Source organism: Myotis myotis, unplaced genomic scaffold (assembly GCF_014108235.1).
Source record: "Myotis myotis isolate mMyoMyo1 unplaced genomic scaffold, mMyoMyo1.p scaffold_m19_p_7, whole genome shotgun sequence".
Taxonomy (NCBI): domain Eukaryota; kingdom Metazoa; phylum Chordata; class Mammalia; order Chiroptera; family Vespertilionidae; genus Myotis; species Myotis myotis.
Window position 1 is genome coordinate 25,585,292 of NW_023416379.1, and position 570,852 is coordinate 26,156,143.

Here is a 570,852-nt window from a genome sequence, read left to right on the forward strand (position 1 = left end):
TCTCATATCAGCAACCATGAGGCACAAAGGTCACCGGGCCTGAGGAAGCGATATATCCATTTCCTCCCCCACATGTTTCCTCTATAACACTAGCACTCAGTCTCCTGCCTGAATGCTTCATCGAAACTTGTCCCTTGAAGGTCAACAATGACATCGTTATTGCTAATTCAAATGGCCTTTTCTTCCACCCGGTTCTCATCATCCCCCATCGTCTATTGTTTATCAAAGTCATTTCGGTGATAGCTGATACAGTTGACCTCTTTTTGAAACTCTCTGGCTTTCATGACACTGCACTACTGTGATTTTCCTCCTACTCATGAGTAAGGGATAATTCCTAGAGCAGTGGTTCTCAACCTTGGCTGCACATTAGAATCACCTGGGAATCTTTTTAAAATCCTGATTTCTGGGCCTCCTCCTATGGAAATTCTGTTTCTTTGTTGCTAATGTTGTGGCCTTGTCCCATAACAAAGAAACAGAATTTCTGGAGGATGGGGCCCAGAAATCTAAAATTAGAATCTAAAAAGATTCTAATGTGCAGCCAAGGTTGAGAACCACTGTCCTAGAGGATGGAAAAATAAAGTTGACAGTGTAAGTCAGTGAAAGATAGAGTTGTGTTAGTAATACAAAGTTCCTATAATGGCCATAAGGTCCTGCAAAACCTAACCCCCTTTCCTGCTAATCTCCACTCACCACTCACTCCATCCACCCAGCCACGCTGTTCTTGCTGTCCTGGAAACACACCAGGTACACTCTTGCCTTTGCCATACTCTGCCTGGTGTGATCCTCCCTCTGATATCCTCATGTTAACTCCTTCACCTCTGTAATGTGGGCTTAAGATGTTATTTGAGAATATTCAAGTATGCTCTGAAAGATGAGAAAAACAATGAGATGGGTAAAACTTCTAAGATAACTTAAAAATAGTAAGCATCCTATGAGACATCTTAAAAGCAGACATAATAAGTGAGATATATGATTTTAAAAGCATAGAATAATCAAGACTGTTATTTCTATAAAGAACGGAATGGAAGGACCAAGTAAGGTACAGATCCTGGCATCTCCAGGTTGACAGCTATGTCATCTCAAATCGGCCACCCTATGGTGATACATATTAAGGTCCCCACTCTGGTTCAACGTGTGTTCTGCTCAAGAGAATAAGAAACAGCTCATAACTGCTCAACAGATTAATAGATTGAGCCACAGTTGTTAGCCAAGAGTACTTGGCCCTGAGTGTCTCAGATAGAGCAAGTGTATGTTGGCCCCAGATACCTTTTGTCTGCTGAGTCCCTGGGTTAAGTTCAAGTGGTCCTTACAATCTCACTATCAGTGAGAAGGCTGGTGTGTACTTCTCTGTGTGTGTGTGTGTGTGTGTGTGTGTGTGTGTGTGTGTGTGTGTGTGAGAGAGAGAGAGAGAGAGAGAGAGAGAGAGAGAGAGAGAGAGAGAATATATTAACACTGGAGCCCCGGTGCCCAGATTCGTGCACCGGTGGGGTCCCTTGGCCTGGCCTGTGCCCTCTCGCAATCTGGGACCCCTCAGGGGATGTTGGAGGGCCAGTTTCAGCCAGATTCCCACAGGCCAGGCTGAGGGACCCCACCAGTGCACGAATCCATACACTGGGCCTTTAGTATGCATATAAGATCTTTGGTAAATCTCTTCCTGCCCTTCCCCCTCCCCTCTTCCCTCTGAGATTCATCAGTCTTTTCCATGCTTCCATGCCTGTGGTTTGCGTTCCTGCCTTGAGTGTCTGCCCCCTGGTGATCAGTGCACATCATAGCTACCGGCCAGCTGGTTGGCCAGTTGGCCAGTTGCTTAGGCTTTTATATATATAGATTGCATAATGCAGGATTCATATAGTGTGAGCCTTCTACTTGCTTATTTATTATCTCAAGTATGTTAACGTATACTATTTCTTCCCCATTGCTGTTCTCCATGTGTTTTAGGTTGGTTCAATAATCTATATGTTTTGAGTACTCTAATTTGGTCTGTAAGCTTTTCTGTTCCATTACAGAACTGTTTGCCTGGGGCTTGGAGGTTCCCATTGCATCAAGATCATTTCCCACAATAATCTCTTTCAAGGCTTTGTTTAAATGTCACCTTCTCAGTGGAGCCTACCCTGACCACTCTATTTAAAATTGCAATTCCCATTACTAGCACCCTTACTCTACTCTATCTTTCTTATCCTTCCCAGACAACATTTTCCTACATTTGTAATTTACTTATTTGTTATGTTCATTGTTTATTGTCTGTCTCTCCCACTAGAAATATAAACCCTCTCGCTTTTTGTCTGTTATTCAGTGATAGTTCCCATTCATAAAATGGTGCCTGAACCATGGTAGGCACTAGAAAAATTTTATTCTTGTGTTGAGTTGTCACAAACCGGGCATGAATAAAGGAAATGGTCTAATGCTGGGTGAATACAGGCTGCTGCTCAGAGTTTACAAAGACATGGAAATTAACACCAGCTTCAGCGCTGAGAAACAATGATGAAAAATGCACAGCCCCAGAAAAGGCTAAACTATCAGGGATAATTTCAGAAAGGAAAATCTAAGAACAACCTCTGGATATATGGAGAATTATTAAATGGAAACTTAGTTCTTGTCATCCATTTCTAGTGGACTATTAGAAGAAATTGTAGATTTTTTATTGGTATTATCAGTAAGTTTTGAAAACACCTCTTTCTAAAGTTAGTTGCAAATTCCACTGCTTAAGGGAATAAACATGGACTAAGCAGATAATTAAATGAAGTAAGAAGAGGGTAAAGAATGGGACAAGATGTGGATTTGGGTGAATTTGGAGAACCTGTACCCTATAGCAACCCTTTCTTGGCCTATAGATGAGATACAAAAATGTAAACACAATGTTACCACATTCAAGAATGTTCAGAATCTATATTTTTAAATATGTTTTTATTGATTTCAGAGAGGAATGAAGAGGGAGAGAGAGATAGAAACTTCAGTGAGGAGAGAATCATCGATTGGCTGCCTCTTGCACAACCCCTAATGGGGATCGAGCCCGCAACGTGGGCATGTGACCAGGAATAGAACCAGTGACCTCTTGGTTCCTGAGTCAATGCTCAACCACTGAGCCACACCCAGCTCAGCCAGAATCCATTTTTTTTTAAAAAAAATTTTCAGTATATAAAACTTTGAGCTAAACAAAATCCATTCATTTGGCCTGCCAGTTTATTGTATCTGGATTCTACTCAAGGCTCTCTATCATCTGCTACCAGCCTCCCTTTCCAACCTGTATTACCTCTTTCTCAGCATGGGTCTCCCACTCCTTTTAGCCATCTCTACCCTATTCTCTCAACACTCTTAGGCAGTCTTACTGTTTCCCTTTGTAGCATAGGACCCACCTTGCCCATCTTTATAACCCATCTCTCTAATCTTCCATTTTTTAAAGACACACAGATCAAGACCCATCATGTCCTCACAATTTCTCAGTTCACTCTAGTCTACAGTGATGTGTCTTGTAATTTTTATGGCTTTTGTAATACTGCTTTATGAAATTAGATATGTTTCCTATGCATAATAAGCATTGTTCTCCCAACTAAACTGTAAGATTCTCAAAAGTGAGTATCTGGTACTAGAGCACACACAGGCCTTGGTGATAGGTCAAGTTTTAATCTGGCCTTTGCCATCTATTATTAATGTGGCTTTGAGCTAGTGACTGAACTTTTCTCAGCCTCTGTTTCTTCATCTATAAAATATAAATAATATTTCTTCATAGAGAGGGTGCAAAGTTTAAATGAGAAAAATATAAAATGGACATTGTTAATGGATAGAAAGTGTCTAGCACATAATAAAGATTCAACCAGCATTTATTGATTTTATTTCTATAAAAACTCTTTTGTGTGCTCTACAATGCCTGGTCGTAGGTTTATGCTTAAAAGGATATTCACAGTAAATATTTGTTTATTTGTTTCATATACAGAAGATTATAGATTATTCTGGCAAGAAAGAAAGAAAGAAAGAAAGAAAGAAGAAAGAAAGAAAGAAAGAAAGAAAGAAAGAAAGAAAGAAAGAAAGAAAGAAAGAAAGAAAGAAAGAAAGAAAGAAGGGGACATTTTATGCCTGGATTTAATACTTGGAAATTTCTAACAGAGACTTGGGAACACGCAATTCTCTGATGATTCAGTTATGAGTTTTGCCTATGACCAAAACAGTAAGATAAAATATTCAGGACTTCCCTCACTCCTGTAATAGTTTACTTAAACTATTATCTAAAGCAGTGGCCCTCAGATAGGGAGGTGGAGGCAAGTTTGCTCCCAGGGAACATTTGACAATGTCTGGAGATGTTTTTTGAATATCACAACTGATGGATATTACTGGCATCTGATGGGTGCATGCCAGGAAGGCTGCCCAATATCCTTCCATGGAAAGAAGAGCCCTGCCCCCCAACCCCCAGAAAAGAATTATCTGGATCCAAAAGCCATTAGTGCTGAAGTTGAAAAACCTCAGTCTAAAGATTCTCTAAACCTGAGGTCATCACCATTCTAAGATCTCTCCCTTTGCACAGCTCTCTATTATGCCAAATTCATCAGACGGAGAGCAAGTATTGGCCAAGTAAGTGGTGGGTGATCAGAAGAATCAAAGAGCCAACTCTGGAAGAATTCTCCTCAGCTCAAGGTGCACTGAACCAATGTCAACCCTTTCATTTCCATCACACCAAGGCATCACTGTCAGTGTGTGTCTGAGTACAGTTTATTCGCTTCTCAAGTAACCTCTCTTATTGCCCCACACAATTAAAAATTGAAGCCAATGTGAAGGACACTGAGTAAAATAAGCCGGGAATCCCAGATGATAATTATGCTAATTTAAGACTTAAAGGGACTAGAACCCTTTGTAAATGTAAACTTACTATCACAGTTTTCCAGAGACAACTGCTTTTATAAGGTCAAATGTCTATCTTACACTCACACACTGAGGCTGTGAACAAATGTGGTAATAGCACTGTTCTTCTCTCTCGGAAATTTCCTACATTAGTGGCTTGGTTATTTTTTTTCTGGTTAAATACAATATAGCTGAATGTTTGTGAATTTTTTTCTTTATTCTTTCACTTTCTCTTTTCTTTGCCTTTTGTCCCTCCTTTCTTCCACCCCCCTTTTTTCTTTTCTTCCTTCCTTTGTTGCTTCCTTTCTTACTGTATCTTTCTCTCTCTCTCTCTCTCTCTCTCTCTCTCTCTCTCTCTCTCTCTCCAATTATAGGGACAAGAAGAAAATTTCTTAGTTATGGTTTCCCCCTACTCCCCCACACACCCATCTGAGCTCTAGAAATTAATTTATCATCTACTTTTTTAAAACAACATTGTGCTGCCATCTTGTGGTAAATTGAGATATTCAGTTGGTCAAATGAATGCAGTGTTCAAAATTATTGAAACACTTGAAAATGCACAACCATGCACTTGGGACCCTAGTTAAGGAAGAATGGACGTCATCTCACTTCATGGTTTAAGAGCCAAGACCCAGATCTCAGGGTCCCTCAAGCTCCACATTCCTCCTCCCTCCCAAAGCCAGTGATTTCTCCCAGGAAGAAGGCAAACTTATTGACCACAACATGAGTATAGAAAACTTGAGTACAGGAAAACCTTTATCACAGGTCTAAGGCATATTTTATGTCTTTAGAAGAAACTTCTCAGATTTGAGTATTCAAAATTACTTTCTCTCAAGTCATCCCTGTAGACCTACTGATTAACATCGGGGATCAGTACGACTATATTAATTAACATGTTAGATCTACTTATATTAGCATAGGGGAATTGCCCACTTAAATCATGATGTCGATGTTAACTTAAATTAGTAACCAAAAGTTAAATACTTTGGGAAAGACAGAAAATGACACAAAAAGCATAATATTTTTAAAGGTCAAAATAATATTTGTCAATAAAACAATACAAATGTCTATTCCCTTATTGTGGCAGGTGAGTTACACAAAATACAAAGTTGATATTTAATGAAAGCTCTAGACAGTCTAGATCCCTCAGGTAATACTAAGACCTCAAAGTCAGCAAGTTCAGAGCAGAATTGACTCATCAATTTTTCTCATCACCACACACACACACACACACACACACATGCACACTATGGTCTCTGGCTACAGCCAGAATTATCGTCAAAAATACAGATCTGGTCATATCACTATCTTTTTCTGTAATGGATGCATAATTGACATACAATATCCTATTAATTTCAGGTGTACATCATAGTGATTCTATATTTATGTATATTATAAAATGATGCCACATTAAGTTGAGTTACCATGTCACCATATAGTTATTACAGTGTTATTTATTATATTCCCTATGCTATACATTACATCCTCAAGACTTATTTATTTTATTATATACTAGAGGCCCCGTGCACGAATTTGTGCATGGGTGGGGTCCTTCAGCCTGGCTGGTGATCGAGGCCTATCGGGGAGCCAACTGGCCGGGAGGTTGGCTGGTCTGTCCCCCAGATCAGGGCCTGGAGGGAGGGGCCTCAGAGGTTGGCCAGCCAGGAGGAAGGACCGCAGGAGGTTGGCTGGCTGGCCACCCCAATCAGGGCCAATGGGGGGGGGGAGTTGGGGGGAGGAGCCATGGGAGGTTGGCTGTGGGAGCACATTGACCACCAAGGGGCAGCTCCTGCATTGAGTGTCTGCCCCCTGGTGGTTAGTGCACATCATTGCAACTGGTCCATGGGTCGTTCCAGTCATTCCAGTTGTTCGGTTGTAACAATTGGAGATATATATATATATGAAGCCCAGCACGTGAAATCATGTGTCCAACCCACCCGTGCTGGTCTTTGGTCGTTATGATGTTAGGGCCACAGGCCTTTTATAATATAGATTATATCTTTATCTACTGCTTCCATATATTGGCTTTTGTAAATAATGCTACAATAAACGTGCTTCAGATAAATACACAGAAGTGGAATGCACGATCATATGATAGTTCTATTCTTGATTTTCTGAGGAAACTCCAGAAAATTTTCCATAGTGGCTGCACCATTTTACATTCCCACCAACAGTGTAAGAGGGTTCCCTTCTCTTCAAATCCTCCCAAAATTTGTAAACTCCATTAGTTTTTGCTTATCTGGGAAGCTCTTTATCAGTTTCAATTATGAGTAATAACCTTGCTGGGTAGAATATTCACAGTTATAATTTTTTCATTTTAGCATTTTAAGTAGACCTTGCTACTCCCTCTGGCCTGCGAAGTTTCTGTTGAAAAATCAGCTGCTAGTCTTATGGGGTTTCCCTTGTATCTGACTAGTTGTTTTGTTTTCTTTTTTTTCTTTCCTTTCTTTCTTTTTTTTTTCTTTTTTATCCTCACCCAAGGATATTTTTTCATTGATTTTTAGAGAGAATGGAAGAGAGAGAGAAAAACAGAGAGAAATATCAGTGTGAGAGAAACACATGGATTGGTTGCCTCCTGTATGCAACTGTGGTACATGTTTTGACTCTGAATCGAACCCAGGACCCTTTGGTCTGCAGGCCAACACTCTACCCACTGAGCCAAACTGGCTAGAACTGTTTTGTGTGTTTTTTCTTGATGTCTTTAAGATTCTCTTCTTATCTTTAAATTTTGCCATTTTAATTATAATGTTTTGGTGTGAATTTCTTTGGGTTCCTCTTCTTTAGGACTTTTTGTGCTTCCAGGACATGGATGTTAAGGAAGTTTTCAGCCATTATTTCTTAAAATAAGTTTGATGCCCTTTTCTCTCTTCATCTTCTGAGATTCCTATAATGTGACTGTTAGTAAGCTTGATGTTGTCCCGGAGACCCCTTAAACTCTCCTTATGTTTTTAATTTTTTTGTTGTTGTTGCTATTCTGATTGGGTGGTTTTTCTCTAGTCTGTCTTCCAGATGGTTGATCCATTCTTCGGTATCATCTAATAGGCATTGATTTCCTCTAGTACATCTTTCTTTCTTTCTTTCTCTCTTTCTTTCTTTCTTTCTTTCTTTCTTCTTTCTTTATTTATTTATTTTTTTTAGTAATTTTATTCTTCAGCTCTAATTGTTTTTCTTTATTCTTCTCTATTTGTTGAAGTTCTTACTATTTTCCTCCATTTTTCTCCCAAGTTCAGTGAGCATCTTTTTGACCAGTACTTTGAACTCTTTGTCAAATTACTTATCAATGTTTCATTGGGGATTTTTCAGAGGCTTTATCTTTTTTTTGTTGTTGTTGTTTTGTTTTGTTTTTTCATTTACAACATCTTCTTATGTCTCCTCATTTTATTCCAGTTCTGTGTTTGTTTCTATGAAGTAGGCAAACAGCCCCCTCTTCTGCTCATGAAGGAGTGGCCTTCTATAGGAACAACCGTTGGGTAGATGGTGTGCCAGTGGCCTTGGCAGACCAGCTGGAGCAGGCACAAATGGGGGGTGGGTTGAGGAAGCTCCCAGGATGCACAGTGTTAGGGCCGCCTTGGTGGGATAACTGGATCAGGTACAAGACGGGGTTTCCTGAGAAATCCACAATGGGGACACCCATAGGGGATGGCTGGAGCTGCTGTGAGCATTGGCAGGTCAGCCAGAGCATCTGGACCATGCTCCCACTCATGCTATGAAGGTGGAGGGGGGACGTAAAAAATGGCAAGACCAAGCCATGTTTAGAAGCTTGGAATTTTGAGCCCTACTTCACCCACCCCCAACGTTTATCGACAGAGGGGAGAGGGGCTAGAAATTGAGTTAACAATTCACTATGCCTACATGATGAAGCCTCTATAAAAAACTCAAATTTTGAGGTTCATAGAGCTTCTAGGTTGGTGAACATATCCATGTACTAGGAGGGTGATACACCCCAACTCTATAGGACAGAAGCTCCTGTGTTTGAGACCTTATCTGACCTTACCCTACATATCTCTTCATCTAGCTGTTCATCTGCATCCTTTATCATATCTTTCAATAAACTGGTAAACAGAGGTGTTTTCTTGAGTTCAATAAGCTATTCTGGCAAATAATCCAATCCAAGAGGGAGGGAATCATGGGAACATCTGTTGTGTAGCAAAGTTGGAAAGAAGTTGTGGGTAACCTGGGGACATTATTACTTGCAATTGGCATCTGCAATGGCCGAGGGGCAGTCTTGTGGAACTGAGCCCTTAACCTCTGAGATCTGATGCTACCTCCGGGAAGACAGTGTCAGAACTGAATTAAATTGGAAAATAATTGTAGAATACCCAGCTGGTGTAACAGAGAATTGCTCAGTGTGGGGAAAATCCCCCACACATTTGGTGACCAGAAGTGTCAGAAGTGCTTTGAGTATGAGAGTAAAGGAGAGAAACACAGAAGGGAAAACTGGGTGGTATTTTAATTCACCATCACAGCCAGGAGCCCAAACCATAAATTGGACATAGTTATATAAATTCTGTTGGAATTCTAGAAGTTCTGTATTATGTCAATTTTAGATATCTGTGATATATTTGCTATGTGTCTTCTATATTTGTGGAATGCAATAAATAATTTAAAATCAAAAGGGCTTGAGAACTTGTCTTCGGAGATGACTAGAAAGAGAAGAAGCTGGGGGGAGGGGGGGAGGGCCTGGCCCTCAGGGGACAGTAAAGGTCGGGAAGCAGCTGAGTCACTGGAGCCTGCAGTAAAGGAAGAACCCAGAGGTGTGTGCTTGAAAGAAGCCCAGGAATGAGTAAGAAGGAGAGAAGCTGTACAAAGTTTTCTGACAGGTGCAGCACTGGAAAGGGCAGAACTGGGGTTCACACCTGGGTGGGAACACTACCAAACCTCTCAAAACCTGTTTCCCATAAAGGACAGGCTGGCGGATGCCAGGTTTGCTCTGTGAATGGTGTACTGATTGTAAAGCGTTCAGGTCATCTGAAAGTACAGTTGCGCTTGTTTAGGGCCACATGGACAGTGGCACCTGATAAAGTGGCATCTGTCACCAGTTCTTTGTCTTCAAAACTGAAGACTGGTGGCCACCAGACTGTGCAACTGACTCAAAGGTGAGTCACCGTCAACTAAAGCAATAGACTGTATTTCACAGATTAATCTTGTACGTTTTGTATATTTATTGCACAATACACTTGTGCATTAAAGGGAAATAACTGTTGAGGCACTCCAGTGCCAACCTTTCTGCTACAGCAACCTCCAGGAAAGGATTCGAACTTGTCCACGACCATCTTACTCTCTCTGTAAATAAACTTCCTTGCATCTACCGCAATGCCTGAGTGGTTTCCTCTCTTCCTCACATTTGCCTGGCAAAATCCAATCCCGGTGAAATCCAACCCTCCATCACTCTCTGCCTGCAACCCTGCAGCTGCACGGGGCTGGAAAAACTGCCCAACCGTGGCAAATGTTCTTCTTTTAAGTTGACAGCAGCAAATGTCTAAGTATCTCTTCAGCCCACGGTAGCCCAAGCAGCTATACCACATTTCGCTAATCAGCTCATCTTGTAACCTTTTAGATGAGTTCACATCTGCAATCTCTCTCCTCCTGCTCCTCCTTTTCTCTCCACTCTTCCTTATTTCCTTCCCCTTCCTCATTTTCAGTTGAAAGCTTTGCTTCCCGTTTCACAACAAAAGTTGAAGCAATAGAAAAGAAATGCCACACAAAGCCACCGCCACATCCACCCACCCACCTACATCTGTGCTCAAATAATTTGCCTTCCATTCTACAACTCTGGATGGACAGTCTATGGTCTAATCTATGGCCAACTTGTCCACCATGTCCCCTCCTTTTCACCTCCTCCAGGACACCATTATCCCCTTTATCTCATACACCATTATTTTTGCCTCCTCTATGGGACCAGTCCCATACATGCTACAATATCCCCACTGTTACGCACGCACGCACATCCCATGTCTCTTCCTCCTCCTACAGCAAAAATCCTTAAGAGTTTTTAATAAATTGATGATCTCCACTTCCTCTCCTCTCATGCTCTCTTGTACACACTCCAATCGGGCTCTTCCCTGACCATGCCACTGAAACAGTCCTTGTTAAGGTCAGCAACCTCCATGTGGTTAGCTCAGTGGTCACAGTCTTCTTGGTGATCTACCAACATTTTCTGCTATTCATTTCTGCCTTCTTGAAACACTTAACTTGGCTTATAGGGCATGACTTCCTACTGGTTCTCTTCTGAACTCACTGGCATCTCCTTTGTAGTGTCCACTGAGCATCATCCTCACATACCTGACCTCTGGATGTTGGAGTGCCCCAGGACACAGTCCTCTGACCTCTTTTATTTTCAAGCTACATTCACTTCCTACGTGAACTTAGTTTCCAATTTACTATAAGCCAGGAATTCCCACAGTGACATCTCCAGCCAGACCTCTCTTCTGAATTCCAGCCCCCTAAATATGTCTGTTGAACATCTCGCATAACCCATGGATCATACTAGTTCTGTGTTTGGCCTCCAGAGTCCATCTATGAGGGCAGACCAGCTCTTCCACTTAGTAGACATACGTGGAGAAACGTGTGGACATGTGAAGCCTGAGTTCTATTTTTAGAAAGGCTGCCCTGCAATGTTGACCCCGGTTGGCCTCTGGGAACTTAAACTTCAAAAGGTTCCCTCCATTTCCCAAACTGATAAGAGTGGCTCCTTGTGCCTTGTCTGTGCAAACAATATGATTTATGCTGAACCCCTTCTTTCCTCTGGGAGTTGGAATTTTGATACAGGCTGGGCAGAGGCTGCCTATGTGACCAGCCTCCATACAAAACCTGGGCACAGAGTCTCTAATGAGCTTCCCTGGTAGTCACTTTTCGCATGTGTTGTCACAACTGGTTGCTGGGGAAATTAAGTACCTCCTGGTGACTGCCCTGGAAGACAACTCTTGAAAGCTTGTGCCTGGTTTCCCTTGACCTCGCCTTTTCCCTTTGTTCATGTGGTTTGTGTCTTTGCACTGTAATAAGTCACAGCCACATCTATGACTACATGCTGAGTCCTGTGAGAGAGTTGTTCTAGCAAATCATCGAACCTGGGGGCAGTTTCAGAGACGCCCAGCACACAAGTATCTCTGGACTAGTCACTTCATCTTTCTGTGCTCTGGCTTCCTCATCTGTAAATTGGAATAATAATGGCATCCAACTCATAGAGCTGTTGGGAGGATTAAGTGAGTTAATACACATAAAGAACTTAGAACAGTGCCTGGCTCATGGTAAATGCCCAATAAATATTATATTATCTCAAACAAAAATGTCCAAGAATGTACAGTTAGGTAATACAGGAGCTGGGGTAAGAACCTGAATATTCCTGAATTTTGTATCTGACTGTGAAAGTTATACTTTTGTCATTTCTCAAACATTTAAGTTACTTGGGACTCTACATTTACATACATTCACCTGTTTGAAATAACTCAATTCTGTAAGTCATGCATTGGTTTACCTATAGAATTCCAAGCTCATCAGTTTGTTTTCCTGAATAGCCACATAAATATTTATATGATAAATTCACTCTATCTACACTAATAAAAGACAAAGATGCTAATTGACCATACCTTTGCTATGCCCCAAGCCACACCCACCAGCCAATCGGAGCAACTATATGCAAATTAACCCAACCAAGATGGCAGCCGGCAGCCATGGAGCTGGAGCAAGCAGGAGGCTTGGTTGCCCAGGCAATGGAGAAAGCCAAGCTTCCCACTGGCCCTGAGCCGGCTGTGGCCTCAGCTCATGGCAACAAAGTTTCAATTATAGAAGACAAATAAATCCCAGATACCTGCTTCCAGCCAGCCTCCACTGGGAGCTCAGGTGGCTGGGGGCCATGGCCAGCCTGCAAACAGCCATCAGCCCCTTACCCAGGATGGCCACACTCTCATGGGGTGAGGGTCCCCGCTGGGGGACTTGGCCAGCCTGCAAACTGCCATCAGCCACTCATCCAGACTGGCCAGGCACCCCAGCAGGACCACCCCACTCTGAAGGTGGTGTGGCCAGCCTGAAAATGGCCCTCAGCCCCTCACCCAGGATGGCCAGGCATCCCAGTGGGGACCCCCACACTGAAGGGGCTGTGGCCAGCCTGCAAACAGCCATCAGCCCCTCACCCAGGCTGGCCAGGCACCCCAGGGGGAACGCCTACCCGAAGGGGCTATGGCCAGCCTGCAAACAGCCATCAGCCCCTCACCCAGGCTGGCCAGGCATTCCTATATAATAAAAGGGTAATATGCAAATTGTCCTTAACAGCAGAATGACTGGGAATGACTGGTTACTATGACACACACTGACCACCAGAGGGCAGACGCTCAATGCAGGAGCTGCCCCCTGATGGTCAATGCTCTCCGACAGGGGGAGCTCTGCTCAGCCACAAGCCAGGCTGATGGCTGTCAGTACAGCAGTGGTGGTGGGAGCCTCTCCCGCCTCCTCAGCAGCACTAAGGATGTCCGACTGCAGCTTAGGCCTGCTCCCCGCTGGCAAGTGGACATCCCCCGAGGGCTCCCGGGCTGCCAGAGGGTACGGGCCAAGCTGAGGGACCCCCCTCGAGTGCACAAATTTTGTGCACCAGGCCTCTAGTTAGAATATAAGTGCAAGTCATGTTATTGACTATGATTTATTGGACATTTTTCTTCTACAGAGCATTGTACTGTTGACAAAGTTCAGAGGTACTTGTTTAAAAGATTTTCAGCAGAGTCTTCAGTTTCTCTTACTAAGCATTTGTGAAGACTACCCCATGCAAAGCTCTGTAAACCCACAATGTTGCTGAGAAAAGTCATTCACTAGTTTAGAGAGTGACCATCATTGACCTTGCTACTTAGCAATAGGAGCTACCCACCTGACAGCAAACAGCTTCCTCCAGACATCAGGAAATTCTAGACAGGACTTCTAGCTCACATATCAGAGAGAAAGATAAGGAGGGAAGGAGGCTCATTAATCTTGATTAAGCTTGCCTCAGTGTACCCCACATTGTCTCTGAGATCTTTCTCCAAAACCCTCCCATTTTGTTGGCCAAGGCCAGGCATGTCACAATTTACACAACCCATCTACTCACTTTTTTGTATAAAACATTTGAGAGTATTTACTCTGTGACTCAACTCTCCCTGGCACTTTTCTGTAGTTGCGGAAGCAGGCCAACCAGATTCTAAAACTTATTCTTTAGGGAAATACTATCCATGTGGTATTTGTACCTGCCTTTCAAATAAGGAATTCCAAGCTATGAGTTTTCCTTCACCTGAGTTCCTCTGTGTTAGGCAGGTGGCTGGGTGCACAGAATCAATGCTGGAGCATTTCAGTTATTTTATGGTCAGTAGAGGGCACCTGGGAGGTGAGGAAAGGAGTTCAGGTGTCAACCTGAGGACAAACTTGTTTATAGAACATCATGGTTATCTCCAGAAGTAAGATGCTACTGAAGTTTGAGTTTAGACTACAATAGTATTTTTTTTTAATTTTTATTTATTGGTTTGAGAAATAGAGAGGAAGGGAGAGAGAGAAACGTCAATTCGTTGTTCCATCCACTTGTGCATTCATGGTTGACTCCTGTATGTGCCCTGACTGGGGATCGAACCCCTAACCTAGACTATAATGTTTTGAGTAACGAATCAAAGATAAGTTTGTACTAGTTCTAGCAGGTCCTGATTCCTGCCCTTCTCCGCTTCCATCTAGTCTCAACATTGGAGCCAATGATCCTTTACAAACATAAGTCAGAACGGGTCACATCTGTGTTCAGACCTTTGCAATGGCTCATATTCTGCATAAAAAAAAAACAAGGCCTTGGGTGGCCTACAAGTCCTTGCATGACTTGCCTCTACTTATTCTCTGATCTCAACTCTGTCCTGTTCGCCCTGCTGCAGCCCATGCATGCTGCTCCTCAGACACACCAGGCATGTTCCCGTCTTGGGTTTTGTTCTAGCTGTTACCCGTCCCAGATCTCCTTCCTCAATACACACATGGTGGCCCCTGGCTTCTTACAGTCTGTAGTCAACCCCTGGCACCGCTGATTCCCTTCACCCTGCTTTACTGTTCTCCACAGCACTTATCACCTCCCGAAACGCTATTTATTTATTATATGGTTATTTCTTGTCACTCTTCCTCACCAGAATCTCAGCCCTGATAGGGAAGGACGTTGCCTGTTTTGTTCATTACCTAATCCCCAGAACCTAGAACAGTTTGGGATCCCTGGTAGTGGATACTCAAACACTCAATGTTGTCCCTGTTTCAAAGTGATCCCATAGTCACAAATGGATTTTCAAGCATTTAGTACCCAGAACAGAGTCTGAAATAAGTCCGTGAAAAAGCCAGAGGAATATAGACATCCCTTGAGAATGACTTTTTATATAGAACCGTGAATATCTCTCAACACTGAGTTGGTAACTAACTGGGTGTTAAAGGATCCTGACATTACTTCAATAGGAAGCTGCAAATCTAGAGGTACAGCTTTATGGAGGCACTTAGGTGCTGATACTAGAATTGCCAAGTGCTAATTTTTTTTTTTGAGTTAAATTAGTTTAACTGAAAACTGGAAAATCCAGCTCACATTTCAGTTAAGGTCAAGGATGCATATGAGTAGCACAGGTTTAAAATATCCTCTCCCATCATTCCCATATTTGTCAGCTGAAGGTCCTTGATCTTTGTTTCAGAAGGATGATAGTCATTACTGTAACGTGAACATGACTTTGAGGCTAGGTTTTGGTAAGGAGAGGGAGAGGGACAGAAAGAACTGGAGAAGTAGACATCTAGTTCAACGATTCTGTCTGGTTCAGTGAGCATTCACTACTCACATTGAGTGCATCAGACAGGACGCCAGGCACAGGGACAGATTAGAAATGAGATGTGAGAATAAACATGAGGAGGTCACGTTGATGTGCTGGGGTCAGTGCTGTGAGAGTCATACTGCCCTGGATGAGGGGGAGGAACCTTCCTCAGGTGCTGGCCCTGGTGCTCTGGACTGAAATGTCATGTCCAAAATTGCTTTATTGGCCCAGTCTTTTGCTAAGATGAGTGTAGGCTTTAGCATCAAAAGGACTTGGGTTTGAATGTAGGTTTCATCAATCATTAGCTGGGCAACCTTGGGCAGTTTGTTGAACTATCCTGAGTTCATGTTCCTCGTCTTTAACATGGGGATGATTGACACTCGACCTTACAAGCAGAGGAGAGTGCAGCATGGGCGTTAAGACTGCACCTTGAGTAGCTGTGTCTAAATCCCAATTCTGTGATTTAGTAGGCATGTGCCTGCCTAAGTTCTTAATGCATTTGTAGATGCAAATCCGTAATAGGGATAGTTATATACCACATGATGGTTTTTTTTAATTTAAATTAAATTTCAATTTATGTTTTTAGAGCAGTTTATATAAGGTTCACAGCAAGATTGAACTGAAAATACAGAGTCTCCACACACATGCACAGTCTCCTCCACCATCAACATCCCCACCAGAGTGGTACACTTGTTACAGTTGGTGAACCACTATTGACACATCGTAGTCCCCTGGAGTCCACAGTTCACATTGCGGTTTATTCTTGGTGTTGTACAGTCTATGGGTTTTGACAGATGTATAATGACATGTATCCATCATTAGGGTATCATACAGAATATTTTCATTGCCCTAAAAATCCTCTGTGCTTTGCTTATTCATCCCTTCCTCCCTCCAACCAGGCAACTCATGATCATTTTACTGTCTCCACAGTTTTGCCTTTTCCAGAATGTCATGTAATTGGAATCATACAGTATGTGGCCTCTCGAATTGGCTTCTGTCACTTAGTAATATGCATTTAAGGTTCCTCCCTATAACTATCCCTGTTTTCATGGCTTGACAGCTCATTTCTTCTTACACTGAATAATATTCCATTGGCGGGATATGCCACAGTTTATTTTATCCATTCTTCTATTGAAGGACATTTTGGTTACTTCCGAGTTTTGACAATGATGGATAAAGCTGCTATAAACATCTATGTGCCGGCTTTTGTGTGAACATAAATTTTTCACTCATTTGGGTAAACACAAAGAAGTACAATTGCTGGATTGTATAAAAGGATTGGCCACAGGTGAGCATTTATCATCAAATTTAGATCCATCTTCAAACTAATATATACATAGTTACAGTAGGGAAGAGTGAGAAATATTTTTTATGATTTAAAATGTTACTTCAGTTTAGCCTTGTAGAAGTAGTTATAATTAATATAATAAGAACTCATACATGTGCTTATTTATATTCTTCCTTTTCTATAATAGCTTATCTCAATTGAAAACTTTCAGATCAAACAGCCAATTAAACTTTCAGTACATCTTCTAAACTAAGAATGTGTTACACATACTTAACACGCCACCAATTATATTTGCTGTGTGCTGATTCTTTGAAAATTGGCATACCGTATGTGTTTGAGTGATAAATTTTTATTAACCATAAGATTCAACAAACTAAAATGCTGGTTTCCGATCATATTAGAAAACCAAGTTTAATGCCTCCAGTGCATAATAAAGTTGAAACTGATGGCATTATTGTGTCATAGGTAATGATGAATTCCAGTACCTCTTAAGAAAGGAGGCCGGGAACTTTCTTGAACTAAAGCAGACAGCATCTGTAGGGGCCTGGGATCCAGAAATTTCAAATCAGCTGATGAGTTTGAGGCCAGAATTTATTCCTTCCCAAAACTATTTTGTTTAAATTAATATGTGTATTATGTATCATGTCATTAAAGGATTTTTCTTCTGAGGTCAAGAATAGCTCTCAACCAAATATAAAGGTTCATAGTCATTTACAAAGGACTTACACATTCCTGTTTCCTCTCCGTCCATCTGTGAACATTAACTAAACTCAGAAACTGCATTCAAACAAAAGTGTGCCAAGTCCTTGTGAATGGGAGAGTTTCCAAGAAAGTACTAAAAATGCATATTTAATGAATATATTTCCCTCACGGAACACTAAAACATGGCAATTCATTTATTCATCCATTTATTTAACAATAAGTTTTGCTGTATTTTATTCTTATTGAGATATAGGTAACACTATATTTTAGAGTACATAATAAACATTTCAGTTTTATAAATTATGCAAGTATACAAATTATGCTGTGTGTGAAACTGTTTAAGTATAGCTGTACAAGTGCGTTTAGAAGAATCCATGACCTCCCTTAAAGTTCTCATCTACTAACTCTACTCTCCTCGGAAAACATGTACTTTAGGGAAAAAATATTGTTTAATAAGTCTATATCACAACTCCCTATTGTTTTTTGAGAAAGTGATTTGTGAAGGAACAAAAGTAAAAACAGTTGCTTCAATTACAGTTGAAACTGTTTTTGTCCTTCTCATCCTGGTGCCATGCTGCCTCCAGGTGGCGCCAGAGTACCGCAGATTTCTACCAACAAGTAAAGCAAGAGGAAACAAAATTTACACACAGAAGTAGATTGTGGCTTGTTCATCTCTGTTTTATTTCTCACCATCATTAAAAATTGCATTTTAATATATTCAATAATCTGGCCCTACCTTTCTGTAAGTATCAGCTTTCACATGCATATTTCTTATCGTCCAAGTTAAAATATAATCTCCTTGCCGGGAGGTTCCATTTCTCTTTGTGTATTTCCCCAGCTCCTGGCTAGATACAGTAAATGCTCAGGAGTCCTTGATAAGTTTTAAAACAATGCAGAAAAATGCTGCACCACAATTTAAAACTGAAAAGCCAGGGGCTTCTGTGATTATTGAAACTCCAGCAGAGTGAAAAACAGGGCAAAAGTTACTTAATGAATTTGAAATGTGTAAATCGAATTGTGCAATTTAAAATGCCCTTGATGTGGTGGTGGTCATTGTATTTAATTTCAAAATGCTATTTTTACAGCAATAATCTCTCCCCAGCGCTTCTAGGAGTTCACTTTCCAGTTGACAGCAGAAATCCAGAGTATGTACATCTGCGCATTATACCCCAACAGTGTGCAGTGCAGAGCAGATCCTCTGTACTGAGTAAATGGATGAGTGATAAGAAAGTCTTCAGCCCTAGCTGGTTTGGCTCAGTGAAGAGAGCGTTGGTTGGCCTGTGGACTGAAGCGTCCCAGGTTCGATTACGGTCAATGGCACATGCCCGGGTTGCAGGCTCCATCCCTAGTAGGGGGCATGCAGGAGGCAGCCCACTCAATGATTCTCTCTCATCATTGATGTTTCTATCTCTCTCTCCCTTCCTCTCTGAAATCAATAAAAATATTTTTTTTTTTAAAAAAAAAGAAAGTCTTCAATATCAGTTTCAATTAGGAAGTGATCTTTTTAAAAATATATTTTTATATGATCAATTTTTAAAATTTATTTTTATTGAATGTATTGGGGTGACATCAGTTAATAAAATTTTGTATATTTCAGGGGTATAATTCTATAATACATCACCATGTGTTGTGTCTCCTTCCATCACCATTTACGCTCTCCCTTTATCCTCTCTTACCTCCCCCCACCCCCTTGCCCTCTGGTAATCACCATACTATTGTCTGTAGATGAGGCTGCTTTTTTTGTTTGTTTTTGCTTAATCCCTTCACCTTTTCCACCCAGCCTCCTGTCTCCTCCCCTCTGACAGCCATCAATCTGTTCTCTGTATCTAAGAATCTGTCTCTATTTTGTTTTAGTTTCTTTTGTTCATTAGATTCCACATATTAGTGAAATTATATGGTATTTGTCTTTCTGTGACTGGCTTATTTCACTTAGCATAATACTCTTCAGATCCATCCACGCTGTCACAAAAGGTAAGATTTCCTTCCTTTTTTTATGGCCAAGTAGTATTCCAGTATGGAAATGTACGCAGCTTTTTTATCCACTCATCTACTGGACAATTAGGCTACTTTTAAATCTTGGCTATTGTGAATAAAACTGAAATGAAATAGGGATGTATATATTTTCTTGAATTAGTATTTCAGGTTTATTTGGATATATTCCCAGAATTAGAATTGCTGAGTCATAAGGCAGTTCCATTTTTAATTTTTTGAGTTAAATCCGTACTACTTTCCACAGTGACTGTACCAGTCTGCAGGAAGTTGTAAGCCTTTAAACAAGTTGCCAAGTGTGTTTCCTTATGCATTGTTATATACACTAATCTATTTATTTATATTTCCAAAATTTTTTCTTACATTACCTAATGTCTCTCTCTATATAGATCACATTTACCCAAAAGTTTCACACTTTTTTCTTTCAAGTGGTTCATATCTTCTCAACAGGTCATATAATTAATGAGACTTTGGAAAAATTCAGGACTACATTTCAAAGAATAATTTTTGCTGTATATCAGTGTATTATAAAAATTTCACAGTTTAACAAATTATGCAAACACAAATTACACTATATGTGAAACTGTATTTAAACATATTATATCTGACCAAGCGCATTTACAACAATTCATGACATATTCCTTTATGTTGAACATGTTCTCTTAACTCATTAAATCCCTAAAAGATGATTCGCTACCGGCCAGCTAGGGTGGGGAAGGGCGTGGGGTTAATCATTTAATAAACTATGAATCAGACTCTGGGCTCAAGTTAGCTGAGCTTTTCTTTCCATGGCACACTGAGATTTAAGCTATATTCAGCAAATATGGATGCAGCTGCCTTCAAATATTAAATGCTTATCCTCTGGGATGGAGCCTTAAGAAGCACTGCTGACCAACGGTGCTTCTTGGTCACACAGGTTCAAAATCAAATAAGTAAAGTTTCCATGAGATTTGGGGTGGGTGGAGATGCAATGATGGAGTGAAATTGCATTGGGTGGGGCTATGGGAAGGCATTGGTGGTTCCTGGAGAGAAATGCATCATAAATGAGAGAAATGAATAGGCTATTGAACCATCCTGCCTTCAAATATTGAAACACTATTCTTATTTTGGTTATTTCAGGAAATCCCTGAACAATGCAGTTAAATTCAGATAAACTCATATAAAAGGATGTATAGAATATATTCTCTAACCAGCCTTTCTTCCTGTTTAATTTGATATTTTAATATTAATTATACAGTCTTTTAGTATTGTTTTATAGTCTTGATTTTGAAGAAAAGTAAGTCTTGCTTGAAATGAAGACAGTTTCACGGAGTTTTTCAAAAGGCACCTCTCCCACAAATCCTGCTCCTCCCCAAGCAAGGATATCACAAACATGAGAATAAATGGTGTTGAAAATGCTGGGGAAAGACGGGTGCCTATTGGTGGAGGGACTTGGTTAATTAGAGCACAGCTCCTTAAGTAGGAGTGACGGGTGAGGTCATCTGTGTACTGTGGGCACTTCCTCCAGAATATGTGGTTTTCCTTTAAGATTCAGGGTCACTGAAAGCCTGACTAGTAAAAATATGTATTCTTTACCTGAGAGAATTTTTAAATGGGTCATTAGGATGCAAGTGCAAATACAGAGGTTTCTAGCGAGCACAGGCCTCACCATAGCTTTCTTCCTGCCGTAGCCTCTTGCGTGGTTTTTGATATCAATCCCAGCCTTTCCCACCCGCCCCCTTTCTCAGTGAGCACAGACAGTGGGTCTCAGACATTTGGGCGCACTTGTCAAAGAAGCCCATGACTGGGCCCACCTGAGACTTCTGAAGGGGAAGCTCTGGGCGTGGGGCCGGGGATCTCCATTTTGAACAAGCCACAGGCTCTGTTCCCACGCTAAGTACCAGTGAGAGCAGCAGCCTGTTTTTCCTCCTGCTCTCATTTCTCTGTCAACTGCCCTTGACAAAGGAAGGAGTGATTTATCAGGGTGCTTCTCAAATGTTATGCGAACTGAATCACTGGGGAATCACTGGTTTCTTTGGTCTGGGGTGGGGCCTAAAGCTTTGCATTTCCAACAAGCTCCCCGGTGGTGCTGATGCTACTGGTCCTCAGACCACGCTTTGAGTATCAAGGGTCTGGGGCAAGAAATCTGTGACCTTTTACAGAATTTGGCCCAAGCCTCCCCCCACCCCCTGCCCACTACTCCCTCCACTCCCTACCCTACCTCACCCCCATCGTCCCACTGAAGAAAACCTCATCCTACCTAATGTAACACTGGAATGTGTCCCTACTTGGACTTTTTAAAATTGTGGATTTGCTTGTTGGGCAATAAACTCTGAAGGCTGAACAGGCATTTTTCAGGACACAACGGTAATCAAATAAAACTTGTAGCAAAATGAGCTATCATTTCACAATGTCTCATCAATAATGCACCGCATGGCAATTAGGCCGCACCATTGCCATAATTAATATTGCTTTAACTCACATCACACCTATAGATTTCCTCTTCTCATTTGGTCATTTTTCTCCCGATACACAATCATGTTCTCACTCACCTGATGATGTAAGTTTAAACCAGAGTGCGGATGATTTTGTGATGTCATTTTGTTTTTGGCATGCAAATGGTTTAGGAAAATAGAGGTGTTTGGAAGGTAAATTATTAAAGAGAAGAAAACAGTCTGAGAAAGTTAAAATTGAAACTTCCCAGATTCACAATTTCGTCTTGACGTTTCCCTCATGAGTGCCATTGAGTGACAAAGCTACTTCCATGATAAATGGCGAACTTGAACGTCTTCAGAAAGCAGATTTTAACACTGCTGCCAACAGAGAGTGGGGAAACACCCATATTAAAGAAACTCTGCCTAAGCATATTTAATGTCTCACATGGATGATTAGGGTTGGGAGGTGAAGAAGGAGAAAAATGACCACAGAAACAAAACCTGTAGGTTCTGCCTAGACCTACAGTGGATGGAGGGATGAAAGGATGCAGGCCCATCACTGCAAGGGAAGGGCACTGTCAAGTAAAACCCAAGAAAGGGGGGAAAAATGGTAACCTTCATTTTATTGGTAATATTTTCTTCCCAAGATTTCATTTTAGCAACCTACTCTGGCCAGAAGATGAGAACAAGAAGAAATGAATGGTTTACCCAGTTGAAGGGTAGCATTTATGAGATGCTATTATTACCATACACTAGGCTCTACTCCTGGTGACCCTATGAATGAGTGAGGTCCCCCATGCCCTGTCCTTAGCAGCCTGCTCAGCTCCTGTAGACTTGTGCCTGTGGTTTCTTTTATGGAATCCATCCATGGCATATTTGCTCTTCCTCTTTTCCTGCTGCCTTCTATTTTCCCAGCATTATTATCTTTTCCAAAGAGCCCTGCCTTCTCATGATGAGCCCGAAGTAGGACAGTTCCCATTTTTGTCATTGTTGTCTCCAGTGATGTTTCAGGCTTCCCTTGCTCTAGGGCCCACCCATTCTGGCATTCCCGAGTATCCACAGAGCTCTTCTCTAACACCATACTGCAAATAAATCGTTTTTTTTCTATCAGCCTTCTTCACTGTTCAACTTTTGCATCTATATATATAGTAATTGGGGAAATGCCACCTTAGCATATTGTTTGTTTTGAGTTAAAGGCAAATAAGAAAAAGCCGATACAAGAGAAGTTCTCTGCCCTCCCCATGTGCCTAAAAGTAGGACATAAACTTATAAAGGTGTCTCCCATCTCCTCCCTACAAGCCGTACAGACATTAATCACCAGAGACAACTCTAGATCCTTATCAGCTCAGAGACAGCACCACGGAACCGGAACCGACATAACAAACTGTATTAACTAGTGCTTATCCGCCATTAGTTCTCCCATATATTTACCTCCTGGCAATTTGCTGCTCAGAAACTCAAAGTCCTTTTTCTTGGTCTTTCATGTCTCTGCAAATTTAATGTTCTTTTGTTGAGATGCTCTACAAGCCCCAGTTCTAACACCCCTTTGAGTTACTGATCTGAGTGTTCTCAGGCTGCACATGGTAATGAACTTGTTCATCTGTCTTTTCTTTGTCTGGTTTATGGCCCCAACCAGAGAACCTAACATGGGCAGAGGAGAAAGATTTTTTTCTTCCCCTACACAGCTGACTAATGAGAAAGTTAACATGAAATTTAACTAATATAAAATATTCTCTCAGATAAATTAATGGAGACTGTCACAGTACAAAAGCATTGCTAAAATACACCCAGAGATAATAGCTCAAATGTGTTTCACTTTGTTACAGAGAACAGAAAGGCTGGGGGGGGGGGGTGGGGGGGGGGACAAAAGCCCAAAAACAATAAAAAAAATGGAATCATAAATGAATGGTATTTGATGGCAGACAGAATAGAAAGGACATGTTTCCCTCGGGGCCCCTCTGGCAACAGGCTGTTAATTGGTCAGTTCTTGGCCCTCTGCCTACACACTGATGAGAGGGCGGTGATAACATTCACAAGGCACTAGGAACCATTCATTAAAGCGTTAAGACCTCATATTAAAACTTCCCTCACATCCATAATTTAGCCCGTGTCTGGATCTATTCTGTTATTGTCACAAAAACATTCTTTAGAAGTTTCTACTTAAAATTTCCACCCTGCACAGTATAGAGGGTGTCCCGAAAAAATGTATACACACACTTTGAATCATTATAAAGGCAGTGTTTCTTAGAGTACATCTCATTTTCAAAATTGAGCTATCAGCTGTTAAAGTGTGTATACATTGTGGGGGGGACACCCTGTATTTTAATTCATACGTTTATTATTTTTCATTCTTCCTAATCACAATTTGTTTTCAAATAAGAAAAACATTTGAAGAGGAATTTCCTCTTGCTATTCAGGGTGGTGTTTGAGCAACAAAACTCAGACAGAAATCTATGTAGAGCATTTGAAATCATCTCCTGTGGCAGCCCAGCTCCCCCAGGAGCCCAGGTCTGCACCTGAAGTAGGACAGTTGGACTGCCCCAGTCCTGTCCCGTGAATAGATCCTGCTAATACCCCCATCTCGATTGCATGCCATGAAGAACAGCCCTCCAGCATCCTTCTGTCTCCTTTGACAACCACCACCATTGAGTGTTGGTTATCGTCCCCCGCATTGAAGAGAGCACTTCCTGGCTTCATGGGTCCCCTCTGTCCCTGGAATTTCCAGGTTACCATGGGGCATTGTAAGTTTGCTGAATCCAAGTTTCTCCACCCAGATCTGGACATCACATAGTGCTGGTTTTATTTAAGTGAACGCTGCAGTCTACTACACCCACGGAAGATGACCAATGTGACCTGTGAGAGAGGAATGAATGGGCATTTTGTAGTGTGTCTTTATGATGCAGAAGAGTCATTCTGAGTTGTTCTTCCACTGTGATAGTATGATAATGTGCTTGGAAACACAGGTTCTGGAGATGGACTACCTGGGTTTGAATCCATTTACTTACTGTGGGACATTAGGAAAGCTACAAAACCTCTCTATTCTAATGTTCTACCTATAAATTGACTGGGAAATATATATAGTGTGATGTGTAGTAGCTATAGTGAAACTACCCTAGGATGGGGTGGGGCCCACTTTGCTCAAATCAGATCCAGCCAAGGGAGTCAGACCTAGCAAATTACACCACAGACAATTAGGTCTCTAAACAAGAAATTATAGTCTCAGGAGGGGGTAATTAAGGTTCCTAATTGCACAACACCGTTCAGAGCCACCCTCCCCTCGTAGATGAATTAGCATGCCTCTGTCAATCCAGCCCTAAAGGTATACTGAAAGAGATTTGGCTGGATTTAAAAGAAATCAAGTAGTATGCAAAGAAACTCGATGACAGCTAAAAATGCAACTAGAGTTCTCCTCTGTCTTCTGTGCTTCAGTGTAGCCCAGAGTCACCATGCAGGGATGCTAACCCACAGGCTGGAATAGGCAAACGGAGGAACCCAAAATTGCTCTTTGCTAGGAAACTATAGGCCACAAGACGAGCTTATTGTGACCGGTACAGTAGTTCTTAAACCTGGCTGCCCATTGGAAACATCTGAGGGGTTATTTAAACCACCACAGTGGTATGCTTGTAAGCCAGTCCTTGGGGAAGGGCTGATCTGTGATTTGCACTATTTGCCCGTTGCTATGGGGAAAATGCTACAGGGTGGCCGACTTTAAATCACCAACATCATGTCACTGAACACAGAGGTGGGAAGAGAAGCCCTGCGGGGACCACCCAGCTCTGCCACCGAAGCAACTGGGACTGGGCCTCACTGGGGATTTTAAGAGGGGAGGGGTGAGGCCTGAGCAAGGGGGGGTGGGGGTGGGAAACAAGCCCAGGTGATTCTAATGTGCAGCCATGTTTGAGAGCCCCGGATCTGTCCACGTGGCTGGCTGCCTGGCTGCTTCTGCTAACATCTTTTGACCATCTGCTTACCAGTGACAGGTCAGTGCACTACTTTTAAAATATTGTCGCCAGCCCTAGCCGGTTTGGCTCAGTAGATAGAGCGTCGATCTGGGGTCCCAGTTCGATTCTGGTCAAGGGCAGGATTGCAGGATCCTCCCCAGCCCGGCCTGGTCGGGGCTCCTGCAGGAGGCAACCAATTGATGTGTTTCTCTCTGATAGAAGTTTCTCTCTGTCTTTCCCTCTCTCTCCCACTCTCGCTAAAAATCAATGGAAATATATCCTTGAGTGAGGATTAAAGTAAAATACTGTCGCCAGGTTAGATAATGTGCTCAGGGAAGCTTCTCCTGCTCGCACACCTGAGGTGCCTCTTGGAGGTGCGCTGTGGATGTATCTAAAAGTAGTCTGTTTAGTCAAAAGCGGGTGTTAAATAATGAGTTCAACGCACGGGCTGGGCCCGCAGGTAGCAGGTTGGCAACCATTTTCTAACTTCAAGAGGCGTGTAAACTGGCTCGGTGTCTAGTGCTTCGGCCTGAGGACTGAAGGGTATCGGGTTTGATTTCTGGTCAAGGGCACATGCCCAGATTGTGGGCTCGACCCCCAGTGGGGGGCGTGCAGGAGGCAGCCAATTAGTGAATCTCTCTCATCATTGATGTATATCTCCCTCTCTCCTTCTTCCTTCCTCTCTGAAATTAAAAAAGGGGGGGGGGAATGTAGTATGGATAGGGGCGGTGTCAGCAGCAGGTCTGGAGAGGGGGAGAGGAGCACAGAGAGGGCTGGGGCCGACCTGCTCCTGGGCTAGCCCCGCAGTCGGCCCACCCTGCTGCGCTCGCTGTAGTGGCTGGAACACTAATGCTCCCTCCACGGCCTCCCATGAAGCCAGGCGTGGCAATGAGACGCTTCCACCCAGTGAAGAGATATAAGCCCAAATCTACTGGACTCCAAAAGGCGTTCTCTTTTTCTATTAAAAAACCAAAGACCCCAGCCTGTCTTATTTCTATCTGGACCCCAAGGCTGCCACAGCCGTTTTGTAACCATGAGTTAAAAATGCCAAAAGGATCACAGTTACAGTCACTCTAGCCTCTTTTAGTCGCTAAACTAATACCAGAGGCTTTCGCTATATGTAGACAGGCGTGTATGTCACGTTTTCTCTGATGAGCGGCCGAATGTAAGCTAAACTGCCGAACTGGTACCACTACTACCTACCCACACTAGAATAAGTGATGACTGAGCTGAATCTTAGAGGATGAGACAAGCCGGTAATGGGGGAGGAATGGGGATGAAGGGGGTCTAAGCGGAAGAACAGCATGGGCTGATACCTACAGGCACCAAAAGGCAGGGCACATGTGGGAAACCACAGGCAACAGAGGCTGACAGGAGCTCAGGGCAGAGCTAACATCTGAGGCTGAGAGGAGGTGCAGCTGCAGAAGCAGGCACACACCAGCTCCTCAAGCATCCTTTGCGGTAACTAAAGGAATTAGAACTTTATCCTAAAGACAAAGGTACATTTAGGAGAATTTTAGGCTGGGAAGGTACATGATCAAATTTATATTTTAAAAGGATAATATGGCCCTTTAATATGAGATGTTACTCCTAGAAATTTTTTTATTCAAATCCTTTTAATTTTATGAAAGGGGAAAATCAGAAACCATCCAAATGTCACCAATAGGACATGGTAAAATAAGTTATGATATCACCCTATGATGGAACTTTTTTGCAACCACATTTTTAGGGGATGTGTTATTATACAGTGACATAATAATGAAGAAAAATGCACAGTATAAAACGTCCTTTTTTCAGGAGAAATAAAACATGGAGGGAAAGTCTAGAAAAAATTATGAAATAATAATAGCAGTTCTTGGTAGGTAGTAAAAATGCCACTGATTTTTATTTTCTTCTTTTATAATTTTTATTTTCCAAAATTTCTGTGTAAGAATTTTTATAATCAGGGGTAAACTGCTACCTAAAATGTAAGACTGGCATCTAGAGGGGGCCAGACCAAAAGCAGAAAAATCAGTTAGTTGGAATTAAGTGTCTATTTGGTCTCTGAGTCTTTGTGCTGGCAACTCAAAGTTGGAAAGCAGTGTTCCAGGAAATTCTCTGGACCTGCTCAATAACCCACTCTGGCCCCCCATCAAGATTTCTTGATTTTCTGGAATCCCAGGCTGTTATGTACAATCTCCACACTCCTAATTGAACTTCCATTTTGCAGCTCCAGCTTTCCCACTACCTTGGGTAGCCTCCATCTTGAACTCACCTGGGGAATAAGGATTTGTACTCTTATTATATCCTCAGGATCAATGTGATCACATGTTTGTGTTCCCATGTTAGTCACCGTTTCTGCTCTGACCACGGCTTCTGCCAAGTGCAGCCCTGCACAGCCATGGTTTGTATCATGGGACTCTTTATTACCCATGAATGGTAGTAGTTGGACTGCAGTGACTAGAGTAGGCATCTACTCAAGAGAAGTTAATCAGTGGGCCTAAACCTGAGCCAGACCCTTCAGGTTCTTCCCTCAGGAACTTGAATTGGGAGGTACAGAGAGAACAAGCAGCTGGCAGGCACTAAAGTTGAAGGGATGCCTGGATGAAGCCAGGAGGAAAGTCCATGGTCAGAATAAGTCATGGCCAACCAGTCATGAGAAAGCAGAAACTATGACTAGGCAGATTCAGTGATGTACGAGAAAGGTGTGCAAAGGTGAGGGGAAAAGTGACAGGTGAACAGAGCAAACCCTGGAAAATGGCAGACCTGCACAATGGAGGTGAATTAGACTAAAGTCTCAGGAACTCCAGCTAGTTGTTGCCTTAACAGATCCTGACTGACCTACTCTTTTGTTATTTTTCATTTTAGCTCATCGTCCTATCTTGTTTCTTTATAAGACTAAACCCTAATGCCCCCCCCCTTGCTTTGTACTTTATTTGACTTATGTTATGAAAGTCTCATTTCTTGAAATCAGAAGGGCTGAATTGTTTAACACTTATTAATTATTTTGTATATTCCACATAACATATTGAGATTGTGCCAGGATCCTATACACTAGAGATAAAAAGATATATGATGCAACACCTGCCCTTACTGATTATTCAGTATTAGCTCTTATGTGATAGATAGAGGATAAATATGAGAGGTAAATAGAAGGATAGAGTGGATATGATTGAACAGGGAGTGTGGGTGACAGAGGGAAGGGCAGGAGGGAAAAATTATGTTTTAGGCTTCTGCCTGGGTCATCGAGAAAAATGACAGTGTCATTCTCCATAATAAAAAATGTTCATTAAGGACATCCAGGTCTGGATCCAATATGAAGCTATAGAAGGAAATCCTAAATTAAACAGAAATTTAGGAACAACAGGTATTACTAATAATATTTGGATCTGTGGCTTTTCCAATGAGAAGAAGACTGAGAACAAAATTCTTGACAACACTAATATTTAAGGGGAGGCCAGAGAATGAGGTTGCAGAAAATGATAAAGTATCTTTATTCCATGATTAATATGGTTTTTATAAGATTAACCCTGTGAAAAAAATTGATTGGGCTAGCCCTGGCTGGTGTGGCTCAGTTGGTTGCGCTTCATCCCATGCAGCAACAGGTTTTCGGTTCAATTCCTGGTCAGGGCACATGCCCAGGTTGCAGGCTCAATCTTAAGTAGGGGTTGTGCAGGAGGCAGCTGATCAATGTTTCTCTCTCATCGATGTTTTTCTCCCTTTCCTTTCGTCTCTCTCTAAAATCAATAAACACATATTTTAAAAGTTGATTGGGCTATATAGTTCCTAAAATGGTTCAACATGCTCCTATATGATCAAAACTCCACTTAAAAACCACAGCTTCAAGCTAGCATTTATAAGGCAGACTACCTGGTATTATAATTTCTGGAGTGAGTCTGTAGTTGAATTTAAGAAAATTAAAGCCTTATCCACGTCATCCCAGTCATACATCTCTATGCTCACATAACCACTCAGACTGAAGTGTAATATAAACAGGTCAAGCTGCTCCAAAAGAGATGGCTAAAGGGATGGCTGAGACTTGGCATTATTCAGTAGCAGGAGTCAATTCCATTGGGATTACTCATGTTTTAAGACTTGTATCAATAGACACCCAGAGATTCTACAAGATAAGCCAGAATGTATGCTGATGGACCCAACACCTTGTTTATCTTTACCACAAAAGTTAGTCTTTGCTGAGAAGTATGCCGTCAGACCGTGCTGGCTTCCTGCCACTCTGTTTGAGAGCATAGGGCAGGTGTCATGTGAGGCTGGAGAACAAAAGAGCCAGTGTGGCATTGCCAGATCTGTGGACATCAAAGCCTTCCTCTCAGAGTGACCCAACGACAGTAGAACCAGGACTTATTAGAGTTACCAAGAAATGGCACGAGTAATCATTCCTCTCTATTCTCAAGCAAATGGAGAGAAATTGCCTGGTACTTCTCATTACAATTGTAAGTCCTCAAATAATATATGCATATGAACTATTGTAAAAGAGGAATTTATGAATTATTTTAAAATGTCAATACACAAGTTGTAAAAAATGTGCATATATGTATATAGAGATATAGACTTAGATATCTACATATACAGGCATCTCAAACATCTTACCTATTATTTAGCAACTTGCTTATTTTTTACTTAGCATTTTGCCATCCAGAGATGTACCTTTTCTTTTAAATTGCTACGCAGTATCAAAATATAATATTTTATTTAATCATTTTTTTCTATTGTTTGCCATGTGATCAGTTCCCAACTCTCTGATACTGAAATGCTGCTGTGTATGAATTTCCTTTTCTATGTGTTATTCTGACTTCAAGTGGGTATATTCAAGAAAGAGCAAATGTTGAAGAAAGCATATTTTATTTTGATCATAATGAATACTGACAAATTGCCCCAATCATGTTTCTGTTATATTGCCACTAGCAGTATGAGAGAACCTTTTCCCCCACACACTTTCTCAGCATTTTTTTTTTGCCAATGTTTAATATTTTTTACTTTTAGCTCAAAATGACATATCCCTGTTGTTTTAACTTGTATTTCTCTCATCTGGTGTTTGTATGTTTACTAATATAAAACAGAACCATGCTTGCATATGTGTCTGTGTGTGCACGCGTGGGAATTGATGGGGGGAGAAAAGTGTGTGTGCGGTTTGGAGGCCAGGTCTGGAAGGGGGTGGTATCTTAGGTTTGTTCACCTACATTTCCTTGGCCAGAATTCAGTTGCAAATCCTCACCGACTATAAAGGGACAGGGAAAGAGAGTCTTTCATTGTGTCCACAAAGTTTGACCTAGCTTCTGCTGCTAATGAATGCCTAACCTTCCAGCAGCAGCAATGGATGCTGAACCCTCAAGATGGGACCTTTCCTTAAGGAGCCCACCAAGCCTCCTGATGGCAAGCTGATTATCATGGGCCCCTTCGGCCTTGGAAGAAGCAAGGATTCATCCTTGTTTGAAGAGAAGATCTGCCACGAGCCTGGAGCATCCCTGCACATTCTTTTTGGGTATATGCCAAGATTACAGTGCCCTCATAGCACTTACCCGGGCCATTTCTCTGGGTAGTATTTGCAGCAATCAGCCTTGAGGAATGAGGTCATGTCTCCCTCCAGGACTAAGAGAAGGTTGCTGTAAGACAACAGGTTCCCTGAGCTGAATGCTCCTCACTTGTGATGCAAATCTACTGTATCTATGGGGCCTTCAGTTACACCCCCATGAGACTTGAAGACAAAGGGAATTGACTTACATCATGCTGCTTGCTGTGTTGAGAGTGAAAAGTTTTTGTCTCTGATCTAAGAATCTTATGACTTCTAACAGTATCCATAAAATAGTAACAAGTTAATTTATTAGCTTGAAAATAGGATAAGCCCTAGCTGGTTTGGCTCAGTGGATAGAATGTCGGCCTGCAGACCGAAGGGTCCCGGGTTCGATTCCGGTCAAAGGCACATACATGCCTGGGTTGCAGGCTCTATCCCCAGTAGGGAACATGCAGGAGGTAGCCAATCAATGATTCTCTCTCATCGTTGATGTTTCTCTCTCTTTCTCCCCTCTCCCTTCCTCTCTGAATTCAATAAAAAAATATATTTTTTAAAAATAGGTTAAGATTAAATCCCATACTTGAAAATTCTTACCAGAATTGATACCAACACCAGATATGCATTTACTTTCTCTGCTTTCAGCATCACGAACCAAGAGCAAAGCAAAGAGCTGAATTATTAGCTTGATACCCTGTACAACATTGCCTTAGACCAAGGAATCTTTTTAACAGTAAAAGAGGCACAAGAATAGAGCTACATGAATACAGTATCCACTGTTCTTACCACGTGCACCATCATTCTAAAGCATTTGGTAATCTGTTAAAGATTCAGGCAAGGAGCCAGTTCAGGGTTAAAACCCCAAAGGTTTTGGAATACTCACTTCTGGAATGTGGTAGACACATCAAACAAAGATTGATATAGAGTGCTACATCCCCAATAGTTAGAATGCTTGGGTCCTGAAACCCAGTAGTGTAAGTAGAATTGGGCCTTCTTACATCTCTCCTGGCATCTCACTTGTAGAATCTATCTTCCCTTCCTTGTAGCCTTTGGCTCTGCTAGGTTAGTTTCTTTGGGAGAAACCTTTAGGCAGAGGACACAATAATGATTCCATTGAACTTGGAGCGATAACAACCCCAGATCATCTAGCAACTACCAAGTAAAGGAATCATGCTACCATGGAAGTAACTGACTGTGATTAACATGAAGTTCTGGGATTTCTTCTACACACAGGTCAGGAAAGAATACGTTTACAATCTAGGAGGTATATTGGAGCATCTCTTGGTTATTCCATGCCCCAGAGGATGATAAGTGGGCAATTGCAGCTATTATAAGGCAATGGAAGCAAGACAACCTAAACACTCATATCCCTTGAGGATAAAGATCTGGGTCAACAATCAGGAAAATCGTTCAGGCCAGTTTAATAGAGGTTGAGTAAAAGGGAATTCTGGAATGGATGGTGATGCAAGAAGATGATGAAAATCAATTATGGCCATAGAACCTGTTGCATCTTTAGGAACTATTATTTGTTTCACTGATTTTCCTGCTTTCAGTCTTCTCAGAGACATAACTGCCTACCACCTTGAAATAGACACTATGACTGATTGACCTTCCTTTCTTGAAGAATAAGTGAGTAAATATTGTGCACAACTGAATCTGAGTAGGGCAACTCATGGGCTGTATCAAACACTTCTTAGGTGCTGCTTTGGATCCTTTGGCCTCATCCGTCTCTGAGAGCATTACCAAGTTTTTCACATCTATGCATGTGAAAAGGCCAAAGGGCTGACCCATGTCAAGCAGCCACTACCCAACAGTACTTGTCTCATGTCAGTGCCACATACTTTTTGCTCTCTGCCCTGGCTTTCCTGATGAGGCTGAGGCAACAAGCACCAAGAGAACTTCTCAGGGGACCCATGCAAACATGACCCAGAAATTTAGGAGAATTAATGTCCCATAGGATCAATATGTAATCAATGGTAACAGTGACCTGAGTGAATAAATTCTTCACAGTCTTCTTTAAGACTATCTGCACCCCCTAAACCCCATCTACTCCAATAATTGATACTGACAGTGTCACTCACCTGAGGAGAAATCCCAGATGACTTTCCCACCACCCACTGCATCCTCAGTGGCTTGTCTCTGTCTTTGAGCCCCAAATAATTATGGTAATTACATCAGAGCACAATTAACAGACTCCGATACTCCACACCTACCAAAGCCCCCTTGGCAAGCCTGGATCAAGCAAGAGAGCTTAGCATTTAAGTCCCTTCCAGCTATGGGGAGTGCTTAGACTCTCCCCCAAATAGCCAATGTAAATCTTCCCTGAGTCTTCTACATTGTGGGCAGCCATTCAGTATTCTTTTTCTTCCAGCTCTGGCTTTGCTTGATCTTAATTCAGGTTTTCTCTTGGTACACTTGGTTTTGATGGTTAGACAGGGATCCTCCGTGGACTCCCAGGCTCCCTGAGCTATCGGACAGGTAAGGCCTGTAGCACAGCAAGCGCTGCTTCCCAGCCCTGGAGCCAGTGACCCAATCCCATGCAGCGGCCCCACCTATCACATGGCACCACTCCCTAGGGGCCACTCCTTGTTTCATCTGGAGTGAATGCCAGGTACTTCTACTCCTCACGATTTATTTCATGTGGACCATATGAGTGCAGTTCTGAACTTTGCATTCTTAGTTTAACTCCCTACATGAATCCTAGAGAAATCCTCCTACCCCCATTCCTCTTTGTTTCCCAGAATGAAAACAGTGAAAAAAAATGCAGTTAAGTGAAAATGATGCTTTGGGGGGAAGAGAGGTGTGAACATAACTTAATTATTATTTTTAGCACAGCACTAAAGGCATCAGAAGGCCTTGAGAAGGTTGGCAGTGACCAGTTCACAGCCCAGGGTCCAATAGAATGGTAAACTTTAAGACTTGCTCCCCCAAAATCTAGTGGGCAACTACCTCTATAATAGTGATTCCCAAGCTAGTAACATTTCAAAAACAAAACAAAACTTTCAGGAATGGCAGAGTTTATTTTATCAAGTATAAGCATTACAAACAAATAAACAAAGACCCTACCATTTAGTCTCACCATTGTTTCTTCAATGAAAGGACAAAATGTCCTTTAAAATAGCATCTAAAGATGGGAAGAACATAATTGGAATGGAAGAGAGCCTTTAACCAAATTAACTTCAAGAAAAAAAAAAGTTCCTGCTTTAAAAAAAGTATTACCTTATGATAATGTGTTTTTAATAACAAAAACTATGAACTTACTAAGAAAACTCAATGTTGAAATAACATTGTTAGAATTGGAAGAGCCCCTCAAAGTCATCAAGTCCAATTCAGCACAGTTCAAAAACCCCTGCTACACACTGCAGCCCCCATTCGGTGCCACTCGGTCTACCTGGCCCCCAAGCTGCTCTCCGCTGTGCCCAGCTCTCCAAAGTCTCGATCCCAGCCAATGCCCCTTGCTAGAATCGGAAGTCTCACACAAGAAAAGTACTATCATTTTAGTTTCAACTCAGAATTGGAAGAAGCACAGACCTCATCCCCATGCTCTCCAACCAAACCCTATCCCAAGAAAATCTCTTCCCTCCACCTTGAGCTACAAAATGAAATCTCTCGTGTGTATCTGGCGAAAAATAGGTATGGGAAAAGGAGAGGGTGTGGAGAAGGAAGAAGGACCGTAGCTCAGCCACCAACATTCCCTGTTGCATATGGGATTTTATGTGTTCTCTTTCCATAGAGGATCTCCAGTAGCTAGTTTCATGGGAAAATTAATTTCAAAGTACAAAAGAAAACAAAAAGGAAATGAAGAAAAGTTAGGGTTTGGTCTGGGCGTTTGGAGGGCTAAGGCCAGCCTGGATGGGACTATGTGAGGTAGTGTGGGATGGGGAGAGGCTGTGCCCGGGAGGAGACTGGGGAAGGAGAGCAGAGTTGAACTGCAAAAATGTGGTTACTGCCATTTGAAATTTGTCAGTTGAGTGACTGACCTCTTTTGCCCTCATGCAGAATTATTTATAAAAACATGCACTTTTTAAATTTCTGCAATCATTAGCCAGTAGCATGCTTATTCTAAAGCAAGGGTGGGGAATGTCCAGCCTGCAGGCCATATAAGGCCTGTGAAATCCTTTGGTCTGGCCCTGCCAAGGCATTAGGGGTGAGATAATTAGATGCTTGACCAAATACCGCAGGCTAATTTTTAAGTTGATAATTATGTATGGCCCTCGAATGATGTTATAAATATCCAAATGGCCCTTGGCAGAAAAGGGGTTCCCCACCCCGGTTAGAGGATAATTCTGAAACCATTTTTCTATTCTTTCCATAATTTCATGAGACTATTTTTCTTAGCTGAACTATTTATTTCCTTCTGACTTAATTAGCTCTTTTCTATACCTGTTTGTTCTGCAATCCATTCGCTCACCAGTGCACAACCCAAAAGCCTGAAAACATGTGTTTTGAAAAGAGCCCTTCCTGTGAATCTCATGTCAAAGAAGGAAAAATCGAGCTGTAGAGTGTCTCCTAGAACCCAGCGCTGCATTTGGCCTGACTTAGTGAAACATTACAATGCGAGCCTTGCTTATGGTGCACTAATTTTGAATTCCTGAGTGATGTGGACAGATACAGTGGAGCAAGTTTGAGCAGGTGCATACCACCATTCACCAGTGGGAACAGAAAGTTCCCAGAAGGAAGTCGCTGTTGAAGAAGCATAGCTAAGAGCAGTGCTATTTGAAGAAAGGAAGAAAAAAAGTCTCTGAAAAACTGTCTAAAACCTCCCATGCCCTAGGCTCTCTAGGTCTTGGTCAGTGATAATCTCAGATAACTTCAAATTGGAACCAGCACATTCTATGTGAATGAAAAAAAAAATTTTTTTTAACACTCTGTCAAGTTTAAAGCAAGAACTTTGCCACGCTGGGACAGGACGTGAGGCCACATTCAGGCGACTTGAAGGACAGTTTCCAGGATAGAAACTTTTCACATATTGTGAGACTCAGATCTGAGTAACCGTGAGCAAGCCACAAACTCAGGGTTTCTTCACATTTCTATTAGCTGAGCTGGACAACTCAGAGCGAACTACAACGAGAGATACTGAATGACGTTTCCAAGAGGAAACAAGTTTTGGCATGAAATTGTTCCTCTAACACATCTATGGCTGTGACCAGTCAGGCAAGAACGCCGCCACCGTGCAGCAAGTCATACAGTGGCTTCCCAGCAGGTGCTGGCTCTCAGACACCCACCATTTCAAAACCCTCCACTATTGCTCCTCCTCGCCGTATCTTTTCAATGTGGCCTCCTTGGTTTCACTCGTTTAATGTCGGAACCATATATTTAAAACACCTACGATAATGGTTTGTGACGGGGCCCTTTAAAGAGGTTGAGCTCATTAAAGAACTGAGAGCACTGGGGACTGGCTCAAGAGCAGAGATGTCAAAGACAGCACTAGGGCAAAATAGAGCCGACCTGGGAAAATATTTTACAAAATATTTATATTGCAAGAAGTGAGTCCCTCAAGCTTTGCACGCCGGCAGCATTCAAAGGGCAATTTACAAAGAAACAAGATTTGACTTAAAAAAAACAAGAGGTGGGCCCTCAAAATTAATATCCTAACAAATATCAGATTCAGTTCTGACGCTCAAATAACTCAGTCATGTGGTGGTCACCTTAGAAGAATAAACATCGTTCAGAAATGCAAATGGAATGAGACACTTCTATGGAAGGGTCAGTGGATGACCTTGGAGACCTGATGGTGAATGCTGGGCTCCCTGGACCTTCCAGTTTCCCTCAGAGCCAGCAGTCTGGGGAGCCCTGCCTTAAGCTAGAGCTCCTGGGGTTCGCTCTCAGCAAATGTTTTTAGGAACTTCAGAACTGGCTAGATTAGGGCCCCTGAGGCAGATCAAACCAACTCGGAACACACCCAGGCAAGTCGAATCCAGCCTAGGCAGGATTGTAACATGGAGAAGAAACAATATAAAGGAAAAAAGTGCCTCTGATTATACCTGACTCTGCCCAGGTGTGGTGAGCTCAGTACATGTAGGGAAGATCTGGATGCTACTCTTGCTGTGGCCTGCCCACTGTAAGTACAATCCAGACCCATAAAAAAACACACAAGGGAAAGAATGGCTGTCTCTCCCTCTTTCTATCTTCCCATTTACAAACCCGCCCTCGTGTCATGAAGCAGAGTTAGAGAGCTCCTGACATTGCCCCTTTGGGTGGTAAGCGCATAGAAGCCATGAGCAGACAGCACAGGATACCCTGGGCCAGGAGAGGTGCTCAGATTTGGGCGCCAGAGAAGCTTCACTAGTGACGGAGACCGAAACAGATGGTCCCTGAGGCTGCGTGAGGCAGGCTTGTCCACTGTGAAATCGGTCTGCGGTGAATCTCAACCAGGGACACTTTTACCCCCGGGAGACGTTTGGCAATATCTGGAGTTGCTCAGTTGTCACAACTGGGAGGATGCTCTTGGAGCCCAGGGGGTAGAGGCCAGGGATGCTGCTAAACATCCTACAGGACTCATCGGGCACAAGGTGTCAATGATGCCGAGGTTGAGACACCCTGCTCTAGAGAATGCCCCCACTCCCACCCTGAGTGAAGGGAGGAAGAGAAGATCACAAAATAATCACCGGCTCTCAAGGAAGCAGAGCGCTTCCCCAAGAAGTTTGTCAGGGGGTGAGTGCTCCCCAAAGGAGGGAGGTAGTCTTAATGTGGTTGGCTCTGTCCTGGTAGAGGCCTTTGCATTGTGCTAGTATCTGCTACTTCAATCCTTATTTATACAGAAAAAATAAATGGAAAGGAATTCTTGCTGCTCCCCTAGAGAACAATTCTGAAAAGACCTTTTTGTTTGTTTATTTGTTTCAGAGTCAACAGAAAAAGCTGACACTGTGGGGCAAGGGTAAATGTCTGTTTTGTCAACTGATACACCCCAAGTTACTGGAATAATATTTAGCACATAAAAGGCATTCAAAATAGATTTATGAAGTAATTAACAGCCTCAGATCAACCCAGAATTCTCCCCAGGCTTCCTCCCCATTGAAGAATTAGCAGCTGACATTTATTGTTTATTAAGTGCCAAGAACTGTTCCAAATGCTTATAACATCTAAATTATTTGAATTACTCCTCACAACCACTTTATGAAGTAAGCACTATTATTATCCCCATTTTACAGATGAGGACAATGAGGCAAAGGACAGTTAAGTAACTTGTCCAAGGTCACATGACGAGTAAGCAGTAGCGCCAGGATTAAAGCCCAAGCAGTCGTAAGTAAAGGTGGCGCCATTTTCCCCAGGGAAGACCATATACATGGATTGAGCACTGCTGTGTCTCACACAGCACCAGTGACAAATATCCCTGACAACAGAAAATGGGAAAGTACCCCTTGGCCTACAATCAAGCCTTGAAATTATGATAAAGATGCAAGTCCAGAAAAGGAAGGAGTTGAAATACCCCATGTTCTGGAGGAACTAGAGGAGTCTTTGATGCTGGGAGGTGACAGATGAGTAGGTTAGGAGACAGCAATGATTTGCCCGGCTCCCCACCCAGCTTCCTTCACCTTCAAATTTTACCATCAGCCAGAGTCTCCTCCCCCTCAGCACCCACTCCACCAACTCAGTTGTGCTCTGAACCTCATCAGAGAGATGAGGGGCCCTGCTTCAAGCAACTCAGCTTACTTAGATGTTGACCTGAATGTCAGGTTTCTCCTGACTCTGTGCTCTAAATAACCCCCAGCCGCATCCCAGGTGGTCCAAGCCAATAACCTCCTTAGCTTCTCTCAGTCCCTTCTCTCCCTCCCAGTATGAGATCTTTCTTCCTGAATCCCCTGTTTCAGGCATATCTGGTTAGCTTCTGTCAGATCATCTGCCTAACCACATCCCCACAGGTTGTCTTAGCTCAGCGACTACGTCCCCACACTCTGCTCTCTAACCTGCCTGGCTAGCCCTTCCTGATGCCATCACCTGCCCGAACTGCTACCTGGCATGAGTTCCCATGCTTTTCACATGCCATGCTCCACCTGCCTGGGCTTCCCACTGCTTGCAGCTGAATCTGCTCCAGACTCTGCCCTGCCCCACTGGGATGGGTGTGCCCCAGCTCCAGATTCTCTTTCTGGTCTGTCTGGAGCAACCACCTCCTGAGAGCTGAAATATCACCTATGCCACTGCTTAGAACAAAAGCTTGATCCATGTTGAGGTCAGCAAGCTGCACTTCTGTCCTCCACCCTACGTAGAGTCGTGTTACTGCCTTACAACTGTGAAGGTTTTCTTAAATTCCCCAGGATAAGGTGACCATCATCCTTGGTGAACCCAGAGTACACTGGATAGATCTCTATGAAGACACCTGTCAGCATAATAACTTTCATATGTATATACTGGGTGGCTCGGTTGGTTGGAGTGTTGTCCCGTACACCAAAAGGTAGCAGGTTTGATTCCCAGTCAGGGCACATACCCAGGTTTGATCCCCTGTCAGGGCTTACGGGAGGCAACTGATCGATGTTTCTCTCTCCTCTCTCTTTCTCTTTCTCTCTCTCTCCAATCAATAAAAAAAAATATCCTCAAGTGAGGAGATATGGAGATATATATATATATATATATATATATATATATATATATATATATATATCAGAGTGGAGAATATTCTCTTCCCTACTGGAAGGCATGAGATTTCTTTTGAGGTAAAACCATTTCTGTTGGGAAAAATTTTGTTAAGATCCCTTGGATTGAGTGTGTTCCTGAAATAAAGATAGCATAGTCCTAAGACTTCAGTGAAAAGGTCAAGATGATATCAGACAAAGAGAGGCATTTGTTTGATCCTCAGGACAAGTAGGGAGAATAAAGGAAGGAGAAACATGGGCCAGGAGAGTGTGGAACCATCAGAATACAAAAGGCCACACAATCTATTTTTCTTTCCTCTGGAAAAGCCAACCAGCCTGACAATAAGCAGATTACTGTCGAAAAGCAGCAATGAGTTTGGGTTTGGCATCTGGGTGTATTTGAAAGGAATCATAAACAACAGGGGTAGACATGGACCCAGAGACAGAGGAATCATGGGATTGCGAGCCCTTTGGGATATTTGCATATATAAACATGTCTTTTTATATCAATATATAGAGATAGATAACATCTTGGGGAGATGTAGGGCTTCCCAGTCAAGGCACTTCCACCTAGATGTCAGAGGTGTGCAGAGAGTAGCCTGTGCCTCCTCTATTGAGCAAAGATCACATCTTATTCATCTTCGTTCAGCCTTTATTTAACACAGTGCTTGCCTGGCACACAGGAGGCGCTCAACAAATATGTTGTGACTTGGTAAATTACTGCAGCTACTGAGAGCAGCTCTACCTTGCTGGGCTATGCAAGATGTCTTTGTATCTTCTTACATCCCCAAGAGTCTAAAAACTACCATCTGCCTGATCCTCATCATGCCTCTGAGAAATCATCTCAAGAGAGTTACCATGCCAGTGAGTTATGTTTCACTGCCTCACTTGTTTGGGCAGAGGGCACAGAGCCCTGGGCAGGGGGAGAGGGGGAGGGCACCATACTCCCAGGCCTCCAGATATTTCTGAGTCCATCCTTCCTGAGTCAGCTCAAGGGTGTGGCCCATGTGGAGGGCCTGAAGTGAAGAGTGGGAACGCTGTCAAAACCTGGGTGGGGAAGGGTGAGGTAGGGTGGGGAGGAGTCATTTCAGCTTCTGTGTGTGCAGGTTTATTTAGTTCTCACAATCTTCTCCTAGACTAGAGGCTGGGTGTGAGAGCTATGGACTATAAAAGCAATGGAGAGGACTCCAGGTGAGGCAGAAAAGCTACGAGAGCTGTGGGATTATCAACCTGACATAAATATTTACACGTGGCCCTGCTATGATGGCATTTGAGGCCCTCCTCAGTCTGGCCCAATTTACCTAGCCAACTGACTTCCCAACATCAAAGAGAGGCCTTCTGAAGTTGACATTACTTGCTAACTTGGAGGACATATAGATTGGTCCCAAGTCACAAAATTTCCACATAAATCTTATAAGAGCAGGGACTCTGTGAGACAAAACCCTGGTCTTGTAATTGAATGAGCCACCCATTTGTTGCTGGGGTTGTTAGTCACTTACTCTATTGTTCTAACAGATGAGGTGGCCTTTGTTTAAGGAGTCAGTTCACTTGATTTTCTATCAGCTGATTTGTGTGCAGTTACACAAATGAGTATTTATGTACTTTCTAGACCACGTCACTGTCATGTAAGAAGTTCAAACAACATTTACACGTGTTATGCACTGGAACACATTATTTCCCTGGAAACAATTACAGTAAGTGCTACTTCCTGAAAATAATTACAGTAAGTGCTACTTACTCCCTCTAATGAAAACCTGTCGGCCTGTACATCATCCAGGAGGGACGGATGATGAAGAGGTCTTGAAATGCCCTGCAGGAGGCCCTGTGACTCTAGCCACATGTCCGCTTCACAGTCAACCATGTCTATGGAAAGAGTAAACAATCACTCACTCGGGGTTTCTTTGAGTCGGAGGCTGATGTCATGGCGATGTGGGCTGCATTGGGGTAATATTCAAGTAACAATAGCTAGAGTCATATGAGAATTATTTGAACTCTGCAGCCTAGGGAAAATACCTGTATTAATGAAGCACTTAGGAGTCTCTAAGTTTGAACACTGCCTTGCCACCCAACCCCCCACTGTCACCACCAAGTATTAATAACTTAGGTCTTCGAGCACTTGTTCTTAGCAGGCACTGTGGTTAGGGCTCCCATGTATTGATTCATTGAATTCTCAGAACCTGATGATGTAGGCACATTTACTGCCTCTTTTGACAAACAAGGAAACTGAGGCTTGGGCATATTAAGTAGTTTGCCCCAGGGTATAGTTAATAATTTGTAGAACCTGGATTTGAGCTCAGGAAGCTTGACTCCAAGAATTATGTAGTTAAGTGATATGCTACTCCAAAAGCAGAGAACAAGGAAACTGAGACAAAGGGAAGAATGATATGTGAATTGAATATATAACCAATATGAATTAAACTGAACTAGGAAAACCAGAATAAAAATTTCAGAGAAAACACTAGTAGTTATCTTCTCCTATCCTTTTCTGTAGTTCTCTCCATTTAAATTTGACCTTGGCCTGTACCACCATAGGGAAATGAAGGCTACAGTTAAATACAAGGAGAGACCAAAAGTTTGCTATGGAGTTTTAGTGTTAGATTAATGTAAGAAATGTTCAAGAGCAATTTGATTGTCCAGTGTTCTTCCTTGTATGCTGAGTTTAGACCCTAACCCCCTAGTAAAATGTGGCTCCATTCAATTGCTGTGGCTGATTTGGGGCCAGTCTTGTACCATTTCTTTCATCGCTGCCTCACAGTCCACAGGCATCACAAGAACCACCAGCTGTGCGCTGGGCTGGCGTTCAGAGCTGTACTTTGTTTCTACTGTGGTTGCAAGGGATGTCTTACTACACAAGTCCATGGGTGCAGTAGGCACTGCTATAGACCTCACAGAATAGTAACAACTAAATAAAAACAACTCCATTAAGCATTCTCCGCCATACATAAGTCCCACATTAATAAGAACTTCCTGCAGGATCTATTAGTGTCTTCACTCAACCGTACAACAAAACATCTGCCCAAATACCCAGCACTGACTGTCCTTCCACGCTCAAAGCCTCTTCCACTGTGCAATGTCCCTGGTGTCATCTGATGAACGCATTTTGCCAAAAGCATGTTGGGTGCCCTTTCTGAGCATAATATAATGACTACTTATCTTTGCCTTGGCTTTCAGAAGCTTCTCATAAATTGGATAGCCCAAACTATTTTGCTCTAAGAAGATCATTTGGTGTCAATCTTCAAGTAGGGATGGGGGGCCCCAGGTGGGAAGCTGAAACTAAATGCAATGTGTTTAGGAGCCGAGAGTTACAGGTAATTCTGAAGATCAGCATAGAGAGAGCTCTGATGTAAAAATAGCAGGTTCCAGAAAGCACTCTGTACGGCACTCCCTTCTGTTAGTTCCAGATCTATTATCAAAATGCTATTTTTTTTCAAGGTTTAATTTTTATAAAAGATGAACAATTAATTTTTTTCCATTTAAAGGTCTTTTATTATGGAAATGTAAAAATGTACATGAATTCAAAAAGAGAATACAGTAAAATTCAACCTTAGATGTGCAGTTTTTTAATTTTTCAATTACAGTTGAAAATCAATATTTTATTAGTTTTAGGTGTATAGCAGAGTGGTTAGACATTTCTATAACTTACACAACGTAATCACCCCAATAAGTCTAGCACCCACCTGGCACCACCCACAGTTATTACAATATTATTGACTGTGTTCTCTATGCTATACTTTACATCCCCATGATTATTTTGTAACTGCCAATATGTACTTCTTCATTCCTTCATCTTCTTCACCCATCTCCTCAACCCCCCAAATGGCAACCATCAGTTTGTTCTCTGTATCTATGAGTTTGCATCTATCTTGCTTGTTCATTTATTTTAGTTTTTAGATTTCACATATAAGGGAAATCATATGGTATTTGTCTTTCTATGTCTGATTTATTTCACGTAGCATAATACCCATCCATGTTGATATAAATAAGACTCCATAAAGATGAACAACTATTATTTAGCATCTATTGATGAGAGTTTAAGATCGGAAATTTGACTTTTGACGCAATCCCTGTGTTTTCTTTAAAAATCAAGGAGAGGAGTACCACCCAGTGCACACACTGACCCATCCCTTGTAACACTCACCCTCCTGGGTACCCCTAACAGGTAAAATTGAAATGTACCACAAATAAGAAAGGAAGACGAAAGTACGTTACCTGCTCTCAGAGGCATAATAATATACTGCTCCTCCTATTCATTGATTTCCCAGAAGCTAGAAAGTATATGGAGAGTGGAAAGCTAGAATACATTACAAACCAGCAATATCAAATGTAGACTTTATTTCTCATGCTCTGTGCTGCTGTCTCCTCAGTGGTGCTGACTGTAAATATGCTGGTCTCACAACAAAGTCAGGAGATACCTTCAAAACACATTTGATCAAAGTATGATTTACCTTACTCTATAGGGAGATATAAATGTGTTTTATTAGTTAATTTGATTATTGAATTTTAGTAATACTATGTGTTGCATTAATCCAGTTAGTGATATCTGCTGAGAGATTAGGTCCTGATTAGTTTAATTCTGAAAAAGAGGTTTCTTGAACAATAATGTATCATCCCTCCAACCCCCACTATGAAAGTAACCCTATCAAGGACATCTCTTAGTTGGATCTAAATATCAAGGATTGCATTCCTAAAAGATTGGATAATAATATAGTATCTGCCATATGCACTCAGACTGGGAGCTGGAAAGGAAGGGTACAATCCAGGATCCGTCTTTCCTCCTCATTCCACAAGAAAGGGCATGTTTTCAAACCAGTTAAGTTTATTTTATAAGCCAGGTTGTCTAGGCCTATAGACCCACCCATGTGTCTATTTCCCACATGTTAGCCCCTAGTGTCAGTACAGCTTTATTTGACTGTTCCAGCCTGATTCAGCCAAGCTTCAGGAGCTGCAGGGAAGGGTCTGATGTCCACAGTAACTGATGGGTCAGTGAAGAGTGACTTCTTCAGAGGCAGGTGCTGTGGTAGCTGAATCTTGACGGGGAGCTTGACTCTCAGGATACAGAACAAAAGTGGGAAAGTCCAGCTGGGCCTCCCCATCAGGAAATGGGAGGAAACCAACCAATTTAGAGGTTTGACCTTTTTTCCCTTATGAAGTAAAGTTGATTATCCTACAGAGATCCCCATCCTAGACTACAAATAACTGAGGCTTAGGTAAGGTACATTTCTTTCCCCAAACAGGACAGCTGCAAGTGGTGGTACAGAAGTGAAAATTGGACCTCCTAATGTTCCCCTTCATTGGTTTTCAAACTTTGGGGGGTTATGGCAGGCTGTTTACATCTTTTTTAAAAAATTGTAGTAAAATACATAACATAAAATCACCAACGCAACCATTTTTGAGTGTCGAGTTTCATAGTATTGAGTGTATTCACATTGTTGTGCAACAGATCTTCAGAATTTTTTTTTATTTGCAAACCTAAAACTATGCACCATTAAATAGCTCCTCATTTCCCCTTCTCCCATGGCAACCACCATTCTATTTTCTGTTTTTATGAGTTTGACTACATTAGATACCTCATATAAGTAGGATTTTACAGTATTTGTCTTTGACTGGCTTATTTCACTTAGCACAATATTCTTAAGGTTTGTCCATGTTGTAACACGTGACAGAATTTCCCTCTTCTTTAAGGCAAAATATTTCTTTATGTATGGTATGTATTGTGTGTGTGTGTGTGTGTGTGTGTGTGTCACATTTTGTTGATCCACTCACCTGTTGATGGACACTAAGATTGCTTTCTCCTTTTGGATATCATGAGCAATGCTGCTATGATGGTGCAAATGCCTTTTTGAGATCCTACTTTCAATTCTTTGGGGTATATACCCAGTAGTAGAATTGCTAGATAATATGGTAATCCTATTTTCAGGTTGTTTTTTTTTTTGAATAACTGACATACTGTTTTCCACAGTGGCTGCATCATTTTCATTTTTATCAACAGTGCACAAGGATTCCAATTTCTCCACATCCGTACTAACACTTGTTATTTTCTGTGTGTGTTTTTATAGTAGCCATCCTAATGTGTCTGAGGTGATATTTCACTGTGGTTTTGATTTATATTTCCCTAATAATTAGTGATGTTGAGCATCCTTTCATATGCTTGTGGTCATTTGTATATCATCTTAGGAGAAATGTCTATTTTTAATTGGTTTATTTGTTTTTTGTTATTGATTTGCAGGACTCCATTATATATTCTGGATATTAACCCCGTATCAGATATATGACTTGCAAATATTTTCTACCATTGTGAAGGTTGCCTTTTCTCTCTGTTAATTGTGGTCTTTGAAGCACAGAAGTTTTCTTTTATATAGTCTTATTTATCAATTTTGCTTTTGTTGACTGTGTATTTGGTATCATATCCAGAAACCAATGCCAAATCCAATGCCATGAAGCTTTTCCCCTATGTTTTCTTCTTGAAGCTTTATAATTTCAGGTCTTGCATTTAGGTTTTTACTCCATATTAATAAATATTGTGCAGGTGGTGTAAGGTAAGGGTCCAATATCATTCTTTTGCGTGCGATATCCAGTTTTCTCAATACCATTTGTTGAAGAGACTATCCTTTCCCCATTGAGTGGCCTTTGTACCCTTTTTGAAAGTGCTCACTGCCCCAATGATGTTCACTTCAAAACTTATAATTAAAACTTATATATGTTTTAGTAAACGTAAGATCTTTCTCTGATATAAATGCATTTTAACCTCATTAATTATAGCAAACCAACAACAACTTATGCATTTATCAATATCTGGTTGCAAGCTAGTGACAGAATTGAGGCACGTCAGGTGCCTCAGCATACCAGCTGCGCACCACAATGCCATATAGTCTTTCAGGGAAGGCATTTCTTGGATGCTAAGAATATTTTGCCCATCCTTACTAAGCTAGGACATTACATAAATTTAATCAAAAGATTAAATGTCCTGATTTCTGTGGAAGGCATTACCATTTTAAAGCAAAGGATATAAATAGGACCAAACAATGACAGCCATTTGATTCATGAATGAGGAGGGAGTATTTGCTCAGAGTTTCTTAATGGATTCAGCTGAAACCTGGGCCACTTCATGTTGGGTCCTTCTGTGCTCCTCAGGAGAATGGGGTCTTGCATAATTGGGAATTGGGAAGTTTGGTGTCAGAATATCCTGGTCTAGGATGTGTTACAGACAGAAAGAGAATCATCAGCAACATCTGCAATATGGATGGACAAGACCTTATGCAGTAGAGGTGATACCTGTGTCCTACTCTTTGCTCTGCTACTGTTCTTTGCCTGCCCAAAGGCAGCCCAGGGGATAATAGCAACTCTCCATTTATATACCAATCATTAGCTTATTCACATAGCCTCTGTGTTTATTATCTCCAGTTTTACAGAGGAGTAAAAATCAGGTCCATAGAGATGAAATGCTTGGCCAGAGAACACAGAATAAACGTCAAAGCATGCCACCCAAATTCAGATTCCAAGATTAGTAACTGTTTCTTTTTACTCTGCTGTTTCCTTGATTTTAAACAATTATCTAGAAACTCTTCATTAGCATTTGCTACATAGCCTTCAAATACACAGTCACTTAGGTACTATTTTTCACATATTATATCAAAAATTTTTAATTGGCTGCCCTGATACTGTGCTCACTTAATTTTCTTCCTTCCTCACTGGTTGCTCCTTCTCAACTTCCTTTATATCTCTAGATGTTGACAGACTCCAAAGTCCTGTCCTCGCCCTTCCTCTCTCTCTCTCTCTCTCTCTCTCTCTCTCTCTCTCTCTCTCTCTTTTTCTATGGAATCTAATCCAGTCCCATGGCTTTAAGCAAAACTTTTATGTTGATAATTCCTGATTTCTCTTCTGAACTTCAGGTAGATATATTCACCACCTGCTTATTCAACTTCTTTACTTGGATGTCTAGTGGCTCTTCAAGTGGAATATGTCCAAAAGAAATGTTTAGTTTTTCTCCCCCAAATATGCTTCTGCCTTAGACGTCCCATCTCACCAAACATCTAGTTTCTCAGGCCAAAAATGGAGAAGTCATTTTTTATTACCCAGTTTTCCTCATCACTTACCACCCCCACCATCCATAACTATATCCAAGCAAGTACTATCAACTTTACCTCTGAAATATATCTGGGTTCCAATCACTCTCTTCACCTTCACCACTACTGTCTTTGTCCACACCTCCCCCTTCCTTGTCCTGGACTACTGAAGCAGTCTGTTAGTGGGTCCCTCTGATTTCAATTTGCCCCAAGCACACCCCTCTGATCCCAGTCCACTTTCCAGTTAGTGGATGGATGATGTTCTAAAAATATAAATTATATATCATTCCCTGACCCCTCCAGTGCTTCCCACTGCAAGTAGAATAAAATATGAACTCTATATGATCTGGCTTTTGGTTATCTTGCTGAATCATAACCGACCACTTCCTCCTAATTCATTATATCCCTGCTACACTGGCATTCTTTCTGTCCCTCAAGCATGCCAGGTTCATTCCCATCTTACTACTCCCTCTGCCAATAACCCCTTTCTCTTGGCTCTCTGCTCCTCAACATTCTTTTCTCAGCCTAAATGTCCGCTTCTAAGAGAACCTTCCCTGGTCAACTAAAAGAAACCAGCACAGCCCTGCCATCCTCTTTCTTGTTAACCAGATTTTTAAAAATATCACTTGTTTCTGTCTAAACTCATCTTTTTTATTTGTTTGCTGGCTGTCTCTACCTGTCAAATGTTATTTTCATGAGGGTAGGAACTTTACCTGTCTCATTCACCTCTGGGTCTTTAGTGCCTAGAGTAATACCTGTCATGAAGTAAGTGTGCAATGAAAGTGTGCTGAAGGAATGAATGACAAAATGGCAAAATGAATATAGAAAACTTGTAAAACATAGATCATTAAAAAAACATTGTTAACCTCATTATCCTGAGGTAGCTACTGTTTATACATTTTTAGTTCTGTTCTTTCAACCCTTACCTTCTCTCTCTTTCTCTCTCTCTCTCTCCCTGCCTCCCTCTCATATGGACACACAATATTATATAACATATATATGTAACTATATATGTAAATGTGAAAAAATAAGATCACAGAAATCAAACTTGCCTTTCTAAATTTGAGAATATATTGAGATCTTCCCATGTCAGAACACGTTGGAATTTTTTAAGAGCTTTTAAACTTTAAAATGGCTGCAGGGTAGGGAGAGAGGTAAGCCAACAAGAAGCAAGCTGATTCCTGCTTCAGATAGGTTCAGGAATCAAAGACAAACCTTATCTCTGAAGGCAAGGACGCGGGGAGGGGTTTAATGACAGGAGGATGGACTCAAAGTCTTTACAAGAAGCATATAGAAGCCCAGTTCCCCTTCTCTACTGCACAGTTAAGTCACTACTTCTCCTCAACTTCAGCAGAAGACTAGGAATGTGCCCAGAAAGTACTGAGGACAAATCACAGCTGAGGGCACAGTGAAGCACGTGTAGAAAACTCTACATGCTCAATGGTGCAAGAGCTGGTCATTTTCCCACTGATTCTGAGAATGATAGCCAGCCAACTCTCTGACTTTTAGGCAAGAAATAGCAAAATTCTGCTTCAGGAAAACTGACTAGCCCAAGAGAAAAGACTTATATTAGCAATTTAGAGCCTTCCAAAGCAACAACCAGATTCACCTTCTTAACCTGTGGTGAGGCCCAATAGATGAGCCCAATCAACATATGTGGAACTTCCAAACTAGAATTTTTTATTTCGTGTCTCACTCTGAAATATAAATGAATGATCATCAAGCAGCCAAGAAAAGCCAAATTGTAAAAGATAATCTGAAACATATACATAAACAACCAAAAAAGTACATGGATGGAACCAGAAATAAACTTCAAAAACTTGTTAACATTTTATGGGAAGTGAGAGAAAATTTTGCTTCTACAAAATAAAACAGGTTGATAATTTTCCAAAAGAGAGGAATAATTAGGAAATAATAAAAAGCTTTTAGAATTGAATATATGATAGAAGGACAATGTTTAGATTCAACAAAAAGAATGAAAGATTAATATTGAGAAAATCATTGCAAAGAAAGCATAAAAACACAAAGAGATGGACAGTGAATAGGAAAGTAAAACAAAAGAAAAAGAGATAGAAAAATGGAGAGAAAAGGTCAGAAAACTGGAAGAAGTAACTAATAAGGTCCAACCTATGGCTGATAGGAGTTACAGAAGGAGATAAAAAAAGAAGTGAAGTGCTATGAGTGGATAAAAACCAGCATGATCACACATCATAAATTTAAAAACATAAAAATAAAGAGAAAGATACTAAAATCTTTCAGAGACGAAGAAATGAGTTACAAGCAAAGGATTGGAAATCAGAATGGCATCCGGCTTCTCAAGAGCAATATGGAATCTAGAAGGAAAGCCTTCAAAAGCCTGAGATAACTTATACCTTCCAATTCTGAGAGCAGTTATTTCCAACCAAAATTCTAAACAGGTGAAAAATGAGTCAAAAATTAAGTCCAAGAAAAACAAAAAAAAATTGTAAGAGAAAATAAATAAAATCATTATTATGAGACTCAGCTGAGAACTATACTTACATGGACATAATAATATAAAATATGAATATTGATATAACCAAAAATAGTGACATGACATCACTGAGAAATTGGGGAGAAATATCTGAATGTATGCATGCATGCCTGTACATGTGTGAGTGTGTGTGTACCTGCATGTGTAAGGGTGAGTGGTAAGAGTTTAATATAAAATTAAAAACTCAAGGGGAAAAAAAGACACGTTACTTTGAAGGATAAAGGTAAATAGAAGAAACGACTAAACTGATTTTCCATGGTTGCTTCAGGATCCCAGGCACAAAGAGGGAAGAGAGAATGGGCAGGGCCTGCTCTTTTCATGATAAGCTTTTTGGTTTACATGACTTTAACTCAGCTTATGTATCATTTTGACTTGTTTTTTAAAAGGACACAAAGACTTAGAGGGAAATACTTTCAATGTGTCTGGAAACGAGTTAGTAGGCATTACATTTAAAAAACAAACCTACTAATATGTTTGCACTTACAATGCTGTCCTGGAAAGGCTTTCACAATATTTTGAAAGTGAGAATGGCTGCAAACTGTAGCAAAAGTTGAGTTTTGTCTATTGTAGAGACACACTTTTTATTTGGACGCATAGTAAGGAAATGACAAATGGTACATATTATTTTAAATACTTGACTATCGAATCTTTTTAGTAGCATCTATTAATATCTGGAACGTGAATACTTTTGGAAAATTTCATATGCATCCCTCTGAAGAAAATCTGACCTCTTGTTTTGTACTAGGAACATGAGGTCATAATTCTATACAATGACTTTTTTCTTTCTTTTTCTCAAAAGCCTTAAAGGTATTTGTAGAGCTCAAAAGAAAAAGGCGTTCCTATCAGTTAAGTCCTGCCAATGAGAAAACTGTGTTTGGCACAGAACAGAATCTAGGCCTTCTGAAGCTTCGCCAAAGATTCTCATTTTGTCTGTTTTTCCAAACTTTGTTCAGTGTAAAGGGTGTTCCGGGGGAAAGTTCTGTGTTTTAGCCTGTGGTTGTCCACACTTTGTCTGCCAGTCCTAACTCATGCCCTGTTGACTCACTCACCCCCAGGCTGAAGGAAGGACTGGGCTGCTGTTACCAAAACAAACATGGGGCCCAAACAGTGCTTTCTCGCCCACAACCTGCCTAAAAGAAAGACCACAGCAACAGGGAGGCTGTGTCTAGCCTCCTCCCGTTCCTCACTTATTTCCAAGAGCAGCCTTCGGTCACACAGCTGTAAATTCTGAAGACTTTTCCTACCTCTTCTTCAGAAAACACCATCATGTAAAAGAAAGTGAACAACTAGGCATGTTTTATATGTCAGCTGACTGATTAGACTGGTGAAGGCTGGAAGCCGCACTCTGTTGGAAATGGCTTTCCTTTAACAACTCAGCTTTAACATGGTCCGAGGACAGCATGAGGAAGACAACCCATCCAGCGATTTGCTAACCCCACTGGGACAGTGCGGCTATGCATTAGCCAGTTGGAGCTGGAAGCTTACTGTTAATCTGCTTGGCCAGGAAGTGCAGACGTGGCATTCTACACTGAGGAACTTCAAGGTGGCATTTAAAAAAAAAAAAAAAGGTATAATTTCCCTTGAGGTGCTGGGTATTTGCAGTGTGTGAAAACAGAAAAAGGCAAACATGATTTGGTAGTGTTTCTGAATATTGAATTTACTCTTTAAAGACATAAGTTGGGGGATGGGGAGTGTGTTCACTCGGTCCCTAAATTCCTGATACTGAAATAAGAGCTGCCTCTGTGTTTCTGAGCGTATAGAAGGAAATCTGGGGAGGCCAGGATAGGAGTGTGTGCAGTGGGGATGGAAGGCCTGACTTTCTTCAACAGTCCCAGGGCTCCTCTGGGGTGTCAGGCTGTGTGCATGTCCTGACCCCACAGCCAGGCTGCCCGGTGGGGCTGTGCAGCTGCGCCTGCACAAGGGCACCCAGCACAGGGTGCTCCCCAAAGAAGGCTCCATTAATTCTTTTCCTAAGTTATAACAGCCCCACTGGGAAAATCTCTCCAGAATGAGGACCAGGAGGCATCCTGCATGGCTAATGTACTGTTAAGAGACAAAGGAATTTGTATTTGTTTGGGGTTGATGAGGAATTCATTTCATAATGTTGAAGTCAACTTCTGTCACCTCGACATCTTCAGACGAGATTATTCCAATGGTAAATTCCATCAGCATAAAGTTAGCCATAGTAAATGCCAGCTTCCTATGCATACTTCAGTTCACCTATCTTCAACATCTGCACAGAAACTTGTTTTCTTTTCCTTGAAGAAAGAGTTAGGCATTGAGGTGTTGCTTAATTAGGAATTGGGTGGGGTAGTATTTGGAAACACAAATTTCACTGAAGCATTTCAAATGAAGACTATCCACTGAGTAACCAGAATAGAAAGCATAGAACAAAGAAACGGGATTCGAATATGGAAATTCCTAGGAATTCAAAGTCCCATGCAGCAATTCACTTTTAATAATCAAATTCAGTTTCTATTTCAAATCTAGTGTTCCCTCTTAAAAGCAACTTATTCAAAAACCGGTGATAGTAACAGGTTAATTAGTGTGAATCTTCATGCTGGGAGAACTGGCTGGGCAAACCATTACACAACCATCTATTATAATTCTTTAATGATTCATTATCATGAAGACAATCTTATGCCATTTAAATCAACAGGTTCCAGTCCTTCACCAGAGAACTGTCTTTAAACACACACACTCTTCTTAGTCTTCCTTTATTTCTGCAGCTGAGGAGAGGAAGTTGTTGAGATAAACCATAAAGCACAGACTAGTACAAGTGGGACACCATGAATATGACAGGCTCGGCACCTTTTTTTTTTTTTTAAATCTTTTTTTTATATATATATTTTATTGATTTTTTACAGAGAGGAAGGGAGAGAGATAGAGAATCAGAAACATCGATGAGAGAGAAACATCGACTAGCTGCCTCCTGCACATCCCCCACCGGGGATGTGCCCGCAACCCAGGTACATGCCCTTGACCGGAATCAAACCTGGAACCCTTCAGTCCGCAGGCCGACGCTCTATCCACTGAGCCAAACTGGTTTCGGCATCTGCACCTTTTCTTATTTCCCACACCTGAGGTGTGTTAGTCTCCCTCTGCCACACCCAGATACTTACCAGAATTGCAAAACCCAGGAACAAAGGATGGTGTGCATGAGAAAGGCAAGCCCATCTCAGGGAAGAATTATCTCAAAAATCAAAGGGCTCTGACTACACACTGGTGGGTCCCAAGCCCAGTCTGTCTTCAGGAATTTTAAAACCTTGAACCACTCTACAGAGATAAGACAAAGCAACCTATCAACCCCAAAGACCCATGTTTAACAGTCCATTGCAGAAATACCCATTGCAGAAAGAACAAGGAAAAGCGTTCAAAAGAAGTAGCTGGCATTGAACCTCTGCACCCAACTTCCCTAAACTCTGCTCTTGGCCAGCGGAGGCATTGGCAGGACTTCCCACTACATTCTTGTTGCATAATTTTATGAAATGTCCTTGCCCTGACGGGGTGGCCCAGTTGGTTGGAGTGTCTTCCTGTACAGTAAAGGCAGGGGTTTGATTCCCAGTCAGGGCACGTACCTCGGTTGCAGGTTTGGGTAATCTTCCCTCATATCTGCTCTGTTTCGTGAGACTGATGTGCTAAGGAGGCAGCTTGTCTGCTCTGTTTTATTTGAAGATTTATGGGGGTAGGTAGAGGTGGAGGGTTCAATAATTAACCTGTGATAGTAAACACTTTTATGTTAAAACAGGCATGGCCATATTTCAAATTAAACATTTATATATCTAAGATTTACAATAAAATATGGGGGCTGTGCATTCCCATTTCTCTGCTTAGAGTACCTGGGTGAACATGATCTAGACACATGATGCATAAAAGTGAAAAGGAGCCCTTCTTCCATGAAGTTGTATTTCTGATCAGGAATATTCTATAGTATAACAAGAACCAAAAGGATAAAATATGATGTATTTCTACATACTCTGCTCCATCTATGTGATTATCATGTTTGCCAGATTGTTTACTATAATACATATTTCAAAATATCCTATAAACAATAATAAATACAACATTCTGTATAGTATGTGGATGATTCTAATGCCTGAAAAAGTTGTACTTCAGTAAGGACCAGTAGCCTATAATCAGAAAAGCAGCACATAGAAGACTAACAGTGAGTGCTTCGGGATGAATGCTGCTGGGTGTTCACCCTCCAGCAGGTCATCAAACCAAGGCCAGACACTCCGATTTTAACCACACACCTGGGAGGATTCGAAAAGTGACTTATACCTCTGATGCGTATGATGCAATTACTCACAGGGTCCAATCACAGAAAAGTGCTCCAAAAGAAGATAGTCTAATCGTAAAATCTCAAAACAATGGGAACTGTTTTCAAATGCTGTGCAGTGAGATACATAGATCCTATGGTTTTTAACCTTACCCCCGCCCCCTTTTTCCTTTCTCATTTTCTTCAGCTGCTTTTCTTATTCCCACTCTCTCTGTAGAACCAGTCCCTACCCAGGCCTAGTCCAGTGATGGCGAACCTATGACACGTGTGTCAGAGGTGACACGTGAACTCATTTTTTTGGTTGATTTTTCTTTGTTAAATGGCATTTAAATATATAAAATAAATATCAAAAATATGTCTTTGTTTTACTGTGGTTGCAAATATCAAAAAATTTCTATATGTGACACGGCACCAGAGTTAAGTTAGGGTTTTTCAAAATGCTGACACGCCGAGCTCAAAAGGTTCACCATCACTGGCCTAGTCCTTCACACTACGAGCCCTCCACCTCCAACTTTACTCCATTAAACAACGTTGGTTGAGGCCCAAATATGCTCTTTTCAGGTCTGCCTAGAAATAAGTCAAAGTAAGTCAATTCAGCATTTGTGTATGTTATATTAATAGAGCTGACTTTCAGCAGAAGCTTGTAGCAAACATCAACCTAATTAAGTTATTATGACTATACTCTTCCATTGTTTTCATTTCCTTACAAAAGGAAAGCCTATCAAACTTCATTGTTAGTCCAAAAGTATATGGTTTTGAAGCTAAAAATAATTACACTCCATGGATACCATGTGTGACAACTGAAAGACCTTGACATACTACTTCTTTGTTATATTCAACAGTAAATGGCACTTAGCATATCTGACTACTTGTAGTATGAGCATGAGATAATTGCTTGGGAACCTAGAACTGCTTATTTAAAGGGTGGGGACTCTTAATATAATTACAGAGCCAAAACCCACCTCCGCTTTACCATGGGAAATATCATAGAATGCACTGTTCATCTTAGATGGCTTCCCAGTCAAATTCTTCATTACTCTCAAGAATCCGCTGGAATTCTCTTGCTGTTTAGAACACAAGGGTATCTGTCCTGGTGAATGGGAACCAAGGAACAGAGGATCTCTGCACTTGAATGAGGCTGAAAGGAGCAGAACACCTTAGCCAAAGTAATGACAGTGTGTCTTTGTCTTTCATCACATCAGCTCACTGGTCCCAGGAAGCTGTATTTTTCCTAAATGTGCATTATTTGAATGCAGCATGTTATTTATTGAAGGGGGGGGGGGGGAGGGAAGTTGCGTGGGAAAAAATTAAACAACAAGAGCACATGTCTTAGAGAACCTTGTATCTGAGAGTCATTTTCATGTACCATGGGAGGCCCAGTTTCTTAATCTTTAGGTATCCATTATCTTCTTGAATTAGCTGTGCTATTATTTTAGAAGATGACTTTTTTTAACACTGTTGGTTACCACTGCAAATCCCCCCAAAGTCTGGGCTTTTTTTGATGTAAATAACCCAGACCACATTCTTCTAAATTTGTGGAGACATTCACTTGATATTTTGAGAAGCATAGAAGAAAAATTAGCTGTCAAGGACCAAATGGCTCACAGAACTAAGAAGAAATACTTCCCTTCTCCCACCATGCCATTCTACAACCTTTTTTTACATTATACACCATAGCAGAATTAAGGTACAATCCGTGGTGTAAAATAAACCACCAAACGGGAAGATGAGCAGGATCAAAAAGGAAAAGAGACTGCTTGCTGTCCCACCACCTGAATGAAGAAGACCCCATCTCAAGGAAGAAGCAACTTTTCATTTTATCAAATACTAGAGGCCTGATGCACGAAATTCGTGCAAGGGTAGGCCTTCCTTCCCTCCTCTGCCGGCACCGGCTTCCCCCTGGCACCTGGGAACCGGGCAGCCCTGGCTTCGTCTGGAAGGTCGTCTGGAAGGATGTTGGCCTAATTAGCATATTATGCTTTTATAATTATAGATTCTTACTACCTAAACTCAAAGCATTTTTTAAAAATTCCCTTCCCCAGATTTGAAGAAAAATGTTTTAAAAAACTGCAAACTAGAAACAAGATTAGAATATCTGGTTTATTGGGAAAAATTCATAATAAAAACTGTAATTGCTTATCCTGCAATTTACAAAATAATAATTCGATATATCAAATGAATTGGTTTTTGTTATGTAAATACAAATGGTAAAAAAAATAATAACCCATGTGATATATCATATATTTCCCATTCAGAGATCTCATATCCCTGAATTCTCCTGTTGCATGCTTTATACCAGATATTTTAAATCAGCTTATCAAAGAAGACCAGGTTTTTTACTATATTTAAGTTTTTACTTACAGTTACAATCTATCAGAAGCTGTGTCTATATGAGTAGAGTCTGCTCAACTGACATGAGAAATTCAAGTCATTTCTTCTCCCAAGGTTGTTTTAATGTTTCTTTTGTGCTACGAATGGCCTTCCTAACGCTTTGCTGCACAACCTGATCATGCCTGTCAGTCACAATGACTTAGACCCAGCCCATCTTTCAACGCAATCTACTCTGACCTTTAACATATAGACACAAAACAGTACAGATTAAAATATCATTTTCCCACACCCCACCCCTACAAACCATTTTTAAAGAGAAAATTTCATCTTAGCATTTCCTTGCATAGAAGACCTTACTACTGCAACAGGTTTTGGTCATGAAAGAATACTTTCGTAAATGACATATCAAGTTAATGTGAAGCTTAGCAAAAGATCTATTACTCAGGATGTGAATTAGAAATTCTCACAAATGATATGCATTTAGGAAACTCTTTTGCCTTCCTTAACTAGCTGAAGGCTGGAAAAATATTTACTTTTTTACATTTCTTTTAGAATATTTGGTCCCTGACAATTTTTTACCAATATTTCCCTCTTCTTTTCCCTTAATAGATCTAGTTTAATCCGGGACGGACAGACACTTGATCAGATTACTTAAATCTTTTAAGTCTTCTTATTTTTACCTTATAAAATGGTAAGTTTCATATTCATATTCTTTTACAAATGTGGTATAAATTATATGGACAGATATTAAGAAAATATTGGCATATTACAGGTAATTCGTTAAAAGAAGTTTTGTTTCACTCTATAAAATATATATAAAAGACGAATATGAAACTATTAACACCATTTAAGAAATAGTTTCTCGAAAATTGTTTTAGCGCTTTGACTAGTCTAATGATATGAACAGTGCCCTGCTCCCCTCCCTGCCAATTAGGTTCAAAGTATTCTGGGAAAAACAGTTTCTTTTTCTGGAATCCATCCTGGCAGCAGGAATCCGTCCCCACCTTAGGCGGAGGAGTAGAAGTACCGGGGCTTGGCATTGCCCAGGAGGTCGTCTTCGTAGTTGGGGAGGCAGCAGAAGAAGAAGGAACAGCCGATCAGGATAATCGTGGCCGCCCACCCGAAGCCGTAGGCCCAGTTATAGAAGTAATTGACAGCGGGGTTGAGATGAAGGGTGAAGGTCTGGGTGTACTTCACCGGGTAAATTACCAGGGAGATGATCTGGAACACAGCTAAAGGAAAGGAAAAAAAAATCCCAAAGTGTGAATGCATGCATGCAGGAATGAATGAATGAATTGCAACAATAGATTAAATCCCTCTCCTAATGTTTTTGCCTTTAAATAAGTATTAAATCCACCTAAATGATGCTAATGGAAAAGGCTAGGGCCGTGGTCAGCAAACTGCGGCTCGCAAGCCACATGCAGCTCTTTGGCCCCTTGAGTGTGGCTCTTCCTAAGCCTTAGGAGTACCCTAATTAAGTTAATAACAATGTACCTACCTATATAGTTTAAGTTAAAACAATTTGGCTCTCAAAAGAAATTTCAATCGTTGTACTGTTGATATTTGGCTCTGTTGACTAATGAGTTTGCTGACCACTGTAGGGTAACTAGTTAATCGTGAGCCAAAAGAGATTTTTAAATATTGTGTGTCTGAGAGAGCTGGCATTGAGCGGAATCCTGAATATAAGAAATACGGACAGGAGACAACTAGAGAATCACAGTCCAGGTGCAAGTATTATATACTGAAGCAAAAAGCCAAAACTGTGGCATATAATAGAAAGCAGGATGGTAATGAAGAGTATTTTTATTACCTTTGTATTTCCTGTGCCAAAGACATAGTTAATATTTTCACTGTTAGCAAAAATAATGTATATATACACATACACACACGTGCATGCACACACACATCTATCACTCCATTCAAAATACACCATTGGAATAGTCCTTCAATAAATGAATGCCTAAATGAAATGACGAACCAATGATGCAAAATGATCAATGCAGAGAATCACCAGAAAAGGAAGTGAGGACCTAAAGAATAAATGAGAGATGGAGGGCGAAGAGCTTTTCAGGCTCAGGGAGCAGAAATGAAAGATGGGCTTTGGTGAAATGTAAGAGAGGAAATAAAGAAATGTGTCAATTTCTAATCTTTTCGGCATATGAGTCACAATATTACAATCATTATTAATCATATTAACATTTTAAGCAACTCAAAAGTAAAAAGAACATAACCTTCTTTTATAGTTTTTTTCAGTGAATATGCATACTTCTATAAAGCTATAATGAGTATATCCATTCTGTGCTATGTTCTGCATTTTATTGACTTAATATTTCATATGTACATTGCCATGTCAAAGGGTATGAGCAGATTTTAGTTCTGCTTGAGCATTTTAAAAAAACAATTTGAACTGCAAAAAGCCAAATAGAAGCAGAGGTGGGATTTGACAAGGTTCCTCATATCTTTTGTGATTCCAAGTAATTTCTGATTGTAAAATATTATTCCAAAAGCAAACTTTCAAGCATGAGGAACACTGGAGTAAACTTTATCTTTAATCAGGAGGAATTTTTAAATGTACAAGCGAGGGCAGAGCCTGCATGGGCCAGTTCCCTGAGGCCACCCCCTGCCTCTCAGCCAGGGCCATTTGTCCTGCCCTAGGCTCTGTGGGAACCCAGCACAAAGTGGTCTCCCTCTGGGCTCATGCTCGATCTCATGGACCTTTAGTCACAAGGCTTCTGACCCGTGTCCAAGGCCTTCTGCTCACTCTGTGTCTGTACTCCACGTCTGTAGCTGGATTTCTGCTTTGCTCCCAGGAGCCTACCTTATCTTGAGACATGACCTATGGCCTCACTTTGCCATCATCAGCTCCTTCTTTCCCCTCCTCAGGAAATCCAGTTTTGCATCTAAATCCATTCTGTGGCTGGGGTCCTGCCCCTTTGAGAGACTTCCCTAGGGCCAGGTGCCTTCCTAAAATTTCATATTATTCTTGCTCCCAGAGTCCTAGTTGTTATATTCCATGAATAAATGTTTACTCTGAGCCCCACCCACCTGCATAACTAAATTTCTGGTTCCCCAGCACCGGCGATGAGGCAATTACAGGGCTGGCCTCTTCCAGGTCCCCCATCCCACTACAGAAAACCCTTTCACGACCCCCCGCATCATAAGACCACAAAACTCCTTCAATAAGTAAAATGGCTCAAGGACATAGCCACCCCCCAGCATGGGGCTCCCAGAAGGTCGGCAATGGGCCCACTGCAGAGACACTGTCCCTACAGAGCTGACTCAGCCCCAGTCCCTCAGCGTAGGGGTGCCACTGGACATGGCATCACCTACAAGAGATGGTATACAGTAGGGGTGGGGAATGTCCAGCCTGAGGGCCTTTAAGGCCCGCAAAATCCTTTGGTCTGGCCCTGCCAAGGCATTAGGGGTGAGTTAATTAAATGTTTGACCAAATACAGCAGGCTAATTTTTAAGTTGATAGTTTTGTATGGCCCGTGAATGATGTTATACATATCCAAATGGCCCTTGGCAGGAAAAAGGTTCCCCACCCCTGGTATACAGAATGACAACCTTCCTCATTTGGAAGGGGAGCAAAGAGTACCAGGTGAGACAGAGGAGGAAAGGGCTCTAGATCTTCTGCTTTTTGTTGCTCATCCTCACCTAAGGATACTTTTCCACTGATATTTAGAGAGAGTGGAAAGGAGGGGGAGAGACAGAGAGAGAAAGAGAAACATCAATGTTAAAGAGACACATCGATTGGTTGCCAACGGCTCTAGATCTTAAAACACATCTCTCCTCCGTGAATTCTGCCCTTGGTAACACACTTTCTGAGAACAGGTCAGGAACTGCAATTGTCAGGGATGTTCTTTGGGGACCGGGCACCCCTTCACTGATTTCCAGGGAAGGTGGAATGGAGAATCGCTGACACACAGACTTACCCGCCAGGGCCAGGAGGCCTCCGATCACTCTCAGGAAGACGAGCATTTGGGGTCCGCAGAGGGCAAAGAAGGAGAGGATGAAGCAGATGACCAGGATGATGAAGCCACAGAAGAGCGTGGCAGCGGCTGCCCTTCCCCATGCTGCGAGCGAAAGGAAACAGTGATCAATAAGACAGATGTGCCAAATTCAACAACCACTTATCAAAGTATGGGTAGCAGTGTTTTTTTCTTTCTACTAATTACATTTGGATGGAAGAACAGTTTTTCTTTTGACAAGACTCAAGCATCTCCATGTCTCCCGGGGGAATTAGGCAAACCATAGGTAGGACACTAATATACTGATCCGCAATAATGCCTCATCCCCTCAGTTTTAGGACAAGTGTTTCTATCTCTGAGATGAAAGTTAAATTTCATTAAATTATTTCTTGTTTAATAAACTGGCCATATAAACTAGTAGATTTAAAAGGTTCACTCAAGTTCTAACACAGCACGACCATAATAAACAGCATTTTGGGTATTAACAATCCAAAGTACCATGTCTTTAGGAAATGTTCCCACCACCTCTAAAAGGATCTTTGTTTCATATCAGTTCTTGGTTCTGTGCAAAAATAATCTTTGAAAACATAAACTTATGAGTAGGCAGAGATGTGAACTAAAACAATTTAATTGTAAAGTAGCTGTGATTTAGAAAAAAAAAAAAAATAACACAGTTAAGCACAGTCTTTCTAGACTTTTGCCTAAATTTTAACTCTGGGGTATTCAGAATTTATTGCACAAGAGTTCTTAACCATCGATGCTGGCCCTAAAATGAGCTCTGAGTTTGAAAATCTGCAGGGGCTCCTCCAGCCCTGTGTCCTGTGTCATGCTACCCTCCGCCTGTGGAAGTGAAGAGCCATGAGCCCAGGCTCGTGATTCCAGCCAGTATTCTTACTGTCCAACCTGCTCTGGTTTTTAAGATTTCTTCACACACAACCTTCTCTCTAGAGGTAATAACTAACAGTTGGAAGTAATTGCTCTGTGCCAGGCACTGGGTTAGGAACTGGACATATTTAGCTCACTGAATCCTCACAATAACTTTTTAGGGCTCATACTGATATAATTTCTTTAGAAATGAAGCTATATACATACTAAGGCTTTGAGAGTTCAAATAGCCTGCTATAGCCACACAGCCAGTCAGTGATGTAGGCAGTTTGATTTAGAGCCTGCCTGAATCCAAAACAACTTTTTTTAAAGCTATAATTTACATACCATAAAATTCACCCTTTTCAAGTATACAATTCAGTGGTTTTTATATTCACAGGGATGTGCAACCATCACCACTTACAATTCCAACATTTTTATCACCCCAAAAAGAAATTCCATGTCCTTCCATTCCCCCTTCCTCCAGCTCTGGCAACCACTAATCAACTTTCTGTCTCTATAAATTTGCCTATTCCGGACATTTCAGATAAATGGAATAGTACGCTATGCAGCTGTTTTGACTGCCTTCTCTCATTTAGCATAATGTATTCAAGGTGCATCTATGTTGTAGCACGCATCAGTGCTTCATTCCTTTTTATGGCCAAAATATATTCTATTGCATCGATATCCCACAGGTTGGTTATCCATTCTTTCATTAATGGATGAACATGCATTCTTAACCGATTACTCTTTGTGGCATTTGAAAAGGAGAGTCGTGTGCACCTCTGCCCTGGTATTACTCCAACTGCAGTGCAGCTCAGCTGACAAATTCATCTTCACTTAATTCTAGGGCATTTGCTGGTCAAAGTTAAAGATACGGGTGGGATAGCAGAAAGGGCAAGGGCTTTGGAGGCAGAACTGGGTCTCATTTATACACTGCCTCTGCCACCTATAAGCCACTGTCCATCTGCGCCTCTGCTGCCCAAGGCTAAAAATACCTTCTTTCAAGACTCCTGTAAGGATGAGAGCCTGTGTGTGAAAAGTCACATAGCTCAAAAAGTTCCTCCTGTATTTCTATGATGTTTCTCCAGGAACTCAAGTTTTCATTTTATTCTACATTCGCAAGGTTCCGCACTGTCACATAAAGGCTGCTCCTCAGTCCCCCACTGCATTTTCATATCTCCATCTGTTACAGACAAACCCGAGCTAGGTTCCCCTGTTCCCTTGAGCAGCAAACCCCCCACTGCCCCCATGTCCTCCAGATCTTCCTCTGCATCCATGAATGACTGGGACCCAGGTAATGAAGGAGAAGACACATTTTTATATGCTCAAATACCATGTGTTTACACAAACTAGCCCTTAGCAGCAATGGTCAAGATGGGCCTGAGAGAGTACATGAGTGGGCCTAGTTTTATCTTTACAAGGTTTATTCCCTCCAAGTCTCCTTCCTCTTCCTGTGAGATCAATGAGATATTTTAGGGGCAAAGTAAAATAGAAATGTTTTCTTTTAAAATAGAAATGAATAAAGTAAAAAAATGGAATTGAGTAAGTCTCTTTTCTCACTTTTGCTTTGTTCTTCAAGCAAGGTCACTTTCAATAGAAGAGGAACCGTGCTTTGAGAAGAGCATTCATTAATCAGGTCATCTCAAAGTCTAGCCCACACACCACCGAGTCAAAATCATCCGGGGAGCTTATCAGAAATACAGATTCCTGTGCCTCCCTCCAGAAATACTGAATCAGAGCTTGAGGCGTAGTGCCCAGGAATCTGCATGTAATCTGTGAACGTAAGTATAAACACAGAGCGTTTTAAGAATGTTTCCTATGCTATGTTATATCAACTCAGTTAATCTCTTGCTTATTTACAATGCTGAATCATCAAAATGGAAAATTAAGGACATTCTGTTTTGACAAAGGCTGCCTTGGAAGTAGACCTGTAAAACCTGGTCCCGCAGATGGAACACCCACAATGACTCACTTAACTATCATTTAAGACAGAAATCTTGGCATGGTTTTAAAGATTCTATTCTGACTGATGAATGACAAGTAAGGCAAACTGCCTTCTCATGTCAATGACTATTTTGTTGTAAAATAATGAAATGGATCCTACCAGATCTGAGCAAGGTCCTCCCAGGCCAATAATCTGTCCTAAAAGGGGACCAACTGTCATGAAGACTTGGGACATGGCAATTCCCCATGACATATATTTCAAAAACTTGTACCCTAAGTAGCTTTGGTCTCACTTAATTACCCAGAGTGAGCCTCATATCTACAATTACCCAACTCTTTTGGGAAGTATTTACATTTTTATATTGTATCATGGTCTGTACCAGTGATGGCGAACCTATGACACGCGTGTCAGAGGTGACACGCGAACTCATTTTTTTGGTTGATTTTTCTTTGTTAAATGGCATTTAAATATATAAAATAAATATCAAAAATATGTCTTTGTTTTACTATGGTTGCAAATATAAAAAAATTTCTATATGTGACACGGCACCAGAGTTAAGCTAGGGTTTTTCAAAATGCTGACACACCAAGCTCAAAAGGTTCGCCATCACTGGTCTATACTAAGCCATATTTACCAACTCTAATGGAAAATGTTGACTTTTAAAACTTGTCCTAAAGCTACTTTGTCTATGATTCAACAGCTGGTTCTCAGTTCTTCAAAGGCAGACTGTCCATCTTGATCTATTGTGAAGACATTATTACTTTATGCACTTTAAATTTTATTGCCTTTCCTAATTGTGTGTGTGTGTGTGTGTGTGTGTGTGTAGGGAGGCAGGACTCTCATTGTCAATTATTATTCTCTGAACTGAGGCCACAAAAGCATACAATACTCCAGGTAAACAGTTTCCCTGTAGGAAAGCTTTTTGTTTATTTGTTTTGTATCCTTAAGGGAAAATACATTTGGTGTTTTATATACATAATCTATTATGTCATAAGTTTATCTTCTAAATACCACTTGGAGAAGTTCACATTATCAAAGAAACCAGCAGCGTTATAAATCCTCTTTTAAATAAGGTTCATTTAAGATCCATTTAGATGAAGAATAGCTTATCAAATTTTTCTCTGGCTTGCAAAGATTCAACATTAAATCAACAACATGGAAATAATTCTATGGTCGCTAAAGAAACTCTGAGCTTTTCATAGGAAATGTTTTTGAGTTGTTTGCATGAAAATGAATACTATATCTTTTCCCAGAGATTACATGCGAAAACACAATGTTACAAGGCAAAAGGGACTAGGAAAAGATCAGTAAGGTCAACTGATAAGAGCAAACAAAGTAAAAATAAATACCTTGAATGTCAAGCTAGAAATCATAAATCAAACTGAAGTTTGTGAAAAGAAAAAAATAAACTTTTATTTTAAGATGAGCATTGCTGATATTTTTAATATTGTTGGTAATATTTTAGAGACTCCCTAATTTTTCTCCTAAAGTTAGCATTTCTTTAATGGTTTTCTGCATTCTTCAGTAGTTTGACATGTGGACACTACACATTAACCAAAACAGCCTGTAGTCTAGCCCCTTATTCAGTGCCCTGCAGATACCAACCTATTACCCAACCAGAGTAGGTTCCCTTTCCAGAACAAAGGATTCATCTGTTAATAATATCAAAGGCCCCATCTACTGAATCTGAATGTTGTCCGATCTCTTCATGTTGTTTCTATAGGATTCTTTAGATGATATACAGGCACAACTGAAAACTGGATAAAATCGTATGTGAAAAAAATAAAAGATCCGATCTATAAATAAATATAAGCATGGGTGGATGACATATTCAAAAAGACCGTTGCATGTTCAATGAGGAAGAAATCTGCAGGAATACAGGCCAGTGCTTCTGAAACTTAAAAGTGCTTAGGAATCACCTGGGGATCTTGTTCAACTACAGATTCCAATTCAGCAGGTGGGACCTGAGTCACTGCGTGTCCAGTAACCTCCAGATAATGCTGATACTGCTGTTCTTCAACACTTTGAGTAGCAAATATTACAGGGCAACACCGAAGAGGCCTCCAAAGAAATCTGCACGGGGAGAAGCAATTTTGCAGGTTTTGGAAGGCAGAAGCAGTGGCTTTAAGGGAGGAACGACAGGGTCACCAGGCGAGTTCCACAGTTGGTGTGAGATTCCTAACATACTCTGCATTTCTCCTGCAGCAGAGCCAGATGATAACGCCTTACCATGGTGTTTTCACGGAACTATGAGACTTTACCCTTTCATGGTCTTTTAAAGGCAGAATGGTGAAAGCTTCCTACACAGGAAGATGCAAAAACAGGGAATTGTACCCTGAATTCACACAAGATAAACAGCAGCGAATTTAGGATCTACCCTTACATACAAGTCTGTCAGACAGAAGAAGGCCACAAAGTAGGATTTACAGAGAAGCGTGTTTCAGCTCCATGGGTAGAAGATGGTAGAAGAGAAGTACTTTTAAACAAATAGCATCAAGAAGAGAACTGAATTCAGTTGCTGAACAAAGGGAAGAAGCTCAGATGGGTCGTGGGTGGTGTTGAGAGCGCTTGGAGAAAGCTGGAATAGGTGTACTCTTATTCCCTTCTAATTCTGCTTGTCTAGGAGTCTGTGTCTGTTTACCGGGAAAAGACAACTCAGGTCACTAACGAGGGATTGAGGTTAATGCTACGTGCGGCAAATGTGGAGTGCACTGGGCTAGATCACTGGTTCCTAGACTTCAAGATTGTAAAAATCACTATACATATTTTTTAAACTATGAAAATCAATTGAGAGTGGCCGATTATTTAATTTTGCCATGTAAGGATGTAAACACATGCCCGCAAAGAGTAATCTATCTACTAACACCCAATTTCATAAAATAAGAACATTTTAATATTTCACCTTGCCCCCACCAAAAGCCACAAGAGCATCATCTCAAAATGCAGTCCCTTAAATTGAATTTAGCCTAATGTAAACATATTAACTTCATATTTATCTTTCTCATTTCCTGTACATTTAAGAACCATAGGGCTAAATGATCTAAAAATGTTTCAGATAATCCTCTGATTCTTTGACTTATCCAAGAATGATGTCATGTTTAAAACACACACACACACACAACAAAATCAAACCATTCAGTGCGTTCTGTGGGATCAAAGGGCACCTTTGTAAAAATGAGGCTCTGCGCTTCTTTCTGCCCAGACAAGGCAGATGCTCTTCAACGCCGACTCCCCACTTTCATTCTTGGTGCACACATTCCTCTCTATTCTTCTCCGCCCTGACAAGCTGGAGCTTGCTTAAGATTTGAAATCTACACCACTGATGCTTAAAATAGTCTCCTGAGGTATTTTACTTATACATGAAATAAGAATGATCATTTCAATACTTAAATCTAGATATTTTTTCCAGTTTTGAGAAATATAAACCAGGAGTTTTTAAAAATTCAAACAAGTATCTGTAAAGCTGGGTATTTATTTAGTTGTTACTATCATGAAAAGAACATACTCAGCATGTAATTTGGTTCATTTATAGGAAAAATGAGGTAATATGGTAATCTGAAATTCTTAAGAAACTGTTAATAATGGAAAAGAATATAATATTCTGCTTTTTATATAATATTAAGGAACTACATACCTCTCTATTTAAAAAGTCGGTATTATTTAGTATTAATGCCAATACTTGCCAAGAATAACCTGTCTTTAAACCAAAATTAATGTATTAATATTATGGTCTTGGCCGGGTTAGCTCAGTTGGTTAGAGCATTGTTCCGATACACCAAGGTTGTGGGTTTGATTCTCGGTCAAGGGCACATATAAGAATCAACCAATGAATGCATAAATAAGTGAAACAACAAATCAGTGTTTCTCTTTCTCTCAAATCAATATATAAAAATTTAAAAATAAACATTATGAATATCAATAAGAAATGGTGAAGCACTTTGTAATAAAAAGATAAACTTATTAGTTTCAGAGGTAAATCACAATGTTTATTTTCTAGTACATATGGAGAAGTTTTTTTTTTTAAAAAAAATGGATGTACCTACTCAATTCTTTATATTGAGATATCATTTTAATTAGAGCCATCCACCTTAGTCCTTATGTGTTTATTCATATGTAGGAGTGTGTGTAAACTGCTTACTACATTTTAGATAAAGTAGTATAAACATACTATGTTCAGCAAGACCTTATTAAGGCTCTCTGAAAATCTCCAGGGTTCAGAGATGCCTAAATCATCGCCCTACAATGTAGGCACAATGGCTGCACCTGTGAGGCAAAACTAATGAACAGTCCTTGCCAGGAAGTGGAGCAGAAGTATAATAAACACTCCCACTCATCCTTGACTACAACAGCCCTAAACGGACCTCTCCTGGTGAATTCATATCTATTTTCTCCTTCCCGTAGTCACCTAATCTATAGTAATAGATTTAAGACTCACTTGGAAAACTGAACTTTCCAAAAACCAGTTTCTCTTTTAAATGGATCTATATACACTGGATCAATGTTTTCTTTACAATCAAGAGTTAATGCTTTATTATACTAAGTGAAATAAGCCAGTCAGAGAAAGATAAATACCACATGATCTCACTCATTTGTGGAATATAGTGAACAAAATAAGCTGATGAACAGGGATAGATCCAGAGACAGAGAAGCAGCAATAAGACTGTCAAACCTCAGAGGGAAAGTAGGGGAGGGTGGGGGTAAGGGGAAGAGATCAACCAAAGGACTTGTATGCATGCATATAAGCCCAACCAATGGACACAGACAACAGGGGTGTGAAGGCATGAGTGGGGGGGTGGGGGGCGGGGGCAGTTATGGGGAGAATGAGGTCACATGTAATACCTTAATCAATAAAGAAACTAAAGATTGGGAAAAAAGAGTTAATGCTTTAGACTCTAATTAAAAAAATTAAACCAAGAAACAAAGCCTGCTTACTCCCTTCCAAATACAAAGCAGTCTATCAACCTGAGGTTGAAAGCGCCACACCCTAGGAAAGTGAGCTCATTCTGCAAGTTCAGGAAAAAGGGAAGGAGACCTGACTTGGGGTGAACGCACAATATGCAGATGAGGTACTATAGAATTGTACACCTGAAACCTATATAATTTTATTAACTAATGTCACCCAATAAATTCAATAAAAAAGTGTACAATTCAATTTAAAGAAGAGAAAAACTGCATTGTGTGTGTTTCTCAGGAGGGCTATGATCACAGGCAACGCCCTGCAGGTCAGGTCCCATCCCAGCAATAGTGCTGATGGGATTCTGCCAGCACCCCAATCCCCACAGGGCACTGACTTCTATTTCATGTGTACAGTATTGCTGAGTATTCTTGGGGTCTGTATTAGTCTTTGGAGTGATTATCATAGTCTGTTTAAAAAACACACCTATTTAAGCAGACCTATTAAATCCCCTACAAGCTACTAAATTCGAATGCATTTTAAGATACAGATATATTATCTCAAAGAAATGAATTCTCTATATATTAGACACTCTATATATGTGTGTGTGTGTGTGTGTGTGTGTCTGTGTGTGTGTTAACTCGATTAAAAACCTAACAGACTTTCAATAATACAACAATGCTGTTTCAATAATTCAATAATGCTGTTTGTGTTTTAAGAAAAGAAAAACACACTTTAAGGAAAGCAGGAATTCCCTTCAGTCTTTACCTTTTATGACCTGCCAATGAGAACCATGCCTCCTTTTGGAGAAGAGAAAAGGTCACGGTGGCAACTTGAAAACAATTCCATAGTCGGTAAGAATCAACACCAAGCCCCGGATAGAGGGCCTCAGAAACAAACAGTTCCGGTTGGAAGCTCTGGGCCATTTGAGGGTTGGAGGGGAGGAGGGGCCAGTCAAGTCTCTGGTCCCAGAAGGAAATGAAAAAAGGTAGGTGACCTGTCTCTTTTTCGGTTTAAAACTATTAAACCTGGCTGGTAAGGTCCCAGTGAGTAATATTTGGCTTTAAACTTCTGATTTTGCTCCTACTTAAACCCGGCTGTTCTTCACATCTACCAGTTAGCAGGGGTAGCATCAGACAAAACCAGGCTCCTCTGGGGTCTGTTCTATCAACATGTTAAGCACGGAGGCTTCCTCCATGCAGGAAAAATGAAATACTCCGTCTTCAATATACAGTGTCCCCAAAAATGTATGCACGCTTTAACAGCCAATAGCTCCATTTTAAAATGAAATGTATTTTAATAAACACTGCCTTTGTGATTATTCAAAGTGTGTGTATACATTTTTAGGGAGACATTCTATATGTGTTAACTCTGCTTCATTTCGCTGGTGTGGAAGATGTGTTTGCTTTTTCGATTTAAAATGATATTCAAATAAAGTTTTCTAAACAGCAAGGCAGTGCTTAAAGCAAAAAAACACCACTCCCCCCCGCCCCCCAGACAAAAACTAGCCTGAAGCATTGAAATTAGTACAGTATCACCTGAAGTCGTAACAACTGAAATTTTCACCAAGAGAGCTTTCACGCCAACATTAGGGAAGGCCGGTATTTAACACATATATTTTAATCATAAGAACCATAGGAGAAGGCGGAATGGGAAGAAATTTCAGTAGGTATCAAAAAATATATACTTTGTTTATTGTATTTACTCGTCGAGCCTGTTCAAATGATTGAAATCATCTTTTGCACAGAACTGACAAACCCTACGAAGAAGCTCTGTTTGAACTGGGTCATTTTCTTCCAGAGTTGAGCTTGGCTTGGACCACTCAAAGCCGCTCCTGCTATGTTTTGTTCAGATCGGAGGTATGAAGCTAAAGCTAAACTCTGAACAGATTTATTTTTTTAAGTCACCCATTATTCCTAACCCTGTGCAGTCCCTTCCCAAACGGCGGCTTGCGAAAGCCGGGCACTCCCACTGCGCCGGCGCACACCCGGCCGCGACCCGGAGGACTTCCCGGAGGCGGCGGCCGGCGGCACTCACCGTATTCCATGAGGCTCTGGCAGCCATCCGCCTCGGACCCGCTGCCGCCGCCCTCGTGGAAGCATCGCCACCACAGCGAGGACGTCTGGATGTGGTCGCTCGACTGCAGCCAGCCGCGGCCGGCCAGCGCGATGATGTCAAAGGCGATGGCGCTGAGCAGGAGCAGGGGCAGGATCCACCTGCAGCGCTCGCAGGCCAGGCCGCAGCGCAGCATCTCGACGGCGGGGCGCGAAGGAGAGGGGCGCGCGGGGCTCGGGAGCGGCGGAGAGTGGCCCGCGAGCGCCGGCCGAGGGACAAAAGGGACGAGGCGGCGGCCGGCCCCACCCAGATTCCGGTGACTCAGAGCGCCGCCCGGACCTGTCCGCGGGCGGGACGCACCGGGAGAGGCGGGGCGGGCTCAGGTTACACCCGTGTGGCTGCGCTTTCCCGTCCGCCCGGGCCGACCTGGAGCGCCCGGCCCGGGAACCCAGGCACTGCCCCGCTGCAACCGGGCGCGCCTCTGGGCTTCCCCGCGACCTTCTTTTCCTCTTACAGGATCCCCTCACTGGAAATTTTTTAAAAAAATATATTTTTATTGATTTCAGAGAGGAAGGAAGAGGGAGAGAGAGATAGAAACATCCATGATGAGAGAGAAGCATGGATCGGCTGCCTCCTGCAAGTCCCTCACTGGGGATCGAGCCCACAACCCGGGCATGTGCCCCGGAATCGAACCTGGGACCTTTCAGTTCGCAGGCCAGCGCTCTACCCACTGAGCCAAACCGGCTAGGGCAAACGTTTGTGTGTGTTTTTATTCTCCACGTGTGCCCGTTTCAATCTGCCCAGCACTAGCTAAATATTTAAGCCCTGGCGTCGGGCAATGCTCTGATTTTCAACCATGCCATCCTAAGTCGCAGGCAGCTTGAGATGGGTGTTGGAGTTGTACCTGTGTGTTAGCGAACCCCGGTGCGGCCCGGGCACTGCCTCCTGGGCTCACCTTTGTACCTCGGACTCTCATCTGTTTACAGGCCCGCCTTTCCCACTGGGCTGCCAGCTCTGCGACAGCCAGGCCACGCTTTACTTGTCTGTGTGTCCCTGGTGTCTGGCACTGTGTCTGGCTCTTTTGACATTTGATGCGTGAGCACACTGAATTTAACATATGTTCACTTCCAAGTCAGAAGCGCTTCATCTGGCTTCTCATCCTGTTTGCCTCAGTCCCTCCCTACCACAAATCTCTACCTATTCAAACCCCACTCTATATCTACTCTTTTCATTTACTATTGAAGTTTCTCCAGATAGAAACCATATGCCAATAGGCATTCAGAACCTAAAATGCCACCTCAGTGTCCTAGCTCTGCTTCTGTCACCACACGACTCCTCAGGTGTGGCAGGGAGGGTGGGTGGCAGCTGGGCGTGGCTCTGAAGGAGAAGCGAGTTCTGGGTGTTGGGCAAATCATGAAAAACATCCAATGAGGGTCACATCTTACGTTGTACCTCTAAAGATTTCTTCTGAATCCCTTACTTTTCTATTAATTTAATAGAAAAGGAGTGGGAAATACATGGCGATGTTTAAAACTGAGTCCTCTGTACTTCAGTTTGGTGTTCTCAGTGGACACAATACTCTTATCTAACTCAGTTCTCTGGTAACTTTTTAGGACAAATGAGAAAAAGCACTGAGAAAGTATCTGAAACCACAAGAAATCATTTCCCCAGCCTTCATTTATACAAACCAAGTTCACATATTTTCATTAGAGGCAAATATTTTCACTTTCAAAGAATAGCACAAGGGGTATTTTGGCGAGAATTAACCGTTTACAGTGGAGATTGTGTAAGGAAAATATGCTCTTAGGGCAGCGGTTCTCAACCTGTGGGTCGCGACCCCCAAACCTTTCACAGGGGTCGCCTAAGACCATCAGAAAACACATATTAATATATAATTACATATTGTTTTTGTGATTAATCACTATGCTTTAATTATGTTCAATTTGTAACAATGAAAATACATCCTGCATATCAGATATTTACATTATGATTCATAACAGTAGCAAAATTACAGTTATGAAATAGCAACAAAAATAATTTTATGGTTGCGGGTCACCACAACATGAGGAACTGTATTAAAGGGTCGTGGCATTAAGAAGGTTGAGAACCACTGTCTTAGGGTTTTCAAAAGTAATGAAAATATTTGTTTAATTGGCTGTCTATAATACAGTTGTGAGATATATCATATTCTTTTTTAAAAAATATGTTGATATTGATTTCAGAGAGAGGAAGGGAGAGGGAGAGAGATAGAAACATCAATGATGAGAGAGAATCATCCATCAGCTGCCTCCTGCATGCCCCCCTCTACTGGGGATCAAGCCTGCAACCTGGGCATGTACGCTGGCTGGGAAGCAAACCATGACCAATGACCCACACTGGCCAGGCAAGACAAATCATATTCTTACGAAACAAATAGAATACTGACTATGAGAACAGTGGTTTCAAACAAAAAGAAAGTTTCGTTGGTATCTTAATATCTCTGAATAATATTTCAGTGAATATGAGGAAAAGGGCTCATTAATGCTGAGGTGAAAGCAAGAAAGGTATTTAGAACTTCTGGAAGAGACTAAACCAACATGCTTACTGGTAGGTTCCAACAGTAATGTACATAACACAGGACTCACATACTATAGAACCAGATAGCTCAGGTTCTGATTATTTCTCATACAAGCTGTGTGACACTGGTCCACTTAATTTGTTTGTGCCTCAGTTTCCTCATCTGTAAAATGGATAGTGCTCACCCCATAGTGTTGTAATGAGTATTGAAATAACTAATACATATGTGTAACCTGCTCAGGATAATGCATGTACATAGTAAACCAAACATAAGGGTTGATGATGGTGACAATTTTCACATAGGTTTCTCACTTTAATAAGATCAGAAGGGGCCCTTTTCATGTTTTTGAGAAGCAAATTCTATATATGAATACCAACTGTAAGTCATTAAGTTACTAGTATCTTAGACAATGCAAGCATTCATCCTAGCCATATTCCTGAAACGATGGCTATGGTAGAAAGAAGACAGTTAAATAGCTCTCCCTGCTGGATAACTTAGGGATTGCTCAGCACTTGACTATGTAAACTATACCTGCAAAAAGTTTTTACTTCAATAAATTTTAGGGATTTGTGGTTCTAAACCAAATGAATAGTACAGACAAAAATGCTTAAATATATAATTTTAGAATAAAAATTCATAGCTGTATTACTCTCCTGTCCAGAGAAAGTAATAACAATAACATTTTCTGGGAGTTTACTATGTGCCAGTAAGTGTTTCACACCCACCTTGTGAGGTATGCATTGCTATGATCTTATAGACAAGAAGACTGGGCCACACAGAAATGGAGCATCTTGCTCAAGACTGCACAGGCCTTGACTAGCAAAGCCACACTCCACCTTAGGCAGTTTGACACCAGAGACAGTAGTATTTACACTAACCACTCATAAGAGTTTGGGTTATAGTTCTCCAAAAGTTTCCTTCTTTCTCTCCGTTACCTCAAAAACATCCAACCCACTACCAGTTCTCTCCCAAGCTGTAATGAAATGACCCCCGTACAAGCTTCTGTGCTCTCAGTAGTAAACCAGTGACTGGAGTGCAGTAGAACAAGCACTGAACAGAACTCGGACGTTCTGAGTTCTAGCTCTCACTGACCCTGTGATAACTTCCCCTCTAATCACTGTCCAATCCCCCTTGCTCGTGCAAACATTTAATTATCTCTACTTTCTCACCCCTTATTCCTTCCTCATCTGACTGCAGTCTCTCTTTTACTCATGAGTGATGGTAAAAAGCTTAACAACCAACTTTCTGAAGGTGAAAAAAATCCTTGATTTATAGCCATTGCCAATTTCCATAGTGTAAGTACTCCCCAATGGCTGATTTCCAGCTACCAACTTGATGTCACTGGATACAGAAGTAGGAAGAAATATGTGTAATCATCTGTCTCAAGCCAGTATGAGCTCTACTGCATCTACCCCCATATCCTACAAACTGTTCTGTTTTTCAAAGGTCACCAATAAGCTCCTATTTGCCAAACTCAATAGGTGTCATTGGCCTCTTTGTTGTACCAGGAACTTTGATGTCTCTCTACATTTGACTTTCTACCTTCTTGGCTTCTAAAGCCCAGTGCCCCAAGACCACCAGGAACACACCTGCAGCAAAGGAAACTGAAAACCATGAGGCACTCGGGATGTCTCAGTGAGAGGGCGTTAGGGAGGCCTAGTCATAAGATTTAGGCTAATGTTAGGTGACTTGGAGAGAGTGGTCTTGTTTTTGTCTAGTGCTATCACAATTAAAGAGTGATCTTGTGTGGTGTTCATATTCTCTGAAATTATTTATGCTCAACATTGGATCATCATGGCCTAGCTATTGGTTGCCAGGCCAACTACCAACGGTCAGGGGTTGTCTCTGGTTTCTTTCTTCCTTCCTTTCTCTTTCTTTTTCTTTCTCTTCCCTCCCTCCATCCCTCCCTCCCTCCCTCCCTCCTTCCTTCCTCCCTCCCTCCCTCCCTCCCTCCCTCCCTCCCTCCCTCCCTCCCTTTCTTTCTTTGTTTCTTTCTTTTTTTCTCTTTCTCTATCCATCCCTTCCCTTTCTCCTGAATGTGCTAGTCTTCCTTCTCCCTCCCCCCCCTACCTCCTTGGCTCACCAATATTGTCTTCTCTGGGTTTCTATCCTTTTACGACTCTTCTGTTCATTCTATACATTTTCTTTGTGTTACACCATCTACTTTCATGATTTCAGGTCCTGCTTACATACTCACGACCTACAGATATGTGTCTTTAGCTCACACTTTTCCTCTGTGCTTCCAACTTTTATATTCAACTTCCTGCAAGATGGCACCACCTGGATTCTCCCTCAAGCACTCTAATCTCAGCCAGTACAGAGTTGAAATTGCCCTCTCTTCTCCTAAACCATTTTTTATCTTCTTCCTGAAGGCTCTATAGCACCTTCAGAAACTTATCCACCAAAATTGAATCTAAGATTATCTTTGACTCTTTCTCTTATATCCAGTTTGTATGCAGTGGTTGAAAAAATTGCCCTCTATTTCTCAAATGTTCCTACAATGCAGACTCTCTGCTCTATCCTTGCCTTAACTGCCCAGCTGCTTCTCAACTGCCCTCCTTGTCTACAGCTGTGAACACCCCCTCTCCCAAGTCCATCTTCCCTGAGGCTACTGAAATGATCCAGCTACGTGTACATCTGACCCTGACACTCCCCTCTGTGCACCTCGCTGATTCGTCATCACTACTATCATCAGGAATGAAATTCTTAAAAGTGACACACAAACCCCTCCATGGTCTGGCCCAGGGGTGGGCAAACTTTTTGACTCGAGGGCCACAATGGGTTCTTAAACTGGACCAGAGGGCCAGAACAAAAGCATGGATGGAGTGTTTGTGTGAATTAATATAAATTCAAAGTAAACATCATTACATAAAAGGGTACGGTTTTTTTTTTTTTTTTTAGTTTTATTCATTTCAAACAGGCCGGATCTGGCCCGCGGGCTGTAGTTTGCCCACGGCTGGTCTGGCCCCTGGTAGCCTCTCCAGTCTCATCTGTCACCTCTGCTTACCTTACACTTTCCAGTCTCTCTCTCTCTCTCTCTCTCATCTCTCTCTCTCTCTCTCTCTCTCTCTCTCTCTCTCTCTCTCTCTCTCTCTCTCTTTCCCTCTCTCTCTCTCTCCCTCTCTCTCTTACAGGCTACCCATTTTGCCTTTATTCTTGAAGTTATTTCTGGAATCCTTTATTTCCAGCCCGTCATGTTTACCTAGTTACTTCCTACTGATCTTTTAAGATCAGCTTCATACACATGTCTCCCAAGGAAACTTCCCTGAATCTTGGCATGTTCCCTATAGTCCCACCTCCAATCTAAGGTAATGATGTGCTTTTTTTCTATGCTCCCAGAACCCTTGAAGCGTATGTAGCAATCACTTTGTTATATAATAATCTTTTTTATGTCTCTGTTCGACTATGAAGGCCCTTGAAGAAAGTTACCATGTCTTATTCATCTTTGCATCCCCAGGACCTTTTCCAATGCAGTATTAAGGAATTATTTGCTAAATATATGAATGAATGAATGAATGAATGAATGAATGGCTATGCCAATAGCTCTTCTCCTGTGAAACGTGTCCTTTCTGAACTTCAGTGTATTCTCTGATTTGTTGAGGTGATTAAAAAATGAACTGTAGGAAAATCAAAATTGAGAAATATAAATTTATTTAGAACAGTAGATGGCAGCAGAAGGTTGTTTTTTAGCATAGCATTTGCAAGATTAAAGTTGACCAAATAGTCATAGAAAAACCCATAGCCACATAGTATAACTTTAAAAATGCCTCTATACTTTAGTTGATAGTACTGAGTTCATATTGGTTGATCAACTGTGGAAAATGTACCATATTAATGTAAGCTGTTAGTAATATGGGAAAATGGGTATGGTATAGGAACTCTACACCACAAGTTTTCTGTAAATTTGAAATTATTCTTAAAAAATAGTTACTTTTTAAAAATGCTTCTACAATGCTTGGCATATAATTTTTATCATCCTAAAAACTCCAATATCAATCATTTTCTTTGTATAAAATTAATTATGAAAACCTCAATATCAATAATTAATCTTAAGTGTATATATATATATATATATATATATATATATATTTCAGAGAGGAAGGAGAGGGAGAGAGAGAGAGAAATATCAATGATGAGAGAAAATTATTTATTGGCTGCCTCCTGTAACCCCACCACCACCACCACCACCACTACTGGAAACCAAGCTCACAACCTGGGCATGTGCCCTTGACCGAAATCAAACCTAGGACCCTTCAGTCTGCAGGCTGAAGCTCTATCCACTGAACCAAACCAGCTAGGGCAATCTTCAAGTTTTAAAAGTAAGTTTTTAGATATCCAGAAATAAAGGTTATTTATTTAAGTATATAAATAAATAATACCATTTTATTCTATTATCATTATAAATGTATTATATACTCATTTTTTAAAATTTGAAGAAGACAGAAGGTATAAAGAAGAATAAGAGTCACCCATAGATGATCACTTTCCTTTTTTTACCAGAGAAAACTGCTGCTAATATTTTGACAGCCTTTTTAGGCATTTTTCTCTGACACAGATAGTTTAAGTTACTTGTTAAAGTCACTCTATAAGTTGGTGTTAGAGCTAGGACTAGAGCCCAGACCAACCTTCTTGGTCTAAGGCAGTGGTTCTCAACCTTCCTAATGCTGCGACCCTTTAATACAGTTCCTCATGTTGTGGTGACCCCAACCATAAAATTATTTTCGTTGCTACTTCATAACTGTAATTTTGCTACTGTTATGAATCGTAATGTAAATATCTGATATGCAGGATGTATTTTCATTGTTACAAATTGAACATAATTAAAGCATAGTGATTAATCACAAAAACAATATGTAATGATATATGTGTTTTCCGATGATCTTAGGTGACCCTGTAAAAGGGTTGTTCGACCCCCAAAGGGGTCGCGACCACAGGTTGAGAACCGCTGGTCTAAGGCCTCGGCACCTGACCTCCATGCAGGTAATAAGAACAGCAGCTTAACCCTTATTTAGCACTTACTAAGTGCCAGTCCCTATTTTAAACGCACACTAATTTCTCTTATCCTCACAGTATCATGAGCAATGTACAACTATTGCTTCTCTATTACTGATGAGGAAACTGAGGCACAGAAAAGCTAAATGACTTTTCATAGATAACACAGCTTGTAAGTGGCAGAGCTGGGCCTCAAACCTGGAGATTTCAGCTGCAGAGTCTGTACTACGAGCTCCTAAAACTCAATTTTAATGTGCACATTCTTAAATTTATTGGAGTCCATTTCAAATGTGTAGAGCCAACCCAGTTGTCAGTATATATTTTAAGACTGCTTATCTCTGCAAACCAGTTCCAGAGGGGGGCTCGCCCTCTCACACTCTATCCACCATAAAGGTGATTTTTGTGCTCCTGGGATGATCACTGAAATTCAGGTTGTATATTCGAGGGTGATTTCAGCCTGGAAATTTTCCAATAAATTTTCAGCTGAGACCTGAATGTGTAAATATATGCCCTTACAATACACTGTTTAAAAATAAACCCACAAGATAGGGAAGGGGATGAGGGAACACAGGTCCAAGTTGAACAAGGTTATCTTAAAAATATAGAAATTTGCTTTGTTAATGAATTGAAGAGACTGGCGGTACGTTCTTTCCTGCTTACGTCTGGAATGCTATGTGAGGCCACCCAACCGAGCCCGTAATGAGCTCTCTAAGACCAGGTGGTCTTGTCTCCTGCCTCCTGCCTCTCCACTGGTCTCCATGTTTTCTTCCAAACTGACCTTAAACACCTCCAGAGAATACAGGATTATCTGTGTTCCTCCGCATTGACTTCATCAGCCAGTCTCCATGTCTCTCTCTCTCTCTCTTTTTTATAATTTATACCAGAGGCTCGGAGCACAAATTCATGCACGGGTGGGGTCCCTTGGCCTGGCAGGCGATCAGGGCCGATCTGGGGCTGTGGGAGGTTGACCAGCTGGCCGTGGGGAGGGGCCACGGGAGGTTGGCTGTGAGAGCACACTGACCAACAGGGAGCAGCTCTTGCATTGAGCATCTGCCCCCTGGTGGTCAGTGTGCATCATAGCAATTGATCGACTGGTCATCCGGTCGTTCAGTCATTTGGTCACTTAGGTTTTTATATAGAGAGATTTTTTATTGATTTCAGAGAGTACAGGAGAGGGTGAGAGAGATATAGAAACATCAGTGATGAGAGAGAATCATCAATGGACTGCTTTCTGCATACCCGCTACTGGGGATTGAGCCTGCAACCCTGGCATGTGCCCTTGACCAGAAATCAAACCATGACCTCCTGGTTCATAGGTGGGTGCTCAACCACTGAGCTACACCAGCCTGGCTCCATGTCTCTTGATTTCAGAAAATGCATCTGCCAAATAATAGATTGGATTGCCATCTGGATAAAAATGAGAAAGAGAAAAATACATGTATGAATGTTGTGCAATATTTAGCACCTGTATTGAAAGAAAACCAGTCATTCTGAACTCAGGAAATGTGCGCTTGAGTCAGCTGTCATTGTCGAGCAGGGAGAGAGGGCATGGAGCGCTGGTCCAGAGGCTTATTAGTTTAATAATGTTTAATCAGAGAGCGTTGAAAGAAGTGTGTTGGCTCTTAGGGCTCACATAGACTATTAAATAGAACACAGGAATATCTTCAAATCTTTTTGACAAGTTCTCAGATTCATTCTTCCTGGAGATGAACTTAGCAGAATGTGGCGTTTCTTGTCCATTATTGTATCGCTGTCAGTGTTTCAATTCATTGGACTCAAATGAAAATTTCTCTTACCTAACTGAAGTAGAGCTCTAAGTGGTTCTCTCATCCTAGTGTCCTGTATACACACACATACACAACATGTGAAATAACAATGCTGTGCTTTAGTAAACCAGTGATCAATTTCTGCTTTGAGAAATTTAATACATTTATGAATATATATTAAATTTATAGAAATATTCATTTACCTCATGTTATTTTGGCATATAGAGAATGCTAGTGGGCCTAAGGGAAATAGAACTCTCAAATGGTAAACAAACTAATCATGTTTATTTTGGAAGGAGATATTTTTATGGTTTTGTTTTTTCTGTATGAATCACTCTACTAGTCGCAAAATATTTTATAATTGATGCAGTTTGATTATAACAAGAGGATTACTTTTTTATTTTTTTTGAAAGATTTAAAGCAATGTTTCTTTTAAAATAGCTATGAGTTAATCAAGCACTTTATTGGTTGGACTTGTGGAAACTAGAAAGGAATATAGACACCCTACACACACACACACTAGGTTCCTTTGAGTTTTTATTTATTTATTTATTTATTTATTTATTTATTTATTTATTTATGTTCCTTTGAGTTTACAATATGGAGGGCAGCTCAGACTGAAATATACATGAAAACAAGTAGCATTAAAAGTGTTTATGACTCAGTGCTCAGTGGAAATGGATTGAGTAGACATTTCAAGGGCAACTGGAAGCAGAATTATGCAGTAGGCAGATGTATTGGTTTTCTATTGCTGTGTAACAAATTACCACAGACTTAGAGACTAAAAACAACCCCAGTTGTTAGCTCACAGACTTGTAGTTCTGAGGTCCAGGCAGGCTCAGGTGATATTCAGACTCTTCTCTCCTCAGTACCTCCTAAGGCAAAATCAGAGGGTCAGGTGGATGAGGCTCTTTTTTAAAAAATTTATTTCTTGATTTGAGAAAGGGAGAGACAGACAGAGGGAGAGAGAGAGATGGAGGGAGGGAGGGAGGGGGAGAGAGAGAGAGAGAGAGAGGGAGAGAAACAGGAACATTGATTTGTTGTTCCACTTATTTATGCGTTCATTGGTTGACCCGGTATGTGCCCTGACCAGATCTCAAACCCACAACCTTGGTGGCCTAGGCTCTTATGTGGAGCTCAGGAGAAGAATCTGCTTCCAAGCTCATTCGTTGTTGGCACAACACAGTTTTCTGTGACTGTAACCTGAGGTTCCCACTTTCTTGTTGGCTGTCAGTTGGGTTCTCTCTTTGTGCCTTAGCTTCCTCCATCTCCAAAGCCAGCAACCCGTGCAGCGAATCTTCTCACCCTCTGCATCTCTCTGACTTTCTCTTCTGCTTCCAGATGGAGAAAACTCTCTGCTTTTAATGGGGTTGTGTACTTAGGTTGCACCCACCCAGATGGTCTCCACTGTGCCAATAATGTAACATGATCACAGGAGTGACAGCTCCTCACATCTCCAGGTTCTATCCCACACAAAGGGGAGGATACCCAAGGGTGAGGGTTATTGGGGGCCGCTTTAGAATTCAGGGAACAGTCCACAAAGAAGGCGGGGCCAGAGCACATCTGAAAGAAAGAATAGGTTCTAGATAAATTTATTTTATGTAAAAAAAAGCTTATCCCAGAGTGAGAAACAGTGTATTCATTCAGTAGATATTTATATATTGACATATGATTATTAGGATTAAAATGAGCAAAGGAGACACGAATCCTTGCCTGATGAAGCTTAGAATTGACCAGACAGAACTGCACGAACTGCGTGTAGGGACAGGGAGTGGTCCACAGTTTGGGGACAGAAACAATCCCTCTAAAGAGATAGTACATGGTAAAGGTAATACAGAGTCACATGGGTGTGTTTATAATACAAAACTTAGATATGTGATGTTTGAAGGTTTTTAGGACAAGGCGGGGAGTTTTAATAAGCAGCCCTGTGTCCTTTGGAAGGAAGAAATAGAGACACTTAACCTTTCTTCTAGAGATCTCAGGTTGTTAAAACTTGCCCAGGTGAGCTTTAAAATTAAGCACCACTGCCTCTTGAAATCATGCTTTTTTTAAAAGGCTGAAATGTGCTGATCACAATTTCTATTTTTTTAGAATGTCTAAAAACCTACGACACAGCACAGGACGGATTCTATTCGTTGCCTTGATGGCATGGTTATAGAGTCCTTTACTAATCAGAGCATCATATAAATAACACAGGTTACGGAAATACCAGGGCTTAGGCCATATTGTGTCTTGCAAACACCAGGACCAAAGCATTGGGCCCCTTATGTTACCTGGGATATAGCCCAGGTGGGTTTCTAGCACGCTGGCTATTGGCTTTCTCAGCCAGAGTATTTAGGATGTTCTGGGACCTGAACATCAGCTACTCCATGGTGCGTGAGGAGAATGGGTTCAGGCCAGAGGTCTTCTGAGGAACCTGCTTAGCACTGACATTCCAGGGCATCTCTCTGGATAGGTGAGGACTGTAAACAAAGGGAAGAGAGACTAGAGAACAGTGATAAGCCAAAAAGAGAAAGTGGGGGTGGGGTGGGGGGAAAGAGAGGATCTCTCAATGTGCCTGGTCAGTAATGGTAGAGTGAATTTACAGTTCTCCTCCTAAGGGTCTAGATGACACTGTCCCCCTTAAATGCAGACTATGCATCACATTTAGTGCTATCCCAAAGTCTGGGAGCAGTAGCCCAGATCTCAGCTTTTTTTATTTATCTCTGAAACAACATTATGGTATGAGAATCAGACTAGGGAATAGCTGGTGTTTCAGGCTTGATTTTGCAACTAAATCTATGACTTTGGAAAAGACTCCAGATCTCTCTGGAATTCATTTCTTCAATCTGTAAGATGCAGGAGTTGGACTAGCTGATGAGAGCTATACAAATGGAGTGTAAAGTGAAACCAATTACCTTGATGATCTGAGCCTGAGAGGCACTTCCCCTGAGAAATGAAGAAAATCAGGGAAAACATGTTGGAGATGATTCCTGAGGCTTTTCTAGGTAATTTCATAAATTTCCCTTTTTATCCTGATATATTTATATACAACCAATATACAATAAAGTTTTTATTGATGAAAAAATAAACATGATATACAACAGATCTATCCCTGTATATTTGGAGACCCTGAGGTGAGAATAGGAATGGAAGACAAATACCATATGTCTAATTATTTAAAAGTTATAAATCAAGGCAACAAACTGTGAAATGAAATATGTTCTGTCCTCCTGTCTTGACAAGTAGACCTTTCTAACAATCTGGAAGGGCAGGTAGGAATTGAGAAAACAGGGAAAGTTGACTTCCAACCCATCCTGATGCTTTTCCCACCTCTGGCTCCTTCCTGTACTGCCTGGACCTCATGTACCCCAGTGGGCACACCACTCACATGCCCAGCTCTGGTCAAATCCTCTGCAGACTGAGGCCCCTTGGCAACCACATAGGCTTGGAAGTGCATTTGGACCTTGGGAAGATGGGCTTGGGCTTGGGCTGATGAGCAGGAACTTGTGGGACGTGGGCACCCAGAACACAGTCCAGAGGGCACTGGATGATCATGTCCCCTTGGCCTTATGGATTCCAGGTCCCGTGGGAAGGGCACAGTCAAAGGCTGGCTAATGTGCAACCCTTGAAAGCCAGAGACTGCAAAGCTTTGAAGCAGACTGACCGGTGTCTCCAGTAGAACTGACATCTGAACACCTTGCCTCCTGTGCACATGGTGGAACACGCCCTGCGGAGCCCCACTGCACGCAAAGGGAACACTATCCGAGAGGCTGATGGCCCGCATGCCTGCTGGTGCCCCACATGCCTCTTTCCATCCTCTCGTCGGCTCAAGCCTCTGGGGGACAGCCTTTCCTACATTCCCCTTTCGTTGTTTCAGGAAGTCTGTTCTGCCATCATCACTTAATCGTACCTTTTAATTCGGTCTGGGGAAGTTTTCTGAATTTTGTTTAAGATTTAAAGCAATATCTTTATGTGCCTGAGAAAGGACTAGAATAATATAGAATATACGTTAGCAATGGTTATATATAAGGGTAGTAAATCACAGATGATTTGGACACTTTTTAATTTATGTATATTTTTTACAATGAATGTCTTACTTCATTTAAGAGAAATACAAGTCATATGTTTTCTCCAAAGATTATTTAAGCACATACAAGTATGCAACACACAAATGGTGTGATCTGGGACATAAAGCTTTGCTTTCATGACTTATTTTTTCTTTTATTCTTGTAAACACAGTTCTACCTCATGCTCTTGCCATTACAGATAAGGATTCCAAGATATAGGGTAACCATAATTAGGTCAACCATTCTCCGACAAGTGGATATTTAGGTTTTACCAGCTGTTCGCTGTTATAGGCAATGCCACAACAGACATCCTCGTGTATATTTCTGCAAGTATTTCCTTGAGATATATCTCCAGCAATAAAAATAATGGATCAAATATGATACAAGAATGGATGAATATTAAGAAATGTCCCTTCAAAAAGGTAGCACTCATCTTCATTTGCACTAAAAGTGTGTAGGGGTTCTAACAAGTGCTGGCCACGACTGCAGTTTACAAATGTCATTTTGCCCGTCTGATACATGAAAAGATATGATATCACCTGGACTTGATTTCTAGCTCATTTTGAAGGATATGGGACATATATATTGGGCATCTGTATTTCTTAACAAATTAAAATTAAGACTCTGCACAGTGCTGAAGTTAGGGTGACTGGTACTCAGAGCAGGAAGTGTGCAGAAGTAACCTCTCCCTTCTTTGAATCTGTATCCAGTGTTATTTGCTGGTTGTTTCTTTTAAGATTTGTGTGTCTTTGCAACCTATGAGCCCCTTCATAAAACTGACCTCACATGCCTCCAGTTCACGAATGTAGTAAAAACAGAAACAGAACTGGGTGTAACCTTACCCAGTTACAAGACTTATTTGTTTACGATAAAATCCAAGCTTCTTTCTGAGGCCCCAAAGCTTCTCATGATCTGGTCCTGGCTAATCTTGCCAACCCCATCTGGTGCCACATCGCCTTCCTCACCAGCTCCCTCCTGGCCTCCTTATTGTCCCTCCAACGCACCAAGCGCTTCCCTGTGCCAAAGGCTTTGCAGTTACTGCTCCCTCTGCCAGGAACACGTGTCCCTAAGCTCTTCAAAGCTCAGCACAAGCTTATCAATCCGGCGTCCATTTTTTCCCCATCTTAACGAGGCAACCCCCACGCAGTTACTCTAACACATCACCCTCTTTATTTCATCTAACATGGTCTTTGGTTGAGGGTCCCTAAGACCACACTCACTCAGTGATGTTCTAGAAGGAACCCCAGAGCTGAAGTAGTAGTTATGGTTATGGCTGTGGTTTGCTATAGTGAAGGACACAGTTTAAAACCAACCAAGGGGAAAGGTGCATGGGTGAAGCCCGGAGACACCAGGTGCATGCTTCCAGGTGCCCCTCCCGTGGACTCACACAGAGGTGCCCTCAGTTCTCCCAGCACCAGTGTGTGACAACACGTTGGAAGTGTGGCCAACCAGGAAGTGCACCCAGCCGTGGTGTCCAGGGTTTCACCAGTTCTCCTGAAGACAGGCCTTTCTTAAGAATATGCAAGGTTTGAACTACCTGGGCCTGCTGAGCTAACCCTCTCCTGAGCAGTCTGCAATGTCCTTGTTTACTGACTCATTGCTGTTGACTAGCTCCCCCAGTAGAAGATAGTCCCAAGGCAGAAAGACCTTGTCTGTGTCCTCCCGCTGCACACCCAGAAATTAGCCCATTGCTGGGCACAAAGACTCAATGCGTATTTGCTGAAGAGATAAATGAACGAGTAAAAGAAACATTTGAATAAGTATTTTCAGTAAGTTCCTCTTACCTCACTTCTTACAGAAATTTTGTCACACGTATACACCTTGAGAGCTTGGAAGGAAATTATAAAACTTAACAGTTTCACAGAGAAAAACAATCCTCTGAAGTTAAGTCCTTATTAGCATAAAATGCCAAGCATTCCTTCAAGCAATATTTAAATCTCATAATTATTTGTCTTGGCATGATAATTCTATCTGAATATGTCAGAGGTTTGAAAAATATTTTGGCTTTGTAATGAATTTCACTTTATTGCAAAGCCTGACTTTCTCAAATTATAGTAATAATTCTACTATAATGTATTCTGAAAAATTTATGAATTCCTTTAACTTAAATTTCAGTAACATCTTAATCTCTTGAACTTCCTGATATGGAAATATCTTTTTATCTAATGTCATAATTTCTTGCAATGTATTCCAGTGGGGTAAAAAATCTTTCAGTAAATGTGATAAGTCTCCAATATAGAACATTTCTGGGGTTTCTTGGGGGGGGGCAGGGAATGGTGTTTTATGATTACATTACCTGATACTTAGCTTTGCCATCTGCTCTGCCCACTAATTATAAATGTCAGGAGAAGAACTCACAAACGTATAACATAAAAATGATTTAAAATCTCTGTATCTGTTTCTTTCATTAAAAAGTGCTGCTAAGAAGACATTATTATTCATGATTATTCATGATTCAGGCACAAATTATGAAGTGAACTGGTTATACATGACAGAACAATTTGTTTCCTGGACTAAAGGTTTCCTGAAGCTAACATGATGCTGGGCTATAACTACATTGAAAATTTCATAGCATCTGCAGCATTATGGCACAACAGAAAGTAAATTATTTAAGGGATGATGCTTATGGTAGGGGTGACCATGCAGAGATAAATAGTTTCAGCTGTATTCACACTGTGGTTTGAAACGAAAGGAATTGTTAGGAAAAAAGAGAACAAGATGTGAATATATATATATTCATAATAAAATAAATCCTGCTGTAGTAGGATAAATCTAACTGTGGACAATGAATTTAAGCTCTAATTAAAGCCATAGTTTCATGATATTTGTACTGTTCCTGTTTTAAAGAGAATAGGTCCCTTGCTTTTGGAAAAATCATTGCCTTGATAAGTCAAATACTATATACTAGACTCTATATAGTAACCATATACTTTGGTAATAATTATCATCACCTGGGTGCTTATTAAGATCACAACTTTCTAGGCTCCATGCCTATAGAATATGTTTCTATAGTAAGGGAGGGGGATATAAATGTTATTTTCCAAATGGTATTCTAGTTCAACAGGAAATGTCCTAGACCAGTGGTTCTCAACCTTCTCGCCCTTTAAATACAGTTCCTCATGTTGTGACCCAACCATAAAATTATTTTTGTTGCTACTTCATAACTGTAATGTTGCTACTGTTATGAATCATAATGTAAATATCTGATATGCAGGATGGTCTTAGGCGACCCCTGTGAAAGGGTCATTCGACCGCCAAAGGAGTCGCGACCCACAGGTTGAGAACCGCTGTTCTAGACAAACCACACAGTTATTATCAATAGGTCACAGTATATCTTTCCCAAAAATCAGATTTGGCGATTTTTGCGGAATTGTTACTGCTTCCTTAATGTTCATAAACAGGGAACTGCTTGGACCCTCAACACTTCAAGGATGTCTTCTGTGTATCCTTAGTTGCCTCTCTTTCCCATTTCCAAAGTTTTAGTCCTCTATCTAGTCCAGCTGTGGGCAAACTATGGCCCGGGGGCTGGATCCGTCCCATTTGAAATGAATAAAACTAAAAAAAAAAAGACCGTACCCTTTTATGTAATGATGTTTACTTTGAATTTATATTAGTTCACACAAACACTCCATCCATGCTTTTGTGCCGGCCCTCCGGTCCAGTTTAAGAACCCATTGTGGCCCTCGAGTCAAAAAGTTTGCCCACCCCTGGTCTAGTCTCTTCTCCTTTTACACTCAACAAGTGTCTTCCTGTTTCACAAGGAAAACAGAAGCCAGCGGATATAACTCCCACAAATTCCTCTTCCACATCCACAAACTGAACACTATAAAACTCAGCCTTCTATCTTCCCCTCCTTGTCTGTAGGATGGCCTTCATCCCCTAACTGGGCAATGACTCTACCTAAACACCACCTTTCCCATCTCCTTAGGGTACTTGTTTCACTCACTAGTCTGGCTGCCTCCTGCCTCTTCAACCTCTGCCTGTATGTCTCATTTCTTTCACATAAACATACTTCCTACCAACAGGCTTTTTAATCTCAAATCTGCCACTGGTCTAGTGTTTATCAATTTCACTTTCTACCCTTCAGAGTGTTGTGAAAACTCTTTTTGGAAATAAAGTAGTGTGTAACTTAGGATATCAGAATGCAATGCACATATTATAAATTCGAGCTGTTTCCATTGCAGCAAATACTGTGGACAACTGAGTTGAGTGGCAGCTGGTGGAGATGATGTAATGACTATCCATTGGCTGGGAGCCAGCCAGCCATTCACTTTTCTCTTCACTGGTTTCTCATTTGATTTTCTGGATTTGATCATAATTGTATCAGGAGAGCTAATGTTTTAGAGTTTAATTTATGCCAACATGATGAACAGTTAATCATGAAGTGAAGTTTAGAAGAATTTTATCTACTATAATAAGATTTCCCATCAAGTTTTGGTTATAAGTTAATAACTTTCAATGTGCTTCTGGATTAGGCATAACTGTTAGGCATTTTTGACTTTGTAATAATTGTACATTTTAATAAAACTTCTAAAATTAGAAAAACCAAGATGGCGTCATAGGTAAACACTGGAGTTTGCTGCCTCGAAAACCACTTCAAAAATACAACTAAAAGACGGAACGGACATCATCCAGAACCACAGGAAGGCTGGCTGAGTGGAAATTCTACAACTAGAAGGAAAGAGAAAAGCACACTGAGACTCAGAGGAGGCACAGTGCGGAAGTAAAATACTAAGGTGCGGAGGTGCATGTAGAGCGGGCTGGCGGCTGAGGGCACGGTTGTCATTTTCAATCAGGAGGGAGTCTCAGGCTCTGAGCTCCAGTTCTGGATGAGTCTCTGGGGACCCAGACTCATATGGGAGAAGCGGGACTGTCTGGCATCGGTCAGAACTCAAGGGCAGCTTTCTCTCTGAGGGGCTTGCAGCGATTACTGGGACACTGAGAAGCAGAGCCTCTGAGGGCAGGACTGAGAGCAGCCATAACTGCTAGCCCCGCCCTGTTGATCCCGTGGGACCCGCCCCTCCCAAGCCCTGCAGGGAGGCTTTTGCTGGATAGCCTCAGGCAAAGGCACCTCCCTAAAGATCCAGGAGCCAGGAAACCCAGAGGTCAGAGTGGGACCATCCAGTTTGCAGCTCCGTGGAACCATAAAGGACACACTGAGGGGGCAGACTCAGTGAGCACCAAAGCTCCATTGAAGCAAGTCTTGCCCCAGAGGGGTGTCTCCAGCACAGAAGTTCTCCCACTGCAGACACAGCTGATTCTCACAGCCAATTGGCCTGGAGGTCAATTCCTCCCAGAGATACCTACAACAATCAAGGCTTAACTACAACAAGACTGTGCACAAAGACCACAAGGGGGTGCACCAAGAGTGTCCTCCTCAGGAAATTGGGGAGGCTGAACAACTGGGCCCTAGAGGACACTCAGCACAGAAAACCACTTTATCAACACAGGGAAGCATAAAAAATGCAGAGACAAAGAAAAAGGACACAAATGACAGAAATGGAGGAAAGAAAACTACTGGATATAGAGTTCAAAACCACACTTTCAAGGTTTTTCAAGAATTTTCTAGAAACTGCCGATAAATTTAATGAGATCTACAAGAAATCTAATGAGACCCTCAAGTTGTGATAAAGGACCAACTAGAAATTAAGCATACATTGACTGAAATAAAAAATATTATACAGACTCCCAACAGCAGACTAGAGGATTGCAAGAATCAAGTCAATGATCTGAAATACGAAGAAGCAAAAAACACCCAACCAGAAAAGCAAAATGAAAAAATAACCCAAAAATACGAAGATAGTGTAAGGAGCCTCTGGGACAGCTTCAAGCGTACCAACATCCGAATTATAGGGGTGCCAGAAGAAGAGAGAAAGCAAGATATTGAAAACCTATTTGAAGAAATAATGACAGAAAACTTCCCCTACCTGGTGAAAGAAATAGACTTACAAGTCCAGGAAGCGCAGAGAACCCCAAACAAAAGGAATCCAAAGAGGACCACACCAAGACACATCATAATTAAAATGCCAAGAGCAAAAGACAAAGAGAGAATCTTAAAAGCAGCAAGAGAAAGACAGTCAGTTACCTACAAGGGAGTACCCATACGAATGTCAGCTGATTTTTCAACAGAAACTTTGCAGGCCAGAAGGGAGTGGCAAGAAATATTCAAAGTGATGAATGCCAAGAACCTACAACCAAGATTACTTTATCCAGCAAAGCTATCATTCAGAATTGAAGGTCAGATAAAGAGCTTCACAGATAAGGAAAAGCTAAAGGAGTTCATCACCACCAAAACAGTATTATATGAAATGCTGAAAGGTATCCTTTAAGAAGAGGAAGAAGAAGAAAAAGGTAAAGATAAAAATTATGAACAACAAATACACATCTATCAACAAGTGAATCTGAAAATCAAGTGAATAAATAATCTGATGAACAGATGAACTGGTGATTATAATAGAATCAGGGGCATAGAAAGGGAGTGGACTGGCTATTCTTGGGGGGGGAAAGGGGTGAGGGGGATGCGGGAAGAGATTGGACAAAAATCGTGCACCTATGGATGAGGACAGTGGGTGGGGAGTGAGGGAGGAGGGTGGGGTGGGAACGGGTGGAGGGGAGTATGGGGGGAAAAAAGAGGAATAAATATAATCTGAACAATAAAGATTTAATTAATAAAAATAAAAACAAAAAAAACTTCTACAAATTACCCTTAAAATAACTCATTAAATTACTAGAAGAAATAATGCTGATGTGCAAAACAGAGGCATGTTCTGGTTGCTAGATCCATAATAATGACAACATTGAGAAAAAATGTTTCTTCTAACCAATATATTTATAAATTTGAACTATTTTCCAAAAACAATAAAATGCAAGCCTTTTAAATAAAGATTAATTATAGCTTTTCAAATGCTCAAAGCCATGAAATGTATTATTTGCAATGATTTTCTTGCAAGTGAAAGTTTAAAAATCTTATCCCCTAAAAAGCACCTTGTATATACAGCAAGTCAAGCTTATTGGTAAGGCCTCAAATATTTTCAAAGAAAGAAAAAAAACCCATAAATTTATCAACACTATTTCATTAGGTTAATGAGAAACTATTACTATATATTTAGTTGCCTATGTATATCAAAAGACAAAATTACATAGTTGCTGAAAAAAATTACTGTCTGCAGACATGGGTATAGTGAATGATTCTTGATGATAGATCAGCTGAGAAATGTGAAACTATGCTTTTAAGTGATAACACATTCTCCTAACAAATTTTAGTTCTGCAGAAGATACAAAAGAGAATTAGGCAGAAATGAACAGACACAGGTTTTTGATTATACTTAATGAGAGCACTAACATTTATAGTATTTACTCATAAATTACTAACCCTTTAATTTATGCCAAAGATATGTGACAAGATAACTTTTATAAGGCATTTATTGTGTTGTTTAAATTTAACCTAACATATCACAGGTTTCAGTAACCTGACAGAATTGGAAAAAACACATTATTTGAAAAACATAAACTGGTAAATTGTAATGGAATTGTAAGTGATTTAGAAGTAAGGCCAGGAAATATAGAGTAATTTAAAACATTACTAGAAACTACCACCTACATTACTATTTGGAATCACTTCTCATACATTGTAAAGATTTGGCATCCTAAGAATTCTACCGAATTTCTTGAACTTGAAAACAAGAGTAGTGATAGTTGTTTAATTTCGTTAAGAGAAATTTTTACTTTTTGATATGCTTTGTTCAGAAATTGGAGCTGAGGCTGAGATAGGTGGTCCCCACCCAGATGGACTCTACGGCACAGGGTGTGTCTCTGGAACTGTCCTCACCAACAGGAGAAGGGAAGGATTTGTGTGACTTCTACATCTGAGGCCTGGACTCATCTACTCTCCCTCTTCTTATGAAATACGACACAGCCTGCCTAGGACCCACCTTTGATTACACAAATGGGAACAAATCCCTAAGGGGTGTGATCTCCTGGAACTGCTGTACCAACATGGACCACGGACTCAGGAATTAATTTAAGTGAGAAATAAGTCTGTGTTCTATATAGTACTATATCCTTGGGTCTTTGTTAAAGTAGCTTAGCCTTTCCATTATCTAATACATGAATACTATATCATACTGAAGTTATTGATTATTATGAGGAAATATTAATTAAGCTTTATGAACTAAAGAATGGGAGTCACATTTTTTCTGTTTAAAAGAAATCTCATTTAGCTAACATTTTTGAGATAATATTTCAGCAAGAAAATTGGCATATGTTTTTTTCAGTTTTAATTAACTGAATTTGGATCTATAGGGGAAAAGTAACAATATATTTCAAGATGTTGACTATACTCGATAGTTACAAAATACATTTTAAGTAATCACCATGGTACTATATGTCCTCAACATTTTGCAAGACAGGAAGAGAGGGAGAAGGAGAGGGAGATAGAAACCTCAGTAATGAGAGAGAATCATTCATCAGCTGCCTGCCCTGACCAGGAATCAAACCATGATCTCCAGGTTCATAGGTAGACACTCAACAGCTGAGTCAGCTGGCTGGGAAAAAGAGAACATTCTTAATGAAGATACTTTGAATTGAATAAAAGTAAATATATTAATGTTGTTGCAATTCTGTTTTAAACTTCTAACATTTCCAAAAAAGATATTTTGGATACCAAATACAATTATTTGTATAAAAGATCCATTTGTTTTTCAAAATCCTAAGTCCACATGTGAATTAAAGTTGATGCCCAAAAACCAATTACTAATGCTTTGTTATTAAAATACATTGAAGAGTGATAATAAATGTATCACCATTTTAGATTAAGATTTAAAAAGAATTTGCTAAAATTTGCAATTTCAGTTGCTAAGTAAAGTATATTGTTATTAACAGCATCCACAGCAACTTATTTGTGTGAACCAGATTTTTTAACCAACGTAACTAAAAAGAGTGGGAAGAAACAGACCTCAGCACCAAGCACCTGGGCTGTGCATATAGCATTGTCCTCCTGTCTCCAGCCTGGAATAAATTTAGACAAATGTGCCTGCAATCATGAATAAAATCATATTTAATAGTAACTCTATCATATTTAACAGTACGTTATTTTATAGATAAAACTTTTGTTTGTTTTTAATCTGTTTATACATAATCTATGTGTATACTGGGTGGTGATAAAAAGGGTATGTTCTGTGAGTTGACATTTTTTTAAAAAAAGTGTTTTAATGTTTCCCTCCCTTTCCTCCATAGCCAGCATCTGGAGTGGGTTGTTTATAAATGTGTTTCTACCTGCGCTCAATCCTCTGCAACCCGGCTCTCTGCCCTCATTATTATTCTGGGGCAGGCTTTCTAACTCAAGTCTCACATCCATTAGATTCTTTTCTGTGTTTATCTTTGCCCATTCTGTTGCCATTGACCTTGTTGCCTGATTATTTTAATTTCATTTTTATGCCACCTAAAAAAACCCCAACTTTTTGCAATTATAAAAGTAAACATGTTTAAAGGAAAAATAAACTCACCGATAACCCACCAGAGAGAAACACTATTAACATTTTATGTTTGTTTTTCAGTTATATATATGCATGTATATTTAAAGTTATGTGTGCATCTACATCAAATATTTAAATAATAAAATTGAAATCATTTAGTACATAGCATTTTACAATCTTATTTAGCTATATAGAAACAACGTTTCATGTTATTCAAAATTCCTCTGCCATATTATTTCTTTTTGTCAATTTTATTTTTAATCAGTTTACATTCACTATTATTTTGTATTAGTTTCACAGACTTATTCTTCAAGGCTATGTAGCATGCTGCTTTATGGATACATACATCATAGGTTATTTTTCCATTTCTCTATTGGACATTTACTTAGTTTTCAATTTTTAGAAATAATTGAATGACATTAAAATCCTTGTAGAAAATCTTTACCCACTTCCATAGTCACTTGCTTAGGATGAATTCCTAGGCGTGAGATTGCCGGGTCAGAGCCTTATCTATGCTGCATACACATTCAGAATCCCTCCAGGAATGTGGTACCAGCCACCTTCCACCAGCACCCGTGACATGAGAGGACCTAACTGACCAGCTCCTTAGTAACTAGCAATACCATTTAAAATCTCTTAGCCAATTTGATTGATAAAAAAAATCTTATTTTATTTACAAGTTTGTGCTCTTCCTCTGTGAGCTGACTACCTATTCATTGCTTCTTTTTTTTAGGGTGTGTATCTGTTTTTTAATACTTTGTAAAAACTCCTTTTATAAAGTTATTCAAAGTTTATGTCTCTAAAATGGTTATTTTTTCTAGTTTGTATCTTAAGCAATTTTTTTAAATTATAAAGATAACAAATATTCTTAAAAAGTAAAAAATAGTAATATACACAAAATTAAAATGTGATTTACTCTCTTTCCTCCTTCAGTCTACCCATCAGAGTGTCATCTGTTTTTTAATGTTGGATGGAACTTCTGACATACAGGTTCTACATATTGAAATAATCAAATCTATTTTACCTTTTCTTTTTCAGTTTCTGTCTTAGCTGGTTGTTAGAAATAATCTTGATGCAGTAAGAGGAGTATATTCATTTACATTTTCTTCAAAACCTTTTATGGATCAGTTATTAAATTTAACTTTTTAACACATTTATAATTTATTTTCTATATCATATAAAGTTGTGACCTATATTTTTCCCAAATAGTTAAGAATGTAGTCTAACATAATTATATTAACGACTATAATGTTAATGATAATAATACTTTTTTTTTTTCAGCACTGGAAACCTTTCCCAAAGGCGGTTTCATGGGATGTGGATGGTGAGTTGCAGGGTCCTTGGGGGCTGGGACTTTGCAAGTTTGCTTGTTAGTACAAGGTACCAAGAAGGCTTAGGGAGAAGTATGAACACACCCTCCCCTGCCCCCCATCTGTTGGACCCCTTCTGTGACACTTCCTTTCCTGGCTGCCTTCCCACACCTGGGGGTTCTGATTGCTCCTTCTCAGCCTCCTCTTTAGGTACTTGGGCCTCTGCCCACCTTTTGAGGGTAAGTGGTCCCCAGCTTCCTCCCTGCCATCCTGCTTCTCCCCTTCTATCCACTGCCTCCCAGCAACCTTTGCTGAACCCGAGGCATCAACAATTCTCAATACTTGATGCTTTCAAATCCTCATTTCTATCACAGAGCCCTGATCTGAGTTCCTGCTGATAAGTAAAACACCCCATGGCTATCTCATTATCATTCCAACCCGAACATGTGCAAAACCCAGATTTTATGAGTTCAAACCCTTTCCCCCCTCTCTTCTTTAACTTGGAGGACAGGCCACCATCTTCCCATTTTCCCAAACAAGAAAATCATGTCATCCCACATGCTACCACACCAGTCAATAAAGCCTGCTGCGTCTGCTCCCTACATATCTCTTGTTACTTTTTCCTCTATTCCTTTCCACCCACCATTGGCTTACCTGATTTCTAGGTCACTGCAGAATCTTCTTCTGTTCTCCCAGCAGCCAGCCTACCTCTCTGCAGTTTATCCTCCTCACTATCACTACAGCTACATTTCCAAAGAAAAAACACTATGCTTCAAATCCTCTTACCTCCCATTACCTCCCAATCACAGCTTTCACAACGGGTGTGTGTGTGTGTGTGTGATTTCCAAATGAGATTTCTGCTTTCCTCTCCATTTCCTCCAACAACCACCCCAGGGCCTCCATCGGTGAACGACTTGGTTACTGAAACACGGGCACTCTCTCAATATTTGAGTCCCTGGCTCACACTGCCTCCCCCATCCGGCCACCCAGGTCGCCTCCCAAGTTCAGCCTTAAGGGTTCTTCACTGGGGAAGCTGTCCCCGTGCGCTCCCCTGCACCCTCATCCAAGCCAGATAGCCCTTTGCTGCTGCGTGGGCCCTAGTGCGCCCCCTTCCTTCCCCCTCCACCCTCCGGAGGAAAACAATTCAGCACAGGAAAGGAAGGGAAAGGGAGGGAAGAAATATTTCATAAAAGGGTTTTGAATTTAAAAATATGTTTGGAGTCCAATTGTTGTTGGTTTGGGAAGTCCGAGTCTCTGGGCTAGGTTTCCTCGTGTCGTGTGTGTGTGTGTGTGTGTGTGTGTGTGTGTGTGTGTGTGTGTGTGTTTGAGAGAGAGAGAGAGAGAGAGAGTTTGAGAGTGAGAGAGAGAGAGAGAGAGATAACGTTGCATACGCGCTGGACAGAGTGACCCCAATCACAGGTAGCGCGCGGGCCAGGCACCCAGAGAGCTGATCACTAAATGGTGAAAGCACGGGCCAGGGGATGCAGCGGGGGACGCCACACCCCGCAGGGGACTCCGCGACCCGGGCTGGGCAGCCCCAACCCCGCGCAGGGGGTGGGTGGCGCGGGGAGAACCGCGGAGAGGCCCCTCCCCGCCGCCTCCGCGCCACGGATCAGACGCTCCTGGGGGCCGAGCTGTCAACGCCCAGCGGCGAGCCAGCTCCGGACGTCCGCCTCCACCTTCCTCCAAGCCTCCCTGCCCCAGGGGCCCCCCTTGGTGGCGGGGCCAAGGGAGCGTCATTCCGCCTGGGGCCCGACCCCGCTGTCGCCGTGGCCCCGCTCAGAGCGCACCTGACCCGGGCGGGCGGGCGGGCGGGGCGCCGGGACTGACGTGGCCCGCGGCGCGGAGCGGCCGTGATTCATCCGCTGCCGCGCGGGGCCGGGTGCTGGCGAGCGCAGCGGCCGCCGGGGCGCGCACGGCCAGGCAGCGGCGTCCCCGACCGGCCTCGCGCTCCTTTCGCTGTGGGCGGCCGGGCCCCTGAGAAGGTCAAGATGGAAGAGATCCTGCGGAAGCTGCAGAAAGAAGCGTCCGGGAGCAAGTACAAAGCCATCAAAGAGAGCTGCACCTGGGCCCTGGGTAAGCGCGCGGAGCGGGATGCGGGCACGGGCGCCGCTGCTCACCCCGCCGGAGGGCCGCGGGGTCGGGGCTGACATCCCTGTACCTGGGGGGCTTTCGCCGAGCATCTGTTTTGCATGCATTTCGCGCAATTGGGAGAGTTGCCTTGGTCGGTGAATTGAGGTATGATGTGAGGATCTTGGTGCGGGTGTTGACATCTGTTCGTCTCCCTTCTGGTCTGTTTATCTCCTAAACATTAACGGGGAACCGCTGTCCTCCACGCCGGGCGGGACCCTCCTCCAGACCCCCAGCACAGTGGATCGTGGTCACCCATCACTGAGGGAGACAGGGCCACAAAGGCTGGTGCGAATCCAGGGGCCTGATTCCGAAGTGCCTGTGGGAAGAGGGAAGTTGGACCATCAACCCGGATCTCGAAACATTGTCGAATGTAATCAGGAAGGAATGGCTGTTTAATTTGATTTTCCTGGCAGAGGCCAGCTTGTTAAGTATCGTCTTTCATTTTTATTGCACATAAAATATAACATCCGGGTGGGATTGTGTTACCCTACCCCTGCAGTTCTATTGTGGTCCGCCCTTCAGACAGGTGGGATTCAGATTTGTGAGCTGTGCAGGCATTGAAGTAAGTTCCACCTGACTCAGAGCCCAGCCTCGGAGAAAGCGGAAAGACATTGCAATCAGGCGAATGTGTGTTTCCCATCTGACTCAGGTTGCAGAACTCAGCCTCCTAGAAATGGGAAAGGCATTGTAATCAGGCAAGGATGTGGGCAATCAAGATTGTCTGGATAGGAATGCAAAGAGATCAGGAACACACTTTGGGTGACGGTGATGCTTTTGAAAAAGCAAAGGCCAAAGAGAAAACAGGCAGCTCTGTGGGGTCCTGGCTTTGCCCAAGTCTGCAGGTGCTTCCTCCTTTCCCACTCCATTAAAATATGAAATGGAAATCCTTTCTCTCTCAACCAAAAACAAGCAGTGCTTGTCAAGACATTATCCTGTGCTGCAGCCTAAAAAGAGATGGAAACATTAGCATATTTCCCACTAAATGTAAAATTCTTATGGCATTTCAGGCAACTCTGTTAATTCACATATGTTGAGGGTGTGTGTACAGACATTCATAGAAACATCTTTTTTTTTTTTACACCTGCATATTTTCACAGCATTTTCTAGAATATTGTCTAGGAAGTTGATCTTGTAGTTAGAACCAGAACGTGACCATTTGTTTACTGTTAAAGAAAAATGGACCAGATAAATCAGTGAGCAGCAAGGCTCTTAAAGCCACAGGACTGTTTTTGCATTGCCATTGTCATTCAGCAGAGTGATTCAGACCTAGATTCCCAAAGGCCTCTATTGAAAGGTCACAGATGGCTGGGTAACATCGTAAAGCAGGGCCCAACTGCACTCTAAACATGCCATTCCTTGTATTCATTATTTACTTTGCTAATTTAAGCAGATTTAGATAAAAGGGAGGAGAAAAGTATTCTAGTATTTTTAATGTTTGATGCTCAGCTTCTTGTTATGTTGCGGAGATCAGGTCCTTGAAGCTACCCAGGAAGACCAGAGCTGAAGCAGGGAGCTTGTCCAAACTGAGAGCCTAGAGTCCAGCCTGACTGTAAGAATAGATGGGTTTCCTTTCTCTGGTTAGCAAGATGAGATGTGAGTGCATGAAATAGTTAAATAACAGTGCAGGGCATGCATTGTGTAGGCTGGAATGAGTAAACCAGCAACACAGATCAAAGAAGAGGGGCCTACTGTGAGGGCAAGGGTGCTGGGAGAGGGGGGATTGGTGTGACCTGGTGGGACTTTTGAAGTAGATTTGACTTGATGAATGGGTAAGCTGTGGGTTCCTTCTTTTCTTCCTTTATTTTGCAAACGTTTCTTTATTAAGCAGTGAGATATAAGGATGAATAGATGAATAAACACTTCCTCCCTATTGAACTTTGTTAGAAGGCCATGTTGGAGGGAGAATGCAGCCTAAACGAAGGCATAGAGATATGGTTTCCCTGTTCTCTTTCCTACTCCAGTCCATGTTCAACTTTTCCATCTTTTTTTTTTTTTTTACTAAAAACACTTCTCTTCAACCCCATAATTTCTTTATGATTAATGTATAAATTCCTTCGAACTCTCTTCAAGTCTAGCCCCAGCCTTCTTTCTTGTTGCTCCCCCACCAAAGGTTCAACAGAAGCTGCACTACTTTCTCCAACACGCTGTGCGTGGCATATGTCTCTGCCTTTGCTCATGCTAGTCCTTCTGCCAGGAATTCCCTTTCCAGTCTCCTAAGACCCAACTCACACAGGAAGAATTCATTCCCTGAACCCCTCAGGTGAATTGTGGCCCTCTGGCTCTAAGCCCTGCCCGCATGACTCCTCAAGCACCTGCTGCTTCGAATTATAGTTAACTGTATGCACAGCCACCCTGTAGGGGCAAAATATTGAGAAATATGTTGGGATCAAGAAACCAAAAAAACTAATTCAAACAGAATGTATTTTTAATTAAATGTCCCTTGGGAGGCTGGGGGTTGAGTTTGGTTCAGGAATTAGTGTTTCAAAGACCTTGCTCTGCTCTTTTTGAGGTAACTCACATGCTCTGCATGAGTCTCCACAGCTTTGGGCTCATGAATGATACCATTTAGACCAGTGATGGCAAACCTTTTGAGCTCGGCGTGTCAGCATTTTGAAAAACCCTAACTTAACTCTGGTGCCGTGTCACATATAGAAATTTTTTGATATTTGCAACCATAGTAAAACAAAGATTTATATTTTTGATATTTATTTCATATATTTAAATACTATTTAACAAAGAAAAATCAACCAAAAAAAATGAGTTCGCGTGTCACCTCTGACACGCATGTCATAGGTTCGCCATCACTGATTTAGACCATTTCATGAAAAGGGGGCATCAGCACACGTAAACCATCATGGGTGAGAGGGGTCATCTCTCACTTAGCCTATCATTCATGATCATCTCAAGAGAGTGGAGCATCTCCAGTCACTCCTGTTCAGTCCTTGGTTTCACTTGAAATCCCAGAGTCAGGGAAGGATGGTTTCCTCAAAACCAGATTAGGGTGCTGCTTCAGAAGGTGGGGAGTGGATGCTGGTCAACCAAATCAACAAATAGCAACAGTGTAGACGTGAGCTTCTTGAGCAAAGGGACAGGTGCTTATGCTTTTCTGTGGCTTCTGCTCCTACAATATGAGAGGCAGATGTTCAATAAATAAATCAACATGGTAATGACTTGTTTAAGTTTTATGTAATATTAATATTTTTTTCTATTTACAAGACCTATAGATGTTCATTTTAGAATACTGAAAAATATTCAAACAGTATAAAGAAAAAAATTAAAATCACCTGTAATCTCATAACCCAGAGATAACACCACATTTTAGAGTATTTCCCTTCTGCAAAGTGTGGTATTATATCTATCTATCTATATATATAAAAGTCCAGCGACCAAAATGGAGGAACAACTAGAACAACCAGAATGACTGGTGGCTATGACGTGCACTGCGGCAGCCAACTGGCCTGATCTGGGCCCCAGTTGGCCCCCTTCCGGGCTGGCCTGGCCCCCGATTGGCCCCTCAACACCCCGATTGGGGGCGGGGCCTGCTGACCAACTGCCTGCGGGCCCTCTCCCTGGCCGGCCCGATGGGCTTTCATTGGGGCAGGCCAGCCAGACCCCACCTGTGCACAAATTTGTGCACCAGGCCTCTAGTATCATATATCCTGGATTACCATTTATATTTTAACTTTAGCATTTTATGTCATTAATACATCTATGAAAATTGGTATTTTTAATAGTGGTATCATAAATGGCAAAGAACATATATGTATCTCTCATCTATTTTGAGCTATCTAGTTTGTTAGATTTTTTTTTTTTTTTTTTATCAGTGAGGAAATGGTCTGACCAGAGGGTTCAGCTTGTGGAAAGCCTGAGAGACTAGCATTCTCTTTCAAGAACTGGCAATCCTGGAAGCTTGTGAGCTGGGAATGGCAGGGTGAAGTAGAATGGCACAACATTATACTGGAAGGGACCATGCCCTTATTTTAGCAATGTTTTTACGTATATCAGGGACTCATATAGAATGGCTTTAGAAAATGGAGGAAAGGAGAAAGGAAGTTAGAGACGGAAACACCAAGTAGTGGAAGGATAGTCTATCCAGCCACCATCCTTCCCTCTATCTTCCCACTTTTCCTTCTAGCCACAGTTTCTGTTACTTTCACAGCCAAACTTCTAAAAGAGTATCGACAGTGAGTGTGTCCACATCCTGTACTCACTCTTCAACTCATTACAGTCCGACTTTCTCCTCCATCATTCCACCAGCTCTCAGTGAAGAATAACATACACAGACCTCAGTCTAGCAGACCGTCCTTTCACCCATCTTACAGGGCCTCTTGGCCATACTAAGCATACTGGGCACCCACTTTACCTGGGCCTCCATGCCCGTGTCCTACCAATCTTATCATACCTCTTGAGCTGCTCTGTCTCTTTTTCCAGCTCCTCTTCCCAGCCTAAGTGTTGGAGTTTGCAAGAATTAGCCCTGAGCCCTCGTGTCTTACTCTCAATCCTGCTGGATTGAACACATCCATCCATACCCACAGCGTCAGTTCCGTTTCTGACAATGTGATGCCCATGTTTATATCGCCAGCCCACACCTGTGCTCTGATCTCCAAACCCCAATGCAGCTACCTACTCAACATCTCTGCTTGAGGGATGGGCTCCTTATGGCTGCTCTGTGACTTCCCTCTCTCTTTCCCCTTCTTCTAGCTCTTCTAGCATTTGTAGAGTTGGGCACCATTGCACATTCTGAATTGAATATAAACCCCTCTCTCTGATGGGGAAAATCAGGACAGTTTGGTTGTTGGGTGTCAGAGCCTCCATGTGGTGTCAGAGCATCAAGTTGTCCTGGACACTGGCCCTGCTGGGCTGTGCTGACCTGTGTAGCCTTTGAGCTGCTCCCTGCCCCTGAAGCTTAGGACTTCGTTTTCTTGTTGTCCTATCTCATCTTAAGGACTGACATTCCTTTCACTTCCTCCCTTGGCCACAGCATCACTGACCCTACTGCTTCCATCTTTCTGTTTTGTGGATTGCCTTGCTCGTACCAATGTTTTGTCCCGTTGGCCACCATAGGCCCAGATCCTATCAGCGTGCTTTCACCTATTCTTACTCCTGAGTCTCAGGGAACATTTGGTGCCCATTGTTCCCTCTGCTCTCTTAGCAAGGTTGGGAGAGATGTTTCTCCTTCCCCAACGAAAGTGGCTCAAATTGACGGGGCTTGCTCGCTCTAAGCAGTGAAGAGGGCATCAACACAGGTTGAGCTAGAAAACTGAAGGCAAGTTGGAGCTATTGAAATAGAACTGCTTTTTGTTTTTTCTTGGGAGAGAATAGTGACCTTTTCATTATTTCTACAACTGGAGGCAGCAATAGTGCGAGTAATTCACAACAATGGTAAATAAAGTATCGAACATCCAAGTTGAATTCATGAGATTTGGGGTGAGCCTCCCAATCAGTATTTCTAATTATAGTGTGATTTAAAAAGGTTGAATCCACCATGTCATAAATGTGTGCAGGAATAGTGAGATATTACATAAAATGCTTTGTGAACTTGAAAGTCTCTTATGTATAAGTTATTATTGAAGGGTATTAGAACCATAGTTTCAAGGAAACAACTTTTCTTTCTCTGTCTCTATTGTAAGAATATAGAATTTTAGTCTGTTGTAACTAGATTAAATTGGCATTCTGATTCAGGTTAGGAATTGAATTATTCATTCTATGTCTCTATAGGGAAATACGTCTCTGGGGCTTTTAGGGGAGGAGTATTTTTAAATATGGACGATTTGCAGTCAGAGAATTGAGAATTGACTACTTTATAATTATAGAAATTTCTGGGGGGAAAAGAAACTAACAGTGAAATTATGACCTTAACCAATAAAGAAATTAAAGATAAAAAAGAAATGATGCACAATGCAGATTCTAACTTTGTACATATTTATTTTTAGCTGTAATTTTTCTTTTGCAGAAACCCTGGGTGGTGTGGATACCGTTGTCAAGATCCCTCCACACTTGCTGAGGTAAGGAGGCTGGAATTGTATAACATAACAATTGCCCACCGTGTTTCCCTGAAAACCCAGATAACCTCGTGGGTTTGTAGGATGATACTGCTGACTGCCGGCTTTTTTGCGCGCATGGACTGGGATATTTCATGAGGTTGGCGTGATAGGAGTGGATTGCACTGATTTCCACCTGTCTGTGGAGTAAGGGAAATCTCAAGCCAAAGGAACAAGCTATGGAAGTCAAAGATGAGAGAATAATGGTCGAGGGCAGAAATGACTATAACCGAAGTGAGGATGTGGACAATGGATAGTATCTTCTACTGTGGATTAGGAAATGGCGCCCCTCTTTGGGGGGGGCGGGGAATAGGCCTACACCATGTGGGTTGGATTCAAGCTGTCACTGGCTCCTTGGCTGGACACCATCTCACAGACTGCAGCCACAGGCAGCAGCCCTGAGACAGTGAACCTCTTTCCCTACCTTCCTCACTGCCCTCATTTTTGTAATTTCCTCTCATCACCAGAAATGCATGCCCTTTGTGGAAAATTTGGAAAGAACAAATAACAAAGTAGTTCATATTTACACAGCCTGAGGAGAACCACTGAAAACAGTTTAATGCATTTCTTAATAGGCATGTTTCCCCCCACACACATATCTTTACAAATTCATGTGAATTTTTATTTACAAATTTGTTTCCTGCTTGTTTTTATTTTTTAGTCAACATCACGTAAAGGACATTTTCTAATGTCAGTATATGTTCTTTAAATTAAAATATTGCATATTCTTCCATTATATGGCTGTTGTAAATTAATTGTGTAGTTGCTTTCTTCATATTGGACACTTGGATTGTTTCCAGATTTTCTTTGAGATTATTAAAAATATTGAGTTGTTGAGTATAATTTCTGTATTTTCAGGACACTATGATTTATTAGGTATTTTCTCTCTTTTCAAGGAGATTGAACAAGATTTATGTTTCTGTCTTTTTAAAAACTTTATTATGTCTCACGTTGATCTGCTATTGGCTGATCTATTATAAGGGAATTTATGTGTTAATCAAACTGAGTACATTTTTGTGTGCATAATGCTTCTAAATGGACAGGCGTCTGGCCGTATTTGTGCTTGGAGGCGGGGAGTGCCCGCTGGATGTTTGTGCTCACGGGAGAATGACTCTCCAAGACACAAAGCATGAGTAGTTTAGGGAGACGACCTCTGGTCCCCAACTTCTAGAGGCAACCTTTCTAAAAACTGATTTGCTTCCCAGATGATTTTGCCACATCTTCTTTTCCATCTCACCTCTTACAGTCACCCTTCCCCTGCTTGACGAAGGAGAGACACAGCTGTTACCCATCCCATCCTGACTCTGAGGTGTGCTGTCCTGGGGGACAAACCCTCTTCCCACCAACAGGGACTATGAAACTATGAGTGTTTGTGTTGGTAAAGGGGGTGGTGTAATGACCAGGGCACACATTTTGCAGGGTGGTTTTTACTTCTTGGCCGTCAGCAAAATTGAAGAAGGACTTAATCTGGTCACAAGATAATAGGTAATAATATTTTTTGATAGTCTCCATTCAGTTTTTATTTATGTAAACAAGGTTTTATACTGTTTATATCTATAAAAGTGGGGGTGAAAGGTACAAAATTGATGGTAAACCCAACCTTACTATAGCAATAAGGAATATTTATCCACAGGTGTATAAACTAATTGAGGAGAACAATATACTAGCAATATCCATTTCTTTTTTTCAATTTTTTATTTATTGATTTTAGTGAGAGAGAGAGAGAGGGGAAGGGAGATATATCTATATATCTATATCCATATCTAGAGAAACAAATGCATTTCTAATAAAATTATACTTTCTTTGCTAACTACATTAACATTTCTAATGAGTGATTATTAATATTTTTGGATCAGTTGTGAGCATTAGGAATGATAGCTGAAACCAGAAGAAAATTGAACACTTTTGGCTTTATGGAAATTTTTTAAAAATCACTCTATACATATTTTTTGTTATAGAGAAATGTAACGGGAAGATAAATGAAAGTCTCTTAAGCATTAAAACATAATCTTGAGAAAACATTCTGTGGGGAAGAGGAATGGAAATACAAGTTCAAGGAGAAAAGAGAACAATGCAGCTTTTTTCCTGTTACAGGAGAGTTTGTTCATGTATTTTTTGATGGATAAAGATGGTTTTCAAATGGGTGTGGTATTTAGATTTCATTACATTAAATAAGTGCTGTAGTTTAATTAAAATTTTTAATAATTTTAATATGCCAGAATTATAGCCTTGGCAATTAATTAAAATTATAATTAAAATTTTAAATGGTAATTTAAAACGTGTGAAAACCAAAATGTTAATATTTTCTTAAAGGCTACAAGAGCAAAAATGTTTCATGACACTGCTCTGTAGCTTGTTTCCCAGTCCAAAGAGTTGTCGAACCTACAGCGAGTCTTCTGGTCCATTGGGTGGGACTGTTCATCAGGAGACAACTGGCATTTTCCAGCTCTTGGTGTATGTGTGTGACTAGATGAGTTGGATAGAAAAACAGCCTTACTGGGCCCACGGACGTATGTTTGGTCACCTGTTTAGACATTTAGCTTTACTTTAGTCTATAGTCTTACAATATACTCCAAAGCCTGCTAGCTGTCTTATACAACCCATAGGGGGAGGCAGCAAATTGGTTGGAAGGATGCAGATGAGAAACTGTGGATGAATATATACAGGTGTCTTTCCATATCTTCACCATTAGCAGAAATTTAATTCAGAGTTTTTATTCTTTGATAAAGAGCTGGTGATGTCATCCTTGTATACAAAGGCCTGTGTATCATTATATTCCAGGTGTGCAATGAGGTCTGTCAAGCATTCATATAAAAGAATGGAACCATATGAACGAGTCAGCAGATGTGAGCCTGCACTCAGCGACTTTGTGTTGTGAGGGAGGAGGATGAAACATATATAGCTGGAAAACACTGTTATAAGGTTGCAGGTGTAAGCTTATTGTAGAATTTTATCCATTTAAGGAGGTTTCAGTTGGACTGATTTGAAATAGTTGGGAGCCTTTTAAATCCTCATTTAGTTATTGAATCAATAACTTTATTATTTCACTTTATTATCAGGAAAGTGACACAGGAAATACACTGTAATGGGCTTTTCTCCTTCTGTTGTAAATCTGTCCTTTGATTCATCTTCCCGGCACTTTTAAGCCCAGAGAGTGCTTACTCTGTCCAGTCATTATGTTGTTGTTTTTTAAAATTAAATTTATTGGGCAGTTATTATGTTTAACACACCATCTTCTTACTATTTGAGCATCTGCTCAAAAAATCTAGTCACTGTAAATATTTGCTCATGAGGAATTATTTGGATATATCAATTATTAAAAAAAATTTCTTCAATTATATTTAGTATATGAGAAAGAAACCAAATTCATAGACTATTTCTTGTGTTCTCCAGATTTTATATTCAGATTGTTTCTGTTTCTGTTGCGTAATCATCTAGAAGTGATTATTTACAGATTTTGTTGTTACAGGTTTTGGAAAGGGCTATAGGAAATAATTCAGATCACAAATACTTTTGCTGTGCAGTTTTTCTTATTGTTTTTTTTTTTGCCATTGATTGATAACTTTTCATGTTAAATTAACATTCTGATAAATAATTACTGAGACCTTTTTGATCAGTTGTGTCCAAGGAGAATGTGGAGTAGCCTTTAGCAGTGGGGATGGTAAGATCCATGTTAGAAATCAAGGGGTCCTGAAGGTCTAGTTTCTCTTTTTCTTCTCCCAACTGCTATGGACCACAAAGAGTATTCCTCTCGCCCTTTAAGATAGTGTAAGTGACAATGCTATACTGTTTCCTAACTTACATAGGAAGTTAGGAAACAGTATAGCTGTTTCTGTGTGCTATCTGCCAGCCTGTAAGCCAGCCCTAATGGTTTTCATGTTCTATTCCCTTTGATAAGGAAGACCTACAATTAGTTCTCAATTATAAAGCTTCTCCTTGTTAGCAGCCCCTGGCCTAAAAGCACTTTTAAATGATGCAGTCAATTAAGATGCGCATAACCCACCCAAGCTAGGATGTAGGGGATATTGGGCTTGAGTGATAGTTTGTGATGTGAGCAAGGTGATTAGTGTTCAAAAACCAGCCACTTATCATTCCTTTATGACAAGTAGTTGGTGTCTTTATTTTATAGCACTTGGATGGCTGTAAATGGAAGTGTTAGTTAGAAGGAAACATAACTCCATTTGGAAAAAGTATAGCAATCCAATCATGAGTTTCCTTTCTTAGGCCTCTTCCTTCCTCTTGAATGGAATGAAGGTAGGAATTCTGATGTGCTGGTTACTTTGTGCATGGTTTTCATAATTAAACTGTGCCTTGGAGGCAGTATAGGCCTGGGCTTTCTGCTTTCATTGCAAACTAGGCCTCTGAGATTTTGTTTGTATTGATGGGTTATAAAAATGGATACCAGGAGATGGCTAGAGACCTGAGCACATTGATTCATGTTGTAAATGGCTCAGTGTGGTGTTGGTATATCTCTTTTTCACCATCTAGGACTTTTCTCCTGGGGGAGGCATGGTGCAAAGACTAGCATCATATTTAGTTGCTTTTGGACGTCTTTGTTTATTCAGTATTTTATATTTTTATTTTTACTGCATATTTATGTGTAGTTGAACTGTGTATCAGTTAGTAACATTATGTAACTACACAACACCTGCTATAATATCTTTTTCAAGTTAAGGCCAATAAATTTGACGTAAGATCTCCCTTGACCTCTTTACCTATTCTAAAGTGCACTCCTCGGTTAATATGATGCATCTTAGCATGTGCAGTAGCCTGATGATTCACATTTTCCCAACTAGGACACATGAGAACATGAGCTTCCATTTTTTAAACCTTTACTATGTGCCAGGGACTCTCTTAGATGCCATACATCAGCGGTTCTCAACCTGTGGGTCGCGACCCCTTTGGCGGTCGAATGACCCTTTCACAGGGGTCGCCTAAGACCATCCTGCATATCAGATATTTACATTACGATTCATAACAGTAGCAACATTACAGTTATGAAGTAGCAACGAAAATAATTTTATGGTTGGGTCACAACATGAGGAACTGTATTTAAAGGGCCAGAAGGTTGAGAACCACTGCTATACATACTGGTCTCCATCCTGACAGCACTTCTGTGAGGCTGGGAAACACTGAGGCTCGGAGAGACCCCTCAAGTCAACCCGGGATAGAGTCAGAACTGTGGACTCTGAAGTCCCCTTCTTAACCCGTAAAGGAGTATCACCTTTCCCAATACAAATTTAACACAGAAGTTTATTTTTTCTTACTTGTAATTTATGTGCAAAACCAAGATAATATAAAGCTAAATTTCATGCAGTAAGCTATTTGATGAAAGCACCATTATTAAAAAGAATTATTGAGAAATCTGCTATATTTAGGCACTGCTGATTCATGAGTGCAACTTACTAATGTAGGAATATGGATAAGATCACCTTGTGTTGGAATAACTTTAAATGCAATTTCCAGGGAGCCAGAGCTTTTAAAAGGTGTGTTCTGTATTCAGATTTAGGGGAGAGCCATGAATTAGTAGAGCTATCGAGATTAGTGTGCACATGACTTTGCCAAGACATGACCTAAATGGACTTTTTCTGTTTGTGCAGCAGAAGGAGACCTTAGGATAAAAGAGACACTAGCCTAGAATTGATGTGAATACCCAGGGGGAAGCCTGAGCAATTATGTAATTAAATAACTAACTCTTTCCTCTCTAAGCTTATGACTGAGGGAAAAGGCTAAGGAACAGCTAACGTTAGGGAGGGTTAAGGTAAGCGAACCCGCAGAATTATCAAGAGAAGATTTTGTGCCGGCCTCATTTTTAGGCCTAAACTGTAGGAATGCATCTAGAATAGATCATATTCTGAGTAGGAGCAAACCTGCTCTAATTCTTAATTTAATGAAGTCCAAAGAGAACTGTTGTATTTCAAAGATTTTTTATCCCCTCCCTCCCCACTCCTCCCCTGAAACTAACTTCCCCATATGCTTACTTTATTTTGTAAACACCATTTTGTTTTTCTGTATTTACCAGCTGGGAGGAAAGTCCTTTAAAGACAAAGGGGGTTTTGTATGCTAATTTCAGGGACTGTTGGTAGAGAAGAAACCAAGAAAATGTTCAGCTGTGCATGGGTTGTGGCTGAAAGGGCCGAGGGAGGGGGCTGGACAGAGAGTCGCCCCCCCAAGATTGAGCTATGGGAGGGCTGCTCTGTGATTCCACAGGATCTTAACTCCAACTCTGAACTAAGCCTGGATATGGAAAACAGAGCCAGTAACATGACATTGCTGGAAAGGGGGAGGTAGGCACTCATGCATTTCAGAGATAGTAAAAATATAGATGTAATTTAGAGCCAATAGGATATTTGATTATGAAAGAAAATGATTGTTAGTTTAAGGTGTGTGTGCCCAAGCATACAGTACAGTGGACGCCTTTATAAATATTTGTTCATGATGATTGCCTTGAATGTCGGCCTCTTGAATACTCAGTCTTGAATGTTGACATCTCCATTGGAGACGTCTGCAGGGGGACCTGGGCGCTCATAGAGGAGGCAGTGGCAAGTGGGGACACAAGTGAGGTCCTGGATTTGGAGTTGGAGCCAAGCAAGCAGCGTTCTTTGTAGTGGGCCCATAGGGGGGAAATTCCACAGGTCACAAATAGACACAAATTCCCCTTCAAGAGCTACCACTTGCTGGGGGAAGTAAACAGATAATTGAAATACACTAAGTTCTGCTTCTCCCATGTATGAACGTTGGGCTCTGAGCTACTCATTTTGCTTGTCAGCTTCTATAAATGGAGATGAGCACTGGTGAGGTGCCTCTGTTTCCCCAATATGATCATTGATGGACCAGAAGATGCAGAGGAGATAGATCTAGAGCAGCGGTTCTCAACCTGTGGGTCGCGACCCCTTTGGGGGTCAAACGACCCTTTCACAGGAGTCGCCTAAGACCGTCGGAAAACACATATAAAATTACATATTGTTTTTGTGATTAATCACTATGCTTTAATTATGTTCAATTTGTAACAATGAAAATACATCCTGCATATCAGATATTTGCATTACGATTCATAACAGTAGCAAAATTACAGTTATGAAGTAGCAACGAAAATAATTTTATTTTGTGGGGGTCGCCACAACATGAGGAACTGTATTTAAAGTGTCTCGGCATTAGGAAGATTGAGAACCACTGACTTAGCATAATACCCTCAAGCCTCATCCATGTTGTCATAAATGGCAAGATCTCCATATATATATATATATATATATATATATATATATATATAAAATGTGATATTGTGATTTATAGTAAGAAATATATATATTTTGTCTTTGTTCCCATTGCTGACACAGAGCCCCTGAAACTCTAGGAATTTTCTAAGTGGAGAGCTGAGAAGGTGTCTTGTGTTATATTAATGATGTGGCACCTGGAAAGCTGATTGGATAGGGGCTGAGTCAGTGGAGTCAACCCTGTGATCAGAGGGCTGGGACCCCTGACCTGGGGAGGAAGAGGTGCTGGCGTTGTAGCCGATGATTTAATCAGTCTACCTGTGTAATGAAGCCTCCATTAACCCGGAAGAACAGAGTTTGGGGAGTTCCTGGGTTGGTAAACTTGTGCAGTGCTGGGAGAGTGGCCGCCTGGAGAGGGCATGGAAGTTTCATGCCCACCTTCCCACAGGTCTTGCCCTGTGCTTCTCGTCCACCTGGCTGTTCCCAAGTTACATCTTTTTGTTATAAACCAGTAATCTAGTAAGTAAAGCATTTTTCTGAGTTCTGTGAGCTGCTACAGCAAATTAACCTAAGGAGGGGGGGGTCATTGGAACCTACACTCCGTCTGTAGCCAATAGGCTAAGCAAGTGATCGATAGATAACCTGGGCTTGGGAGTCTAGCCTGAAATGGTGGTCAAGGACAGTCTTCTGGAACTGAGCCCTTAACCTGTGCAGTCTGATGCTACCTCCAGTGAGATAGCGTTTGAGCTGAATTGTAGGGCCCTGAGCTGGTGTTGGGGAATTGCTGGTTGGTAGTGGGGAGCCCATACCCCACTTTGGAATTGGGTGCACAACCCCTTTAAATCACGCATTTTCTTTACCTATGTATTGGTCACTTTAATGCAGCAGTTCTCAGACATTTGGCTCTCAAGGCCTTTTACACTTTTAAAAATGACTAAGGATTTCAGAGAGCTTTACATTGTTTAAATTATAGTTACCATATTAGATGTTAAAATAGAAAATTACTAATAGTTATTAATTTATTAAAACCAATACGCTTATTGCATGCTCATATAAATGACTTTTTAATGAAAAGCAACTACTTTCAAAACAAAACAACTTAGAATTTTACTGTTTTGTTTGTGTGTTTTTTCAAATCTCTATGATGTGGCTTCATAGGAAACAGCTGGGTTCTCAGCGCTGCTTCCCCATCAGTCCCCTACAGTCTGCTGCTTTGGTTGAAGTAGGTAGAGAACATCCAGCCTCGATAGATTCAGTGGTTTAAAATGGGAAGGGGATTTTAATTGCCTTTTGAAATAGTTGTGGGTATTCTTTTTAAATAAACTCCACTGTCTACTCCTGAAAGATTAAGAATGAAAATAGTTTTGACTTCATGGATCTCAGGTATTTAGGTTATACTTTGAGAACCATTTCTTCACCATTTAAATGCCAGAATCTCAACTCTTAAGAGTCAGCAGGTCTTCCTCTAACCTGATAACAGGAGCTGCCCTCAGCCCTGCCTTCTCCCGGCCTTGCCTTGGGCTCCCAAACCCTAAGGCCCACACAGTAGTCGTGCTGCTATGCTGAGATGGAGGTGGCTCTCCATTCTCCCGGTTGCAGGCCTGTGGAACTGGGTCATGTTATGCTTCAACCACCCCCTTGCTATGAAAATAGCCCTATAATAGTCCTGCAAATAATGTACTTCTTACTGGGGTCCTATGAACATTACTAAGATACCACATAATGGGGATGGTACTTTGCAGAACGTGCAACAAATCATAAGAGAAATGTCACTGATCAGATGGCTCATAGTGTTCTGGTGCTTTGCATTGTGATTGAGGGTTGTTTTTTACTCCCCTCAGTGTTGAGTTTCAGAGTGAGTTTACATAGGAGAAAGGTTCTGAGAACTAAGGAGCAGAGAAGAATCTGGATTTAAGAGTGTTATTTGTGATTCCTAGGAATACAGAGGCCTGATTGGTCCTTGGGAATCGAACAAATGAGCCTGAGCAGCAGGGTCTGGAACACTTCAAGGTGGCAGTTTTAAAGGTTCTTTAAAATAAATGCTGGCATCTGAAAGGAGGGAACTGAAATCGAATGCCGCTCTGTCAAGGGATTCTTCCATTTTCACTTACAGACTCAACACTTTCCTCTAGCTGGCCTCTTTTGTAACGCTTTTGTTTTGTCGTTAACCAGAGTTACCTCCTTGAGTTTAGGAGGTAATTGTTGGTATTTGTAAATGTTTTGGACCTTTGATCATTTTCCTCTACAACAGAAACCTTTGGTTTCCTGCTCAACATCCAACCACCCATAACCCTAACAGGACCTATTGGGTATCAGCATCTGCCTTTATTATCAACCCGGAGCTTCAGGGGGGGCTGCCCCATTAAGGGCATGGCTGTGTGGCCTGGTCTTATCATGCATCAGGCATATGTTTCTGAATGGAATGTGAGAGGGATGCTTTCTCAGTTTGTGCAGGGAAGTTCTCCTTCCTTTGAAACTTAACACATTCAAATAATGGTTAGAGGGGTGATAACTACTTTGTAGCTGTGAGGGGAGCCAGCCAGGGAGTAGTGCTGACACCATACAGGTTGGGTCAGCAGAACGATGGAAAGGACCTGGGTTCTTGGCCTAAACCTGGAACCAGCCTGCCTCCTTGTTTAAGCCACTTAGGAGAGTTGGATTTCCTGTCTTTTGCAGCTAAAAGCACCCTTACTGATGTGCTCTCCCGAAAGGAATCCACGTGAGTCCTCAGGGTCTCGGGGAGGGAGGGTAACCCAGGTGAATGTGGCAGCCAAACAAACCTGAAGATTTATTGGTGGGGTCCTATGCCTCTTGTCTGGCTGTCGTTTGGCCCTTTCATTGTCTTTATTTCTTCTGCAAGATAAGGCAAGGGAATTCTGCATTACATACAGTGGGGCCTTGACTTACGAGTGTCCCGACTAACGAGATTTTTGAGATACCAGTTGTCTCTCAGCTGATTTTTTGCATTGAGTTGAGAGAGTAATTTGAGTTAACGAGCTCCTTAACGAGCTCGGTCTCGGAACGAATTAAACTCTTAAGTCAAGGCCCCACTGCATTTGGTAACTCTCAGTGAAATAAGAGAGTAGATCTGAGACATCTGTGGCATTCACAGGGTGTTGGCTCCTGGAAATGGGGCTTTGGCATTCTCTCCCACACCCTGGGCACACAGGCGCATGTTGTGGCCTTGTCCTGCTGCCATAAATAACTGATTGACTTGTGTGTTTAACCCAGCCGTGGGCAAACTACAGCCCGCGGGCCGGATCCGGCCCGTTTGAAATGAATAAAACTATTGAAAAAAAAAGACCGTACCCTTTTATGTAATGTTGTTTACTTTGAATTTATATTAGTTCACACAAAACACTCCATCCGGTCCAGGTTAAGAACCCATTGTGGCCCTCGAGTCAAAAAGTTTGCCCACCCCTGGAACTTTAACCCCACCTGCAACTCTAAACTCCTTATGCCCAGGGCCTCTGGTGTAATACACCGGCTCCTTAGTAGTGAGGGCTACCTAATATAGAGCATTGATCTGTGCCAGGAATTTTACTAATGACTTCATGCATAGTCTTATTAAATTTTACAATAAGTGCAATAGGGTACTAACATAATTTATATTTTAATGATAAGAAAACTGAGGCCGGAGTGATAAAAATCATTTGCTTAAAGTTACACTGCTAATCTGTGATAGAATTTTAAACACAGATCTGAGTTGAAAATTGTTTTTGACGAATATATTCTGTGTCTTTAATGCATATTTGCTGAATACCCACCTGTCTTTTACATGTGTTAGAATGGGAATTATTGTTGTCCCTATTCCTTCATTTCAGCTTTCACCTTTGGGAAATGTATTGGGGCAGAAGTCCCATATTTCATTACTTGAATGTTGGTTCTTTTCTAGAAATAAGATTTAACAGGGTGAATAGGTTATGAATGCATCCAGCTGAAAGTTACAGAGAGCCGAATAGTGGTTTAAATAAGATAAGGCTTAATGTTCTCGTTAGTAGGCAGTCAGGAGGTAGGCACTGGTATGTCCAGGATTCTGTTAGCCTTCCATTATTTTTTACTCTTCCTACCACGTAATGGCTGTTTCAGCTCCAGTCATTACATCCCCATTCAAGACAGGAGGCAGAAAGACAAAAGGCAGAAGGGCAGTGCCCCCTAAACAAATCTGGTCCCTTTTATCAAGAAAGCAAATGTTTTTCCAGAGCCACAAGAGAGGCTGGAAAAGCAGGAAACAGGATTGTCGGGAAAGACTTAGACCAATCTTGATCTATCCCGTGAGGCTGCCCACACTATTGTGAATGTTCTCCTACGTCCCATGTGGCTCAGGGTTCAGGATCTGGAAGAGGGGCCGCACACAAATGAAAGAGATGAGACAAGAAATAATTTGGAAATATTGGGGGCCAGGCGGGCAAGCCCAACTCAAGGGGAAGGACTTCCACTGGTGCCCAACTTTGGATACACATCTAGCTCTAATTGCAGTAACAGACAGACTATCTTAAAGGTCAGTAAATATTAGAAGGATTTACTCTGAGACTATTTGATGAGGAAATAGCTTGAGCCCCCATTGTCTGGACTAGACAATCGGTGCATAACTCTGGCCCTTGCCATGGGTTCAAGGTTCACCAGCATTCCGGGATCCTTGTTTGCATTCTCTGCTAGTGAAGACAATGGGCGGCTTCCTGCACACTATCAGCTAAAACGAAGCTGGAACCTAGTTGCTACTAAGAAGGCTGCTAAGACTGCTAGCCACCCATTTCAAAGTAGAGGCTGTTAGAATTCGAAGAGGTGCTAGAGAGACCCCCATCCTGCAGAGAAGACAGCTGAGACTTCTGGAGACCACAAGCATCTGAGCCAGGACAAGAGGGCTCATTCCCTCAGACTCTACTGCTCTTCTCACTGCACCTCCCTCATATTTCTATGAACTGATTGCTTTCAAAGCGCTTTAATATGCCTACTCAGTCTGTCCTGCCCATCCTTTCAAGTATCTAGGGAAAATAGAAGCTTCTTAGCATCTTGTGAGTAGAAACTACACTCCAGAGAGAGCTAAGTAACTTACATGCCCAGGGTTGCACCCTTTGTTTGTTGGCCAAGACGAAACCACAGACCTCTAAGTTGGGCCAGAGTTCTCTTAATAGACCCAGTGCCATCGGTGACATCGTGATCTTCCCTTCTTGCTGTCACACTTATCCAGAGTGGGCGTCTCCATGCTCAGGCGCCCTGAGGTTTCAGTTGGGCAGGCCCAGCCGCCTTGGCACCCAGCAAGGGTGGCTCTGGATTTCCAGGGATGACTGGGTAGAGCCCAGCCTGCATCGGGATGCTGGGTCCCTCTGTGTCTCCAGAGAGAGAGAGGACAGCAACCTAAAGTGGCTGTGAGTAGTGGGGATGAGTAAGCCCCCATAAACTTGAGTACATTCATTTCCCATGTTGCTTTGACCAAGTCCCTGCCGTTCAGCCTCAGTGTTCCTGGTCATCTTGATCCCGCACAGTGTGTTCCTGCCTTCCCAGGCTGGGACTGAGAGTGCCTCGGTGCTTTCTCACACGTTGGGAAAAACACCCCGATGTGACCAGGGTGTCGCGTCACCCTGGAAACAAGGCATCTGTGTAGCCGAAAGAGTGTTTAGGTGACAGTCAAAACTCCATTTTCTGCAGTATAAGAGTCTCTCCCATGGATGTTAGGATAGAAAAAGAGTGGGTTTTCCTTTTTTTTTTTTTTCACCCTGTAGAGGAAGAGACAGTTTTCTTTATCTCTAGAAGTATCTGTGTAGTGGGGTTTTACTGATAAAGATAATTATAGCAGAATTACAATTACAGTGTTTCAAATGCTTGAATACTTGATACCTTTATTGACAAATTTCCCTGTCTTCCAAGTGAACATTTTCATCAGCCTCCAGGATCTTAGCTTGTTGTCACTGATTTTTGTGGGCACCCACACATGTACTTTTGCAAACTCCTGAAGTCTCTGGATTCAGGCCATTTACAACCAAGCTTGTTGCAAAATGGCTGTGTTGCATTTACTCTTTCATACACACACACACACACACACACACACACACACACACTAGTGGCCCAGTGCACAAATTCGTGCACATTGAAAATAAATTAATTAGAAGAAATATTTTAATATCGCTATTTGCCCTTTCTCTATAATAGAAGTGCCAACCAAATTCACGATCGACAATGACAGATTGAAACACATGCATGTGATTGGCGCCAGAGAGAGCTTTATATATATAGATAAACTTGCTTAATTAGACCTGCTTTCTGATTTAGCTAACCTTTTTCCAGCCCAGTGAAGCACCCCAACTTCTCTTTAAGATAATTGTCAGTAACACAGCAGTAAATATCAACATGAAGCAGATTATTATTGTAGATTAGGCAGGGAGAACAAAGGTAAAATATTTAACTGCAGCAGTGTTTGACTATGTTCTGCGCAGTGAGAAAACCTGAAGTCATTTTCAAAGTCCACCATTTCTTAATTCTTTTTAGTTGGGTCAAGTTTCTAAGTTTTCTAAATCTCCATTTTCTGGCTAATGAAAATAGGATTCCACCAAGTCTCCTATCTACCTAACTGCAGGACTTCTGTGAGGATCAAATGAGATAAGGCCTGAAAAGGTTTCACAGATATTTGGTTAAAGTGTAAAATGTTTCCATCTGGCTATAGAGCAAATCATGTTCCCCGGTCCTCCGGGGCCTCAGATTCACGAACTGCAAGGAGGCTAGTTGCTAGGGAGAGGAAGCCGGGTGTTGCTACGTGAATTCATTTCCTGGTGCCCACAGCAACCGTTTCTGGGCTGGGCTGTGGGCCGCATTTTGCACAATGGGATCTCGGCAGCGTTGGCTGCCATTTGGTGAGGAGTTGTTCTGGGGTGGTGACAGGGCCTGTGTCCCACTTGGGGGAAGCCAAGTGTTGCTTTGTGGGCGCCAGGTCCGTGGTGCTGTTTTTCTGTAAATGGCCAGTGCGCATCACAACTCCTGCATTGAGTGTATGCCCCCTGGTGGTCAGTGCATGTCATAGCGACCGGTCGGACGGTTGGACACTTAGCATATTAGCCATATATTAGAGAGAAGAGAGAGAGGTAGAAACATCAGTCATGAGAGAGAATCATTGATTGGCTGCCCCCTGCAGGTCCCACACTAGGGATCAAGCCTGCAACCTGGGCATATGCCTTGACCTGGAATTGAACCATGATTTCCTGGTTCATAGGTCAATGCTCAACCACTGAGCTACGCTGGCTGGGTGCATTTGCTTTTTGTGATGGATATGAATGCAGAGAATAATAACATCAGGCCGATTTATGATAACACCCATGAGTCGGAGGATCTGCCCTTCTGGTCAAATCTCTCAGGCCTTTGCTCTCCCATTTCATGCCCTGGACTAGATTGTTGTCAGGCAGCTTTTACTGTCTGAATTTTACCATCTTTAGTCTTTAATTATTCCACGAAGTGTCTAAGAGAATAGTCCTCAACTGTTTTTTCTCTTTGGTGCATAAAAAACACTGGGCATATTGTTTTCCAGCCCATGTTTCATTTAGGAGTGCCATGTGGTTTTATGTATGAATTTGATATTACCTCCAGTGGCATAAAGCAGCCTGTTGCTGATGTATTGTGACAAGTACAACTGCCTGCAGGGTGACTGGGTTCTGAGGCAGTTTAAAACAGGCTGAAGGGTAACTAGTGGTCAGTCACAAATCCAACCTTCCAAACTCAACTTCTCCTGAGAAACAGTCTTCTCTTCACACCAGATAGTACCAGACCTGAGGCGATTGAGTAGCAGATTAATGTAGATCTTATTCATCTGACTCTTCAGGCTGGCAGAGAGAAATTCAGATTCTGTAATATGTTTAAAGCAGACAGCACATAAGGAACGAAGCAACCTTTTTGGCTTTCACCCAAGGCATGTTTTTAAAATGTGCTTCAAGTGCAGAATCTATTGGGATACTCAGTCATTGAAACAACACAAATGTATTTCTGCTGGGAAAAGTTGCTGTTTATGGGGAAATAAAATTTTACATCATTGTTGTCTATCTGATGCATACTGCCAAAATGAATTGCTTAAGGGGAGTGATCTCTATACATGGATGCCTGAAAGTGATTTTCGATGCCCCTGGAGAAAGAATTGCTGAGTTCTTGACAGAGGACAGATCAGATACTGAAACTTGACTATAAACAAGGTTCTTCTCTCCCTCAGGCTTATTGAGTTATAATTGACAAAGAAAATTGTACATATTTAAGGTGTATAGTGTGATGATTTGATATATACATTGTAAAATGATTTCCACCAGTAACTTAACTCACATAGATTTTTTTCATGTGTGGTGAGAACACTTAAGATCTATTCCCTTAGCAAATTTTAAGTATACAATACAGTATTATTAACTGTAGTCACCATGCTATAAAATGCATTCCCATGACTTATTCTGATAACTGAAAGGTTGTACTAAGAGTTACCGGCCTCTGGCAACCATTATTCTACTCTCTCTTTCTATGTTTTTTACTTTTTTAGATTCCACATATGAGTGAGATTATGCAGTATTGTCTTTCTGCCTCTGGCTTATTTCATTTAGCATAATGTTTTCTGAGTTCCTCGATGTTGTTGCAAGTGATGGCTGAATAATATTGCATTGTAAATCTACCTATCAACTAGATAGGGAGATAGATAGATAGATAGATAGATAGATAGATAGATAGATAGATAGATATCACATCTTCTTTGCCCATTCATCTTTTAATGGGCACTTAGTTTGTTTCCATAACTTGGCTATTGTAAATAATGCTGTGATAAACATGGGAATATAGATATTTTTTGAGATATTTTTTTTCTTTTGTGTATATACCCAGAAATGGGATTGCTATATTTAATTATTTGAGGAACCTCTATACTGTTTTTCATGACTATGCCAATTTACATTCCCACCAACAGTGCACGAGGGTTCCCTCTTCTCTACATCCTTGCCAAAACTTCTCTCATCTACACTAATAAAAGACAAACATGCAAATTGACCATACCTTTGCTATGCCTTAAGCCATGCCCACCAACCAATCAGAGCGACTATATGCAAATTAACCCAACCAAGATGGCGGCCGGCAGCCACAGAGCTGGAGCAAGCAGGAGGCTTGGTTGCCCCAGTGATGGAGGAAGCTAAGCTTCCTGTCTGCGCGGCCGGCTCTGAGCTCCACTCAAAGCAACAAAGTTTCAATTATAGAAGATAAATAAACCCCAGATACCTGCTTTCGGCCTGCCGTGGCCACGGAGCTGGATCGAGCAGGAGGCTTGGTTGCCCCTGGCAATGGAGGAAGCCAAGCTTCCCTCCTACCCTCCCTGGCCAGCTCTGAGCTCCTCTCAATGCTACAAAGTTTCAATTATAGAAAATAAATAAATCCCAGAATAAAAAGAAAAAAAGGAGAGGCTGGAGCTTCCATCGCCGGGGGGGCTTGGTCAGCCTGAAAACGGCCCTCAGCCCCTCACCCAGACTGGCCAGGCACCCCAGTGGGGACCCCCACCTTAAAGGGGGTGTGGCCAGCCTGAAAACAGCCATCAGCCTCTCACCCAGGCTGGCCAAACCTCCATGGGATGAGGGTCCCCACTGCGGGGGGGGGGGGGGGGGCTTGACCAGCCTGCAAACAGCCATCAGCCCCTCACCCAGGCTGGCCAGGCACCCCAGTGGGGACCCCCACCCTGAAGGGGGTGTGACCAGCTGCAAACGGCCATCAGCCCCTCACCCAGGCTGGCCAGGCACCCCAGTGGGACCCCCTTCTGATCCAGGACACCCTTCAGGGCAAACCAGCCGGCCCCCACCCATGCGCCAGGCCTCTATCCTATATAATAAAAGGATAATATGCAAACTGACCCTAACAGCAGAACGACTTGGAATGACTGGTCACTATGACACACACTGACCACCAGGGGGCAGACGCTCAATGCAGGAGCTGCCCCATGGTGGTCAGTGTGCTCCCACAGTACAGTGGTGGTGGTGGGAGCCTCTTCTGCCTCAGCAGCACTAAGGATGTCCAACTGCAGCTTAGGCCTGCTCCCCTCTGGCAAGTGGACATCCCCTGAGGGCTCCCGGGCTGCCAGAGGGATGTCTGATTGCCAGCTTAGGCCCAATCCCCCGGGGAGCAGGCCTAAGCCAGCAGGTGGTCATCCCCCGAGGGGTCCCACACTGTGAGAGGGCACAGGCTGGGCTGAGGAACACCCCCCCTCCCCCGAGTGCACAAATTTTTGTGCACTGGGCCTTTAGTGTTTTGAAAATAGCCACCCAAACAGATGTGAGGTGATATCTCGTTGTAGTTTTTATTTGCATTTTCACAATGATTAGTGATGTTGAACACCTTTTTTTAATGTACCCATTGGCCATTTGGATATCTTCTTTGGAAAAATATCTATTCAGGGCCTTTGCCCATTTTTTATTAGATTATTTGTGTGTTTTTTGCTATGGAGTTTTATGAGTTCCTTATTTACAGTGTATCCCCCAAAAATGTATGCATACTTTAACAGCTGGTAGCTAGTTTTGAAAATGAAATGTATTTTTAATAAACACTGCCTTTATAATTGTTCAAAGTGTTTGTATACATTTTGGGGGGAGGCACCCTATATTTTATATATTACCCTCTGTCAGACGTAAGTTTTGAAAATAATTCCTCCCATTCGGTAGGTTGCTTTTTCATTTTGTTGATTATTCTGTTGTGCCAGCCTTTTTAGTTTGATACAGTCCCAGCTTGTTTATTTGTGCTTTTGTTGCCTGTGCTTTGTTGTCATATTTAAAAAACCATCACAAGGCCAATATCAGGGAGCTTTCCCTATGCTTTCTTCTAGGAGTTTTATAGTGTCAGGTCTTACATTTAAGTCTTTAATCCATCTCAGGTTAATTTTTGTGAGTTCTGAAAGATAGAGATCTGAAAAGTATAATTTGGCCTATGATATACAAGTTTTAAAATATATTCAGAAAATAAGAGAAAAATAAGAAAACACACAAATGATAACCCTCTGAGAAACAAAGTAATGTTTTACATTGTGAAGTGGGTACGTTCTTTCTGTAGAAAATTAAAAAGCCTAGAAAATATAATTGTTGACAATGCCATGTTACTTGAACTATGTGGTTGGTGTCATTACATCCTTACTTTGTAGATGAGGAGATTGAGACTGAAAGAGGGTAAGGCCCAGCACTAACTCAGAAATGTCTGAACTCTATCTCCTAAAGTTGGCTGTAAAAGTCAGATCACCTGGAGATAATAAATCTTAATATTTGGTTTCTTTTCTTCTGAGTGTATGCAATGAAAATTAGGTCACATGGTATTAACATTTTGTAACTTGTTAATTTCACTTACTATGATATAATTTTTTTTTCATGAAGAGTTTTTAAAAAACATTTTAAGGGCCATTAAAAAATCTCATCAAATTAATGTACCATAAGAAAAAGAAACTAATGTTAACATCTTCCTCATTAACAGTTATGATTCTACCAAAGTTGGTCAGAAATTGGCATAAAATCCTGGAGATCTCCTCTTTGAAGGTGTGGTCTTGGTTTTTAAGTTTAGTAAGCCATTGGAATACTAGTAGGGTAGTTTGCTTGTTTGGTAGAGGATTTCACAAGGACATTCATTCTCAGTTGATTGTGAACCAAGGAGGGTTAATAAATTTTCCTCCATAGTTATTTATCAATATTCCTAATCACCTGCATAACCAACCACTGTATCCTGTGTTATGGGGGTGGGGAGGCTCTAACCCTACCAGGAGGGGTTCTAAAAATGCTAGTAGGGTCAAGCAGAAGCATGAAGGAGGGTGGTGTTTGTAAAGATGGATGATGTGTAAGTAGAGAGGACATGAGCATGTGTCTGATGAATGATTGTTAGCCTTGAACAGTATAGTTTATCTCAGCACTGAGGATTAGGCTTTAAGGGGGAACCTGTCCATGTATTCAGACTAGCCTGATGCTTAGCTTTTATATCTTGGGCTAAATTTGACAATTTAATGCTTGATGTTTTATTGCTGTAAATAAAAAGTCAATAAAAGAGAGAAGGATACAGACTCTTATATTTTCTGGGATCTATGGACCTGCACATTTTATATCTGAGTTTGCTGTTCAGACAGAAGCAAATTTATTCTGAGAGAAGTGGGGGTTATTCTATTGGCTTTCATGTGCTGCATTGTTTTGGAGGAGAACATAAGACAGATGGAAGTTTAAAATTTTTTTATTACTTTGGTTAATTTTCCTGGATGCCTTTCCCTTCCTCTTTTAGCTTCTTGTGATGAAGGGGTCCATCTTTAATTTTTTTCAAAGATAAATAAGTTCTGGGGATGTACAACCTAGTGACTATGCTTAATATCGTATTGTATGTTTGAAAGTTACTAAGAGAGTTGATCTTAAAAATTCTCATCACAAGAAAAAATATAACTGTGAGATGATAGATATTGACTAAGCTTATTATGGTACTCATTTTGCAATACTGCATATATGAAATCATCACTTTGTACACTTTGAACTTATACAATGCTATATGTCAATTATAACTCAGTAAATCTGGAAAAAGTTTTCAAAATGAGTAAAAATTTACTCTTCTCTATAAGTTATTTTCTTAACTAATAGTATTTTGCTTTTTTAAATATTGCAAGAATATTAGGTGAAAACTTTAAAATAGAAAAACCATTCTCCTGTGATAATGTAACAAAATATTTTTGTATTTGTTACTTTCTATTTTTCGCACCTTATTTTCAAATAGAAAAGAACATCTAGATAGTATTTAAAATTTTTCAAGATGATTGGTAAACTTACTTGCCAGTAGTTGTCCATTTGTTACAAAAATATCTATTAGAATAGTGAGGTTCATAATGTAATTGAAGGTTGGTTTTCTTTATGGAAAAGAACAGCGGGTATAATAGCTATGAGGAATACACAGATTGTCAATGTAAGTACCAGCAAGAAATGGAAGAAAATGAGTTTCATATTAAATATTTTGTCTGTAGGCGTGCAAATTCACTCACCTTTTTGAGCTGAGCAGAAGGAAACACAATTGATGACTATTTTTGTGAGGAGCCAATGGCTTTGTAGCTTTAAAATATATTTTCTTCAGATTATGCTGATACTCTCTAGAGTTATTATATAAAAATTGATACAAATAGGAAGTATAAAAAAGAAGAGCTCTGTCATGCCATTGTCTGCAAATACCCATCATCAACATTTAGCCCAGCTCTTTCTTAAATCGTGCCCTAATTGATTTTCATTGCTGTATGTCCCTTTGTACTGTTTGGGCTTTTTTATGTATATACATGCAATTTATAATAAAATAATAGATAATAAAAGTTTATATCTTGAGGGAAAATATGAGCATAACTGCATTATATTATTTAGGATTCTTTTTAATAGATTGACTCATATAAAATTGCTGATAGGCAACCCTTTTCAGTCTACAAATATGGCAGTTTCATTCGCTCAACTTAATAATTGCAGTAGGCTTGCTAAGAAACCTTGAAGGCCTGAAGGAGAATAGGAATATTATGTTCACAGCTGTATCTCTAGGGTCTAAACAGTTCCTGAAGGATGACTCTAATCTTTGTTATGAAATAGAAAAGACTTGACACTGATAAAAATATTTTTATGAAAATAGAAATGAAATGAAAATATTTTAACTGTACTGCAGAGAAAATCAACTAAGGAACCAATTCAGTTCCAATCACTGGGACTCTGGGATGGCTCTGGGAAAGCTTAGTCAATGAAAATCCATCAATATTAATACAAACTGTTTAAAGCTTCAGTATTCAGAAGCATGCATAACATCAGCAGTGTCACAACAAGGGGGCAAAAACCTCCTGTATTCAAATTAGGAAAGGTCGTGACTACCAGGAACAGTGATGGCTGTAGCTTGAGCCCAGCAGCTGTCTCCAGAGCCACATTTTTCCCACCAGCTAAACTGCCTATAGGTTCCCAGCTGCATACCAGCTGTCAAATGTAATGCATTGCTTCATGAAGGGCCACTCAAAATAAGATCATTTACATGACTTGTTTGATGCCGGTCCCCAATCTTTTTACCTGGTGGACATTTGGATTGCTGTTTTATTTACTTATTTTTAAAATTTATTTTTCAATTACAGTCGACATACAATATTTTAGTAGTTTCAGGTGTATGACATAGTGATTAAACATTCATATACCCATCTGGCATAATTACATAGTTACTACAATGTTATTGACTCTATTCACTATGCTGCACTTCACTTGGGATTGCTGTTTTTGAAAGCAGTGTGCCATAGGCCTGGGGACAGCAGGCGGGGGGAGCTGTCTGGTGGTAACAGATATTGCGGTAGAGGCCTAAGATCATGGGTTTTGAAGACAGGTGGCCTAAGTTTAAATCACAGCTCCGTCATTTACAAACATGTGACCTTGGACAGGCAATCTCTTTGCTTTGTTAACAAATCTCTACTTTCAAAAGTTATAGTTCAGTAAAACAGTAAGTATGGACATGGTACTTTGCACATAGAAGCCACCGGTTTTCAACCAGAGTCATGGTTATGATGTAAAGGAATCCAGTTACTGAATAAATGGCTTAGATGGTAGAATCATAGAATTGGAGAGTGGAAGCAGACCTTAGAAATCTAAGGTGCCTTCGGGCTCCTTCCTATGAGGTGCGTCAAAGGGGAATCAGCCTAACATTCGGGAATGCATTTGGTTTTACTTGCGGTTCGTGCTTGTGCACGTATTGAATAGGTAATTTTTGATAAAGCCTAACGTTTCCCCTGTTCATCTATTTTAATTTCCCTTTGTCCATTGTTATCTTCCAGCCCAATAAAGCTGGTCTGTGAACCGTGATAATGCAGTTAAGGAAATCGGCTCCTTCTCCTTGACGTGACCAGACACCGAGTCTCAGGATGATGTCTCCCTCGTGCATATACAGCCCTGCTAATTATTCTGCTTTAAGACATAGCAGCATGTCAGGACATGAAACCTGGGGCCGCTGCCTTTTTATTTAATTAGGCACGAGTGGATTTGCACATGCCTGTGCATAAGAAACAGTCGCTTAATGTAATTGAATATTGGTTTTTGGTATCCCCTGTTCCCAATGAGGCAGCATCTAGAAAGATCAAAAAATGGTTTATTCTAATACAGTATGTGCAGAGGGCACTGAGTGTGTACCACGTTGCATCTTCATTATACATTTCATTCTGAGACCCAGTTACCAGGCCCTGCTATTCTTTTCTATTAAAATCACCTTCAAGAAAGTAGGTGCCGGGAGCCGGTCCATCTTTGCTGTTTCAAGGGACCTGGCATATATGGCATACTGTTCTTAATATGTTTGCTCACCTTCTTGGCACTATGTGTTTTAACCAAGGTCACCTCTCTGAGAAAGGTTGTTTCCCCAGGTAGGGATTTTCCCCTGAAGTTAGGGAGGGAATAAAACCCCTTAACTAAGTGCCAGGCGGGTAGTTAATCACTTTAACTACGAACAATCATGCTTAAGCTACATAATCTTTACTCCCTGGAATGGAGATAAGAAACGCCCTAACCTTTGGAATAGAAATTGACAGGATTGGAATCAACTGGTATAAATACAGATGTAACAAGAAAACAGAAGACAGAACTTAGAAGACAGAACCAAGAGACACAGAACCTAGACACAGAACCTACACAGAACCTAGACACAGAAGAACTTCGCTGGAGAGAACATGGCAAAAGATCCTGGACAGAAACTGGCCACAGAACCTAGAGGCAGAACCTGACTGAAGAACCTAGAGACAGAACCTGGCTACAGAACCTGGATAGAACATGGCAAGAGAACCTGACTAGAACCTGGTGACTGAACCTGGCTGGAGAACCTGGACAGAACCTGGCTGGAGAACCTAGCGAGGGAACATGGCTACAGAACCTGGCTGGAGAACCTGGCTGGAGAACCTAGCAAGAGAACATGGACACAGAACCTGGCTGGAGATCCTAACCAGAACTTCGCTGGAGATCCTGACCAGAACTTGGCTAGAGATCCTGGCTAGGCTGCTGATCAACTGAACGCTGTCTCCGTGTCATTCCTTCTTCGCCGACTCCGTCCACACCTTTGGGGACCCCTGGACCTGCTGGGGCTGGACCCCAGCAAGTAGGCAGCATGATTTTTATGGTGTCACAGAGCCTGCAGCAAGATCAGTTGTGCCCTCTGAGCTTCATTCCTTTCCTGTCAGAGTCGGGATCTGAGGCGTGTGATGCTGATCTGGGACTGCTGGGTCTGAGGGCTGAGAGGCCTTGGATCCTGAGGAGAGTGAGCATCCCTCTCACCTCCTACACCACATAGGCACTCACACAAAACTATGCCCATCCTACCAGACCCCCAAGCTCAGGGAACAGGGCCGCCTTTTCTGAGGCAGACACTGAAGATTCTGCCAACTTGGGCAGGGGCCTATGCCCTGAGAGCAGGGGATATTAACATAGGAACGATGTGGAGTTGGGAGTTTGGGGGTGGGGGGGTAGGAAGATGTGAATCCCCTGAAATTATTTCCTAGGAAAATGGTCTTTGCCAGATTTTTGTGTGTTTATGATCCAAAAAGGTTTAAGAAACAGGTATGTTCTAGCTTTGCTCTGATCTTTTGAGACCAAAGAGTGTTGGAAGGAATTTGGTCTTGGGTGTCAGATGGATTTGGGTTTGAATTGTTTCCAATAGATTTTAGCTGTGTGGCCTTGACGTGACCAGAGAGGCTGTGAAACCTTTCTGACCTCCATTTTCTGAACTGTAAAACAAGATTCAGAATGCCTATAGCTTTATGGTAAGCAAAATAAACCAGTTGGAGAAAGATAAACATCACATTATCTCACTCATGTGTGGAATATAAACAACAACATAAACAGATGAACAAAAATAGAGCCAGAGTCATAGAAGCATCGAACAGACTGTCCAATCTAAGAGGGAAGGCAGGGGAGGCGAGGGTGGGTGGGGCGGTAAGAGATCAACCAAAGGACTTGTATGCATGCATATGAGTATAACCAATGGACACAGACAGTAGGGGGGTGAGGGCATGTCCTGGGCTGGGGAGAGGAAATGGGGGAAAAAGGAAACTTATGTAATACTTTAAACAATAAAGAATTTAAAATTTAAAAAGATTATAGTGACAGGTAGACTAAGTAGAGAAATGATAAATGTTAATTTTCTTTTTTCTCTCTTTCATCTCATAAATAAAATGAAAGAAACTGTCTGTTCTGCCTTATTCCTTGCCAGATCTTCCTGAGCACCCATCATGTTTTGCACACAGTAGGCACTCAAGTGTTGGTTGAATGGCTGGTTGGGTGGGTGGAGCAAGTGCTTTGGTTTAGTGCCCAGATGAAATCTCTCAGACTGCTTCCTCAAAGCACTTATTTTCTAAGAGGGATCTTGATGCGATGATTGGTTTTGCTAAGACAACCCTCCCAGGACAGTTAGCCCCATGTCCTTTGCACAATCTTTCTGAATATTATGGCAAGAGTAGATCTGCTTCTTGTGCTGAAAGTTATCATCTCTGCTGGACCTTTGTCTGTATCAGGGCTGAGCAAATCCAGTAGCCCAAATCTGGTCTGTTGTCTATTCTTATAAATAAAATTTTGTTGAAACACAGACATGTTCATTGATTTATGTATCAGCTATGATTGCTTTTGTGCTGTGGCAGAGTAGGGTAGTTAGGACAGAAACCATATGGACTGTGAAGCCTAAAATATTTATTATCTGCCTCTTTCTGGGAAAAGTTTGCCAACCCTGGGTATATATTATCTGTACTCCTTACCATAACTCTGCAGGATTGGTCTTAAGATGCCCTTTTTATGTATTGAAAAGCTAAGACCAACAGAGTTTAACAATGTGACTGGGATTACACAATTTGTATACAAGGTTAGGGTTTGACTCCAGGTCTGTGTGATTCCACAGCCCCTCTAAACACTGCTTCCCACTAAACACTGCTACCTTTTAACTCAGCCAAAACCTAGCTGAACCAGTTACATCTTCCAGTCCTGCCCAGTGACTGTGACTGGCACGGGGAGCAATTCGGTGATGCCCCCTGGAATCATGGTGCAACCTGGCAGTCCTGGTGATTGTCCACAACCTGGCTCAGGTCTGCAGTGTAAATCCTGTGGATGGGTAAATAAGTAGGTGAGACAGTAGATGAGGATTTCAAGGACTAATCCTGCAGATGGCAGAGCAACACGGGTAAGCACCTGTTTATATGCAGACATCATGCTGCTTCCCAAGGGTCGGCAGGGTCAGCATTCCCGGGAGTGTCCTTGTTGCTGCTGGGTGTGGCTTCTACTCTTGTTTGGTGCCCTTGGTGAGTAATAGGTAATATTTGTGCATTTTCAGCACAGAGCCACCCAGCACAGACATCCCTGCTCCCTATGAGACTGTGAGAGCTTTGGACCTGCACGCTTGCTTGCTGGCACTGTGCCCTCAATGGCAGGTCTGACTCTAAATTTGAGATGAAAGTTATTTCACAGTGAATTAATTCTGATGGAAATTGTTACTGTTTCAAGGGGTTACAGACGAAGTTCTGTAGTTCTTCTGTTAGTATTCCATCTGCGCATTATTTCTTCTTCTCACTCGACTTCACCCTTCCAATTAATTTTTCCAAGCGTATAAACTGGTTATGATTACATAAAAGAAACAAAATTGGAAAAATCAGCTATTCTGCTTTAACTGACTACATAGCAGTGTTACAACCTGACGATAACAATAACAGAGACACAATTTTAGCCACCCAACTGGAAATAACACAGTTGGGTAATTTATCCATCTGTCAAAGCAAGTATCTAATCAGTGGTCACATAAAAATGGGTATTGTAACATCCAGTTAGTGAGCGGGGAGGGGAGAAGGATTAGGAGGCTGAATGCTCTTCATGATGGAGCCTGTTTTTGTTCTGTCTTTGTGACCAGCAATAGGGAGTGCCTGTGACGCTCACTTTGTGTGTCACGGAGCTGCCGACGGAGGATTCCGTGGAAAAGCAGCAGAGCTGCAGAGTGAACAGGAAGGAATCAGAGCTATAATTAACTTCTGTCTCAGTGTGTTCAACAACAGTGGCCCTTATTTCTCCACAGATGAAATCCTGTGGTCTTACCCTGTGGCTGTCACACTGTAAAGTCAATGACCCTTTCAGTCTATGGTGAAAATAGAAAGCATAATAATGGGCCTGCTCTGGTTTAAGTGGGGATAGAAGAACCTGGTGGAATTAAGTCATGTTTCATTTGTTGTGCCAGTGTAACTCTATGGGGAAATAGCGGGTTGATTAAAATTCTTGGTCTGTTGTTTAATTATTTAGAATGATTGCTTCCAGCAGACGTGTTTCTCTTTGTAGTCCTTTTGGTTTGTTGCTGGCATGTTTTAGTGTCCAGTTACTTATTCTTTTTAATCCTCCCCCAAGGATATGTTCTTATTGCTTTTAGAGAGAGGGGACGGAGAGAGAAAAAGAAACATGTATGTGAGAGAGAAGCATCGATTGGTTGACTTCTTTATATGCCCTGGCTGGGGATCGAACCAGCAACCTAGGAATGTGTCCTGACTGGGAATCTAACCCACAAACTTTTTGGTATTCGGGACAATGCTCCAACCAACTGAGGCACCCAGCCAGGGCCAGTTATCTTTTTTTAAGCTTTAAAATATCCAAGTAGCTCTTCATGTATTTTTTGTTTGTTTTTTCCATGACACCAGGTACTTCTCATTGGTCAAGGCTACTGATGATTAATTTGTATTTCTGTCTTAGAAATGTGTTTATTAAGAACCCATCAGAAAATTCATATGTACCCCTTACCAGAGACTAAAGAGAAAATTTTAAAAATTACAAATGATTACTGACTTGGGAGAGAAATTGAAAAATTAATAGAATTTTAACTTATATTGATGAAGCAAGTTAATGGTGGTGGTGCAGTCACTTCCTGGGTGAGGGAGAAGAATGAGCAAGTCATAGAAATCTGTATCAATGGTGCTTTCTAGAATTGTTCATCCCAGGTGTACTGGTACAAGCTATTTGGGAAAGAGCAAGGCCTGTTCATGGACTAGTGAGAGCCCCATCAGGTAATATTGATGCACCAAAACAGTTGTTTGAGTGTCCTTGTGTTTGCTCTTCCTGGAGCCATGCTAGGAAGGCAAGCTGCTGCTATGCTATAATTGCTGTACAGCGTTTTGTCCTGTTTTGTTTTGTTTTTTAAGCCCATGTGCATTTTCATGGTTGGTTATAGTTTTTGTATGTGTGTGTGGCAGCATTTGAGGGATGGGGGTGTCCATAAGGCTCCTAACACTTGACTGCCAACTTTGCTGGGCTCACATGTCCTTATTTGTGTGTTTGCCAGGGAGAAATGCCTCCTGCCTCTCCAGTTGGCTTTGGAATCCAAGAATGTGAAGTTGGCCCAACATGCCTTGGCAGGAATACAGGTATGGCTCGCACTGAGTGCATTGGGGACGACAGAAATTGACAGGCCGCATTGGCACGGAAAGAGCAAATAGTTAATATTTTAAATACTAGCTGTTTAAAGACCCAGACAGACTTTTGATTGAACTAGGTAATAACCACAGAGGATAACAAGATTTTAAAAAATATTTGTCAACATTTCTTTGTATACAACATTATCTTATTGAGCCTTTGTCCTCACACACTGATTCATGAGGACTCAGCTAAGCCACACAAAAGTGAATTTTTTTAATTTTATTTTTTGTTAATCCTCTCCAGAGGATATGTTTTTCATTGATTTTTTTTTTATTTGTTATTTTTTTTAGAGAAAGTAGAAGGGAGGGGGAGAGGCAGAAAGAGAGGAACACATCAATTGGTTGCCTCCCACACACACCCCGACTGGGGCTGGGGATCGAGCCTGCAACCAAGGTACATGCCCTTGACCGGAATCGAACCTACAATCATTCAGTCTGCAGGCTGACACTCTATCCACTGAGTAAAACCGGGTAGGGCCAAAAGTGAAATATATTATGCAATGTCCAACTTTTAGGAGAATAAGGGATCCCAAGAGAGACACCCCAGGTTCCATATCAACTCAAACCTTGTATACACTCAATGTCTGTGGTTCTGTGGATGAAAATTGATGGTAAACCTGACACATTTTGTTTTGTTTCCTACTCTACAGTTAGGTTGGCAAATGGGATAATGTGTTTTGTTTTCAGAGTAAGATTGAGAAGAAAAAAAAAATTGGTCTAATAGGAAAAGTTAGATTGTTTGAGAACATTTCCTTCTCTGAGCATTTGTTCATTTGTGTTTTACACATTACATAATAGAGCCGTTGCAAGAGTGCAAGAGAGATGGCTATATAAATGCACCGACTTTTTAAGTGGTTTGGTTTCTAAGTGACAAGCACTGTGAAGTTCAAGCCTACGGGGGTTTATTCAGCAGGGCCATGGATCAGCAGCATTTGTATGATGTCTTTTCACATCCGTATGTACAATTTCATTGTTAGCTCTCTAAGTTCAAAGAGGTCCCTAATACCTTTTCTTACTCTCTCCCCCACTGGATTAGATAAAGTATGTTTTATTATATAACAGTATTAGACATTTTTAAACATCATCCATAATGTTATTTAAATCTTCGCTCTTCTCCCAGGTAATTGGGCCAACCAAAAATGAATGGAAGGTTGTTTTAACCTGCCACTGATGTTTTTTTTTCTCAAGTATTGTATAGATTTTCCATTTAGTTACTATTTTCTTAACCCTCCAACACTCTAAGTTAGGGGACTGTGATTTCAAGGGTTTACTTAATTATGATAACATCAGTGACCTGGTGGGCAAGGAGCTTTCTCTTACCATTCCTTGTTACCTCCGATTAACTTCAGGCAATATTTTTGGGCTTCCCAGTCTTTATCACTGTAGTTAATAAGAGGTTCATACATTAACTTTAACTCTGGGCTGCCCTGCGTGCACTAGATAATAGTGAAAAATCTCTTTTGAGATAATACAGGCAAACATGTCAGAGAGTTCTGGGAAGAAAGTACACCATCTTTGTTCTGTTCTGATCGGCATTCAGCTAAAAGAGGGAGTCATTGCTCTGGACAATCAGAAGCCAAAAGCTCTTCACAGCAGTGACTCTACACTGAATTGGCCAAAGGCAGAGAGAACAGGGATTAATAGAAAGTCCTTAACTGAGTCTCACAGACCCACCGCCCCAGGACAGAATGGGGGAGAACAGCTTATTTCCAGTCCTTGTGAACTAGGGGCTCTCATTCACAAGTGTGAGTCAGCACAGAATCTGCCGTGACTTACAGCTAATTTGATCTGAGAATGTGATTAAAGCTATGAGTTACCGTTTGTTTGTTTGGCAATAAACACATTTAATTATTTTACATAACTAGAATTCTAGAGATGGGCCGTTTTAGGTTTGGTGTACCCGCTCAGTGGTGCCACCAAAGACCTCATTTCTTTCCCTTATTTTCTGCCATCTTTTTATTTTTTATTTTTAAAAGGCTTTATTATTAGAGCAGTTTTTGATTTACAATAAAATTGTGAGGAAGGTTCAGGGAATTCCATGTACCGCTGTCCCACACATGCATAGCCTTCCCATTGTCAACACCACTCACCAACATGATTCATGATTCTTTTTTTTTTTAACCAAAGAGGAGCCTACATTGATACACCATATTGACCCACAGTCCACAGTTTACCTTACGGTGCGCTTACCTTTCATGTCAGGCCACTCATGAGGTCCTACATTCACACTGGAGGCCACATGTCAAGCCCGAGAGCACCTGTGAAACTATGCCATTGACGGTATGGAGGAGAAAAGGCTTAGGTAGACGTCACAGCTGATTTCGGATACTTCACAAGCTAATCCGTGTGAATCTGGGGAAGGATAAGTGAGCAGAAGCTGTAGGCAGTTGGGTTTGGGGATAGTTCACAGTCGTAAGTGAAAAAGTAAACATCTGAGAAAAGGAACTTGTTGTCTACAGGACTCCTTTCCTGTGACCAAGCTCCATTCAGAAAGAGTGTGTGTGCACGACTGTTATGAGGGTTCATTTCCCTTGACACAGGCATGCTCCCCCCCATCACCCAAATAACCTTTGTGCCCACCATGTTAGAATTTCACTTGGTGAAATATATAATGATTTATCTAATAGCAGGAAGAAGACTTTGCCAAAAAACTTCACCAAAGGTTTGATGTGTTGTTTTCTTTGCAATGGCATCTAGAGCAGGAGTTCTTTCCTAATGGCCTCCAGCTTCATGCCTCCTAAGAAGAATTATCCTCCGTACGTACTAAGCTGCAACAGAGTAAGGCAGCAGGAAAGAGCCTATCTGTGATCACTGCCTTGTGCCTCTTTACAGAAGCTTCTGTCAGAGGAAAGGTTTGTATCCATGGAAACAGACTCCGATGAGAAGCAGCTGCTTAATCAGATCCTGAACGCCGTGAAAGTGACACCGTCCCTCCACGAAGACCTGCAGGTGGAAGTGATGAAGGTTGGTTTGATGTGGCTACCAGTCTGCGTCATTGGCACAGGAACAAACTCTGACTCCCCCTACCCCCCCAGCTCTTACTGTTTTCTGGGAAATGCCTCTGCATATTGGTCATGCTAGCTCACCCTTTGCTTAGAATAATATATGGTTATTATCCTTGCTTATGGTCCCCCGGAGTAACCTTGATTATTGAACAGAAAGGACACCTAAGTGAAAAGGTATGATTTCAGTACATCTGTAAGATTTTTGGCCCACTCATGCATGTCCAATGTTAGAAAATGTATTTATCACTTTTTGAGAGCATGTATGTGAGCAGTTCTAGCTTGGGACAGATCCGATCATTTTGGGTATCCTGCCTGCCTGTCTATGTTAAAACAAAGCAGAGTTCTAATGCTGTTTCAACATTCACTAAGGTCTTAGAATAGTCAGTTTTTAGGGGAAGAAGACCATAATTTGGAAGCATATCAGAATCATATCTTTTTTCCCCATGCTCAAATTATGTGACCTTAATCTCCCACATTCCAGCTATCATCTCTATTGCCGAGGGGGTGGGGGGGAGTGGCGGTTGACATCTCTCCCTTTTCCCTTCCTTGAAAATCACCATGGTTGGGAGCCCCTTACACTGACTCTGCAGTATGTCATATCCTGGGAGTGAAGAGTGAGTTGGGCAGGAAAGGATGGAAATCTTTCCCAGAAGAGCGCCTTGGTCAGAGTAACAGCTGGAACCAACAGACTGGCTTTCAATAATGTCTCTGCCCGTTTTCTCCCTAGAGGAATGTTTAAGAATAGCTGGTGGCATAGAATGGTTGATTTCTTCCTGGAAGTGCACTGAGGGATTTTTGTCTTGGATAAGAGATTCACGTCTCTGGGCTTCAGTTTCTCTGCTCAGAAAAGAAAAGCTTGGTTTCAGTCATGGCATTTTCTTAATGCCCTGGGACTCACCCTAACCCTGTGGTGGGTGGTTTAGTGTAGTGATTAATGAAGAGCTCAGACTCCAAAGCCAGCCTATCTAGCTAGGTTTGAATCCTCATTCATTTCCTAGCAGATTCATTTCCTTGGACAGATTCCCTAACCACTCTAGCTTGATCTTCTCATCTGTAAAATGCGGGTAATAGTAGCACCTACCTAATAGGATTGTTGTGAGGATTAAGTAGAGTGATATTTGTAAAGAACTCAGCACAGTATCTGGCATAAAGCAAGTGCTTTCAAAGTGTTAAATATTACCACTACTCTTCCTACTTTTACCTACTGCTACAGCTACCTAGTGCTGCTGAGTCAGAATCTTAGTGGTGGGTCTAAGAATAGTCCTGTACACAGTAAACATTGGGAAACTCTGAGCTGGATGGCCTTGAGAAGCTTATTTGTCTTTAACTCCCTTTGCTTTGGGAATATACAGGTTTTTCCTGTCCTATGACATATGTTTGTCAGTTGTGCAATCACAGGAACCGAAGCATAACCACCTCTAGATTTGTTTTACTTCTCTACTACCCCCTTGGCCACTATTGGGGGAGAAGCAAGGCCAGCTGCCGTGTTAATTGCTTTTACTACTTCCAAGTCTAGTCTGCTGAGTCCTTCATCTACTATTAAGTCTCAAAGTACTGAAAGCTGAGCTCTGGTGTCATACTGATAGACACGCCTCACAGATTTCATATTATCTGGAAATTCTCCCAGGCATATAACTTTTTGTAGAGGACAGACATATGTATTAAAAGTTAAAATGAGAAAGTACCTGTTTTTGTAGGAGCTGTGGAGAAGCAGGATGCTTCATGGTCATGTCCACAGTAACACCTGTTTTGAAAAACTGTACTTGCTTTAAAAAATAACAGTTCAGCAGTGCCTTCTGCCAGCTTTGCTGAGCACAGGAGTTGACACATGTTAACTCTCCTGGAAATCCTGGAAAGCCATCTTAATGGACTTTTTAATGATATCACAATAGACCGTGGTACTTGTAATTAACGTCTGGAAAGAAATCAGACATTGTCAGAAAAGAAAAACAACAATCTGGGCTGCCATTCTTCACAAGTAGATTTCCAAAATGCCTAGAAAGATAAGGGCTTTTGTTGCATGCTGTTATTTTTAACTAGTTCAACATTAGAATTGGGGAAAATGTATTTTTTATTTAACTCTAGCTGGTACACAATACTATGTTAGTTATCTTAGTTTCAGGTGTACAACATAGTGATTAGACATTTTTATACCCTGTAAGGTGATCTCCCCACTAATCCTAGTACTCATCTGTCACTGTGCAATCTAATCACCATATTATTGACTATAGTCCCTTTGACCTTTTTCACCCATTTCCCCACTCCCTATGGCAACCATCAGTTAGGTCTATGTTTCTACGAGTCTGTTTCTGTTTTGTTTTATTTTTTGTTTATTTTGATTCCATATATAAGTAAAATTATACAGTATTTGTCTTTGTCTGATTTATTTCACTTGGCATAATACACTCTGGTCCATCCATGTTGTTGCAAATGGCAAGATTTCATTCTCTTTTTCTGGCTGTGTAATAGTCTATTGTGTGTGTATATACCACATCTTGATCCATTCGTCTATCAGTGGACACCTAGGTTGCTTCCATATCTTGGCTGTTGTAAATAATGCTGCAGTGAACACAGTAGTGCATAGATCTTTTCAAAATAGTGTTTTCATTATCTTTGGATAAATACTCAAAAGTGGAACTGCTGGGTCAGATAGTAGATCTGTTGGGACGTTCCCCCCCTTCTTTCTGATGGATAACCTTTAATGAGGTTATTACTGATACAACTGGCTGAGTCTTCAAAGACTACAGGGAATTACGGCTGGCCTTCTGCCTCTGTAAGTGTGTCAGAGATGAGAGAATGCAATCTGGGAAGGGCAGGCCAGCTTTGTAGATAAGGCAATATATGATATGGAATACTGAGAAAGCATTTGATGAATGTTTTGTTATTGGACATCTTATTTTATGTGCATCTTTGGATAATAGAAATGAATATTGGTGGAAGGCTTTACAATTTTCAAAGGAGAAATGACAGGAGCTGATTATTTAGCGTTTATTATGCATCAGAAACTCTGCTAAGTACTTGACATTCATACTCAGATCACACACCTAGTTAAATGATGGAGCCAGTACTTGAACTGTAATTCAGCCTGAGGTCAAGCCTGTGTTCTTAAAGAGTGGGTTACATTGCCTTCTTACTCTATCTGCAAGACATTTTAAAGTTGATTGAATAGAAAAGTTATGTCACAGACTAACAAGGGGCAAAGCTAGAGTGACTTGAAGTCCTGTGTGTTTTCTGTACCCTCCCATGACATTATAACACTGTATTTACTTACTAGTTCAATTAGCTAGATTCAAATATGAAGAAAGGATCATAGTAATTTTCCCACCAAAGTAGCTGATGGTTCTGTTTGAGTGTGAGTGTGTGTGTAAGTGCGCGCTGAGGAGGGGAGAGAGGAGGGGAGGGGAGGGGAGGAGAACTTGAGATTATAAGTTAGGGGAAGGGAAAGAAAATGTCATTTACCATTGACATGTTTTCATATTTTGTACCAAAGCCAACCAGATGTCTACAGAAAATATAAAGGTGAATGATTCATGGGGAAAAAGCTTACTATCTGTAGAACCGGTAGACCTAAGCTTTAGGTTGTCCATGTAGAACTCTGGTCTTACAGTGGAGAGGAGAGAGTACTTTTAAATTATGTACCAGCTTTGCAGTCCATGCCCTGGTCTGCGAGTAAGAAAGAGGCCAAATGGAAGGAACATTTCTACATCCCTTCTCAATAATATTTTAATGGCAGAGTCTCATATTTTGGCCTTTTAACTCTGGGCATTTGGTCTTCTAGAGCAGCCGTGGGCAAACTACGGCCCACGGGCCGGATCCGGCCCGTTTGAAATGAATAAAACTAAAAAAAAAAAAAGACCGTACCCTTTTATGTAATGATGTTTACTTTGAATTTATATTAGTTCACACAAACACTCCATCCATGCTTTTGTTCCGGCCCTCCGGTCCAGTTTAAGAACCCATTGTGGCCCTCGAGTCAAAAAGTTTGCCCACCCCTGTTCTAGAGTGTCTTAGGGGAGGAGGAATGATCATTAGCCAAGTTTGAGGGTGAAAAATGACTAAATTGTCTTGCCTTCTCATAACAAGGAGAAATCCATTCTTAGTCTAAAGCTAAGTCTATTGAGACACGTTAAAGATTTGCAGCGATCTCTAGTATTAAGGAACAATCCAGTGTTTGATGAAAAATGTTTAATTTCAATGTGCAGTTGTTAGAGGTTGATCTGTCATGATTACAAACACATTTCTTTGGTTATTGCAGAAGCATCTAAAATAGGTGGTTTTGCTAAGAAAGTGGTTCCCCAACAGCCCTCCCTCTTCCTGCTCCGAAAATTGAAGATAGTGTTTTCTACTTTGTATACACATTGATAAAATTCGTACTATTTCCTCCCCCCACAAGCTTCTCAACCCCTTAGTGTGACTGCATTAGACAGATAATAAAAATATATGGAAAGGAAGAAAATATTGAAAACTTAGAAATGTGGTTTTCCTTTAAGTAATTTATGCATTACTTTTTGAGATAAAGGTATTTTCACATTATCTATTCTTTTTTTTTTATGCACCACCATTTCCAAGTGCCATACCACTTGAATATATTTGAGAATAATTCTAAGTGTTTTAAAACTTTACACCCATGGTGTTTGTTAAGCAAGCAGAGATGCAGAGGCTCCTATATTTACTGGGAATGTGTTAGAGTTCCTAGTAGAGTGGGGAAGATCCTCCAATTTTTTCAATCCTATTGTCAATAAATATCTATTGCTTCCTCTGTGCTAGGCGGGGATGATCCCATGGCAATGAAAATGAAACTGAAATGAAACAAAAACAGTCTTTGTCTGAAGGCCAGTGGTAAAGAAATCAATGAAATGCATAAATACACATAAACTGTGATAAATACAATGAATGAACAATCTAGGAAAACTAAGAGTGTATTTATTTATTTATTTATTTATTTATTTATTTATTATTTTTTTAAATATATTTTATTGATTTTTTACAGAGAGGAAGGGAGAGAGATAGAGAGTTAGAAACATCGATGAGAGAGAAACATTGATCAGCTGCCTCCTGCACATCTCCTACTGGGATGTGCCCACAACCCAGGTACATGCCCTTGACCGGAATTGAACCTGGGACCTTTCAGTCCGCAGGCCGACACTCTATCCACTGAGCCAAACCAGTTTCGGCAAGAGTGTATTTATAGTAAGGTCTGAGGGTGGGCAGATGAGGAGAACAGAGAAGTCTCTTAGGTAATATTTAAAGCAAATAGATCTAGTATTAGAAAGAATCAAGCAAGAAGATTGGGATTGGAAAAAGTGAAGAATTACTGTATTAGTTAGGATTTATTTCCTCGGAAACAAGGCAGAAGTTTATTTTTCTCTTGCATAAATTTGGTTTAGTATTGGCTGAACCACATTAACAGAGATGTTTGTTTCTTGGATTTTGTTTCCCCACCTCATTGTCCATGATGGCCCCCCATCCTCAGTCATCACACATTCTAGCCAACTGGCAGAAGGAAGGATAGGCAGGACACTTCTGCTCACATCCCATTGGCCAGACTTGGTCACATGACAACACTCGGTTGTAAGGAATGCTGGGAAGTGTAGTCTTTATTTTGGGCAGCATATTCCCAGAGTTCTAAACTTCAAAAAGAAGAGGATAGTGCTGAGAGAGAACTGGCAGTCTGCCACAATCACTTATCACATGAGAATCGCAGTCTGGTTTATTTTTCCTCAGCAAGAGACAGCTGACACATCTCCTCTGCCATCTCCTGCCCTTTTTTTTTTTTTTTTTTACTGCACTTTCCTCAGCAGAAAAGAATTATAATGCATTCAGAGAGGTGTGAGGTTAGCTGAAACCTAGTGGACTACAGTGGCCTATTCAGGGGGAACATCACGATATAATCTCTCTGACTAGTTAATCCTAAACTCTCGATTCAGGCATGACTACAGAATCTCACTAGGTACTAAGTGAAAACTAATTACATACTGTCAGTATTGTTTGTGTCCCTTTGGTGCCTGGCAGAGCATCTGGCATGTGGCTTACTAGTTGCTTGTTACTTCAGTTTTGACTAATGGAGAGGAGAAGGAAACACATGTGATAGTTTTCAGTGGCCACAGGATAAAAGGAAACAAAAAACTCAAGTTGTGATTATAGATAAATATCTGTTTGAGTTCAAAACTGAGAAAGAACAACATGGATTTGGACTTTAGAATTGAAGTAACCTCAAACATCATCAGATCCTTCTTTTTATAGGAAAATTGAAGTTGGAATGGTTCAGTTACTTGGTGGGGCTTACATAGTTGTTGGTAGCAGAATTGCTTTTTCAACCATTTAAATATTTCTGGAGAGGCTTTGTGGCAACCCTAGGAGTTGATCTGGTCTTTGAATGTGTGGTATTGGATAGGTGAAGAAGAAAACTTTCTAGACTTGTGTTTGAGTTAACTGCAAGGTCAGTGTGAGTAATATGGCTTCTGAAAAATAATGAAACGTAATGAGAAAGAAGAAATGTCCTACAGTTTAGATAGGAATTAACTGAGACACCTTTACGTGGACAAGTGTGTCTGCAAGAGTAGCAGAATGGCATGATGTAATTGTCCTAACAATCATTACACTCTGTCATTTTAGAATTTCTTGTTACTTTTTCTGCTTTTCAAAATATTCGGTAGCAGAGTGGTAAAAACAGAGCTTCTAGAGCTAGAATGCTTGGTGAACGTAGGAAAGTTTTTTAATTTATCTGTGCCTTAATGTTCTAAGCTGTAGAATGTAAATGATAATGATGTATACCTCCTAGAGAAAGACAGGTGGTGTCTCAGTATTCAGGGCGTGTCACTGAATTTTCTGCCTCAGTTTCTGCTGAATTTGACCAAGTTAAAAAAAAAACCAGAATGTTTCTAAAGAAGGAATTATGGGATTGCTTTCCATTTGAGGAAGTTTCCAGCCAATATATGTGAGGGACCAGAAGGAGATATGTATTAAGTAGCAAAGCTAAGGTATCAGCCAGAACTAGAGCTGGGGTCTGAAGTGCACCTGGCACTGAGGATTTCAAGGGTCTGCTCTCTCCTTGTTCCAGGAAAGACAGGGCCTTCTGTGGGCTGGACTCCGATTCTTAGATACCCTTTTGAGCTCTGGTAGATTTTTTTGTTTGGTTTGACTTACAAATATCATTTGGTATTTGGAAAAATGAAACTACAGTCACCTCAAGAAGCACTCCTATATAAATAAAAATTATTTTAATAGTTTAAGAAAGAGTAAAAGAAGAATTCCTTGCTCATTCAGTGTGCCCCCATGCCCTTGATGTGCCTTTGGGTAGGTTGTCTCCCCCAAATCAACTTGCTTCTTGACTATTTCCCCAAGTTTAATTTGTTAATTATATGTTACAACATATTAAATTAAGACTTTCATGAAAAGATAAAAACAGCATTACAACTGGTGTGCTGTGTTGGACCCTGATAAACTTTCCCAGAATACAGTATATTTTTCCAATCATAATGCTCATAGCAACTTATTATAACTCCTTATCTTATGACTGTCTTCAAAACCAGATGTTAGCCCTGCAAGATAGGGGATCGGGGTGTCTTTTTTGTTCACTGTATGCCCAACATCTCGTGCTAGATCTGCCCCCTGGTAACACCTCAATAAATATTTGTCGCATAAATGAAGGAGAGCCCGAGGAATGCAGCACACAAGTAGATATAAAGTAGACATGCAGTGGCCGTCTCTGGAAAATGGTCCTTTAGCAGAAATGAGGTCTTTGAAACATAAATCTTAGGCAAGTTACCATTTACTATGTTAAGTGCCAAAGACAGGTTCAGAGCAGAACAGATGTCAGGCAGGGAGAATGTTCCGTAAGTCTCATGGGAGATGCCCTCTGGGGAGCAGAGGTGGTTTTCTCACTCTCCAGAGTGAGGTCCTGCCAGATGGCTGTACGTCTGAAAGGAGGCTTACTAAATTCCGGTTGCCCTCACCAGGTCACCTGACACTTCAGTACGTGATTGCAAAAATTGCCTTTAGCCATTTATACCACCTGGATGTGACATTCAGATTCCCAGGACAGTTTTCTTCTATAGAGCTGGGCTGTCTTATCACATTGTCTACACATTTTCCAATAATGGTTAAGCACCTAGGTGCGCAATCTCACTGACCACTGACATTCTCGGAGGTTGATTCTCCTATGGACAGTGCACAGGAGGGACTGAGCCTGGGCCAGGACTTACCATGCCTCCCAGGGCCAGGCAAGGTGCTGTAAACAGGTGGGCATCAGAAAGTCAGACCTTACCACTAGGAAGCTTATAAATCTAATGGGGTGAAGAGGACACACAGATTTAAGTAATATATCTAAACGGCTCCAAATAAATTCTGTAGAAAAAAGCCTTTTAGATTTTCTGCCAGTTCTGTGATTGTCACGTCTGTAGCGGTATTGCCTGTATTAAGCATTTTGAACAAGGGATACCACTGTTCTTCAAAATATGTTACTTTATTAATATCTAATATGAAGCTTTGGGAATGGAGGAAGCAGGAGAGATTTTAGCAGACTGATCAGACATGAGGGAATATGTAGGGAGAACAGTGTAGGATGATACCCAGGTTTTAAATACGGAGATGTTTGCCTTCTACGTTGGGAATTCCCTGCATCCCTTTGCCAAATGCACCCCAGTCAGTCCATATCCATAGGAATGACTACAATCTGTCTTTAACTTCACTGACATCTTATTAAGTGTCTGCTTTATCACTTCAATTTTCCATTTGTCTTAGTACAATTAGTTTGGCCTGACCAATCCTAAAATAATACATGCAGAACATTTAACATAGGGCATTTAAATTGAAGTACAATAAGGTTCCAACCTACTTTCTAGCATCATCTCTAGCCTCTACCTTCATACTTCCATGCCCTTACTCATGGCATTTCCTCTGCTTGGCACACATCTCTCTCTCTTTTCTCTCCTGCATCAGTGCTTTGCTCATATGTCATCTCATCTGCAAAGTCTCTCTTCTCCAGTTATGATGTCTTCTAACCTTCAGAGTTAATATATACAGTAGTCCCCACCACCACGTGTATGTGGGAGATAAGTGTCAGGTGGATGCCTGAAACCTTGGATAGTACCGAGCCCTCTATATGCTGTGTTTCTTTCCTATACATGAACACCTTTTCACTTAAATGAAGCATTTTACGGCCTCTCTTCAGCATCTCTGAATTGCCAGATCCTTTTACTTGTGCCAGTTCTTAAAATAGATCAGCTTTACTTTCTCCTTTCCAGGCTATTTTTTTTTTTAATCCGGGGTTTCTGTACACATTTTAAATTGCAGAGTTGTTTGGGAATTTTGTAGTCTTTATAATGATTTTTCCCCTTTTCATGGAAGACTGAGCCCTTCTTTATTTAAATTCTCACCCAAGGATATTTTATCATTGATATTTAGAGAGAGAGGAAGGGAGAGTAGGAGGGATGGAGAGAGAGAGAGAGAGAGAGAGAGAGAGAGACATCAATATGAGAGAGACACATTGATTGGTTGTGTCCCACATGCTTTCAGACCAGGGCCAGGGATTAACCTGCAACCCAGGTATGTGCCCTTGACTGGAATTGAATCCATGACCTTTGGTGCACAGGCCAATGCTGTAACCACTGACTCACACCAGCCAGGGCTTAAGCCTTTTTTTCCTATCCTCTTAGATCATTTATAGCGGCTGTGCCATCCAGCTAGATTGCAAGACGCTGCCCATCTATCACTCAAGTTCCTGCTGTTCAGTGATAATGTAGTCAGTATGCTTTCGTGACCCCGTGAGGGCTGTATTTTTAATGGAGTCGCCCTCGATATTTAGATGTTCCTGTTTTTCTCGAGGCCAACATGCTCAGAATGTGAATTTAAAAATTTTGCCCTCTCACGATGCAGTGGAAGTCAGACACTTTAATTTGCTGTGGCTCTGAGTTTCCTTTCACTCACTCTGTATTTTAATTTGGTGAATTAATGCTTGCTAGGCACTGGGCATAGCAACTGTTTCTCCACTTAGCACTTTTTGGGTGAGTCAGTTCTGTCTGCCTCATCATCCTTGCTAGACACGGGTGTCCTTTATATCTCTTGTGAGCCACGGGGGACCAAGGCACTGTCAGAGCTGTAATTAAAACCTGCTGTGCTGCCAACACAACAGACTGTGTGCGAGTTTAAGGAGCTGGCTTCCTTACTGTGCTTCACTTTCCCTTCATTATTGTCTGTTGTGCTTAGCTTTTGCGTATGGCTCAGTGAGTCTTTTGGTATTGGTGGCTAGGCATCAGGTGGGGAAAGCCTTTCTTCAAAGATGTTTTGAATAAAACCAGCAATGGGTGGGTACAGGGAGCCTGTCTGCTGCAGACTCCCACTGCAAGGCCTCCCTGTGCCTTCCCTGGCTTCCCTGGGGCAGAGGGAGTCGAGCCTCTCCTGTTCCCGTGAGAGACTCGTGATTACCAAATCCCGCCACCAGCACCCTTCGTGAAGACTCTCAAAGGCACCGCTCCCACTGCCTCCAGCCACTGCCGCCAGAACGCAGCTCTTGCTCACAGAGAGCTAGGGTGGGTTTTTGAACATTTCTTTTCAAACCTACTTTTGTATGAATGTACACAGGATGGAAGGCAGAATGTCGGTCGTCAGTCCTGTAAGAAACTATACGTGGGGTAAACAGGTTTCATAAATGTCCAGTTGTCAGTCTTTGTCATGAATACCTAAAAAACCAAGGCCCAGGTGGACCAGTACTCACCTTCACAGACCACCACCTCCACCAGCCATCCGTTTTCTCATACCTTCCTACCCACCTGCTATAAACATGAGGGGGAGGGGGACACAAGAAAAGGAAGCTGTGCAAAGTAGCAGAAAGCTAAAGTAGGAAAGCATCATATGAGAAAGCCTGAGGGCCTTTCGGGTGCTCAATGGATGTAATAGTCTAATGGGAAGATCATAAATAAGTAAATGCATCGTTCATGTAGGAGACTGGTACATGCTCCGAAGTGAATGAGCGGAGGTGTCACAGAGGCTGAATTGAGACCTGAAAGAACCAGCTACATGAGTGACGTGAGGAACAAGCATAGGAGGAGTCAAGGACAGGAGGGTTTCAGGCAAAGGGACACCCAATACAGAGGTATAGATGTGTCCTCTCCCCAGGCCCGATGGATCCTGGTGACTGCTGCCCACAGCTGTCTTGCACACCAAACACCAACCCCCCGGGGGGGCAAAGATAGCCCTTAAATTAAAGAAAGCCTTTTTCCGTGAGGCCATAAAGCAGTTGCTCCATTATCCCTCTCTTCCAGCCGGCATAGCATTGAGATGATTTTTATCAGGAGTCGACGCTTAGGTTATCAGGCATCTTAAGGATTAAGAGACTGAGGAGCAGACCCACAATGAACTTATCTAACCTTGTGACTAAAATTGGCAAAAATCCCCTTTTCCTTTTTAAATTGCACACGTAATTGCTTTCTCCGAAGGAGTGACTGCATCTAGCACTGGCCTGGCTGGTGACTCAGAATGAGAGCTTAGGAAAGGCCTTGTCCCATCTGACAGTCATACTTCGGGTGTGCTGCTGAGGTGTATGTGCTGTATAAGGTGACTGTGCTAGGCTTCAGTGCTCTTCCATGAATTGGGCTACATTCTCAGGAGGCTGCTACTGACAGGACCAGGTGCAAGCAGGGCCCGGCTGTTGTGTTTGGGAGCAAGGAGCAGACACCAGCACTTTTATGTCTGAGGCTACCAGCTAGCAAAGTTGCAGCGTCAGGAGCCAAATGGACAGGGGAGAGTCTGGCGTCTTATCTCCAAAATTAGAAGCAATTCTTAAAATGCCACAGGCTTTTATTGATCTGTTCCCTAATAGCTCTACAAGTAGAGAGTGAGATTTTTAATGGTCGCTAACGATCTTGCAAATGTCATCGACTGGCTGTCTATATATCTTGGAGAATAAGGGGCACACAGGACTAACAAATCCCAGGCAGCATTCTGAGGGAAATTACGGGGGGGGGGGGGGGGGGGGGGGGGAGGAAGTGACCATGCAACAATTTCTAATCCCATGTGGATTTGGGAGGGGACAGGAGCAGGAAAGTTGAGTGATGCTTGGATCTAGGAAGAAGTAGAGACAGTATTGCCAAGGGGTTCAGGGCATGGAATCAGATTACTTGGGTTCAGATCTCAGCTCCACAACTTGTTTCCTGAGTGATCTTGGGCATCTTATTCAATTGTTCTGAGCATCAGTTTCCTTATTAGTAAAATAAAGACAATCATAATGACAATTACTAAAAAAGCAATCTAGATCATATACACACAGTGCCTAGCACTAAGCCTGGCCATTTAGTTTCCTTATCAGATACTGGTAGACTTCCTGGAGTTGTTGAGGAATGCCTTTTCTGGATTGCCTTACAGTGGTCCTTCCCTGGGGGTGAAGGTAGCATCCTTTACTTTTTAAAGTGTTCATCTCTATTTTATTGGACAATGTGCGGCCACCAATTAGAGAACAGTGAGTGAAATAGCAACACATTCGATAAAGCAAAGAACAAAGGAGTCATCAACAGGACTGCACAAAAGCCATATGGAATAAAAATCATTTTCTAGGTTGTTAACCCCCTCTCTCTTCCTTCCTCCCCCACCTCCTGGTTGGTAAAGGTTTTACTCTGCATAACTTACACCCCGACATTTGACCTGAACGGGAGTGCAGTGCTGAAGATCGCGGAGGTGAGTGCCCGCTGCTGCCCCCCCCCCCCCCCCCTCGGGTGCTGCTTGTGCTTGTGCTGCTTGCTCACAGCTGCTTCACCCCAGCTGGCATCCATACGGGGTAGAGTGGAGCCCAGCAGTGGGGCAAGGCCTTCTCTGGTCATGACCCTGGAGAATTTCCACTAAGGGTTGGATCTGTGAGAAGTGGGCTCCGTGGTCCATCGTCCTAAGTCATGGTGCTTTGCATGCTTTGGTTTGCTTAACTTGAGTCTGTAACCATAGAAATAACAGTACTGGTTCTCCCCACCTTACCTCACTCAGAATGCATTCTTAGGCTGTTTTTCCTAAGCTCAATCAAAAAGCATTTGAGTTTTCTTCAAATGTTTTTTAAAGAAACCAGGTATTTGATTTAGAGAGATGTTTATTGATTAAATTCCATTCCTGTCTCCTAATCCCCTATGAGTGCATTTGTAGCTGTCGCTGGAAAGCCTTCTCTTTTCTGTCTGTATTGATCTGTGCTGTAGCCTGGGGCAATCAATACCTCCCAGAGCTCCCCCGAATGTGTCCTATAGAAAACTTGGCTTTCTGACTGTCTGGCATAAACCTTTGGTTTTTGGAGACCTCATTATTCCAGAGCTGTACTTTAATACTCTTAGAATAATTTTCTTTCTAATTCTTGAAAAGAGTATCTCCAGGACTTGTATGTTTTGACAAGCATGCACCTTCAGACTTTAATGAGGCATTGATATTCTGAATTCTTAAATTACAGAGAAAAAGAAAGCCTATTAGTGCTCATGAGTTTTTGTTTTTACAATAATGATTACCAATTATTGGGTATACCAGGTAGATGCTAAACACTTTGGGCATGTTTTCTTTTTTTCATCATTTTTTTCATCATTATTGAGGTATAGTTGACAAATAAATGTATATATTTAAGCTGTACAACTCGGTGTTTTGATATATGTATATATTGTGAAATAATCACTACAAACAAGCTAATTAACGTATCCATCACCTCACCTAGGTAACACTGTCATGGGTAGTATTTATATTGGCTGATTCATGGGCTTTTATAGTATTGTGTGCCATTAAAGGGTGAAAATTAAGAGAAAATTATTTTGAGCACACAGGACATTTTTGTGAGTCTATCAAAATAAGAAGAAGCAGATAATTAGCTGACTTCTCACTACAATATAAATCAGTTCTCAAATGTGTATTTATATTGTTGGAAAGAATACCTTTCTTTTACACATTTATATGTTTTACTCCATACAGGTAAAGAAAGAGAATAGCTGTCAGTATTTTTTTAATGAATTTTGAGAGTTACCTGTGAGTACTCATTATTGGCAGGTTAATTTTTTTCTATTGTGGTAAGAACACTTAGGATGAGATCTGCCCTCTTAACATAATCTTAAGTGTACAATACAGTAATGTTAACTATAAGCACAATGATCTAGAGCAGATCTCCACAAATTATTCATCTTCTATAACTGAAACTTTATACCCATTGAATAGTACTTCCTCTGTATTTCTCCCTCCTTCCGGCCCTTGGCAAGAACGACCACTCTGTTTTTCAGAATTTGACTATTTTAGATTCCCCATTACTTTTATTTTATTTACTTTGGATATCTGTGTATTGTTTTTGAATTGTAACAGAACCTAAAGAAATCTCCTAGTGAATATGCATGTTAACATCTAATGATAGCCTCTTTACAAAAGGTTTATATTTTATACTATGTAGAATATTTGATTTAACCAAAAGCTTCTACAAAATCTAATCCTTACAGCTATCGCTTTATTTTTTAATATTTTTTATTGTTGATAGTATTACAGATGTCTCCCATTTGCCCCCCATTAAACCCCCTCCTCCCAGCCCCTACCCACCCATCCCCATGGTCTTTACCACCCTATTGACTGTGTCCATGGGCTATGCATATAGGTGTGTAAGTTTTTTGGCTTATCTTTTTTAAAATGACAACTGTAGTTTTTTTTATTGTTTTTTTGTGTGTGTGTGTGGGGGGGTTCTTTTGTTTTTTGTTTTTTATCAGAGCAAGAAGCAGGGCTGGCATGTGGGAGGCAGGCCAGTGCAGGGCAGGAAGGGAAATGCAGCCGTCACTGTGCAGCCGGCCCTTGGGGAGCTGTGGGGGCACAGGTTGTTGCAGCACCCTACGTTGCGGGATGGCCACCAGGAAGCCCAAGCTGAGAGGAGGAGGAGGTTGTCTTTATCCTCCTCGCAGGAACCAGTTTTCGAATAAGAACCTGAAAGTTGGGATGCAGTTCCTGAAGAGTGGACAGGCACTGCCCTGGACCACCCAAGTCAAGCGTGTTCACTGAGGGCGTCTGGAAGCAGAGTAAAGACTCGGCAGGCCTGTCCAGAACAGTGAGGCAGCAGGGCACAGTGCTCCCCACCAAAACCTGTAAAGGAACCTGTTTTTGAAGAAAATCTCAGCCTGAGAGATGTAAAGGTAAAGGCCTCGCCGTTGGAGGTAGAAACAGGGCTCCAGAGTCCCATGTTTAGATGTCGGCCCAGCTCTGCCACCCCCAGCGTGTTGCCTTGGATACCGCCCTGGCTTCGGGCTGCTTCTCTGTAAAAGGAATGCTAACAGTGTGGTTGTGCCAATGGGACAAGAGAAGTAGAATCCACATAAATAGCTTTCCGTGCAGGTCCGGCCGCATAGTAAATGCTTGGTCAGTGTCGTTATGGAACTTCACATGGACAGTGGTGTCGAGCTTACCCCTAAACAATATGGCCGATACCCTGAAAGGATGGGTCAGCAAAGGGCCAGCTTCCTGAGAGAACTGTAACAAGCTTACTCGAGTCCCCTCTTGTCCTGCCTGCAGCCCACAGAGATTTCCTAGCTGGACAAGAGTTCCCAGTCCGTGTGCAGATAATGAAGCAGAGGCAGACCATCGCGGAGAAACCTGCTACTCCAATGCTAGCTTTGACTTGTTGCTCCTAATAAAGACCTGGAACTCTATTCCTTGGAAGGAAGAAGGACTTGGTGAAGTTCTTAAAAATAAACTGTTCATCCTGTGCTTGATAGCGGCGGCCTTCCCCTTGCAGGCCCGCAGAAGATTCAGTGGGACCCAGGGTATAGGCTGCCTCTTCTCTAGGCCTCTCAGATCCACCACTCTGCTCCAGTGACTGGACATTCTGGAAGACTCTCCAGCAAGGCAGGGGTAGGGACTGCTTCGTAATGGCCCAAGAGTCACCACTTCAAAGCACCTTTGCTAAGTGTGCAGTATGACCCTTCTGGACCTGGCATGGACACCAGCTTCAGAAGAGGAGGAATCCAGCTCTCCTGCCTGGCAGGCCTGTGGGTCAGGACATTTCCATATCAGTCTGCTGAGGGAGGCCGAGTGACCCATGAGACAACGAGCATACAGGGTCAGGGGTCACTCCGATCATAAAGCCACCAAGAGAAACACCCTGGAGAGTACTCCTCCTGCTAAGAAGAATAGTGGACCTTTATTCATGGCTGCAACTCAGAATAGTTCTAGGCGTAGCTATAGTTCTTGGTTCTCTGTGGCCATTCCCTCTAAGAGTCAGTAATTCGGAGGAGGCTTGAAAACATAACATCACTCGCGGTAAGAGACAAGTATATGCAGTCCAAGAGAGTGTTCTGTCTACACCTACTACCTATTTAGCATTTACTCTCTGCCAGGCACTGTTCTAAGAACTTTACCTACATTAAATCATATAATCCATATAACAATACTGCAAAGCAGGGTAAGGACAGTGACACAGAGGTTCACTATCTTTCCCAAAGTCACACCGTTAGGAAGTGGTAGAACCAGGATGCAAGCGGATGTGACTGAGCTTTCGGCCTATACCCTGTGCAGCACGTGTTATCATCAGCTCACCTGTGATAGGCCCACCCATAGGAGCCCTTATGCTGCCCCTGTGTAAATGGTGGTAACCCACGAAAGGGCCACCTCTCCCCTCATCCCAAACCACGCTCAGGCATGAATACCCTGCAGGCACAATGTTGAAATGAAACTAATTTCGCCTTTATCTAATATATATCTTTTTAAGAGAGTAGTTTACATCAGTTCACAGTTAATAATGAGTAAAGATCAGAATAAGAGATGGGCTTACCAAAGGTTCCTATAGGATCCTATAAAAGGTCAACTATTTTAAATAGTTACTTGATTAAACTTTGACTTCTCTTAGCACAAATAATATGCCTCGGGTTGCCCCAGAATTCTGAGTAGTGTTTTGGTCTTAGGCATGCAAACTTGTAAAAGCTTCCTCCCCCTCCCACAGAAGTCAAGTTGAGAATCGCTGCTCTGATAGTTACTATTCCCTCCAGCCAAGCTTTGTCATAAAACCACGTGGAAATGTGCTGTTGTGCTCTAAAGCCTCAAGTGTGTTCCACCCACCAAATGCATGGGCAGTTCCTCAGGTCCCAACCCAGACCAAGGAATAAGAATCTGCCTTCTTATAAGATACTCCGATGAATCATGCATATTAAAGTGAGATCTAAAGGTCATGTTCTGCTGGGTTTATAGACCTAAAACCCCAGTGACAGCTGCCGTGCCTCTGCTTGGCTAATGGGACCACCCCACAAAGTATGGAGTCCCACCCAGCAGCAGCATCCTCTCGATGGTGATCCCCCAATGGTACAAGCTTTTGATTCTTCTAATCACCCTTGTCTTTCATCTTCTCCTGCCACATCAACTCCACATTTTCTTCTTCCCATTTGTCAGCGCTCGATATATATTAAATGTATTTCTTTTTATTTTATTCATTGAGTATAGAGAAAGAGAGAGAGACATCAAGTTGTTCTTCTACTTATTTATGCATTCATTGGTTGCTTCTTGTACATGCCCTGACCAGAGACTGAACTTCCAACCTTGGCATATCAGGATGATGCTCTAATCAACTGAGCTACCCAACTAGGGCTCAAACATATTTCCTAAATGCTTTAACAGTTGAATCTGCTACAGAGCTATCCCACTGTTCCATCTGAATATGTGTTTTCACCATTAAGAACAGGGTCAGCCTTTAAAAAAGAAGGGAAATGCCCCCTCACTCAATCCATATTTAGGTAACTTGGCATAAAAAGAGCACAGAGTAGATCTATTTATAGGAAAACATAACAACAACTTATAAATGTAAGTATATGGATCAGTAGTTATAAATATTAGATTATCAAATGAATAATGTATAGGTAATTTAAGAAAGGATAATAGTAGAATCATCTGGAATCAGATACATGAGATAGGAATAAACATCTTTCTTAAAGGCCTTCATTTTATGGGTGTGTGTTTTGTTTTGTTTTTAATTTGCAAAATAGCTTACAGTCTTTTGGTTTTCACCGGAGTAGTCATTTAAGAAATGCTTTTTCATCACCAAAATGTGGAAATTACAAAACAGACTTACTAGTATACTGCCACACACACAAAAAATAATAGTGCTCTGTAGACTTACTGATACCCAATGATTTTTATAAGCTCTCAAGTGCTTTTCATCTGCTAACTTAGCCTTTGAAAATCTGCATCTCTATTTTCAAAGCAGGACATTTCAGCCTAAAACTACCACTTAGCTCCAGCAAGCTTTCTTGGTTGTATCTGAACTTTCCATAAAGATAAGTCTTGCCCAGCTGGCATGACTCAGTGGTTGAGCGTCAACCTATGAATCAGGAGGTCACGGTTCTATTCCCTGTCAGGGCACAGGCCCAGGTTGCAGGCTTGATCCCTAGTATGGGGTGTGCACAAGGCAGCCAATCAATGATCCTCTCTCATTAATGATATTTCTCTCTCTCCCTTCCTCACTGAAATAAATAAATATATATATATATATATATATATATATATATATATATAATTTTTTTTTAAAGATAAGTCTTTAACTTAAAGGAAAAAAAGTGACATTTTCTCCTCTTGTCATGTTTGATATAGCTAGGGAAACAATTTATAAAAACGCTTTCAAATAAATCATTTAAAACAGCTATGGAAATGTTGGGAAAGAGTCCAGACTTTCTTTTCTTTCATACTCTGCTGTGCACTGACCATTACTCAGAGATAGTGCTTACCCTGAAACCTGTTGGTCAGGAAATGGGATGTGTACTTACTTACGTATGAAAAATGAGGCTATTTCCCCAAGGTACTGCTGAAACTTTACAAGGATCGTTAAGCATTTAAAATGTAAATAGGAAGGTGGCAGCCTTCGTTTGTGTGACTAACTTAACTTGCTTAATTAAACTGCGGTAATGAAAGTTTTTTCAGTATAGGGTCTTCCACGATACGGGAGGAATTAGAAATATCACCAAATTTAGAAATGGGCAATTATGAAATAGCCAACATGTGTTTTTTATTCATTTTTATGAATTACCATTTCTAAAACTCTATATGGATACATAATTCTTCTCTTTATTGATTGAAAGCTGGGCCCAAGATTTCTCTTGCTATGGTCAAATTAGCAGATAATGTTGAGTTTTCCAGGTTAGCTATCTTAACAGGAAAAGCTGTGGAAATAACATTGCCCAGGTCCTGGGGTTAAAGAAAGAGGTGGTGCCCAAACCAGAAGGTCTATGAAGTTAATTTGAAGATGGTTAATGATGTTGTTTCATTGGAAAGAACATGCCTGCTGAAGGCTCCTGTATGGCATTTTCTCAGTGAGAAAGTCGAGTTCGTAAATGTGTATTTTCTGGTTTGATCTTATTGACTCACGGGAAACTTCTAGTCTCTGATTTTGTGGCATGCTGTCAGGTTCAAGCAGAGTTTGTCTCAAAGATTATTGTTTTATTTTTTAAGATTCTTACTCTCAGGGACCTTCTTTCACTTCCATCTATCTATCATCTAGCCATCCTTCAATTCCAAAACACTGGTTAGTAATATTTGCTAATAATAGTTGAGTCCTTAGGGCATGTCAGTAGTAGCATTTCCCATACATTCTCTTTTAATCTTTACCACAACCAAGCTAGATAAAGAATCCCAGGGAAAGTGAGGTTCATTTGCTTGTCTAAGGTTCTTTAGCTAGACATTCAAATCCAGACTCTCTATATTCAAGTATGTGCTGTTGACCACTGTGTAATATTGCTTCCTGGTAACCTCCGTCTTAGAATTAGGATCTTGCCATAGTAATATTGGCAACCGACTGACATTCTTAGGAGTCTTACCCACCTGAGACCTTTACCAAGGCATTTAATTCAATAATGGCTCTATGGTCTTTTTTCATGTGAAGCAGAAGTATTGATGAATTTCACCTTTTTTGTGTGACCATGGATTCAAGTGACCATTAATCATATGCCACTTTCTTGAGTATCTTTACATTTTGATACACAGTTTATGTTTTCTGAGCATTGTTACCATCACAGGATCTGGAGTTTAGTTTAGTTCCTCTTGTTACCCCAGGGACCTTCAAAAACATTGAGGCCCAAGATCTGCCTCCAGAGATTTCAATGTAATGATTCTGGTTGTCATGAAAGTATATATATATTTTTTAAATATATTTTATTGATTTTTCACAGAGAGGAAGGGAGAGAGATAGAAAGTTAGAAACATCGATGAGAGAGAAGCATCGATCAGCTGCCTCCTGCACATCTCCCACTGGGGATGTGCCCGCAACCCAGGTACATGCCCTTGACCGGAATCGAACCTGGGACCTTTCAGTCCGCAGGCCGACGCTCTATCCACTGAGCCAAACCGGTTTCGGCATGAAAGTATTTTTTAACTGAGCTGACTTACAACCCTTGAAATGTTCAATAGTACTTTTTTAAGTCTATTTCTGAGATATACTTCAAATAAAGTATTCTACAGTTAAGGAGCAGATAGTCTCCAGATATGACACAGGTGACCTGATCCATTTCTCTTTGAAGCATCTTATTTGCTATGTTCTGGTAAGGCTGAGAGGAGTAACCCTACCTCCTGGCAAGAGAAATGGCCAAAGGAGCCCAAACCATTGTCTCAAACCAGCTGAGGCCATTGGAGTAAAGAAATCCCATTTTAAGGGACTGCTTTCTCCACTTTGCCTTCTGGAAACACTTTCTTCTTTGTGCGTAAGCCTCTGTATTGACTGTTTTGACTCCTCTGAGGTTTCTGTTCTTTGGCAACTTACTGCCAGATGGGCTTTGAGCAAACTAGTTTTTTGTGCAAGGAATTTCCACACTTGCCTTTAATCTCTGACTTGCAAGGCTCTTGAAGAACTCATTTAGAATTAGAAGACACAGAGCAGTGCAGAGCTCCTCTCCACTTCCTTTGGGCTGGCTCGGAGGGCAGAGGCCTGAGTTCGGTGGACCCTGTGTAGACCAAGCAGAAGGCTCTGCCTGAGAAGGTGCAGGGATTGCTGGGCTGAGGTATCGGAATCCATTTTAACATGTCAGCTAAGCCAAGAAGAATGAGAAAGAGGAAGAGGGAAGTAACCGTCAGAGTTGTGCATGTATGCCTGGGCATGGTAAGAGTTTCCTTCTGACTGAGATCCAAAAGGAAAACCAGTAAAATTCCTACCCAAGCATGGTGATCAGACTTTCAGTTGCCCCTTGTGTGTGTGTGTGTGAGCCTGTGCGTTTGCATCAGCGGGACCCACTTACTGAGGTGCTCCTGTTTCATACCTACCTGTTACTGCCATTCAGCTGGAAACAGCCTGGTCACTGACTTGTCAATGTGATTCAACAGAGTTTAGACTTGTAGTGTTAATCAAAATTTTCTTAATTTCTAAGGTGATAAACAAGCATTCATCGTCTTCCCTACATAAAAGACAGTTCTTCTGCTTTCTTGCAGTTTAATCTCTGATCCTTTTATTTTTATCACCATAAATTATTTTTATCTCCATAAAAATTTTCCAGCTGGAAACCTGCTAGCTCTTCTCTTTATGGGACTTATTGCTCAGTACCATGCAATGTTTTGGCAAAGCTGCACCACTAATCCTTCAGACAGGAAAGAGAAAGCAAATGCACAACTCAACATGGTGAAGCTCATATGCATTTTGCAAAGTTAAGCAAATTTCTATTGTGGAAGCTTTTTTAAAACTTACCACTTTGGCCAAGGTTGAATATCTGCTACATTCCACTGTGCTGCTTCATATTTAATAATAGTGATTCCACCCTGGGTTTAACCTAGTACTGTTATTTATCAGTCTACTTAATGACATAAAACTCCTATTGCTAGATATGGCTTGCAGACTTGGCTTTGTTTTTTGTTTTTTTCCTTCTGCTGTCGGGGTTTAATTTGCTTCACTAACAGTTTGTTTTTTGCTCTCAGTTGTGTTTAGCATGCCGTAAACCTGGATGTCCACAATTGCATGAAATGATCAAAATGTCCATTATGAAACTCCTCACTGCCCTGTGTCTTCGTGCGTTCCCTGGTGATCAGGGGGCTGTGGCTTTTCACAAGGTATTGGACTTGGTACCTGGAGCCTCTGGCAGAGATCCAGAACTGAGGCTTTTAAAATGTCAATTCTACACTACGAAAGCAAAGGGCGTGGGATGTCGAAATGACATTGGAGATACGAAAAGAGGAAATTGATGAGCCCTTTCCCAGAAACTCAGCCTGCATTTGGACTTGGTATTCTCTTAGCTCCTCTGATTCAATGTGCTCATTTTAGCACTGCCCCATAGTAGAAAAAGAAAACCATTCATAATGTGAAAACTCATTGGCCTTTAAATACAATGGTCAGGTTTATCATGGAAACCCTAGTTCTATGAACTACCAATTTATTATTATTCTTATAGCAAGTGTAAGAAACTTTTCTTCAGAAGATGTCAGGATAGCTGAAAGCATTTCTTCCTGGGCATCTAAAGATAGCAAGTTATCATACACATGCTCATTTTTACATTTAAAAAGATACCCTTTGGTCACATGAGTATTTATGATCCCAACGTGGGCAAAATGAGTTTCTTTGATTAATCCTTTTTCTAAAAAAGCAGAGTAAACTGCTTACCTTTTCCCTTAATAAAATGCCTCCTGCAGTAGACTTACTGCAGTGGAAATGACTTTTCCACTGTTATACCCCTAAACACTGAAAACGGTGGTGACATTAAAAATTGAAATACATTTGGTATCTGGGAAGTTTTTTGCATACAGTGCTGTTTGTGTTACTTAAAATTTAGGTCCTCATGTGTGCTTTCTTTCATGGGTTTAAAGTGACTGATGTAATTTTTTAAGGAAGGTTTTATAGTGGGTATGGCTTTTAGTATTCAGTAGAATTGTATTTATATTGACATAACGTATGTAGTTCAGCTTTCAAAATAGCTACTCTTTCATCTTTAATGCTTCTGAGACTTTAAATTTCTCCTGAAATTTAAGCTTAGCAATCTGAAAGATCACAGTTATAATGATTTCTTGGGAAAAGATTTAAAGAAAATTTGAATTCTGAGGTATAAATAGTACCAGAGTGCCGAATTACACTATAGAGAATCTGGTTTCACCAAAGTGAACCAGTGCACTCATTTAGATGTATTTTCAAGGCTTTTAAACCATTTTATCACATGCAGAAATAAAGGCCTTTCAGGATTAAAACATCTTTTTTTCTAAGTATGTATAAATAGTACCTTCGAGTATATTACAATCCATGATTATCTGAGAGAATGAGTTTGAAGTTAACCTGCCCTAAATGCTAGTTTGAAAAACAAATACTTTGAAACTTGCTCTTGCTTTTTTCACATAATATGAATAAATCCAAGCCAGCTTCCAAATAGACTTTTGAGTTTTAAATGCTCATTTGGAATATTAAGCATTTAACAGGAGATAAATTTAACTGTTAGAAAATATTTACTTTCACTTAGTTAATTTTACCAAAAAGGCAATTACAGAGAGGCCTGACAGAAAATTCTAGCTTAAGCATTAGCAGCAACAAAGATTAACATTTAGTCTCTCTCCCATCTCAGTTATCAATCATCAAATTAAATTTGCCATTTAGGTGAGAACCTAGTATTTTCAATGTAGATAATCTTGGAGTTATTCCTAGAAAAATAATTTAGGCATACTACATCCCTTTTTCTTTTTCTTTTTTTTTTTTAAATATATTTTATTGATTTTTTACAGAGAGGAGGGGAGAGGGATAGAGAGTTAGAAACATCGATGAGAGAGAAACATCGATCAGCTGCCTCCTGCACGCCCCCTACTGGGGATGTTCCCGCAACCAAGGTACATGCCCTTGACCGGAATCGAACCTGGGACCCTTGAGTCCACAGGCTGATGCTCTATCCACTGAGCCAAACCGGTTAGGGCTCCCTTTTTCTTTTTGTAGGACTAAATATGCTTGGTAAAATGGAAAGGATTACATACATTATGGAGAGAAAAAGTAGACCAATTTAAAGTATGCATTTATTGTTATGCCCATTCCTATACCTTTCAGAGAAACTCGAGGCAATAAAATCTGAAAAGTCATGACATTGAGCAGCAGCATCATCAAGTGAGAGAATCTTTTCCCCAAAATTGGGATTTCTCCATGCTGCAGCCACCAGGGAGCCTCCTCAGGTTCCACTGGGCATTCAGACTCACAAGACACAAATAGGCCACAACTGGCATCATATTCCCTTGGCGGGATACAGGACAGGGAGCAGACACAGGTCAGTGGCAGGCGTTTGTCTTTCCCAGGCATCCTAACACCAATACTGAGGGGAGGCTCTGGCTCTCAGATGTCAGCTTAGGGGCAAGAATAAGAGCCCCTCATGGGTGCAGTCACGTTGGCTTAGGAGCCCCATGTTTCAACTAAAGTTGACCCTTGAACAACACAGGAGATAGGGGCACCTCCCACTCATGCAATAGATAATTCAGGTGTAACTTTTGACTCCCCCAAAACTTAACTACCAATAGCCTACTATTGACTGGAAGCCTTCTCAATGACATAAATAGTTGATTGACACATGTTAATGTTATATTATATACTGTATTCTTACAACAAAGTAAGCTAGAGAAAATAAAATGTTCTTAATAAAAATCATAAGGAAGAGAAAATACATTTGCAGTACTGTACTATATCAATTCCGTAAGTTTTAAAAAATTCATGTGTAAATGAACCCAGGCAGTTCAAGCCCATGTTATTCAGGGTCGACTGTGCTGTATATAGGAACCAACATCTCTGTACCTCCATAGTCAGAGCGTGCAGCGTTCCCTCAGAGGACATAGCTATGACAAGGGTCACTCAGGGATGCTCAAACCTGTGACTCCTTACTAGATTTTTAAAGTTAGTTTTCAGTTTTCCCAATTCAAATACAGCTTGGTAATCAGGGGGGGACATTTTCCCATAAGCCATGCTGCCTAGTAACACAGCTGACGTCCACCTTTATCAGGTTTCCAGGAGAACATGGAGAGTTAACCTAAGGTCAGGCTTGTTCATAGAGCAGCAGAAACGGCTTCACTAATCCTCTCCCCACACCTGGTAACTCAGGAGTTAGGAAATTCTGCTCTATTTTGCCTTGAAGGGAGCTTTCCCTGGTTTTAATTTCCAGCCACCTGAGTTTGTCCCAGACAGAATTCCTTGGCATATCTAAAAACCACTACGTTGCATTCTCCTCTGGTGCTCAGAAGGAATGAGCTTCTGAGAGGGACAACCTGTAGGGAAATAATACTTTTCCTACATGCTTAAAACATAGATGCTCAGGGGTTTAACATATATGTAGGACTCACTGATAGCTAGTTCTAAACCAGGCTGACTTTCTGTTTAAGAGCAATTTCATATCCTCTCCGGTTAATTCCAAAGCATGTTGGTAATACACTGATATCCATGGAGTGTGTATGTTGCTGTCTTATCTCTTCACCAGGTGTGCATTGAGACATACACATGTAGCTGTCACCAGCGTAGTATAAACACTGCTGTGCGGGCCACTCTCAGTCAGATGCTGAGTGACTTGACTTTACAGTTACGACAAAGGCAGGAGAATACGGTGAGCCCACGTTCATCACAGCCTTGCCAGTGTCTCTGTGTGTAACCGCATGTATGTGTCCCCCATCCCACACATCCCCCACCCCACACATCCCCCACCCCCCACACTCTGCCAGGGCTGCTCCTTACTGAAACAATGGAAGGGCTGGCTTGGTTTTGAAGAACATTTATTTTTGTAAATTAAGCTCCTGAAATATATATTTGCCTGTTTCACTCCAAAGCTTTGGGAGTTTTTTCCTTACAGTTTCTATCTTTTTTTTTTTAGTCATTATTTTGAAATGCACTTTTCTTTTGTAATCTTTTTTTTTAATTCTCAGATTAAAAATATGTTATATAAAAATATTATTATAACATATTAACAAATACCAGAAGTAAATTCAAAATTAATAGCAGTTAATTCCATGCTTTGAGGCTTGTATCTGTGGGTCTCTTGCTAACTAAAGACTCGTGACTGGCGGTCTCCTTCACCTGCGGGCACTGGCAGAGTGAGGCTGGACTTGTCATCTTTCTGTCATCAAAACACCCTGGAGCTTTTTGCTCTAAACTTGAACAGATTGTCTAAAATGAGTTTCCAGGGAAAACATAAATGTAATTGGCTTCTTGCATAAATTATCTTCCGGGAACGTTAATGAGGAGATGATTCCTCTTCAAAATTGCTGTTTTGTTTTTTAAATCTGCCTCTGTGAGAACTCAGATTAAAGTTCTTTTAAAATCTGCAAAAAGTATTCTGAAGTGAACACTTTGTTTTTTAGAATGGGAAATGTCAGTGACAGCCTGAAATATCTCAGAAATTAATTTTAGAATTTGAGATTTTATGTTTAACTTAAAATATTGCTAACTTTTAACTTCAATTACTATGTAATTTTTAGAAAATCATGGACTTGAGTGGAACTTTTGAGATTATCTGGTCAAATTTTTTCATTCCTCATAAAAACAGATGAGGACATGAAGCCCAAAGAGATGAAATTGAAATATAAAATTAATGAGCTTACCAGTTAGAGAGCCAGAACTAATCCCTGCTCTCCTGAGTCCCAGCCCAGGTGATTAATTGAGCTCTGGCAGCCAGTGTTGGGGAAAACAAACACTAATCAGATAAAAACTAATATTGATATTTTTCTTTTGTGTTTTCTATATCCAAAGTTCAAGTTTCTATTAAAAAAGTAGTCTTAATTTTAAATTTTTAAAATATATTTTTATTGATTTCAGAGAGGAAGGGAGAGGAAGAGAGAGAGAGAGAAAGAGAGAGAGAGAGAGAGAACACACATCAATGATGAGAGAATCATTGATTGGCTGCCTCCTGCACTCCCCCTACTGGGGATTGAACCTGCAACCTGCCCGGGACGCTTCAGTCCACAGGCCGATGCTGAGCCAAACGAGCTAGGGCAAATTTTAAGTATTTTTATTGTATTAGCTTAGTCTTTGTTAAAATTATTTTCATGTATGCTAGCATTTGAATGTGGTGGTGTGACAATATTAGTTTAAAATAAGTCAAATCTATAAATATAAAACATTAAGAGAAAAAGTATTTTTAATGGAAATAAACCCAAGATGTTGAGAATTATCATGTTCATATATGATCAATCATATTCCATCTTTCCTAATTGGCCACATGATGAAATACTGGAATAGTAATGATATCTTAATGTTTTGAGATGGAATATTTCAATACAACTTTGTAGTTTCAAAGTGATTTCAATTATATGAGTTATTTAATCTTATTTTTAAAATTTTAAGTAGGAGATTATTAGGTTTCAAATGACTCAGCCTTACAGCTCATGTTGCTCTTTTGTAAGAATGGTAACAGGTATAGTTGGTAAGAGCTGGATAAAACCCAAGGGTTATTTGCCTCTGTCCTGTGTGGCTAATCAGCCTTCTGGTCCTGCTCATCACTGACCATCTGGACTCACCCCAACTGGAGGCAAGATCCCAAACTAGGTAGAAAATTAATGTTTCCTATTACTGCCTTTCTGTTACTCATGCGGTCCCTGGAGATATTTTCATGTCCCAGAAAGACTCAGTGCTCAGTATGCTAATATTCAGAGCATCTGTGATGTCTACTAGAGAGACTAAGTCTTGCCACCTAAGAATGGTTATTTTAAAAAGCCATTAAAGGGCATGGTCCAAGGAGGCTATGTGTTCTCCCTCGGGACACTGAGCATTACCTGGGGAATCTGTGTGGTATTCAGCGTGACCCATCACTGGAAAGACATTGCAGGCCATCTCAGAATTAGAAAGACTTAATTTCTATGGAAAGAAAATCAATCTAGAACACCAAAAGCACTAACATGAACTGTGCCTTCAACCTAATGTCTGCCTGCATCCCACCCCACCTCCCAGTACAGGTTAGCATTTCACAAAGAATGTGTGGAAGCAGCTGAGCTTGCAATTTAGGGAACAGAGAATACTAGAAATATGTTCCTATAACAAGTTTAAAGACAAACAGTGCCATAGGATGATTTATATGTCTTGTAGGTGATTAAATGAAAATGCCCTCTTACTATCTTATCTCCCTGTGCTAAGTGTTGGGGAGACTGTAGAGCCTAGTTCCTATTCTCTGCTCAGTAGTCATGGAATTCTCCCTGCAATGGAAGTCCGTGTAACTATTTGTAAGTACCTTTCCCTTCCTATTCTCCCTTCCTTCAAGGTTCTGTCTCTACCTTGATAGTTCTGGATCTACCAAGCGATAGCCTAGACTAGTTGGTCTGGTCAGACAGTTGGAAATTAATATGCCACCCATCAAATAGGAAACTGGTACTTCTGACCAGCAGTCATCTTTGGACCTAGATTTTGAAGTCCAGAAACAGATCCTTCTACGACTAAGACTCTGTATTCCTCAGGTGCCAGAGTGTAGTCTGTGACCTTGGGAAATATCATTATCCCCGCAAAGGCAACTCAGCTGTTTAGGTGGGTATTGTCCCCAGTCATAGCTCAGCACCTGGAATGAGATCGTGTATCATGGGGCTTAAACTCCCAGGAAGTTTATGGACTCTTGAATGAATTATTTTTGCAACTGATAAGTTCAGTTCCAGACATATGTTTTCCTAAATACCATGAGTAATGAAATGCTATCAAGACCTGGAGGGTGAGCTTAGGTGAGTTAGCTGAGCCCAGAGCACTCAAAATGACATCTTGTGTCTAAGAATTTTCCATTGTTTAAGTCCGGGTTTTTTCTTGCCTGAATCTACTAATTGTCCTGTGTGTGTGTCTCCCCTACTAGATAATTGAAAACCCGGATGTCCCACAGGAATTCGGGAATCAAGGTATTGAATTTGATTTTCGCTAGTTCTCAGTTTAAAAAGTGAGTATTAGAATGCCTCCCATGTGCTTGGTGGTGGGGATGTAGGGATGAGTAGAGCTCTCAGGGTAGTCCACCTCTCTCCTTGGAGCTTCTGTTCAGCTTTGCCTTACATGGTATGATTAAACCAGCTGTTGTCTTCCTTCTGTTCCTGCACTCTTATGCCAGCCACCCCTGTTCCTGTCCAACAGTGAGAGGGAAAGGAACTCTTCATAGACCTTCCTGTTGGAGGCTGGTTTTTTAGTTATGCCGTTCTTTATGAAATCGGGTGTATTAATTGTTAAAGTGAGAATGAGATGGAGGGAGGTAGAACCCTGATTGGTACAAAGTGCTATTGCACCCGAAGTATGTTTGTGAAGTACCAATTTTTTGATAAGAAAAAGGAGTCATCTCACAAGGAATCTTGCAGAAGGATAGGAATCAAGGTAAGGAACTCTCATTCTGACCCCACAGGAAAAAGAAAAAACAGAGGTCTACATGTAATTGATAAGCAGTTTGATTTTTTTTTAACGTTTGGTAGTATTGTTTTCGGAAAGAGATATGGAAAATTCAAATCATCTTACCGTAAAAAAATGGAAATGTACGTTTTATATCAGATTTTATTCAGTGATTTAAAAATATTGGAAAAATTTCCCTTTTTGATATTTTTGACAGTTCACAGGGAGAAGGGGTGGAGTAGAGAGACGATGGAAAAGAGGGAATGGAAGGGAGGGAGAGCTACACACAGCCACAGTGAGGAGAAAAAGAGTAAATAAAAGAATGAGAGAAGAGTATCTGAAGTCATTTTCTAAATCACTGCTGGAGTGGTTGTTTTCCACATCTCGCCGTGTTCTCGGGCTGTGGACGAGAAGTGCTACAGATTCTCTTCACCTTTTAATGCTCCCAGTGATAGGCTCCAGCATTTTCTGCCCCTCTTTCCTTCCCCTTTGGCAATTGCAGCTCCCGTACATCTTCACTTTGTTGTAGAATGACTTTATATACCGGAAAGCAGTTCAGAGTCCTCTTGGTCAAAGATACCTCTTTAAAAATATATATTAGTACAAAATTGATGGACTCATTTGAAATTTATCTAAAATTGAGTTTAAAAACTACTTATGGGTTTTATTTTTTTTAATGTTTTTATTGATTTTCAGAGAGCAGAAGGGAGAGGGAGAGATAGAAACATCAATGATGAGCGAGAATCATTGATCAGCTGCCTCTTGCATGCCCCCTACTGGGGATGGAGCCCGAAACCTGGGCATGTGCCCTGATTGGGAATTGAACCATGACCTCCTGGTTCATAGGTCAATGCTCAACTACTGAGCCACACCAGCTGGGCAGTTTTATTTATTTTAACATGTTTTATCATTTTACCTTTCTCTCTCTCTCTCTCTCTCTCTCTCTCTCTCTCTCTCTGCCTCCCTCTCCCCCCCCCCCCCGCTTTCTTTCCTCCCTGAATTTAAGATAACAAATTCTAAGGATCAGCATTTCTCTTTCCCCTTCCCTCTTCCAACTTTACTTTTATTTCTCTCTTACACTCTGGCCATTTTTTCCTCCATCTTCCTTGACTTCATGGTCACTCATTTATTTATACATTCATCAAATACTTAGCCACATTTGTATAGATCTTTACAGGTTTTTATTTTTAAAAACACACACACAAATGCTCCCACTTGTTACTTTCCTTGGCCCAATTATTTGGTGTAATGGGTATTATCTCATCTTACCGCAAGAAAAACTGACGCTTACCCAAGCTTATGCATTCAGCAAATTGTGGACCAGTACTTAGGTCGATTCCAAATGTCAGCCTTTTCCCAGTGCACTCCAGTGCTTCTGTGAGAGTTTTATTGCTGGTTTCAGGATTTGAACATGTTTTTTATTATTTTTTCTGACATTTGCTGTTGCTCCATTAAGACCAGAGCTCTGAGGATGTTGGACAAATAAAGTGGGTGAAGATGATGACCAAATTGTTTGCCCTCTTTCTCTAGCTTCCTAGTTTGAAAAGCCCACCTTTCTTAAATGCTGCCATATTTTATCACGTTGGGATACAATTCTGCTCCACAAAACCCAGAAAAACAAGAGGTCAGAATAAGGGACACATGTATAGCCTATTGGCCTAAACATTGATAAAATCGTTGTCAGTTGTGGTGATTCTTACCTAAATGTCTTTTCATTAAGTGTGAATGAATTTCATAAGAAACAACCTATTTTCTTTTTAGACTATCTTTTGAGTATTTTACTTTAGAAAGGAGTTATTATATTAAAATGTGTTACACTTCCTTGGTGGCCTAAGGAAGTCAGCATCTAAAAATCATCTTTTTAGTCCTGAAAACATAAAAAGGAGGATGGGAAGGACCGTTGAGGGACCTTCGAGTGCGCCTGCTGATGTCTAATAACCTCCTATTTGCAGGGTCAACCGTAGAGGCCCTCTGTGACGACCTCGTCTCTGTGCTCACTGTTCTGTGTGAGAAGCTACAAGCCTCCATCAAGTAAGTGCCTTCAGAATCGGTGCTCTTATTCACTAACAGTCTATTACCAAAGTGACTTTTGTCTTTAACAATATGCAAAATATAGGCAGAGTATAGGACGATGGCTCCTCCCATTGGTATTAATTTCTGAGAATTCGTTTCAGTGACCTTGGGCAAGCCTGCATTACCCAATACTATTACTTTCTGATGGATATAACTTTCTGATGAGAAAATGCCAAGAGAGTCAGTCCCTCAAGCATGGATCTGAATGGAAAGAATGTTGGCCGAGAGCTAGTAGCTGTGAAGGCTAGTCCTCACCGGGACATACCCAGCTGTGACCCTGAGTCTCATCACACTGTTGCACCTTTCTCCTCTGTTACAGGCAGAGTTGGACTGTGTGGTCTTTTTCTGTCTCATTGAACATTTCCCGAGTCTCTGAGCTCACATGCACATCTTTAAAAAGAACATGTTACTCTGACTTTTATATACTTTTCACTTTTATGCAATTTAATTTAATCAGCTGTCAAGGATGCTTTTTCTGTACCCTCTACCCCCGTCTTATCATTATTAGGGAATAAAACAAAGACCACTAAAACTTTGAAAAGTACAAGGCTATGTTCACTACTTTGCAAGCAAGGGGAAACCAATAAGCTAAACTTTGTTTCTTCTGAGTAGTTTACTAAGGGAAAACTCTAAAGGTTTTTAAGTGCTAGAAAAGTTGGAGAACTCATGGTAATTTGCCATTAATAACCCAAAACTAGCCATTAGGATAAGTCAGAATGAGTCTGTGTGTCTACAAATGATAAATTAAAGTGTGTCTTTGTTGATTGGTCAGGCAAGAGTCCTCACCTAGGTCCAGGAAGGGCTTTAAGTTCATGGTTCTTTAAAACATGGATGTCTCTAACATCAGCTACAGGGACTCCCCATGTGTAGAGTGACCACATGACCTAGTTTACCTGGGACCATCCAAGTTCATGCCTGTTGCAATTATTATAAACATTCAGTGCTGATATCTTATAAGAAGTTCTGGAGTAAGTGGAGTTTTTCAGCTGCACAGGGCCTAGCATGTAGTAACGACTTGACAAATATTAGCTCTAAATGGTCTTTTTCCTTTCAGCATTGCCAGTGCTAATTCTAGCTTATGATGCATTTGGAGCATTGAGCTTCTTATATCAAAAATTTGACTGTAGATTATTAGGAAAACATATGGCACAAACATTCATTGCAAATGCATACAGATTAGAAACTAAAAGTCATAGATTTCTGTCAGTTACTAAAAACAAAAAATGTTTTTGAACCATATGACTAGGGAGCTACAAGCAGCCATCAAGTAAGTGCCTTTAAATGGGGAAACTAACTCCTGTGACATGTATATGTTTTTCTAGGGTTTCTGATTGGACATTGGATCAAAGATACTTCAGGCATATTGTGATATTCAGCTTAATAGTTTCCTTGCTTGGTTTTTCAATGCACTTCTGCCTCTGGATACTGTTTACCTTGTTTGAATCTGGTCTTTCCCATCATGATTCTATTACCCTAAGATGGGGGTTCTATTGCTGAAGAATCTGAGGGTGCAGCATGCTTAGTACAGCTTCAGTAGAAGACCTTTAAGTCCACCTGGTCAGGTACTATCATGCGCTTGGCTACTGTCACTCTGGCAGTTGTGTTAATTCTCCTTGTTAACTTTTCACACCTCTTACCATTTCTTCTGATTTTATTTTCATAACTCCGTGTGTTTCTGTTAGCTAAACTTGACACCTCTCTTACCTTCTAAATATCTTCTTTCTCTGAAATCACGCTATGGTCAGGACGTCCCTTCAACAACCATCTCCAAAATACCTCCTAGGACTTTAGCTCTGTAGAGATATGTATCCATGACATGTTCAGTCTCTCAGGAAGATCCAGAGAATGCATTCAGGTACTCAGAATAACTCGAATGCCTTGGAGATAAGGTATTAATAGAATTCTATATTAGGCGAGTTATATGATGTTTATATCCAAGAACTTTTGGAAGGATAATTGGGCTTAGGAATATATTTATTCATTCTCTCCCTTTTCGTCTCCCACCACCCTCTCCTCCCCACACAGAATGTCAGGGAAGAATCTGCACCAAAGCAGTCTTGGAATCCGTGAACACTGTTCTGTGTTCATCTCGTGTGTTCTAATTCCATTCCACTGCTCACACAGTGGCTTAAATCCCTCTCTCCCTTTTCTAACTGAATCTGAACTGTTTTAGGGGAAGCAGTCAGAATGGTTCAAGAGAAAACTCTGGAGGTTCAGAACGTGCCGCCCGATTGCCTGGCAGAAGTCCCGCCAGGACGGGCAGCTGCTTAGCCCCCACAGGCTCCTGGTCCACTCAGGAGACTTGTTCTCCAAGGGTCCTGCACCTGCAAGAAATTCAGAGATGAGCAGAAAATGAGGCCAGCAGACACTCAGCCTGCCAGCCATGAAATGCTCAAACAAAAGACCAGGCAAAATGACTCACACCCTCCTGCGCAGGCGGATTTTTCTCTAGTGTGTTTTGAAAGAGTTGGCTGGTTTCTAGGCTCCTTTCTGCCTTGTGCATCCTACACATTTTTCTGTCTAGAGTCAGACAAATATGACACACACACACACACACACACACACACACACAGGGCACGTGCCTATGTGTGTGTAGTGAGGGGCATGCACGGACAGTGCCGGACAGTGCTTACATTTCAGACAGCCCCTCTAATGACATGATTCGTGTATGGTCATTAGCACCTGTTTTTCCAGGTGCTGCAACCCCACAGAAAAGCTGCCACATCTGATCTCCAAGGAGACTCCCAGGCCAGTTACCTTGGCAATGCATTCCCCCTGTCATCCAGTCTGATGCCTGGGTGTTGCCACAGCCACTTCACAGATACTCATAGGAACCTGGACTGCTCAGGGAAGCTTGTGGGTGTAAGTGTACAGACACAGGAATTCCATCCCTGGCCCAAGAGTGGCTAATCATGCCTTGTCTTTCTGCCTCTTCCCTAGACACCACTCTCTTCTTGGCAAAGAATAATTTTTGAGGAGACTCAGCCTTGACCCCTATCTCCATCCACCCTCTGAGGGTTTTGTAGAGTACATCCAAACTGGAGTGGAATTCCCTTCTCAAAATCATCGCATTGTCTTTATCATTGTACAGTTCTCTTTTGACAAGGGAGATCTCTGAATCAGCAAATGTTTTCTGTAAAGGGCCACATGCTATCTCTGTATCCTGTTCATTTTTGGTTTGGTTTTATTTTACAACCCTTCAAAAATGTAAAAATCTTTTAGTGTTAATAGGCCATGGCAAGATTTCTCCCTCAGGCTGTAGCTTTCCAACTGGTTTTAAAGCATAATGTCAGTTTTACGGAGCTGTGTCACCAAGGTCCTTAACATAGCACTGAAGTGAGGGTCCCCAGCCCCTTCTTCCGATCCTTTGTCTGACAGCTGTGTGACCGTTGTGTGGATGTGACCTGGGCTTTGGGGGGGGAGCGGGGTCTGGTATTAACTTCCCTTCCTTCCTGTCTCCTTAAGTTTCGAGTCTGCCTGTCACTGGTCTTGCCTTTTCCTTCTGCCCCCTTCTCCTGGAAGTTATTTGAACTGTTAAGGGCATTAAGCTTCCTTTGGGCATATTTTCACTTTAAATCAGAAGAAAACAGAGACAACCAAAATTATTTTTTAAAACAAGTTTCTCCTTTTACTGAACATTTTTATTCTACTCAGGATTTCTGAATGAATTGTCTTAAAAATGTGTCCTTGAGCATTAAATTCTTCCTTACCTAATTCTGGTGGGTTAGGCAGCAGACGTAATCTGGGTATGAGAATGTGCATCCCAGCCCTGGCCTCGTGGCTCCATTGGTTGGAGCATCGTCACAGTTGGTTCCTACTCAGGGCAGAGGGATCTATTCCAACGCTCTTCTCTTGGCTTATAGAAGGCCGCCTTCTTCCCACGTCTCTTCACATTGTCCTGCCTCTGTGTATCCCTGTCTCCAAATTTCTTCTTTTTATAAGGACACCAGTCCTATTGGGTTTGGACCCAGTCTAATGACCCCACTTTAACTTGCTTGCCTTTATAAAGAACCTATCTCCTGAAAGGTCCCATTCTGAGGTATTGGGGGTTAGGACTTCAACATATGAATTGAGAGGAGGACACGTTCAACCCATAACACTAACCCCTTCCCCCAACTAACATTTCTGTAATGCCTACCATTTTCCCAAGTGTTCCCCACACATCACCTCTAACCTTGCCTTGGTTTTGTTCGGCAGCGACAGTCAGCAGCTGCAGCTGCTGTACCTGGAGTGCATCCTGTCCGTGCTCAGCAGCTGCTCCTCCTCCATGCACCTGCACAGGGGCTTCACAGACCTGACCTGGTGAGCGCCCCCCACCCCCACGCCAGCCCGAGGGTTTGCTCTTTCCCGCTGTGCCCGTGGGTCCCTTCCCACAGCCCCCATGACCCACCAGGCCTTTCATCTGTGTAAATGTTCTCGCAGGGAAAGTAGGGAAGCTGCTCTGCTGACATGCACCGGAGCGAAACTGATGATTACTGCGGCAGAATAGGCCTCCAAGGCCCTGTTACAGATTGTTTACATCATTGGATCGTGAGACTCAGAAACGAGGAAATTATTTTCTAGGTTATTCATTTGTTCTAAAAGCATATAAAGGCTCCGGAAAGTTATGCGGGGTGGCGGGGGAGGAGCAAGAAATACTGAACATTATTCTTAGCCCTACCCTGGTACATTTTCCATCTCAACCCGAATACTAGTCACTTAGTCATAGTCAGAGATTCATGCAAGAGATGGGGCCTGCAGGCAGCCAGCTAATTGCTCTGGGTTCCTGGGCTTATCCACAGGGAGAAATATGAATGATATGTGTCAGAATTTTAAATAAACTTCTCAAAATAATTTTGTTACTTATAGGAAAAGGAAGCTTTATAACTGAGCTATTTCACATTTTTAGTCTATTTCTCTATGTAAGATGGTTTCTTGGTGCTTCTCTTGATATTTTATTTAGTTAACCGTAGCTTGACTTATGAGAAAAAGTATTTTATTCTTATACTCACAAATGATGGAGGGACATGGAAAACTGAGGCAGGACGTAGGCAAAAAAAAGGAACAATAAAGAACCCAACTCTATAGTTATTTGTGTGGCATCTGTGTTTGCACTCAGGATAGTATTCACATTTGACCCTTTGGCTTGTCGTGAAACTCATTTTTCTCCCCACCTCTTCCCAGGAAAAACCTTTGCCCTGCTCTGATCGTGATCCTGGGGAATCCAATTCACGACAAAACCATCACCTCTGCTCACAGCAGCAGCACGAGTGCCAGCATGGAGGCGGACTCAGCGTCTCCAGGCATTTCCGACCATGGCCGGGGCTCGGGCTGTTCCTCCACCGCACCTGCCCTGAGCGGGCCTGTGGCTCGGACCATCTATTACATCGCAGCCGAGCTGGTCCGGCTGGTGGGGTCGGTGGACTCCATGAAGCCCGTGCTCCAGTCCCTCTATCACCGCATGCTGCTCTACCCCCCACCCCAGCACCGGGTGGAAGCCATCAAAGTAATGAAAGAGGTAGGGATGCACCAAAGAATACCACTGCGCATGCCAAGGACTGAGCACAGTATATTTAAGCAAGAAGCACTTGGAAAATGTGTACCAATTACCTGCTCGGACTTCATTGCTACCACACTCTATCCAGTAACAGATAGTCTCTTTAGGGTTGAGGGGTGTGTGTGTGTTATGTGTATACACGTGTGCACATACATGTGGAGCAGGGGTCAGGAGGGGTGTAAGTGCTCACTGATACAAAGCCATTTGATAATCTGAGCTGTATGCATCTGATTGGGCCCTGGGCTGAGATTCTATTCTGCTCCCTTAGGCACTGTTTGTGCAGATGTGTTTATCTGCTCATCTTTGCCAAAATTGGATTTCAAAATTTTATACTCAGGTTTTACATTATCCAGAAAAGAGTATTACTAATGGGACCCTTCGCCCCATCCCTTCTTAGGCCTTGTATCTCCTGGTGAGAATATAAGGTTGTCCATACCAGCGTGCTTCTTCATGGTTTTGAGGAGGAATTTGGGTTATTTTAAAGGTACTTTAAACAAGAATTCCTCTGCTTTCTCTCAACTAACAAAAAAGAAAAGCAATCAACATTTTTGTATTTGCAAACTTGGTTGTGAGAGTCAAATTGCACTTCCTTTTGGTACCTAACACCAAAACAACAGAGTAGCAAAATTCCCTTGTTGATGACTCATTTATTCTAAGCAATATTTGTTACTCACCATTTCTAAAAAGCTTAATTTTAAATGCTTCTTGGTGTTGTTTTAATGAGAGTTGACTGTAATGGATGATGGCAAGTTCTGATCCTGTGTTTCTAGAAATGAAAAAGCGAGCCAGATTGAATTGCTGGTTAAGAAAATCGATGAGCACACAATGATAACCACATCTTTTTCTTACCTACTATGTGTCAGGCACTTCACATCATTAGCTTTTAATATTCATGATGACTTTGCAGTGTTGAAGATCATTGCTTCAGGCAATGGAGATCAAAGGGTCAGCTTTAATAACCAACCAACACTAGGTTGGTGAATATGACATAGTTTGGGAGGCTAGACTCCGTTGTTACCACCCAAACAGCAAACCTCACCTGCAGACCCAGCCCTGCCTATTAAGCTGGTAATGTGGGCAGTAGAAGTGGGCATTTTCTGAAGAGGCAGGTCTTTAAGAAAAGCCACGCATGCTCACCTCCTCCTGAATTCACCACTGGGAAGAAGTGAGAGAAAGAGAGAAGAGAGGCCCAGAGTTTTATTCCACTGGATGCTCCTCCCATAGAAACATGATGTCAAGAAAAAGGATTTTCTCTCCTACAAAGAAACTAAGTCTTCAAATGGTCAAATGATTTGCCCAAGGTCACCAAGAGAGAGAAATGGTGCAAACGCTGGTCTAGCTGAGCCTAAACCTATGGTCATTTCCTATACCACACTTACTACTGGACTTACCTTTGATACTGCAATGCAAATTACTCCAGGAGCTCCTTTGCTGGAGTTGGCTCAGTGACCCTCTCGTAATCCTACGTTTAAAAATCAGAGTGCAAATCCACCAGCCACATTATAGTAGCTAAATCATTTAACTCTGAACTTACAATTTTTCATCTGAACATAGTAGTGATATTTTAAAGGGTGGGAGCTCAAAATGTGATCAAGTTTGTATAAGTACATTGTAAGCATAAAATGCTAAACAAATATTTGGTGCAATTATTGCTAATCTAAGGAAGAGAAAAGCAAAGCATGATGAATGGAAATACTGGTCCTCATTACTTCCTGCCCGGAGTAGTGTACCTGCTGGTCTCTTTGTCTCCTGCTTGTCTTCATTTTGTCTTTCTGAACTTAGGTTCATAAATCACCACTGTTGACAGCTTTCCCACTCTCAAATAACTCCTTATCCCTCAAGTCTGAATTCCTCTGCTAAGTTTCTAGACTGTTTGGTTTTCATTCTCTTTTCCCAGGATCACTCTTATTCCATCTGACCGACCCTGTTTTGTTCAATTCCCACCTTCCTGCCTCTATTCAGACTCCCCCGGTCCTATTGGCCACTTCCACATAATTGGTTGATTACAATAGGCTAGACACTACTGGCACCTCACATTGGCTTATTTACAGTCTCCCTTAGGAAGATGATATGCCCAGTTTCCAGATGGAGAACTGAGGCTCCATAAGAAGTTGCTATTTGCCCCAAGTCCTTGTGTGTTGTAGAGTTAAAACATGAACCCAGGTGTTCTAATACAGCTGCCTCTTTGCTGTCAAAATCCTCCTCCTTTATGGCTTTGCTTCCTCAAACCACTGATTTTGCTCTGCTTAAAATCCCATCCCATCACTTACAATTGATTATATGTGGCAAAACACTGATTGTTTCACAGTTCAGTGTGGAACAAACTTCTTGTCTCCTAAATATATTTTTGTACGTGTTGCTTTTGTATGTTTCCCCTAGTACCTGACACTGCAGAGATTGAATCAGAATAAGCGTTTAATATATTTTGACTATGACAGATGGGCCTGAAAACAGACCATTTGCAAAGAGGGTATTTTGTGAGCAGCAGCAACCTCCGAGTTGACAGGCCCTGGAGCTGTAACTACCCATGGTAGAGCCACTTGATACCTGAATGCTAAAAATACTTTGCCTACAGGGTATGTAGGTGTCTAAATGCATTTAAAATAATGTCTTGACTACTGTAAAGGAAGTTAGTTATGTTTCCCCCTTTTTCATAGATGTTCTAGCTTCCCAAGGTTATTTTGCAGGGCAAGCACAGAATTAGAGCCCAGCACCTGGTAGCATAGCGTGTCCAGGCAGTGCTGCCCCATGGACACAGCAGGTTGACGTGGGCCAGGTTGCTCTGTAAAGCAGTACCTCCACTTACTATGACAGCGCCAACAATTTGGGAAGGCTGGTAACCTAGAAACCAAAATGTGCTGGGTTTATGCACACAAAACCACTGGGCACCCAGGATGTTTGCTTAGCCTTTTGGAGTTTGAACCCTGGTGTATTATTTCCTGTTTCCTTTGTAATTTTTCGCTCTGCCATATGCCCCCTGTACATGTTCATCAAAGACATGCAGGACAGTTTGTTTTTCAAAGTATATTTTCTTTTCTGTTTCACTTTCCCCCAAAAAATACACCTTGCTTCCTTCTCTCTCTCCCATGGTTCAGCTTTAGGAGTTTCCTAATCTTTATCAGAGCTGTGACACCCAACCACTGACTTCATATCCCTCATTCCCACCTGAAGAAGCTGACATTAAACATACTGAGGGTTCTTCAGAGGCCTAATTATTCAGTCCCCTTTCCCTCCAGATTTGGAAACAACTGAATAATAAATATAAGATTAATGTGGGAATTCATATATGTAATCTAATTTATTACTGATAAATCTAGATTAGAGAATGTAATGGATCCCAAGAGAAAGGGATATTTCCCACTCCATTCCTCCTGAAATGACTTACCCTTCTAGCAAGAAATGGGGCAGCTAGAGGCCATATGCCTAACCACTTCACTTGAATGCAGGCCTAGGGGTGTGTGTGTGTGTGTGTGTGTGTGTGTGTGTGTGTGTGTGTTGGGGGAGATTTCAATGTCAAAGAAATAGAATGTGGAGAAAAATGTGGAAGCTTCATTTCTGTGCTTCCAAGAGAGCAGAAGCTTCCAATTTCTGGCATAAAAAAATAGGGAGACAGCGGAAGAAGAGTGACCTTTAGGATATAACTTTTTCTACTTAATATATCAGGAATGCAAATATAATTCACTTTGAAAATAATAGACATGGGATAAGATGTCTGTTCCAATACACTTAATTAACCAGCCTTTCTTGAATTAAGTTAGCCTCAAATTGCAATATTCCATAGACTTCTACTATATGGAAATAAAGTGAATATTGAACAAATATGAAAATTCTATACACGAAAACTTGTAGGATGCAGCCAAAGCAGTGCACAGAAGGATATTGATAGCTTCAATTGCTTATATTAAAAAACAGCCTAAACTTAGTGTTCTAATTTTCCAGCTTAGGTAGTTAGGAGAGAAGCAGATTAAATTAAAAGTAAGCAGAAAGGAGGGAAAATAAGGATAAAAGCAGAAAGTAATGTGACAAATAGGAAACATAACATAGTAGATCCATAGAGTGAAAAGTCCCAGGACTCTGAAAAGACTAAGAAAATTTAAAAACTCCTGGAAAAAGCAGTAAAAAATATTGCAGAATCATTAAAAACAAACAAAAATAAGAATGAAAAAAATGCTCATAACTATAGAAGGCACCCTAGGCCACTATATTTGATAATTTAGATAAAATGGATGAATTTCTAAGAAACAACTCAATCTTTAAAAAGTTGGCTCATGCCCTAGCTGGTTTGGCTCAGTGTATAGAGTGTCCACCTGCGGTCTGAAGGGTCCCGGGTTCAATTCCAGTCAAAGGCACATGCCTGGGTTGTGGGCCCAATCCCTAGTAGGGGGTGCACAGGAGGCAGCCAACCAATGATTCTCTCATCATTGATGTGTCTATTTCTCTCCCTCTCTGAAATCAATAATATTTATTTATTTATTTATTTATTTTAATGTTGGCTCATGAAGAAATTGAGGACCTAAATAGTCCCATTATCTTTAAAGTAGTTGAATCAGTAGGTAAAATTCTATTTAGAAAAAAATTACTGGCTGCACATAACTTTAGAAATATTCAAGGAACAGGTAATTCTAATACATGGACTTTTCCAGAGAGTAGGGAGATGGAGTACTTCTTAACCCAGTGTTTAAAGCTCGCCAACATGATAGCAAAATAAGACCAAGAGAGAATAGGACAGTTAAATTACAGGCCAATCTCTCTAAAGAACATTGATGCAAGTGCTTTCTAGTTCTGTGCTATAAAAAACTTGAAACAATCCTTAAGCACTTTCTTGGCCAAAGCCAGTCCTAAACTGGGGAGCTGGGAATCCATGAGCACTCTACAGAAGACTCAAGTCAAAGATTTGAAATACGAAGAAGCAAAAAACACCCAACCAGAAAAACAAAAAGAAAAAAGAATCCAAAAATATGAAAATAGTGTAAGGAGCCTCTGGGACAACTTCAAGCGTACCAACATCTGAATTATGAGGGTGCCATAAGAAGAGAGAGAGCGAGCAAGATATTGAAAACTTCCCCTACCTGGTGAAAAAAATAGACTTACACGTCCAGGAAGCACAGAGAACCCCAAACAAAAGGAATCCAAAGAGGACCACACCAAGACACATCATAATTAAAATGCCAAGAGCAAAAGACAAAGAGAGAATCCTAAAAGCAGCAAGAGAAAAACAGTTAGTTACCTACAAGGGAGTACCCATACGATTGTCAGCTGATTTCTCAACAGAAACCATGCAGGCCAGAAGAGAGTGGCAAGAAATATTTAAAGTGATGAATACCAAGAACCTACAACCAAGATTACTTTATCCAGCAAAGCTAACATTCAGAATTGAAGGTCAGATAAAGAGCTTCACAGATAAGGAAAAGCTAAAGGAGTTCATCACCACCAAACCAGCATTATATGAAATGCTGAAAGGTACCCTTTAAGAAGAGGAAGAAGAAGAAAAAGGTAAAGATAAAAATTATGAACAACAAATACATATCTATCAACAAGTGAATCTAAAAATCAAGTGAATAAAAAATCTGGTGAATATAATAGAATCAGGGGCACAGAAAGGGAGTGGACTGACAATTCTTAGGAGGAAAGGGGTGTGGGGGATGCAGGAAGAGACTAGACAAAAATCGTACATCTATGGATGAGGTCAGTGGGGGGGACGGTAAGGGCAGAGGGTAGGATGGCAACTGGGTGGAGGGGAGCTATGGGGGGAAAAAAGAGGAACAACTGTAATAATCTGAACAATAAAGATTTATTTTAAAAAGAAAAAAATTATAATACATAAAAAAAAAAGAACACCCAGATCACTTCTTCTAAGATTTGACTTCCAAATAGTGGTGCTTCTCCTTAGGCTGTATCACTTAGTGGGGAAAGCATATGTTCATTTGATCTCACAGTTTTAAAAACGTTTTTTATGTGATTCACTTTTTCGTTATTTCATCCCCCTCCCCCCGCTTTTTTTAATTCTAGCTACTTGGGAGCCCCCAGCGTCTCTGTGATTTGGCGGGACCCAGCTCCACTGAACCCGAATCCAGAAAAAGATCAATTTCAAAAAGAAAGTCTCATCTGGATCTTCTCAAACTGTATGATACATTCTCCTTTTTAGGTCTCTATTGCTTGGCAAAGACTGCTTCTCTGAATACTCTTGACCTTGTTTTGAATCCCTGAAATTTTGTGATTCTATACTATATGAGGTGTGACTATTTAATAACATACCCACAGACCATATGAGAACTCTTATCCCAATTTATTATAACTGTATAACTTTCCATAATTTTATATTTACTTAAAAAACCCAATGTACAAAATGAAATGTACAAACATTATTTATTGGGGTTATTTTAGAGAAAACCTTTTCCAATTAATTACAGTAACTATAGAGTTTCTCCTTGAGGATTCCTTTGAGCTAGAGATGATTTCCTTTTCCCCCTACAAAATGAAAAAGTATCTGATTTGTAATAGCTATATTCACATGTATCTATTCAGGAATATGTTTACTGTATAGAAGATGTGCACATCTATAATCATAGCCATTATAACCATTTTCTGTTTGAAAACTGAACCTAATACAATGGTGAGATATTCATTGTCTGTCACTGTGAAGATGACAAATTCCCATTCGGAATTTTGCTTGTACCCAAGTAAACCAGCCGCCCTGAGCGCAGGATTCAGGGTGGGCTGCCTTACCTGGAGGTTTTCCTCTGCCATCTTGAGCGTGTTTGTGTCCGTTACTTTTTGCTCAGACCATTTAATTTCAGGTAAATCAGAGCACATGTTTTGAATACTATACTGTCCGCAGGTCGAACAATACTTGTTTATTTTGGAGCATTTTCCCATGCTTCGTGTATTGATCCCGCTTTCTCCTTTGAACGCTTTTAGCATCATGGATGGCATGACTGAAGCGTGCATCAAGGGTGGCATCGAAGCTTGCTATGCCGCCGTGTCCTGCGTCTGCACCTTACTCGGGGCCCTAGACGAGCTCAGCCAGGGCAAGGGCTTGAGTGAAGGTCAGGTGCAGCTGCTGCTCCAGCGCCTGGAGGAGCTGAAGGACGGGCCTGAGTCCAGCAGGGACTCCATGGAGATCAATGAGGCCGACTTCCGCTGGCAGCGGCGAGTCCTGTCCTCGGAACATACGCCGTGGGAGCCGGGGAATGAGAGGAGCCCTGACATCAGCATCAGTGTGACCACGGACACGGGCCAGACCACTTTGGAGGGAGAGTTGGGTCAGACCACCCCTGAGGACCACTCCGGAAACCACAAGAATGGCCTCAAGTCCCCAGCCATCCAGGAGAGCAAGGAGATGCTGAGCAAAGTGTCAGAGCCAGAAGCAGTAGACCAACCAGATGTTGTTCAGAGAAGCCACATGGTCGCCTACCCTGACATCACGAACTTCCTGTCAGTGGACTGCAGGATGAGGTCCTACGGATCTAGATACAGTGAGAGCAATTTTAGCGTGGATGACCAGGATCTCTCTAGGACGGAATTTGATTCCTGCGACCAGTACTCGATGGCAGCGGAAAAGGACTCAGGGAGGTCTGACGTGTCGGACATTGGGTCGGACAACTGCTCACTGGCCGATGAGGAGCAGACCCCGCGGGACTGCCTGGGCCACAGGTCCCTGCGGACTGCTGCTCTGTCTCTCAAACTATTGAAGAACCAGGAGGCCGACCAGCACAGCGCGAGGCTGTTTGTGCAGTCTCTTGAGGGGCTCCTTCCTCGCCTCCTGGCCCTGCCCAGCGTGGAGGAGGTGGACTCGGCCCTCCAGAACTTTGCCTCTACCTTCTGCTCAGGTTGGTAAGCAATGTTCGCTATATAGTCACCAAGAACATTCAGAGCATACCAGCCCTTGTCCCCTTTCTGGAGTGTGGGGGAGTGGGTAGAACTGAAAATTCCAAGCTTTTAATCATGCTTTGGTCTTTATGGTGGCCAGCCCCCATCCAGGAACCCACCCGAGTCACCTCTTTAAACAAAAGATGCTCTTGGTTCTCTTATCACTTAGAAATTTACAAGTTTTAGGAGCCCTGTGGCAAGGAGGGGATCAACTACAAGTATTAGAATAAGGGATGCTCCTGGCATTCTTCTCGCTTAGGAAATACAAGGGTTTTAGGAGCTCTGTGCCAGGAAGTGCGGGCAAAGACCAATGTATATATTTTCTATTATCTCAGGGTAGTACAGAAAGAAAGCAATTAATGGGTGCAAAATTTTATGGGAGAAATAAATGATTGTCCAACCCCAGGGTGGTCAACTGTACCTCCCCCTGAAATTCAAGGGTCCCTTGACCATAGAATACTGAGGTGAAGCTAGAGAAAATCTTTACATTTGTGTTTCTGTGCCTTTCCAATCATCCAGAGATTATCTCTGAAATATATTGGTGTCGTTTCTGGGAGTCATTTTCCAGCATTTATGTGTATCTGCAATAATAATAACAATAGTACTAACATAGCACTTCCTAAACGCACCACGTTAAGAGTTTTACATGTATTAATTAATTTAAAACAATAGAGGTAGGTGGTATTGTCCTCATTTTACAGATGAGAAAGCTGAGGCATGGGGAGGTTAAGTGGTACGTTACCCAAGGTACATGGCTGCGAGTGGGGATGCTAGGATATAAACAGTCTGATTCCAGAGACTGTGCTCTTACTCATCGCATGTACCACACCAGGGAGCGTGGGTGGATGGGGGGGCGGGTGAATGGCTGGGTACATCAGAGATGCTGTTTAAGAACACAAAAACCTCTGCAGTTGATTTGTCCTGGTGAAAAATCAATCACTGGCTGAAAAACTGTAGCTCAGCCAATGTGAGATGGTTTTCCAAGTCCTGACAGATGGGTACACATGGGAAGCCAGCATGTCATTGACTCCTGGAAATCTACACGAAGGAAACACATTCCAATAGAGATTGGTACACCAAAATGTATATGATAGTATCGCTTCACAGCAAAAATGTTAGGATTAATCTGAATGTCCCCAAATAAGGGAAAAACTAAATGAGTACATCCATTTATATTATGTAGCCATTAAAATTATGTTTTCAAATAATATTTAATGATATGGATAATGCTCATAATATAATTTTTAAAAGGATTCAAAGTTAATATCAAAATGTTAATTCTTATCTCAGAATGGTATGATTACAGATGATTTTCATTTTCTTCTTTGTACCTTTTTCCAAAGAACTAAAAAAAAAAAAATTTCTTATTACTTGTATCATCAGAAAATTAGAATCATAGACTTAACAAATTTGTTCTCAAGAAAATCATATAATGTGATTACAAAGGTTTAAAAAATTGATGGTTCCCAGTATGTTGAGTGGGTAGAATAATATTCTTATGCATAGTGGGTAGAAGAAAAGATTGGTATAAAACTATTTGGAAGGTATTTTGGCCATATCTATCTATATATGTCTTTATTCTGTTCTTAGGAATTTATCCCACAGATACCCTTGCAGAAGTATTAAAAGTTATGTCATCCTTTCAGCCCTTTTCGTAAAGAACATCTTAATGACAGAGAGAATGAACTTCATAAACTGGAAAAAACAATAGCCAGAATAAGCTGAAGGTTGTAGTTCCTATAGTTTATACCCAAATTTGAGGATTACTATTACTTCTAGAAAAGTATATAATTATGAGTTACTGCACTAAGCATCCTCCATGCATTATTGCATCTAGATCTCATAGCAAACTTGTTCATTCATTTGTATTCATTCATTCAGTGAATATTTTTGAGGCTCTACTGTATGCCAGGCACTGTTCTAGACACTGGAGATTCATTCTCTAGTGAAAAAAAAACGAAGTCCCACCCTCTCATAGATCTTACATAATAGTAGATAACAGTAGTGGTGGCAGACAATAAACAAATTATCCTATATAATAAAGAGCTAATATGCTAATTAGACCAAATAGCAGAATGACTGTCCGAATCACCTTCCAGACGAAGCCAGGGCTGCGAGGGCTGAGCTCTTTGCACAGATTTTGTGCATTGGGCCTCTAGTATATTAATATAATGCTGGGTAGAATAAATGCCATTGAGGCATTCGAGTTGAAAGGGAAGGTCTCTGGCCGAAACCGGTTTGGCTCAGTGGATAGAGCGTCGGCCTGCGGACTGAAGGGTCCTAGGTTCGATTCCGGTCAAGGGCATGTACCTGGGTTACGGGCACATCCCCAGTAGGAGATGTGCAGGAGGCGGCTGGTCGATGTTTCTAACTCTCTCTCTCCCTTCCTCTCTATAAAAAATCAATAAAGTATATTTTTAAAAAGAAAGAAAGGGAAGGTCTCTGAAACCTGAAAAAATGGAGTAAGCAAGTCTAGAGATCTGGGGCGACCATTCTGGGAGGTGGGGAAACAAATGCAAAGGCCCTGAGGCAGGCCCAGGCTTGGTGAGGTCAGGGAACACAGGTCAGCGTGGCTGTAGTGAGTAGAAGGAGAGAAGGGAAGGAAGTTGGGTTTTATTTTATTGTGATGGGAAGCCATTGAAGACTTTGAGCAGGAGCTACATGAAGTCAAATACTCTGCCCATTTCTGGGTAAAAAGCTGAGATTTAGAGGGTCTTAGTGATTTTACCAAAGTAGCTGGTGAGTAGCACATAAAGATTTGCCCAGGTAGGTTGACTCCAGACTGTATGCTCTGTGCCACCAGGCTGGGGCGTGTAGCTGACCCTAGAAATATGCCTTCCAGGCTGTCATTGCTTTTCAGATATGCCCTACGTGATACATGTGCCTGTCACTAGGATTGCTTCCTGGCTGGCTGTAAGCCAGGCTGGCAAGTGCACTGCTTGCAGCCCCTAAGGCAGCGGTTCTGAACCTGTGGGCCGCGACCCCTTTGGCGGTCCAACGACCCTTTCACAGGGGTCTCCTAAGACCATCCTGCATATCAGATATTTACATTACGATTCATAACAGTAGCGACGTTACAGTTATGAAGTAGCAACGAAAATAATTTTATGGTTGGGTCACAACATGAGGAACTGTATTTAAAGGGCCAGAAGGTTGAGAACCACTGCCCTAAGGTCTCTTGGTCCTCTCCCTTAGGCATGATGCACTCCCCTGGGTTTGACGGGAACAGCAGCCTCAGCCTGCAGATGCTGATGAACGCGGACAGCCTGTACACGGCAGCGCACTGCGCTCTGCTCCTCAACCTGAAGCTCTCCCATGGCGACTACTACCGGAAGCGGCCAGCCCTGGCGCCTGGCATGATGGTGAGTGTGCGCTGTCCACCCTGACCCTGTGAGGACAGGCAGTGACCTCTGGGCTGGGATGCTGAGCGTCAGTGCCCTGTGAGGGTGGCGCTGTGGAGGGCAGAAAAAGATGTGAAGGTTTGTACTGCGCAGGGAGCGCAGACTCACCCCCTGCTCCGGAGAGTGCAGGACCCCAAGTGCCTGGACACGGCTGCCTGCCAATGGCCCAGTCATTTCATCGGGTGGCATTATTCAACACACACAGGAGACATGTTCCAAAACTCATGATCAGCAGGTTAAGTAGCAGCAGAAGGTGTGCAGGGAATGGTCCCCTTTGCTGAAAATGAAGGTGTCTTTTACAAAAACTTTTCATTGTCTTCCAAAATGTGCCTAGACCTCCTCGGGTGACCCGGAGCTAAGCTTACTCATTGTCAACAACAAAGCTCCTCCTGTAAGGTCTGGGGGAGAAGGATGGTGCTTATCCTGTGGTCGGATCTCCTGCCCCAGCCAGCCACTCTGTGGTGTCCCCTAATGTCCGTTCCTACACCTAATCCATGGAGCTGTGTGAACGGTATCAGTGATCGTTTGCTCGATAAAGTGTAGGTTCCCCAGGATCAGTGGTGGCTTCATGCATGTAAGTTTCTCTTGAAGCACCCATGAATTTTCAGGGGGCGCATTCCACTCAGCTGCTGCTGTTGGGCAGCAAGAAGAAGCCCTGTTCTGTTAAGTTTCTAATCCTCCCACACATCAGAGAGTAAAAAATATAAAATGCGGTGTTCTAATCCTTCAGCAGGGTTTCTTAAAGAGATATAAATGAAAGGACCTTCATGAAGTTTGGGACTTCTCCATCTCCCACCCGCAATCAACAGGTTTTGTTTTTCCTACAAGCAGTGGTTCCGGGGGCGTGGGGAGTGAGGAGGCAGTGGAGGAGCCTGTTTGCTGGCAGGGGGTCTGATTTGGTCATTTCCTCCTGTGATCTTCCCTGTAGAAAGAGTTCATGAAGCAGGTCCAGACCAGCGGGGTGCTGATGATCTTCTCCCAGGCCTGGATCGAGGAACTCTACCATCAGGTGCTCGACAGAAACATGCTGGGAGAGGCTGGCTACTGGGGCAGCCCCGAGGACAACAGCCTTCCGCTCATCACCATGCTGACCGGTCAGTGGCCCCTCACACAGCTCCGTGCCACTCGGGTGGGAGGGTTCCCTCTTCACATCCCCTTTCAGAGCAGTAACGGTGTTTGATTCAAGCAGACCTTAAAATGGCACCCACAAGACTGCCCTGGCAGATGGTGACAATTGGAGAGAAGTGTCACGAATTCACCTCACAAGAGTGTCCTGTCCTTTTCCCCTGTGGGACTGCGCAGCTCACTGTGCCACACTAGATAAGGACTTACTTAGCACCTCTGCCTGTTGGTGGAAAACTGTAGGGCTCTTCTGGGATATGAAGTACTTTCTGGGCACGAAGCCCAGAATTATTCCTGGAAATTCTCATATACTAGTAGATACTATTATCTGTATTGTGCTATAGCCTTCAGTGCCAGTAACGTAGAATGATTTATTTTAAACTTGGCTTCTTCCCCATTTCTTGTCCATACCAGAGGTCCTCCCCTCTTTTCCCAGTGGCACCAGAATTAAAAATAATGTCAAGTAGCCTGGCCAGAGTGGCTCAGTTGGTTGGAGCATTGTCCGGTGCACCGAAAGCTTGTGGGCTTGATTCCCAATTGGGGCGGGGCACATATAGGAGGCAACTGATTAATGTTTCTCTCACATAGATGTTTCTCTCTCTCTCTCTCTCTCTCTCTCTCTCTCTCTCTCTCCCTCTCTCTCCCCCCTTCCTCTCTCTCTAAAGTCAATAAGACATATCCTCGAGTGAGGATTTAAAAAAAATTTAATGTCAAGTAGTTGCCCAGCATCTTTGTCTTCAGTGTCCAGAGTTTTTAAAACCCTACTTAGCTATTAGAAATTTCACATGAGAGCATTGCGGAGTATGGTCATAAAGAAAATTTTGGGCAAAAGCAGCCATTCATGATGTCAGGTAAAGGTCAGGGAGGACTCAAAAGTTTGGTCTAGTCATTAGTAACCTTGATAAATTAGCTCTCCAGGCTTGTCCTATATTTGATCTGAGTTGCCAGACTGATTTCTGAGCTGAGCGATGCCGTCCTGGCTCCAATTGATAGGTTATGTAGAGTGTGGCCCCACATAGCCATCTTCCTGCCCTCTCTGTAGTGCCACATGTCCTCACACAGCTTCCCGTGGCTCTGCACCGGGCAGGGCACACTGACAGGAAGGAGCAGGACTGGACTGGGGCAGCACGGTCCAGCTAGGAGGCAGGATCTGTTGTCTAAAGGTGTGTTATGTTGCCTGTGGTTGGTATTGGAGGCTCTCACATAGGTGGCAGAGTTGACTACTGGCAGGTGAAATCCAGCAATGAGAAATGTGGGGGCTATTTAGGAATCAGACAGGGAATCAAAGCACAGAGTGAGGTCTCTCTGCAGCAAGCAGAGTCCTGATCATTGTCTGGTATTTGGAACTTTGATTCCAGAACTAGGATGGAATTTGGGGGAAGCAAAGCTAGGTCCTAAGCCATGAGGATCAGGATCACTGGACAAGTGAGCAATTTATGTTTTATTAATCATGATAACATTTACTTCCATTTGAAAAATACAAATTCTTCAATATGTGAGACATGTATTCATTCTACCCATAAGTAGTCCTTGGTTTCCATCTGTTTCATAAACCCCCTTCAGTGGAGGTTAAAGGTACTCCCCGGAGCTTAGAGTGCCTTGGAATTTGGGTGGGGATCCTAAGCCTGCCAGGTTTAATTTTAAAAGACCATAGTTTGTGCCAAAATTAATCTCTTACCTGAACCTTAATAAAAGGAGTCATTCAGCAGATGGAGAAATGAACAAATAACAAGCCATTCATAGTCACTATATTCATCAGTCATCACTGTTAATCAGCCATCTCTTTTATAATAGAACAGTAAGCTTAATTGCAATGTCCATAGGAAAGTTATCTAACTTTAGATTAATGATAGAAAAGCAGCTTTTCATAAGAGTTAGACAAAATTAGGCTCTGTGATTCTTTGTAGAAAATTCCAGTTACTAAATGACAAGTGAATTTGAGCAGCAGTTAACCTAGAGCTTGGAAACTTCCATCTCATCTTTTCATTATGTGCCAGGAAAAGCTATAGCAGCCATCTGATTATCAACACTGTCCTAACTGTGGCCATTCCTAATGTCGTGTCAAAGTGCCCTATATAATTGTGGAATCTTGGTGGTCAGATCAACTTGGCATTACTTGAATTCATCAATCCTTTTCCTAGCACACTGGAAACATGATAACTTTGATAAGTGGCCATTTCTGGTGAATGTCATTAGACTGACCACGCGTCATATTAATTTCAGTGAAACTGGTCTGTTTCCACTTTGGTTGTAATGTAGTTTTTTCCCTGTCTTCCTCCCCTGATTTTATTGAGATGTAATTGACATATGATACTGTATGAGTCCAAGATGTACACATAATGATTTGATATATGTCTGTATTGTACAGTGATCACCATAATAAATTTAGTGTACATCAGTCACCTCACGTAGTTACAATTTTTTTTTTCTTGTGATGAGAACTTTTAAGATCTACCCTCTTAGCAACTTTCAAAGAAATGTGTTGCCAGAAGTCTCTATGCTTCTTGGAGTCACTGCAAGACTCAAAAATATAATTAAATAATTTCCAAACACCATCCTGTTGGGTGGAGGGTGAAGTCCAGGAATAAACCTATGCTACTCTCTTTTCCCATTGAGTTCAGCTGTGCTAGTTGCTGCATTCAAGTACATATGCTTCCACTCCACGGTCACTTCCCCAGTGCTTACTTCCTGTTTACTGAGGAACTTGGGGCCCTGAGAATGGAGTACCTGCCTCCAGGCTACCAGCTAACTTAATTCAGAGCCAAGGCTGAAGCCCTGCATTCTCAACCCCAAGCCAATTCCTTTTTGCCAGCATGTTAGGGATTGGTTTGTTGAGCTAATTTTGTAGATGAGAGTTTAACAAAAATTTAAACAAGGTACATTAGGATCCCATATTGAGCTGGAGTGTGGTTTCATGGAAAGAGGCCTAGATGGGAGTCAGAAGATGTGACTACTGAACCTAAATCCTTCCTTGACCAGCCTCCTGGCCTGGGCAGTTGATCTACTTTGAGTATTTATTTCCTCCTCTTTGACATAGGAAAAGCAATACCTACTCTGCCCATATACCTGAAGTTGTTGGGAAAAATCTAATGAAAAAAATGTTGCGTCCTCACACTTTGAAAATTGTAAAGTATTATTATTGTTAAGATGTTATTATAGTACTATGAAATCAGGTTATACAATTATCTCACCAAAGAGGTTTATTTTATTTTTCATATTTATGAGGAAGCTCTGAAAGACAAATCCATGTTGAGATATCCTGTGTATATATAAAACTTGGGGATAATACCAGTGTTTTGAACAAAAGTACTCAAAGATCATACTATTCTAAAAAAAATAAATTTTTAACAACAGAAATAGCAGTCTATCTTTTTTTTCAACTAAAAAAAAAAAATACAGCAGCCTAAAGAAGAATGCTCTGGCAATGAAAGAAAACTGTACTGAATGGAACAAAATTTTTAATATTTTGATAAAAGGTTGCTGCATACTTGTTATGTAACAGATCCAAGGGATGTTTATTGGGGGGAAAATAAATACTGTGGTGGCCGCCTGTTTTTGACTGGACTGTGCTATTCAAGGAAAACATTGCTGTTTTACTTCGGCAGATATTGATGGCTTAGAGAGCAGCGCGATTGGGGGCCAGCTGATGGCCTCTGCTTCTACAGAGTCTCCTTTCACCCAGAGCAGGAGGATTGATGACTCCACAGTAGCAGGTAAGGGCCTTGAGTTTATGAATATACATACATCACATGTGGCACTAGCAATTAAATCATTATTGGCAGTTTCCAGGGCTGACATAAATGAATTAAGGTTTTGTCTTTGCAGAACAAGTGCCTGGTGGAAGTTACTTAGCATCATCCAGCCAACGATGGAACATTCATTATTTATAAGCACAAAGTGCAATCCATTAAACTCTATTTCCTATAGTAGAATTGCACACAGCTCAGCATTGCTATCTTGATGGCCAAAGAATCCCGTGCTGTCATTCATTGCCGGTTGTTTTTGTCTCCAAAAAGTGACCCATGCCCTTTCACATTCTAGGTGTGGCATTTGCTCGCTATATCCTGGTTGGCTGCTGGAAGAACTTGATCGATACTTTATCAACTCCCCTGACTGGCCGCATGGCAGGGAGCTCCAAAGGGCTGGCCTTCATTCTAGGAGCTGAAGGCATCAAAGAGCAGAACCAGAAAGAACGCGACGCCATCTGCATGAGCCTGGATGGGCTGCGGAAAGCGGCGCGGCTGAGCTGTGCTCTAGGTACTGGCGGGAGGAGAATTTGTGACCCACGGCCTGAGGGGTGTACCTGCGGAACACATTGGGAATGGCCTAGTGGGAAACAAGTCTTTTAGGAGAGTCTGCCAGGTGGGTGGCTAGAGAATAGACTCAATTAAGGGGTAACTTGTTTGTTTCCTCTAAAGGAGTTGCAGCTAACTGCGCCTCGGCCCTTGCCCAAATGGCAGCTGCCTCCTGTGTCCAGGAAGAGAAAGAGGACAAGGAAGTCCAAGAACCCAGTGATGCCATAGCACAAGGTAACAGCTGACAGGCCAGAGCTCACCTGGTGTCTTATGTGCGGTGTGCACACACATGCACGTGCAAGAGCAGGCACTCCTGTCCATTCCGGGTGTGAAACATGGTATAGGTTTACCACTAATCATGAGATCCCACCGGGTCGTAGGCTTGGGTCTGTTTTACAGGGGTGATCTAACCGACTGCTTATCCCTCTGAATACCAGAGGCATAATGGCTGCTCACAGGTGTTGCGTAGGACACCAGAGGTCCACCAGCTGAGCTAGTCAAACCTCTGTCGTCATCTGGCCACTGGCTTGGCACTTCACAGAGTGCACATTTGAGGACATTGTAGGTTACAGCAGAGAAGGCGGAGTGGCCAGTTTTCTGAAGGGGGAAATCAAACAGATGGAGGAACTCCCTGAGAGGAGGCACAGGAAGACTTTGCTCTTGTCAGAGAAAAACTTGAGCTTTGTGAACTCAGAAGAGAGTTGATTTTTATTTAATCAGTTAGTTAATGAAGTGGGTGATTATCTAAGTACTAGAGACCCAATGTACTAATTCATGTACCAATGGGGTCCCTCGGCCTGGCCTGCGGGATCAGGCCAAATCCAGCTCTCCGATATCCCCCGAGGGGTCCCGGATTGCAAGAGGGTGCAGGCCAGGCCAAGGATTCACACCAGTGCACATTCGGGGCCGGGGAGGGACCGAGGGAGGGCTCCAGGGCATGTCTGGCCAGTCTTGCTCAGTTCCGATTGGCTGGACCCCAGCAGCAAGCTAACCTACCTGTCATAGCATCTGCCCCCTGGTGGTCAATGCACGTCATAGTAACTGCTCAACTGGTCAACTGCCCCCTGGTGGTCAGTGCATGTAATAGGAAGCGGTTGAGAGGCCTTAGCATATCATTAGCATATTACGCTTTGATTGGTTGAATGGATGACCATATGACGGGACACTTAGCATATTAGGCTTTTATTGTATAGGATAAGGAAAGAAGATGGCCTTCCTAATGAGGAAGATAAATGGCAAACAGCCAACAGAAGGAAAAAATGGGAAGCTTGGTCCAATGTATGCGAATGCTATGTATCAGGTATATACTGTAAAGTAAGCTAGTGACAGGAACATGGGGCACATTTTTAAAAGCTGAGAAAAACAGGCTGGGCACTGTTCCTCAAACTTGAACGTTATATATAGATCCATATGAAAGCAAAGCAGTACTCACAGATCCCAGTATTAACTGAAAAAGGGTATCACAATTGCACTTAATATGCACGACCATAAATTATATAAAAATTCTTACATTTAAAGCTTTACAACTTCAAAATGAAAACTAATATTCAAATTATATGCAAATAAAAAAATCAATATCAGATGCATGTCACAAATGATGCTTTGCTAAAAGTCAATTTGCCCCTTGCAGCAGGAATACTCTTCGACTTCCTCTGATGTGAGCGTGCTCTATTTCTGGGTTCTGGCTCATCACTCATTGTCCCACCAGGGCTGTCTTCCAACAATTTGATACCCTTATTCATGGAGAATGTCATCGTTTGGCCTTGTCTTGGCATTTAGCATAATTGACATCTTAAGTCATCTTCTGCATCCTTTCTCATTAATATTCTACAATAAAAATTATTACTTGAAGGTCACAAATATAAATGTAAACTCAGGGAATGAAATGATATGGTAATTTTTAGATATAAAGCAGTCATCGTGACATTCAGAGCATAATACATAGGTTGCTTTGGGTGATCATCATCATGAAGGCGTAACATTAAATCTCAGAGAGAACTTGCAGAACATCAAGAATCCTTCCATATTATTACTTTGAGTACACAGGGGCAGGGAAGGGTCTGGGCCCAGATGGCTTTAGCTGGGGTCAGCACATGTAGCCTGATCCAGAGCCCAGGGGTGGGCCTGGAGGAGCTGCACCCACCAGCTCAGATTCCATCCAACTTCTGATGTCACAGAGCTGGAGTCTCCAGTGTCGGTGGGGCCCGAGGGCTAAGGAACTTGCATGATGAACCACAGGGACCTGCCATGGAGGAACTTGCTGCCAGTGTTGTCTTCTGTTTCCCTTTGCCCTTGCATGATAGCACATTTCTTCCTCTCCATCCATTCTCTCTCCCTTTCTGTCTCCCTCACTCAGAATGCTATTTTAATGAATGTCTTTCTGGCACAGTGAAACTAAAAGTGGAGCAGAAACTGGAGCAGATCGGGAAGCTGCAGGGGGTGTGGCTGCACACAGCCCACGTCTTGTGCATGGACGCCATCCTCAGTGTAGGATTGGAGATGGGAAGCCACAACCCGGACTGCTGGCCACACGTGTTCAGGTGCATGGCGGGATCCCCACCCCGCATGGCACCCACCCTGCCATGGCATCCTGAGGGTGATGGAAGGGGTGAACTCCAGGGTCTGCAGCCCTTAAACAGAGGGAATAGTTCGAGAGTTTGGGTAAACCCCAAGTGAGAGATTAAAAAGAGAAGAGGGACCAGGGGCCCAACTGAATGTATGTCATAGAGAACATACAGGATAGGATTCAGGAGATTATGACTAGATTATGGACATTGTCTAGGAGAGGCAGATGTGTTTTACAAAGGAAGAAAAACCAATTTCTTAAATAGTGGATGATAAAAGCCATGTCAGTTAATGAGTACTATGTGGATCTAGAAGCTGGCCATGTGTCAGCAATATAATATTGCCTCACGTTTGTTAATGTCTTCTCATTTAAAGAAGGATGTTGGATAGCTTACAGGGAGACACAAAATACAAGAGGGAGAGAGGCAGGGAGATGGCTGTCCCCAGAGGAAGGAGGAAATTGGGGAGCACTATAACACTAGCTGAATTTCCTTTGTGTCTCAGTGTGGGATTTGCAGAGCTGGTCCGATTGAGCTGCGACTTTACCAGCTGCTTGTGTGTCACTCTCTAGGGTGTGTGAGTATGTGGGCACGCTGGAGCACACCCACTTCCGTGATGGCACCTCTCAGCCCCCCCTGACCATCAGCCAGCCCCAGAAGGCCCCCGGAGGCTCTGGACTCCTCGGGGACCTGGAGTGTGAAGGCTCACCCCCGGAGCAGAGCCCGGAGCAGGAGAGCTCCCTGCATACCGCCCCGGTCATCCAGCCCCTCTCCATCCAAGAACTCATCAGGGAAGGCAGCCGCGGCCGGGCCTCCGACTTCCGCGGGGGCAGCCTCATGACCGGCAGCAGCGCCGCCAAGGCTGTGCTCACGCTGTCCACGCAGGCCGACAGGTGTGTGCGCACCCCTCCTCACCACCCCCCAGAAAGGCCGCTCGCCACAGAGCACCCGTCGCCTATTGGCAACACCACATCCATCTCTTCTGGTCTCAGAGTCACTCCCGGGACAGCCTGATTTGTTCACCAGTCATTTAAGCTTCTTAATTTTTTTCAAACATAGCTCTGTCTCCTGCCACGCCCCACACTTAGAATGACCTGTTGTCTAATGACTAATTGGAGGCTCTGGAGGCAGGCTGCCCGGACTCCAGGCAACTTCAGCTCTGCATCTTGGAATCGGGTCATGAAGTAGCTCTCTCACAGGATAGCCGCGAGGTTCAGTTAATCAGGACACTTGAAGCACTGAGGACAGAGCTTGGGAAATAGTAAAAATCCACTCTTTTTATGATAATTAATATTTTAACACCCCACACCCAGAGTGTGATATATTATGAAGTGATGCCCAAAACCACGTTAAGTTTGAGAGAGAAAAATCAGCAATAAGTCCAGCTGTGTGTTGACACTTGGATGTTGACAGTGCTTTTGGTCACCAGTCCCGTGTTCTACCGCCTCACTTCACTCTCCAGACTTGGTGGTTGTGCCCTGACCACCCAGCACAGGTGCAGTGGGGTTTATCAGGTGAGAACGGACAGCAAGGGGGTGCAGGGGAGGAAGCGCACCCACTGGCTGGGGCTCTGAACACCCAGTCTTTCCTTGCTCTGACAACAACCAACTGCAAGGTCATGCCTGTCTAAATAGTTGCCCTGAGACTCAGTTTCCCACTTCATCTACTAACCCAGGACATGTACTAACTCAGTACAATAGTCCCCCTTTTTCCTGTTTACCCGACAAGGTGGCTGTGCAAGTATTTTGGGGCCTGGATGCAGGTGTCAGGTGGGATATAACGTTCACTGCTGTTGTTTCTTACAAGGAAAGGAGTGGTTCATGAGCTACAAAGCCCAAGTGGTATTAAAACTGGAATCACAAAACAGCAAGAAAAGTGTTTGCTACAATGATTTGTGAATGAGTTCACTGATCTGTGTCTCATGTTACCCCTTCAACGGGGGCTTGTTATTTGGTTTCTCTTAGAGACACTCCCTTACCCAGCACGTGGCACCCCACGGGGCTGCTTGCCCTCGGGTGTCACCGCAGGATTGGAGGGTAGGCATTGGGGGACCCAGTGCAGGGGAAGGTTGGCTCGCCTCATTCCTCATGTGGCCACACAGACCAAATTTGGTCCTAACATTCCGCTTACCAGTGAGCCTGTGATCCCCCTCAGCCCTGCTGCCTGCGCTCACCCCTCCTCCCTAACTCCTGCTGGAATGTCTGTGCCCGGCTGAGTGGAAAACAAGAGAACCTCCAAGGTCCGTTATGTGAGGGAATATTCATCATCCCAGTAGGTCCTGGAGCTCCCACCGTGTCCTGGGCCCCGGTGCCTGAGTTGGGGGGGATGAGGACAGTCCCCGCGCTCAGGGAGCTTACAGGAAGGCATTTCCTCCTCTTGTATCCCCGGAGCCATGCCCACTGTTATACTCATCAATGTAGTCCATCAAAAGCCTTAATTAATTTGCTTTAATGTAGCTTATGAGCTTGAAGCTAATTCTGAGGATTCCATCCCCAGTTGTTCATTTTCTAGGAGCGATACTTTGCCATCTTTCAACTTCTTGCCAATGTCTGAACTATGCCTTGGGGCACCAAGATTCTTTTTTTAAATGTGTTCTGTGCCCTTCAAATTAAACTCTCAGCATTAGAGCGTACTCGTACACAGTCATTAATAAAATAGCATACATTGTATTAATCACATCTAACAAAATTACCATAATCATTCTGCCATAAAGGCTTTGCTGGATTGTTTCCAAGTAACAAATCTCTTTGTTTCATCCAGGCTCTTTGAAGATGCTATAGATAAGTTGAACCTCATGGCTTTGGGAGGTTTTCTGTACCAGCTGAAGAAAGCATCGCAGTCCCAGCTTTTCCATTCTGTTACGGACACAGTTGATTACTCACTGGCAATGCCAGGTAATTCTTTCCCCGAAGAAACTGTGCTGTGAGATAAGCAGGAAACAGCCCAGACCTCTGATACCAGCACCCTGCCTGCAGACTTGATTCCACACTCCCTTAGCACAGGCTCATTTGTCTTCTAGTATTGGGGCATGATGTGTGTGTAGGTGAGGGGTGGGATCATTCTATGTGAATGCAAATGTCGCTGCTGCCACTGTGACAGGCATTGCCGCTGGACCTGGGCTAGGTTGTCCTGCTAAGTTTTGGGCTTGTGATGATAGAGGAATTATATGGCTACTCAGAGTGCAGAGAGCTCTCATGAGGGTGGGAACCCTTCTGCATATCACAAACCACACCACTCACCTCAATCCAGGCAACTTGCAGACACCACTACTGATTCCAAACTGGACGGTGGGGGAGAAAACTGGAAGAATCAACAGAAGCCTCATGCCACCCCTAGGAAAACTGCTCGCAGGGCACACCCTTTAATGATGGGTCGCTGTCACTGTTTTCGCGCAGGAGAGAGCAGATGAAGGCCAGCCTGTGGAAGAGGGAACAGAATGGTACTGAATCGTCCCCTGGTCTCAGATGGGTGGCAGGCTGCCCCTACGTGCAGCTGTCCATGAGCTGCCGGGTGGTTGTGCTGAAACAGGGAGCACCTTGTCCCGCTGAGTCCAGGCAGAGGCACAGAGTCCTGTGGTGGTTTGGACTGCACAACCTCAGGCCCCTTCCATCTTTAGGAATCTGAATTTCAAAATGTAATATATTTGGCCTCTTGATCCTATGCAGATTCTAATTTGAGAACCACCATCCTTTCCCCACTAGTTTTTTTTTCCTTTATTGATTAAGGTATTACATATGTGACCTTATCCACCCCATTCCCATTCATGCCCTCACCCCCCTGGTGTCTGCGTCCATTGGTTAGGCCTATATGCATGCATACAAGTCCTTTGGTTGATCTCTCCCCCTTACCCCCACCCTCCCCTACCTTCCCCACTAGTTTTTAATAGGCTTTAAAACCTTAGCTGTATAAAGCCAGCCTTCCAGAACCTCAGCCCCCCAGAGCATCTCTGAGCCCAGGGAAACCTTCTGAGTCTTTGACATTGGAGAAACCAGCAGACTCTGAGCCTATAAAAAGCAATGAGCAGGGTCAGGAAGAGGCTGCAGACCCAGGCAGAGGGAGCACTGGCCTTTCAGTCAGTCAGATGTGAGTCCAGATGCTGCCTTCATTATTTACCAGATGCAGCATCTTAGAAAAGTCAGCTCATCTTTCTAAGTTTACTAACCTGTTTACTAACCTGTAAAATGGCAGTAATTACATTTACTTCTTAAGGTTTGCTTTCAAAATTAAAATGGTTAAAGATGCAACGAACCAACACAAAGTCTGAGGCAGAGTAAGCATTCCATAAATGTCAGTGATTGTTATTACTGTCATTTTGAAGTGTATTTGATATGGCAAGACTAATTAGAAGCATTTTGGTTGGGAGAGCCTGCTAGTGAGCTTTTTGTAGGCCGTAAAGGCGAAGCAACAGGACATGAGCAAGAAGGGAGTGGGGAAGACTAAGGTAACAGTGGCAAAGAAGCAGCAAGCGATCAGAATGGGCAAGGACGGTATGGAAGTGAAACAGGCTACACAGCATGTTGTTGGGTAGCAAATGGGCCTGACTTGCTTGGCAAGGGCTTTGGTGTGGCCACTAAGGGCTGGCCAAGTGAACGATGACCATGAAGAATGACGATCACAACAGTCATGATAGTAGCAAGAGTGTGGGTCAGGTAGTATGTGTCTGCATTAAGCACTTTATGAATATTGTTACTTTCAGTCCTTAAAATAACTTCAAGAAACAGGTTCTATTATCCCCACTTTTACAGTGAGAAACCGTGGATCAGAGACATAAATCTCTGGTCCAATGTAACCCAACTACTAAATGGTGAAGAGAAGAGTTGAGCCCAGGCAGCCTGACTCCACAGGCCTCCTACTTAACCACTACGTCGTCACTCTCCCTAATCGACAAGCACTGTTCACACTGTCACGGCAGCCACTGGGAAGGTAGTGGCGAACAGGAGAGGTGCGCCCGGCCTTGTGAAGCGAACCACCTCCGTCTCTCTTGAATCCAGGCTCCTCTCCTCTCTTGGATAGCACTCACCGAATCATCCTGCTGGCCTGAGCACAGTTCTTCCTTTTCGTCCTCTCTCTGTGCTTGAACAGTCAAACCCTTCCTGAGTTTGGGCTTTATGGCTTCTGTGGTCTTCTCTTCTTGTAGGAGAAGTGAAATCCACCCAAGACCGGAAAAGTGCCCTCCACCTGTTCCGCCTCGGGGACGCCATGCTGAGGATCGTGCGCAGCAAGTCCAGGCCGCTGCTCCACGTGATGCGCTGCTGGAGCCTGGTGGCCCCGCACCTGGTGGAGGTGAGTCCCTGGGAAGTGGGCAGCTCGGGGACTCCTTCAGCAGAGCCAGCACCGGGGTCGCCAGTCAGTGTGTGGCACAGAGTGCTGTGGCCACAGTGCAATGAGAAGGTTCCCATCATCTGGTCCCAGCATCATAGTTCTGTGATTATACCTTGTGGCATCTGAAGCATCACCCCAAAGGGCAGTGCTACCCTGGTCTCATCCTGACCCTCTTTACAGTTCGGCGAGGTGCCTTCCACGGCCAGTTTTCATTCGTTATGACCTGGTGTCGACCTGAGTCTGACGCTTTATTTTTATACATGACTATAGCAATGCCTTTTGTTTTGTTGTCTCTCTCTCCTACTAGCTAACTATATTCTGGGCAGTGACCTCTTGGTAGGAGAACCATACCGAGTTTTCCAACAAAATTAGTACTGGGACTCCCTTCACTCTCCAAAGGAAAGCAGTTCACTTGACACATTTTATGGCAACTCACCATCTCAGTGCATGATGACTGGCTACTGCTAAGTTGGTGGGAAAATTGTTGCCCTGTTTTACAGTAACTATTCTTAGTAGCTCGTTAGTGCCTATCGGGTAGAGATGTCTTACCTGGTAGAGATATTTTGGGAACTTAATTCACTAAACTGAGAGCCTTCTGGTAAGGAACGGGAGTGGAAAATAATAGCTTATGGAGAAGCAGTATATCAGTTATCTACTACACTTTAATAAAGCTTCTCCCAAACCAAGTGATTTAAAACAACAGCCATTTAGTTAACTCAGGATTCCCTGGGCCAGGTGTGTGAGCTGGGCTCAGATGGCACTTCTCCAGTCTCAGCCAGGCTTGGCAGATCTCAGCTGGCCTCACGTCACCTGTGGCCAGCTTATCCGTGATGGCCTTGATTGGGACGGCTGGAGAATGGGCGCTCTCCTCCTCCAGCGGACTAGCCCCAGATCATTCTCATGGCATTTTTAGAATTCCAAAGGAAAGCAAGAGAGCAAATCACAAATCACAATGACTCTTCAGCTCTCCATTTGTAAAAGATTTGATGTTGTTCAAAGCAGGCCGCGCATCCAAGCCCAGGGGGAGGCGAGGAGACTACTACAGAGCCTGGAAACAAGGAGCTCTGGACCAATGAGAGCATTATCGGTGCAGTTGGCCTCCCTCACTGAGGGACAGATGATTCCTCGGGTCTTTATGTGTTTGGGACACAGTTCACAGTGAGCCCATAGGCAGCTCTGGTGCCTTTAAAGTCAGCATGTTCTACATCACCGAGCAAACTGTCCTATTACCTAAAAAAAAGAAATTACTAGATACTCTCAGTTTCCTAGAAACATTTAAGTGACATTGGAGTTGTGACTAAGCAGTTTGTTAGATTATTAAAAAGACAATTTAGTGTGCTGTTCATCTACCCGTGCCCCTTGAAATGTTTTTTACTGCGACAGAATTGCTGCCTCCACCTCCCTGCAATGAGGTGAGTTAGGAAACCTTTGGAAACCAGATTCTTCCTTGCCTGGAGTTCTGATGGTGTTCTCTTCTCTCGTGAACCTGCAGGCTGCCTGCCACAAGGAAAGACATGTGTCTCAGAAGGCTGTCTCCTTCATCCATGACATACTGACAGAGGTTCTCACAGACTGGAACGAGCCACCTCATTTTCACTTCAATGAAGCCCTCTTCCGACCCTTTGAGCGGATTATGCAGCTGGAGCTGTGTGACGAGGATGTCCAAGACCAGGTCAGTGGGTCCCGGTAATCAGCATCGCCGTCATCGTTGCGGCTAGCTCTTCCTGAGTGCACTGGCAGGCATTGTTCTATGAAGTTTGCGTGTTCACCTTCCCACTAATCCTATGTGGAATCTGTGACAAAGAAAGGTGAATCCATTTAGCTGAGGATACATGGTCAGTGCTTGGAGGAACTGGGACTCGAACCTACGTAGTTGCGCTATTCTGGTCTATGCTCTTGTACCTAGTCTACATGAATCGTCTCTCTGAAATCTAAATATGTTAAATAAAGACTTAAGCCGTAGCCTGTTTGGCTCAGTGGATAGAGTGTCGGCCTGCAGACTGAAGGGTCCAGGTTCGATTCTGGTCAAGGGCATGTACCTGGGTTGCAGGCTCCTCCCCGGCCGGGGTCCTGGTTGCAGGAGGCTACCAATCAATGTGTCTCTCTCACGGCAATATTTCTTTCTGTCTTTCCCTCTCTCTTTCACTCTCTCTTAAAATCAATGGAAAATATCCTCAGTTGAGGATTTAAAAAAAAACGAAAAAAAACATGGAAGACTTAAAATTGTTTTTAAATACATTGACACTCTGGCAAGAAAGTAAAGAATACAAAAATGTAACAATTGGAAGCCACAGAAGTAAGCAGAGCTTTAAGACGGGGTTTGCCTCGACAGGATTTGTCACGAGGTGAAACTAAGTTCTGCTATCACATTTTTGAGGACAGAAGAACAGAAAATAAATGTTTAATGCAAATCTTTAAAACTGGTGTTCATTCAGACCAAGGTTGCATTACAAATGAACCCAAGTAGCAACCTCCCTGAAGATATGATCAGCCTGTTTCTAACACTGGCTCTTAGTAAAGATAAAAAAATAACTCCAGTATTAAAATCACAAACTGGCCACTCTGTGGGGGTCAGTGCATGAAATTGCACCACCTGGTGGTCAGAGAAGCTTTGCACAGGCATTGTACAGAGCAATTCCCATAAAAATCCAAGCCGACTTTTTAAAGATATTGGCAAGATAATTCTCAAATTTATATGCATATTCAAGGGATCGGGACTAGAGGAAAACAGATTTGAAAAAGAAGAACAAATTTGAAGAATTTACACTACCCAGTTTCGAAACTTCAGTAGTCAGCACAGTGTGGTATTGGTATAAGGATAGACTTATAGTACGATGGAGCTTAATAGGGAGTATAGAGATAAATTCTCACACGTATGTTCAATTAATGTTTTACAAAGATGCCACTGGAGTTCGATAGAGAGGATGTTATTTTCAACAAATAGTGTTTGAACATATGCAATAAAAATAACCTACACTTTTACCTCAACATATACAAAAAAATATCTCAATATGGATCATAGGCTTAACTGTAAGAGCAAAAACTATAAATATTTCTAGGAGAAAGTATAGGAGCTGACCTTTGAGACCTTGGATTAGGCGAAGATTTCTTAGCAATGGTACCAGCGTTGTCCATAAAAAGAAAATGTGATGATGCTCACTCCAGGAGCACATGTGAAAACTACAACAATACAGAGATTAGCACAGCCCCTGCGCAAGGATGACATGCAAATTCATGGAACTGTCCATGTTTTGTGCAGTTCCCAAGCATCCTGACCGCCCTTTGCTGATTAACACAAATACACATCCAAAAAAATTTTGATGAATTGGGCTTCATTAAAACTTAAAACTTTTGCTCTTCTAACAACATTGAAAAATAAAGACAAGCCCGAGGCTATGAAAAAGTATTTGCAAATTATAGATCTCAGGAAGGATCTGAATCTAGAATACATAAAGAATTCTAAAAATAGCCCTAGCTGGTTTGGCTCAGTGGATAGAGCATCGGCCTGCGGACTGAAGGGTCCAGGTTCGATTCTGGTCAAAGGCGCATGCCTGGGTTGTGGGCTCGATCCCCAGTAGGGGGGCGTGCAGGAGGCAGCCAATCAATGATTCTCTCTCATCATTGATATTTCTCTCTCCCTCTCTCCATCTTCCTTCCTCTCTGAAATCAATAAAAATATATTTTTTAAAAAAGAATTCTAAAAATAATTTTTAAAAAGACAAGGATGAAAAGACAAAGACCCAATCTAAAACAAAACAAAACAGTAAAATATTTATAAATGGCTAATAATAAGCTCATGAAAAGTTGCTCAGCAACATGAATCATTAGTAAAACGCCCATTAATGCAACATGACCGCTTACTTAGGTGATTTTTGCATGAGTTTGCCTGGGTTCTGTTAATTCTCTTTCACTAAAATTAGCCCAGAAATAGGGAGCAGAAATACATCACCCTTCCCAGAAATTCTCCTGCTTCTTTTAAGAGAAGGATTTTACATGCCACCCCTTTGCCTCTGCCAGGTCGTCACGTCTATTGGTGAGCTGGTTGAAGTGTGCTCCACCCAGATCCAGTCGGGCTGGAGGCCCTTGTTCAGTGCCCTGGAGACGGTGCACAGCGGGAACAAGTCCGAGGTGAAGGAGTACCTAGTTGGCGATTACTCCATGGGTAAGATAGTGTGTGGGTATGATATCCTGAAACTTCACTGAATTCCTCTATTAGTTCTAACAACGTTTGTGCGAGTCTTTTAAGACTTTCTGTGTATAAGGCCATGAATTGTACCTCTTCCTTTCCAAATTGGGTGCCCTTTATTTCTTTTCCTTGCCTAAGTGCTCTGGAGAGGACTTGAGTAGGAGTGGTGATGGTGGGAAGGATGTGGGGCTGACTTTTGCTGTAGAGCATTAGTTCTCTCAGCCCAGTTTCATGCTATCAAAGCAAAGTGAACAATAGGGAAGCCCGGCATTCAGCCGGGCTTTGTCAGCAGGAAATAAGCTGCTGTTGCAGGGACAGGAGTTCTGAGTTCGGCCAGCAGGTGAGAGCCCCGAGCACTGTCAGGCCCTGCTCTTACAGATTGGATGAAAGACTAAGAGACTCCTATTGTTTTCACTTAAGCAGATCTGTATTGAGCTAATGCCTAAAGCCAAAATGGAAAATGGGATCCACTTGCTAGAAAGAAGCAGAAAACGATCATAACACAAGCAAATCCAAATCCAGGAGGCGGGGTCTGGATGGAAATGGATGGGCACCCCGAGGGCATGCCCAGCAACCAGGGGTATTGTGTCAGGGTCCCCAAGACCACCTCCACTTTCAGAGACCACCAGAAGGACTCAGCAGATAATCATGCTAAGGTTTATGACATGGCCCAGATTTATTCCATTGTTCACAGCTAAGAAGCAGGGTGGCAGCATAGGAAGGATAAGCCAGATTATAAGGTAGAAAGACAGACCAGATCTGGGGAAACCCCTGTCAGGCTCTCACCCTCCCATGATGTGTCCCACGGAGCACACTTTTACCCCAACAGTGAAAAATGCAGCCATATGATATAACGCATCAGCCCAGGAAAGTGCATTAGAAACCCAGCTGAGGGAGGTCCCGGAGGTACCTTCCGTGTAGCATACACCAAAATTCCTGACTCCCCAAAGGGTAGCAGGTGTTCAGAATAAACCACATTGTTTGCACGTCTGGCACCGTGAACTGCCTTTGTTCATTAAGTGTTGCCCGGGATTATTCTGAGAGTCAAGCTCCCAGACTCCAGCCAAGGGCCAAGCTTGCAAGCAGGCCTTAAAGGACAGCAGTCTCGGGCCTCCTATGTTAATTCTTTTCTGCACAGGTATGAATAAAGTAGTATACTCCATCAGGGATTTAGCTAAACCTTCCCTTCTCTATAATTGTGCAGAGGCCCACGTTTCACTGCCCTATAGACCTGCACTTGCCTCAGCCCCGCATAAAGCCAGCTTTGCCCCATCTCTCCCCTCAGCTCTCTTTGTAGCTTTCCTGCAGCTCCCCCTGCAGGCAAAGCTAAGAAGCACAGCACAGTTGTCCATTCAAAAGGCACTGGCTTTTCTTCAAATTTTTCTAAGGCCCCGGGAAAGGTGCAGGAAGTATGGGCTACCTGAAGGGTAGAGCCTTCACTTCCTTAAAATTCTATAATCTTCCTCCCTCAGGAAAAGGCCAAGCTCCAGTGTTTGATGTATTTGAAGCTTTTCTCAATACCGACAACATCCAGGTCTTCGCTAATGCAGCCACCAGTTACATCATGTGCCTTATGAAGTTTGTCAAAGGACTGGGTAAGTGGAGTCCTCCTTTCATGCCTTGTGACAGCTGGGGACCCTTTCCTGCATGGCTTTGTAGGGAAATCCCCAGAGACAGGCCCTCTGACTGCCTGGAGCAAGCCAGCAGCCTGGGACAGGAGCAGATGGTGTGTGTGACTTCGTCCACGGCTGGCATTTTTCATTGTGTTCACGGAATAATCTTGTCATGAAGTATGTTTCCTGTTACTTCACAGACCACTGTTTTATTTAAGAAGCTCTAGCTTTGGTATTCCATTGTTCAGTAAAGAGTGGAGCGCCTGCTCCCTGGGCAGGGCAGCTTGTTTGTACTGTGGGATAGAAAGATGAATAAAACATGCTTCCTGCCTAGGAGACGCTCTGGGAAACAGACACATAAATCAATAATTACAGTTCAGTAAGATGAGGACTTTCATAGAAGCTCGTGAAGAAAAAAAAGCCACTTAAGCTGAAATGAACAGGCAGCTGGGAGGAGGAACTGGTCATGCTGTAGGTTTCTTACAAGGACTGATGTTACCCCAGAACTGGATATCCAGGAGAGGAAGTCAGATGTGGAGGACAGGACGAAGTAATGAATTCTATCTCTGCACATCTGGACATGTTGACTTTCAGTGAAATATTCGAGTGCAGATGCTTCTCTACATGTTAGAAATTTGGGATTTTATCTTAGGGAGTTGAGACCTGAACATAGAGATGCAGGATTAGCAGTGTGCACATGGAGAATATTTAAAAACAGGTGGGTCCTAGTTCTTTCTGTGAATTACAAGGTGGAATTACTAGTATTGAGCTGGGGGTACTGGGACGGTCTGAGCCCCCAGCATGCTGGCTGGATACTGCCCCCGGCTCCAGGGGGTACCATCTGTATAGCCTTCGACTTTGAAATACTGTGATCCGCAAACAAGGAAATGAATTTATTTTTAATTCCCACTTGGTTATTTCAACATGAATTTGACCTAGTCTGTGTTTTTATACTGTAATGTGTGTTCATCTAAACCAGGAGTTTGCAAAGTCTGGCCCACAGGCCAAATCCAATCACCAATAGTTTTATAAATACAGTTTTATTGGAGCACAGCCACGGTCATTCGTCTGTGGCTGTTTTTATGCAGCAGGGGCAGGGTTGAGAAGCTGCAGCCAAGACAGTCTGACCTGCAAAGCCTGGAGTATTTCCTGTCTGGCCCCGTACAAAAACATTTGCCAATGTCTGAAACATAAGAAATGTTTGTCTTTTCTAAGGAGAACATGCCTCTTTGTCTGCATCTGAATGTTAACTAATGCCTAGTAATTATGTCTGTTTACTCACAGGGGAGGGTGCTAGTTGCTACAATTATAGACAATTAGAAACAATTACAGTACTTTTTATTAAAAGTCGAGAAATAGGTTCATTACATGAGAAGAAAAATCATTCTCAACTACTGTTTGCCTATAGAAAAATCTAGAAACCCTCTACAGATCTGTAAAAAAAAAAAGAAGAAGAATTTTATTTCAACTCAGTTACGTAGCCTCTATCCCCAAACCCCAGATGTTCAAAATCTTCCCTGAGCTTCATTTATCATCGCCATTTAGTGCTGAGCACTGGCAGCAACATGGGGTCCTTTTCCAGTGGAGAGAGGCCTGGTGCTGCATGCAGCCCAGCACACGGATCATCCTCATCAGAGCTTCAGAAGTCGCACTGTCAGCAGCGGGCCCCAGGGAGCGAGTCCATGTGCCCAGGGACAAGAGAACACTGTTCGGCCACGGCCAGTACTCTGGCAGGACAGAGAGAAAATGCCCATTGTTTGGTAAAAAAGGGGCGTTACAAAACAAAACAATCTCAACCACAAAGGGTGTGCGGTATGCTCCCACCTGTGTTCAGTGTGTACACATACATGCAGGGGACAGAATGAGTGAAAGGATTTTTCTCAGGGTTGTACACGTTAAGTATTTTTTTTTGTCTGTTTTAGTAGATATTGGGTGAGTCAGTGCTGTGCGAGTAAACAGGTCTTCTGTTGTAAGGGCATAAACAAGGATAGCTCTGTCTCTGTCCCCCAGGGGAGGTGGACTGTAAGGAGATTGGAGACTGTGTCCCGGGACCAGGGGCCACCGCCCCCGACCTGTGCCTCCCTGCCCTGGATTACCTCCGGCGCTGCTCTCAGGTACGGGGTTGCTCATGCCAAGTCCCGGGCCCTGGAACCTGCCTCGGGAGATGCTTGTGTCAAAAGACACCTGTGGGTGCCTTTGGCTGAGGCCCAGGAGAAGCACTGTCTACTGTCTCTGAGGTGATTGGGACTAAGGTTTGGAGCATAAATGTTTGGTTCCCCCCCACCCCCTTTCACGAAGGAGAGAGAAAAAGTAATAACCATGTACTAGAACACAGTTGGACCCCGAGATCTCTAGCGCTTCTCATTTATTCTCAGATGAACTACCATCATCTCTGTATTTGTCAGGCTGTCAAGGGTGGAGTCATGAGATCCCGGGAGATCTTCCTTATACACCAAAACGGGGAAAGTTCGGGTGCAGCCAGTGAAGAGAGACACAGAAAAAGTAAGAGGGATCTATTCAGCCAAGGGCTAGTAGGCAAGTCCAATAAAACATCACCTGTCAGTATGGGCAGTGACCTTAATTATGCTCAGTCCAATGCCTGTGGAACAAGACGACACACTGTCCTTGAAGCCCTTCCTCCCCTGGGCTTCGGTGACACCTCTCAGATAGATTTTCTCCAGTCTTCTCAGCTGGTGTCCCCAAGGCCCCATGTGCCATGATTCCAGCTCTTTCCACCTCAGATCCTCTCCTCTCACTCACTGTGCTCCAACCACTCTCCCCTTCTGCCCCTCACATCTGCCCCTCTGATTACACCCAGGGCTTTGCTGCTCTCTCTGCCCAGAATGTTTCCTCCTCAGATCTCTGTATGACACCCTTTATCTTCCAAATCTCACTGGAAGCATTGCTTGTCAGAGAAACCAGGCCTTTGGTATCTACCAACTCCCTGCCAACGTTCCCCACACACCATGGCCACTCTCTATAGTACCACCTAATGTTCTCTATAACATTTACGTCAGACATTTTATGAATGTCTGCAAAGATTCTTGTCTGTAAGACCCATGGGAAAGGAATTTTGTCTATCTTCCTCACAACTGTTTCCCTGGTTTCCAGAAGACGATGGTCACAGCAGGCAGGATTGTAATTTGTGAAGATATAAGGATCCTTGGCAGTTTGTTTCAGTAGCAGAGATCCTTAGGGGACCGGGCTCTAGTGGAGAGAGAGGAATAAAGAGCCCAGGGCAGTATTTTCCGTGACTGACCTTGCCCAGAGTTTCCTCGTTTCCCCATTGCCCCCTGTGTCCTTGATGTGGGGTCACATGAGGGGGAATCGGAGTCTGGTATCTGATTTGCCTGCAGACTCTCTTCTCCGTGATGCCCATAGAACACCTCCTCCCATAGGCAAACAGTCTTGACATGTGACATGGTTCTCTTAGTAGGTTCATACAAGTCTATAAAACTCATAGGCAATTGAGCTGCTGGAAAAGTAGTCCTTGTGGTTTTTTTCCTCTACCTTTTTGTTGCCATTGAATGCTATTTCATTTGCTTCCTGGGATAAATGCCTCCTGCGAGCTAGCTTACGAAGCCAAGTCACAACCACTCAACTTTAAACCTTTCATCCAGTGGCAGCTTCTCTGGTTCTCTCTCCCCTTTCTATAACTAGTATATTATTTTATTGTTCTTTAAAGCCCAGAGTGTAGCTTTTTCCAACATGTAACTGAAATTTGGTATTTTTTTTTATTTAGTTATTGGCCAAAATCTACAAAATGCCGATGAAGCCAATATTCCTTAGTGGGCGACTTGCTAGCTTGCCTCGAAGACTTCAGGAGCAGTCAGCGAGCAGTGAGGATGGCATTGAGTCGGTCCTGTCTGATTTTGATGATGACACTGGTAAGGTTCATCGATTAGATTAAATCAGGTTATTGGCTGTGTCCGTATTCTCAGAAGCTTAAGCCATGAATTAAGTAGCTTATAGATCTTGAATGATCATCCATTTAGGTTGTTATTGTTTATGATTCTAACAAGTCTACCTAAAAGTTTCTATGGGTTCTCCAAACTCATTTCACAGTTGATGCCTCCACCTGAAACCAGTGCAGATTCTGCTAAATATAATTTCTAACTTTGACTCTCTTGAATTTAGCACATTGGAATCTGGTTGCATTGGTACTTAAATTGGCTGGTAATTGTCTTTAATTCCTTCTAGGAAACGCAGTCATTATATAATTACTTCCTGCAGGACTATTTGGTTAGAGACTGGGGAAATTAAGCCATTACTGAAGAGAGAATCTATTTGTGACTGGCAAAGCTAAAGACTCATTAAGAGAATAATTTTAAAGAATGTGTTCCAAATTAGTTCCCATGTAATTTCCACTTTGGCGTATTTTCAGACCGGCTACTTCATGCTCCAACTTGCTGACCCTGTCCTATTTCTAGATGTAGAAATGGAAATTATATCCCTAAAAGGGGTCTGATATCTGCAAATGGGTTATTTCCAACCCACACAAAAGACTTTTTAGGGGAGGCTTCTTAAATTTGCTTTTGTGTTTGTTTTACATTTTTCTCGTTTTATTTTTCTATTACAAATTCATTTATGGGGGTGGCTAGAAGATTTACAGTTTTCTAGAGATTATAAAACCTCACTAGTTCAGGCTACTTATGAGAAAGAATTATAGGAATAACTAATGTAGAGAAAAATTAAAATACTGGAAATTGGCTACATGTTGCTTAATAGAGGTTTCATTTTAATGGTTAGATTAGCATTGTAAACCTCCAACTCAGACAATTGTAGGCAAAAGCTAATGCTGCTCATCTATAATGTAATTTTTAATACAGTATTCAGGGTGTCCCAAAAATGTATACAACCACTTTGAATAATTATAAAGGCAGTTTTTATTAAAATACATTTCTTTTTCAAAATTGAGCTATCAGCGTTAAAGTATTTATACATTTTGAGGGAGGAAACCCTTTATGTAACAGTGGGCATTCCCTTCCATGTATGCAAATCATTAACCCATTTTTTTTCTTGTGGATAAAGTTTAGCCAAGCACCCACATAAAGTTTCCTACAGTATAAATTTATTGAGGGTTTTAAAGTTATAATTATATAGGAAATACAGCTAAATCAGAGAAAGGAATAAAAGTAAAAGCTTTAAGTTAGTATTAACAATTCTCACCATTTATATATTCTGAGAGATTTCTCTAGTTTCCAAAGGCAAATGATTATTTTCCCCCCTATGGACATTTCACAGACACATATAAAACTAGACAGAGTGGTATAGTGAACCTTAATATATCTATCACCCAGCTTCAAGTATAAACTTATAGTCAACCTCATATAATGCAAACACACACACTTGCTCACTCTCCATGTCCCTCACTCCCTACCCACTTCCTCCTTCCTATATTATTTTAAAGCAAACCTGAGACATTAGTATGTGTTCTTTAAAGATAACAACCATAAAGTTATTATCACACCTAAAAATTAACAATCACTCTTGACTAACATCAAATATCTATTGTGTAAAATTTTCCAATGTCAGTTAATTTTTAGGATTCACATAAGATCCATACTATATGTTTAGCCGACACGTCTCGTAAATCCTTTTCAATCTACAGATTTCTTCTCCAACTTTAACCCCTTTTCAATGTATTTGCTGAAGAAGTGAGGTACTTTGTCCTGTAGAGTTTTTCATTTGGATTTTATTAATTGCACCCCCCATAGTGCTTTGTGACATGTTTTGTCCTCTGAATTTCCTATAAATTAGCTTATCCACACCTGCTCTTACAGGGTGGGGCAAGAGTAGGTTTACAGTTGTTCCTATGGAAAATAATGCAATCCTATATCATAAAAGCCTAATGTGCAAACCGACGGAACGGCAGAATGTCCGGTCGCTATGACGCACACTGATCACCAGGCACCGGGCCTCTAGTAATAAATAAATAATAATACAAGAATAAACTCCATGTTTCACGTACTCACAACTGTAAACCTACTTTTGCCCCACCCTGTATTTTGAAGTTCATAAGAATTTCTTATCACCTAGTTTTATTATATTTATTGTTCATGATTTTGGTTTTGCCTCCTATTAACAGGGATATTTAAAACTGGGTAAATAGGTTTTTTTAATGGAAACGTTTCTTTAAATATGTTTTTATTGATTGCAAAGAGAGGAAGGGAGAGAGAGAGAGAGAAACATCAATGACGAGAGAGAATCCATTGACTGGCTGCCTCCTGCACACCCCCTACCTGGGGTTCAAGCCCTTCACTGGAATAAACCTGGGACCCTTCCATCCACAGGCCAATGCTCTATCCACTGAGCCAAACCAGCTAGGGCAATAGAAACATTTTTAAGTGCCATCTTCTGACGCAGTTTTATTTTGTGGGGAAATTTGAAGTATTGACATTAAAATGTAGAGTGGGCTGTTTTTTTATATTCTACTCTAGTCCTTTTCTGCACAGTTTTCTGAGCTATAGGTCCACATATTTCCAGACAGTGATGTGCAGAAATGTTGGTTCATACAGTGCTTGCATAAATGACAGAACTAAAATGATTTGGATCTAGTAAAAAGGATTTCATGTTTTTTCTCTCACCTGGTAATGAGCAGCACTAAGAGTCAGTGTGTTATCTTAAAAATGAAACTCTGAGAAGAGAAGAAAGAGGAGAGTTGTGTGCTGAGGGCAGATGAACCTACTGACACTGGGGGCACCACTTTCCCAGCTCTGAGCAACACACACAGTGATGTGTGTGCACGCAGGGGTGAGAGGGCGCCAGAATTGCGAACTGCCGTGTGGACAGGTAAATTCAAAATAATTTATAGACTACAAAAAAAAGAAACCAAAGATGAATGACCTTTGGAGAAAACGGGGCACTAAGAAGAGCAAAGATAGACTAGCACAAGCAGCAAGAGAAAAAACACAGATAACGTAGACTTCAAAATTGAAAACTTGTGTACATCAAAGGACGTTATCAAGAAAGTGAAAAGACAGCCTAAAGAATGGGAGCACGTATTTGTAATTCATATATCTGGTATGGTTTTAATATCCAGAAGATAGAAATAATTCCTAAAATTCAACAACAAAAAGATAACCTACTGTAAAAATGAGCAAGGAACATGAATAGCTATTTCTCAAAAAAAAAAAAAAAAAGATATACAGATGGCCTGTGAGTATCAGTGAGTACATGAAAAGAGGCCCAATAATACTAGTCATTAGAAAAATGTAAATCAAAATCATGATGAAATACTAGTTACACCTCCCAGGGTGGCTGTAGGTTAAAAAACAGCAACAGAAAATAAGTGTGAGCGAGGATGTGGAGAAGTTGGAGCCCCCATGGGAATGTAAAATGGTGCAGTTTTTACGGAAAACAGTTCGGTAGTTCTCCAAACACCAATAAAATTACCATAGAACGCCACTCTTAGGAATGTACTAGAAGAATGGAAAGGAGAGACTCACACATATTCCCCAGTGTTCACTGCAGCCTTATTCACAGTAACCAAAACGTAGAGACAGCACGTGTCCAGCATGATGGACAAAATGTGGTGTATACATACAATGGAATATTATTTATCCATAAAAAGTAACGAAATTCTGATACCTGCTACAACATGGATGTGCCTCGAAAGCGTTATGCTAAGTGAAATAAGCCAGACACAAAAACAGCAAATATTTTCTGATTCCACTTACACAAAATATCCAAGGGAGGCAAAAGAGAGACAGAAGGTAGATCAGAGGTTACCGGAGGTGTTGGAGTGAGGAGAGAATGGAGAGTTATTGCTTAATAATTATAGAGAGTTTCTGTTTGAGGTGATGAAAAGTTTTGAAAATAGATAAGCAGTGATGGTTGTACAACACTATGCATTTAATTGATACCACTGAATTGTACACACAAACATGGTTAGAATGGCATTTTTATGTATACCTTAAAATAATATTTTAATTTTGACTAAGGTGATAGAACTAAAAGGACATTATATTATTTTGCTATCAACAACTCCCAAGAAATATGACAATCATTTCATATAGAATTTACAAACCACATCACCTTCTTCCTGAAGGGGAATAAGGAAGAAATTTGAGTGTTCTTTTTTCTTCGACTTTGTCAGAATATGTAAATTATAATCTGTCCATATACAGACCCTGAGGGCTGCCTTACTGGGGGATGCCTCCCATCCACAGATCTCATGGCAGTTTACTAGTAGAGACCTCCTTTACCTATTTGGCCTTGCAGTGATTCTGTGTCCGGTTTAACCAAATGTCACAGAGGTCTGGTTTTGCGTTCCAGGTCTGATAGAAGTCTGGATCATCCTGCTGGAGCAGCTAACAGCAGCTGTGTCCAACTGCCCACGGCAGCACCAGCCGCCAACCTTGGATTTGCTCTTCGAGCTGTTGAGAGATGTCACCAAAACACCTGGTAAATATTTCTATGTCTGTCATTTGGGGCAGGTGTCATACATATAATGTTTATCAGAGGGCCTACCTATTTTACTGCTGTAACCCTGGACAGCATAATGGGTGCTCAATAAATATGTATGGAATGGCTATGATGTTTAGAATATGTCCTGTGATTATTTACAAGTCTTCCTACCAGTCCATTTACAAATAACGTGTGGCGGCCAGTAAGCTGAATGTGTTGGAGCCCCACAGTAATCAGGCTGTGGTATCGATGTCTCCGTGAGCGAGCTGGCTTTACTCTGTTCCATAAACCCAGCCTTGTATCTCACATGTTATTGGCCCCAGAGCGGTCGATAGGGTTCACAGTGCCTCCCACTGACATAACCAAACCGTTCAAACATATATGCGGTATTAAGACAGCAACATCTTGATTGTATAAAGGTCAGAGGAAATTAAATTTGTAAAATGACACTTAGTGATCACCTAGTACCCTGATGGTAGAGGAAAAGAATGTCCCTTAGAAATGTATCGCTTATTCTGAATTAAGGTTAATATATACACTTATCCAAATTTTCCTAAGATTAAAGAAATTTTTATAGATTTTAGTTTTCACTAACAGAATCATAACCACAAATGAAACCACTAGTTTATAGTAAGAAGAGAGGTTTTGTATCCAATATAAATAGATGAAGGTTTGATAATTGATACTGTTTTAAAATCTATTGCAAACTTTATATTGGAATTTTTCCCCAGAAAATCATAATAGCTACTCTCACATGTTAAAGTGTTAAATGCCAAAATAAACAGGTATTTTACAGAATGAATTATATGCCACTGCCTCTAAATCTCTTATTGGTCATTACCATTTTCTGCTTTCACATTTAGTGCTACTAAGTGTGTGAATTTAACCCAGTAATTCTACTCCTAGAAATCTGTCATCAAAGGAAATTAACGGTAATGAAGACAAAAATATAAATGTGTTAAATTAAGTATGGTAAAAGCATATAAATATTCTATAGACATGAAAATGAATATCTGAATAATATTTAATGACATGAATAATTGTTTATAAGGCATTACATTAAAATATATACACATATACAATATGGAGTATAATCTCAACTTTATGAAATTTTATACATTTATAAATATACACACACACTTTCAAAATGTACTTTTTTCTTTGTATTCTCATGTGTTTTCTGTGTTGATTATAAAAAGGATGCCTCATTTTTGTAAGCAGAATTTTTAAAATTCATCTTTCTTACAAAGATTTTCATTATGGCATTGACTATAAAGCAAAATAGAGAAATGCTACAATGTCCATTTTAAGGGAATGGATAAGTAAACTGTTGCATAAACATACAATGGAAAAATAGTATGTGACAATAAAAATGAGGATTACGTAAGTTTGTTGACACAGAATGATCTCTAGCACATATTGTTAAGAGCAAAAATTCAACATGTAGACCAAGGTTTACATTATCCTATTTATATAAAAGTAATAACAAATACAACTCTGTTTCATATATATACACACACTTACATTTTAAAGGTATTTTCTTATATGCATGTACTAGTATGTATCTGTATGTTTACATCTGGGGACTAAGTAGTTGATCAAGTGATTATTTGAATTCATGTATTACTTGCATAACTAAAATAATGCAGAAACAAAAAAGAAAAACGCCATTGGAGATCTGTATTCCCTAATCAGTGGTAAACTGTTTTTCCCTGCACTTTCTCAGAGAATGGGGCGCTCCCTCAGAAGAGGTCATCAATGCCAAGATGGCAAAAAGCTTTCCTTTTTAGAAGAGAGTTGCTGGAGTCACGATTCTGATGCTGACTTCTTTTTCAGGACCAGGGTTTGGTATCTATGCAGTTGTTCATCTTCTCCTTCCTGTGATGTCCCTTTGGCTCCGTCGTAGCCATAAAGACCATTCTTACTGGGATGTGGCCTCGGCTAACTTCAAGCATGCCATCGGTCTGTCCTGTGAGCTGGTGGTGGAGCACATTCAGAGCTTTATACACTCAGGTATCTGGCGCCCGAGCAGTTCGCATGGCATGTTTCATTAGCGGGCAGCAACATTGTCTAAAAGAGCTTACTAAATCCCTAATGCAAATACCAGTGCATGGTTTTTGTCCTGGGAATTATTAACATAGAATTACATGGTCAAGACCAGCCTTCTAATAGTTAATGGTCAAAAAGAAATTGTTACCTAACAGAGAGACAAATGGCAGGGGATGGGGTGTTAGAGAGCAACCAAAGGACTTGTACGCATGCATATTAGCATAACCAATGGACACAGACACTGGGGCAGTGGGGGTGTCAAGTGGGGAAAAAGGAGACATATGTAAAACTTTAGACAATAAATTAATTTTAAAAATGATCTAACAGAATACTTAAAATATATGTGCAACCAAAAGTAAGATACCTAATAAGGTCTAGGATATCTGTGCATTAGGAGAGGGGAGGCAAGTTCAAGTATATATTTAAAAGGGAGAAATATCCCTGCAGCCTGGGGGTTGCATTCTACTGTCCTGCTTCATCTGTGGTGGCTAAGTGAAGGAGGCAGGGTTTTAGAAAAGGCTGAAATTATGGGCAAGAAGTTGCTTAACAGGTTAAGGGGTGAAGATAAGGTTCTTAATATCTGTGGAACTTTGAAAAAAGACTTCAAAGTGTGGGGTATGTGGAAGTCCAGGTAGAGAGGGAGCCAGACACAGGGGAGATCTGACTGCGCTGGTACCAGTGGGCAACATTAGGGAAACAGATTCTTGCTCATGACTCTTGTATGGGAAGATCTGGAAATTCGAGAGGAGGAATGTCGCTGCTAGCTCTAGAGGTTGCAAAGAAAAGGGAAAGGCATGCAGAAGTATGAAGGAAGAGGTGTGAGAGGCTCCCTTCTAAGGAGGGGTTAGAGAAATTAATGAGAACTTGACCCCAAGGGAGAGTCAAAAAGCAAAGGTAAGAAGTAGGTTCTCTACTAAGCTTAGCAGAAAGATTTACCCTTTTGGGGGAAGGGGGGACCTAATTGAGGAAGAAAAGAAGTGGGTGTTTGCACATGTAGACTGACAAGTGGATCCCTAGGGGTAGATGTTCCTGACCAGCTGCTTTGTTCAGTATGGGGCCCTTGAGGATTCTACTGAAAACTGCTTCTGTGGCCTCACAAGGACTTTGAGAAGAATACTGATGTGTTCCTTGAACTGGGCAAACAGAATGTGATTTTTGGAAGTCTTATTTTCTTTAGCCTGGGGGTAGTATGGAGACCAGACTCAATGGGTTCAGGGAGTGGTAGGATGAGAGATTCTGTTGATTTCCAATAGCTTTTAATCCAATTTAATTCTATCAGCAGTAAGGAAAGTATGTTTCATCTCCCCCCCTCCCCCACCTTTTTCAAGAATTGAAATGTTTTACTAGCTAGTATTCAGGCTATATATTATATTCTACTTAAGTAAATAAATGATATACTTAACTATGAAAAATGTTCTTGAGCACATAAAAGTGAACCACATATTTCATCTTGATAAATCAAAAATGGATATTATATATTTTCATCACAGATATTTTCTTATCACTCAGACTTCCCTCCTATGCAGTACCTTCTTTTGCAATAGTGTTGAGTGAAACTTGCTGTGCCTCTTCCTACAGACATCAGGTATGAGAGCATGATCAACACCATGCTGAAGGACCTCTTCGAGTTACTGGTAGCCTGTGTGGCCAAGCCCACGGAAACCATCTCCAGAGTGGGCTGCTCCTGTATTAGGTGAGAAAAGGGTTCCTGACTCTCTATGAAACTGGAGTTTTTATTATGAAATCCAAGGGAATTAAATTATCCTTTGTGGTAACAATCTACTTTTTAGATTGTTTTTTATAAAAATAACTCTATGCTAATATTTCTGTGTTCAGTTGGCAAATATTTATTGTGTAGGCATTACACAGTGCCCTGCCCTCAAGGAGCAGGGGGCCTATGAAGAATCATCACAGTAAGGAGTAACTATAAATGCTGAGAAAGGACAGCAGTCAGGTGGTCAACAGGGCTTTTAGGAATGATACTTGATCAGATCAGGACTTTGCAGGCAGGAGAACAGCATGAACAAATACATGGAGATAAGAATTACAAGTGACAAAAGGGGTTTTTATTTTGTTTTGTTACTGGTAACGGAGTAGTATGGACAATAGGGCTAGAATGGAAAAATTAGTACAGAATGTATACAGTCTTGCATGCAAGCCTAAGTGTAAACATTGGCCTGTTTGGAATGGGGATCCATTGATATTTTTACATTAAAATGGTTTGGGAAGTAGTAGTATGACCATGAAACACCAGATGGACTGAAGGCAAGAGTGATGGGACAGCAAAACCTGTAAGGACACTGGGGAACAAATGTGTGTCTGTAAGGGTCTAAGCTTTGCAGCAGTAAAATGTATGGGTTTAAGACGTCTGCTTGCTTCTGGCAGGTACGTTCTCGTGACAGCAGGCCCCGTGTTCACGGAAGAAATGTGGAGGCTGGCCTGCTGTGCCCTGCAGGACGCGTTCTCTGCCACACTCAAGCCCGTGAAGGTAAGATGCTGGGAGAGAACCAGGGCAGGGTCCAGTCCTCCATAGTTCCCTGCCGAGTTGGCCACCTGGATTCTGCCTTCCTCAGAGCAGGCAGTCTCGGACCCAGTGACAGTGTCAGGCCCCACTGCCATCCACCCCGAGGCACCCAGTGAATGACTGCTGTGTTTCTCCTAGGATCTGCTGGGCTGCTTCCACAGCAGCACCGAGGGCTTCAGTGGGGAAGGCTGCCAGGTGAGGGTGGCGGCCCCCTCTTCCTCCCCCAGTGCCGAGGCCGAGTACTGGCGCATCCGAGCCATGGCTCAGCAGGTAAGGGCTGGGCCTTTTGATCCCAGCGGCGCTAGAAGCTTGACACATTGCTGGGAGTCCCAAGCTGCCTTTCACTTCCTTAGGGACCTTTGCCTCTTGCCAGTACGGTTCTTCACCAGGAATGACTTGAATCCAATTGATAGCATGATGTTCCTCCCCATCATCTGTTTGTTGCATCCTCTAGAGCCCTGGGCAAATAGGTATTCAGACTGCTTCTAAGTATTTGCTGAAATATTTTTGTCACTGCTAGACTGTAAGCACCTAAGGATGGCACACTTATTTGATATTTTTCTCTTCTCCCATACAGAGGACAGAACTTAATAGAGTTGAATGTAACTGATCAGTAAAGTTAAACTGTCCTTACCCTTGCAGGTTTCACCATGTACTTTTTCTTTGGGCACATGTCAAAAGTTATAATACTAGAGAAGCCAAAGGGGTGGCTTCTCTAAATATAAAGCCATTACACCTAGCTAGCTAAAGAATTTCCCCAGGTGCATACAGTAAGAAGTGAAAATGTCCATGGAATCCTATTCTGAAATAGATCCTTCATGGAGAACAGCCAAGACCATTTAGTGAATCTTTTACTTCTTAATATTTCTTTCTTCTTCAGTCCCAAACCTTCCTCCTATATTCACTCTTCACATAACCCACTAATCTGATAATGCTTACAAAATTTGGAAAGAAAAAGTTCATTAAAATACTCATATTTTCAAAGGAAAGTACGTTAAGTCATGTAAAATGAAATCACGTGGGTCAAATGTAGGATGTGGTTACCCTTCTCTTAGTCACTTCTCCTGTCAGGACTAATGATGTGGGCATACTACTCTACTAGACAGCAAGAGAAGTCCTAACTTTTTTTTTTGGATTGGATAGAATAAGGTACCAAACAGATGTCACAATCAAAGAAGATCTTTTCCAAACATCACCCCCCTTTATTACTTCTAATTAATATTAAACATCAGTGCCAGCTCTTTGGAGAGTGTTGAATTGTCACATGCTAGAAGTAGTAGTGTCAGCAGCTAACATTTATTGAATATTTGCTATTTTTATCTAATGTTTGTCCCATGTAATACACATGTACTAATTTATTTAATTCTCTTGACAAATATACCTGGTAGGAAACCATTATCAACCTCATTTCTTAGGTGAGAAAATGAGTAGAGAGAAAAGCAACTTGCCAGCTAATCTCTTGAGTCAGGTGGCTCTCTGAACTGTACCCATACAGGTGTTTATGTTGGACACCCAGTGCTCACCAAAGACTCCAAACACCTTCGATCATGCCCAGTCCTGTCAGCTCATTATTGAACTGCCTCCTGATGAAAAGCCAAACGGACACACCAAGAAAAGGTAAGCAGCGAAGCTTAAACACTTCGAGTCTTATAAATAGCAAGGACTAAAGGAACTTTCCTAATTATAATCTAAGTTTTCTCTAAGAATACAGAAATTTTTGCAGAGTCATTTAACAAATGCTTTCATACAAGATTGTTAGCCTTTTAACTTTCCCACATTTCAGATTTGCTAGGGCAGCCACAATGGGGTAGCTTAAGCAACAGAAATTGGAGTTGGAGACTGAGGTGTCCCCAGGCTTGGTTTTTTTCTAGGTTTCTAGATGGATGTTTCCTCTCTGTACCTGCCTGTGTCCTAATCTCCCTTTCTTATAAGGATGCCAGTCCTAGTGGATTAGGGTCCCCACTAATGACTTCATCTCTTAACCCCATGGTCGGCCAACTGCGGCTCGCAAGCCACATGCAGCTCTTTGGCCCCTTGAGTGTGGCTCTTCCTAAGCCTTAGGAGTACCCTAATTAAGTTAATAACAATGTACCTACCTATATAGTTTCAGTTTAAAAAATTTGGCTCTCAAAAGAAATTTCAATTGTTGTACTGTTGATATTTGGCTCTGTTGACTAGTGAGTTTGCCGACCACTGTCTTAACCTAATTATTTATTTAAAGACCTTTCTCCAAAGATAGTCACATTCTGAGGTACTGCGGGTTAGGATTCAACATTTGAATTTGGGGACACATTTCTGTGTATCTATAGCATCATACATATAACTTTTTAAAAATAACTAATTTTGAGGTGTGATTCATATTGTGTCAGTGAGAAATACATAAAGTTCTTACGAGCAACACAGCTGTCAGGAGACAAAAAATACGTGTGGCCCTGCCACGAGAACCTTGATCTTTTTAAATACAGGCACTGCTCAGAGATATTACAGGTTTGGTTCCACACCACTGCAATAAAGCAAGTAGCGCAAAAGAAAAACAAAACAAAACAGCAAGGCATAATTATTTCGCTGGTGGAGGATCTTGCCTCCATTTTGTTAAAAATCATAACATCTGTGAAGTGCAATAAAATGAGGAGTGCCTGCACTACCATCCTGCTTAAAAACAACTCTTCTTGCAGATAAAGGCAACTACTAAAGTTTTCCCATTTAAACTTCCAACAAACTGTAAGTGATGCTGATAAATACTTGAGCACAATATGTGAAGGACAGTGGCTAGATCTTGCCACTGCCATTCATCTCTGAGGAGACATTCAGAGAGGCTGAGCCACTTCTCCCAGGTGGTGGAGCCAGAATCTAAACTAGTTCTATTTTAGGGAGAGTGTGTGATTTTCCCGAAAGTTAGATGCTTAGTACAGCAGTTAAGTGTGTGGTACCTACAAAATATAACGATGACCCTGTCACCCACCTTCAGAAATAGAGCTTTACCAATATCCCACATGCTTCTCTCCAATTCTATGCCCAGTTTCCCGCTATTGCCAGTCACCCATTTTTCAAGTGTACCACTAGTAAATCAAATATAACAATATGTTAAAAAGGATCATACACCACTATCCAGCAAAATTCATTTCAGGATGGTTCTGAAATGAACTATGGTTCAATATCCACAAATCAATGTGACATACCACATTAACAGAATACAAATCATGATCTGTTCAGTAGATTTAGAAAAAGCATTTTACAAGATCCATTTATAAAAACTTTCGATAAAATGGGTTCAGAAGGATAGTATCTCAACATAATCAAGTCCATGTATTACAAACCCACAGCTAACGTCATCCTCAATGGTGCAAAACTAAAGCTCTTCCTCTTAGATCAGGAATAAGACAAGGATGCCCACTCTTGCCACTCTATTCAACATAGTAGTGGAAGCCCTAGCCCCAGCTACCAAAGTAAAATAAATAAAAAGCATCCAAATTAGAAAGGAAGAAATAAAACTGTCACTATTTGCTAATGAAATGGTTTTATATACAGAAAACCCTAAAGACTATCAGAAAAAAAAGCTATCAGAAAGAAATGAATTAAACAACCCCATTTACAAACATACCAAAAAGAATAAAATATCTAGGAATAAACTTAACAAAGGAGGTGAAAGACCTATATTCTGAAAACTGCAAGATACTGTGTAAAAAAATCGAAGGAGCCCTAACCGGTTTGGCTCAGTGGATAGAGTGTCGGCCTGTGGACTAAAGGGTCCCAGGTTTGATTCCGGTCAAGGGCATGTACCTTGGTTGCGGGCACATCCCCAGTCGGGGGTGTGCAGGAGGCAACTGATCGATGTTTCTCTCTCATCGATGTTTCTAACTCTCTGTCCCTCTCCCTTCCTCTCTGTAAAACATCAATAAAATATGTTTTTAAAAAAATCGAAGGAGATACGAAGAAATAGATATTCCATATTCATATTACCTAAAGCAATCTACAGATTCAATACAATCCCTATTAAAATCCCAATGGCATTTTTTCACAGAAGTAGAATGAAAATGTTTGGCTCTCCTCTATGTTTACATATATGCATCTAAAACATTAACAGTTAAACTGTTTTGGTCCTTAGAAAGCTAAACTTCAATAAGATTGCTAAAAATATTGGGTTTAAGAAAAAATCCAGTTAAAATTAATAAAATACAACAGAAACTATTACTTTTTTTATTTGATATGTTAATTACTCAGATATAAAATGCGTCCTATCTCATAATTATGCCTATATATCCCAGTTGCTATAAAACCCTTCTATTATTTTTCTAAGGCTTGTAGATAATTAGTGTCATAACTTAAAAAGTGTCAGGAATTCCATTTATTATGATTAAAATGGTTATTGTGTAATGCCCTTTTAAAGAAGGCATTAAAATACAAGTAATTTAGTTTGTGATTTTGCATATGTCATTCTGAAATGTGTAAAGCTTTTAAAATATCATACAAGGCAGAGGTTACTCATCAGTCCCCACTCTTTCCATTTGCAGCGTCTCTTTCAGGGAAATTGTGGTGAGCTTACTGTCTCATCAAGTCTTGCTCCAGAACCTGTATGACATCTTGTTGGAAGAGTTTGTCAAAGGCCCCTCTCCTGGAGAGGAGAAGACCATCCAAGTGCCGGACGCCAAGCTGGCTGGCTTCCTCCGGTACATCTCCATGCAGAACCTGGCGGTCATCTTCGACCTGCTGCTGGACTCCTACCGGACAGCCATGGAGTTTGACACCAGCCCGGGCCTGAAGTGCCTGCTGAAGAAAGTGTCGGGCATTGGAGGCGCCGCCAACCTCTACCGCCAGTCGGCCATGAGCTTTAACATCTACTTCCACGCGCTGGTCTGTGCCGTGCTCACCAACCAGGAACCCATCACTGCCGAGCAGGTGAAGAGAGTCCTCTTCGAGGACGACGAGAGGAGCTCAGACTCCTCCCAGCAGTGCTCCTCGGAGGACGAGGACATCTTTGAGGAGACGGCCCAGGTGAGCCCCCCCAGGGGCAGGGAGAAGAGGCAGTGGCGGGCCCGCCTGCCCTCGCTGAGCGTGCAGCCCGTCAGCAACGCCGACTGGGTGTGGCTGGTCAAGCGGCTTCACAAGCTGTGCATGGAGCTGTGCAACCACTACATCCAGATGCACCTGGACCTGGAGAGCAGCCTGGAGGAGGCGCCCGTCCTCCGGGGCGACCCGTGCTTCATCCTGCCCTCCTTCCAGTCCGAGTCCTCCACCCCGTCCACCGGCGGCTTCTCGGGGAAGGACACGCCCTCCGAGGACGACCGCAGTCAGACGCGGGACCACGGGGGCGAGTCCCCGAGCCTGCGGGCGGGCAGCGGGGACACGCTGATGCTGCCGCCCAGCCCCAAGGTGGAGAAGAAGGACCCCGGCAGGAAGAAGGAGTGGTGGGAGAGCGCGGGCAACAAAATCTACAGCATGGCGGCCGACAGAACCATCTCCAAGCTGATGACGGAGTACAAGAAGAGGAAGCAGCAGCACAACCTGCCCTCCTTCCCCAAAGAGGTCAAAGTGGAGAAGAAGGGCGAGGCCCTGGGCCCCAGGGGCCCGGACTCGCCGCTGCTGCAGCGGCCCCAGCACCTGGTGGACCAAGGGCAGATGCGGCACTCCTTCAGCGCAGGCCCCGAGCTGCTGCGGGAGAAGAGGCCCCGCTCCGGCTCCACCGGGAGCTCCCTGAGTGTGTCCGTGAGGGACGCCGAGGCGCAGATCCAGGTGGGTCCCTGCCGGGCAGACGGTGCGGAGCTGCGGGGTGGGGCGCACTGCCCCAGCAGTGCCGGCAGGCTGGGCTTCTAACCATGCACACGCCCCGCACAGGGCACGCTTACACTGTCCAAGATTTGAGGGACACCAATAAGAGACCCAGTTCCCCTCCAAAGGCAGAGGATGGGCTGACACTAAGACCAGGATCTGCCTGTATCAGTGATGTCAGTGTGAAACTGACACGTTATTACTAGAAAATTTCAGGAATTGTGTTTATGGGTTATAACAGAGATTACTGAGAAATAAGATGGAAGCTAAAACATATAAAATGGGTGTACTTCAGGCGAAGTGAAGTAAGCCAGTCAGAGGAAGACAAATACCACATGATCTCATTCATATGTGGAATATAATGAACAAAATAGATCCAGAGACATAGAAGAATGCAACAGACTGTTGAATCTCAGAGGGAAGGCAGGTGGGAAGAGATCAACCAAAGAATTTGCATAACCCGTGGACACAGACAATAGTGTGGTGAAGGCCTGGGATGGGCTAAAAGTGGGTAATGGAGGAAAAAAGACATATGTAATACTTTCAACAATGAAGTTTTTTTTAATGGGTGTACTTTAGCTGGTATAGAGTCCCGAGTTTATCATCTGAAGAAATTCCATAGTTAGGAAGAATAATATAAAGGAAAAAGGTGGTTATGCTGATGAATTGTTTTCATCTCAAGTTTTCCTAACCCATCCAGAGCACATAAAAATTCTCATTCTTCAGAAGGCTCTGAGTGCCTGTTCATGCATATATTTCATATTTGTAATTCCATCGTACATTGAAAAAATGAGCTTGAGAAGGAAACAGTGTTGGTACTGTTTTGTTCAATTTAAGAATAGATGAGATGGGGAGAAAACAAATAGAGGGTATCTGGAGTCGTAGAGAGCCCTTTAAGAACAATCCAATGTTTTCCTGAAATTGTGGACTCCTGCTAAGGGCATAATAAATTAGACAATCTTGGGCCCTAGGATCTCATGAACCTATACAGAGATATATTCTTTGAATGAACATAAATTTAGAAATAGTATGAATCTCTTGTACGATGTGTTATTTTCCAGTAAAGTATCTTGAATGCCGAACTCAACTTCATAATTCAGAATCCACAGAAATCATAGATTTGCAAAAGACCAAACTGTGATGTATGATGATTATTTAACAGATGACCTTCTTGACAAATAACATATCTTATTAATTGCTTTTCATGCCTTGGAGATTTGCTTATGATTTTAAAAGTTATCCTATATTAAAATAGAAATATTTCAAATTTTCTAGGCGTTATAGTGACTGCTGATTAAAAGTGTTATATGTCCTATAGTAATCCCACTATGAAAAAGCAAGAGAGTTTTTAAAACTGAGGAGTAAATAAGATTTTTATAGTTTGTGAAACCTGAAAATAAGGTATTCGTAATGTTAGATAAGTCTCTGTAAATATGAAGTTACAATGACATTTTATTAGTAAAGACTAATTTATTACAGCCTAAAAGCCTGAGAAAACTCATTTGCAAATTGGCAGGGCTGAGCCACACCTGAGAGTTCAAATGAAACCACAGGAGAAAGCTGATGATTCTCTTAAATCCTTTCTCTTAGGCATGGACCAACATGGTGCTAACAGTTCTCAATCAGATTCAGATCCTTCCAGACCCGACCTTCACGGCCCTCCAGCCAGCAGTGTTCCCATGCATCAGCCAGCTGACCTGTCACGTGACGGACATCAGAGTTCGCCAGGCTGTGAGAGAGTGGCTCGGCAGAGTGGGCCGTGTCTATGACATCATTGTGTAGAAGACTCACATTGAAGAAATTCAGTAGCAAGGGTTAGAGTCTGCCTGCCAATCTGACAGCATTTTCCCCACCACCAGCCCCGCTGACACCAGTGTCTCAGAGAACCATCAACTGCTCTCTAACTAATCGCATTGGGGCCATTCCGGATACTAAGATTGTATCTAGATGACAAATGATACTCTGATTTTGCACATTATTTCTCCATTCCTTGACACATTCCTAAATCGTGAAGTTTATTTCCCAGTGCTTTCGCCTGCAATGTTATCAGCATTTTCAAAGACCACTCCTTGGAAAACTACATTGATCCATTTGATTCTTTTTTTTTTTTAAATGCAATTACTAAGAAAATGTCTGCTGGTAAGTCAAGCTGATGTATAAACACGCATACACCTAGTACCAAACATATGTCATGATTGTGCATTTGGTGGAGAAGAAAACAGCTAGAAAGATATATTCATATTCTTAGGTGTCATAATCAAGAAAAGGATGATTTTCTCTGTAAAATATTCCAGAACATTTCAAAATTGTCCTAAGTTGTCAAGATTTTCTGGTTGGTACTCACCAACATCTTTGTATAAGGTACTGTTGTGCCTTTGTTTCCCTATTTCTAATGGAAGAAAATTATTTCCTGGCAGAGTTTTAAGTTGGTGTCATGGCAGCCTTTGACACCCAGTACCCAGTGACATTTGCTGATACAGATATTGCCAAGATTCAGAAGACTGACCAGTCACCTGGCGGTCCCATTAGTCTTTGCTTTTGCTCCCAAGGCAGAAAAGAAAAGGGAAAGAAAAAATGGTGCCTTAGTCCCTTGTCGCACAGGCATTTCTATGCTCCACAGTTATCTCAACATAAGAAAACAAAACGTTAAAATGCAACTCATTTGCTATTTACACCCTTGGAGAAAAGGAAGTGAGTTCTCTATTCAGTGAGCAGACTTCTCAGGGAAGAAGCAGGCAGTGTGGGGTAGGGAGACAGCTGGTGGGGTGGGAAAGGAGATTATGATGAAATCTTCTGCTGTTATACAGCAACCATATGAAATTATGGTGTCAGTTACACAAGCTCTAGCCTCAGAAGAAAACTAAAGGAGAAGGGGACACAGGATGAAGTCTAAGAAATTTAGTTTTTCCACTTAAGATCTTTCTCCTTTCCGGCAAGTACATTTACCTCATGTCTGAGGTCCTCTTATTCAGGCCAATATTTTAAGTGAATATTTTTCTTAAATATTACTAGAAAATTAATCTGGAACCTTTATCTTATTATGTATTATATATTTAATATTTCTTAAATTATAATAACAATTATGGAAACTCCTCAGCCAAGCTCATTCATATATATTCTAGTAGAGTTAGTTGTTATGACATACATTATAATTTTCCCAGCCCCTAAAAATGCATTCATAATTGTATGTGCCATCTTTAAAAATAGAACATCAACTTTTCAATATTAAAATAAGGATTTAAAATTGACAGCTTTACTCAGTGCTGGTATATGTAAACTTATCCACAAGGTTACCAGAAAGACAGCTGATTTATTTAGGCAGTCTAAAAGCAGGAACTTTATCGTTCAGTATGCCACCTAAAAATCACCATGGAATCCAGAAGACATTTTTTTCAGTTCCACAAAACACACTCTTTGCCTTCAGTTTTTACTCATTAGTTAATAATTTGAGTTTAGAAACAGATCAACTGTTTGTAACAAGCAATGAATTGTTGGGATAGCAATGAGCTGTGTTAGTGCTTTTGAATTTTTATATTTTGTAAGTAGAATTGAAAATCAGGTAGATACTTTTTTTAAACAAATACAGTACACCAGGGTTGTTCTGTTTCTTTTTATAGCTTATCTTAAGTTCAGCTCTCTTTTGTGCACCAGTGAGTACTATAAAATTTACTGGGGGTTGCCGGGGTGGGGGGAAGGGAGAGAGGGTGCTTCAGTAGCGTATCAAATCAGAGTAATTATAAAAGGTTGTTACATATAAACATTTGTAAAGCATGAAAATTCAAAGGAAGCCAGTCTCAATTTACCAATGCCATGGCCCAGAGTGTGTTCACTATTTAGAACTCAGAATTCATTCTCCCACAGATTCTCTATCATGGGATCCAAGGCTAGTTTATGAAAATGGGTTTACCGCATACTCTATCCAAACACTGCTCTAGTACTAACCTGATTGTGGGTACCAAGAATAAAGAGATGAGGGAACACACAGAGCTCTTTACCTATAATTTTGTTAGAGGCTTTGGTCCCTTCCCATCACCCTTTCTGTAGCCCACCTGAGACCCACACTGGTCTTCAGCCCACCTCCATTCCCTACATACTCTGCTCTGCAGCCACATCAGAATTCACCCAGAAAATTAACTGTCACAGCAGTACTTCCCAGAGGTATTTGCAGTTTTCAAAAATGACATTAGTTGATGCAAATAACCTCTAATGAACAGGACTTCAAGTCACAACAAAGTCGGTTAAATCCTCCCACAGATGGGGAAGAAAAGGAGATAATTAGGAATCCTTGGCAGAGGTAGACGCGGGTCCCTTCCCAGAGTGCCCAGTGAGTCCCTCACACTCGTCCTGGTGTCTGAGTTTCTGCTTTGCCCCAAGGTCTCTGATAGACCAAGGTCTCGGCAGCCTTCATAGTTAAAACAGTTATTACCACATACTTACAGGTCTAAGCAGAATAAGATTTTGCATGTAACTTTTAGTTGCCGATATTTACTAAGTGTGTGTTACCCTAAGGGTGAGATTTACTCTCTTTTTCTAGTATTTTAGTAAACTGCACATCATGATCATCTGAAAAACTCAAAGTGTAAAAGAATCCCTGACGGAACAGCTCAGCCAGGTATATCACAGTCTTCATCCGATTTCTCCTTGCCAGGAGGGCACAGATTTGATGGAGGATCTCCTCGTTCTTGCCTCTCCTGATCAGCTTTTAAAGATGCTTAGGCTGCCTCTCTATATCATCTTGTTCTTTCTCTCCTTAAGATTCTTCTCTAGCCTTCTCCATCAACACAAAACTAGGCACCTTTTACCATTGTAGGCTATTTCATGACTGGCCACGGCTCATGCTAGCATACACAACATTCAAGTTAAAGTAGTTTCAATCAGACATGACAAAGTAGTAGAATCCAAAAGTACCTTTAAATTGAAACTTCTTTATAACAACATCACTGGGTTATTTGTTCTTGTTTTAAGGAGAAGGCTTGTACAGTCAGTTGAAAGTGATATAGCCTTAACTGCAATTACATAATAACTTTGACTTCCCCCAAATACATCACAATACTGCTTCTCAGAAGGGAAGCTCACTCATGTCTGTCCCTTCAAACTGAACAGCAAGAAGTTACAAACAGCAGGAGGTGAGATTTGTTGAGTGCTCCTGCCAAGTTACATTTATTTTATTTTCACAGTAACCTTGTGAAACAGGTATTTTCCTCATTTTTTTTAGATGAGGAAGAGACCCAGAGAGGTTAAGAAATTTGCCCAAGATAACCAGTAAATGGCAAAGTTGGTTGCAAAAGAGTTCTCTATACTATACCATTCTCTAAATGCACCAAGTAAACACTTTAGTGTCTCAAGGAATTAACACAGTTAAAATAAATTAAAAAATACTTGATTGATGTTCCAGATCCATAATTTTATGGGGATTTTTAAATAAGGTTAAAAAAGAAAAGGATCATGTTTACTAGTATATACAGAAAGACCATACACAACAATATTTTGAATGTTCAAAAATAAATCTAAACTTCCATCTTAAAGCAGACATTCAGTGGTAATTTAGAAAATTTGCCAATTAGGTGGAAATGACGGAATAATATTGTTCATGGCCAGCTGTTATGCAGGAAAACCATGGCAGTCTCCATCTGGAATGACATGCACAAATTGTGAGCCTTTTTAAATGACCATAGCCAACAGTGCCTCTCTATTGCTTCCCTGGAAGTATATTGTACTAAATTTATAGGTCATCATCTAAGTTTGGGAATATACAAAATAAATAACCATTTTCAAATGCACACTCTAAAGAGGAAGTACTGGCTAGACAAAATGGTTTAAAGATCCAGGTACTGAGAGCATCAGGTCAATCTCCATAGTAACCATGTGCCATAAAGTTAAATATTCCTACTTATTCTTTAGGCAAAAGACAAACTTAGAACTTCCATGTGCTTGGCTTCCATTTAGGTGATTCTAGTGAGATTTAGTGTGGCCTTAAAATACACGAGACTATTTTAAGCACTTTTTATTGGAAATATGAGCTGTTCTTGGGCAAGATTTATGAAATTGGTGAAGAACTTGCTTATAATTATGCTTCATCAGAAACAAAACAAGAAAACAAACTGTGTTCCCTCATTGATCAGTGGGCCAGTCTAGAAAACTGTGAGATCTTCTTGCTGTGCTTGTATGTGATGTTCATGTTTGATGTGGAAGTAACTAATAATTAAAGTTTTGGACTAGAACACCATATAGATTTCCAAAACACAATTATTCAGGGAAGACAGACCAAAAAAGAAAAAGAAAAAATCATCTCCTGGGATGGTTTAAGAGAAACTCAGTTGAGAGCAATGCTCGATTTCCTTATGAACAGTGGCACCACTGTTAACTGAAGAAAAGCCACCCTCACACCACTGGCACCATGCAAAACCTTCCTCTCTGTGAACTAATGCGAGGGGGTTCCAGGGGGAGAGACTGGTTGAACATCTTCGTGACTAAGCTGCAGTTGGCTGCTGGTGAATCCCATCCAGTTATGGTCCTCCCAGCCTGTTCAACCACCAGGAATTATTTGTACTGTTATTCCTCTCCTGAAGGTTTAAGTCGTGGTTGTCTAGTGTCGTCTGACTTTAGAATGGTGGTTCTCAGACATTGGCACCCAGCAGAATCACCTGGAGGGCTGGTTAAAACAGATTGAGTAGCGCTGGAAATCCGCATTTCTAACAAGTTCCTGGAGGAGGCCAATGCTGCTGGTCTGAGGACCACACTGAGAACCACTATCTTGAAAATATCTCCAACTCTTATCTTTAAGATCAGCTTGACTTATCAAGCACTAGAGAAAAACTGAACTTAACCTTGGCAAACAACTTGGGATTAGATTCTCTACAGCAGGGGTGGAGAACGTCTCGCCCTTGGGCCATAGGAGGCCCCAGAAATAATTTGGTCTGGCCCTGCCAAGGCATTATGGGTGAGTTAATTAAATGTTTGACCAAATACAGCAGGCTAATTTTTAAGTTGATAATTTTGTATCGCCCAAGAATGATGATCCAAATGGCCGTTGACAAAATAAAGGTTCCCCACCCCTGCTCCACAGCATTCCTGCTCAATCTTCCCAGTTTCCATGGTTTATTATACCAACAATTGTTTTGTGTGTATTTTTATAAGCTAGAGGACAATGAATGTATAAGTTCTATGGAACAGTGAGATCAGTATAAGCTTCTCGTCTTTGTATTTAGAAACATTGATTCTGTGGATGATCATTTGTATCCTGTTGGCCCTTTGACTTGTGCTGAGGTGATTTTAAGTTTAAGTATGTGGTGTTTGTGTTTCTTCTGTCCATACAGTTTTAATGAAATGTTTCCATGTCGACTCCATTATAATCTTGGCTCCTGGCTTCCAGATGTTTTTGAGTAGTTGCTTGCTTGCCAGTCGTTTTCTCTCTCTCTCTCATTAGTCACCAAAATGTCAGCACTTCAAGATGACATTACACTACTTGATGTGCCTTCATTTTTCACGTGTCTGGTGTAAATTAATATTTTAATTTCCTGTAGACCTGCAAACAGTCTACCAAATGGCTTCATGGAAATTTGCAAACATAACCACCTCCCCTTTGAGCAGTATATGTGCCTGTTTTAAAGTCTTCTGAGTAAATATGTTGGGTTTGCACTCATATCTGCACAATAGAGGCCATATTCATTATCTCATTTTCCAAATGATGGAAGAAATGTAAAAATGCATCAATATGCATTGCGAATACAGTGATGTCATGTTAACTCAAAGATAGCTGGGCCTTAGTTTAGTTCTTAAGTCTTTATTCAAGTAATTAGCCTTGGAAATTCTTTTTACATGGAGGAAGGAACACAGAGGGAATAATTCAAGAGAAAACAAATAAGTACCTTAAAATCATCATCTGTGTGTGAGCTATTTTAATTACACATAATTCTTATTGATTTAATAAAGTTTCTCTAAATACTTCTCAAATACCCTGATTTCATTCAAATTACTTTATCCTTTTGTATGAATAGAAAGTAATGACTATATTTACTAGAATTAATGAGATCCAAAAGTATATCAAAGTGTTAATGGTATCAAGGATTCAAATCCTTGCCTCTGGATGGAAATAAAGGTTTTTTAAATTTATTTTACTTTTGTTTTAACTTTTCCTGGAAATGATGCATGCATTTAATTCTTTTAATGATAACTTATTTTCAGATTAAATTTTAAAATTAATCTCTAGGAATAATTTGTTTTCAATTTATTTTGCCAACTGGTGCCAAAAAGGGGAGAGGGAGATCTTCCAAACTACTACATAAGATATGATTTCTCTTCAAGTTAGGGAAGCTCTGGACCCTGGCGCTACCACCCGCCCATGGTCATCCATGGCTACCTCACAATATGTGCAAGCTACTCTGTATTCCTCCCTCTGTTCATTCTTCTGGCTCTTGTTGGAAGAGGTTCTCTCTAATAAAAATAAGTTTCCCACTAAATAGGCAAAATGGTACAAAGAGGAATGCTTTTGATATTCCGGTTTCACCTCAGTTGAAACCAGGTGGTAGAATATACGGGTAAGGCATGATAGGGGCAGGAGGAGGTGCCTAGAGGGAAAGGCTGGTTGTTTATGTTTCTTGGTTTGTTTTTTGGTGGGTGGGTGGGGGTAGGGAACTAAGAATAAATATTTATTGCCCTAGTCATGCCAAACAACTATTATTCAAGATTAGTTTTATGCTTTTCTAAAGGAATAAAAGTAAATTACATTATAAACAGTTCCCCTATTACCATTTCCCCACTCTAAACAAAGCCAACGGGTGGTAAGGATCCTTTTATCCTTTCTTGTATGATGCCAAAGAGTCGAGTTGTTTTCATTGAAAATTATAAATAAATGAAGCTTGGTATAGCCATAATGATTTGAGTCAGTGTGCCATTTCATCTACAAAATGCAAAATTCATCATTGCAACTCTATTCACCAGGAGCCTTGAAGCATTGTGTTTACTTCAAAGGACTTGTCAAGGAAGTACAGTTTTTGTTTTGCCTTATTATCTTGTCAGTTTGGTCACGTTTATTTTAAAAAAACTGAAAGCCACCCTCCTTTAAATGTTGATATAACTGTTTGATTTGATATAATCTATTGTTTAACAGGTCTCTCTAAGCAAGCTTGCAAGTGTATTTTGTGTACATTTTATCTGAGGTGAAAATGAAAATTCTAAAGAGAAATATTTTAAAAGATATTGTATTTATGTTGCTTGTGTTGTAGAATAAAGATTCAAATGCATTTAAAAAATCTGATATGTGGAACAAATTTTTTAGCAAATAAATATATCAAAATAATTTACGTAAATATACTGTGTTTACAGAATTCTGCCTAAAGAACTAGGTTCCTTTCCATGACATTTCATAGCTCTGAATGAAAATTTGGTACATGCCTAGAAAATACATTGGAAGAAATGTATGTATGTGTGTGTGTGTGTACACCATTGTTTCCTTTTCTTAAAAAAGAGGGCTTATTTTACAATACTGTTTTGGTCTTCATAAGAATGGATATTATATTCATATTGTCATAAATACTAATGTAACTTATTCTTTTAAAAAACCAAGTGTCTTTTGTTCATAAATAACTAAATTAATAGGCATATAATTATTAAAAGGGAACATTCAGAATATAATACAGCCACTTTTAACTTTATGACCTTATTGGTTTAAAATTAACTGTATTAAAGGCCTATTAATAGTATAAGCCTAGGAACCCTCATGCCCAAAGTGTGAAAAACTGCTTGGCCAATAGAGGGATAAAAGACAAAACACCGTAGAGATGGACACTGTGTATATGACCTTAAATCACAAAGATATGATTCCATCACACATTGGTAATCTCAGACTTAGTCGTTTACATCTTGCAGACAAAATGAAACTAAAATAGACACGAATGTGCTTTTCGTAAGGACATCACAAACTTATTAAACATAAGTGAGCAACCACATTCATGGATGGAGACAGCTGCGCAGACTAGAGAGGCCAGGGGCCTTTGCCGGAAAAGCAGAGTGCACATCCCAAGCTTTGCTCCCGCCTGGGAGTGGGGAACCCAGACGACCCTTGAGAACAAGCTCAAGGTTCCTGCTCTGCAAAATGAATATAAACTCTCAAAGGGTTGTTTCAAAATAACGTGAGAGCCCCAGTGTCACAGTGCTTTGTACATGGTAGTGCCTAATAAATGCTAACTGCTATGGATAACCCATTTCATAAATAGCCCCACTATTTTGGAAGATGATTTATAGTGATCTAATGCATACCTGTACTTGACATTCATATCCATGAATGCACCATAACACAGAAAGCTTAACATTTTTAAATTGATTTTTAGAGAGAGGAAGAAAGAGAAGGAAGAAGAGAGGGGGAAAGAGAAAGAGAGAAACATCATTGTGAGAGAGAAACATCAATCGGTTGCCTCCTGTAGGCACCCCAACCAGGATGGAACATGCAACCTAGGTTTGTGCCCTGATGGGGAATGGAGCCCACCACCCTCTGGCGTATGTGAAACGCTCCAACCAATCGAGCCACGCCGGCCAGGGGAGTGCAGAGCTTATATCAGGAGGTCAGCAGCTCAGAATTGGCAATAGCCAATTCTTCCAATATTACTATCCAGCAATGAATATAATATATGCTAAAGCTATATGTATTTCGTTAAAGAAGAGACAACACACTTCAACTGTTTGGCTTATGCTCAAAACTTGTATTATATTTCAGCTTTGATAAATATTTCATATCACTCTTTAGAAAATTTACTTTCCCATCTGGCTTAAAGCTAGGTTCAATAAGCAAGTGAAAAAAAAATGGAAGCATAATGTAATATTGTGGCTTTCACATACTGACCAACATTCCCATTATCTCGGCCTTTGAAAGGGCACTCTAAGCATGCCTTTTATCTCTTCCTCGTTTGTTTTTATTTATAGATTCCTAGTTACAACATCCAGCCGTCGGTGCCCTGAGTCTGCCCTGTTAACTTAATCTGGTTGCACAAAATGTTTTGTTGTCAGAGAAACAAACTACCCAGCTTAATGATCTCATCGGAGCTCAGAGATGGCAACAACATAATTAAATCCCAGCGAAGTTTATAAGCACTTTCCAACTCATAAAAGAAGTGCTATTTCAACATGAAGGAATCAAATTCACAACAGTTTAGAGCTGAGAATTGAAGTACTGAACTCCAGTTGACTTTGATATAGTTTCTTTGTCTTCCCAACATCAATACCTCATTTTATTGTGCTTCACTTTACTAAGCTTCAGAGATATTGCGTTTTTACTAATTAAAGGCAAGACTCTCCACCAGCAAAAAGATAACAGCTCGCTTTATTGCGATAGTATTCGCTTTACTGCAGTGGTTTGGAACTGAACCCACAATGCCTCCCAGGTAATTGCTATATTGAGCTATTGTAAATGGTACAAATGGTGTAAGGAAGTCAAACAACATTCTTTGCCAGCATCTCTAGCAGAGAATAACCTTCAAGAAAATAAATGTTAAATGTGATGCAGAAGGCTCCATTATAACTCAACTTGAAAAAAAATATGAATATTGAAGTTAATTCACCAATTGCAAAGGAAAAGATACTCTTGGCTATATTACAGCTAAAAGGTCAATACTCCAAGGTTTGCTTTAGTCTACTCTTAGGATGGCCTTCGAATCAGTAAATACTTGATGGATTTTCTAATATAGCGGTGGATTACAAAAATAACATTCTTCTGAAGCTTAGAATAGATTTATTTTTTAAATGGGAGGAATATATATAATTATAGACCTCTCAGATAAAAACCATATAGAGGTGGGCTTTGTGGGAAACTGGGCATATCTGACATCTGTTCTAAACCCTCCCAAATGGAGACACAGACACTATGTACATTAGTACAGATTTACAGAGTTAAATTTTGCATTGGTAAATTTATAAATATAATTTAATGAGCTTTTATTCCATTGGGGAGAAAAAAACTCTATAAAACTTTTGGGGATGAGAGCATGGGATGGGAATAAAAATAAGGTCTCCTACTTTCCAGGTGGCTCTGTCAGCCCCTGCAGTGCTGGCCAGGCAGCAGCTCTCCCTGCCCCGACACCCTCTGCTGAGCACATCAGTGCACTGCCCCCTTGCCTGCTCCTGCTACTCTAAGGCATCAAATGGAAAGAGGTTAACACAAACACAGAGTTGTTGCAGAGGCTGCCATGGAAACATGCATAGGATATGATAATTATCAGAACTGTCTGATAGCACTGTCTCTTTCAGGGAACTGTGATTGGCCAATGTTCAGAAATGGGCACAAATATGAATGGCCAGGACCAGCTCGATGACCCAGAGATGGGAGATGAATGCTACCAGGCCATCCTTCTTCAGTACACGTGTTTCCTCAAAAGCATTAAGTAGACTTCTATGACTGAAAAGTATATGAGATATTAATCTATGTTCTTTTTTTCTCCAAGTATTTCCCCCCATTTCTTTCTCCTTATTCAAGTAGGTAGTTGGCTTACGGGTGCACTGTATCAAGGAAGGGATATGATGGGACAGAATGACCCAAAAATTGTCTGTCACATTCTGTAGTTCTTATATTCCAAAAGCCTAAGATTACACGATTACACACACACACACACACACACACACACACACACACACACACACACACACACTCTATTGTGTGTTGTTTCTTTTTATTTTATGTGGGTTTTGAGGGAAGGGTACCTACCATAGGGAGAGTGTAGACAAACTCTCTAGGGTAGAAACGTGAAGGTAAATAATTCCTCTTCTTTGACTAGAACTGAAATCTCAGGGCTGAAAGGAGAGAAAGTTCAATAGCAGAAAGGCTGCAGGTCAGGGAAGACCCCTTAACAGCCCCGACTGTAAGAGCCTAGAGAAGGCAGGCCTGTCTCAGGGTGGCAGAAAGATCGCCACACCTCGTGGCGTAGAAGAAGCAGGTGAGCCAGCACCTGGCAGCATGGAAGCTCAGAACACTTTTCAGTTGAGTTAGAAAAAATGAGGAAAATTAAAATTTTATACGTGAAGTCGTGAGCTGAGATTTAAGACCTGCTTTTGTAGTGAATAGTCTAAAAAGCACAGTATGTCTGGTTTTATATGGAAATTAGATTGATGGTGGCCAGGGGGGACAGCTGTCCCTAAAAATGCAAAGTTATTTCCAAGGAAGTGCCAAGAGTTGGCAATTGACAAGACCTTCCAAGTTCAATGTCAGTGGCCCTCAAAATGAAAAAGGTGTCTGCCCACTTTGGGAGCAAGGCTGCTTCAACAGGTCACCTTCCATTAGGGTCCCCAAACTCCCTCACTTGGGATGTGTGAGCTGTTTTGACAGAGTGGAGTCTGGTGCTCCTCGCTGGGCAGGGTGGCAGTTGCTGCATATAAACCAAATGTGTCCCCGCCTGATTCCATGGCCTCCCCACTACTTGCTTCTGGGTGAATATAGGCGCCTCCTCTCCCCTTCTGCCATGGCTGCAATAGCCCCACTTCATTTTCAGCTAACCAGCCACAGACACCTCCCGCTCCATGTGATTATAGCCAAATGCAGCCTACAACTGTAAATAGTTTCTATATGTAATCTTCATAAAGAACACAACAGGACAACGACCTACTGAGCAACTCAAACTTCTATCAAAAACATACTTCCCCTCACCTACAGCCCCTCCTCCTACGCTCAGCTCACGTATGCACCTGAAGTAGCCATGCTACCTAGCCAGGCTCAGACTGCACTGTACACAAGAACCATTTTATTGCTGACCTTGCAGGTGTCCAGGCCTTGCCTCAAAAATTGTAACCCAGTAAGAATGATGCTGGACTCAGGAATCTGCATTTTGACAAGTTTTCAAAAGGACTGTGACACAGAGAGCCTATGGATCCATCTTTAAAAATGATAAGCTGAGACAACTAATATACAAGACAAACGTAAAGGTGTTTTTAAATATCCACAATTTTTAGAATTTCTAATTTTATTCCTGTATCAGGTGGTGCTGTTGAGAGGCAATGTATTCAGAGTAAATTATCTCAGCTTCCTTTAGAAATGCCTTCACTGAATTAAGATTTAATGTAATGCCCTCAGCTTTTAAAGAGGGTCGATATGAGAAATTGTCAAATTTGTCTTCCATAAATCTATATTAATAGTAGGTGCCCATTACATTATCCATTTGTCTTCTTATATAAGAACTATGAGGCCAGTTTTTCCAGAATTCAAAGCCAAGGTGTTTGGGAACAATTATTTGATCTTGTATTAGATATTGATGTTTTTAAAAGTGGGCACTTATTTGCTTTTGTTTCTGTCTTAGCTTCCAGGAAACAGAGCTAAATTCAGGCTCACATAGAAAAGAGAGCTATGGACTGAGGGAAGAACAAACACAGGCACCAGGCCATTTACCGCATTTCTTCACCTGCCTTCTTTACTCATCACAACAATGCAACAAGGCTGTCTCCGTTCATGCCATCAGATGCAAGGAATTGTGCTGAGATAACTTTCCTAAGGCTGCCGGCTAGGAAACAGTCAGCACTCAAGCTCAGATCGATTCAAAGTTCAACTCTTCCAACATTTAGTAACTGACTATTTATTCAGGGCGCTGGCCTCTTTTTCCTTAGATTGTCAAATTAAAAAATGACAACAACCCGGCTGATGTGGCTCAGTGGGTGAGCGTCAACCTATGAACCAGGAGATCATGGCTCAATTCCTGGTCAGGGCACATGCCCCAGATCTATACTACTTACTTGGTGGTTATTTCAAAATTTGAGACCCTGAACTTAGACTCCACAACCTAAGAATCTTCCAAACACCATCTATATATATAAAAACCTAAGTGACCATTATGACCGAACGACCAGAATGACCGGTCATCCAGTCACTATGATGCACACTGACCACCAGGGGGCAAACGTTCAATGCAGAAGCTGCCCCCTGGTGGTCAGTGCACTCCCACAGCCAACCTCCCCAAGTCCCTCCCCCCAGCTGGTTCGTCCCTCTGGCCAGCCTACAGCCCCTCTCCCCAGCCAGCCAGCACTGATCTGCCCCAATCGGGGCCAGCCGGCCAACCTCCTTGCAGTCCCTCCCCCCCCCCCCCGCCCCCCTCCTCCCCCCCCCCGGCCAGCCAGCCAACCTCCCGTGGTTCCTCCCCCTACCAGCCGGCCCCGACTGGGACTGGGCGAGACCATCCTGATTGGCCCTGTTTGCTGGCCAGGCCTAGGGACCCCACTCATGCACGAATTCATGCACTGGGCCTCTAATATTCTATAATTTAGTGAGTGAGGAATAAAGAGTTTCAAATTTCAATTCAATGCTAAACTGCTTATTATAACTATGACAATAAATATTTATTTGCAGATCTTAGATATGTATAAATTATAAGCAAAATATATAAAGGCCAAGAAATTGAAATACAAAATTCAGCAAAATTTTGTTATAAATACTGTTTTTTAAGGCTTAAAATGGGAATGCAGATTAAAGTTGGCATTTCAAATCCAATGTCCCCAAGTTAAATTACTGTCAAAGAATCTGACTGTTAAATAATGCATATTTCAATTCAAAGGCTTTCATCTGTATAAATTGGGCCATGAACTTAGTATTAAAGCCTTGCCCCTCTGTATTTCAACAGAAATCCCCTAGAGTATACAAATATCTAAGTCACCTAGCCTAACTATTGGGAAACTACACAGTATATACCCTAACCAAGAACAATATCTATACCTTTTATTGTTGATAACATCAGCCTCACTTCTCCCTCACTACCCCCCAAACTCAAATCTAAGATTTGCTTATATATTTTAACAAATATGTGCCCCAATATACTTTGTAGAAATGTGTCTAGTGGGAGACACATCACATACAGGAACATTTCCGCCAGGGAAGAAACGGGTGTTCCACCTACGGAACTTTCCAGGCTTAGAAAGCACACTGGTTTTATGACGTAAAGGATTTTTCCCTGGCTCTCACATGGGCTCATCATGAAACACGGCACCAGTCACATAGCTTCAGTTTTCTTGCCTATAAAATGAAGAGGTTGAACTAGAATAGCATGGCTCAAAGAATGTTTGTTAGAAAACTAGAGCTTAAAGTTAGTCATCAAAAAATGTTAAAACTTGATGATCAAATAAGATTTTAAAGTACTCTATTGGATAGCAATGCATGGCACGGTGCTTAAGAATTTGACAAGCAGGGTGAGGCAGGCTGAGACCAGAGCAGAGAGCAGTGGGGTAGAGTTACCTCCTATCACCATGGAATTAGAAGACTGACCTGGGGTTTCCAACAAGGTGGGCAAACTGAATGTGCAACTCCCACATTTAATCCTGCATTCCCAAGTGTGACTACAGTGATCCCAGGCGGCTGGTGGCCCCCATAGTACTGGGCACAAATCATCTCCAGGGAAAACATCTTCAATTTACGATCTCAGGACTCCCACAGATCAGATTGAACTAGACATGAGCTCTCAGTTTTAAAAGTTACCAAACATACTGGGGGGAAGAAAATCTACTCTCATTCTCCTGAGCAAAATTAAGCAAAAATAAACAGACTTTGACTCTAAAGGATTCATATTTAAATGATCAGATAGAAATGAAGTTATAGGAAATATTTAAATAAATTAATAATAGATTCCAAAAATAAAGAATTCTAGTAATAAGAAACTCTAAAAATTACCAACCAATTTTGAGGGTGGAAAAAAACCTAAAACATCGATAAAGGAAATGTATTATTGTTAAAATGTAAAACTCAAGGATGAATGTGTTTTACAGCTTATTCTACTCCACAGAGGAAAGAATTACTAACTAGCACAGAGTCAAAGAGATGGAACATGGGCAGGGAACTGAACAGTCGTTTTTCCAAAGAAGACATACAAATGACAAGCAGGTACATGAAATGGTGCTCTAACATATCACATGGTGACTATAGTTGATATTCAAAGAGAGTAGAACCGAAATGTTTTCAAACACAAAAAGATAAATATGTGAGGTCACTGATGTGTTAACTAACTTGTATATGGGTATTTATGTTGTTTTAAATCTTATAATTTCTCATAAAATTAAAAAATTAGTTTTCAATTGTTACTCAAAAAGTAAGATTGCCCAGATTTTGAATCATTTATATTCTTTGTTATTCCTTTAAGTTTCTATTTTTTCCTCTTTGTTAAAACCTCAAAGAGAGGGCAGGCTTAGGAAGAGAAATGTGGACCATGTGTAAGCTCTCCTGGCAAGTTGTTGCCTTATTAGCACTCTAGGGGGAGTATGGGCTGGCCATGCAGATATACCAGTTTAGGTGTCATTTAAGTCCATGTCTGATATTAAAGAGATTCTAGTGAAACATCACTATTTTGACTATTTGCCCATGTTTATATCTGGATTGAGAAAAGTCCCTCAATGAATTATTTGTTCTTTTATTTTGAACTAGAGGCCTAGTGCACAAATTCATGCATGGGTGGGGTCACTCGGCCTGGCTGCCCATTGGGGGGAGGGACCGTGGGAGGTTGGCCAACCATGGGAGGTGGGCTATGGGAGCACACTGACCATGAGGGGGCAGCTACTGCATTGAGCGTCTGCCCCCTGGTGGTCAGTGTGTGTCATAGTGATGGGTCAACTGATCATTCGGTCACTTAGGCTTTTATATATATAGATATGAAGGACAGATCAAATAAAACCAATTGTGATAGAATACAATAAAAGAGAAGAGGGGATAAATGCCTTGAGGATGGGAATTTTCTCTTTTGGTTTTTGTTTAATTCTATCTATTTAATACTATTTAGAATTAATAAGACAATATTTTAGACATATGTGTATGTGGAAATATTGCCAAAAGGCCCCAATTATTTCTTGCATATACAGAAGTTCCTGAATGAGATAATAAATGGGAGTTAATGTACCATAAAAAGTGAATGAAGGAAAGTATCAATAAATAAAATTCTTGCCCTAACCAGTTTGGCTCAGTGGATAGAGCGTCAGCCTGCAGACTGAAAGGTCCCAGGTTTGATTCCAGCCAAGGGCATGTACCTTGGTTGCAGGCACATCCCCAGTGGGAGGTGTGCAAGAGACAGCTGATCGATGTTTCTCTCTTATCGATGTTTCTCTCTATCCCCTCTCCCTTCCTCTCTGTAAAAAATCAATAAAATATATATTAAAAATAAATAAAGAGCTAAGAAGTATAAAAAATGTAGAAAAATAAATAAAATTCTTAGACAATCCAAAAGGTCTCTCCAAAACTAATTTATTCTGAAATGGAATTCCCATAATTCTACTTATAATCACAAACCCACCAAAGATTTTATTCTCTTAGCAAACTCACGTGTTTTGGGAGGTGACAGGTGTTTGTTTAGTTTTGTTCTTGTCTGGACAAACTCATGTAAGTATTGACTGATGTCTATAAGGTAAGGAATATTGGGAAGCTATAAATTGTGACTTTGATTATATAACCACTTCAAGATTTATTTGTTGAAGGAAGATATTTTTGTCTCAATGGTCAGATTTTCCATGAAAATAGTCACAATGAATTTGGAATTCATTTCTCTTTGATTTCAAATGAGGAAATCAAATCCATCTGGCATTCCATATCATAATATTTCTAATCAGAGTGAAAAGACCTTAATATAAATGAAGACTTTAAAACCAGTTAGTAGATGTTCTATTTGTTCTTTTCAATGTCCAACATAATATACTGCATATTCCTGAACAGCAATATATCCAACATATGTCGGTTACACTATTTGCTCCATTCCAAACTAGTTTCTGAATTTCTCATTCAGATTAAAATTTTCCCCAAAACATTTGGGAACATTGCTTAAAGGTATTTTATTGGGAACATCTTTGGGGGGATTCTGATAGCAGCACAGTGTATAAGCAACTGCTTAATTTTCAGCAACTTAATATTATAAAATAATATATGGCAATTTAGGTATTAAATAATGATGTTCCTTCACCCCACCTGATACATTTATCATACATGAATAAAAATATATATAAACAAATTACATGAGGATTTTTAACTTAACTACATTTGCCTACTAGTTCCTGCTTTAAATTCAAGAATTTAAAGTGTGGTGCAGGTGGTTGGAGCATTCGTTGTTCATGCATGGAAGGGTTACAGGTTCAATCCCCAGTTGGGTCATGTGCGGGAGGCAACTGATGGATGTTTCTCTCTTCCTCTCCCTTCCTCTCTCTCTAAAATTGATTTTTTTTAAAAAAACATATCATCAGGTGAGGATTAAAAAAGAAAATAGTACCATTTTGATTTCCAAACATTTGTGATCATTATCCTATTTTAAATATACCAAGATTTTCCAGGTATAGAAAACGAAAGGTCAAATGTTTGGAAATATCTGAGTTCATAACCAGAGAACATCATTAACCTCATATATTCCATATCCTGCTCCCCGATTTTTCTGAAGAATTAAGATTTTAAAAAATTCTCCTCCATTGCAACTAGAAATAAAAAAAAAAAAAAGTAGTTGACTAAAAAAGAAAGGAAATTTCTGGGATGATAGAAATGTTTTATTCTCCATAAATTATGTGTACATTTTCTGTTAAAAACCTCCAGTTCCATAAGTGTTTATATTTTTCCAAAGTAAACTTCATATCAATAATTTTTATTTTTTATTATTTTTGGTTGGTTTAAAAAAATCATAATGGGGTACCTCCCTCTTTCAGTCTATATTGCTGGTGACTTTAGTCAAACTGTCTCTTTGCTTCCAGTTTATAAGGCCAAAGTTGAACAAACACCAAGACTAGATCTGCTGACCTTTCTATGAACCCCTGGGTGTCCCTGGAGCTCTGATTCAGGCAGAGTGATTTGTCACAGTGCTGCCTGCAGGCCACTGATTAGTTTTTCAGTCATCCTAATCAAATAGAAGCTTATTTAATTCGTATAATAGCATCTTTAAAAAGTACACTGATCAGTTTGTTCAAATCCAAATGTATCCACTGGTTTAGAAATTAAATATGAAAAAGAATTCTATTTTACCAGCATCTTTAGTTTATTTGGATCTTCCCTGACCATTAATTTTCAGGGACTTTTCACCATTATTGACTCAGAAGAAATAAAATTCTCATATGTCCACATGATCCACCAACCAGTAGAACCAGAAAACCTAGAAGTCTTGGTAATTCTTGAAATTACAGTAGCAAATTAACAATGGTTAATTTAAGGGAAGAAAAAACAGAGCAATCAAATGGGTGAAGACAAACTGATATTTTAAAAAGATTGAGAGAGAAGAATTAAGCAAAAATGGAAAAACTGTTCTCTCAGTTCTGAAATACTTAGAGAAGTTTCTGAAGTAGCTAATCAAACTTTTAAACTAACTGCAGTTAGTATTTATAATTAAAATCAAGCTATGAAAGTCTTAAACAGGAGACTCTTAGGTAGTTAAAAAGCACATGGGAATAATGGAAGTGTGGAAAAAAGTATTGAAATTATGAGGACAGACTATAGAGGCCTTCTTTAAAAACTTAAATTATTAAAATCTACACAGGTATAAGTCTCTAGAGTTGAAATACTATAGCGTTGCTGTGGGTAGTTATAGCACATTCAGGCTATTGCTCTAAAGGCTAAGCACATCCTAATATACTGGAAGTCATGCCAGAGGCCATTATTATAGGTAACTCGTTAGTAAGTCCTTAACAAGTCAACTAACCATCCCCCAACTTAGTTTTGAAATAATATAAAGCTGACTAAAATAAGAGTTATAATATTGGAATACCTAACATGCTGTGGGAAGCTAGAGAAAATTGCGATTCATTCCTAATTTTAGTGGAGGGCAGAATTATTATAGCAACATGGCCTTTATGTGGGCCTTCAAGAATGGGCAAATCTTGGAAATTATTATGTCTGGTTTATATGATACACATTCAGAGAACAATTATAAAATGTTCATCAGTAAAAAGAAGACCTGTTGTCCCATAAAAAACAACTCGTAATCCCATCACTTGGGAAAAATACCATTGTTAACATCAATTTTTTTTTTATATGCAGAGACATATACATTTATAATATTTATAATCAATGTGCAGTTTTCTTACAACTTCCTCCCAATATGTGGTATGTTGACATCTTTCTGGAATTTATTTTTAGATGATAATGTCTTTATACGTGTATATTTTATTAAGCAATTATCATTTTGTGGAATTTTTTATTTCTAGCTATTTGTTATGACAGACATTTAAAAAGTGCTAAAACATCTTTCAACAACATGTATCTTTGAGTACTCATGAGATGATTCCCTCAGGAGAATTCCTAGAAGTGGGCTTGCTAAGGGTTGACATATACTGATGTCCTCTTTCCTCTATAATCTGTTAACGTGCTGTTTTAGTATATAACTTGTGATTCCATGTCTCTGTTCAGTATTACATCTTTGCCCACCTTTCAAGCCAAATAACCCAAGATTTGTTTATATTCACTATCTCCAATTCTTCTCCCTTCCTCTCTTATAACCTTTACAGTAAGGTTTTTCCCAACCACTCCACCAAAACTGCTCTTGTCAAAATAATCAATGACAGACACCTTTTCCCCACATTTTGCTAAATCCTGTTGTAAATATCATTTATCATCTTATTTGACCATACAGTAGCTTTTGAGATAGAGATAATTCCCTTCTTTTAGAAACATTTCTTCCCTTCAATTCCCAGATACCACACACTCTTGGTTTCTTGTCTACCTTACTGGCCACTCATTCTGTCTCCCCCATCCTATAGGCACTCATTCCCTTGGTAATCTCATTAAGTCTCATAGTTATTTTAAATTTTTTATTTCTATTTTCCCATTACAGTTGACATTCAGTATTATTTTATATTAGCTTCAGGTAGATATCATAGTGGTTAGCCATTTATATAATTTACAATGTGACACCCGCCTCCCCAGTAAATCTAGTACCCACCTGGAACCACATTTGTTGAGAAATTATTGACTATATTCCCCATGCTGTACTTTATATATCCCTGTGACTATTTTGTAACTGCCAATTTGTACTTTCTTAATCCCTTCACCTTTTCACCCAGTCCCCTAACCACCCTCCCATCTGGCAACCCACAGGCCGTTCTCTGCACCTATGAGTCCATTTCTGTTTTGTTTGTACATTTATTTTGTTCTCTAGATTCCACATATAAGCGAAATCATGTGGTATTTGTCTTATTCTGTCTGATTTATTTCACTTAACATAACACCATTTAGGTCCATCCATGTTGTTGCAAATTAAGTCTCATAGCTTTAAATACCATCTCCCTGCCAATGAACTCCAACTATTCTCTATGGCCTAGTCCTCACTCGTAGATGCCAAATTCAAATATCCAAATTCATTGCAAACTTACCAGGTCTGAAATTCAACTCCCAATCTTTAAAAACTAAGACAACATGCCTTCTCGTTTTTTCCACTCTCTGCAAATGACAGCAGTCACCTTCCAGTTTCCCAAGTCTAAAACAGAATCCTTGATCTTTTTTTTCATCTTACACCATGTTCAGATCAAGAAATCCTGGCTCTGCCCCTAATATATATATCTAGAATTGAGAATCTCACCACCTCTACTGCTACTACCCTGGGACCATTATTTCTCCCCTGAATTATTAAAAGCCCCCAACTGATCTCCCTGCATTTGCCCTTAACCCCTATTTCTATTTCACACAGAGGCCTGAGTGATCCTTTTAAAGTGAAGTCAAATCTCATCACTCTCTGCTCAAAAACTCCATGTGGCTCTTCCTTTTTACTTAGTGTAAAAGCCAAATTTCTGACAATGTTCTATCAACCGTGCACTCTGTGCTGCCCTCCCACCGCCACATATCCTCTCTGACCTTATCTTCTCCTTTCTTCCTGGCTCGCTGCTCCAGCCACCCTGACCACTGGCATTGTAAGAACTTACCAGGTATGTGCGTGCCTCAGGGCCTTTGTACTGGCTGTTCCCTTGGTCTATAATGCTCTTCCCTCCTCTCTTCTTTGCTCAGTCCCCTTAAATGATAGCTTTTTGCTATCACTTTCCCTACAAAGAGATGCTGACTTCCTCCTTTAAAATGCTCTCCTTCCTTCAGCATTTATTTTGCTCCTTCACTGCTTTTTCTCTATAGCATTTGTCACCTTCTGATATATATTTCTTATTTGCATAACTTGTTTCTCTTGGTCCCCAAAAACATATCCATGGAAGCAAGAATTTTTCTCTTACTCATTCAGTGCTGGAGGAGAGTCAACATTGCAGATGCATATGTAATGCTTTTGATCCAGACTTCCAATTTGAAGGTGTTTAAGTAAGTAGATAAGGTGGGGAAGGATGGTCCATGTTGAGGTCATAATATTGGCAAAACCAGTGACATGTAAAAAAGAAAATACTAGACTGGCCAGGTGCTTCTAGTGTTATCAGTGTGAGGATATGGACTTGACTTAAAATAGAAACACATCAATGGTACAGGGCAACATTTTAACTGAAAGCACGAAATCAACTTACTCCTCAATCTATAATAATAAAAGTGTAATATGCTAATTAGGCCAGACAGCCGAATGACCTTCTGGATGTCCTTCAGGACAATCTTCCGGACAAAGGTGGGGCTGCAAGGGCTGAGGCAAGCTGCCGCCTCTACAAGGGCTGAGCCCCTTGCACGAATTTTGTGCATTGGGCCTCTAGTAAGAAATAAAAGGATGACACATTTATAATACCTTAACTAATAATAAAAAGAAAAAGAAAAGAAATAAAAGGATGAAATGACAAAGGAGTTCTACAATAGGATTCTGATTGAGGCACTGAAAAATTCAATGCAAACTTTTATCATGAATAAGAAGTTTGGCAAAGTACCAAATTGTAGCAGGGAGAGCATCTATTTTTGAAAAGGCGGTGGACACTATGGATCCTTCCAAGAATATTAGATGTATCTGCAAAGTTCAGAGTTCACCACCCCAAAACCTATCCATAAACCAACTGGGGCCAGTGATTGAGACTCTTAAGGAAAAAAAAAAAAAAAAGGCCCAATTAAGAAATATTATTTCAGCGTCATGGCAATCACTTGGATGGAATGATGCTTAAATAAGGATGTGGGTAGTTTCAACACTGAGGTGCAACAGTTTGGGTAAAAATGTGAAGCTTAACCTTACTTACCTAAAGGAAAGAGAATCCAACCACGTCTTAAATGTTTTTGCAAATATGTAGAAGTAAACATCCCAAAGTTACTTCTGTGAACCTTTACATTGAATGTTTCTTATTTTACGTTTACAAATAATGTTATATTTTACAAGATAGTCAGACTGTTCTGGTATCGGTAATTTGATCTTTTTTTTTTTTTTAAATTGAAACCAGTAAACATTCCAGCCAGTCTCAGCTATTGTCTGTCTGGCTTCTGTACAACATTATCATTAGCATCTTTCATCTAAATAATTCACTAAAATGTTATTAATGAGTCTTATTTCTCTACCAAATACCCCTTCTCTCTGTACCATATTATCCAGGAATAATTAAAGGAAATTCAGTTTGGGTAGTTTTTCTGGCTCAGCTCTGTTTCTGGAGAAGGATGCGGGAAGGGAGAGGAAGGGAGAGGGTCTTATGTCTAAAAATAATCAGTTCTTTATTCTCTAAGACCATTCGTTGCACTATGGTGCTAACGCAGAGAACTCCTCAGCCTGAAACCTGTTTTGCATCTGATATTTGATGCCAGCCCTTACAGTGATAAAGGCCACGAAGCAAATCCAGAGGCACTGAATTTACATACAATCAGCCCTGAGAGGTCTCTCTGGTTGGTTTCTTTTCCCTGTTGTCACTCATTAGAGAACGAGTTTACCCACAGCCATCAGCCCAGCACATCCAAGCTGGACCGGGGCCAAGAACGAGCAGCACTGTTGAAATCTGGGCAGCGAGGTGGAAGGCCGAGCGGGGCACCGGTTGGATGAAAACATGCGAGGCCTGCTGGGCAGCAGCTGGAGGAAGTTTGGGCATGCTGGCAGGGGCACCTACGAGTGGCTGACGAGCGAACCAAGCCTACCTCTTCAGGAAACCCAGCTGCAGGTCTGTACCTATGACTTCTGCCTTTTCTTCCCCAAGTACATCAGGTTTAAACCAACAATGCCTGTATGTTTAGGATCTTAAAACTTAGTGGCAACATGTTACATGGTGGGCATGACAAAAATCCGATTTCACTGATTGGTGTGGTCTAAGGAAGTAACTTGAAATTGTATTTCTTTTGACACACATATTCTAAGAATACCTGATATATCAAGTATGTCAAAGAATACCTGAAGTTAGGAGCCAACAAAATGTTATGCCTTGGTTTTACAGTTTTGTTCTTTGCTCAGTAAGCAATGTCTACACATACAAAACTAAGAAACTTCCTTTGGCTCTCCGGCTGAGTAATGACCACTGTTTCTAAGAGAAGCCAAGATCTTAGTTCCAAAAGGGTAGCAAAGGGTTAAGGAGGTTCTGTCTCAACTAAGACAGCTGCTCTGTTCTGTCTGGGAAATCACCAAAGAAGCTTCAAGCTGAGAAGCATTAAGGTAAAATATTGGTAGAAACCTAAGACTCAGAATTAATTTTATCATCAGTAGGGAAATGAGTAGGACCGCTATCCCTTAAGAAAAAGGGAAACAGACCTTTTTTCTTGTTTTCTGGAAAATCAGCTGATCCGATTGGTATGTAAGTTCTGCAAAACCACCTTTTACAGAAAAACACTTATACATGTATATATAATATTTTTTTCGGCAGTTACACTTTTAACTGGATATTCCTTTAAAACATTCCCTGAACAACAATGTCTTTACGTCAGTATACACATCAGAGATATATTAAAAGTTAAGAAACCACTTTGAAGGAAGTGAACAAATCAGGACATCTAATTAAAGAAGTAAAGATGTCCATTCTGCACTTTGAAAAAGCAGAACAATTTGAACCTATCATGAATCAGTAAATAAGCAAATTAAGGGTGCCATAAATGTGTCCTGCAGCTCTATGCATCTCCTATCTGGAAAACAGGAACTCTTTATCTCAAGAAATTGTCGTAATCTGCTGCATCAGATAAGCACTGCCCCTCAGTATTTGGACAATTTAACTCTGCCCGTGGAAGTTCTGATTACAGGAGTAGACTGTGGTATTTCTCCTTTCACAAATTTTTGCAGCTAGTATTGATAATACCAAAAGTGGCATAATGGTGAATAACAGGGTTTATTACATAAAACCTGTTAAATAGAATTTGAAGTATCTTTATGTCTTATGCATATTGAACTTCCAGTCTGTAATAGAGTATTTAAATGTTGATGCCCACAACTGTTGAGAAACTATGATTATCCATAAAAGGGATGGGGAATTAAAAAAAAATCATGCAAAATGGCCCATGTTTATCAAGATTGAAGAGTGATTTTTTTTTAGTACTAAGAGATAATAGCTTTAAATTTTTTAATGGTTCATTTAGAGAGAGAAAACATAGTTAAGTTGCTTTTTGATTTCTTAAAAGTTGTGGTAAATTATTTATGAGTCCGTCTACTCTTACAGCTTTTGTAATCAAAGTCTCTCATTACATCACAACAGATTTTAAGTGAATAGTTCTGATAATAAACTAGATTATGTGTAAGAAAACAGAAAGAATCCATAGTTTAGAAAGATTAAGAATCACACACATAAAAATATATTTTCTCTGAAAATATTTATGTATTAAAATACAAACTTAGGAATGTCAAATTTTTCCCTCACTAAATTTTCAGCCTAGCAATAGATACAAATACATAATAAACACCTAATACCAAGTGCTTTACATATAGTGATTCACTAAATTCTCACGCCAACCCATTTAAAAATGTTATTTTCATTTCCTAGAGAAGAAGACCTAGGCCCAGAGGGCACCAGCGAGTGACCCGTGGTCACACAGGTACTAGAAAGTGTTCTGAAATCCAAAGCCAGAGTGCTCAAACCCATACACTATGCTTCCCAACAAAACCTTTTATTTTTGTGCACTTTTAGCTAAAATATCTTACCAAAGACAAACATCTGGCAGCACAAATATTAAATCACCCAATTTTCAGTCAACACACATACTTGTAAATTCTTTAAGAAGTAAAAATAATTATATAGTCAATGCTAGATAAGCCAGTCCCTTAGAAGGTCATGATCAGAAAAACAATTGTTCTTTCCACCAAAATCAAGAGAACCCAGCTCAGTTTTATTATGTTTTATTTTAAACAAGTCGATAAGGAGCTTAGTATTTTGTTGTCTTAAACACAATTATAAGGCTTTAATTTTTTTTTTATCTCCCTCTTAGAAGTGGGTACAAATATTTACATTTGCTGCTGTATGCTTTATATAATAAAGAAGCTTTTTAATATTTCGTTATTTCCTAGTAGCTTCATGTAAAGTAACATCTAGGCAGTTTGCAACAGTATTTATTTTTGTGTTATTTTCCTACCTTGCTATTCAAGTATCACTTCATGCCTGTTATAGTATTTACTCCAGCAGGACTCATAATTATCTTCTGAGCTAATACTAAAAATCAAGAATTTATGTGCAATTCTTTTCCTTAAGAGTTCAAACTTTTCCATTTTTATCCTACAAATATTTCAAGAAAAGAAGAAAAATTTAAATCTATCATTATAAGAATCAGCTATCAAATCAGATTAGAAATGTTATTTACCTGTGATATAAATACATGTCAGATTTTGCTCCACAGTTAAAGAAATGAAGTTCCATAGGATTCGTTTGTGGCAATAAAACGTTTATTGGTCTAATGCTAAAGAAAATACATAAATAGAGCTATTCAAAGAATGCGTGGTGGGCCTACCTTCTAAAATGTATTCTAATATGTATCCTTTAGGGGAACTACTGTAGGGTGTCATCCATGTGAATTTTGGACATGTTAAATCCGTACTTTATCTTGTCACTTCGCTTTATTCCATGGAGGCTCAAGTTCATTGGCATAAGTGAACGAAAGAAAGAGTGATTTCTAGAGTGAGCGAGTCATGATGAGAAGAATGAGAGATGAAAGGCAGGCAGGGCTTGTCTGTCGCCATCTCCTAACTCGGTCGCATTCTCACTCCAGGGCACCCAGCAGATCAGCTCCGCCAAAGACGACGTGGAGCCCTTCCTGTGCATCCTGCTCCCCGCCACCATCGTGCTGTTCCTGGCCTTCCTGCTGCTCTTCCTGTACCGCCTCTGCAGGGCGCCCCGGGCCCAGGGCCAGGTCTTCAGCATCGACCTGGCGGAGCACCCGCCCGCGGGCGAGGACACGGACTTCCTGCCGGGCCTGCCCTGGAGCGGGGAGCAGGACTTCCCCTACTCGCCCCTGCCCGCGGAGGCGGCCCCCCTGTCCGCGTGTCTGCCCCCCTCCTACGAGGAGGCCACCAGGAGCCCGCCTGGGGAGGAGGCCCCCGGCCTGGGCCTGCCGGAGGAACAGGGGCCACCTGGGCTGCATGAGCCCGTCTGAACTGCCCTTGGAAACCATTTAAAACCCAGCTCTCCCCCTGCATGGACCAGGAGGCCGACGCCCGGGTGCCGGGGACAGGAGGCTGGGGGCAGGCTGGACACAGGTCAGTCCAGGTAACCCGTCCTCAAGCTCCTTAAGGAGAAACCTGCCCAGGTTGTGCTAAAGATGCCCGGGCTCTTCTAAAATGTGTGGCGCTCGCGAGGAAAGAGTAAATAAACGGAAAGTCCTATGTGTGCTGAGAAAAAGAATTACAATTACTAGTGAGCGTGAGAGCTAGCTCCGAAGAGACAACAGAAAAATGCTGAGAAGCCAAAGATAACTGCTTTTGCCACAAATAAAAACGTTTCCTCCTACACAGGCCTATCCAGGGCCTCCTGGCCTCCCTTCTGGGCGAGGCCTTCGGGCGGCTAGAGAGCTCCAGGAGGAAAAAACACCTCTGGGGCCTAGGGGTCCACGGTGTTGTGAATAATGGTGAAATGTCTCAATATTAATAATGAAAGTACAGATATTTGCGTACATTTTTGTTCAAAAAATAATAAAGCTCTCCCAAATCATCTCCTCCTTAGTGTGGCTCGTGCTTCCTGGGGTGGGAAGGGTAGGGTTAGCTGCGTGGGCACGTCTCGCCCTGCAACAGCGGGGACGAAGAGCTGCTGCTCTGACACCCTATCTCAGGGGTCACTGTGACCGAGGGAGACGCGCACCAAGCAGCACTCACACAGTAAAATCCGTGTAGCGTTGGAAGGTAAAGGTCAGAATTTGGGTCACCTGAGCAACATGGATTAGCTCTAACCTTATAAATCACATAGTTCAAACTCTTGCTTCACAGGTGTCAAAACTAGAGCTCAGAGAGTCTAAGTGAGCAGTCCGATGTTCAATGTCTCCGAAGAGGCCGAGCCGGCCTCTCTGCCCTGGGCGGCAGCACCTCCCACGGTGCCAGACGTTCTCCCAGAAACCCGCAAATGGGAATTCCAGTCCATGCCCCGGCCGGGGGTCAGGCCTCGCAGTAGGATGAGCACAGCTGAGTTGGGACTAGATAAAAATCCCCCTTTGTGATTTCACGTGGGGAGGTGGAGGTGGGTCACGTGCCACTTGGGAGACTGATCAGAATACCCATGAGGCTGGGGGGTGATATGTCCAGTCCTTAAATTCTTATTCCACAATATAACTTTTTGGGAAAATATTTTTTACTTTTTTTCACAGTCAATGAACAGAAAATGGTGGCTTTTTAAACCGCTTTGGATGTGAACATTTTAATGCTAGATATGCAATGTGGCACAGTTTTAGGAAAATAATCTAAAATAGGATACATTTCTTTATAAATGTAGGAATAACAGTACCTTGGAGGACTGAAGCAAAACGTAACCTATTTGAGTTCAAATGAATGCAAGTTCTTTCAGGAGATCTATATGGAACAATTCCCTTGCGGTCTTTAAGGGAAGTAAGTAAATAAATGGAAATGAGTGGCTCAGCAGACAGCCTGCTTTGGGTTTTATTTTTATTTTTTTAATCCTAAGGCTCTAGTTCTGTGTGAGACTCCGTTGATTCTCTCCCAGCTGTGTTGTCTTCCTTCTCCTTGTTAACAGAACCCTGATTTGGTTCTGGGATCCTGGAGCCACCTATGTAAGTCAGACCAGAGCCCTCCAACATCAGAGGACTTACATCCTGATAGTTAATCATGCAGATCTCGATGCCTTTACCAGGAGAAAGGCTTGTGTTTTGTTTTTTTAAAGGTTGCCTAATGTTAAAAATAGACACATGAAAGGAAACACTTTGCCTCTTTGCTGGATGTTAAGTGTCTGCATGTGATGCCCAGGGCTGCTACAGCCATCTTGCAACCATGAGGGCTAATACTGAACAGTGAAGGGCTAATACTGAACAGTGAAGAAGAAAGATGGAAAACCCCTGGGTTGATTGCATTCAGCAGAGCAGCTGAATTAACCCTGCAACTATCTCTATATTAGTGAAAGCACACCCTTCCTACTGCTTTACACCATTTAAGCCAGGCTTGCTACTTCTAGAAAAAAGCATGTCAACTCCTACAATTTCCAAAGCTATTAAGGAAATGTATTGCCATGTTTTAAAATGTTCTAATAAGACTTATTTAAAATAAGTAGTCAAAGCCAGGACTCATTTGCAATGTTATCTGAGATCGAGGGAAGGAAACATTTTCTCTTATGGAAGCAACTGAAGCTGCGGAACAGGTGAACTAGTAGCCAGGCGTGGCCACACTACAACCCACAGGCCAAATCCCACGTGCAACCTGTTATTGTACAACCTGAGAGACAAGAACGGTTTCCACATTTTTTAAATAACTGAATAAAACATCAAAAGAAGAATATTTCATGACACATGAAAATTAAATGAATTAAAATGTTGGCATCTATGAACAAAGTTATTGGGACACAGCCATGCCCACTTGCCTATGGCTGCTCCATCACAATTGAGGAGTCACAACAGAGACTATATGACTTTCAAAGCCCAAAATATTTACTATCTGGTTCTTTAACGAAAAAGTGTGCTGACCCTTGTACAGACCAGTGGATTTCAACCCTAGATGCCTGGTGGAATAACTTGAGGAACTTTTAGAAATACTGACACCAGGACCCACTTAGACCAATTAAATAGAAACAGATCCAGTGATTCTCATATGAAGGCCAGGCTGAACATCATTACTTTAGGTAACGTGAGGGGCCACAAAATCCAGGTGAGCTTCCATGTACACAAACATACGGTAACAGGATTAGAGAAAACTCGACGTATAAATGTAGCTTTGAGCCATTTTATAACCCGACATTCTCGGTAAACTCTTTCTGAAGCTATCAGCCTAACCTGCAGTCAACTGGGCTCACCAAACAGGACTTCCAAGCAGAATATTAGGAACCGAGTAAACAGTGTACAGTGTATCCTTGTTTAAATGTTGACAGCTGGCAAGCCCGGGTAGTACGGGCTGCTAGCAACCCAAGAAGGGCAGAGTGGAGTTGAGGAAAATCCACAAATGAAAGAACCAGACTGTTCACAGCTAAGAAGTCTTTTGGAAGAAATAACTGTAGCCAGAAAAGATTAAACATGGGAGGGGGTATAATAGAAACAGTGACTAGAATGTGGACATTTTCACGAAATTCTACCTTGGATGAGAAAATATCACTAATGCATAATTTTATAAAAAGAAAAAGGAGTCCATTTCTGGTCTGGCCTGTAAGAAGGTTGGTAGTCAAGGCTCTATCCTAGCAACAAAAAAAAGCTGAACAAACTGGAAATTCAACATTTCTCCTTAGTTCCATCAGAGAACTGAGGTCACAAACCACCTCCCCCAAAGAGACAGACAGACACAGAGAAACGTGACTCACCGGGGCAGGAGTCCACCAGCAGGAGCCTCCTCGGGAACCAGTACCGACGGGGAAGCTTGAACTGTAATTGACGGACTGCGGGGCTTAGAGGACAAACTCAGAAATAACTATCTCAGAAGGCCCCCGGCTTTGTGCCTTCTGCCCCCAGGAGCCCCACAGATTCTCCCAGTGAAGGCCTGAGAAAAATCCCCTGCAGCTTCTAGCCAGGGGCGGGGAAACGGAACCACTTGGAAATCCACCAGAACTTTCTGCTCCTCTTAACAAGGCCTGCCCTCAGGAGACACCATTTAAACAGGGCCTCACCTGCCCTTGTTTTATCAGAGCCTGAGTGTTCCGGGGAAGGGAAATGCCCAGCCCCAGCTAGCCTAATGCAGAGGAAGGAAAATAGCCAGCCCCAGTCCCCTGGCCACCTGGTGCCACTTAAGAGGGTGAAAAACAAAAAGAAAACCCAGAGAAGCCCTGGTGAAGTTCCCTGGCAGCGGCAAAGGCTTCCAAGACTGACACCTAATCACAGGACTATGAACACGCCCCCAACACCCTCCTAACCACCACAATAGTAAAGGCCTGCTTACTGCACTTTCCTTACCCAGCACGTCAAGTCCACCATTTTAAAAGGCAAAAAGAGACGGAGCAAGCATCAGAACCAGACTCAGATATGGCCCGGATGTTGTTGGAAGTGTCAAACCAGAAATGTAAAATAACTATGATTAATAGGCAAAGGGCGCTATTGGAAGAAGTAGACCACATGCAGGAACAACATGCTGTCAGCAAAGAGACGGAAATCCTAAGAGAACCATGAGAAATGCTTGAGATAAAAAACATGGTAACAGAATGAAGACTGTCTTTGATGGGCTTATTAATAAACTGGACACACTTGAGAAAGAATCTCTGAGCTTAGGGATATGTTAATAGAAACTTCCAAAATGGAAAAGTAATGATTAAAAAAAACAAAAACAAAACATACACACACACCACAGAACAGAATATCCAAGAACTGTGTGAGACAACTACTTATAACAAAGGTGTCACATACCTGTAATGGGAATATCAGAAAAAGAAGAAAAAGGGAAAGAACCAGAAGAAATACTGAAGCAATAATAATGGCAAATTTTGCCAAATTAATGTCAAGCCATAGATTGATCCAGGAAGCTCAGAACATTATGCAGAAATAATACAAACAAATGAACAACAAAAACCCTATACCTCCGCATATATTCAAACTGCAGAAAAGCAAAGATAAAGAAAAAAAATCTTGAAAGAAGCCATTGGACCAGGGTAGGGAAGGGGGTGGGGAGGGAGAAACTTATCTATAGAAGAGCAAAGGTAAGAATTACACCTGACTTCTCAGAAACCATGCAAGCAAGTGGAGTGAAATATTTAGTGTTGAGAGGGGGAAAAACCACCTACCTCAATTTTGTATCTTGAAAAATTATTCTTCAAAAATGAAGGAGAAGTAAAAAATTTCTTAGGAAAACAAAAAATGAGGGAATTTGTTGCCAACAGACCTACCTACCTTGCAAGAAATGTTAAGTTTTTCGAACAGAAAGAAAATAATAGAGGTCAGAAACTCTGATAAAGAAAAAGCATTACAGAAAGAATAAGTGACGGTAAAATAAGCATTTATATTATTCTTACTCTTAATTAATCAGATCACAATTTGTTCAAAATAATAGCAAAAATGTATTTGATGATTATAGCTTTTGTATAAGTAGAATGAACGACAGCAATGATACCAAGAACAGGAGAGAGGAATTAAAAGTATTTTTGTCATTATAAAATACTTACACTCCCACAAAGCAGTATAATGTTACTTGAAAATGGACTTGGATTAGTTGTAAATGCATATTACAATTCTAGGGCAACCACTTAAAATTGCATTTAAAATGAACTATAATTGATATGTAAGAAAGAAGAGAAAATGGAATCCTATTAAATGTTCACTTAAAGCCACAAAAAAACAGGAAAACAGTGGAAGAGAAAAATAGTAAGAACAAGGGCCCTGAATAGAAAACAGTAACAATATGGTAGATATTAATCCAGCTATAGCATTAATCACTTTAAACTTCAATGGTTTAAACACACCAATTACAAGACAGATATTGTCGGAGTGGATTAAACAACAAGACCCAACTACATTTCATCTACAAAAAATCCACTATAAATATAAAGATACATGTAAATTAAAATAAAGGCATGGAGAAAGATATATTATGTTAACACTAATAAAAAAAAAAGTAGCAGCTATATTAATTTCAGACAGCAGATTTCAGAGCAAGGCAAGTTATCAGGGATAAAGAAGAGCTTACATAACAATAAAGGGATCAGTTCTCCAAGAAGACATAATAATCGTTAAAGTATATAAACCTAACAACAGAGTGTCAAAATACTTGAGGCAAAAACTGATAGAACCACAAGGAAAATTAATGAATGTGCTATTTTAGTTGGAGACTTCAATACCCCTCTATCAGAAACAAACAGATCTAACAGGCAGAAAATCAGTAAGGACATAGTTGACTTCAACAACACCATCAATCAACTGGATATAATGGACTTCTGTAGAGCACTTCACCCAACCACAGCAGAAAATACACTCTTCTCAAGCTTGTATGGAACATTCACCAAGACAGAGCACACTCTTGGCCATAAAACACACTGTAATATGTTTAAAAGAGTAGAAATCATATAACATATGCCCTCAGACCACAGTGCAATTAAACCAAAACTCAGTAATGAAAATAGCCAGAAAACCCAAAGTACGTGGAGTTTAAACAGCACATTTCTAAATAACTCATGGGTCAGAGAGGAAATCTTGAGAAAAATTTTAAAATATTTTGAACTAAAAAGGAAAATCAAGTTACCAGAAGTTGTAGGATGCAGCAAAAGCATTTTATGTGTACACACTTACATACACACCTACAGAGATTGTTTTAGAAAGCAATATAGTTTGTATCAAGAACTTAATTTCTTCTCAAATTACTCCAGATAACCCACATGCGGTGTGTAGTTCCACTTTTCCCATATCAGAATTGGGCATGATGAGCATCAACAATCTCTTGAGCCCCCCCGGTCTCAGCACAGTGCAGTCCACTGCACTGCAGAGTTAAAACCTGTCCTCTCCTCCAGTTCCCCAAGGCTCTCAGACAATGCGCATGGTGGGATGGTTTGAAGGACCAATATTAGCGTTCATCTTCTCCATCTGGATGACTTTAGGCACTGGATCTCCTTGGTTCTAAATTATTCATGATTTACTCCTTTCTCACATTAGTAAGACCTGCCTCAGAGGGCCATTGGAAGGGTCCAATGGTAGAGCCCATGTCTGTCCTAAGGGCACAGTAAGTGCTGGCTTCTTTCTGTATTCATCATCCTATATGATAGGGCATGTGTTCTCACTCTCTTGTAGCAAAACTGAACCATCTCAATTGCTTGGGGTGGGGCTAGAGCCCACCTGTCCATCAGCTACACCAGGCACCAAGTCCAGAGCTAAAATTACTTTTAGAGGCTCATCAAAATGTCATAATTTCTTTTAAAATCAGAATTTTAAAATTAACCTTTGGGGGTCAAAGATTATAATAATCTCTACATCAATACCATCATTAAGTATAATTTTTGTTTTGTTTTGTTTTTTACAGGGGAAGGGACCCACCAAGGCAAAAAATGCCTTAGGCCCACCACAGTCATAATGTGGCTCTGGGAGCAAGACTATCCCAGTTCAGTGCAAGCCAACTTTAGGCAAAGAAACAAGAGAAATCTGAAATTTCTTTTAGGGGAAATAAGTACTGATTTCTCTCTCTCCTTTACCTACACATGGTCTTAATAAGCTTTCTCCTATAGGTGAAATGTACAAGAATACAACACGTGTCTGCTCAATGGCAGCAAACCAGGAGAGTCAAAACAACAGATTTTGGTTCTTGATGAAATGTTCCAGAGTTTTTATTCACAAAAGACCATATGAATAACTACCATTTATCAGGATACGACCTGCAAGGCATTGGGCTAAGAGATAACTTTGTATTACCTCTTGGAATCCTCAAAATCATTTTAGGTGAGTATCATCCATTTGTACAAATGAAGAAACAGATTCAGTAAGGCTGATCCACGTGCCCACTGTCACGCAACCAGAAAGTAGCAGGGTTGGGATGGAAAGCCAGACTCAAACATGGGTTATACCTCGAAGGAGGCACCTTCTTCTGACCTGGAGTAGGGCTGCTTTGTACGTTGAAGGACATAGGCTCCAGAAGTTGTGACTATGGCAAGATTGAAACTATGGTTGGCCCAGAAACCGATGCCCAATTCCAGTTCACAGGTATTAACAAATATTTCAACTCTTATACTGGCATAAGCAGAATGGATTATGCACTGGCCACATACAGAGACATTGCTTTGATTATCCTGTGAAAGTCTAAAAAAAAAAAAAAAAATCTCCAGCTGGGAAAGCAGCATTAATGGATTCCTGTAAAGCAACCTGTCTGTACCTCATCCATTAAGTCCTCATGCCTGGGAAACTAATGTCAACTCATCATGGAATATTCAGTTCATATAATAAATATGGACCTGGGGGAAAAAACCCATATTCCTAAACATTAAATAAAAACTCAAAACCAAACTAAAATGCAAATATATAATATATTTAAATACGAATTTAAATTCATGTAAAACCTGTAGTTACATGAATATAGAATAAAAATAATATAATCTGCAAATAATATTCCTTAAGTGTGAATGCAAACCAGCTATCCAGAGAGTAGACCCCAGAGGTACTGCAAGGCAGCTTTCAATTGGACAGGACACTGGGAAGGTCACCTCAATCAGTGCTCTTCGAAGCATGGTCCATGAAATGGTGCTGGCTCACAAACTATTAGTTACCAGTCCCAGATAAGATAATTAGAGCAATTGACAGTGGGTGTGTAAAGACTGCATAGAAATTTAACATTTTTACAAAATCCATGCACATCACCAGCGGACTCATCTCACTGAGCATGATATAGACCAAGTAAATTATTCTTGAACTTGTGAGTTAAGAAATAGGTAATGAGCTGTAGCTAGTCTTGTGCAGTAGAATCATATATTGGTTTATGATGGACCAGAATTGTCTTTAAAGGGAGGGGGTTCTTCATTACAGACAGCTTGAGGAGCACTGACTTAGAAGGTGAAATGTCACAGGCATTGCTGCTAAGCTTCCTCCATCTTGCCACTGACCCCTCCCATGCCTGGAACTTATTATGAACATGAGACTCAAACTCAGGTGTAGAACGGCCTGGGGAGACCATTATACAGGACCCATAAACAGGCTGAGAACTGACTGGTTCAAGACTGGGGCAGAGTGGCTCCACTTCCTAGAACAGGGAGCACTGAAACACCTCTGTTCTAAAAGTCATTAGGTAGTCAAGTCAAATTCCCACCAATTCTGTAATTTGTCCCAATCGGGGAATAATGCAATGATGCTGGCAACAGCAAAAGCCCCATACCTAAGAGCTTAAGGGAATATCTTAGCAGCCCTACATTTTTAGAAAATGGTCTTCAACCACGTGACCTACTAGAGACATTTCCTCCTAGCTGTATAAAGGATTTAGTTTATTTTTAGAGCTTTTTTGAGAATATGAGTTGTCTAGTTGTGGGGTATTGGGTTGTCTCCTTTTTCTTCAAAAGCATGAACATGAATAGCATCTCTCTTTTTTTTTATAAACACTCACCACAGTTTCAGAAGTTATATCAAGCCTTATATTGATTAGAATTAAATTTTTAAAGACATTCCCAGCTTCAGACCTTAGCTTTCTTATCCTCAACGCCACATTCAATAAATGGCTCTTCATTTTCTGTGGCCCATGAGCGAGATGGTTCACAGGTGCACCTAAGAACACTCAACCACGTCTATGTGTCTGATAAATTCTAACCGGCACTCATTCAACATTTATCAAGCAATTATGTGTCAGGCACTGAGCAAAATGCTTAGCATAATAGGGGCTTGCTAGGTTGTTTTGTATCTTAATAATAGATGAGTATTATAATTCTCACTAAAAAAAAAATAAATAAATAAATAAAGGAAAAGCTGGGCAAACAAAAGATTACATTTCCTATTGTAAGAATACCAATTTTATAGTCATTATATCTGAGACAGTGGTAACAATAAAAAGACCAAATAGTTATCCTGGTAGGGTGCTCAGTGGTTAGAGCCTTTGCCCAAACACCAAAGGGACTTGGGTTCACTCCCTGGCCCCTCTCTGAGGCATGTGCAGGAAGCAACCGATTGATGTGTCTCTCTCACACCAATGTTTCTCTCTCTCTCCCTCCTCTCTCTCTCTAAAAAGCAATGGAAAAATAATAGCCTACGGTGAGGATTAACAAACAAGCACAGACCAAACAGTTAACTACATTGTGGGTGCAAGAATGACCCCAGAGTAAAGAATGACCTGATTGAAAAATATGTGGAGTAGAACCAAATTTTCTTCATTGCTAACACCCACCAGCACCACCTCTACAGCACTACACATCGAAGATACTCTTCCAGCTATTATTCCCGAAAAACGAATCACCCCAAAGTTAGTGGCATTAAAATAACAACAATTTGTTATGCTCACAGATTCTGTGGCTTCTGTGGGGTTAGCTTGTGTCTGCTCCACGACCTCTGGGGCCTCGGCTGGAAGAACTGAGGATGCCCCAAGGTGACTCAATGGTGGGGGCCTGGAGCTGCCTGAACCCTTGGTCACTCACACGGGAGGTGGTTGATGCCACTGTCAGCCAGGACCTCTGCTCGGGACCCACACATGGCCTCCATGGAGCTGCTTGGGCTTACTCTCAGCATGGCTGTTGGCTTTTTAAGAGTAAGTGTTCCAAAGAGAACTGGATGGAAGTTTCTAATGATCTATCCTCAGACATCACACAGTGCGACTTCTACTGTAGTCACGCACCTGCCGAGTTTCAGGGAAAGGGAACATAGATCTTCACCTCTCGGTGGAAGGTGTGGCAAAGTCACATTATAAGAACAGCATGTTGCACAGGACTTAATGTTGCAACTACTTTTGGGAAATAAACTCTGCCACAAATATCAAATAATCAATTGGTGACTAAAAATATCAGGGTTAAACATTGGTGCTTGCCTCAGTTCTTTGAGTTCTTTGAGAACACAGCGTGACCGTATTCCAACCCTTAAGGCCTTATGATTTGCTTTGGTCAATGAAACATGGATGGAAGTGACTTATGTAACTTATGGTAGGAAGCACTGACAGCCAATCCTCATCATCCATAGACTCTGTATTTGCAAACTCACCAACTTGCTAGTATGTGTTTATAACTCCAAAAGCAACCCTCACAGCACCCTCTCCATCGCTGGTAGACATGTGCCTGCGTAGAGCACTGAACAATGTGAGCCCCTGGGTGCACATGTTCCCAGCTGAGGTTAAACGAAGCGAAGCTCTGCCCTCTAGGTTCCGCTCTCATACAGTAAAAAAGGTGTCCTTTTTGAAATCTATGTAGTGCCATGTTTTCAGCATTTTTGTGCTTTCGGTGGGTGATTTCGCTCTTTAAAATGGCCTCAGGCACAGTGCCGAAGTGCTGTCGAGTGAGTTCAAGCACAGGAAGGCTGTGCTGTGTCTTTTGAAGAAGTTATGCTGGTTGTGAGTTCAGTGTTAAGGATTTAACGACGTATATTAAATTAGGTATCTTTGTACAACAACACACATAACACACCAGTAGATCAAAACGTTCAGGCTCACAGGAACCCTAACTCTGAGTTTCCTAGAAGCACGGGTTCAGTACTCATTTATTCAATGTTCGCAGTGACTGGACTGAGCATCAGCTGTGCCTACTGTTGCAGGCCTCCCCTGGGCCCTCCTCCACGCACCCCCCTCCCCCACTAGGCTGATGAGGAAGCACCTGGTTATAAAAGCACCACACACACCCCTGTGAACACTGATTAATTAGGAGCTAATAGAAATAACAATGTTACCATAATTAATCAACAAGAAAACTAGCTAGATTGTTTTGACATATGAGTATAAAACTTGAGCCTTCTGAATTTCATTCAATTTGTTCTAATGCAAATCCTATTATCTTGAAATAAATCCTTTGCTTTCCTTCCTTCTGTTCTTTTATATAACTAATTATCACCTTGTAAATCATAGATAATTCAGCTTAGTTACCTGCTGTTATCTTCATTAATTGCATATTCCACACCTTATAAAATAAGAGTCTCCAAATTTAGCCTCAGTTTTTCTATAAAAAGCCCCCCAAGAAGGCATTGGTAACTGTAAAAGGTACTCTGCAGATGAAAAGAAAAATAGATTTCTTAAACAAAAATGTAAATACTTCCTTTTCCCCTTAAAAACTCTCTGTAAAGTAAAATTATATTCTCAATTTTGCAGTCAACTAAGCAATGAGTCACAGCTGTTACTTAAGTTAAAATAAACAGGCAATTTATAAAAAATGTCAAAATTCATTATTTAGCCTTTACTAAATAATTCAAAGTTAGCTCTGTGTAATAGATTTGATATAAACACTAGGAAGCATCACGTGTCTGCATGCCACTCTACACACTCGCTTGGGCAGGGAAGGGTAAGGAAAAGAGAGGACATCAATTGCTTAAATAGTACTAGGACCATGGAATATTCTTCAGGAATAAAAAGGAATGAAATATGTACTGATACATGCTACAATGCTACATGATGACTCTTGAAAACATTACACTAAGTGAAAGAAGCCAGTCACAAAAGCTCACATATTATATGATCCCATTTACTTATAGGAAATGTCCAGAATAGACCAGCCTGCAGATAGAGGGCGGATTAGTTGCCTAGAGCTGGGGGATGGGAGTTGGGGAGTGATGGCTAAAGGGTATGGGGTTTCTTTGGAAAGGGGGTTGATGACAATGTTCTAAAATGGATTGTGGCGATTGTTGCACAATTGTGAATGTACTAACCACCATTAAATGGTGCACCTTAAATGGGTGAACTACATGATGTGTGAATTTATCTCTCAATAAATCTCTTAGAAAAAAATAAAGATAGCCAAGAAATTTAGAAAGCACTCGAGTCTAGCCCATGTCCCCACCCTTTTTCTTCCTCTCCTCAATCATCTTCCCTTCCTCTTCTACTCCCCTCGCGCCAGCCTGTTAGACTTGGTGGGGTGACTCAGAGGTTTGGGCGTCCCTGGAGAGGTGAGGCCAAGAAAGGAGGACAGCTCAAGGCTCCCTCCAAGCATGACTGTGGTCCATCTACTTCCTTCAGGGGCGGCACTAGGCCACCTTCTTGGTGTAAGGCACTACTAACCCCTGGCTGGGCACCGACCCAAACCTCGCTTGGAGCTCTCTGCCCACCGGAGTGCCAACAAGAACAGCCGAGTTCAGGGTCGCCAGTGCGTGCCCACCTCCCACCAGGAGAAGAGACTCCCTCCTGCCCTTCACTGGATGCACCCATGGGTGCAGGCTCTCGCTCACCCCCTCCCAGGATGAGAGCTGTCTGCAGAACCCGCTCCCAGCGCGGGTGGGGCTTGGGAGAGATTCCCGAACCGGTTCCACCAGAAACCGCGCCAGCCTGCTGCCCGGTCCTTCTCCCACCCCCAGCCCCTCTGGCTCCCACGGTGCACACCTCTGCCTGCCTGTGCACTGAAAACACGGGCGGAGGGCGGGACGGGCGCCAAAGAAAGCCGAACCCCAGCGGCCCCGCAGGCCAGCCGCCAGCCTCGCCCCTGCGGAAGGGACCGAGCAGGGGGGAGACCCCGGCGGCTGCTGCCAGGGCTGGGAATCGGGTCCCCGGAGGTCACAGGTCTCCTCCGGCCAGGCGCGGGCGGCGGCCGGCGGCCGGGTCTCCGCACGGCGCTGCGGGAGGCGGGGCGCGCGGCCGCGGGGCGGGGCTCGGGACCTCGGCGGCCAGCACCGCGCACACCAGGCTCCTGCCCGGACCCGCGCCGCCCATGGCCGAGGTGCTGGAGCCGGAGCCGGGGCCCGGGGCGGCCGAGGGCGCGGAGGCCCCGGCGGTGGAGACGCCGGGCTGGCAGGTCCCGGAGGACTCGGGCGCCCAGGTAGGAGCCTCCCGCGGCACGAAGGGTGCGGGCCGGGCCGGGTCGGGGGGCCTGGGAGGCCGTCTTCGAGCTGATTTGTGGTGAGGCCGGAGAGTCCCACATACTTAAGGGAAAAGTACTATTTTAAAATGGTCTGAGCCCCGAACAAACGGGAAGATCCTGTCGGTGAGCCCCAGCCCCAGGTACTGGCCACCTCTCAATTCCTTTGCTTTGCGGGCGGGGAAAAATGAATCAACCTTGTCCCACAGCCCGAGGTGGGGCCCTCCGGGCCGAGGGACCCTTATAGATGCTTGTTCTTAACTTGGGCTGACTTCCCACCCCCATCCCCCTCCCCTCGGCCCACCCCCGCAGCCCGGTGTTCGGGGCCTGGGCTGAAAAAGCGCAGAACCGCAGGATGGGAGCCGAGGGGGAGGGGCCCGGCCCGGTGGAGCCCGAACCTGCGGCCCAACCCAAGTGGGGCGCAGCCCCTAAACAGGACCCAAATCCAGGCCCCGGTACTGTTGCACCTCTCACCCTGCCTTTTTAGAATGGCTTCCTCCAGCTTTCTGTCCCATTTTAGCCTGAAAGTTACGAGATCCGACACTATGGACCAGCCAAGTGGGTCAGCACCTCCGTGGAGTCAAGGGACTGGGATTCTGCCGTCCAGACTGGCTTTACCAGGCTGACCAGCTATGTTCAAGGCAAAAACGAGAAAGGTGAAGGCAGTTTTCCTTGTAATTGTATTTGGTGGTCGAGTCCCCCGGCTTATTCTCGAGTTTTAGCTTATGAAAGCAATACAACTTAGAACAGAAAAATAACCAGGTCAACAAAGACTTACTGTTTTTTTCAGCCCCTCATCCTTGACTGTGTTCCTCTGGATGAGCTGGGCCTCTGTCACTAGTGCTAAGGCCCTTTTATGGCTGATGCTGGACTGGTGGGGTGAGAGACACCAGGAAGCAGGTCAGCAGGAGGAACACAAGATCCAGAGTCTCCAGACTGAGCCCCAGGTTCTGGCTCTGAGGTTATTTATATTCCAGCAGGTCACTTGGCCAATGGGGCTTCAGCTTCTGAATTGTAAAAATAATGACTGGACGATGTGATCTCTGATCTTCCCTGCTGTCCCTAAACCTTTAGAATTTAGTAACCAAAAATATTAATAGTACAGAAAGCGCTTACTGTGGGCAGTGGATAATTGAGTCATTTTGGTCTTACTTTTTAATGATGGAAATTATCTTAAAGGTAAATACAGGGTGGGGCAAAAGTAAGATTACAGTTTGCTCGGAAAATAATACAATAGTCAATAATACAAGAATAAACTCTGTTTTGCATACTCACAACTGTAACACTACTTCTGCCTCCCCTTGTATTTATGCCAGTAGCATAAAGTAAATCGAGACACTCAGATCACATAATAGTAGGTGAAGTTTAAAAAGTGGTGCTAAATTCCCTCCCTACCTTTGCTTTCACGGCCTCCTTTGTGTTTAAATATGTATATTTTTATGGCACAGAGATGAAAATAAAGATGACAGCTCCAGTGATGAGCTACGTGGAGCCGGGTTCGGGTCCTTTTAGCGAGTCTACCATTACCATCTCCCTGTATATCCCCTCCGAGCAGCAATCTGATCCGCCGAGGCCTTCAGAGTCAGATGTCTTCATTGAAGACAGAGCGGCAATGACTGTGTTTGTGCGGTAAGTGGTAGGTAATTTATAGCCCTGCTGACTGCTAGTTTCACTGTCCTGCACTCTGTTTAGCGCTGATGCAATTTCAGTAGGCTTTTCACCCTTCCACAGAAACAGGCCTAATGCACTTTTGTGGCGTTTTCCCACTGGCTTATTTCATCTAGGTTACCAAGGGTCTGTTGCAAAATCTAATCAGTTCAGTTAATGCAGAGTCTGTTGCATACCTTCCACAAAGCAGACGCAATGCAAATTATTTCCCCTTCCCCCCAAAAGCATACGCTTACCTGCCATCTAGTTAAGCCCGAACAAAATACCTTAACTCCCAACTTCTAGGTCCTGATAACCCCAAGCTCTTTCCTTCTGTTCCCCAGCACAAGGGATGGCTGCTGCCTCCTGCGGTTATTCCCTCTGCTAGTTTACGGGTGCGTTTTTACTTTTTCAGAATTCTAATACCTGTTGCACTCATTTCTTGTATTAAATTCTCCGTTGAAATTTTATCACAGTACATGATAATAGTCTCATGTTGGAATCCCTTTATTAGTCCCTTTCTCTCCCTCCTTTCACCACCAACTGTTACAGGAATCGGTGTATCTGCTTGCTTACCTCCCACGTACACCTCAAATCACCACCGTCTGCTACAGCCCACACCATCTCCATGGAACTGCTCTTGCCACCTTCCACAGTGCACCTCCATTTGTTACATAACAGTCCATTCCCCGGGTCCCCTGCAGCCTTCGCGTGCTGACCAGTCTGTTCCCTCATACTTGTCCATCCTATAACTCAGAGTGTTGCTGTATTGTCATTCCTCTCCTCCTCGTCCACTCCTCACCCCCAGAATCACTGTTGATGCCTGTTATTGATGCTCATGTCATAGCAGGCTTGCTCTGGGTGATCTGTTCACAATGCCTCAAATATCTGTGTCTAATGACTCTCAAGTTTAATGTCTCCAGCCCGAGTTCCCTACTTGTTGGACATTTCCATGTGGGGTAGGGGTGGGGCTCAAACTGAACAGCTCTAAAAACAAGCCTTTCCCCGATTCCCAGCCTGCGTGGGCAGTGACCTTACAGTGCCTGTGTCAGTAAAGGGCCGCCGCATCCTGACAGCCTCCCGAGCAAGGACCTCCATGGCCATCACCCGCACGCTCTTCCCTGACAGCTGGTCTCCAGATGTGGCCCCTTCCCCTCAGAAAGGGTCGTGATTCTGCTCCCATCTCTCCATCCTCATGGTTACTTCCTCATGGTTATGGGGACCACACCTAAGCCATACTTTGCTGAACACAGTGCCTGACAAGGTAGAGACTCCCATGTCTACTGATCTCAGATCTTGACTGTTCCACTTCAGTAGCCTCCCAGCTCCTCTCTGTGCCCACCGGTCTCTTCCTCTCTTGCCCCCCACTGGAACTCATGCTTTTCTTATGGCGACGGCAACAAAAGCCCCAACCTGTTACTCCATTCAAAAGACTTTGTTGGTTTCTTCTTGCTTTAGGGCAGTGGTTCTCAACCTTCTGGCCCTTTAAATACAGTTCCTCATGTTGTGGTGACCCCCAACCATAAAATTATTTTCCTTGCTACTTCATAACTGTAATTTTGCTACTGTTATGAATCATAATGTAAATATCTGATATGCAGGATGTATTTTCATTGTTACAAATTGAACATAATTAAAGCATAGTGATTAATCACAAAAGCAATACGTAATTATATATGTGTTTTCCGGTGGTCTTAGGCGACTCCTGTGAAAGGGTCGTTCGACCCCCAAAGGGGTCACGACCCACAGGTTGAGAACCGCTGCTCTAGGACTTAGAATGGCACCTAGGCTGTGATAACTTTCTCTGTCCATATCCTTCAGCTCCAAGTAAGGCAGGTGTATGGGGGGAGGCTTGGTCTGTTTGTGTACGGAATAGAGCATGGATAGATCATTGCAGAACAATATATATTCAGAGAGCAGAAGGTGACTTCTAATTAGGGGCTTCAAGATTTGATTTCACCGAAGAAGTAGGACCTGAAAACAAATTTCCTGTAGGCAGAACATACCAAGAGTTGGCTATTATTAAAGAAAATAACAATTTAAAAGACAAAATATTTCTTAACACGTGATTCAGAATTATCAGTCAACATGCTGAAAATTATAGAACAGTTTTATCAATTTATCTTCAATGTTTTATGTACAGGTGTGCTCATAGATTCCTACACTTATTCAACAGGGATTGAAACGAGACTGCATGCCAGGAATGATTCTAGGTGCCTGACATTGTTGAGTAAAATAGACATGTTTGGTTTGTGCCCTTGAGAGCTTACATCTTATCTGAAGAAGGGTAGGACTGATCCTTTCCATTGGCACACTGATAATAAAACTTATGCTAAAGAAGGCGTATTAGGAACATATTTGGTTCCCTGTGTTTCCTATTCTTAACCTTCAAAATCAAATTCATCATGTTTACATGTCAGCAACTCAGCTAAGTGTGTGTCCTGTCAGGATTTAATCTCAGGATATTTTTGCTTCTTTACTTTAAAATCTATGCTTTAAATTTGATTCTTTTTCCCCACTTAAAAAAATCTTTTAAAAAAATATGTTTTTATTGATTTTAGAGAAAGAGAAAGTAAGTGAGAGGGAGAGAGAGAAACAGTTGGTTGGCTGCCTCCTGCACCCCCCACCCATCCCCTTACTGGGGATTGAGTCCAAAACCCACGTATGTGCCCTGACCCGGAATTGAACAGGCCACCTCTCAGTGCACAGGATGACGCCCGACCAACTGAGCCACACTGGCCAGAGCTTTTTCCTCACTTTCCCAGCTCCTGCTTTTCTTTTTCATTTAAATATTTTGGCTGGCTGTTCTTTCCCATCCCCAAACCTCCCATGTATCTCACTCAGACCTGACAAAGTTACTTTTCTGCTCAAACATCCTTTTAAGAATAATCTCCAAAGGTCTTAGGATGATGATATACAAGGTTCTTCCTTCCGGCTGAGCCGCACCTTCCTGAGCCCACACTGTGCCTCACTGTGCAAACACTTTGCAGTTTGCAACTTCTGTTCTTTTTCGTATCCCTCCCCTTTCCCTGCCCAGCAAAACACTCTACATTCCAGACCCAACTCAGTTCACAGCCCTGATCTTGATTTAATCATGTACTCAGTGTCCCTACGCACTTTGGTCCTGTCTCTGTTAAATCTCTTCCCAAGCTATAGAGAGGGAGCTACCAAAATGTTTGTCTCTTGCTTCAGACTGTAAGTCAATAGGGTCAAAACTACATTCATCCATCAATTAGTGCCTGTCCTTTGCCCAAGGAGAGGAAGAAAGGCAAAATGTTCTAGAGAAAATTGCAAGTCTGGAAGGGAGGCTTCTAAGTGGCTTTCAGTGTGGTTCTCGGGCCAGCAGCAGCAGCAGCAGCATTGGGACCTAGTTAGAAACCATAGACTCTCAGACCCCCTCCCAGACCTCCTGAATCTGCATGTTAGCAAGGTTCGTGTGCACATTGAAGTTTGAGAAGCAGAGTTGGAGGACGGGAAGTGTGAATTCTGTATCTACCTGCCAGCAGATGGGCCGGATCCCCCTCCCGGTTCTCCCTCCTCAGTATGCGGAGGTGACACTGAGACCGGGAACTAGAGGAAGGGAATGCTGGGTTCAGGGGCTGAGCAGGTGGAGCTTTGAAACTCGGCTTTATCCAACTTCATTGTATCAGCTCTTGCTTTTCTTTTCAGACTGACTGCGCCGGTACTAAAACCATTCATGGTTATCTACGTTCTCCTTTGTAGGTCTTTCGATGGATTCTCTAGCGCCCAAAAGAATCAAGAACAACTTTTGACATTAGCAAGCGTTTTGAGGGAAGAAGGAAAAGTTTTCGATGAAAAGGTTTACTACACTGCAGGCTACAACAGTCCTTTCAATTTGCTTAATAGAAATAATGAAGTGTGGTTGATTCAGAAAAATGAACCCTCCAAAGAAAATGAATGAGAAAATGAAAAGAAATAGCATCGCCAGGGGCTGAGCTTTAATATAGACATCAACACACCCAGAAGTAAAATGTGTGTCTAGTATCTTCTCCTTGAGAATACACATATGACTTGAGCCTATTTCCAATGTGCCTTTTTAATGCTTGAAGGTTTATCAAGATACACAGATAATAGGGGACAACATTCTATGAACATGGAAATGGTCATCGTCCTGGTGGTCTTTAGTTCTATGAGGCTCCAGAGAAATACCATGTTACTTCCCCTTCTCTGTATCATAACCATGTTGCTTTTTTTCTACTGGATCCGTGTCAATTGGATGTTATCTCCTCCAGACAGTAGCAATAAAAATGTTAAAGATTTACCTTGTGTGGCACTACTGGACTGTCCAGCTTAGAGAGGTGAAGTTAGGGTTGGCACAAAGAATTGAACTGTCTTTTGCAGCCGCTGTTACATTCTGTTGAGTCCTCCTCCCCATCTGCCCAAATCACAGAGTACCCAAAAGTTTTGATAATATTTTGTGGCAAAGATTAAACTTATAAGATTAGGGACTTCCTATCCAATTTTGATATTCAGTAAAGGTATGTTTTTCCTGAACAAATGTATACAAACATATAATTTTAAAATTCACTTGAATTTTTAAATGATTTCATGTAGTCTTTCTGGAGGTCATGTAAAAATGACTAATAAAAGACTGGGATGTCCCAAAATCAAGGAGGTTGACATTATCACCTGTGTTGGAAACTGCTTGTCCTGGGAAGATGTCACATTCAGGTGCCTAGAAGCCTGTTGGGGGGAGGGCATTATCTTTGCTGTGGGATCCTGGGGGATGACGGTTGCAAGTTGGACCTCAGTAACTTCCAATAATTAGAGCTGCCCATGAATGACACTTGTTCCATTTCCCAGCACTGGGTGGTTTAAGTGGGGACCACATGATCATTTACATAGGAGATCTGAGTATCCAATGGTTGGGAGGGTGGGGCCAGAGGTTGCTTAAGGTCCCTTCAACACCATCATCATATACTATCCCTTAAAATTGATCTCCCTAATCTGGATACAATTGACTAACATACCTACAGTTAGCTACAGATTGTCTTCTAGGTGTATCATCCCAAGTGCTTTACCTGAATTACCAAATTCAATGATGATGATTGTCTTCTAGGTGTATCATCCCAAGTGCTTTACCTGAATTACCAAATTCAATGCTGTGTGCCACGTGGCATCATGTGTTTTACAGACGAGGACACTGAGGCACAGATGTTAGGTCACATGCCTCAGATGAAACTAAGGACAGAGGCTGATTGGAGCCCAGGCAGCCGACTCCTCGGTCCATGCTGTTAAACCGCTATGCCCCACTGGCAGGTAGCGGTCAAGAGCAGGCTAGGACCGTCTGGAGGTGTTCTTGCATATTACATGCATAATCATTATGATGATAACTTCAGACATACCTTTTAGACTGTAATTTTTGATAGAAAACAAGCTAGATTTCTGTTTCTGGAATTATTATGGGTATAAATTTTAAAATCCCAGGCAATTATTTTCCAAAGGTATCTGTTTACATTGACTGTTGATTCTTAGCATGTTTATGCTTGCCAAAAAGACACAAAAATTCTTTTTTAACTCATTTGCCATCCCCAACTAGAGGCTACCTTCTAGCCCTCCTGATGAATGTCCACAATACCAGCCTCTATTGGTAAGAGGTAACTATTTCTAACACTTCCCCTACAGTCCTATATAAAATAGGCATCTCTTATGCAATAAATCCCACTTTACATAAGCACATTCCTGGTCACTCAGATATTGTTGGAATCTGAAACACGTTCAATAAAAAATCAATTTCATACTGAAGTCCAGGTATCCCATTTTCACTTCCTCTCCCCTAATGCATAAACCAAAACATTTTCCAGCACTGATCAATCCGAGAGTAATTTTCATGGCAGTGAGTCAGTTGTTGTAATGATGTAGGTGGCATGATTACAAGGTAACCCTTATGCCAACTTTTCTTTTGAGATTTTTATTCTCGTATCTGTAGGAAATTCATGTCTAGACTTTTACTTAAGCTAAACCGTCTACCTTTGCTGTTGGGCTAATTCGTGCTCCACGGATTAGCCCCTTTCCTTTCCTCGTCAGGCTCTCCCTCTCCACACACTCTAATCACTCTGACCGCAACCCACCAGTGGAATGTATAGCTTGTAAACAAGGCTAAGAACCAAGCCAAGTTACATCATTCCTCTTCTTAAAAACCTTTGTTATTCCCCAGCACTACAAAACAAATCCTAATTTTTTAAAATGACATCCCAGGCCCTCTACATTCTTACTGCAGGTGACCATTCTAGTATCATGTCCCCCTCTGTTTTACTAGAGACTTCTTTTAGCTACACGGCTTCCTCTAAACACTTTGCTCTGTGTCCTTGCTCAGGCTGTTTCTTCAGTCTGGAATGACTTTCTTCTGCCAACTCCCTATGCTTGGTGAGAGCCTCCTCATCTGTGAAGTCTTAGCTCAGGTTCACCACAGCCAATGCCTTCCCCATCCTCTTAGGCAGGAGCCATGACATCTTCCTCTGAGAACCATCTCTCTCACCTGCAAAGTCAGTGAAAAATACTTACCCAGTGAGCCTGGAGGTGGACAGCCCAAGGTGTTCTCACTGGACCAGGCTCCTCTGCCTTCCACACCCTGTGGCTTCCATCCTTATTGGTGCTTCAGTTTGCAAGAGCACTGTTCTTCCTCCAGCTTCCCATCCTCTCTAGGGAGAAGAGGGGGAAGGAAGCCACAAGAGGGATGGCACCTGCATGAGGAAAGCAACTTCCCAGACAACAGTGGGGCAAGGGGTCTGGTATGCCAGCCGGGTGCATCGCCAGCCTGAACCAATTCCAGGTGTTCTGTTCGTAAAGAGAACACATGCCGGCTGGGGTCCCGGCAGGATTTGCCCTGAACGTTCTTCCCTTTCCTCTGCTCCCACACTGATCTGTTTTACAGGATAGTCCATTGTTGATGCCTCTCTTCACTAGGTTTGAAGTTCCTTAATGATATCTCATCCACATTTTTCTATCTTAGAACTTCCTCATCCTCATCTAGGACATGAGATGTATTTACTAAAGGGTTTTTTTTTTCTTTTTCATTGCTGAACACACACTACAGATGTGCTCTAGTCTTTGTTCTGTAACTAAATTGGGCCTGTGTGGAAGGTAGTTTAAAGCAACTCACTGAAAGAAACTAGATTATAGTAACTGAATAGCTTATTACAGAAAAAAGAGACCTCAAAAATCAGGTCCATGCTTTATCCAAAACTACACCCCCCCCCCCCCAACAATATCCTAATAGCTGCCAAAGTAAAGTATCCTACCTTGTTCATCTCATGACAGAATCTCAGCAATACACATAATTATTCATATTCACCTAATGGACAGAAAACACATTAAGACAGACCCTATAAAGCCAATCTCCAGCTTCACCTGTCCTCCCAGGAGGCCACCAGAGCTGGGTGTGGTGGTGGGTGGGGAGTAAGATAGAGATACAGAAACACCACCTTTCTTTCTTATCATTGTGATTCTCCGCAAACACATAGACTCATCCACACACGAGAAGCAATGGTTTCAATCAGTATTCAGAAACAGGAGGGCAGAAATCAGACCAAAGTTGAGGCTGCTTCCAACGGACAATCCAAGTAGGTATTTCTTTCTCTCCCAACTTTTAGAAAAACTACAGTGGAAATCATTTAGGCCTGGAGCTTCCATCTATGACGATCTGGCACTTAAGGTCTCATGGTAGAAGGAAGGGTCAAGTCTACCCTCACTGAGTTTTTAGTATGATCTGATCTGTTAACTGTAGCTGGCCCTGGGGAATATAGCAGTAAAACTAAAGATGCCCTATGGTTCAGGAAGGAATCTAGATTCTTGTTTCCCTGTATGTCATCCATGCCTGGACGCCATTCTTGCATCTCTCCACATCACATCATCTGTACTATTAGTCAATACATTATTCGTATTTTATTCAAAAGTCCCTGGGACATCGTTTAGAGTTGTTTTTTTCCAGATGTCCTTTGAGATGGCACAATCCAGAGTCTGGGATGTTCTAACTCCTCTCTGTTGGGTCCCACCTCCCACGGGCACCGTCTGGTTTTCACTGCTCTTCTGTTTGCATCCAGCAAAGCACTCAGCAGCTCTGCACATTACTCAAAAACCCATGTACTCACAAAAAGAAATAATGTTCAAATATTTCCTTTTCAATTGTTTTATTCAAAGCAAATTAAAAACCTAATATATTTTCCTTTAAAAAAGGTGTTTTAAAAAAATATATTTTATTGATTTTTTTACAGAGAGGAAGGGAAAGGGATAGAGAGTTAGAAACATTGATCAGCTGCCTCCTGCACACCTCCCACTGGGGATGTGCCAGCAACCAAGGTACATGCCCTTGACCGGAATCGAACCTGGGACCTTTCAGTCCACAGGCCGACGCTCTATCCACCGAGCCAAACCGGTTAGGGCTAAAAATGGGGTTTTTAAAAAATAGTTTTATAATTAGTGTTGACATTGCTTATCTTATCCTCAACATATTTGATTTGTATATTAAGTTAAAGTTCTCTGATAGCCATGTACATTCTAATCTTTTCTAGGTATCTATGAGATTTCATATCCAAAAGCCAACACTACTTTTCTAAAATTAAGAAGAAAAAAAGTCCTTGTTCCCAATGTAGTAGACAATTGCTCCAACAGGTAAAAAATTCCTTTGCTTTTGGCCAAATGTCGGGTCTTGATTTCTGTTGTGTGAAACAAAGTGTTTTTTGTTTTTTTCAGAGAATGGAAGGAGCCTTAATTCTTTAGGGTTGGTTTTCTTGTGTGTGTGTTTTTTTTTTGTCTCAAAGATGTGTCTAAAGTGGGTATCTGAACATTATGATGATTTGGCCTGTGCGGTCCAACTCTGAGATGATATTTTCACATCAGGGAAGATGACATTAGGCAGCTGTCTTATATGTAATCCAAGCATCTCAGCGTTGCCACCTTAGGTCCCTCCAATGAAGAAGACAAGACTCCGATTTTATTTCACCAACAAATAAAGTACATGGCAGTCAGGAGGGCGTGGGGAGGGAGGGGTCACAAGAACATGACATAAAAATAAATACTTTACACACGTTTTCCCATGTCCAAAAGTGTTAACATTCTAACTGAAGAAGCTTGGAAGGTAATTACCTAACTCAATTATTTATAAAAAATATAAAAACACACAAACCACGTGATGCAAAAAAAAATCTTTTTAATCTAAAAACTCATTTCCCAGGGCTAATTCATTGCCAAGCCCTACCAATTTTTATCAGTTTATTAGACTAACAAGAGCTATTCAGCATTTTCGTCAAAGTAAGATAATATATAATAGATTTCGATAAACCTTTCTCAGTGAGGATATGATACTGCAGGCAGTTCAAGGAAAAATAGCCATAACTTTTTCTTTGGTGTAACCAAAAGGATATCCAAAAGTTAGCAAATGTTGACGTTTCAAGTGATAAGAAATTGCCAAATGGAGGTTTAAACTCTGGTAAAAACAGTTGTACAAGGAAAAGCTCCACCCACAGTTCTGTAGTGCAAGTTTTCAAATTTCATTCTGAAAAATAAGTTTATTTTATAAGCAGGAAACAAATTGCAGCAGTGTATCACTCGCTCCTCTGCCTTCTCTCACCCTCTCTGCATGTGCACACCCTCATTTCAGTTCTCGAAGGTCCCCGCTATAAAGGAGGAAATTCATTAAAAAATTACCCACGTTTCTAACAATCGGGCTGAGAGTTGTGTCTGTGGCTGCACGGCAGCAGGCTCCGACTACAGCGTTGTCCCTTCCACATGTTTGTCATTTTTACAAAAAAGAAACAAAGCCTTTTTTCCCCCAGAAAAAAGTACCTGAACCCATTAGTCACTTAGCCCTTTCCCCACCTTTCGGGTTAGCCATGAAAGCACACCTGTGCATATACCCATGCGTTCTGTGCACTCAGAACCAGCAAATCTACCACCTCGTTCTTAAAGTCATGGTCCTCTCCCTTCTGGAACGCACTCATTTCCACACATACTTTCAAAGCATTGCCACCTAGTCCAGAAGCTTCCATTACTCTACCTGTGTCTTTTTCTCCTCATATAACTGCACATGTTGTGTGTCTGTGTATTTTTCTTAAACATAAAAAGTGTTCAAAATGCACACATACACACCTATTCACACACACCCAACATTTAACAACAAAAAAAAAAAGAAAAATCTTCCCCAGGAAGCACTTTCAGAAGTTAAGCTTCTACTTGCTTTTAAGCCACAGGGCGAGTGCCAAGTGAGTCCTAAGTGACCCGCATCCACTGCAGGCATGGCAGTGCCCGGGTCCACAGCACACACACGGGTGGGATCCCTGGGCAGACAGGGAAGGGTTCCTCGGGCTCCCTAGAGCGATGGGTTGTGCATCTCCCCCACGTCACCTGGGAGATCCATCCTTGCCCCTAACTTGCTTCCCTCAGAGGACCCCCGCACTCTTCCGATGGGCCCCTGCCCTGGGCACTGGTTGTCCCATCTGCGGGGCCACATGGCAGGCCGCCCCCATCCATGTCATCCCCCACCAGTCCGTCCAGGGAACAGCCCCTTGCAGCGCCCAGGACACGGCGAGCCCTGGTGTCCACAGGCTCCGTGGCCTCCCCTTCGCCTTCCGAGATGACGGTCATGGGGCTGCTCTGGATCCGGTTCCGCAGGCTGTACCTGCTGCTGGCTGCGGAAGGTGGGGTTCGACTGCGGCCGTACCTGGGGCCGGAAAAGGACAGACTCCGAGGCATCAAGCCTTCGTTCCTGGCCCACTCCTCCTGGGCCCTTCTGTTCTTGCTTGGGGAACAGCTGGACGGGCTGTCGGGAGCGTCTGGCGCGGGCTCCGACCTTGACCTCTGGAACCTAGGGTCTGTGTTCTTGAGCATCTCGGCTGCGGACATGCGGGCACTGGTGTCTGACCGACTCCCCTTTTTCAGCAGCAGAGCTTTGAAGTTGTCACTGCTGGTGCTGCTCTTGCGGACACTTCTCTGAATCGATCCCACCTGCTTTGGGGAGGCCAGGCTGGGGGCAGCACCGGTGGGTGTCACTGGCGGGGAGGGAGAATGGTTTCTAGTGTGATCGTCCTCTGAATCTTTACGGCCAAGGACTTTCCTCTTGGATCTGAGATTTAATAACATTAAGATAAAGGTTAATTCCAAATGGGCCACTGGATGTCAGCCACAACCACCATGCTTATCTTACTGCACATTCAGGTCACCATCTATGGAAACCTCCACACACCCATGCACAAGAATAGTTCATTGTATTTACCATGTGTGCCCATGACCCCGCTATCATTATTAACTGATGCCTCTCTTCTTTAAACTCCACCCTCACTGGATTATTTTGAAACAAATCTCAGACATAATAACTGGATAGGACCATTACTAAAGTTCTTAATAACTGTTATTTCTAATTTAATTCTCCTACATTGGACTGATCCTGACTGGATTTCATGGTGCTGGCAATGAAAAGGCCTAACAGCTAATTTCCAGAATACCCTACCCCCTCTACCGAGAAGAGCCCCCATCCAGCGTTGTCCCTTCCACATGTTTACAAAAAAGAAACAATTCTACAAGAGTTTGACATAAAACCAGTCAATTCTACAAGAGTTTGACATAAAACCAGTCAATTCTACAAGAGTTTGACATAAAACCAGTCAATTCTACAAGAGTTTGACATAAAACCAGTCTTCCTTGGCTCTTACTGGACCATGCGTCAACTCCTAGAAGGCCAATGGCCCAGAAAACAAAAGCGAACCTCCCCGCCATGTCCTGTTTCGTGACTCATGTCAGAGGACTTCTAGCTGATCAGGAAAATGTGGGGCTGTGGGGAGACTATGAGAGACGAGGGGCCTTCAGGGAGAGTGAAATGTTTCCTGCAGGTATTTCTTGTCCTCAGTCGCTAAGAACCTCCCTGTTCCATGTGTTTTCTGCTGAGAGTGAGTCAGAGATAATAAAGCAGATGAGCCAAGTGGCCCCTTGCTGGTCTTTTCATAACAACAACTCAGTGTGCCAGGAATCCGTTAGCCAAGTACAGGTGGACTTGCTTTAAGGAAACGTGGCACATCTAATGAATAAAGATGCAGGAATATTTATTTTTCTGCTATAAAATTCTAGAATATGCAGCAGGGAAAGATTGAGAGGATGCTATCTGTACACTCAGATCAAGGGTAGAACCTGAGCACTACCAACTTCTAGCTGTGTGACCTTGGGCCATTACTCATCTATACCGCACCTTGGTGTTCATACTTGTAAAATGGGGATGATGGTATCAGCCTCACAGGTTTGTGAGGATTCCACGAGATAAAGAATCTGTGGAGTCACATGGACCTGGGTGCACTCCCAGTGCTTAAAGCGACCTTGTTCAGTTACCTTGGGCAACTTAAAATTTCTGATCTGTTTCCTATATGGAAAAGGGGAATAACAGCAGATAGCACATAATTTAGCAATCAAGATGGATGCAATATCAGCCATAAAATGTCAGGCACAGAGAAGGTGCTTAATAAACCTTTGAGTGTCACTTAGGAAAATATAATTTCCCTTCCTGCCTCTAGGTCAGGCTTCAGTGCTGTTTTCATGTGACCTGCACAGCAAGGCATGGGGGAGGGTGGGCCATGATGGCTGTCCTGGGTTTGATGCTCCCAGGGTCCTCTCCCTGCTTCTGACCAAAGTGGAAAACAGGAAGTAGTAAGGACACAATTCAGAGGCTGAAAGGTGGCCAGACCTGATGTGGCACCAGCCCCTTTGGGAATGCAGAGACTGCATGTGATATCTAGGTTCAATGGTTCTGCTCAGCTGTCAATAAAAGCAATGTTCTAGAGCAGTGGTTCTCAACCTTCCTAATGCCGCGACCCTTTCATACAGTTCCTCATGTTGTGGTGACCCCCAATTTCATTGTTACAAATTGAACATAATTAAAGCACAGTGATTCATCACAAAAACAGTATGTAATTATATATGTGTTTTCCGATGGTCTGGCGACCCCTGTGAAAGGGTCATTGGACCCCCAAATGGGTCGCGACCCACAGGTTGAGAACCGCTGTTCTAGAGTAAGTTAATGAACGATGGACAGAAACCGTAGAAATACTAACATCTCCGAATTGTAGAGCTGGAAAAGACTTCAGACGGTTTGGTCTGACCAAAGAAGGTGCCTGAGGTCTAAAGAGTGAAGTCACACGGCTGAATACAAGAACTGGGACCTGATGGAGTATTTTTCCATTTATAGCACATGGCTCCACCATTTCTACAGGTTGCCCCTCCAAAAGCAGCTTTGCCCATCCCATTTGTGCAGGTACTGGTTTGTGATGTCATTTTTTTGTTTGGTTTTTCAACAAAGAGGACGTGCCGAGTGCCACACAACAACCCACAGCTATCCTTGATTAAAGCTATGGCCTTTCATTGCAGATTCAGAATTAAGAGAAGGGATGGAAATTTATAAAAAGTAGTGTTGTTTTTCAAGAACAGCTGTCCTCTAAAATGAGAATTAAGTCTAAACATTTGAATTCTCTGCTTTTATATTGTGTGTGTATTCTTAAAGAAGATGGCTGTAAAAGGTGCTTAAACAGTTAACTCTGGTTTGAAAACTAATTACTTCAATGAATATAAAAATTTCACACCTCAACTGGTGTGCTACATGTTCCATCTGGCTTCCAATCTGAAGGGAATTGATTTGCATTCTAAAACTTGAAAGCTGTGTTTCAATTTAGATATTCTTTACTTTGAACTATTAGCTTAGGTACTGAAGGGGATATAAAATAAAGCCCTAAAAATCACAAACTTTAGGTGGATTTGGATTATGTCTGCTAATATACTGTCTGTGTTAAAATAAAAACCAGCACATGTCCTTGGCTTTCTCTTTACAATCCTATCCTACGTGGCCTTTACGGCTACCATGCACACACAGGATAATTCAGACAGGCCAATTCCTACATCTGCTGTAGACATAATTATAATTACGCTCTAGATATAATTCTCTAGTAGGAGAAACCTCAAATTTTTCAGGGCCTCAAGAAGGTTGCTAAAATAAAATATAGAGAAGATCTTTGGCATATTTTTAGGAAAAGCATGTTGTAATTTGGGCCCACAACAGTTGGGTTCTCACTGAGACCAAGTATTTAGTACACAGAGTGGCCAAGCAACACATCTCCTTGCGGACTGCTGTTATAAATACATACGCCTGCAGTTAGCAACCCAGTGCATTCCATACTAAATGAAAGCCATCGAGTCTTGGAACAACTTCCAAACAGTTAAATACCAATTGGTTTCATTTAATTCAGAAAATATTTATTGAGTGCTTATTATGTATCTAGCATGGTTAGTATTAGAAACAGCTGTGTAAGCCTCTAGACGTGCCATTAAAGTTGATTTCAAAGATTGCATCATTGTTCGTTTCGCTGTTTCGAGAAATAATTTGGTAACTAGCTACCTTTTTATTCCTAATGATATCAAAGAGAACAGTCAGACAAGGAGCAGTCTGTGGAACAGAATGTTAAAGGAACAGTCTGTGGGGTCTTTTGGGATATTTACTAATACTAGAGCCAAGAGGTAAAAAATATAATTCTTCACAAACACCTTAATTTGCCAGCTTTGTTTTTTTTCTCTCCCAAATTATGTGTTTATGTATTGCATGAGGAATTTCAGGTAGGGACAACCCTATGCTTTTCATCGCATGCAATAGTTTTTGTTATATTCCAAGAATCGGGAAAATGGTCATACACAAGGTTAGTCCCACAACCAGGATTTTTTGTTTCCAGAGGGAAAAAAGGAACCTTGATTCAGGGCAATACAAGATTTTGGAAGGATAAGGGCATGTGTAAGAGTGATCTGAAAATACTGCGGTGAAGAAGTCTAGGAAGAAGCAAAGGTTTTATATAGAAAGTACTTGCACATATACAATCTTAATAGTTTTTACAATGTCACTGTTGTGAGAGTACTTGCCTGTTTACAACCAGAAAAATGAGGCAATAAGTAAAACTTTAGTGTTAGGTCCTATTCACTCAAGGTGACCACATCTGAAAAGTACAGGCAGTTCTTTTAAAAATATTTATTCTTTATTTTTTCAAACCCAGTAATCTCTGATGCCAGTAGGTGGCACTAGCAGCATACAGTAAAGCAAGTAGATTTAATTCCTTTTGCTCCTGCTTAAAAAAGATGTACTCTCTTATTGAAACATGTATGCAGCCGAAGAAATTGCACTATAGATTCCTGGTTTTTCTGTAAAATAAACAACAACAATGCTGTGCCATTAGGAAGTTCCTGTCCTGTAGCGCTAGTCTGTGCATCTCCCGTCCACAGAACACAGCCTTCCTCCCCTGGACTGGACCAGGGCTGCGCTAATCCAACTCCTAAATACCCTGTCATATGACTGACACATTGCGTTCCTGGCCAGCAAGAGCAGTGCTGACCAGAGGCATCACACAGAGCCTCTGATCCCCATGTCATCATAAAAATTAGTGGAACACAGTAAAACAGAAACTGGAGTCCAAGGAAATAAAAATATAGAAACACATGAAAATAAATCAAGTTAATGAAAATAATCCAGTTAATGAAACCTAATTGGATGATAGAAGAAACCTCAAGGAAGGAATATAAATTGAGGAACCATTTGGAAGAGGGGGACTCAAAAAGGAGAAGGAAATATGAGTTTTGGGTACCTGTGAATAGCTGCGAAGAGGTCTTCTGTGGTCCGGGGTCTACTGGGGGTCATCACCTCATCACTCCCTTCTTCCTTAAGGAAGTCAAAGACCTCTGGGGAAGAGCCAGCCACGTCGGACTCCGGCACCCGGGCTATGGAGAAGCAAGCAGCAAACACAAGATTCACAAGTGACTTGAATTTCAGTCTTTCGCCAAGCTCCCAGTACGCTTCCCTGTCATTCCTGACAACGTGAGAACCACAGGGACGGGCAATGGGGTTTGATATTTTATAAATACGGGGAGCATGCTAGCCAAAGCTCTTTCTTTTGTGTTCAAGTCTAGATCTCCCAATGAAGCTCTTAAATCGTGTTGTAACATTACTTTGTGGCTCTCCGGAAGGGAGAGTACTCAGTGCTATTTAATACCCAGCTTGCTGCAGACCACCACCCCCTCCACCCCTCTATTCTCTGTCCTTCTGTAAGCTCTACCCTTAGATCTAGATTTTTTTTTAACATTTCACACAATGCCAAGCTAGTAACCTAAGTGTGAGGCAGCGTAGGAAACCCACTGCGGGCTCTAACGTGCACACGCACCAGCCCTGTCTGCCTCGGCTGCACATGGTCGGAGAGGAATAAGAGAGAAAACCAGACTCACGCCCTGGGTCCTGCAGAGCCGGGCAGCGCTCCTCCGCATGGCCCCCGTGGTCCACGCTGTTCTCGGTGCCTGGCTCCTCCTGCCTGGGGGCTGGCGAGGCACTGGGCTGCACCATGGGGACATTGGCTTCCCTTCTGTCTGGGGACGTGGATCCTGCAGCTCCTCCCTCAAGAACCGAGCTGCCGGAGGAGTCGGTCTCATCAGAACCAGCCGGGGCTGCACCAGTCTCGTTGGCCTCTCCCCTCGTGGGGCTGGGCACCGCTCCACTCACGTTCTCTGCTGGCTCCACTGTGAAATCTCTCTGCGGAGGTGGCACCACCAGGAACAGTTTGGGCTTCTTGGAAATGGGGGGTGGCTTCTTGCTGGGCGAAGGTCCGGGGGCCCTCTGGAGCGGGGCGGTCCCGGGGCCCGGCCCGGCCTCCGCCTCCCCGGCACTGCCCGGGCTGCGGCTCGGGCGGCCACGCTCGGCTGCACCGTCCCAGTGACCCTGACTCATGATCTTGGCAGGAGTCGGAAGCGGGCTTGTCACGGAGGCAGGCTGGCTTTCACTCTCCATTTCATTTATGCTATTTCGGGATTTCAGCAAGGCAGATGGCTTTAAATGATACTGGGGCACCGGCGGAGTTCGTTTTTCCTGAGATGCTGGTTCAGATAGCGGTGCTCCCTGGGTTCCTGAGTTCCTTCTCACCGGCCTGAGCTGCACCGTCTGCAGGGCCTCGGCGGTGATCAGGGGCAGGGGAGGCCTGCCGCCCTCCTCCGTGGTCCCCGGCGGTCTGCAGGCCTCCTGGGGGGAGGTTGGCTGGCTAGATTTTTTGAATGAAGGCCTGGCATCTTTCATCAATTTGGGGTCGAGTGGCGGGGCAGGAGGAGGGGCCGAGGGGGGTAAAGACGGTGGAGGGGGTAGCACCGGGGCAGGTGAGTCCAGAAGGGGGCTCCGGGCGGTGGGGGGAGGAGGAAAGCCTGCATTGGGCGGAGAACAGAAGGGAGTGAGAACCTCTGGGGGCGGAGGGGGGAACAGGGGAGACGGAGGCAGAGGGCCCTCGGGGGAGTCTGCTGAAGGCGGCGGAGGAGGGAGGAAAGGAGACTTGTCCGCAGGACATGGAGATGAAGGAGAGGGGAGAGAAGGGGCAGCAGGCAGAGAGGCCGGCGCCGAGTCCAGCCTCTTCACCGTCCCGCCTCCCTCCGTGGACGTATTAGAGGACAGGGACGTGGACGACGAGGAGATGGAGAGCGAAGACACCAGGGAGGACTTCCTCTCTGGAACCTTGGGCTTGGGCTTGCCCTTCCCATTGGCGGGTGACATGGACTTTAAAAACACAGGCACGGGGGTGAGCGCGGTGGGCGTGTTGGACTGGCTGGAATACCCGCTGGACGGGGAGGTGACTCGGTGGGCCTTCTCGGGCGATGTGGTCTTTGGTTTGACGGAGCCGCCGGGCAGGTGGGGCGCGGCGGCCCTGCACCCCTCCGGGACGTGGTGGCCCGGCCCGTTGCCAGGTGGCGCCCCGCTGCCAGCCGCACGGCCCCCGCCGGGGCTCGCAGGGTCGTCCTGCAGGCCCGTGTAGTCGATGTAGTAGCCCCACGGGTCTGTGTACTCGGACTTGACGCTGCTCGTGTCGCTCTGGGACGGGGTGACCCCGCCCGGCGCGCAGCCGTGGGGCGCGGTGGCGGAAGCCAGGCTGCTGCCCCCGCTGACGGTGCTCTGGCTGCGGGAGCGCGGCAGCCACGGCTCCTCCAGGTCGCTGCAGGGGCTCTGCGAGGGCGACAGGCCGCCCTGGCCCCGGAGGCTCAGCTGCAGCGAGTGCTGGAGGGAGGCGATCAGGCTCTCGTTGAGCACCTGCCCGTTGGCCTGGCCGATCTTCTTGGGGACCCTGCGCAGCGAGTCCGTCCGAGAGGGGGGCAGGGGCGGCTTCTTTGCTTTCTTCAAGGAGATGTTTCGAGAATGGGATTTGTCCCCCTGGTTTTTCGGAGCTCTTCCATCAAAAACATTGACCACGCTGTGCCTGGGGTTCCCAAAGCCATTGCTGCTGTTGCTGCTGCACAGACTCCCGGGCCCAGCATCGGGGTGCACTGCGTAGTAGCCATCATGGTCCTCTGAATACAGAGACCTGGCGCCCTCTCTGTGGCACGTGTGGTCCAAGCTGCAGCTGCTCATGTTACTTCCAGGAGTGGAGCAACCAGGAGTCGCCACGTGAGGCTTCAGGGGGGATGCCCGCCCGCTCCCCGAGGCACTGTATTCCCAGGGCTCCCCATCACCATGCCCCCCGCCTCCCGAGTAACTGGGCTCGCTCTTGCCGTCCACGTCCTGGGGGTGGGCTGGGAAGTTCGGGTTCCTTCTACAGGTATAGGCCATGGCTTGGGACCCGTTCTCCTGGTTTGCTGGTGTGTTGAGGGAGACTGCCGAGTCACAGAGGGCCAGAAGCGTGGCTGCCCTGGGCGGGTGGGGGTCAAAAGCCTGCGAGACGATGGTGGAGGGGCCCTCACTCCAGGTACCACCGGGAGATGGGCGGTCACCTTCAACAGAGTGCCTGGGCAGCAGGTGGTCTCTGGATCTCACCTTTGTGTGGGAAGAGGAGCTGGTCTTTCTACTGTCCAGCTGCCCCAAACTCTGAGCAGTCTGAATAGCAATAACCTCTGAGGAGGAGGAGAGGGTGGCGTTGGGGATGACGCTGGTGCTGTACGTCCCGTGGGGAGACACCACGCACGCTGGGCTTGCTCTGTTTTCACTCTCAAAGTGCCTCAGCTCCTGAGACTTGGGCCTAAAGAGCGTTCCGGTCCTTGAGGCACCTCCTAACTGCCCTGGGTTTTGGAACGTGCCATCCAGGTCTTGCACAGGGCCCGGGGCGCCCGGCCGGGGCTCCAGGAACTGAATGCTGGCCCTCGCTCCGGATCGGGGGAGGCTGTGGAAACCCGCATCGGTGTTGAGGCGAGAGGGGAACACGATGCCCGCAGAATCGCTCAGCACGGACATGTTCCCGGAGGAGCCTGAGAAGTGGCTCATCTGGGCGGCGATGCCCTGCCCCTTCTGGGCCCTGATTCTCCGCATGGAAGGCGGCACGACCTTCACCTCCTCCGTCTGACAGCTGGAGTCCCGGGTTTCCGAGCGCTGCCCCGCAAGCCGGCAGCCGCCAAGCCTTCCTAGTGTGGAGCAGTGCTCGGGGGCGTACACCGAGTGACCACCAACACCATCCTGGCTGGTGCCAGAGGCTGCAGATAAAGCAGAAGGAGGCTTGTTACCTAAAACTCGGGCTCTTAGTTCATCACCTGAACCCTCACCTCTTTCTGACTCTGCTGTATTTAATATAACACACACACACACACAAACTTCTCTATGTCATCTATTTTCTTTCCTCCCACAGGCACCTGAGTGAGTTTAAATAGTTACCAAATAGCTCCTAAAATAAAAGTACTTATTATGAATTTCATGTACTTAATTTGTACTTCCAAATCCTCCTATAGATTAAGTGCTGCATATGGAATTCTTAGGTACCCCCTTTGAGATTAAGGCTGAGAGCTCTGTGGAAGGTTTACTTTTCAAGTGACCTTTCGGTTTTGTAAAGATTTCAAAGTAGCCAGTCACCTACGAGGCGCCTGCCCAGAGCATCTGTCACGCAGAGACTGACTTTTCCAAAGACAGATGAATGCAGCAGTTCAACAACAGGGCTCCAAAGATACCATTTATGAAGGATATGGGTATAAAACAGTGTTAATTTCTGTGGCAGAAGAAAATCCTAAGAAAAAGAAAAATGATTTATAGGCCCATCTGTGTTTCAAACATTTCTATTATCCAACTCAAGCCATTATCATCTGTCTGTCAGTGACATTCAAAATTCAACAGCAATCTGTTGTGTGCTGGTAGGGAAAAAGCAGCGGGAACTGATCCAGTGAGCATTTCCTCAAATTAGCGTTATTCATTTCTTGGAGCTTTACAAAAAGAAAAAAGCATAAGGAAGGGCAAACAGAGAGGGAAGTGGAGGAGAAAACACCTCAAATGTAGATAACAAATTTCAAGTACCTAGGAAAGAAGAGAAGCTTTAAAAAAAATCGTGAAGGCAAAATGTACAGAGAAAAAAATCAATTCATGCAGAGTAATCATTAGGACAAATTAAGTCTTGAAAATTAGTAGCAAAACTACAGTTCTCTCTGGACAGTTCTCACCCAACAAGGACCTGAAAAGAGCTCAAGCAGGGGCTTGCTGAGTGATGCTGGTTGGGCACCCACCAGCACCACTGCTCACCGGCAAGCACACTGGTGGTGATGGGATTCTGGAGCCCTCCCTCCACACCCCACATTAATCCCCAAGTGCAACTAAAGCCTTGTGCTCATCCAAACAGCAAAGCACTTAACTAAAATGGCAGCAATGTTCCTGGTACAAACCCCAAGAAGATGTCACCCTGTGGAGGCAGGCACCCAGCACAAAGCCCTTCCCTTCACTGTGCTGATGGAGAATCATTTTTGTACTCGTATCTCTACCCAACAGGATCCATTTCCTTCTCCTTCCCCTCTGCCAAGTACCCACTCACTAAAGACACACACAAACTCACACACACACACTCACACATATGCATATGAGGTTCTCCCTTAGAAAGAGCAGGAGCAAGCAAGAGGGCAGGAACTGAAGAAAAATCCACTTTGAGGAAAGAAACAAAAGGCACATGTTTTGCCATTTGGTACAAGTATAGAAGGTGGGAGCCTGGCTTGTATGGCCCTATCAGTTTGTACCAGTTTGATTCCAAACATTAAAGATACCTAGTCTACTCAATGATGGGATTTAATATCCTTTCTCCCCTCCCCGCCCCCCAAAAAATTATAGTAGTTTTTGCATGGGATCAATGGTAGATTTTTAACTGTCTCTAAGGCCCATAATGTCCGGCTTATTTAAGGTTACAATTTTGAACGTGAAACCATTCTAGGCTTCTGAAAATGGGAATATAGCCACTTCTTCCCCATCTACAGCCAAGTACAATTTTCTTAAGATAACCCTATTTTTCTAAAGCCCTTTTAAAATGGAAAAACTCGTATATATTTAACAGAGAGACCACCAAAATTCTATTTCCAAAACAGGTCCTCCAATATTTTCACACTACTAAAAGTATCACAATATTACAGATTCAGATGCTACATTGATTAGAATTAAAGAACAAAATCAGACTACAACAAGAGAATTATAAACAATCAGATGCTGCTAAAAATATTGATGGGATTTATCTGATTTAAAAATATATTGTAAAGAAATAATTATGTATATATATTTTTTTACTTATTATATAATACTATAAGGGTTTTTAAATTTTTAAAGAACACATGTAATTAAAGATAGAAATATACTAGTTAATTTTAAGGTTTACATAGGATTTTTAAAAAGTCTTATCAGCAAAATACCTAGGAATAAACTTAACTAAGGAGGTAAAAGACTTATATGCCAAAAACTACAGGACACTGAAAAAAGAGATAGAGGAAGACATAAACAGATGGAAGAACATACCGTGTTCATGGATTGGTAGAATCAACATCATCAAAATGTCCATACTACCCAAAGCAATCTATAGATTCAATGCAATCCCCATTAAATTACCAACGGCATATTTCACAAATCTAGAACGAACGTTCCAAAAATTCATCTGGAATAAAAAAAAGACCCCGAATAGCTGCAGCAATCCTGAGAAAGAACAAAGTAGGTGGGCTCTCAATACCAGATATCAAACTGTATTACAAAGCCACTGTTCTTAAAACAGCTTGGTACTGGCACAAGAACAGACATATAGATCAATGGAATAGAATAGAGACCCCAGAAATCGACCCAAACCACTATGCCCAATTAATATTCGACAAAGGAGGCAAGAGCATACAATGGAGTCAAGACAGTCTCTTCAATAAATGGTGTTGGGAAAATTGGACAGATACATGCAAAAAGATGAAACTAGACCACCAACTCACACCATACACAAAAATAAACTCAAAATGGATAAAAGACTTAAACGTAAGACGGGAAACCATAAAAATACTAGAGGAATCCACAGGCAGCGAAATCGCAAACATTTGCCGAAGGAATTTCTTCTCTGATAATGCTCCTAGGGCAATGGAAACTAAAGAGACAATAAACAAATGGGACTACATCAAAATAAAAAGCTTTTGCACAGCAAAGGAAACCATCAACAAAACAACAAGAAGACCCACTACATGGGAGAACATATTTGCCAATGATACCACCGATAAGGGTTTAATTTCCAACATTTAAAGGGATCTCATGAAACTTAACAAAAGGAAGATAAACAATCCAATAAAAAAATGGGCAACGGACCTAGATAGACACTTTTCGAAAGAGGACATACAGAAGGCCGAAAGACATATGAAAACATGCTCAAAGTCACTAATTATACGAGAGATGCAAATCAAAACGACAATGCGTTATCATCTCACACCTGTCAGAATGGCTATCATCAACAAATCAACAAACAACAAGTGTTGGAGAGGATGTGGAGAAAAAGGAACCCTTCTGCACTGCTGGTGGGAATGCAGACTGGTGCAGCCACTGTGGAGAACAGTATGGAGCTTCCTCAAAAAACTAAAAATGGAACTCCCATTTGACCCAGTGATCCCACTACTAGGAATATATCCCAAGAAACCAGAAACGCCAATCAGAAAAGATATATGCACCCCTATGTTCATAGCAGCACAATTCACCATAGCTAAGATTTGGAAACAGCCTAAGTGCCCATCAGCAGGTGAGTGGATTAGAAAACTGTGGTACATATACACAATGGAATACTATGCTGCGGTAAAAAAAAAAGGAACTCTTGCCTTTTGCAACGGCATGGATGGAACTGGAGAGCATTATGCTATGTGAAATAAGCCAGTCAGAGAAAGATAAATACCACATGATCTCACTCATTTGTGGATTATAGAGAACAACATAGACTGATGAAATGGGACAGATCCAAAGACTGAGAAACAGCGATCAGGCTATCAATCCCCAGAAGGAAAGTAGGGGAGGGCGGGGGTAAGGGGAAGAGCTCAACCGAAGGACTTGTATACATGTATATAAGCCAAACCAATGGACATGGACAACAGGGGGATGGGAGCATGAGTGTGAGGGGTGGGGGGGGGGGGAGGTTGGGGGTTAATGGGGGGGGGTGAGGACACATTTGTAATACCTTAACTAATAATAATAATAAAAAATAATAATAATATAAAAAGTCTTATCAGCACCTGTAACTAATATATTATTGCATGTCAAGTATAATTGAAAAATAAATCTTAAAAAGTCTTGGCAGGTCTTTAGTAATGTTTTTAATACAAACTATCAGAAATTATTCAGAAGGAGATTCCTTTAAATGAGGCTTTTTCTGCTTGGGAAACACATATTGGGATAAGTTCCAGAAATAGCCAAATATAATTACACATCAACAAAATAATCCTATCTGAGTCTAAAAAATAAAAGAAACCTCACAACAGGGTGTTCAAATATATTTCAATGTATGTTTAAGATAAGATTAAAGAAAAAAAAATTGTATCCGATTTATTTAAATAGAAGGCAACAAATAATAAGTCATCAAATATACTTTGGAAGTAAATAGAAAATATCATAACCTTGATTTTAAAGTGTTATATATTAGCTAGTCTCTAGAGTCCATTTACGTATTTTGAAGTAAAAGCTGCATATAATTAAGCATAATATAAATATAACTCTAATTCTGGACACACCTCTGGTTAGATTTTTAAAAAATCCAAAGCCCTGGCAACCTGGGTAGTGTTTAGTGGACAGGACATCTAGAAAATTCCTAAAATGAATAAAGAAAAAAATATGATTGAATTTTTCCCCAAAATGTTACTATATTCAAATGTTATTTTCCCCTTATTCTATCCACCATTCCTTCCAACTAGTATACCTATAAAACTAGTCATTGTGCCCTGGCCAGTGTGCACAATGGTTAGAGCACTGGCCCTGCACCAAAGGGTTGTGGGTTCAATTCCCAGTCAGAGGCACGTACCAGGGTTGCAGGTTCAATCAGGGCAAGTGTGAGAGACAAACAACAGATGTGTCTTTCTCACATCAATGTTTCTCTCTCTCCCACCCTCTTTCACACTCTCTAAAAATTAATGGAAAAAATATCTTCGAGTGAGGATAAAAACAAAAAATGAGAGTCATTGTCTAATTTTCTTTCTTTCTTTTTTTTTTTTTAACTAGTTCTAACTTAGATATAGCTGTCTCAGTTGACCTCCAGCTGTGATCCAGGTCATATTATTGACTGTGCAATGACATCAGCTGCTGCATATCTGGCAACAATCACAACATTGATGATATGGGGAAAGCTATTTTCTTTCTGCCAGCCTTAAGAGTGGTTCCATGTCACATGCAAAAGAGAAATAAACTTGAGCTCCAGGGGCTCAAACATAAATTTAAAAAATATTGCCCTGACCGGTTTGGCTCAAGGACATGTACCTTGGTTTCGGGCACATCCCCAATGGGGAGTGTGCAGGAGGCAGCTGATCGATGTTTCTCTCTCATCGATGTTTCTAACTCTCTATCCCTCTCCCTTCCTCTCTGCAAAAAATCAATAACATATATTTAAAAAAAAATAAAATAAAAATAAATAAAAAATATTACAATGACAGAAGATATGAGTTACCAAGCTGGCCAAATCATTCCAGTTAAGTCAAACAGGCAAGTGAGGGATTGGCCGATACTGGTTGGCTCAGTAAAAAAAATGATAAATATTCATAATTCTGAGGTTCTAGAATTCATATTACATGCATATATAGATAATTTATACTGAATACTTAATGTGCATGTGCATCTTATCTGGGCCAAACTATTCTTACACCCTTTGCACAAAGCCATCCAAAACCTAGCTTTCCAACCAAATGTAACCTACTCTTGAAACATCAACCTTGTTAACTTACAAAGGGTCTATCTTTAAAGTTGCTCCTTTTGGTTAAGACACACCTCTTAAAGATCAGTTCAAATACAAATGTTACCTGAGTCCTGTAAGAGATTAGCTCATTAAGCACCTACCGAACATACATGTACATATTAATTTCTCAAATTAATTAGCCGTCATCTAAGAGAAAAAAAAGTTTGAAGGAACGATACAGGAGGACTGGCCACTAAAAAAAGCAGCATAGCCCTAACCGGTTTGGCTCAGTGGATAGAGCGTTGGCCTGCGGACTCAAGGGTCCCAGGTTCGATTCCGGTCAAAGGCATGTACCTTGGTTGTGGGCACATCCCCAGTGGGGAGTGTGCAGGAGGCAGCTGATCAGTGTTTCTCTCTCATCGATGTTTCTAACTCTCTATCCCTCTCCCTTCCTCTCTGTAAAAAATCAATAAAATATATTTTAAAAAAAAAAGCAGCATGTGGGGGCATGAACCAGAGGCAGACCGCACAGTCCTGTGGGTGTAACCTTGCCTTCGTTCTAACCCCTGTGTTATGGGATGAGACGAGCACCTGGACGTCGTCTGGGTCACTGGAGCTACCCACAGCAGAAGCGAAGCTCTGCTATTCTTGTCTCCTTGCTGCAGTCCGGGAGGCCGAGCATACATACTGGGGAACTGAATGGCAGTCAAAGAGGAAATGTCAGGTAAAGAAGAATGAGCAGGGGTGCCGGGAAAACAGACATAGGAACAGTGTCTATAGCCCCTGGAAGCTGAAATGCTGCCTCAAAGTGCTATAACAGGCATACCACTATGGCTAGGATACATTCATTTTAACTAAGAGACAAGTTCAGAAGGAAGAATTCTGAGTTTCTAGAGTAAAACCTTTAACAGTAAATGAAAGTAAAAACATCAGGTGAAAGTACTCATAATGAAATAAGTCCAGAGGTTGGCTGAAGAGAAAGGCACGTTTCTGGAAGGGTAGTATTAAGTTCCCTACAATAATTACAATAGCACCTATTATGCTCAGACTAGTACCAGATACCGAGGGCTTCCCTATATTAATTCATTAAATCCAAACAACCCTCCCTTGAATGAGGAAGCAGACTCAGAGAGGTGAAGGAACCAGCCGGAGGTCACCCAGAGAGTTAGTGGCAGAGGTCGGGTCCAAATCCAAGCAGCCTGGCGCCAGAGTCCCTGTGCTGACCCAGTCTGCCTTGTTGCCTCTGCAGACATTCCTGATGGGCCCATTAAAAAACAGAGAAGTGAAGATAGAAAGAGGAGAATGAAGAGATTATCCACAGTGTATATACAGATAAGCAGAAACAAATGGATAAGTGAATAATGAAGTAAACAACCTCTCCACTAGCTAGTTTTTTTATTTGTGTTTTTTCTGTTTTTATCACAGGTTGAAAAATACTGACCCAAAATCTATGAAGTTGTTTCACTGGAAGTACAGAAATGCACTATCCAACCTAAACGACTATTTTCTATCATACTAGTAGTTACTAATTATCCCCCACTGCTGTCTCTTTGATGACAATGCCACCGATATTGTCAGTATAACTAATGAAGTCCATTTTCGTAACTTGAAGTTCTAGAATGAGTTTTCAGTTTTATGAAAACTTTAAAATCTAAATGAAAAGTAAATTTCATTGTGGCAATTCCCTACTGTTCAAGGTACATGGAGATGATGACATAACTGAATTTCTACCATCCCAGTGAACAGTTTTCATATTAACTTCTCGTCTTACCTTGTCACCAAAACTCAATACATCATCTACATGGGGTGTTAAGATTTGTACCCAGTGCCTCATTCAGAAAAGAAGCTGGCCCTTTGGGGCATCAAATGGCTATCAGAATGTATCGATTTCATAAGCATCACAGATGAGGTTAGCATAGGAATGCTGAGCAGCAATGAGGGGCAACAGAATACAGTTCTGATGAGCCATACCTAGCTCCTTCTGTATGTTGTCAGGGACTCCTGTAATAGTCTTTCTCCTTTTGACTTTCTTCGGTCGTCTTACCAGAGTGTCTGTGTAAATTAGAGACCGCCGTAGGCTGGCCTGACGATCGAAATTCTCCCCTAATGTAGAGTAGTAGAACAAGCAAAGCAATGTTATTTTCAAGCAAGCTGACACCATGCACTTTCTTCCAGAAGCTTGTTGTCAAATGCTAAGAAGGTATTAATAATGATGTTAGCCAGTCATATGGTGATGAATGAATGCTGAAGGGCAAAAAGGGAAGGAAAGCACATTATCATCATAAGGCTCTTTTCCAATTTCTCTGTGTGTGTCCTTCCAAAGGAAGCACCTGGATCTCATTTCCAAATGAGCTGGAGTGGAAAATGCAAATTTGTTAACAACACGCCAGAAGAGTGATTCTGCATTATTTTAACCATGAGTCATCGGGGAAGTGCTTCACGTAGGTCCTCTGGTCTCAGACATCACTCATTACATCAGCGTGCATGTGAGGATGGCAATAAATGTACCTTAACACATTTCGTACCGCTCAGGAGTTTTCTCGTGTTCCGCGCGCCATCTGTTAAGGACCGCTCACGAGTGTTCTCGTTTTTCACGCCCATGGAAAAAGGAGCGAATCTAGATACTTATGTAAATTTTGTTTGGTCCCTCTTCATAGAGGAAAATGTTTTACGCAGTGCCATACGTTACAAAAGTACTAGGAACTTTAATTGTTTTTGTAAATAAAAATGTTATAATTATTGAAAAACAACACCTAAAGTGCATTATGATGATTTAAATAACGTGCAGTTTGCCCAAAAACGTGCGGTCCCTGGTGTATGTCTTAGAGATTCCTATGCAGTATGCAATGTGTTAATCATTCAGTCAACCATCACAATGTCCCATCCTATGTGATGAAACAGATAACAGTCAAGAACTCTCAGATGAAGAGTTTTTCCTCCAGTCAAGGAGGCCAACAATTTGGACAGACTGCGGAAATGAGCTGTGGTGCGAGATACTATAATGAAAAATAAAAGCCTTATAATGATAAAGTACTTTTACCACAATGAGACCCAGTAGCACTGCTGTTGTTAAAGCTGAACTGCTTCTTTAGTTCACAGTCACTTATAATAGTCGATCTGAATTTAGATATTTCAGGTAATGCTGCAATCAATCCCCAAATGTCAGATCCACAGGACTTCTTTCTCTCGAGAATGTGAGCTTGTGTGGTTGACACACAATGGGAAAACATTAAAAAATAAAGTATCAGTTTTTGATTGGTCTGCTTTAAATGACTTGCCAGCTAAATTAAAGAAAGCTTTATAGCACTGACCTTGTCAAGTGGTTATCTCCTCAAAAAGAGATTTTAAAAATACATATATACACACAAATTATGTACTTCCATCATTCTTTTGTTGTGAGAAAAGTATAAAAGCATTCTCTCTTTTTAGCAATATTGACACATTCAAAGTGGGTATTTTGTGAACAAGGTACTTTCTATTATAATAGCAATAAGTTGTAAATAAAACTTTAATCAAAACAGACAATAAAAGAGCTGAATGATCAAACTACATTTCACCTACTAAGGAACAAACTTCAACTTGAAAATGCTTGCCTCTTTGTTCCTAATGGAGGAAAACAGAAACCATTGAGAGAAGACCCTGCAACTCCAGAAGGTACCACCACTGTAACAAACGTGTCGCTCTGTGCAACAACATACAAGGTGCTTGTAAGTGGCAAGTCATGCCTTCAACGCTCCATTAGTTCCCTGCAGCAGAGCGGAAAAGACTTCCTTGTATCAAGGCGTTAAAATTGGTTAAAACCTAATAGACAGTTGCATTTAGTCTCCAGTTTTGCTTCCTAAACAAAAACAAAAGATAAACCACTCAAGCTCCCAGGAAATTAAGAAACAAACCATGAGGATAGAATCACCATTAAAGATGCCAAACTTGCCTTAGCTGGTTTGGCTCAATGTTTAGAGTGTTGGCCTGTGGACCAAAGGGTCCCAGATTCGATTCCAGTCAAGGGCACATGGCTGATAGATTCCCAGCATGGGGCATGCAGGAGGCAGCCGATTAATGATTCTCTCTCATCATTGATGTTTCTATCTCTCTCTCTCCCTCTTCCTTCCTCTCTGAAATCAATAAAAATATTTTGGGGGGAAAAAGTTATCAATTAAATAAATAAAAATAAAGGCGTCAAACTCTCCATCTTGCACTGTTACCTAAAAGGACTGTGCTCCCTGCTGGACTATACATTTCTTGAAGGCAGGGACCACGATTCATGTCAATGCCTGACACAAAGTAGTTATTCAGTAAATACTGAATATTCAGTAAATATATGAGAGGAATTGAATCATTCTCTTTCACTGAAAAATGGCATTAGTCAGTCAGGCTTACTACTTAGAAATAAATTTTGCTGGCTCAAACATCAATACAAAGCCAGTTTGTAAAAACTGCTTCAGTATGTTTACCCACTCTTATTTTCCAGGTGGAAGAGTTGTTATCCCACATGGCAGATTATGAAACATACTCATATATACATTTATTTTAAACATTTTTTTCTCTTCAACATTTAGAACATGCTGAGTCCCACAGAACTACAACTAAAGGGGTTAAATTGGTTTCCAAGCTTGCAGCTCATCACGCTACTGCTCTACCTCTATGCCTGGCGGGCTTCCCTCTGGATTTGAAATAATATATTTGTCGGCACTTTCCCCCAGCTGAACCTTACTGAAATCAACTAGACGTTCAATGTTTACCCAAATAAGTGAGCATTTGACAATTCCCAACAGGAAGTACATTTTTATCTCAAGAGTCATCTGGGGCTTTAGAAAATGTCATTTAAATAGCAGGAAACTGTCTAACCTAGGTCAATTCAACTACTAAAAGTGACAGTTTTTAATTTAATGCTTTTTTATATCAGAATATTAGAAAAACTACTCCCTTTATGAAATATATGTATGTGTACCTGAACACATGTATCCAAAAAATGGATCAATACATATGTAATTAGAAATTATATTTAATTTCTACATTTCTGAAAACATTAACCACACAAAAATACATTGCATTTTGATATAACTCATATTGCTCTTTTTTTTTTTGTCATTAACCTTTCCTGTGTGGCATTCTGAAGGCCTCCTTTTAAACTTTATGTAATTCATATCAAACAGGAGAGAATTAAAGCTCAAAGAAAGGACACTGTCTCCTGTTGTGACAATGCATTTCATTGTAAATAATTCATTACTCCTAAAATTCTAGTTACTCTGCTTTAAATTTACTAATGTCACAATAATATATTTTATCCTAATTCCATTACAGATTGTCATATTTCATAGCACAATCTATTTATGATATTATTCCTGAGGCACTTAATCATACATAATTACATTTCTGCTGCATTTAATCAATCAAATAATGTAATGCATATTCTTACTGAAAATATGCACCTATGTACTTCATTGAGCAATAAACATTATACTTTGTTCTGAAACATAACTACTTATAATAATAATCTTTAAAAAAATATGATCTCTAGGTGAACAAGAATCACATTCAGAAAGATCAATGATGTTATCTGCAAAGAAAATGGATTAAAATGCCATGATATTCTTCCTTTAAGGCTTATGCACAATAAATGTGTGAAATGCACATGGAATTGAAAATAATTCATGCACTTATTTATTACATTTCTCTGGAATTCAAAATGAGTTCTAAAAGTAATTTTTAAGTGCAAGGTTTTTAAAAATTCTCCAATAACTATCAAAATGTCATTAGTCCTTTAAAAATTAACCAATGCCATGGCAAAAAGCTTTGTAATGGCAGTCAACAGTAATAGTCTCAGAAATGCAGCAAGTTTGCTACGGTTTTCACCCTACTTTTTAATGAAAACTCATCCTTACTGGTCACCTGATTTCTTTTAGATTCTAGCCCTGTAAGCCATGCTTTGTATGGACTGATATCAATGATGACGATCAGTACTCTATTTCTTTCTACCACACAGTCCAATGGCTGAAGCTATTAACCCTTAACACATCTATTTTGCACTGTGTACATGCCTACCAACGTGATAAAACAGGACAATTTTGATATTTTTAACAGCTCATCTAAGTTTGTGAAATACTGACTTTGAACTTCATGTACCTTGTAATTTGTCACCTTTAATTATCACAGGTGATTCAAACTTGAGCATACTATTCTAAAAGAACTTGAATTTTACACGTGGCGATTTATATTCTAAAAATTTATATTAAAAAATTAACTTTTATTTGAAGATTGTAGAATTCAAATTTTAGGGATCAAAATATAACTTTATCATCCTATTGAGTTTTCTTTAAAATATGTTTTCTAGTTATTATTGTTAATTCACTTGATATTTTTATTTCAAGTAATTTTTCCCTCTTTTACCTGAGAAAACAAAAAGGTAAAATCTATCATTAAGAAATATCACAAAATTGTTGTTTTTTTTTTAACTTTTATAAATATTACTTAAAATAGCCCTTTAGGAAAAAAAAAAACGCACATAGTTTTTCTTATCCAAAATCACATTTAGAATATGTCTCCATATAATCAAAATATATTTTAAAGGTAAGTCAATTTAAAACGACAGGCTTTAAATGAGTGGCTGGACCACGGAGTTCTTCCACATCAATCTTTGGTGACACAGTCTTCTAACTTAAAAGCAATAGTTATTTTACATGTACACATGTGCACAAATATGTTTTAGTATTCCCTTCATTAAGTAAAGGAATATACACATATTACAGCTTTCCCTCTGATGCATAAAATGCTAAGTGCATATGACAGCAACAACAGAAAGCCACAGCCACTCTCCGGAGTACATTATGAACCTTGTCTACACAGCGAAGCATACCGGTTATGTTAATAGGAACCACATCAGCCTGGACTGTCTGGGCGTGCAGTCGCATCTTCTCTTCTGGTGTTGGCAAGGGAAGAGACTGGGCCCAGTTCGTCTGAGAATTAAGGTCAGGGAAGTCACTTGAGGTTGGCGTTTTAGGTCTCCTGATGGAAATATGTCTTTCCTCTTCCAAGGAGGAGATAGAACCCTGTAGGCAGAATGAGGAAAAAGAAGCCACAGTGTATAAAGAGATGACAGAAACATTTTTTTAAAATTTAAACTGATTTGAAGCAAAAAAAATAAACAAACAAACAAAAAAACACCTGGTCACATTTAGGAACAGAAGCAATGGTTTGCAAGAACTCTCTCTGCTCAGTATCCTGAGCATGACCCGTAATATTTATGATTTGCAGAGGCCAGTCTCTAAACCATGACTGTGAAAGGTTTTGCTGACCCACAGAATCTTAAGTTCTTCCTGTTTCCTGTGGTCAGAAGATTATGGATTCAGTTTAACATAAGAAGCCCAGAGACACAACACGGCTGTGACCATCAATTTCCATTTTTATTAAAATGTAGTTTGGCTCAAAATAATTTCTAGCCTCAATCTCATTTCCTTTAGGCTCTGGCCTCAAGGGACATTTAGAAAATGATAGAGCTATTGTTGTTTGACTAATTGTACTCTTCTGAAACCATTTATATGGAAAAATATTTGTGTGAAATTGTTTACTTATAAGAAATTGACTAAAGCTGTGCTCTGAGCCTTATCAGAATTCCATGAGAACATTTCTAGCAGTGTCGGTTTTGATACAGATTAACATCCTAACTGGGGACCGTCTGTAATACCGTTCCTCCCATAACATCTTAAAAAGTGTAAGCAAGTGCCCTAACTGGTTTGGCTCAGTGGGCAGAGCGTCAGCCTGCGGACTCAAGGGTCCCAGGTTCGATTCCGGTCAAGGGCATGTACCTTGGTTGCGGGCACATACCCAGTGGGGAGTGTGCAGGAGGCAGCTGATCAATGTTTCTCTCTCGTCGATGTTTCTAACTCTCTAACTCTCTATCCCTCTCCCTTCGTCTCTGTAAAAAAATTTAAAAAAATAAAAAAAATATGCATTTTGGCAAGCATCTGATGATGGCCCCGTGGCAACTGGGTTGGTGAGAAGGAAGCTCCAAGAATTCAAAAGAAATACACTGTGCTCAGGCACAACAACAAAAAGGGGTAATTGACTTTTGTTGGGAGATGGCAGTTTATAATAAGAAAAAATGTATGAGAACAGTTCTTCAAGTTGAAAGCATTTAAATTACCACCTATGAAAACAAGGCACTTAAAAGAGTTTTATTTAAGAATAAAAAGTCAGTGAATCTTCCCAAGGGAACACCTATAAAACCCGGACCCAGGTCACTTCAGCAGCTCTCCTCTCCCCCAAAGCAAGGGTAACTGCTGTCCTGACTTCTAACATCACAGCGTCCTTGGCCTGTATTGAATTTTCTGTAAAGGAAAAGTTCTGCAGGTCTCTTTTGTGACTTCTTTCACCCAACATTTGATTTGGACAGATTGATACTTTTTAAAAAAATACTTATTTTTTATTGATTTCAGAGAGAAGAAGGGTGAGGGAGGGAGAGATAGAAACATCAATGATGAGAGAAAAATCACTGATCTGCTGCCTCCTGCACGCCCCCTGCTCCCCAAATGAGAATCAAGCCTGCAGCCTGGGCATGTGCCCTGACTGGGAATCGAATTGTGACCTCCTGGTTCATAGGTCAACACCCAACCACAGAACCACACCACCCAGGCAAGGATTGATCCATTTTTAAAAAGCATATGTTGATGCCTTTTTGGATTAAATGCAAGTTTTTAAGAGGACATCAGTAAGAAATCTATAGAAACCCATCATTTAGAAATCTCAAACACTTAGAAGAGAACACTGTCATCATTACTGTTAATGAATTAACCTACCCACACAATACCTGTATTTATTCTACAAGTACCGCACTCCACAATCTGAAGAGGGCTACACAGAACAGATGAAAATGGTTTGGCGTGTTAGGGATAGGGTCTTAGGTGAAGAATCCAAACACCGGAGTCTATTCACTTTATAACTTACAGTCAAGGGGCCTTTAGGCTGTTCCTAAATGTTGAGGTCCCTTGCTGTAAAATTGGAATATCTTGTTCTCTTAGGACCTCATGAGAGGATAGCTGTGGAAATGTCTAGGACAGTTAAATGTCATGGCCATAAAGGTGGTGGTCATATAAATGCGACTTCCTGAAAACAAAACCATGAATTGACAAGTACCTGCACTTTTCTCTTATTGCAAGACTATCCATAATAAATGCATTATAGAAATAAAAATATAAATTATATAACTAGACATCTCAGTATTTTATACTTGAAATTCTTAATGCATAAAACATGTAAAATGATATTCTACTTTCTTTTTCACCTAAAGAAACTATAAAATGTCTGTAATTAAATAACGAACATACTCAAGTGGAGTATATGTTACTGACATCTTAATCATGATACTAAATTACACCATATCCATTCATGTTTGATCTGACACTAGTTACAGCTCCTACAGATCCTGAAAAGACAAAGGAATGTTTTGAGTCGGCCGCAGCAGCGAAGCCAGGCTGACATAAATCAATTATTTCTGCCCCCTTTGCAGCTGTGCTACTCTTGTTAAGTTTGATTTATAATACAGATTCTCTACTCTTACACTGTAGCTACACATTCACATAAATAAAAGAACATTTTGAGAATTTCATATCAATTTGTGTAAAGGTCACATGTCTGACGTTGAAGCTTAATCCAGTAAATTAAAAGGTCACTCGAATTTTCTGACATATTTACATAGAAATAATTCCCCAGGCAACCTTGAAATATAACACAAATTTCGAAGGCCGTAAGAAGCACATCCTAACTGAAAGTTTTAAAAGAAAGGAAAGCTTCAGATGGCCAGAGAATAAACAGCACGGTGACATCCTGCGGAGAGGGTTCCCGTTTCGTGTGACGTCCGCTGGAGGGACCTGGAGGAGCTTGGTTCTGTGGTTTGCATGTGTCTCAGCGGTGCTCACCAGGCCTCGTAACCTACTTTTCTTTCAGTTGTCAGAATCGATAACTACCACAGTGGAACGGTACTTCAGTGAGCTTCGTTACCATGGGACGATCACCAGGGACAGCTCCAATGTGACAACTGACAAAGATCATCTGTTTTGTAAAGTGCTCCCTTCATTTCAAGAAAATTTCCCAGACCAGCAGGACACAGGTAACGTTACGTGCAGAGTGACTGTTAGATAGTGCTACAACCTACTGAAGAAAATTAGAAAACCAGGATGGTATGACTTCCAAAATGACCTGACCTATGCCTCCTAGTATTTATAAATGCAGCAGGAACACAGAAAAAACCTCCTGCATCTCAATGGCAGAACACAGCACAAGTACTGACAGACATGGGAATGCTCCCGGTGACTACCGTAGCCTCTTTGGCCTGCACGCTTCTGTCCTTGTTGACTACCCTCCCGTACTCCTCCCCTTCCAATAGTGGATTTCCCAGCACCACAGCCAGGTCATGGTGCTCCTCCTCTCAAACCTCCCAGATTCTTACTATGGCCTACAAAACCCTACGTACGTGCTCTATGAACTGGCCCCTGCCAACAATGACCTCATCTCCAACTAGTCTGTCCCTTGTTTATTCTACTCAGTCACATCCTCCTCCACGAAGTTCCTTGTACACATCACGCACACTACTGCCTCACGGCCTTTGTACTTGTTGCTCCCACCACTTGACATGTCCTTCCCTCAGACATCCACACAAGTATAATCTTCTTATTCTTCAGGTGCTTAGTTTAGTCAAGAGTCCCCTTCCTGTCGAGGTCTTAGCTGTTCACCCTACCTAAAATTTTAACTCCTTCCCAAGATTTTATATCCCCTTTTCTGCTTTCTAAGCTTCTCTTTAATACACACATATCACCAGTATGCACATATTTTAGTTACTTATCTTGCCTCTCCTATGAGAATGTAAGTTCTAGGAGCCTTTAAATCGGAACTGTAAGAGTTATGTCAGAATTTTGAAATAGCTCTTTGTACAGTTTGGCTCAGTGAATAGAGCATCAGAACTGTGGACTGAAGGGTCCTGGGTTCGATTCTGTTCAAGGGTACATGCTGGGGTTACGGGCTCAATCTCCAGTAGGAGGCATACAGGAGGCAGCCAATCAATGATTCTCTCTCATTGTTGAAGTTTTTATCTCTCTCTTCCTCTCCCTTCCTCTCTGAAATCAATAAAAATAGTTTTAAAACATAGAAATAAAAAAGGGACCACCATCTAGTAACTGATTTCTACATGGCTTTCCCAGGGTGACAGGCTTTAAAGGAACTGGTACCTCATTTAATTTTCACAGCACTAGTCTCACTTTACAAATAAGAAAGTGGCCTAAAATAACTTTACTTCTGGAAAGTTCAAAAGTGGGCAAGTGGAATGGAAACCCTCAGTATAGGGTGAGTTACTTTTTTAAACACTGAGTTTGAAGTTGCCTTGCTTTCAGAACTTAAATGCAGTTTTTAAAGCTGTTAATTGGTCAATAATGTTCACCAATAGCCCATAATCTGGTCCTGGAAGGAACCTAGAGTCACCAATAAAACTTAAGAAACCACTATTCCTCGTGTCAAATCTCTTAATTCAAACAGGGAGATCACCTGCCCTCAGTGGTGGTTGTGTAGATTCTGGATGCTGGTAGACCTGCATTTCAGAGCCCACCAAGTCCTGCTGGAAACCAGGCAGCCTCCCACCAGATGGACAGTGGAGCCTGACGTACAGTCTCTTTGGCAAATGGCCAAGTTACCAAAGAGTAGGCTGAACTGTGAAACACAGATTAGCCCAGGCTTTAAAAAAAAAAAATCTGCTATGCTTTTAAAAATTGGAAAATATTCACTTAGCAAGTATTACATAAGAATAGACATTGAACTGATGAAACAACATAGGACACTATTGAAGAGGACACCAACATACATTCTAGTCCTTTTAGTCTTTGGTGATTTTACTCCCAAAATTATATCTCTTTTGGGTTGACTCTTGGTTTTGAAGATTCTAGATAGTTTTATAAGGTGTCAAAACCACGTAGTCTTTCTTGGCTACATGCTGCTTCTACTCAGACCCGAGAGATCCTGACTTACAATTGTTCTCTCCTTTTCCTTCCCCAATCCCGGACCCAATCTCAACAACACAGAAGACCACGTGTGGTGGACATGGATCCACACAAAAGCACAGTTCATGGCCCTCCCAGCAACTCCATGATTTGGCTGGGAGGTGGTTTTCATACCCACGTTATTAAGTAACTAATTGTTCCTTCTCTCTTATTCAGCATATTAGTCCCTTTATCACAAAACCTAGACCTTTAAGGACTCTAAACTTTCTTACCACGTACTCCAGGTACTGAATTAAAATAGTCTGGATTTAAACTATCCCATATTAAGTGTTCTTTTCCTCAAAATAATGAAAATAGGTAATTAGAGTATACATTTTAACTGATATAGTAATTTCTTATTTTAATGATCTTTTGATTAGAGTAAATCATAGATCCAAAGTATATAGTACAACATAATGAATATTTAAGAACTCGCTACCCAACCCACGCTCACAATATTACCAGTAATTGCATCCACCTCCACGCTCCTCCCTGCTTCCCCAGAGGTAACCACTCTCCTGAACTGTGTGTTAATCATTCCCTTCCTTTTTGTTAATAAGTGTGTATAAATATGCCTAAATTAGGTGTTTATATTTATTTGGACTTTTATAAAAATGGTATCGTGCTCTCTGCACTGTTACTTGTTTTCTAAGACACATGCATATTGTTGTGAGCCTGCAATTCACTGGTTTCACTGGGGTACACACTGCATTCTAATATCACATTTATTATCCATTCTTTTTTTTTTCTTTATTAAGGTATTACATATGTGTCCTTTTCCCCCCATGCCTCCCCCTCCCCCCCATGCCCTCATCCCCTCATCCCCTTGGTGTCTGTGTCTGTTGGTTAGGCTTATATGCATGCATACAAGTCCTCTGGTTGATCTATTCTTTGACTGACTGCCTTTGAGCGTGAAGGTGGTGCTATTAATAATTACACAGGACAGCAGCTGTAAACCAGGGTTGTCCTGATTAAACCAGAACATGTGGTTTATAACTCTTTACAGTTGAGGAAACTGAAGCTCACGAGCAATTTAGCCAGGAAAGCTGGCCCAGACCAGCACTCCCAAGCATCATGTTATGTAAGCCTCCGGCATTTGCAGTTACAGAGCAAGGCTGCTATCCTTTGTATTCTTCAAAGTCCTCCTTTGATTCAAATATCTCTTATCATGGAAGGCTAAAACAGACCCCAAGATGCCAGTTCAAAGAATAACAGGAAATAGGAGAGAAAACTTCAGTTTCTATCAATACTATTAAAGCCAACTGTTTATTGCCATAATCCAGCCTCATTTATCTGTTTGGGGGTGAATTTTACACAAGAGATTGAGTAACTCATGATTGACATGCTTTCTGCTGAGACAATGGGGCCTCTATGAACGTTTCTGTGACTCGGTGAACATATCATCAAATATAACCTCCGACAATGGCAGTTGGAGAAATGCCCTATCAACTCAGGATGTATTTTGGCATCTATAGCTGAACTTCCTTCAAATACCTGAATAACCTCTTTAGTAGTACCTGGCACAGAATGAAAACTGAAAGAACAGAACAGAAATGTCAAGACTAGAACAACACTAAAGTAATGATTTACTCTCTGATTTTGCGGATGAATAAAAAGTATTTTGTGGATTCCTACATCCCTTTGCGACAGCATTTTTCATGCAGCATGTTTAATATTTAGGTGATGTACAGAACATACATAGTTGAAAACACTTCAAACAATTTTTTTCTTGTCACACTACATCACCACTTTGAAAGATATATATGGATATCATTAGCAAAATACCTTTCTTCATACCATAAACTTGAGGTTTACTTGGCAAATGCTTTGCATTTATTATTCTAAAATAATTATCCAGAATAAATAACCAGAACAGATGTCTTCTAGGTTCTCTGTTCTAACTTATATGTTCTTAACCTTCACCTTATTAGCAACTCTCATTTTAGGATAGGGCTTCTGTCCTAAACACATAACAAATGCTTAGTATTTGCTGAATGCGAGTAATGCTTTTGTTCTAAGCACCGCTTTTGATGTCAGAGCATCTGTAGCCTAAACATTTAACTCATGTGTCCCTTCTACAGACAGTCCACTGGTCTCCTCACCTTTCATCTCCATCCCCACCACCTACCTAGGAAATACAAAGAAGGGTTTTCCCAATAGAATTTTCCCTCCAATCTGACTTCTACAGACTCTGTTCTTAACAATGACCCCAACTGTTAGAGCCACTACTAAGAACATGAGTTGTAGTTAGGGGCCTTGGTCTTAACATGGAGACCATAAACTGCTGGCTGGGAGCCCTTTATAGTTACTGGATTCCCACCTGATTTCAAGTGCCAACTTGATCAGGTACTAAATCCCATGCAGACTAGGGTCTATTTCTGAACTTTACATACTGTTTTTAATGTTTGGTCCTACTCGTCTGTACATTCAGAGGCCACACTGGAGTAATTCCTGACTCCATGGGTCAGCACCTGGCCACTCTTCCTTCCTCACTGCTCTTCAGTTGCACAGCTTGTCCAGGTATGAACCTCAGGTCAGCCTCATCAGTCCCTCCCTCCTCCTTCCACCCCCTAAATAACTCCAAACCAAAACACAACTGCTCAAGTTTTTATTGGTATTGTGTTAATGTTATAAATTAACATGGGCAGAATTGACAGCTTTTGATATTGAGTCCTCTAATCTCAGAGCATATGTTTTTTCATTTATTCAAATCTTATTTGTGGTATTCTATAGTATTAGAATTTTTTCATATAGGTCTTATCCTTTTTAAAAAATATGTTTTTGTTGATTTTAAAGAGGAAGGGAGAGGGAGAGCAAGGTACAAACAAGTGGAAGAGCTAAAGCTCGAAATTTGTGGATGGAGCGAGCTCCTATTCCATCTCCCTGCTCAAAAAATCCGTATCAGATGTTAAACTGCCGAGAAATGATAGAATAAGGTACTTCTTCTTTTTTTTTTTATAATTTTTATTTCTTGAAGTATTACAAAGAGTATTACATATGTCTCCCCACCCCCCCTTGACATTTCCCCGGCCCCTACCCCCCCCCCCCCCCGGTGTCTTGTGTCCATTGGTTAATCTTTTTTTTTTTTAATTAAATCTTTATTGTTCAGATTATTACATTTGTTCCTCTTTTTTTTCCCCCCATAACTCCCCTCCTCCCAGTTCCCGCCCCACCCTCCGCCCTCACTCCCCACCCACTGTCCTCATCTATAAGTGCACGATTTTTGTCCAGTCTCTTCCCGCATCTCCCACACCCCTTTCCCCCCCAGGAATAGTCAGTCCATTCCCTTTCTATGTCCCTGATTCTATTATAATCAACAGTTCATTCTGTTCATCAGATTATTTATTCACTTGATTCTTAGATTCACTTGTTGATAGATGCATATTTGCGAGAGAGTTCATAATTTGTATCTTTACCTTTTTCTTCCTCTTCCTCTTCTTAAAGGATACCTTTCAGCATTTCATATAATCCTGGTTTGGTGGTGATGAACTCCTTTAGCTTTTCCTTATCTGTGAAGCTCTTTATCTGACCTTCAATTCTGAATGATAGCTTTGCTGCATAAAGTAATCTTGGTTGTAGGTTCTTGGTATTCATCACTTTGAATATTTCTTGCCACTCCCTTCTGGCCTGCAAAGTTTCTGTTGAGAAATCAGCTGACAGTCGTATGGGTATTCCCTTGTAGGTAACTGAGTTTCTTTCTCTTGCTGTTTTTAAGATTCTCTCTTTATCTTTTGCTCTTGGCATTTTAATTATGATGTGTCTTGGTGTGGTCCTCTTTGGATTCCTTTTGTTTGGGGTTCTCCGCGCTTCTTGGACCTGTAAGTCCATTTCTTTCACCAGGTGGGGGAAGTTTTCTGTCATTATTTCTTCAAATAGGTTTTCAATATCTTGCTCTCTCTCATCTTCTGGCACCCCTATAATTCTGATGTTGGTACGCTTGAAGCTGTCCCAGAGGCTCCTTACACTATCCTCGCATTTTGGATTCTTTTTTCATTTTGCTTTTCTGGTTGGGTGTTTTTTGCTTCCTCGCATTTCAAATCATTGACTTGATTCTTGCGCTCCTCTGGTCTGCTGTCGGGAGTCTGTATAATATTCGTTATTTCAGCCCGTGTATGCTTAATTTCTAGTTGGTTCCCCAATATAAGATCGAGGGTCTCATTAGTTTTCTTGTAGATCTCATTAAGTTTATCGATGGCTTCTAAACAGTTCTTGAGAGACCTTAAAAGTGTGGTTCTGAACTCTCTATCTTCCATTGACAATTTTGTCCTGTTTCTTTATCTCCGCATTTTGTTATGCTTCCTTGGTGCACCCCCTAGTGGTCTTTGTTCGCAGTCTTATAGTTAAATCTTGATTGTTGTAGCTAATTCCAGGGAGGGTTTGACCTCCAGGCCAAGTGGCTATGAGAATCAGCTGTGTCAGCAGTGAGAGAACTTCTGTCCTCTAGGGAGGTGCTAATCTGGCGTTTGCCTGAGGCTATCCGGCAAATGCCTGTGTGCAGGGCTTGGGCGGGGCGGGTCGCACAGGATCAACAGGGTGGGCTGGAGAGAGCAGTTATGGCGGCTCTCAGTCCTGTCCCCAGGGGCTCTGCCTCTCTGAGTCCCAGCACCCGCTGCAAAGCTCAGAGAGAAAGCTGCACTCGCTCTGACCGAAGCCAGACAGTCCCGCTTCTCCCGTTTGAGTCTGGGTCCCTAAAGACTCGCCCGGATCTGGAGCTCAGAGTCTGCGCCAACCGCGCCCTCCGCCGCCAGCCCGCTCCGCGCACTCCGCACCTCAGAATTTGACTTCAGCACTGTGCCTCCTCTGAGTGTCCGTATGAGTTTCTCTTTCCTCCTAGTTGTAGGACTTCCACTCAGCCAGCGTTCCTGTGGTTCTGGGTGATGTCCCTTCCGTTTTTTGGTTTCACTTTTGAAGTAGTTGTTCAAAGCAGCAAACTCCGGCGTTAGCCTATGCCGCCATCTTGGTTCTCCTCCAGAATAAGGTACTTCTTATGCTTACTAGGACATGCCATGTCGTGTGCGTGTGTGTGTGCGTGTGTGTGTGTGTGTGTGTGTGTAATCATGATCCCTGACTTATTTCCAACAGGACAGGAGCCTTGTTTTCTAAGGGCCAATGACCTGTCCACACTCTCTCGCATGTTTGGGAGAGGCTGCTTGGAGGAGTCCGTGCCAATGTGCGTAAGAGTAGAAACTCTTTCACAGAGACTGAACTTCTCTCAGGCATCTGGGAACTAAATAGCTGTGTGAGAATTTAGAAACTATGCTTCCATTTCCCAGGAAGATCGTAGAATGTGGTCTTGGAATGCCGATTTGCCGATTTGCACCAAGGATTCTGCATACTCACTAGGCTGCACCCAGAAACCACCTGTCTCTCCAGGTCCCACTGTAAACTAAATGCTCCCCTTCCCTGAGCACCACAGAAAGGCTGAAGTACAGCTGGGTTTTTAAAATCTCACAGGTGAAGGAGATGGAAAAACACTGGTCAAAGGGTACGGGCCTTCAGTCTGCTATGAGCAAGCTCCTTGGGATCTAATGTATCCAGTTATGCAGGGTCCTCAAACTTTTTAAACAGGGGGCCAGTTCACTGTCCCTCAGACCGCTGGAGGGCCGACTATAGTTTTAAAAAAAAAACTATGAACAAATTCCTATGCACACTGCACATATCTTATTTTGAAGTAAAAAAACAAAACAGGAACAAATACAATATTTGTATTTGCATGTGGCCCACGGGCCGTAGTTTGAGGACCCCTGCAGTCCAGTACATAATACTGTGCTGTGTACTTGAAATTTGCTAAGAGAATAGACCTTCAGCGCTCTCATCTCTCTCTCTCTCTCTCTCTCTCTCTCTCTCTCTCTCTCTCTCTCTCTCACACACACACACACACACACACACACACGGTGACTATGTGAGGGGATGGATGTGTTCATTAACCTGAGTGTGATGATCATTTCATAAAGTATATTTTTGTCAAATCATCATACTAGATACAATTTTATTTGTCAATTATACTTCAATAAACCTGAAAAAATTTTTAAATCAAAACAACACCCTCATGATATAATTCTTCTGATTTTTTTTTTATTTTTCTAACTCATATCAACAAGAGAAAAAAATAGGCTTTTAAATTAAAGACCAGGTCAACTTTGAAATAACTGCTTTCCTATTATAGTAAGAAACTTTCTTTGTGTATTTTATAGTTTCAAAGGATTAACCTAATATGTCCAAACACCTTTACAGAAATAGGAAAGATATCCTATATAATAAAAGCCAAATATGCTAAGTGTCCGGTTGACTGGTTGGCTGTTCAACCAATCAAAGCGTAATATGCTAATGATAGGCTATCCTACACAATAAAAGCCTAATATGCTAAGTGTCCGGATGACTGGCTGGCCATTCAACCAATCAAAGCATAATATGCTAATGATATGCTAAGGTCGCTCAACCGCTCGCTATGATGTGCACTGACCACCAGGGGGCAGACACTCGGACCAGTGGTTAGCTTGCTGCTGGGGTCCAGCTGATCGGGACTAAGCAAGATGGGCTGGACACACCCTGGAGCCCTCCTGCGGTTCTTCACTGGCTGGCCAACCTCCTGTGTCCCTCCCCAGCTCTGATCATGCACTGGTGTGGTTAGTTGGCCTGGCCTGTGCCCTCTCGCAATCCGAGACCCCTCAGGGGATGTCGGAGAGCCAGTTTCAGCCCAATTCTGCAGGCCAAGCCGAGGGACCCCACTGGCGCATCAATTCGTGCACAGGGCCTCTAGTTCTGTAATAAAAACTTGGGTCTAATCTTCATTAGAAAACCAAAAGTTTAAGGTAGTAATTTTCTATTTTTGAACAACTGTTACCTACTTTTTTTCTCTGATGTTACTTGAGAGAGGATAATAAATTCTAGATAATGTTCTCCAAACAATAAGACTTTGATGTATTGACCTAAATTCCACTGAAATTTCTTAGGTTAATTTAAAATGGTTTCTAAAGCAAACTCTGTTCATCAAACCTTATTTGTTTAAGTAATTTGTGTCAGTCATTTCTTAATAAAATGAAAAATAAAACTATGTAAGTTAAAAATCTCCATACATTTTTATTCTTTCATGTGCATTTAGTACTGAGAAATATATTTGTCTTAAGTAGTTTGCACATATCACAAAAGATGGCGTGAGAAAAAGGAATGCAGATACCAAACAACATCACAAAAGCGAACTGCCCAGCGCTATCATATTAAGTAAAAGCACTGCCCATGCTGAATCTATGCTGCTATACTTAGAGCTCTTCTTTGTAATCTCACTAGGTTCTTGGTCACATGAAAAAAGCAAAACAACAGAAATAAGATACTTTATTTCTTTTACCCAAAAGAGAGTATTCAAAATGCACAAATATATTGATTATACTCCTTTAATAACTTCTTTGGATCAGGAACTTTTTTTTTCTTCCAGACTAATTTTAGCTCTCGAGAAAATTTACAAAAGATAGTACTGAGAATTCCTTGTGTACCCTTACCCAGTCTCCCTTAATGTTGATGTGCTGCAAAACCATGGCACACTTATCAAAACTAAGCCGTTTACTTGAGATAATACTATTAAACTAAAAAGCACACACACTTTGTTCTAATTCAGCCGTGGGCAAACTATTCGGCCCGTTGGAAATGAATAAAACTATTGAAATAAAAGACCGTACCCTTTTATGTAATGATGTTTACTTTGAATTTATATTAGTTCACACAAACACTCCATCCATGCTTTTGTTCCGGCCCTCCGGTCCAGTTTAAGAACCCATTGTGGTCCTCGAGTCAAAAAGTTTGCCCACCCCTGTTCTAATTTCACCAGTTTTCCCACTTATCTCCTTTTTCTGTTCTGGGATCCCATGTTGAATTTAGAAGCCTTACCTTCTGATCGGTTTCATCATCCTCATCTTGATACTCCTCGCTGGGTGGGCCGGCGCTGGCGAAGGTGGGTCCCTGGGAGTAGTACTGAGAGCTCCGGTAGCCATCCCGCCGCAGCTTATCACACTCTGCAGGGGGCACAGGACGGAATGCAGAAAGGGCGTTAGGAACCAGAAGGCCTTTACTCCTCTTTATTTACCGCTTCTGGTAACACTTTCCTAGGCATAATAAGACTTCAAAACAATAATAAAAATGAAATGATAAAAATGACTAAGAATTAGTACAGCAACTACTACACACTCCATGCCAAGCTCCTATATTTTACAGGGACCACCTTCAAACCTCACAGCAACGCTCCGCGTCAATTTTTGACACACAACTGCCTATGTAATTCCACATCAAAACCCGTAAGCAATCCTCGTGCTAGGCTTGTTTCCTAGACTTGTGTCAGCTGGAAGTGGCATGAGAAATCACTGGTGATAATGCTCTCATTTTAACTTTGGTGCCAAACAGCCTATAGTCATTGTGCTGAATTTAATATGAAGCTGGTGGCAGTCTGAGATGCCTGCCAGTCCACAGAGGAATGCCTGGCACCTCCGAGTGGCAGGTAAACAGGAGGCCTGATGCCCTGGATCACAGGGGGACTGGGGCCACTGGCTGCTTAGAGACTGGACATTGTCCTCAAGGAGGACCCACTGCACTAATTACTGTCATAGGGGCTGCGGTGGGGTAGGGGTGGGGAGGGGGAATGCAGCAGAGTTCCAAAGGCTTTTTAAAACTCCAAGAGCTGCTAGGTGGGCGTGGCTCAGTGGCTGAGTGTCACTTATGGGCCAGGAGGTCACGGTTTGATTCCTGGTCAGGGCACATGCCAGGGTTGCAGGCTCAAACCCTCATAGGGGGCGTATAGGAGCCAGCCGATCAATGGTTCTCATCATTAATGTTTCTATCTCTCTCTTATTCTCCCTTCCTCTCTGAAATCAACAAAAATATACTTTAAAAAAATAATAAAGCCCCAGGAGCTTTCCCACTACCCAGATGTCACCTTAGAGGAGCATTTACCTTGCAAAAGTATTTGCCACGGGGTTCCTTTAAATATCCAGCTTGCTAAAGGAGTGCCAAATGTGTTTGCTTTTGGCAAAGTTTCCTCTTTGCACAGCTTTACAAAACCATGTACGTAAAAGCACAGAACCAAAGTAGGCCACCTTCAGAATTCCTTTCAAACACTGGGATCTATGATTCTTCTTCAAAGAGGAGACAGTAGTTGCGTTCGTACACAGATAAAAATTCTCCAACCAGGGAATAAAAAAAAACCTCACTCTCCTTAGCTACCACACAGTGGGAGTGGAAAGTTTCCAATCCTGGACTACAAATCAGAGTTTTAAAAAGCCCACTGAAATAGCCATGAGGATCTTTAGAATGCCAAGCTAGCCCTGGCCAGGTGGCTCATTTAGTTGGAGCATTGTCCCACACACCAAAAGGGTGCGGGTTCAATTCCCGGTCAGGGCACATCCCTAGGTTGGGAGTTCCACCCCTGATCGGGGTGCCTATAATCAATTGATATCTCTCTCCCTCTTCCTTTCTCTCTCTAAAATTAATAAACACATCCCTTGATGAGAATTTAAAAACAAAACCCAACACAAATAGAATGCCAAGCTAATTTAAAAGTGCATATATAATCAAAAGATAGCAAAATATTATTACTTAAGTCACTTATGGGATAAATAATTTGTGGGCTGAGCTAGCAATCACTCTTACTATTGTGTAAAATGGAAATTTAAAAAAAATTTCTGCAACTTCCAGAACATACCTTATTTTTTAATAAGTATTTAACTCATGCTAACCTAACTCTTTTCAATGAGAGATATTTTCACATTTTCTCCAATATTTGACAATTTTTCTAAAAAAAAAAAAAAAAATAGTACAACCAGAATCTATACTAGAGATACTGTTACATACAGCATAATTAGTAGTTTTCAAATGTTATTCTATGCAATTTGGGGATTCTGTAATTTTTTTCGCTAACTACCGTAAAGCTAGATTTAAAAAACAATAACACTCAAGCTCAACAGTTTTACATTTCATTAACCCGTGCTACTACATTAACTTTTCTGTGGTCCTACAAAACTGGAGTCTCCTAAGGATTAGGAGTGCACCTTGTAAAACACACCCATAAAAACTGTTACCACTTGCAGCCACTTACCATGTAATTCAAATACTTGCCACACGAAACAAAATACAAAGTGAAGGCCAAGGCCCCTTTCAATGAAGTCTTTTTGTTGTTCAAAAGAGTAGTTTTCCCCTCACCAATGGACCCAATAGTAAGTATGTTTGAAATGATAAAATTTTATTGTTTTAAGAATCTACATTGCATTCTGGATGCCACGCCAGGTAACGTTTGAAGAAGATTCCCCTTCAAGGAAACAAGGATTCCCGAACTAGATCATCTCTACAGCTGATATTAGTTACGATATTCTCGAGAAGAATATTAAAATGACAAAAATGACCTCATACATGTTACATCTTAAAAGACCAAAATACTGGAAAATTATTATTCCTATGCTAAAAGCATAAAAGTCTTGCAATTATTAGTACTCCTAATAATAAACGGTGTGACACCGTTTGACCCTAGTTTAAGAGGCAACGCCTCCTTTTATCTCAATGAAGTTTATGTCAGAGAAATCTTTAAATAGTAATATAACAAATAGTAGGATATCAAATGAAAGTTGATGTTGGGTCAAAGATTAAACTAGGCAGTGTAAATATATGGCAGATCACCAATATTCTGAATCTTACAAATTTCCTGAAATCTAATAAACTCCTCAGTATCCATTGTCATTTATCTTATTCCAACTCTAGGGGAAATGTAGGAAAATGTCTCTTGTCAAGTTGCAACAGCTCTCAGTTTCTAAAACCGTGGCTTTGTTCGTTAAAAATGGAGTTTATTGTCTGTAGAGTGAGATATAAGTGCAAGCCATCATGAATAAACAAAGACTTTTCACACACTCAACGGAGTGACTGCAAGGCAAAGCAGAATTTAAAGCTGGGTTATGCCTGCAACTCCAGGCTAGAAACAAGATACTAAATGTAATGGAATATCTGTCTTTAACGCATGCTCCTCTTGCAACAGAAATTAAGAGTAAAACCCTGTTATTGTTCTCTCGGTGCTGCCTGGATAAAGGTGTCACTGTTCCCTGTGTCCTCTGGTTTCCCAACCACCAATTTCCTCCTCCTTCCTTACCTGTCAAATTATTTTCTTTAGTGCAAGAACAATGAACAAACATTTCTTGGTGGACCAACGTTTGCAATATAGGACGACAAAAATAATGTCACAGAATGAGATGGTTATCCAACCACCCCGGAATTTAATACTGCTCTGGCTTCCAAACTTTCATGCAGCAAAGCTGTTCTTCAGGCTTTTCGTTTTAATATTTTAGACATGGTAAGAGAGTCTCCTGCAAGAGGCTTTAAAGAGTTATTTTCCAAATAACTGTCTCTACTGGAAACTCTTGGTGAACTTCCACTTTGTATGTTATGATCTTTAATTTGTTGAATCAGCCACAGTGAACTAACAGTGGTTCTCAACCTTCCTAATGCCGCGACCCTTTAATACAGTTCCTCATGTTGTGGTGACCCCCAATTTCATTGTTACAAATTGAACATAATTAAAGCATAGTGATTAATCACAAAAACAATATGTAATTATATATGTGTTTTCCAATGGTCTTAGGCGATCCCTGTGAAAGGGTCGTTCGACTCCCAAAGGGGTCGTGACCCACAGGTTGAGAACCGCTGAACTAGAATATGCAGCAGATACAGAGTTCCAAAATCTCAGGGGCTTAACAAAACCAGAGTCTCTTTGCTGCACATTCTGCTCATCTCCTCATCCAGGCTGAGCTGGCAGGGGCTTTGCTCACCACAGTCACTCAGGGACCTGGGGCCAGGTAGAGGGAGGTTCCTCCCTCCCCTACCCCCCCACCCCACCCCACCCCACTTGTGCTGGGACAATCTACATTTCACACCTGCTAGAGGAACCTCTGCTGGAAGGACCCAGGGGTTACTTCCGCTACTATTTCTTTAGACAAAACAAGCCACATGGCCATACCTACCTTCACAGGGGACAAGAAAGAGCAATCCTACCTCATAAGCAAGGGAGAAAATGAGAATATCCAAACACAACTCTAATAACTCTCCCAAGCAGAGGAATAACACTGAATCTGAGGTCTTCCAGATCCCCGTTACAATTCCCCCAACAGTTACTTAATATTTTATTTCCAATCCCTGAATGAGGCTGAGAGGCTTTGAATGTGAAATATACAACAGTAGTGACAGGCTAACCCTCTGTGTTTCAGGAGGCTGACCATGGGGGACACTGCATGGAGGAGCCCCTTGAATGTCTGGAATCCAGACAGACCTGGAACCACCTACACCTCTGAGACCTCAGGGACATTTTCGCCTCCTGGAAACTCAGGTTCCACCTCTGTAAGCCCGGACGTCACTCCTCCTGGGAAGCTGCCGGGAGAATCACTCAGTAGCACGACCCAGTGAGCTGCTCTCCGAGGGGAGACTAGGTGAGGGTAAGCCGGAACTTGGCACGGGCCGCTCGCTCTATGGGCAGATGCTCAAACACAGCCATCGCTGGCAGAATATACCATGGAAACCATAACTACCTCCAACTCTCCCACTTTTAAATCCAATAAGCAAGCCCATAACAAGATTTGCTTGGCTGCACAATTCTTTAAGTTTCTACCATTTTACAAAGGTGTTGTTTCCATCTTTATCAAAATATCATGAGGCTGTATTTTTTCCTAAGGATGTGCAATACCTACCTACATCATACTGGGATTCTCTTACTCTCAATAGCCTGGATACTTAGTTCTAACTGCTCTCAATCCAAAATAGAGCTAAAATATGTTAACTGATCTCACTGCAGAACTTACAGTCATGACTTAATTGGTTTTACATAACCTGAAGCCTCCTACTTACAGACATTTTATATAGGCAGGCTATCAGCCAGGTGGGTGGTGAATGTATTTAATATAGCGTAACTACTAAAGCAAGGGCAGTATAGAGGTTCCTTGATCTGAAAGTATGTGTTAGGAGTTGAACTGTGTCCCCCAAAAAGAGATGTTGAAGTTCTAACCCCCGGTATCTATATATGTGACCTCGTTTGGAAATAGGGTCTTCCCAGTCACAGTTTCTTTCCATGATGCTCTAAGCGTCCTGCCACAGGAAACAGATCTATTTGTCTTATGAATTATGAAACCCAGGTGTCAAATTTCTGGTAGACCCATATTTCCAAGCTCCTATCCCATTACTTATCCCTCAGATTACCAAGAACAGTTAAAAACCAGTTCTATTATATGTCTTTATCCAGGACCAGAGGACTAAGAGCACAAGCCCTACAATGTTTAAAAGAAAGGCAATTTTAGTTCACCGCTGTCTGTATTGGCTATGACACAGCTAAAGGATCTAGTTTAAGCCTTCAAGTAAGCACGTCGGAAAAATTTACTTCACTCAAATACTATGCTTTATAAATATTAGATAACTTATTTTCTTAATAAAAATCAAACCAAGCTGCATTTGAAAATAGAAGAGATTTACCTTCTAGTCATGAACTTACTGGGTGTGGTAATACTGGAAGAGAAAAAGAAACCATACTGATAGTGTAGTTAAGATTCTGCTTTGCTAGTCAAGCATATTGAATTTTCCAAAATTATATCGGTATTTTTCCTAAATTATTCAAAACAGTTGAACGTTAACATACTTAAATTGTCTTTAAGAATCAACAAATTATAACATAATTATAAATGGTCAAATGTTTAAATTATTCAGTAATTTGTAGCATATCGAGTGTGTTGAAAAGCTATGTGAAAGCTTAAAGCACCATAGATTTAATATAGATCTTTTCAATGGATATTTTCCTAGATAATTTGAAAGCAATTTTAATGATAGATTCCAAATAAGTATGCCCTTTTGTTTTAGTATTACATTAATGATTCATTCTTTTCTCCCCTCTCCCCTTTAGGGTAATAATTTATATGTAGTTATATAGCAATACCTACAATGACATAAAAGAGTATTCCTATACATGGAGTATTAAGTCCAAATTTATCTTCCAATAAATGCATATTTGAGACCATAAAACCACTTCTTCATCAATCCTCATGTCAATGATACTTAGCACCCTAAGCACCATAAAAACAAAAGGAAAAGGAGAATATGTATGGGTTTAATGGTTAAGCCCAAGTTCCCCTAAATGTTCTAAAAGTAAATATCTCCTCTCTTAATGGTGCATATAAGACATAATGTTCCAGCTGCTACAGTATAATTTCCTTAAATGTGGGTAAGAAAGAGAGGGCCAATCAGGCCCAATGACTCTCAATTTCTCAAGAAACCTGCTAACAACAGCCAGGTAATGAATGACAGCAGTCAAGAGCTCAAACTCTGAAAGTCAATAGTTGTGTGTTCAAATCCTAGCTTGCGTTGAGCTAGTGGGGCCAAAGGGATATATTCCCACTTTCAAGGTACTTACAAATCAGTTGACAGATAAAGAAGTTCCACATGACAATTTATGGAGCAGTGGTTCTCCAAATTATACCAGCCATGCCATCAATGTTTATTATGTTCAAGAAATAAGAGAATGAGGGGAGAACAGGTGGGAGAGGATGAAATGGGAAAGATATTGTGTAATGCTCTATCAGGGTTATCTAACCAGGAAATTTAGTCTTGGTAGACCTTTAGGGGAACTGACCAAATCCACATTGAAAAACTAACTAAATCATGGGCAACTCCCAATAGATTTCTGTTCAGGTAGAAGAGATGTCACAGAGAAAGCTCCCAGAAAAAGTTTGGGGGAGGAATAATGTAGAAAAGAGGAGATGGTGATGGAATGCCATCTTTGTAATAAATGGGTTTCTTTGCCAAAAGAGGGGGGAGAATGATAAGGAGGCTGCCAAATTCCTATGCCTAAGTTATTTTAGCACAATTCCAAATGACTTCTCATTCAATTTACATAGTGTGTTTGGCAAAATAAAGTGATCAGGATGGGGAAGATGGAGTATTAGAGACAAAAAAGCACACATTAATTGTGTCACCAGCTCAACAAAAAGGAAATGAATTTATTAGTGCTGACTAATATATTAACAAGCTGGAAAGAGTTCCTTTTTCCCTACAGCCTGGGATCAGTGATGTTGATATTAAACACTGCAAGCCATCTCATTTTATGTAGAAGAGTAAAAAAAAAAAGAGGTCATTTTGATTAACAACTCTCCCTATAGCTAATTCCTATTAGAGTGGAATACAAACCTTCCCCAAAAGTAAAGAATTGAGTATTAAACTTAAGGGGGCTGCATACAACTGTTAGCATTATTTTTCACTGCAAACCATGGAAAGCATGACTCTTAAAAGGTTATTTGCCATTGCAGAAAACTAAACGTTAACATTTCCTCTCTTCACATACACAGATTGTTTTACGGAGACTTGAAGTACCCAAGCTGACTGAAGCTGAGGCGAAGCTGCCAGATGCCCGGGACGAACGTGAGAGTCCGACGGGTCTGCCAGTTCTGGCCCAGCACCATCAGAGCACAGCCAAATGGGAGGTGATATCATTTCACTTTACAATGAAAAAGCCCTATCACTGGCAGTAGTGGAGCATCACCAAGGTTACTCAATATCAAGTAGCCTGCAGAGATTCTGAACCAACACCAGAGACTTCAGTTGTTCGGTGAGTGATAACAAACCTTATCCACAGTACCTTCAATGTAGCATTTTTATGCTGCCCTGGGTGAAATATAGAGGCCACTCAAGTTACTCACTTTATCAGGAATTAAAATAGAATTGCTGAAACAGCAGACTGACTACAGACACAAAAACAAAACAAAAAGCCTTTTGTTTAAACACTCCATAGTGCTTTGTTAAGACCTGGATCCTTTAAATGACTGTCTTTGCTATTCTGTCTTTTGTGTGTTGCTTAGCATTAAAAAAGGGGGGGCGAGGGACATGTCTCTTAACCTCCTGTAAAAGCAATGAGTGTTCACCTTTCCTTTGCTCTTGCACCTGACTTCCTCTCACAGGTTACTAACTCCTCTTTCAGGGCTACCATGCTCAGAGCGGTTAGTGTTACCAAAAATGTGGTGAGCCATCAAACCAAAAGAAGTTCAACTGCCCCTCGGTATAGCTTTTCCAACCCATCAATTCCTTATTTTTGTCTTTGCTCTTCTCTTTTCTCAACAGAGAATTTAATCCATTGTTTCACCTGGTTAGGCAACTTTCCCTAAAGACATAAATTCCAAAAGAAATACCTATATTTCTTAAACTATTTGATAGCATTACCATTTGTCTTTGAAAAGTCAACCTAATTAAACTCACAAGCACTGAACGAGAGCACCAAATGAAAGCCATCCTTCTCATCAAAGAACTAGCATATAGCTTCCATCAAGCCTCCAATACAACCTAACGAACAACTTCAACATTCTCTTGCTGCATCTCAAAAAGGGCTTTCTCCAATTCTGTGGAGGAGACAGAGGGTGAAACCTGACCTCCGCCTGCCTCTGAGCTCACTGCCTACCACCTCCTCAGGGAACATCCTCCCATTCTCTGCTTGTATCTGAAATCTCCCCTCCCGATGGCGCCTTTACAACAGTGTTCCAATTGGCTCCGGTTTTTAAAGCAAGCAATAATATGACCTCGACCCTGCCACCTCAAACTACCACTTTTCTCTTTGCTTTGACAGCTTTCACTTTATTTCTTAAAAATTATTTGCATTCTTTTTCTGCTTATAAAAATAATTCTTTATCTCATGCAAACTGGCTTCTTCAATCCAAAGACTTCCTTGAAACCGCTCTCTTGAACGGCACCAATGGCTATGTAATGAGTTCAGTGGCCTCTATTCAGACCCTCTCCCCATCCATGAGCACCATGACGACTGCCCAATCCTCATTTCCTCTCTTCTTCCCCAACTACTTTTATCAACTTCTTCCCAACCCCTAAAATAACCAGGCTCAACCCCTCACCCTCTCCAGCCCTAATCTCACCCCCACATTTTCACCAGTTGTAATGTGGCTTTGGCTCTCATCTCTCCCGAGTTCTAGACGACCTCCCCAGGACCTGCACAAACCCAACAGTGTTTATAGAACGAAGCACGCACTGGGGTGTGTGCTGGGGCCGTGCAAATGGCAAGCAAAGGTCCTGCTCCCAAGGATCTTGCTATCAGATGGAAAGATAAACATGTAAACACAATTACGTAGCTTCGTTTAATGGAGGGGTGTAATGTTCTGTGGAAATGTGTGCAAAAGTGTAGAAGGCATCCATCCAGGGTCTGCCCTGGGAAGTCCAGGAAAGCTCTGTGGGAACCAGGGCACCCGCCAGGTTCTTCGAGGAGGAACAGGAGTTGGACAGGTGTGAGAGGTTGTGGGTCAGAGGGAAAAGGAATGGACTGGAGCTCGCAGTGAAGAGAAAGCGCAGACAAGACAAGCTGGCATTCCAATTGGACCTTATCTTTACCTGTGAAGGCATGAGGTAAAGAACTTGGGTGGAGGGGGGAGAGAAGCATGGGCCTGGGGTGGGGGTGGGGAGGGGGCAGGAAGGGTGATTTGGCAGGTGAAGTTAGACTAATGGGCCAGGTCAGAAAAGCTGCCAGGTGCTGAGGAAGTTAGGTTTTATCCTGTCAGTGATGAGGAGCTGATGAGGAATTTAACAAAGGAGAGGTATAGTCAGATTTACGTTTTAAAGACAACACCCAGGGACAAGGGTGAGACTCAATGATGCCACCATCAACCTTGTACGAGAGTGACTCATGCATCTATCTTATCTCCCTGGCTAGCTTTAAGCTTCCACGGAAAGCAGTGACGTCATTCATCTTTGACTCACCTACAATATCCAGCCCAGTGCCGTCACTGTAGGAGCCACTGAGAAAATTTTTATGTCAACAAACTTAGATTTTAGACAACCCAATTTATCAGGACTTATGCTCAGCACTAAATTATATTTTTGTGTCAACTAAACTTCACACATAGCAGTTAAGTACGGAGAGGTCCATCAGAATTTTAGAGCTTACACAGAAACTTGGAGACCACAACTTGTTTTGCAGAAGAGGAGGCAAGTATAAAAGTGGGATGTGATTTTCCAACGTCCCACAGGCTTCTGGCAGCACTGGAATCAGCATTCTGGCCTCCTATTGCATCTTCTGGACCAGTTCATAACAACAGAACAAGGTGTCAATGCTGCTGGTTTAGAAAGACGAGACGCTGTATTTCCTACCTCATTCAGTGGCTTTTCCAGAATAACTCACCCCCATCACCACCACCACCCCCACACTCCCTATTTTAGGCCTATCTTCGTTTAAACTAGAAAATAACTTAAAATTCTACATGAATGAATATAAGTAATTTAATGTTTCTTACTTACAAAACATTGAAAAGAATCTACCCTTAACCAGTGATATTTCACCTTCATCTTTTACAAATCAATTTTACTAACGGATTCTTCAGAAAGAATGTTAAGTGATGAACTAGGCAAAGAGTAAACTCTGCTGTAAGGGCTAAGTCATTGGTGTATTTAATATTTCCAAACCCTTATTTTCTTTTACTTGTCCCTTCTATAACCAGTGGCTTTTTTTTTAATCCATTCAGTTACCAATGACCTATCATAACCCTAAAAATAAAACATTAAATGCCATTAAGCTGAAACATGGTTATAGATATTAATGTCAGACAGGATGTCTTATGATGAAGCTTCCTTTCTTTCTTTCTCTTAAATTTATTTGAGTTTTAATGAAATTGGGAATGAGTTAAGCAACTGTGAAGCCACCACCTTTAGGCATCCATGAGCTAGTCTGCATTCCCTGTTAATTAGCTAAGGAAACCCAATCTTCCTTGGGCCTTTAGATTCCCAGAGTGAGCCCTGTCCCTATGACCCTTTTGAAAGCTGAGAACAGCTGAAGAGGCATCCAAGGGATGGGCCCTCAGGGTCTGAGGTCACAACAGGCCAGCATGGGCTGAGGCTAGAAGCCTGATTTGAGTCCTCCATGGTCATCTATAAACTTCACAGTGGCTGTAAACTAACCCTGTGGCTTCTATGGTCTTGGTTTACTCACCTACAAAAGGAAAAGGGGATTTATTGATGAGAGGCCCTGGGAGCCCTCTTCCAGCTCTAGCATTCCAGGCATCTTCCAGGGGCTGATGGTGATGGGGAGAAAGGCACCTTGCTCATGTGGCCGAAATAACCTCAGTGTTAACTGCCTGTGGCTGTCACTATCATCTGGCTGTGGCCCTGTTTTCTTCCCTCCCTCCTCCCCACAGCGTGTCTCTGGAGTATAATGAGTGGGAGGGAAAGCACCAGCTAAATCATGACAGCCATTTGGGAACGAGGGCTGAAATGTATAAAAATTTATCTGTATTCCATTGCACTTAAAATGCACCCCTCCTTACCGCCACAAACTGCTTGCACTTTGAGGTATTTTACACAAAAAGTTCATTTCATTCCCATGTAAGCAGATACTATGATCTTTATTTTACAGAAGAGAAAAGCTCAAATGGTTGCAAGAACAAAGTCAAAATTAAACTCAAATCACATATCCCTACTACACAACAGAGTCAGGATCTGAACCTGGATATGACTCATGCACTTTTTTGTTGTTGTCAATCCTCACTGGATTTGCTTTACAATTTATCTCTTAAGCTGTACATGTTTTATGTATTTGTCTGTGCTATGTCATAATTTTTTTTAAGTGACAAGGGAAAAAAATAGAGGAAGAATTCAATGTTGATAGCACAAGGTGGGCAAAGCAGCTGTTCCTCTTGACTGTGTGAAGTGGTGAGCAGATGTATCATCCAGGAGAGAGCCACAGGCATAGAAAGGCTTCCCCCGGACAGTCCTGCACCCAGTGCCACGGGTCCCCCAAGAGGAGTATCTACAGCCCAAACCACAGGGGCCTGGGAGAGCCCAGGGACCCATGTGCCCAAGGCATCCAGGTAATTCAGCCAGGGCTCTTCATCAAACCCAGAACAGAAGTACTGGTCTGAGTCAAAGGGAACTAGGACCCTTCTTAACAATAAAGGGCAGATGCAGTGACCCTTAGTTAAAGCCTGTGTGTCAGGAACTGTCAGAGAAACCTAGCTAACACTACCTAGAGACCTTGTCCATCATTTTTTAAATTTGTTTTTATTGCTTTTTAGAGAGAGAGAAAGGGAGAGGGAGAGAGAGAGAAACATTGGTAAGAAACACTGATCGGCTGCCTCCTGCACACCTCCTACTGGGGAGAGAGCCCACAACCTGGGCATGTGCCCTGACTGGGAACTGAACTGGTGACCTCTTGGTGCATGGGACGATGCTCAATCCACTGAGCAACACCGTCTGGGCGTTGTCCATCATTTTAAGAAAGGTGTACCATTTTCTAATGTTGAACAGGTTGTTGGTGCATGCACACATGTGCGCACACACACACACACACGACTGTTTTTAATAACTTGGAACACAGAGTCATTTCTTCACATTGTAAATACTCAACTCCTATATCTCTTGATATGATGAATGTAACCCTCTGACTTTGAGTTAACACAGGCCAGACTCAACATTCCTCCCTGTGCTCACACTTCCAATTCTAGAATCACAGAGCAGGCTGACCTGCTAAAATGGATTTTCTCAGGAAAGAGAGCTGTGACTAAAGAACGTTTCTGATACCAGCAACAGATGCTCTAGGAACTAATTCAGGCAGGAGTGTACACAGATACAGTAACTAAACTGCCTGTTATACATACTGTGAGAAAGTATGTTTACCTCTCTCCCAAGTTGGGCTTTTTGGGGATGGAGTCTTAAAAATAACATGGCTTAATTTCAGCCTTTAATATGCTCTTAATTTTCAAATGAGGTCTGCAAGTGTAAGAAATTAAATCTGAACCTTTCACTGAGCCTAGCATGGCCACCCTTTCCCCTCAAGTACCCTTTTCCCACTTAATTGTGGCCCTTTTAGTGAAACTAAAAAGTATCCAGATTAAAAACCCAGTTAGGCAAAGGTTGCTCATCACCTCAGCTAACTCTGTAGAAGTTCATGAAGGGTTCAAATAACTGTGGAGATTAAAAGGGTAGAATTCTTCCGGAAATTCAGTAAAAAGCTGAGTGAATTCTTTATGGATAATGGGATCCATTTTCAGAAATTCACTATTCATTTCTAGCCAGATGTCCTGCTGAACCAATGATCAAAATACTGTTTCTACATCCCGGTACAGCAGGTCCTCCATTAGCGTTCAACAATGTTTCATTATAATGTTTATAAGATACTGCAGGAAAGTAACTCTTGTTTGTAACAACTAGCCTATAAAATTGGTGTCATTAGGTGTCATTTTGCTGCAGTGTCAAGTGAGAACTTACTGTATCTGTTTATCTCTAGTAACAAATAAATCAACAAAACCAAATCATTTGGCCAACAAATTCTACCAAATTCTCCAGAGACTAGCCAACAATAAATACTAAAGATCTCTGCTCTATTTGGACCAGAATAGAGATAAACTGCACATGGACAACATGTGCTCTGGGCATTCTGCAGACCATTTAAATGCCATGGAAGCCCCTCTCTTCTCCAATGGGGGAGTGAGAAAGTGGGGGAGGGGTCCCCCAATGCCATCCAGCACCTCAGACACATCTCCAGTACACTGCTGTCTGTTCACTTCAGTCTTGACACAAGACAGCAAGAGAAGCTCTTCAAAGTTAAAGACCCACAAACTGTTATCCACTCATTTAAAAACGCCTGTCATAGGAGATCACTGATGCTCAAATACTTAGTAAATTGTGTCTATTATTTTCCCCTATGTCCTAACTCAAACTTAGTTTTTTAATAACATTTTCAGTAAACCTGGTGCCTTCCTCAATCATTCTACTGACCACTAAGCATTTCTGTATTACTTTATTAATAATAAACACTTAGTACCTACTGTCTCATTGCCCTCTTTATTTTATGATCCTCAAGAGGAGAGCTGAGTTCCCCATAAAAACTGACACAATAGTTCATACAATGAGCACTTAATGACTGAAACAGCAACTGCCTGTTTAACCCTTTTCGGTTCAACCTCGAGGCTGACTCAACAGACCAGGCGCTAGGAGCAGGTCCAACGTCGAGCAGTAAGAACATTAAAAAGTTCAACATTCAATCCCGTCAATTAATTTGGACCAGACTGTTTGAATTCCAAAAATAACATCGGACCGCAAAGGGTTAACATTAAAGAGTAGTATTACTTCCTTAAAATTATGGTCAAGGTGATAGTAAGAATAGAAGGAAGAAAATAGATTACTCATTAGCTACCTTTCTAGATTTTTAAGCAAAGAACGTGGAGGTCAAATTAACTTAGACTGATAACTATATAACACTAGGGGCCCAGTGCATGAATTCGTGCACCTTGAAAGGAACTGTGGGCCGTGAGGCTGTGGTGGGCACAGGGGTGGGTCTCGGCCCATCCTCCATACCCCAGCCCGGCCCCTCCTGCTGCAGCCCTGGGCCCCTGTCTGCCAGCAGCCTCACTCCTGCCGCTGCCGCTCCCATGCACTGACGGCGCCAGCCCTGCTCGCATCCACTGACGATGTGGAGCAGCAGGTGTGCCGTCAGCGGGTGGGAGCAGTCGCTGCTGCCCCAATCACCCCTCAGGAACAGGGGGAGGTGGAGAAGCCCTCAGGGGCAATCAGGGCTGGCAGCCGCAGCTCGCACCCGCTGATGGCACCAAGTGAATGGGACTGGCGCCCGGCACCAGCAGCAGGTGTGAGCAGGGCTAGCGCTGGCAATGGGTGTGAGCGGCAGCTCTGGAGCCAACAGAGGGTGTGAGCGGGGCCAACGCCGACAGCAGGTGCGAGCTCCAGGCAGGATCGCGGCGTGCGGGAACAAAAAATTTTCAGTAACCACCAGAGGCTCGCCCCGATGACAGCAACCAGTGCCCTGCCTTGGTCTGGTGCCCCCGCTCACCTGCTCCACTATCCCACCGTGGCCAACGCCCGCCATGTCCCGCATACGCCCCCTGGTGGTCAGCACACATCATAGCGACCGGTTGTTCGGTTGTTCCACCGTTCAGTCTATTTGCATATTAGCCTTTTATTATGTAGGATCATACCTTAATAGTGTCATATATTCAGGGGCTGTATTTTTTCTTTGTAATCCTCACTGATAATGAGGCAGTAAGTACTCTGCACTCATTTTCTGCTTATCTCAGGCTGCTAACTTGGTGATGGGAAAGTGGCACCTGAAGTCCTGTACATGTGATTAAAAGTAAATAAATGAAGAAAACAGAACTCAGATGCTCTTTCTTATTTCAACTTTGTCAACCACTGTTCTTAAAGTTATTATTTATCTACAACCTCTTTTTTTTTTAATTAAATCTTTATTGTTCAGATTATTACATTTGTTCCTCTTTTTTTTCCCCCCATAACTCCCCTCCTCCCAGTTCCCGCCCCACCCTCCGCCCTCACTCCCCACCCACTGTCCTCATCCATAGGTGCACGATTTTTGTCCAGTCTCTTCCCGCATCTCCCACACCCCTTTCCCCCCCAGGAATAGTCAGTCCATTCCCTTTCTATGTCCCTGATTCTATTATAATCAACAGTTCATTCTGCTCATCAGATTATTTATTCACTTGATTCTTAGATTCACTTGTTGATAGATGCATATTTGTTGTTCATAATTTGTATCTTTACCTTTTTCTTCCTCTTCCTCTTCTTAAAGGATACCTTTCAGCATTTCATATAATCCTGGTTTGGTGGTGATGAACTCCTTTAGCTTTTCCTTATCTGTGAAGCTCTTTATCTGACCTTCAATTCTGAATGATAGCTTTGCTGGATAAAGTAATCTTGGTTGTAGGTTCTTGGTATTCATCACTTTGAATATTTCTTGCCACTCCCTTCTGGCCTGCAAAGTTTCTGTTGAGAAATCAGCTGACAGTAGTATGGGTATTCCCTTGTAGGTAACTGAGTTTCTTTCTCTTGCTGTTTTTAAGATTCTCTCTTTATCTTTTGCTCTTGGCATTTTAATTATGATGTGTCTTGGTGTGGTCCTCTTTGGATTCCTTTTGTTTGGGGTTCTCCGCGCTTCTTGGACCTGTAAGTCCATTTCTTTCACCAGGTGGGGGAAGTTTTCTGTCATTATTTCTTCAAATAAGTTTTCAATATCTTGCTCTCTCTCATCTTCTGGCACCCCTATAATTCTGATGTTGGTACACTTGAAGCTGTCCCAGAGGCTCCTTACACTATCCTCGCATTTTTGGATTCTTTTTTCATTTTGCTTTTCCGGTTGGGTGTTTTTTGCTTCCTCGCATTTCAAATCATTGACTTGATTCTTGCGCTCCTCTGGTCTGCTGTTGGGAGTCTGTATAATATTCGTTATTTCAGTCCGTGTATGATTAATTTCTAGTTGGTTCCCCAATATAAGATCGAGGGTCTCATTAGTTTTCTTGTAGATCTCATTAAGTTTATCGGCGGCTTCTAAACAGTTCTTGAGAGACCTTAAAAGTGTGGTTCTGAACTCTATATCTTCCATTGACAATTTTGTCCTGTTTCTTTGTCTCCGCATTTTGTTATGCTTCCTTGGTGCACCCCCTAGTGGTCTTTGTTCGCAGTCTTGTAGATAAGCCTTGATTGTTGTAGCTAATACCAGGGAGGGTTTGACCTCCAGGCCAAGTGGCTATGAGAATCAGCTGTGTCAGCAGTGAGAGAACTTCTGTCCTCTAGGGAGGTGCTAATCTAGCCTTTGCCTGAGGCTATCCGGCAAATGCCTGTGTGCAGGGCTTGGGCGGGGCGGGTCGCACAGGATCAACAGGGTGGGCCGGAGAGAGCAGTTATGGCGACTCTCAGTCCTGTCCCCAGGGGCTCTGCCTCTCTGAGTCCCAGCACCCGATGCAAAGCTCAGAGAGAAAGCTGCACTCGCTCTGACCGAAGCCAGACAGTTGCGCTTCTCCCGTTTGAGTCTGGGTCCCTAAAGACTCGCCCGGATCTGGAGCTCAGATTCTGCGACTCCCTCCCGATTGAAAACGCCAACCGCGCCCTCCGCCCCCAGCCCGCTCCACGCACTCCGCACCTCAGAATTTGACTTCAGCACTGCGCCTCCTCTGAGTGTCTGTATGTGTTTCTCTTTCCTCCTAGTTGTAGGACTTCCACTCAGCCAGCGTTCCTGTGGTTCTGGGTGATGTCCCTTCCGTTTTTTGGTTTCACTTTTGAAGTAGTTGTTCAAAGCAGCAAACTCCGGCGTTAACCTATGCTGCCATCTTGGTTCTCCGAAAGTCTCTACAACCTCTTAAGGAGTATTTAAATATAGACTTTAAGAGTTCAGCTTGGTTGGAGCATCATCCCACATAACAAAATTTTGCGGGTTTGATTCCAGCCAGGTTACATACCCAGACTGAGGGTCCGATCCCTGTTTGGGGCATGTACGAGAGGCAACCAATCACTGTTTCTCTTTCAAATCAATGTTTCTCTCTCTCTCTCTCTCTCTCTCTCTCTCTCTCTCTCTCTCATCATTAAGAAAAGTTTGTCCTCTGGTAAGGATTTTTTAAAAAAGTTGAACTCTAAAAATTTTCCAAAGTTATTAATTTTATTAAGGGTAAATCCCTTCAATGAATCATTTTAGGGCATTAAAGCAATTATTAAAGCATTTATCTTTTCAAAATTAAATCCACATACAGGCAAAATCAGTGGTGATGACATTTCATTTGGATCTACTGAATAGTTAAAAAGGAAAGAAAAACCTAGATGTTTAATTTTCTAAGGGAAGGGAAGAGAAGCTCTGAGCTGGTACTTGAAAATACACAGAAGAGGCAGGGAAGCACAGTTTCCTGGAGAGTGTTCAAAAAAAGCTGGGCCTGAATATTCCAACTCACACTTACCCTTCTGAAAGCATTCTCCACAGGCAGGAGGGCAGAGCAGAAGAACTTAACCATGGCCCTGCCTCAGGGGCTGGTCCTGGGCACAGTGCCATTTAATCCTCATACTCATTATTCGGGAGGAAAGTAAGCCAGAAGTAGACAAGCTCCTTGTCAAAATTTACGAAAGAAAATCACTAGGAACTGAAGAGATCTAGAAGAAACTGTGGCTGGATTTAGGTGCATTACACAACCAACACAAGGAAGGCAAAAGTCAAGGTACAACTCCAAGGCCACACAGAGGAGCCTGACGAATGCCATTTTTTTCCTTTAGACTTGCAGTCACTAAGTATATGAGAAAGGGAAGCCAATAATGCCCATTTCTGGACAGTTAAATGCCAAGACTGTAAGACACATGATAGAGTAATAAGATACATACGAGATCATCTAAGTTCCTTTAAACTAAAAGATTAAAGGAACAAAACAGGGCTCTGACCTATGGTCTATATCAGGGGTCCTCAAACTTTTTAAACAGGGGGCCAGTTCACTGTCCCTTAGACTGTTGGAGGGCTGGACTATAGTTTAAAAAAAAAACTATGAACAAATTCCTATGCACACTGCACATATCTTATTTTGAAGTAAAAAAACAAAACGGGAACAAATACAATATTTGTATTTGCATGTGGCCCGCGGGCCGTAGTTTGAGGACCCCTAGTCTACATAGTTCTGTTCAGAATTCCAAATCTACTGTGAGTCCTTTGATAGCTATTCCTTCTCACTCTAAGCAGAAGTTATCCGCCTTCTCTAACTCCCGTACAGCAATTTATGGCCCATCGCGAGTATTTTTCACATTGTGATTTGCACTGTAAGTAAAAGTATAAGTTCCTTGAGAGCCAAGACCCTGACTTTGTATTCTTCGCTTCCACCAGAATAACAGATTTCTAACAAATGGTTGTTCAAGGCAATCGAGTGAATCGAATATGAGCCCTGCAGCCTGAGACTGTCCAAGTTTAAGCCCTAATTCTACCACTAACTTTGAGATGGTGGGAAAGTTTCTAATCTTTGTGTCTCCATTTTTTTCATATGTAAAACTGGCACAGTAATTATTGTGAGGATTAAATGAGATAATACCTGTAACGGGCTTAGAATGGTATTTGGCATATACTTAAGTGTTGAATGAATGTTGCCTAGTAATCAGCAGTCAAAGTAACAGCACATTAACAAGTGAATTAATAAATGACCGATATACATGAAAAAATTATCATAAAAATTAGAGGGGGTCCTGATGCTGGGTTTTCCTGGAATCAATGACAGTATTTCTCCCAGATTTAAATCTTTCACAAAAAGATAAAACACAGGACATTCTGTTAAATTAAATTTTAGATAAACAACAGTATTTTTTTAGTATAATTCTGTCCCAAAATTGCATGGTAAGAGAAAAGTGGTAAACCAGCATCTAGTAGAATAAGAACATTGGTTTGCTGTTTTAAAAAAAGTTTCTAAATCTTAAAAGTTACTCCCTTGCTCTGTTAAAGAACTTCCTTCTTTACCACCTTTAGGAAGGCCTCCTCGTCACACAGTCACACCCCTTACCACCAACACTAAGTTGAAGTGAAAATGAGAATTTTAAACTACATATAGGAAGACACTCTTTCTGAATACCCTTCCTCTTTCTAAAGTCAATAAAAAAATTTTAAAAAATAAATAAACTGGTGTCGATTCTTTGAGGACATATCTGTGAGAGGCAGGTGTCTACAGAATCCAGAACATATTAGGCACACAGGTTGAGAGTATTATGACATCTCACACATACTCTATGTTCATTATAAACAGGTCTTTTACAAATAACATCAAACTTAGGCTTTCAATTCTAATGAACAAGCTTGCAGTTGGGATCTTACCCCTCAGCACTGATTTGAGGTTGAGCTTGGCTTGGCGGTGCAGGTCCTCCACGCAGGGGGGCCTCGTGGCGGGAAGGAACACGTTCTCCTGCTGGTGCCAGGGAGCAGTGTAGTGGACTGTCCATCTGCTCTCCTCATCTAGGTTGGAAACCGCTGTAAAAAGAGAGTTACAATCAACCCAGCTGTCAAATTAAGTTTCACTGGCTCTACATGCACTGCATCAAGATGGGTTCTTAGTGCCCAACACATCCCTGGGTTAAGGGCCAGGGAGAGGGAAATGGAGTGAATTCTAAGTGAGATTTAACCTTAGACTCCAGGGGTCCTTCCCACAGTGTTCGTCTCTAAAGGAACCGGTGAAACTGTCCATCATGCTTTGGTAGAAATGTTTACTCAATTAATTGCTTCCTAGCATTTTAGACCCTCCCTCTAAGCCAGCGTTAGAAAATGATTGACAGAATTGATAGAGACCTCCAATTCCTACCTAAGTCCACCATGACAGGCACCTGCTATTGAATTATACAGAGCAATTGCTCAGTAAACGTTAGAGTATCAGAACAGAAACAACTTCCTACTGAGAAGTTGAGACAAAATATTTCCTCCCTTAAGCATTATTTTAAAACACCAGTTATAAACTCAATTAAATTTAAAAATTAAGCATAAGCAGTCAATGTAATTCATTTAAATAGCATATTTAATGGTAGAAATCAATTTGTGCTACAAAATTTTCTTTGTATTTCTTGCTTTCATGAAATACTTTTATATTAAAATGGTTTTTTTAAGTCCCATGTAATTTACTTTTCCCAACACAATCCAATTCAACTGAATTTTTCCAACATAAAAGAGATTAAAGCCCTAGCCAGCTTGGCTCAGTGGATAGAGCGTCAGCCTGTGGACTGAAGGGTCCCAGGTTTGATTCCGGCCAAGGGCACATGCCTGGGTTGCAGGCTCGATCCCCAGGAGGGGGTGTGCAGGAGGCAGCTGATCACTGATTCTCTCTCATCATTGATGTTTCTATATCTCTCTCCTTCTCCCTTCCTCTTTGAAATCAATAAAGAAATATATTTTTAAAAAAAGAGAGATTAAAGTATTAGGAGGAGGAATGATAGGTAATCATGAAAGAATGCTAAATCTCTACAATAATTTTTCTTTATTCCCCCTTATGGCTTGAGACCGCTTTGTCTATTTCACTTTCCCTGACAACACAACCTAAAATAGCATACCAGTGCAGCACCAAACAAATTCATCAACAATTTTTATAAATATTTTTAGAGAGAAAGAGAGGAAGAGAGAGAAACATCAATATGAGCGTGAAACAGACTGGCTGCCTCCTGCATGCCCCCCACCAGGGATCGTGCCAGCAACCCTTTGATGCACACAGGACGACACCCAACCAACTGAGCCACACCAGCCAGGAAGCATCAAAAATTTTAAGTACTTTCCATATATCTGCCACCACAAGCCAAGCATAGAATAAACCAGAGAAGTACAAGAGAAAAACCCTGTGCTGAGTCATCTGCAGGTGGTGACAAGTATGACACCTGTAAAATCAGCAGATACTAGAATTGTGAGGCAGGGGCGAGTGTTCCCTAACCCTGACCGATGCTACAGAGTGCACACTGGGCACACCCACACCTCTGGTAACTAAACCATAAAACCGATTCTCAAAATAAAATGAGCAGGCATGCATGAACTATTCAACTTTCTATTTGAACATATTTAAAGTTAACACAGTGGACCTCATAGCACAGCTACTACATTCTATCTAATAATAGACAAACATGGTAATTAACCGTAACTTCGCTACCCTTCCCATTGGCTAATCAGGGTGATATGCAAATTAACTGCCAACTAAGATGGCAGTTAACCGCCAACAAAGATGGCGGTTAATTTGCATACATAGGCGCAATGCTGGGAGGCGAAAGGGGAAGGACAGAAGAAGCCGCCTGCCGCTCAGGGCCGCCTTTGCCCTGCCCCGTGATCGGAGAACCGGGTGCCTTTGCCCACCCCCAGCCAGTGATCGCCGGAAGCAGGGACGGAGCCGGCAATGGGAGCTGGGGCTCTCCTGCCCAGGCCTAACACCTAGGTCAGAGGAATTAGGCCTAGGTAGGGGCAGAGCGGGAGATGGGGGGAGGGGCAGGGGTGGAACCAGCCATCACGGGGAGCAGGCGTGGAGTCAGCGATCGTGGGCAGCTGGGGGTCCCCTGCCCAGGCCTAATGCCTCGGTCAGAGGCGTTAGGCCTGGGCATGGGCGGAGCCGGCAATCATGGGGAGCCGGCAATCGCGGGGAGCAGGGGCGGAGTCAGTGATCGTGGGCAGGGGCAGAGCGGGAGATCGCGGGGATCTGGGGGTCCCCTGCCCAGGCCTAATGCCTTGGCCAGAGGCGTTAGGCCGGGGCTGGGGCGGAGCCAGCCATCGTGAGCAGGGGCGGAGTCGGCGATCATACGGAGCTGGGGGTCCCCTGCCCAGGCCTAACACCTTGGCCAGAGGTATTAGGTCTGGGTAGGGGCAGAGGCGATGGTGGGAGCTGGGGGTCCTCTGCCCAGGCCTAATGCCTTGGTCAGAGGAATTAGGCCTGGGCAGGTGAGGAGCCGGCAATCGCGGGGAGCAAGGGTGGAGTCAGTGACTGTGGGCAGCTGGGGGTCCCCTGTCCAGGCCTAATGCCTTGGCCAGAGGCGTTAGGGCGGGGCAGGGGCAGAGTCAGTGATGGGGAGGAGCTGGGGGTCCCCTGTCCATGCCTAATTCTTCCGCCAGAGGCGTTAGCCCTAGGCGGGGGGGAGAGGGGGGGAGAAGGAGATCGTGGGGAGCTGGGGGTCCCCTGCCCAGGCCTAATACCTTGGCCAGAGGCATTAGGGTGGGGCAGGGGCAGAGCCAGCGATCATGGGGAGCAGGGGCTGAGCCAACGATTGAGGGAGCTGAAGGTCCCCTGCCCAGGTCTAATGACTCGGCCAGAGGCATTAGGCCTGGGCAGGGGCCAAGCTGGCAATTGGTGTGAACTACAGAGGAAACACCTTTTCTGACCGCTCATTGGCTTAGCTCCCTGTATGCCACTGGTAATATTCTTAGTAACTTGGGTAATAAGAGTCCAAATAGGTGATCTAGGGTTTTTTACCACACTCCGGGAGAAAAAAAGGAAGGTCCGCTATTGGAGGGTTAAGAAATGTCATATCCTGTCCTAGCTGGTTTTGCTCAGTGGATAATGCCTCGGCCTGCCCACTGCTGGGTCTGGGTTCAATTCTGACTAAGGGCATGTACTTAGGTTGCAGGTTCCTCCCTGGCCTGGGCCCTGGTCAGGGCTCATGCAGGAGGCAACCAATCAAAGTGTTCCTCTCACTTTGATGTTACTCTCTGTCTTTCACTTTCTCTTCCACATTCCCTAAAAATCAATGGAAACATATCCTCAGGTGAGGATAAAAAAAAATAATAAAGAAATGTCATATCCTATGAAAGACACATCTTGAAAATGCCTAAAGAAAGTTGTCATTTTTTCACGGTAAAGGGACTGGAGTCCGTGTTGATGAAAACACCTTGGTGGCTGCAGTGACTGGCAGTGGCTGCAGCAGCGGGGTGATGGGGCTGGTGCTTTCCCCTGACCAGCCCGGTCGCCTCCCAAAAAGGGAGGCCAGACTGTGGCTTAGGCCCGCTCCCCAAGGGGAGCAGGGAGCAGGGAGTAGGACATCCCCTGAGGGCTCCCAATATGTAATGGGGGCAAGCTGGGCTGCAGGACCCCCCCTCCAGTGCACAAATTTTTGTGCACCAGGCCTCTAGTCTATATATACATATAAAAAAGAGGAAATATGCAAATTAGGCCGGGACGCTGTAACAGGTCACGAACAGACAGGAGGAGGTTGTGTGCACAGGTGAAGCCCGGAGCCGAAAGGGAGACAGAGACAGGGAGCCAGGAGCCCCGGGTGACCCCCCCACCCCCACCCAGAGCCGGAGCAGACACAGATAGGGACAGGGGGGCCGACCTGCAGCCTCCCTGGCCAACCGCAGTCCCAGAGAGGAGACGGCGGGCCCACCTCCCGCGGAAGCAGCACGGATCCTACCGGCTCCCTCGGAAGCGGTGGGCAGCCTACTGCATGCAATATTGCTCAATGGGCTACTAGTCTATTATAAAGATCAAGTGAACTACTATATGTAAAGCCTTAGCTCACAGAATAACTCATGTAAAGCCTGGGTGAGGCAGGGGCAGTGAAATTACCCTGAAGGAGCCCCTGACTCGTAGCACCATCACTAAGGAGGAAGTTGTCCTTCCTCAGCACCCCCACGAACCCAAGCCACGGGTTAGCTCTCCCCTCACCTTCTCTGCAGCTACTAAATTCTACCAGCCTTGCTCCCAAATAGTTCATTTCCTAAGTGATCCCACTTCTCCATCAACTGCTAAGTGGGAAAATAAACACTGAGACCTAGACACCAAGTTATAAATGGAAATGTCCCGTGTGCTTTCTGCTTTTAGTGTTTGACAAAGAAGCATGTACATTAGGTACCGGGGATTCACGTAACCTTTCATTGAACAAATGTTTTGCATGGTGCATATAGCTCTCAATCTTAATACAGAACATCCACCAGGACTAAGTTCTTACTTACATATCTGATAATCTTAAACAGTCTGGAATTTGCCATATGGGCCCCAAAAAGGAGCCCTAGTCAATTACAATGCTTTGTGCTCATGTCCATGTATTTGAAAGACTGAATTACCCGCTATCATAGCTGGAAAATACTGAAAATGGAAACTCTTCCTATTTGCCAATTACCAATCAAATCCAAGTAATGCTATTCGAGTCTATGTAACCACACCATTAGCCCCCCTGCACAGCAACCAACTGGCTCCTATGAAAGGGCCGTGGTCTCTTCCCTGGTTTTCTCATTCTTGCGGGGGCAGATTTCAGTCAGTCCATCCAAAGACAGCCTTCTAGGGGCAGAGCTGCAGACAGCGATCCCAGGGTACAGTTCTTTGTTGCTTCCTCCAAAGTTTTTCTTTACCAATGGCTCCTACCCTTGCACATTTATCCAGTTTCAATCACTGGTTCCAAAACTAAACTAAAGCTAATCAACCAGTAACTATGTAAAAATAAAACCATGTATGTGTGAAAATTATACTTTTCCAGGGAAAGAAGAAGCACCTGGATTAAAGAAATTTAAACTAATGGTGAGTGAACAATGAAGCCACACCGCGAAAGCTGTGTACTTTACAATGGCTGACCGGTCTAGACAGAGTTTGTGCTCCAGTTCTGAAACACAAAACAGAGTGTGCCAGGGGGTTTAGCAGATCATCACCACCAAAAATATGTGATACCTGACACAGAGGTTCCCTGCACAGTCAGCCAAAGAATGAAAAAAACATACAGCAGGGTGGACATAAAGTAAACACAAGGTCCTTCCCTCCACCTTCTTCAAAGGGCTGCTTTTGAGAGCACAAAAGCAGTGAATTCACCGGAAATCTGAGCCACAAATAAGTAAGGCATGCTGAGATCACATAATTCTGCCCTAGAGCCCCAAAAGTCAGAGGTATTTGAACAACCTGCTTTAGAATGGAGTTTAACTTGTGTCAATTATGCTCTTTCACACTCTAATTCCACCACTCCAAAGGAGGAAATAGTACATCACACACACACACACACACACACACACACACACACACACACAACCACGGTGGGGAGAAAAGAAACTACTTACTTTTCTTCTTAAATAGCTTAATGAAAGACTTGATCTTTGCATTAATGAAGACCACCATCTCCAGGATGCCTACATAGGGCTTAGAAATTTAAGTCCCATTCAAAGCTCAGTCCAGCAGGCAGGTGGCAAGCTGCATCCCTTTGCTCCCGATTCACTTCTTGCTCTGTTCTCCTATCGTTAGACATCTGCCCAGGCTGATGTAACTTGGAGGTTGAGCTTATTGTCAGGCAGTTACAAACCATTAACAGTCCTTGAACCTGAAAATCTCCCACTGAAACCTAATCTTTAGGGCTGAGAGCCTCCAGTGACAACATGTGCAGAAAGAGAACGCCAGTCACAGTTCTCATTTGCATGACAGCCACAGCAGTCTTTCTGCCTCTGGGCTCATTTATTCTGTTTTCTCTCCAGCAGATCAGAAGTTTCTCCTCTCCGGAGTCCAGAGTAGTGCAGCTTGCCTCTGCGGAGGTCAAGGTGAAGCACATGTGCTTCCCACTTTCACTAGGCCCCGAAGAACGTCCAGATCTGTTTACTGGAGCCCACAAGACTAAGAAGACTAAGAGCAAGTCTGTGTTGATTCTTTGACTCTCCAGTTAATTCAGGCATGGGAACTGATTTAAGGAGAAAAAGAGCCAAACTATTGTTTCCCCAGCCACGCCTCCAGGCTCTGCCTGCCATGCCAAAGCAGTAAAGCTTTACAACAGAATCTCCACTGAGCTGTAAGTGATGACTTGGTTGCATTTTCCTGCAAATTAGTACGCCCAGTCTTCTCACCCAGTTGTGGGGTTTTTTAGCCAGTGATTGAGAACCAGCACTGTAATTGTTCCAGTTTGATCTTACTTGCATTTAGCTTTCACAACTCCCTCCTTCCCAAAACCCCAGCTTACCCACTCCAAAGAAGAAATTAGATGGAGTACTTTAATCATTAAGAAAATAAAATGAAATAAAGTACCCTAATCATTTAAATCTGTATTTTGAATTTAATTACCATCTAAGCTCCTGGCTAAAAAGTTAGAGACACACACACACACACACACACACACACACACACACACACGCTCCCGGTGGGGAAGAAGAGGAGTAATTTCAAAGAAACATTGTTTGGGTTTCTCTTTAACAAGAATATAATAGTATACTTAGTGTTCTGGTTCTTTTGTCCATTCCCACTAACCTCAGAGAGCTGGGGAAACACAAATCAAGAAGAGTTAGAAAAGGGGTATTAGCGGGATCCAGAAAAATATATCCGGGGGTAAAGGAACAGAAACAAAAAAGAAAAGAATATAGATCAGGAAATACTATGAAAAAGAACAAAGAAAAAGTAATGCTCCTCACATCTCTCCCAATTCCACTTTATGGCAAAGCAGTCTTGGAAACACATTGGACAACCCTCTTAGTTCATAGCCTCGGGTCAGACTTATAACTGAATGGAGAAATGTAAAAACCCACTAATTCAAAACATTTAGTTATAACAAAACTCTTAGTCAAAGAATAAAACTTATGTAAGGGGCTCCCTCTAGGGAAAGCTTTGGAATAATTCCTCTGCAAATCTTTCCCCTCATTCATCTTATTTTGAACAACAAAAGCAAAGCAAACAACAAAAAATAAAACAAATTATTATCATATTAGCATACATATTATTACAGATTTCCAAATTGTGTTCTTTCATCCTACACAAAGCTTTACTTACAAGCAATTACATGGCCAGATGGCAAATAAGAAACAAATGAGATGGTAAGTTAAATTATATAGCTGCCTTCAACTAGTGAGCAAAGTTCCCCTGAGGAAAACAAATTTATAAGCAGCAGTGACCTTGCTCAAGAGCTGCCTCTCAACCTGATCTCGCAGTGGAGACAGTCCTATTCACATCCCACATGCTGACTGTCACCACCATACTTGCAATGGAAAACAGCACGTAACTTTTCATGTAGACAACCATGGCATCCGAACACTGATTCATGCACTAAAAGGGTAAATATTGAGCACATGCCAAGCTCCACTTATTTGGGATACATCAGTGAAATCCCTGCCCTCATGCAGCTTACTTATTTGACAGCTAGGAGCCCAGCGCGCGATTTGAAATCGCGTGGCCCTGCCTCCCTCTCCAGCCCTGAAGCAGCCGCGGCTGCTGCTGATCAGGCCCTCCCTCAGTGCAGGCGTGCTGAGGCCCCTGCCGCTCTGCCCCCAACGCTGTGCGCGCAACCTCCTCCTGTCCCGTGGACCCGTTATGGTGTCCTGGTTAATTAGCATATTTCTGTGTGTGTGTGTGTGTGTGTGTGTGTGTATATGTATATATATGTATATATGTATATATACACACTACGATTACATGGCACATTAGAAGATGGTAAGAGCAATGGACAAAAAAAAAAGTTGACTAGGATGGAAGGAGTTCTGGGGACGAGCAGGTGGCAGCATTAAATGGAAGTCAGGGTAGACCTCACTGTAAAGGTGAGACTTGGGTGAAAAGTTTAAGGAGGCAATGGCAATAAAACAAACATCTGTAGTGAATCTCACCTGCTCTCATTTTACAGAGGAAGGCCTATTCATTGGGTAATGAGACTTTTCCAACCCATCAGGACTAGTCAGAGAAGTGCTCTCAGAAAATGAACAGTAGTAAGAGCCATGCATGGAGTCCTTTCCTTCCTCACTCAGTGGTAGGCTTGTTATTACATGGCCACAGCTGTGTAAAGATAGGGCCACCAATTGGTTACACATGGGCCAGTGGGAGTCCAGGGGCAGAAAGCAGGCTTCCATCCCAGCATCCCAGGCCCTGTGTCCACTATTCATTTATTCCATGCTGCCTCCTAACGCCCTAAGTCCAGGTTGTCAGGTAGCAACCAAATCAATGACGGTTTTTGTTGTGTTACATACTACGTTCTGTTTTGAAATAGCTTATTAATTATAAAAAAAACTTCCCCAATAATTTTAACATCTCTTCATATCCTGCATATAAGCATGAGAACAGGGAAGTGCTTTCATCTTACGATTTGCATGGCCTCCATGCCATAGTTTATTAATGTTTTTATGGAAATGTCTGATTTTTAATTGCTCAATTTATACATCCAGCAGAAAACATATATATCCATGGTACCTCCTATTCCAATGTTAGTCCTATAACAGCAACAACAGTTAAACCAACGTCCTAATATTCCAAACATGGACAACCTCCCGGCACAGCATAGGAGGGCAGAGCCAACTCTGGAGCCACCCCGCCCAGGATGCTGGCCACTTCCCAGAACTGTGCCCTCTCCATACCTCAGCTTTCTCATCTGTCAAATGGAGGTCAATAACAGTATTGGTTATACAAGGTTAGTATGAGAATTTAAAGCTATTATTGACAAAGTCCTTAGAACTGCACCTGGTAGGTGGTAAATATATATGTATTTGTTGGATTAATAAAATCTTAAGAGCTGGCTAAACTGCCCTAAGCTTATTAAAGCTTATTTTATTTTACAGACAGGAGTCCACTTCCCAGATTTCAGCTGTTTTACTTCTTGTCTCAAGTAAAACTGCCGGCTCCATGAATGAGGGCTCCAAAGCTGTCACTTCCACTTTTTATGCACATCGTATCTTTTTTCCTATAGCCCTGTTGGCTTTATTCTGGCCCACGATTTGGAAATTCTATAACCACTACTACTGTATAGATGTCGGCTTCCTTATTCATATAGTTCCAACATTTTTGCTTAATCTTTCACTGAAATGAAATCTTATTCTCAACCAAACTTTAATTTTTTTCTTCTAGGAATCACCTGATTATTTCTATAGTTATCTGCTTACTTCCCTCAAGCAAGTATATGACCTACCAGAAAAGTAATTTGCAGGAATATCTCACAAAATAATACATATTCTAAAAATTTTGACTGGAACCATGCATTACTGTTCAATCATTCAGCCACTTGACACTGAGCACTGATTGGCCGGCTTGTGTTAGGTGTCCGGGTTAAAAGTAAATCCAATATGGTCACTGACCCTGGGAAGGTTCCACAGTCCAGTAGGGAGGACACACCCAAACAGATAAACACAATAAAATAATGAATGAGCATAGGGAAAGAGATAAGATCATGGAAAGATGACAAAGGTCACGGATCTCATTTGTAAAGCAAACAGCTGATAGAGAACACAAGAGAAGAGGGGACTCAGGTCCTGGGGCACACCGGAAAGTGGGGGGTGGGGGAGGGCAGCAGAGGCTTCCCTGTAAGCTTATAGGAGGGTGATGGGGGAAAGGGTGGCGGGGGAGGCAGAGAGAGAAGCAGAGACCAGACCCTGGAGGCCACTGCTCGTAAGGAGGTGGATATTTCGTTAGTGGGCTAGGGAGTCACCAAAAGAGTTTAAGAGGAAAGCCATATGGCCAGTGTTGCAGTTACAAAAAATCCCCATTGCTGCATGAGCTGTGCATTGGACTGGCTGGACAGGGAGGGGGCAGGGAGAGAGACACTGGGGAACTGGGCCAGCAATCCACGCCAAAGGGGAGCAGGTCAGATCCAACTCTCATGTAGGGCTATTTTTCTACAACTCCCTTGGTCTTATCTGCCTGTAGTGAGCAGTTTATAATGTTTCAGGAATCGTTATATATTTAAGGTTTAATGTCTAAGAAGTAAAGCCCTAGCTAGCCAATAAATGATTACCATTCAGACTTCATCTGCGACACAACCTTATAATATACTCATTGTTTTTATTAGACACAGAAGATTATATGTTTAAACCTAAAAGCTTCTTACAAGCAGAGTTGTCTACGGCTCCCAGGACTCATAGATAAGGCTTCCAGCCCCCTCTAGCCCTCCCCCTTTCCCATGCCCATTTACATAAAACCTCAGGCCTTCCCAGGTGTATTAAGTGCAGCTAGGGTATTAATAGTCTGTATTTTGGATCCAAACACCTTCACAAACTTTATTTACTAAAAAGGAACATTTCAAATACTATACATGAAATTATAGGCAGAAACAAAGTCAAATACACACACACACACACACACACACACACACACACACATACACACACACATATTTTGAATGACATAAAATCAAATCCTAGATCAATTGAAATGGAATATATAATCAATAAAGATAACTGTGGTCTTCTAAGTTGGAAGGGGAAGAAAGGGAAAGAATAGTCAGACATAATGGAGTTCTTTTCTGGTTCGGGTCATGTACTGAATAATAATTTTAAGCACTTCTCAAAGGCATCTTAACTCTTCAAAAATAGAAAATTTCTCAGTCCAACCCTATCTATAAACAGTGCCTTTACTGTCAGTTTGTTTTAGGCTAGTTTAAAATCAAGCTTAACATCTGAAATAGAAGGTTGTACTATACATGACTGAGTTAATTTAGGTATAATCACTATCTTTACACGTAGTTAAAATACTTGAAATACAATTTTTAAATCCACGGACACACCCATTCTTTCTTGTGCTTTCAGACTTATTGGAGCTTTGGAAAACATCATAGCAGAAAGTATTCAATATAAACCCCTGGTCCTATAAAATAAAATATACACACTTAGTAGTAAGAGATTTTAGAAATTTCTAAAAATTAACTAGCAACATAATCTACTTAATAAACACTGTAGCCTTGGCTGATATGGCTCAGTTGATTGAGCATCATCCCATGAACTGAAAGGTTGCAGGTTTCATTCCTGGTCAGGGCACATGCCCAGATTGTGGGCTCAATATCCTGTTGGGGTGTAGCGCGACTCAACTGATCAATGTTTCTCTCTCACATTAATGTTTCTCTCTCTCACTCTCTCACATCTTATCTAAAATAAATTTAAAAATGAAAAAAGAAATTGCTTTAAAATCAATAAACATTTGTAATAAGGTTTTAGTAACAGGAAAACTTATATATTTAATTTAGGCCTATCCTATGTTTATTAAGGAACAAATTCTTCCTATAACTTTTGGGAGGAAAATTTATGTTTCATGTTTTTATAAAAACCCTTTCACATGGAGAGCAAGTATATATAGTCTATTATATCTCTCAAAAGTGTAAACATTGAAGCTGCAAAACAAATCAATAACAAGCAGATGAATTAATACAATCAATAAGTGTGTAAATAAGAGAATAAAATTTAAAAACAGAGCTGCCAGAAAAAAACCAGGATGCCCAGATAAAGTTGAATTTCAGACAAACAAAATTCACAATTAAGAAATTTTTTAAAAGTAAAATTCATTTGTTAATACAATTGTAATTTATGGTATTGAAAAATAGTCTTAAGTGTTTGACACAACAGATGAAAAAATACCTTCAGATTATTCAAGACAAATGAATTGACTATAGGTTCTTGCTGTTTGGCATTCAATTGATTAGAAACAACCCCCAAAATGAGTTGGTCACTTATAACAGAAGAAATCAAACTCATATTTTTCACATTAAGCATTTTTCTTACAAATTAATACTATTCATCTCTCAGTCTAAGATTAAGCATTTAAAACTTCACCTTCTCTTTGATTTACTGTCCAGTTAGCTGCCATAGAAGAAGAATGAATATTAGAGCGACTGCACAGTGGAAGGACCAGCCTGCTGTCTCCCTAACCCAGCAGACACAAACAGGACAGTCAGTATTATGTGCCCCTGATGTGATGAATACCAAGTATAAATACACCTGTAGTAAATCCAAGTTAAACTTTGTGACAAGGTAAAATTTCCCAGTTTACAGAGAATACAAGAGGTACAGGAAAAAAACAAAACCATCAGTCAAACTAAAAGTGAAACATTTTGCTGGCCTGGCCTCTCCTAAAAGTCAATTAAATAATGACAACAACAATAATAATAATAATCGGAATGCGCAAAATTAAAAGATTTATAGAACATCACAACCAGATGCACGATTGTGGGTAGGATACTAGTTCTGAATAAACCAGCTATAAGAAGGCCTTTTTCCGACAAGGGGGAAAATTTGAATATATAGGTGTCATCTTATTCCTTTTTACAATTGCATAATGAGGTTGAAACACACACACACAGGTTTTAAAGGTAATGCTGTAGAGATACTCTCCACACAATGAAGACATGTGCCTGGCAACACATGCTCATGACTGTCCCATGAATCATGTTATTTCATGAAAGTCCACTGAAAATCACCAACATTCTAGATGTTCATTGGTACAATGATCTTTCTTTAGCGTCTGAATTACTCTTTAATGATGAATCATATGGCATATTGAAAACAAGACAAATGGAAATCACTCTCGTCATCAATATCCGGTGGGGGGAGTGGCTGGGGTAGAAAGGGAAACCTTAAGATGATAATGTATCAGTTCTTTAGAAGGAACTTGATCTGACAGCCACTCTGCCAGTTAATTCTGATGCTAGGAAGCACCCTAACTCCCCATGTGTTGAAGCTGAAGGTTTCAGCTGTAGATCCTAGTTAATAATTTAATCTAAAACCATTGCTACCATCTGTTCCGTCAATTTCAAAGCGTCTGCTATCACTGTGACTAGTCAAGTCACAATATTCATGTGACAAATGCTGAACAAATGAAAGGCGAGGCAGACAGAAAACACACTATGAAAAAGAGAAACCCCAATCAAAAGGGCAAAACACAAAAGGAGCCCTGCTGACACAGCATTCCAAGTCCCACCCTGCTTCCAGGGATGGAGGGATGCACGGTCTCTCATGCAGGGAATGTGACAATCCAGAGGCTGTCGGAAATGATGGACACAGGGGGGCAGACAGGGGAGAGACCTGTGAAAATGGGCCCTGAGGTTGGAAATAATGCTGAGCATGGATACGGTTAGGACAAGTTGGAAAGGGGAGATTTCATGGGTTCTAGGAAGTTAGAGCTGAAAAGAGTACCAAGAAGTACCAAATCCACTCCTTTTATTTTACAAAATAACTGGCTTACAACAGATCACAGAGTTACCCTACATCTGAGCTAATTTATCTTGTGCTTAAGTTTTCAGCACACGATGTTACCTCTGCCTCCACTGCGAGAGCGTTGGTGGGGCGAGGAGTCCAACTGCCCACACTCGATCCTGCCTCTATGCCTCTGCATTTGATCCCTGACATCACTTGGCATGCCCCTATTCATTCTTCAAGTGACAAGTCAAATGTTAATCTTCCTTTAAAAGCATTCCTTGACAGGACTGCAGTAACTCTTTATTTCAAAAAATATATGTCATTTTTACTTCAAGGACAACTTCCTCAAAAGTGAACTATATCTGCTTTGCAGAAAGAGAATGAATTTCATTAACTGTAAGCCTCTTATACTGGAACCCGTTATTCTTCATGGCATGTTGTATGGCTCTAATCCATCCACCTAAGTAGTACTGACTCATCTACTTCATTCCACTTAGCCTATATTAGGTATATAAGGGCTCATTCCAGGAGAGAAATAATCTATATGAGTAGAGCTACACATCAATTAGCTCAATTGTAAAGTTAACTCACTTTACCTTTTCCAATTCAATTGTCATTCAAAACACATTTTCTGCATGCATATTAAGAGTCTAGCACAGCATGCAGAAGAGAATAATTTCCACTCACTTGAAAAATACAATATATTTTCTGTGCTATTTAAATTTAACATAAATATATCCTTTTATAATAAAAATAATTTATAGAGAAATAAATCTTAAATTTGAAAAGAAAAAAATTAATGCAAGCTTTCTTCTAAAATATTCAGGGAAGGGGAAAAAAAATCTCATTGTGAAATGAAAAGCCAAAGTATAATGTAATGAGCTTAGAAGTCTAATTTAAGAGTCATGTGACTAAGCTAAAGTGCTTTACATTCTGAGCTCTCTTGTACTTTTTAAATTGGACAGTATTTTAAAAAACCTGCTTGAATGATTGTGTTATAAAACTTACAGGAAGCCATACTTCAGGAGGATATTTTACTCAGAAAAAAAAATAAAATAGAGCAAAGGAGACTTCCTGATCTAGAATACCAGGGGAAAACGGGAAAAATAAAGTAGAAGGGCGCCACCTACAGGACGCTGCAGGCTTCAGGAGAATGATTCCTTCCATCTTCTCCAGACTGAAGGGCTGGAAGGGCTCTGATTTAACATTCATGATCATGCCTCAAAAGAATGTCCTCATCTTCTCCCAGCAAAGGAAGACTCTATAACCCCTCATGCCCCTTTTGAGCCACAATTCACACAAAGTTGATCTCATATCTCCAGAAAAATTTATGAATATTCATCAACTATCTAGTGTCTACAACCAAACTCAAATTAAGGAAGCACTGAAGTTATAGGAAACATTTTTAAACTAGGTAAGGGAGCAGTTAATGTATCTGAATAACTGGGCTAAGGAAAACGAGGTCCATGTCAACTTAGGACCAAAAGGTAAAATCGAAGGACTCCAAAGGAGAGTGTTCTCATTTGGACAGAAGATCATTCTGAAACCACACTTTAATGTTAAAGTATTAGAAGTAAATAAATACTTTATTTTAAAAACTATTTTTATTGATTTCAGAGAGGAAGGGAGAGGGAAAGATAGAAACATCAATAATGAGAATCACTGATTGGTTGCCTCCTGCACACCTCCTACTGGGGATCGAGCCCGCAACCCAAGCATGTGCGCTTGACCGGAATTGAACCCAGGACCCTTCAGTCCGCAAGCTGACACTCTATCCATCCAGGTAGGACTACTTTATTTAATTTTAAATGATGGAAGGGAAATCAGATTCATTATCACCTAACTTCTTTCCAATTAATGACCCATGAGTTTAAAGATTTGGAGAAAAGGATCATTTGAGCTAATTATTTTGCAAGCTTTAGAACAAGCTCATGAACTGTTCAGCTTTTCTCTTCTCTCTTTCCTGTGCTCGTTTATATTGTTGCACATATGGCTAACAGGAATGCTACAATTAATAAGCTGGTGTGAGCCCTTGCTTTTGTTAAGGGGCCAGCTGGTTCGCATGCACAATGATAATTAGAGACATTAACACAGGCTGCTTCGATTTGCTGATGAACTGACAGCAATACTTATAGTTACATGTCTCCAGTTGCATTTGTTTTTCTAGTTTGATCTAGACAAGGATAGTATCTATCTGATGAGTGTTGTTTTCTCAAAAAAAAAAATTTACACTGTCTCAAACAACTGAAGAGACAGCAGAGGACCCCAGCTCCTCATTAAGCAGGAGTGCTGCGAAGGTTTTGTCATTACGCTGGAGGGGTCCCAGCAGGAGCACAGCAAGGTCAGCCGGGCATTAAATGGTACTCAGAATTAGCCCAGAGAGGACAGAACTTCCATTCCAGTCAGGCAGTTCAAGACTGTTGAAATTAATAAAGCCTTCCTATAAACTCCGTTTCTCATATTCTTTCACTGCTTCTTTTTCAATTCAGAAAGAAATGAGAGCAAGGGACAAGAATTAAAACATCTATTGTTGTATGGAGACATGTCATTCAGTATCTCTAAATTCCAGAAACCTAGTATTTCTAAAGCAAGGATTTCCCAATGCAGATTTCTGACCTGCCAGGGCAGAGGGGCCCATGCTTACTGGCATTCCCTGGTGCTGGAGGGCAACACATTCAGGGCACAGCTGGGAGGGGAGGGAGGCATGGTGATTGCAGCGCATACATCATTAAGGCTCCCAGAATTGGAGAAAAGTCAAATGGTAATCAAAACAACAATGCTAATCCTAGGTAATGGCTGGCCACTGCCTTGGTGCAAATGATATGCTTAGTCCTCCCCATCTGCATTGGGGGGGGGGGGGGGGTGTGGAGGGTTGAAACAGAAAAAATAGTAATGGAATTCTTCACATCTTAGCAATTAATAATAATAATAATAATAATAATAATAGGAAGGATTGAAATCAGCATCTTCATGTACCTGACAATATTTTTAACATTCAGCCAAAAATATGAAGCTTGGAACTGTAAAGACAGGTATGGATAGTTCATAATTTGTTAAATTTTTACTTATTTCACTAAAGAAAACAGACAAAGTGGAAAGAATTCACTATGGGAATCTGACTGACAATGAAGACATAGGCAATCAATGTTTTTGTGAGACAGAATAAAAAGAAAAGTAAGATATTTGAGGAGAAAAATAAAACTGATAGGTTCTTACAGCATCAAATAATTTTCTCAAACCTCTCTCAAATATAGAAACACTTAGAACAGTCAGCTAGATCCATTTTCATCACCTTATCTGAAACATCTCTTTGTGAGTGGTAATCCATATAAATCATCATATGAAAAAACAAGTTCAAATAAAGCTGCCACAATCAATTTTCATTAGCAAACTGCATTTAATTAAGTGTCCACTGATGCTAGCAAGGGCAGTCCTAACAGGTCTACACTTTTCCATACCTGTGTTACTGCCGGGAGCCGGTCCATCCTTGCTGTTTCAAGGGACCTGGCATATATGGCATACTGTTCTTGATATGTTTGCTCACCTTCTTGGCACTATGTGTTTTAACCAAGGTCACCTCTCTGAGAAAGGTTGTTTCCCCAGGTAGGGATTTTCCCCTGAAGTTAGGGAGGGAATAAAACCCCTTAACTAAGTTCCAGGCGGGTAATTAATCACTTTAACTACGAACAATCATGCTTAAGCTACATAATCTTTACTCCCTGGAATGGAGATAAGAAACGCCCTAACCTTTGGAATAGAAATTGACAGGATTGGAATCAACTGGTATAAATACAGATGTAACAAGACAGAACTTAGGAGACAGAACCTACACAGAACCTAGACACTGAACCTACACAGAACCTAGAGACAGAAGAACTTCGCTGGAGAGAACATGGCAAAAGATCCTAGACAGAAACTGGCAACAGAACCTAGAGACAGAACCTAGCGAGAGAACATGGCTACAGAACCTGGCTGGAGATCCTAGACAGAACTTGGCTGGAGAACTGGCTACAGAACCTGGCTGGAGACCCTGACAAGAGAACCCGACTATGATGATCACCTGAACGCTGCCTCTGTGTCATTCCTTCTTCACTAACTCCGTCCACACCTTTGGGGACCCCTGGACCCGCTGGGGTTGGACCCCAGCATATGGCACCCGAACAGGGACCCCTAGGTAAGCCCCACTCTCAGGATGGATAGGACTCCACCGTAGGAAGAGGGTGGATAGTCTTCGCCGACTCCGTCCACACCTTTGGGAAGCCCTGGAACAGGATTCCCCGAGGTAAGCCCTCCCCATTGAGAGCCCCACACTCGGGATGGATAGGACTCCACCAGGGTACTGCAGACCCCCTATAGAGGATAAGTAGGGTAAGAAGGTGGATAGTACAGAACTTAGATTGAGAAGATGTGCCAGACTGAGTCCAAAGAAAGAAGACTGTATTGATCTTTAGATTAAGAAGATGTGCCATACTGAGTCTAAAGAAATAAGACTCTGTATTGATCTTTTAACACATATGCTTGCTAGCAGAGGAATTAAGGTTACTCCCAGTCAGACAGAACGTTTTATACAAAAAGTATGTCCATGCTTTTCTGAGGAAGGAAAGGTAAATGTAAAGGCATGGGAGGAGGTAGGCCCAAGGAGCCTTATCCTTAACCCCACTGCAGCCTTTCCACCCCGGGAAAGTGCAGGATTGGCAAGCTCTCCCTGGGGTGATAGATCAGGACTCAGGTAATAGCGGAAAGCGCCAATCCTACTCTTAAAATGGATACAAGAGAGCATTTCGGGTTTTTCTTTTTAATGCCCGCTTTTAAAAAACAAAAAAGGGGGAATTTGCCGGGAGCCGGTCCATGCTTGCTGTTTCAAGGGACCTGGCATATATGGCATACTGTTCTTAATATGTTTGCTCACCTTCTTGGCACTATGTGTTTTAACCAAGGTCACCTCTCTGAGAAAGGTTGTTTCCCCAGGTAGGGATTTTCCCCTGAAGTTAGGGAGGGGATAAAACTCCTTAACTAAGTGCCAGGCGGGTAGTTAATCACTTTAACTACAAACAATCAAGCTTAAGCTACATAATCTTTACTCCCTGGAATGGAGATAAGAAATGCCCTAACCTTTGGAATAGAAATTGACAGGATTAAAATCAACTGGTATAAATACGGATGTAACAAGACAATAAACACCAGAACTTCGCTGGAGATCCTGGCTAGAGATCCTGGCTAGGCTGCTGATCAACTGAACGCTGTCTCCGTGTCATTCCTTCTTCGCCGACTCCGTCCACACCTTTGGGGACCCCTGGACCTGCTGGGGCTGGACCCCAGCATGTTACATTCATACACAAGTGGCTTTAATCTGACCAGAACTTATTACAACTGTTTTCTAAAGGGAAATACTCACCAACTGCACCCCACTGGACAGAGGGATCAGCCACAAACCCCAGACAATATATTACATTCATTATCAAAATAAATCCTACAGCATCTATGGAGAACTCATTCCAGTGGGATATCCCACGTTGAAATAGGAGAAAATTCACTTCTTCACTCAGTAACCTCCCTCTTCCTCTTGTCCACACGTTCACAACTGCCCATCAACAAGGACAACTCTCAATTCAGAACTTTAGCTTCATGTCAATTGTTTAATATCGCCCCCTTACCCTGCCCCCCAGCCTCCTCTCTCTGCAGCTGCTGAATGCCACAAACAGCTTCTTGTACAATTTGACTTAGGACGCACCCCAAACTCTACAGACATGATGAATGGCAACGTGAATGCTTCATTCAGAAAGAACCAAAATGTGTAGAATGTCCTAAAAACATCACAGGGCAGGGGGCCATTTGGACGTCTTGGGGTGCTTTGAGCAGTGGCCTGCAAATTCTTCTCAGGTGTGTGCAAATGGCAAGGGCCGGTTTCAGAAGATACCCACAGGGATCAAAGGAGGACCAGCCAATTCCCCTCCTCCTGCCTGTCTGGATGGCCTTTCCCTAAAGTTGCTTCCAGCCTCCACATGAAATTCCTTTTTCCTCCTGCTTTCCTAATAAAGTCAAGTACCCTCCTCAATCTATTCATGCTCCAGCATCAATTATCCATTCTTTGGTTAATTTAAATATTTTCTGTTTGGCTTAATGCTTTGTGTAATTTACACATGGCAAGCCTGATATTTTTGTTACCTCCTGGAGAGCCAGAGCCGATCCCTGCAGTTGACTTTGCACAGTGCCAACCTTGGGGCCACGCACAGTCAGCTGCTCTGTAATTTGATACAATGTGACTAGGCGCAGCCATCAAGGGCACTTTCAAAGAAAGGGGATTATCACTCACCTTTCTGAAATGGGTAAGGGAGGGAAAGACCAGAGAATTTAAAAGCATTTGCCATAACTGTCGAACCTCTATGGAAATTTCCCTTAAGAAATACCAAACTGTAAGTACTAAGCAAAAATTTCCACACAAACGGCTAGTTCAACCTCATAAATGCAAATCATTTTTTGAAAAGCTTCCCTGTATGCTGAAATTGAATTTGTTTTCTTAAATATGAAGTTTATTGGCAATCAAATGATTACAGGACCTGGTGGACAAAGGGAGAAGTATGAGTTAAAGGGAAAAAAACTCTTCTAGTTGTTACATATAAAGGGGGAGAGACAGGTAAACCTGCAGATTACTTTTTACCTGCTGTCTACCCGTCATCCTTTGGGCCTCAAGCTAATGACCATTTCTTCAGGCCAGCAAACCTTTCCTGACCCTCTGACTCTGCTTACACCTCCTATTACTCTCGTGGAGACCTGTGCGTTTCTTTCATGAACTACCACTTGTGTTCGTGCAGTTATTTGTTTAGTGGCTAGATCTCCCCCTAGAAACACAATCTGGACCACAGAACCGAGGCCTTGGCTCGCCGGATCCACAGGGTTTAGGGGCTGAGCACCAGATCTGATACACAGTAAGCATGCAATTAATATTATTTTACTACAGGGATGGATTACAGGAAGAAAAGAACCAGTTTAAACAAAATGAGCTCTAGAGAATTTGGCTTTGTTCTATGGTACTAAAAACTAGCTAATGTTAAAGTATCACAGTTTTGGTAGAGAGCTTTTAACTAGAGACAAAATCTCATTTAAATGAAAAAAACACACAACCATATATAAAAAACACACAGACACAGACAACTGTGTGGTGATAGCCAGAGAGTAAGGGGGTTTGAGGGTAGGTAGAGGCGGGCAGCGTGGGTGCGGGCGGGGGTAGGAAGAGACTTAGCTTGGGGCAATGAGTGCACGATGCAGTGTGCGGGGGATGTTTTGTTGAGTTGTACACTTGAAAGGTTTCAAGCCAATGTTACCCCAATAAATTCAATTTAAAAACAAAGAAATAAAAGGGTCTTCTATGATTCCAAAAAATAAAAAAATCATTTATTTCCAGCCTTCACTGTTCATTAAAGACACTGCTCGCCAGGCACTGCTCTAGGCACTGGTGTTACTGAGGAGACAACCCTCCCTTAGAAAGCCTTCCTTGTCTCCCATGCCCTCTCCCCAGCAGAGTGGACTATCCGCTCCTTTGTGGCTTACCCGCCTCATAATTGTGCTTATCTGTCTCCCCTGCTAGGGTCTTCACTTCCTGAAAACACATACTTGGCCTTTATTGGCTTTGGAAAAGCAGTAAGTTTGTTGATTAAACTGACAAAAACTAATGAATAAATAATCTATTCCTTGTTTGTAAGGAATTTCATTGGATTGAAGACGACACATATAATCAAATGTTAATAAGACACATTTTAAAAAAGAGGGTGCTCTCTGATGGGGGCTGGAAGGAAATAATATCAGAGAAAACATGATGGAGGTGCCATATGAGCTAGACTCTGATGGGTGAATTAGACTTTCTAGATGGAGAAGGATATGAAACACATTCCAGCCAGATAAAAGAGCAAGGGCAGAGACACAAAGAAGAGAGTCATCTGTGTGCTGGGAATATTGAGTCACATGTATAACGGATGGCTCACCTTGCCTCTCACAGCCCCAGTCAAACAGCCTTGTAGCGTGCACTGCATGCGGGTGGCTGTTAGCTGGAAACCACATTTCCCAGACTGCCTTACGCCTGGGCTGACTAGCAAGCTGGTGAACTTGGCTGAGGAGTTGAGTCCACATGCCTGCTGCTTTTGCTATCGCTGCTGCCAAGACTGACTCTTGAGGCATTTCAGCGGGAGTGATAACTGAAGTCCCAGCATCCAGTCCCCGGCAGGGTAGGTGGATTTTTAGCTGGCAAGGTACACCTCTGAGGCAGTGTGGTCTTGGAGTCAAACACTAGGAGCCAGCTTCTGATTGCAGCAGAGATAACAGCCCCTTTGGTGGGCCAGTTCTGAGGGGTGTTCTGTGATCACTCCTGGGAGTTCAGCTTGGACTTATTTCTCAAGCTTTTCCAATGATCAAAGTTCACACACCCTGTGTTAAATCCCCTTCTGCTTATATCACAGCCTGCAACTGAACCTGCCCAAGATAATCGGCTCCCCCAATGGGATGCCAAGGTGGGGTTTGCAGGGGTGGCAGTGGGAGACGGGGCTGGAGAAGTAAAGTCAGGACGAGTTGTGAGGAACCTTGCCTATCAAGTCAAAAGGAGAAGACCTCATTCAGTAAGTAATGGTTAAACATCAAAGTTTTCATACAAGACAGTGATCTGTGCCTTAGGAAAATTTTAGAGACAAAGTGAAATGGAATTGAAAAAAACAAATAAATCCTATAAATCCAAGGTAAACTAATGTTGAAAGAAGGAACGAAAATAGTCTGTCCTCCTGATGTAATGATTAACATGCCTAAGCTCCGGCTGCATCATAACATTTCTGCCTCTCTTAAATGCTTTATTTATTTCAGGCAGGACACCAACTGTCCAGGGGGTAGGATATGGTCAGTCACCTACTGACTCAGGTCAGCCTCTAGTCCCACAGGTCTCTCTTTTGGTTTCATGTAGTTGGGCAATTTTGTTTGAATATGTATTTTAGTTCCTGATTATTTCCTACTTTGACACACTAACTTTTTTTCTAAGGGGGGAGGGGTTTGCATAAAGTGTATGCTCGGGATCAAAGTCCATAAATGGGGGGGAGAAAACATTCTCTGTATTTATGTTTTAAATGTTGACTTTTCTCCGATCTTAATTACATATCATTTTGAAACACTGCATAAATACTAATGAAGAACACACAAGAACATCTAACCACTCTCAGTATTTAGGCAAAGAACATCAGATAATTACCTTAAGGCAGTTATGAAAGCAATGCTAGAACACTTAAATACAAACAACAGAATCTACACATTATATTATTAAGCAAAAAGGATTTATTAAGGCATATTAAGGAGCTTTCAGAATCTCCAGGAGGGCCAGAGTATGTTTACATGCGATCAGCTGGTCACCACTGATTATGTACAAGTCTGGATGCCAAGTGTTCAATCTATTGGAAGCCAATGCCAGAATCTAAGCAACAAGCCAGTGCTGCTGAGCTTATCAGTAGATCTAAACAACTGCCTAACATTTTCCAGTTTGGCATCCAATTTCAATGAGTGGGTCTGGTTGACAGAGCCTAGGTCACATACTTGCACTCTAGCTGCAAGGGAGTCTGCGTGTGAAGGTGCCTGGATGGAGGCTGGTGATGCCATTTATTGAGATGGGGAACACTGGAGGAAGAATGGTTGGAAGCAAAAGGAATCAAGACATGTTACATGCGGGCTGTCTGTTAGCCATGCAAGTAAAAATCTCACATGGGTAATTACCTGTGAGTCTGAAGCTCAGAGGAGAGGCCAGAGCTGGAGATTAAATACAATCTGGAAATGAATATATGGAAGGTACTTAAAACCACTGAACGAGAGAGAGCATTTAGGGAAAGAAGGCAGGTAGAGAAGGGGACAGAGGGCTGAACCTTTAGGCTCTGGGTCCGAAAGAGAAAAAGCCACTGAGGGAGCCCAGAAGTGGCCCATGACTGTTGTGTCTTGAAATCCAAGAGAGGAAACTATGTGGGGTGGGGCTGGGGAGTAGTGGTCAACTCCACGGAATATGCTAATAAGCGAAGTAAGGAAAAGACAGAAGCCCCTCGTATTCTTGAGGAGAATGCACAGCACAGTAGAGGATCAGAAACGCAGATTCAGATAGATGAAAAGTAAAGAGGAGGAGGGAAGTCTGGGAGATCAGATGGAGACCATCTGCTTGATGAATAAGTTTTGCCCTGAAGATAAAATGGGTGGGCACTAAAGGCTATGTGAGGTCAAGAAAATAAAATAGGTCATTATTAACTTCCTTTAAAAAAAATAATAAAACTTTGGTTTGTGTCTCTTCAAGCTCTCTTAATTTGTTTCTGAGTGCATGTGTCATTGAAAAGCCTTTTTTAGAGTCACATTACAAAACAAGATTCAACAATCTGGGTTAATGAATAACAATCACCTTCAGGCAGAAAGATGGGCATTGTTTCCTAAATTAATGAGTTTCATTAATCAAAAAAAAAAAAAAAAGCCTCGACCTCCCATCTTCACCCTTTCCTAATCTCTCTCTGTACAGCTTTTGCAATCATCATCTTCCCACCAACGAACAATGACTGGGTTCAGATTCCAGAACATTCCTGAAAAGAATCGCTCATTTGGGCTCAACAAGGACATTACGGGAAGTCAGGCCCACAAAGTCTTGCAGTTCATCAGCATTTTTTTTTTTTTTTTTTTTGTATTTATGAAGAAAAAATTAACCGGGGGTGAGGGGGTTGGGGGAAGGCAATGGATTCATGAGAATGTTTTAAGATAAAAAGGTGGAGCAAAAGCTCCAGGAATAGAAGACAGTGGGACTAAGCCAGGGGGTTTCCTGGCTGGTTTACTGATATGAAATCATCATGAATATGAAGTCCTGGAACAGATGAGCAACTGAGAATAAGAGAACTTCTCTGAGGATTTAAGACAGGAAACCCAAACCTGTGTCTATGCTGTAGGTCCAGCCTGGTGCTAAATGGCAGCACGGCTTTGTATTGTATAAGCACAGAATCGTCTTTAGGGAAACAAAATAAAAATCACAGCTAGGAGCTAATAGTGTTTACTGAGCATTTCCTGTCCACTATCTCATTTAACTGAGGTGTCTGGGCTGTTATCATGCCCAGTTTTCAAGCTGAGGAAATGGAGATCAGTAAGAAGCTAAGTAATTTTCCAAGGCTACATAAGCTTGCCAGGTGGTAGTGTGTGAATTCAGTCCACGTCTGGGATGCTGGAGGCTCCTTTCTAACTTCTCACCACTCCAAAGGACCTCTGGGGATACCTATGGCAGGACTGAGCACTTAGCTAAGCAGACAGAGAGCTGAGCCCCATATACACTCACTCAACGCAAGAGAGCTGAAAGCCAAAATTAAAGCTGGATTAAGTATACTTTTTACTGGGTACAGAAAAATACAAAGATTATAAATGTGTAGCTCCATGAAATGCCAGAGTGAATGCCTATGCAACCAGCATCCAAATCAAGATATAGATGGTTACCAGCTCCCAGAACTCCCCACAGGCCCCTTCCCCAAAGGTAACCACTACCCTGACAATCACCAGAGATTAGTTTTGCCTGGTCTTGAATTTTATGATTGGAATCCTATTCTTCTGTCTTTGGCTTATTTCACTCACCATTATGTTTGTGAGGGTCACCTATGTGGTTGCATGTAGCAGTTTTTTTAATTTGTATTACTGTGTGGTAATAGAATTACTTATCCATTGCATTATTCTCATGGCCTTTCTGAATACTGCAGCTATGAACATTCTCATACATGCCACTTGGTGAACAGATTTATAAGTAGATTCTAATAGGGGAATTTGCTGGTTCATAGGGCACACATATATTTAGCTTTAGTAGATATTGTCAGAAAGTTTTCCAAAGAGAAAAGCCTAGCAGAGTGATTTCAAGATTTTTTTCCATGTTAAATGGGCTTTCAAGTAAAAACAGAATTTTAAAATACTGAAGGATAGCCCTGCTGGAGTGGCTCAGTAGTTGAGTGTTGACCTGTGCACCAAGAGGTCACCAGCTTGATTCCCAGAAAGGGCACATGGCTGGGTTGCAGGTTCAATCCCCAGTAGAGGGTGTGCAGGAGGCAGCCAATCAATGTTAGATGTTTCTCTCTTATCAATGTTTCTATCTGTTTTTCCTCTCCCTTCCTCTCTCTCTTAAAAAAAAAAATCAATAAAAACATTTAAAAATTTTAAAATACTAAAGGATATCATAAATATTATCATAGGGTCATTCTTGAATATAAGAAATAAACTACAAAAGCTAGTCTTTGTCTTGGAAAATCATCTGAATGATGGAAGTCATGATTCCCAAAGCTTCTACACTAATAAAAGACAAACATGTAAATTGACCATAACCTTTGCTATGCCATAAGCCACGCCCACAGCCAATCAGAGCAACTATATGCAAATTAACCCAACCAAGATGGCAGCCGGCAGCCACGGAGCTGGAGCAAGCAGGAGGCTTGGTTGCTCCTGTGATGGAGGAAGCCAAGCTTCCCGCCTGCCGCGGCTGGCTCTGAGCTCCACTCAAGGCAACAAAGTTTCAATTATAGAAGATAAATAAACCCCAGATACCTGCTTTCAGATGGCTGTGGCCACAGAGCTGGAGCAAGCAGGAGGCTTGGGTTGCCCCTGGCGATGGAGGAAGCCAAGCTTTCCGCCCACCCTGGCCGGCTCTGAGTTCCACTTAAGGCTACAAAGTTTCAATTATAGAAGGTAAATAAATCCCAGAATAAAAAGAAAAGAAAAAAGAAAAAAAGGAGAGGCTGGGAGCTTCCGTCGCCAGGGGGCTTGGCCAGCCTGAAAACGGTCCTCAGCCCCTCACCCAGACTGGCCAGGCACCCCAGTGGGGACCCCACACCCTAAAGGGGGTGTGGCCAGCCTGAAAACAGCCATCAGCCCCTCATCCAGGCTGGCCAAACCTCCATGGGGTGAGGGTCCCCACTGGGGGCGGGGGGGGGAGGGGCTTGACCAGCCTGCAAACAGCCATCAGCCCCTCACCCAGGCTGGTCAGGCACCTCAGCGGGACCCCCACCCTGATCCGGGACACCCTTCAGGGCAAACCAGCCAGCTCCCACCCATGGACCAGGCCTCTATCCTATATAATAAAAGGGTAATATGCAAATTGATCCTAATAGCAGAATGACTGGTCACTATGACACACACTGACCACCAGGGGGCAGATGCTCAATGCATGAGCTTTCCCCTGATGGTCAGTGCGCTCCCACAGGGGGAGCTCTGCTCAGCCACAAGCCAGGCTGATGGCTGCCAGCACAGCGGTGGTGGCGGGAGCCTCTCCCGCCTCCTTGGCAGCACTAAGGATGTCCGACTGCAGCTTAGGTCTGCTCCCTGCTGGTAAGTGGACATGCCCCGAGGGTTGCTGGACTGCCAGCAGTATGTCTGACTGCCAGCTTGGGCCCGGTCCCCCAGGGAGTGGGCCTAAGCCAGCAGGTGGACATCCTCTGAGGGGTCCCACACTGCAACAGGGCATAGGCTGGGCTGAGGGATGCCCCCCCCCCCCCAGTGCACAAATTTTTGTGCACCGGGCCTCTAGTTGTATAATTAAAAGCTAAAGAGAAAATTGGCTGAAAGGGTTGGTGCACATAGTAACTGGGCTGGCTACAAACTAAGGTAGAATAAGAGGAGCCATTGGCTGAAAACTGCAATTTCTAATCCTCACACCTTGCTATGTGAGACCTGGAACCTTAATGTCTCTGGGCCTTGGCTTTTTCACATTTGTAATGATAGACTTGCATTAGTTGAGCTCTATGTTCTGTTTTGGGTACAGAATTATGTGATAGAGAGAGGTAAAAGACAGAATGCTTCTCTCCTGTCAGAAACAGCAAGAATTAAGTCCTCTACACTCATTATTTTATGCACCCAAAGCTAGAAGATATAAAACCATAGCTGTACTTTTGTTGAAAGACAAAAATAAAATTAAAATTGAGGTTAACTGGGTTGATACATGAGGAAATGCAGGGGAGTTCAAAGGGCAACTTATGTGGTGGAGAAACATTTGGGGATCTGATAAGGAAGGAAGTCTTTAGGGGGAAAATTTTTTGAAAATATTTGGCCAAAATGATCCCAAGATTTAAAATGTTCTCTTGGGTTCTTAAATTGTGATGTTAATCACATTTTGCCATATACAACCGCCAGTTCTCTTTCTTACATATGCCACTTCCCTTCCCTCTCCTCTTGTTCCCAGGACACCTGTAATATATCAAACACATTCCAGTGGGTTTGCCATTTTCCTATTTTTACTATGTTTTTCAATAACTGCAGTCCTTTATACTTTTCTTGAGTTGAGAGCTTCATTTTTATTCTTTCTTGTTTAAAAATAAAAATGTGTAAGTTTACTAACTTTCCTCTGCATGCAGTTTTGGCTACATCCCATCAGTTTTGAAATTTAACTTTCTCTGCATCACAACTCTCTAAAATGTCCGTTTTGTATTTAAATATCCTCTTTTGCTTCTATTTTTTAGCTACGATACCAATTAATAAAGCTTAAAATAACATGACACATGGTCTTAAGTTGAATAAAACCCATCTTCATGATATCCATAAAAAAAGTTTGTCATGTTTGGTAAGTTTCTGAAATTTTCCCAGAATCCACCCTTGCCTCTTTGCACTTAGATATGCTGTAAGAAGGTAATACATCCTGTCATGTGTATAACATTAGCTTGTCTTTGCTCTGCAGTGTTTAAACAAGAAAGTAAATTGAGCCAGCTGTCTAAGCAGCACACAAATCATGTCATCCTTCTTCGTCTCCTCCTCTTGCTCCGATTGGCCATCTGAGGTCAAGCCAGCTCTGTGAGGCTGCACTGAATTTTTCATAGATAAGGATTTCTCTTGTAAATACATATTTTGGAAAATAAAACTTAGCACAGAAAAAAAAATTATGGAACACCAAAATCCATATAAACATTTACATGACCACCCTGATTTGGCACACAAATGGCAGTGTGGGATGCTGAAACAGAAAAGGCAAAAGTGGGGCAGGAGGGAGTTAATTTTCTTAAATCTTCTTCTGAAGTGACAAAAGAGTAATAATAAGGCTCATCAGGTTTGTGGCACCATGAAAACAAATCCTCTCATTTACATCCGTGAATAGCAGCTGAATTTATAGCTCAGGATAAATGGTAAGTCAGAGTGAAGCTGGATTAGCAGTGCCCAGCATCTACATATGAACAGTAGGAAGAAGAGGGTACCTACTACGACCCTGACTGATCCACTTAGGAAACGGAATACTCCAAGTGAAAAGATCCGCTGACGCTGCAGTGTGGCGAGTGCCCATTAGATGCACAGAGCCCACGAAGCATTTCACACACACAAATGACAGGCAGAAAATGGCACTAACAGTTATCAGGTCCAGCCAGGTTCCAGTCGAGATTTGCGTGCATTATCCCAGTGAAAGGTCATGAAAATCCTGTGAGTTAGGCGTTTTAGCGGTGAAAGAGCTGAGACCGAGGGAAGTTAAGTGACTTGCCCCATTGCCACGGCCTTCCACGGGCAGAGTCAGTCATCAGTGACTTGAAAGCCCACAGAAGACAAGAGCCTGTGAATTGGAAGCCACACTTCCTCTTTATTTATTCCTCTTCTATTCCTCCTCCAAGGTACGTGGGCCATTTTCCAATTCATATTTTGCAAAACCCCGAGAACTGGTAAATAGTATATATATTAAGACTCAGATGAGAAGATTATGAAAAGAAAGCAAGTTATTTGACATAATTATAAAGCTTCTTTAAAAAATCCTCACCCGAGGATATTTTCACTGAATTTTTTTGAGAGAGAGAGAAACATCAATCAGTTGCCTCCTGTATGCACCACAACCAGGGATCGAACCCACCACCTAGCTATGTGCCCTGACCAGGACTCAAACCTGCAACCTTTTTGGTGTACAGGACAATGCTCAACCAACTAAGCCATCTGGCTGGGTTATAGGCTTTTAAGTAAATATATTCAGATGATTACATGGTAAGCCTAAAATATCAAGATTTTGTTTCTTGTAGTACTTCAAAAAATATATTCTTATTTGGATAACTGGAATAATACAGAAGTAAAGGAGCATGGTAAAATGAATAGGGCGAGCTAGTTTCCATCACAAGGAAGGGATGAGAACACATTTAGAAGGAGGAAAAACAACAGCAACAGAGCAGATCTAAATTAACAATTGTGCCAGGTGTTAGGATCAAAGAAAAAAGGAAAAAGAGAGTGACAATGTAACAGTCAGCCTGGCCTTCAAACACCACTGTGCAGTAGGTTTGCTCATCCTAAGTAAATGTTTCTTTTGAAAAAGTAAATATGCTGAGACAAAGGAAAGAGACTGGCTCAGAAAAGCAAGAAAATATAGACAATATCTGAATAACAAAATGCATGTGCAGTGGATCAAGTAGAACTGTCATTTCCAAAGCCAGGATTATACCTCAAAGTCATTACACATATAAATTAACCAAAGCAAGCAAAACAAAACGTGTCAAGTTTTTAAACTTTGGTGGCAGTGGTGGTACACCAAGTCAGTAGTCTGTCTTTCTAATTTTTCATTCTTTGACTAGTCATTCAGAGAGTTATCTATAAGCTTATTATTCTGCGTTTTGAGAAAAAAATATGTGTAATTCGCGACTTGCCCTCTAGAAAGATGTAGGCAATAGTCCATTTCCACAAAGACAAGTGATTAAGTAGGTTATCATCTCTTTTAATTTCTGACTCCGCTCAGACATCATCCTGCACAGACACAACGTTCTCTATTTTGATACTAAGGCAGCTGTTTTAACATTGAATATGGATAAAGTCACCACACTGGCAAAGCATAACCCAGACTCAAGTCTCTGCTGTCCTGTACATCACAACTAAAATGAATGGATTTTAGAATCACAATATGAGAGTACAGTACTTCTTAAAGGAAGTCAAAAGCAAATCCTCTCTTTTCATTAACAACAGATTAGTGCAGCGGTTCTCAACCTGTGGGTCGAGACCCCTTTGGCGGTCGAACGACCGTGTCACAGGGGTCGCCTAAGACCATCCTGCATATCAGATATTTACATTGCAATTCATAACAGTAGCAACATTACAGTTACGAAGTAGCAACGAAAATAATTTTATGGTTGGGTCACAACATGAGGAACTGTATTTAAAGGGCCAGAAGGTTGAGAACCACTGGATTAGTGTATTTCCAGCATTTGGGGTATGAGGAGGGCCTTTGACAAAGAGAATGGCTCTCATGAAGGCAACATTAGAAAAACAGTGCTAAAAAGAAGTCAGCATCTCAAATGTCCTACTTTTACACAACACTTGGAAAAACCGAAGATGAGCCTTTGATATTCTACCACCACAAACAATCTTCATTCCTCCAACTTATTATTGTTAGCCTTTCCTGCACAAAGTCAGCATATAATAACGTAAGATCCCTTGGCTGATTTTTCCACTGGAGCCCTTAGAAGTCTGAGACACACTTAGAGGCATGCCTTGGGTCAACTATGATGTTCCAGAGGTCAGGGAAAGATCGTGGATCAGCCAGAAATAAAGATCCCTTACAGCTGTCGGAAAGGGCATACAATTTTAGTGTTTGTCAGATATAGTGCATTCAATGTTAAGGTCCACTGGAAATCAAATCTTCTAAGAGAAAGATTCCTATATCCCAATCCCATTTTTTGTTTTGTTGTGCTGGTGTAGTCGTTTTCTACTGCTATTATAACAAATTACCATGAACTTAGCATCTTAAGACAATACCCATTTATCATCTCACAGTTGTTAGCCCAGCAGCTTTGCCTGGGCTTTCTGCTTAGAGCAGCGGTTCTCAACCTGTGGGTCGAGACCCCTTTGGGGGCCGAACGACCCTTTCAAAGGGGTTGCCTAAGACCATCAGAAAACACATATAATTACATATTGTTTTTGTGATTAATCACTACACTTTAATTATGTTCAATTTGTAACAATGAAAATACATCCTGCATATCAGATATTTACATTACAATTCATAACAGTAGCAAAATTACAGTAATGAAGTAGCAATGAAAATAATTTTATGGCTGGGGGTCCTCACAACAGGAGGACCTGTATTAAAGGGTCGAGGCCTTAGGAAGGTTGAGAATCACTGGCTTAGAGTCTTACAGGCCTCGGTGGAGGTGTTGGCTGGCCTGGGCTCTTATCTGGAGGCTGTGAAGGTAAATTTGCTTCCAAGCTTATTCAGGTTTTTGTCAGAATTCAGTTCCTTCTCAGTTTCCTAGTAACTCTCTCCATCCTCAAGCCAGCAATGAATCTCCTACTTCCCCTTCCCCATCAGTGAGGAGAAAGCTCAGCGTTTACAGGCTTGTGTAATTACATTACTAGTAAACTCACCTGGATAATCCAAGATAATCCCATTACTAAAGTCTCTGAGTAGTATCCTTAATTACATCTGCAAAGTCCTCTCGCCACACAGTGTAACATACTGCCAGGCATGCTACCAGGGGCTGAAAGCCATGTCAGCCCAGATATTGACTACCACAGTTGGTAGAGTGGAGAAGTCGTTTTCCATTAGATAGATTCCTCAACTCCAGAAAAGAACATTATTCTGCAAAAAGACCAAAATTCCTCAAAAAGACCACGTCACCTTGATAATCAATTATGAATTAATCATTAAATTGTTTACCTGTGCTTTCCTTAATGGACTACTATTTTTAGTTTGCACCACCATTCCAGGTAATAAATACTACAACCCTAGACCTGAATCCCTGGCTTTGGTTGACAACATCCAGATCATTTACTCCTACAGAATACTGTGGTACTGCATCCCAATCACAGTTTTCCCAGGTAAAATCTGAATAGTTATAGGACCTCTTGGCACAGTTACTTCTTCAAAGACAAATAATCTTACTTAAAATTCTTTATGCATTTCAACTGGTTAGCAATTACTAGTATTTAGCGAGAATAGCTGGCATGAGCCAAAGCATTCTCAGCTGTGAACAGTTTATAACTTCATACAAGGGTAGGCTAATACTTTCTACTTTATCTCCAAAACTAAGTTGAATGACACACCAGAATTCGTCCTCATATTTTTCAAATATTAATGAAAAATCCAACCAACATTTACATATGATTCTTGGCATGATAATGAAAGATACACATTCCCTGCCTTCTAGGTACTTACTGGCTAGCATGAGCTGTATGACATTGTGATGGGGACACAAAGGAGGGGCTCAAAACCAGCTTCGAAATATTTGTTATGGAGGGAACATCTGAACTGAGTCCTGTCGGTCAAATCTAAATGTTAGCCAGAAGAGCCTGCTCAATGGTTGAGTGTCCACCTACAAACCCCGGAGGTCATGGTTCGATTCCTGGTCAGGACACATGCCCAGGTTGTGGGCTCAAACCCCAGTGTGGGGCATGCAGGAAGCATAAAATATATTTAAATGTTAGGTAGAAGAAACAGGGGAGAAACAGATATTCATTCTAGGCTGAGGGTCCTGGCACATGCAAAGAAAGACAAACAAGTGAATATGAATAGGGGAAGGGACTAGTGAGCATTGAGGCTGAAGAGGAAGATAGGGAAGCATTCTTTCATGAAGGGCTCCTCTAGGTCATGTTAAGGAAGTTAACTTTATCCTAAAGTAATGGCATGATGGGGAGTGGGGGTTAGGGATGAAGAATGTTAATCTGAGAAGAAACACATGGGGTCTGTTATTCACATTCTGGGTAGCGTTTGAAGAAGGGATTAGAGAGCAATTAGCCTAGAATCAGGGAGTTAGGAGCTGATAAGCCAATAAAAGCATGAAATGCTAATAGTTACATTAAGGCAGTGCTGGCCCAGGAGATGGAGAGGAAAGATGGGTTCCAGAACATGTTAGAGAGGTGGGATTGACAGGAAGGGGAGGAGAATGGGAGAGGAGGCAGCAAAGAGGACTGCCAGTGTCCTGCTACATACAGGCACCTTATCTCATTTGATTCCTACAACATCACCACATCTAGTAGGCAGGGTGGTCACTCATTTATCAGATGGGGAAAATGGCTCAGAGAGGTCCAGCGGCTTCCTCAGACTTAGTGAATGATAGACCCAGCATCAGAAACTCTCTGACTCCTCAGTGAAGGGAATTTCTGCTTCTTGTGCAGAGATTTTACTCACAGTTAACCACATCATGAAGATTTCAGGCTCACCATCCTCAAAGTGCATTTTAGTAAGACCTCAACTGGTCATTAAATGATCGGTCCATCATTTGCATTTTTTGAGTTGAAAAGACAACCTATAGGTCAAAGTGCCTATAACTTTTAATAACTAGAACAGTTCGCAGAGATAAGGGAGAGAGGATAAAGTCCCTAATGCAGCTAAACATTCAATCACTCAACAGGTATTAATAGAGAACCTCTAGGTATACTCTGACATAAGGTCCTGAATAATAAGCAGCTTGTTCTCATAATACCTAATACAGACAGAAAAACACAGCAACCAAATTGAAAGCATATTTAAAGAGAAAATGGGGAACAAGAACTGCAATGGAAATAGAATGAAATGCATAAGGAGAGCCCAAGAAAATAATCCAGTGGATCTGAACATTTAGAACCAGGGATGGGAGGACCAAATGAAATAAAATGTCTATAGAAATTTAAAAACTCACTTGTTTCAATAACGGTTTGCTAAGAGAAAATAATCCCATATTTCTAAAGATAATTTTACCACTTTTCTTTTTCGGTCTATGCTCAATTGCTTATCTACCAGACTATGCATTGGAGGGTGTGAGTGTGTTTAATTGAAAAGCCAAGAGGGAAGAAAGTGCATAGAGTCAATCCTCAATCCTTTAAGAGAAATAATACACTTCAGACGGGTGCTTGAGAGAAGCCTTGGCCATTTCTCTGAGGGTGACCTGCTACTTCAAAGACCAAGAAGTGACCTGAGAAATGGACCTCCCCCCATCTCTCCCAGTCACCACAAAGCCTAGACTCATTTGTTCTGAATGTTTGAATTTCTAGAAACACATTAACCTTCCTCCTCCTTTATGATCAGCTTCCCCCTCTTACAAGCCATTCATGATTAAAGTCGTTACATTAGATTTTTCTATCTGGTTGCTATAGAAAACAAACTCCAAAAGTTAAGAGTCTTTTGTATTCTGCTTTTTACCTGCATATTTTCAGTCCCACTGAAAGTAGAAAAGTCCACTTTTATATTTTAAACTATCCTCAAAAAGGTCCATTTATTTTCCTAGAGACTGATGGCTCAAGTCCTTTTCACCTGAACTAGGTTAAATATTCCATTTCATTCCTTTAATCCATAAATATGGACTGGGATCCCTTCTTGGTGGTGCTATTGGGCTACACCCTTAAGGAGCTTAGAATCTAGGAGAACCTATCACTACCACACACAATAGGAAGTACATGGAAAACATGCAAATCGCACTCAATAGGGGGTAAAGGTCAGCTCCTGCTGTCCCTGCTAATGATACCATGAAAGAAAACACCGGGGCTCTATGAAAGAGTAAAATATGCTGCACTCATCATGGAAGGACTGTTTGCCATTCCTCATAACACATCAGAGCTCAGCAAAACAAGCGTACTCATAAGAATAAAAACTGAGCTGCGTATTAAACATGTAAGTTAGCACTCTGTTTTGAACAGGTTCCCTACTGCTTTGTCCTCATTATCCTAAAAACCATGAGAATGACTTCCCTAAAATTCCAACAGAAACTCTCTTATCAAACTTATTTAATAAAGATGGAAAGTACAGCACAGTAGCTGTGTTAAGTATACAGATTGCTACCTTTAACGACAAAATGAGATAGAACAGTCTTCATTCCCATCACAGAAAAAATGCAGGAGTCTCATCGAAGACCAGACCTTCTATGCGCATCTGAAGAGAACACCTCACCTGGGACTGGAGTGTCTCAGAGAAGCCTTTTGCTTTTCTGTCAGACTAAGGATTGACACAGCTGTAAGTTTTGTAACTAAGACAACAATCCCTCTCCTCTGTAGTTTAGTTTTGGCCTGTGACTGACATCCCCAAATACAAGAGAAATTGCCAAGACTTGAGCTTTTATTGAGTGAAGTGGAGTTTGGGGCAAAGGAGTGGCACGATTCTTACGTTTTTTAAGGTTCACTCTGGCTGTGGGGTTGAAAACGGGCTGAGCTATGATAGCAGCCCAGGTAAGAACCAGGCAGGAAGGTGGCAGTGGGGTGGTGAAAGGGAGTCAAATCCTGGAAAATATTTTAAAAATAGAGTCAATAGGATTCTCTGACCATCAAAAGTGGGGTATGAGAGAAAAAGGAGTCATATGATGTTAAGGTTTTTGGTCTCAGCACCTGGAAAGATGGATTTGCCACCTACTGAAATGAGGAAGACTGCATGGACTGGATGTGGGGGCAAAGGTGGGGAGGCAGGAGCTTCGATATGTTCATAAAGTCTGTTAGACATCCACTTGGAAATATGGAGCAGCACCCGGATATTCATATTTAAAGTTTAGGGGAGAGGTCTTGGCTGGAAATAGGAACTCGGGAGTTATCTGTACATCACAAGGACTAGGTACAGCGAGGGACGCGACACTGACCAGAGCATTCTCTTAGCGTGAGTGCGCCTTCTCATTGCGCGGTGAGGGAAGCATCACTGCGGCAGAGAGAAGCCGGCTCTCTCATTTCTCCACGGGACATCCATATAGGCTGACCTGATTTCAGACATCACACAGGGCGGGAGACAGAGAAAGGGAGCTGCTCTTCACCCACAGAGCATGAAGGTCACTTTCCCATGGTGAAGTGAGGGAGAGGGAGATTAAAGAAAATCTCGTCAAACACAGTCCCAACAGCAGCCTGGGAGAACCCTTTGGAATGCCATGTGCCCAGGGAGTCTCACCTATTTTAGGGGCTCCTGTTTTCTCCTCAGGTCACAGGCACATCATTTTTTGCAGATAACACCAACAATGGGTCTATTAATCAATTTCGTGAAGGTAAGTGAGGGCTGGGAGCAACTAAGACAAACTCATTCTCAGTTGAATTTGTTATCATAAACAAAACTATATATATAGATAAAGATTTAGAATATTTGCCATGCCAACATTAACTTTCTATGGGAAGCAAAAAAGGCACCAGATGGTTAAGCTTTAGATATTCTCAGTGGATGACTAAATGAAGGCAAATATCAAACTAATGTTTTACATTTAAGCCATGCTTAGAACCATCAAAAGATTACTCACCTGCACGCAAGTCCTTTCAGCGTTCAGTGCACTCAAGTCCACTCAGCATCTTTGGAAATGCACATACAATGTCATCTTTTGAATGCTACTTTTTTGAAACTTCCATTGTAATGTACTGATAATTCAGTTGGCCAACTTTTACACTCACTAACCAATTCTCTATGAGGTGAAAACCGGGCTGCCAATTACTGATAAAAAAAGGAATAGAGTGAGAAGAGAAATACCCCAGTGATTAAGGAGAGCTCAGTACCGACTCCTCAGCAATCAACCTAAAGTAGACCTATGTAAGGGTAAAACTATCCATTGCTCCTTCTAGATAGGGAGATATTTTTGTGAAAATAAAACCTCTATGTAAGGATAAAAACCATCCATTCATCCATCCCTCCTTCTGGATACGGAGAGATTTGGGGAAAATAAAACAATATTATAAAAGGCACCATATGAGAAGTCCAAATCTTGTTTTAAATTGTTATCAAGGACTTGTTCTGCCAGGAAACACTTCCAAGGTGGAAAGGTTTTGTCTCAACTGCTGTGGCAGCAAACACTTCCACTGGAGCAGTGAGAGCAGTATCAGGATACTCGCTGGCTTCCATCACTTTCAAAATATTTGTGTTGCTGCACGCTCATTTGCCAGTCTATGTGACTTACAGTACTTTGTGTTCATCTGGGTGTAGTCATACAACTATGATTCCAGAAAATGTTACAGAAGTTGGTATAAATATGCTGCAATGGAAAACCAGAAGTTGCCCAGCCAGTGTGGCTCAATGGTTGAGCATTAGCCCACACACCAAGAGGTCGCAGGTTTGATTCCTGGTCAAGGCACATGCCAGGGTTGCAGAAGGCAGACAAGCAATGTGTTTCTTTCTCATTCATGTTTCTATTTCTCTCTCCACACCCCCTCTCTAAAAAATCAATAAAAACATATTTTTTTAAAAGTTATTAAAAAAAAGAATATCTGCAGTCTATCTACCCTTCTCACTATGTAGTTACACCATATTTGCAAATTATGGTACAAATTAGTCTTTACTTTCACAAGCCCGAGGTAAGCCTAATCAGTAACGTTCTGAAGCACTTAAGAGGGTCAGATTTAAATAGCATTGCTATAAAATAGAAACAGACTCATAGATACAGAGAACAGACTGATGGTTGCCAGAGGGGAGAGGGGACTGGGTGAAAAAGGTGAAGGACTAGGCAGTACAGATTGTTAGCTACAAAACAGTCAAGAGGATATACAGTACAGCATAGGAAATATAGTCAATAATATTGTAATAACTATGTATGGGTCCACATGCGTACTGGTAATATCAGAGGGAACACTTTGTAAAGTGTATGATTGTCTAACCACTAGCCGTACACCTGAAACTAATACAAAATTATATTGACTGTAAACTGTAATTGAAAAATAAAATGTAAGAAAGAAAGAAATAGTATGACTACATACTTATGAGGAAATGCCCAGCATCTTATGGAAGTTGCTATTCAATACTCAGTATTTTACCAGGCAGATTTTCTTTTCACAGCTAAAGAGATCTTTACTCGAGCTTACATTAATGGACAGAGTTGGGATTTATTAAATCTTCTTCACTAATCTGTCAATTACTTTTATTATTGGGGTCATGATTACTAGGAACCCCCTTTAAAAAGTCTTTGGCTTTGTTTTGTGCTCAAAGTTAATCTTGAAGAAAGAGGACTCCCCAGAAGTGGGCACAAGTGGCTAGGAAGGCAGCGGAGGTCTTGGGCGCAGAAGAGGGGGCCTGGGAGAAGGGCAGGAGCAGCACGAGGGAGGCTCTCCTGGGTGGGGACTGTGCTTGGCACATGGCAGGTGCCCCCGATATCTGGTGAGTAAACACTTATACACAAAATTCTACCGTACAGTTTGGTCAGATTTGAGAAACTTCAGAACTATTTTGGAATATCAGCAAATTTGGAGTGAATCTAGATATATAAATTAGCCACCTTAAGGATAATATTCAGGATAATATTGGCCCTCTTTTGCATAAAACTGGGTATTCTCTTATAGCAACAGTTTTCCAGGAAAAAGGGAAGGGACTAGACTAGAGCTTCCTTTGTCCTCTTAAAATTAGGAAAGGGTCTGAATAAAGCAAAACCCCAAGTCTAGGAGCTGGCTAAGGAAGGAGAGATGAAAAACCACGGGTGCTGGGGGCTTCCACATGCTACCTTTTCTTTTGTCATCTCATCTCATCTCATCTCATCTCAAAGCATTTACAGGGGCTCCTTTTCATTCACTAAGGAACTTATTCTGTTTGAACACAGAAAAGTCACTACTCTTACGCCTGGTGTAAATCCATTTCTCCAGCGGATCTTCTGGCAACTCTGGAATCTCCTGACTCCTGCCTCTCCCCTGAACCTGCCCTGAACCATGTGGCTGGCCAATGCCTCCCTGTAAGAACACCCCTCAGAGAGCACAGTCCTCCTCCTCCTCCTCCTCCTCCTCCTCCTCCTCCTCCTCCTCCTCCGAACATCGGCTCCCTTGGGAGAGCAGAGGCACCTGTCCCAGCTTCCACTCTAAAAGTGTCAGTGACGACGAACCTCGCACAGTTTCACTCAGTGAAATACAACAAGAAACAACACGGATGTTCTCTTCTGGTCATCAAAAGAGAGATTTTTCTCTTTTGTTTTCAAATGTTGTCTTGCGAAACTTCTCAAGAACAAACATATAATATAGAATCTGACCTTTGAAAACCATTCTCCACTTAAATAGAAATTCACATAAATTACATTTCATCGCATGGCTCCTAAAGCTCACTAGATGCTATTTATACCTTTTTGTTATAAGAAGACATTCCAAAGAGAGCGTGGCCAGGAGTGTTCACATTCCTCTTATCATGCACCCCCCTCCCCCCAACAAATTAAACCCAAGTTCAAGTCAGCATGGCTATCTGTCTCAATGGTTCTCAGGGTTAGCCACGTTTTGACTATAACAATACAAATTCTAAACCCAATCTAAATCAATAAAACTTGATAAATGTCATGTAATCAGCCAATGAAGGATGAATGCTGTTAACATTAGACCAAATAGTTTGTCATTATACTGCCTGTCAAATGAAGACCTTCGGATTTCAAATTCAAGCGCTCTGTATGATTTTATAATATAATTGACATTTTCTTTTCAATTTAAGAATATCCATCTTCCCACCCAGAGTCCCCAATACAAAATCTCGCCAAGCTGTTTACTCATGCAAAGCTATTAATTGCTTAAAGCCCCTCAGGTTGTTTTCAGCAGTATTTGCTTCTGATATTTACAAGAGAAACATACATACCCGGGCGTACCTTTGTGCCTGGTTGACGGTGGAGATATGATGTCCTGAGTGGCAAACTGCCTCTATCACACTGATCCATCTGCCTTCGTCTATTAACCACCACCTTTACCAACGCGTGTGCAGACTACTGATCACACCTTCGCATCTACAGGGAGTTCAATCTGGCTTAGGTTTAACACAGCTCCCCCAACGGGCAATCAGAGGATAAGAAAGGGAAAGGGGAGGGGGGGGGGGGGGGACTAAAAAAGAAAGACACAGAAATCAGCAAATAGGTAAACATGAGACAGGATATGTTAAAAATGGAGAATTTAACTGAAACCTTTGCCAGTGCTTTTGGCAACTGAAGTCATTTGATTCAGTTCCACCAAATTAGCCAGAGCACTCTCCTTGCACAGAGCATGCTCCAGAGCAGGCAGACCCCAGCTCTGCGCTCAGGCAGCAGAGCCAGTTAACCGCTCTTTCATTCCTTAAGGATGGCATCTCCCGGTTTATATTGAATCATCTATTCAACAAGGCGATCTGGCTTCGACTGCCACATACTTAAGAACAAGATTTTGATTAGTAGTAGGAGCGAGAAAGGGAACTAGAAAGCATGACAAAGTTTTCAAGGGAGAGACAAAGGAAATAAAGGGCTAGCTTTGTTTGGTTTATTAAATTTCAAGGGCTTTGCCTGCCAGTTTGAAAAATGCATGATATCACCAGTGTGTTTATTAAAAGTGCTGCTTTAAATTGCAGATTGAGCAAGTGTGAATTCCCTTTGGTAGCTGTAGGTTATTGACTAACAATTATATGCCATTTTTGAATGAAAGGAGGGGGAAAGAATGGCAGGACTATGGCTCTAAAGCTGCTGCTAAATGTACGACAGTAAAATGTCCAGATTCACATGGATGCAACATTTCTAGGGTCCCTTGCATTTTAATTGTTCAAGTCTTTTAGAATGATGTTCAGATCAAAGAGTAAAACAGCATAAACTTTGCACAAGGCTTACTTGACAATTTATTACCGGATTTAGGAAGGGGTGGGGAACCTGCCAGAGCATAGGGCTGCTTGCTAGCTAACTTGAAAAATGCACTTGTTTCAGCACAGAAATAACAAATCTGTTTCTGATTCCAGACATTATATTCCAAATGCTGCCAAGAAAAGAATCTAAGGAATTCTTTTACATACACAACATACACAAGACAACTGGAGAGAGGCCTGTGATCTGCTCCAGGGTGCACAACAGGGAAGGAGAGAGTTGCGTTTTTAGTATGAACTGCCCTCGCGGGAGCAGAAGCACATGCCTGAGATAGTTCTGAGCTGTAATCTGCAACATAACTCTGCTATTATTAGACAACCTAAAGGCTTTCCTAAATCTGTAACTTGTGAAGCAGAAAAGGATGTGGACGGGACCCTGCCATGCTGAGCATGCAAGCAGCTGGGAGACACCCACTCCACACAATTCACCACTTTCCAATGAAACTAGATTTCTAGCTCTTGGACGATACATAAGACCTAAGAAAGGGAAAGAATCTAGTCCAACACCAAAGCCAGTTTTAAATCTGTGTAGAGAATGCTGGCTGGGTAAAATCCAATACTAAATTCAGAAAATTAAGGTCCATGATGTTCACCAAGCATGCTAAAATTATTCTTAGAACACAAAAAGACTTACACATTAATCCTTTCATAAGAGCAATGGTTTTAAACTTAACTACACAAGGGTATCCTGCTTTACAACTTATTGAACTATGTAATGTTCAAGCCAATGATTCAAAAGGATGTAGTTTCGCATGCATCACTTCTGTTTTATTAATACGGGGAAGACTCAGCAACAGAATCCACTTTGGAGAGAAAGATCATAGGAGAATTCTGAAAGACTGAGTCATCCAGCAGACTGAGCCATCTAATGCAACTGTTTAAATTTTTGGCTCACACTGAGTTGACTGCAGTCAACTGAGTTCAATTTTGTTTTTTGTTTTTCCCCTTCTCAGCAGGATGAGTTCATAAAGGAAACTGGATCATTTATTGGAAATAAAAAGGCACCATTTTCTACTTTTGCATGACGGATCATAGTGAGTGTATATTTAACCCTTGTACCTACACATACAAACCTGTCTTAAAGCATAAGACTAACATTGCTGTAAGTTACAAACGAATCATCACATTGCCGTAAAGTTACAAACGAATCATCGCAGCAGCTACACTGACAGTCATTCTTACATTCTGTCCATTAACTACATCTCCTATCGATGCTATTTTACAATGTTATTTTACATAATGGGGTGAAGTGTTCCCCCAAAACCCACATCTACTGGGAACCTCAGAATGTGATTTTATTTGAAAACAGTCTTTGCAGATGTAATCAGTTAAAATGAAGTCATATATTGGAGTAGAGTGGGCCCTAAATCCAGTGACTGCTGTCCTTATGGAGCAAACCACCTGACACAGAGATGCAGGGAGACACACAGGAAAGACAGAGCCAGAGGTGCTGCCACAAGCCAAAAACACCTGCGGCCTCAGAAACTGGAAGAAGCACAGGAAGATCCTCTCCTAAAGGCTTCAGAGGGAGCATGACCTCGCCAGCACCTTGATTTTGAACTTTAGCCTCTAGAACTGGGAGAGAAGAAATTTCTGTTGTAAACTACTCACTTAGTGGTCATTTGTTACAGCAGCTCTAGGAAACTAATACGGATTTGTTTATCCACTAACCCGTGCCAGTTGGCCAATGCTTTGCTTACCAGTCTACAAGAAGATTACTACAGGAAATGAGATGAAAGGTCTAAGTACTTTTACAGCTGTTTGACATTGTGGCGATATCCCACAGCACATGATTTTATGTTTTACAAAATATCTGACTGTGATGGATTGGAAATTAAAAGTAGAAAATAGTCTTCACAGTTAGAGATGCACTACAAAGATCATTAATATTTATAAAGATGAACTGGTGTACTGCAATTAAGAAACTTACCATCTGAATCATCTCAGAGAAACTTAATTAGGTTCCATGCAGTTTTAGTGGTAAAAAATATTTCATTCTAATTTTTTGAACAAAGTAATCTGTGAATAGTATTCGATATATGCATGGTAGTTTGCCATTGACCATGTTCTTTGATTAGCCAGAAACTCACTTCCCAGACCATATTAGGTCATGGATTATGTAAGTGAAGGAACAACACATCATGGCTTTGTTGACCATGTGGACCTTGGCAGGACTTGAGAGGACATCTTCCCAGAGACTGGGAGCTCAGGCGTTGCTCATCCAAAACGAACTTGGGTGGAGTGGGCGTATCTGAGCTACTTCAATGGCAACAGTAGAGAGTGATTTTAACTAAATGAGCTATTATCCTGACAAGAAAGATAAAGGTGACATCTCTCTTTACAAGAAGGCATTTTTTTTCTAGCACCAAATCAACCAAAAGCTGAGTAGACAAGAATTCAGAAAAAAATAGTCTAAATGGAGAAAAGGAAACCTGCATCAATGTGGGAGGCTGTCTGGTGTGAATGTTTTCTTTGAACATTTAAAGGAAATGCACAGGAACACAATTTAACCCCAAAGAAGGGCAGCCCTGTTTCCTTTAAAGTCAATGCAAATCATAACCGCAGACTCCATACCCCTTAGAACCTCAGCCAGCCACAGAAACAGGCCAGTTAATGAAACCTGAAAATGCCTCCAACAGAGGGGAACACACACACAGTGAGAACACAAAGCCGCAAGGAGCCCTTGATATTCCTGTGTTGAATCTCAATCGCCATCACTTTAGCCCGGGGTTGCCTCATCTGTAGCACAAAGGGCAACCTAAAAACCATTACTGTAAACCAAGAGGCTATCCATCCCAGGAAGAGAGCAAAATGTCAACTATTTGTCCTGGCTGCTGGGAGAGCAGAAGTGGGCTTTAAAGGGGACTGTGGATTCCTGGTTAAAACACACACTTCAGCATAAAAGTACTCAGTTGTCATCACATGCCATTCACCTAACTTTCTAAAATGTCCTAAGTTACCACGGAAACTAAGAGTCCGTGAAATTGATAGATTCTTTCATAAAGTGAAATTGCTGTTATGGGAATGGGTGGAGACAAATATGTTGAAGCTGCAAAAGTCATACCCTGCAACAACTCCGCACCTGCATTCAATTAAAAATCTAAACCTTAAGCTATCATTAGATCATAATGATTTCAACCTCACTGTGGAAATTACACTAGGTTAGCAAGCACCCTCATCCAATAAAACTGAATGTTGGCTCTGATAGTTACATTCTTGAGACAACAACTTTTAAAAAAACACACAAAACAACTTATTTTTTTTAAAAAAAAAAATGAGCTCATAACTCACTTAATCTAAAATTATTTTCCAGAAGTATTCAAATTCATTTCAGCCTTCTGAGCTCCTTAGAAATCTACTGCAACTAGATAATCTCTATAGTATAAATTAACTTAATTCTTTTGGAGAGAAAAATGGGATGTTCTTTCTTGTTCTTACCCCCTCAGTTTTATCAAATTTGTACCAACTGTATAAACAAATATCCAAAACTCAGCTTAATATTAAAGGGTTGGTTGGTTTTTAAGGTGTCAAATTAGGGTTAAAACTGTAAAGGTTAAGTCTAGAGAATCCATGTCTTTCCTCATTAATAGCCTGAGGACAAAGGAACAGTTAATAAAGCAAGCCAGGACCACTTTATTTCCAAAAATTGAAAAGCTGTCAAGAATTTCACATCAACAGAATGACATACACTGAAAGAAATGAACAAAATAATCTATTCCAGTTGCGAGGAAATTCATTTTCACTCCCCCATTCCAGCAATCTCATAGACAAACACACTCTCAAATGCCTAAATTAATTACATTCTGACAAGAGTTGGAAGAAAAACAGAATTGAAGAAAAAATAATTGCCTCAAAAGAGAAAATACTCCCCCCAAATCAGGAAATCACTACATGGACTCATATATTCAAGATGTTACAGTACTTGAGAAGTACTATCATCCATACGTAGCTAGAACAAGAACTGTGTCTGTAGTAAAATTAACGTCATTCCTGAATTCACACAAGAAAGCTTATAGCAATAGAACTGTTCACCCCTTCTAGTCATTCCTTCCCAGGGGCAACTCATCACACGAAAGTTCCCTGATAGGACTTACACTACCACTGTAAACTATTCCTACTTTTATTAAGTTTCCTTTAATTCTAAACTTTTAACCCCTTTTGTCTATGACAAAACATACACGAAACACACCCAAAAAGTTCTGGAGAACTATCTTTTCTGTCTAACAGAAAATTCCATCTCCCCAGCAGGAGGTCTTTCTTCCTGTTTGCAACAGAAAAAGAACAATGACTTTTTCGCTTTCATACTTCACAAAACTCCCTCGCACTTGGATTTCAATAGAACCAGCCATGTGATTTGGACTCTGGTGCTAAGTGACCATTTTTCTAACGAGACCGTCACCACCCACACGGACCCAGAGCCCCCTCACCTTTCAGGCAGAACATTGTGAAGCAGTCCCATGGAGGGGCTGTGCTCTGCGGCGAGCAGCCTGCAGTGCTAGGCACAGCTGTCTCCCAGCCCACCGCCCCAGCGCTCACTGCCAGAGCGCGGGGCAGCCGGCCAGCGCCTGCGATTACAGGAAGCCACTGCCCAATCCCCAGCTTTCTGGCTGAGCCGCTGACACCTCCCTATCTCTCAGGCGCTGTTTCACACCACAGAATCAGCCAGGATCATCTTGGAAAGTGAGGGGCACAGGGAGTAAGCAGTCGCGGTTCAGAGTCCAAGGGAGAACAATGCAAGGGCAAGTCCATTGGTCTGTCGATCACAGTTTCCATTGCAGCAGATGCAGCAGCTCATGTGATCAACAAGGCAAAACAGAAATCACTGGATTCTGTTTAACTGTTTGCTACTAATTATGACTATTCTTGGACTTCATTATTCCTTTGCTTACCCACACTCTAACTTTTTTACTTATATCAGACAACCCATACACTGGTCGATAGTTAGCACTAAACCTTAGAGGTGAAACCGCACACAGGTGCCTGGGTCTCCATTAATGGGTGAATGTAGGGGAATTGCTGGTAACATTTAGGGAGCACCATGAAGTGCTGACTATCGTTGCTATTATCACTACGGTTACTAAACTTGAGGGTAAGGGCAAAAATGTGCAGTGTGTTACACTTGTATAGCCCTGTGGTTTTTCAGATGAGGCAACAAAAATAAATATCCCTAAGTTGGCATCACAGCATGTGAATTTCTAACTCTACTGCAGCCACAATCAGATCATGACATTTCTCCCCTCCACTGGAAAGCTGCATTCACTCTGGTGAGTTAAGGGCTTTAATGTTTAAAGTTCTCATTTAAAAAAATGGCCAGCTAGCATCAGAGTCTACATCACTTTACTTATAAACTCTTTAACAAGGTTAAAAGGCAAGAGAAGGATTTTCTTTCCAGCTCTGAAGAGAAACGGTCTCCTAATGAGGCCTTGGGAGCACCCTGCTTGAAGGACAGTCTGACAGTGAGTGGCCTGCAGCCTCTGGAGTCCCCTGGTCACAGGAAGTGGCCATTGTTCCCAGGGCCAGTTGCTGTGTGCAGGTCTTCCTTTTGACTCCACAGGATGCAGGAAACTGACTCATAGAAACCATCTATCTGTCTGTCTGTGTCCTGGTGTGCTGGCTGCAGCCCTTGCTACATACTACGGATGCTCTATGGCTTTGGATTTGCACATAAGGTGCAGCATATCCTCGCTGGGTGTCTGCTCCTCACCTCCTAGTATCCCCAGCAGCACCTGGTTAATGTTTCCTACCATGAGGAAGTCATTGTCCTTGTTGCTATGATCGTAAAGAAATAGCAGAGACCCCGACCAGAGCTCACTGGGATGAAAAAAATCCTGCATGTGGAATGACAAACAGTGATATTAGCTCTTAGAACAGAGCTGGAAGGAAGCTTACAGCTCTTCTCACTTGGTAAACTGGTTCAGCGATGAGAGGATTTGCCCAACTAACCAGTGGCTACATCAAGATCAAAGTCAAATCACCTGACTCGGCTTTTTCCATCTCACCATGTGACCCTCCCACAGATGGCTGGACTCATATCTTGTCCTTGCCTGTCTTGAGTGGTCTTCTATGCAATGTAGGAATTACGAAGGTACTCCTGGAAGTATTCTTATGGGTTAGATATAACTTTTGAAATTGCACACAGAGAGAAACTTTACAATTTGGAGAGTTAAGAATTCTGAACATAGGTTAGTAGACAGGGTTTGGGTGGTTATATGCTCCTTATAGCACTCTATGAATACTCACAGTTAAACCTTTTAATATTGACAACTTTCTTGCTGGAAAGAACACCAAGTTGGAAAGTAAAGAGAATATGATTGCAGCTGCATCTGTAGCTTTATCTAGCTGGTTTCTATAAGCAGTTCATGACCTATAAATGTGGGGGCTAAATTAACTCATAAGATTCTATCCTTCTAGCCAACTCCATAAATTTTTTGCTTTGACACATACAGGCATTTATATTAATACTAATGGCCTGTTGCACGAAGATTCGTGCAATAGGCCTTCCTTCCCCTGGCTGCCGGCACTGGTTTTCCTCCGGCACCTGGGACCCAGGCCTTTGGTCCAGCCGCAGCAGCAAGGCTTGGCTTCTCAGCTCCGGCTGCTCCCAGCCCCTCCTCTTTTTTTTCCAGCTCCTCGAGTGGAGGCCAGGGCAGGCTGGAAGCATGGGTTGCCCCCAGGGACCCAGGCCCCCAGCCACTCCTTGAGCGGAGCCCAGGGCCAGCGGGAAGCTTGGCTTCCTCCGTCACCGGGAGCAACCCAAGCCTCCTGCTCGCTCCAGCTCCATGGCCGAGGCCATCTTCAGTCATTTCAGTCTTCACTCCGTGCCTGTGTATGCAAATTAACCACCATCTTTGTTGGGTTAATTTGCATAGTTGCTCTGATTGGCTGGTGGGTGTAGCGGAGTGACAGTGATGGTTAATTTGCATGTTTCTCTTTTATTAGTGTAGATAATATATGTGTTTTGTTAGTTGTATTATCTCAAGGAAAAAGAAAATTCTTGCCTTCTCATGGTTTAGTGCAGTGGTCGGCAAACTCATTAGTCAACAGAGCCAAATATCAACAGTACAACGATTGAAATTTCTTTTGAGAGCCAAATTTTTAAAACTTAAACTATATAGGTAGGTACATTGTTATTAATTTAATTAGGGTACTCCTAAGGCTTAGGAAGAGCCACACTCAAGGGGCCAAAGAGCCACATGTGGCTTGCAAGCCACAGTTTGCCGACCACGGGTTTAGTGCAAGAGGTAGGTGGGTGAATAAACAACTATACAATACACAACATTAATAATGATCAACAAAGCTTCTTGCCTATTACCATCTAACTAAGCTGCTCTTCCTAGCCAGATGAAAACATCCATAATTTAATGTAATAGGTTGAATAGTGTCCCCCAAAATTTCTGTCTACCCAGAACCTCAGGATCTGATCTTATTTGGCAATAGGGTCCTTGCAGATGAACTTAAGAATCAAGATGAGATGGTACTGGATTAGGACAGTGGTAAGGAAAATAAGAGTGTCCTTACACGAGACAGAAAAGGACCCACAGAGACAGAGAGAAGGCCGTGTGAAGATGGGAGCAAAGGTTGTACTTATGAGGCCACATGGCAAGGAACACCTGGAGCCACCAGCAGTGAGAGGAGGCCGGGAAGGATTCTCCCCTAGAGCCCTGGCAGCAAGTGTGGCCCTGCTGACACCTTGATTTCAGACTTCTGGCCTCATGAGAGAATGCGTTTCTGTTGGTTTAAGCCACCCATTTGTGGTGATTTGTTACAGCAGCCCCAGGAAACTAATCCATTTAGCAAGGTAACAATTATAGGAGAGGGGCATGATTTTTATTTCAATTCATGGTTACATGGGCTTAAAAACCTGTTTTTCCCATACCACTGAACTTACTGTGTCTATATTTTCAATGGAAAAAATAATCTTCCTATAACACTCATAATCAGCACAAATACCATCTTCTTTTACATTAGTGAAATTACAGGTTTCCCCCTCTGAAAATTTCACAGCATTAAACTCAAGCAATGGCAATAGGATAGGCTTTTACTAACATCAAATGTTAAGAGTACCATTTTTTAAAAATCCCTCATTTTCACTATCAAACAAGTGTGAATATGTTTGAAAAAACAAAACATGAAAAGGCACGCTATAATCATTTTTTTTCAAACTAGGAAGAAAAAGAATTTATCCATTCAAATTATTATTATCTGCCACTGCTGATCATTACTACTGAGTTTGAAAAGTAAATACCTAGGAAGCTGGGGAGAGGGCCCAGGATGATGAACGCTTGCAGAATTTACAGCCCTATGGGCAAGACAAAGGCCTTGTCTTTGCCAACCATGACCTTAGAGCAGCAACCACTTTTCTCCCTTGTAGGATTACAACATCCAGCATCATGTTAAAATTCAACATTATTATCTCAGCCAGAGGGAGTGGTAGCCACACAACCAACCAAAATATTTTAGATACTTATTGTCCTCCAAACCACTGCAGTATTATGAAATTTATGTGCTGAAATTTTTTTTGTTTCAATAAAATACTGGGAATATGGGTAAATTAGAAATTAATTTGCACAATGCATAGAACTGGTGAGTCTAAAGGGCTCAAAAGTCTACTTTGTTCCTAGCAAAACGCAAAAACACAAGAAAAATAGGCAAACCATACTTTCTCCCTGTGCATCCTGACTCTTCACAAAAGTCAGGCAAAGATGGAAAGAACCTTCTCCATACCCAGACAAGAATATGTTTCACATTAACTAGAAAAGGATTCCACACCAGGCAAGGCCTGCTTTCATATCTCTCTGTGTGCATCTCAGTGCTTTAAAAAGTCAGACACTAAAGACATATTCCCAATCACCACCTTCCATTTTCCCCTACACTGCAGGAGACTGAAGATGCTGAAACCCCCGATACTTTTAACATCAGAAGGGCCCTGACTGGTGTGGCTCAGTCGGCTGGGCGTAGTCCCATGTGCAACCAAAGGTCACAGGTTCAATCCGGTTAGGGCACATGCCCAGGTTTCAGGCTCCATCCCCAGTAGGGGGCGCAGGAGGCAGCTGATTGACGTTTGTCCCTCACATCAATATTTCTCTCTCCCTCTCCCTTCCTCTCTAAAATCAGTAATACTTTAAAAAATATTTTTAAAAAGAAAGAATAAAAAACAGAAGAACCAAGTTAAGCCAGTTCTCTGTCAAAGAAGCCACTCTGGCCCTGACTGGTTTGGCTCAGTGGATGGAGCGTCGGCCTGTGGACTCAAGGGTCCCAGGTTCGATTCTGGTCAAGGGCATGTGCCTTGGTTGTGGGCACATCCCCAGTGGGGGGTGTGCAGGAGGCAGCTGATCGGTGTTTCTAACTCTTTATCCCTCTCCCTTCCTCTCTGTAAAAAAATCAATAAAATATTTTTTAAAAAAAGAAAAAAAAAGAAGCCACTCTGTTGGCCAAGGCTAAATCTGAACATCTCACAAAAGTTTTAGAATATGCACTTCAGTTTTCTAAACTGTTCTAGAATACTTCAGTTTTTAGCAATATTCTGAATTTCTCAGAAAAGAGAATTACTGTCTAGGTTTTTCCATATATATTTTTGCTACTACAGAGAAAGACAGAAAAAAAATTAGCATTACAACTTCACATTGGCTAACTGCACGTTTTCCCTGGTGACTGGTCCTGGTTCTAGTGCCCCCATCTGGCCACCTCTGTGGGCAACACTGGTTCATCACAGGGAATCCTGGAACACAGGTCTTTGTTCTAGACACTTCCTCCTCCTGTTGTCATCTCACCCTGCATCCTGTTTAATTTTTCTGCACTCTGAACCCAAGGGCGACCTCAACCTCTTCGCAGTCACTTTCCTCTTAGGAGAGGTCTGAATCTGGCTTGTTAAAGGAACAGGTTATTGTATGCTGGACACAAACCAGCTACAGAGCTCCAAGGCACCAGCAAATATTTCTCTGGGGTTCTCCAATGGCTTCTGGCCTTAGGTTTCTTCATTCATGTCACTATATGTCCTCCCAGAATCAAAGGAGTTCTGCACTAATTGGCCATTTTAAAATATGCGCTCCTGAGCCCATTCTTAAGCCCATTTCCTCCCCTCCCCTCCCCCTCCTTCCTTCACAACCAAGTCTGAATTTCTTGACATCACAACCAAGAAAGCAGCCCGCGTTTGATCCCTTACCAAGAAATTGTCTCTTATCACATCCAAGGCAGCCTAGTTCTCCCAATATCTAAATGAGTTGATTTTTTTGATTTTTTTTATAAATATATTTTATTGATTTTTTACAGAGAGAAAGGGAGAGGGATAGAGAATTAGAAACATCCATGAGAGAGAAACATCGATCAGCTGCCTCCTGCACACTCCCCACTGGGTATGTGCCCGCAACCAAGGTACATGCCCTTGGCCGGAATCGAACCTGGGACCCTTGAGTCCACAAGCCGACGCTCTATCCACTGAGCCAAACTGGTTAGGGCGATTTTTTTTTTTTTTCTTTTTAAGAACCTTCGAATTCCTCTGGTTCCACTTTCCCAGGGAATGTCAAGATGAGTTTCCAACTTGACCTGAGCTCTTAGCTTAGATAACCTCACAGACTCTTTTGCTGTCCGCTGGGCTCCAGAGCTCCACCCCTGTGCTTAGGACCCCAGTCCACCACATAAGCAGCAGCAGCAGGAAGGAGTCTTTACTCTGCAACCTTGCTCCACTCATCCCACCCTGATGTAGCTTCAGGTCGTGCCTGTGGCTGAGAGGTTTCTTCTAGCTATAATACTCCTTTATACCTTTGTAGCAGTTAATTTTTTCTTTCCAAGTCTAACCTCTTAATCTACCTTTATACATTCTACATCTTTCCCAAAGAGTTCCAATTGCTCCATTCTCTCCCTTAAGGAAAAAAAAGAAATCATGATTCTAGCTTATGTGAAAAACACAAGGTCAAGATGAATCCCAAAGTCCCCATTGAGCAATAAAGGCCCTTCTGGGCTTGGACTCAGTTCTTTTCCCAACATTTTCTGGCCAAGTCTCCCATTAAGTGGCCTTGGGAGGCTCTGCGCCACATTCCATGTGGTCTTACACCTCCACTGTCCTTGCTCAAGCATCATTCCCTTTGTCTGGAATGCAGGCTCCACCCCACTTTTTACTTCTCTTAAGCCTCCTCTGACCACTCCTCTCCCCCAGCAGAATCAATCCCTCCTTGCACTATGTCATCATGGTTCTTTTTTTTTTTTTTTTAAATCTTCACCTGAGGATATTTTTTCCATTAAATTTTTTAGAGGGGAAGAAGAAGAGGGGGAGAGAGAGAATATCGATTGGTTGCCTCCCGTTTGTACCCCAACCAAGGCCAGGGATTGAGCCTGCAACCAAGGTATGTGCCCTTGATTGGGAATCGAACCTGCAACCCTTAGGTCGGTGGGCCAATACTCTAACCACTGTGCCAAATAGGCTGGGGCACCATGGTTCTTTATTTATGCAGCTATCATAGTGTCACAATTCCATCTGCCTGCCTAAAATGAGAGTTCCGCAAAGTAGGAACTTGCTCATTCACACTTAACCTCCAATGCCCTGTGAGGTGCCTGGAACATAATATATGATCACTGTTCTCAGCATAAGCCAGAATTATTATCACTTTAATATTTAATCCAATAGCAAAAAATTAGAAGAATATGTATAAAATCTGGATGAAGATATCTATCTAATACCATAATGATTCCTGGGAAGAGTCACAAAAATATTTAACATATTCCTTAAAATTAAATAGATACTATTTTTTCCTACATAAAACTGTACTTATTGAAACTCATTATTGAATAATAGTTACTGATCATTAAAAGTTAAACTTATGATGGAATATTTATAAATCATAATTTCTTTAGAGATTAATAATCTATCACAATATATAAATATCAAATCATTACGTTGTATATCTGAAACTAATATAATGTTATATGTCAATTATTTCTCAATAAAAATACATTATTTAAAAGATCCATAGTCTAAAGAGGCCTCATTTTCAAACCCATACACACAGATAGCATTTTCTCTTAAGGCAAGTTCGCTACAGTAAACTCAGAAAGCAGTTTTCCTGCTCTCATTCAGCCTAAATTAAATGTTTGAAGGATGATGGACATGGAGAGGAAAAAAGAATTTTTCTGGAAATATCATGTAAGAATGTTGAAGTCAGTGTGTCCAGCTGGAGGGAGGATACAAATAATGTCATAATAATGACCCTCAATCCCCTTTAGTGGCTTTGTTTTTCCCTTATAAAACCTCTAGAGTCTAATTTAATTCTCTTAAAGCTCTGCCATTTTCTGTAGACCTAATAAATATGTGTTATATTTTGGAGAGTCCAAGTTAAAGCACATAAAAATAACCTCATTCTGATTACTATTTTAACAACATTGAGTGTTCTAATTCTTGGAATGATAAATATGTACACTCATTTAGGTCTTGTATAATTTCCTTTTGTAATGTGTTGTAGTTGTCACATTGTTCATTGAATTTATTCCTAAGTATTTCTGTGTGTGAATGGAGTCACTCTCCAAATTTCATTTTCTAATTATTTGGTGTTAGTATAGAGAAATACAATTGATTTTTGTATGCTTGTCTTATACCCTGCACCCCTGCAATATTCACTTATTAGTCTAGTAGCTTTTGGGGGGATTACCTAAAGTTTTCAAAATGCACCACTGTGGTCAGTGAATAAAGAAAGTTTTACATATAAAAAAACCCAAAAAACCCTCTTATCCTTTTATGCTATATATTTCATCACTGTGCTCCTTGAGGAATCAACTCCTAAAATACCATATTAATGACAATCCTTCCCCAACAAAACACAACTAACCTAAAATAAAGAGGCTATTTGCATCATTTTTTCCTAAACATCTGAGTACTCTAAGGAAGTTAAAACAATAACCAACCTTCAACTATGGAAACAGGTGCAACTCTCCTGCCCACACAATCCCCATCCTAATCATTCTAAAGAGAAATCAGCCTACAGATCAGAATTATTCAAGATCACGAGGCAGCCAACCAGGAGCAACACAAGTTCTGCCACCCTTACGTGTTAAGAAAACATCAGCTCATAACCAGAGAGTAACTGAACTATAATTACTGTGAATCATCAAGCAAAAACATAAAAGTTAAAAGGAAGACATACAGTAAGTGCCCAGCCTCCGGTTAACTTTTTATTATTCTGATACTTGACCTAAAATTTATAAATTTAAAATATTTCATTTTTAAGCCAACTCTATATTTGAAAAACCCAAAGCTCTGTAAAGACCTGGAGAATTTCCATAACAAGGTAGTTTATTTCTGAAATCACCACATTCTCCAACTTCTGACCCACTTCAGCCTTGGCGACAACGGTGAAAGGAAGGAGCTAATCATTTCCCTTTCAACTGCCAAGTCTTCTCTCTGAGCAGCCAGGCAGCTCGAAACTGCCCAGGAATAGCGAGTTATTTCAGAACCCATAGGATTTACGACAATAATGGTTTGAGGAAACCACAGCATTTAGGTTCATTCAGTCTTGTTCCCTGTGCTTAGCAGTTTAAAAATAAGCAAGAAAATGATTCTTCAATTTGGCAGACCAATTCCAGGGAGGCGTCCTGCCACAATGCATGATAATCACAGAGTTACAAGGTCCACAGAGGACAGCTTTCCACAGAAACAGCTCTTTTCTGATCCTCCTCTGATCGCCAAACTGACCTGAGCCTTTTTTTGTTTTTGTTTTATCTCTTCTTCTCTTCTACCTTCCTTCCCTCCCCCCTTCCCCCCCCCCCTCACACACACACACACACACACACTCTTGCTTAAGATCAGTAAGTTAAGTCTAATAGAAGTCTGCAATTCTTCTTGATGATAATGGCTGGCATTTTTGTTCCATTTTTATTTAATGCATCTCTGAAAATTCAGCTATTAATGATAATAATTCTACAACCCCTCAAAAGGGCAAAAAAAAAAAAAAAGAAAGCTACATGTCAAAAACAGTAATACTAAGTTTAAAGTTTGAGAATGCACTTATTTCTTCGGAGGCAGGTGTGCTTTTGACAGCTCTATTAAGTTATTTCACGGTCTCTAAGGATTCCAGTTCACACAAAGGAAAGGCTGCAGCCTGGGGCCCTTGGGGTTTTTGTTTGTTTTTTGGGGGAGGTTTTGTTTTTTGGTTTTTTTTTTCATTCAATTCTTTGAAAGCTGAATAAATTTTGCTTTTGTGAGTGGAATCAAAGTTATACCAGAGAGCCTGTTTCCAGGGTTGATGGCCCTCTTTGCCTCTGCTCTCATTAGTACGTTGCCTGTCTTGGGCACATCTATTTAGAAAACTTCTGTGTGATACAGAGTGAATGAAAAGCTTCCCAAACCTGCTCTGAAAGGTCAACAAAGGAATGTGTCACTTGACCTTCACAGGGCAGTCAGGAATGTCAGAATTAAAGAAACTAACAGAAAGGGGCACAACCTCAATACTATTTAGGAGAGGGGAAAGGAATGCCAGGGCACAGCCTCACTGGGCCACGGTGGGTTCTGGGTCTTAAGCAAGCTAACTGGCCTCCCTGGACCCCCGCTTCATCGGTCACAGACATCAGACAGGGCTATCTCTGAGGTGCCTTCCAGCCCCAATAAGTTAGCCTTGTTTTGTTAAGGTAACTCCACTTGGATCCCTTCACAGCGCCAATTTGGGGGCTATATGCAAATATTTACTCAAATGCTCTCAAATGACACCAGGAGAGAAAAATATGTGGTCATTGCTTCAATAAACCCTCTGTCTAAATAACAGCGACAGCTGGTTTCTCTGATCAGGTATACACAAAATAGTCAGAATTCTCTGAAATTCTGCTTCATCTGGAAAGAAAGACATCTTTACAACTGTCATCATCTCTGAGATTTTATATTCAAAGCACACAGTAAATGCTGGGCACCAAAAGCTTTGGGTATCAGGAGTGAGCATCTTCTATCAATTCTCTAATGTTTGGAGAATAAGAGAAAAGGCAACAGTGCTTTTTGAAATTTTTGTGCTTTTCTCTGCACCTCAATTCTTGAATCACACAAAAACGATTTTATTTTAATCTCTACTTTCAATTTATTCAAATTGCATACACACATTTTTGCATCTCCCCTGTCTGTAAATCAAAGTATTCACTGAGCAACTACTGTAGGCCTATGATACAAAATGGAAACTGTGGCATTTCAACACCGACTACTAAAAGATCATGCTAATTCTGAATTTCGGGATATGGTAGTTTATTAAGAAACTCGCAAAAAAGGCAGAGTCCAATCAGCTTTTCAGTCACGTTTTATACCATTCCCATTTGTGTTCAGGAGGACCAAATGTCATTTAAAGTGATTGGCCAAGAATATTTAGTGGAGTAGAGTTGGTTTCAGATAATGTTAATTATTCAGAGAAACATGTCTTGTCTTCACAATTTTTTTACTTTTCTATAAGCAGATAATGTGAAGAAAGATACGAAATTGAAGGTACAAGGAGATTTCACCCATAGGAAAAACAAGAAAATATATGTGGTGGCCAAACATCAGATAGAGAGAAGAGAAGGGAGGGAGAGGAGAGAGAATGAGAACTTAACAAGTTATTAGAGAAAGTGAGTAATGGTGTTACAAAGCTTAAAAGCTATACTTGCTTATTTAGTGAAACAACGCAGTAATCCCACTCGAAAACTCAATGTTACAGAAGTGTTTAAAAGTTAACGTTTACAAAAAGGACTGGGATGCCCAAATATAGTCACAATTCCACACATTAATGCAAACATGTCCTTCATTCAACTGTACTAAAAAGAGAAGCCAACAGAGGATAGAAGTGTAAAAAAAATACTTACACACAGTACAGTAACATCCCGTCTATCGAGAGATCACTTTTCTGACAAGCTCACCCACTCAAAATACAGTCAAAAGATCAAAATGATTAGATAGCATCTCTCCCAGGGCTGTGGCTCAGGTCAACACTGCTGTAATAAAGTGGATTGCCCAGAGCCTCCACACAAGGTAACAAACTAGAAACACCAAACCAGAGAGTGGTGGGGACAAGAGGCAGGCATGGCTGCACGGTGGGGTAAGAGAAAGCTCTGCCTACAGCACACGTGGAATAAGAGACATGCAGTGGAGACCCACTTCACACCGCAGCAAGAATCCTTGCAGACCTCCAGAGCCACCAGGGCAAGACTGGGTTATTACAAGGTTCAACGACTATTCATGGTGACACCAAGGCATCAGAAGCAGGTTTAATTGTGCTCTGTGGATTGAGCAGAGATGCTGCCCCACATCACATCGAGAGTTTGGGACTAAGTCACAAAAAGTAGATTCAAGTCCAGTCTGTGGCATTACCATCCATATGGCCGTAGGCAAGTCACTTCATCTTTCAGACTGCTTTCTCACCACAAAAAGGGCCATGCCACCTGTCCTACCCATTTCACAGGACTGTCACAGCAATGAAATGAGACCAACCAGGTGTGACTGCGGAGTAAACCAAGACCTGCAATCAAGATTCTATCTGCAGAGTACACTTTAGAAAAATGTCTTTTATTTAAAAAAAATGTATTTTGAAATTTTTTTAAATTCTGAAAGATGAATGAGGCAAACTTCTGTTATATGGAAACTAGAGGCCCAGTGAACGGATTTGTGCACGGGTGGGGTCCCTTGGCCTGGCCTGCAGGGATCGGGACGAAACTGGCAGTCTGACATCCCCAGAGGGGTCCCGGAATGTGAGAGGACACTCTGCAAAGTTGCTGTCGCTCGGCAGCTCCTGCATTGAGCATCTTCCCCCTGGTGGTCAGTGCACGTCATAGCTACCGGCCAGTCGGCTGGTCGCTTAGGCTTTTATATATATATAGATGCAAATAAATAAAAGGCATATTCTTCTAACATTTTATATAAGCTAACATGTCGTCCCATATGACTGAAATTTAGAAACGTATCTCGAACTAATCATCACTTTTTTATAACAGCTTTGTTTCAAAGAAAGTGCACCTTTTCTCCCAGTTCAGACAGGCTCTCTGATTCAGAGAGGCCACGATCCAACAATTTGAAGGTAAAGTTAAATGGAATGAACTTTTCAAGGAATTTTCCCCCATGGGGAATGGACAATAGGTCAGTAGGCAGAATGACAGAGGCATCTCCAGAAGAAGGCAGAAATTCGACAGGCATTGCTATTCACGAGCTTTCCCTTGGGTGGGTGAGCAGGTGCTAGCAGTCCTCCGAGTGCATTAGCAAGGCTCCGTGCCACCGTGCTCCAGCAGGGACACGGTGCGTGCTGGGACTCCTCCGTCCTGCTGCCAATTTCCCAGCATTTCCCTTCGTTCATCGACACAGTCCTGGGCTTGGAGCACATAGGGAGGCCTAGATATGGACCGACGTAGTGCATGCATGCTCAGGCGCTTGTTGTCCTTACTCCGTTCTCAGACCAGACGAGTTTCTGAGATGCACCCCTGACCCGCACTGCATCTCGAGATACTACTTCTGGTGTGTGGGGCCCTTCCACACATTGATGTGACAGTGGACTGTCCACAGAAACACCATCAGTCTGTGACTTGTAGACACTGTGCAGGAGCCACCTGGACTCCGCACAGTAAAACCCTACAAAAGAAGTGAGGGCCACAGAAAGCACCACTTGCCAAGCGAAGGCAGTGACCTAACTTTCGTAGGTCAGGACTGACATTTTTCTGTCTAATAAAGTAAGACAATAAAACAGGAGAGAAAATTGCAAGTATCACACGTGGACATGCAGTAAAGGTAAGCATTTTCACAAAGCTTTTGTTTCGTTTTATATACAGCAGGTCCTCGGAAACCTCGTTTCATTCAGTCTCATTTCGTGATAAAGGGGATGAGAAAAGATAAAAATCGATTCCAGGTCAGGACGACTGTGCGAAGTTTGCGTGTTCTCCCATGTCTGTGTGGGTTTTCTCCAGTCTCCAGTCTCCTCCCACATCCCAGTACTGTCATAGGAGGTGAACTGGAGTGTGCACATTACCCCAGTCTAAGCGAGTGGGTGTGGGTGCCCCTCTGATGGAAGGGCATTCTGACCAGCGTGGGTGCCCACCATGCTCCCTGAACTGTCGGACTGGCCACCATGACCCTGACTGGGAATCAGTGGGTTGGAAAATTATTCTCTTCCTTGTTTTTACCCATATTTCTTAACTGTATGTAGTGCTCACATTTATTTCAATGTTTAATATTAGAAGAGGTTTGGGTCTTTATTTAGAAGTTTGGTGATGTATTTTTGTGACCAGAAATGTTGCCGTTGCTACTTAACTCTTCTTTATATTAATTAGCCTGTTACAATTGGTTTCCTTACAATTCGTTTCATTTAGTGTCGCAGTTTCCAAGAATCTACCAACAACATTAAATGAGTACTTACTGTATATGCATATGTGTATATATGTATATGTATAAGTGTGTGTGTGTATGCATGCAATGGGTGGCTAGGAACAAATGTAATATATGATTACTCTGGATACAGGCACACTTTCCAAAGTCACTGAGTTAACCCAAATACAATTAAACTTCTTGGACACTGTAAACCCCCAAACATTCACACCACAGATCCACTCTAAAAGACGCTTTCTCCCATTCCAAAGAAGCCTTTGTTGTAGAGAAACCTAACTCAATTTTCTTAGAAACTAGAGGAAAATTTACTAATTCCATTTTTGTTCAAATCTTTATTAGTTAGAGTGAAACATAACCTTCAAAAGTCAGTTACATAACTTTCCTCTGGTTACAATGACATAAGAACAGGGGTAACTGGATCAACTAACACCTGTCCCAATGTGTAGGCTGTAAACCAAGGTCTGATGAGCCAAAGGAATGTTGCCCAAGAGGAAGCCCAACCTCTCCAGCTCCATGAAGCATCAGCTGTACACAAGCACAACCCACATGCAACAAGGTGTCTCCAAGACTGCTTATAGAGCAAACCGAACTGGGATCCTCAGAGCACAACCCCATGCAGGCATTCAGACCTACGGACAAAAAAACTGGGCCTGGAAAGCTAGCAAGGAAAACAAGTACTTGAACGATCTTGTTATGGTAGAAATAGAGTGTGTTGATTAACTCTGCAACAAAACAACTTTTTTTAATCCTCACCCGAGGATGGTTTTTAATTAATTTTACAGAGAGGAAGGGAGAGAGAGAGAGAGGGCAGTGGGAGGGACAGAGAAAGAGAGAGAGAGAGATCGTCCAACCGGGGATCGAACCCGCAGCCTTTTGGTGTATGGGACAATGCTTCAACCAACTGAGCCACACCAGCCAGGGCTGCAATAAAACTACTTTAAAGTAAAAATCAAAGTTCTTTTTCCAGGAAGTCAAAGCACTTTTTTTACGAAAAAAATATGTAAATAAATAACTACTGGTCAGGATGACCGCAGCAGCCACGCCAAGCACTAGCCACAACCACCCACGAAGGAAAGCTCACAAGCTGTCTTTTGTATGCTTTGTAAAAGAATCCCAAACCAATCCAGACTGAAGCAATACACACCTGTTCAGGTAAGAACTCTGGTTTATCTCCAAATGTAATCCAGAAACACCAGATACCCAGTTTCTACCTGAGCTGCGGCGTTTAGAATTACAAAGTGAAAGAGAGCCTTTGGGAATAGAAGAGAGGGAACTGCACCAACAATCAAATAAATTTATTCTCACTTTCTCTTTTAAAGTTTACTCAAAAGACAAAAACGAAGTGATACAGTTTATTGAAGTCTCAGCTGCTTGTGGCAAATGGGCTTTTCTTAGAGAAAGATAAATATATATGGAACCCAAATCTGACAATTTACATGCACCACTAACATTATTTTAACCAGTTAATAAATTCGTTCTTATCCTTGTCCCTTGCCTTTTCCAACCATGTACAGACACTTTATTTACCTATGTCCTAAAAAAACAACAGACCTAACTTATTACAAGTGCACAATTAGTTGTGCAAGCAGCATATGCAGACTCCGAGGAGATGCCATCGCTTTATTGACGTAGGGGACAGGATCAGAAAACGGTTAGCAAAGGGAAGGCCGAGTGGAGAGGTATGGAGATGCATGGTTTCTTCTCCCCTCAGAGCTTATCCCCTCCTCTGCCTCCAGTCAACTGCCACCTCCTTCCATTATCTTCCATTCATTACTGCCTTTAGCGAAGCCTTTTTCTAAAACAGGAGGCCGGGAGAGTGGCAGGGCAGGCACTCTCCATGCCATCCCCTTAATGAGTGCCTGCCCTAGGGAAGGCTCCCAGTGACAGGTCACTCCAGGTCACGCCCATCCAAGCCCTCTGCACCTTGCTCAGCCAGAGGCTGCTCCTCAGGTGGCTTCCCCGAGTGCTGCTTTATAGACAGTCTACTAAACATTAGGCGTTCTCGGAACACAAGGCCCTACCACACCCACCCGGATCCTGGGAATGAATCTAGCAAAGGGTGGCACTGGTGGGGGGAGCAACAACTGGGAGCCCCAGCTGACAACACCCCGTCCCTCCCCAGGGAGATAGTATCAGACAACGGCTCGGCTAGACGAGCACTCACCATGCACCCTACGTGTTTAAATAGCCAAAACAGGATGCTTCCAGCACAGTGATGGGCTCTAGCAAGAACTAAGTAAATAATTGCTGGTGATTAGTCAGTCATCAAATGTCAGCCATAAATGACAGAGACCACCGCGTGATGCTGCATTTGAAGGTACAGAGAAGAGGTTCTGTAAGAGCTGAGGAGGGGCAAGTGATAGAGACAACACTGCAACCAGTTTACAGCTCCCCCAGCCTCACACAGCACATCTCGTATATGAACACTATGCATGATGATTGTAAATCAAACCGAACTGGGATCCAATCACATTTATTAAGACAGCGATCACCATAAATAGCATCTTTAATTAGGAAGACTAGAAATTCAAGGTGAAGGCTACCCACATTTCAGAAAGCTAGGAGAAACATAACTATACCTTTGAAAATGACAGATGCTGTTGCTACAAGAACAAATAATTATTAAAACCTGTGGTTCCCCTTAATAAAGATAGCCTAACATGAAAATCTGTTATAAAAACTTCGTAACTGCCTTTCCTTAGGTGCCTATATAATCACTTCACCCAGCACTTGTCTCTTCTCAGCATCGACAGCCCCGTCCAGGTTCCCGTCCCTGGAGCTCCAATCCATGCTGCAAGCCCTAACCAGAGCGGTTTTCCTTCAGCATCACCCTGACCGTGTTCACACTGCAAATACTTACTTCCTCTCTGCAAAGCGCAAGACGCTGGATAAAACTCAGGCTTGATATCAAAAACACTGAAGTGAGGCAAGGCATGAAGCACACACCCAAACAGTCTCAAACCAGAGCATTTGCCCTTAAACCAGGAAGTTGCTGTATCCAAGACTCTAGAATGTTCTCAGTACTTTCCATGTCATTCCTCTTCTTCTTCTTCTTAAAAATATATTTTTATTGATTTCAGAGAGGAAGGGAGAAGGAGAGATAGAAACATCAATGATGAGAGAATCATTGATTGACTGCCTATAGCACACCCCATACCGGGGATCTAACCCGCCTGGCATGTGCCCTGACGGGAATTTGAACCATGACCTCCTGGTTCATAGGTCGATGTTCAACCACTGAGCCACACCGGCCAGGTTCATTACTCTGCTTGAAGCATTATACTGAGTTCCCTGTCTCATCCTATCTAAGTTTGCCCAGTTTTTCGTTCTCCCTGATGATCTAACCCTTCCTTGCTTATCAAACCAGCTATTACTTTTATTGAATAATTGTGGTATCCAGATATTTATTAAATGAGTTAATTCATGTAATGTGTTATTAATAGTGGCTAGCCATGGCAAGTACTCATTAAGTGTTAGTTATTTTTAGTATTTATGGGTGGGTTGACAGAATTAGACATGACTTTCAGTTTGGTATTTTAATAATTTCAGGATTTCACATAAAAACTGAGGTAGAAACTATGTAAAGGAAGTGATAGCTTCCACCTGGGTTGCCTATTTCTATACTGAAAATTCTACAGAACAGTGTATGCTCTACTAGGATAAAGATACCGTGACTCCACTGACTTTGATGGTGACGAGACGGCCATCCCCACAGACAGTCCCATTACATGCAACCAGATCCAATTTGTAGGCTGATAATCTACAGGACATATTCTCACTTATTCAATAATAAGCTGTACCTGCTACCCATATGTATGATGAATAACTATTATCCCATTCTACAGAAATTAAAACTAGAGCTTAAATAGATTTATGCGATTTCTTACAAGTCACACAGTTAGCAAGTGACAGAAGTAAAACACCCAGATTTCCTGACCTAGTGCTCACTGCATCACTCGATCTCTCTTTCAACTAAAATTTGTTGAACACCTACTTTGTATGGGCCAGGCTTGGAAGAACATCGGTTACTGAAAAACACCAAAAAAAACCTCTCCTATCTTAGAGGTGAAATTCTAGTTTGAGGAGACAGGCAGTACCAAAATAAATACATAATGTATATAGTATATTCAGTACATACTATGTGTAATATAGTGCTTTGGAGAAGAATAGAAATAGGGATAGGAAGGTCAGGGTGAGGAAAAGGTGTGACAGTTTTAAATAGGGTCACTGAGATGACTTCTGAGCAAAGATCTGAAAGAAGTGAGACAGGGAGGGAACCATGTGCACAGCTGGGATTCCAGTACAGGGAAGGTCAAGTTGCTGAGCATGTTCCAAAAACAGCAAGGAGACTTAGAGGGCAGTGAGGGGAAAGCAAAGGTGATGAAGTTAGGGACGCAGTGGGTGACGAGGCAGATCAGGTAGGGCCTTGTAGGACCTGGTACTGACGTTAGTATTTAAGCTGCGAAGGAAAGCAGTGAAGGGTTTTAAGCAGTGAAGTTGCACAACATGATTTATGTTGGATATTTGACAGGGTCACTGAGGCTCCTGTGTGAAGCTCAGCCTATCTTGTGGTGGGGGTGGGGTGGGGTGGAGTGGGGGAGAGCAAAGGCGAAAGCAGGGAAACAGGTTAAAGGTGAAAGCCAGGGAAACGGGTCAAGAAAAGGCTGCAGTAGCACTGAGCTGGCCTCCCTATCAGGCATAGCATCATCTCCCATTCCTCCTCTCTGTTCATTAGTCACCTTTACTAATGGTCAAAACAGTCAAGATCAAACATTTCTACAAAGTACTTGGGGCATGTTCAGCTTGAGTGGAGCAACAGGTAACAGCAGCCTGCCACTAAAATTATGTGCCCACAAACTCTCTTTTGATGCACTCAAAAAAGTTCAGAGTTGCAAGCACTTGTAAGGTTACATTCATCAGTATAACTGACAAAGTAAGCACACGGTGCAAATTCAGAGAGTATTGGATTGGCCCATTGGCCTGTGCAAACAGCACTATTAACAGTGTCGCAAAGGAGCGAGGTCCACCCAGTCAACAACCATTTATTGACAACTTAGCCTGGGGGATAAAAAAGACACATAAGACTTGGTCTCTGTCCTGAAAGAGGTCACAGTCCAGCTAAGGATACAGACAAATAAACAAAAAGTAGAATCCAGTGTAAGAGAAAGGCAATGACTGAGGTATGTAGAAGGTAGAGAAATAACATAGAGAAGGGAGTATCAGCTTGGCCCTTAGAGGATCGGGCTTCACAGAACTTTAAAGAGAGTCTAGAAGGTTAAGCAGAAGTCAACAGGCAGAGGAGGGGACTGGAGCACCCTGTCATGGGGAATTAGAAAGGTAGGGGGTGGGAAATGGAAAGTTCTGGAGTTGTAACGGTCCAGCATTGATCCATCTGTCATTTCTAGAGGTAAACAGGGCAGGGGACAGGACAGGTGGAGCAGGGTTGCGTGCTATGGCAAGTGATACGGGCTCCACTCTGCAGGCAATGGGGAGCCACAGAGAGTGACCCGATCCTAGTGTTTGTATGTTAGGAGGATTGCTCTGATTGCCTGCGGACTCAGGGATGGCTCAAAGGAGGACAAGAGTGGAGATAACAAGAAAGAGACCACTCAGAGGGCAGGTAAAGCTGGCAGGGCCTGAGCTACATACAGTCCAGACGGACAAGCCTTGTGCACACAGGCCTCAAGGAGAGGAAACTGACAAGTGAAGAATTTCACAGAAAATAGTGTAGTTTAAAAAACTTTAATTCGGGAGAAAAAGTTAGTTAAACCAAAAACCCTTGAAATTACATGGAAATATAACACATAACAACTGCAAGAGACTTTACAAAAAGCAACCCTGATTAATATGCAGGGTATATTTGAATTATTTTTTAAAATAATTGTTTGAAAAGAACAATTTAAAAAATGTTTTCAAAACCCAGTAAAGCCATTTCAATAGGAAAGAACACAGGCTATTCACTTCCAAAACTAAGCTCTGACAATAAGTTACTTCTTTTATCACTCTAAGACAGCAACCTTTCAACCTTCTTCAGCTCATGGCACACTCACTGATTACTAAAAGTCTGTGGAACACCAAAAAATATGTTATATTTTTTGCCGGTCTGACAAAAAATTAGTAATTTTGATTCATTCACACCAGACAGGTGTTGTTGTGTTGGCTGTTCTCAATTCTTTATTTGACAACCTCAGGGAAAAGAGGTCAGTGCCCCTGACTAAACAGCCAGGTATTGCATGTTTTAAAAATCCTTGCAGCACACCAGTTGAAAATCACTGTTCTAAGATATTTCTAGTAAGCTAAGTATGTCTAATTCTCTAAATAAATCCACAAACTTTTTAAAATACGTAAATAATGGGTAATACATAAAACATCATTTCAATAGAACTTCATCAATTTAATAAAAAAATGAAATCAATTTTGCAGCAAAATAAGAAAGTAAGACAACAGGGACTCCCAGTCTCAAAAGAAAAAATAATCAGAGGTGAAAAAAGGGCAGTTTCAATGAACCAGATAAAATATTAAGTGGCACTCACGGCCTGAGTCTTTCACAAATGTCAATGTCAGCAGAAAGAATGCAGGAAAACATTACATTCACTGCACGAGAATATTCTTCGTATCTCCTTTATCAAGACACTGATAAACTCCATTTACCTATTTTCCCCATGTACACAGTAACCCTCAAAATAAATATTACTTACCTAGTTTTGCTCTCAAATTTGGGATGCTACCTTGATAATCCTTGCCAACATTTTTAGGTTTCTTTAATGCCGTGAAGAAAGTGTTCTTAATTCCCATAATTTTGAAGAGTTTTATGATCAAAAATAAATCACGGCTATGTACACAGAAACAGGGTCTTGACCTTGTTGCGTGTGGTCTTCCATGCCATTTTCCTCCATTGTAATATCTGAAGTCTTTGCTAACCCAATTGTGCACGTGGATCCTGTTTTCCACAACAATTTCATTAGGGAGGACACTGGAATGAAATTACTTTAAATATAGCCAACTCCCATCTTCAACAGCTGATTATCTCATGTATGAGTTCTCCATTACCATTGATACTCAGTAAGGCCATTCTGGCCATTTCTGTAGTCCGTGGGAAGGGAAGGTACTGAAATCCAAATGATCCAAATTCGGTAATGTGATAAATATACTAGTATACGACGAAGTCCAGAAGAAGAGAGTGGAATCACTGTTTAAACTGGGGCTTTGCATGTCAATTACCCGCTCTATCTGCTGACCTGCCAATACCAGAATCATCAATCACGCCTCTGCCCAAATGAACAGAGGGCTGAGAACACAACAAAACATGCTGTGCCCAAGGAGAGGATACCCCATCATTATTCCACCTCTTTTTGGTTTTATTTGACAAGAGAAGGGGAAGTGAGTGAGACAGGGGAAGCACAGAATAAATACTGTTAGTCACCAGTTTCCCTTGAAAACCTCCCACAATGTTCATAACAAAGCAGGCGCTCATTAAACATTGTTTAAATCAACACCAACAGCCAGAAGATCATGCAAAACATGAAAATGCTTCAGATATTGTCTCTTTATCTAGACCTTCTCATTTAAGCCATTCATTTTTATCCTTGCTCATAAACACCCTGCATTTTCTCTTGAGTTCCCCCTTAAATGTCTTATCTGCTTCTCCATTGAAGTATTAACTCCATGACTTCAGAGCTATATCTCTGTGTCCCACACACAGTTCTCAGGAAAAATGCCTTCAATGAATAATACAAGAATTCCACACGAAGAGCTACATGCTCTCTCATCTACAACTGACTTCCACTTTTTTATTACACAGGCTTCTAACAAACTAGCTCACGATGCAGTAAATTTAATACTCAAGAGGATACAGACTCACACCCTTGATTTTAATGTCTCAGTCAAAACATCACTATATTGGCCATGTCACACTATGAATGTAAGAACTGATCATTGCTGTTACTCAATTCATTTTTACCTTCCTGAGCACAAATGTTAATGCAAGAGCGTTTTGAAACTTGCCAGGAGCTGGAACAAAAGAAAGCAGGGCAGTTTCAATGAACCAGATAAAATATTAAGTGGTGCTCACTGTTTGTGTCTTTCATAGAATGTCTCAATGAACCAGATAAAATATTAAGTGGCACTCACTGTCTTTCAAAGAATGTCAACATCAGTAGAAAGAATGCAGGAAAACAAAATATATTCACTGCAAGATAATAGCCTTCTTATCTCTTTTATGAAGACACTGAGATAAACTCCATTTAGCTATTTTTCCAACATACACACAGTGACCCTCAAGATAAAGGTTACTTATTTATCTAGTTTTGCTCTCAAATTTGGGGTGCCACCTTGACATTATTTGCCAATATTTTTTTTACTTGTGATTGCCTGGCTACATCAGTATTATCTTCTAGTTACTTTTGAGGCTCAGCAAAAGTAGTGTATTCAGAAAGATGCCTCTTAGTAGCATGCTAATCTTATGAAAAGTTTCCCCCAAAAGTCTCTAGAACTGTAATTTTATCTTTAGCTTCTTGAGTACAAGTGACAACATTAAACTACAAAGCTATGTTTGTGTACTGGTAGAGATCCATAAGGGTAACAACTTAAACACTTTATTGTGATGTTTCTGATGAGCAATCCAGCATGGAGAGTCACTATAAAAAGAGCTTCTTTGGTTGTAACAAAACTTGAAAGAACTGTTTTATAAAATGATTGTGCATCTTACACAACATACTACCCACACTGACAGTAGGGATTCAATGGGCTAAAGTGCAAAACAATTATGAGCAAAGCAATGTGACCTGGACACAGTGGGCAGGGAGCAGGCAAACACTCCAGCCTTGCAGCAGCTGCTGGATGGGAGGGTGGGAGGGAGAAAGATCCCATGGCTGCGGGGGTGAGAGAGGGGAGGTGGGGGACACAACACAGGGGAGACCAACTGCTGAACTGAGGTTGACTTGTTAAGCTACACTGTCCTCTCGCTGTCACTGCTTGTTGGTGCTCTATGTGGAAAGACAAAAACAGTGAGTGCCACTTAATATTTTATCTAGTTCATTGAGACTGCCCTGTTGTTGCTTTTTGTCCCAGCTCATAGAAACCTGTGTAAATAAAAATAAAAAAATGTTCACATAAGATACAGGGGTTAGGGAGCAGGCTGAAAGGAAAGTGGATTCAGATGCATGTGGTCTGGGCAGATAGATGTGTAAGAAAAAAGGGTGCTGCACAATTCCCATCAGATCAATAGGTGTTTAGTGCATATTTATTTGCAACCAAATGCTAATATGGCCATTGGGCATTCTTAGCACTGACTGCCATTCCTTGCTAGAGTTTTAGCTTATTTGATGCTCCTAAGACAAAACTCCAACCTTGCATAATTTTTTATTTTAACTCTTTTGATCTGCAAGCATAAACAAATGTCATTTCTGTGTTTCTCCAAAGGAAAGAATTACATAGAATAAAGACCAACTGTTATAACATGCCTTTGAGACCACATGTCAAAGTTGGGAGTCAACTTGCCTTTATAAGACAAATGTGAAAATAGAATATAACGCCATTAATTTTTATCTCTAGATTTTTAAGGATTTCCTCCAACTCCATATGTCAAAAATGATAATATTATCCATGCCTAATTATTCCTAAGACCACATAAACTCATATGCTGCACTATGCTTCCATTTATCTTCATGAGGCTACTGTGTGCCCTATTACGTTGAGGGATAAAGAGCACAATCTTTTGTATTATTGCATAAACAAGTCTTCCCTTCCCTTTACAAGTCACCCCTGTTCTTTACAATGACTTCTTTATTTTTCACAAGTCAACTGTACAATATCTGCTTCGTTTCCCAACTAAAATGAACACATGCAAATTCTCAGTCTCTTTCCCATTAATGTTAACTTAGATAAAGCATCTATGATAGAAATTCCAAATCCACATGCTCACATGTATACAATCTTTAACAAAACTCTGACAGCAGTTGACTTAAAACAAAACAAGTAATATATAAATATATAAAAAACACTAAATGTTTGGCAAAGGCCAAAAGAATCAAAACTACACCCTCCCACAACCACAGCACCACTGTATCCACCCTTCTAACATGTTTGTTCAAACATTACAACCCATCCATTTACTGAAACCACAGCTTATGCCTGATTTAGAAAAGTAAAGTTCACGGACTTACTAAACTACACAACTCCCGACATCAGGCGCAAATGCCTGGTCTACGCCTGGCAGTTACACAGCGTCGGAAATGAAAACCTGCATTTTTAAGCTCAATATCAGCGGACCACTGTCCACCAGCTCCTTGACCCAGTAAACATCTGACATCTTCAAAGAGCATTAACTCGCCCCCCTTGTGCCATAGCTGAACAGACAAGAACAAATGCTTAACACACATGATCCAGGAAGAAGGGCTGTGTTTGATTCTCAGTCCATGGAATATAATTACTGTACATACATAGCTTAGTTTATTCTCTCACATTTCAGCAGTTTTGTTTCCCCAAAGAAGGGACCCAGAGCAGGTCCCTGGAAGAGTCTAGAGAGTTTCTTTTGGCACGGGAAAAATGTGATCAACAGAGAAAACACAATCCCAAGGAATGTCAGGTTCCTTTGTAATAACTTAAATAGTGCTCCCCGACTGGGCTTTGCCACTGCTCCGAATCGAGAAACCATTTTGGAGCCTAACAATCCAGTCTACAGCAAGCATGCTAAGAGGAAGAACTCAAATTCTAAATATAAAATAGGGGTGTGTGAAGAAATACTGAAATGTTTCCTTCTCTTCCCCCCTACTCCCCCCGGGACTGGTATTTCCCCCTTACCTTAAGGGAGGCAAAACATGCTAAACCTGAAAACAGAGATCAACACTGGTCTGAAAAGGAACTTGAAAGAAATCCAAAAACTCCTTTTGGCTAAGCCCTCTGTGAGTTAATTTCCTTGATGTCACCCAACACCTGTTCAATTCAAGTGTTCCTATGATTCATCAGTCTTCTTTAAGAAGATGCTAGGGGGCTATCCATGATTCCCAACGTTTCCTCGGGGCACTGTTTCAGAAAAGAGCTCCACATCCTGACCTCGAAGTGTTATAAGAGCAGAAGATTCCTCCTACGATGGTGGTTTACCATTGAACTTTTCACCACGTCACATGAGCGTGCAGATCTGATGGGGGGGAGGGGGGGCGCCCGCGGGGGAGTGCTGAGGACTGATAACGGCTATTTTATCATTCTCCGAGGGGCACAATCTCAGGCTGAATCTAGCTGGAGGAGCCCGTCTATTTTAGACATGTAAACAATTGAATGACACTGAATTCCAATACAAAAACCACCCAAAACGCCTAATGAGGCCAAAGATCGTGAAGGGACATCAGTGCTAGAAACAAAGAATTCTACATGGCACACTTCAAAAAATGTTTAAATTAACAAAGAATCAAGTCACCTTTCCTGGGCTGGGCTCTGTATATCCAGTTATCATCCGCCTCCACCTGCTGCCCACACACGGAGAGCTCCCCGTCACTGCGAAACAGCCTCTTTGTCTGCCTGGACAGGGAGGAGAAATTTATCCAACTCACAGCACGTGAGAGGGAGCCTGGGTTTGACTTGAGTCTGAAGGAACCTGAAGAGCCTTCCTTTTTCATCTTCTTTCACATCAAAATCCACTCTAGACAAAGGACAGCCCAGCAGACAAAAAGCTTCTTTTTTAAAAATTGGTCCGGGTCCTTTCCATAAGTCTGCTCCTTCCCACTTACTCAGACAACGGTGAGAGTCAGGCACGGACGGCTTTATGCAAAAAGATTGTGTCTCTGTCACTCAATGACAAAGAAAAGGAAAATGAAGGGTTAAAAAAACAATTTTTTTTTTTTTTTTACTCCAGCCACATTGTGCTACTTGGTTCCTAGATCAGTGATAGCCACACACCACAATAAAATTAAAATTAATTAAAAGTAAAAAAATTTAAAAATCAAGCAGGGTGTTCATTTCAGGAACACTTGTCAGGACTTTGGGGAGAACAGAACCAAAGCACTCCGACTCTCTGCTGTGCACCTAGCATCCCAGCCTGTAATCCTACTCCCCTCCCAGGCATCTTTCCTCGCAAGGGCAGAAAGCCAGCCGCCTGTGAACTCCTCGGCTGGAGAAAGAGATTCAGCGTCAACCCAGGCGCCCGGCTTAGAGTTCACCCGCGCAGGTGACTTGGGAGAAGTCGAGTTCTGCTCACTTGTCGCAGCCCAGCGTGCAGAGTCCTGAGCCGCCCACTCGCCCTCTTTCCCAGCCAGGAGCCGCTCAGGATCCACAGGACTCCACAAACAATAAAACGGGCTGCGTGGCTGGTGCTTGGATTACAGAGTAGGCGCTCCTGTGAAAGGCGATAGGCTTTCCCCACACTGAAGGCACCTCATTGGAGCCGGGAAACCCCGCCTCCCCACAGCCAGTACTTCAGAGGCAGCTCAAACTTCTCAACTCCAGCAAAGCTAGGAAATGCAAGTCTGTGCAGAAAACAGACTTCGGGGATAAAAACACAACAACGTGCTTATTATCAGACCACGCTTCTCAGGGTGGGGTTTTGAGAAGGGGTTTTAAAAGAGTATATAGTGATATACACATCCAGCCTTCCTAGGTGGATGTAGGAATGTCATTATCTAAGGAAACGTGCTTCCAAAGAGAATAAACCTGACGCAGCTATCACTTCACTCCCGGCTGTCAGCAAGGTGAAGTGCAGCCATTCTTGCACCTGTCATGGTCTCTCCTCTCTTCCCGGGGCAGCCAGTGTGGGGCTGAGGACCCTCTTCTGCTTGCCCCCTGGCAGCCCACACCCCCAGGGCCATTCCTCACTAGCTCTGAATGACCTTCTTCCCGGGGAGAACCATCACCTGAGAGCCATGCTAGCAGCAATTACCTGCAAGCTCCAGTCCCCAGACCCCTATGTAAAACTTTAATGTGACATGCAAAATACCTACAGCCACAGGCTGGAAAGCATTTCATCAAGGCCAACATAATTCCACAATTCCCAGGAGTGGTAAGAGTCCCTGCAACTTTCCATCATAAATTGGCATCCCCTCTCCAAAATGCTATTCAGAGTAAGGCTAATGAGCAGCAGGTTGAGAACTGGGTCCATCTCACTTTCCTTTACTCAGAATTGAGCACATATCTTAAAACTAACAAACTGCAATAGAAAAGAAACTGTGATTAAAAGCAGGATTTTTAATTTATATTAAATATATTTTATGTATTAAAAGTCTTTTATATATAAAAGTCATTTATCTACAATTAATTGAGGTTTTAAAAAAAGTGCTCTCTACCAGCTTACCAGGGTTGGAACATTGGTAGGAAAACACGGAGTGTTCCTGGGATGGAGCTCACACCACCACGGGAACCTCGACAGAGGACAGGCACTGGACTGAAGGGTGAAGCCACAGCAGTTCAGGTGATGCAGATAGGGCCTCAATTTAGAAGTTAAAAGGGTCCTTAAGAGATCATGCTGTTTAACCCCTCCATTTACAGGTGGGGAAATTCAGGCCCGGAAAGGTAAGTGACAACCCAATGTCACAGAGAGGAGTCAGTAACGGAACCAGGTCATGTCAGACACCACCGGGCTGAAAGCTTCACCACTTACCAGGGACGCTAGCTGCATCACCAAGCACTCTGGATGTGCTTCCACTAGTAAACTGGAATGATATCTCGACTTTGGTCACTAGTACAATGGCAAAATGGTATAAATGATGCACAGCACCAGTGGCTAACATCGAAGTTCAAACACCCAGTGTTCTTTCTGTGTCAAGAACTGACATGGAACTTTTGAGAATCAAAATATAAAAAGGAAAAAAAAAAGAACCATCATGCTAGAAAATACGTAAACATCTCAAACGCTGCTTACCATTTCAGAGATTCATGACACCCATTCCGTAAGGATCCATGGACCCCAAACAAGAAACTCAACTGTCTCCTCCTTGATGTCTCCATTTTTAATAGAGAAATACCTAAGCTCTGAAATAAACCTTGTGCTGCTCTTTACATACGGTGAGTGCTGTGGAATGTTTTGCCCAGGTCAGGCTCCTCGGAGTGCGCCCACAAGCACACACAATGGCATTCAGTGGTTCTCAACCTTCCTAAGGCCGCGACCCTTTAATACAGTTCCTCATGTTGTGGTGACCCCCAACCATAAAATTATTTTCGTTGCTACTTCATAACTGTAATTTTGCTACTGTTATGAATCGTAATGTAAATATCTGATATGCTATATGTGTTTTCCGATGGTCGTGACCCACAGTTGAGAACTGCCATAGATGAATGGATGTCATTAGTACCTGGTGTGCTTTCCTCCAGTACCACCTATTCCTACACACATCTGGGAAGGAACTGAGGGAAGGGGCTAGGGGAACAGGTACTGCCAAGCAACCAAGAAGGACACCTGTCAGTTCAGGGACTAGACTCCTGACTCTCCTTCAAAGTAAGTACACACTTAGGCTGACTTCCCAACAACCTTAACAGGTTTCCTATTACTCACGAGACCTATGGGTACATTTGCACAGTAACGAGCTCATCCATGTTTCTGTTCTGTCAGGCCATGATTATTAATATCTTTGTTTAAGGTAAAAGAAGGTCAGATAAACTAACTACTGTTACAACGGGATCCGAGTTCCTATGTGACAGGATAGAACATAATGGTTTAAATCAGCTTTGGAGGAAACACTGAGATTCTAACTATCCATGTTAGATATATATTGCAATTAGCTTAGAAAACCGTACCAGTAAGTGGGCCGCGTGAAAAGCTATTACATTCATTCAAACTATAATTATTTGGCAACTAAGATGAACCACACATTTTAATTACCTGGACTATCAATCCAATGGCCCTGCACATCCACCCCTCCCAGCACAGGGTCGTGGCTACTTGTGCTGCGCACTTCCTGTACATTACTGCCCGTGTTCCCAATCACCCTGCAGTGGGAAATCCTGATTTTTACAATGTAATCTGTCTTTTTCAAATAGCTTCAGCTGTATTCTTCAATGCGATGAAAGATCTTAATTTAACCATTTTCCCCATGAAAATCTACACTAGAGAACACGCTTCCTAGACCTTTGAAACAGGCGTGCTGAACAGGTTTTTACCCCATCCCTCACTGTGCAGTGCGTTCCCACCTCCCCACGCACTGTCAGGCTGTCAAACAGACACTTCTGTTGTCATCGTCTGTGCCAATAACCACTCCCTTCCGACCACGTGCCACCTCGGAGCTGCAGGCATGGGAAGTCAGATCATCCTACTTACACTGCACAAGCAGTGGGAGTGGAGGAGGGCTCACAGAATGAAATACATGCCTTTCGCAGCAGGGCCTTGTCGCAGCTGCCTCCTGGCCAGCACCCTTGTCCTTGCACTTACGGGATGGAAGCCCAAGGGGTGAAGTGGCTGGGGGGTCTACACCAGGTGTATGATTAAGTTCTTAGCCCTTGAGGGTGGTGAGAAGCTTACCACTGATGACTAACAAAAGGATAAGAAATGGCCCTATATTATTTCAGGAATGATTTCAGTAACACACTAAAGAAAGTTAACTATAAGAACGGGAGGCACCAGAATATATTACTAAGGGAAGTTAGAGAGTCACCTTCTTTGGGAATTAATGAGTCAAATGCCCATTAATTTGGAAAAATTTATTTATGATGCTACCAAGAGTCACAGGGACAGACTGAATACATTTGGAAGGTCCTCGCCAAAAGATACAATATTTAATGTTTTAATATATACCCATCCTTAAAAAAAGGCGTTTAGCTCAAATGGAAGTTTTTTATTTAATAAAAATTGTTAAACATGACAGGGACAGGATTAGACAAACCCCTCAGCCCACTCAGGCATGGAACTGGTCCACCTGCCATCTGTGTAAAATGCCAGCCAGGAGTGGGAACTAATTTCAAGTGCCATCAGCTTTTTGGCCTCACAGGCCACAAATGAACACTGTGACTTTTAATTTCCTTGTGTGCCTTTTCTGCCCTGACCCTCCCCTTCAAATCTGGAAGGAGGAAGAGGAGAAACAAAACCCTGAAGTCAGAAGCCAACAGAGAACAGGGCTAACACAGATAAGAATTGGTGGGGTTGGCTGGTGTGGCTGGAGGTAGGGCCCACAGACAGAACACTTATGAACAGAGACAAAACTGGGGGAAAAAACATATAGAGGAGTGAGGAGTGCTACTCTAAATTGTGTCCTGTTCTCAGGCAGCCAGACCGGGCAGGGGCAGTGAAGTGTGCACCCTATCAGATTACCACATGAATCACCCAGACGACCCACTGGGACCTTTAGCTACTAGGACAGGGTACAGTAGGTTGTCCAACTGTCATCTCTTATGCATAATTTAAGAGCAGACTTAAATGGAAATCTTTCTCTGGGGTAATTTGTACGCATTATTTGTAACTAAAAAAGAGAAAAAGAAAATATTAACCTCAGGGCCAAGCAAACCATCTCCTACAGTACACTAAATCCTCCTTCCCCACCCACCTCCTAGCCCCTACGGAACTAAAGAGCCGATGAACTGGAGAAAGAAGTCACGGAAGACAAAGCACAGCCTCTTGCCTGTTCAGAGAAGGGCCTATTTTCAGGGTCTCCTCACCTACCACTGTTTCAATATTAAAAAGAAAACACTGCCTTTTCACTAAGCTCTAGCTTTAAGAATCAGAAGATGCCCCTTTCCATGGAATTAATAGGGTTGGTTCCCTAAATGGGAAGATTAAATTTGTACTTATGGAGGATCACAGCTTAAGTTCCACCTTTCAGTGGCCTCAAGCCTGACAAGGACCCTGCACAGATCTGGCACTCTGAGCCTTAGCCCCATGGTTCCCATGGGATCACTTGATACGGGAGCAATATGGCGGGCACTCCTGCTCTCCATCCCCTGGGGCGGGCGCTCTGCAGGGGGCTGAAGTCACCCGGGACAGAGCCATCACCGACAGATGCCTTGGACGGCAGAGGCGTACTGAGCATCAATAACCAAACATCCAAACTGTCCCAACCTCAATGAAAATGTCCCCATCCAAAGGGTTCAGTTGAGGAAGTCCCCTAAACCTGATATAAGAAGACCAAAACGAACTCACTCTCAAACTGAAATAAAATGCCAAATTAAAAAAATATTTTAATCATGATCTCCTTTGTACTTGGTACCTCTCCCATGGCCTCTCCAGTGAACCTTATAATTATTTTTTTTTCTTCTTTACTCAACCAGTCCTTTGCAAACTTTGTTATGCACATAAATCATAGATCTTATAAAACGTAGAGTCTGACTCAGGTCAGTGGCAGGGCCTGAAATTCCGAAGTCCTAAAGGGCCCGGGCGCTGCCAGGCCACAGGCCACCTTCGAGTTAGCACGCTCCCGAGGACAGGGATCTCACCTTCCCACCTTCAAGTCCCTTACAGTCCCTTACACACAACATTGAACAATTGTTGGTTGAAAGACTTACCTCCTTCTTTTGATCTTAACATGTTTCTGGAAAAGGAGACACTGAGACTTTTATGGTGATCCGTTCTTTATTGCTAAATTCCAAAAGGTAAAAGTAAAATTTGTAAAATGAAAAAGTGTATATGTAGGCCAAATTAAAGAGTTAATAATAAATTCCATTATTCAGTTATACTGCTTTACTTTGAGAAGGAAGAGGGTTGTTAACTGCTAAGCTGTATAATTTTTAAAATTTGTTAAACCATCTACACTGCTTCCATCTACCAAAACTCCAGAATCCAATGATCCTGCTCAGAATCTAGAACAATTAATAAACAAAAATCAGAAAAGCGGCCACATTCTCCCTGGTAATCCGCACAGACAGTCTGGGTATTTAACTCCCCTGTGTGAATTTAGTTTTTCTGTGGCAATGGAAAAAATGTCTTATGTTAGCTTTTCCTGGTACATGTTTAAGACAAAAATTTTCCAGTCAATCTTAAGTGACCTTCCAAAGGGTTTATTCTATTTAGCTCTCTTTACAACTATATTCACTATGGCTCTACAGAGCACACTGAATATGTCATTTTTTAACAGATATTTTATCAATTCAGCCAACTTTTATTGCACTATCATTCCATACTAAACGCATGTTAAATACTGCTGATACCTGACGAAACACAAATTGGTAGTTGCGAAGTAGTCATGGGGAAGTAAGTAAAGCATAGGAAATATAGTTACTAATATTGGTGGTTTTTTTTAAAGATTTTTAAAAATTGATTTGAGAGAGAGAGAGAGAGAGAGAGAGAGAGAGAGAGAAAGAGAGAGAGAGAGAGAGAGAGAGAGAGAGAGAGAGAGAGAGAGAGAGAGAGAAACATCAATCAGCTGCCCTGATCAGGAATCAAACCTGAAACCTGGATATGTGCCCTGACCGGGAATTGAACCCTCCACTTTCTGGTGTACAGGAGGTCGCTCCAACCAACTGAATACACACACTGGCCGGGGCTAGTCAATAATATTGTGATAACTATGTGTGGTGCCAGCTGGGGTGCTGGGACTACCAAGGGGAACATTATATAAAGTGTATGATTGTCTAACCACTAAACTGTACACCCTAAACCGATACCAAATAAAAATTTTTAAAAACTGCTGATACCTTCAGTGATTCCATTGACCAAGACAAATCATAGATGTAAAGATATGAGTAAACAGAATTGGGCATAAAGTACTTAAAATGCATTTATTGGTAGTACCCAGTAGCCAGATTCAGGTATGTCTCCTCAAACAATGAGACAGATGTAGGTAGGAAGGTAGGTAGGTAGGTAGGTAGGTAGGTAGGTAGAATTACTGCAATCATCCCAGGCATTCCCAGAGGTGGGAAAGTGCCCCAATAAAGGTATCAGTTTATATTTATTGATCCAGGATATCAGCCAGGCAGGCTGATACTAAAGCACAAAAGACAGGACCCTGCCCTTGAGGAGTTAAAATGTTTTAAAATATTTTTATTATTATTATTTTATTCTTTTTAGAGAGGGGAGAGAAAGAGAAACATTGATGTGAGAGTGGAACATTTCATTCATTGCATAAGAGTATTTTCTTTAAAAGCTTAACAAATTTAAGCTTTCTGGAACACATGAAAACATAACAGAACATAAAGACAGCTTTATCTTTATGTGTTTTTCTCTTCAGCTCAACAGTTTTTACAGTCATGTGCATTGCCAACTGGCCAAGTGACCATCATCAAAAACTCTGTCATCAAAATCTCTAAGTAGGAAGGGAATCCAATGAGATAGTGACTACCTCCCTTTCCCTGGGCAATCACATTTGTCAGTCTTCAAGTAATAAACTCATCTTGATAAGGAGAAGTTTTAGAAAACGAAGGCCTAAAAACACACTTAGGACATTCAGACATTTTGGGTTGAAACATTTGCTCCCCAGGGTCACAATGGATGTCCAATCCAGAGGACTTCTGTTTCTGTAATACACTACTCCAAGCAGGATAAGTCAGCATGAAGAACCTCAAAGAAGGACGAAGGACTTCTACAAAATAAACACTAGGCCCTTTCCACTGATGGCGGACTGGAGTGGGTGGACAGAGATTGGCAAGCAAAGTGAAGGCATGAGTTACAGAAGTTTCCCCTCTAATCTCCCTCCCACCCCAGCCCAGCTGCTCAGTGGTCTCCCTGAGATACAGGGAGAACTAAGACTGCTGCCTCCAAAGGCACCCAGGTGAGCAATGCCCTGAATTCTCATTCCTTTGCGCAAACCCCTGCATCACAGACACCAGGAACTTTCTTCAGGTTGTAATAAAAACTAACTGAAAAAATGCTGACGCCAATAATCAGTAGGTTATGTTCATCAGCAGCAGCAGGAAGAGGCAGCCCTGGATCGTACAGGCCGTGAAGGAGGTGTGGCTGGTGGACACCGGAGATGCCGGGTCAGGCCAGAAGCAGGTGGTTAAAATGATGCCTGGGATTTACAGGAAGGGGATGGTGAGCTGGAGTGGGAGTCAGATTCCTCTCAGGCAAACAGTGCACTCAACACCAGAGCTGTGAGGGTGAGAACTACGCTGGCAAATCTCACCTATAAGATAAAATCCTCAAGTGACTACACTTGGGTCAGTTGTTAGGCACATTTCCCAAAGTGATGTGAGGCAATGAATGATTCAAAGAAAAGTGTGAAATGCTGACAAATTAAAAGGGATGATTACAAAAACAGCACTGGTGTAGCTACCTCATAAGAAATGACAGTAAAAAATAAAGAAATAGAAAACTCCAAATTTCATCAAACCATACATAAACACACACACACACACACACACACACACACACACACACACACACACACCGTGTCCAGGCATTTTCTAATGTTTACTCTGCTGATAATTTTTCTAGGGAAAAAATTAATATAGAAGAAAAGTACCAATGTATAGCTTCATAAAACATACATTATTGGTTATAGCTGATAAGAAAATGCTTAGCTAAAAATAAGTTACATTTCAAAATAAGAAAAAATGTTAATGGGGTCAAATAACCTTTCATTTATCACATGGTACAGTACTGCTTATTCAGCATGCAGCAATTATAGCAGGCTACAGCCTGCATTTACCATCAGATCAAATGCCACTACTTAAATTACCTAAGTCACTTAAGAATTAACATGCATATATATGTTCAACCACTGCCAGAAAAGATGCCTTCCACAAAATGAGATTGTGATGAATCTGAAGAAAGTTCAAAATCTAATTTATCTATCTAAGGGATGGCCTCAAACCACAGTATAACTAAAGAAACCAATAGTCTAAAAAAATGTTTTGCCACCAGCCTTGTAAAGATAGAAGAGAGGGACAGGGACAAAGGGGATGATGGGTAAACATTTGTCAGTATCCAGGGTCCTGAGCTGAGCACAGTCCCTGGGACACTGTAAGTCCCCAAGGTTTGATGGCCTGTTGCTGCCCAAAGAAACACAGGATGATGGGCTAGACCAGGGGTGGGCAAACTTTTTGACTCGAGGGCCACAATGGGTTCTTCAACTGGACTGGAGGGCCGGAACAAAAGCATGGATGGAGTGTTTGTGTGAACTAATATAAATTCAAAGTAAATATCATTACATAAAACGGTACGGTCTTTTTTTTTTTTTTTTTTTTAGTTTTATTCATTTCAAACGGGCCAGATCCGGCCCGTGGGCCGTACTTTGCCCACGGCTGGGCTAGACCAATGGAAACTGTATTAGTGCCTTGATTCTCAACCATGGGTGAACATCCGAATCACCTTTTATAAAAGATCCGTATTTGATAAGTCATGCATAGATTGGGTTTTGGGTTTTTTGTTGACACCTGTATTTTTCAAAAGCTTCATAGTCTATGGAAAGTATACCCCGTCCCCCAATTAAGAACCACTAATCTTTGAGAGTGTTTATATTTTGACTAGAGGTCCAGTGCACAAAATTCATGCACGGGGTGTGTGTGTGTGTGTGTGTGTGTGTGTGTGTGTGTCCCTCAGCCCAGCCTGCACCCGCTCCAATCTGGGATCCCTCTCACAATCCGGGACTGCTGGCTCCCAACCGCTCACCTGCCTGATTGCCCCTAACCGCTCCTGCCTGCCAGCCTGATCACCCCTAACCACTCCCCTGACAGCCTGATCAACGCCTAACTGCTCCCCTGCTGGCCCAATTGCCCCCAACTTGCCCTCCCCTGCCGGCCCAATCGCCCCCAACTGCCCTCCCCTGCCGGCCCAGTTGCCCCCAACTGCCCTCCCCTGCAGGCCCGTTCACCCCCAGCTGCCCTCCCCTGCTGGCCTGGTTGCCCCCAACTGCCCTACCCTGCCGGCCATCTTGTGGCCACATGGGGGCAGCCCTCTTGTGTGAGGGTGTGTCGGTCAATTTGCATATTGCCTCTTTATTATATAGGATTATAGATAGAGCTAAGTTAAATGCTAGTTCTGTGTTTCAATCAATAATATTCAAGAGGAAAAGGGAAAAAAGAAGCCTGTCATTTTTCTAATTCTAATTTTTTTAAATGTTTAAAAGAGCATCAGATACAAAGCATGAAAGTAGCCTCCTCTAAGCTTTCTGCACCTGAGTGTCAATGGGACCAGGTGGGGTCGGAGGAGGCACACACCCCAAGGCCCAAGCAGACACTGCTTTCTAGGCTGTAGGAAAACAAGTCCTATGCTTCATGCTGATTGGTTAAATTCCAGAAACCTGGGAGCTGAGGGCCTCCAGCTCTGTAGCTATGTGGCCTGACAGGTACTCTACAGAATTTTTAGAAATTAGTTGTCAGGCTTAAGTCATGGGCAAAGTTAGAACCCAGAGTCAGGGTCCCACAACAGTGTAACATGATGATGATGACGATGATGTGCTGACACAACACTGAACTGCTCCTGAGAGAGATAAAGCAGCTTCCCAAGATCACACCTCTTTTCCAGAGTTTGAATCCCGCCTGCCCTCACCACAGCCTGGAACCGCCAGCATCCTCTACCCACAAAACAGACACAAGGCACAGAGAGAGCAGTCTGTGACATTAACACGGCAAACGGATCTCTCAGAATGTGTTGTTGTTATTAACACCTGGGCTGGAAAAAAGCTCCAGAGAGGAGGAAATTAACGCTGTCCAATTTGCAATATTAAGTGTAAAGCGTTTTGCGCAGAGCAGATGGCTCTATTAGAAATAAGAGTTTGCCTCACCTATGCACCACTGAAACTTGCCTGTGAGAAACCCTGTCTGAAGAAGGCCGGTCTCAAAACACACACGTGCCTGTGGTTGACCAGCAGGTGGCAGAACAGAACAATCTATCCTCCATAAAGCCCAGCAAGAGTGTATTCAAACACTGGCCCAGAGTGGGTTAAGAACCAGTGAAGGACCCTGAAAGGTACCTTATAAAATAAAAAACAGTCAAGTAGCCACTCACTGAAATAACCTGCAGCGTAACATTCAGATGTATCTTCTGTACCTGTGCTGGCCTGCAAGGGTGAGGAGCTGAAAAGCAAGTATTACAGAGGGCAGAATCTGGCCTTTAAGGACACCCAAGGTGCCTACATAAGTGTTTCCCAAACTTGCCCCATCACTGACATGACCAATGACATGGGGGAGCTCATTAAAATACAGATGTCAGGGCCTCGCCCCAGACCCATAGAATGTCTGAAACAAGGCACAGGGAATCAATTAGCTGGGAGACTTGTCAAGTCTGGGGCTAGTGGCTGTGAGCTAACTACCTGAAGGGCACGTGTGCTACAACCTAACGTGCGCATCGTGGTGAGATGGGCACTGTCAGAACCTGCCCAGAGGTGAGGAGTCGCTTCTCAAGACTAGGTCAGGTAAGCAGCATGCAGCGGGCAGCACTAATCCACCTCTTGCTGCTCCACATGGGCCGGGGGCTCCAGCAATGCCCAGCAAGACTTCTGATCACCTGGGGACCTTCATACCCCAGCCAGCACCAGACCCTCCTTTTCACCTCAAACCCGTGTCTCCCATCATGCCTCTCCTGGTTCATTCCTGCCTCCTGACCGCTGTCTGCAGCATGAATGAACTGGTTCCCTGCTTTGCATTTTCAATCTCTTTTTCCAGATCCAGTGTTCCTTTTCCTCTGAGCCCCTCTACTTCAAACAAAATGCCTCCTGCCAGTCTCGCTGCTCCTCAGTAAACATTCTGGCTCAGCACTAACTCCTCTTGGCCCCTTGCAACTTGGCATTCACTGTAACCCTTCTTCTCCGCCCTCCCCACCTCCTGAATGGAGAAAACAGCCTGCCCATAAGTTTGACTGCCCATCCCTATTTTCTAGGGCCCTCATTTTTCTATTCTCACCTTTCACGTCTTCCTGGCTGTTCCCAACCTTTAGATGTTCCTTTAAGCCTCACTCTCACCTTTACATTCAAACTCAAAGATAACCTTTCCTGACAACAGTCTAGATGTCCCTCTACCTTTCTCCTTTCCCCCGAGGAATGCTCTGGCAGCACCAGGCCTCAGCTTGACCTCTCTGTGCTCCATTCGTGTGTCCGCCTCCTGCCTCATCACCCTCCCCCCACAGCCCTGACCTTGTCACTCTACTCACTAGCCACCACCTCTAACCAAACCCAGGCTTCTCGCCATCAATTCGGGCTCCCCCAGAAGAGCCCCCCACCATGACGATTAATGTGCTTCCATAGCTATATGTGTTTCCATGAGCCTTTCTAGAGTCATCTCAGTGCCTCCTCCTCCACAGCATCATTTCTGACTCTCCAAAGTGGCTGTTTGTTTCCATATCCATACTCTCCGTTCTGAGAACCTGCATGGCACCAGGAAGCTGGTCGCATAGGATTCAAGCCTTAATCTGCTGTAGGTAACTTGGGATGTCTGACCACCCAAATCCCTTCTCCTGTCCACCAATGATAACCACCAATTGATTGGGAAGAAAAATTTCAACTCTGTGGGTGTTCAGTAAATTTTTACTTAATAGATAGCATAAGAAGTAAGGCTTGCTTTCTCTCTCTCTCTCTCTCTCTCTCTCTCTCTCTCTCTCTCTCACACACACACACACACACACACACACACTCTACCACCACCAAAAAACCCCAACATGCCAATAAAACACAGAGAGAGAAAAGCACAAATATTTTAATCAGGCAGAGCTGGGTTCCAATCTTGATTTCAACACATTTATTGACAACTGATCTTGGTCAAACCTCTCTGAACCAGTTTCCCACAGAAGGAAAAAAAACACACAAAACAAGAATAGCAATACTGCCACCTACTGGGGTTATGAGTCAAGCACATAGCATTAAATGAGGCTTCAATATATGGAAATGGTTAAAACATGGCTTTTTGAACTTGAGAATTTGCAAAAGATAATTTAAAAAAGGAATAGGTAAGAGGCAACTGCTACCAATTTTTCAAGGAGAAAAAAACACTGGTAGTGAATCTTACACTGGCTTAAGCTGCAGGAAAAAAAATGTATAAAATTATAGAAACTTTCAAATATGATTTAACTTTGAAAGTTACCATTTGAAAATATTTTGAGGTTTTTTAAAATACATTTTTATTGATTTTAGAAAGGAAGGTAGAGGGAGAGAGAAACAGAAACATCAGTGATGCGGAGAGCTGCCTCCTGTTCGCCCTACATTGAGGATCTAGCCCACAACCCGGGCATGTGCCCTGACCAGGAATCAAACTGTGACCTCCTGGTTAATAGATTGGATGCTCAAACACTGAGCCACACTGGCAAGGCTATTTTGTTCTGTTTGTTGTTGTTTTTCACAATTATTTCAAGACAATGTGTTTCCATAGCATAATAAAACTAAAGTGGACTAATCATGACCCACAAGCAAATTGTGCTAGCTCCTTCCTCCCCAAAACATTACACTAAATAAACCAGATTATCACCTTTAAAGAACACATAGGAAGTTTCTGGTAGGCACAGCAGTGTATTTCATGGTTCCTGTCGATCCAGTCTGCGTGAAAGATCACTGAGAGGAAATAGTAGGACACAAGGTTATTTTCATTCAATAAAACACTAAAAGCTGTTGTGCAAAAACTAAAATTGTTTTGTGCAAAACTAAAAAAACTGGAAGGTTACTGTTATTTTTTTAAATATGTTTTTATTGATTTCAGACAAGAAGGGAGGAGATATAGAAACATAAATGATGAGAGAGAATCATCGACCAGCTGCCCCCTGCACGCCCCACACTGGGGATCAAGCCTGCAACCTGGGTGGGCATGTGCCCTGACCGGGAATTGAACCTTGGTCCCCTGGCTCATAGGTTGACGTTCAACCACTGAGCCCAGCCAGCTGGGCCAGGTTGATGTTCTTAAGGGAAAATGTCTGTGGATATATATCTCAGTAGGGTGGTCAAAATATTTTCTAAAAACTTTAGCATATCAAACAGTGTCCCTAGGAGCTATTTTATAGCTTTTAAAAAGAAACCCAGATAGAGCAACACTTTGCCTGTAGACAATAATAAACCTTTCCCCACAGTATCACATTTGCACTATCCCATACCCCAAATGCCTCAGCCACATGAAGTCAGTTCCCCACAACATGCCACAGTTTGCTTTCCCTCCTTGTCTGTTATGGACTCCCCTGGTCAAACTGTCATAGCAGTTCACTTCAAATTTTAAAAATAAAGGTTTGTTTCATGGATCCTCGATGAATCCCATCTGAAGGCCATTAAATCATACACACCCACTTCCACACTAGCCAGAAAATCACAATTCTAAGACTCATTTAATCTTCAAGCTGGAAGCTATCCTGGCCACAAATAATCGCACCTCCCGCTTATTCACAGAAGTTTGGTGATGAGACCACTGTCACCAAGGTGGTCAGTGGCACCGTCGGGCCTAGAGCCCTGGTCGTCTGGCCCCCATCAGGGCTCTGCCTGCTCTACCACCCTTCAGGGCTGGCTCTGAAGTTATTGAGGCCCCTTGATACTCGTCAAGTACATCAATGAGTCATGTTTCCGTTTCCTCACACTGTTCCAAGTCGCCTCTGGTAGCACAGAGTTCATTCATTCACAATACTGCTAACTCACTCACAGAGCACAGACACACTGAGGAACTACGACTTACCACGCCACCTTCCAATCAGGGAAGCCCATGGCTAGCAAAATCTAAAAATAAAAAGAAATCTAACCCTTAGCACTTAAAATACTTCCTTTCAACCTACTGTAAAACAACGGCCTATTTAGGAGATGAAAAGTGAGTCATTTCTTTCATCCAGCAGACAGACTCCCCAGGCACAAACTCACGCACATTATACTTCACGGGGCCTTTTAAATATTTACTTGTTAGCAGTATTCTTCCTTTCAGGTCAAAGATTATAGTACTTAGCAACACAAAGAAAGCAGGGGGATGTAGTTATGAATTAGTAAACTGCTCTGCCAACCCTTCCATTTGTTAATTCAGTCCAACTTCAAAGAGGAATTTAAAAGAAGGTTCAGCTTTCAGAAATTAACCCTAAGAAAATGACTGAATCAAAAAGTGACTTGGCCAGTCTTCCCCAAAATGGTATTAGGAAACACTGTAGGTATGGGAGTAAAAAGTCTCTTCCTATGCAAATAAGTCTGTTTAACTCAAAGTTTTGAAAAAAGGTTTTTTGTTTGTTTTGGTAACCACAGGACTTTCCCAGCCTTTGATATGCTAATGATGCTGTAAATTTCCAAGGATGGAAATTTCAGTTGATTTGATCACATGTATTATCTGGATGGTGGGGATAAATACAAACAACACACTAGGCTGATTCCAGCAGCTTCCAAGCAACAGGGTGGCGAACAGGCTTTTCAAAAAGCACCCTTCGTTTTTGCTCTCAGCAGCAGTGAACAGTTAGACTTCCATTCACATGGATTTCAACATAAGGTGGGAGTCTCCATTAAGTCCAAGGGGAATTGGGAGAAGGAGCCTAAAAGGAGCTGTATCCCTGAGAACTTAACTTCTCACTGCCAACTGGGCTGTCAGTTCCGGGGCTCCCGAGACCAAGACCGCTCCCCAGCTCCGAGGAAAGCGGTCTCTATACCCGTTCCTGCAGAACGACTGGGAGGGGCTCTGTGTTTTCCATGAACTCTTGGCTCCGCAAGCGCTAGTCCATGGCAGTGGTTTTTAACCATGGCTGTACATCAGAATCACCAAGGGAGCGCTCAACTCTACAGATGTTGGGCCCCGTGCCAGACCTGCAGAATCCAACAGGATTCCCAAGGAGGGGCTGCCAGAGCTGAAAACCATTGTTCTGCTTCTAGGAAGATGAGGTCAATAGACAAATAATGGAGTGTGCATGTACTGTAAATCGGGCACACTGACATTAACAAGGGAAGGGCTACGGAGCAAATGTTCCTGAGTCCCCCACGTTTACAGACAAATCAACAGCATTCACAGGTGGGCGTGTGTGTTTTTCTTGTGGGCTGTTTTCACAAAGAGATAAAAATGTCTTACTCTGAGAGGAGTACAGTGCTTAGAACAAAGAATGTTCCACAAAGCTCGTTCAAGTGCAGATGGCTGGGGCTGGGTGCCTGCTGGTTCACACACGAGCTAAATCTCAGCTCCCCCACACAGCCCACCCAGCACATGACCCTAATGGGACTCAGCATTTCATTGCATGCCTTGAACCTTTGGAGGTCACCTGACAAAGTCAAAACCAGAAATGTTCACTGTGCTAAAGCCAAGACTACTGTATAATACACAGCACAGGGGAGAGGCTTCTTTGCGGGGGGGGGGGGGGGGGGGGGCGTGTATATGTAGTCCATCACTTACCTGAGATAGAAAGTGATTTTTGAAAACCAGTTTTCTTCCTAAATTATATTTATTTAACCTACCTTATACATATAGGCCTTAAGCAGAGTATGTCAGAATAGGGAAGAAGGAAAGAGTTAAAATTAAAGATACATATTTTTTTAATTTAAAGGTCCAACTTCAATATAATAGGAAACCTTGGAATAGAGTATAAAAGGCTCTCTCCCTCTTTCTTTTCTGAATTTCTTTAGTCAGCAGAAAAGGTACCCATACACCTTAAATGGGTAAGAACAGTCCAGCATAAAGACAGAGTTGAGAAATGGTTAGGAAACAAAACCATGAGTCCTGATGAAGATGAGAGGTCAGAGGAGAAGAGAAGTCCAGAGGCGGCCAAGGTTCCTGACTTGGTCCACACCCCCTCTGCACATGCACCTGCTACTGGATTTGTGTAACTGGCACACAGACATGGTTCCAGTACAGTTCCCGTCTCCTCATTAATAGCATGGGGGCATTTCTGGGTCTCTTTCCTCTTTAACACTGCCTTTGCCCAACACCAAGGAGAAAAGAAGGTCATATACCTCTCTTTGAAAACCTAAACCAAAAATATTCAGATCAAAAGTACCTCTTTCTTTGTATTTCTCATGCGAGGCAAGTAGAAAGCCATTTCTTTGGCAAAAACCTGAAAGCCTTGCCCAGCCAGCGTGGCTCAGTGGTTGAGTGATGACCTATGAGTCAGGAGGTCACGGCTCAATTCCTGGTCAGGGCACATGTCTACATTGTGGGCTCAATCCGGAGTGTGGGGCAAGCAGGAGGCAGCCAATCAGTGAGTCTCTCTCATCATGGATGTTTCTAATTTTCTCTCTCCCTTCCTCTCTGAAATCAATAAACATATATTTAAAAAGAAAACTGAAAGCCTTCAGGTATTCACGGGTCAATCTGATGTAGGAAAAGACCTAGGAATCAGAACTGACAGTCTGACCAGTGCAGGAAGCCTGGAGAAGTTGCTGAAACTCGGGCGTGTGGCTGTAAAATAAAGAGGTTAAATTACCACCCCTGAGGCTCTCCAGCTTTAGGTCTAGGGTTCCCTGACATGCCAGCATTGATCTACTCTGCAGTTTCCACAAACAATGCAAACATCTCAACTATTGTTAAACTATAATAGGAGGCCTCCAGGGTCATGTGGAAATCATTTTTTAAATGAAAGCTTTTTCATCAACTACATGGAAAGCACGCAGTGAATCTAAAAATAGATTAAAAGGATTATATGGACACGTAAAAATAGGATTCTGATGGACTAAGTGGATGGCTGGGCTATCATGACTTCTTTACAAGCAAGTGAAGAAAACGAACAGTACTTCATTTGTTAAAGGAGTGATATACATTTGCCAAAATAGATAACGTTCCTGAAAGAATCAGCAGCACCACGAAAGGACATCCTGAAGAGTTTGCTGCAATTGATTTATTTTAGCAGAGTTGCTCCTAAGGGTCCCAGAGTCAAGGTGGCAGGGCAAGGAGGTTATCTAAGCTTCCACGAGATAACCCTCTAAAACAGCTTCTAGCCGCAGCAAATTATTCCTACCTTGCATGAGTTATGTTGACAAAACAAAAGCAAAAACAAAAACCGCAGGGAAAGTTTCGAGGGCACAGGATTCCCACCTAATTAATATGCCTTATTTCTAGCAGGCCCTATGGCAATGACATTTCCTTTCTATGTTGGTATTTTAATGTCAACATGGCCCTCCTTGCTTCCACTAGAGCTGAACATCAGGAACACCCAGATATGAACAGTATGACCCATTAAAGTCAGTGCAGGAAACAGGACAAAGCAACTCTACTGTGAAAGTGTTCAAAAGATGAAGACATCCACACGTTAAAAAGCAATTAAGTATGTGCACTTCCCTGTATGCATGTTACCTTTCAATTAAAAGTTCAAGAAATCAAGGAAATATAACATTGTTCTCCTATGTAACATACAGCGTATCACTGTATCAATTTTACAAAGTTACACCTAAATATAAAGGTATCTGCTAGGTTTTCTAATAGATCATCCTAGGTTGAAAATAAGACAATGAAGAGAAATGCAGATTTGTAACCAAAAGCCGAGGGAAAATACATATCATTTCTAATAATGTGAAAACCTAATGTAAAGTTAAGAGACCCTGCCCTAGCCGGTTTGGCTCAGTGGATAGAGAGAGGATCTGTAGACTGAAGGCTCCCGGGTTTGATTCTGGTCAAGGGCACATGCCTGGGTTGCAGGCTTGATTCCCAGAAGAGGGCATGCAGGAGGCAGCCAATCAATGATTCTTTCTCATCCTTGATGTTTCTCTATCACTCTCCCTTCCTCTCTGAAATCAATAAAAAATATATTTTAAAAGAGAGAGACCCTATTTCTTTGTTTTCCAACTCCAGAACAGAAACAAAATGGTGTTTATTTTACTGAACTAGTGAATCAGTGATCGAGTATCTAAGACCCTCTAATGAAGACCATAATCTCTTCATTTCCCTAACCTACCTCCATGTAGCTGCCTGCCTTCCCCTACACTTTCCAATGTTGATGGGTATTCCTAAGGGCCAGAACAGGATGAAACTGTCTGGCATCTTCCTAAGATCACCTGTCTTTCTTCTAAGTACTACTACTAACTAAAGAACATCCCTGGCCTGGACCCTTCCTCCGCAACACTCACAGGTCCAGATTTGTTCTAACGGGAATAGGTATGGCAGCACTTCCTGGGAGTCGGGTGGGAGAAACCACAGGACCCCACCAATGGGAAAGCCTGCCTCCCCTCCTTCTAGGATGACAGCATCCTCACACCCTAAGCACTAGAATGAAGATGAAATTATAGTCAATGACCTTCTGCACATTTCTCTTTAATTCAGGTCACCCTTGTGTTTTCAATCATTAGATTGCGAAAAGTGCAGGAGTCAAAGTTCAGAGCTCAAACTCTGGCTTCGTGTCCGGTCCTGTTTGATCAGCGGCAGCTCACCCACGCTCTGCGTGTTCCAATTTATCCAGCTGTAAAATTCGGATCAGATTTGTTTGCCTCTCAACACAGGGAAATGCTATGACCTAATAAAACATTCTGAGCTACCTAACTGTTTTGAATTCTATCATATAGTTTTCAAAACTAATTCTACACAGTAAGGTATTTTATAGTAGCCTGTTCTACCTGGAAGAGATTTGGGAACTCTTTAAAAGTCTTTTTATTTCCTTGTATTAAAAAAATGCAGAAATAATGGTGCTAATGAAATGAGAATTGGCTTATCTAACCCAGTGTGTAACCCAGATACCCTGGAAACCTCCAGTTTCTCCTTGAGTGCTTGAGCTACCTTAAGATTATCAAATGACAGATGTTCGGTTTGGTCCGATCTGATCTCAAGGTCTCAGGTTGGGTTAGGTTAGTGTATTATCTGTGAAGAAACCAGGAAGTAACTTTCCAATGTCACCTACACGTCTTTCCTGTTGGTTCTGAAAGAATTCTGGATATAACACTCTGGATAACCAGATAAACAACAGCAAATTTTAAATGAAGCAATACAGACGTGTTTTTGATGTTCTTTTGCTACCTTCTTTCACCCTGAAGTAGCAAAGTCTATTGCAAAAAATTAACAGTGTTTCTCAGCACTATAAAAGGTGATTAAACTCTAGGTGGTTGAGTGAGAAAATCCTAAGAACTTTCTTCCCAATTATTACTTAAACTTTTTCTTTTGAATCAAAAGAGAATATTGCTAAGCAAAATCAAGTAAAATTCATGTTTTCTTGAGCTCGGAAATTTGTTTCTTATTAAATTACAGTAAACTTAAATGGAAAAAATAATTTTAGGTGCTCTTAAAAAATCCAGAATTTTACTTAAAATTTTCTCATCTTAGTGGTTTTAGTAAACACAGAAATCAGACACTTAGGTCTTAATATCCTCATTAGAATTCATATATTTGGCAATTATGAGGACCAAAAGCTTTCAATTATGAGGGAAATTATGTTTTACAAAAATCCTAACCTCTAATATTTAAAAATGTTTTAAGAAAATTCATCCCAAAAAAATGACAATTTATTCTGTACCATGATATGTCTACATGCATCATTGTGTATTATACAGACAACTATCTATTTGGAAAAAAACTGCCTCCATTTCAAAATCATTTGTTAACCATCGGCAAGTATTTCATTGTGATAATTATGAAAATGTTAAATTCAATAGAAGACAAAGGATTCTACTCCAACATTATGTATCTTTATTTACCTTTTAAGAGATTACACATACATGACAGAATTTTGATTAACTAGAAAGGGATGACTATAAAATCTGGTTCCATTATAAATCGAAACCCTTTATGCTGAAACTTAGATCTAAAGTAAACCTCGCCAGGATTGTTAGGCATCTTTTGATTATATTCTTCGGCCTGATTGTAACTCTTTCATTCTAACACAGCAGCCTTCTCCACTGTTATTTTAAAAATCTGTTCAGTTATGTCCTCTAGTTCTATGGATACCCAATCTCAAGCTAAACCAACACCTAGGTTGTTAAGGAAATGCAAAACATTCTTTGTGATCTGTGGGAAAATCCTTTGACCTTTTGTCACGCATTCAGTTCCATCCCTGGACACATGTGGCTATTGCTCAACTGCACCTGTCGTGCAGAAAAACGCATGAGAGGGACACTGCTCTTTAAAGATTACTCTTTAAACTATGACTAATACCAACCATAGAGTTTTTCTTAAATCAGGCAATAGCGCTATGTAAACTCCAGAATTCATTTATTTTAACAAACACAAAACTAAGACTAAAAAAGAAGGAAATGTATATGCTTTAACTTTTTCATAAGGAGATCTATCAGATTGCAAACCCCTCAAGCACAACAAATCTCTCATTATTCCTTCAGACTATGGGATAGCAACACCCATATACTGAAAAACGATAACTAAGAATTAAACTGGAATTCGTTTTCAAAATGTGAAGGTGAAGCATCAGATTTATTTTTTAAAACTTATTTAAAAGTCACTATCAACTGACAAGAAGGTGCAAGGAAATGTACAGGGAAGCCCCATGCACCCTTCACCCAGCTCCCCCGATGTTAGCGTCTTACATAAGTGTACCATAGTACAATATCAAAACCAGGAGACCTACAATGGTAGAACCCATACATCCTATTCAGATTCCATCAGTTATATATGGAATTGGTGTGTGTGTGTAGTTCTATACAATTTTACTACGTGTCACTTTGTACAGCCACCAAATCCATGTCACCATAAGACCCTCATGCCACTACTTTATCGCTATAATCACTCCATCCCAACCCCTGACAATCAATAATCTGTTCCCCAGCTCTATAATTATGTTATTTCATGAATATTACTTTTTTTTCACTCAGCACTTCATTGAGGTTCATCCAAAGGTTCATTTGAGATTCATTTTTGTTTTTTGTATGAATAGTCCATTCTTTTTATTGCTGAGTGTTATTCCATGGTATGGATATACCACAGTGTGTTCATCCACTGAAGGCTACTTGGATACTCTCTAGTTTTGTGCTATTACAAATAAAACTGCTATTAACTGTGTACAACAAGCATGTCAAACTCGCAGGCCGCAGGCTGCACGTGGCCTACAACGAATACTTTTGCGGCCCAGCCAATATAACGATATGTAAGAAACATTTTAATAAAAATTTCGTAACTTATTTTTTACAATATCCTGTAATACATAATTAATAAAGAACTACAACTTTCGCTGACTACTATAATCATGTTACATTCATTTTCCTTACGCACCTTACACGCAGGCGTACCATTTCTCTCCACTAGTGGTAAATATTTTAGCAGCCGATTGCCACATCATTAGTACTGACTTGTTTGGTGTGCGCAACAGGAAATATTTTGCTTTCAGAGAACAAGAAAAATAGGTTTATTTGCGTTACACTTATTAATTTGTGCAGGTATTCAGTGTCTGCTAAATTAATGTTCAATAAAAAATAATTTTTATTAAAATGTTCTATTATTTTATGTTAACGATTACTCATTTATTTCAGCCCTTTGTATTCAGCATGCCTCTATCGAAATAAACCTACGTTTCTATGAAAATTGAAGCTTTTGTTTTTTTGCGGCCCACATAAACTTAGACCCATGTTAGCCTTTGAGTTTGACATGCTTGGTGTACAAGTTTCCATCTCTCCGGAATATGTGTCTAAGAGTACAACTGTTGGGTCTTATGGCAACTCCATTTTTAGTTTTAAATGGAAGTGCCAAACTATTTTTCAGAGTGGCTGTACCAGCAATATAGGAGTGATCTAGTTTCTCCGCATCCACGCTAGTTTTTTGTGTTCTTTTTCATTTTAGCTATTGAGTGGTATGTAGGGGGATCTCATTATGGTTTTAGCTTGCATTTCTCTCACAGCTAATGATGCTGGGCATCTCTTCATACGCGTGTTTGGCTTCTGTGTATCCTCTTCAGTGAAGTGTCTGTGCATATCGTCAACTAGTCCTTCGTCCCAAAGGTGTTCTCCTGTGCTTTTATCCTAGAAGTTTTATACTTTCATGTTCTACATGTAAGTCCATGACCCATTTTAAGTTAAATTTTGCATAAGGCTTAGATGATGGTTCATTTTTTTCCCTCTGGATGTCCAGTAACTCCAGCATCGTTTACTGAAAAGCCTAGCTCCTCTCCCTTGAACTGCTCTTCTCCTTAGTCAGAAACTGAGCATATTTTTGTGGATCTTCTTCTGACTTCTCTATTCTGTTCTACTGATCAACTGTCTACCCTTCCCCAGTACCACAATGCCTTGATTACTATAGTTAGACAATAGGTCTTAGCACGATGAGTAATTACTCTCATTTTATTTTTATTTTTCAAAGTTGTTTCAGCTATTCTATGACCTTTCCCTTTCCATATGAATTTTAGAATAACTCTATTTTTACAAAAATTTGCTGAGACTTTGATAGGAATTATGTTTATTCCATGATCAATCTGGAGGAGAACTGACATCTTTCCTATGATGACTCTTCCCATCCATGGACATGGTATGTCTCCCTAGGTATTTGGGTCATCTTTAATTTCTTTCATCAGCACTTTATAATTTTCAACACACAGATCCTATACATGTTTATATTTGTTACTTCATTTTCTTCAGAGCAAAAAAGGTATTGCATTTTAAATTTCACCTTCCATAAAAATGTAAATAATTTCTGTATGTTAATAGATTTTTAAATATTTATTCAATCCAGTCTTAGATTTTTTTCAACAATTTGGGGAATTTATCATTTTCCATGGATAATGCATCAAAGAGAATCCACTTGAACTGAATAGGCCATGCTTTTTGCCCTCTTCATCATCGGCACAAATGTTTAGAATTACACCCTCATCGTCAGATGTGTTAAGAATCCATGTGTTTAAGACACTGCTATGCTGTGAGAAAGTAAAGCAGCACTCCTTCCGAGACAATTCATAAATCTGTGAACATCATCATCATAAAGCATGTGAAGCACAGAGAAATCCCTCCAAAAACTGAGAAATCCCTCCAAAAATCCCTCCAAATACTGCCAACATGAACAAAAATTAATTCAGCTCAACTGTTATCTGCTGGCCTCTGTTTCCTTTTATGAAAGGAAAAAGATGCCTTCCACACTCTCAAAATTAGCTACTTAAGTGAGTAGCCAAAATGTAATTATTAGTTTTAAATGTTTGAAATGAAATACTTTGCTGAGAGAAGAATAACAGTTTTTAGGGGGAAACCATTTGAGGATTTTGAGCATTTAAACAACAAAACACAATCCAGTGCTCCAGCGCCCAGGAAGTGGAGAATAGGGTTACAATGAAGGATGGTGGCACCTGCACAGGGATGTGGTAAATAGGGTTACGATAAAGTATGGTGGCGCCTGCAAGTAGAAATAGCGCTAATGTGAGGAGGTCAATTACTGGACACCTGTGTGCCAGACCCCACAGAAGAGCTGAGGAAGAAAGCAAATGTGAAAAATAACAGCCCACCCCTCAGGTGGCCCACAGTCTGCAGATGGGAGGCCGACCTAACAGGTCCCGTTATAAATTCTTACAGGTATAAGCTCATCTATTTTAGCCCAAAATCCCACGTTCTCACTTTGAATCTCTTACTCTCAGAACATCTCAACCCTTTAAAATAGAAACATGTTATTCACACTAAGGGCTACCCAGGAGCAGAGCTAAAGCTGGCTGAAGGGCAATACACATTCCAGATGGATTTTCATTTTCCTTTGAGAGAGAAACGGCACAACTGTACCAACCGCATGTAGAAAAGAGGACTCGTAAAACATAGCGTGAATTTTAAGCTATGCCTGGACCTCATTTAGAAGACCACACCGATTCTGAATAGCAGAGATGCATAGGCAAGCTGGCCACATGGAATAAAAAGGTGTTCAGGGCCAAGAGTGTACAGTATTAGGTGCCACACACAACTCCCTCAGAAGCATTTTTGAAGTTTCTTTACTAGTGTAAGCTTTGCTCAATGAGCCGACCACCCCCAAAAGCACAGTTATGCTGACCGACTCAACAGCTCTAAAAAGTTTAGGTTTAGGAAGTCAAACTTTGCCTATGAATCTAATGCCTTCCCCATCACTCAACTAAAGAGAAATATAGAGAAGTGTGCTAGACAGAAATCTTACATAGTTCCCCAAAGACACTGAGCTGGATACTAACTGAACTTCAGGATTTTCCTAAGTATTGAAATTTGTTCTTGAAATCCACACAGAGGGGCAATAATCCAAAGCACCAGTCCTTGGCCTTTGAGAATCTGATGAACACTAAGGACACTTCACAGAAAGTGCGTACACACAAATGGTACCCATGAAATCCATGGGCCTCAGGTTAAGAATCCCAGCTCTACAGCATGGAAAGAGCTGGCTAAGCCCTAGCAGAAGGGCACAGCTCCTTATTCCACACCCAGGACAATGCCTGACACTAAGACCTCAATAAAGAGCTGGTGAAGGAATGAACTGTGAGTATGTTGTTTGTGCTATGTTTTAGTCATGGCAAACTGTTTCAAACTAATGAAAATATCTGATTTTCTTAATATTAACGACACTGACATATCCTCTCCACCTTTTATTTTATTATTTAAGTTTTTTTAAAATTCTGACTCGAGGATATGTTTTTACTGATTTGAGAGAGAGGAAGGGAGAGAGAGAAACATCAATCACTTGCCTCCCACATATGCCCCTGGGGGTGAGGGTGGACGACCCAAAACCTAGCATGTGCCTTCACAGGGAATCAAACCCGCAACCTTTAGGTATATGGGACAACGCTCCAACCGAGCCACACCAGCCAGGGCAACCTTTTTGTTTTTTAAAATAGTTATAGACTCACAAGAATCTGCAAAAATAGTACAGAGATAGGAGTGCCCATCACCCACCTTGCCAGTAGTGAGATCTTGCATAACTATAGGGCATTATCAGAAGCATGAAACTGACGGAAACAGCACAGTTAATGAGACCACAGACCTAACTTAGATTTTACCTTTTTAGCAGTGCTCATCTAATTACCTTTGTATAAACAAATAAAAATGTAAACACTCACAGTCTCACCTCAAACAAATCTGCAGGACTAAAATACTGCAGCAGTCAAAAATAGAATAGCCCTGAAAAGGAATGAAAATTAAGTGAGTTATCAGCTGCTAATGTGTGTATACATTTTTCTGGGACACCCTATACCAGTGATGGCGAACCTATGACACGTGTACTCATTTTTTTGGTTGATTTTTCTTTGTTAAATGGCATTTAAATATATAAAATAAATATCGAAAATATAAATCTTTGTTTTACTATGGTTGCAAATATCAAAAAATTTCTATATGTGACACGGCACCAGAGTTAAGTTAGGGTTTTTCAAAATGCTGACACACCGAGCTCAAAAGGTTCGCCATCACTGCCCTATACACATACCTTTTTACTTAAAGGAAGTGCTTTACGGCTTCTCTTTGGTGTATCCAAATTGCCAGCATGACTCTTGCACTTTGGGGCCATTATGGAGTAAAACAAGGGTTACCTGAACACAAGCATTGCAGCGCCACTACAGTCAATCTAGTAAGCAAGAGGGCTCCTCAGGGAACGTCTACAACGTGCCCTGGACTACGGGGTGATTCTCCTCCCGGCCAGGACAGAGCAGGACAGCATGCTCATCACACTGAGTGTCAGAACAGCGTGCAATTTAACACTTACAATTGTTTCTTTCTGGAATTTCCCATTTAATATTTTCAGACTATGGTTGACCACAGGCCAGTGAAACCACAGGAGTGAAGCAGTGGATAAGGGGGGCCTACTTGTATGCCTCTTTTGGACCTCAGAGGTGCAATCAATCCCCTTTGAGGTCCTCTCAGGCAGTGCTATGGTTTTACCCGAGCATCCTCACAGAAGAGCTGCTGCCTCCCCAGCTCCAGACACTGACCTTCAATGCTGACCTTCAACACCACCGCCAGCCTCCCTCGCTATCTAACCACAAGGCAAAGCAGCCACAGGGCAAAGCAGCCAGGCTCCGCAGGGAAATCCAGTCTACCACAGTGAGCCCCAACAAAAGAATCCTAGACCAAGGTCCTGTTTTGTCCAAGCATATATTTTAGTTCACAAGAGCGGAAATCATATGAAATGAAGGCTCTAGTTTGTTTGAAAGCTGATAACATGTCTGTCTGTCAGAAAAATCATGAAAACAACTTTGAATGGCATGTTTTTCATACCAAGTAATTTCTGAGATAAAGGAAATCAGTTTTCAACAGCTAACGGTCTCAAGATTTTTAAGTCTTAGCACTAATAATCCAAACGCAAAAACCATAATTCACATATGCCACAGAATTTTAGTAGTTGGTCTTTAAAAAAAAAATAGCTCATTTTCAGATTCGATATATGCAAATCAACCTAAACTGGTAAGAGAGTGGAGTTGGAAATTTTATATAAAACTTTCTCTATAAAAGAGGCGTTGTTAATAATGCCATAGGGCTATAGCACAGACTCATTTATTGAGTCTATTAGGTTTGATAAAACTTGTTACCCATACTGACATCTTTATTTCTACTAACTTTTCTATGGACTACAGATTGCAGTTACTACTTGAAACAGGATGATTTGGCAAAAAATATAAATAAATAAAGCAACTGCCACTATCAACAAAACTCTACAATTTGTACAACAAATAACTATGTTAGTGATATCAAAATGCATGAATACATTCAGTAGAAGATTGAGATTACCCATGCCTTCCAGGGGATTAGGAAGAAACTGTAAACACAGGGAAGATATTCACATGATAGAAACACTTCCTTCATCCCCACTATATTGTACACATCTACTCTGTTAGTGACTATCAAATGCTAGGCATATACTAGTAAAGAGAAGCAATGGTTTTCAAAATATTTATGAGTCCATTAAACTGTGCAAATTTACATGCATATATGGATTTTTCTCTAGGGAGTATAAAGCTTATGCAAAGAGTGCACAATCCCAAAAAGATGAAAAATTTCTGATACAGACAATGCATGCTGGAGAGGTCCCAACAAATAGGTTACTTCCAAATAAAGTGACCAAGAAAGGCAGGTGAGGAAGTAGGTTTTCTATTGGCCTCAAAGGGAGCAGGGTTTCATTGGCCAAAGCTAACAGAAATGGTGTGTTTCCGGAATGGTAGGTGGGTGAGCTGGGCACCAAAACTGACGGAGCATCAATGCCAGGAAGAACCTAGAACACAGTGGAGGCCACTCAGGCAAGGCGGAAATACATCGCTGAGGGTTACACATAATCCACATCCCACCACTGCCCTAGACCTCGTGACCTTGACCAGTTTCTTAATTTCATTTTCCTCTACAGAATGGTGATATCAGTATCACCCACCTCACATGTTGTTATGAAGTACTGAGCACAGCAGCTGGCACACAGCGATGGTCAGTAATCATCACTGGTATCACTAATACCACGATTGCTAGACCAGCACCGCACCCCAGGAATGTCCACTGCAAGGAGAGATGCACTCAGCTGCATTCACTTGTGCACATTGTACTTATTATATATATTCAAGTAAGTTAATTCTTTGAAGTGGGTTTTGCTTTTGTCAGCTCATTTATACCTTTAATTTCTTTCTAGAGGGGTAGTTCTTAAACATTTTGGAATAGTGGACTCCTTTCTGGGCTCAAATACAATTACTGATGAGTGTCTTGCAGAAAAACTGTGGACATTTTCCCCAGAAAAAAAAGGGGAACACCTACTTCAGAGCTTCATGGATCCCAAGTTTCTACATGACTCTCCCAGTTGCTCAGTGGTTAGAGCCTCAGCCCACTGACTGAAGGATCCCGGTGAAGATTCCCAGGCCAGGGCACATATCTCAGTTACAGGCTCGATCCCTGGCCCAGGTGGATCCTTCAGGCGGGTTGGGGCATGTGAGGGAGGTAACCAGTTGATGTGTCACTCTCACATCAGTGTTTTTTTTTCCTCTCTCTCTCTCCCCGCCTCCTCCCTCCCTTCCACACTCTCTAAAAACCAATGGAAAGCATGAAACAAAACGAAGTAAAACATCATGGAGAACATGCTGTATATATCCACTGCTTGAACTTGCTTTTCACTGTGATGTCTTTGGCAAGTCCTTCAATTAGGTGGGAATGGTGAGTATGAAAAGTTACAGCCCTAGCTGGTTTGGCTCAGCAGATAGAGTGTCGGACTGCGGACTGAAGGGTCCCAAGTTTGATTCCGGTCAGGGGCACATGCCCGGGTTGTGGGCTCGATGCCCAGTAGGAGGCATGCAGGAGGCAGCCAATCAATGATTCTCTTTCATCATTGATGTTTCTATCCCTCTCTCCCTCTCGGTCTGAAATCAATAACAATATATATTTTTTTAAAAGTTACAGCCAACCTGTCTCTTCCCTAACTGCCGAAGTCAATTTGTTCTATTTTCAATTAAACTAGCTTGTAACAATCACATTTATGTTCTTTTTTCTACAAGTAGACATTGGGAGGACATTTGGTATCTACACACTTTTCACTGAGCTCTTTTAACTAACCCGTATCCTCCTGTCTGACTCTCACAGACCTGGACAGCGCAGAGAAAGGGGTAGGGGCAACTGAGGCAGGTGCAGGGACAGCCAGTGTGTTGGAACTGGTAAGAGGAACTTTTTCAAAACCTATATGTCTGAGCATCACTCTCCTCCCATGAATCAGAATCAGGTAGGTGTTGGGGCCCGGGCAGGTCGCTCTTAGCAAAACTCCCTTGGGTGGCTGAGGCATGGCCTTGGCTGGGAAGCACTAATGTAACAGGTGTCCTCCTCTAGCATCACCAAGAATGTTCACATAGCTTTTCTCTATGGGAAGAAGTCTCTGATATATGTTTCTAAAATTAATGCTTATTAAATAGTGGCATACAAAATCATACCCACATGCCCCTACTAATGAATGTGCTAATGGCTGGTTTCTATTTTGGGAACCACTCCTTCGCTCTCCTCAGTGTATCTACAGAGCGTTAGTCAAAGCCCAGGAGTGCGCACAAAGCTTTACTTGGAGCGTTTGGTGGTTAGAATCCAAACTCATGCAGCCGTGACAGCCGCAGATGTGAGCGTGAGGCTGTCACCTCCTGCAGCTCACCCAGCTCCACTGGGCTGTGCTGAGATCTGATAGCGAGGTGGGTGCATACTCTCCCATATTACCCGGTCTGATCTCTGGGAGTAATGTGAAGGGAGTGCCTGCAGTTCTGTGGAGCTCCTGACATACTGGGAAGCTCTGTCAAGCTTAGCTAACAGCTGTCTGGTATCTTACATTTTTGTTGTTACCTTTTTTTTTTTTTAAGATTGTTTTATTGGCTTTTAGAGAGAGAAAGGGAAACGCAGAGAGAGGAACATCGATGTGAGAGCATAACATTGATTGGCTACCTCCTGCATGCCCCCTCCCTGGGATCGAGTCTGAAACCCAGGGAACTGAACCAGGAATTGAACTGGCAGCCTTTCGGTGCACCAGACGACACCCAGCCAACTGAGCCACACTGGCCAGGGCTGTTCTGTTTTTATTCTCTCTTTTGTGTCACCAACATGACTTTCTCTTCTTAACTGTTCTCAACGTGGCAAATCCATGTGCTAGAGAACAGTCTTTTTTCTATGAACAAATACTGGAGGGAGGGAGGAATCGATGAATGGATGGATGAGTGAAGGTGTACTTGATGTCTCTGAATGGAGAGGGTGGCTTGTGGATGGTAGGGGTGGGAGAAAGAGAGAGAAAGAAGGGGGAGACAATTGACTGATTAACGTTTTCAGCGAGTCTGGGAAGTAAATGGATTTCATCAGGGTGGGGTTTGCAGTTTATCTTGCTTCCTGGGAAGTTCTTATAGAAGCCAGAACACTAACCTTACTTCATGCCCATGTTGCCTGTGTCCTTTCCCACTGCCTGAAAAGGTCTCCTTTCCTCTCTGATTAGCTACCATTTTCCATCCTATATATACATACATAGGTCACAAGGCATCACCATGCAGCCACCCCTTCCTCTAGAGCAGTGGTTCTCAGCCTTCCTAATGCCGCGACCCTTTAATACAGTTCCTCATGTTGTGGTGACCCCCAACCATAAAATTATTTTCGTTGCTACTTCATAACTGTAATTTTGCTACTGTTATGAATCATAATGTAAATATCTGATATGCAGGATGTATTTTCATTGTTACAAATTGAACATAATTAAAGCATAGTGATTAATCACAAAAACAATATGTAATTATATTATGTGTTTTCCCATGGTCTTAGGCGGCCCCTGTGAAAGGCTCATTTGACCCCCAAAGGGGTTGCGAACTACAGGTTGGTGACCCACAGGTTGAGAACCGCTGCTCTAGAAGTCTCTAGTCTTCCTCCTCTCCTGAGTCACTATTGTATTTGAATTGCCCTTCCCACCTTTGCACTTATAGACTCCCTTGATTTGCTTCTTGCTGCATGTGAGCGATGTAATTTATCTTCCCAAACAGATGGTAACCTTATGAAGAGGGGCACCGCCTTTGGGTCACTTCTGCATCCCTGTCGCAACTCTGAGAGCAGTGCTGGTGCTGCACATTCCTTCCCCGAGAGCTTAGAGGGCCGCTTCCTTCCCACTCGTGGTTGATGGATGGTGGACAGATCACCTCTGCGCCCCAGACTGGGTCAACCCTAACAACAGTGACTTGTGTGACTTAAATTCATTGTGTTTTTTTGACCTGCTTCTAGCTGACTAGACTGTTTTCCTGGAGAGTTTACTCCCCTATTACTAATAGTCTTGGTGGGAAGAGGGAGAAGTAGAGAATGGTTCCAAAATTCCAAAGGTCTAGCAAGACCTGTTCTGGGCCCCTCCCCTCGGGTTCAGGTTGTTGTCAAGTGGGCCTGTGGTCTGGTTTATCCAGACTTGCAAGGGCACCCCTGCACTTGCTAAACATTGACCCAAATACTTGGGGTGGGAAGGTCCACTGAATGAACTTTCTCCTCTGTTTTTCTCTTTCTCTCTGTCCCTCCCTCCGTCCCTTTTCTACCTCAACCCCTCTCACTGCAAAAGAATTAGCCTGGAATGCTAATCCTACCATAAGCTTTGCTACTCTGTAGAGTATCCTTCTTGGATAACTGTTGTTCATTGACTGTGTGTTGGTATTCGAGAAATGTGATGTTGGAACTAAGTGTCTACTATTTATGATGTCGCACTGGCAATTTTTTAACCCTAGGGAGCAACTGTACAGTAGTAGTAACAGCTGTGCTACAATGTACAGAGTCTGCACGTGCCTCTTCGGCATGTTTTAGAAATAACATTGGTAATAAAACTTGAGAATGAATTTATTTGCTTCAAAAACAGCAAATCACACTGTAGATTTATTATTTCTGGGACTTCGCTAAATTTGATGACAGCTGATATTGTAAGTCTGCTTCCAAGTCAGTAGAGACAAAACCAGGAGTAATAGATACTGGCATAACCTGGGGCATTGCACTTCAAGTCAGTGGACTTTAATTTGAATTTACATATTCCTTCACCTCCTCCTGTTATTTTAATTTTTAATTTCATTCATTTTAAAAAGCCTGGCTTGCTTGCTTCAGTTATTTCTGTATCAAAAAAAGAGTTTTCTTAAACTGGCCACCTCCATTCACATATAACCTGAATGTCTTTTTGTAGCTAAAGATGACTGAGAGTATGTTTATGAATAGAAACATTATTTTCACCAACAAAATAGCTGCATTGACAAGAAGGGACTAGAAGGCAACATTTTAAGCATATGGTAGGAGGACCCTGAACGATACAACAGCACAGTTTTTGTCAGGTTGCGGCCTGCAGGGCATGGGCTGGAAGGCCCTCCTGAGTGGAGTGAAGCTGTGGGTGCCCGTCACTGACCTGGCCCACACCCTGCAGTAGCCCGAAGTTTCCTATGGAAACCTTAGCCCCACGGTTGAGAACTGGGGAGCGCTGGGCTTTCTCACTTTCCCCCAAAGCCCAGCTTGGTCATTTTCTAAGTTTGTGATCCAGGCATATTATTTAAATTCACTGTGTCTCGGTTTCTTCAGCTAAAAAAAGGGGATGTGGATAGATAGTAGCCACTGTGCATGGTTATTGAAAGGATTCAGTGGTAACTTGTGTCAGAACAAGGCCTGCTAAATAGCAAGCACTCGTTTCACTTAGTCATCACTCAGCTACAATGACAGATCCTGAACAATGGTGATTAGCAGAGGCGAATGTTTATTTTTCCCCTGTAATGCGAAGTTCAGGGCTGGCCTGGTGATTTCACCAGGCCATTGTCAGACTCCAGATTTTCCACTCTGCTCTCCTTCGTGGGTGTCTGTCACCTCATAGTCATGAAACAGCCTCATCTTATTAAAAGAGTTCCAAGAAGCCCCGCCCATCAATTCCCACTTACATCCTATTGGCCAAAATTGTATCATGTGGCCTTACCCATAGGAAGGAAAGGAAATGTGGCTTTTTAAATGGGGCACATTATCATGCCCAACATCATCAAGGTTGCTACAAGTAGGAAGGAAGAAGTAGGAGATGGATATCGGGCTGGCACCCAGCAATGTCTGCCACAGCACTCAAAAAAGGCCCCTGAGTGTGGGTGTCCCCAGGGATGGGAGCCTTGGAGGAAGACTGTCTCCGGATCCTGCTTAGGAAGTAAGGGAACATGCACACCTTGTGGATGAAGCGGCAGCATGCATTCCCAGCCTGTCTCAGCTCTGAGCCTTGCACTGTCCTCCCCCCCCCACCCCCATCTCCTGCTGCTTCCCCAGCCTCGGCCACCTCTCCCCCCAGTACTTCCCCGGGGTCCTCATGTCCTGATCAGGCATTTTCCCTCTCTTCTATTTCCACAAACTCCAGGGTGCTTTGGGGGACCACCTGGAGGCGGCGGCAGACTGGTGACCCCACCAGCAGGGAAGCCAGGATGGGCATTCACCAGGGCTGGGGAGAGGGCAAGGAGCCCGCCTCTGGGGAACTTCCCAGCGGCCAGCTCTCCGCTCGCTGTGCTTTTTCCTCGCTAGTCGGGTCCTTTGGCCTACCTACTTCCTGGGTTTTACTGGCATCCCATTCCCATGCTGGTGTTGATGGAATGGAAAAAGAGCCTTTGCCTGGATCTGTCAGCGGGGAAAACTCGGCTCATGCTTTATGGACCCAGGCATGGTGTTCCCATCTGTGGTGGCCATCACATCAGTGACGCGCTTACAGCGCAGCACATCAGTCAGTGGTCTGATAATGAGGAAGGGCAGGAGGCCAGATGTTATCACCTCAAACGCCACCTCAACCGGAAATAATCAACCACGTCTCAGCGCTGGGAACAACTACTTAAAACTTGGGCTTTGTTAGAGGCCCTTGTGTTAATAGCCAATATTTTGGCCTGCATTTCGTTAAAAACACAATACCAGCCAACACTTAAAACAGTTTTCCTTACCTGTTTGCAGCACTCTCCCTTCCCCTCCAGAACCAGTAAACTTTTCATTAAAAGGGGGAGGGGGGGGAGGGGGGGCCTGGTGTGGTGGTTTCTAAGGATTTGCTTTGAATCTACTTCTAATTCCATTAGCGCTCAGTAGAGAGCCAATGCAAATACAATTAAGGACAGCACACTGTGCAGGCACAAATATGCTTCGTTGTCGTCGTCTGGCTGAAACTAAAAGTGGGATCTCCAGGGCCCTCTCCTTTAAATAAGTGGGTTTTGTTTTTCTTCTCAGCCAAGTGGCTCATAAATGCAACAGACCAGCAAGGGAAGTTAATTTTTTAAAGGTGTATATTTAATTTGTTTAGTGCTATTTAGTGCAAGGAAGATATAGTTAAAGTCCGTAAGTAAAAGGTAAAGGCTACTGTGTCAGACTAGATTAAAAGGAAGATGATGGAAAGATTAGTATCGGTGCCATCCTCGGGGACCGTCTTCTGATAAGAACAGGATGAGACAAGAAGGGAAGAAAGCCCCTGGTCGGCCGGATCAGCTAGGAGTGCTCTGAGCCTCAGCTGAGGTGGCTTCAGTGGGAATTGTATTCTCCTCATTATCTTGGCTCAGCATGTCAGTGATGTCATCACGGCTGAGGAGACCTTTCTTTCCCCTTCGGCCTGTACTTCCTGGTCTGGGCCCTAGGAAGGAGGAGTCCCCATTTAGCCCCAAGCGGAAGGCAGGCTCCGGGTGGACGGGCTCTGCCCTCCCCTTGCCAGCACTGGGTCAGGGGAAGCCTCTGCCCCCAGCCTAACTGAGAAGTAAAGTATAGGGGAAAGCAGTGTTCATGATTTGCTTATAGACCAGTCATGATCTGTCTCCCCTGACCGTCTTTGCACTAGTCAAGTCATATGACAAATTTTCTTTCAGTTTGAGCTATTTTGAGTTGAATTTTTTGCCACTTGTAGCCAAAACATTTCTAACAGGTATATTTAAACAAATCAGAATATGAAGCCAAAATCAGTGTTTCTTTAAGACATGGATCTAGAGGAGAACCAAGATGGCGGCATAGGTTAACGCCGGAGTTTGCTGCTTTGAACAACTACTTCAAAAGTGAAACCAAAAAACGGAAGGGACATCACCCAGAACCACAGGAACGCTGGCTGAGTGGAAGTCCTACAACTAGGAGGAAAGAGAAACGCATACGGACACTCAGAGGAGGCGCAGTGCTGAAGTCAAATTCTGAGGTGCGGAGTGCGCCGAGCGGGCTGGCGGCGGAGGGCGCGGTTGGCGTTTTCAATCGGGAGGGAGTCGCAGACTCTGAGCTCCAGATCCGGGCGAGTCTTTAGGGACCCAGACTCGAGTGGGAGAAGCGGGGCTGTCTGGCTTCGGTCAGAGCGAGTGCAGCTTTCTCTCTGAGCTTTGCAGCGGGTGCTGGGACTCAGAGAGGCAGAGCCCCTGGGGACAGGACTGAGAGCCGCCATAACTGCTCTCTCCAGCCCACCCTGTTGATCCTGTGCGACCCGCCCCGCCCAAGCCCTGCACACAGGCATTTGCCAGATAGCCTCAGGCAAAGGCTAGATTAGCACCTCCCTAGAGGACAGAAGTTCTCTCACCGCAGACACAGCTGATTCTCATAGCCACTTGGCCTGGAGGTCAAACCCTCCCTGGAATTAGCTACAACAATCAAGATTTAACTATAAGACTGCGAACAAAGACCACTAGGGGGTGCACCAAGGAAGCATAACAAAATGCGGAGACAAAGAAACAGGACAAAATTGTCAATGGAAGATATAGAGTTCAGAACCACACTTTTAAGGTCTCTCAAGAACTGTTTAGAAGCCGCCGATAAACTTAATGAGATCTACAAGAAAACTAATGAGACCCTCGATCTTATATTGGGGAACCAACTAGAAATTAAGCATACACGGACTGAAATAACGAATATTATACAGACTCCCGACAGCAGACCAGAGGAGCGCAAGAATCAAGTCAATGATTTGAAATGCGAGGAAGCAAAAAACACCCAACCGGAAAAGCAAAATGAAAAAAGAATCCAAAAATGCAAGGATAGTGTAAGGAGCCTCTGGGACAGCTTCAAGCGTACCAACATCAGAATTATAGGGGTGCCAGAAGATGAGAGAGAGCAAGATATTGAAAACCTATTTGAAGAAATCATGACAGAAAACTTCCCCCACCTGGTGAAAGAAATGGACTTACAGGTCCAAGAAGCGCGGAGAACCCCAAACAAAAGGAATCCAAAGAGGACCACACCAAGACACATCATAATTAAAATGCCAAGAGCAAAAGATAAAGAGAGAATCTTAAAAACAGCAAGAGAAAGAAACTCAGTTACCTACAAGGGAATACCCATACGACTGTTTCTCAACAGAAACTTTGCAGGCCAGAAGGGAGTGGCAAGAAATATTCAAAGTGATGAATACCAAGAACCTACAACCAAGATTACTTTATCCAGCAAAGCTATCATTCAGAATTGAAGGTCAGATAAAGAGCTTCACAGATAAGGAAAAGCTAAAGGAGTTCATCACCACCAAACCAGGATTATATGAAATGCTGAAAGGTATCCTTTAAGAAGAGGAAGAGGAAGAAAAAGGTAAAGATACAAATTATGAACAACAAATATGCATCTATCAACAAGTGAATCTAAGAATCAAGTGAATAAATAATCTGATGAGCAGAATGAACTGTTGATTATAATAGAATCAGGGACATAGAAAGGGAATGGACTGACTATTCCTGGGGGGGAAAGGGGTGTGGGAGATGCGGGAAGAGACTGGACAAAAATCGTGCACCTATGGATGAGGACAGTGGGTGGAGAGTGAGGGCAGAGGGTGGGGCGGGAACTGGGAGGAGGGGAGTTATGGGGGCAAAAAAAAAGAGGAACAAATGTAATAATCTGAACAATAAAGATTTAATTAAAAAACAAAACAAAACAAAAAAAAAGACATGGATCTAGTCTGGCCAGTGTAGCTCAGTGGTTGAGCTTTGACCTATGAATCAGGAGGTCAGGGCACATGCCCAGGTTTCGGACTCGATCCCCAGTTTGGATGGAGGTGCAGGAGGCAGCAGATCCATGATTCTCTCTTATCACTGATGTTTCTATCTCTCCTTCTCCCTTCCTCTCTGAAGTCAATAGAAGTAGTGAGTCTTTAAAAAACAAACAATGGAATATAGTTTAAGAAACTATCTCTATGGTGGTAGGTGGATGAGTGAGAAGAGGTGAGAAGGGTGAAGTATTTACTTGTGAAGGTCAGGGTGTCTGAGGAAAGGAAAGCGCTCAGGTGTGAGAGCACAGCCTATTCAGGGAACTGGTGTTATTTTGGGAGAAAATGAATGCATCCCTTGCAGAACCTTTGTGAGTGTCTGTCAGAAGGTGTTGGTCGTCGGGAGCCAGAGCCCCTGAGCTGGGAATTTGATTTGGAAGCGCTCAGGCAGTAGGTGGGACTTGATGCTTTGGTGGTGTTGAGAGTCCCCGGGGAGAGCTGACAAAACGTGGGGGAAGGCGCTTTCAGGGCTCCCAGAACAAACTGACCCTGAGAGCCGACTGAGAGGATATCCCGGAAGGGCAGGCCGTGCTCATCTAGCCGGGGAGGGTTCGGGACGGACACTGGTCAGTGGAATGTAAAGTCCCAACTAGGTGTTGCCAAGGTATCCCAGGTAGCTGCTTGGATGTGGCACTTAGGGAGGTACCATGGGTCTTCTCAAAAGCAATTATTTGAATGAAGGGAGTGGAGGCCCAGCTGTAGTCACCTGGGGAAAGGGGGAGGTGAGAAGGTGATGTATGGAGTTAGACCACGTAACCAAGGAGCTCAGCTGCAATTCCATTAGGAACGTTTTGTATGGAAGCAGCACTGAAATGTGTATAGAGGTGTATGATGTAGGAGGCAATGACCCAGGAAGGTGGGTGCAGGGAGCGAGGGATTACCTTTTTTGGATGGAGTAGGAAGGGGCTCTGCTTCTTCACAGCCTAGAGGAGTTTGGCAGTGAGTAAGGGGCGCTTCATCTTTTACGGGCAGATGGAAGGATGGGTGCACCTATTTGGCGGAAGGTGGTGATGGGTGATGGATGGTGTGGGTGGGCACACCGGAAGGTGTTCCCTTCACTGCCACTGTTTTCTTTCAAATGCGAGGGGCAAAAATGGTCATCAGCTGAGACTGGGTTTGGGATAGATGGGAGAACTGCTTTATTTCCCTTTTGCTTTCCAGTTCTATGTTTGACCAGGTCTACAATATTTTGGAAACATTGCTCAGCAGTTAGAAACCTTGCCACGTGGTGTCAGTAGAGCTGACGGTATGTATAATGGAGTTTAGTCTGATAATACATATATCATCCCACGTGCTTAGATGCACTTAATATTAAAGGCAGCTTTGGTTTTATCAACCAATAGATATTTTTATTTTTTTAATATATTTTTATTGATTTCAGAAAAGAAGGAAGAAAGAAATAGAAACATCAATGATGAGAGAGAATCATTGATTGGCTGCCTCCTGCATGCCCCCCACTGGGGATTGAGCCCGCAACCAGGGCATGTGCCCTTGACTGGAATCAAACCCAGGACCCTTCAGTCCGCAGGCCGATGCTCTATCCACTGAGCCAAACCAGCCAGAGCAATAGATATTTTTAGTATCTACTATATACTAGGCATTTTGATAGGTGCTATGAAAATACTAAGGAGTACTAAGACGTTACAGAATAAATTTGTTTACTGTGAAATTCTATAATTCTGTATTCTATGCCAAACTCTAAAAATCAGAGCACTAGGTTCCTTTCACAAATTATCTATGCCACTTGGTAATGTAAGGGAACTTTTGGGCCTCAGAATTTATATAACAGAAGTGTGGACTAGAGAAGCACTAAGATGCTGTAAGTAGTAAAAACAAACAATTGATACTTGATATAGATAATAAGACCTATTAAGACAGTAACAGATACTTGATGTAGACAACAGGAGCTACAACAGTAAGAAGGGGGAAAGGTTACAAATGCGTTTGCTCTTTACCTACTTGCATAACTACACAAAATGTGCAAAGGTAGGGCTGTTTACAGTTCCCCAGGAGTTTATGGTCTATGTAATACAATGAGTCTTACTGCTGAGAACTTTGAAATGCTGATAGAACTCTATCAGATATTTATGATGAAATAGAGCATTCTGGACCAAAAAAAAGGGGGGGGGTAAAAGCAGGGTTTCTTTTTTAAAAAGTAGATAAAACTGAAACATTCATTTGTATATAAGGATAAGAAGGTTGTATACATTCATGTTTTAAGCAGTTAATGAGTAAAAGTTAGTATATGGCAGGTACTTATTTTGTGGTGGGTAAAATATACTTACGTCAAATTCTCATGTTTTTATATAATGTGTTTTATCCCGAAGATATTTTTAGGAAATATCCTTAACTGCTCCCAGGAGTAGATGGAGAGAAGGAGTCATTTGACAGTTTCCAGATGGCCATTAAGAAGATAATAAATTTTCTTTAAGTTCCTGATTACTAACTAACACTATGAATTTTGTTGTATCTCCTCTCCGGACAAATGTGATTGAGTATGAATCGGCTGCAGCCCAGATTTAACTTTATTAAAACAGATGGTACAAAAGACGAAGAAAAGTCTTTTACCATCCCCTACGGGCAAGGCTCAAACGTATTTATCCTCATTCAAGGGCCATTTCTCTCCGTTTTGGCCTGACTTCTGGGAGCCCAGAACTCTTAAAAGATGTTTTCTTAAAAATAGTGAGCGCTTTTCTTGTCTGTCCCAGTATTCTTGGCTGAGCTTCCTAGATCCTGGCTGCTTTTACTCATTAATATTCAGCTTGATCCATAGTGACTGAGAAGGCAGCAAAGGGCTGGAAGTTAGTGCAATGAAAGGTCCTGGGAGGCTTTCTGAGGAAAGATGCAAATGTCCCCAGGAATCCTGTACCCAAGTTTCATTTTCTCAAATCCATTCAATGCTGAAGGCTTTCAACTGATTTAAATAGAAAGGTTTTTTTTCTCTCTATTCCTTTTGATGTAGATCCAATTGGGATTTAACTTTTCTGCCTCCTTTACAGTAAGTATGCTTTTCTTGTTGAAAATAAAGAATCAGGTTAAGATAAGCGTAACACATTTCTTAGCTGAAACATATTTACACAGACTGACGAATATTAAGTTGTTGACGAATTGCTGTCAGCAGTGTGGCTGAGATGAATCTGATTGTAAAAACGGAAAGTGTAGAATCTCAGAATCAGTTGTTTCCCTTTCAACATAATGAAAAAATACATTTAGCTGTTTACCCAAGGGTATAATTATTTCTTTCAAAGATGGTTTTGCAAAGAATAATCAACATATGCTGTTTATAAGGTTTTACAGTGTAGAATTTTTTAATAGAAATGTTGGGTTATTTATTTTCAGGAGAAACTGATGGCATTCTACTGAAGAAAATATGAGAAATACATAATTAAAGAGTATGGTCATTATTTCTCCAAACTGTCCTTGTTATTAAGCCTGTTTTCATGGAAATGCACTTCTACCTGTTTGCTTATTAAGATTTGACACTTCATATTAGGTTAGAAGGCAATGCTGTTACCACAAATGCTTTTGTAACAATTGCCTCAACATCTAAATCTGTGATCATGCTGCCAGGGAAGATAACTGTGCTCTTCATTACAATTTTGCCAGTGCCTCTCAGAGGCTGGCGTGGGGTGGCCGGAAGTGGTTGAGCTCCCTAATGACGTGTCTAATGTTTTCTTCTCAAACCTGTCAGTGTTTGCTAAAATGTTGACTTTATTTAAAAGATGAAATGGCTATGATTTCTGTGATTTTCAAAGCCTCCCCAATATCGTTAATGTATAAGAATACAGTTGATATTTGTGAATTTTTTTTTCCTCTCCAGACACATTATGGCTTATTTGGCATTCTCAGGGCAAGCAAAGCACACATCTAGAGAGGAAATTTGGGAAAATGGACTAAACGGGCTAGGAAAAGCCCAAATAGCTCCACAGGGGCAGAGAGGGAATATTTATTACATAAACTTAAATTGCCAAGACTGGAGAGTAGGAGATGGAGCCAGAAATAGGGCCGCTCCACTGATTTCTGCGCTCTCTCACTCTCCCCCCCCCCACCCCCCGCCTCTCTCCCTCTCTCCCTCTCTCTGATGGGTGAGGCTTTGGAGATTGGAAGGCGTGCACTCAGCACCTGGCTGCCCCCTTTCCTACCAGGGCTGTGGAGTGTGGAAAGAGGAATGTTATACTCGAGGTCCCTTTCCTGCCTGGGTCACAGAGAAGAGAAGCTGATGCTGAGACCTTAGAGGGCAGCTTGTTGGAGAAAAGGACCTGGTTCACCACTTTAATGTGCCCTCAATTCCAAGGGAGCTGGGAAGGTGTTTTTAATTTTTAACACGTAGTTAAAGCCTTGGCTTCACAGGTATGTCTATAGGGGTGGGCAAACTTTTTGACTCGAGGGCCACAATGGGTTCTTAAACTGGACCGGAGGGCCGGAACAAAAGCATGGATGGAGTGTTTGTGTGAACTAATATAAATTCAAAGTAAACATCATTACATAAAAGGGTACGGTCTGGTTTTTGTTTTTTTTTAGTTTTATTCATTTCAAACGGATGCGGGCTGTAGTTTGCCCATGGCTGGTAGGTCAGGATCAACCCTTTTACAGAGTCAACTGTGAGAAACTGATTTTCACTGTTTGGGGATTTTGCCTTAAGAGGGAGGAGATTCCTGCATTAATATCCTACCTAAAAGAGTTGGTTCTGAACAATGAGTACAAGTCTTTATAATAAATCAAGTGGACTGATCAGGCCAAGACTGTATGGTTGCTTCCAGATGTTTCTTTCTCAGATCAACATTGATTTGCTGGCTAAGAAGTCAAATGGAATAACTTGGATACCCCAGGGCCAGGGATCATTTGATCCATTAAAAGCAGACAAGGGATTGAAAATCAGGGACCACCAGTGCCTCTGTGAATTCTTCATTAATTCACTCAATCCTCCCAACAACCCCATAACGTAAGCAATACAATAAAATTCTCCCTTTCCTCTATTTACACAATTTGAAGGCAACAGTTACTATTTTCTTAACTAGGAGTGGTGACAGATGGTACCCTCACCTTGTTGCTGTTTGTTTTTTTAATGGTTCAAAGTATTTCTCTAGTAGGCATGGGGGGGGTTGGGGGGGAATGTCCCTCAGCCCGGCCTGCAGCCTCTCACAATCCAGGACCCCTCAAGGGATGTCCGACTGCCAGTTTAGGCCCAATCCCAAACTGACAGTCAGACGTCCCTCTCATAATCCGGGACCACTGGCTCGTAACCGCTCACCTGCCTGCCTGATGGCCCCTAACTACTCTGTCTGCCTGCCTGATCACTCCTAACCTCTCGCCTGCCTGCTTGATGGCCCCTAACCACTCACCTGCATGCCTGATGGCCCCTAACCACTCGCCTGCCTGCCTGATCACCCCTAACTACTCTGCCTGCCTGCCTGATCACCCCTAACCGCTCGCCTGCCTGCCTGATGGACCCTAACCACTCGCCTGCCTGCCTGATCGCCCCTAACAACTCGCCTGCCTGCCTGATCACCCTAACCACTCTGCCTCCCTACCTGATCGCCCCTAACCACCTCTGCCTCAGCCCCCACCACCACAGCTTTATCCGGAAGGACGACCAAAGGACAACTGGAATAATGTCCAGAAAGTCGTTCGTCTGTCTGGTCTAATTAGCATATTATGCTTTTATTATTATAGATTAGTAAGCAGCAGCTTGACCTCTTTTCTGGAACTAGTATAGCATTTAGCTTTTTGGGTAAGTCATATTCTATCATTACGGTACCAGCTCCTTTGTAAAGTTTGGTTGGTACCCCTTGCTCTTTTCCAAAACAGTCTACTGATGTTATTGGCGAATATAACATTTTGCTAATATTAAGTTTTTTGGGGGGAGGGCATGAGTGTCTTTCATTAACTCTCTCTACTCTGTTGCTTTCCTTGTGACCTTCTCAGATGTTGGGCTTGTTGATGAATTGTTTGAGATCATTTAGGTCATGAGACACTTTCTTCTATCTTCAAAAGAACCCAGGTTTTTGCCTCAGTTCTAAGCCTGTGGTGATAATTTCCTTTGTGCAGATTTTCTTTCAAGCTCTTCTTTCTTTTCACCTAAATCTGAAGGATTCTTTTCTTTGCATCTTAAATGTCATCTCATTTTCTTTCTTGGCAGGTACTAAGGTGTATCTTGTTTTCTGTTTTGTTGTATGTTGTTTTTTTTCTTTTAAAATACAGTTTAAAAACTTGACGACTAGGTTATGGTTAGGTTTTGTTTGTTTGGGTGGCTTTAACTGGAGATCCAGCCCACAACCCAGGGATGTGCCCTTGACCGGAATCAAACCTGGGACCCTTCAGTCCACAGGCTGATGCTCCATCCACTGACCCAAACCAGCTAGGGCTAGAGATTGTTTTTAAAGACATTTTCCCAGCCTTTCTTGAAGCTAGGGTAGCCAAGTAACTCAGTTCTTGTTAACAAGACACAAGTCTTCTGGGAGGGCCATGGGTGAGGGTCTTTGGGAAAAAGAAAAATAAACCTTAGAAGATAAAAGGAGAAAACAAAATGACAGAAGTTCTCTCTTGTTGCCCGGCCTCTTCCCTCCCCCACAATTCCCACCTTTACAGTGTCCTGTAAAGAAATAATGTATGAAGTTGCAGGAGCTCCTAGAATTATTTTGTTCTTAGCTCTGGGTTGCTAAGAACAAAAAAGCTCATATGAGCTAGTATCCCTAATCATATAATTCACTAAAGACTTATAATACCCAGAATATAAAGAACTCCTACCACTCCTGAAAAAAGTCATCAACCCAATTAAAATGGGCATAAGGCTTGAACAGATCTTCCCCTAAAGGAGAAATACATATGGCCAATGTAAAAAAAAAAAAAGAAGAAGAAGAAGAAGAAGAAGAAGAAGAAAACAAAAGAAGGAGTACAGTGGCATTTTAGAAAATATAGTCTGGCAACAATGTAGAGAGTAGAATAGAAGTGGGGAGGGAGGTAGTAATTAGAGGGGCAGTGGAAGAGGAGGCCAAGCACAAGGAGATAAGGGCTTGTAGGTCACAGAGGAAAAATGATGATAAAAAGGAAACTCAAGAGTTCAAAGAAAGACACTAATTAAAGGGTAATCTTCCTCAAAGTATTTTTCTCTCAGATTCTTTTAAGTATTGGCTCTGCTTCATAAGCATACGCATCAAACACTTAGGTTATTTTCAAAAGGCTGAAGGACAGGGCAGGAATAGGTAAACTTAAAATTTTAGGTAGAAGACACCTCAAAGATGAAAACAAATCAATCCAAAACAAAAGCTAATAAGATGATTTTTTTAACAAATTAATAGCAGCTACCTTTTATTGAGGGCTTATTTTGTATCAAGTACTATGCTGGCATTCTGCAGACATCGTCTTTACTCCTCAAAATTCTCAAGAGGTAGATATTTTTAAATGGGGAAACTGAGTCTCAATGAATTAATTAATTAACTTGAGTAAGGGCACATCTTTAAAACTGGTAGAGTCAATATTCAAACCCATCTCATTTACATATGTTGATAAACTATATGTATTACATAAGATGGAGATACACCTCTATTAGCACCTAGACAACCCCAGGCACACAGTCTGCCCTAAATAAACATATCTCAGTCATGAAAATTGTGGTATAATTAGGCACCATTTTAACACAACCAGAGAATTTTCACCTTCAACTAGGATCAAACCTATCTGTCAAGTTTCTACGTTATCAGTTATTTAAAAGAGGAAATCATAGAACAAGAAGACAGCAAAAAATTTCCCTGAAAACACTTATTTTCATACTGTAATATTCAATAAAAAGCAATTCCTCCCAAAGTATCAGATGCCAGTTTAAAAATCCATCTGTATTTTAAAAGCTGAAAAATATGTAACACAAATAAAACAATGTGTTCAAAAAGGAGACAGAGACCTTGCTGTGTTATTTTTTCAAAATCTGATTTTAATTTGGAGGCGCAGGGACTATGAGATAAGAAACAGGTGATAAGAGATAAAACAGAGATTACTTTTTAAATTAAAAATTAACTTAAAATTAATATTCAGAGATTACTCTGTATAGGCACAGACTTAAGGAAGTTTACATACAACTCCTTCCATCTAATTAGCTGATTTACATGGGTTCTCACTCTGCATACAAAGTGAATAGCTTTGAACCTGCCCATCTGCAGGCCCCAGGCCTGATGGGAAATCCTGGGACAACTGTGGCCTGTCACCGAGGCACTATGATGTATGGGCCCTCAGAACCATAAAGGACAAAAGAAATGTTTCAAGGTCACATCTTACTATGTGGTTCTAGTCTAGTAACTTCTCTTTTTGGTGTCATTTTATGATTTGGTGATAAGGTAGTCGTGATATACAACGGCCCATCCAGTAAGGTTCACAACATCAGCATGATTTAGCAGCAATCTGCCCCAAGTTTATCCATCAAAGCATTCCTCAGAGGCCACAGGCAGCCTAGGCCCCCCCGACTCTGCTCTGGCCCTGGCCGGCCCCTCTCCCTCCTCTACCCGCCCCTCTGCCGGAAGTCTCTCCTACCATGCATCTTCCTGATACTTCCGCACCTCCTCCAGCTTTGCGCACAAGCCACCTTCTTCAATGAAGCCTGCGCAGTCCAAATAAGAGTATAACCCCTCTCTTGCCTTGATTTCCATTACCCTCACTTATTGTTTCCACAGAACTTACCACCTGATGACCTGCTCTGTATAATATCTCCCTGTTGGTGTTACGTTTATTGTTTGCCCTGTGCTACAATGCAAACTTTCCCAAGGTGGGAATTTTGGCCTTTTTTGTTCACTGAGGTACCTCTGGAATTTCCTCCAGCATAAAATAAGTGTTCACTATAAATAACAGGTATCCCTCACTTTTCAAAAGTTCCATGTTATGCCACTTCACTTTTACAAAAGACCTACATTAGTACCTGTTTTTGCTAACTGAAAGAAATCCAAAGAGGATTTTCCCTTTTGCAAAAATAGCTTTCCAGGTTTGTTTTGCAGGGACCCATTATAGAGGCACTAGAGGCCCGGTGCATGAAAATTCATGCACTCAGGAGGCGGGGGGGGGGGGGGGGGGTGTCTCAGCCCAGCCTGCAACCTCTCGCGGTCTGGGACCCCTTGGGGGATGTCCACCTGCTGGCTTAGGCCCGCTCCCTGGGGGATCAGGCCTAAGCTAGCAGTCAGACATCCCTCTGGCAGCCTGGGAGCCCTCAGGGAATGTCCACCTGCCAGCTTTGGCCTACGCCCCAGAGAGTAGGCCTAAGCTGCAGCCAAACATCCTTAGCACTGCAGAGGAGGCACAAGAGGCTCCCGCCACTGCCGCTGCTCTCGCAGCCATCAGCCCGGCTTGTGGCTGAGTGGAGCTCCCCCTCTGGGAGTGCACTGACCACCAGGGGGCAGCTCCTGCATTGAGCGTCTGCCCCCTGTTGGTCAGTGCGTGTCATAGCAATCGGTCGTTTCCCTGTTAGTTGCATATTACCCTTTTATTATATAGGATGAACACCCCAAGCTGTGAGAGAGGCACTGCTTTTACGATATGCTAGTGTTATTTTAGGGCTATGTTATTTGGTAGGATTTCATAGGTTATTGGGGGTGGGGGGGCAGGCAGAAGGGGGCCAAGGGATGCTCTACTTTTGGAAAGCAGGGGAAAACTGTACTTAAATTTTTTAAAAATGAATAAAATAGAGTATGGTATAACCTGAGCAAAAAGGTAACCCTAGTTGCCAGATTTCTTTGCATCCTTTCGGGTTAGGGAAAATTTTAGATATGAGCAGTGACCACAGAATCTTAGCAAAGTTCCCACTTCCTTTTGTCAGACATTTATAGGAACCAAAATCCCTTCCCTGTGACTCTTACTCAGGCATCTTCCAACTCAGCCAGTCCAGGAACATCTAAACGTTCTTAACATACCACACAAATCCCTTGTTATACCGGTTTTCAACAGGGAATTATAAGAAAGTCAACTACACAAATATTTTAAGCCCCTAACTCCAAATAATCTGTTGTAAGAATCAGAAATAGTATATTGAAAAGACTCAGCATAGAACAGATTGTTGAATTAAAAAATTATCATCAATATTTCATAGAATTGGGGTAGGAAAAAAATTGGTGACTGTCCATTGAGGAAGAACTTTGAAAACATGGCTCCCTCAACTGTCTGCCAATCTGGGACTTGCTGGCATTCTAGCTAACCAGCAACACCTAGGGGGTGGGGGGAATGGAGTTGATTTAAAAGCTAAATTCTTTAATTCAAAATATAATCTGAGTGTGACCTTATAAATACTAGGATGTGTCCTAGATTCTGGGTTTTATAGTCTCAAGCAAGTAAGACATTATTCTGCCCTTGCAATGCTCATGGTTGTGGAAGAAAACGTTTCTCTATGAAATTTTTTACACAATCACACAGATTAATCCCAAAAGGGAGAGCACACTGGTGTAGTTAAAGGCAAACTGCCTGAGCCCATTAAGAATTTTCATCTAAACGAAGCCTTCTACTGCCTGAAAGAAATAGTTTATGAGACAGAAGAGGACTTTACTGTAAATGTTGTTCTTCTTTTGTCAAAACAGCGATTCCCAGTTTTACAAAATGCCAGTGATGGAAGAATAGAATCTTGGCTCATCATCTGCATCCACTAGGGAGCAGCATTCAAGTGTCCGCCTCTCTTTTCTGTACTAATCACTCAAGAACAGTGAGTCACCGTAGGACCAGCACTGGTTACCAAAATGAGTATTTTGTTCAGTAGTTTCCTGTCCCAGAGGCAAAAATACAAAACAAAAAAATGGAGCAACGTTCAGCACAAAATATCCAACTCAAGGCCCCATGCCAAGAAAGCAGCAGAAAGTTTTATACTTGAGCCAAAGGCTTCTCGGTTTCTTTAAAAAATTTAAATCGTGACAATTATCTTGATGTGTCTTGATGAATCAGATCTGTCTGCAGAACAAAAGCTTGCTCAGAAGTTTTGTGTACTTTGAGGAATAATTATTTCCCAAGCTTATTCACTTTTTTAAGAAAGCGGCTTACAGACAGACTTAGAAACTAGTGTGCTTGAGTGAAAACATTTGTAATCAGTCAACCTAGAGGCATTTTCCTTGAAACGTCAATTGAAAAAGAAAAAAAAGATTCTGGGAGGGACAGAAACTTAAAAACTCATCCCATCAAAACATAGTACTTTTAATTTTCTTATAAACATTTCTCTTCCAACGGTGTGGTCTAAAATGTTGCCAAAATTTTCAAAGGCATCACTACTTTATCAAGTTGTGATGGGAAAGCTTGTATTTAATAACAGCACTGAGTGACATTTGAATCTCTTCAATGGTTACTTTATTTATTTCCCTATTTATATAACTCCATTAGTAAATAGCACACAACACATTGATAAATCAATTTTACTATCTGATTAGCAATCATTTCTATTTTACTTTCTAACACATAAATACAAATTATTGCTACGTAGCTGTTAAAATGGTTTTTTTTCAATATATATCAATCTAGGGGTGTTTTCATTTATCACTGCATAACAAACCACTATAAAACTTAATGGCTTCAAACAATTGTTTTATTTGCTCACAATTTGCTCAGCTGGGCAGCTCTCCTTTCCTCCCTCCCTCCCGCCCTTCCCCCTCCCTCCCTCCCTCCCTTCCTCCCTTCTAGGACTACTCTCCAGGCCTGGGTTTCTTAAAGCTTAGGCCTAGAACTTGCAGGGTGTCAATTCTGCTGATTCTGGCCGCTAACTCTGACACAACCCACATTCCGAGGGAGGGGCCTACACAATGGTGCAAACATTGGATGGAGCAGCCTACTGGCACTCCTCAATGTAACTGACCATGAGGGCAATTTATATTCTACCTTCTAAACTTACACTATATTTCTTTTGGTAGTGCCATGAGCAGTTTAGAATAAATATATGAAAGCGATAACAAATGGGGGTAGTAAAAGGGGTAGAGGGGAGGGAAAAAATTCTTACTGGCAAGATGAACCACAAAATAGTGTAATTAGACAGATTTGATGTAAAAAATCTATACCCAGCCCTGGCTGGTTTGGCTCAGTGGATAGAGCATTGGCCTGCGGACTGAAAGGTCCCAGGTTCGATTCCAGTCAAGGGCATGTACCTTGGTTGCGGGCACATCCCCAGTAGGAGATGTGCAGGAGGCAGCTGATCGGTGTTTCTCTTTCATCGATGTTTCTAACTCTCTATCCCTCTCTTTTTCTCACTGTAAAAAGTCAATAAAACATATTTTTTAAAAAAAATCTATACCCAGCCCTAACTGGTTCGGCTCAGTGGATAGAGTGTCGGCCTGCGGACTGAAGGGTCCCAGGTTCAATTGCGGTCCAAGGGCATGTACCTTGGTTGCAGGCACATCCCCAGTAGGGGGTGTACAGGAGGCAGCTGATCAATGTTTCTCTCCCATCGATGTTTCTGACTCTCTATCCCTCTCCCTTCCTCTCTGTAAAAAAAAAAAAAAAAAAAAAAAAAAAATCAATAAAATATATTTTTAAAAAATTATACCCAAATATATTGTTCTTTTAAACTGTTAATTCGCTTATTGGTAAAATGAAGCTTAGCCATTATTTATTATGCATCACATACTAGTAGGTAATCTTCAAGAAGCTGAACAGGGAGAATGAACAGGTTATTAGAATGACTGTCAGGCTACCAAGCAGAATGAGTGGAGAGACAATAGCAGTGGCTCATCCTTTATATCCAGAACTCAGGGACCACTGTTCTAGGAGGGTGTGGGTTCTGGAAGCTTTTTCTCCAGCGGTTCTCAACCTGTGGGTCACGACCCCTGAAAATACATCCTGCATATCAGATATTTACGATTCATAACAGTAGCAAAATTACAGTTATGAAGTAGCAACGAAAATAATTTTATGGTTGGGGGTCACCACAACATGAGGAACTGTATTAAAGGGTCGCAGCATTAGGAAGGTTGAGAACCACTGTTCTAGACTCTCACTGGGAAAGGCAGAAAATACCCTCATTCCATACATCATTTCTATTTAGTAGCTTTACTTCCCCAAGTCAATGAAACTATTCTGAAACTTAATACTCTATGGATCTTCCATAAATTAGACTTATATAGATCATCATTTCCTTCTATAAGGCCGCTCATTGGAAGGAACCATGGAATTCTGTTTCTGAAAGGCTTTGTGTGGGTCTTGCTTAATTAGAGCAAGTTAGATTTAACACGGTTATTTTAATTGCCTCATATTTTGATAAACATGCCATAAAACTCATCTGTTAAGCCTGAACAACACACGCCAACCAATTTAATATCTAATATTTTCAAATTTAAAAAAATCAAATATATTACAACTGACTTTTATTGGCATTGCTTTAGCTTTTTTCTAAATGTTGACTAGTCCTTTTCTTTTAATTGATTATTTAAATTTGGAGAGGACATATCTTAGAAAAAGAAGAGAAAGGTAAAAAGGTTGTTTAAAGGAGCACAAATAATTCTATTCAAAAGAAGCTCACAAAATATGTTTTCCTCAATTTAACATATGGAGCATAGTGTGTTACAACATTAGCTTTCCTCTTTATTTCTAAATATCTACTAATAACACTTTTCATTCTGCAATATGCAAGATTCTTTCATCAAGCCAACTGGCTGAATGAGCATTGACCTCATTCTAAGCTATGACTCAAGGCAACAAAAGAGAAGGGCTGATGTAGAAACAATGAAACTCCAACACTCACTCAGAAGTCTTCAAAACCTTGCCCTCTCTTTCCTGAGGCTGAAGCTTCTTTAGACCAAAGGTGGATGGAAAGGAGTGTTTTTCACGGAGGAGGAAGAATAATAACATGTATCTAGAGAATAACTATAAATTCATCCAGAAGATCACCTGCTTAAGTAACCAAGTTCCATAAGACACTTGACAGAAATGGCATTACACTCACCACTGGCAAAGAGCTCCAAGCACTTGCATAAGCACACTTAGGAGAGATTGATCCCAAATCACAATAGGTTGCCAGATACCTTGGTACCACTGAGCAGACACTGAGATGGACAGAGAAACTCAAGCCCTGTCCCCAGAATTCATTGACAGGATTAGATTGAATACAGTAGGTCCTCGGGTTACGTGGGAGATCCGTTCCTACGGCGCCACGTAACACGATTTTCGCCAGAAGTCGGAACCCACCTACATAAGCACCTACGTCACTCACATGGAGCACATACACAGCAGTAATGAAGTGAAACAGTAAAAAAATTTAAAAGAAAGATTATAATTCCTGACCTTTACTTGTGGTAAGTAAATAATAAAAAACATAAAGCACATATGTACAGACATCGAAATGACACTTTTTTTTTATATATATGTAAATAAATGGGAGATGGCGACGTAACCACGAAACGATGTACTTGAGTCCAACGTAACCCGAGGACTGCCTGTACTAGTATGTATAAAATTAAACTTTTGGGGGAAGGTCAAACGGTTTTACCTAAATCTAAAGTAACACACTAAGTGTAGTCGATATCAACACTGCCTCTCCACGCTTCATATTAACAATATAGAACATTAGGACCCAATAATATTATGTGGTGCTTGACAGGCTTTAAAACCCTTCCCCTTCCACTTTCTTTGGTCTGTGAAATAATACTTATTATTTAGTGTTTACGTTTACCAAAAAGTGTACCAGTAGTACCTCATAAAATTGGAAAGAAATTAACTTCTGGTTACACTACAGAACTTTAAAAGAACAAATTTTCTAACTATTGTTTACAAACCCAGAAGATTATAAGTTTCTATTCATGTTTTTTATCAAGAGACAATTATTGAATAAGAATAATTCAAGAAAGAAAATTAGAATTGATTGAGGTACAATGAATGAAAGACATGAGCACTTCGGAAGCACACAGTACGACACAAACTAGCTGGAGGAATCATCATGAGATTGTTCTCTAAGTGATGGAAAATACCCAACTATACAAGGGAAGAAACACAGAAGTGCAGGCAGAAGTTCTAACAGAAAGGCCATTGTTTACCCGTAAGTTCCAGACTCTAGAAATATGAACACCTGCCAGGTAATTACCTACACCCACATGTAGAGTGTTCCATAGCTTCTTTTTTTTTTAATTACCGCCATTTATTATAATCACCAACAGGTAATTTTCTAAGCAGCATAAGATCAGCATTGGAACTGAGGGGAGCTAACTAGTCGAAAGGAGTTCAAGCCGCCGCTCTTGGACACTCCGGTGCCCAGGTGCCTGCTCGCAGGGAGAAACTGCTGAGCATCACGGTTTCCTCCGCCTTCTCTTGCCTGGGCAGCAGCACAGCTATTGTGGAGTCAAATGTGGGGGCTGCACTGGAGCCCAGATGAGCTACACCGCCCAGTGAAATTACGTTTAGTGGGGTGTCATCCTTTCTTCATCCTGCACCCAAGCCAACTGGGCTCTCCACACCCATTATATCTCCAAGTCCAATTAGGTGACATCTATCTTTAAGCATTTAAGCCCCTCCTAAAGCCTTGGCCGTTGCCCTTTTGCAACATATTGGTACTCTTGGCAATTTATTTTTTTAATTTTACAACCAAGTATGAAATTGCTGCCTCAGTTAGGACACAAATAAAACCATGCTTTGAATAAATGTTTAAAGGTAAGATTCTCCTTATCAGCAACCCTCAACCCACAGAGATATATTTTATATCACAATGCACCCCTCAGACATTATATGCATCTATACATACATATCCACAAACACATATTCAAAACACATGAAAATGCATATGAAATAAGCCACAAATACGCCTTACCTTTACTATATACGAGACACGCCAGTGTTTTCTATTCGCTTTCTTTTCCTATGCTCTGGTGATCCCTACTTTGGTTTCATCAACCCACACGCTGGGCAGCAACCAGAGTTTGGAAAACACAGCTCCTCCTATATAAATACCAATCCCTAGTTCTTCATAAAAATCACTCCTGCCGATCAGGAGTGATTCCTGATCACACTCCCTACAGATGGTATAACACTCCCTGCAGATGAGATTAAACAGACTCCAAAGAGGGACTGATATGGAAGTAGGACTGTTTCTGAAACACGAATGAAACAGGTAGCAGGACATCCACAGCAGGTGAGCACTGACGAAGCGGCTCTAAGAGCATATTAGTCACTTATGACTATACTGAAAACACTTTATAACAGGCCTTTTTGGACAGGAAAATGGAAATTTAAACAAGAATTTATTTTTTCTTATTATGTAGGCAACATTTTTTTAACTGATAATATCTAGTGTTGAAAAGGATGTAGGAAAATATGTGCAATGTTATTAGGACTGTAATTTGTGCAGCCTGTTTTGAGAGTGATTTGGGAGCGTATACCTCAATTTTAAGTGGGCATACCCTTTAACCCAGTGATTCTGCTAATAATTTATGCTAGACTTTTACAGAAGCACAGAGATATGTGTCTAAAGACACTGACCATCAGTGAGAAAAAATTTATTTATGGTACGATCACATTTTTAAAAATTACGTACAGAAATGTTGAATACACAGGGTATTTCCATATCATTGTTTCTCAGTGAGATGCTATTGGCATTTTGGGTAGGATACTTCTTCATAAAATGCCCCCACATATTTAAAAATACTCCCTAGGACAAAAAGTCTAGTAAGATATACTTAATGCTACAACTGTGGGTGATCAAAATTGTTTTACTTAAATATATTTTTTCTTTCTAACCAAAGCACAATGAAAGAAGCTCAGCACAACTTAAACATCCATGGTTCCTGTTTACCAAACTATGCAAGAAGAAAGGAGTTTTCATTAGTGGTAATTTCGGATGTTTGTAGTATGAATTTAGTGTCAATATTATCTCAATATATAAAGACTCTGGCAAAAAATAAAACCAACCAATGAACAACAAATGAACACATTTTTTAGAGTTCTCCATTTTCTTCTGAAGATTTTCACCCATGTTCTATTACAACAGTATTTATAATTATTCCTTTTTTTTTTTTTACAGGCCTCTTCACAAAATTTATCAATTCAACAAATTATCTATTTAGTCTGATGAAAGGAGCATCAGTAGCAAATACATAACAAATGCCAGGTTATTTCACTGTTTTTATCTTGAACAAAAATTAAAGAACATTTACGAAGCATTACTTGAAAAAAATAAATAAAAATATTCCCTGGGGTAGAGTGGCACCATCCTTGATTGAGAAAACCACTACTCTATATGTACTGTGAAGAAAACCATCAAAAAAAGATGTTACAGGGGGGACTGGGGCCGGGGGAAGCAAGTTGCAGAACATAAAGATAGTCTGACTGTAATTATGAGAAAATAAATCAACCACACCCTGATGTGTGTGTTCACGAATGCAGTGAATTTGGAGACATGTGAAGAGAGATTTACAAGTTTTGGTCTATGAGTTCCTATACTGCTAGATTTGTGTGTGTGTTTTTTAAAGAATTTCTTTTTGTATTAGTGGTTAAATTTTATTAGATTAATTATTTTATTTGGGAAAACTAAAATCTATAATATATTCACAAACCTTAAGTGGCTATTTTGAGAACTGTGGTTGAGTAGTATCCATTGAAAAGAGCTATAAAATATAGAGGGAAAGAGAATAAGAGGAACGGATATATTTCTAATGACTTGCTGGAGTCATAAAAGCTCTTTTCCTTCCTTATCAAAGTGATAAGATCTTTCTTTAATATACTAATTAAACATGCATAAAAAGAATTAAAATCTGGAAATTAAACAGCAACAGAACTCATGGTTTAAGTCCCCACTGTCGCAAAGCACACATAAAAATTTTAGCTCCAACCTCCGTATCCAGTTCATATTTCACGCTCCCTTTTTATGATTTGCTGGTCTACCTGCCTGCCCCACCAGATCAGAAGGCTAGGCCTTTCCCTCCACTGATCACTCTCCACTCTCTCGCTGAGAGCTGCTGCTCAATGAGAGGCTATTGATTGATGGTTTTTTAACAATCTGTGAAATAATACCTAACTTGGCAAAAGCTTTAACTAGTTTATAGTGATGAGATGAGTCAGAGAAAAAAAAAAATGGATCCCATTCACTAGCACTAGTTGAAAACAATTACAAAATTACAACTGGTCTTTCTAATATACTGAATACTAAGGCTTTTTGCATTTTAATAACTTTGAAACCAAAAGAATTATGCAAAGCCACATGAAGAACTATCATTTCATGTGAGCAATTATTTCAAAAGGATTATACCCAAATAAAATCAGCAGGATAACAATAGCGTTCTGTGGCACACGCTGCACTGGCAAACCAGTGCCCATTCCCCGTTTTCTAACACAACACCAGTTACTTCCGAGGCAGCCATGTGCCCAGATAAGTACCCAGACGCCCTTGCAGCTAGTGGTGGGCATGCATACACAGTGTTCGCAATGCGATGGAGGCAGAAGTCACCAGAGAGATCACCTCCCGAAAGCCTCACTAGGAGATGGCCCTTCCTCCCTGTGAATAAGTCCTGGAGATTCAACAGCCAACTTGTGACTCTAAAAAGGAACCTTCCTGACAGAGACCCCCCAGTAGGAAGAGCCTGGCGCATAACGACATTGCTGAGCAGCTGCATGACCCTGGCCTACCTACCTGCATGACTTTCTGCTACTTGAGAAAAATAAACGTCTGTGTTCTCCTGTTGATGAGACTGTAAGAGAACCTAGGATTACATGGGGAAAAGGGAGACCTGGTCTAGGGAGTAAAACCATCTGTGAACGAGAAGAGAAGGCAAAGCGCTGATGCACACTGTGACGGTGCGCGCAGGCACACCAGCGACCAACCTCTCTGTGCCATTCACGCCAAATAAAACCAGCACTCCGTTCCCAGACTTGTATATAGCGGGGCTTCCCCTTTTCTGGCAACCTCTTTTGGAGCTGAACACTTTCTGGATCACATCAGCAGCACATCCTAATTAACTAGCTAAGAAAACATTATTAAGAAACCCGAGGCAGGTTCTCAACACCACAAATTATCCTAAGAGGACAACTATGAAGAAGACTTTCCATTTCCATATGTACCATGATTTCATTGCCCATTTCCACATTTATCAGCTGTAATAATCAATCCTCATTTATAGCGGATCCCAGCCTAACTTACAGGACCCCTCTTGTAGAGAACAGAAAAGTCATTCCACCCACTGAGGGCCAATGTCCAAGCATTTTAGAAGATACAGAATTTCTGGCATAATGTCTAAACTTTTAAATAATATAAATTACCAAACATAAAAGACTGTAAATTTCATTTCTCATATCTGTATTTAAAAGGATTTACCTTTTATTACATTTGTTAACAACAGATGTAGAAGTATGAAGAAACACCAGGGTTGATCCACCCTTTCTCCATGAAAGCATGTGTTCAATTTCTACATAGAGGTGGGAAGTTTCTAGAATGTCCCTGAATAGGTGGGAAAATGAACTAAATCTAACTAAGAAAAAAGTCTATAAAGCATTTCATTGAGAAAGCAACCACAAAATTTAAAAAAAGTTTTAAGATATCATATTTGGAAATATAAAAGAAAAATGTCCTTGTGGTTTTTAAGAAAGAGTATCTAATAAAGTGAAAAAACTGCGCTGGCAAAAAATCTTTTGCTATACACAGTCATCTCCTAAGACTGAAGCCTCCAGCTATTGCTGAGCTCCAATATGGTCTATTCCAGTCCTTCTCACTTCAAGTTAGAGTTAAAGAATTTTAAGTTAATTTGACAAAATCTACTCTAATGACAAAGGGATTTCTTGGAGCTAGCAGGAAGAAAAATTGTGAAAATGTTACTTTTAAATTGCTTCTTTTACATTTACAGTTGTACCCAGGTTCTCCCAGACATATTATATCTACATCCTAGCAAGCTGGGCTGTGCCTGTGCCAGGACAGGGCTGGAACATGCACTCAACACGCAGACTTAGAAAGGGCAAGAGAACAACAGGAAGTAGCATATGCCATATATGCTTGAGATACTTACTATGATTCTTCCATTTTTGTCTTATAAAATTACTTTCAAACTTCTCCTGACTACTGATGAAAGTATAAATAAGACACATTTCTAAATAGCAGCTGTGAAAGAGAACTCAAACTTCTTTACCACTAGAGAAAAAACAAATTAACCCTGGGCATCTATTACCAAAACATGGATCAGGAGTTGAGAGAATGATGTTGTAACACAGTGGCTCTCAACCTTCTGGCCCTTTAAATACAGTTCCTCATGTTGTGACCCAACCATAAAATTATTTTCATTGCTACTTCATAACTGTAATGTTGCTACTGTTATGAATTGTAATGTAAATATCTGATATGCAGGATGGTCTTAGGTGACCCCTGTGAAAGGGTCGTTCGACCACTAAAGGGGTCGCGACCCACAGGTTGAGAACCGCTGTACGTCTAACAATGGACCCAATGAGCACAGGAATTATAAAATAAACCCGGTAGTAAAACTACTTCATGACATTTTGACTCATTACACTAACTGAATATAATCTTGAAGTCAGGCAACTAACAAGCTAATAATTACCAGAGAGAGAGAGTTAGTTTCCCCTACCACACCCTTTCCAAAATACAGAACTTGTATGAAGTTCTTCTATCACACAACACCTCATGTTCCTCTTATTCCTTTACTGTTTCACAATACATCTTTTGTAAAATGTCTGCACAACTGAAGACCCTGGAGCCCCAGAGATTTTAACCTAACAGCTTTAACCCACCCAGCAGAAGGACCCACGCCTATGTAATTCTTCTGCAGTAGCACACCCAGGATTAGTGGGTACTATGTTTTTAAATCGCTTGTTCATTTTCTACACTTCCTCTACCTCTTAATTAGGCTGTACTGGAACACTTAAGGTTTCAATGATCTATATCAAGTCTGAGCACAGACATATTTAGGTTAATGTGTGCCTTAGTACTCCCATTTGAATATTTAAGGAATCAAACTCACAAGCTTGACTACACAGAAACATTTTTATGAAAGTACTCCTCCCTTGCCCTAACCGGTTTGGCTCAGTGGATAGAGCGTCGGCCTGCAGACTGAAGGGTCCCAGGTTCGATTCTGGTCAAGAGCATATATCCTGGTTGCGGGCACATCCCAGTAGGGGGTGTGCAGGAGGCAGCTGATCGATGTTTCTCTCTCATCGATGTTTCTAACTCTCTATCCCTCTCCCTCCCTCTCTGTAAAAAAAATCAATAAAATATACTTTTTTAAAAAAGAAAGTACTCCTTCCTTGAACTCTGAGAGAGAAAAATACAGAACTGTGACCAAAGACACAGAAAGCCAGACTGACTCATTCCCGCATGCCCCTTGATTTATAGATGCCATGGAAACTAATTTAAATTTATCCAGACATTTTCAAACTTCCAATAACTGTTTAATGTTGTTTAATCAAAAAATAAAAATGACTAAACATGAGAAAATTTGCATTTCATTTCTCATAGCATACATTTTCTTTTTATTCTATTGGTTAACAGCAGTAAACACAGATAAATACCAATTTGGGGCTAGGAAATTTGGAGTTTCTAGAATGTCCCCAAGCTAAATGGAGAATGAAATCTACGTAGAAAAAAAAAAAAGAATCTTAAACAATTTTAATGAGAAAACAAATTTACTCCTAGGATAAGCCTGATTCCCAATAAAATGATCTGAGAATAAATGACAGTCAGTTATATGAAATAAATTTAGCTTTATGAATAAACAAACAAAAAAAACCAGCAATAAGTACCATAGCTTTCATTAACTCCTTTCTGTTCTAAAAGGTTCCTGGATTATCATTAAATAACATTACAAGTGTAGTTTAACTGGAATCCATATGAGAAAAACTCATTTTGAGGCTACAATATTATTACTCTTTTAACATTTCTTGCCAAAGACACATTAAGGTATGAATTACAATGTTATGATCCTAGTCCTTGGGAAAACATTATTTTTAACTGATAGTTTTATTATTTGTCATATTTGGAATTTTATGACAATATACCATGGTTTAATGTGCCATACTCTATTCCCCAAGGGTTGGGGCTGGGCGAGTCTTTTGGTCTTACATAATACATTACGGGTCCTTTAAAGAAGATTCATAGTCATTAGACTTGCCTCCTCCCAGCTTTCTCCTTTCAAACAAACAAGTGAGTCATGCACGAATGCTGTAAGGCTGGCTACTCATATTTTGGATGCTTGAGCATTTTGTTCAAACAAGCATGGATATATGATGACTATTCATTTATCCTGGTAGAATCACTAATAGGCTTAGCAGGTTGAACAAGATCGTATGCAGAATAGTCAAGATTTAAGAAATAGCAACCTGGCCTAGAAGGGAAAAAGAAAACTCAGTTACATACCTGTACATGTTTTAAGAACGCGTTTCATGGAACTCTCACACACTGCTGGCATTAATGTATATCGGTAAAACATAGCAAAAACTTCCCTTAAAAATAAAGTTGGCTTCCTGTGACCCAGAGATTATACTTCTAACAATTCATTCTTAGGAGATAATAGCCAAGTACACAAAGATAGACGTGCAAATATGTTCACTGAGCCCCTGTTTAAAATAGCAAAAATGAGGGATATTAAATGTCCAATAATAAGGGGATTAAGTACTATACATATGTTTCCCTGTAATAGAATATTATGCAGGTATTAAAAATAATGTATAATGAGTAACAGCAAAAGATGCTATGACATATTTACTTGAAAAAAAAACAAGTAACAAGACAGATATATGATGTGCTACCATCGTATATGTCTGAGTATATAAAAATTCTAGGTAGATACACACAAAAAGTGTTCAGTTAATTCAGTTAATTGTGGGTAGTGAGGTTACAACTATTTCTTTTTCCTTCTTGATGCTTGTGTGTTTCCTTGAAAGCTTCTCAATGAACTATTTCAAATTCTAGCTTTATCTGGCCATGACTGGTGAAGTCACATCTGAATAAATATTGGACAAATTTGAAAACAAACAAACACTGTTTAGATAATGGTTAACTGTGATGTCCAAACCAACAAATACATTTCCCACCTGCCGACCAAGAAAAGACTATTATCCAGAAGAAGCTGCCGACCTTTTCCGATATTTTTGGTCACATTTTCCATTTTAGTACTTCTTTCAACTTCTTCCTGGTATCAGGTCGGAACTCAACTCTTTCACTCAACAGACACATTGTGACAAACTCTTCCATGCTAACCAGGTGGGTTACCCAAGCTACACAAGGTAGTAGGAGCAAAAGTCCTAGGTTGCAGAAAGCTCACAGAGTCCTTGGGGGAAACAGGCACACATGCCAACCATTATGAGAATACAATGGCACAAATAAGAGACAGATGCAATAAAAATTAGGAGCTCTTCAGCCCTTCATCTTCAATTCATTTTGTCTGTTTTCTATCTTCCCTTTTTCTCACACAAATCCAGGGTTCCTCTCTCAGTCCTGGTGTCTGCGGGCCTTACTATGAGAAGAGGAGGGCTTTTCAGAAATCCTTGGCTTCTGCGCATACCATAACATAGATCAACTTAACTTTCTTAGACCCAGAATCTAATTCTTTATAATTTTCCACACACATTAACCCCAAAATCTATTTCAAAAGAACCCACACTGCAAAATTCTGCTGAATATCCTCTGGCAGCTTAAACTCTGTGGGTCCAAAAGCTAACAAAACTGTCCAACAAAACCATTTCCTCTTTCCTGGCTTTACAGGGTCTGTAGCTGCCATCATCACTCTGCAGGTCACCTTCTCTCCAAACATGTTCAGCAGACTTGGCTCTAGCTCAGCCGTGGGCAAACTACGGCCCACGGGCCGGATCCGCCCGTTTGAAATGAATAAAACTATTGGAAAAAAAAAGACCGTACCCTTTTATGTAATGATGTTTACTTTGAATTTATATTAGTTCACACAAACACTCCATCCATGCTTTTGTTCCGGCCCTCAGGTCCAGTTTAAGAACCCATTGTGGCCCTCGAGTCAAAAAGTTTGCCCACCCCTGCGTCTAGCTTGTCTTTTGCACCTTGCCACCAATGCCTAACAGCTCCTGGCACATCATGCTATGCAAGAAGATAGCTAAGTGAGTAAATCAATGTTGTCCTCAATGAATTATCCATTTCGGTAAATTCTATTCCAAATATTGCCCTTTCTTTTTCTATTATCATTACACAAATACAAGCCAGATCATTTTAACCATATGCTTGTTTTTCAACTCCTGTCTCAGGTTTCTATTACTTAATTGGAGCTATAATCCTATCACCTCTCTATTCAAACAAAGTTAATATCCCATTGCCCATTGACTTCAGCACCAAGTGTTTCTACCTAGTGACCAAGTCCCTCCCAATTAAGCCCCAGGTGCTCTCTGCAGGCATGTATTTAACATACACTGTGTCTACCAGAGGATGAAACGACCTGTAAAACAATACAGCTCTCAATGCACTTGATCTGCAAGGATACAACAGTAAAGTATGGACATGACATAACATAACGTACAGATGCTAAAAGATGGGCACGTATGGGGTCCCTTGAGAACTCAGGAGAGTGATGAGGCATCAGGAAGTAGTTCACAGCAAAGCTCAAATGGCACCCCCTAAAGGAGTCAGCAGATTTGGCCAGTATGACAGACTGTAGGAAATAGTTATGGGGGGGGGAAGGGGAGTGAGGGGTAGGTTAATGAGGAATCAAAATATGCTTGTTTAACTAAAGGTTCATAAAAATCATCTATTAGAACTGAACAATTCTAAAACTGTATCTTCTATAACGGTCTGATTATAAACTAAGAAAATGAATTAAACACACACTCCAGGAACTGCTATATCTACATCAATATCATCTCTCAAATTAATGAGCTTGAGTCATTTATTCCAGGAGTAAGTCTATAAACTCTCACTCTGTGTTAAAATTAGAATACCAAAGAGTTTGAGCACACACCTTAACACTAGATTTTTGCCATATCACTTTGCCGAAGTTATATGGCTCTTCAAGGGACAGCTTTACAGTAATGCCAGCTGTGGTCAATACTACTACAAAATGGGTGAGTACCAGCAAAAACTGAAAAACAATCCAAATGTCTATCAATAGGAGGCTGATTAAACAATGTTGGCTGTATCTAACTCTGAAGAGGGGAGTAGGTCTGGTGACTGTGGGGAATAAAATTGTGTAGCACTGGACTCTTTTTGAGGAGAATTTAATCATACAACTAATACATGATTACAAACCAAAAATATAAACGAGCTAACAGATTCCAGATTCAGGTTGGTTTTTTTTTTATTCAACAATGTTTTTAGCAACACCAGCAACATTAGATCAAACACAAACTCTCTCAACATGACTATGATGAAAAGAATGCTTTCACTGAAATGTATAGAATAATATTTTTGTCAGTGTTTTATTTTATGTCAAATTATGTCTATTTGCAACCATTAGTGTTCCAGAGCTGTGTCCCATGGGAGTTTGGAGCCCTATTATTACTGCTTTCAACATCCCTTTCATATGGCAATTCCTTAGCAAAGGCAAAGAAATAAAACCCCATTCAGAGTTCAATATGCAGGAACAGGCCAGCAGAGTCCCATCTCTGAACTTAATTAATACCACAAGCATAACAAGAAAAACCAAAGTAGAATTTTAAAATGCCTATTCCTGAGCTGTTTCAGTGTTCCAAACCCAGTAACAGTTTACAGCAGCGGTTCTCAACCTGTGGGTCGCGACCCCTATGGGGGTCGAATGACCCTTTCACAGGGGTCGCCTAAATACATCCTGCATATCAGATATTTACATTACGATTCATAGCAGTAGCAAAATTAAAGTTATGAAGTAGCAACGAAAATAAATTTTATGGCTGGGGGTCACCACAACATGAGGAACTGTATTAAAGGGTCGCGGCATTAGGAAGGTTGAGAACCACTGGTTTACAGCATCAATGCTTTCCACACAGACATCTAACAATGTCCTCACTGAAATTAAAGACTCTTTTTTTCTACCGCGGGTCAATAGGAGGTAAAAGGAAGGAAAGAAACGAAAAAACAAGGAAGCAACCTTTGGCATTGTTAAAAGATAGCTTGAAATACCAGATAACTTCAACACTTTTACTTTCTAGTCTACAACAAAATTTTGGATTTTCATATTATGTCAATCTGAGAAATGCAAAAAGGATTCCAGGGAATGTATATAAAAAAATCAAGGAGGAGAGCATAATCATCACTCAACACTACATAATTTCTCTTAGGAAGGACTCAATGGAAATGCATATACTTGAGACATTATTCTAAAGAACAGGGAGAGAAAAGGCGGATAAAATGTCAGTGTTTGGTCAACCACAATGTTTTCAGTTCTTGTCTAGAATTTCATTCACTCACCAAATCCCAAGTACGTCAAAATGCAGAACAGCTAACAGAACAAATTTCAGACCCTTTAATTGCCTGCTCAAGGAATGTGCCTTCATTTTGTTCATTATCTTCTCTCCTTTCATATCCTTACCATATACTCATTAATATTAATTTAGAAAGGAAAATATCAAATGAGGTATTGATAACTGGCAAGCATCTGTAATTTTCAAATCACACCAACTGCTAATAGTCACATCTGTGGGACAGGACCATGAAGAAATTTCTTTCCTTATGTAGTTCTACAATTTTAACAGTTAATATGGAACTCTTCCTCTGAAATCAGAAAAAAACATATTCTAATATCTTTGGTACAGACTATGTAAAAAACTTAGGACCACTCAGAAAGAACTCATTAAGTGGACATACCTGCCACATATTAAACCAGCAGGGACAGTCTCTACTTCTCTTTTTAATCTCTTTTTTCTTAATCCTTGCCTGAAGATATGTTTACTGACTTTAGAGAGAGAGAGGAAGGAAGGGAGAGAGGGAGAGAGGGAGAGAGAGGGAGTAACATCGATGTGAGAGAGGAACATGAATCAGTTTTCTCCCGTACTCGCCTGACTGGGAATCGAACCTGCAACCTTTCAGTGTACAGGATGACGATCCAACAAACTGAACCACACCAGCCAGGGCTGCAGTCTCTACTTTCAGCAGGACTCCAAGGAAAATGTAACTCTCTTTTATTACCCAAAATACAGAAATGTGGGCTGCATTCAGTAACCAGCGTCATGCTATATAATGAAATCACCAGAAACTCGATTCTTACGCTATCCATCCTTTCTATATGACATGTTCATACTATCACAATTTGTGCAGCTACTCAGGAATTTAAAAGCAAACAAAACACTCTTTTTTTACTTTGAATTCTAGAGATCATGTCATTTCATTTACCTACGATTCAAATGAGGGAACAGAGGGCTAGAGAGGTGACATAACATGCCCAGGTGTCATGGTGTCAAACGCTGGAATGTAAAATCTTCAAAATTCCAACACTCCTTCCAGCTTCATCCATGTCACTACATTTGGATCTCTGTGCACTTAAAGAATCTTAAGCAGCACAGGCAGCTCCCTTTCTTGAGGGGTTTTTGTTTTAACTGGACCTCAGATACATATATTATTCATTATAAAGAGAAAGTCATTTTCTAATTTATTTAAGTAAAAAAGAAAGACATTTGGAAAAAGGGATTTTTAAAAATTTATGCTCACTTTTTTCCTTTTTATTGACTTTACTGGGGTGACACAAAGTTATACAGGTTTCAGGTATACAGTTCTATAATACCATCACCTGTGCACTGTATTGTATGTTCACCACCCCAAGTCAAGTCTCCTTCCATCACCATGTATCCCCCCCCCCCCATCCTTCTCTATCTCCCCCTACTTCCCTGGAAATAAAGGCATTTTAAACTCAGCCCAGAAATACAGATACTATTTTCGATACTTAGCGTAGAAGGGCAGAGCATTCTAGGCTAGACTATAACTGGGAGAGTCATTCAAACCTTCAACAATATGCTCAACACAGACACCGTGCTTGGGACCCTGACCAATCAGAACAGATGGCCAGCCTTAAACAATCGATCACTAATCCAGTGGTTTACTGATTCTAAATATGCCCTAAAGAAAAAGTGTGGGGGCACAAATGAGCAAGTTATATTCAGAGAACTGTTACAAACTAGCCCAGCTAGGGGGAGAAAAAGGTTAATGCTAGAGAAAAGTAGAAGGTAAACTTAGACATTTACTAATATAAATTTTTAAAAAGTTAAATCTTTGTAAGACTTTCAGCTCATAAAAATGTTTGAGAAGATTTATCTCATTGGCTCTCAGATCTGGCTATCACAACCCTCCCATGTTGCAGAGGAGGAAATCAGGCCACACACATTAGAGCTTCCGGGACCCTCGGAATTTCCTCAGTGAGAAAGGTGAGAGGAGTATCCCTGTTACTCATAGCAAGCCCTTTCAAAGACATCTGAGTCTACATGAATGAGGCAACTCTAGGAGATGGCTGGTTTCCAGAGGAACAACCACATGCTCTGAGGTCTGGAACCTTCGGCCCCATCCCACCACCAACCTCTGGGGAAAACAGAGGGGCTGGAAATGGAGTTCAATCAACAATTGCCAACAATTTAAACAACTGTGCCAATGTCATGAAACCGCCATTAAAAACACTCAATGATGGGGTTCAGAGAGATTCTGGTTGGTGAACGCATCCGGAGGAGGGCAGCACCCCAGCTCTATGGAGACAGAAAGTCCTGTGCTCGGGACTATTGTGGGCCTTGCCACGTGTGCCTCTTCATCCAGCCGCTCACCCCTATCCTTTGTTAGAGCCTTTATAATAGACCAGCAAATGTTAAGTAACACTTCCCTGATTCTGTGAGCTATGGTAGCAAATTATCAAGCCTGAGGAGGGAGTTGTGAGAACGCCCAGCTTATAGCCAGTTGGACAGAAATGCAGGTGACTCCCTAGGACTTGCAATTGGCGTCTGAAGTAGGGGGCAGTCTGGTGGGACTGAGCCCTTACTCTGTGGGGTCTTCACTAACTCCAGGGCGTTAGTGTCAAAATTGCTCAGCGTGAGGGGGAAACGCTCACATTTGGTGTCAGAAATGTGACTGGTAGGCTGGTCCTGGTGGTGACAAGGCAAAACTGCTGGAAAAACAAAACAAAACACACAGAAACAACTGGGTTTTATTCTCCCTTTTATCTGCCCAAAACTGAGCAGTCACTTCACCCAAAAAGACATCACCCAACCCTTGAGAGAAGCTAGAGACCCAGTTTCTGTCTCTCCTCCTGGAACCAGACAGGATGCTCATTTGGGAAGGATTGAGGCTCACAAGGACGGGCTGTGAACCCAGCCCCTATCCACTCTGCTACCGTTCTAATCTTTCCGGGAACACAGTGGCCCTGCGACTACAGAATAAGAGACACCTTATTTAGGAAGAAGTTGTTCACTGGTTGGAAATATAAAAGGGGAAGCAAGGGAACTGGAAAACTCAAAGCTGACCCCACACTCTGGTCTGACAGCTAGAAGAATAGTGGTATCCCCAACAGAACGGGGAAGGTGGAGGGAGCAGGGCGGGGGAGGCAGGAAAACACACACATACAAAGTGTGCAGGGGCTCTCGGCAAAGAGGGTGAACTGAACACAAGAGTAAACTCTAGAACCCTCTCAAAGTCCCACTAAAACAAAGAACTGTTTTAAGAAGACGGAGAGAAAAGGGAAAAGAGAAAACAAGAAAAATTTTTAGAGAGTGGAATAAGAAAATGATTGAGCAGACCTACCTGGAGACTTGAGAAACCAATTCTAAACCAGCTTGGAGGAAAGCTGAGAACCTCATTTATCCTGCAGAGTTCTCAAAGTTCAGGCATTGGTGCTAAGAAGCACTCTGGAAGTGACCTGATTTTCTTGGAAAGAGGCAACAGCTATAATAAGGGTTGGTTGAAAATTGCTTAAGCAATCTAAACCCTATGTGCCCAACCCCAGTCTCCTAACCACCAGTCACCATTCCTCACTGTCCCTGGCAGATGACTGGAGGTAAATTCTCAGAAGAGGTTAAAACAGAGTTTACGGCTTGAGAATACGAGACACCGTTGAGAACCTACCAAAAGCAGGCTTAAGTAAGTAGATGCATTCTCAATGCTCTGACCCCCGGCCTTCTTTCCACACAGACCCTGGAAAGCTGACAGCCAGGGTGCCCCACAGAACCTGCCTACCTAGTCAACAGATCAGTCCAAACACTCAGATCTTACCATTCAGCCTTCTCGTTCCCCGACTTAGAAAATAGTAGACAACCAAAGACTACCAGACACCTCAGAAAAATCGCTAAAACAGAAACCAAAACAGAAAAAAACAACTTGGAAGAAACACTATTCAATGTGAGGAAAACTTATAAAACCACCAATAGTCTCAGATGAGGGGAGGCAGGACATCAATGAACCAAGAGGAGGCTATTATATAAAAAGCACTCGACAACAGTAACAAAAAAGAGCTCTTAGGAACTAAAAACCCAATGGCAGAAATGAAGCACTGAACAGAAGTACAGGGGGAAAAGTAGAAGATATACTGTAGAAAGCATGACAAGGCAACGACATGGAAAAGCAGAGACAAGATAAAGTTTAAGGATCAGTCCAGAAGATCTAACATCTGAAATCACTGAATGCAGAACCAAACAGAAAAATCAATAAAATATATTTTTAAAAAAAACAAAACTATGATATAAGTGCAGAGGGAGGATGTGGGGTGGGAATTGGATGGAGGGAAGGGAAAGAGAGCTAAATCCTCACCTTGATGATCTAGATAATAGACAGTACTTAAAACTTAAAAAAAAAAGAATAACAAAACTAGCATGATGTTTGAGGTATGAAAATAAATTTCTTAAAAAGCAGTTAAAATTTTTAAATGAGTACCCATGTCCATAGGTTTTTCACATGAGCCAATCCCCAGGGCTCATTTCCAAAGCCATGAACTCAGCTCATCATCCAGGACAATGCTTACGCATGAAAGCAATCACCGTAAGTCCTCCACAGCCATTCAAGGAAGGTCAGAGCAGGTAGTCGGACAGTCCCCTAGCAGTTGCCTATTGGAGTGCTGAGGACAACACATTACCTTCCAAGGGCTGCAGTGACTATCAATACAGAACGTTATCACTGCCTCCTGGATTTTCCTTCCCCTTCATCTTTTCCTTTGATTACCCATAACTCAACAGTAACACTTAAAAAATAATGTCTTTATTATCTATGACCAAGGAAAATAAAAACCAAAGTATATTAAAAGAATACTTCCACTTGATCCAGACCCACCATGCCACCTGCGAGGGGGTGTGGTCTGTTTCTAATATGAAACGAGGCACCAGCTGTATCTGAACAAAGGGACACGACAGGTAATTCAGAGCACACCTTCCAATCCTGCCGGAAGCCGGTCCATCCTTGCTGCTTGACACAGTCGCTGCAGGAAAGAAACATCTGCACAGCATATGTTTCAAGGGACCTGGCGTATATAGCATACTGTTCTTAATATGTTTGCTCCCCTTAGTGCTGTGTGTTTTAACCAAGGTCACCTCTCCAAGAAAGGTTGTTTCCCCAGGTAGGAATTTTTCCCTGAAGTCAGGGAGGGGATGCCTCTCCTAGAAAGGTTGTTTCCCCAGGTAGGAATTTTTCCCTGAAGTCAGGGAGGGGATGAAACTCCTTAACTAAGTGCCAGGCGGGTAGTTAATCACTTTAACTACAAACAATCATGCTTAAGCTACATAATCTTTACTCCCTGGAATGGAGATAAGAAACGCCCTAACCTTTGTAATAGAAATTGACAGGATTAAAATCAACTGGTATAAATACGGATGTAACAAGAAAATAAACAGCAGAACTTCCGCTGGAGATCCAGACCAGAACTTGGCTGGAGATCCTGGCTGGAGATCCTGGCTAGGCTGCTGATCAACTGAACACTGTCTCCGTGTCATTCCTTCTTCGCCGACTCCGTCCACACCTTTGGGGACCCCTGGACCTGCTGGGGTTGGACCCCGGCATCTGGCGCCCGAACAGGGACCCCTAGGTAAGCGCCCCAAACTCGGGACGGATCGGACTCCACCGTAGGAAGAGGGTGGATAGTCTTCGCCGACTCCATCCACACCTTTGGGAACCCCAGGAACAGGATTCCCCTAGGTAAGCCCCCCCCCCCACCTTGAAAACCCCCACTCTCAGGATGGATAGGACTCCACCGTAGGAAGAGGGTGGATAGTCTTCGCCGACTCCGTCCACACCTTTGGGAACCCCTAGAACAGGATTCCCCTAGGTAAGCCCTCCCCATTGAGAACCCCACACTCGGGACGGATAGGACTCCACCAGGGTGCTACAGACCCCCCTATAGAGGATATGTAGGGTAAGAAGGTGGATAGTACAGAACTTAGATTGAGAAGATATGCCATACTGAGTCCAAAGAAAGAAGACTCTGTATTGATTCTTAGACTGAGAAGATGTGCCATACTGAGTCCAAAGAAAGAAGACTCTGTATTGATCTTTAGATTAAGAAGATGTGCCATACTGAGTCTAAAGAAATAAGACTGTGTATTGATCTTTTAACACATATGCTTGCTAGCAGAGGAATTAAGGTTACTCCCAGTCAGATGGAACATTTTATACAAGAAATACGTCCATGCTTTTCTGAGGAAGGAAAGGTGCCCGAAAGGTAAATGTAGAGGCATGGGAGAAGGTAGATCCAAGGAGCCTTATCCTTAAGCCCACTGCAGCCTTTCCACCCCGGGAAAGTGCAGGATTGGCAAGCTCTCCCTGGGGTGATAGATCAGGCCTCAGGTAATAGCAGAAAGCGCCAATCCTACTCTTAAAATGGATACAAGAGAGCATTTGGGTTTTTTTTTTCTTTTTAATGCCTCCTTTTAAAAAATAAAAAAGGGGGAATTTGCCGGGAGCCGGTCCATCCTTGCTGTTTCAAGGTACCTGGCATATATGGCATACTGTTCTTAATATGTTTGCTCCCCTTAGCGCTGTGTGTTTTAACCAAGGTCACCTCTCCGAGAAAGGTTGTTTCCCCAGGTAGGAATTTTTCCCTGAAGTCAGGGAGGGGATGCCTCTCCTAGAAAGGTTGTTTCCCCAGGTAGGAATTTTTCCCTGAAGTCAGGGAGGGGATGAAACTCCTTAACTAAGTGCCAGGCGGGTAGTTAATCACTTTAACTACAAACAATCATGCTTAAGCTACATAATCTTTACTCCCTGGAATGGAGATAAGAAACGCCCTAACCTTTGTAATAGAAATTGACAGGATTAAAATCAACTGGTATAAATACGGATGTAACAAGAAAATAAACAGCAGAACTTCCGCTGGAGATCCAGACCAGAACTTGGCTGGAGATCCTGGCTGGAGATCCTGGCTAGGCTGCTGATCAACTGAACTCCGTCTCCGTGTCATTCCTTCTTCGCCGACTCCATCCACACCTTTGGAGACCCCTGGACCTGCTGGGGTTGGACCCCGGCATATGGCGCCCGAACAGGGACCCCTAGGTAAGCGCCCCACTCTCGGGACGGATAGGACTCCACCATAGGAAGAGGGTGGATAGTCTTCGCCGACTCCGTCCACACCTTTGGGAACCCCTGTAACAGGATTCCCCTAGGTAAGCCCCCCCATTGAGAACCCCCACATTCAGGACGGATAGGACTCCACCAGGGTACTTCAGACCCTCCTATAGAGGATAAGTAGGGTAAGAAGGTGGATAGAACAGAACTTAGATTGAGAAGATGTGCCATACTGAGTCCAAAGAAAGAAGACTCTGTATTGATTCTTAGATTGAGAAGATGTCCCATACTGAGTCCAAAGAAAGAAGACTCTGTATTGATCTTTAGATTAAGAAGATGTGCCATACTGAGTCTAAAGAAAAAAGACTCTGTATTGATCTTTTAACACATATGCTTGCTAGCAGAGGAATTAAGGTTGCTCCCAGTCAGACAGAACGTTTTATACAAGAAGTATGTCCATGCTTTTCTGAGGAAGGAAAGGTAAATGTAAAGGCATGGGAGAAGGTAGGCCCAAGGAGCCTTATCCTTAACCCCACTGCAGCCTTTCCACCCCGGGAAAGTGCAGGATTGGCAAGCTCTCCCTGGGGTGATAGATCAGGACTCAGGTAATAGCGGAAAGCGCCAATCCTACTCTTAAAATGGATACAAGAGAGCATTTGGGTTTTTTTTTCTTTTTAATGCCTGCTTTTAAAAAATAAAAAAGGGGGAATTTGCCGGGAGCCGGTCCATGCTTGCTGTTTCAAGGGACCTGGCATATATGGCATACTGTTCTTAATATGTTTGCTCACCTTCTTGGCACTATGTGTTTTAACCAAGGTCTCCTCTCTGAGAAAGGTTGTTTCCCCAGGTAGGGATTTTCCCCTGAAGTTAGGGAGGGAATAAAACCTCTTAACTAAGTGTCAGGCGGGGTAATTAATAACATGGCAAAAGATCCTGGACTGAACCTGACTACAGAAATGGGCAAGAGAACCTGACTAGAACCTGGTGACTGAACCTGGCTGGAGAACCTGGACAGAACCTGGCTGGAGAACCTAGCGAGGGAACATGGCTACTGAACCTGCCTGGAGAACATAGCAAGAGAACATGGACACAGAACTTGGCTGGAGCTCCTAACCAGAACTTCACTGGAGAACCTGGAGAACCTTGCAAGAGAACATGGACTCAGAACCTGGCTGGAGATCCTAAGCAGAACCTCTCTGGAGATCCAGACCAGAACTTGGCTGGAGATCCTGGCTAGAGATCCTGGCCAGGCTACTGATCAACTGAACGCTGTCTCTGTGTCATTCCTTCTTCGCCGACTCCATCCACACCTTTGGGGACCCCTGGACCTGCTGGGGTTGGACCCCGGCACAATCCTTTCTGACACGGATATTCACCATGGCTCAACTTAAGATACTACATTATGACTCAAAACGTGAACTATATTCCTTTCAAAGACTGAGTATAATAAACATATTTCTGCAGGACTCCTACTACCTCTTTTCCATTAGCCCAAATAATCAAGGGAAAAAAATGAATAACCAAATATACCACTTTGATTGGAATTTCACTGTAAAAACTGTATATTTCCTAATTATGCTAAATACTAAATTTTAGCCATTCCTATGTTTTCAATGAGAAAGTCTGAGGAATTTGCAAAGTAACTTCTTGGGGGGAGGGAGTGTGGAATTTTACTAGAAAAAAAAATACTATTGTTATTTGGACCTGCCCCATTAATATAAACAGACATTTATGTCGCTAAGATTTAAGTGACTAGAACAGTTTCCCAGACTCAGCATATTTTACCTCTTCTTCCCTTTCTCCATTTTTATAGCTACAAAGAAACCTGTCAAGATTCATTTCTGGCTACAGAGATGGGGAAGCCCAGTTCTATATAGCACAATCATTGCACAGTTCTAAAAGCTCTCCACTGATTTTTTTTTTTAAATTCAAGTTAAAAAACAGAAGTTCATTTTCACTTTGGAAATCAAAGTTGAAAGAAAAATGTGACCTCCCAGTATTTAATTCCTTCCAAGGAACTCCCTCAAGAGCATAAATTGTTAAGACATGGCCACTTGGGGAAAACATTTTCAAGTCATGTTTGACATGCAAAGCTACATGGGACTTGACAGGAATGATTTTTAACAAGCTCAAGTCTGTCTTTTCTTTGCATGTTCAACACGATTTAAAAACATGTACTTGACCAAAAGCTTGTTGGATTCCATAAACAGTTCAGGTCCTTTTATAGAGAATGCACAGGGGAAGTAGAATGGATCTTTAATGCTTTGCATATTGGGTTTTTTTTTAAACCCACACAATCTTTGAACAGAAATCAAATGTAAATGCATACCCATATAAAGCAGATGTAAGTAAAAGCAAAAACAGAAAATTAAGTGGGCTTTAAAAACTGATAAAACCGCTGACCTTCATCCACTTAAACTCTCCTGGAAAAAAATTAAAAGAGGCACTACTACAAGCAGTGCACTACGTACAAACAGATATAAATGCTCTGCATATGCAGGGTGTCCCCCAAAAATGCATACACACTTTGAATAATTTTTCATTCCAATGGGTTAAATCTGAAAAGAAAGAAACGTCAATTGAGCTATCAGAAAAAAAGTGTGCATACATTTTTAGGACACCCTGTACTTGTCAATTGCCCCACATGAACCTGAAAGTTGTTGGTTGCTAACCTTCGCTCACCTGGCCTGGGGCTCTCACCTACAAGAAATGCTCACAGCCAAGATTCCGCTGAGCACAGGGCCTACAGCACTTCATCTCATACACCCTGGAGACTATCCCAGCAGTTCTCAACCTGTGGGTCGCGACCCCTTTGGCGGTCGAACGACCCTTTCACAGGGGTCGCCTAAGACCATCCTGCATATCAGATATTTACATTACGATTCATAATAGTAGCAACATTACAGTTATGAAGTAGCAACGAAAATAATTTTATGGTTGGGTCACAACATGAGGAACTGTATTTAAAGGGCCAGAAGGTTGAGAACCACTGGACTATCCTATCCCCTGCTTCCAACGCTTCCCTCTCACACATCCAGCTCTGATGATGCCAGATCACACAGCTTAGGGAAGGGGTTGAGAGGACAGGAAAATGGGATCTTGTATCCTGGTTGTCACATATTAGCCATTTCCCTACAGAAAATCCTTAGATGATGATTAGGCCCTGTGGCCCTGGAGGTCTGGGTATGTCTATTTCAGGTTGGACAGGCTTTGGGGGTCTGCCAGCACCTGGTCATGCTTTAGAAACATGGTTTATAAGAGAAAATGTATCACAGGTTCAAAACAACTTACAAATTATTATCACTTGACAAGTTTCTAAATTAGAGATTACATGGGTGATAAAACCAACTCCTTGGAACTCAACAAGCCAAAACCCCTAACTTGATTTTATCTGATCTCAGTTTGAAAAGAGGAAAATGACATCAAAACAATCTCCTATCAGAGATGTAACTGAAACACTGTTTACAGAGAGCAGGCTGAATAAAGTTAATCCAATATTCTAGACCTTCATAACTGAATTAGCAGGATGTTCAAAACAATGGTCTGAAGTCTCACAACAAACCCAATTATCAAACCTGACATCAGCTATCCAGAAACTCAATTAACCAAAACACAAGCACACGCATTAGGAACTTCTACACTATTAGAGTCCAATCAAATGATTAAGTCCAATCCTTTAATCCAATGTCCCAATTTCACTTACACTTACATTTTAAAATGTACTCAGAAAAAAAAGTAGAAAATAGTAAATGCCATTCCAAAGTATCTATCAGCTAATGTTCATTGTTCATTATCAGCCGGTCACTGTTCTACATACAGTATCTCATTTTATCTGCGTAACAACCATGAGTACAGTGCCCATTTTACAAAGGAGAAAACTTACGCACAGAGAAGTTAAATAATTTATCCAAGGTCACACAGCTAACAAGTCTTGTCTTTTAGCCACCATGCTCTGCTGCCTTTTATCGCCTGCTTCAATTATCTTTGACTTCTCCAAATTAGAGTAGATTATATTGTACTAACAGCTACTTTGTGGACAGACTACATAAATAAGAAAGTAATCAACTGAAAGGTTAATTATACTGGGTAAAACAAAATGGAATTCCTATACCAACAACGAACACCAACTACTCAGTACATTCACGCTTATAAATTGTTCTTATGTTTATTCAAATGTTTACATCCCATCCACAAGTAAAATTTCCCATGTCTGCCTCAAGTTTATCTACTTACGTTTTTCAGGAGGCACTCATCAAAATATTGAAATGGGGGTTTTATGTAATCAGTGTTTAGAAAGAATAACCCTCTCTCCTGTTTTGTTTAGAATGCATGTCCCTACCCTATGATTGTGGCGAGTCACTTCCCTGCTCTCTGGATGCTGCTTCGAGTTCCTGGGAAAAGGGAAAGCAGAGGGGCTGCTCTTAGCCTTGAGGACGATGAACAATACGATGAACAATCCAGGGGCCAGGTTACTAACCTGCAACTAGTGTAGGCCCACCAGCAAGTGTGCCTCTAAAGCACACACTGGCAGGGACTCAGAGACTCTTACAGCCAGACGCTCATTGTTGCACGCTAATGAAGCATTAGTTCGTAAACCTGTATTGTCCTGGACCAGAGGCAGCAGCTTTCAAAGAACCCTCTGGGGATTTCGTTTTGGCAGCTCCAGCCACGGACAACACACAACACAGCCTACAGGTCTCTAAGCAGATTCACTCCTCGGCCCTAGGCCAGCTGATACTGCAGACAGTGGTTCTCAAACTTCAGCATCAGAATCACCTGGAGGGCTGTTAGCACGCAGGCTGCTGAGTCCACCACCACTGATCCTGATTTAGAAGGTCTGGGGTGGGGCCAAGGTTTTGCATTGCTAGCATGTTCCCAGGAGACGCTGATGCTGCTGGCCCAGGGAATCACATTTTGAAAACTGCTGATTTAAGTTAATGGTTATGGGTCACGATTGTCTTGGCTGGTGCTGCCAGCCAGCCAGCCCCAGTAGTTAAAGCTATTTTCCATCAAGAAAGGTAAAAATGCACTAGAGAGTGGAGTTATCAGCCAGCTAGTATCCTCACTGCTGCTCATCCTCCATCCCTTGTTAAAGTAAACTAAGCAATGTCCTGGAGGTATAGGCTTGAGATGGCATTTTACACTGTGACAGTATTTAAATACTCTCTCCACACAAGTGTGGAGAGAGAGGGGCGGGGGGGGGGGGGGGGGGGAGAAAAAGAGAAAAAAAATTTCCCCTAAGGTATCACATGAAAATAAGCCAGAAAGCCAATGTGTTCCTCTATCACCTGTCTTCTGACTCTGATCTGAATGTCTGGCAAAGGAAAAGAGGCCAGAATGATGGGAAGCGTTAACAAAAAGACTTTGTATTTAGCAACTAGAGTACCTTTCATCGGTGAAGCTCAAAGAAGCAGACAAACATTATTAATTCTCTACAGATTCCCAACAGCACTGTCACACGGGCTGCTAACTCACCTCCACAGGTTCTGCCATTGGGCCAGTGGCACAATGATTTAAAATAACCAGAATAAAATGGGAAACATCTATCAACCCCTAGCCAAATTAAAAAATGTATTAATATTAAAATGAACTTAAAAGTTCACAAAGAGCCCTAGCTGGTTTAGCTCAGTGGATAGAGCATCAGCCTGCGGACTGAAAGATCCCGGGTTCGACTCCGGTCAAGGGCACATGCCCAGTTTGTGGGCTCGATCCCCAGTGGGGGGCGTGCAGGAGGCAGCTGATCAATGATTCTCTCATCATTGATGTTTCTACCTCTCTCTCCCTCTCCCTTCCTCTCTGATTAAAAAAATAATAAAAATTTTTAACAAGTTCACAAAGATTAATTACAATTACAAATAAAGTGTTTAATCAAAGAACTCACCTACATCACATTTTGCTCTACTATGCACCAGCTGTGTGACCTTGGGTAAATTACCTCTCTGTGTCACTCAGTAAAATCAGTAAAATGGGGGTGATAATATGCCTCTCATACAGTTTTTATGAGGGTTAAATGAAACTGTAACATAGTAACTATCCAGTAAATGTTAGCTATAAATATCTCATAAATGTTCATGAAAAGTATTATTAATATTATCATAGAGCAGACCTTGCAATTTGCAAATATATTTAGATTATGTAAAAAGCACTAATGGCACTCAAAGACATTTCTCACACCCCATTTCACACCTTCACCTCCTGCACTATTATCAAGAATGAATATGCCCAGACCCCCAACTTTTCTACAGACTACAAATTTTTCAATTAAAACAACCAATATTTGGAATAAAAGGAACAAGCTTCATCCTCATTCTTCCACAACCCAAGAACCAGTTACAGCAAGAGATCGTTGACAGAGCTTTGTTTTTAAACTTATTGAGCTCAATCTAAACAGATCCCATATGTTGCCCAGAGTAGGCACCTGCCAAGGTGAGAAACCTGGGGACAGATGTCTGGTTGCCATTCTGGTGAATGGGGAAGGGAGGGTTTACTTGTTTTCTAAGGGGGAAAGAGAAATATAAATTCAGAAGGGAAAAAGCAACAAAATTTATCAGTACAACAGGCACACTGTTCAATTAAAGAACCAGTAAGGAAGAAGACAACTACCTTTTTTTATTTTTAAATACTTGTATTGACTTTTAGAGAAAGAGGAAGGGAGAAGTGGAGAGAAAGAGAAACATCAATGTGAGAGCGGAACATCAATGGGCTGCTCTGCACGTCCCCTACTGGGAACCCAGACCACCACTTAGGCATGTGCCCTGACCAGAAATCGAACCAGCAACCTTTTAGTGCACAGGATCATGCTCAACCAACTGAGCCACACTGGCCAGAGCAGAAGAAAACTCTCTTTTGACTCAATGATCTGTTTGTTGTAAAGATTCAAGGAACTGTCATTGTGGGTAAACAATCTTAGGTGTAAAAGATGTCTCTTTTTTTTCAGGCGACAGGAATAACGTCAAAGACTTAGCAATCTACTAGGCTAATTGATAGAACTCCCCCAAGTCTTCTCTTAGACTACCTGTGAGTGCAATCAAGAAATGCACAAATAACTGAATACAGAGAAGAAACCCCAGGAAGTGCCGGAAGAACAAACTTCTGTTCCCTTGATAACTCCTGTGTGAACACACAGGCTCCTGATAGAACTTTGCTTGGGAGCCAAAGCAAAACAAGAGCTTGTCAGAGATTTGCAATGCCTCTCCTATTTAAAACACCCTCTGAATGTCTACGACCTGGGGGAAATCTCACAATATAAACTAAAGTTTACAAAATCAGGACACAAAACTAAATGCAGGGGGGGGATGTCCCCCGTTCTATTAGAAACACTATTACTGTCCTTAAAACATATAGATCCATACCTATCAATATATTAACAAACAAAAAAAGAGGGAGGAAATAGATATTTTCTAGGTCATGGTAGTTTATCTTTACTTCACCTGACAAATTCAAAAATTATGATGAACACACATTAATTTTATAACATACTCTGTATAACCTACTATTGTATAACATACAGTGGGGCCTTGACTTACGAGTTTAATTCATTCCAAGACCGAGCTCATTAAGGAGCTCCTTAACTCAAATTACTCTATCAACTTAATGCAAAAAATCGGGCAAGAGACAGCTGGTATCTCAAAAAACTTGTTAGTCGGAACACTTGTAAGTCAAGGCCCCACTGTACTCTGTAAGGCTGAAAGCTTTTTAAATGTACACAGAACTTACACTGTAGGATGTGTAATTCAATGCGTACATGTTTGTGTCCACACCCATGAACAATGCTTTAATTAGTCATTTCTACATTATTTCGGTACCAACCCTTAGTCTGAAGCAAGGTAACAACCAAAGGGAAAAATAATTCGAGTGACTACAGCAGCTTCATTCCAATGGCTGCACTAGCACAGCATGCCTGGTACTGCAATCCAGGTAGTTATGACCAACCCAGTGAAATTAACATACCAAGCAGACCTCAAGACCCAATACATGCATTTCGCTAATGAAGTCACTATCTCAGAGTAAAATACTCCACACTGCAATAAAAGGCAGTGACAGCTCCCTCCCAACTCAGGAAGTAATTCACATCCAGCATGCAGGACATACAGATAAAACGCAGAAAATACCAGCTTTTAAATAAACTTATACTGTGGTACCACAGATATTTCACAGAGGTCCCTCCTCCCTCTTCCTTTCTCTCTCTTTAATATATTTTATTGATTTTTTACAGAGAGGAAGGGAGAGGGATAGAGAGTTAGAAACATCGATCAGCGGCCTCCTGCACACCTCCTACTGGGGATGTGCCCGCAACCAAGGTACATGCCCTTGACTGGAATTGAACCTGGGACCCTTCAGTCTTCAGGCCGACGCTCTATCCACTGAGCCAAACCGGTCAGGGCCCTCTTCCTTTCTTAATACAGGAGAAGCTAATCCACCTTGGGAAGCTCATATTTAAAATACAGCTAAATCAAAGCATTAGCAATTTAAAAAAATCTTTTTAAAGCACTTGAATTAACAATCCACTTCAATATTAATTAATCTTATTTTTCCCAAATCCACTGCATTCTCTAACAAAAAAAAAAAAAAAAAGATAACTGGGATTTCACAAACAGAAAAGAAACTGGTTAAAAGACACAGAAAAAGAATAAAAATTTTAAAAATAATAGTCCCTTTGGATAATACATATGAATTAAAAAGAGCAAAGGAGAATCCAGACATTGTGTATGCAATAATGGAGGATAAATAACATAAATTAATACTTTTATATTTGCATGAAGAAATTCTGGAAGAATAAAGAGAAATTGATAAAAGTGGTTGTTCCGGGTTGGGGGGGGGGGGGGGGGACGCTTATAGGGGCCAGAAGAAGTGAGACTTCTCTGCAGAGCTTTTTATATCTTTTCTAACAAAATAAATGTATTGCCTATCCAATAAATGAAATGAAAATGTATGCTAAGGTGGTTTGGGCTGCATCATACCGCGGAAGTAAAGAACCCAGGCTCTGCAGCCAGGCTGCCGGGGCGCCAATGCCGCCAGCTAGCTAACCAGTACAACTGTTCTCCCTGAGAGATGATGCTGAGCGATGGAGGGCAGTGTCCTGGCCTAGATGGTGGCCACAGCAGCCTGACCATCAGCTGGGAAGCCACAGTGCATCTCCACATAATGCATGGAGATGCATGGATAGCATAGCCCCTGCTTAAATTCAATTTCCTTCGCCACACACCATAGTCTCTGAGTCCCCAAAACATTTTACCAGATATCTAATACTGTCATATAGAAAGCCCCCATTATATTTTATCATGTAGTATTGAAATTAAAATCAGCCAATTATTAAACAGTTCTTTCCATAGTATTAACAACACCTTTACCAGCTTTTAATGGGGGGGGGGGGGGGGCAGAGGAAAGCATAATAGAAGATTTCCCTACAGGAATCACCTGAAACATCTGTGTCCTCCCAAAGTAAGACGCTGCTTTTCTACATGGGAGAAATTTTTTGTGAAACAGATCAGAACAAAAAGTGAAAATAAAGCAATACTAACAGAAGGAAATTTCCACCATCCCACAGGGGCGAGGGTGGGGGGATCTTATTCCATAAATGATTGCATTTGCTTTTAAAATATGATTTTTAGATTAAATATGCTATAAACATTTAAAATCAGTATTTTATATGTGTGGAACTGCTACTGTCCCACAAATTTAGTTTCTGAATCATTCAGAAATTTTCAGGCAAGTTACAAAAGTTGGGTATCTTCAAAAATCCAATTTAAACCAGCAATTTGGAATTCAGCAGATTTTCTCCTGGAAATGTTATAAATGATGGTTAATTCTATTCAACATTTATTTACATATGTAACCATCCACATGAAACTGGAAAAGACCTGAAGGAAGAGCCCTGTTATGTTCACTTTGTGATCCTCACAACTCAGCACTAGACTAACCCGAAATACACTTCCTGAATGGGTGACTGTCCTGCCACCCGCAATGGGCGAGATTGCGCACACACAACACAGACTGGTGTTCCCAAAACTTAGTTGTCAGAATCACCTGAGGGTGCCTGTACACAGGCCTCTTCCTGGCCAAGCCCCAGACTTGCTGACTCAATCTCCAGAATCTCTGGGGATCCGTTTTTAAAGGAGCCCCCAGTGCTTCTGATGATTCAGAAACTGGAAAACACAGGATGAATGAAATAGTGTGAAGGATCGCCAAGTCCTAAGATGCCTGGGAAAGCTGAGACTAAGCTGAGCCACTCCAGTTCCGAGTGGGAACAGGAAATCAGACAGGAGTAGGTTTAGGCTCTGATCACCCACTGGGCAACTGAGGCCAAAGGGAAACCTTTGCCTCAGCAAGTGAGAGCTGAGCTGGGTCTGCAGTTCCTACTAAATGGAGGTGATAAGGGCTTTGAGAAAAAGGACATCTACATAAAGACCCCAAGAGAAGGGCCAGCTCCCCCAACCCGCACAAGCCAAATGCCTGGGAAGCAGAAAGAAACAACCACCCTTCACACACTCCTGTAGGGAACTACATATATATATACTTCATGGATATATTTTAGGATCCCTGGACAGAACTCTCTGGTTTTCAAATCATAAGTATTTTTATGCCCAGCTGGCGTGGCTCAGTGGTTGAGCATTGACCTATGAACCAGGATCCTGGTCATGGTTAGATTTCCGGTCAGGGCCCATGCTCAGGGTGGCAAGCTAAATCCCAGTGTGGGGCATGCAGGAGGCAGCCAATCAATGCTTCTCTCTCATCATTGATGTTTCTAGCTCTCTCTCTCTTCCTCTCTCTGAAGTCAATAAAAAGAACAAAACATTAAAAAAAAAAAAAAAAGTAATTTTATGTGTATGTCTGGTACAAGCTCTCCTGTGCACTTGGTCAGCTTTCATCTTCCAGGCTTCAGCTGAGCAGCGTCACATGGGCTGGGCCGTCTGCGGCAATATATGGACATCAACGTACACACAGATGTTAACTCAGCCTTCTCTGCCATCTAAACAACATCAATGTTAAGTGTATGGTAGTTATGAGCCAGGCACTATGCTAAGTACTTCAGATGTGTGTCTCAAATTTCTTGGCCATCTGCTAGTAGTTTGAGAGGTTTCAAAACAAAAAAGAAAAGAAAAAGAGAAAAGACCAAAAGACGGAAGGTATTTCCCCCTCGGATATTTGACGGGCTTTTGCCATACCTTCTTGGTGTTTGGTTTTCCCCATGTGAATACGGAATGTCATAACTTGAAGAGAGAGTGCTACAGAGTGGTCAGGAGATAAGCCGACCTGGGTTCGCATCCCAGCTCTATCGCTTGCTAGCTGTGAATGTGAACAAACAAATTCTTAGTTGCGTCATCTGTCAAATGAAAATAATAAGAGTACCCACCTCAGAGAGCTGTTGTACAGACTGCAGTGCCTGGCCTATAGCAAATGCTCATTAGCTGTCGGTATTATGAGGCAATAAAAGTCACCAAAAATATAGCCCAATACCAGAAACTGGAATTGTGCTGCTGCCCAAACATTGATATCAGTAATGTTACTGTATTAATCCATTCCAGGAGATGAACCAATTTGAGGAGAAATAGAATCAAATGATTAAAACAACTACTAGGTGTCTACTTTGGTGCAAACCATTTTATGTTTAAAATATAATTTTTAAAAGATATTAAAATGATAGCCAGTGTTTAACTGTATTATTTTTCTGTTTCTGAATTTTCTTCCAAAATATTAAGAATCTCAAATATTTCTCTCACCAAATTTTTTTCATTTGCTAGTCCCATGATGAAATTTAATATTGGCTTTTCCTCTAATGTAGAAGAAAACTAGACTATTGCTAGATAAATCATTTCACCCTAAATATAGGTAGCTTTGTATAGCAGGTAATTATAGTTTCAATACCCAAAAGTCAATGAGTAAATTGATGTTTTGGCTTAAACGATATACACTCGAGAATTAAAAAAAAAGATAATTCTAAATTTTTGGATATCTGACATATGGCAATGAATTTAAACAATTCTTTTTTCACCCAGCTAGTGTGACTCACTGGTTGAGTATGACCTCCCATGAACCATGAGATCACAGTTTGATTCAGATCAGGGCACACGCCCAGGTTGTGAGCTCAATCCCCAGTAGGGGGCGTGCAGGAGGCAGCAGCTCAATGATTCCCTCTCATTGATGTTTCTATCTCTCTCTCCTTCTTCCTTCCTCTCTCTGAAATCAATAAAAACATATTTTTTAAAAAGCATCATAAACAATTCTTATTCCATAATGACATTAGCACTTTTTAAAGATGAAGAGGAGGCCAAGATTGGCCTGTGGGAGGAGTATACATAAATTTGAAACAAGTACCTGCCTGATGTGTTTAGAAAATGACTAACCCCTCTAGATGTGATGCTCCATGTACTCCCTGTCGGAAAAACGTGAGTTGAGTCTGTATAGTCATAATGAGTTTATTTCAGGCACAAAGATTTTTATATGAATTGATTTCAGAGAGAGGAAGGGAAAGGGAGAGAGAGAGAGACATCAATGATGAGAGAAAATCATTGATTGGCTGCCTCCTGCACACCCCACCCTGAGGATAGAGTCCGCAACCCGGTTATGTGCCATGACTGGGAATCCAACTTCGACCTACTGATTCATAGGTTGATGCTCAACCATCATGGCCAGGCCACAAAGATTTTTTTTAATTCCTAATCACAGTAATCAGAGAGGGATTATTAATCAAAGTCATATCCATACAAGGCCACTTGAGCTACTGTTGTTATCAAATAGCAACCCCTCATTAGAATTATTAAATGCCAAAATTGAAAACGCCAATAGAGGTAAATTTAGTCAGTCTCTATTTTACATTTAAGGAAAGTAAGGCCGGATGGTGGTGAATAAATTGCTCAAAATCTGCATTAGAAAATGGCAGGGGTGAAGCCAGACTCAAGGCTCCTGATTCTCAAGTCAATGAGCTTTCCCGTCTATTTCAATACTTCTCGGAGAGCTTGGAAAACACAGTGGCTGCACTTGTTAAACACACTGGACACTCTAGCAAGGGCTTTGGAAGGGTCTGGGAACCCGTAACTTTAAAACGCGTTCCAGGCCATTCTTAAGGTCAAGTAAGTATGGGGTACACTGCTTCATCTCACAGGGCCTCCCTAACCTGAGGTGCCTCTGCTCAGCTGTCAGTTTCTGTTAATACATTTAGGGACCTTCTGGGGATGAGAGGAGGGTGGAGACCATATTCCTGCACCAACATCCTCCCTAGTATGTGGTATGTTTCAATAAAAGCAAGTATTGTGCCAGTTTCACCAGAAATACAAACATTTATCAGCAGGGAGGCACAAAAACAACCCGCAACCTGTTCCTGGAAGTGCAGTGAAGTCTCCTCTGTCTTTAAAACTCAGACAAGCACCTTACACAGAAGGTTCATTCTGAGGAAGAAGCAAATATATTCTGACATTAGGACGGCCAAAACTCTGGTTGGCTTAAGGGACAGTTCCTTGTGAGGTGGAACAATGCAGCTTGAGCACTACCCAGAAGGTAAAAGGCTATCATATCTGCCTGACACACTCTCCAAACTCATACCTTGTTTATGCAAAGTGCTCATACAATGTCTGCCCACCAGCTGTCTGCAACACTACTCATCTCACCTATAAAAACTGCTCACATTCTCCCAAGGCCATCCTGTATAGGTGCACAGGCTAAGAACCATATCAACTCTATAGGAGCACTGTTTACATATGAATGGTGCCCCCTACAGTTGTGCAACAAAACAAATCTCCCTAAACCTGGAACACTTCTAGAATCTAGAGGAAAATATCTTGTGCTTTTCTGGCACTATAAGAAAAAAAAAGCCAACAAGTCATCCTTTCTCCTATTCTGTTTCAACAATTACATTTTATATTCACCCAGGAAATACTTTTAAAGTGAAATGGAAAGAGTTCTGGTCTAGAAATCAGGCGACTCAATGTCTATGTTAGGTATGCCTCTTACTGGTCCCAGAACTTCCATTTCTTTGTCTGCAAAATGGATATAATACAACCTGGCTTTACTACCTTAGAAGGTTTTTGAGTCAAATAATGAATATGAAAAATATTTTTTCAATCATAAAAGCACTGCATAAATATCATGTTATTATTAATTATAAATAGAAACCAATCACACGTGGCTGAAAAATCAAACAGGCTATCAGCGTGGGTGTGTACTGATTTCTCCACAGCAAAGTCTGCTTTGACTGTTTACAGAGCCAAGATGCAACTATCCACATGTCTGCTACTGCCACTATTTTCAATGAGAACATACCAGTATTATGTCAACAAAATAAATGAAGTTTGACTTTTATAAAAAGGAGCAGAGTGGTGGTTAAGCACAAAACCTTAGAAAGGCAGAAAGGTTTTTTCCTTTGTTTTTAAAGTAATTGTCTTGCTCACTTAGATTTGCAGCAGTCAGTAGAGTAACCCTTCCCGAAAATTTTTAGTTATTTTTCCTGACACCAAGCACCAAGAAACTATATATCAGTTCAATTCAAGTATCTACTGAGCTATCCCACTGCAGGCACTGTTGTGAGCTTTGGAAAAATAAAGGCCCAGCCATCACGGATCTCATGGAGCAGAAGTGAATGCATAATTTCAGTCCACACTGTTAAGCGCAGATGGAGGTGCATACCCGATGCCCTGCCGGATGCTGTGGGAGCACCCTTTCAACCTGGGGGTTCACATTAAGGAAGGCATTAGGGACGAGCAGGAAAAAAACAGTAATGTGCAATCTCCCCAATTTACGACAAAATATTATTTTTGGTGACTTTCCACCCAGGAGATTTTGAGGAATAGCAAACTTGATGAAATACTTCTGAGAATCACTGAGACCAGCAGGACTGGCCCACAGGCCTAAAATGCTATTTCTGTATTGCAAAGATAAAGTCTATAGGTTTTTTTTAAAAACAGCTCCACTCACACCCTTTATTACTGGTAGAAACCCATCAAGTAGTGAAATAGGAAGTCTCCTGCTGCACTCTGGCTTCCGTAAGCTGCTCAGTTTTGCTCCTTGCTCCTTGGGAGACTCATTGAAAAGTTTTATCTGACACGAAGGAGTGAAATTAACAGAGTTATCCTTGGGCCTGTTTATTAAATGCATTTGAACTTTGTTTCCCATTTCCACATGATCATAAACATTGGGACAGCAGATGACCCACTCTAACCACACAACCTGGGGCAAATCATCTCAACTCTCTCAGATTCGGCTTCCTCTCTTGTTAAGAACTTATGAAATATACACCTGAAACTAATACAAAATAATACTGAATGGAAACTGAAACTGAAAAATACAATTTTTAAAAAAGAGTTCATGAAATTGATGGCCATTACAGATAACTCCAACTCATGTCTACATGTCCATTCCAATGAAGTATGTTCTTCTGAAGACCTCCTAAAAAGTACCAAAATGACTTTTTAAAATGTAGCTTTTACAGGAACAGGAGTTGGTGCACCTTTTAAGAAGAATCCTAACAGAAGCTAAATGAAATGAATACACAGGTGTCTCACTGCTTGTTCGCATATAAAAAGTGTGTGAAGGTGAAAAACCACAAAAACTAATGTCTTCATAGTTCAACTGTCTTCTCTGTACACAGACTTCTACTCTCAGACATAATTACATTCAATAAAAGCCTTCTTCCTTGGTCATAAAAAAAATGATGAGCCAGGTTTTCTAGTATGAAAGCAAAGCCATTTAAGGTTCAGAAGATTTTAAAACTTGTGAAAAGTTTTCAAAAGAATTATTACAGTCCCTTAGGACAACCTTGGTTGATTTAGGGAATTTAGGGGATTTTGGCTATTGGTGAAAAGTGATATGTTTAAATGTAAAACAAAACTAACACAGGAGGAGTTCGTGACCGTCAGGGAGTTTTTTTTCTTGTTTCTTAATTCCCACAATAGATCAGTTTACCTAGTAGATCTGCCTCATCACATCATTCCTCAAGGGCGAAATTCTCTTTCACCCACACACAGACACTCTACACAGAAAAAGCATAGAAGCAACTAGTGATTACCGAGATGACCGTGACATTCCACTAGGACAGTATATCCTGATGCATGAGATCATTATTCACATTAAGCAGAAATATTCTGTTTATGTCCAACAACTTTATGAGACCACTTCGATTCCCCGCCCCCCCCCCTTTTTCTTTGGTTGAAATTGGGGGGCGGGAAGACTCTCCCTGGTTGGGAACTATCCACAACTTATAAGATAGTGTTGACAGCACAAAGAGACGAATTATAAAATGTAAAACCATCACACCATAACTTCACAACTTAAAGAAAGATGTATTCTAGCAGGCAATCTCCCTCGCATTAAATAAGGACTGTAAACTTGAACTCTCCTGGTTGTCAGGTAGTTCGAGTAGAGCTAAGCTTTTCCAGCAGGGAAAACCAGCTCTTCCAGGCTGCATATGAAGTGGTTCTAAGAGAGACAGCATTTCCTCCACAGCTGCTGACATCTCCAAGTGGGTTACACCAACATCTCCCCTCCCACCCTACAATCCATCAACCGGCTTCCATTTACCCTTTACACTGAGGATTACGATCAAGTCCGCGTACTGAAAAGGGGAGAAACCACATAACATCACACTGCAAGTTCCTCCGCTTTGGACCAGCAGGAAATTCCAGTTACTTCATTCACTGAGCTAGTTAAGCTGCAAATATGAAATGGGTCTTTGGAGAGATCACGGTGTCAAGACTTAGACTTGATTTTCAGGCTTGGAGGAGGTCAGACAAAGATGAATGGGATTCAGAGTCTGCGCTCAAGGTCAAGGCCCTGTGAGTCACAAAGAGGCGGTAGGTCACGCAGAGACAGACAAAAATTAGCACCAAGAAAGAAAAGCCTCAACTAAAAGTCTGCATACTTTTGTAGGTGGGTGAGAACACCGGTACCTGGTGGGCAGAGAGGGGACAGCAGCTCCATGAGATCCCCGGAGATTTTTACAAACATCCCCCTGAAGTCTCACCAACTGAAATCATTATATAAACTGTACACCTGGCTTCTGGAACCGGCCACCTGCCGCTGACCCTTTGCCCAGGACCCTGGCTCCAGGGTCTCCTCTGAGTCCCCCACCCTGAGAGAGGCCCGGACAGAGGGACAGGGCCGCCAGCCCAACGCCCACCCCCGCGCCCACTCCATCAAGGCGGCCAAGGACCTTCCGCAACTCGAAAGACGGAGGTTGCCGCCCGTGCCTGCCACCTGCACGGCCGCCCTGGCCCGGGTCCGGCCGTCCCCACCCCGGAGCCCACCCTCGCGGGGCTCCGCGCCGCAGCCCCGGAGCCGGCCCCGGGCCGCCAGAGGGCGGGAGGGAGCCGCTCCCGGGGCGCCTCCCCGCCTCGCTCCCCTCCCCCGGCCCGCCCGCCCGCCACTCACGGATTTTCACTCGGCGGTGGTCGAGGCGCGCGGTGGCGGCGTGCAGGGCGTCGAGGCGGCGGTGCAGCGCGGCGGTGCGGCGCCCCAGCGCGGCCGCCTGGCCCTCCAGCTCCCCGAAGATGTCCCCCGCGCAGCGCGACAGGTCGGCGAGCTGCTCCAGCAGGCAGACCAGGGCGTGCGAGCTGACCTGCTCCAGCGAGCGGAAGAGCGGCGCGCCCGCGGTCCCGGCCCCGGCCGCCTCGGGCCGGTGCAGCCGCGCGGGCTCCACGGTCCTCTGGTGGAAGGGCATGGCCGGCCGGGCGGCTCGGGCTCGCGGCGCCGCGGGCCGCCGGGGCCAGCAAAGCCCTTAAACCGCCCGCCGTCGGCGCGGGGCGCGAGTCCGCATCCAACACAAAGAGAAGTCCCGGCAGCCGCGCGGCGCCGCGGGGGAGCCCGGTGGCGTCCGCCCGCTGGGAACGGACGGACCGACGGACGCGCGGGCCGGCGGACGAGGCGGCGGGGGAGCCGCGGGGCAGAGCTCGGGACGGTCCGAGCCGCGGCGGCGGCGCTCGCGGCGTCCTGCCCCCGCCGGGGCGCCCGGCCGCGCGAGAGGAAGTTGCAGGGGCAGCTCCCGGGCGGGGGGCGCGGCGGCGAGGGGCGCCGCGAGTCCCGCTGAAGTTTGCAGGGAGGCAGGAAAGCGCCGGCGGCTCCTTCCCTCCCTCCCGATTGGAGAGGGAGGAGGAAGCGGGGGAAGTGCCGCCGACACCGGCGAGAGGGAGGGGAGGCGAAAGAAAGGAAAGGGGGAGGAGAAAAGGGCCGGCCCGAGGAACCACCTGCGGCTCCCGCGGCCGCCGCGCCCGCGCCCGCGGCGAGGTGGCGGCCCGCGCTCCGCGCACCCTGCCGGGGCGGGCACGCCGCACAGTCCGGGGGCTCCCACGTCGCCGTCCCGCTCCCCTCCGAAGCCCACCGGCCGTGGGACCGAGTCCCCACCCGTCCCCCGGGCCCAGCGCCTGGTGGGTGGGGCGCAGGGCGGGCGCCGCGGAGGCGGAGGCGGAGGAGTCGGGACGGCCGCGGCGAGACCCGCCGGGCTGCTCACCTGCGCTCGGCCCGCGGGGACCCGTGAGTCAGGCGCGCCCCGCCCGCGGGAAACTCGGGGGGCTCAGTGGGTCCTCCTTGGAAGGCGGCCAAGGCTTCTGGGCGCTTCGGTGAACCTAAAAGAGGACATTAAATCGTCCAATAGCCAAGGGTTAGGAGTCCTCCCAATAGGAAAATCCTCTTGGGGCCGGATGGGGGGCGGGGGTGCGGGAAAGATTTCAAGAGACTTTTTCTTAACAAAGTGGCTCCCTCCGCCTCCCACTGGAAAGGCCCTAGCTGAAACGTGCCAAATAGGGGTTTTCCCTCTCAAGCATGTGAGTGGGATTGGGGCGGGGAGCTTAGAACCCTGAATTTGGCTCCTGGGAGACAATTAAGCTAAATGTTCTTGAGATCATGGTCATGGGACTCCCCACTAACTCAAACCTCTGGTTAGAAGTATTTGAGGAGACTGACTCCAATATCCCGAAGCTAGAATCCCCAGGGCCTTACTGCTCTTTGCTCAGAAAAGGAATCTCTGCGACTTTGGTTTCTGCCCCCCAGGTGACAGGGTTGCACTGTTGGGTTGCCTTGTGGCCCGGTGTCCCAGAGCTACGCTGATTGCACTACAAAGTGGATTCCCTCTGGGAGGAAGACAGGCAAGAAATGCAAGACAAACAGACTGTGAGAACAACTTCACACAAAATTTAGTAGACAAATGTTTTTCCTTTGTACAGCTGATCATTTTTCACAGTGTGGCGGAATATGGTCTCTTTAAACACCTTCAGGGTTGTTATGAGGCACAAAGGAGCTGCTGCTATCAATGAAAAAAAAAATGCTGTAAAATGTATGAAGCACTGTATAAGCATCAGGTACAGTAAAAAAGGGTGCTGTTCCCTCAAGAAATATTGGTTGAGTGCCTGTGTGGAAGCACTGGCTGGAGATATGTGCAAAGCTGGCTGGCTTCATCCCTACGGTCAAGAGGCACCCAATCTAATGGACCACAAAACACCTTAATTCATACCGTACAATTCACCTATTTAAAGGGTACATTTCAGCGGTCTTTAGTACTGTATACTCACAGTGTTATGTAACCATCACCATAATCAATTTTAGAACCCACAAACAATTCTCTTTAATACTCATTTGTTTGTTTCTATGTATCTGCCTCTTCTAGACATGTCGTATAAAGCAAATCACAACACTAGGGGCCCAATGCACGAAATTCATGCAAAGGGCTCGGCCCTCGCAGCCTCAGCTTCGTCGTCTGGAAGGTCGTTCAGCTATTAAATCTAATTAGCATATTATGCTTTTATATATATATAGACTAGTGTCCTGGTGCACAAAATTTGTGCACGGGGGAGGGGGTGTCCCTCAGCCTGGCCTGCACCCTCTCCAATCTGGGACCCCTCAGGGATGTCCGACTGCTGGTTTAGGCCCGATCCCTGTGGACATCCAGCAGTCGGACATCCCTCTCACAATCTGGGACCCCTGGCTCCTAACCGCTCACCTGCCTGCCTGCCTGATCACCCCTAATCACTCTGCCTGCTGGCCTGATCACCCCTAAATGCACCCCCTGCCGCCTGCTCGCCCCCAACTGTCCCCCCCCCCCCCGCCATCCTGCTCACCCCCAACTGTCCCCTGCCCGCCCCCCCTGCTGACCTGCTCGCCCTCAACTGTCCCCCCCTACTGGCCTGATCACCCCTAACCGCCTCTGCCTCGGCCCCGCCACCATGGCTTTGTCCAGAAGGACGTCTGGGAGGTCTCCCAGTCTAATTAGCGTATTACCCTTTTATTAGTATAGATTATATATATAGATGTGCCCTTTTGTGTCTGCCTTCTTTCACTTAGCATAAGGGTCATCCATGTTGTACCCTATATCAGTACTTCAATCCCTTTTTATGGTTAATATTCCATTGTATGGATATACCACATTTTGTTCATCCATTGATGGACATTTGAGTTTCCACTTTTTGGCTATTAGGAATACCGCTGAAATTGTTTAAGTTTATATGTGGACATACGTTTTCCTTTCTCTTGAGTATATACCTAGGAGAAATATTCATTATATCTTAACTATGTCTAACTTTTTGAGGAACTGACTTTTCCAAAGCAGCTGCACCACTTTACATTCCCACCAGCAATGTATGAGGGCTCCAATTTCTCCTTATCCTCACCTATATTTGTTATCTGTCTTTTTGTATAAGTACCGCGCGCTAACCGATTGCGCCACTGGAGCTCCTGTTATCTGTCTTTTTGACTGTAGTTATCCTAATGGTCTTACAGTGGTATCTCATTGTGGTTTTGATTTACATTTCCCTTGATAGCAATGACTTTGAGCATCTCTTCATGTGTTTATTAGCCATTTATTTATCTTCTTTGGAATAAGATCGCATACATTTGAAGAAATGTTTGTTCAGATCTTTAGCCCATTTTTCAAATTCAATTATTGTCTTTTTTATTATTAAGTTTAATAGGTCTTTATATATTCTACATACATGTCCTTTATCATGTATAACATTTACTTATTGCTTCAACAGTTTGCTGTGGTTAAGCATTGTTCTTTATATTCATTCATTCTTCTCATCCTTGAGACTGTCTTCCTGATCTGAAAAGAAATATGATTTAACCACATAAATTAATACAGTATTAAGGGAGCAAGGAATATTTGTAAATTTGTAACTCTAGGGCAAATGAATAGATTTTTTGATTAAAAAAAAATGATTTCACTGCTCCAGAAGCTAAACTTAAACTCTATATGCAACCAGAACATTGAATAAACAGGATTCATGGGGTGTACCCATAAAAGCAACTTCATTTTTGTTGCCCACTGTCCCTTTAAGAACCTATGCACTGAGGTTGTTCTTTCTCTTCTACTGAATGGCAACTCAAGCAGTCCCATAACTATTTTGCTCTCTCTAGGTCAGTGGTCGGCAAACTCATTAGTCAACAGAGCCAAATATCAACAGTACAATGATTGAAATGTCTTTTGAGAGCCAAATTTTTTAAACTTAAACTATATAGGTAGGTACATTGTTATTAACTTAATTAGGGTACTCCTAAGGCTTAGGAAGAGCCACACTCAAGGGGCCAAAGAGCCGCATGTGGCTCGCGAGCCGCAGTTTGCCAACCACGGCTCTAGGTAATAGACAATCCTATTGTTACTTTAAGAGATAAGGTGTGCTCTCAATTCAGTACTGATGCTCCTCATCTTACGATGGGGTTACATCCCCATAAACCCACTGTAAGTTGAAAATGCATTTAATACTATACTGTGGAGTGGGTTGCTCACCCTCCTAATGGTGGGGTTGGCTGGGAGCTATGGCTCACTGTCACTGCTCAGCATTAAGAGAGAGTCTCCCACAGCATATTGCTAGCCCCGGGAAACATCAAAATTCAAAGCATGGTTTCTACCGAACATGTATCACTTTAGATTCATTGTAAAGTAAAAAAAAATCATAAGTAGAGGACCATTTGTAATGAAAACCTTGCCCCTTTTCCTGGCCAGGGCTCTCTATAGTTAGAAGTCAGGGCAAAGGACTTGGTCCCACTCCATCTCACCCCCCCCCCCCCCCCCCCCCCCCAGCTCGCTAACCATAGTTTGGGGAGGGAGGAATGGAGACAGCAGCAATGTGTGTACTGGACTGGTATTCTGACAAAATGGCATCACATTGCCTGGGCCTGAGGATATTTGAAGCTGACTCTTTCATAAACACTTTTGGGGTCCTTTACTGGGAATGTTTGACCAGGCAATGCATTCTCTCTAATTGCTTGTACTACCTCAATCTTGATTTTCCTTCTGTCCACTCAATACAGATTCTTGCTGTTGGGGTCCTATCAACCCTGTAGGTGAGATCTTTTAGGCAGAATCCCTTTTAAAATGAGCTGGGGCCAACTGTCCTACTGGAGACTTCACATATGGTCTCTGAGATCCACATACCTTTTTTCCCCATTATTTTAAATTTTTATTTGGGTGGCATTAATCTACATGAACATATAGGTTACATGTGTGGGTTACTAATTTACAAAATCTATATATAGGACCATGTGCCCCCCACCCAAAGTCAAATCTTCTCCTGTCACCTCACATACCCTTTAAAAGCTCACAGTTGAAAGATAGAACAATTCCCTCCCAGGCATAGCCCTCTACTCTGCTGCCATCGGTTGCAGTACCTTCCTCAGGTGGGGGTCAGGCAGGAGCCTACACCAAGCTCTGGGTGCTTTTAGGGAAGTGCTTCTCACTTGGCTTGGCTTCACCATTTTGGGGTGAAGGCAAGACTCCCACTCTTATCTAAAAATCCTCCTCCCAAACCCTGCTGACAGTCACCTGACTCTTGTGCCCTCTGTATGAGTGAGCATCTAGCCAGTCCTCGGCTATTTGAAATTCTCACACCATAGTCCTTATTGCAAGTCATTTTGGTACCTGATATCTGTCATTTCTTAGTGTATCAGTCACAACTTCCTATTTAAAGTCCGCAAGTATAAAAAACCAAACCAAACATTACACCAACTTATCCCAGGAAGAATGCAATGCCACCTAAGTTAAGGGAAGTGGTTAAAAGAAACTAGTCTGGGAGAAAAGAGGTTTGGTGTGACATGCAGTTAGAAGCGTCTTTGGGCCAGGTAAAAATCTGGGGCGGAATTCAAGTGAGGACTGAAGCCATAAATGTGACCCTTACATGAGAACGGTGTCCTAAGAGCTAATAGATGAGTATAAGGATGGATGAGCCCACAGGAGAGAAAGCTCCCAGTCGGGGGCAAGAGGAGAAGAAAGGAGCACTGAAGGGAAGAGGAGGAGGAAATGTGAGTGGTGACCTCTGTCAATCCCAAGATTAGAGAGGCTTGAAATAAAGTGTTCAATAGAGGCAGAGAGCGGTGAGCAGGGAAAGGGTTACTAGCAACCTTCACAAGAGCAACTGTATTATGACAGTGGGGGCAGAAGCCAGATTTCAGTGATGAATAAAGATGATATAATGATGATAGAGCTGGAACGTTTGTAGAGAAAACTGCCAGGCAAAGAAGTTCAAAAACTAGTTAGATGAAGCAATATTAGAAAAGTATTTCTTCCCTCAAGATAGTGCTTAAAAGCCAGGTTCGGCTGGGACTGCCTACCCCATTGGGCCATCCTCCCTCTCTCTTCCCATGGACAGGACTCACTTGTTTACCAGTATGTCCACCCTCTTGAGATCAGTCATCACCCATCCATCCCATTCTGTTCTGACAGTGATGGGTCAAGGGTGGCCCAGTTTTAAGCCAATGAAATTGTAAGGAGAAGTGGGAAGCTTCTGAGAAAGAGTCACCTCCCTCATGAGAGGAGCAAAGAACAGCTCCTCATTCTCATCTCTCTGGTCAGCCCTCTGCAGCCTTTGGATGCACTCAGGTGAGGATGGGATGTCTGAAACTGTGCCAGGATCTTGAGACCAAGGAGGACAGGCCAGGAGAATCAAAGCACCATGCAAATGACCCCATATACTTAAATCCTGAGGTCTGAAGACCAGTGAATGATAACATGAGTAGGAGCTCATTAGAAATGCAGAATCCCAGTCACCACTGTCTCCCATACAGGATTAAGTGGGGCTCTACATTCCCCAGCTGGCTCATTTGTATTTTCAGTCTGAGAAGCACTAGTTTAAATTCCTGTTGGTTGGGCTTTTCTGTTACTTACAGTTAAATATATAGGGATTTATGAGAAGTAGTAGGCGATCAAGGGATTGAAGACTCTAGAGGGAATTAAATGAAAATTGAAGGAATAGACCAAGAACACAAGTGAAGTTATTGGGTGTCCTAGGGTCTCAGTAAGGAGAAAGCAGAAATCATCTGTTTGGAGTGGGTATAAAAAAGGATAGGTGGGGGTTTCTTAGGGACTCAACAAGTGTCATGAATAAAAGAATGACTGAATGAGAGCTCAAGTAAGTTAAACAGCTTGAGTAAGGAGGGGGCTAGATGTCCATGGATCTTTTTCTGCACCCTAAAATCTCAATATGATACCAGATGTTTGCAGATTAACACAGAGGAAAATTGGGGGAGGGGGGATCAAGGTCATGATTAAGATCACCATTTTAAAGGCTGACTATGGAGTATGAGGTGGAAAGAAAGTGGTGGACAAAAGTGAGTTGATGGCTTAGGTACAGAGAGAGAATGTCAATCTTGCCTTCCTGGGAAGGTCCAAGAGAATGTTTAGTGGCTGTAGAAGATTAAAAGAAAAAAATGGCAAGAATGTGGGGCATTAGAAAAGAGGGCACCGAATTTGAAATATCAAAGATAGAACAATTGACGTATGATTATGTGAACTGGAAATTGGATAAAGAAATGTTCTTAAAGGAAAGCAAACTGCATTAACTAGCCAGGAGATGTGTAGTTGATGTATTCTTGATAATTATCCAAAAGGTAAAAGCTAAAATCTATCTTTAACAGAAATAAAATAATTCATTCCATTTGAAGAATATTTACTACAGTGCTTAATAAATCTTTTTTCCCCCTACCGTACTCAGTAAATCATAAAAAGACTCAAACTTTAAATGATAATAGACATGCGCCATCACCTCAGGGGCTTCTGATAAAAACTGAAGTCAACTATATAAGTTTCCTCAGGCTGCCAGAACACATTACCAAAACCTGAGTGGCTTGAAACATCAGAAATGTATTGCCTCACTGCTCTGGAGGCTCAAAGTCTGAGACCAAGGTGTCTGCACAGGCCTGCTCCCTCTGTAACCTGGAGGGGAGAAGCCTTCCTCGCCTCCTCTAGCCTTAGGTATTTGCTGACGGTGCTGGTGTCCCCTGGTTTACAGGTGGAAGCATCGTTCCAATCTCTGCCTCCATTGTCACAAGCTATCTTCTCCTCATGTGTCTCTGACTCTCCACTTATAAGAACACCAGTCATAATGGACTAAGGACTCACCCTACTCCAGTAAGACTTTACCTTAGCTTATTACATCCACTAAAATCCTATTTCCAAATAAGGTCAGATTCTGAGGTACTGGGGGATAGGACTTCTACATACCTTCTGGAAAACACAATTAAACTAATAACACCAACCCAATTGTTACCGCTTGGGGTGGTGGTGTTTTTTTGTCGATGAAGAAAAGATTTTAAGGTCAACGAAAATAAAAGTAAAGCAAAATGGAGTTTATTGAAGATACATTCCAAATGAGGAGGGCCAGTGAGAGAGAGAGAGAGAGGGAGAGAGAGAGAGAGAGAGAGAGAGAGAGAGAGAGAGAGAGAGAGAGAAGAATAAGGAGGAGGAGGAAGAGGAAGAGGAGGAGGAGAAGGAGGAGGAGAAGCAGACAGAGAAACTGGAGGAGAAGTAGGGGGAGGAGGAGGAGAAGGAGGATAAGAATGAATGAATGAATAAATGAATGTTCGAGCTTTGATTAGCCAGAGAGATGTTCACATGCAAATCTTCTTTCTTCCTGCCTCAGCTCAAAAACCTTAAAGCTTTTCCATTGCCTTTAGGATTATCCCTAATGAGGGCCTTAAAGCCAAAGTCTGGACCTTTCTCTCTCCAACCCATTTGCATTCCTGCCTCCTCTCTGTTCTTTCCTCTCTCTGTTCCCCAAATCAACTGGGCATTCCAACCTGAAAGTCCCACTTAAATATTCAAAACTGAGCTCATCTTCCCAGCCACCCACAGCTGCTCTTCCTTCAGCAGTTCTTATACATGGACTAATCTTTACAGCCATAGAGTCCTCACTCCAGAATGACAGCCTTCTATCTGTCAACATCCTTGGGATATAGGTATTCCATTGGCTACAAATCTGCCACCCAAAATATAACCCTCTAGCTTGTCTATAAGACTATCAAATGCCTTATTGAAACCATGCTGCCATTCTTCTGTTCTACAAGCAACCATCCCAAGGAGGAACGAAGGAGCTGTAGTCCAACAAGACAAAACAGCTATAGAAAACAATGTGCACTAAATAAATACCTTTAAAATCTCAACCAGTTACGAACAAATTCCATGCAGTTCCTCAACTATAATATATGAAGTTTACAAAGAACAAAGGCAGAGGTGAAAGAAAACTGAATCAGAACCAGGGCAGAAACATTTCTCTTAGCCAATGTCACCATCTTATAGAGAAGGAGTCAGGAGCATCAGTGCTATATATACTACATGTTATTTTTAGCTTGTTGTTTTCATGTTTATACTTTGGCTAACTTACTTGTTAGTAAACGGGATCTGTTTTTTTCCATGGTATGGACCCCTCTCTGTAGAGCTGTTTTTACCCAGCAGCTTTTTGAAAACTCAATTGGCCCTCAACTCACAAAAAAAATGGCTTAGAAGCCCATTATTCTGTTTGCTATGAATATTGTTTACTGCAGCTCCACTTGAGAAATTCCTCTTAAGACTTATGCTAGGAGAAGCATAGCTTCCCAAAGGAAATGAGAATTGTTTTTTCTCTCCTGGTTCATCAAAAATTTTCACCTGACTATAGTCTCCTTTACAGGTTGGTTTCTATGAAGGTTAAAGATATTCCTTGTCCTGCTAGAGCAGCAGTTCTCAACCTGTGGGTCGCGACCCTTAGGGGGTCGAATGACCCTTTCACAGGGGTCGCCTAAGACCATCGGAAAACACAGATATAATTACATATTGTTTTTGTGATTAATCACTATGCTTTCATTATGTTCAATTTGTAACAATGAAATTGGGGGTCACCACAACATGAGGAACTGTATTGAAGGGTCGCGGCATTAGGAAGGTTGAGAACCACTGGGCTAGAGTATGTGTTGGCCCTCCTGGACATATGTGTTCTATTTCCACCCAACACCACCACCCCAATTATTAACCTTCTGCTCTATTTTTCCATCGCCATACTTTTAAAAAAATGTATTGTTTTACATGTATATGTGTTTTTTATACCTGGTGAACTACCTCAAGTCCTTGGTTGAAAAAGGTGAGGTGCTTACATTTAAATTATGAATAAATTATTTAATATGGGTGCCATCATTCCAAATTAACCCCTCTTATTGTTTTTAATGTCCTAAGGCAGCCGTGGGCAAACTATGGCCCGCAGGCCGGATCCGGCCCGTTTGAAATGAATAAAACTAAAAAAAAAAAAAAAACCATAACCTTTTATGTAATGATGTTTACTTTGAATTTATATTAGTTCACACAAACACTCCATCCATGCTTTTGTTCCGGCCCTCCGGTCCAGTTTAAGAACCCATTGTGGCCCTCGAGTCAAAAAGTTTGCCCACCCCTGTCCTAAGGTCACCCACATAGTTCATGCATTATCAAGGGGAGGCACCTGAGTGAGCCCACCCGACAACCCCCATCTGGCTGTGCCAAAGCATGTTATCCAAACAGCAGTCCCTTCTCTCCTCCAGTGTCCATGCTCCAAATAGGGTTTAATTAGATAATGAGGTGGGTCAGATGAACTTTCAGATGAATTTATTATTCAATAAACTCATTATTTTCCTTCTCCAATTTTCAATTAAGAGTCTTAATTCTATTCCTCTTTCCTCTCCTTCCTCCCTCGTCTGGCCATTTAATTATTTCATTCTGCATCTTCAAAAAGAAGACACAGGAAAACAAGACCAAATATTAGACTATTTAAACTGTGCACTGAGAGAAGAAAAAATTCAAACACCAATTCTCTATAGTCCAAATGGAAAGTTAGGGACATTCTTATGTCAGAAAGCTCTGTGTGTGTGTGTGGAGGGCTGGGGGTGGGGGTGGGGGGTAGGAGAAGGAGTTGGGGGGGGGGGGGAGAAGGAAAGTTTCCTCTAGGATTATCTATAGAGAATGCTTATATTTCCTACTTCTAAATTGTCTGCTTCTTTTTGATCATGCAGATCTAAGCAAGGTATGGTCAGGAAAATTTTTCTTTCCTAGTTATGGGAGTTATGGAGAAATTATTTTAAGCTTAGGCTCCTTAATTTCCTTCATTTTCCTCTTCATTTTCAACCACTGGTTAAACACAATATTTGTATATAGCATTCTTTGAGAAAATTAATTATGTAAATACAAGCAAGGTATAATTTTCTTTCTTATTAAGTCTCTAGGAGAAAAATCTACACTGAAGGAAAAAATGCTTTCAGTTATGTACTATAATCCTTTGTTTTCATTTTCCCACATCTCTTAAAAGGGCTACTTGTAATTCTGGCTATTTCTCTTGAAAAATGCAAAATGGTAAGAACTTTCCATTGTTGTATCATCTTCAATCAATAAACTTGATAAGAAAACTGTCAACAAAATAATTCATCACCTCGTGCAGGTAACTGATTATTTGTAATGCTGCCCATCCCCAAGGATCAAAACCAAAGAGCTTTTTCATTAATTTGGGAAACTGGAGTGCTCTCAGAAATTTCCACAGTAATAGAGCCTAGTCAGAGGTGAGTTCACTGTGAAGATAACGAAGTTGAAGCCTCGGGGACCTACCAACATGTTCACAGGGTCACACATTTTTGTGAAGTTTGCAACAGCCAACTGTTTGATTTTTTTTCTTTTTCTCAAAGAGGGACTCCAGCTTTTCACCAGCTTCAGGCTGATAAAACCTGGATCTGGGCCTCATCTCAATGCAAAGCAGTGCGGTAGTTTCTTTTTCTGCAAAGTGAGACTGTAACTACAGCAAACCAGCACTCTCCCGCAAGGTTCTGTTTTAATTGCATAAGACTGAGAAAGAATGTGTGCCTATGTGGGTCATTTATATTGGGCTATTTTAAAAGTAATACAGAAATACAATTTAGAAAAAAATGGCATTTTCATATTCAAATAAGTCCAACTGTAATTTCAATTATTAGATTTAATTTCTATTCATAATATAATCATAACTCATATTTCTTAATAAACTAGGAGAACTTGGCAATAAGTCAACATTTAATTAAAATTTCACAGACATGACCAGATTTTTAAGAATCTGTGCCTGTAAAGAGTCACAATAATATGCCTCCCCCAGCATTTCTTCTAGGCCAAGTATTTAAAAGCAACAAAACTATTACAACCATAAATAAGTACATATCCATTATGATCTGTTGGTAGGAGACTACGGTTTTATCAAATCAGAACATTTACGGAATGGGAGCATCTATCATCAAAGAACACGCTTTCTGTAGTTTAAATCCAGCAATTATACTCCTAACTGATGCTTACTAATCTTGGCTACCAGGAACTTGGAAAGGAAGGTAATTCATAAGACAGCTTGGTACCCAAAACCACCTAGATTTTTGTGGTCCACAGTCAATACCTCAAATTATACTGAGAAACAAACAGGCTGCCAAAGGGAAGCGGAGAGTACAGTTCTAAACAAGCTATAATTTCACTCCTTGTAGCCTGTGCCTCTCAGCTGCAAAGCAGCTGGACTGCGTGACCCGCAGCTTCCAGAAGGCCCACAGAGTGTGTTCAGACGACCATCTAAAGCTCACAAAAACCACCTGGCATAATACCGTAGAAAAATCTACACCTACCTGAAGCTGTAGTAGGTGCTCACCCCTAAAGAAAGATGATTATGAGAAGCTCTCCCACTGCAGACACAGCGGACTCTCATAGCCAGTTAGCCTGGAGGTCAAATCACCCCCACTATTGCCGACAACAATCAAGGCTTAACTACAACAAGACTGCGCACAAAGACCACTAGGGGGTGTACCAAGAAAGCATAAAAAATGCGGAGACAAAGAAACAGGACAAAACTGTCAATGGAGGATATTGAGTTCAGAACCACACTTTTAAGGTCTCTTAAGAACTGTCTAGAAGCCGCCGATAAATGTAGTGAGATCCTCAAGAAAACTAATGAGACCCTCGATGTTATGATAAAGAACCAACTAGAAATTAAGCATACACGGACTGAAATAACGAATACTATACAGACTCCCAACAGCAGACCAGAGGAGCGCAAGAATCAAGGCAAAGATTTGAAATGCGAAGAAGCAAAAAACACCCAACCAGAAAAGCAAAATGAAAAAAGAATCGGAAAATACGAAGATAGTGTAAGGAGCCTCTGGGACAGCTTCAAGCGTACCAACATCAGAATTATAGGGGTGCCAGAAGATGAGAGACAGCAAGATATTGAAAACCTATTTGAAGAAATAATGACAGAAAACTTCCCCCACCTGGTGAAAGAAATAGACTTACAGGTCCAGGAAGTGCAGAGAACCCCAAACAAAAGGAATCCAAAGAGGACCACACCAAGACACATCATAATTAAAATGCCAAGAGCAAAAGACAAGGAGAGAATCTTAAAAGCAGCAAGAGAAAGAAACTCAGTTACCTACAAGGGAATACCCATACGACTGTCAGCTGATTTCTCAACAGAAACTTTGCAGGCCAGAAGGGAATGGCAAGAAATATTCAAAGTGATGAATACCAAGAACCTACAACCAAGATTACTTTATCCAGCAAAGCTATCATTCAGAACTGAAGGTCAGATAAAGAGCTTCACAGATAAGGAAAAGCTACAGGAGTTCATCACCACCAAACCAGGATTATATGAAATGCTGAAAGGTATCCTTTAAGAAGAGGAAGAAGAAGAACAAGGTAAAGATACAAATTATGAACAACAAACATGCATCTATCAACAAGTGAATCGAAGAATCAAGTGAAATAAATAATCTGGTGATCATAATAGAATCAGGGACATAGAAAGGGAATGGACTGACTATTCTTGGGGGGGAAGGGGTGTGGGAGATTCGGGAAGAGATTGGACAAAAATCATGCACCTATGGATGAGGACAGTGGGTGGGGAGTGAGGGCGGAGGGTGGGGCAGGAACTGGGAGGAGGGGAGTTATGGGGGGAAAAAAGAGGAACAAATGTAATAATCTGAACAATAAAGATTTAATTAAAAAAAAAAAAAAAGAAAGATGATTATGGCAAACCAGTACTGACTATCTATTGCTCAGGTGACCTTGCCCACAGTCCCCACTGGGCTAAGCTTCTGTGCCCCGTTCCCAAATTCGCTTACACATGCATTGTGGTACGGATTCCATAGTTGAAGTAAAAGGTTCAGGGGTATGTTTTTGCAGCTTGAGATCAAAGAGATTAGGTCAAGGCTGAGTGTCTCAACTTCAGGGTGGTGTGGGAGAGGAGATAGCCAAAAATGTCACACTGTGTCCTGACATGGGAGTTACCATCGTGATTTCCTGCTTTCAAAGTGACTGACATTTTCCAGGTACATACCACATTCTGGGCATTATGCCAAGGCCTGTACATGAATTATTTCATTTAAATATCTACAAAAGGCCTGCAAGGGAGGTTTTATTATCACTGCCAGGCAAGTAAGGAAACAGATTCAGAGAAATGGTGTACCAGAGAAGAGCTAATGAGTGAGGGAGAGACTCGGAATTTAAATTCAGCCTGTGTCTGACTCAACTGCTTGGATTTGGGAATCTTATGCCAATGTTTCCCTAACTTTAAAACAGAATCTCTGGCAAATGGGATTTTATTTGGTGCACGGATGCTTCATTAAATATTGAGAAAGTCACGTTCTTTTGAAGGTCTTTCAAGCCTTCATTTCCTATCAAGGAGAAAGGCCCAGTGTGGTGCTGAATTGTCAACACCTCTCTAGCCCTGGCTCATCTCCTTGTGTAAACAGTGAAACCAAGCTCAGGCTCAACCTGGTGCAGGCAGTGGTATCTAGCTGGAATTTAACAATATTTTCATGGTATTTATTTTGACATACTTAAGTCGATGGAATGTAACATGGGTTTTTTATTATGTAGTAAAACAAAATTTCCTTTTTCAGTATAAATACTGAAATATTATTAGTGAGCATATCATATTTTTAAAAAGTTATTAAGTAAAGGTGATGATCAGCTTTATGGCTAGGCAATAGTCCCTCCTTATCCATTAAATACTAATATAGGTGTGTGTGAAGATATATTTTTAAAATATATTTTTATTGATTTCAGAGAAGAAGGGAAAGGGAAAGAGAGAAACATCAATGATGAGAATCATCAATCAGCTGCCTCATGCACACCCTCTACTGGGGATGGAGCCTGAAACCCAGGCATGTGCCCTCCTGTTTCATAGGTCAAACCTCAACCACTGAGCCACACCAGCTGGGCTGCTTTTATATTTTTTATAAAATGTTTTTAAAATTATGTTTGCTAGCTGAGCAAATGTAAAAAAAAAAAAAAAAAGCTATATATTTACTTCTGATAGGCAGCATGGGCAAACGGGATAAAAATGATGATCAGTATATATTTTCAAATTACTTTCATTGACTAAATTAGTACTGAGTAATCCAGCTGGCAAAATAATCATTGTCCCTAAGTGACCTATATAAACTCTTTAGACCGACTTTCTGCCACAATGTCAGGTTCACAACCATCAGCTGCTCTGCTCAACAAAGTTCCATGGAGACCCAGGATAGCTCAGACGAGAGCTAACTAGCCTACATAATCACAACCACATACCAGAAAGTTGAGAAGACTGGTTATGTTTCTCTCCTTTTCTTATGTTCTTTGTACAAGAACTTTTCACCTGAGGAATTGCAAAAAAAAGTTTAAATGAATACTGAACTAGCAATTCAATAATTCTAAATTTTAAGAAGGGGCTGGAGAAAAGTTGAAAACATTTTCAAAAAGGTTCCCCGGGATTTAAAAGAAAAATGTTTAAAAAAAAAAAAAAGTAAAATAAAAAATAATAATAAAAATATAAAAATAAATAAAAGGAAAATGTTATTTTGGAGCAATCTAGGCACGATTATTATGAAGTGGGGATGGGGAGCTGGATGCATTGAATGAGAGACCCCAGGCTTGGATTACAGACTCCATGGGAGCTGGGAGCAGTGTTCCCTGGGCTGGGAAAGGCCTTTTACCCAGAGCCTGGCCCACTGCAGGCACTAAAGCAAACAAAATAATTCCAATTTAAAAGTAAGACATTATGCTGAAAAAAAAATGCAAATCTGAACATGAATAAGAATATACTCCACAGTCAAGCCCTAATAAACTGTTAAGTAATCCTGGTGGGCAAACCAATCACAGTCACTAAGTGAGCCATACAAACTCTTTAGACTAAATTTAAAAGGGGAAAGATTTATGCGATCTGAAGAGAAACCAGAGCATATAGACTAAATTTAAAAAGACTACGTTAGAAAGACTAAATCATTAACCACAAACTTCTATGTTATTGAAACATACAAACGCTGAAAGAATTCATCACCAGCAGACCCACGCTTTAAGAAATATTAAGGAAGTCCTTCAGGCAGAAGAAAAATGACACCAGATGGACATATGGACCCAAAAAAGAAATAAAGAGCACTGGAAATAGTGGCTAAGTGGGTTTTTATATAATTTTCCCATTATGTAAGTATTTTAAGTAATAATTGAATATTTAAACAAATATGTGTTATAGTTAACAACATATGTATAGTTAAAATTTTAAAAATAACAAATATATAATTAAATGTATCACGTTAAAATTTTTAAATAAAATAAAATGTATGATATCACTAGCATAAAGGCTAAGAAGGGAGAAATGAAAATATATATTACATAAAATAAAAAAATGTGAAGTGATACAATATCACTTGAAGATAGACTGTGAAAAGTTAAAAATGTATACTATAACCGTAAAGCAACCACAATAGTAACAAAACAACTAGTTATAGTTAAGAAGCCAATAATGGGGACAAAATGGAATCATAGGAATACTCAAATTTTAAAATGTCAGCGAGAGAAGGGGACAAAGAACAAGTGAAACAAATAGAAAATAAATACCAAGACGACAGATTTACACCAAGCATGTCAATAATCTTCTTAAATCTAAATAATCTCAACATCCCCCAAATAGGTAGAGACTGTCAGTTGGGTTTAAAAAACAACAACAATGATCCTAGCCAGTTTGGCTCAGTGGATAGCATGCTGGCCCCCAGACTGTAGGATCCCGGGTTTGATTCCGGTCAAGGGTACATACCTTGGTTGCAGACTGGATCTCCAGTCCTGGTTGGGATGGGTGCAGGAGGCAATCAATTGATGTGTCTCTCTCACATTGATGTTTCTCTTTCTCTGTCTCTCCCTCTCCCTTTCACTCTCCCTGAAAATCAATGGAAAAATGTCCTGGGGTGAGGATTAACAACAACAACAACAAAAAAACCCAACAACAACAAAAAGCAAAAAACAGAACCAATTCTATGATGGCTGTAACAAAATACCTTAAATATTACTAGGAAAAAAAGAGAGTCACTTTATAATGAGAAATGCAGCAGGACATACCATCATAAGTGTCTGTGCTCAATAACAGAGTTTCAAAATATACAAAGTAAATACTGATAGAACTTCATGGAGAAATAGAAAAATCCACAATTACAGTCAGAGATTTCCATATTCCCCTCTCAATAACTGATAGTACAAGTAGACAGAAAAACCAATAAAGACAGAGAATAAATAAACAGCACTATCAATTTGATCTAATTGACATTTATAGAATACTTCACCCAACACCAGCAGAAAACATAATTTTTCAATTGCACATGGAACATTTACTAAAACAGACCATATTCTTGGCCACAAAATAAGTGTTGATAAATGTAAAAGAATCCAAGTCGCACAGAGTATGTTCTCTGACTACAACAGAATTACTGTAAATCAGAAATCAATAACAGAGAGATTTCTGGAAAATTACCAAATATTTAGAAACAAAATAACACTTCTAAATAACTCATAGGTCAAAGAAGAAATTGGAAAATATTTTTAACTGAATGAAAATTAAAACATAATTTAGCGGGAAATTTATAGCACTAAATATCTATATATTAGAAAAAAAGATAAGGTAACTAATCAATGATCCAGCTTCCACCTTAAGGAATTAGAAAAAGAAAAGCAAATCAAAGCCAACTAGAGTAAGTAGAAGAAAGGAAATAATTAAGATTATAGAGAAATAAAAGAAATAGAGAAACAGTAGAGAAAATCAATGAAGTAAAATACAAAAATCAATTGTATTTCTATCTATTAGCAATGCGCAATTTGATATTGAATTTTTTAATGATTTGTAGTAGCATCAAAAACATATAAAATACTTTGGGATAAGTCTGACAAAATATGTGCAATATCTCTACACTAAAAACCACAAAACACAGTTGAGAGAAGTTAAGAAAAACTAAATAAATGGAGAGATACCTTGTCATAGGTCCAAATACCTGATATTGTTAAGATGCCAATTCTCCCCAAATTAATATATAAACTCAATGCAATACCGCTCAAAATCCCAGCAGCTGGGATTGTGTCTGTCTTCTTCCACTTGGAATAATATGTTCAAGGTTTATCTACAACATGGATAAATCTTGAACATATTATTCCAAGTGGAAGAAAACAGACACAAAAGGGCAAATATTGTATGATTTCATTTATATGAAATGTTCGTAAGAGGCAAACCCAGGGGAAGGAGGTGGTGGGAGGGTAATAGGAAGTGATTGCTAAAGTTGCAAGGTTTCTTTTGGGGGTGATGATAAAATCTGGCATTAAAGAGTGGTGATGGTTGTGCAACATTGCGAATATACTAAAACTTACCCTTAGACACATTAGAATGGCTAAAATGGTGAATGTTATGTGATGTGAATTTTATATACTTAAAAAAGAAAACCTACCTTAAAAAATTCCAGCAGGTTTTTCTTTTTTAGTAATTGACAAGTTGACTTTAAAATTTATAGGGATGCAAAAGACATGACATAGTCAAAACTTTAAAACAGCAGCACGAAGTTGGAGGGCTCACTCTACCTAACTGCAATGCTTCCTATAAAGGTACAGTAATCGAGACAGTGTGGTGATGAAGTAAATAAACAAACAAATCAGTGGAAGAGAATAGAGAGTGCAGAAATGGACCAATACATAAATGTACAACTGGTTTTCAACAAACGTGCAAAGGCAATTAGTGGAGAAAGGATCATCTCTCAACAAACGGTGCTGGACTAATCAGATGCCCTAATAATCCTATATAATAAAAGCATAGTATGCAAATTGTCCCCTTGACCAGGAGTTCAAGCAGGGGGCAGGGCCTGCTGGGGGAAGGGAGGGAGGCCTCGGCCGGCAGCTGGCAGCCTCTAGGGACCCTACCAGTGCACAAATTTCGTGCACTGGGCCTCTAGGAGTAATACTAATAAGCCTGCACCATATATAAAAATTAACTCAAAATTGATCATTGACCTAAAGGTAAAACCTAAAACTACAAACCTTCTAGAAGATAACATAGGACAAAATCTTTGTGACCTCCTGTTGGGCAAAGATTTCTAATCTAACAACACCCAAATTCACAATTCACAGAAGAAAAATATTATTAAATTGCTCTTAAAAATTAAAACTTCTGCTCTTTGGAGTATATTGTCAAGAGAATTAAAAACAAGCCATGGATAGGGAAAGATATTTGCAAAGCATGTATGTGATAAAAGACGTGTGTCCGAATACAAAGACCTCCCAGAGAAAGCTGTGCTGCTGCAAATGTGTGAAATCGAGAAGCAAAGTGAGTCTTGGCAGTTCTGCCCTCAAGGGCTGGTGTCCTGAGATGCAGCTAGCCTGGGGCCTTCCCCACAGTTTGGTTACATGAGCCAAAAAGTTGCCCTTTCTGTCTAAGCTGGTTCAATTAAGTTTTCTATTGCTTGCAACCAAAAACATGTCTTTAATCTCAGTCATTTAGAGGAATGGGAGTATCAGAGAGAGGTAGCGAAAGAGGGGATGTAAAAATTATTTTCTGTAAGAGTAATGTTGAGAAACAGAACCTTTGGTGTGATCACAGGAACTGGTGGTATATGGTCATGTAGTTGGCTATATATTCATTTTTTAAAATATATTTTATTGATTTTTTACAGAGAGGAAGGGAGAGAGATAGAGAGTTAGAAACATCGATGAGAAAGAAACATCAATCAGCTGCCTCCTGCACACCTCCTACTGGGGATGTGCCCGCAACCAAGGTATATGCCCTTGACTGGAATCGAACCTGGGACCCTTGAGTCCGCAGGCCGACGCTCTATCCACTGAGCCAAACCGGCCAAGGCCATATATATATATATATATATATATATATATATATATATATATATATATATATATATATTACCATCTATGAAGATTGTCAAGCACAAGAAATGGACTGCTAGATATATCTATCCTAGATAAATACTGGCATAGATGCACAAGGAGGCTGTACAGTAATATTCAGTGCAGCTCCATTGTGGTAATAAACAATGACAAACAACTGAAATGTCCATCAGAAGAGAAACAGTTGAATAATCCATTGTTGATTACATCATGGAATGCCTGGCAGCGGTCTAAAAACGGGATGGATGCGTTTGTACTGACATGGAAAAGCGCTCTAAGCCATGTTGTTATGAGAAAGGAGCTAGTCATTTTCATTCCTTAGCATCTTTAAGTTTTAAAAAATAAAGCAAACACCGCAAACCTCTACGTAAGTAAAAGTATAGAAAAGAACTGGAACGTTCCACTTCTAACTGGTAATTGAGTTCAGTTCTAGGGAAGGATAGGAACTAGGAGGAGGAAAAAGGAGCCTTTCACTTTGCCTGTGTTGCTTGAAGTTTTTACACATAAACACACTCACTAGAACTTGTTTAAAACAAATGAAGGGTGTGAAGGATTTTTACTAAGCAAACACAGTGTACTGGCTATTATGTAAATTAGGTAAGGTCCCTGCCAAATGGAGATGGCTAAATGTACACAATTTTAGGGTCAATATAGGACCCTAAAGTACCAAGTAGTCTGAAGAAGGAGACCTTTTTTAAAAGGTCAATTAAGGTAGAAGGAATAAAAATGTTTTACATTTATGAATACAATATCTGACTTTCTAATGGATTGTTTTTAAGAAGTTCTACAGGTTTCTTGTGGGAAAAAAATGTTGAGATTTCCTAGTTATGTCCCAAATCTGTTGTATCAAGTGTTCTTTGATAGGACGCATTAGAAATCCTCTGGAAATTAGGGGAAAATGTATTGAACGCTACAGAGAGGCTCACAGAATCCAAGGAGACACACAATTTCAGCCCCCAGGAAGAATAAGAACCGAGGTGCTCTCAGCTGAGCCATCAGTCTTTTCTGGAAGTCGGAATCTTGAATCACATGATGCCAGGACAGAAACGCACTGACACGCCCTGGAATCTTTCTGTTCCTGCCTCCTAGATACCCCACCCTGCCTGTGCGGGGCCGGAGAGTTCTGAAGTTTTGAAGACTTTGAGAGTTCACATTCCAGCTGTGCTACTGACTAACATGTGACTGAGCAAGTTCCTTAACCACAACGGTCTTCATCTGTAAACATGGGGATAAAACTGCACCCAGCTCCTAGAGTTTTTAAGAGGATTAAGTTACATAATACCCTTAAAATTACTGGCCTAGGGTATGTATTCGATTAACATGGACTATTATTTATTTCCTATTCATAAACAGAAATACATTGAAATGTTAAGTATTTGTCATAAGAAATGTATGAAAGGATCTTCTCTTGTTTTACAAAGTTACTCTGAGAGCATTTTATTCTAAAAGTAGAAAGAAATATTTTTAAAGCTCTGAGTTGCAATTATATGATGACTACCATTATAGTAGGATCTGCTACTCAGATATTTTAATGATCAGTAATGTTTAGCTGTCTTTAAGAATTTAAAGTTTAAGAATTTAAGAGTTTAAGGATTTTAGCCACGTAAATTCACAAAATGTTTGCCTCCAAAGAAAGACATTACATTTTTTAATAGGAATTGACTAAGTTCAATAGACGCAAGTGAATTTCAAAAGTGTATCTTACTGTTTGGCTCTGTTTTTACATAGTCATTATTCATGATGTTTCTTGTCTTGGTCTTGAACAAATAAACACCAGAATATTTAAAAACACTGAACTGTCTGTCCTGGCAAGATATCCGTCCCCAATGGCTAAAACCGAAAGGTCACAAGATGTTTCCCTTCATTTTGTCATTTGATCTTAGATATGCTGCTTTCAAAACACAAGCTACAATAAGTAGCTATTTAGAGACAAGACAGCCCAAATCTATCATTTTAAAGAGAAAATAAGCAGTGAGGAGATGACATTCTGAAACTAGGACTTCTGAACTGAAAACTTTTTGCTGGTTAAAAACAATTCCACATGACAAGGAATCAGAGAAACTCCTAGTCAGTGGTGGTAGACCGTGTAAACTGGCTCCCTCACCACACATCCCACCACCCTCCCAACCTGCCTCCTCTCCTAAAAGGCAGGTTGGGAAGGGAGATGTTTGCTTTCCGAGGCTCCTTGGATGGAAGTGGGGTGGCCAGGTGATCCAGTTCTGGCCAACACAGTGTCAACAGAAGTCTCTGCTAGAGGCTTCCAGGAAAGCTTTTTGCTTTTTTTTTTTTTCTTAAATAATTTTATTGATTTCAGGAAGGATGGGAAAGGGAGAGAGAGATAGAAACATCAACGATGAGAGAGAATCATTTATCAGCTGCCTCCTGCTCACCCCCTACAGGGGACTGAACCTGCAACCTGGGCATGTGCCCTGACCAGGAATCGAACCATGACCTCCTGGTTCATAGGTCGATGCTCAACCACTGAGCCACATGGGCCAAGCTCCAGAAAAGCTTTTATAAAGACCCGGCTGGCAACTTCCTTTACACTTTGCCCTTCCTTCTCCCTCCTTCTTCCCATTTGTAACCCTGATATGATGCCTGAAGTGAAGCTATTTTTCAACCACGAAAAGAGCCACAGGAAAATGTTGCTGAGCCACCACCCCAGCTCTGGAAGCTTCCCTCAGATACCTTGTTGCTTAAAGCAAATAAATGCCTTACTTCTTTAAGCCTTTCTGGGTTTTCAGTTGCTTGGAGGCAAATACATTTACAGCTTACAAAAGTAACACACCAGCGAAAATAGATTGCTCCCTGAAATTAGTAATTTATTTTTCCAGAGACTGTAAAAAGCACCTAAGAAAAGGTGTTTTATCAAATTGCACTAGGAATGCCTGAGAAACTTGATTTACATAATGTGTAATGTGAATTTTGCTTTCCTGTGCTTATTACCAGAATCAAACTAATGAAAAGTAAACATTTTTGCTAAAGTTTTATTTTCATAGAGAATGAATATATAACTTAAAGAATACCAATGTGATTCTGACTTGTGGATATATAACAGTCAGTCTTTTCAGTTCTCTTTCCCTAAAGAAGTTAAAAACATTCTTCATTACTAAGTGGAGATGTCACAAGAAACAATTACATAATGTCCTTCATTCTGGGGGTGGGGTGGGGTGGGGCGGATGAAGTAAATATGGGCAATTCACAGAACCCAATAGAGTTATTCCACCTCAACCACTCCCTGCCCCAATCCCCTACCCAGGAGATGATGTGAATTTTGGAGCTATGTCTTGGTTCTTTCTTCTTATTATTTTTTTAAAATATATTTTCATTGATTTCAGAGAGGAAGGGAGAGGGAGAGAGAGCTAGAAACATCAATGATGAGACTCATTGATCGCCTGCCTCCTGCACACCCCCTACTGGGGATTGAGCCCACAACCCGGGGATGTGCCCTTGACCAGAATCGAACCCAGGACCCTTCAGTCCGCAGGCCGATGCTCTATCCACTAAGTCAAACTGGCTAGGGCTGTCTTGTCTAATTTTTATAATCAAAATGACATAATTGGACATTAAACTGAAGAAAAATTCCTACTGTCCTGGTATCTCTCCAAAAGGAGGGAGACTTACATCTAAGCTATAGGCAAGGTTTTGCTGCCATGAAAGGGCTAGGCGTCCACATGTGGCGGGTGCACTTGAAGATCTCTTTGGCTCTTCTAGCTCCGAGTTCTCAGCCCCCTGGCGTTAAGTCAGTGGTCAGTCATCACATGTAGAACTTAGGGCACACTTTGGGGTTGCTCAGGGGCTCCCTTGGGAGGGGGAATGCAAGAAGGAAAGAACTTGCAAGTTCACCATCTCCCCCACACCATCGCATTTGAGCCAGAGCCACTGTGCTTTACGGGCTTCTATTAAAGGGGCTTTGGAGTAAGTTTTCATTTGTAGCAAGTTCATATTGCTTTTGAAAAAAGCAATAACTGGATTAAGACATATCCTAACTCCAGTTATAAATGTAAATATATTACTCAGGGGAGGTATCATTAATTCATCCACCTTCCCACATACATTCGAATTTAGCTGAGTTAGTAAATCAGAGCAGTGGAACAGTCTAGAACTATCCATTTGACCCTCAGGTTGTTAATTCTTCAATTGCATTAAGTAAAAATTAGTGCAGCCCTAGCCGGTTTGGCTCAGTGGATAGAGTGCTGGTCCTCAGACTGAAGGGTCTGGTTGGATTCTGGTCAAGGGCATGTACATCGGTTGCAGGCTCGATCCCTGGCTCTGGTTGGGGCCCGTCCCTGAGGCAACCAATCAATGTGCCTCTCTCACATCGATGTTTCTCTCTCTGTGTCTCTATCCCTCCCTTCCACTTTCTCTAAAAATCAATGGAAAAATATCCTTGGGTGAGGATTAACAACAAAAAATTAGTGAAGCCCTAGCCAGTTTGACTCAGTGAATAGAGCATTGGCCTGCGGCAAACTAAAGGGTTTGACTCAGTGAATAGAGTGCTGGCCTGCGGAACGTGCCCTTCCAGCCAAGGGCACATGCCCAGGTTGTGGGCTCGATCCCATCCCCCCCACCCCCCCAGTAGGGGACATGCAGGAGGCAGCCATTGATGCTCTCTCATCATTGATGTTTCTATCTCTCTATCTCCCTTCCTCTCTGAAATCACTTAAAAAAGTTAGCGCAATCCATGAACTTATACTCACATCCCAATCAGTGTTCAATCTATCAGTCACTTAATAGTTTCATAAATGTCAGCAAGTTAATTTCTCTAGGCTGTCATAGTGGAGCTACCACCACACCAGGTATTTGTTCCCACGAACATGTGTGAAGCACCTGGAAGCACAGACGCCTCTGATCCCAGGTATCCCAGCACTGAGGCCTTTCAGCTTAGCCTGGAGCAGTCTGATATTCCTCCACATTGTGAGTTTAGCTCTGTGGAAGCTTCTGAATTTCTCTCTCTCAACTCTTACTGCTATTCTTATAACAACTAATTTAGGGACAATATGTTGTATTCCAAAATCTGAGCTCTCTTTTTACATTGCTGTCCACAGTGCCTCAGCTGGTGTAGGATCTCTAGAGAAGTGACGAAATGACAGCTCTTTCGAGGGAAGTGCCTGCTTGTTATTCCTATGGCCAGAGTTTCTGCCTGATCTTTATCTCCTACTGTGAGTTAGGCTGGACAAGACAGAGAAACCACAAGTATGTCTCCCCGTTAGGCGCTGAGCAGATCCAGGCCCTCTTTTCTCATAAGCTCGGGGATCTGAGGGTGAAGTCATGGACCAAGAAGGTTTTGCAGGGGAGAGGGAAGATGACTCAGCATAGGAGAAAGAGTCTGTTGATGCCTTTGTTTTTCCAGAATGATGGCCCCATTGTGCTCCTCACATCTTTGATGTGTCCTTTTATGCAGGCCAAAGCATGATGTTAGGTTGGGGGTGGAGGACCCGTGATCAGCACTGGCTTTCAAGGCCTACTTTAGCCTCAACTCCCTGAGAACCAGAGTCCATGCTCATCCTTCCCACCTACGAAGCCTTATAACACTTACCTGTAGTTCTTAGACATTCTTACCTGTAGTTCTCATTGGACAGCCTTTATTTTCATCTGAGTCACTTGTCACCTGAGGTAGATTATGAATTCTTTGAGACCAGGATGGACAGATAAGCAGCAGATTGTAAAGACAATGAACACGTGTTAGATGTTTATGATTGATCAAGAGGAGGACCCTCCTATTTGGGATAAGTATTTGATGAAGAGATAACTCCTGCCTAATTTAGAAGGAATTTGGATGCCTTCTTATAAATAAGAGATGTGCTACATGTGAATATCAGATCACCTTTCATCCAGATAGATTTGTCCTTCAACTTCACCAGGAGATAACAAGTTTTCTTTCTCTCACATTTATAATCCCTCATCCAAAGCATCATTAGAATACAACCATCCCATAATACAGGTATAGTCATTTATTTTTACATTTATGCATGTTTTTGTTTTCTTTTGTGGCCATGAAAACAATTACAGAAACTTGTGAAATTTGTAATCTTTATCTATCAAAAATAACACACACAAGTGAATTATAATGATCTAAAACAGAATAGCAGCTAGGGCTTTACTCTGAAAAAATCAGATTTTCTATGTAACTGATGTGTCAGAACCATCCCGAATGAGCATAGGACCAGAATTTCTATCCATCATTCATTATGACCAGGGGTCCTCAAACTACGGCCCGCGGGCCACATGCAAATACAAATATTGTATTTGTTCCCGTTTTGTTTTTTTACTTCAAAATAAGATATGTGCAGTGTGCATAGGAATTTGTTCATAGTTTTTTTTTAAACTATAGTCCGGCCCTCCAACGGTCTGAGGGACAGTGAACTGGTCCCCTGTTTAAAAAGTTTGAGGACCCCTGATTATGACACTGTTGAAAGTCCTGACTGAGACAGCATCCTTGCTAAAGGGATCATTCACAAATGATTGAAAACCTGGGCGTTCTGTTTGTACTTCACACACTTTTGTATTATTTGGATGTCTTTCAACAACAAAAATATGTCAACTTAGCTTGATTGGAGTTCCTTTACCTGTTAATTGTAAGACATTGGTCAAGTGCTTTTTGTGCCTAAGCATTGTTAATTTTTGAAGTTGGATGATGGGTATGTGTGGCTTTGTTATACTAGTCTCTCCAACCTATGGAGTATGGATTGTTTGACACTATCCATAATAAAAAGTTTCTTAAGCAAATTATCATTTTGGTAATTTAAATGATGTGTAGCTAGGAAAATAAGTTTCCTGCAATCTGCATAAGTTTATAATTTTGTAGTATACAAACTGTTCATCACAATTCCTGACTTCTAAAACTTGAAACGTGTATGAAATGCTTCCTTTCAAAAGCTTGTATGGAAGGAATGATCAATAATGCAGTAATGAAAAATAAACCCCAAATTAAGTTGTTTGCAAAAAATAAAATAAAATGAAGAAATGTCACAGAATAATGTCTGGAGGTTTCACCAGATTAGGAAAATAAGTCTAGAAGCATGAGAAAAACAAGCTACCACAAGAAGAGGAAGTGGATTTAGAGGCCAGGGAGAAGGTCACGCAGCAGGCACTGCAGAGACAACCACAGGAGCAAGGAGAAATTCCAGCCAGGAGACGTCCACGTGTCCACTCAGGCCCAGGGCTGAGGCGCGTCTAGTGGACAGATTCACGTTTGAATCATTTTGGCGACCTCTTATGTGGCACTGGGGAATACCCACTGTAGGACTTTGGACCACTCTGACTTGTCTACTGCAAAACATCTGTACACAGTTAGTTTGTTTATCTCTAAATAAAACTTGGTTTCTCTACACTGCAATTATTGAACTTGCAAGTGAAATTCATGCCAGTTTACTGCATTATCAAGTGAACAGTTTCCTTGGGTTTTGGCTCATGCCAAAGTACATGATTTTGGAGTCAAAAGACAGTCACAAACATTCTGAGCCTAGTTTCTGAAATGAGAGTGTTCCTCATCTCAACAAGTCTTTGTGTCTAGCACCTTACCAGGCATATAGTAGACACTTCATAAATATGAGTTTCCTTTTTTTTACGCCAGAAGTATATCTGGCAAGATGATTTTAACTTGAGACATTAGTGCATGTTTAAACTATAATAAATGTTTCCTGTAAGAAAGCAAAAGAAATAGCCTACATTTTCCGAATAACTGAAAAAGACCCAAGAAGGCACTTAGTTGCTTTAGTCTTGCTCTTCTCCTAAGTAGATGACCTATCATAAAAAGCAAACTTTCAATTAAGTTATTTCTGTTTTATAATTTAATCAGTTTTCATGAAATCAACTCTTGAAATTAATTTACTTCCTTCTAAGAAGGATATACTCTTTCAGAAAGCACTTACTTTTTTTTTACTACCTTTCTCATGCATTATTATCCTTTTATATCTATATCATATGTAATTTTAATTTAAATGCTTTTTAAAAGTAATGTTAAGTGGTATTTTCATTGGTTGATATTTATAAACTTGAAAGTTAATAGATTTTGCCTATATTGATACATATTTATAACTACCTATTTAAATTTTTTTCTAAGGACTCTTAGAAGATTATGTAAATAAATAATTTTAAAAACAGACCTAAAAAGAAAAAGCAACCAACAATTTGTATTAGTCCTAAAAAGAGCAAACACAAACTTATTGCTTTCTATGTTTCATATTATAAACACCTTTTGGTGTAACAGACACTAATGAAGTTGAAGGACATTGATTATATATACATCATTATATTAAAGAGGAAGATGTCTGTTAAGGTACAAGTTACTACCTGTGGATCAGTAATAAATGTTAGTGAATAAAAAAATGTACTTCAGTGGAAAAGTATTTATTGAGCACATATCATATGCCCAGCAATATGTTAGGGCCTATAAAACTGCCGGTGAGTGAGACCCTTGTCTCTGACACGTTGCTTTGTATATTTAAGTATACAACAAACAACAGAATAATTTACATGTTTGTTTTTAACTGCATTAGAACACAAAATTAAAGATAATTTTATTCTAAAACATTTAAAAATACTTTATCATAGCCCTGGCTGGTGTGGCTCATTTAGTTGGATCGTCTAGTGTATTGGAGGGTCACAGGTCCGATTTCCGGTCAGCACACACCCAGGCTGTGGGTTTGGTCCCCTGTTGGGGCACTTAGGAAAGGCAAATGATTGATGTTTCTCTCACATCAGTGTTTCTCTCTCTCTCTTTCTCTCTCTTCTCTCCTCTCCCTCTTCCTCCCTCTCTAAAATCAACCAAAAAATAATAAAATATATATAATCATAAAAATAAATCAACAAAGAAGCCAGAAGTTTGAGTAAAAATGGAAACTCAGCTGCAACAGCTATTGAATTTATGGCATTAAACTATCTGGAAACTATTCTCTTTCTTTAAAATTCAAGCTAGCTATATAGAAAGCCCTCTCCCTCCCACAGGGCATATTAGCAATAGAAATTGAGATCCGTAGGTGGGAGGAGCAGAGACAGAGTTCATACAAAGTAAAGCCATATGCACTCGATGGGATTAGTCACAATCTCTCCCTCCCCAGCCATGTAAACCTACAGCATGCTAGTGTGGGTGGCTGTCTTCCAGCTTTGTACGGAGGTTGCACCATGTGACTTATTCTAGTCAATGAAACATCAGTGAACATGACATGCACAAAGGACTTCAATGTCCTTGCATCCTTTGGCCCCGTCTGCAGCACTCTTGTGATTGCCACGAAGAGAGAGTGCACCACCTAGCTCCTCTCCCTTCAGCCTGGGCCCCAGAGTAAGATACACAGGCAGCCCTACACTAGAAAGAAAGCCAAGAGCCAAGCTGCACTCATCTGCAGCCGGAAGCAGAGCTACCCTGCTAACCTGCAGCCCTGTGAGCAAGAAAATAGATGCCTCATGTTATAAGCCACAGTGTTTTTGAGGTCTCTTTGCTAGATTGGAGCAATAGGTGATTAACTAACCATTCCTGGTTAAAACAAGCAGTACATGTACAGATTATCATACTCCAACTAAAAGACAGTATGAACACTTTATATGCAATTATAGACAAAGAGACTAAAAAATTGTACAATTAGTTAAAAAAAATTTTTTTTAATCCTCACCTGAGGATATTTTTCTATTGATTTTTAGAGACAGTGGAGGAGAGAGGGAAAGACAGAGAAATATTGATGTGAAAGAAACACATCAATTGGTTGCCTCCTGCATGCCAGGGCCGGGGTGGAGCCTGCAACTGAGGTATGTGCCCTTGACTGGAATCAAACCCAGGACCCTTCGGTCCGAAGGCCAACACTCTATCCACTGAGCCAAAATGGCTAGAGCTAAAATTTCTAATAGAAGTAACAGGCCACACTAGTGAGCAGAATTATGGGACAGGTGGGAGTCGGTGGAAGGAAGGTGCAGAGGCAGGGCCAAAATGAATGCTACAGCTTTAGACATCCCAGGCTTCCCAATCACAGAGAACTGGCATGTCCCAATGGCAAACTGAAACAGTCACCACAGTTGAATTCATTTCCTGTTAAAAGCACAAAGCTTCTCTCTTCAATTAATAATTGAAACATATTTTCCCAGATCAGAGACTTTAGCTGAAGTAATCTCATAAAATGAGACTTAAATTTGGTATCAATATAATTTGAAAGGCAAGCACAATAATGCTCTTCTTTGTTTTAGTAACTAAGGACAGTACAAAGGCAGACTTATGTAAATTAAATATTTGTACCAAGAGACGGCTGAATGTTGTCACAGCAAGCTCTGTGAATAAAGGTTTTGCAATAGTTCAAACAGAGAAAGGCGATGAAGCATAGCACACACCATATGTGTAGGACACAAAGGTATGCCAGAGCTCAACACAACCCACACGTATTGGCCAATGCCATATTCCCATTGGGAGAAGGAATTCAGTTCCAGTAAAACAAAACAAAACATAAAAACATTATTCGTTTGAACTTGCCTGGATTAGTGATTATATTGGCATCTAATTTTACACTTTTTGTTTTACAGTTATAACAAATGTGAGAGGTAACGAATTTTGCCTCAGTTAGTGTCCTGTTGTGACCAAAAGCCCAAACTCAAACTAACTTAAATAGGAAAGAAAATGTATATATTTATGTAGCAGAAAAGCCTTGGGGGTGTTTAGTATCATGAGTGGCTTGATCCAGGAGCTCCAAAAATGTAATCAAAATTCAGGGTCTTAGTTTCTTAGCTTGGCCTTATGCTGTGTCAGCTTCATTCTTAAGATTCATGTGGTAGCCTCTGGTATCTCCAGGCTCACATATTCCTTGCTGCTAAAAGTTCCTGTGGAAGGAGAGAGAGCAGACCCCAAATTCACTCCAATTGAACCAGTCACTGGAGCCAAGGCTAACGTGTGCTCCTACAGCACAAGCTGAAGCATATGAACTGATGGATAGTCTTCAATGAGAGGTCGAGGGAGAGAAAGCTTCCTCACATGAAATCAGGATCCTATTAGCAAAATAAGGTGTGACTCTGGGTGGACACAGAGCATCCAGCATCTCCTATAGCAGGAACCTGCAAACTACGGCTCATAGGCCAAATATGTTCCACTGCCTGTATCTATACAGCCCACAAGCAAAGAATGGTTTTTACATTTTTAAATAGTTGGGAGGGGAATCAAAGGAAGAATATTTCCTGATGTCAAAATTATATGAAATTCAAATTTCAGGGTCCCCAAATAATATTGAGGCATGGACAGAGCATTTGTTTATATACTGTCCATAGTTGTGCTCATGCTACCATAGTCACAGCAGAGACTCTATGCCCCTCAAACCCTAAACTATCTGCTATCTGACCCTTTAAGAAAACTTTGCCAAAATCACCCCTTATTTTGCTCTTTTATAAAAAATATTTTTTATTTATTTCAGAGAGGAAGGGAGAGGGAGAGATAGAAGCATCAATGATGAGAAAGAATCATTGATTGGCTGCCCCCTGCATGCCCCACACTAGGGATCAAGCCTGCAACTTGGGCATGTGCCCTGATTGGGAATCAAACCCATGGCTCCCTGGTTCATAGGTTGACATGCAACCACTGAGCCAAGACAGCCAAGCCCTTCTTTTGCTCTTTTCCAGATGATGTACAGCACTTTATGAAAGCACATTGAAAACTATAAAATAATACGTACTTTATATTTCATCATGTATATATCTTCTATAGAAACGATAATTATCATCATTATCTAGCATCCATAAAGAACTGTGCTGGGCAATTACATTTATACTAGAGGCCCGGTGCATGAAATTCATGCACAGGGGAGGGGTCTCTCAGTCCGGCCTGCACACTCTCCAATCCAGGACCCCTTGGGGGATGTCTGACTGCCGGTTTAGGCCCGATCCATGGATCGGGCCTAAACCACAGATCGGGCCTAAACCGGCAGTCGGACATCCCTCTTGCAATCTGGGACTGCTGGTTCCTATCTGCTTGCCTGCCTGCCAGCCCAATCACCCCTAACTACCTCTGCCTGCTGGCCTGATGCCTCTAACTGCTCCCCTGCTGGCCTGATCACCCCCTAACTGCTCTCCTCCTGCCGGCCTGATTGCCCTCTAACTGCCCTCCCCTGCCAGCCTGATTGCCCCTAACTTCCCTCCCCAGCCAGCCTGATCACTCCTAACTGCCTCTGCCTCAACCCCCACCACCATGGCTTTGTCCGGAAGGACAACTGGAAGATGTCCAGTCTAATTAGCATATTACCTTTTTATTAGTATAGAAAATTGTTCCTCTAAGAAACTTAAAACCAATAGGAGAACTTGCTTTCATAGCATACATATTATTTTTTAAGTATTAATATATATTTAAAACAGCAATAGATGAACTAACCAATGGAAAATCCCAGAAACAGTATTATATCTACACACACACATGCGCGCATGCACACACACGCAAGAATTTGATATATGAAAAAATTGATATTTTAAATCAGTTCAAAGAGAATGAATTATTAAATAATCGGTGATGAGATAACTGACTAAATATTTTTTAATGTTAGGTCCTTATCTCATAATTTGTAGTTAAATAGATTCCAGGTGAATAAAAAAGAAATAAAAATATTGGAAGAAAATGAAAAATGTGTGTCAATATAATTGTGGGGTTAGAGAAAGATTTTCTCTGCATTACACCAAAGACAGAAATCATAAGGTTTTAATACAGTGATTGATGTAGTGCATACCTCGATATGTGGTCCCCACCGAAAGGGAGCCTACCTAATTCATGAGCCAACAACCCTGCCCCTGCCCCATCCATAAAACTGCATTCTCAGCAGCTGTGTTGGAACCACATGATCTTGCCCCACTGGCTCAAACAGGCCAGATCAGCACGAGACGCCTGGCCCAAGCTTAAGCGATCGCATTTACTTTTCAGGGAAGTTGGACTTGGTTACTTCCCACCCGCCCCATAATTGTAAAATAAAGAAAGCTAGACTGCCAGGAGCTGGGAATGAAGCGAGCATACAGAGAACAGCAGATCAGGAGACAGTACTTACTGGGAGTTTGAGTTCTTGACTCCAGATACTTTTGATACCGGCAGCATTGTTACCCTTGAGTCTCATGAGCTATCCCAATATATGCACTGGAAGCCTTTTGCGTACATCTCCTGTCCTCACCTCTCACTGTGATTCCACATAGGCCCCGACCCTTTTTCTCTCACCAGCATCTCACTCAAGAGTGGGCCGCACACACCTGCTTCCTGCTCAGGGCTTCTCTGGTGCTGTGGTGAAGGGCAACGTAACACCACACTCCTCGTTTCGTCCCTTTGACAGAAGTTTGCAGGTCTCAGAAGTAACAAGCACTAGTCTCCTAATAAGGCAAGAGTTAAATGCTTTTTAATGCGGCATCTCAATAGAACAGCATCAGAAGATCAATAGATGTGCTGTCTGCCTAAATTAAAGTAGGCACCCAAAAATGTCCCCTCAGATCAACAGCAAAAAAAAATGATCAAAATTGAATTTTTCCCCATTTTTAATAGAATCGCCCATGGAAAAGTCAAAACATTTGATGATTAAATGATATCTATTTTATATTTTACTAGAAGCCCGGTGCACAAAAATTTGTGCACTGGTGGGGGGGTGGGGAGGGGGACTCTCACAGTCTGGGACCCCTCAGGAGATAACCACCTGCTGGCTTAGGCCCGCTCCCCGGGTGGCAGATGGCAGGCCTGATCCTGCGGTGCCTGCCCCGGCACCCTGGGCCACACACCGGATGGTGGCGGGGCAGGTGGCGGCTCGCACTGTCCCACCCCGCCGCCATCCGCCCCACCTGCAGCATGCAAATTTAACGGCCATCTTTGTTGGGTTAATTTGCATACTCTTCTGATTGGCTGATGGGCATAGCGAAGGTATGGTCAATGTAGCATCCTTGTCTTTTATGAGTGTAGATTATACAAAATAACATTTAAAATTATATATATTTTTTATTAACCCTCACCCAAGGATATTTTTTTCCATTTATTTTTAGAGAGAGTAGAAGGGAGGGAGGGAGGGAGAGAAAGAGAGAGAGAGAGAGAGAGAGAGAGAGAGAGAGAGAGAGAGAGGGAAATCATTGAGAGAAACACATTGATTGGTTGCCACCTGCACCTGCCCTGACCAGGCCTGGGGATCGAACTTGCAACCCAGGTACATGCCCTTGACCAAAAATTGAACCTGTGATCCTTCAGTGCGAGGGCTGACACTCCACCCACTGAGTCACACTGGCCAGGGCAACACAGAAACGTGTTGAAGTAGAAGGGGCTCCTTTTCCCCCAACAACGTGGCTACTGGATTTAAGTAATAATGCTGCAGGTCAGGCCCTCATAGCTGCATCGCGTGTACTCCTTCATTTCACTCTCACTGCTGTATAATATAAAGGTTACAATGTGCGGCACAGCAAGGGGATTGCTGCTTATTCTGCAATATCCAGGTGCTTTTGAAATACGCTGTTCCAAAAAAATCACTGTAATATTTTCAATACAGTAGTTCACCTCCCGATTATTTTCAGATTTTATTGTTTAAGTATGCATAATATTTATGGTAAAAAAGAGAAAAAAAGAAATTCTAACTGTACCAAAGGCCAAGAGCGAGCAGCCAGTTTCCCTACATCCTACCGTTGAGCCACACCAGCAGAGGTTCACCTCCCAGAGGACCACGGCTCTGTGCCCAGGCCCTTGCAGAGCACCCAGACGGCAGCACTTCATAGACACACTCTGGACGGTGCTTTGTCTCTCTCCTCCCAGCTTTTAGAAATTCCTGGTGCCACTGTTCAGACACACTTTGTTTTGGATTCAGAAAGTGCGAGAAACCTAAGAGAGTTTTGGTTTTTTAACTGGCTTCTTTTAGCTTCAGATTCATGGGGAATGAGTGTGGTTAGAAAAGTTTAATTTAAAAAGAAATGGAATAATATCATATATACATGTGGCAGATGGAAGAGGAAACCAAACCACCACCACCACCAACAACAAAAAATCAGAAGAAAACTAGTGACCCAAGATGTAGCCTATGATGGTGGGAAAGACACCTGGCACTGGAGGGAAAACCCTTGAGAGGAAAAATGCAAGAGGCAGCCGACCTAGTAGTGAAGAAGAGTCTGCTGGTTGGCTTGGGTTTGAATCAGCACACCACAATTTACTGATCCGGAATGAGTTATCTTCTTTGTGACTCACTTTCCTCATCTACGAAATGGGGCTAAATAGCTTAAGAAGATGTAAGATGACTGTTAGGTAACAAAATATATGTGAAGCTTAAGGTGGTACCGGGTGTAATTGCGAGTGCTCAATGTTTGCCCCGGGGACTAGAGCAGTGGTCTTCAAAGTGGGCTCTGGCCTAACGGGCTCTAGGTACCTGCCACCCCTCCCACAGCCCCCCCCCCCCACCCCCACCAATGCTGTTTCTAAACAGTCAGGAGTCCTGCATCAAGGCGTTAGTTCCCCCTTAGGCATCCCCCTGCCCCCCATGCCTCCGATGCTCCGCCCCAAATGTCTGCATGGCTCACTCACTCATGGGCTTGCACAGGGTTCTTCATGACCACCCAAGAGCTCCCCACTTCCCCCACTCGTTCTCTGCTTTTTCTCCATAGCAGATCTCACCTTCTCTTACAGGTCATATTTTCCTGTGTGTGTGTGTGTGTGTGTGTGTGTGTGTGTGTGTGTGTGTGTGTTTCCTTCTCTTCTCCTCACCCCACATTCCCTCTTAGTAAAATGTAAGCTCTGTGAAAGCAGGTATTTTTGTTGTTTACTGTTTTATCTCTGATACCCAGAATAGCACTGCCACTGCAGGTACTCAATAAATTTTTGTTGAATCCATGCGTTAAGCACATCTTTAATTTACTGTATATATTGCCAATCAACTCTCCCAAGTGGTACTTATGCATCTTCCCACCTGCACTGCACACGACTCCTGTTTCACATTCTTGACACTACTCGGTATTGCCAGACTTTTAGTTTTCTGCCAATCTGAATAGAAAATGCTATTTTATTTTAGTTTTAATTTATATCCACATAATTTTAGGGAATTTGAACAACTTTTCATGTGTTTATTGGTCATTTTAATTTTCTCCTCAGTGAATTACATATTCTTTTCTTTGGCCCACGCTTTAAATTATATTCTGAGTACCAGTCTTTTGTCAATTATACGTGTAGCATCTAACTTCTCCAGTCCGTAGTGTCTTTTAATTTTTCCAAAATGATCTTTGATGCACAGAAGTTGGCACTCCATTTCTTAAAAGCAAATGATCCCATATTAATAACTTCTTAAAAGTATTTAGAATTTCCATCTGGCTGACATGGCTCAGTGGTTTGAGTGTCAACCCATGAACCAGCAGGTCACGGTTTGATTGCCTGGGTTTTGGGCTGGATCCTCAGCGGAGGGTGCACACGAGGCAACCAATCAATGACTCTCTCTCATCATTGATGTTTCTATCTCTGTCTCTCTCTTCCTTCCTCTCTCTGAAATAAATAAAAACATCTTAAAATTTTTTTAAGTACTTAGAATTTTTCTTATATATGTAGATTTAAAATTACATTTTTGAAAAAAGTTTTCCACTGCCATCTATTTTTCATAAGATCTATTACTGTCTTATAAATCCCAAGTGTTTCATGGTACAGTTTTGGGGAGATGCTCCTCTAAGTAGAGAGGGACAGGAAGCTCTTGAGCAAGATGGAAGCATGATGGGAACAGAGCACAGGAGCAGAGAACAAGACCAATTGTCCCCTTATTGTTGGGTGGGAAGGCCTGCCTCTGCCCTCTTAAGCTCACAGAGTTATTCAAAAAGCCTCGAGTGGCTTATACAATGGCTAAATTTATCATTCCATCAAAAGGCCTTGTCTCATCCAGACCTTTAACCAAGCTAACATCATCCTGCAAGCTTCTCTGCCCAGGAGCTAGCAGAGGCCTGGGAACCTTCTTTCCTGCATACAGCACTGGGAATTCTGTATGCCTACCTTCATAGGTGCACTATTCTGGCTGTTCTAAAGGTTTGAACATTCCAGAATGGAAGCGAGGGGATTCAGTCCGGTGTGTTCATTGTAGTGTACCTAAATGACTAAGGATTATCAATTGATCACTAAATGCCTAAACTCTAGCATGGCAGAGGAGGCTTTGAGCCCAAACTTCCTTTCCTTAGATTGTCAAGGAAACATTTCAGAGTCCTTGTCAAGTTTCATCCTTTACAGACAGAAACAGGAAGAGGCTCCTTCGTGTAACTCAATTCTGACCCTCTTCCTTCTGTCAATTACAGTCTCAGGTGGCCGACGTTGATCATTTAAGTGATTTTTACTTGTCTCATTGTTTTCCACCTACTGTTCTTTTGACTTCTATTCATCTTAACACAATTCTAAATTCTAGATTAATGGAGTTAACAGTAAGGTTTTCTAGGCATTGTCAGCTCAATGATAAATATAACATTCATAGCAATAAAAAAGTTACTAAAGCATAAACTAATTTAATTTAGAGATTATATTTTCAAATATCATAATTATTAAAAATGTTTTAATGAAAGGAATTATTGAATAATTAAACCAAATATTAAACAATTAAGAGAAAAATACTAAGTAATCAGACCAACACAATTAATAAGACAAATTACTAAGGACATGAGATAAAACCAAGGCATAATTTTAAAGCTTCAAAGTAAATGCCTATAGCTTCACATGTACATAAAGAAAAAAATAATTTAATAATAAATTAACTAATAAATAAGAGCAGTGGATTTGGCTTGTTTCACTATAACATACTTATTTTAATATTTTATCACCACCTTGTAAGCCCCTTTTTCTTTTCTTTTCTTTTATTATTATTACTAGAGGCCCGGTGCATGAAATTTGTACACTCAATGGGGGTGGGGTCTCTCAGCCCGGCCTGCACCCTCTTACAGTCTGGGGGCTCAGGGGATGTCCGACTGATGGCTTAGGCCCGCTCCCTGGGGCTGGCAGTCAGACATCCCTCTTGCAGTCTGGGCCTAAGCTGGCAGTTGGACATCCTTAGTGCTGCCGTGGAGGCAGCTCACCAGCTGTGAGCCTGGCTCAGGTTTTCTGGCTGAGTGGCGCTCCCCTTATGCTCCCCTTGTGGGAGCACACTGACCACCAGGGGGCATCTGCTGCCCCCTGGTGGTCAGTGTGCGTCATAGCGACCAGTCATTCCGCCATTCGGACGATCTACATATTAGCCTTTTATTATATAGGATTATTATTAGTAATCCTCAGCCGAGGATATTTTTCCATTGACTTTTAGAGACAGTGGAAGAGAGTGAAAGAGAAATACCGATGTGAGAGAAACACATCACTTGGTTGTCTCCTACACCAACCCTGACCAGGACTTGGGCCAGGGAGAAGCCTGCAACCGAGGTACATGCCCTTGACTGAAATCGAACCTGGGACCCTTTGGTCCACAGGTTGACACTCTGTCCACTGAGCCAAACTGACTAGGGCTTTCTTTTATTTTCTAAAACATATGTTTCATTTATTTTAGAGAGAAAGGAATAGAGATGGATAGAGAAACAGAAACATCGATGAGAGAAAAACATCGTTTGCCTCCTGCACACCCACCACCAGGGACCTATCCACAACCCCAGTATGTACCCTGACTAGAATCAAACTCAACCACTGAGACATGCCAGCCAGGTTCTTTTATTCTTCATTTTTGCACAATCCCTCTTCTTCTCCCAACACCCTCCCCACCAAAAAACACACACAACAACACTGTCTACCTGATCTCTGAAAGGTTCGGAATGGGCCAGGGTCGCACACCTATGACTTGAGGCCACAATGTATCAAAAGACTTTTATTCTAGGCACCTGGGTGCAGGTGGGTTGAGTGAGAAAAAGGATATTTTTCCATTGATTTTTTTTTTTTGAAAGTAAGCGGAGGGAGGAGGGAAGGGAGAGAGAGAAACATCAATGTGAGAGATACGTCAATTGGTTGCCTCCTGTTCGCACCCTGACCGGGGCCCAGGGTCCAGCTTGCAACCCAGGTACATGCTCTTGAGCGGGAATTGAACCTGTGGCCCAAGGGTCCTCCAGTCTTTGGGCTGATGCTTTGATCCCTGAGAAAACCAGCTAGGCGACATTTCTAAAATTAACTCTAAAAAAGGAAGCTATATGTATACAAGGGGATATAGCCATTGTTTGTCGGTATTTTTAATATTCTCCTTTTCTATTTTTTTTTTCTGTCTTAATTTTCTAATTTTGCTGGTTCCCTGTCTTTCCCTAGGGCTCAGTTCTTAACAGTGTTTTCTCTGCATTCTCTTGGTGACCTCATCATGCCTCATGGATTTAAATATCAACTATGTGTTGAACAAATGTATCTGTCCAGGCTAGAGCAGAGCTCCAGACTTAAACATACAACTGTTTACTCAATATCGCCACTCGGACATCTAAACGTCATCTCAAGCATAACATCCCAAAGTGAACTTCCGGCAACCCCCCTCCAACACACAAGTCCTCCCATCTTAGTCTATGGAAAAGCCTTCCTTGCAGTTGCTCGGGCTCAAAACGTGGGAGTCATTCTTGACTCATCTTCTCACATCCCACATCTCAGGAAACCTTGCTGGTTTTACCTTCAAAATGGATCTAGGTTTTCACTACTTCTCATCACCTTCACAGCTGCCACCTCGTCTGGCACCATCGTGTCTCGCCTAGATCACCCAATGGTCTCCAAACTGGTCTCCTCTCCTCTGCTTTACCGCCTATGGTCTACTCCCAACAGCAGCCTGAGGCAGTGCTCTATCACACTGCAGGCCCAATCATGTCACATTTCCACTCAAAACTCTTCAGATGCTTCCATTTCTCAAAGGGAAAAAGCTCAGACCCTTAAAGTAGCCTACAAAGCCCTACCAAATTTGTCCATCCCTTCCTCCCCTCCCACAGTCTTACTCACCGCTTCCTGCTCTTTCTCACACTGATCTGTCTCAAGCCAGCCTGGCCTCCTTCCTGGGCTCTACCCTCCAGGCAAGCTCCCACCTTAAGCCATTGTGCTGGTCCTTCCTCTGCTCTGGCCCCAGATAGTCTCACAATTCATCTCCTCCCTCCCTTAAACTCCTAGCTTAAACCTTACCTGCTCAAGTAGATCTCCTACTGCCCTATCTAAAATTGCAACTGCCCACCCATAATCCAATTCTTCTTTCCCAACACTATTTTTTTCCCTATAATACTTATCCCTGTCTATGCTGTAGAAATGTTTTGATTATTGTAGTTATTTTTTTTAATATATCTTTATTGATTTCAAAGAGGAATGAAGAGGGAGAGAGAGATGAAAACATCCATGATGAGAGAGAATCACTGATGGGCCATCTCCTGTATGCCCCCCACTGGGGATTGAGCCCGAAACCCAGGCACCTGCCCAGACTGGGAATTGAACTGTGGCCTCCTGGTTCATAGGTGGATGCTCAACCACTGAGCCATGCTCAACCACTGGGCATTGTAGTTATTTTTTAAAATAATCTGCCATGCTCACATTAGAATACAATCTATCTCCATGAGAACGGATTTTTTTCTGCATTGTTCAGTTCCAAAACATGTGGCATATAGCAGATGCTCAATAAATATATGTTAAATGAATAAGCTTGTATTATCATGTAATAAAGAATAATTTTGAAATGAAAGTCACTATATGAATGAATGCTACAGTATCTATTTATTTATAAATTGAAGGTTTTTTGGAACATTTACCCATGGTATGTTTTGCTTTAAAAAACCTTCTATTTTTGTTTCCTTAGAAAAAAATATTTCTGAGCTTTACTTAGTTTCTCCTCCCTATTTATCAGGACTGGAGTAGCAAAGGCTTTTTAAAATTTTCATTCTGGAAAAAAGTGTACACCATTTCATTTCAGCGACTGCATTTTCTCCTGTAGGCAGCAATGCAGAGGGAAGATAAACCGCGCTAGGGCTAAACGATCGGGGCGCCTATGTCCACCACGATATTAGCCCTTACGTGCTTTCAAACAAGTACCTTCACCCCCTGAGCCTCATTTCCCACACCCATAAAATGGGAATGTACCTCACAGGGTTGTGAAGATTAAGTGGAATCACAGTTAATATTTGCCAGGTGCTGACATCACGAGGTGGATAATATCATCTCTGTTTTCACAGCTTAGGAAACAGGGGCCAAAGGTTAGAGAACTAATTAGGTAGCAGGGTCAGGACTCTGCTCCCCAAACATTAAGTCCAGAATTCTTTTCCCTCCACCCTCACTACCTCTTCTCTCTGTGGGAGAAGATAAAGGGTGGACAGAGTGTCTAAAGACAACTAACTGGGGATTGGGATTTGACGCCTCCTTTGGCACGAGAGACGGTCTCCTTGAGCCGGGCCTTCGGGAACTCCGCTATTGCCACCACTGGGTGGTACGCGAACCACCTTGGGTTCTCGCGAATCTGAGCAAGTTAAATAGGACTAATAATATCCCTCCCACTTCTCCTTTCCTATTCATGTAGATAATTATGGAAAGCCAAACTGTCCGCTCTTTGATTTTTCTTTTTAGGTATCGGCTCAGTTATTTGCACTCCAGAAACCTCTTTCTCATACCCCACTGCCATCTCTTTAATCCATTGCCATCTTTCATTAATTCTTATCCAGTTACATCTGGATAAATCTTTCTCTCTCTTTCTGAAATCCTTTGTTCCACTTACAAACTCCAAAATAGTTCCATTCTGGTCAGGAAGCACAAAAGAAGTATTCATAATACAGCTAAATTAAGGGAAAGACCAACCATCCACTTTGAACTCCTCTAGGTTCAGTGTACTACCTCGGACAGTGAGCAGCTGTCCCTTCAGAATCTTCTCAGACCGTTCACTTCCCTCTTTATTCTAAACGAGGGTGACTGTGGGATACAGTGGTTAATGCAGCTGTGGGCTGGCTCAGAGCCCAGCTCTCCCACTTAGAAGCTGTATAACTATGGGCAGCCATTTGACTTTTGCCCCAGTTTTCTCATCAGTCAGGTGGGATCATCATGGAATCTACCTTCCAGGGTTATAATGAAGATCAAAAGGGTTAATTCACTTAAAGTGCTGAGAATGGTTTTTGGCACAGACAGAGCAAGAGCAAAATACACACGGGTATTGATATGTCTTCAAACCTGAATATTCAATATTCAAAATTTTTTACTCTTTAAAATACTACTATTGCCCTAACCGGTTTGGCTCAGTGGATAGAGCGTCGGCCTGCGGACTCAAGGGTCCCAGGTTCGATTCTGGTCAAGGGCATGTACCTTGGTTGCGGGCACATCCCCAGTAGGGAGTGTGCAGGAGGCAGCTGATCGATGTTTCTCTCTCATCGATGTTTCTAACTCTCTCTCTCTCTCTCTTCCTCTCTGTAAAAAATCAATAAAATATATAAAAAAAATTTTTTTAAAAATACTACTATTAAAATAACCTTTAAAAAAATAACAATTTTTGACTACAAATAAAGTGGTTCAGTCATATGATCATTTAAATACACTCTCACCAGGAAACCTGAAGATCCGATTACCATTCATAATATTGTTTCTATGAAAAGCTTATTTTGAATTCAGAAATATTTACAGCCCAGCCGGTGGCTCAGTGGCTGTGTAGACCTATGAACCAGGAGGTCATAGTTGGTTCCTGGTCAGGGCACATGACTGGGTTTCAGGTGGGGGTTGTGCAGGAGGGGGAGTGCAGGAGGCAGCCGGTAAGTGATGCTCTCTCATCATTGATGTTTCTATTTCTCTTTCCCTCTCCCTTCCTCTCTGACATCAATAAAAATATATATTAAAAATATTTACAAATGAAATTTTGAAGTGCATTTTATTTGAAAGATAATGTTTATATTAAAATGCAAATATATGTCACATAAAACTGTGACATATGATTTACCAGTAAATTATTTTTGAAATAGGACTTACATCATAAGCAATTTGTCTATTTCCATTGACATAGCTGGTATGGATCAGGTCCCTCTGAGAAGTGTAAATCAGAGGTGAAGGGTCTGGGATCTCCTTCCTTATTCACAGAGCGGGGCTTTCGCAAGCAGATTCACAAGCGCTATAAAACAGTGCTTGCATGGTAGAGCTGCGTTAGGCTGCAACAATGGCACTTGCCAGGGTGGTCAGTTTCCTGCAGATGAATGACTTCGCTAAGGAGCTCTGCGCTGCAGGGGGAAAGTACCAAGAGTGTTAAAGTCAGACTCAGGAGGAAGAAGCTGACCCCACCAGCTGTTTCCCTTTTCCCTCTCCGGGCTTGGTAAAGTTCTGTTTATTTTGGAATTAGCAACACCAAAATATTTGTCAGTAAGATTGCCAGATTTAGGTTAAAAAACAAACAGATACTAGTTAAATTTGCTTTTCAGATACACAAGAAATACTTTTTTGGTATAAGTCTGTCCCAAATATTATATGAGACATATAAATAAAGTATCTCTTTTGTGTGTCTGAAATTCCAATTTAACTGACCATCTTGTATTTACTCTATGTTGGGAGATGGTTTACTTTTAGACGTTTTACTTCTCTCTTTTGCTCTCTCTCTCACTCGTTTTCATACCCTGAAAAAGTGCATGTGTTTTGTAAACAAAGTACACCAATTTGTATTTACCTTTACGCTTGGAAATTACTAGAATAAGAGAACTACCAGTAGTGTTCATTTGTGTTTAAGTTGGGGAGGAAATCCATAATAGCATGTAATTATATTTTATTTCTTAGTTGGCTCTGCACAACTACAGAAATAAGCTACAGAATTGTTTTTAATTCATATTTGTTCTCAAAAGTTAAATGGAATCTGGTCTTGAACCAATTTAACATGAGATAATACTGCCACCTAAAGATCAGAGGCAGGCATGACTAAGAATCCACCTAATTTCTAATTCCTGAATAAAACATCTGAGTTATGGTGACACTTGATCTAATTAATAATGCCATTCTGCCACTTGCCATCACATAAGTCTAATTGTCCCTCACTTATTCATTCATTTAATGAACATCTTCTACATTTCTACTGTGTTCCAGACACTATGCTAGACTTTGAAAAATTGAAGATGTTTAAAACCTAGTTCCCTTAAGTAGCTAAAAACTACTGGGAGATACAAGCAGATTATCAGATGTCATCCCAGGTACCCTAGCCCAGTGGTCGGCAAACTGCGGCTCGCGAGCCACATGCGGCTCTTTGGCCCCTTGAGTGTGGCTCTTCCACAAAATACCGACTTCTGCGCATGGGCCACGAAGTTTCAACCGCACTGTACGTGCGCGCCTGTACAGTGGTATTTTGTGGAAGAGCCACACTTGAGGGGCGAAGGAGCCGCATGTGGCTTGCCAGCCGCAGTTTGCCAACCACACTGCCCTAGTCCTTTAAGAGTAAGTGAAATTAAATATAATCCCAACATCCATATGGTAGAAAGCTCATCTCTCTCGCTCTTTTTAAGATTGTACTCTAGCCTGCCATTTGTAAGCTCCACATTTACCTTGGTCTGTAAGCTCCGACTTCATCCGACATAGTGCCTTTGATGGATACTTCATTGTTATACACATATTGCCCTTGTTTGCCACTCAGTCTCCTACACATGTAGAATTTGATATTTTCCCCTTGGTTTCCATGATTAATTCACACAAAACTTTGAGTTTGGGGGAATTTATCTTGATGTTTGGAAGCATGGAGGCTGTGTGTGTGTGTAGAGCAACATTAATGATTATAAATTGAATAACAGACTTCATTGCTCTTTTCAAAGACCTTCCCACCATTTGACTCTCCTTTCTCCCTTGCTCCCTTTCTTGCTCTTTTTCCCCAACCCCCATACTCTACCAGTGACATTCTTCCCACTTCGTTATATACACTGAGTGGCCAGATTATTATGACCATCTGATGTTTGTAGGCAAATTAGCCGTACACTGCATCATATGGGATAAGGAAGCTGAGGGCCTGTTTGAACACCTTTGTTGTCTGCAGTTACCAAGGTAAAACGTCTCCAATTCGCACAGGAACACAAGAATTGGATAGCTGAGCATTGGAAAACAGTCATGTGGTCCGATGAATCACGTTTCCAGTTGCATCATGCAGATGGCAGAGTGAGAATTTGGCGGAAACAGCATGAAAGCATGCATCCCACATACATGAGTACAACCCTTCAAGCTGGTGGGGGTAGTGTTATGGTTTGGGGCATGTTTTCCTGGCATGATTTGGGCCCTTTAATTCGTGTGGAACAATGTCTGAATAGCACAACATACCTAAGTATCGTGGCTGATCAGGTTCATCCTATCATGTTGATGGCGTATCCCAATGGAGATGGCTTCTTCCAACAAGACAATGCGCCATGCCACGGTGCTCGTATTGTGCAGGAGTGCTTTCAAGAACATGAGGGAGGCTTTACCTTGCTTAGGTGGCCCCCACAATCACCAGATCTCAATCCAATTGAGCATTTGTGGGACGAAGTTAAAAGAGCCATCAAGCAGCTGGTTCCACAACCATCAAATCTCACAGAACTGGACAGTGCTATTCATCAGGCATGGTGTCAGATTCCTCGCATCACCTTTCAACATCTCGTGGAGTCAATGCCAAGAAGAATTGCTGCAGTATTGAAGGCAGAAGGTGGCCCAACAAAGTACTGAGGGGGTGGTCATAATAATCTGGCCACTCAGTGTAAAACAATCAAGATTCTCAATCTCACGTTCCCAAACTCAGACTCCTGCCTATGTGTGCACATACAACTCTCACTGTTGTTTAATGGCACACAATGGGCCATCTACCTGGGGCCGAGTCTCATCCCTTTTCTTGCCCCTATATAAAGATTTATGTCTTCACTGACAGGAATTATGGCAACCCCTTAAAAGACAGAGTGATAACAGTTTAAGTTTTTAATGACATTTTAAAATTTCCCCTTTAAATAGAGATATAAACAAAGCCTCATGGGAGTCCTCCTTACTCCTCCATCCCTTCCTTCCTTCTATTTTCTCTGCCATATTATGAGCTATTCCTATGGGTATTTCTTAACAGTCTGTAACAGTCCATGGTAATACTGCTGAACTTGAACTAAAATTCAAGAAAAGGAGAGAAAACTGATGGAAGGGTTGTGATGCAATACTGTATAGCTAATTTGCCGGTCCATGGTACACTTTCTTTTCTGGTTAACCTTACAAGATAAGGCTTCTTTCAAAAGCTGGATATGACAAGAGCTTGGAGAAAGGATATTAGTAAGATGAATCATCCTCACGTCTTGCTGATCATCATTCTCTAATCCTGTTAACTACTCTTGGCCTTAAAAAGGAAGTGTAATATGAAATTGGACTAAAATGTTAATTTTGTAGTCATAAATTGAAAGTATCCCAAATATTAAGTTTAACAAGAATAACTCAATTACAGTTGGCATTCAATATTATTATTATTATTATTATTATTATTATTATTATTAGTTTCAGATGTACAGCATAGTGGTTAGATAACCATAAACTTTACAAAGTGGTCCCCCGATATTTCAAGTATCCACCTGACACCATAGAGTTATTACAGTATTACCTACTATGTTCCTTATGTTATAACTTACATCCCTGTGACTGTTTTGTAACTACCAATTTATACTGCTTAATCCAGCGGTTCTCAACCTGTGGGTCGCGACCCCTTTGGGGGTTGAACAACCCTTTCACAGGGGTCGCCTAAGACCATCGGAAAACACATATATAATTACATATTGTTTTTGTGATTAATCACTATGCTTTAATTATGTTCAATTTTTAACAATGAAAATATATCCTGCATATCAGATATGTACATTATGATTCATAACAGTAGCAAAATTACAGTTATGAAGTAGCAACGAAAATAATTTTATGGTTTGGTGTCACCACAACATGAAGAACTGTATTAAAGGGTCGAGGCATTAGGAAGGTTGAGAACCACTGGCTTAATCCCTTCATCTTTTCCACCCAGCCTCCCAAGAACCCACCTCTCTGTTAATCAACAGTCCATTCTCTGTGTCTATGAGTCTGTTTCTAATAAAAAATTTTTTAAAAGAATCACTTGGTCAACAATTTTCTTAAACTTTTGGATTAATTCTCCATTAGATCCCTTTGGTATGTTTGGTATGAAGGCTGATGTACCAAAACATAAAACTGCATTTGCCTGGGCATTAGTGATGCCATCTGACTGGGCCTATATCGTTGGGACTTTGGGATATAAAGAGGGATTGCATGAATCACTTCACTATCAGAAATAAAATCAGAGGACTCTGATATACTCTTTCTCTCCTACTTTTTGGGAGGCAACCTAATTTTTGGAGGCCTTGTTTCGACATGTTGAAAAAATAAATAAATAAAGCCTGTGGATCTGTTATGTTTACATCACCATCACTACCGATTCACACCAACACTCCTCCTTGCCTACCTATGCTATAGAGTGTATTAGTGTTGGGGCGGGGGTCTTGTTGATCCTCTAAATATCATCCTTGGGAAGACAGTATCTGATTAGAGCTGTGCATTTAACAATCAATCCAAAGGAGGGATTTTGCAGTTAAAGGAAAATCTAGTAAATCTCAAAGAATAAAATTTCTTTCAGGAAGAACTCTAGATGTCAAGTAAAGAAGTCACACTCAAAATTGTGCCTCTATGACTCATGTCACTGTGACCCTAATGATTAGTACAACCCAGCAACACCAAGCCCTTGCTTCCTCAAACATGCCAAGCTCATTCGTGCCTAAAGACCTATGGTTTAATGAAGAACATAAACTGATGAACAAAAATAGAGTCGGAGTCATAGAAGCATCGAACAGACTGTCCAACCTATGAGGGAAGGCGGAGGCTGGTAGGGGGGCGGGAGGATAAGAGATCAACCAAAGGACTTGTATGCATGCATAATTAGCATAACCAATGGACACTGACAGTAGGAGGGTGAGGGCATGTGCTGGGGGGGGGGGGTAGGATGGGAGCGGCTGGGGAGAAGTCAATGGGGGGAAAAGGAGACTTATGTAATACTTTAAACAATAAAGAATTTAAATTAAAAAAAAAAGACCTACTGTTTAGCCATACGTTTTGCCCAAGAATGCTCTTCCCCCAGACCATTCTATGGCTGGCTCCTGTCTTTCATTGATATCTCAATCCCCAAAGTTGCCTTCTCAGTAAGGCCTTCCCTGACACTCCCTCTTCAGTATGCGACCCCTTAAAACAACTCCCTAGGACCTTAAGCTATTATTTCACATAGGCACTTATCACTAAATGAAACTGTTTTGTTTACTAGTTTATTGTTCATCTCCTTATCAGGAATGTAAGATTTCTAACTTTAAGGTTCTTATCCATCTTCTTCACAGATGCCCCCTGACATCCTATGAGAGAGAGAGTGTCTGGCCAAAAGAGGGACTCAATACAGAACTTTAAATACCCGAAATATGTAAATTTTGAAGGTCACCTCCTTGTGTCCCTATTTTATATTGAGGGTTGCAGATTCAAGTACCACAGGACTCAGATGGGCACTCAAGGCGGAGGGACTGAGAGAGAAACTAGAGATCACTTGAGCTGACCCAAAGGAGGCAGCTGCTCATCAGCGTGAACTGTTGTTTCTGGGCTGCAGTGCAGATGTAGTGTGGTCAGAACTTCCCATGATTATCAGGATGCCAAATGGATGGGATGACATCATTTTTTTAGTCTTCCAATTTTAATTGTTAGCAACCAATGTGAAAAAAATAAAATAGCATGTAGATCACCAGTTTGCCAGCTCTGCTCATACAGATAAGACAATTCAGAAATTAGTTAAGAGACAAGATTAGTTTTGAGGAAAGATACTGAGAAGATTGTACCCTCCTGCACTGTTTGTAATGGTGAAAATGGGAAACAACCTAAATACTGATCACTATGGAAATTCACAAGTAATTCGTGGCAAAGTTATTTAATTGAATACTATCTAGTTAAAAATTTGAAGTCTAGCCATATGTATCAATGTGGGTAGTTCACCAAGACACAGAATCGGGTGAAAAGGTTAAGTTTTAGATCAATATACAAAATATAACAGCATTCCTATAAAACTTCAAAAGCCCCAAGTCATTCTCACTATTGTTTATAAATACATAGTAATAGTGAAAGTATACAAAACCTAGATTAGCAAGATGCATATCAAATTTAAGATCGTGGTTGCCTTTTGAAAGGGAAGTAGAATGGCACTGGGAATAGGTGGCTCCTGCTCTATTAGTCATGTTCCACTTATTTCATTAAAAAACTTAAAAAAACTAAATGTAACATCCATTCATTCTGGAGAGAGGGCACATGACTGTTTACTCTGTTTTTCTTTGTAAAACATTTCAGAATTTGTAAATATGGGCAATCGGGGCCGTCCGTGCTCTGCTTCCCTGGCTCTGATACACTCTCTAGGCTCGGTTTCCCATTTCCTCACCAGCAGATGCGGGGGAAATGTGTGGTGCTCTCCTGCGTCTCTTCAATCAAACGGTCTGAGTCTAAAACCTCCCCACCCCCATCCCCGCGCGGGAAGGCTGTGAATGAGGCATGCCTCCCTTCAGTTAGACTAGTGCCATCCCTTTCAATCCGCAATTCGTTCTGCAGAGGCACGTGTAGTGGATTTATCAATCCTTCTGAGTGTTAGAGCCCTCTTTTCTGAAAAGAGTTAGCGAAGTTTAGAGAAAACGTCTGTCTGGTGCCTGAACAGAGTAGCTATTAACAGTAATAGAGTCGCATTTAGGTTCTAATGGGGCTCAGCATCACGGTTTTTCACGTTGCCTTTCAAATTCAAGATGATCTACCTTGCCAAATACGGGCAATGTATCGGAAACAAGCCAGGAATGGTTGCTATGGCGACACTCTGGCTCCGCCCCGGGTTTACAAAATAGCATGCTGGGAAATGTAGTGCGTAAAAGAGGACACTCGCAGAGGGACGGGGCAACTTCCGGAAAGGGTGCCTCCACCGCCATCCTACCTTTCTCTGCTTTTGGGCCACAAAACCCTCAATGAACACCCAGCTATGGGTTCTCCTTTACACGCCCGCAGAAGGCATGGCTGGAGGCAGGCCAAGTGAAGGAACACGATTCCCAAGAGCGGAGACCCGCGCGGAACCCGTGCCGCCGGAAGAGGCGAGGCTCCGGCTGGGGCACGGAAGCTCCACCCCCTGACGTCACTTCCATCAACAAAGGGCGCAGTGGCGGCGCGGGGTCTGGGATGTGACCCCTGCCGAAGGTGCTGCAGCTGCGGCGGTGGCTTCCGAGGCTTCGGGTGTTTGCAGGTCGAGGACGAGGACAGATCCCCGCTTTCCTCAGGTATGAAGTGTAAGCAAAGGCACCCCCGCAATGGCCCCTTTAGGCCCCTCCCACCACCCACTCAGGCCACTGCTGGTCCGGGCGGTGAAGGGTCGGCTGATGGGGAGGCGAATGGGGCGAAGTCGGGAGGGACGCGTAGTGGTCCCGCTTGGAGGCTGTGGGTTCCTGATCTCAAACCAGTGAGTAAACCACGAGCTGTTTATAAAGGCCTTTTCTGAATGGTCCCTCGCTTCTTGGTACACAGGAAGGATTTCAGTGCTCTTGCGACAGAGGTCTTACCTTCCTTAACCGGTACTTTTCGAGCCCCTCGGAACATCTTGGTTTAGACTTCTATTGGTCTATTTGCATTGCTTTGATTCCTAAGTTTTTCTTCATTTTCGAGTATCACCAAATGTGTATTAGCATTAAATTCAAAGGCCAGTGTGTTTATATGTATCATAATTTTATACAGATCTTGCCACTTTGGAGAACTTATATCCCATTGTCTCTATTCAGTTGTGTGTGTGTGTGTGTGTGTGTGTGTGTGTGTGTATTGATTTCAGAGAGAGGAAAGGAGAGGGGGAGAGAGAAAAGAGAAACACCAGTGATGAGAGAGAATCATTCACGGGCTGCCTCCTGCACGCCCCCTCCTGGGGATCGAGCCTGCAGCCCGGGCGTGTGTCCTGATGGAAATGTGAGCTCCTGCTCATGGATCAGCGAACCCCTGAGCACACCAGCCGAGCACTATTCAGTTTTTTTAGAGTTCCATTCCATTTCATTTCATTTGTGCTGCATGCTGAAACAACGCCAAAATGGCTGTTCTGTTACTAAAAATGCTTCCTTCAAAGGAAAATTGTTAGCCAGCCACGATTTCAGGGGATTTTCACTGAGTATCTGGGATTAGAGGCTGGGCATTGGAGCCTTTCCTTTAAAACCTCCCCTTTGGAGGTGTTATAGCTCCAGTTATGATTGTCTAGAGTCAGCCTGAGCCAACTGACCTCATGGGTTTAAATTCCAGTGCTAGGCGCACCACTGTCAGACAGTGGCAAAACATCTGTTTTTATTATAATGCTGAATTAATTATTTAAGTGACATCAGTGGATCTGAATCTTTCTGAACATCATAGCATGATTACATCCAACTCAACATACAAAAAAAGGCCTAATGCTCCTAAGGCACTTTAGGATCTGGTGAGGTAAATAACCATATACATTTCTCATGACACATGAAGCAATATAATTAAGAATAACTTAATATAATGCATAAATAAAAAGGAAATGTAGGGGATATTTTTAGATGGATGACTTAGGAAAATAAAACTGGTTAATATGTAAAGTAAGGGGAAAGTATTGAATAAACACAAGACCTTACTTACATTTATACTCTATGGAAGGGCCAGCTGTAACTTCATAGTGTAACCTTTTTGATATTAGCAAAACTAAACATATATAGTAAAGTTCCATGTTTCTGGGGCAATAGGTAGAGAAAGTCTATTAAAAATAGTTACGGAATAAATTTAATTTTACATAACTTTACTTGGTCAAGGAACTAGAATTAGTACTATCCCTAGGCAGACACTGAGTTTTTGCTTGGTGGTTGAAATAAGGTTTCTAGTTACTAGTTAAAATGCAGATACCCCTGTCAAGTATACATCTGTTTGAATCTAGTTGGTTCTTCTAAGAATACATATATACATATTAAATATATTTTTATTAATTTCAGAGAGGAAGGGAGAGGGAGAGAGAGATAGAAACATCAGTGATGAGAGAGAATCATTGATTGGCTGCCTCCTGCTCGCCCTGTACTGGGGATCAAGCCCGCAACCCAAGCATGTGCCCTTGACCAGAATCGAACTTGAGACCCTTCAGTCTGCAGGCTGGTGCTCTGTCCACTGAGCCAGACCAGCTGGGGCTAAGAATATATTTTTGAAGGGAGACCTAAAGGCCACTTGAAGCTTGAGTCAGGCTGGGAATATGAAGTGGCTGTTTTGTTTATTTTTTTATGTATTGTTCCCCTTCAATAATGTAGGTTTTGGAGGGCAGGGACTTTGCCATCTCCCCAATGCTCAGAATAGTGCCAGGAAACTAGAAGAGAGTTAATATTTATGGGATGAGTGAATAAAGGGGTGAAAAAAAATTTGTCACTTTGGCTTAGGGCTTCTGTGTAAAAATACGGTAGATTAAATGTAAGGCATCCTGTTCTAACTTTCTGTAACAATCTCTGAATTTCTTGATCGTCTTTAGTCTATGAAGTGGGTATCGAACCTTTTTCATTTTGGCATATTACAGCATACATGTGTATAATTTTGCCCTATTTCCTTAGGTCATAAGAAGCTGGCCTTGGTGCAGTAAGGAACTTACTGCAATGGAGGAGCGGAAAGTGAAGAGGAGAAGTCCTAAGTCTTTTAGTGCCCACTCTACTCAGGTTGTTAATGCCAAAAAAAATGCCATTCCAGTTAGTAAAAGCACAGGGTTTTCAAATCCTGCATCACAGTCAACTTCACAGCGACCAAAGTTAAAAAGGTGAATATTTTTTCTTTCATATTATCACAGCAAAATGCTATGGAAGTAAATACTAAATCCTTTAATTGTTATAATATTTTTTCTCTTGACTTTTAAACCGTTGAGGCACATATTATATGTGTTTTAGGAACACATTATGAAGTTTAAAGTGTATGTATAGAGATTAGACAGTGCAAAATGAATGATGGGTTTGAAGGTCCTTACTTTGTCTCAGATTAAAATAAACAGAGCATGAAAACTTGTAGAAAAAGTTGGTGAGCTAGCCAGAAATGAGATAAAGGACATACGGGATTTTTTTGTTTGTTTGTTTTTTAACTAAGATGAGTGTTTGTGCTTTGGTAGTTTTTATGTTTTTCATGGTTTCATTGTTTTTGTAGAAATGGTTTGTATGGATTGTAAAAATTCAAACACAGGAAGAATTCAAAGCAGAAATTTAAAGCACTAAAATTTCATCACCTAGAAGTAATCATTACTGTTTGGTGAACATCCTTCATCTTCAGGCTCTAAAGGAAACAGGAATGGTGTTTAAATGTGTTACGTATTACTGTTGTAAATGTGTGAATATTTTGTAGTATTAAATATTTGGAAAGCAAGATAACATTTCTTGAGAGAAAAAAGCATTTCTTAATCTCAGTTGTTTTTCTAGTTAGGATTAAAGAAACTTACTTCCAATTGCAAGCACCTGGTGGAGAGTCGGTTGAGGAAGTAATGCGTGTAGTACTCTGTGGCCATTGGGTTTCCACTGAAGAAAAGATTCTTGCCTTGATGATGGTCTCTCACTCTGAGGAAACAAAAGGAACATTCCAATAGGAATTAAATGATAAACAACAAGAGTTATGAGGGTTTCATAAATTATCCCATTGGAAAGGGGTTTTCCTTCTGGAGGAGTTTGACTTAGTGTCAAATTTTGAATATGGTTATGGTTGGTGGAAAAAGAAAACTAGGAGACTTTAAAGGCAATCACTCCTCTTCCTAAATTCTTACAGCAGTTTATTTATATCCCATGGTCAGTTTCTACCTTGTACTTTTATTTCCTACCTTCCTCGGGAGTGTAGGCTTCCTGAGGACAGGGAAATCTTGATAATCCTTATGTGTCAGACAGTACTTACAATGTGGCTTTGCACCTAGTATGATCTCAATGAGTGATTTTTTTATTGAATTATTTTAATATAAAATGAGGCAGTGTAACAGATCAGAAACACTGAAGTGGAAATAAAACAAAGCTACTGAAGGGTTTGAATTAAGTAAATTTATATGATCTGACTTTACTTTTTTTAAAATAAATTTTCAACATGAAAGAAAAGATAAGCATTTGATATACTAAAACCTTATAGTCAAAAGTAGTTTATCTCAGATTTAAAATATATATATATTTTTATTGAATTTAGAGAGGAAGGGAGAGGAAGAGAGTGATAGAATCATCAATGATGAGAGAGAATCATTGATTGGCTGCCTCCTGCACGCCCCCCATTGGGGATCAAACCCTCAACCCAGGCATGCGCCCCTGACTGGAATCGAACCTGGGACCCTTCAGTCCGCAGTCCGACACTCCATCCACTGAGCCAAACCAGCTAAGGCTATCTCAGATTTTAGTGTGAAAATGGATCTCTTGGGAATCTTTTTACAATGCAGATTCCAAATCAATTAGTCTGCGGTAGGGCCCCAGATAAGCATTTCTAATAAGCTCACAGGTGAAGTTGATGCCAAGGTCCTAAATAACGATATTAAACCTAATATGTATATAAGTCACAGGTCTTGCTTTGTGATGAGCTGTTGCTAACCTACTGTCTGCAGCTTATTTGTTCTAAGTTGATTTCTTGTAAAGAGTATTAGTTTCTTTCTTGCTACCCCCTCTGCCTCACCCACCATCTTCATTTTATCCTTATTGTGGTGAGTGCAGTTGTGGAAAAGATGTCTTCATGCAACATTACAAAGAAACTAATTGAGTACTGAATATGTGTGCATGTCAGGATTATAGTATGTATTGGGGTTCACAGATAATATACAACCCTTTTTCCTTTTTTGCCTGGTGAACTCCTACTTATTCTTTACGGCTTCACTCACATGTCACCTTTAGGAAGTTTTCCCTGGCTTTCCCTTGGTTGAGTGAACTGCTGTCTCTGTCCCTGTATCACGGTGTGTATAGCACCATCACTCAAGTGTTGGAGAGCCTGGTATACGCTAGATACATGTAGTAAGAACTAAACTAGTCTAGGAGTCTTAAAACGGCCTTCCGGAGGAAGTTGCATTTGAACTGAGATAAAGATGGCAGTGAGGAGAAGGATGCTACTGCAGACAGAGGGTTAGCATGTAGTTAGATAAGAGAATAGAATTATAGGAAGCAAACGGGATTCAGAATGTCTAGAGCAGCGGTTCTCAACCTGTGGGTTGCGACCCCTTTGGGGGTCGAACGACCCTTTCACAGGGGTCGCCTAAGACCATCGGAAAACACATATATAATTACATATTGTTTTTGTGATTAATCACTATGCTTTAATTATGTTCAATTTGTAACAATGAAAATACATCCTATATATCAGATATTTACATTACGATTCATAACAGTAGCAAAATTACAGTTATGAAGTAGCAATGAAAATAATTTTATGGTTGGGGGTCACCACAACATGAGGAACTGTATTAAAGGGTCGCGGCATTAGGAAGGTTGAGAAACACTGGTCTAGAGCATACATAGACAGGAGAGGATAGGGCTTCTTAAGGATATTGGGCTTTATCCAGCAGACGGTGCAAAGCTACTGAAGGGTTTGAATTAAGTAAATTTATATTATCTGATTTTACTTTTTTAAAAATTGACTTGGCTGCTCTGTAGGGAGGCTTCATAAGGGGCTCAGAGACAACACATAGAGACAGGAAGACCAGTTGGGAAGTGTTAGAGGGTTCAGTCAAGAGATAGGGTAGTGGCAGTGGAGAGAGAGAACTAGAAAGATTAGAGAGATAACTATGATTATAATCAATAGGACTTCATGACTGCATGTTGGGGCCTTAGAAGTTGGAGGAGTCAAGGTTAATAACAGGCTTTTAGCACTCCATCATATGGTGATTTGTAATTTATCTGACTTCCTTTCTCCTTAGACTGGGCACTCTTCCGTGCAGTGATTGATGTCGTGTGCATCTTTATATATCCAGTATCTGGCATGGTGTCAGCTACAGAGTAGGGACTCCATAACCACTCGTTGAACGACTGATAGATAGTTCAAGAAACAAATAGGGTAAAGTTTAAAAGGGAAAGGTGTATGTTTTACTGAGAAATAAAATATGAAACATGGCCTTGGCTGGTGTGACTCAGTTGATTGGAGCGTTCTGCATACCAAAAAGTTGCGGGTTTGATCCATGGTCGGGATGCGTAGGAGAGGTAACTGATCTATGTGTCTCTCTCATATTGATGTTTCTGTCTCTCCCTCCCTCTCTAAAAAACAAATCTATTAAAAATATATGAAACATAGGATAGTAAAAATACTAATTTTCTTTTCAGTTTTTTGTAGTCCAAAGAATGAGCACAATATATAAATGTATTAACCAAACTTTTTATCTACCTTAGTAGTTATGTTTTATACATTTGTTTGAGATTTTTCACAACTTGTTCTTTTAATTTCTAGCTTGGTTTTATTTAATACTGAATTTGTTCTGATTTCTTGTTTTTAAGGGAAAATTTAATTCAGAAATTTTGCTTAACCGAGAACAGTCTGAAAATAACCATCTCTTTTTAAAGACAGGTATATGCAACCAACTTTTAATTGTATCTTATTTGCAGAGTGGTGAAGGAAAAGACAAAACCTCAGGGAGGGGAGGGAAAAGGAGCTCAGTCAACCCCGATTCAGCATTCCTTCCTCACTGATGTCTCAGATGTTCAGGAGATGGAGAAGGGGCTTCTCAGCCTTTTGAATGATTTCCACTCTGGGAAACTTCAAGCCTTTGGTAAGCAATAGATGTTTGTATTTGCCACTTTTCTTTTCAACATGTTTACATCCTATTTTCTGTATGTATTTTGTTATTCCTGTTTACGGTGTCATTTTCTTTTGTTTTTTTAAAAAAAGAGTCCAGAAGCATAAAATGCAGTCCTCTTAGATTTCATTTATCAATTAAGTTGTACTACTGTGTAAACAATTGAAAATATTGCATTGTGTGCTTCATAACGTTCTACATGCTTCATGAATATTTTCATATATTTTTCTTAAAGGAGGAATACCTAATTGGTTGACAAAGGATTTGTAATTGAAGTATTAATATGACTCTTAATTTCATCCAGATTATTATAAAATGTTGGATTACTTGATTCAAATGAGAGTTGTCAAATTGGAGATAATTATACCTGAGGGATAGTTTGTTGTTGTTTTTTTATCTTTCCTATCTGATTTGTTTAGTGCTCATGGTCATTTCTTAGGTTGTCATTGTTTTTCCAGTCAGAAATTTGACTTACTATATCCAGAAAATATTCAATCACTAACAAAACAATTTATAAAAGAAAATGATAATTTCTTTTGCAGCACCTAGAGTTTAAGAGTGTTTCCTCCATCTTAATCTTTATTAATGTTTTGGAATGTTCCCCCAGGAAATGAGTGTTCCATTGAACAGATGGAACATGTTCGGGGAATGCAGGAGAAATTAGCTCGCTTGAATTTGGAGCTGTATGGGGAGTTAGAGGAACTTCCTGAGGATAAGAGGAAGACAGCTAGTGATTCTAATCTGGATAGGCTTCTTTCTGACGTGAGTATAGTTCTTTCTCTTTATTCTTTTTTTTTTTTTAAAGATTTTTATTGATTTCAGAGAGGAAGGGAGAGGAAAAGAGAGATAGAAACATCAATGAAGAGAGAGAATCATTGATCAGCTGCCTCCTGCACACCCCACACTGGGGATCAAGCCCACAACCCAGGCATGTGCCCTGACCGGGAATCAAACCATGACCTCCGGGTTCATAGGTCAACACAACCTCTGAGCCACGCCAGCTGGGCTCTCTTTATTCTTAATAAATATTTTTGTTGAGATAAAATTTACTATTTTAACTATTTTAAAGTATAAAATGCAGTGGTTTTTAGTATATTCACAATGTTGTGCAGACATCACCACCAATTTCAGAACATCTTCATCACTCCAAAAAGAAACCCTATAACTCTCTGTTCTCCCCTTCCCCACCCCCTAGCAACCCTGAATCTACTTTCTGTCCCTATGAATTTGCCTATTCTGGACATCTATCTGTAATAATAAAAGCGTAACATACTAATTAGACTGGACATCCTTCCGGATGACCATCTGGATGAAGTCGGGCTGCGAGGGAAGCCCGGGTCCTGGGTGCCAGAGGGAAGCCGGTAACGGCAGCCAGGGGAAGGAAGGCCTACTCTTGCATGAATTTTGTGCCTCGGGCCTCTAGTATATATGTAAAAGCCTAAGCTACTGTTGTGACAAAATGACCAGAATGACTGGTTGACCAGTTGCTATGATGCGTACTGAACACCAGGGGGCAGACACTCAATGCAGGAGCTTCCCCCTGGTGATCAGTGCGCTCCCACAGCCAACCTCCCAAGGCCAGCCAACCTCCCAAGGCCAGCCAACCTGCCCGGTCCTCCCCCTTCCCCCCTCCCGTCCGGCAGGCCGCAGGCCAGTGGCCGGCAGGCCCCCAGGTCCCTGCCCGCAGCCGGCACACCCCGGCTGGCCCAGCCCCTATTGGGACTGGGCGAGATGGCCCCGATAGGCCCCGATCACTGGCCAGGCCTAGGGACTCCACCCGTGCACGAATTTCATGCATCAGGCCTTTAATTTCATATAAGTAGAATCATACAACATGTGGTTTTTTGTTGGGATTCTTTCACTTAGTTCAGTGATGGTGAACCTATGACACGCGTGTCAGAGGTGACACGTGAACTCATTTTTTTGGTTGATTTTTCTTTGTTAAATGGCATTTAAATATATAAAATAAATATCAAAAATATAAGTCTTTGTTTTACTATGGTTGCAAATATCAAAAAATTTCTATATGTGACAGGCACCAGAGTTAAGTTAGGGTTTTTCAAAATGCTGACACGCCGAGCTCAAAAGGCTCGCCATCACTGACTTACTGTAATGTTTTCAGGTTTCATCCATGCTGTACTTTATTCTTTTTTTAAAGAAACCTAATCCAAAGAAACTATGCATATATTCTGAGAATGCTGGCTAACCTTCAAGCAAAATATTACCTCCTGTGCATATATGATAATATCTTAAGATGTAGAAGGGGTAGTATGTCAAAAAATCCCAACATGATTAATATATATTGCCTTATTTATTCAGGGTAGTTACTTATTTTTAAATATAGAACTATGTTTGGTAATTATGGTAGCTTAACACATCTCCATGTGTACTAGCTTGCTAGAGTTGCCATAACAAAGTGCTGGGTGGCTTAAACCACAGAAATATATTTTCTCGTAGTTCCGGAGGCTAAGAATTGAAGATAAGGTTTTGGCAGGGTGGTTTCTTCTGAGGCCTCTTTCCTTGGCTTGTAGATGGCCACCTTCAAGCTCTCCTTCTCTGCATGGGTACCTGTGTGCACATTTCCTCCTCTTGTCATTTTGGATGAGGGCCCAACCTAATAACCTCATTTTAACTTAATTACCTCTGTAAAGACCCTATCTCCAAATACCGTCACATTCTAAGGTTTTTGGGTATAGGACTCAAAAATGGATTTTGGGAGGATGTAAGTCAGCCCCGTAACACCAACTATGATTCTTACACTGAGAAGTGTGAACTAAATTTGCCTCTTTAAATCTTTTTTTGGACAAAAATAGATAAAAATTGAATTCGATGTACTTTAGTTTCAGAATAGTTTCCTAGTCACCAATGACATTTTATTGCTTTTCTCTATTTTTTGAATAAGTAAAAGTGAGGGAAATTATATGCCCATATTTAAAAATTTCATGCTTATACTTTTTATTTCAAGTCTACTATTTTCAGTGTTGCAACTATTTCCTTTTACAAATATAAGCTTAACGTATAATACATTTAGGAGAGTGACTGTGGTATGCTGAAAACAATACTGATTTAAAACCAGAAAGCCTTTGTTTAGTCCAGGGTCTGCATTTGTAACTCTGAGCAATTTAACATTTCTGTAACTCAGATTTTTCCTTGTAGGGATGATTAATTCTGCCTCATACTGAAAACTGAATGTCCTGTGCAATCTTTTTGTAGTCCATAAAGGTTTTAAAGATTTTGATTATTAAAATGGCAACTTTTGTCTTTTAAAAACTATTATTAGAGAAGACTATAATTATGCATGATTTTAAGCATAGTTAGGAAACTCGAATTGTATCATCTGATTTAATTCCCTCCACATATTCTTATTTAACAGATGCTAAAGCTACTTTATAAGTGAATTTCCCAGTCTGGAAATTTTAGTATTTTGCTTTTTCATTTAAAGAAAGCTTACATGAAAAAGAATTTATTTAAAAATGCATGGTTGTGATATTTATTATGTTTATATTATAAAAATTAAAATTAAATGTGTTTCTTTATGTTACAGTTAGAAGAATTGAATTCTTCCATGTATCCTTTGTCTAATGTCAACAGTGAAAAGTCTACAAATTATAATTTCTGGTGAATAATCCCAATCATGTTTTAGAAAGATGTGATATCTAGATGTATTGAACAAAGATACCTATTATTTACTAGGGCCATCTCTCTTCCCCTTTGTTTTCCAAATGGAATTTTCTAGTTGTTTTGTTTGTTTTTGGTTTGTTCTGCTTTACTTTGTATTGTTTTGTATTTTTAAAACAAGTTAAAAATACTTTTTCATCAAGAGAATTGAGGATTAGGCTAGTTGTCATATAAATTATTTTGAATCTTATATTCTGAGGCTAAATGGCAGTTGGATATCCCGATATATACTATGCTTAATTTAATATTATTACATATAATATTGTAAATGCATAAAATTGAGAATCAGACATTTAAGGGATACTTCCATAGCTTGTGAAGTGACATTTTCATAATTAAGTGTACAACGTGTATTATAAGATTGCTTAAAGGAAAGCACCAAGGTACATGTAAAATATTCAGGGTTTGACATTTTAATTCAGAGCAACTATTTCAGGAACTTAAAAAAAATTTTTTTAACATAGTGATAGGCGCAATGTGAGGTACATAAGAACACTAAGAAATGATTCTGCCTACAAAATAATTTCATTTGAGAGGTAAGACATCCCCTTTGAACCAAAAATGAGATATTAGAAAGGTTAGAGTCAAGAGATTTAATTTTTGAAATTTGGTTCCACATTTTGGTAATGTAACCCTGGTCAAATTGTTTAACATCTCAGTGTCCTCTGTAATATGTGGTGATTGCTACACATAATAATGTGTATGTGAAATTTTCCAAACCACATTATATATATGTAAAATGTATAAATATATATATTTATATATGTATGTAAATTACTCTTATTACTGTAACACATACTGTTATTAATTGCTGAATTTTAGTCTTGAGTCTGATTTTTTCTTGAAAGTCTTCAAATTCTAGGTATAGTTATAATTACTTCACTACATTTAAAAATTGTCTTACCACTTCTAAGCTTCTCAAAAGCACATAGGCACTTTTCCTTTAGACATATTTCTTTTTTTTTAATGCCCCTGTCTCTTAGCTCCCGAATGTAATTTTCAGAAATTTAAAATAATTACTTATTGTAGAATGAAAATCTTAACTCATGAATTCAGACAAAAACTGCATTTGACAGATGCACAAGACGTTCCAAATACTTCTACCAGCTAAAATGAAATGCAGTTGCTTTCTTGTGGTTTGAAGAAAAGCAGCATTATTTACTTTTCCAGCTGAATCCAGCAGCAGAATCATCTCCCACAATAAGGAATTAAAGTAATTAAAGCGCAAGTGTAATGATTTTCTCATAACTGCTTGTGGTAAACTTGACTTGCTGTAATTCACCATAACTGGAGGCTAGGCCTTGTGGAAGGCTTAATCAGGAAACATGGTGCACAGGCTGTGCTGCTGTGCTTATTATTGTTGCCTTCTGGGTCATACTTGAAATGCACTGTGCTGAGTGTCGTTGATAGGGCCGAGGGATGATCCTTCCTGAGCTCACCAAACTTACTCCACTGTTGCGCTAAGTTGATGATGCCCAGGCTTTTTGTGGCAGCCCAGCTTCAGTTTACGTCAGACAATCACACACACTGGTGTGTTCGCCAATGGCCAGTGGTAACAAAATGTGAAATGAGTATTTGTGAAATTTGCTATTTTTAATAAAGTGATTGTTTTAAATTTGTCTCTGTTGTCTGTTTGGAAGAAACCCGTAGTCTTCAATCTGGGAATATAAGGTTCAATTCTCAAAAGTAAACTGTTCTTATAAAATTTGAGGTTCTGTAACTTCCTTGCAAATTTTGCACCTTGTGCCCATTTACATGTGGATGTAATGAAAAGAGTATGGGCTCTAAAGTCAGACCTTGATTTGAATCCCCATTCTGCTCCTTAGCTTTGTGTTCATGAACATTTAGTTTATCTGAGTTTAATGTTTGTTTTTATCGAGAAAAAGAGGTTAATAACCAACTCCCAGAGGTTTTAGGAGGAAGTAAAAAAGTGTGGACTAAGATGCTGACTGAGCACAGTAGCTGACACCAGTCATGTCAGCCAACAGCCTCATGACCCTTTTTAAAACAATTTGATTGAAATAACCCATACACATATACCGTAAAATTTACCATTTTGGGGTGTATAATTCAGTGGTTTTTAGTACATTCAGAGAGTTGTGCACCCACCACTATAAGCTAATTCATCACCCCAAAAAGCCCATTAGCAGTCACCCCCCAGCCTCCAACCCCCCAGCACTTGGTAACCAGTAATCTACTTTCTGTCTTTATGAATTTGCCTGTTCAGGACATCCTCTACAAATGGAGTCATACAATACCTGTTTTTTTTGTGACTGGATTCTCTTAGTGTAATGTTTTTAGAGTTCATTCATGTGGTAGCATGTACCAGTACTTCATCTCCTTTTACAGCCAAATCATATTCCATAATATAGATATGTCACATTTTGTTTATCGATTCATATAGCTCAGTTGCCTTCACCATAGACAAGAGACCTCCATGATTCTGCCTCCTTATTTTCAGGCCACAGAAACAAGCACCTAATTGGGGGTGGGGAGAGTGGAACCCATTCAATGACTGTTTTTATAAGTGATGGTTTTAGCAATTTGGGGGATTCTGAGTTAAAAGAATTGTGATCAATTTATCAGTCTCTTGAATATCGCTTTTAAAAATGAGGAAATCACTAGAACATCAACTACAATCCAGGAAATGTTTCTGTTGGGTGGAGAGAATAGGGATTTGGGGGAGAACTAGCACTCTAGGGTCTGACAGAATAAAAGGAAACTGGCATGAGACATGTTTTTCCTGGATGGATGCTGCCACGGGAGAGCTGAAGCTGCTTCCTGTGGGTCAGTGACAGAGTAGCAGATTGGCCTTGTTTACCCATTTGTCCTTCCATCAAGGGACCCCATGTCCCAGCTAACAAAATTTTAGCTTATCTAATAATTTGTATCTGTTTACACAACTTTAACATGTTAAAGGCAACCGGGAAAATAATGAGGTGCCTGGCTTAGAAGAAAATGTATAGGTGTTGCATATTCCTTATAGATAAATTTTAATGAAAGTGACTTTTAAAAAATACTACCAGAGCACACCAACTTCCAGACATCTTAAACTTGTTCATTTACAAATATTTGATCATAATATATATATATATATGGTTTTCTAACCTGCTTCTCATATTATGGATCTCTTTCCATGGGTTACAACTATTCATCTCCATAGAAAAGAAAAAAACTTGCAGGCTTCACAATAACTATTTAAATAGACATTTTGACCAGAATCATTAGAAATCGATTAGGAAGGGTGCGTTTTGGTTTTGGTACCTTCTGTATCATTCTAAAATTGACAATAATAAGTATTAGAATATTCTGAGGATTTACTGAAGATAAGAAACTCCGCCTTTCCCACGCGTGGCCTTAAAATTGCTAGCTTTCTTTGGGACCAAGCAAACGCTGGCTTGGGCATCCAGGTCTCCTGGAGCCCGGCCTCCCGGCGGCTTACCCCTGCTCCTGGGCACTCAGGCCAGGTGTGCCCAGCGGTTCTGCGGGTCTCGCTGCAGCCCTGGCCCTGGCGCTGGCCCTGGGGAATTGCGACCTTCCCTCCGGGTGGGAAGGGGGCGGAGCAGGTCGCTCCCCTGCTGTCAGGTCTCTATGGAGACAGCGTGGGGCCATCTTTTCCACCCTCCGCCCAGGCTGCAGCGGAGGTCTTGCTCCAGATTTTCACTACAAGATCCAAAAGGAGGCAGCCGCTGGGCGCCGTCTCTCGGCCACCTTCCCGAGGTAAAGCCCTTGGCTGTGGCCGCGTCTTCTGCTTGAGGACATCACGGGCACTGCGCCCGGGCTGGGTTAGTTCCCCCTGCAGCCTAGGACGATCCCACGCAGCGCTGAGATAACCTTGGAGAACCTTGGAACTCTCCAAGATTGAGGTGGCGCTGGGGAGAAGCTAACCGGTCTCTGAGCAGGGGCAGGTCTGAGTTTCGCGGTGGCAAGTAAGCGCTAACCTCCCCCGCAGCGCTCACTGGGGATGGAAATAAAGTCAAGTTATGGGGCCCCATGGAAAAAAATGATTTTCTTAGGATTCTAAAGTGGTTACACCATCAAACTCCCCCCATCTGTCAGTTCTCACCCTCTTTCCTACCATGGAGTCCAAAATGTGGGTGGTGGGGCGGCAGGGAGGGGATCCCCGCCCCCCATCCCAAATGAGTACCCTGGGGAGGTGAGCGTTTACTTGTCACAGCCCAGCCCTAACCTGGCCCAATGCAGAGATTGTTGTGTTTCTCCCGGAGCCACTTCAGTCTTTTGGAAAATGATGAAGCTGCTCAGGTTCTCCGAGGGCCACGGGGGGAGCCCAGTGCCCTGCCTGGGAGGTGGTGAAGGAGAAATAGAATCTACAGTGAATACGGTGCGTGGGGATAATTGTAGAGCTCTGAGTTCATATGCTAAGATTTGAGGAATAGGACACATAATTAAACCGTGGTAGAAATATTTATCTTTTTAAAGCACTTACCCCGTGCTTATTAACAAGTCTCGCCGTAAGCATCAGAACAGAATCTCCAGACCTCATCTGTATTAGAGGTAGCACGACCCACCTTGGTTTCAGGCCCATCCCGATATTTGTGCACCTCAGGAACCTCAAAAATCACACTCTAAAAATTATTTCAGTGAGAGAAAGTAGGGTTAGAAATTTGAAAGTTTTAGAGCAATTGGTTACTCTTCCTGAGTCAATTTAGATAGGACAGTTGCTTCTCGTCATAGCTTTAATTTTACAGCTTTAAATTGAGCAAAGCAGCATTTGATTATGTCCAGTTTGGGCTTACAGGAGCGCCATTTCCTATCTCCTCCTGTGCTACCCAAAACCAAAAATTTCCTCAAAACGTGCTATTGCTTTCATTACGTGTGAGCATTTAATAAAAATGATATACTGGTTTATGCTCAAAATAAGCCATGCCTTGAATAGGACATTTTATTTAACTGGAATAGTCTTTAATTTCTGTTTTTTACTAATCACATGCACTTTTCTTTTACTCTGTTTTTTCCCCCCGCGATCTTTAGAACAGGATTACTTCTTGGGAGCATATTTAAGGGATTAATTTTTTTCTCCACCCCTAGTAGTTTATTTCTTCTTCATGCTTCAGGAGGAAGGCTTGCTAATAGATTTTCCCCCAATGCATAGAATCTAAAAGTTTCTTAAGGAAGAAATGCCAGGTACATATTTCTAAAGGTATTAGAAGATATTGACTACTACCATGTAGTAAGCATAATTCAGTCAGTGTTCTTGCCCCAGAGTGAATTCTTATCTCAAGTACCCTCAAATACTTCCCTTTCTTCCAATTCACTAATGTCATGAAAGAATAATCTGTCAGACCTACCTAATACTTCAATTCTAACCTGATTTTACCATATAACTCATTTAACATAATGATGAAAATTTTACTAATCAGATCACATAAGTTGATAAATTGCCACCGTGGCGACATAGTTGTCAAATCCTAATAATCAGTGAAGGAATTTTTCTTAGCTAGTAACTTGCTTTTCAGTCCTGGAATTTGGAAAATTGATAAAATGTGAATAATTATTCAATTACTCATCAGATACTCATCAAATGCCTACTCATGGGCAGGTGTTATGTGGGAGGCAGCTTCTAAATGACTTCCAGTGGCCTTAGCTGGTTTGGCTCAGTGGATAGAGGATTGGCCTGTGGACTGAAGGGTCCTGGGTTTTATTCTGGTCAAGGGCACATGCCTGGGTTGCAGGCTTGATCCTCAGTATGGGACGTGCAGGAGGCAGCCGATCAATGATTCTCTCTCATCGTTGATGTTTCTAACTATCCCTCTCCCTTCCTCTCTAAAATCAATAAAAACATTAATTCTTTTTTTTTTTTTGAAAGAAATGTATCACATTAGTGTTTTCTTTTCTTTTCTTTTTTTTAATATATTTTATTGATTTTTCACAGAGAGGAAGGGAGAGAGATAGAGAGAGTTAGAAACATCGATGAGAGAGAAACATCGATCAGCTGCCTCCTGCACATCCCCCACCGGGAATGTGCCTGCAACCCAGGTACATGCCCTTGACCAGATCGAACCCGGGACCTCTCAGTCCGCAGGCTGACGCTCTATCCACTGAGCCAAACCGGTTTCGGCGATTCTTTTTTTTTTAATATATTTTTTATTGATTAAGATATTACATATGTGTCCTTATCCCCACGTTACCCTCTACCCCCCCCCCCCCCCCCCCGCTCATGCCCTCACCCCCCCCGTTGTCCGTGTCCATTGGTTAGGCCTATATGCCTGCATACAAGTCCTTTGGTTGATCTTTCCCCCTTACCCCCACCCTCCCCTACCTTCCCTCCAAGGCCCAACAGTCCAATCAATGCCTCTCCGTCTCTGGATCAATCCTTGTTCATCAGTTTATGTTGTTCATTATATTCCACAAATGAGTGAGATCATGTGGTATTTATCCGCTCTCCAGTTCCATCCATGCTGTGGCAAATGGTAAGAGTTCCTTTTTCTTCTTCCTCTTCTTAAAGAATACCTTTCAGCATTTCATATAATGCTGGTTTGGTGGTGATGAACTCCTTTAGCGTTTTCTTATCTGTGAAGCTCTTTATCTGACCTTCTATTCTGAATGATAGCTTTGCTGGATAAAGTAACCTTGGTTATAGGTTCTTGGCATTCATCACTTTGAATATTTTTTGCCACTCTCTTCTGGCTTGCATGGTTTCTGTTGAGAAATCAGCTGACAGTCATATGGGTACTCCCTTGTAGGTAACTGATTGTCTTTCTCTTGCTGCTTTTAAGATTCTCTCTTTGTCTTTTGCTCTTGGCATTTTAATTATGATGTGTCTTGGTGTGGTCCTCTTTGGGTTCCTTTTGTTTGGGGTTCTCTGCGCTTCCTGGACTTGGAAGTCTATTTCTTTGACCAGGTAGGGGAAGTTTTCTGTCATTATTTCTTCAAATAGGTTTTCAATATCTTGCCCTCTCTCTTCTTCTGGTACCCCTATAATTCTGATGTTGGTACGCTTGAAGTTGTCCCAGAGGCTCCTTACACTATCTTCATATTTTTGGAATCTTTTTTCTTTTTTGGTTGGGTCTTTTTTGTTTCTTCGTATTTCAAATCTTTGACTTGATTCTTGGGATCCTCTTGTCTGCTGTTGGATCTCTGTATATTATTCTTTATTTCAGTCAGTGTATGCTTAATTTCTAGTTGGTCCTTTTACATGTCCTCGAGAGTCTCACTAGATTTATCGAGGGTCTCACTAAATGTATTGGTGGTTTCCATAAAATTCTTGAAAAACCTTATAAACGTGGTTTTGAACTCTATATCCAGTCGTTTGCTTTCCTCCATTTCTGTCATTTGTGACCTGTTTCTTTGTCTCCGCATTTTTTATGCTTCCCTGTGTTGGTAGAGTGGTTTTGTGTGCTCGGTGTCCTGTAGGGCCCAATGGCTCAGCCTCCCCAGTTACCTGAGGTGGACACTCTTGGTGTACCCCCTTGTGGGCTTTGTGCACAGTCTTATTGTAGTTATGCCTTGATTGTTGTAGGATCACTGGGAGGAATTTACCTCCAGGCCAATTGCCAGTGAGAATCAGCTGTGTCTGCAGTGGGAGAACTTCTGTGCTGAAGACACCCTTCGGGGGCAAGACTTGCTTCAGTGGGGTTTTGGTGCTCACTGAGTCTGCACCCTGAGTGTGTTCCTTATGGATCTGAGGAGTTGTAATCTGGATGGTCCCCCTCTGACCACTGGGTACACTGGCTCTTGGATCTAAGGAGGTGCTAATTTAGCCTCTGCCTGAGGTTACACAGCAGGAGCTACGAAGAGAACTGCAGATTCCCCTTCCTTTTTTGGAGTTTGGAGGTACCCTGATGAGGCCCAGCTGTGAAGCAATGCAAGCTGCTGTGGGGCCTTGGACCTTCTCTTGGAAGTTCTGGGTCTGTCTGGCCCAGCTTCAGTTAGGTAATTTTCAGGTTGCAAAGGACCGGGGCATTCATATGCAAAAGCCTCTGCGGCAGCCTGGGTGGGGCGGGGTCTCAGGGAATCAAAGGGCGGAGCAAGCAGCTATGGCGGATTCTCAGCCCTGCCCTAAGGGGCCGCGCGTCTCAGTGTCCCAGTAATTGCTGCAAGCACCTCTGAGGGAAACCCGACCTCAAGTTCCGAGTTCTGCCCGCTGCCAGACAGCCCACTTTCTCCCCGTATGAGTCCTGGGTCCCCAGAGACTTCCCGGAACTGGAGTTCAGAGCAGTCGGGAGCTTGTGACTCCCTCCCGATTCAAAAAGACAGCCGCATCCTCAGGTGCCAGCCCCTTTCTGCGCACGCGAGCCTCCGTACCTCTGCACTTTACTTCCACACCTCCTCTGGCTCTCAGTGTGCTTTTCTTTCCTTCTAGTTGTAGAATTTCCACTCAGCCAGCTTTCCTGTAGTTCTGGATGATGTCCGTTTTGTCTTTATGTTGTTTTTTTGAAGTTGTTGTGGGAGGCAGCAATTTCCCAGTGTTTATCTATGCTGCCATCTTAGTTTTTTTAAAACATTAATTCTATATAATAAAAGGCTAATATGCAAATCGACCAAATGGTGGAACGACCAGTCGCTATGATGCATACTGACCACCAGAGGGCAGACGCTCAATGCTCAGTCAGAACCCCTGAGCCAGGCTCACGGCGGGGGAGGGCACCAGCCATGGTGGGAGTCTCTCCCGCCTCTATAGCAGCACTAAGAATGTCCGACTGCCATGGGGAGCGGGCCTAAGGCATCATTCAGACATCCCCCGAGGGCATGAATTTTGTGCACCAGGCCTCTTGTATAAAATAAAGTAAAATGACTCCCAATGATCCCAACTTCCTGGTGTCCATGCCCTTGTGAGTCCTTCCCTTGTGGGTCGGACCTGCTTCTAGTGCAGGAGAGCCAAAGTTTTCTGTAATGGGCCAGGTAGCATATATTTTTGGCTTTGTGGGCCATATGGTCTCTCTTCCAATCACTCAACTATGCTGGTGTAGTTATATTAGCTGTGTTCCAATAAAACTTTATTTACAACAATGAGTGGCAGGCAATTATGGCCTGCTGACCACATTTGCTGATCTCTGTTCTGACTAATCAAAAGTGATGTAATCACTTCTGAGACTATGCTACACAAAGACTCTGGCTTCCATCTTGCCTACCCTCTCTTGCTCTTTCACTTGCTCACTTGGCCAGATACCATTTGTGAGCTAACCTATGGAGAAGCTTCCATGGGAGGGGAGCCTCCAGGCAACAGCCAGTAAGGAACTGAGGTCCTTTTTCCAAAAACCACTTTCATGAACCTGGAAGTAGATCATTCTCCCATCTGGCTTTGGGATGACTTCAGCCCCAGCTGACACTTGGAGCATGAGAGATCCTGGCCAGGGGATCCAGTTAAGCCATGCCTGACTCCTGACAAAACTGAGATAATAATGTTTGTTTTTTGAAGCCACTAAGTATTGGAACAATTTGTTACACAGCATTAGATTTGTTACACACAAGATAACCAATACCATTTTCTCCTCTTGGAAATATTAAATATTAAAGTTTCCAAAACATCCTACAAAATGAGACATGTTTAATTTTGTTCAATCAAGTCTTTCTCAAGCATATTGAACCATGGATCCTGTTTTTCCTGGGAAACACCTATTAATATCTTATGGAGCTATTTGGAGAAATAGAAAATGCTTGAATATGAAAAGAAATCATTCCATTTAAAGAAGTAGTGATTGTCTGCATTCCATTTCTCCCTGGGTTAAGAGTCAGCAAAGTTGATATCTAAGAGAATAAACATAATCCTGTGGGAATTTATCTCTGTCCATATCTACATTAATAATATCTATATATATACATGATGTAGTGTACACCAGCAATGTTTGGCTCAGTAAGCCGTTAACATGAGGATAATAACTCTGAGAACTGGCTACATAAAATTCCCTTGTTTGGGCTCTTGGAGGGATTTCACATAACAACAGCTGGGCATCTGATGAAGCTAAGGGTTTGTTTTGATTTAATGTTGATTCAGAAGTAGGTATTCCCACATTGCCATGAGGTTTTCCTCTGAACCTCACATTATTACACTATAGTTCAACAAAACACATCACTGCCTTGATTTACACATGAGGAAACGGAGGCTCAGAGACTAAATTACTTGTAAAGCTTCAGTTGGGGGAGGAGTTAGAGCAGGGGCACAAATTTGGTGCTGTCATACTGCTCTTATAATATTTCTAAAATTGTTCCTAATATGGTATATGCATTTCCAATATATTCATTTTCAAAATGTGCTTCTATCTTATAGAAACGTAGTAAGAGTAGAGGCACTGCAAATGTTTGTCTTATGCTTGAAATCTTCTGGCTCTCCAATAAAATGTTCTCAGCTACTCCAGGCCCCATTGTTCTCTGCTTCTTGGAATTTATAGCAACAGATGGTTGCTTAGAAACATAGACATTCCTGATGCTCGAATCCCAGCTAGAATTTCACTGACAAGTGGTCAGTGAATTTGTGTTTTAATATCTTCAGTAATGGACATAACCTCCTGAGACAGCTAAAGCTGCTGAAGTGGTTGTTTTCCCACTTAGATTGATCCAAAATCTGTTTCTCTGACATCATCCATTGTTTCTAATTTTGTCTTCTGGGGATTTACAAACCATATGAAATTGATTATATATATAAAAAAGCCTTCAGATAATTGGTGTGTGTGTGTGTGTGTGTGTGTGTGTGTGTGTGAGAGAGAGAGAGAGAGAGTGTGAGAGAGAGAGAGAGAGAGAAAGAGAGAGAGAGAAAGGGGTCCTTTTTTTTTTAAAAAAACAAAACAAAACAGATACTCTGTTTTCTATAAATGTAAGAATCCATCTCTTCCTCTTTGATTTATCATCTTACCAGTTTCTGTCTCCGTACTAATACCATGTCATCCTATTACTCTAGCTTTACATTGAGTCTTGATATCTGGAAACACATCTCCCTCCCTTGTTCTTCCAGACTGTCTTGATTATTTTGGGCCCTTTAAACTTCATAAATATTTTAGAATCAGCTTTTCACTCACATACACACCCCACAATATTTCTTGGGATTTTAAAAATCGAGGTTGCATTGAATCTGTAGATCATTTTGAAGAGAATTAAACTCTTCATTCTTCCGAGTCTCTAATTCATGAATAAAATATCCCTCTCCAATTATTTAGGTCTTTGAAAACGTTTTTCAATAAAGTGTTATAATTTTCTTCATAAAGTTTGTACTTTTATTTTTTTAGGTACTTCATAATGTTTAATGGTATCATTTCTAAAACACCTTGGTTGAAAGAGAAGACATAGAAAAATATGCAACTCATAAGTGTAGAACTCAATGAAGGCCAAATGACTGACATGGGCTCCCACCACTAGATGGGTACCAGCACCTCAGAATCTCCTTTCGCGTCCCTCCCTGTCTTTACCCTTCTTTACCTTCCCAAAGGTAACCGCCATCCTGACTTCTAACACTATAGTGTAGAACTCTGTATAAATTAAACCATAGAAAATGTGCTATTTTGTTTTCAGCTTGTTTTGTTTAATGTTTTCCGTATGTCAGCCCTACATATTTTTGTGTGTAGCAGCATCCTGTTACATGAATATATGACAACATGGTTATCCATTCAACTGTAGATGGGTGCCTGGGCTTTTTTCAGCTTGGAGCTCTCTGACGCAGCTGGGAATATTGTGGATGTAACTGGTCCACATGTTCATGTTTTTCTGTTGGGTCAAATGTATGCACATGTTCAACTTTAGGAAACAATGCCAAGCAGTTTTTCGAAGCGCTGATATCACACCAGCTGTATGTGAGAGTCCTGGCTGCACACCAGCACATGGCTTCGTCAGTCTGTGCTGGAAAACAAACCACCCTGACATTTAGTAGCTTGAAACAGGAACCTAAGAAGAGGTAATGAAAGTTAAATGAGGTTGTAAGGTGGGACCTTAATCCAATAGGACTTTTAAAGAGAAGAACAGACAATAGGTCTCTGTCTCTGTCTGTCTGTCTGTCTGTCTCTCCCATCCCCTGCCCTGTGTGTGCACAGAAGAAAGGCCTTATGAGACTACAGTGAGGAGATGGCCATTTGCAAGCCAGGAAGAGAGGTCTCACCAGAAACCAGCCCTGATAGCACCTTGATCTTGGACGTCTAGCTTTCAGAACGGAAAAAAAATAAAGCCACCCAGTCTATGGTATTTGTTATGGCAGCCCTAGTAGACTAAGACAGTATTCCACTAAGCTGTGCCTAGACTCCTGACCCATAGAAACATTGAGTTTTAGGTAATTTGTTATATAACAATGGAAAACTAATATGTTAGCCTATTTTTCCCCTCTACATTCTGTTTGACTTGTGTCCTCAAAAGATAGGCAGGTGAAGTGCTGTCTTTGTGGCCTTCTTGCTTTCCAGGGTGGGGGTAGGGTGTGTGTGGTGGGGGAGTCACGTCCACATCCCTGTCTGATACAGAATCACTCCAATTTCGGAGTCATTTCCTAACAAAGGGGAAAACAACTGGCTTAGATTCACATTTGGGTGAAACCAGAGGAGGACAGAATAAATTACAATCACTTGGAGTACATGAACTTCCTGTGTATATTTGTATGGATTCTCTTCCATGGATATATATGTCCATGCATTGCTGTAATTATGTAATTCCTATAAGGACAATATTAATATACTGGATGTTTCTAGGTGATCTTAATGAAACATCTTTTGAAAGGAACCTATAGTTTCTAGGACTGGAAGAAAAGAATTTGCTGGAATGTCAGCTGGGGATTCTTCCAGGAAAACCCTGGAAATGGAGAGCTTCCACACGCGATTCAGTGCCTGGACACCATGTAGCAACAAGGCATTAAACAGACAGGTGAGTTACACACTCTAGAATAGCACAAGTTTAATTTGTAAGGCTCATTTTCTATGACATTTTGGGTCTCATGTTGCCATATATTTTCTAAAAATACCCCTAAAGGATTTAGTTTTTGAGTCACTTTGAATAAAAATCAACCTACATTTGTCTCACCCTAATCCCAACTCCTACCTTATGGAAGGCTCCAGATCTGTTTCCCTTTGCTCTGTACCTCCAGGGACAAAACAGAAACCTCCAGAACACACTGTTTACAGTGACAGGAAAGAGAAAAGCCAGGTGCTTTTGGTGTGGAGTGTTAACATTCCAGGGTGGGCAAAGGTTTACAGCCCTGGTCAGGTGGCTCAGTTGGTTGGAGCATCTTCCCGTGCACCAGACAGGCTGTGGGTCCAGTTCCCGTCAGGGCACATACTTAGGTTGCAGGTTGGATTCCCAGTTGGGGTATGTATGGGAGGCAACTGATCGATGTTTCTCTCTTACGTGGGTGTTTCTCTTTCTCAAATCAATAAAAGCATATCCTTGGGTGAGGATTTAAAAAAAAGTGGGTTTACAATTGTGAGTATGTGAAACAGAGTTTATTCTTGTATTATTTATTTGTATTATTAATATTAGTTATTATTTCATATCCTTATTTATGATTTATCTTTTAGGAAATAATGGCTGGCAATTTAAACCGCCCTTGGATATTTCTCTGTGTATTTCTTTAATCTGCTCTTCCCTCCTGTGCCAGCTGTGTGGCCCGATGGCCTGGGGATGTCCCCTCTGACAGGTAGCGCAGGAAATAGTCCTTGACCGGCTCTGTCAGACCTTGATGCGGAAGACTGGCTGGGCCTTCAGAGCTCGTGCGTGGTTCAGGCCCGCTCACAAGGGAGGGAGACCACACGAGCTGGGACCAAGGCCTGACTGAGTAATACATCAGCGAGTGTGTCTGTGTCATCTGGGCAAAGCTGGGCTGACACCCAGGTTTGGGGGGATGCTGGTTCTTAGTGAATGTCCTCCTGGAGACACGTCTAACAATGGCTATTTAGCAATATTTATTAACTTTCATTTTGGTGGGTGCCATGAAGCTATAGGACTGTGGGTTAGTAAAAATCATACCTACTTCAAATGGCCTTGTTTTCACAGTTCAACAAAGGTAGGTAGCCTGCTTGTGCTTTCAAGATGAAATCTTTGGAATCTGTTCCCCCAGGCTATATCAGCCAAGGTAGAAACAAGAGCCAGGATTCCTTACCTCTCTGTGTTGAAAGAGGCCTCCATGGGCCCCTCTGTAATTCTATCTCCCACCAGCGCATCCAGCAAGTCTGGGCTTGTCTGTGCCCCGGGATACAAGCAGGTGAAGCTGGAGGAAGAGACCTCCACTACGCATGTGCTCTGTGAACTGTAAACTGCTGTGCAAATATGAGCTGTGTGGTGGTTAACTTGCTTAGCAACTAAGAATATATTAAACTACACAGAAAAATGTCATTCCCCCTCCCCTTACAGCTCTTTCAGGAAAGAGTTGCTCTTATAAGTCATTGGTTTGACCTCTGGACTACCAAGCAACGTCAAGAATTCTTATTCACGATACTTTTACGCTGCACTAAATCACAACTAAGGTAAATGTAGCTGATTGATGTAGTTATTATTGGTTCTTAATGAAAACAAAATGTTTATATAACCTTTAAGGGTATTTTCCCCTAGAAATAAAACAAAGCCATTGGTATTTTGACGTTTGAAGGTTTATAAACACGCTTCTGCTGCTGATTCCTTGAGAGCGACACGGAACCTCTGGGGCTTTAACATCTTCATATCACGGGGGGATGTTTAGTTTTTGCAAAAACTTGTCAATAGCCTCAGCCGGTGAACGTTTAACAACCCCGTTGTGTATTAAGTCCCCTTGGGAACTATTAGATGATGAGATACATCAAGTAGATACCTGGTACATAGGTAGACACTCCACAAATATTTGTTACCTGAATGGTTGTATCGGAAACATATCTGAGCAGTAACCATGGCAGCAACACATAGGAACATGGGCAAGACTTGCACAGCAGTGGTCACTGATGTCCAGTGTGTCCTTGTTCTCGTTCGTACCCTTCTCTCCTACTATGTCTTCTGTCTCCTTTGAAATCCTGCAGCAAAGACGGTGTGCTATTTGAAGGTGTTAGTTGAAATACCAGGGGTTGCTCATATTCTGATCAGGAATTAATACTCTGGAGGTAGTTAGCTAACTTTGTACTGGAAGGGTCACCGTCTCAGTCATTACCACATGTCTTACTAATTAACGTAGCAAATATCTGGCATTAGTTATTATCAGAGCAACTAGCAGCTGGTTAACTTGCCAGATGAGTGTTAGGAATGGAGTGTCTCTGGTGAAATTGAAGATGTGGGACAGACCGGAATATTCTAGAGAGCCCTGCAGTGTGCTTGGACATGGTTGAAGAATCCAGCCCCGCTGGTAGCTGGTAGAGAAAGGATGGTTTCTCGGGTTTCATCCCCAAACAAACAGCCTTATCAGTCTGGGGATTTCTGGGAGTCTGAGGTCAACCACGAGGGTGATGGCAGACTTGTTTCTGGAATGTGAACTGCTTCTCGTCCTTTCTCATTTGAGTGAACCTTTCACCCAAAGGACAGAGCGCTGGGACTTCAGCCTACAGGAGAGGCCAGCTTGGGCTTATTCACCCAGGTTTGCTTCGTAAACCTCTAAGTATGGCATCACTCGGTGTGAGTGGCTTTCCCTACAACCTGGTGGGAAGGTTGGGGGGACTTTGAACCCCTTAGGTAGCCACTGAGAAGTACTGGAGACTTGTGCAAGACCAAATTGGCTTTTCCAGTTTGCAATACCCGCCTCCCACTTTTTCTCGCACTTTTTCCTGCCCATCTATTATGCTCAGCCATTTCCTCTCTCCTACCCACTCGCTCACCTTCTCCGTTGCCAGCTTTCTCCTGCATCCTGGGCACATAGTGGATTGTTAATCGACTGTCTCTTATGAAGCCACTGAGTCACTGGAGGGAGACAGACACCTTCTTGGTTGTGTTTAAAGAAGCTGCAAAAACAAGCCACAGAGAACCAGCTCTCCAGTCAGTGCTGAAAAGTCAGGGAAGGGAACTTTTTATGGCAGTCATTGGCCAGGTTTGCTTCTACTCCAGCTTGACAGCTTTCAAGATAAGAAAATTATAGGCCAAACCCCATATCCATATTGCTTTGTGGTGTAGTCTCATGTATCATAGACCAAGCAATTTTAGTTGTAACCACTAGAGGTCACTAGAGAACTTCTGGTATATTTTGAGGCTTATTAACATTCGGGCTGACATTTTGTCACTGGAAATTGCATCCTTTGTCTGGTACCTGAATTCTTCTTTCAATGGGACAAGGGTATGGGACTAATCTATTCAGGAAGATTACTTTTCTTTGTTTCCTAGCAGCTGTGTTTCTGCAGGGCGCTGTTTGTATTTCATCATTCCACAAATTTGTTATTACATACTCTGGGCTGCTCATTTTAGGGGAAGTTGTATGTCAATTTCTGGTCTCTATATTTGGCATCCTGAATCCATCTTTAATTGGTAGTGGTGGTTTTTCTTGTTTAACATCAATCAGTTCACTCCCCAAAGTCTGGATTCAGTCTTTCTTGTACCACTTCCTCCCCATTTCTTTCAGCTAGCCATTCCTTCTCTCCTACCAGCATCTGCAGATCCCATGGGTTCATAGTGTTATCCAATCTGAATGGCGCTAAATTTTAATTAAATCTTAAAAGCCCAACTAATTTTATTTTTTAGATTAAAGTAAGAGCAATCACCTTTCTTTGAAGCATCTTTATTGAGAGATAATTCACATACAACAAAATGTATCTACTTAAAGGGTATAGGCCAACGGTTTTAGTAAGTTCGGAGTTGTGCAACCATTACCACAACTGAAGTTTAGAACGTTTCCGTCACCCCAAAAAGAAACCCCATACCCATTAGCAGTCACTCCTTATCCCTACCTCCCAGCACTGGGCAACCACTAATCTACTTTCTGTTTCTATAAATTTGTCTTTTCTGGGCTTTTCATATAAATGGGATCATACACTTTGTGACTGCTACTTTCAAGTATTACAATATTCTTATCATTCACCCATCTTGTGGCATATATCAGCACTTCTTTCCTTTTTATTGCCAAATAATATTCCATTGTATTGATATGCTATATTTTATTTACCCACTCATCAGCTGATGGACATTTGGGTTGTTTATGCATTTTGGCTACTACGAATAATGCTGCTATAAACATTAGTGTACAAGTTTTTCTATATGGATGTGTTTATTTCTTTGAGGTATATACCTAGGAATGGAATTGCTGGGTCAAATGGTGGCAGGACAATTGACTTTTAACTATTAAACATTTCTTTTGAATCACATTTATTCCTATAGTCCTTGTTCCTTGGTAACTGTGAATAAGCCTGTGAATAAACAGGAGAATTTAGCATTTTTTATAAATAAGCCAAGCTATAGTTATTCAAATTACCTTGTTATCAAGGCAGAGAAGCCAAGCTTTAGGTGTTTTGCAATTCCTGAATAAGATTTTTTAATTGTTGACAGTATTACAGATGTTCCCCATTTCCCTCCCGCCTTTTGTCTCCCTTCACTCAGCCCCACCCCATCCCAGACCTTCCCCACACGATTGTCTGTGTCCGTAGGTTATGCATAATATTGTTTTTAATTCAGGCAGTTACAGCTATAACGCTTAAACAAGATATGCAGTATTGGTCAGAAACATGCTATCACCTTTAAAAGTTTCCTTTAAAAGCTTCTTCTTAATCTCTATGAGATGTAGTCAAACATCTAATATTTTTTTTTCCTAATAAATATTCCATATTGTTATGATTTAAGAAGATTTCTTAAATGGAGTTTTATGATAGTTAAGACATTTTTCAAAGGTTCAGCTTCTGAAATTACCCCCTTGGCAGAGATTCTCCCTCTCACCTCGACTTAAATGTCACCTCTCCCGGGAAGCCTTCCCTGCTCGTTTTTCACCACCAGCAATTTTTACAAACCTCTACCACTGCATTTCCCCAATACATTATGCTTATATGGCCACGTGTCTAATGGTTTCCAGTGGTGTCGTCCCCCTGCCGCTTGACTGGGCAGACCCCTCCTGCCACTCCTTAAAGGAAACGGGGCTGCTATGGCTGTCACACTCGGAGAAACCTAGGAGAAGTTTGCTTCGGTCTCCTAGCCACACTGGTGAGACCGGTTCCAAATTGCCTCTGCTCAGTACCAGGGAACGCCCCACGCGAAGGCCTCTCTGGAGCTGCTCAAACTTGTCCCTTTCCCTGGTGGGTGCGGCCACATTCATGCAAATTCATTCCCCAGAGATGGATGGAATTTCTGTGGGTGTGTGTGTCTCAGGGGAGAGAGGGATAATGATCAGTGACGGGCTCTAATTATTGGTCTCCCTCGGAGCCACTGGAAATGGGGTTGCAGGGCAGAACACCCACCAACCAAAGTACAGATGAGAGAGCACCCCCCCCCCCCCCCCCCCGCATCACCTCTCACTTCAGTACACCTGCCCCTCTTCCAAGCACCCCTGGGAGGGCTCAGTGCAGGATGCATAACTCAGTTGTGAGGGAGTCTTGTATATAAATTTTTCAGAGACAATATACTTCTAGGCTAATTCTGAATACAGAACAGCTACGTCACTGTGAGTTACTGCACACCCGTTAGAGAGAATATTTCTGGGAGGGGGCAGTGGAGAGGGGAGGAGAGTATTAAGAGACACAATGGGTTTCTGACTATCTAACACAGTCTTGAAATTAGAGTCATCTTGACTCTTCCCTCCCCTCAGCTCGTAGTCTGGACATGTTCCTGTCCTTTCATATAGACCAGATGGTCATAGGCAATTGTATGAAATACTGTATGTCAAGCATGTCAAACTCACGGCCTGTGGGCCGCATGCCTCGTTTATTTGGCCCATGTTAGCCTTTGAGTTTGACATGCTTGCTGTATGGATTAACATTCATTGTTGGGGTGGTTTTTAGGGGTGGATGAAGTTAAGAAAGAAAACCCCTGAGTTTAAAAGAAAAAAAAGAGAAACCCAATTAAAAATCCTAAGCTGTTTAATTGGGTGGGAATGGGGACAGAAGGAGAGCAGATGGCAAACCTGTGCATTGACGTTCTCACTTCCTATTGGGTAAATGATGTCTCTACTTATTAATGTTTCACTTATCTTTGTAGACTAAGCACCACCTGGCATTATGCTATATATAGTGCTTGCTGGTTTATTTCCTGTCTACATGTCCATGGAATGTAAGAACTTCTTCTGGTGACTCTTTCTGTCCCTAGCACTTAGAGCAATACCAGCTACAGAGTAGCCACTCAATAAATGCTTATCGAATGAATGAAGATGTCTAAAACACTCCCATTACAACAATAATCAAAAGGTGATCAGAAAAAAAAATATTTTTCATTTGATAATTTGTAGGAGGAAAACATTTTTAAAGATATGCCAAGTTTTTGAATAGAGGCGATTACTAATACTTTGCTTCATTCAAAACTTTTCATTATTTAATTAATTCCAGACCTCCATAGAGCAATCCAAAGGAATTGTGCACAACAATACGACCTAAGGGGCTCCTGCCACACAACTCCACGGGCTGCTATTCCACACTGTCATCTGTGTGAATGGCACCTCTCGAAGTTCATTGCACAGCTTCCCAAACGCAGCAGCCCAGATAGTACTACCAGCCATTTATAAAGTACATGATATTAGCTTTCAGCTCCACCAAGTGTCCTCTTAACCTCTGTGCAAGAGGAGTCAAATTCACAGATAATCAGGGGAAATGGAAACAAGGTGTTAAGAGACTATTTGTCTGTGCTCTGTATTTAAGAATCTCTTTAAGGAATGTCCAGGAGGGTCGCAGCAGAATCAGGTTAGAAGTGGCAGCCCGGGAGACCTGCGTGGCCTAGCAAGTCTCAGAAGCAGAAGTAGCCTGCCATGGCGCACAGTGAACGTTCAGTGACGTATGCCATCACTCCTCCTACTCTCTCTATTATTCTTTTAAAAAAATATATTTCATTGATTTTTTACAGAGAGGAAGGGAGAGGGATAGAGAGTTAGAAACATCAATGAGAGAGAAACATTGATCAGCTGCCTCTGCACACTCCCTACTGGGGATGTGCCCGCAACCAAGGTACATGCCCTTGACTGGAATCGAACCTGGGACCCTTTAGTCCACAGGCTGATGCTTTATCCACTGAGCCAAACTGGCCAGGGCTCTGTTCTTTTATTTCATGGTCAGAATGCTTTCAAGTGCAAACAGCAGAAATGGAATTCAAACCAGCTTAAAAATAAATGTGAATTTATTGACTTAAGATTGGTTTAGCTGCCTGGCCCAGTGGTTGAGTATTGACCCATGAACCAGGAGGTTTGATTTCCGGTCAGGGCACAGGCCCAGGTTTCAGGCTCGATCCCCAGTAGGGGGTGTGCAGGAGGCAGCTGATCGATGATTCCCTCTCATTATTGATGTTTCTATCACTCTCTCCCTCTCCTTCCTCTCTCTGAAATCAATTTAAAAAAAAAAGGTTTGTCTAGCTTTGGGCTGGGCTAGATCCTTGGAATCAAATGATGTTACTAGACCTCTTTATCTCTGTGTGTCTGTTTTTCCTTCCGCCCCCCTCCCCCCCCCTTCTTTCTCTCCCTTCTCCCTGCTCTGCTTCCCTATCTGTGTTGTATACAACTAAAAAGATAAGTGCAAGGCCATTAATCAGGAAATTATAAATTAGTAGTAAAGGGTAATAAGAAATAATCCTGGATACTATGTTTAAAGATGCCAATGTTCTCTAAGTTAATCTTCAAGTTTAATTAAATCTCAGTAAAAATCCCCCAATAGAATTTCCTTATGAACCTTGAAAAACTTATTCTAAAACTAATCCAGAAAAGAAATGGACAATAGTTAAGAAAAATTTGAATATAAAAAAATGAGCAAGAATTGTACTGCCAGATAATAAAAGCACTTTTATCCATTTAATAAATACTCCTTACAACCCAGCAATTTCACTTCTGGGTATTTATCTGAATAAAAACAAAAACACTAATTTGAAAAGATATACACACCCCTATATTCAATGCAGAATTATTTAAAATTCTCTAAAATTTTTTAAAATAAGATATGGATGCAACCTATTTGTCCATCAATAGACGAATAGATAAATAAAGCGGCGGTACATATATACAATGGAGTATTACTCAGCAATATAAAGGAATGAAATACTGCCATTTGCAACAACATGGATGAACCTAGAGAGTATTAAGCTAATTGAAATAAGTCAGACAGAGAAAGACAAATACTATATGATTTCATTTATATGTGGAATCTAATAAAAATAAAACCAACAAACAGAAACAGACTAAGATACAAAGAACAAACTTATGGTTGCTCTCTTAATCGCTGAAGACTTTAGCACTTGGTTCTTCATTTCCTTTGTACCCCAATCCCAGTCATTATTCTATGTATCACTGGAATGCACACGGAAACCCATCTCATACATAGGGTTTTTGAAAACCCCTAACTTAACTCTGATGCCATGTCACATATAGAAATTTTTTGATATTTGCAACCATAGTAAAACAAAGATTTATATTTTTTATTTTATTTTATATGTTTAAATGCCATTTAACAAAGAAAAATCAACCAAAAAAATGAGTTCGCGTGTCACCTCTGACACACGTGCCATAGGTTCGCCATCACTGCCATAGAGTGTTTGTAAAGCCACCAGACAAGACTCAAGAGGTGCTACCTTGGCAACTAGGAAACGGGTACCTCTACCAAACCCACTTGCCCCTCTCTAGGCCACCTCCCCAAGCTCTTCCCCAGTCACTTTCATCACAATTTTGACAGCTTCTTTCCACTTCTTATCAGAAACTTAAGAGCAGAGAATTCAATTCAAGTCCCATATTACTAAGCCTTGTTATTTTTGCAAAGTACACATTGTACATTCAGTAGCACACTGTAAAACATTAGCATGAATTATTTAAAAGAAGCTTTCCTTGTCACAATAAATGAGCAAAGCACATTTTGTTCATTGTCTCCTTACGTGTTGTTATTTCTCTTCACAGATTTATTCCTTTGCAACACTAACTAAAATGCAACTAGCCACGGTGTCATTACTGCAAACTCGCCCGTTCTGCTGCTCATGCACTGATTTCTTAAATGTGACTGAAGCATTTTCTTTCCTTCTTGCTTAGGATTCATTCATTATGCTTTAATGTGTCCTTGTAGGCACAGACTAGGAAACATCTATAAAACATGTATAATTGGGGTTTTTCTTTAAAAAGTAATTCAATTCTTCCCTTTTGCTCTGCTGGTATGAATCAGTAGAAGCTGTGGGGTGCGAAGGGGATGGGAATAAAAACTCCAAAGATACTGAGTCCCCTCTTTGAAAAGGAGGCTGAAGATATTCCTGCTTTGCACCTTATTTTATTGATGTGTTTTGTAATTCCAAATGAGAGCAAATTGTCTGTCAAGAGCCAGTGAAATGACTGAGAAGCCTGCCTCAGACAGTGATGAGTTAGATCAGTGATCCATTGGGGTTAACTGTTCTTGGTGTTGGCATAGTCTCATTCAGCTTGAATGTTAATCTCTATCAATACTGAGAAGAGCCCTAACCGGTTTGGCTCAGTGGGTAGAGTGTCGGCCTGCAGACTCAAGGGTGCCAGGTTTGATTCTGGCCAAGGGCATGTACCTTGGTTGCGGGCATATATCCACTAGGAAGTGTGCAGGAGGCAGCTGATCGATGTTTTTCTCTCTCATCGATGTTTCTAACTCTCTATCCCTCTCCCTTCCTCTCCGTAAATAATCAATAAAATATATTTTAAAAAAATACTGAGAAGATTCCCCAAGGGACATTTCTGTCTGCAGACACTATATGCTGCAGGACATGCACCACTCCATTCTTTGCCCCCCTGCTTATATCACACGTACATGCACACACGAGCACACAGTCACACATGAGCACACAGGCACACACGTGCACACACACACACGTGCTTTCCCCAGACTGACATGCCAACAGGTTCATTTTAAAGCCACTTTGTTTTGTCTCAGGTTGTGACAAAGCTGCATGGGCAGGAATCAAGAGAGCTGGGCCTTAAAAATAGAGCCAGGGGAGTAGAAACACACACAATAACAGGCAATCATTACACCTTGGAACTAAAACAGGCAGCCTCTTTTCTTTTTTTTAAAAAGTCCTTTTTGTTTTGCAATAACTTTTAACTTACAGAAAAGTTGCAAAAACAGTATAAATAATTTATTTACACTGTCCATCTGGATTCCTCAATTGTTAACATTTTTTGCCATAGTATTCCAAATCATTTGAGAGTAGATTGTAAACATGTTGCCCCCCTAACCCTATGCCTTTCAGTAAGTCCTAAACAAACAAGGACAGTCGGCTGAAAAACCAAGTACATCCTCTAATACCAGGACATCAGCATTTATTGAGCACTACCATCCAACTCACAGACTCCGTTCAATATTCCTGATTTTTCCAACAATGTCCCTTATAAATTATCCTTTCCTTCTCATTCCAGAATCCAATTTAATTTATATGTATTTAATTTATATGTATTTAATTGTTATGTCTCTATAGCCACTTTCAATTTCTCAGTGTTTCCTTGTTTTCTCTTGACACTTGAAGAGCACAGATGTGCTACTTTGTTGAATGACCTTCAGTTGGTGGTTGGCTGACATTTCCTCAAGATCACATCCAGGTATTACATTCTGGGCAGGAAGAACACAGAAGCGATGCTGTGTTCTCAGTGGATCACATCGGGGTCCAACTATGTCCATGTGTCCCATTGATCATGATGTTGACTTTACTGCTTGGTTAAGATGACTAATTATGGCCCTAACCGGTTTTGCTCAGTGGATAGAGCATCAGCCTGCGGACTCAAGGGTCCCAGGTTCGATTCTGGTCAAGGGCATGTATCTTGGTTGCGGGCACATCCCCAGTAGGGAGTGTGCAGGAGGCAGCTGCTTGATGTTTCTCTCTCATCGATGTTTCTAACTCTCTATCCCA

The 570,852-nt window shown here is 41.7% G+C and overlaps 7 protein-coding genes, 2 long non-coding RNA genes and 1 pseudogene across 21 annotated transcripts in view; 6 read left to right on the plus strand and 4 right to left on the minus strand.

Annotated features, from left to right (window-relative positions):
* Positions 1 to 56,945: 56,945 nt before the first annotated feature.
* Positions 56,946 to 71,195, minus strand: LOC118659843 (p53 apoptosis effector related to PMP22). The gene is made up of 3 exons (XM_036316376.1): positions 70,909 to 71,195; positions 61,130 to 61,270; positions 56,946 to 58,426 (listed from the first exon to the last, which is right to left on the minus strand). The coding sequence occupies exons 1-3, from the start codon at positions 71,120 to 71,122 to the stop codon at positions 58,200 to 58,202; spliced, it is 582 nt and encodes a 193-aa protein (XP_036172269.1). The 5' UTR covers positions 71,123 to 71,195; the 3' UTR covers positions 56,946 to 58,199.
* Positions 71,196 to 96,904: 25,709 nt separating this feature from the next.
* ARFGEF3 (ARFGEF family member 3) lies at positions 96,905 to 227,923 on the plus strand. 4 transcript variants are annotated; one of them, XR_004968743.1, is made up of 35 exons: positions 96,905 to 97,149; positions 103,160 to 103,211; positions 130,736 to 130,817; positions 133,701 to 133,832; positions 146,474 to 146,542; positions 155,726 to 155,857; positions 162,568 to 162,610; positions 165,035 to 165,113; positions 169,353 to 169,457; positions 170,319 to 170,652; positions 176,701 to 176,813; positions 177,610 to 178,520; positions 181,756 to 181,922; positions 182,890 to 183,055; positions 186,689 to 186,796; positions 187,125 to 187,340; positions 187,502 to 187,612; positions 189,768 to 189,918; positions 190,515 to 190,835; positions 192,703 to 192,836; positions 195,080 to 195,225; positions 196,757 to 196,936; positions 199,282 to 199,426; positions 200,923 to 201,045; positions 203,074 to 203,177; positions 204,806 to 204,950; positions 209,341 to 209,469; positions 211,309 to 211,485; positions 213,100 to 213,214; positions 213,907 to 214,009; positions 214,184 to 214,315; positions 215,541 to 215,662; positions 218,557 to 219,775; positions 221,402 to 221,950; positions 224,346 to 227,923. XR_004968743.1 is itself a non-coding variant. In XM_036316579.1 (35 exons), the coding sequence occupies exons 1-35, from the start codon at positions 97,065 to 97,067 to the stop codon at positions 221,591 to 221,593; spliced, it is 6,666 nt and encodes a 2,221-aa protein (XP_036172472.1). In that variant the 5' UTR covers positions 96,905 to 97,064; the 3' UTR covers positions 221,594 to 227,923. The 4 variants fall into 4 exon arrangements, 3 of the variants coding, with proteins under 3 accessions (XP_036172472.1, XP_036172471.1, XP_036172473.1); XM_036316579.1 differs by adding an exon at positions 159,229 to 159,351 and having other exon boundaries at positions 221,402 to 227,923; XM_036316578.1 differs by having other exon boundaries at positions 221,402 to 227,923.
* Positions 198,419 to 198,518, plus strand: LOC118660837 (annotated as a pseudogene).
* A 16,713-nt stretch (positions 227,924 to 244,636) lies between the features above and the next one.
* On the plus strand, positions 244,637 to 248,144 carry SMIM28 (small integral membrane protein 28). Its single transcript, XM_036316591.1, has 2 exons — positions 244,637 to 244,747; positions 247,761 to 248,144. The coding sequence occupies exons 1-2, from the start codon at positions 244,637 to 244,639 to the stop codon at positions 248,142 to 248,144; spliced, it is 495 nt and encodes a 164-aa protein (XP_036172484.1).
* A 12,925-nt stretch (positions 248,145 to 261,069) lies between these two features.
* Positions 261,070 to 267,470, plus strand: HEBP2 (heme binding protein 2). 3 transcript variants are annotated; one of them, XM_036316590.1, is made up of 4 exons: positions 261,070 to 261,502; positions 262,062 to 262,197; positions 262,990 to 263,170; positions 263,533 to 263,674. In XM_036316590.1, the coding sequence occupies exons 1-4, from the start codon at positions 261,395 to 261,397 to the stop codon at positions 263,609 to 263,611; spliced, it is 504 nt and encodes a 167-aa protein (XP_036172483.1). In that variant the 5' UTR covers positions 261,070 to 261,394; the 3' UTR covers positions 263,612 to 263,674. The 3 variants fall into 3 exon arrangements, with proteins under 3 accessions (XP_036172483.1, XP_036172481.1, XP_036172482.1); XM_036316588.1 differs by lacking the exon at positions 263,533 to 263,674 and adding an exon at positions 266,858 to 267,470 and having other exon boundaries at positions 261,071 to 261,502; XM_036316589.1 differs by lacking the exon at positions 263,533 to 263,674 and adding an exon at positions 266,912 to 267,470 and having other exon boundaries at positions 261,078 to 261,502.
* A 4,139-nt stretch (positions 267,471 to 271,609) lies between these two features.
* On the minus strand, positions 271,610 to 487,071 carry NHSL1 (NHS like 1). 6 transcript variants are annotated; one of them, XM_036316581.1, is made up of 8 exons: positions 486,721 to 487,071; positions 327,910 to 328,062; positions 308,187 to 308,311; positions 295,142 to 295,334; positions 290,260 to 290,391; positions 279,437 to 282,640; positions 278,803 to 278,935; positions 271,610 to 274,268 (listed from the first exon to the last, which is right to left on the minus strand). In XM_036316581.1, exons 1-8 carry the CDS (start codon positions 487,007 to 487,009, stop codon positions 273,572 to 273,574), a joined length of 4,926 nt encoding a protein of 1,641 aa, XP_036172474.1. In that variant the 5' UTR covers positions 487,010 to 487,071; the 3' UTR covers positions 271,610 to 273,571. The 6 variants fall into 6 exon arrangements, with proteins under 6 accessions (XP_036172474.1, XP_036172475.1, XP_036172479.1 ...); XM_036316582.1 differs by lacking the exon at positions 486,721 to 487,071 and adding an exon at positions 398,518 to 399,377; XM_036316586.1 differs by lacking the exon at positions 486,721 to 487,071 and adding an exon at positions 373,231 to 373,344.
* On the minus strand, positions 433,339 to 437,466 carry LOC118659916. The gene is made up of 2 exons (XR_004968745.1): positions 436,943 to 437,466; positions 433,339 to 433,697 (listed from the first exon to the last, which is right to left on the minus strand). It is a non-coding gene; the product is annotated as an uncharacterized LOC118659916 (long non-coding RNA).
* A 32,661-nt stretch (positions 487,072 to 519,732) lies between the features above and the next one.
* LOC118660234 overlaps positions 519,733 to 570,852 on the minus strand; it is an 86,176-nt gene continuing 35,056 nt past the window's right edge. Inside the window, exons 4-6 of one of the 2 annotated variants that reach the window (XR_004968844.1) lie at positions 540,055 to 540,169; positions 529,563 to 529,807; positions 519,733 to 520,039 (exon numbers count right to left, since the gene is read on the minus strand). This is a non-coding gene — a long non-coding RNA (uncharacterized LOC118660234). Of the gene's footprint in view, positions 520,040 to 529,562; positions 529,808 to 540,054; positions 540,170 to 561,779; positions 561,933 to 562,724; positions 562,848 to 570,852 lie in introns of those variants that run through there. The other variant, XR_004968845.1, reaches the window with a different exon arrangement.
* Positions 536,730 to 548,648, plus strand: CCDC28A (coiled-coil domain containing 28A). Of its 2 annotated transcripts, none has more exons than XM_036317396.1 (6): positions 536,730 to 536,887; positions 539,189 to 539,388; positions 543,161 to 543,324; positions 543,959 to 544,113; positions 546,896 to 546,918; positions 548,086 to 548,648. In XM_036317396.1, exons 2-6 carry the CDS (start codon positions 539,231 to 539,233, stop codon positions 548,138 to 548,140), a joined length of 555 nt encoding a protein of 184 aa, XP_036173289.1. In that variant the 5' UTR covers positions 536,730 to 536,887; positions 539,189 to 539,230; the 3' UTR covers positions 548,141 to 548,648. The 2 variants fall into 2 exon arrangements, with proteins under 2 accessions (XP_036173289.1, XP_036173290.1); XM_036317397.1 differs by lacking the exon at positions 536,730 to 536,887 and adding an exon at positions 536,939 to 537,066.
* Positions 559,756 to 570,852, plus strand: part of ECT2L (epithelial cell transforming 2 like) — a 56,280-nt gene continuing 45,183 nt past the window's right edge. Inside the window, exons 1-2 of the mRNA XM_036317395.1 lie at positions 559,756 to 559,821; positions 561,304 to 561,416. Of these exons, the coding sequence (XP_036173288.1) occupies positions 559,756 to 559,821; positions 561,304 to 561,416 (179 nt within the window). The remainder of the gene's footprint in view (positions 559,822 to 561,303; positions 561,417 to 570,852) is intronic.

Bases quoted from the DNA above. Each gene is read 5' to 3' on its own strand.
- LOC118659843 (XM_036316376.1), bottom strand. From the start codon at position 71,122: ATGCTGCGCTGCGGCCTGGCCTGCGAGCGCTGCAGGTGGATCCTGCCC. The intron at 61,271-70,908 runs GTGAGTGCCGCC...TTTCGCTCGCAG, and splicing joins CCAGAGCCTCATGGAATACG to CATGGGGAAGGGCAGCCGCT. The intron at 58,427-61,129 runs GTAAGTCTGTGT...CCTTTCCTTTAG, and splicing joins AGGCCTCCTGGCCCTGGCGG to CTGTGTTCCAGATCATCTCC.
- ARFGEF3 (XM_036316579.1), top strand. From the start codon at position 97,065: ATGGAAGAGATCCTGCGGAAGCTGCAGAAAGAAGCGTCCGGGAGCAAG. The intron at 165,114-169,352 runs GTAAGTGCCTTC...TTTGTTCGGCAG, and splicing joins AAGCTACAAGCCTCCATCAA to CGACAGTCAGCAGCTGCAGC. The intron at 187,613-189,767 runs GTAACAGCTGAC...TTTCTGGCACAG, and splicing joins CAGTGATGCCATAGCACAAG to TGAAACTAAAAGTGGAGCAG.
- SMIM28 (XM_036316591.1), top strand. From the start codon at position 244,637: ATGCGAGGCCTGCTGGGCAGCAGCTGGAGGAAGTTTGGGCATGCTGGC. The intron at 244,748-247,760 runs GTCTGTACCTAT...TTCTCACTCCAG, and splicing joins TTCAGGAAACCCAGCTGCAG to GGCACCCAGCAGATCAGCTC.
- HEBP2 (XM_036316588.1), top strand. From the start codon at position 261,395: ATGGCCGAGGTGCTGGAGCCGGAGCCGGGGCCCGGGGCGGCCGAGGGC. The intron at 262,198-262,989 runs GTGAAGGCAGTT...TTTATGGCACAG, and splicing joins TCAAGGCAAAAACGAGAAAG to AGATGAAAATAAAGATGACA. The intron at 263,171-266,857 runs GTAAGTGGTAGG...TTTTCTTTTCAG, and splicing joins GCAATGACTGTGTTTGTGCG to ACTGACTGCGCCGGTACTAA.
- NHSL1 (XM_036316581.1), bottom strand. From the start codon at position 487,009: ATGCCCTTCCACCAGAGGACCGTGGAGCCCGCGCGGCTGCACCGGCCC. The intron at 328,063-486,720 runs GTGAGTGGCGGG...CTCTTTTTACAG, and splicing joins CCACCGCCGAGTGAAAATCC to CGGTTTCCAACCTAGATGAG. The intron at 290,392-295,141 runs GTATGCTTCGCT...ACTCTACATTAG, and splicing joins GGTTCCTATTAACATAACCG to GGGAGAATTTCGATCGTCAG.
- CCDC28A (XM_036317396.1), top strand. From the start codon at position 539,231: ATGGAGGAGCGGAAAGTGAAGAGGAGAAGTCCTAAGTCTTTTAGTGCC. The intron at 543,325-543,958 runs GTAAGCAATAGA...ATGTTCCCCCAG, and splicing joins TGGGAAACTTCAAGCCTTTG to GAAATGAGTGTTCCATTGAA. The intron at 546,919-548,085 runs GTATCCTTTGTC...TCATGAATTCAG, and splicing joins GAAGAATTGAATTCTTCCAT to ACAAAAACTGCATTTGACAG.